This window comes from Cavia porcellus, unplaced genomic scaffold, assembly GCF_034190915.1.
Source record: "Cavia porcellus strain 051 isolate PalLab524CR breed Dunkin Hartley unplaced genomic scaffold, mCavPor4.1 scaffold_3, whole genome shotgun sequence".
NCBI classification, from domain to species: domain Eukaryota; kingdom Metazoa; phylum Chordata; class Mammalia; order Rodentia; family Caviidae; genus Cavia; species Cavia porcellus.
Genome location: NW_026947486.1, coordinates 70,987,330 through 71,480,387, shown reverse-complemented (window position 1 = coordinate 71,480,387; position 493,058 = coordinate 70,987,330). Strand labels below are relative to the sequence as shown.

Below are 493,058 nucleotides of genomic sequence, written 5' to 3'. Positions count from 1 at the left end.
TGATAGTTCTAAGATATAACATAAGGGAAACACTTGAAGCTGTAGAAACAAGGAAAACCTTTTTGAATAGGGCTCCAATAGCATAGGAAATAATCGCAAGAATCCACAAATGAGACCAAATTAAAAAGCTTCTGCACAGTGGAGGCAAAATCTAAAGTGATTTATCCAAGAAGGTTAAATTCATGTGTTTATCTTTATTTCTTTTCTTTTTCACTTCTGACGATCTGTGAAGTCTAGAAATTTATCAACCACTGGTTTAAATTAAGAGAATGGAGAAACAAAGACACCAATATGGAGTGAGCTGTAAGAAAATATCAGTTTTGTATTTGAATGAAGTTCATCTCAAGAGCACTCACACAAAATAGTTTTCACTATTTCCCCCTCTTCTGTTTCCTCAGCTTTTCTAAGTTCTCCTTCAGCCTCCCCTTAGCCTTCTTTTCTGTGCATAGTTTGAGCAGTGGTGCCAACAATGCTAAGCAGTTCCATCTACAAATTTGCCAGAAATGCACATCCTCTAGCCCCACCTCATTCATACATATATCTATATCTGTATCTATATCTATATCTATATCTATATCTATATCTATCTATATCTATATGACTCTGGAAATAGGGTACAATGGCTGTATGTGAAAAAGCCCTCTAAGAGAATTCTGAGACTGAAAATGGTGATGCATACGTACAGTTCTAAAACAGAGGCTGAGGCAGGAGGATGCAAGTTTGAGCCCAGCCTGGGCAACTTAGTGATTTACTGAGACCCTGCTTCAAAATAATTAGAGAAGGGCTGCAGATGTAGCTCTACCTCAAGACCCAGGGTGCAATCCCCAGTGTCAAAAAGGAAAAAAAAAGAAGGGTTCTGAAGCTCTTTCTTGTTTGTAAACTCTTCGCTCTAGTAGATTCTACTTTCTTTTCCCCAGGACTCAGTGAGAATTTATGTAGCATATGTGATTTTATGTGCTGAATTAGAGTTTGCATCTCTCCCCAAAGGAGAGACTCATGCAACTGTTACTTCTAGTAAGATCTTTATACATTTGGGTTTTTTTAGTGGGGAGTACAGGCAGCCTTTCAAGCTTGGGACAAAACTTGCATAGGTAAAGGCATTCTGGAATAGACCTTCACAGCTGTTTCAAGAGTCCAGATGGGGACATAAAGAGGCTGTGTTAACACCAGAGCTGGAGGTAGGGGTGGGCCATGGGACTGTCAGTATAAAGGTGGCAAATTGCATACAGGGAGGAAAGGGAGAGAGAAAACCTTGATTTAAGCAATTTGGTCCAAGCTTCTCCCACTCCCAGACCTGCCCCTGCTCTGGACAGCTCAGTAGCCTCTCACACACCTCCCCTTCTGACTTGAGCCCTGGCTCTGCAATGCTCATCCACACTTCACTTTTGCTGACAAAATCTACCCTTCTTTCCCTGCCTAGAAAAATACCCTCTGAATGCCCTTCCACATTCGCTCCACCTGTCTAAATCTCAGAGGTAGCCAAAACCTACCAGCAACGGAACTTAAGGCATATTTATAAGAAAAACAAACTCAAACATGGAGAAAAACTGACAACTTTCTATCCTGAACTTTCCAGGGCAGTCTTGATCTTATGTAATTTTTTCCTTTTCCAAATAAAGGTAATGTGTTAAACATATAACTAAAGGTGATTTAGTTTTTCTACCTTTCTAAAAAGGAATTTATCACAAATCAGAAAACATCCCTCATAGGCCACACATCTCAGTGAGAATTTGGAAAATAGGATTCTTTTCTCCATGTTTCCTTATCAACTTATCTGGCACCTTTCTTTTGGAATTCTTTGCTTGTGTGGGAGAGGTTATGCACCCTTCATTTCTAACATCTCTTTTTCAGTAATCTAAAGAGTCACATTGTTTGATTGTATAAAGCCTGATTGCTTTGAGAAGATGCAGTAAGCAGGTAATTTCTGTTTGAACACTGGAGGCTACTGATTTTCTCCAAACAAGAAGATATGGCTTAAATTATTGTAATAATTTTCCCACTGCCTGCAGAGCCCTGTGTGACTCTGACATACTTCTGCCAACTGAAAAAGGTGTAAGAACTGGAGTTTTGCTTAAGTACCCCTATTTACTTTCCTCAGAAATGATCTAGTGGATATAGAATTTCAGAATGTCAAGGGCAGAAGGGCCTTGATAAACCACTTGTCCACTGTTTCTCAAACTTCTCTGGGAATCTAAGAAAGGTGGAGTACTTATTACAAATACCACTTCCAGTGCCCCATGTCAGTCCTACTTTATTAGAGTTGCAGAGAAAAGCCTGGAAAGCTATATGGTGAACAAGAGCCTTATTGATCATTTCATTTGGGGAGTTTGCTGCAGCTTTCAAACTTTACTGAAGATAGCATTACCTAGGGATCTTTTGAAAATACCCAGTCTAATTTAAGAGAGTTAGTATAGAGCCTGGATTGTGTATTTCTCACAAGTTGCCCACTGATGTTCCATGTTTATGGTCTGTGGTCCACACATTTCAGGGGCAAAATGCTAAGTTCAAGACCCTCATTGTTTAGAAGAGGAGGAAGCTGAGGCCCAGGGAACCACTGAGACACTTGATTAGAGTCAGGGATGGTTAGCACTGGGGACTCATCTCATGGCCCAGTCCTCTTTCCAGATGACTAGGCCCATCACCACCAAGCACTTAAAGGTGCCCATCTGCAATAACACTGTTTCCAATCAAGAGCTAATTAGAAAAATGATGCTTTCTGAAAAAGGAAGCAGTCCTGACTTGTCTCAGTAACAAGTGGACATTGTGGGAGGGAAAAGAAAGGATGGAGAAAGGGACAAAATTTATGTTTCTTTTTTGTCTTTTTCCTTTTTTCTCCGTACCGGGGATCGAACTCACGACTGCCTGCTTGCAAGGCTGAGCTAAACCTCCAGCCCCATAATTTATGTTTCATTTTAACTGAAGAAATGAGCCAAAGTCTTCTTACAAGGAGTCAAGGTGGGGGAAAAAGTTAAGGTCATGCAATGTTCTCCTGCATTATCCAGGGAGAAATGCTAAATTAAACAAAAATCCATCCTCCAAAGCCTTATGAAAGTGTTATGATAGAGCTGGTTCTAGGAGGTGAAAGAATTCAGAGGAGGACCAGCCCAGCTTCAAGAATGGGATGATGAAGGCTGCTAGATATTAGAGTTAGTATAATAATATTAATAATAAATAATAAGCTAATAGTTACCCTACCTAGAATAAATCTTTTGTTTAATGTTCCCTTTTGGGGGGAGAAGAAACTTGAGCTGAGTTTTAAACAAGTTGGAGTTTGTTAGCAGAGTGAGGTGGGGCAGGACAAGAGTGTTTCAGCCAGCAAGACCAATTTCAACCAAGACAAAGAGATATGTTTTATGTCTATTGTGTCTGGACATCAAAAATGCCTCCAGTGAGGTAGAGGATCCTGAGGTGTAGAGTGTATGGAATTGAGTGGATGGAAATGATATTGGTGAGGTCAAGTAGGACTCATTCCCTTGGCAGATATGCAACATCCTCTGTGCCAGGCACTGTCCTGTGCTCCAGGAAGTCAATGGACCTGGCTCCTCAACTTGCAGAGCTCCCGATTTAGCTATGGCAGACAGTAATTATGGCATCTTGCCTTGTGCTATGACCTGAAGCAGCACAGAATGACAGGGAAATCACTTAATTCACCCTGAGGGGGAATAGGAGAGTCTTGTTAGAGGAAGTGAACATGTTAACAGAGACTTAAAAGGTAAGTAAAAATCAGCTGGATGGAGGAAGAACATTCCAGGGGAGAGGAAAAGTACAAATGAAAGCCTTGAGTAATTAAAAATAGAGTCCAACATGAAATGTGGCATGAGACAGAGCAAAGGTGGTGAGAGATGACACTGAAGAAGAAGACAGAAGCCTGATCATGTGTGGTCTGTAAGTGGCATCCGAAGTTTAAATTTCCCCTGAAGAGCACCTCGGTAATTACTAAAGAGTCTGAAGCAGGAGACTGAGATGAGCATGTAGAAGTTGTAGACAGATCACTTCTGCTACTGCCATGTAGAGACAAGAACTGAGGGACATAAGAGCAGGAAACAAGGAGTGCACTGTAGGCTGATGTCATGATCGAGGGGAAAAAGGATGATGGTTGGACAAGGGTGGTGGCTATGTAGACAGGAGGATGGTGAGGATTTGGAGAGACTTTAAGGAGGTGGAAGCAGCAGAACTTGGTTTAGGATTAAATCTGTGGGCAGATGAGGGAGAAAAGTCTTAAGTTCTGGCTGGAGAGAAGTGAGTCAAAGACTATGCACTCTGAGCCAGGAAGAACTGAGGGTCACTGAGAATTTTGGAAGGCCTCCTGTTGGACAGATGTGGGCTCTCAGAGCCTGGGATTTGGTCGCAGGGTGACCTCATGCAAGGGGCTGATGAGTGGACAATCAGGCTTCATTCTTGTTGCAAAGTGAAACCTTGTGGGAGGAGCTTCAAATTGTTTAGCTCTCTCTTGGTGTGCCATGCACAGTGCTCTGTACCTTGTGTGCTTTATCCAGAACAAGTCTAACCTATCACAGCAGGTATGTAAAGTTGTCACCACATTTACAGACTCAGAGAGATGAAGTCACCTGTCAAGGTGCAATCTCGTGATCTGGCCTCTGTCTCGCTGGTGTCATCTCTTACCACTTTTACTCTATCATGCTCCACATTTGAGCTGTGTTGAACTTTTTTTTTTCAGTTGTTCCAACACACAGTGAGGAAATGATAGTCTGATAGTCTTCCTATTACACTGAATTGCCTCTTTGCAAAATGTTGATACAAATGGCTTCTATACTAAATTATAGCAGTATGGATGCCAAAAAAGCAGAGTTTAGCTTCTGTGGTTGGACCAGCAAAGAATTTGTAAGTAGACTGGTGGTTGCTGTCTCAATATACTGCAATGTGCAAAGGTAGATCAAAAGCTTGGACAGGGCAGTAAGACAGTTGTAGTTGTTAATGGTAAATGGTACTTAGAATGGGGCCCCTTCTCTCTAGAATACACCCAGAGGCAATAGGGCAAAGAGAAAGCAGTGTCCCAAAAGCTTGTGGTGGGGCTTGAGGTCTGGAGGAGCGTCACCATAAGGTCTATAACTTAAGAACATACATCTCAAAGGACTTGGAAAAATAATTTAAGCTGGGCTGCAACTTGTCAGGATAGATTTTGCCTGTTTTTTGATTATAACATTTCCCTTGCCTTAAAAATTATGGCATGGTGTTCTCACTGCAAAAAAAGTGATATGCAAGAAAGGTAATGCATGTGTTAATTTAGCTTTAATCAACCTTCCTATAAGGTATACATATTTAGAAACATCAAATTGTACATCCTAAATGTATATAATAGTCATTCAATATTTTTATTAATGTATGCTAAAGCATTAAAAGACATGATCAACAGATTGAACAGGAAACCTATGGTATGGCAGAAAATAGTTACAAACTATCCAGGAAATACCATCCAGAATTATAAAACATTCCCAGAATCCAGCCAGGTGTGAGGGTACATGCCTGTAATCACAGCATCATGGAAGGCTGAGGCAAGAAGATTGTAAGTTCAAGTCCTACGTAGGCAACTGAACGAGACTTTGTCTCTGTCTTGGTTACATTTTTCTTGTTCTTGAGACAAAATACCTGATGCCCAAAGTGAAGCAAGGGAAGATTTATTTCTTACAGTTTGGGGGGTTTCAGTCCATACTCAAACTGGTTCAAGATGGCTTTGCAGGGCAGCCATTCATGGCCACTGCAAACAGCAAGAGCAAACAAAGCAAAAAAAAAAAAAAAAAAAAAAACCACATATTCTTCCCACCCTTACACTGTATAGGCTCCACTCCTGGGTGGGTACAGCACTTATACCACCAGTTCCAGCACCGAAAACACCAGACTTAGCTGTATCCATGATTGCATTAGGCTTGGGCTGGCCATCTGAACGCAAACCGTAACAGTCTCAATATAAAAAATAAAAAGGGTTAGGGATGTAACTCAATGGTAGAATGTCCCTGAGATTTTTTCCAGCATTGAAAAACAAAACGAAAACAGAGAGAGAAACAGACAGACAGACAGACAGACACACACACACACACACACAAAGACAGAGAGAGAGAGAGAGAGAGAGAGAGAGAGAGAGAGAGAGAATATCAGAAAAGTAATAGCATGCTTTGAAAGTGTGAAAATATCTAAGTAGGCATTTATTAAGAGATAAACAAATGGCAAATGCCACTCAACTGAAATAACCATTAAGGAAATTCAAAGTGCAGCTGCAATATAACCTTGCTCCCATTGAGATGGCTATTATTTTTTTTAAAAAGTAAGTATTGGCAATCATATAGAAAAATTAGAACACTTGTGCTCTTGTTGTAGGAATGTAGAACAGTGCAGCTGCTATAGAAAACAAGATGGCAATTCATCAAAAAAATGACAAAATTACCATTTGACTCAGCAATTTCACTTCTAGGGGTATCCAAAAGAACTGCAAGAAAGGTTTCAAACAGACATTTGTATACACATCCTCAGAGTGGCATTGTTCACAATAGCCAAAAGATGGAAGGAGACCAAGTATCCATACACAGATGAATGGATAAATGAACTGTGGGATATATATACACAAAAGAGTATTATTCAGTCTTAAAGAGGAAGAAAATTCTGACACATGCTACAACATGTATGAACCTTGAAGACATACTAAGTGGGACAAACTAGTCACAAAACATTAAATACTTGAATGTTTCCACATATACAAAGTAGCTAGAGCAATCAAATTTATAGAAACAAAGTAAAACATGACCTAATGAGAAGATGAGGGAAAGGGAAGATAGAGTTGTTTAATGTGTATGGAATTTTAATGTTAAAAAAGGAAAAAATTTTGAAACTATTTTACAGAAAAGTGAGTATACTTACAACTTACTGAACTGAATGTTAAAATGGGTAGGATATTAGGTTTAATGGCATGCATATTTTATCATAGTCAAAAAATTTATAAAGTCTTTATAAAAAGACTGAAATCTGTTCCTACAAGGATCCTTCTCTCTCCCCAAACTTCAGCTTCTCCCAATTGTAAGTCTATGTGAGCATTCCCAAATTCCCCCAGAAAGCATCCTTAGGCAATGTAAAGAAAGGGAAGGATTCTGAGACCAGAATCCTTGGACTCCTCCCTTTTCTCCTGCATGCACAGTCCCTCTTCTTTTGTTTATATCCAGTGGATATGCGGGGTAGACTTTGCATGTTTTCATGGAATATGAATTCTCAGAGTTACTGGATGAAGTCTGTCAACAAGAAGAAGAAAGGTGTGCAGTTTGTTCGAGCTCTGTTAATTTATAAGGAACTCTGTGCTTATCCCCAGCAATACAGCTGTGTAGATTTCAGGCAAGCCCTTGCTTCCTCTAAAACTTTCTTTCAACTGCAGGCACAAAACCAGAATAAACCACAATCTGCCCCCCAAAAATAAAACCCTGTCCACCCGTGAATGGCACTTTGTAAGCAGGTTAATGTATAACACTTTAGAAATCCAGGCAGGGACCATGTTTGCTTTTCCAGCAGTAACCACATCAGGGGTGTCAGATGCTAATAATCCTAGGATTCTGTGGTTATAGGCTTTGAATCTGCAGCCAAACTTTGGGATCCAGATGTGGAGTCCGGCGATGTCCAACCTTTTCATTAACCAAGAATCTTTTCTTTTATTATTATTTTCCCTCCATGGACTGAGTGCACAATTGGAAAGATTTGTATTTAGCAAAGCTACATTTATTTATGGAACAATCTATTTTCTGAATTTTTTACTCACTCAGAGCTTTTAATCCACAAGAGATAACCACACCAAGCTAATATAATTCCAGTCAAAAGCAAAGAGATATGATATTGTACTTAGCTCTCTGTGGTTTTGTCTTGGCTGAGTGTACAATTTCTATGAGGCTTTTTTTTTTACACTGAGAACTATATTCATGGAACCAGTTACTACTTTAACAGACCCCAGATTGAGAACTGCCAGAAGGTAGTGAAGCATCTACAGGATGACTATCAGTCTAAGAAGCTTTCAAGTCCACAGACCACAGGTACAATAGAATATTTTCACTAGGATATCACCCTTCTATGAGTTTAATTTTCTCATGTAAAGGAAATGATGAAATTTATCATTTTTAAAACAAAAGCAAGAGCAACAAAACCACATGTTTACTTCACATCTACCTAGGTGTCTTCTCAGACACATGAATCTACCTCTCCAAAGACCTGACCTTCTCCCTAACTAATGTATCCTCCCTCAGATCAGAGATTTTACATGACACAATGTCTTAGAGGCTCATGTAAGTAACACATTCCTTATCACAAAATACATGAACACATTTATGTGTTTGTGATGCAATACTCAAAGCGCTTGAGGTCAAGACGCTTGTCTGATTTTTCTGTCTCTCTGAATACCACCAATCAGTGCAGTGCCTAACCTGGATAGATGAATAGTTCAATAAATAAGAATAAACTAAACTATGATCTCCTTGAAAGAAGGGTATATTATTTATTTCTCTGTTCTCAACACCTGGCACAATGTGGCTACTCAGCAAATGCCCCAGTGAAAATAAATGGATAGATTCCATTATCAAAGGGCCAGTACCCAGAGGCAAGACACCCAGTTACTATTAGGTGCACAGATAAGGGGCCACAAGTAGAACCTCTTTCCTCACCACTCAGTCCTGCTCTGTCTGTGGCTAATTGTTGGTCATAACATTCCTTTCTTTGAGATTAAAAATAACTGCTTTTCTTCCCTACTTCATCTCTTTCCCACCTTGCCAGTGCTTGCATACATAGACCCATATGCACTAGTCCAATAAAATGACATGGATCAGAAGCCCAACCCTCCATTTTGGAAAGGTTGCTGGCCCTTGCTCTAAAAGAAGTTTAGAATAGACTGAAAATGAATGCAGCTTAGACATGTCTTTCCCTGTGGTGTCATTGGGTGTAATTTAAGTAGAAGCATTCCTACAGTTGTTATACTCAGGCAAGTGTGGGGAATGAAACAGTTGTCTGTGACTGATTTAAACTGTGGCTTTTGACAACTGTGCTCTGGCTTGAAGTGTCCCATCTGTTAATTTTAGTGTCCAAGTGAACTGTGAACATGAGCTCCAATAGCAGCAGTGTCAGTTCTGTGGGGTCCTTCACAATTTAGGAAGAGTTTCTAGCCTCAAACCAAATTGGGATTTTTTTTTTACATCTAAGTGCTATTAAATTAATGGAGTTATTTTTGGCAGGGTCCTGGAATGCAGGAAAACTGTTAGTAGAACATGGAAGGGACAATAAAGGAAATGAGGGGTATCTTTTTCAATTACTAAGAAACAAGCAAGACTATCCATATGCAAAAGTCACCAAAAGGCCCCCTGCTCACATTCCTGTCCCTAGTCCCAATTTCACCCCATCCCCATCACCCTATCTCTGAACTCAAGGTCCCATTACAGCTTCTGCTTCTAGCAAAGTCACTGAGAACTCTCATTCATATTTCAACTTTATTAAGATATTATTAACCATTAGTGGTCACTATGACTTTGTCTATAAACTTTGTGCTTAGTAACATGAGAGAAAATACAGTCTGGATTAAGTAAGGAAAGGAGACTAATAGTGAGAGAAAAAGATGCTTCCCTAGGAAAAGAAAGCATCTTTTTTTTTCTCACTATTAGGAAGTACTGGGTGAGATTATGCCAGTGAAAGAAGGTGAGAGCTTTGTGAGCAGAGGAGCAAAATGGAGCAAGTGAAGTCCAAAGAGAAAGGAGGGAAAAAGTGTAAGTAATGGGACCCAAGCTATACAGTTTCACCACAGGTGGACACTTGTTGGCCATCTCCATTCAGAGGCGCTTGACATGAAAGCGATTTCAACTATATTACACACTCCTAGTGGCAGCCTTCCCACTTGCACTGTTTACTAATCCATGACTGTCTTAATGCTAAATGTGGCTAGGCAGGCATCTATGTCTCCACAAACCAGCTTGCAGAGCTCATGTAAACTCCTAACTCAAGGTTGAGGCTCTATTGCATCTCAGCCTTCTGGCTAAGATCAAATGCAGATTTAGGATCTGCCCAGTCTGATCTCACATTAGTTTTCAACAGAAACCTCTGAAGCCCAGCTCCACCAATCCCTCCTCTCTATTCTTCCCTGAAACCCACCCAGCACATATCATATTTACACCTGACTCAAGCTCTTAAACTCTACCGAGCTCTTCCCCATGCCTCAAATGCCTGCTTTCTAAAAGCACCATCATCCTTACAGATCAAGTTTCACCTATTCCATAAAGGAGTACGATACCATTTAAGTTAATATAAAATTGTCACACTAATCTTAGAAGAGTTTGTGGATGTTTGTCGTTGTGCATGTGGTACTCTTCTGGATGGCTGTCTCAGGATCAGAAACTTCTAGAGAGGCAGAAATAGAATGAAGGAAGAAATTCACTAAGAATACCTCATAAATTTGGGTCCAGCAAATTATGGCAGTAGGGCACAATGGTTGTGACCAGAACTTGTCAGGAGAAAATTTGAGTTTGAATATTAACTCTTCCTCTGAGAGACCCATTTTATTATAGAAAGACTAAGCAAGACAATATCACATTACACATGACAGGTTCTCAGTGTGAGATTAGTGAGAAGTACTAAGGAGAGTTTGCTTTTTGTGGTTGGAATATCAGCTCACTTGGTACACTCTGCTCGTGTTCGCTGTCTGAACTTGTCTCTCCCAAGGCTTCCCCACAGTCCAAAACTCCCATAACTCTATGATCTTTCCACATTGTTACATGATTCGAAAAGCTAAGATTTAGCCAGACCTCAGGGTGGCAGCAGACCTCTTGCGTACCATGGAGACAGGTGTCAGGTCTGCACTCTTGAGCTTGGATTTTCCTCATTGGTGATGTACTCTACTCCACTATCCTTTATCACTCCTATCTCTTATCTATTTGTCCCTACACTTCATCTTATCAAATCTAGGCATAAACTTCAAGGCCTCATTCAATATTCTCATAATTATGAATTCTCCATCAGTATTCTATCATTTCTAATACACTTCACATGTATTTACACTTAATTCTACTAAAAAGTGAGTTGTACAAAATGGGAATATTTTACTTCATTTTGTCTTGCTTCCCCTGAGCAGGATAGAAGCAATCCAATCTGAGAACTAGGTATAATCATACTTTCTTTCTTTTCTATATCCTTGCATTTCTTCAAAAAGCAAGTACTATGCACAATAGAACTGGGGCTACAGAAACAAATTTGAAACAGTCCCTGCCCTGAATAGGAGGCAAATAACTAGCTAGGCATGGCAATCACAGCACTCTGAAATGCAGCTTAATGACTTAGTGAGAGCTTGTCTCGGTTAATGAAGCAATCAATCAGACTGAGATATAGTACAGTACAAAGGCTCTGAGTTCAATCCTCAGAAGCCACTAAAACAAAGACAAACAACTTAAAGATTTGAAAATTTGAAAGGAGCACTATACCATTTGAGGTAGCTTGCCAGAAGTCGGTATTCAAAGTGGAGAAAAAGGCATGTGGAAAAGCCCAAGGAAAATAACAGGTATGCCATATTCTGGGATGATTGACTCCAGTACAGGGTGGGATCTGGCACATAGCAGAAAACAAGGCCAAAGGTGAAGTAAGGCCTTCTCTGAAGGGCTTAGAAGCAATGGAGAGGCAAAAGAAGTTCTTTTATTACAATGGTAATCACATATTTTATTTCGATTATTTTGCCACTTGTCAGCTCACTCTAAAACAGTGGCTCCCATCTCGGGATATTTTTATACCTTACCCAGGTAACATTTGGCCATGTGTGCAAACATCTTTGATTGTCATGACTTGGATAATGTTACTATGTTTTAGTGGGTACAGACAAAGGATTTTGCTAGACATTGGACAAAGCAAGGAATATCCCTCCACAGTAAAGAATTATCCAGTCCCACACGACAATAATGCTTATGTTGAGAAACCCCATCCTAGAACACTATTTGATTCCTGAGGGCAAGAACTGTGTCTATTGCTTTGATCCGGCAGGTTCTTAGATGTCAATAGTGCTTGAGTGCTTAATGAATATTGAATGGATGAGTGGCTCACAAAAGATCCATTATTTGGGAAAAGTATGTATCTGAATAGTCACTGCTCTATTTAATGTCTTTCCCAGCACATTCCTTGTATGTCTTTTTCCAGTAACTCCATAAACACAGAAACTCTAGCTTATTTACTGTTGTTTCTCCAACAGCCAGGTGAACAATTGACAAATATTACAAGTTCATAAGTTACGGATATAGCTTTGTGGCACAGCACGTGCCTGGCAAGTGTAAAGTCCTAATTTCAATTCCTAGTATAAAAAAGGTAAAAGTTCTTTAAACACTTGTTGAATGAATAGAATTGATGGTTCATTATGGGACAGGAAGACAGGGAAATGCAGGATTTGAAGCAGGTGGGAGTCTTCTTTTTTCCCTGTTAAAATGCAGAAAGGGAGACTGAAAAGATATGTTGATATGAATTCGTTGTGTTTGTTTTGTTTGAGGTTCAGTCAGCTACTGGAATTTGTAGGCTTATGTCTTTAAAAACTTGAAAAATTAATAGCTTCTCTTTCTCCAAATAGTCTCCATCCCTGTATTCTCTATCTCCTTCCAGAATTCCATTGGTATGGATGTTAGCCTTTATATTAATGTCTCACAGATATTGAGTCCCTGTTCTCTTCTTATCAGTCCATTTTCACTGGTTTTTCTTACACTGGATAAATTCCATTGATCTGTCTTCAAGTTCACCGATTCTATCTTCTGTTATCTCTACTTTATTGATGGGCCCACCCAGCAATTATTTTTATTTCTTGTTTTTGCTTCCAAGTTACATAATTTCCATGTGGTTTCTTTTTACATTTTGTGTTTCTTTGCTGTGATTTTCCATTTTCCATTTGTTTCAAGGGAATTAGTAATTGCATGTAGAAATGAATTAGCCTTGCATCATATCACCTTGTCCAGTCTATTTGCTACTAAATGGGAGTGGAAGTTAAGCTTACTGCTGGACTGACACTACTCTAATGGGAGCAATAGAGCCCCATCTGTTTTTGCCAAGCAAGACATAGAAGATCAGCTCCCCACCCAGCGCTGCTGAAACCCCAGAAGAGTGGCATGCAGTTGTTTCTTTAATATTTCATTGGAATAGGATGAGTATCGTTAAAGGTTTCTTATTGTTAACTTGCACTTTTCTCAACTATGAATCTAAGAGGAACAGGTTATCCTTGGGACAGCTTTGACTATACCTGCAGGAAGTTCCAGGTTGGAAAAATTTGAAACATTATATCTGAGATATACAGAAAAGAAAAAAGAATTCTAGGCTGTGCTGAGGTCCTTTGGTTATCTTCTTACAAACATTTGATCTTCCCATGCTTGTTTGTCTGGAAATTTTTAGTTTTAAACAGAGGACATGGGCTGGGGGTGGAAAATGAGACTATTCTGTGTTGGTCACAGTTTCAGGTCAGGGTCACGCATTTTTTAACCTTACTTTTTCTTTCAGGCATCCATCAGGCCAGCTACCACCTGCTGGGAAAGGCTCAGGGATGCACGTAGTCAAACTGGTGGCTCTTTTGAGATGTCTTACTTTTCCCTGCACCATGATAGTCTCACAGTGTTTTCATATCTATGATTCTATTTCGTTTTACAGCAACATGTTGGGAAAAGGACTATCATTATTATATTTATTTTACAGAAGTTGAAGCTGACACACCAGAAATTAAGTAATACTAAATGGCAAAGTTAACATTTCAGCCCAGTTCCTTAAGACTGTGTTTAGTACTTTGTGCTGTACACATTCAGGTGACCATCATCATCCTGAGCTATGCCACACTGGCCTCCTTTTAGCCAGTGATTACCACAGTTTTCTCATCTACTTTCTGCTTTGCATTTGTTCTCTGCAGCCACAGTCTAGTCTATTAGCCAATGGATAGTTTTGAATACCCAGCTGTGCGACTACACATCTCAAAAAGCCACTTGGGTTTCAGTCACCTCAGTCAATAGAGACCAGGAAATGGGGTCTAGGTAGGAGGTGATTTGATGGTCTGTGTTCTCTAGATGTTGTGATTGTAGAAATTTAACTGAAAAATTAACTGGGGCCAGGACTTGTACAGTCACACAGTACTCTTTGTGTAGAGGAACCCCATTCCTGATTTGATATTTTGTATATGCTGTCTTGAAATTCTTTATACATTCTAAACGAGATCGAGCACTTTCATTTTGTATCCCCCCATTATTATTTGACTGGGGGCCCATTGCAGACTGGTTTCTGGGAGTACAGTTCATTCTCCCAGCAAAGAGCAAAGGATCTTGCAAAGTTATACCCTTGAATTAAAGGTTCCCAAGCGTGAAATCCATCCCTTCAAATTCCATGCCACAGTTCCGTTCCCTTGTACTCAGTCAGGCTCAGTGAGCTGTGTTGTTGCTTGCTGAGCAATGGCTGAGAGTCACTCCATTTTGACTCTTTGGTAGGTCTGAATCATTCAGATCTACCACCACTGTAACTTTTGACAAAGATGTTTAAGAGAAAATTTGGCTGACAGTAATAGCCTTCTATTAACGTTTGTTTCTTCTTCGCGAGAGAATCTCTTTGTGTGTGTGTGTGTGTGTGTGTGTGTGTGTGTGTGTGTGTGTGTGTTTTTAAATCAGTACCGGGGATCGAACTTATGACCGCCTGCTTGCAAGGTAGGTACTTATGCCGCTGAGCTAAATCCCCAGTTCCCTAGAGAATCTTTTTTGGTTGATGTCTTGTACTCAGTACTTTGAAGATAATGACACACAGTGTATTAACCATTGCTCTTCTCTTACTATTTTGGTGTGGAATTTTGTTTGTTTCATAAAATTACAAATGGAAAAGAAAGAAATAAATTTTTTACTATGTACCATCTCTCATAAAAACTTTTAAAGATAATTGTATATTCACATGTACTTGTAAGAAGTAGTATAGAGATCTTGTTTTATCTTTTTTCTCAGGTGTCTCCAATGGTGACATTTTGCAAAATTGTGGTATAATATCACAACTAGGGTATTGAGCTTGTTACTTAAATTCGCCCACATTATTCAAATTTCTCATTTTCCTTATACTCCTCTGTGTGTACATATCTGGTTCTACACATTTTTGTCATATTAAGTTCATGTATCCACCATCACAGCAAGATACTAAACCGTGCCACCACCTCAAGGACCTCATTTTTCCTTCTTATAACCACATCTGCCTCTCTTCTACAGCCCTTACCTTCAACTCTTGGCAAACACCAATCCATTCTCCATTTCTAAAACTAGGACATCTGGGATGTTTTAAGTTTGGAGAAATTACAGATATCACTTTCATTTCTGCACATGTACTCACATGAATTCACAGCCAAGTAAATGCTTAATAAAGCAAGATTTATGTTTTTAAAGTATTTGAATTTGGTTATTTTCATTTTGGAGGCAACATTGTTTAAGGGAAATCAGAAAGTTTCTAGAGCTGCAAGAAGTATTTTATTTGTGGAAGGAGCAGTTGAATCCAGGGCCTTTGTGCTGAGTTATATCCCTGATGTTTTAAAATTTTTTAAATTATTATTTTGAGGCAAGTTCTCACCAAGTTGCCAAGATGTTCAGACTGTAAGAATTATTATTTAGAGTTGGGCTCCACTATTTCCTTCTTGTGCAGCCTGAGGCTGATTACTTAACACTCCTCCATACATGTTCCCCTGAGGAAAAACAATACCTCAGCCAGAGTTGTTTTTGTGATAAATAAATGAGATAGCACTTGAAGGGTCCTAAGACTAAAACTGTGCTTTTCATACCACAGTTTCTTCTTTCTTGGATCCAGTTAAAGAGAAGGAGGGGTCTAAGACAATGAAAAGTTAGAACTGTAGATTTCTTAAATGGAATTTTAATACCCCTAAGTATTTACAGCAAGGGAAAAATAAGACAAAAATGGCTAGCTATACAAGCAGGACTTATAATTAGTTTAATGTGGCTTCTAAAGACCTCTAGGAGGGAACCGGGAAAACGTTTTGTAACTAAATCACATAAGACCTTTTTCTATCCCCCATTCCCTCTCCCACCATGGAGGAGACTGAATTAGTTTAGCAACTTTTTTTCCAAGATCCTCTTAGCCCAATTTTTCACAAATTCAAAGTGAGTGGAAGGTAGATGAATAATATTTTACTCAGACTGAAAAAAAGAATCCATTTCCATGTTGGAAATTTTTCCAATTCTGTTTGTTTTTAACCCATTCCCCATTTTATCCTCAGGTTTAATAACAACTCAAGACTATCATTTTTCCTAATTCTATATGCTTTTCCAGTTTTCAAAAAGCTATTTATGAATAAATACATAAAATAAAATACAAAAAGAAGCTATTTATGGATATACAACTCTGACAGAAATACTGTAATTTTCTACCAGACTGCCTCATTTCCCAAGTTTTGAAATACCAGAAAATAATTTTACTTGATTTTTCTAAGTGCGCATGCCTATGTGTGTGTGTGTGTGTGTATGTGTGTGAGTGTGTGTGTGTGAGTGAGAGAGAGAGAGAGAGAGAGAGAGAGAGAGAGAGAGAGCGCAGGAAGAGAGTTCTTCTCAAGTCTCTTGTTAAATTGCTACTGATTTTCATTCTGAATGTCTATGGAATTCACTGCCAAGCATTTACTGAACACCTACTTGATTTCTGACCCCATATTTCACACTGTGGAGAGTGCAAAAGTATAAAAGCCAGAGCTTCTGCTGTCAAGGAGTCTGCAATCTGAGGAAATAAATGCATATTCACAAAACATTGGAAAATAATTAACTAGAATCTTGAATTACATAACACTGACTCAATATGAGATGATTATTTAGGGAGGCTGGATCCACAAAGGAGGAAGAAAGGTTCATGGAGAAAGTAAAATTGCAGAATCAAAGAATAAGCAAGAGCTGGGTAGATGAAAATGTGAGACTGAAGAGTCATGGTAAGGTAAAACCTTGAGTAAAAATGTGGAGGTAGAGTTCAATCATGCCAAGAATCCAACATCCACTTAGCATGAGTACCTGATCTCTGGCTTTGTTCTTTACCTTTGTATTACAAGATTTGGCTCCATTCTACCTTACATTCCATGCTTCCTGCTCTTGTGAGCTCTAGATCACTTCAGTTCTCCACTACTTACTTTGTCCTCTATGATTCTGCCCACTGTCTCATGATGCCCAATAGTCAACTCTTTATTTATTTATTTATTTTGGTACTGGGAATCAAACTTCTGACCTTGCACTTGCCAGGTAAGCACTTGTGCCACTGAGCTAAATCCCTGGCCCCCAATACTCAATTCTTTGGAGGTTACACTTCCTCAGCTACAATTCCTGCCTAAGATTTAGATGGCATCTGTTTCTAAAGCATCTTCCCCACTCAACCTTTCCTAGCTCTGAGTTTCCTCTGGTCTGGCACCAGACCAGAGGTGACTGTGTTCCTGGAAATTGTGTCCAGGTCTGAGAAATGGGACACAAAGTCCAGTTAGACTAGTGAAAGGGTCTTGATGACCAATTAGAGTAGTATGGATTTCATATAGACGGAGATTGTCAGCCATGCTAATCATTTACTTCAGCAACTTAGGACGGAGGTTTCCTTTGGCTAGTACTGAAAAACTGAAGCCCTTTAGATGACATGCAATGAATTGCTTCTCCTGATTAGAGGAGGTTTTGTTGATGGCCTAGTGTAGCATACTTGTTAAGCAGGCCAGTAAAGAAGTTATCTGATTTACCCTCTCCCAAAATATTGGTTGAATACCAACCCATACTCGCCCAGGATTCTTTGGTTAGAAAATTGACAGTCCGTCCTCTTAGAGGCTTCTGTTCACACTTTTACTGGCCTTTGGAGGACTGTAAATTCAAAAGAGTTAGAGACTACAGCTAGCTGCCCAAAAGCAAAAGGCAGTGTTCCATGCTGCTGAGCTATATTACACTAGTGTACACCTCACCACCACTGGAACACCAGGTGCAACTGCCCCTCCCTTGCAAAGGAACTCAATTTTATAGTCTTGGAAAAAGCTTAAAACAGGGGAAATAATTTGGCTGGGCGTAAAGCTGGAAAAAGCAAAGGAGCGGAACCCAAGACTCCACTGAATGCTGAGATAGAGCTAATCAGAATATATAACACCTTGGAAAAACTGCTTTCACAAAGTTAATTGATTGTTGATCATTAATTCATTGAGGGTTTTGATCCTGTTTCTTGTTTCTTACCATCATATGACCATCACCTACCATAAGATCTGACACAAAATAGGAGCTCAGTAAATGCTCATTCGATGAACACATGAATCGCAGTAATAATGAGAGCAAGTAAAATTTATTTAGCCTCACAAGCCACTGTTCTGTGTACTTTATGTATATTAACTAGTTCATTTAACCCTTAAAACAACTCTCTAAAATAAGCCTAGTATTATTTATATTTTACAGAGCAGGAAAACAAGGACCAAGAGGATTGTGTCTTGTGGAGGATATACAATTAATAGGCAAGAGAACTTAAATGAATAGTTTTGAAGGGAAAGCAGGAACACTCTGGCTCTTTCTTGTCCATCTATTATCTCAGTGTTCATAATGACACACCAAGTAGACTATGAGGTGGACTCAAGATGCTTTATTATTAGTTATTACTTTCCCTTCCTGGGATGCCATTGATGTTCATAAGCCTCCATAGCTATCATCAACATATGCAAATATTACTTCTTTCTTCTTATTGAAATTATAATCATTCTTCAAGATTCCCTTCAAAGTTCACCTCTTTGATAAATGCTACCTTAAATACTGTTAAAGGAGAGAACCTCTCTCCCGCTTTGGCGTTAAGATAGCGCCACACTCATTTGGTAGCTGAAGGCTACATAGAATTATGGTTAAGATCCAGGCTTTAGAGTCAGAGTGGGATTTAAATTCCAACTCTGCCAATTTACTGAGTGTGACTTTAGGCAAGTTATTAACTTTCCCCATCAAAGAACATGATCTTTGAACTGGAAAGAGAATTAAAGACTAAGACAGATGAAGGGGTAATAAAGGAGTACTTAGGAGTCTTCAATGAGTTCAAGTTTCCAGGCCTAGACAAATTATATCTGAGGTTACTAAGAGAATATAAAGATATGAACACAACACCAGTCTTGGTAACATTTGAGGGAATTATAGAAAAGGGAAGAGAAGACAGATGCAAAGAAGTAAGTAAATATAATTTTTAGTAAACCAGTGTGGTGACATTGGAGAGTGCACAATATAGATCTTGGAAACTGATAACCAGTGAACATGCCATTGATCCTTGTCAGAAGTATAAAATGCACTATTAAGCAGGTCATTTTTGAGGCTTTAAAAAAGAAGCGGAAATCACTAGGGGTAAGCATGAACTCAGTAAAAGCAAGTCACGGCTAACTAAGCCCATTTCCTTTTTGGAATGGTAACTGGAGGTATGTATGTTTAGTGGGGATTGCAGGAAAATCATCGGATAAAATGTAAGACATTTGAAAAAGCTTTGTGTATTCTCATAGAGAAGATGGAAAAACAGGAGCTGGGTGGTAGCTGAAGTTACATGGTTTGATTTGAGTTAGAATGCACTTATTAAAAAGTGATCATTAATAAGGGAAAACCTCTAATACTATGCTTCAGTATTCTGTATTGTATCCTGTCTCAGTCAATACTTTTATTAGCCTGGCTGATCAAATATGCAGCTAAAAAATCTTTGTGGTATAGAGTTTGCATTTTCACAAGGGGTGATAGTGATTTTGAGGGCAAAAATTGGTTCTTTGAAGTGTGAACATATTCTTTATATATAGAATATAGATATATATATATGTAGCACATAAACATATTTATAGTACATCTGTGGTATCAAAATGTTTAGGAAATGTAGTCAGAATACATGTCCAAAAAAAGGTTCCTTGGGGCACAAAAATGTAAACAAAAGGGGGTTGAGGAAGGGAATAGTTTGAACTAAACAATGTAATGATTACACAGCCCAGAATTTAAGTTAAATTAAAAGTCAATTGTACAAGCATAGAATCAGCCACACAAGAGTAATTCATGCAAGAAGCCACAGAGGGTTTTAATTATGTTACAAGCTGCACACTGAGCAGGTTTATGCTCAGAAAACAACCAGGCTGGCAAAAATTCTGGAAATCATATCCTATGAGAAATGGTTTAAAAGAACTGAGGTTATTTATCTCAGAGGAAAAATGATTTGGGGTGATGTGATAGATATTCTAAAGGATAGCCATGTGAAAGAGGAAATCAAAATGCCTTGTGTGAAGTTAATTTTACTCAATCTAAAGAAGATGCTTTTAATTACTAGGGATTGTCCAAATATGGAATAAATTCCTTTATGAAGGGGTGAGTTTTCCAAATTATCAGGAAGATATTTCTGCACTGATAAGAAAGATAGATATAGCTGATAGGTGTCCTACTAATTAGCAGATTTTATGAATTCCTACTTATTTTAAATTATGGAGGTTGAAAAGATGTCTGAAGATGAACTCAGGCAAAACAGTTTTCCTTGGTTTCAAAGACAAAATTCTACAACATCAGGGATATTTGGTTAAAAAAATCACTGGGTTTTGAGCCAATTTGGGTGCCAATACTTAAAGCCATAATTCTCCTGGGCTCTGTAGTTGTAGCTTGATTTTCATGTTGGCATAGAGGGCACAAAACACTGTAGGGAAAAGTCAAAGGGGAGATTTCAGAGACTGATCTACATACATATTTAGGTCTATTTCATGAAAATATTGGTATGGGACCATGAAATGGAGAGCACATTTCCTTCTTTGTTAGGTTCTGACTTGCTCATTTATTGCGTGTCTTCTTTTCATCCTCTCCTCTCCTTCCTTCCCTCCCTCCTTTCCTTCTTACTATCTCTTAGATCTTCAATTAGCCAGAAGCAGGGTTGTTTCAGCGATCAGGGCAAAGGGTATTAATTTCAAGTTAAAGTTGAACACCACCCTGATGGGGAAAGCAGGTGGATGAGATAGGAGCCTTCATAGTTTGTAAGCATGAAACTAGCAAAACAACTTGATAATTGCATGCCCAGAATCATGTCCCAATGAATGTGTCAAGACAAAAGAGGCAGGACTTTGGCTGGAATGTAGCATAGTTTTCATACGGGTCTGAGCACCCCACTGAAGCCTCTTGGATGGCCTTTCAGAGCAAACATAGTTATTTGCTCTGCTTTTCATCTGGCACTGCTTGGCAGAATCCCAGTTGTGCTGTTACTAGAAATTAGGCTTTTTACAGCTACCATGGAATCATACTTCATTTCCTTCCTTCTCTCTACTCTTGGCCAAATGATGCCTGCTGCTTCACAAACTTGCTTTTTCCCTCTGCACCCCACTAGATGATCTTTAATTTCCACTCATATATTGAAGTCCTCACCACTATCAGATATTTTATAAGGGCCATGTCTGCAGCCTAGCACATAAGAACTTTGCCAACATGTTAATGTCTTTCTCTGCATGTCCTCTCTCAAGTAATATCCATGTCTACCGTGTTAATTCTGGGACAGAAGTCAGAAACTTAGCAGATCCTCTCCCTGAAAGTGCTATTTCTTTTTGGAACAGAAAGAGCTTTCAAACGTGGCTTTCTGGGTTTTCCAGTTTGCGGGTGGGTGGATCTGGAGTGGGCATCCCATCTGCACATCTGGCAGGGGTGCCTTCCAGATTTTACTCATGACTCAGGATCAGTTTCTGAATGCTGGGCGGGGCAAAGTCTCCTGAAGTTGCTGCAAGGCACCTCCCCCTGTGAGTGGAGCTTGGTACAGCTCAAATAGTTTTCAGGTTAAGAAAGCCAGAATCTTTGTTCAGCTGCACTGACTGAACACTTAGTGAAGTTACCTGGCTAAGAGCAGTGGCAGCAGCAGCGGCGGCAGCAGTGCTCCTGAGATAACTCAGGTGAGTAGAGAGGGAATTCATAAACTTAGGAGTTTTCTTTGCTAGATAACAGCATCTACGAGAGGTGAAGGAACTTGAACTTTACAGTCAATCAAACTTTGTGACTATAATTTTATAGCTTGTCTGTATCAGATGTGTGCATATTAACAGCAACTTGGAAACTCCAAAAATAAAGGAATTTTTGGTTGGTTGTTTTGAGTGTGTAGGGGACACTTGTGGTTATCTGGCAATAAGATTGGGGAGGATATGTTGTCAATTATGTGTGTGTGTGTGTGTGTGTGTGTGTGTGTGTGTGTGTGTATGCCTTTTAGTAAATACTTGGTAAATGGGGACAGACTTGGGACAAGGGTGTGAGGGGAGAAAACCAGATGATCATCAGGGCTTCATTTTAGCTTCAGCTGATCCACAGCTATTAGCAAATTACTAAAATGCAGGCAAAGTCTTGGAGCCACACTGTATGCAAAAGGCCTGGCAGTGGGCTGTGCAGACTGCACTGCTGCACAGGAGGGAGTGGCAGCCCAGGCTGTTTTAATTTCTTGTCTGCACAGCCCCAGGGGCCCTTCTGCCCTTGTGACAGGTTGATCTTGGCTATTGCACTGTCAGATTCTGGAGTTGTTTTGTTTTCTTCGTATTTTAGCTTTGGTTTAAAGTTTGATTTGAAATTGACCCCCCTATACACTGTTCTGGGGACTTCCTGGACTAGTTGACTGGAGCAACAGGAAAAAGAATGGCTGCAAATTGCAATTTAAACAATTGGTCCAGAAGATTTAGAACTCTAAGTCTGGTTAAAAGTACATAGGAAAAATTGACAAATTCTGCTCTCCTGACAGTCACTTCTGGCTTTAGGTTAAAGCATTCTGATTTGTATTAATGTTTTATTGAAATTCAGTTAATGCTTTATTTACTAATCTCTGTTGTGAAAATAGGCACACTTCACAGTCTGTATGAATAAATAAAAACATTCTTTGGGGGTTGCTAATTAACTCTTGCATTTCTCTGGCAGTTTGTGTGTGTGTGTGTGTGTGTGTGTGTGTGTGTGTGTATTCATGTGCACATATGTGTGTGTTTGAATACTTTGAATTTGAATAACATTCTTTATTAGTCATTTGAGTCCCTAGCAGTCCAGGGAAAACCCTAAACACTTATGTGGTCAGTAATAGGTTAAAAAGCAGGCTTTTCATATCCTTGGGAGTTTTCAGTTCCTAAATTAAGAGCAGAAATAGCCCCTTTGTGACCCAAAACAGTGTTTCTTTGATTAGCCTTGATTTGAAATCATCTCACCTTCTGACAGCTAGCAATTAAAAAACAAAACCCCTAAGTACATTCTTGCAAGAAAAGTACAGTGAAAATTTTCAAAATCAAGGTCTTTTTTGAAGTTTAGGGTTTGCTTGTTTTCTTCCACCACCACTTTTTTTTTTTTAAGAAATCATGGTGAAAAGAGTCGGTAAGTCCCAGTTTTGGTGCTGACCCTGTCGCTATATAATCTTGGGCAAGTTCCTTCACCTTACATGAAAAGATAACAGTTATATTAAACGGTTTCCTGAAAGTTGTTCCAACAACATTCTATAAAACTCAGAATTATATTTGCAAAGACCGTAAAACTTAGACTTATAGGATAGGCTTATTCAGTCAAGAGAGTAAATTGGTCAAAAAAGAGAGGTAGAATAGGGAGTAGAGAATGGCACAGGGGCCATTTTATATTGGTCTTTTAAATGTCACTGTGTGTCTTAGTTTAAGCATGTGATCAATTATCCTCAGTTTCTACTAAGGGCAGAAAAGGGATATACTTTTTTAAAAATGAGTTTTTGCACCAGGTTAGCTTTATTCTTAACAGTAACATAGCATACTCGCATGTCACTTCATGAAATCTCCCTAATAACACCCTGAAGTGGGCAAGGCAGCCATCACACTTCCCTTATGCTTATGGTGAAACTGAGAGGTAGAGATGTTATGTACACTAAACAGTGGCACTCTTGACTACCTGTGCTCATTTAATGGTTTTTAAATTGCTTTTTTAGTTTTTGCTTTTCGTTTTTCAACAATGGAGCTAAAAGAAATTGTGTGCTCCTTTTTTCACTTTATTTCTTTGAATGGAGTCTTCTTTGGGCAAAGTAGGTGGATCTATATAAGCCAGTGGGCTGGATCAGAGGACATTTGTTGTCCCTTTCAGATCCCTGATTATCTAGCCATCAGTTTGAATTTGAACAGCCTCATCTAATTCCCTAGTAGATGCATGTCCATAGATGTAAGCTATGATTTTGCCTGCGTAGCTATACAAAGCACTGTTCTCTGTGTAGCACATACTGTTTTTACTACTTCCTGCCCAAGTCCCATTTCTCTCACCACAGCTCCTACTTTGAGGATAAAAGATACTGAATATGTCTAAATAAGGCCTAATTCATGCCAGTGCAGTGTTGGGGCTCCTACACTTAATTTGTATGCAAAGTATTAGTTGGATTTACCTCTGATTCTTGTCTAATACACATAACAAGGATGAAAGCCACTGGGGAAAAGGAAAAACTCGCCAGGAAGGCATGTTCTCTCCACTTCTCTGTCTTAAGTGGCTTCAGTCTCTCTCCCACTTACTCAAATCTAAAGTGATTTGTAAACCACTGACCTCATCTCCAATATCAGATTTTTTTAGAGCAAATTTTCCTTTCCACTCTAAAGTTGACCTCCAGCTAAATAACCAAGTACTTTTGCTCCAAGAATTTGCCTGGCTCCCCAATCCCTTCAATGCTAGTGAGAAGCAAACATTCCTTCTCTCAGCTGCAGTTTTGTATTCCACGTGGCAGCCTTGCTCAAATTCTCCTGGTAATTCCTGAATCTCCACCCTCTGGGTCAGCCCCTATCCTTGCATTGGTATCCTTGCATGATATTCCTTATATATTTTTCTTTAGGCAGTGGATCCAAATTCAAGTAAGGCTGCCTAAGAATATGACTTCAGTGATAAACCCCACACTCTGCCTCAGCTAGCCACATACACCACTACCCTTCAAGCCACAGGGTCCCTCTTCACAAATGTCTCCGTTTTCCTTGTTATCCAGAGACTCTCTGGATTATACTCAAAGTCCTAACTTGTATTTTGTTTGGTAACTTTCCTAATATGTGGTCTTTAACTTAAGGACTCTCCCTTCCTTGTCACCAGTAGGGGCAATGAGTCAGTAAAGGAGTATTGCCTTCCAACAACATTCCTCTTCTTCAATAGAAAAGTTGTTTATCTCTTGTAAATTTCTCCATTTTCAGAAATTTTCTGATGGTTAGTGATGGAACCCTGGATATAATTGTTCAGATTCTCCAGGCTCATCGAATCCTGAAAATAAAGAACCTTTTCAATATCCACCATGATGATAAATTCTAGGCAAAATGCCTCAAAACAGGGCATCATGTTTGCTTTGGAGGACTTCTCATTCAAACTAATAAATCGTTTCTTTAAAAAAAAATTGGAGGGACCAAAAGAAGTAATGTGGTGTGATGCAAAGCTGCACACCCAATCTGGAAATACACAGACAGGGATTTGAGTCAGCCCAGCCATTTTCTAGCTGCTGTTTCTCTGGCTGCCGTTTCTGCAGGTACAAAATGAAAGGCGTGGATACATCTATAAAATATGGCTGCTATGAAGAGAATATGAACTAAAATGTAAAATGCACATTTCAGTAGTAAACTGCAATACAATCCCTGATTTTCTACTTAACTCATTTATCTATTCAACAAATATTCCCTGAACAATATAGCTGTATGCTCAACTCTCTGCCAGACTATGAGACGATGTCACTGTATATCTTGCATTCATGGAGCCCTGTCTGCCTATTCAAAGCTGCTTTTACCTGTCCATCTTACTCAGTAAAACCACAAATTTACCTGATGTGAAAATTAAGGTATAAGGAGACCAAAGTCATAGAGTAAATGGGACACAGTTCTCCTGTTACTTAGTAGGAAATAGGCATCATTTTACTATGCAAGTCCAGAAGAATGTGGGTCTGCAGTTGTACTCTGATGATAGTTCAGACGTATAGTCTGCTATTCCTTATTTACTGAGTGTTCCCCAAATATCAACACCCTTATGTAAAAAGGTAGTCTATCAAGGTTTGACCCATCCACACCAGTTGTGTATTTTGCTTTTGAATGAATCAACTGGGATCATATTGGTTTTTAAAATCAACCCTATTTTTCAGTTGATATGCTTCTGCATATATATGTATATATATATACACACACACACACCCTCTTTATAATAGAAAAAACCCTTTTCAGGCATTTGCCTGCCTCACTCTTTGACTGAGTAGCAAGGGAGAGTTACAAGAGCAAACAGCTTTCCCAAGACCAGGAAATTCCCATTTACACAGGGACTAGGAATTTCTGACAAACTAAATGTCCTAATTGCCTCAGACTATCCTGCATTTACAGTCCCCAGACTCTGGCAATTCAGCAAACCTTCTAGGGAAAGCAAGAGGCATGGTGGTATTTGCTCCTAAATTGAAGCACATGTGAAAATTGGTGGCCATTTATAAGTCTTCAAAGAAGAGACTGAAAATTCAGGTTGGCTCTGATGCTGCTTAACTGAAACTTATTACTGAGACTACCCATGTCTTCAAATACAATGAAATATACTAATATTTAAAACACATGAGCATACTTAAATCTGATTAACCTAAAGCACTTCGGTATTTTGCAGTGTCCCCACAGTCCTCAATTTGAAAAACCATTGCCAGTAAATAAGTCTATGGAAAAATTGTGGTTTTGTTCAGCTTCTTATTCCCTGGATCCAGAGAAAGGCTATAAGGCTTTGTTGTGTATACATATTGTACGCACAATTGCTGAAATGTTGCAAACATTTACAATAACACTTTTATGATTTTCAAATGATGAGATTTCTTTCCCCATGAGGAACTTCAATGTGATCCCAAGAGATATGAAAGGAACTAGTAGAGAGGTTTAACTAATATACTTTTTATAAAATATTAACTGTCTCGTAGATAGTGCACATATTTTTACAAGTGCTAATGGAGAGAGCTTGGATTTTTTTTTTACTTATTTGTTTTGGTAAATTTTGTCTATTTTTTTTAACACTAAATCTTAGTTGAGTTTTTTTCAACCCTCTTGTGCTCATATAATATAGGCAGTCTTAAAATATATTTTTGAAATCATTGACATCATGAAAATTTTATAATTCTCTTATTGTTGAATTCCAGGAGAGGATCATTAAAATCATTACATATATATCTTTGTGAATCAAATAAGTGCATTGAAAACTCTATTATAACCCCCAAACTATTTAAATTAAATTTACCTTTCAAATTCTCTTCTTATAAACCAGTTTTTAAGTGAATTTGAATGACAGCCTCTGTTTAGCCATGTGAACTTTTTTATTTATTTTTTTTTAAGAAAAAAAAATCAACAATATATCCCAATACGATATGAATCTATAAACTATAGTCCACTAAATTAGTGTAATTGAATTTTGAGGTCTGCCTGCAAATGATTGTGCATTAGACCTTTAAGAGTAAAAGCCATATAATCTTTCTTTCCTTGTCTTTGGAGGCCAAATGCTTAAGCTCTGATCCTTCCATTAGTGTTTTTGGCCAGTTGTAAAATATGCAAATGACTTTAAGTGATGAAAGTATGTAAGTGTGTAAAAGAACTTTTAGAAATGAAAGGGGCTGCTTGTTTCTTTCCTTGTGCACAAATTGTGTGACTCTTAATTATTGGTAATATAATAACTATTTTTTCTTTATCTTCAAGTTTAAAATTGTACTCTGTCTTGAAATATTCCTGGCTAATATAAATGGAAGATTGTCCTTTAAATTATGAGTCATGCTTCACTAGCAATCTTTATATCTTTGTCTGTTTTCCCAAATGAGACTGCTAAGATGCATATTACCCTGTTTGGCAGAAAAAGAAACTGAAGGCTGAAGTGTTGAGGTGCCTTTCGCAAGGCTCCATATTAATTTGTTGTACAGCTTTTCCTTGAAAGACGCCATTGAACTGGCTGCATTTTGGGTAATTTCACATGATCCTCCGAAGACATTAACAAATTTTCTCATTTTGGCATAGTTTGATAATATGGGTCCTCCTCTGAAGCTCTTCAAAAATCAGAAGTACCATGAACTGAAACAGGAGTGCATCAAAGATTGTAGACTTTTCTGTGACCCAACATTTCTGCCTGAGAATGACTCTCTTTTTTACAACAGACTGCTTCCTGGAAAAGTAGTATGGAAACGGCCCCAGGTAATTTCCTCACCACCCTCCCTTTCTGTCTCCTTGACCTTCTTCATCAAAAGTTTGCTTGACCTATTCTATTACATGGGATTATTGTATAGACCAATTTGGAAGTAAACTTTCTGTCTCTATCCATTTCTTTGTTCCCCTCTGTCTCTCTGTCTCTGTCTCTGTCATTCTCTCTTTCCCATTTTTATCCATTTCTTTTTCTAATTGTATTGAAATATAATTGACAAATAAAAGTTATACATATTTATCATCCAAAACATGATGTTTTGGTATATACATTGTGAAATGATCACTATCAAAGAAGTTTACATAACCATCAATTTGTATAGAAATAACTTCAAAATAGGCAGGTTCACGGTTTTGTGTTCTGGGCTTTAGCTTGAGGAGACCAATATTTCAGTAAAATTTTGTCAGACTGGTAATTTTTAAAAAGAGCAACAACAGAAAAGCCGATATACCATCCTTATTATATTTTGGAAGTTCATTTAAGTAACAATGGTAATTAAAAAGAGCCATACTCTTGTCTCTTTACTAAGTTACTAAGCAATTTAAAAGCAGTCTCAGATTAGTGAGAAGAAAATAAAAGTGAGCATAAACGAACTTACAGGAAGAAGATGCATTCTGCATAGGAGGAAGGAAGTCTTCTTTGTTGTTTGCTGTTTGCTCTTAGGATATCATTACCTGTATCACCCCACAGTTGGCCAGATGGCCTCTGCATAGATCTACAACTTTTTACCCCTTATGAATAGTAATCATTAATAGCTGTTACAGTCCTCTGTAGAACATGTATGTTGCGCCTCAAAGCAAGTCATGGAACACCTTTCACAAGCACTACGTAAGTGGGAACTCAGTGTATAATAAGATATAATGATGGAGTCTGGAAAATAAATAGCAATCTTGCTATATTCAAAGGGCACACCTGGATAGAAGAATATTCTGTACGGACTTTTATGCAATGTGGGTGACCAGGTGGGTGGGCCATAGGGGCTTGTAATGAAATGCAATTTCGTGAGCTTTCACACAATTCTAAAGACATTCTACAGTATTTAATGAGATATATCTCTATGCCTTATAACAGAACCATCTCAGTCAGTATCTCAATGCTTACCTTCTTTAACAAGCCATGTACTACTAAAGATTGAACCTTCGGGTACTTGACCATGAAGGTACATTCCCAGCCCTTTTTATTTTTATTTTGAGACAGAGTCCTAAGTTACACAGCCTGCCTGTGAATGTGTGATTCTCCTGTTCCAGTCTTTGAGTAGTTGGGATTACAGGTGTGCTCTACAGCAATTATCATGTTTTATTTATTTACCCTTCCACAAGGAGTTCCAAGAACTATTTCAGTTTTTGCTGGTTACCACCAGATGGTGCCAAGATACATTGATTACACTAAGTGTCTTGTTTTCTATGAAAATGGAAGGACATATGTTAGTGTTCCTTCACAAAGAATGATAGACACTGAAATTGTGAGACTGGGGACTGAGATTCAACTCAGAGGTAGAGTGCATGCTTAGCATGAGCAAAGCCCTGAGTTCAATCCCTACAAAATAAATAAGTGAACAAATAAGGAAAATGAAAAACAAAGCGTGAGACCAGAAGTTCTTTCCACCAGTTCTGTGTCCCCAGTTGTTGACATTTTTGCAGATTACTTTGCTGGCCTGCAATAAAAATCTGAGGAACATTGGCAGAATTCATTAGCCACTATTTGGGTATGCACAGAATAAGACTTTGTTCCTCTAAAAAATACACTGAGAAAATTGAGATATTTTGTCTAGGGAGCTATTCTTAGGAGTGGATGGTCATAGTGAGGGGTGTCACTGTGTTGTGATGCTTGGATATGAAAGAAAGGACACCAAGATGGCAGAAATAGCTCAAAAGGAAGCAGAAAATCGAGAGAGGTAGGTTTACTGGCAACTGTCTTTGTAGAATAGGGTGGACTTGAACATATTTGTAGGCTGAAGGCCAGGCAGTAAAGAGAAGTTTGAGGAAAATATTGAAGAGAGGACGACGGACGTAATGAGGTCCTGGAGGAGGTACGAGAAGATCTGATGAAGCAGCAAAACTGCGAGTCATTGTGAAGCCATTCCCCAGATGTGGGCCGAGCAGAAAGTGTTAGGCATACCCTAACCCCCTTTCTTAGCTCTGTTCCTTGTCCTTTACCTTTATTATCAAAATTCTGTAGATTTAAACCTAGATGAATTAGCAGGAATAGAAGAAACTTAATAAGAAAAACAGTAATCCATTTTTCCTCGGAGTTAAGCAATACCCATTCGTGGGTGAGGCAAGGAAGGGAGGAGGAGGAAAGGGCTAGGAAAAGGAAGTGACATTAATGGCAAGGCTACTGTGGGTCACATACTTCCTGTGCTTGGAGTTTTCTATATCTTTTTTGTCCTTTGTTTATTTTTATGCTACATTATTTCATTTCATCCTATTAACACAGCCTAGCAAGGTAGGTAGGTGAAAATTATTTTAATGTGACTCTACATTCTTGGTTTAAAAGTAGCAGGAGATATGTCCATTTTATTGTTGAGGAGTTGGAGTCTCTGAGAGAAGGTAAAAATGTGCTCAGGTTCAGACCACTTAGAAGCTAAAATTTGAATTTAGATTTGACTCCAAAACCCATGTGAGTTTTCCTTGTCTTATGTTGTCATGCAAGAGAAATCAAGTTACTTGTGTCTCAGTGTTTCTGTGTCTGTCTTTGTCTCGGTCTCGATCTCTGTCTCTCTCTCTCTCTCTCTGTCTCTGTCTCTCTCTCTCTCTCTCTCTCTCTCTCTCTCTCTCTCTCTCTCTCTCTCAACAAAAATAGGTGGCTACATTCTGCCTTACTCTGTTAATGTTGTACTTTTCTTCATTAATCCATACTCTCCTTTTGGCGAGCACTGTGTGAGCTCAGTCTTATTAAGCCCACAGAAGGAGTCATTTCTTCATTAATCCATACTCTCCTTTTGGCGAGCACTGTGTGAGCTCAGTCTTATTAAGCCCACAGAAGGAGTCATTTGAGAAATGTTTACTGCACACCTGCTGTATGGTAGCCCCTGTGCAAATTACAGATGTGCCCTGTAGTGAAGCCTACCTATTCTATTTGGAAAAATGGGTATTGAGCTATCAAAGAGTTAAATAATAATTGAATGTTGGATATATGGAATGCTATTTTATAACATTCAGACAGTAAATCATCTAGTGTTTTCACAGAAGGAGAGACTCTCATAGATTGGAATGCTTGGGGAAGGGGCCTCTCGTGGAAAAGGAGGAGAAAAAACAAATTCTGGACCACTGTCTGAGCCTTTTCCAAAACTGCAAAATCCTTTCCAGTCAGAATGGAGGCCAAGCCTGTGGTCAAAAACCACGTCAAAGTTCTCTGGCTTCTCATCAGCAAAGCTAAGAGACAGTAGTGGGCCTCACTGAGTTGGCTCAGGAAGACTAAAAGGGTTGTTGCCTTTCCCTACCTCAGTGGAAGGTTGAGATCCTGGTTTTCAGGGGAGTTTACAGACATCTTGTCTCTTGGCATGCCACATAGACTCACACTCATTCAAGGCAAGTTTCTGAAGTTTACAAAACAGAGGGGCACAAGCAACCCAATATTTTTTGTCTCTTTCCTCCCGTGTAGAAAGCTGCAGCCTTTACATGCTTGACTATCCAGGAGCAGCACTGGGAGATGAGCAAACTTGACTCCAGGAAGTCTTCCCCCCCACACACATGCATTTTCACTGGGAAAGAGCAAGTTCCTGTGCTGTTCATGTGTGTCACTTCCTTACTCTATTATAAGGAGTCACTTTAGATTGACAGGGATATTGTAAGTGTTTTGCAGCTGTTTTGTGGCTAATCATCTGCCAATACCTGGAGAGGAAAATCTTTCTGCTCAGCTCTTCTAGTGCTCCAGTGGCCTCAGCTAGGGTTGTGGTTCTCAGGGTACACATGTATATTGCCCAAGATCATGTGCTTCTGGACTCTTCTATCCTTCTGGGGCCTTAATATATAAAGTCTTCATAAATTATAAGTACTGTTGTACTGAGTTAGCAATGTGATTGGAAGACAGAATATAGGCTTCTTAGGCTGAAATTTGCCGGCCAAATTCTCACAGGCAGTTTTTTTTCCTGCTTCTTCCAGACACTTTGGCTTTTTTCCCTGACTGCCTCGTATTGACCTACAATAGTGTCTTAGAATCAGACACATCTATTCCCTGATTAGAATGGAACAAGGCCTCATGGGAATGTTTACAGCCAGCTGTTGGCAGGGGTGGGGAGAAGGGGCACCTGCATAAGATCTTCTGTCAAGTCTCTTGGTCAAGTTTTGAATTAGCCTCTTACCATTGCCCTTGTTCACTTTTCCTTTGAGGAACATCCTCCTGAGGGCAATTTCACTACATTATCTGGGGGAAAATGATGAGATTCTGGATTAAAAAGTAGTAGTAAGAATATGTTGATGACTGGAACCATTAGAAGCAGAATATATAGTAAATATATTGGAAATATATAGTAAACATATTGGAAATATTTAGTAAATGAGGCATTGATAAAGGAAGAAACACTTTTGTTTTTGTGTTAATAGGAATTTTCATCTCTCAGTTGAATGGAAAACTTTAGTATAGTAGTTAGGACTTTGACTATTCATGAATTTCTTTTTCTCCCCCAGATGCCATACCCTTCCACTGAGGTAGTCCTAAATGTTTTCTAATGTTTACAGAATCCAAGAAAGTTTAATAGGCCCATATTTTTTCTGTATCTTATTTATTTTAAAATTTACATTTAAAACTTTTTAACTTAAGGTACAATAAACCACAAAATTTACCAGTTTTAAGTATATTGTGAAATTATTTTTTGTAAGTTTACAAGCATTACTACAACTTGGTTTTAGACTATTTGCATTACCCCAAAGGAATCTTCATGCACATTTTTCAGTGATTAAAAATAATTATATAGTAACTGTTGGAAGTGGAAGTTGGACTTAAGATCTTATTTTCAGGATCCATATTGCATTTTCCTTACAGGGATTAGGAAGACAATATTTCACTGATGACAAAATATTCAAGCAGAAATTAAAATTTCAGTAGTTGAAAAGGACACCTTAAGACACTGATGCAACATTGGTCCCTGAGCTCATGTACAACTATAAACATTCCATTTGGAGATGTATACATTTTCTTGGGATAAGATAATGAATACTTGGACCAGTTTACACTACCCTCAGTTTTCAAATGGTAGTTCTGTGCAAATTAGCCCCTAAGCTCCTGGAACTACTTAGACTTTAGATTTAGTTATAATGTACCTGATACAGGGCTGACCTTACCCTTTATTCCCTATTACTGCTAGGTTGTGTATAGTGCTTCTAAAAGTGTCTTCAGACTTTAGGATGCTGATTTTCTGGATAGAGTTTCATTTTATTGTTGTTCCTGAGGTTTGCCCTGGACCTTGATAGTTAATTGTCAGCAACTTTCACCTGTATAAAACACTGGTGAAGATCTGAATGTGGTTGATGCAAAGCGAACTACATAGACGGACCTGTTTAGGACTGCCCTTTCCCACAGAGGTTTCTGGGACACGGTAAAGAAAATTGAGAGGTCTTTCAATGGCTAACTAGGAGAACATATTTCTTAGAGGAATTGCTTTGCTTACAGAAGGTTTTGACTCAAGTCTGTAGGTATGTGGAGACTGTTCCAGTTTTATTCATGCTGTTCAGCCTCTAGTTGTGTGTGTTTTTTCCTAAGAAATTATTTTGCCTTGAAAAACAGAGCAGTTCACGGATCACTTCGACTCTGCTAAAACAGCTGGGAGCCATTAGGGGCTCAGTATTCCCCCGCCCACACACACTTCCAAGCCACACAAATGTGGATATGTGAGCTGTGACCTCTCCATCAGCCTCACTCTACTACTCCAGCGCAGCTCAGGCTGAAATGTCCCATCTGTACTGTATGTCTCAGCTTTGAGTTGCAAAAAAAATTCTCCAACCTTCTTTCCTTAATAGGAGAATATCTGGGGTATCCAAAACTAGAGGAAAATTCAATTAAACCCTCTTCAGTATTTTCCAATTATCATCAAAATGTCCATGAACTGTTAGATTTGTGTTGATTCATTACCCTTACGATTTCTAAATCTTTGGTTGCTTTACAGTCTTTTAATACCTTACTTTCTTAAAGAGGTAGAAGATATGGCTTAATAAAGATTTGATCCTTATGTTTCATATCATGGTGCTTACATGTCCAAGGTCAATTCATATTCGGTGGATTAAATTAAGGAAATCAATGCCTATTAGTGATATTTAGCTTGTGAACCAGAAGTTAAGGACATCTTCCAAAAAAATAGAGTGCTAAGAAAAGGGGCCTATGACAGAGATGGACAACTGAAAGAAGCAGTAGCACCTTTGTCCCTGGGCAGTGACACAATATTACCATTTATGTGGGGCCATTGATAAGCCAAAATGCAAAGAGACGACCTGGCTAATTTCTTGCGATTCAGTTATGAATCTAACAGTTACGAAGAATCAACAAGTTTAGCCCTAAATATCCTATTAACTAGGTATATAACCAGATGGCAAGTTACTGCTCTTCTCTGAACCTATGATTTGCTCTGTAAAACAGGTTGACGAAATAGTCTCTAAATTTCTTTTGGTGTTGACATCTCATGACTCTTATTATGTTTTAAAATTCATTGTCAAGTAGATATGATGTATAAAGTGTGTTACGGAAAAAAAAACAGGAAATAAAAGAGAATCATCAATAAGGGCTTTTGGGCTCAAATTTACATTTTACCATGCCTGCATAGAGCTGTATATAAATATACAATGAACACATCATTCTTAATTTTGGTTCTCCTATAAAGAGAATAATCATTAAGTCTTTCAGTTTGCACTCTGTTTATATCTTTCTCTTTTTAAAATTCATGTGACCTTTTATATATTAAGTAGAAGTTGGCATGTCAAAAGTATTGGCCAGGCCTGGAACCCTGGTGTGAAATGAACCTAGTAGAAGTAACTTGTATAGAACTAACTTGTAGAAGAGCCTTGTACTTAACAAACAATGGTAACTACATAAAACCAGAAAATAATTTACCTTACTAAACTAAAACCACAATTTTCACATATTAATGTTTACTGTATTGTTATTTTCATGGTAGAAAACTATGGTATATATCATGTAGATTGAAGAAATCACTGTATAACTTTACATCTTGCTCCAAGAAAGCGCAACTTCTGACCTACAGTAAAAAACTATGCTTAATTTAATTTCAGAAAAAAACAAAGACACAAAGAGAAGACAAAGAACATCAGGGTCTAACTGATCCAACATACCTGTTCTATGCTCAGTAAGTGAAATTTTAAAAAAGCCAGGCAGTTTATAATCCATAAAAAAGTACCTTAAAAGATAGTCGTGATGAGACATCAGACATGCATCTTAAACAAAAATAGACCAGAAATTTCAAAGCTGACAGCACATCTAACCATCTCCTTTTGGCCAAGGTTTGTCTAATTAATCTTCAGTTTGAACTTGTCCCTGCCCAGAATGCTTTTTTTTCTTTCCAGAGTTATTTTGGCTTTAAGAATATATGGAACGTTTCATTCCGTAGACCAGACCATTCATCAAGGAGAATTATGTTCATTAAAACACAGTTGAGGACTAGAAAAATATAGCTGTCTCTATTTAATAATTTTAAAAGGGTATATGTCTAGATTTTCTTTCCATTTAAGACTAGGATTTATTTCTGCTGGGTAAGCAGAATGTCAACGTACTGGGCCAAGGGCCTCCTCCACAAAACTATCTCAATCTATCAAGACTTTATTTGTATTTCCTGCCTTTAAAAACTGCAAGTGCTCATGCTCTGAGTCACACAATTATATTTTCAATTATATGGTGTCATGCATGCTGCTATGCCTTTGCCCACACCTGTCTGTTATGCTTTTGCCTTGTGACCTTTATCACCACTGTGATATTTATTATATAACCAGGCATACTTTGGTGATCCTTCCTCTATTGGTGTTGATTATACATGAAAACAGTTCTACTGCACCGTCACATTTTGTTGTAATTATATTATTTGAGTTTCACCTCTCCTACTCACAGTAAGAATGGTACTGCTAGTCATATATTGAGATAAAGACATATAGACACACACTTCAAACAGATACTGCCCTCTTGCCTGCCCAGGTCCTTCTGGAAGATACAGTATGGGAAAAGTGTTGAAATGCTCCTAGGCACGGTCTGTTAACACTTGCTATTAATGTTGCAGTCATCTCTATCCATCCAAAGCTCTTAGAAAGTCTACTTGCCACTGAAACTGCTGTTGCCTTTGCTTTGTGTTAGAAAGGAGCTTGTACAATGTCTTCTCACTCATTTTCCTAAACATAAATGCTAATATTCACTTCCAACTGATTTGTTTTCACTTAAATTCAGTTACCTCTCCAAGCACAGGTGCTTCCGAAAACTAGTAAAGTCCTCTGACAAAATAAGATCAGAATGAAATGTGCTACTCTCTAGTTCTCATCTTTCAATGTTCACTACTGTGGTAAAAATTCTTCCAAACCCAAATGATAAGGGCTCTTTCACCAACGTATGTATCATTGCAACATCTCCTTCCACTTCTCTAGCTATTTCCACACATGATCCTTTTCTGTAGCTAGATGTCTACTGTTTTCTGTTTTTCCTTATAATCCCATCAACCTTCCCTTTATCATGTCCAAAAAATCCTAGCCAATTTTCAACCCAAATCCCATTTCCTCTATGAAGTCTGTCCTGCTTTGCTCAGTACACAGCAACTCATTGGAAGCTCTTCCCAGACTCTTACATAACCAATGCTTGTGTCCGTAGGACATCTGCGATGACCCCCATCTGATTGTAGGCAGCATCAGCAACCACCAGCTGATCCAGGGAAGACTGGGGCACAAGTCGATGCTTCCTGCCTTTTCCTGTTTGGCTGTTCAGGAGTCTCACTGGACAAAGGTATCATCCCTTCTGCAGGACCTCATTCATCTTCCAACTTCTTGTATTCTTTAATAACTTTGAGAAAAATGAGCTCATAAATTTCTTAGGCTGTTATATTTTTCTGAAGTTACAGGTATTAACTATTTCATTATAAAAAATTTCACAGCCAAGTAAGTTTTACAACCAACAGCCATATACCCACACAGATTGTATTAACATTTTACTATAATTTCTTTGCAGGTGTATCAATTGATCATTTACTGCCTTTTGTATTGTTTTAACTCAGAATTTCATTCTGTGTACCTAGTGAAGTGTAAAACCAGTAAGGAACCAGAAAGTGACTAACACATACATGCATAACAGAAAAAGTAAAACTGATGGAAATAGGTCCTCGAAAAAGTTCCGATAAATTGTTAATAGCACAAAAATTCCTTGAAAGTTAGGTAGAATTTAAGATAACAATGTGCTAACATGATTTGGGAGAGTTTTAGAATATTAATATCAATTAGTACACAAAAAAGAATTTCTTCAATGTAATTTATTCATAGTGTGAATAAAATCTGTATTCTATAAGGCCTACACAAAATTTCTAGAATAAATAACTTTAAAACACTACATTGGGCCTTGTATTTTCATTGGTTTTACCTTTTTAAATGCCTTGTTTAGGTATTTAGGGATGCAATCATGAATATATTTGTACAGTTCTTTTCTCATCATCTAGTTCATAGATTATCTGTGAGAAATATTCAACCCCTGACTGGCTGTTAGAGCCATCCTGTGTATAATCAGGACAGGTATGGTGATATCATCCTCATCAAAAATGAACTAGGCAAGCAGAAGTTGTAGGCAAAAACTTAGGACTTTTCAATCTAGAACCTGGTTTGGTGTATTTGGTGTCCTCCCTTTTGCTATTTAGTTTTACTAGGAGTTAATTGTAATCTCAATATCTGAATATGGTCTATTGAATAACATGTGATTGAATGTTTTTACCTGTTCAGACAATTCCCAACCATAAGGAACAGGAATGGGATCCTCGAAAACCAGATAAATATGCTGGAATATTTCGCTTTCGTTTCTGGCATTTTGGAGAATGGATCGAGGTGGTGATTGATGACTTGCTACCCACCATCAATGGAGATCTGGTCTTCTCCTTCTCCACTTCCATGAATGAGTTTTGGAATGCTCTACTGGAAAAAGCCTATGCAAAGTAAGGGGGGATTGACTAGTCTGTGGTCAGGGTACATAAGGAAGGGAAAGCCACGTTTGTCCTTGGGAACTCATTCTTCCCCAATGCAAGTGCAGATGTAAAATTACATTGAATTCCAGTCAGATGTGAGGCATCGCTTTGAGCTTGGGCCTGCCCCTCAGAAATCCTACACAAAAGAGAAGTCACTCATTTTCACTTCTAGGCTTCTAATCTGCAGATTGTGTGTAGTCATCACCTCATTTTTTTCCTTGTCTAATTATCTGCTTATGGAACTATGCTTCTGCATGGACTATCTTTGACCATCATAGCACAAGCTTAGAAATCACTGACTATAATCTCAAAATATTTCTCTTTTCATATCTAGAGAAAGGACAGCTGGTAAAGCCAGGGCAAGGACTGTTTTACTTTTTGGAACATAATGTCCTTGGCCTGGAAAAGTAATTTTACAAAGATAACATTACATATTTCCCCTCAGGCTACTAGGCTGTTATGAGGCCCTAGATGGTTTGACCATCACTGATATCATTGTGGACTTCACGGGCACATTGGCTGAAACTGTTGACATGCAGAAGGGGAGATACACTGAGCTTGTTGAGGAGAAGTACAAGCTGTTTGGAGAACTGTACAAAACATTCACCAAAGGAGGTCTGATCTGCTGCTCCATTGAGGTTTGTATTAACCAAAAAACTACTCTGTGCCTGCTTCTGGCAGAAAAAAAAACCTGCAAAATTTAGTAGGGAACACTGCCCTTAACCTGGAGATCCATGAAAAGCCATTAGTGGAACTCTGGAAGTTAATATAGGCATTGCATGCTGGCAAGGAAACTGAGAAGCTTTAACTTTTTATCCATTTGAACCAGTCATTGCACTGGACGCCAGTGCAGCATCCAAGATGGTAAAAAGAGCCTCTAGTAAGTTATTCTTCTTGTCATAGCTCCTGTATGTTGAAATTATACAGTAGTTGGTTGTCCAAGGAATGAATCTACCCCACCAAATTTTACTACAATTCATATCAATGTAATGCAGTGGGTAGTTTGAATCTGAGTTGCTTAAGTGAGTTGTTATATTGTATTTTTTTAAAAATTTCCTCTCCTGCACTTGTTTCTGTGATGGGTTAGTTTTCAGGGTCAAATTTTTGTCTCTGTGGGAGAACTAGCTTAAACCCTGCTGGGATAAACCAATCAAGGGCGAAGGGTAGTTAGTCAGCAGTTTGGTCTCCTGCTTCCTGTACTCTTACGTATCTTTCTTTGTTCTTAGTCTCCCAGTCAGGAGGAGCAAGAAGTTGAAACTGACTGGGGCCTACTAAAGGGTCATACCTACACCATGACTGATATTCGCAAGATTCGTCTCGGAGAAAGACTTGTGGAAGTCTTCAGTGCTGAGAAGCTGTACATGGTTCGCCTGAGGAATCCCTTGGGAAGACAGGAATGGAGTGGCCCCTGGAATGAAATGTGAGTGGCATTCCACATTCACTGCTACATCTCCAAAGTTCTGTAGTTCTCCCAAACCCATCCCTTGAGACTGCTACTGGGCACTCAATGCTCAGTGACATCTGTGATCTCTTGTCAGGCATGGGGTCTGCAACAAAGTCAGAGGTAAGATAAAGCAGGCCTAATCCTCATGCATTCTGTTATTTTGGCAGCCTGTTTACCATAGAAAGTCAACAGTAAACATAGCAGCTTATCTATTCTTTATTTGCTTTTAGTTCTGAGGAGTGGCAGCAACTGACTTCAGCAGATCGCAAGAACCTGGGACTTGTTATGTGTGACGATGGAGAGTTTTGGTGAGAAGAGGTTTACTGCATTAAGGGAGTTGGGGGTCTTAGCAGGATATGTAAGAGATAAGTATAAAATAATGTCTTCATTTTTTTTCCTGTGTATTTCCATTCAGGATGAGCCTGGAAGACTTTTGCCGCAACTTTCATAAACTGAATGTCTGTCGCAATGTGAATAACCCTGTCTTTGGCCACAAGGAGCTGGAATCGGTTCTTGGATGCTGGACTGTGGATGATGATCCCCTAATGAACCGCTCTGGAGGCTGCTATAACAACCGTGATACTTTCTTGCAGAATCCTCAGGTTTGAGTCAAATGATTTTTGCTTTACTCATATGTAATCCAGCCAATAGGAATATAAACTTCTCCTTAATGCTCTCTGGAGTATTTCTTTACCATTAAGTCTTCCATTTGCAGATGTTTTATAATATTTATCAACTAGAATCCCTAAAGTTTGGCTCAAAGCAGTCAGTGCAGACTGTCTCTTGAGAGACATTCCTTAGCAACATTGTCAAATCCTTGTTCCCTTCTCTGGCTGTCTCTCTCCATCCACTGCAGGATTTTCTTCCATGAAATTTAGGCTGGATCATCCGAAATTGGCATGATAACTCAGTTCTTTGTTGGTCATTTTTCCTTAGTACATCTTCACTGTGCCTGAGGATGGGCACAAGGTTATCATGTCACTGCAACAGAAGGACCTGCGCACTTACCGCAGAATGAGAAGACCTGACAATTACATCATTGGTTTTGAGCTCTTCAAGGTAAGAATGGATATTTTGAGTAAAGAGAATGAAGAAAAACAGAGTGAAAATTAGGATGGTTTAGAGTAAATGGAATCATGCAGGATTCAGAAATAAAGAAGGCCAAAGAAGGAGGACCTTTCAATACAAAAACTGCAATTTGAGCAAAATGAAATATTTCATCGTTTTTCATTTCTAGGTGGAGATAAACCGCAAATTCCGCCTCCACCACCTCTACATCCAGGAGCGTGCTGGGACTTCCACCTATATTGATACGCGCACTGTGTTTCTGAGCAAGTATCTGAAGAAAGGCAATTACGTGCTTGTCCCTACCATGTTCCAACATGGCCGCACCAGCGAGTTTCTCCTGAGAATCTTCTCTGAAGTGCCTATTCAGCTCAGGTTCGGTATCCCTGTGAAGCCCTTCAATCTCCTGTTCTCTGCCTTGCCTCCTAACCCTTTGACTTTGACTCATCTCTCTCTCTCTCTCTCTCTCTCTCTCTCTCTCTCTCTATATATATATATATATATATATATATATATATATATATACATACATACATACACACACACACACACACACACACCACAGTGAACTCACCCTGTTCAAGTTAGACCTAATTAATTGAAATGATGATGGTTGGAATGTACTTCTCAAAGTGAGTATATAAGAAATCCTTAGAGTAGATCTGAGTTTTAGAGTTCTGAGCTGTCATTTAAGAGGAATAACCTACGTTTTTCACTTATATTTTATCTTCTATTCTCTGGCTGACTGCATCTTTTCTTAAACAGCTGGTATTCCTCAGCGCTTCTTTATTATGTACTCAGTGCTAGATCACTAAAATTACCTTTTTACCTGAACACTGCTTTCTGTCATTACCTGCCGGTCCTTTAAAAAACGGTGAAATGAAACCACACTGAAAAATATAAGCCATAATTGAGGAGGAATAGGCTCAGTCACCCAGAGTCTCATGCTTTTCAGCAATGATGTCTGCTTTGACAAACTCACCTCATCAAAGGATGCTCATCATCAGATGACACGTGATTTTGCTGTTCTAGGGAACTTACTCTGGACATGCCTAAGATGTCCTGCTGGAACCTGGCTCGTGGCTACCCAAAGGTAGTTACCCAGATCACAGTCCACAGTGCTGAGGGCCTGGAGAAGAAAACTGATAATGAAAGTAAGAACAGCAGGGCTTTCTCTAAAAGAACTTTCAGTTTCATATATTGCATGCATGGCTAGAAAAGATAAGAAATTAACCCTTTCTGTGGTACTTTTAGTCTAGAAAAGTCAAAATAGATGGCAACCATGAAAGAAGATGGGATGTAAACTTCTTTGGGCAAGATCTATACAATACTTAGTTTTATATTCCTATACGAAATATGGAAAAGGAAAGGAAAGAAGAAACAAAAAATGTTAACTTCTAGGTCATTCTAGTGCTTGGGGTCATGCTGAAAATTCCAAGTTTGACTTCAGGAAATAGTTTCTTGCCTACCCAGAAAAGGAACGTTAACCATTGTCTTTAAAAGTTGCCCCTTTATTTCAGCTGTAAACCCATATTTGATCATCAAGTGTGGAAAGGAGGAAGTTCGTTCACCTGTCCAGAAGAATACTGTACATGCCATTTTTGACACCCAGGCCATTTTCTACAGAAGGACCACTGACATTCCTATTATAGTCCAGGTAAGAACATAAACAGTGGGCCTTAGAAGGTTCATATACTCTGCCAGATACTAGATTATCTCATGTACCTCACATATGTTTAAGATGAAGAACAAGGGTTGTCCTGGGTTTTTGCTTTGTTTTATACTCAAAAATACTTTCCACCAAGTACAGACACTTGACTTGCTTATTCATCTCTAACCTACATCTCTTGCATTTACTTTATAATAGGCAGAAGCCCACAAGCTTGCAGGTGCATTTGTTAATACGTGTAGTGTAAAATTTCATGAGAGGAAAGAACACACCATTTCAGAAGATGTTGACGTTGCTAGTCAGGATGGACCACTGAAGTCTTACCATCGGATTCTAGATGCCTCTGGGAAAGGGTCCATCTCACAAAAGGTTGCTCTTCACTTCCTTGATTTGTCTCTACAGGTCTGGAACAGACAAAAATTTTGTGACCAGTTCTTGGGGCAGGTTACTCTGGATGCTGACCCCAGTGACTGCCGTGAACTGAAGTCCCTCTACCTGCGTAAAAAGGGTGGCCCAACTGCCAAAGTCAAACAAGGCCACATCAGCTTCAAGATTATTTCCAGCGATGACCTCACTGAGCTCTAAATCTCCAACTGCAGAGAATCCTGACAGAGTTTTCCATCCTTTTATTTTATGTCAGGTGCCAGGTCTTAACTAAGATTTATAGTTATTGAAAGAAAGAAATTCACAATAATTAACTTTTCCTCTTTCTGATAATTTCCCATACCTCCTGATCCAAGTAGCAACAGTAGCTACATAACCTATATACCTCCAACAGATGGGCAGGGGGAGATGACAGTCCTATCTGGAGATCATACACTTGTTGGCCAAGAAAAGATCTTCAGGGATTCCAGAGGTGAGATTCAGGCAGGACAATATTGAGAGGCTGGACACCTTACAGATACCTTTGCTGTTTTCAGTTGTCCAATATAGCTTTTCTGTAGTGAGAAAGGAGGAGGGATGGTCAAGGCCAAGCTGGTCTAGCCTGACATCCCAGCTCCTGACTGACACTACAGACTTTCCAGCAGCATTTCACCAGCAGTCAAAGCTGATTTTAAGGTTCCCACACTTACCATCACCACCACCTCCACCATCACCACCACCACCACAGCTATCCTCACCACCTCCGGAAAGGGTAGTCCTGCCCTCACTCAAGTCACTCCCCACAGTAAGTTTTACCTTCATGTTGAACAAGCTTCCTAGGTGCTTAATCAAGAGCTGGGGTTCAATGAGGCCTAGACAGTGAAAAGGGCCTGAGCTTGAGCTCAACAGAAGCCAGCTGTATGTCATAAGAGGGAAAAGTGCAAGAAGCTGCAGTGGGAGACAAAGCCTCAGTCCCCCACCATCCACACACACCTACACTCACACACGCGCATGTGGGAGCGCATGAACTACCATTCAGGCGGTCAGTGGGCAAAAGTGAGGATGAATTAAGTATCACACAGTCTGAAAAGGTGAGAAGATCCACCCAAGAATAGCACAGCCAGTTTGGGGCCCCTGACTGCAATGTGAAACCTCTTGCTGCTGCTAGGTTTACAAATAAGCCCCCTGTCCTGTGCCTCCTAATATAGGTACTGAAGGCCCCATGTGGGAGCTTGAGACTTAGGGTCTCAGCCCAGCCTCCTCAGGCTTTTCCCTCAATTGGGAAGTTTTGCTTCCTGGGGGTGTTTGTTTGCCCTCTTGTTTTTCAGTATTTCTACAAAGTTTTCTCTAGAGTCAGTCATTATAGAATGTTCCTCTCTCCATCTTCATCAATCAATATTCTACCCTTCCTTCAAGGCTCAGCATAAATGCCACCTCCTCCATGAAACCCTTCCTACTCCTATCCCAAAACCCCACCCCCAGCAATATTTCAATGCTTCAGTAATGACGCAAAAGAAACGTAGCTGTAGTACTTAGGCTAGTCTGGTATGCATTCATTTAAAAATATGTTTTGTAATTTTTTTTGATTTTCACTTCACTCATTTTCTACTATATTTTCTGGTCTGTGTAACTTCCACAGTGCCTTCACTAAATGCCTTAACATAAATCAAATCATAATAAAGTTCATATTCAATAAACTGACGAGTCTAGACTTCAATTGATGGCACAGGAGAGATGACAAAAATGACTATCTGTTGAGACATATATTAGAGTTATGGTAAGTCAAGGATTGGGGGAAGAACTTCATAAAACTTGAGACCAGGTAAAAGTCTGATGGATTCAGAGAAATTGGCTGCACTCTTATATAGAGTTTAGTCTCGGTGGTTGGATGGTTGGGAGAGTTGAGGGGGGCTGTCTTTCACTAGATGTTCAGGAACAGCTGGGTGACATGTGCAGTTATTCTACTTTGAATACCCTCTGGAATGGACTCTAAGTCAAAGCTATGATGGTCAGATTTTTCAGAAAACCCTAACTGCTCTCTCTCAACATTTCCTTGAGTTACTTGCTTACACACAATCTGTCATCTGCCCATTCTAGGGTAGGCTATGGAGGAAGCAACACTCATTGCTCCTCAGACCTCACTTCTTGACATGAAAGAATGCCTAGCCAAGGGAGGGAGCTCAGCAAAACATTTCTCAAACCCAGCTCCTGCTCTCTGCCCCTGCACCACTAGCCCAGTGTGTAATAGGAATTTACATATTGCATCTATTTGTTAGAAATGAAGTACCCCATACAGATAATGTAATCATTTTATATTGTCACCAGATGGCACTACGATATTGCAATGAGGCTCAAAGACATTGCTACCTTTTTTAAAGGATCACAATCTTTCCACAAATTACTAAAGGGTAAGAAAGGAACATATACTCTTTTATTTGCCACATATCCGACTCAATGTACAGTGCTTTATATGTATGATCTCATTTTAATGCCCATAGCAAACTTATAAAGTGCTGTCATTTTCCATAATTTTCAAAGATAATAAATTTGAGGAGGAGCTGAAATTACTTTCTCACAGTTTCTCACCCAGTAAGTGACATATTCAACACAATGTCTTTTTGACTCTTGAATCTGGATCTTTTCCACAAAAAAATGCCGTACCCCGGAAAGCAATGGAGGTTTCATCTACATTTTATTATCAGCTGTGTATCCACAGTTCTGTACCAAGAACTGTGCAAACAGAAACATCTGGTCATCACAGCTTTGACCTAGAGTCCATTCCACAAGTGTTTTCAAACACCACATGTTTTATCACAGAATCTTTACCTCTAACTTTTGCTTCATGTATATATATATATATATATATATATATATATATATATATATAACAAGTAGATTTGGTTTTCCTAAAAGAAATCCAATGCACTAACACATATCACATATGTCTTTGATACAACATGAATGAGCTCAAAATAATCACACCTAGTGAAAGAAGCTACGCGAAAAGGAGTACATGTTATTTTATTTCATTCATATAAAATCTAAAAAATGAAAAATCTTCTACACTGAGTACTATATATTGGTTTAGTCGGAGGAAGGAGGAGGGACAAAAACAAAAGGGTCTGCGGAATATTGATTATATTTATTTTTAGAACTATTTAGTTCTTGATTTTTGTGTTGGTTCCATAAGTATATGCATTTTTCTAAATTAAACACTTTTATTATAAATAAATGTTTAAAAGTTGAAGCCTGATAACCACTTTATATTCTCCTACTGATCTTTTGATGTTTACATAGGTACATCTAAAAATATTAAGAACTTTACCAGACAATGGTAAGATACTTGTTTGCAATAGTCATATATATTTTAAAGAACATAAGACGAGGAAAATAATCATTTATTTTGGTCAAATATTACTATTTGTATTTTTTTCTTCATTTCTGAAATTCAAAGATTCTCTCTGGTATTATTTATGTTCAGTCTGAGAAGCTTCCTTTAGGGTTTCATTTAGGGCTGTTAATGAATTTCCTAGTTTTGCATCATCTAAGAATGTCTTTACTTTACCTTCATTCTTGAAGGATCTTTTAATTGGATATAGAATTCTCGCGAGGTAGTCATATTTTTTCAGCAACTTAAAGACATTGTTCCGTTGATTTTTGGCCTCCGTGGTTTCTGATGAGAAATCTACAGTATTTCAAATGTTTGTAACATATATATTATGTACCAATTTTGTCTAGATGCTTCCAAGATGGTTCTTTATGCTTTTCACTCACCGATTCATTGTTTAGTCTTGAGATGGCGTCTCACTATGTTACCAGAATGGCCTCAAACTTGTGAACTCTAACGTCAGCCTCCCAAACCGCCAGGATTATAGGCGTGCATAACCACACCAATCTCAAGATATTTTGTTTCTGTTTTTAATGTTAAGCAGTTTTTAAACCTGTCTGGGAGTGATTTTCTTTAAATTTATCAAGTTTGAGGTTCACCATGTTTTTTCATTTGTATATTAATACTTTTGTTAATATTTTAAAACTTTTTGAGCAATAATTTATTCAAAAATTAGTTTCTGCAACAATTCCTTTTTCTGATCGTTTTGGGGCTTTAATGACATGAAGGTTAGACATCTTGATACTGTATTAATAATCTTTGAGGTTCTATGCAATTTTAAAATACATTTTAGTTGGCATAACTTTTAAATTTTACATATGATGAAATACTTGATAGAAATAAGCATACAGCTCTATTAGACAATAAGAACATACACCTAGTTATAGGGATTAGAGAAAGTGATAACTAATCTGAATCCCGGTGGGTCAATACATTTAGCTAATTGAAGAGAAAGAGCAATGGCTACAAGTGTGTGAACTTGCAGTAAAATATAGAATGTTTGCAGAAAAACTATAGTGACTAGAAGAGGTGATACCAGTGCAAAAGATGCTTGAGAAGTAAACAGGACAAATCATGATATATCTGGATAAGGGATTCTTTATATAATCTATCTTGAGGACAGTTGCAAAGCAGAATTTTTAAAAGTATGAAGTGTTTCTTTTTCTTCTTTCTGTTTTTCTGAGTTTTTTTCATTTCTTTAATGGGCATATATCACTTTATTGTACTAGCTTTATTGAAATATACTTTATATATTATATGATTTATGAATTTACAGTGCAAAATGCAGTGGATTCTAGTACATTGTACAATTTCCCAACAAATACCACAATCAATTCTAGAACAATTTTATCACTTCCAAAAAGAGATCCCTGTACCTTTTAGTTGTCATTTTCCATTTCTTCCCAGTCTTCCTGCCTCGATCCCAGGAACAATCCTAATCTACTTTGCCTTTTATGGATTTGCCTATTGGGCACATTTCCTATAAATGAAACCATATACTGTATGGCCTTTTGTGTCTGGTTTCTTTCACTTAGCAGTGTTTTCAAGCTTCTCCATATAGTAGCATGAATGTGTACTTCATTTGGATCATACTCCATTGTTTGTATGTACCGCATTTTATTCATTCTCTCACCAGTTGATGGAAATTTGGGTTGTTTCCAATTTCCAATTTAAAATATAGCTGTGAATATTGTGTACTAGTTTTTGTGTAAGCATATGTTTTCAATTCCCAGGAGTGGAATTGCTGGGTCATGTAAAACTCTATGTTTAGTCATCTGACTAACTGAAGAGTATTTTCCAAAGTAGCCAAACCACTTTTGCATTCCCATCTGCAGTGTATGAGGGTTCAAACTTCTCTATGAACTTCTCAGCACTTTTTATTATGTCTTTTTGATTCTTCTATCCCAGTGAGTGTGAAGTGATATCACATTGGTTTATGTTTTCAAAATAGAATTTTCATACATTTTGTACAAGCTGTTGTACAACACAATGCTTTGCTGTACGTATAAATGGTGAAATGATTACTAAAGTCAAACAAATCATATCCATCTACTCTTACATTATTTTTTTGGTGTGACCACATGAAATCTCTATATACAGTATGCTTCATTATAGTCATTTTTTACATTTGATCATTACACTTAATCATTATGCTAAGTGAAATAAGATGAACACAGAAAATAATAATGCATAGTCTCACTTATATGTGAAAATTATCTAATACATATAAACAGAGAGTAGGCTGGTTGTTACAAAGGTGAGAAGGTTGGAAAATGGGGAGACATTGTTTAACAGGTACACAGTTACAGATATATAGGATTAATAAATCAGATTGTGTTTTTGTTTTACTTTTTCCCTGGTGGCCAAGGATGTTGACTGTCTTTTTTATATGTGTCTATGATCATTTATATATCATCTTTGGAAAAAGTTCAGATCCCTTGTCAGTTTTTATTTGTTATTTTTCCTTTGGGATTGTAGGTGTTATTTAATATGCTGGATGTAAGCCATGTAAGGGATATGTGATTTCTAAAGCATTTTATCCCATCCTATTGGTTACCTTTTATACTTCTTGATGGTGTTCTGTGAAGTGCAAATGTTTTTAATTTTTTGATGTCACATTTATCTATTTTTCCTCTGTTTCTTATGGTTTTGGTGTTTTAAGAAACCATTTCTTGATCAACAATCACAAAGATTTATGCTCATGCTTTCTAACACTTTAGAAATTTTAGCTTTTACATTGAGGTGTTTGATCCATTTTGAGTTATTTTATGCATCATATACAGCAAAAGTTCAAATTCATCCTTTTGCAAATGACTATCCAATTGTTCCAGCCCTATTTGTTGAAAAGATCCTTCTTTCCACTGATTACTCTTGGAAGGCTTGTTTAAAGCCAATGCATCTCAAATCTGGGATTATTTCTGGAATCTCAATTCTGTTCATTAGTCTGATCTTTAAGTCTACTCCTATGCTGATACCATGCTGTTTTCATTACTGTAGCTTTGTAATACATTTTGAAGTTGGGACGTTGTGAGACTCCAACTTTGATTTTTTTTCTTTCAAGATACATTTGGTTATTCTGGGTCTGTTACATTTCATTATGAATTTTAGGATTGGTTTTTCAATTTCTGCAACAAGCCGTCTAGGCTTTTGATAGGAATTGTACTGATTCTGTATACCAGTTTGGAGAGTACTGTCATCTTAGCAATATTAAATAACACTCAACTTAAAACAATATTAAAATGAACATAGGATTTGTACTATTTTATGATAAAAGCAAAACAAACACTATTTATAAAATGGTGATGTTGCATTATTGTCTTTTTAGGTCCACTTCTTAATTAGCGTTCCATTTCCCTTTTGTTGTTTTGAGGTGATCCTTAAGAAACAGAAACAAAGACTTTGTATGAGAATTGGTTTATTTCTAAAAAGAGGCAACCCTCATCCTGAAGATTATTCGTTTTGCAGGCTAACTGTAATACAGTCTGAAAGCAGGTAGGGAAGGGAAGTATCATTTATCAAGAGCATAGTATCTGCCAAACCTCAAGCCTTGTATTTCCCCACAACATGGTCTCTCATTCAGTCTTATGAAAACATTTTTCATAGGAATTATTATTCTAGCTTGACTAATGAAGAAGTGAAATATTGGGAAGATTAAGGAATTGTATTGAACTCACAGATCTATTAGATGAAAGAGGCAGAATTTGTATCAAAGTTGACTTAATCCCAGAGTGCTTGACATTTCCACCTGTCCAGTGTTTTGAGGGCACTGCGAATAGTAAAATATATCTTCAAACTCTTTCTTGTTCTGGTACTCAAGGCTGGAAGAAGGCTCTCATATTGTTTCTTGGGAACTCTTTGGCTGTTGAGTTGTTCCCAGATCATTCACATGTGGAAGTCAAGAAAACTCCATAACTTACAACATAATGCTTATCCAAGCTGATCTGCCCCTGGGGTCATCCTGGCATAGTCCATCTCTGTAAAGGAGCTCTACACAGAGACAGCATCTACACAGAGACAGCATTGCTTTTTTTAAAAAAACATGATTCAGGGTGGGGATTTAGCTCAGCGGCATGAGGGCCTGCCTTGCAAGTGCAGAGTCGTGTGTTTGATCCCCGGTACCAAAAAAATAAAAAATAAAAAATAAAAAAATAAAAAAAGCATGATTCAGATTTAGTGCAACTTTTTTTAAATCAGTACTGGGGATCGAACTCACGACTGCCTGCTTGCAAGGCAGGTGCTTATGCCGCTGAGCTAAATTCCCAGCCCCTAGGGCAACTTTCTTAAATTTTCTGTTTAACGCAGTTTATTTACTATTTATGCATCTGCATTAATACCTTGAATGATTTGACTGAAGACTTTACAATACTGAAATTGAGTTCAGGATTTTACAACATTAAAAACAAAGAGGTCTATAGTCATAATACTACTCAATCTTACTAAGAGTCAGCATAGAGTTAAAGCTCAACACTATTCAGAAAATGGTGGTAGAAGAATATATGCTAACATCTAAGAAGTTACATATATAATTTTTAGTTAAAAGATGTATAATCAAACAGTTTAGTGGCAAGAAAGTGGTGCTAATAAACAAAAGGTTTCTTTTCAAAAGAAATTATACCATCTTTGGCGAACTGTCCCGTTCTATTATTTTTTCTTTAGTTCTCACGGAGTTTATGCAGATACATTTCTTGAGACAATCTTAGAGTACACTGTAGATGGAAATGGAACGTGAATCCAGAGCTACAGGTGAAAAGTAAGATCCAGGTGCTGATAGAAAAATCTTCCTGATTTCGGTCATCACATATTTATATCCTGGAGTGAAGGTTCTTTGGCCTCCCCTGGCACTTGTGTTCTTGAGGATGGCTGTGAGTGCCATAGTTCTGTCTCCAATTGCTGGCCCTTAACCTTAACTTTGAATTGGGTTGTTACAGAATAAACAAGGCAACAAGCAGAGCCAGCAGTACTGAATGGGCTCCAAAAAAGAAGGAAGGCCCAGAGATGATGGAATTCTGTTCTAAGTGATGCTGAGGGCTTGTGTCTGTCCCCAAATCTGTTCCTGTTATTGGCAGTCTATGTGGAATACATAGGAAAGGAATCTATAAAGGGCTGGCCCCAAACCATCACACGATCCTTAAATTCTTGTTACCATTCCTTGAACAATACCTTGTTGATCAGCATAAGCAGTTCATGAAAACAGTGCACTAACAGCTGGAAAGGTAATGCCAGACATGGCTACTACTGCCCCAGCAGTTTACAACATCCAAGATTTTGAACCAAAGCTATACCATTCCAGCTGTAATATTTGAAATCACAGACCCAGTAAAATGATGTTATTTCCAATTGACCTCATAAGTAAACTCAAGATGATGGTCTGTGCAATAATGGACAGAATGCCACACGGCTCTGAATGCCACAACACTTCCTAGCAAAAATTTCATTATCTGTCTGAGGTTTTAGAAAAATGCTAGAATACTGGCCTGTCTCTGGCAAGTATGGGAGAAATTCCATAATGTAGATGAGCAGCACTATCGAATCCTGGCCTACTTTTTTTAAGGAGACAAAGGGTCAGCTTGTTCCCAGGAAATGGGTGTTCCCCATGATGCTGGCTGCCTCTTCTCAGACAATGACTCAGGCATAGCAATGAGAATAAAGCGAATATCTAGCAAAGCTATTGCTGTAGCTAGGACCATCATTAAGCTGTCTCCATATACTCACCTGATGTAAGCTCTAATCGCAAGTAACTAAACTTGCAGCAAATGTTGCTGAAGCCAAGCCATAAGTGATACTTCTTTCATGCTCTTGGGTTGTATCTGCTAATATGCAAATACCACAGAGAAAGTAATAGCAAAAACCCCAGAAACAAAGATAACAACAAAGTACAACCTTGGGCAGATCTTCATTAAAGGAATTGGGGCATATATAAAAATAACTATGAGTAGCAAGAAAGATTTTTAGCCCCAAATAATCAGAAAGAGCACCAATAAATAGGCACTGAGAAATGATAATGAATCCTTTACTCCTTGAATTAAGCTATTCATCAGAAATGTATGTTTAGGTAAGATTTCATGTAGTACCACCAAGGTGGGCTCCATCAATGGTCCCCAAACCAAAAAAAAAAAAAAAAAAGCTCCACAAAAAAGGACGATAACTGCATGATAAACACTAGGAGATCCGATTTCTTGAGGCATGACTTTATCCTTAATAATGATCTTGTTGGTCAACATGATACTGCGGTTCATGGCCATTTCTTCTTCTCTTAGGCCATTTTACCATCCTTGACTTCTGGTGTTTCTGCAGCCACTCGCAGGATGGCCCCAGTGGCCAGTGCAGTGGTCATTACTGCTTGGCCAAGCCACTTGGGCACCTGCCACCATTTTGAGGCTCTGGCCACCAGAAAGCATTGCCTTCTATCCCATGGCTGGACTTAATGCTAGGCCAACAAAACTCATTTTTTAAAAAATTTCAATGTAAAAACATTTATATCCTGCTCAACCATTAAGAATATAATACTCACTGACAATTTGTAAGAACTTATTTTTCTCTAAAATAAAATATCTCTGTGTCTAGTTCTCCACCACTGTCAGATTATGTTCAAGAATAATAAATACATCAAACCTATTTAGTTGATAGTCTAGAACTATGACTTTCTGAGCATCAAAATAAAAGTTAGCTTACCTTCCAAGGTGGAGGCTGATCTGCAATGACTGGCTAAACAAATTCAAATCTCATGTGATGAGAACTTCCTGATTCTTCTTTGATGGCCAGTGCAAAAAAAAGCTCTTTCTCCTCTTCATCCATTTGTGAGTTCTTAGTTTCAGAAATAATTTTAACATTGGGGTTTTATGCTTTTAATATAGGATTATTGTAGTGAAGATTTGCATTCACAAGCTGCAGTTGATACTCTTCATTAGTTTTCATTCTCTTCTAGCTAAAAGATCATCAGTTTTGATTTTTATAATACATTTATTTACTCTATCTATCTATCTATCTATCTATCTATCATCTATCAATCTATCATACTGGAGAATGAACCCAGGGTCTCATGCATACTAGCAAGCACTCTATCACTGAACTATACCCCCATCCCCGATTTTGATTTCTTAATATGACTTTCAGTTGTGGTTCTTATATCTCTACAGACCTATAAGCAGGAGTTACCTTCTTGTTCAGGAAGTATTGGGAAAACTCGAGCTTGAGGAAAGGCTCCACATGAGGGAATGTTCTGGAAAGCCAGAGGCCTCTTCTGATGGTGTCTGAGAGTCCACAGAAAGGATTAAAGAGGCATGACCCAGTGAGATTTTCTTTTCAGCAATACTATAGCAGCATTGTGAATTAAAAGGCTGCAAAAAGTGGAAGCCAAGGGACCACTTGCTTCAGGCTGTCATTATTTATTTCTGGGATTACTGCATTTTTTCAGAGAGGTAGTGTGGACAGAGACAGGGATAGTTTAAGAGATAATTATCATGTTCACTATTGTGCCCTCATTTTTTGCTGTCAGGTGGCTCTCATTGAATTCAGTCATGATTTTCCCATCAGGCATCTTGCACTATTTCTCAGGATGTCTTTGATTACAATAATGCAAGGAAAGGCATTATTTAGCAGACTGCATGTAATCGTATTATAGTTCCTTGTGGAAAACATTAAAGTGGTATAAAGATTTGTAATACTGCTAACTTGTGGTACAGCAGTTTTAAATATATATCGCATACACCAGCAGTAAGTTACTTATAAAATTTCCATGGTAAAATTTAGTGAATTGATTAATGATAAACTATTAATAAATATACATTTCTTTTAGTTTAATGAAATAAATTTGGTGTTATAATTTTAATTAGTATAAATGGCAAAAATCAATATTTATGCTTCAGCAGCAATTATTCAAATTCAAACAATTAGTCTATTTACAGATTTTGTGTTCATTTTATTAGTGAAAAGAATGATAAAAGTGATTAGATCTATTTGTACTACCAGTAGTACAAGCCACCTAATGGGACAGTCATGCATCAAGAAAATTTGGTAACTGAATAAATAATAGGGGTACCTAAAATGAGAAGAACTTCCAAGATAATGTCTCAATTTCTGACTTTGATAAGAGAATGCAAAGAGAAGAGCTGGCATACTTATTATGAGATAATGTATTTAGTTTTGAATAGCTTGAAAATCAAGTGTCTTTGAGATATATTACTGGAGATACTGTGTAGATAATTTACAATTCGATTCTGGGGCTTAGAGAAGGCATATGCTGGAGTTATTGATTTGGGAGTCATGATATAGGTGGGAACTAGAGGCAAGGGTGTGATTAAAATAGACCATGAAAGCATCACAGGGGACATTTACATGCAAGGCTTGAGTAAGAGAAGGAGAATGGGAGCTGGAGAAATGACATGAGTGGCAGGACAATGATCAGAAGTGAAATGGTCAAAAAAAAAAACAACTGAAAGATAACATAATTTCAAAAAGAAATAGTATTCACTGAGTCAGCCAGCTGTGGTGACTCAGGCTTGTAACCTCAGCAATCAATCAGGAGTCTGAGGCAGGAAGATCACTGTGAATTTGAGGCCAGCCTGTTGTACATAGTGATTTCAATGCCAGCCTGAACTACACAACAGGACCCTCTCAAAAAAAGAAAAAAAACAAAGAAGACAACTCTCTCAACACCAATAACAACAAAAATAAAGCAACAACAAAACAAAAATAAAACAAGAAAGGTTTACTGAGTTAATACTATGTACCCACAGGTGCCTGCACTAGTGGACCTTATATGCATTTGAGAAGAGTCAGACAATAGGCAAAATAAAAGCTGATGTTATAAGGCAAAGGACCAAGAAAAGCAGTTTAGGAGTTCTGCTGGGAGGAGTCCAGTTTAAATGAGGTGATCAGGATTGGCCTCTCTGAAATAGAAAAACAAGTAAGCAATGAGGATATGGATTTGTGAGAAAAGAGTGTTCCATCAGAAGGTAGAGGACACCACAGAGCCTCTGAGGCAAATGCATTCCTGAAATGTTTGTGGAATAACAAGGAATCGATGTGCCAGGAGCATAATGAGTAATGAGGAGATCAGAAGAGAATAGATGAGAAGCTAAGAGGGTAGTACACACAGTGGTGAACCTTGTGCATCTTCATTACAAGGACTTTACTTTGTAAGGAATTATAGTTTTGATCTTTGCTAAATGCAGCACTGAGACTGTAGCTCAGTATGCAAGCATAGAAGCAAGGAGAGCTGTTAAGAAGCTATTATAACAATTTGAGAAGGGATTGCACCTTGGATGAGTTTGGTTTCAGTGAAGGAAGTCAAATTATATATATACATGCTGTCATATTTTCTTTCTTTCTTTCTTTCTTTCTTTCTTTCTTTCTTTCTTTCTTTCTTCCTTCCTTCCTTCCTTTCTCTCTCTCTCTCTCTCTCTCTCTCTCTCTCTCTCTCTCTCTCTCTCTTTCTTTCTTTCTTTCTTTCTTTTCCTTTTTGAGACAAGATATGACTATGCAGTTCAGGCTGGTCTTGAATTTACTTTGTAGCCGAGGCTTACCTCAAACTTGCAACAATCCCCCTGCATCAGCCTCCTGACTGCTGAAATTACAGTTATGCACCACCATGCCCAGCTGCACTGTGATACAGTTTCTTTTTTAAATTTTCAGCTTCATTGAAGCATAATCTAAAAATCAATAAAACTGCATGGTTTTAACTGGGGTGCATACTTCCCTTGTCTGCATGGTTCATGGTTCACCTACAAGCACTCACATGGATTTGCCCTATTTAGGACCAGAAGTTCTCTAACAATGATTAAAGTATTATGGAATAAGTTCTTCTGATTCTCAATCTGTGGTCAAAATTTGCTTAGAGTAGTGACAACTATTGAAGGTATTCCAATCCATCAAGATTTCTTAAAAAATGCTAAGGTTAATAATAGTAATTATAATAATGCATAGTAGTGTATCATTGCTCTGTGGCAGAATAGTACATTGATGGTTTAATTTTTTATTATTTATAAACCTGGATGCATTTTTATTATCTTTTCAAACTGAGAAAGCCAATACTTAGAAGTGAAATGTTGTAGATCTAATAATATAAACTCTTAATTCTGTATTTTCCTAATGAGAAGCCATAACTCAGAGGCAAGACCAAGAGACAGTGAGAACAAATACCAAGCATTTTTGAGGCGACTGTGGTAGGAATGATGACTTTACCTTCATAATTTTACTTTTGGTGAGAAATCCCACTGTCCAGTGACTTTCTCTATGTGGGAGGCACTAGGAGTTGTAGAGACGTATGAACCTGATATAATATGCTAGACTAAAACTACTACAAATGTACAAGTTGGCTTCCAAAGCATTTTGAAATAACCTTGAATGGAATAAACACAACTGTTCTGTTACAGTGTGTTGATAGGAACTGTTGAAGAATTAAGTTTCTGTGGTAAGTCCAAAACAGCTGTCCTGTCTATTGTCAGGGGAAAATGGGATGAATCTGTATCTCTGTGGGCCACAGCCTACATTCTAGCCAATCAGAAACTAAAGGAAAGCTACCTGGCCACCATATAAATGTTGGCTAGCAAAGTAAGTGCCCCTCCAGGCAGAATTTATTTAATTCTCACTCAGATTGAGGAGCCAAACTTGGTTTGCTTCTGTAGCTGCAGGTGACACCTCAGCTGCTTCAGCCAGGCACAACAATGAGGGACAACATAACTGGAAATAACTCATTATGATCCGTATGTGGAGGCATGCTTCTTCAAGTGTAATGCCAAGAAAGCAGAGGAAAAATGGTGAAAAACCTGAAAGTCTGAGGATGTATGGTGAACTCAGTTGGGTACATGGCATCTTGTGTGTCACTAAGCCTGTACTATGTACGGAGCCTCACATTTCCCATCAGAGCTTTGAGTTGTGGAGGTTTTTGTAGATGCATACATAGGTCGAATGCGGCCAGCACTGCACACCTTACAGTACACTGTCTTTTCAAACAAAGCAATTCAGTTTTATATGTTGTGAAATTAAAAGTTATTTTTTATGAACTTTACTCATGTGATATCATAGGCTAAGGAGGCAGTTGATCCATGTCTACAGATAAGAACTCGCAGACAATATTTGAATTCTCTGCTTCCTGAATGAGACCCCAGAAGTATCCCCAAGAGAATGTTAGAGATCCTGCTATGTAAGGTAGTGGCACTGGCAACAGATGAAATAAAGTTTAGTGAGCATTTTGATACCAAGGTAACTTGGAGGTTGGCAGTAGAAGTAGGTTGGAATGTGGTATCATTTGTCTTATCTAGTTAGCATGACCTATGAAATGTCACAAGTAAGGTGACATCCACTCCGCTGCTTTTCTTATTGCAAATTTTATTGAGATAAGTGTAAGTCTACATGTAGTTGCAAGAGATACTTCATTTTCATTTTACCTCTTTCTTGCTTTTTTACTGTGTGGGACTTTGATCCTCCAAGTTATTGTGCTAATGGGAAATGTCCTTTAAATTTTTCTTTTCTGAGGAAACATATTGATAATTTGCTAAAACATAAAAAAGTCTTTCTCCTTCCTTTAATAAGGGTAAAAAGTAGTTGAAGAAAGGATGTGAGACTAATAGAGTGTGAGGTAATAAAGCACTTTATGTATATGCTCAGCAGAGATTTTGACTAAAAGCTAGTTGATGGAATTCTCATTCACTTGCCTGGTTTTATGCATAACATTTCTCTTACTTTTAACCTTGGAGAGATACAATTAAAAAAACTAAAACCTGCATGTAAGTATAGTGAGCTAGAAAATAAGAAATTCACATTTATTTGGTTAATATACATAACACATTTGGAGGGAGCACGGTACGAATGTGTACCCATGTACACAAAGGTATAAAGTCACGTGTATGTGCTCTGAAAGAAGCACTATGGTTACTGTACTAGTAATATTGATGGATTAAATCTCTAGCTTGTTTTTGAGTGACAAATTAGACTCTAACAGGTGCATCTGGTAAGTTTTAGTGAGCTTTATGGTCATTTAGTCACATTTACAGGTGATTTTTAATATAAAATCTTTCTTTAGTAGAAATATCCTCAGTGTATGTCACATAGCAGGAAATCAATACTTTTTAAAAGAATGGGTGAATTGAAGTTCTCAGGAATGTGGGTTCAAAATATCTTCTGAAGATTTCCATACCAGATATTACACACAACTAAAGCATTATCCAGATGACTTCCTGTGTTTGGAGTCTTCTAAATAAAAAGACAATCGAAGTCAAATTATTTATTGCATCTGTTCTCTTGGGGGATTTCTCTGCCATCTACCTTTGGGATCTAACAGGCTTGTACTCTTTATTGAACCCATATATTTGTCTCTGAGCCAATGCATGTAAAATCCAGATGGAGACACTGAGCTTGAGTTATTATTTAGTGGTAGAATCTGCAGGGCATTGCCTGTATTTCTCACAAGGCTGAGCATTTGGTTACCTTTATACCTGAAAAACAGTTTTCCCTCTGACTTGCAAAGTGGTAAAATGGCCATCCCAAAGTGGATGGGAAATGACAGAAGAGAGAAGCACCAGCTCATTGATATTTGTCATTTTTATTTGCAATACTTTAGGTCCAAGTTTCAAACTGCAATATTTTTACACTCAAGACACAGTCATGCACAATCCATATTTCAATTTTCTATTGCTTCAACCACAATTTAAAATAACAATATTGGAAACAAAAATCCTTTAAAAAGATTGCTGAAGGTAGAAGGATGGAACCATACCATCAGCAAGTCTACAAAAGAAATAACTTACTTAAAAATCAAACAAACAAAAGACCATAAATACCTTTAATCCAAAGTTACAGAAGAATTTCACTACACATGGATTTACAGATAACACATTTTGACAAAAGTAATGCACAGCCAAATGAGATACACTTCTGTGAAACAGTGAAAATGTAGATCCTCTTTAATTTATTTTACCTGATTGTTGTGAGTATAATCCTAGAACATCAATACCCTTGTAATCTGGCACCTACCGGCTGATGTATTGATATTTAAAACTCAACATATTAATAGTTAGCGGATTCCATTAGAGATCTTATTGTCACTCATGAATATAATATATGTGGGTCCATAAAGTGTACCACACTCACACATACAAAGTGAACTTGAATTTTGCACTCAGGGCTGGTTGGCACTCTACTGTACGCAGGCCATTGGGACCATTCACTAACTTCGAAATTTACCTTCTTTCCAGCAGCATACTCACACAACTGGCCACTGGGGGAGTTTTCATCAGAAAAACTATCTTTGGTTCCCAAAAAGTAAATCTATCAAGACTTCTTAATGTCAAAAGCACATATTTACTTTTTATTTTCTCTCTGCAGCTTACTAACGTTTAGATCTACTCTTTGTAGTCTCAGCCATTAAAATGCATTAGATCTGCCATTTTGTGCCATTTATGAATTTACATCTAGAAGGCCCAGCGCTGCTTTACAGGAAAGAAGAGGCCCAAGTACAATTCTATTTTAGCAAATGTGACAGCGTATTTCTGCTCTAGTAGCAAATACTGACCACAGCTTAATGAAAACCAGAGTCTACATAGAGAGTTTATGGAAAATAAATATGGGAACACTTAACAGAGAAAAAAATTAAAGCAAAAATAAAACAAAACAATTGTGAATAAACTGGAAGACTGCCACAAGTTGTATCAACATTCTTTAGTATTACTAACTTCATTTACTTGAGTTTTTCCATCTTACATAGTTCTAGTGTTTCACTACAGCATAAGAGACCCAGGCTTAAGCATGATATTTGCCATCAGTTTAGCAGATTGAATTTGCAAGGCAACTTATACCACAGAATGTAGAGGTTTGGGAAAGACCTTGGAGAGAAGCTAGTCTGATATCTATTTTACAGATGAGGAAACAGCAATAGAAAAGTGAGAGACTTGCCCAGGGTCATGCAGTAAGGTGCTCATAAAGCCCTTATTAGAATCCAGGTCTCCTTTCTAGGCTAGTATTCTTTCTACCACATCTGACTTATTCTCTAGAATGATCACTTATTTTCTCTTAAGTATTAAATCAGCTGAATGTGCTGACTGCTTTACTGTTGATATTATGGAATAGAATTCACCTGATGGCAGTTTTTGAAGGAGACTCTGATGGCACTGACCAGATATCTTTATCTTGCAAGTTCCACCAAATTAAGTGTAAGTAAATGCTACAAATAATAAGTATACTGTAGTATATGCAGAGGTACGTGAACGAAGGTGGTATTTCAGTTTCCGTATCTGCAGATTCAGATAGATACTTTTTAATATTAAATAGACATTCCAATGCATGAGAAGTTGGGTTAGATTCGTTGGTTATTATAGAAATGTGGCTCAGAAAAGAGTAAAAAACTGAAAACTAACTAACAGATTATAGTATGAGCCTTTTATGAAAACCTCTTTCATGGAAAAACAATCTCATTATTTCCAAGGTCCCACTTATTGCCTTCCTAATCCATATGCAAATATATGTTCAGAACTGCATGTTAAGTTCACTCAGATCAGAGGCCAATCATACTGTCAGTTTACATTTGCTAGATTTCAGTCTTTTGCTCAGAGACTGGGAGATGCTTGCTCCATTGGTGATACCTTTCATTGACAATTAACGGCAAGTAGCTCAATAAAGGACCAAGAAATTCAGGTGCAGATGGAAGGATTGAGACTTCCACTTCATACTTAAAAAGGCTAAGGAAAATCCAGTGAGTTTTTTTTAGGCATAGAGTCTGCTTTTGATGATAACTAGCATATTATTAAAGTCCTAGCCTAAAATTTCTTTGGTGAGTTAGAAGGACATTCCTCTCTTTTAATACATGATCTCTCTTTCTCTTAAAATCACAGTTACTGCATACAGCCTATAATTAAGCAGCACAAAAGCACATGGAGACCATCTAAAGCCAGAACTAATAGGACTGTAACTGAATGCCACCAGGCAGAGACAATCCTAAATATCTGTCTTAATGATTTCAGAGTTAGCTTTTAACTTCAAGTCATAATTTCTCTTGACGTCAATGGGACTTGCTCCCTGGTCATTAAAAGAATTCTACCTGAATGATATAATATCTTATTGGGCAAAGAAATAGTGAGAGCTAGGAACTTTATCCTTTTATTCTTCCAAAGTTTAACTTGGAAACTTGCTAAAATAACTCAGAAAGATGGTACTTGAAATAAATGTTAATCAAGGGGGCTAGACAAATAGTTACCCCTACGGTAACCAAAATAGACATGCAGATGTCATACTAAAGAAGAAGGCAGCCTCTTTTAAAGCAAAAGAATGAAGTTGGAGTTACATAGATAACAGTTTCCTAAGAAAGCACATGCCATACGTGAGCGTGTGCCAACCTCAGCACACGGGCAAGTATAAAGCCTATGGAGTAATTATAACTAGCAAACATCTGTGTCCTGCATTCTAGAGTCTATGCTTCTAGAATTCCCTTTCTGATGTTTATTCATTATAATGTAATATTACAAAAACATCAAAGAAAATTTCAAAGCGAAAAAAGAATCACATAATCCCACCTCCCTAACAAAACTGATTTCCATTATCTGCGTTCTTAGTCTTTGCCCATATGCAGCTTAATTTTATATAGTCGTAATCCCTGTTTATGCTATTTAAAACTGATTTCATAGAATCTCTGAGAACTAGCAGACTCATTAGAAATAACCCATTGAGCAAAGGAGTATAATTATTTACATGATCTTTGAGCTGCGAAATATCCTTTATAGACAAACATCTCAAACTATCAAAACATTTATACAGACAACAGGAAGCAATTTCATATTTCTTTTTCTTTTAGCAATGGAATGTGCTTCAAAGGGGAGGGATAGATGTGAGGATCTGGTGGTAAAAAACATTGGTGTGCAATTCACAAGCCTGAAAAAAATCCGAATAACAATTAAAGAATAAATACTCAAATTAAATCTCACATGAAATGGCCATCCAGTAGCCAAAATGGAACATAGACACACAAATATTTACAATGACACATAGACAGTATCAACAAGAATGAAGTCATTACCCAACGTGGTGACCAATTTGAAGGGACTGTGTCATCACAAAATCCTCATGGGATCATGACAATGCACCGGATCCTTGCTACAAGATCAATGTTCTTTTCTTTCTTAAATAAATACTATCTACTGTGCTTCATACCCTTCCCTGACTTTCACATTGCCCTATTCCTATCTCAGGACATTTTGGAGTTAACATTCGATGATGCGCCCTCATTATTTTAGGTAACACCAGCAACAATAAAGATATGGATTAGACTCACCTGTGTCAAGATGAGCTAAAACATTCAAGGAAAGGAAAGAAACTATTTAACCATCTGGAGTCCAAGTTGAGTCAAGTGTACCAAATGTGAACCCTTCAGAATCATTTTGGCATGAGAAACAGCTTCTCTCTAATACTTTTTAGAAATATAAATAACTCTTCAACAGAGGGAAAGGGGTTAGAAGCTGTTCTCATTTGAAAATTTATGTGGATATAAATAAATCTGTAAGAATAAAGCCTACTAGAATACATCATCATCAAAACTTAGTACAAAGTGTTGGTAAAATAGTACCTGGCTCTTCACTGTTAATATGCTGAACTAAAAGTATAAAGAGCAGCTATTTCTCTGCCTACAGTGATCTGAAGGATTAACACTTCAGGGTCTCCAAAATAACAAAATAAGACCAAACAAAACAAAACAAAATTGCCTTTACAGCATGTAAGGGAAGCTAAATGATGACTAGTTGCTTCCCAATCAGGTTTTGGGCTCTACATTGGTGAGACCATTATCACCAATGTACTGGACTTTATTTGCATCCCAGGTATTTCATTGAATTACCTGGCATTATGAGAGAAAAAAAAAACCTTGACTTTAAATGAAATAAAAATTATGGTCTGTCTATCTCATTACAGCAGGGTAGTGTTAAAAATCTTAGACCCAGATACCTCTTTGCAAAGTGTAACATAGTATACATCCAGTTAATATTACCATTTGATTTTCTTTTCACATTTGTTGTTTTATTGCAATGTGGACAATTTGGGGGGGGGGGGATGACGGTCGAGACTCTCCCAAATTTTATAGTCAAAATAATAGGAAAATAGGAAATTCACCAGTGGAATATTCTAAACATAAACACATACACAATACAGTTAGTAGAAACTCTAAAAGAAAGTGCTTTCATTTTAAAGAAAGGATGGATGGATGGGTGGGTGGATGGATGGTTAGATGGATAGATGTACCTCGCAGAGAAGGAGAAAGGCCTATGTCACCGATCTCTTTTCTCCTTCTTGCTGGATGTAGATAGGTTCTATTCAGATTTGTTATATTCTACAAATTAAAAAGTCTTCTACAGCATAGACTGTTAGTTTTTCAAAGGCTTAGTGAAACAATTTTCCAAAATTTATAAAATTGACAATAAAAGAGACAACCTTTTTTACACATACACCTTCCAGATATTTTTCTACTCTCAGAAGATTCAGGAAGTAGTAACTGTTAGATTTTTAAGAAATAGATACATGGTGAAATAACAGTCAAATTTTGGTATTTTCCCCAAGCTACAAAAGGAATTCAGTTGGAATGATATTTCATGGAATATATCGTTGCAAGCCAAAATTATTTTCACTGAGGAATTTTATTAAATAGACTTTTGAAATTCAAAAGTCCAGAAAGCTAAATATTAACACATAATATCCTGAAACTGAAATTGGTGGCAAACACCAACATAAAGAAGTACACAGAAGCAAATGTTGATTGGGATGTCTTTCACTGATACCCCATTTCTTAAGGAATTAAAAGCTTATTATTTTTTTTATTTTCAAAAAAATTCCAAAATGCTATAAATTGTCAAATTAAACCATTTTATCATAAAGAAATGTTGGTTGATGGATATATTTCCTTCTGATGTGCCTGTTTTGCATTGTATATGTTCTACAAGCACAAAAGAGTTTTAAATTAGGTGTCTTTTCCGTTGTTTACTGTAATATCCAACAAGAATTTCAGTATCACACAGATGTCTTATTTTCCTTTTGGCTTTCAGAGAAAGTCCCATCTTTGTTTACATAATGGTTTCTCCTATCAGGATTTCCCAGGTTCAGGACCAGGGATGCACTTGTTAGTGTGTCTTTTTTCCAGTACTATGAAAATTAACAAGCTTGTTTATGCGACAGATCAACTACCTTTCAAGCATCCTTCTGAAAATGTGACAGGATTTCACCATTTGATCTTTGTTTAGACACAGAATTTGCTAAAGCCCTTCCTGAACATACATATTTCCTTCTGCTTTCGGAAAATGTTTTAAAAGAAACCTTTTCCAATACAAATGCAGAAAAATAGGTACACAAACCAAGCCACACTATAGAAGAAGAATAAAAAATTGCAACTCTATTAGGGCATGGAGTTCCACATGTTCACACAGTACTTGCTCTATTTTTTTGTTTGTCGTTTTTTTGTTTTGTTTGTTTTTGTAATTTTTTTGCTTTGTGTTTTTGCTTTCTTTTTTTAAAAAAACATTTTGACATCTCTTTTTGGACATCTAATGACAATGCAAGTGAAAAACATCACATTGGGTAAGGGGTTTTGAAGGAGGTTTGAATGCAAGAGGGACTACTCTCTAACTTAAAAACAAACACAACACTATGAAGAGGGAGTGTGCATCTTTGAGAAATCCTTTTCTTCAAAGTGAATGCACAAAATGAGGGGATTCACTACTGGCTCTTTCGCTTCACGGTGGAAGTGACCACTTGATGGCCACTTCGTCATTGCTGCCCTGTTTGGGCTGCAATTCAGGCTTACAAATAAATTACATAATCTGAGGGAATAGGAAAAAAGGCTTATAAGAAGTTTCTATTTATTTCAAAGTTAATGAACCCCCACCCCATTTGACTGTCTTTTCTTCCATCTTTCCTGAAGCAAAGTTTTAGTTCAGTCTTACTTATGAGGGAGATGGTGAGGGGTAAGGCTTGCAGTCCTAGCGGCTGCTGTTCTTAATCGCTTCCTTTGCAGCGATAATCAGAGGAGTCAGGCTTGAGAGAGGCTTGGCTAATTTTAAAAATGGATGCTGCAAAAGGAAGAAAAAAGAGAGGCATTACTGAAATTCTTTCTCCAACAAGTGCATTACTTTATATTTTCAAGTTGCTTTTTTTTTTTCATTTAGAATGTATGGTGAATACCCAATTAAAGATCATTTAATTTTAAAAGTAGTGACAAATTTTTGGTCCTTTGAATGCTTTAGTCTTTCACTGTTATGAAATCCTCTGGATTCAGACTAGAATAACTGAAAACTCTGGGTAGGAACCTTGTAAAAGCCCACTACATTTGTTCTGTTCTGAGCTTCTGATTTTCTTTAAAAGATAAAATTTAATGTGTATGGCAGCCTTCATTTTTGAAAAAGCATCTTCAGGTGCCCATTAAAGAATTTTACTCTGAAACCAGTGCCATCCTAACTGCTAACTTCAGTCGCTAGGTTCTATACCATTTTTGTTGTTGTTCCTCTTTAGTACGTAATGCAAGTGAAAATCTTTTCCTTCTTTGAACAGTTTCCCTTCTGGGGCTTGTGGCATTGTACTGTCTTGGCCCTTCCCCATCAGACTTCTCATGTACACTGGTTAAGATACTTCCCAGCCATCCTTTTCCCTGGTTTGGCTCTCTCCTCCTGCCTTCTGCATACTAGAATGTAGCACATACCATCTTCTTTCTCTAACCTCTTTCTCTCTTTCCTTCTTTGTTTTCTTTCTTTCTTTCTTTGGCTGTATTGGGGTTGAAACCTAGGGTCTTATATGTACTAAACAAGCACTCTGCCACTGAGTCACATCCCCAGCCATTTTTATTTTTTATTTTGAGATGGAGTCTTGCTAAATTGCCCAATCTGGTCATGAACTTGCATCCTACTGCCTCAGCCTTCCAAGTAGCTGGGACTACAGGCATGCAACATCATGCTTGGCCCCAAATTGCTTCAGATTTTCTTTCTTTTCATGGATCCAACCAGTCATCAGCTTTATGGTGATAACACCCACACTTATATTGTATGACTTATTCTCTTGAGCTCTAGTTCTTGTTCTCTTATTGCCTGCTGGATATTTCTTCTGTAATATTTTTCTGTCACCTTTAATTCAACATTTAAAAACTTGTTAAAAATCTCTCAAACAGGTTCATCTTGGGCAACGTTAACTACAAGCACTCTGCAGTCAGAACCCTTAGGTTCAATCCTCCCATATGCTTTTCGTCATGGTTAAGTGAGGAAAGTGACAGACCTTTGTAAGCTACATAGGTACCAAGAAATGTTAACCAGTATATTTTCCTCTGTCATGTCCTTTTACTGAAGGCCACTATTGGTTTGATACCATGAAGTCATTTTTGTCTTTCTCTCCTTATGTCCTACATGTAAACAGATGCCCAGAAACTTCCCAATGTTTCTTAATTTTGTCTCTTGCTTTTTCTTAGGCCATGTCTACTTAAATTAAATTATAGTACCTACCCCTGCCTGCACTGCTTTTCTGTTTTAATTCTGACTGCATAATATTCAGATTAATTTTGCTAAACCAAGCTTTCTTTTTATGATGTTTGCCCCTCGGATATCTTCAGTGCCATCCAATTGTTTATAGACATAGCCCTGTAGCCTGGTGTTCAAGGTCCTCTTCTTCAGATCTTATCTCCCACAGCTTTTTTGGTTGAACCCTTGTTTTTGGCCATTCGTTGTTATTTTCCCTTCAACCCTGTGCACATACCTTTGGCTGTGCTATAACACTTCCATCCGAAACCCATTCCTGTCTTTACTTAAACTAGCTAAAACTGACCTGTCCTTCAAGGCCCAGCAGAACTTTACTATTTGCCGACGTGTTCTGATGAACTCAGCTTACAGACATATTTCTTTAAGTAACTTACACATTTAATATTTGAACAGCTCCTGGCTTTGTATGAGCCTCTTAGCAGCCTTGTATTATCTTTTCACATACCTAAGGGGACTGAACTTCTTGAAAGTTGGCATCATACCATTTACAGACTTGTTTAACTCACTGTACTTATCTTTGCAAACTAAAGTTGTTCAATAAATATCTACTGATGGACTGTGAACTACTTAGGGTATAAAGAAAGGAACACAAATACTCAAGAGTTGTGATTTTTCTCAAGCCTTTCAGGGGCATGAATGCTATGCATCTCTCTCCTTTGTGACTTCTAAAATGGGCAAGGATAGGCCAGAGTCAGAGAATGGAGACACATAGACTTAAGGAGATAAGCATGTATTACAAGCTTACATGTATAAAATTAAAAGATAAACTTTAATTTACACCCAAAATATAGTTTTGCCTCAGCTATCTAACTGGTTAAAATACAAGTACTTTGGGGGAGTGAATTAAGTAGTTGATTCAATGAAATATTTAGTTAGTTAGATGCATTCAAAGATCTTCACTCATCCATGGATAAAAGCATTACAGAAGTATGTATTGGGATGCATTTGGTGGGAAGGGTAAAAAGACCTAGAAGTGAATTACTCAAAAGTCCAGGTGTTTATCTGTAATTTAAAGCTGGATTCAATGGAGAATTAACAAAGTATCATTTATAGTCACCTACAACAACCCGTGAAATGCTGACAGGTAGCAGCATAGAGAAGGTGTAGCATCTTCAGCTTCTATCAGTAGAAGTATTGATTCTAGGTATGATTTAAGCTGAGATAAATTTTTCATGGTTGTGGCTCTGTCACTGTAGGGAGTTTAGAAGAAACAGGAAAGATTTTTTTGATGGTAGTGGTGGGGATGCAGCACACAGCAAATCTGTATTTAATATTCTTGTACCTTTGGTTAAATCAGCTTATGTGCTCAAATTCATAGAGACAACAGCAATCACTGCGCTCTTAGATGTTGAAGGTCTCCAGCAATGACGCTGTGTGGATAATCCTAGGCATGTACTAGTTCTTTTAAAAATAGCTTTTTATCTGTACTGGCTTATTTGTGATGCATAGTGAAAAGGTAGACAATCCAGGGCTCAAACTGAAGCTGTGCCACACAAGATTTGTGTGAGCCTCAATTCCCACATCTGTAAAGCAGGAAACAGCACCCACCCTATAGAGAGTTATAGTAAGAATTAAATGAGATAGTATATGTAAAAATTTGGCAGACACTAGGTATTCATTGTTACCATCTATACTAATCCCTGAGAGCCATGAAAAGGACAAATGGTTACAGAGGCACTCACCACTGGATGGTACTCACCCAGGCAAGCAGGTGCCTGCCAATTGGCATCACAAGCAAAGGGGCTTTGACCAGTAAAGCATTAGAGTAGCAAATGCCATGGAAAGAATTGCATAGTTATGTAGAGAATTACCTCCGGCCAAGAGCACCTGCACACAACATCCAGGGGCACAAGTAAAGTTTAGAACAAAGCAGCAACACCAGAGGGTTACATTGCTTCTTTTCCTTGCAAAATAAGACTCCAGGAAGAATAAAAGAGATTTACAGATTAAGCTGCCCACTTCTCAGAAAAAGGCAACATGTCAATCAATCATGTATTAGATCCATGCCTATAGTTATGTGCCTGTGGTCTAAAATCAAATGGTAATAGCCTAACTTGAGCTACAAATATCCTGATAGAACTGTTTACTGTCATACATTGAGAAGGAAAAGCTCAATATAGTAACTCTGCCTTTGTAATTTGTCCTATTTTATTTTCACCTGCAAAAGCTCCTTGGCAGATCCTCGCCTATCCACATCCATCTCAAGACAGCGATTTAAAAAGTCACGGAATACAGCTGAAAGTCTCTCAGGATTCTGGAGCTCTGGGGTTCCATTAGTGGCTATCAGATATAATGCCTACAGAGAAAAATTTAAAAAAATCCATTTAGTTCATACATATTAGGATCGTAAGTTGGCTCAGAAGGCACAAGTCAATTTTCTTCTGTTTTACACTCTGGGTTTTAAATTTTTCACTTCAAAGAATGACACTGATACCCACTCCATAGTTTTGGTAACACTGAGCCTACTAATCTTGGCAGAAGTTGAGGTTACATTGAAGTGTTCTACCTCCCAAACGCTTAGAGATAAGGTTACAGGGCTATCTTCTGAGATGTAAGCTAGTAAAAATTCATATATGAAGAAAGTGTGATCAAGCAACTAGGAAATGAAACCAAAAGATTGTCTGTAAATCTGTGATGCAAAAGAGGTGGGGACGATGCATGCATCCAGTTACACTGACTTGGGTATAATCTCAGGAAGAAAAAATGGGAAATTTCTACAACTTATTAACTGCCTATATTATTTGAAGAAAATTTGTGAGTAGATGTGGTATGAAAACGATAAATTACAAAATTACAGAAATGAAAAATATGGCATTGGTTAGATGAGAAGCAACCTGTGTGGCTCAGAGATTCATATACTTTTGTGGCAACTGCAGCACTATTAATTCATTTAATTCCCAAGGTTTTGTCAATAATAAGAGGAAGCATAAGAAAATTTGATATTAGTAGTCTAGGTACATTACAATGGCGTATCTTACAGTAAATACATAAGTTGATAATGATTATTATACAACTTTGAGATCTTTGTTGTGTTAGGTCACCACTGCGAAGGAAGCTTCAACTCATGCTATGCTGAAAAACTCAAGGTCCCTAGCTTTCAAGAGAGAGAGTTGGACCTAGGATCTGCTAATTCACAAAGATAAGCCCACTTTTTGAAGGTTTTTAGAAGGAAAAGAAGAGCTGGCTATTTCTGATGTCTCTCTTGAGCAAACAATTCTGGAGCAATTAGTGTTTGTGCCAGATTTGTATTAGACACTGGAGACTCAAAGATTAAGAGATAGTCACCTTGTTTTCAAAGATTACACAATTTAGTCAAGGCAAGAGACATAAACATTTTAACAATAGAGTGAGATTAGAACTAATACCAGGACACTAATACCAGAACAGAGTGCTGAATAAACACAAGAATTAAGTAATTTATGTCAGTGCTTATAAGCAGCTTCAAATAGCAGATTAGCAATTTAACAGGGTCTTAAAGAACAGATAGGAGTTTGCCTGCAGGTACTGTCACCTGCATTAGTGCCTGTTCATGTGGTTCCCTAACACCTTAAGTCTTATGAAGATATGCTCTCTCTTGCACTTCTTTGGGCTCTGCGACAAATTATCCCATTTTGCTCTTCTATATGGTTCCTAATTATTATCACAGGTATTTTATTAAAGTCTTTTACCAGCCAGATTACATAAACTAGTGAAGACATGTCTTCTCCTTTCCAATAATGCTCACAGATGTAATTCAAAAAAGGTCAGGAAGGACTGTTTCATCTAGTGGCTAGCCAACCTATAGCATCCGTCAGAATCGTCTAGAGTGGTTGTTAAAAACAGGTTCCTGAGTCACCTCCAGATTTATTGAATCAGAAAATCTGGAGAGGAGCCCAGGAATTTGCATAGTAACAAGTGCTCCATTGATGCTGACACTGGTTCAGGAAACACAGTTTGAGAACAACTGGTTTATTCCACACGGTATTTAATTAAAGGGCTAAACTAGAGGTCTCCAAATTTGTCTGCACATTAGAATCACCTGAGCAGAGTTTTAAACTTTTCTCTCCTCAGTTTTAATGCCCAGACTAATTATGAAAAAAAAAAAAAAACCTCTGGGAAGACAACCTGGGCATCAATATTTTGAAGCTTTTCAGGTGACTCAAATTTGCAGTCAGTATTGAGAAATACTGGCTGAGAATCTGCAATTCAGCTCAGACCTAATAGCTCAAAATTTCTGTCATCATAAATACAGCAAATGTAATAGCTACAACATTTTATAGATGGAGATTCTCTTGCATAATGATGTGTGAGGGTGGCAATGCCATATGCTTCTACAGAGTGCCAACGAACTTTTATGTTACTCTTCCTAGTGCATTAAAACCCACATCTAAATACAATCCTCTTCAAACATCTTTGATTCCACCTCTCACTCCTTTGTAATTTTCAATTCTTTAATGGAAGAATGGGAACTGGAGGTGGCAGTTCATGGGACTTTCATGCCATAAACTAAATCTTGAGTAATAGGAGAAAATGAGATAGAAAGGGGATGCACAATGACCTTCAGCAAATCACTGAATGGGCTAAAATCAAATGGTACACAATTGCAGCAGAAATATTAAATTATGTTCAGACAACGTGTTTCAGTTCTTGAAGTACCTGTCTTCACAAACCAGTTTTGTTCCTTAGTAAAAGAAAATCACTTGATATTACATTTGTTGCCTCCTGAAATTCTTATTTTAGCTGGCTATCCTTTCCCCAAAGTCAATGTTTTTTGTTTGCTTTTTCATGCTCTGTAACCAAGTGCAGTTCTTAACAAATGCATTTCTTTGCTTCATTTTCCCTAGGTCTTTTCCATACTCTAAAGGTCCATATGCATGCTACACTGTTTCCGTTTTTCATTTTTTAAACATTCAAAGTATAAATAGTTTAAGGAACAAAAATAAAAGTTAGAAGATAGGAAACAGATTTTTTGTGGAGATGGGCAAGAAATCTGGAGTTTTAATAAGGGTAGGACGAGAAAGGGAAGTAAAAAGGATCCAAATGTGTTATGTATATATACCAGTTCTCCAAGACAAATGCATTTGTTATATATTACAACATCCTAATAAAAATGTTTAAAAACTATTTTAATAGATTTTATTGCATGTAATCTTTCTTGCAAGTATGTACACATTTTTGATTTCAGTCTTTCTCATCTCTCTTCAATGTATGCCTAATTACCTCAGGAAATATCTGCTCCTCTTTGCATTCTACTTATGAATAAAAAAGACCTTAGTCACAGTTGTTAAGCCTAAGTACTGCTTGTGACACAGTGTATCAGGGAAGAGGGAACATCTATAATTTGAAGGAAAATCAGAAGTGATAAGGAGCTAGTGCTACAAATTTTTATAGCACTTCAAGGAACACATGTGTCCTTCAGAACTTTAGCAGAAAGTCTGTGATTTTTGTTGTGGCTGGACCTGAAGTTACAGATTGGTAGTTTAACAGCTGATTCTGACCCTAGTTGATTAGTACCTCTATGACTTTCCCTCACCCCCAACATGGGTATCAAATGCAAAATTGACTTTTCCTCAACAGTGGATCAAAAATATACTTTGATTTTTACTAAAAATAATTTGAAAAGAGATGGGAATCTAGTTCAGTGTGAAGGCCCTGGGCTCAATCACTAGTACTGCAAAAAAAAAGTACAAAGAAAAAAATGATGGAAGCATACCAACATGTTAACAGTTGTTCTGTCTGAGTGGTAGGATTATTGGCAACTTAAATTTTTATGTGTATTTTTCATATTTACAAATTTTTTGCAATGAGCATGAATGCTTTTATTTTTTAAAATTCTCTAAAACGTTATTATAAAAAAATGTAAAAAGTCATAGAGTCCAATTTACACAAAAATCCTCATCTATTTTGTTTTGTTATCCTAGGACTAAGCCTGCTTTTCATCAAGCACTATCCTTTGAGGGAAACAAAAACCTAGACATTTTCTTTTTCAACTATTGTTTTCAGTTTAATTGCAACAGTACTATTTCCAAATAATTTCCATTCCAAAAATCCACACTTTCAGTTACATTATGGGCTAAACTGGTCCTTGTGGACTGGCCTGGGAACATAATCGCCATGCATAATGCTGCTTCTATGGGAAAATATATTCTGAGTTCCAAATAAGTAATTTAAAAATGAACTTTTGGAACACATCCTGTGTTTAAGCTGGGACTCTCTTAGTAAAAAATAAAATTACTATACACTGTCTTATTAATGAGATACAAATACAATTGTAGACAACAATGACATCAAGAAGGATTTTACCAGCAAAGTCAAGTTGTAAATGAAGAAAATTGAGGGAACTAAATCTAGGCATAAATGATCACATCTTGGTTTTATCTGAGTTAGTGAAAATTTAAAGAAAATGAGCTGGATATTAGAAATTAGGTCAGAGATTTGCCATTTAGAGAAATAAGAAATGCTTTTAATGTAAGTAAGCAATCACAGAACCATTCTCGAGTTCTGCTTCTTCCTCATCTACCAAACTTCCCACAGCCTGACTACAGTCTAACAGGTTCTACTAAAACCACCTTTGGAGATGTCTTTCATACTCAGTCATTTCTTTTTCCCTTTATTATCTCTGCTTAAAATCAGACAGTTGTAATGGCCTCTTAATTGGTTTTCCTTACTGAATCATTTTTATTCTTCATTCAATATCCATTGGTAGTCTTATCAGGGATCTTACACCTTTCACTTTTTTGCTTCAAAAATTTACTGGTCTTATAGGGTCCACAGATGAAGTTTTCAAACTGTGCTGCTCAGAATTTGCCCTTATGATCGTTTAAAAGAGATAATAGATTTTAGGACCCTACCTCACACATATCTGATTCAATCAAAGATATTTTGCTTTTGTCTGTATTTATTTATGCTTCTATGCAATGTTTCATTAGAGCCAGGGGATCACTATAGTTGTTTGAAAACCACTGGTCCATAAGACATTATAAAATTCCTTAGCATGGCATCAAGTCCTCCCTGATTTTACCCCTGTTCACCTTCCCGGCTTTCATCAGTTCTCTTCTCACCCTAAGACCATTTTCCCTCTAACTCCACACACGTGCACATTTTTCAGGTTCACATACTATGCACATAGATTTGTTCAGCATTCCCTGAATAGGAAAAGGTATTTCAAACCTACCTGAAATGCTATCTTTAATTGCTTTGTTTCATGTCCTTTTTATTAGTGCATATGTGTTCTAGAAGAAGATATGTCAGATATATGCATACACGTAATATACTTTGATTACTACCACCACCCCAACCTCTCTTGTCTTGTCCTCCACTGCAGTTGCACATTTCTGGAAAGTTTTAGTGCACATATTTTTTTAAAATCATGTCCATCCTTCCTATTTCCTTTCTTATATTCATTTTCTCTTATTGTCTCCTCTTGTATAATAGTCTTCTTCTACTTTTATGTCATCTGTTTTGGATTCTACATATTAGGGAGAATATGCAATATCTGTCTTTCCGTCTGGCTAATTTTGCTCAATGTTATCATCTCCAGACTGAAATTCTATCTTTATCACCCTCAAGTGCCTGGAAAACTGTTACTTGCCTTTGAAGTTCTAGTTCCAGTAAATCATCTTTGAAGTTTTCAGTCTCTCCCAGGTAGAGTGGTCAAACACCTTGGTCTTCTAAGGACTGTCTTGGATTTTATCACTAAGGGTCTTGTGTCCCTTAGTCTCAGGCGAACCAGGATAGTTGGTCACACTGATGAAAGATTTAGCCACTCTCTCCTCTGAGCTCCCAATAGCCCTTTGTTCATAGGTCTACTTCACATTGTGTTGTGAATATTTGTTATTTACAGATCTGTCTTCTCTCCTAGACTGTGAGTCCATGGAATGTAGAGTTTGTGTCATGATCATCTTTGAATTCTTTAGCAATTTGTTCAAAATAGTTGCTCAGTAAATGTTTTTGTTAATGAATTATATGAAAGCCAAATGTATAAATTCAACTGGGTGGGGAAAATAACAGACTGATGGACAAAATATTAAACTCAGATTTGAAAGTAACCTCTTAAAAATATAAGAATATATGCATAAATAAAACAGGAACCTTTTCTGAGTTGACTAGGCCTGACATATGATAAGTTTCAACTATCTACTGCTCCATGGGAAAGAAGAGAGCTCCATGAGCAGTATACTTAAGATGCTTCCAACAAAGGGAGAATGAGCTAGAGAAAGATGACGACAATTTAGCTAATATAAACTTAGAGAAGGAGGGAGAAACTATAGGACTGTCCTGTGGAACTTGAAACACATTTCGGAATCTTATCTTTTCCAACTTTGAATAAAATTGTGCCTGATTCAACCATTAGATAATTAAGCAAGGTCTGTTTTCTCTCCAAGTTAGGCCCCATAACGTGCTGACCTTATTTATAAAGTGAAAACTTCAAAAACTGGCAAAAAGTGGCTTTCTTCATTGTAATACATGTAGGGAGCCGTGCGACAGCCCCATTGCTGCCTCCCTGCCTCTCTCCTAGGGGCACAATGTGTCTGCCTACATTAACCATAATCCTTTCCTGCTTACATCACATACCCGGACGTGACGATGACCCTGTTGTATTCATCCCCGTAGCCTCTTCCCGTCCCACCAGCCCACCCTTGGCCTATAAAAGATGTGATCACTTCCTGAATAAACGGAGCTTGATCGGATTCTCTCTACTTGCCTCAGGCTCTTTCTCTGTCTCCCCCATGTTTTTATTTAATCCCTGTTCCCCCTCCAGGTACACCCCACGGATTGATACGCGGGCCAGATCAAATACACACATTACCTAGAATTTTCTTATGTTCTACAATTGCACAGCATAACTCTAAACATATTGGCAGTAACACACCATCACTGAAGTGTTCACTGACACCAGTGTGCAACTGAATTTACTTAACTACTAGGTAGTTTATCCGGTTGAAAGAATAATTTAATTTACCTTATTGGCAATTTCCTCAGTTATGAAAGATTAAAGAAGTCATCATAGAAGTTACCACATTTCTGCAAATGAGTCCCAAAGCAATCCATTTGTGCCCAATAAATTTTCATTAAGGCAGTTTTACAATACGACTAACTATTCAATTAAAAGGCTTTACTTTGTGACTTCAGTTAATTATAACAGTTTATAAAGTTTAGGTTAAGACATTAGAAAACACAGGACATATGGGGAAATATAACAGCAAATGTAAAAGGCCTTAGTACCAATATAAAGACTCACTTTACAAAGAGGATAGTGCATGGCACAAAAATCTTTTCTAAGCTGAGTATTTGGAACTCAAAACACATTTTCCCATGGAAATCATGTTACCCATGATGAGTGGGGATCCAGCCTAGTCCAAAAATCTACTGAATGTACAATTTAAATGAACTATAGGAGCAAGAAGATTATTAATTTATGTCTCAGTATCGTTCACATAGGTCAATGGTAAGTATTAACTGATAAAATTTATTGAATGTTTACTATTAACTCATATAATCTGCACAATAATTCCCTGAGGTAGAGTACTATGATCGCTAAGTGATGAGGAAACAATCCTGTGGGGTTAAGAGTGATAACTTGCCTCATATTATACAATTAGCAGTGTAGGAATTCATATTTGACTTCATAGAGTAGAGGTCTGCAGTCCATACTATTTGACTGCTGCAGGCTACCTCCCCTCTCTGTTCCCAGTCTCTAGGGGAGGAGTTCTAGCAGAGGCAGAACTGGTTCATCAAGAAATAAAACACCTTGTGCATAAATAACTGGTTTACTTGATCCACCTTTACCTATACAGGGGAAATGAGCTCTTCTTCTTCAGTCCTTTTCCACTTGTTTAGAAGTGGGGAATAAATACGCAGTGTGCGGAGGTGTCCATTCCATAGTTCCCTGTATGTGTGTGTTGACAATTTGTATACAACTTGTATTGCAGCTGCTGCTTGCAAACTATGCTGTCCTGGTTCCTTTCTCATTTTAGAATTCTCAACTAACTTTGAGTGTTTTATGAGCAAGATTTGGTAACAAATCACTTGATACCTTATGATGTAGTTTACTTACGATCCGGGATTTCAGAGGTTAAACATCAGAGTATTCTGCTGTTTCTGATGTGTTTATGGATTTCATGAAAGGCACGGACATTTCTTTTTTTTAAGAAGAGAGTAATGGGGTCCGAATTACAAAAAAGAAATCACTATATTACAATAAACATTGTATTCCATACTTTGACTTATTCAACTTAATGATCCAGTGTGATATAAATGTGGCCTGGTTTAGCTTGCTGCTGACTTTACATAAAAGTTCTTACTCTGTTACCAAGTTATTTTCTTGCTTGAAATTTAGATCTATTGTCTTGTAGCCTGATAACAAATAGTGATAAGGCTGTGCTGGCTGATGAAGTGTGAGTTTAGCATTAGAGTACTCTCTTCAAGAACAAAAGACTAACCAATGCTGTAAGTACCAGGTCACTCTAACAATGCATGTGTTTATTTTAATCTCTTGTGAAGAAATGAAGGGCAGGCTACATGCACTCATGAAGCAGCCTTGGGCAATTGAAGAAGTACGCAAGCCTTGTAACTATAGTGCATATGGCACTTGGGGTGGAGTTAGACATGTACAAAAGGAAAGCAGGCAAGGTGGTGCAGGAGCCAGGGGAAGCGGTGAGATGCAGAGGCAGCAGAAAAATTAGGGCATGGACAAGAGCCAAAGGACAATGGGAGAGACAGTTGCTAGTGGGATGCAGAAGAAGAGAAATAAAAAATAATGCCTAGAAAATCTGAAAGCATAGGGGAGTTGGATCCTAGGTTCCATTCTGCAATTGATCCATTTCTATTGCTGTGCAATCATTAAGGAGGTGGAAATGCTAACTACTCTGACTTGATCAGTGGTGAGGGAGATATCTGAGCTGCTTCTGAAGATTATTTTTGTGAAAGCACATTTAAAAGCAACACTCACTCAAACTATGGGCCTTTTGTAGATTCAAAGTAAGCATGAGTTTCCTCCTTTACTAAAATAAATGTTATGCGGCAATCCAATGTAGACACTATATTGAAAGCTAATTATTCTAATGCAACCAAGAGCCTTATCAGGTCATCTCTCTTTTAATCACTTCAATAGCCCAAGGGACTGCATGCACCTATAGGGTTTGTAAAGCTCACTGGTAAAGAGTAACCTAGTCAAATTTTACTCATTTGAAGTAATAAGGAAATGGATCAGTAAGAAGTAACCTAAGGGAAGTCATTGAGTTCCTGACTGACAGAGTTGGGAAAAGAATTCTCTTTTTAATTTGCATAACAGATAAATTTGGCAGAGATGCTAGAGAGCTCTTTATCTAGTTTTCTCACATTCTTGGCTACACCTTGATGAAAAGCGCTAAAGAATTTTGCTATCTGAGCATGGGAGCAATTCTTACTCTCCCTATACCTCTAAAAAAGAAAAGCAAGCAAGGAATAAAAGCTATAGCAAAAAGCCAAGTTTTATTCTTGGAATAATGTTAAAACTCTGGCTTTCTCAGCTACATAGATAAAACTGACTTAATTTAATTTTCTCTGCTGAGAAGCTTATCTAAGACATTTCAGAGTATCCTTTTATCAGGATGGAAATGGGTTTTAAAAATGATGTTGCAACCAGGCATACAACTAAATGATAACAGAGGCTGGAAATAATTATCAAGGAAAGTATAATTTTCTTGGTGAAGTCATTTCTCCATAGCAAAAATAAAGATTTCAAAAGCCATAGGATAAAATATGTCACTGGACATTTCTGTGGGCAAATGCATATTACACTCTACGGTTTGTCTCTTTATAATTAACTTTGATTTGACGATAGGTATGGTACCTACAAAAGCATATGCATATACATCCCTGGGTTTTGATAGAGCCATCCTGTAAGACACAGAGGAATGATAGCATAATCATAGCATAAAGGAATATCAATTTTGGCCAACAGTGTGGCCCTTGTTACCACATTTTAAACCTTCCTTTTCTTCCTCTCTGCTTGGTCAGAGTTTCTTGGATTTTAGTTTGCTGTGGGATCAGTTTCTCCTTTGGCTGCCTTCTGGGCCATAACTCACCAGTTTTAACTGCCTGCTTCTGAATTAACCATCTAAATGAGATTTGCAGCTTTCCAAGGCTAAGTCCCATTTTCCTATACCGAATTCTTGACAACCAATAATTCTTAAGAGCAGTCTATCTTTTGACAGGCAATATTTGTTTCTGATTAAAAAGAAACCCTGTTACTGTTCTGTAATTATTTTAGTTGTAGTTATCCCAATTTGCTCCTCCTTTTAGGCATACGTTTGCCCTCAAAGTAGAAGAAGTGTCAACAACCCATCAATAAACCTTGCTGTTCCATAGTAGCTTACGGAAAAAGATGGGACTGCTCCCAGCTCCTCCTGAAATACATTCAAAACAATATTGACTGAGTCCTAGCAAAGTACGCTTGCTTCTCTGGTGCTCAGGAAGTTTATGTCTGACTTCAATTCCAAATGAGCACGCACCATCAAATCCAGACATTCCAATCCACAGCACAGGTTCCAGTGGTTAGAGGAAACTCAATGCAGTTTGGCCCTCAGTTGCTGTTTTTCAGTAGCTAGATATTCTCTTATATTGCTTAAATCTCTTTCTTAGACAATGTAACCTAATTAGAATTTTCCTGGTCCTATTAAAACAAAAACAAACAAACAAACAAAACCCCCACATTTATGCAGTGTTTTAAGTGTGGGGTTAGGGATGTAGACAACAGGCCTGCAATTAGATTTCTGTCCTCCCTTCTTCCTGGACATACAAGTAATGCATGCTTAATCATGACTGGCCAAACCAATGGCTAGATTATGCACTAATATTTGCTAGGAACTTAATCGTCAGCTAGCGTGTGTGTGTGTGCATGTGTGTGTGACTGTGACACGTGTGCATGTGTGTGGTTCTGGGTGCTGTGGCTTGAACATTGGAACTTCGTACTAAGCTCTATTTTTAGTCTTTTTTAAAAAACAAAGTTGAGATAGGTCCTTATTAAGTCACAAAATAGTTCAGATTGGGCTTGAATTTGTGATATTCCTGCCTCAGTTCCCCAGAGTGCTGGTATTATAGGTGAGCACCACCATGCCTAGTTAAGGTAGCACATTTTAATGATGAACACCGTTTTCAGAAGGTAAATCAAAAAGGAAAGGACATATAATGGGGATATTATGTGCGTAACTAATGTCATTTCCTTTTTGATAGTGTTACTATACTGGTAAATCTGAGAATGACACAGAGCAAACGTGGTTTCAACTTGGCTTTGACAAAGTCACTCATAATTTTTTATATGAAATGGAGAATTGCGAGCAAAATGATAGTGTTCTTTTCTGGTTAAACAACTGTGTTCAAGGAGGGCTGATAAAGAATTGTTCTCAGTGTGGACAGTGTCTTATAGAAGTCATGCTGCGTAGCTTTCTGTCTCTTCTAGTCCTGGTTGCTATTTTTCTGTGAGAAGGAGAATCTGGTGTTAGTAGTACTTAAAGTGTTAAAGGTGTTTGCAGTGTGTATCCAGGGAGGTGAACCACTGATAAAGAATCGGTGGTTCACATACCCACAGTTTTCAGCATTGATACCAATAAATGTCTTATAGTGATCCAATGTTTGATACAGCATCAGAGATGCTTAAAGCAAGGCTAGAAATAGAATACTTAAAAAGTTCACTTCGTCTTGGACAAGAGTTTGAAAAAGTACACAAAAAGATGTTCCAAAGGGTTTAGTACAGACTTCAAGTGGACATTATAGACATTTCACAAATACCAAATTCTCTTAAACCTTATTGATAAGAGCAACATCATGTGTGAATGCAAAGTTAATAAACAGGCATTTCTATATGAGAAACAAAACAAATAGAAATTATATGGAAATGATTGTGTCTCCTTTTAGATCATTATGACCATACGTCTTAAAAAGTATCTCCAATTAACAAAAAGTTGAGATCAGCAGAACACAATATTTAATTTGATATCCACAGAGAAAGTTCAAATTTTAACCCCAGTCACTTTGGTAAACAGAAGGAACAAGGCACTTTATCATTGGAGACCGCATGAAAAATGTCCATGGGTTGCACAACAACATGTGCAAGGCTAATTACGTTGAGTATAAAGACTTCGGGTGGTGGGGGATGGTAAGAAGCTTGTCTCCTCCCTGTTTCTGGAAGGGTACCAAGCTCATAACGTAGTACAGTTAGTAATTCTCTGACCTTTAAAAGGCGCTTTATGAGCAAATTAGGTCAATTAGTACAGAATAACTTACATTTTGAGTGTCTCAACCACTTTATAACTAGAGGGAAATATAGCTTCCTTGCATCAAATATATGTTAAGGGGCAATAGTCACAAAGGATTTACTCAAGTGAAGCTCATACCACAAAGTACAAAAAAAGCAAGAGTAAAGTACAAACCACTTTGAAATGGATAACATGAGACTTTACCGTGAACCTGTCCTGTTCAGTGTTACCTGTTTATGGTCGTTAAGCTGAACTTGTACAGAACCTTCCACTCTTTGAGGGGAATGGAGTACAGGCAGTGTGGACTGAAAGTTCTTGGAAGAGTACTGAATCAAGTACCCTTTTGTGAGTGGTTAAATGGCACATTATTTCCTTTTTTACTTTTTAGTCAGATATGAATTTCCTTAAGTTTTTTTTCTTTAATGAGTGAGGTACTGTGCTAGATGATTTATATGGCTTATTAATTCAGCTTTAACACCAAGTTACCAATATATATCTTGCCTGTATTTTACAGAAAGGAAACAAGCTTACAAACATTTTAGAAGAGACTTCGAAGTCACAAAACTTGTAAGTTATAGAACAAAGATACACACAGATTTTGTTATTCAATCACTTTTTTCATGAGTATATGCTGCCCTCTACTCTACCACTCTGTCTTCCTTTATTTCACTTCTGTCTTTCCACTTATTTCCACCGCATAGCCTAACAGTGGTGAACAGTGGTAGCAATGGGAAGATTTTAAAGACAAAAGGACTAATCTAGCACACATTAAATTTTACATTAAATTTTAACACTTGATGATTTTTTCCCCTAGCACACATGGTCTGGTTCTGGAATCCAAGAAAATGTTGGCTCCTGCAGGATCATGCTTTATCTTTTTCTTTCTAATCTCCCGATATTCTCAATGACCACATTTTCCAAATCCCAAATAAAGGCATCTATCTTAAGACATTGTGCTTATTTAAGAGAACATGAGGACAGCATATTTGTAGTAAAAACATAAAAAGTACTCCTGGTGTCTAGGAGAGTGAGATTTAGAATAGACCTAGCTCAACATGAACTTGGTGATTAATTAACTGGAGACTGATCACACAAGAAGAGTAATTAGCAAAGCTAGAGTAAGTCCTTATCAGAGGAACTAACTCAACAAGGTGGTTTTTCTGACAGATCTTTTTGCCAGTATTTTAGTGTTCGCTTCCCAAACCTCATGGTTTGATAATCTGCAATTACTTGTTTAGATATATGGTTGTGGATTCTAACAGACCAGCTGTTAATTATGAGTTTTAATCTCAGGGTGGAAGATTCCTATGAGATTAAAACTTGTTTAATTTTTTCTAACAATTAGCCACCTAACTAAAGAGCAATTGATTATAATTGGGGACTGAAGAAGGTAATAAATGCGTTACTGAGACAAGTCGCTTTACAGAGCCATTTATCTAATGCTTAAATTCTGCAGGTTGTAAATTATACATTAGAAGCTGAAAGCAAAATAGCTATAATCCATTTAAGTGCATCCAATCTCAGATGATTTACAGGAGGAAATCCATGGAAACAACAGGCCTGATGTGTTCTTTCATTGCTATTTCTTAATGAGCAAAGGTAGTTAAACAGTAAGGAAAAGCCCATGTAATTATCCTGATGTGCTGGTCCATGGGTCAGGGGTGGATTTGATTAAATTCATGGAGGGCTGAGCCATAAATGGTGGGAAAATGCCCTTTCTTTTCTAGTCAGTCCTGTAGACAGCTAATCAATGTGTGCAACTCACTTTCAGATAGTTTCATGAGACCATATTAATAGCCCATAATATTCATATCTGTTGTTTTCTAATCAGCGCAGGGCAAGAGGCCAAGTATAACAGGAATTAGAAGGGGAACAGAATGAGGCTGACCCTTCTTCCTCCTTAGGGAATGCAGCTCCAAATAAAAAACGTTCAACTGCAAAAACAACTAGACGATTAGTTTGTAGGTTTGTTTGCATGTATAAAAAGCTACACCTATATTTTGGCTTGAATATGGATTTGACAAGCTTTGTGAATGCACTTATCTGTTCACTAAGGGCAATATTTTTGTATAGCAAAGATAAAATTCAATTGCAGACTCCTGGTGGTAATGCTACAGATGATGTCCAGGAAGCCTTTGCCACTATACCTGAGTTTTGACAGCAAAATCTGAATCTGTGCGTATTTCATTTTTCAATGTGATACCCTTTATGTATACAAAACACACCTTCTGGCTCAGCATCAGGCTATATGGAACAAAACGGCTTTTGGCACACTTTTGCCCTGAGCAACCATTGCTTTAATATCCCTTTGCCTTTCTCGCTCATAAACAACAGAATATCTTTGACTAGAATGGTGGGGTTGGGTTATGAAATGGAGCTTGTTTTCTCTGCAGAGTTAACTGGATCACTTTGGGATCAAACCTGTGATATGGCAGCAGCAAACTGAATTATTCAAACCAAACTATTTCCATTCATTTTCTACTTGACAGTCTTCTACTTAAATTTATGATTTCACCAGGCTGATATTATGCCTATCTCTGTATTTCATTCAACCAAGCTGTTGTTGCTCAATAAATCATTACTGATATTGAAAGAAAACTTCAATTTAAGAAATTAGAGCTGTTTTGGAAACATGTTTATTTACATTTTTAAAATAATTACAAAGTGTTTCCTAGATAGATCATTTTCATGTCATGTGATAGAAATACCATATTTTTCTACATTTTTGCTTCCTTCCAGTTCTCTACTTTTAAACAGTACAACACTATACTAAATAATAATATTCTTCCTTAGAAATATTTTCATAAAAGCACTTTAGAAAATGGTTGAGATATTTTAAAAAATGTATAAAACTCATAAATGCTCAAATGGGAAGTTGAACAAGGGAGGTGGATGGTGAAGGGAAAAGAAAAACTGAGAAAAGAAAGAAAGAATGGAAATGAAGCTTTTGTAAATAAGGAGAAGAAGAGTTAAACGGAGAACAGGCGATTGAAAAAAAGAATCAAATTATATGATGTACAGGTACAAATTTCCTATGGTGAATGTGATCATTACATATACCTAAAATGTATAAAAATCAATAAAATAATTAAATTAATAAATAAAATAATAACTTGGTGCTGCTGTGTTACTAGTCCCAGTAAAGAGCCCATTCTGGTCACCTTGGTGGAGCAAGATAATTGGTCTTTCCCCTTTCTTGGAGATGAAATAATTGAATTTTCTTCTGACTTACCCTGAGTGGATTTTCATTAAGATAAGGGGGTTCACCTTCCACCATTTCGATTGCCATAATTCCCAGAGACCAGATATCAACTTTCGGACCATAAGCTTTTCGAGTCACCACCTCAGGTGCCATCCAGTAGGGGGTGCCCACCATAGTGCTTCGTTTACTTTGCTCTGGAGTGATCTGGGCACAGAACCCAAAATCAGCTATAGAGAAGAAAAACCAGTTAAAATAAGTCAAATTATTTTATTTGACAACCGGTTACTTGTCAATATAGCTGAACCTTCCTTTGTTAGAGACTAAACTTATAAAAATGCTTAACTCACATCCTTTTGTTATCTGATATCTCAGCTGGTCTTGACTTTAAAGGAGTCTGAACTAACTGATGGATGATGTTGCCATTTTTACTAGATTTCATTATAGTGCTCTCCCTATTATTATTTACTGAAACTTGGTACTTTCAGTTTTCAATTTAGGGATTTTTCAAACATTTATTCTAGAAGCTACTAAATATACTGAAATACTAAATCCAAAAAAATCTAGTCACAGTCTACAAGAACATAATATTAAACAAATTCTTTAATTCAATTGGGCTCTAACCACTTTCAAATAAGTCACTTTCTATAGCCACTGTCTTCTTGAGATACAATAGTTAAAGAGCAAAAATTCCCTGATATTTTATCAAATACCATCTGGATCAAAATACATACTCAGTTTAACAGAGCCATCCATCCCGAGAAGAATATTGTCACTCTTTATGTCTCTATGGATCACTTGGTTTGAGTGCAAGAAATCCAGAGCTTGGAGGCACTATTGAATCAGAAAAACAATTCTAATTATATCAGAATGTAAAAAAAAACTAAGTTTTATTTCTAGACAAATTTTGGGCACGGGTACAATTTGATGTCAACGAAATAGATCACTTAAAGTGCTTAACATCACTTTAAAATCAAATTTCCATTTACAGCAGTGATGCTACTTTGTATTATGCATTTGATGGTTATTGCGACAAACTGGGGCATGGAGAATGAGGATGTGATAAGAGTACTAATCATTACTCTAGCCAAACTAATCAATTAATTATATGTTAGCATAGTTATTTGGTGGATATGCATCATGTTTGGTCTTATAAAGATGCACTGATCCTCTCTGTATAGAGAATGATTTGACTTAGTAGGTTTGGAGTGAACTCAGGAATTCAAACTTAAAATAAGTACCTTAAACTATTTCTGACAGGAAGCCTTAAGATCAACTACTAGACTATGAAGTAACTATACGTACTTGTTTGGAAATGCTTTGGATTGTAATAGTACAAGATGGCAACCACAGGCTCAGGGTACAATTTCCCCCTGAATGATCATAAGTTTGATTTAGTAGAAGTCAAAAGATCCATAGAAAAGCAACTAAAATAAATAGGACCTAATAAAGATAGCACAAGTAAATGCTATTAGGTTAAGACTTAAATTTTTATTTCAGTACAGAATCATGCTATTGTTACTTTAATCTTATAAACATTCTGAATAAGCAGACATTAAAAAAACTGCCAATATTGGTGCCCTTGTCAGCTACAAATGCTACATCTTCTTACCTCTCTGCAGACAGCTGCTATCTGTCCTTCATCCATACAGGTCTCTGTGACCACATCCGTCAAAGAGCCACCAGCCAAGTATTCCATGACTACCCACAATTCATCACCCACTAAGTAGCTATAAGAAGAGAAGAAAAAGATTTCGACTTGTCACTAAGGAAGCAGAGAGTCTTAACTTTCCCAGGTTTCAGTTCTGATACAAGTCAATAGTGACTGAGCCCATGCTCATTATTTTGAGAAGTTATGCCTCAAGTGGCCAAAGATGGGGGACAAAAGTCACCAGAGCCCTACAATATAGGCAAAGAGCATGAAGTTATTCAAATCACCTGGGGCCAATCTGAAGACACTTTAGCAGAATGGTCAGGTCTGTTTGGCCTCTCACTCAGCAAGAGAGAGGCATTACAGGACACTAAATGACTCAATGACTCCATCTTATTCTAAGACTCACATCGCTATATAGCAAGACTTTCTACACAGTGGTATTCAGATATCAGTGCCCACAAAATTCATCTGGAAGGTCGTTAAATATGAAAATTCATGGGCTCCATTTCATGAGTTATGAGTAATAGCCTAGAAATTGGCATTTTTCACAAGTGCAAATGCAATTTTTTACAAAATTATATGTGTAGAGTAACTACCACAATACTATGGGGGGCCTCTATGGGCCACTTTATGAAACCCTGATGAAGACTCTAAAATCTGACCCTTCTTTTTCCTTTGTCTACCTATCCCAAAACATAGACAACGGCTTAAGATCATGGAGGTGGAAGGCCTAGTCTTGTTTTTGTATCCAAGAGAACACAGCATAGTGGTGTTAAACAAACATTAAAACTGAATGAGACAGATGTTAGCTACAAGTAAAATGTTAGCACTGCTTTTAAATGGCTTATAACACACTGTTAATACAAATGATGAAAGAGAGATTAATTATCTGGTTTTGGAAAAGGTTTAAGATTAAAGTCTTAGTTCTCCAGTCCTCACGTCAGTTAATCATAAAGCCCCATTAATGCGGGGCCAATGTAGTCAGCCTTCATCACTTAGCCTCCCAGAGATCGGATGGGCTTCAAACAAATACTTGCTGAAATGTTTATAAAACCACCACTTTCTCCTGTACACAAGAGTCTATCTCTTGCCAACATGGAACCATACTCTTCATAAAGAAATTTTACCAATTATTTATATTTAGAAGCAAATCCCTAGAACATTCCTTCAAGTGTTTTGATGGGTGGGCAAAGATAAGTGGGGGCAAGTTAGCAAAATGTCTCACATTCTACTACTTGATAGCATTTAAGATATGTTTGTAGAACTGTTGCTAAATGAATAATTCTGCAATAGAATAGTTTGCAAGAAAATGTTATCTTAAAAGAAAACAGGTACATAATGAGAGAAAACACTTACCTATCTAAATAATTAACAATATTGGGGTTCTTATTTTCCCTCATGACCAGAATTTCATTAATTATTAATTCCTTTTTGGGTTGCTGTTGAAGGTTCATCTGCTTTATGGCCACCTGAATCCAACAATTAAAATATAAGAGTGAATTACATTTGTTACAGCAAACACAAGTATCAATATTCTGGGGACACAGGGTAAAAAATATAAATTTTTACTCAGCTCTTTCTCGGTATCACAAATTCATGCCCTTTCTCTTGGTCAATCATGAACAGACTACCCACTTCACATGTTTTACATATCAATGAAGCAAATTCCCAGTTCTCCCAAGTGCTATCTACTTTTTTCAGGCACAGATTTTATTAGAGAGGGAGCCTGATAAACATGAATAAATGGATAACAATCAGGATTGAATGTTAGCATTTACCTCTTGTCCTGTTGCAATATCTAGTGCTGTGTAAACAGTACCTGATGCCCTGTGAAAATGAAAATTATCAAATGAATATGCAAAGTATTACCAACATATTTCATTTGACATAATATATAATCATTTTTTTTGTCTTTTTCCTTTTCATCGGTACCGGGGATCGAACTCAAGACTGCCTGCTTGCAAGGCAGGTGCTTATGCCGCTGAGCTAAACCTCCAGCCCCCTATAATCATTTTTTTTTTTTATTTAAGAGGAAAAAGAGAAAAACACAAAACAAACCAAAGCGGTGTAAGGGTACACGTAATACAGAACTACAAAAAAACAAAACAAACAAACAAAAAAAAAACAACAAAACAAACAAACAAAAAAAAACATAACAGTAAGAAATCACCTGTTAGTATATTACATATTATCATCTTGAAAATAGTTCCTCAAATCACAGTATCAAAGAATACAAGGTGGACATTCAAACAGGGAGTCCGCAAACAGCTGTGTTCAATGATACAAAAACATTGATACAGTCAGCTATTTAACACCCCTAAACACACTTGCTGTTATATCCGTTAGAGCTCTTTTTCTTTTTTTTTTTCCCCTCTCTTTTTTACAACAAAATTCACGCACTTTGGATTTCATTACTCCTTAGTGCTTATTACTTTTTTTTGGGGGGGGGGGAGAATACAGTCAAATATGGCAAAACAAAGCTGTCAGTCAATACCAAGGATAGGCATAGCACATGATGTAGAACAGAGTACAAGTTTATCAACAATGGTTATCAATGTTGACAGAAGAAAATCAGCATGTTAAGATTAAAGGATGAAATAAAACAAGGGAAACGTTTAACACTATTGTGGTAAGAACACTTAACATGACATATTAAACATATTTTAAATATGTTAATATATTTTAAACATTAACATTTTTAAAATACACAGTGCTTGAACAACCTCTTTACATAGTAATCACACCTGAAACAATCACACTGTGTCCTTTGAGGTGGACTAGAAACTCCAGTCAGACTTTCTGGTACCAGTTCCTGGACCATGCTCTATGCAATAATGAATTGAGTAAACTGGCTTTGTTCCTCTTAGGAAACTATTGCGGTATTCCAAATATTTCTTGGATTCTGCAACAATCAACATCCTAAGCTTCAGATTAAACTGAAATATAACTCAGGGGAAAAATACATCATTTTTTGCTTGGGCAACTGTAAAGTAACTTTTGTATTGGGATAGAGAGGGTCTTTCAATATATTTTAATTTTTGAAACTATCTTCTAACAAATCGGTCACTCTCAGCGCTGCTCAGTACTGTAACTATACAAAGAAACAACAATGTGGCTTTACTATTGAGTAATTGTTTTTCTTTTGGCTGACTTTTTTTTAACAACTTTTGTAAGACAGCACTCTAGCCAAATATCCTCCTAAAAGCTATTATTCCTTCAGTTTTGGAGTACTTATGCTTTCTCTCCAACCTCAGTTACAGCACTCCTTTGCTTTGCACATAGAAATTATATAGTAAAGCTGAATTCGTATACTTTTGTGTGAATTGTACCTGCATTCCAAATCACATCCTACCTCTTCCTTAAATAAAAAGGAAAAAAAAAAAAACAAGTTAGTCAGTTTCACTTGTGGTAAATAAAGGAATTCAGATAGAATTTGCAATGTTCCATCACCGTGATCTAAACTTTTTGGTAATTGTTTCTTTTTTCTCTTTAATCTCTATTTTGCTTTCTGAGTCCAAGAATTCTTTTCTTACATCAGGTATTTCTTTGTAATTCTTTTTCCTGGATGAACCAAAAACATTCCTCATAGCCTGGGAAGTTTATACTACCCTCTCCCAGAAAATAAAATGGGTAGTACAGTTTATGGACAATTTGACTGTTACCAAAGATCTGAGTTCTGGTATGTGGTCTATTGTCAACAAGCTACGTGACTTAGGTTAGTCATTCCTGCACACTGAGTTTCAGTCATCTCACATGGAGATAGTGATAACAGTAAATAAGCATTGAGCAAGTTGTGTCAGAGATTGTGATAAGAACTTCATATAATTTAATTTTGTAAACATTACTACATTTATATATAAAGCAGGTCTCTTATTCTCATGTTATAGATGAGGAACATGAGGTTCAAAGAGGATAATAATCTGCCCAAGGTAATGAACAACCATATTGCCTTTGGTATTCTGCCTAGGTTTAAAATACTTACTGGAACTAGCATAAAACATTTACTGGGACGCAATTAATAGGTGCCATTCAAACCAGCATTCAGTAAGTCTAGAAATTTCTTAGGCTGGTGATTTATATCAAATAAACCACTGTTTCAAATTTGTATTTTTTGGGATGGGGATTTAGCTTAGTGGCATAAGCGCCTGCCTTGCAAGTGTGTGGTCATGAGTTCAATCCCTGGTACCAATAAAAAAAATTGTATTTTCAGATTATGGGTTTAAAGCATAGAGTTGATGCCCAATAAATATTTTTTGAATGAACACATCGATAAAAATATTTCCAAGCAAATGCATAATTTTAATAAGATCTTCCTTTTCTGTGAAGGAAACATTTCTTTTACTTAGATAACCAGGAAACATTGAGAATAAACTACCAGACATTCCTGGCTTCAGGACACAGTACCTGATTTATCTTTCTGACCTTGGAATTGTTCTGAGTTTAAAGGGAATAGATCATCTTAATCTGTACATACATTAGCAGCAATAAGCCCTGAGCAACTACTTAAACCTAATTGCAAAATAAGATTTTAAAGCACCTTTCTTGATTTATTCCTATATATTGAGGCCATGTACACAACTTTAGATGCAAGAGTGAAGTGACAGTATCTGCAAAATGAGATGATAGTAGTATCAATCTCATAGGACTGCAACAAATCAAATGGCATAATCTATGTGACCATTCAGTCCAGGACCCAGATCAGGCTGAGATTTAGTATGTCAATTGCTGTTTCTTCAGCTTTCAATGCTTCCTCTGTTCTTATTGCTTTCCTTAATAGTCTCACAGTAGGGGATGAACCCTTGCTTGGCTCCTCCCAATCTCTCAGCCTAATGACACTTGCTAGCTAGCATCTGTCATTTCCCAAAGGACAGAGGTTAAGGGTGATCTATTGGAACACTTTGTAGAGGTTCCACATTCTGTTTTTCTTATAGGGAAGCGGCTTTGACTTTTAAGCTTGGAACACTATTATCAAATAAAACCATATGTTGGAACTCTCAATACATAAAATAAATAAAATGCGCCAGTCAGTCAAAGTTCCATAGTGAGGCCCAAAATGCTAGCTCAGATGGATTTCCTCTTATTCATTACCCATGTCCCTCCAATTCCAAAATCCATTTCCCCTGTCCCAAGGGCTACAATAGTTATTGACTTGAAATGCAAGGGGGATTGCTGTTTATCATCTCTGAAACTCAACCTTTCAAATCTTGGATTTTTTTTTGGCCTTTCTTTGGTACTTTATTGTCTTAAAATTGCCAGATTTGCAATCCTGAAATTCCGGTATCTTGAGGTTTTGACAGTCTGTAATGTAGAATTGCCACAAATTCTTAATTCACAGAGGTTTAAAGTGCCTGAAACTCTAGGTCATTGGTTATAAAATAAAAGTGAAGTTTTTTCATCATTTCCACTTTTTGCGTCTAGGCAATTATATGGTGGAACACACGTTTTCCCTTTTCCTTTACCCTTGTTTCCTATCTTAAAATGGTGATGTACTTCCCATTCTACCTACCACAGGAGAATCTGGGCATGCTGTAAATTGGCTAGAAATCACTGCTCTGATAAGTTATCGGTTTGCTCAAGCTTCCAGTCTTTGCAAAATACTCAACTAAAGTGCACAATGCTCTTATCTTTAGCATTCTCTGTACCATAATTCTATTGTATTCTTACATTTCACAAATTTGAGACTCAGCTGATAAAAATGAGTCTCTCCTTGACAAGATTTCAATCTCCTTCAAAACTCATTCATTAGAACAATGTTAATAAAATCTCTAGTTCAAATGCTACAACTTCCTAGTTGTGTGATCCTAGGTAAAGAATTTAATGTCTCTATGACTCAGAATAAAAGGGGATTGAATCTATACAGTGCTTAAAATGTATATTCTCTTTTCCTAAAATAAGTGCCAGTAAATATTGACAGTGATGCTAATTATTATTTGGTTGGTTGTTTCCTAATATAATTAATTTCCCAATTGTGGCCTGTAGTTTTCAAGATACAACAATAGAAATTAAACATTTACCTAAGACAACTCAAAGCTAACTCAAACATCACATATTATTTTCTTTTAGCTTAACTCATGATTTTCTAAGTATCATATGCTGATCAAAAACTTTACACAGCAAGTTTATGTATTTTTGCTTAATATATTATAAGAAATAAACTATTTATATATATGGTATAACTTTCAAAATTATTTATAACCTAAAGTGCACAGATAAAAGTAACTGAAACAGTCTTTAGTGGTGATATCGACAAATCCTTATCTTGTAATAAATGAAATATTACTATATTTCAATATAGTAAAAATAATATTCAAGCTAACTCTATGTCACACTGATTTCCCATAAATGACATTTACAACTTCCTAGGATACACTGAACTGTCTCAATGCATGTATTTATCAAATAGTACTTTGATTTACTTTAACAAAAATCCAGGATCTTTTATCATTTTAGGACATAGAGGAACCTCAAGTCAAACTGACAAAGATGAGCAGTGAAAGTCTTAATTTTCTTTAATATTGGGAGTAGTGTGCTAAAATGGTCAACTTTGTCATTTTGATTTTTATTCTGAATACTTAATTACAATGATGTTCATTCTCTTTCCTTTCTGGTTATACTAAGATTACTTTAGGAAGATTACTTGTTTATGATGAAGATTTTATTTTCTTCAAATGTTAGTCCCTGAATGATGCAAAGAAATTACACATTATTTGGAGTGAAAGGAAAATAGATGATATCACCCTGTTTAATTTTCTTATTACAGATGAGAAAAATGAAGTCCCCAAAGCTGAAAGTATATGCCCACTAAGACACAGCTCATAAGTAACAAACTCTCTTAACTGAATTAGAGAATTGTTAGTTAACTTATACAATGGTCAAAGAATATTAAACCAACATATTTTTCAACCATTGGGCCTCATCATCAATTACAGTGCAATGAGCAGTACTGCTGGGTTCTTGGCATTACATTAGATCCTTTATCAACTCTCCTTGACATAGCCAAGCACACAATACTCAAGGGAAACACTGGCAACTCGCCCAAAAAGAACTACAAAGCAACAAACAATTCACTACTTTTTCCCTGTTCCTCTCAAGACAAGCCAATTTAATTATCAGCACTTTTCATCAGATTTTGATGTTTTCCACTAAGAGCTAATGTCAAATGATGATCCTGAGAAATTGCCAAAGCACCAGTGTGGTAGGACTGATAAATCAGTTTGATTTCAGCAAGGAAATGGATTAGAAGAAGGCATCAAGGAATTGAATATGGGGGAAATTTCTCAGATGGGATGAGAGAGTGGGCAAGAGTAGTAGAGGGTTCAGTGAGGCCCATGGTAAATCTAATGGGAATAAAAGTGATGAAGGCTAAAGATAGGCAATGCTCCCATTTAAGGTTTTACAAGTATAAATATGGTGCTAGCAAGGTTACAGTCAAAATCTCATCTCCATTCAGCTTACTCCTTTGTTTTTTCCATGTATAGCTGTCCATTAACGTTGCTTCCAGAAAGAACTATATCATTTACTGAGATCCTTTTCTGCCAGCTCTTTGTAAAAGGATTATCTCATTTAATGCCACCCTGTACAACCCTATTATTCTCATTTTACAAATGAATAAACTGAAACAGGGAAATAGTAAGTGGCTTGCCTATGGTTATAGTTTGCAACTCAGCTTAAAAATGCATTTGTTTGATTCCATAGCTTATGTTCTTAATTCTCATTTTATGTTTTTAAAGATCAGCATTTTTCATTAATGCTAAGTGCAAGTATGGTACTTCGCCTGTACACATTTGTATCTGTTATGCTAAGCTGCCTCCTCAAAATATTTATCTTGCTTCTAACTTTCTGAATATTTAGACCACACGCTCATTTTAAGCCATTTAGTTTATTCCAGGACATAATATGTTTGAACTTTTTGACATAACCATACAAGGTAGTCCTCCTGTTTTCTGACTCAATTAAGATTTGTCATGTGGCTGACAGTGGAATGAACTTAGGGTTAGTTTACAGGGCTAAATTTGCCTTCTGCTAATACTTAAGAAAATTATTGTTTGTATGACATTATCTATAAATTATCTCACTATGTTAATGCATCTGATATAGAATATATATATATATATATATATATATATATATATATATGTTTGATAACACAACATACTACTTGTTCAGTTGAGGCTTAAATCCTGTAGGCCTCAGGAATGGCAAAGAATGCTACTAGCACTGCATGCAACAACTTTTTCAAAAATACAGTTTTAGGGTGTTTTATTTTGTGTAATTTAGATTGCAAAAGTTATCTCTAAGGTAACCTAAATAAATTATGTAAAAATCATATTACTTTGCTACTTTTTAAGTATACAGGATGCTGTGGGGCCAGGTGGCATAATCTTTAATTAGTAGGATTAGAATTTTAAATACGGAATTTTGTGTTCATTATCTAGGACATGACATTTCCCAGAGTATTAATGACCATCTACTTTTAAATAGAGCTGTAATACATTATGGCCATAAGGCCTGAGGGCTCAGTGGGTTACAATCCAGTGATAATGAGGCCACAGTTGTAGAACTTAATCCCTGGAAAAGCAGAGAGCTCTCGACTATGAACTCCAACATGAAGTCTAAGTAGCTGCTTAACAGTCTGAACCACAGGTTTCAAGAGAGCCTGGATAAGAAAGGAGGGCAGATGACTTAGTACAAGCTCATTACCATGGCTAGGGGGAAAAAAGCCAACTCTGCTAATGGTAGCTATGGTAGTTGACTGAGTGGCAAAATCTTTCTTTACAAAGAATACCACGTAACAGTGCCTTTAAGGGCATTAAGGAGAACAAAAGCCATCTTCTATTGCACCATAAATATTGTTTTTCACAAATGCTAATGTATTTTCATTCTCCTCCGTCACAAAGTTATTACAGAACTTAGACTACATGTATTTAGTGCTTTACACCAGTGTTCTACCCTGTGTGGCCCAAAACATATCCAATGAGGATGCAAGTACTTTTTGAGTGGTGAGCCTACCCAAATACTAACTTCTATAAGCACACAAGATACCACTTCTGCTCTTGCCCATGGTTTTATCCACAACAATAACCAAATAAAACCCAATTCAGATAGTTTATTCTTAGCACATATCCCTGATTTCCATGATGTATACATTGCTTTGGTAGGTTCTCTCAACTAAGCTGTTAATCATCAAATTCTTTAAGAAACAAGACTAAAAACCATTCACCAATACAGGAGCTTCATGTTAGCATAATATGAAGGGAGCTCCTCACTGAGTAGCAGAGATAAATCTGGAAAATATCTGATATGATATAATTGTTTTCAAGTCTTCAGAATTTTAGCTGAGAACTTGCTTACATAAGAGATAGTAATAATGTTTGTTGGCATTTACCAATAAATTCAGCTACTGTCACTCCATCATATTATGATTGACCAAGATCCAGATGTTGTACAAAATTTCTTTGGCCAGATGTATATCTTTGTATCAAAAAATGCTCCCATTATCACTTTCTTTCAAATGTAGTTGCACAGCTAAACTAATCTGTATAGAACAAAAGACATGATATTTTGGCATTATATAGATATTACATAGCTATATCAAGTTGGCCAATGAAGTTTTGCTATATACTTTCTTCTTAGACTTCCATTCTTACACATCTTTCCCTTTAAATTCATCATGGAATGGTTTATTATGGTACTATAATCTCAAACAATAACTCATACATTGTTGATGGTATGTTAAATGGAAAATTATGGATGGCCAATATGGAAATTAAAAATTAAATTTTCACCCAACAATTCTACATTTAGCAACTTATCACAGTGATAAACCTGCACAGATACAAATTGTTTATTCATCAGGATCTTCACTGAAGTATTATTATACAGGCAAAGCATCAGAAACAAACTAAATGTCCACCAATAGGGGCCTGGTTAAATATGTTTTAGTTCATCCAAACAATAACACACTGTGTAAATGCTAATGGTTACTGATATAGAACCATCGTCAAACCACAGAGAAGAAGCTACATATTACCACTTGGGTTAAAACTGTACCCACACTGTACACCTATAATCTCAGCTACTTGGTAGGCCATGGCCGGAAGATTACATATTTGAACTTAGATTGAACAATGTAATGAGACCCCACTAGAAAATAAAATTTTCAAAAAAGCACTGGGGAAATTCAGTGACACAGCATTTCCACTGGTGCAAAGCCCTGGATTCAATCCATAGTAACCCCAAAAGCAAGAAGAAATATATATGAAAGAGACAGAAAGAAAGGAGATGAGGATTTTTTCTCCCAGGAAAAGGACTGCCTTATATCTAATCCTTATAAAATCTGTCATGTATCTGTTATACTTTTCTATATTCATTTAATTTTATTGATAAAGTACAATTTAGGACAGACATATTAATTTGAAATAGTCTCAAAAACTACTTGTTTTGAGTACCAGTCAGAAGTGAAGAGAAAGGATCATAATAAATTATTTTTGAGGGTATGATCTAGTTTCATATGTCATAACTAAGACTTTAAAAGATTTCTTTCAAAAATAATAACATGGGCCACCACTAGCCAAAGATAGACAATCTTATCATTAAAAAATAATAAATGCAAATTAATTTTAAAAAGTTGAAAATATGAAAACCATGAGTTGATAAGAATATTTTAAATAAAAAAGAATGTCTTCTTTCCTCACTGAAATAAATCAATCAAAGCCCTCTTTACTGGATATTTTAGTAGTAACTCAGATGTTACTCACAGTGAAAGATGGTAATTAAAAAATAAAGAATTTGGTCTTCAGTTTGATACCCAACTCTACCAAAAATAAAAAACAAATGAAGACTGTATTTTGATTTTCTAGTATGATCTATATTGTAGTGTAACTGCAGGAAAAAAAATTGATGAAGTATGATTCTTTTCAACAAAAGTATTCTAGCTATTAAGTATGGAAGGAATGACAGATTTATAAAATCAGTATTTTCCAGTCCCTGATAGGATACTTATTTTAGTAATAGTCATCAACAGATGAAACTATTGGATGGAAAGCTGATGAAGAACTTTACATGGGATAATACAATGAATATTCTGATTGATTTACTCATCTATAAAATATGACATTATCAGAAAATATGCATTTTGATGTGATATAAAACAAAACACCACCTATGACGAAATCTTGACAAAATTTAAACTTGAACTGAAGCCTCTGGGGCTAACTTCCATTTACAAGAAATACAGCGAATGGACAAGCAAGTTTAATGACATCAAACAAAACCAGCAGTGAAATCAAGAAAGGGTATATTTTGCCAGATAATGACCAGTTATTCAACAAGTCAGTGGTCACACAGAGGAAGGGAGACTGCTTTACAGACACAAGAGACATAACCGAATGCAATGTTGGATGTTTTTGAATGTTGATTTGAATAGATCAATTATAAAAATAACATTCCGAAACAATTAGAAAATTCTGATTATAGACTAGAAGTTAGATGATATCATGTAAATGTTAATTTTTGCAGGTTGTTCCAATGACATTTGACTGTATTAAAAGTGGCACTTTGATTTTGTTAAAATCATTTATAGATAAATGTTGAATCTGGGTGATAGAAATATGAGGGTTTCTCTACTATTTTCCCTACTTTTGTGTAAATTTGAAAATTTGCAATAGAGGGGCTGGGGGTTTAGCTCAGCGGCATAAGCGCCTACCTTGAAAGCAGGCAGTCATGAGTTCGATCCCCGGTACCGATAAAAAGGAAAAAGACAAAAAAAAAAAAAAAAAAAAAAAAAACCCAAAAAAAAGAAAAGAAAGAAAGAAAATTTGCAATAGAAATTTTAAGAAGTGGTATTGTAATTATGCTATGAATATGTATATCTGTATATATCTACAGGACATGCTCAGAAAATAATTATTTTAGTGTTATGTGACTGAGCAAATGTGACAGTAATAAAGTATCTGGTATAGAGTCATATGTGAACTCAAATTCTCAGTGATCTTAGATGAAAGTCGGGTGATATATTTGGATAACCACCCGTACAATAACAAAGGGCTGCAGTGATCCACCCGTACAATAACAAAGGGCTGCAGTGATTACAAAAACAATGATGTTATGAAGTTCTAGGAAGATTCTAAAACTATTGATTGTGAAATGTGAGAATAGAAAAATCCAATATATTGTTTTATATAATGTGGTCTTACATATTTAAATGAGAGTAAATCAACAAGTTAAACATTATAGATAGATCTCCAACCATTTATTCATAAATCAGTTTATGTATTCAGGTGAGTCAAAAATTTAAAAACTGTCTCATGTGTCTCTTCATTTTTAAGCATATATGGGGGCTGTGCTTGCATTCATGCACAAAGAACATACATGACAATATTCCATAGGAAACTAACAGTTAATTTCTGAAAGCTTCTGTGCAAGATAACTTGAAGGCTGAAGGACAAGTGTTGGAATGACATGCATTTTACTGTCTATTGTTCTTTATCTTCTGAATGATATATCATATCTAAATGTTACCTTTTCAAAATAATTAAACAAAAACAGAGTAGTGTGTATCTTTCAGTGTTTCATAATATACTACTATGCTATCTTTCTAGCCTTATTTCCAGTTGACTGTTCTGCCAAACCAGACTTTTGACTGTCTATAGAAACGGTGCCATTGATGCCATTCTTCACATATTCTCAATGTGCAATCAGCAAATACTGAGTATTAAGTAGGGTTTGGTGGCTGATTCTAGTAATGCCAGCACTCTGAGAAGCTAAGGCAAGCTAGAGTCCTGCCTAGGCAACTCAGAGCCTGTCACACACTCACACACACACACACACACACACACACACACACATGAGGGTGGGTGGAGTGTGCATACAGCTCATTGTGAAGACTCTGAGTTCAATCTCCAGCACTGCATAAAACAAAGGAAGGAAGGGAGGGAAGGAGGAGGGAGGGAGGGAGGGAGGGAGGGAGAGAGAGAGAGAGAGAGAGAGAGAGAGAGAGAGAGAGAGAGAGAAATGTATCTTATTTTATCCCAAACACTGTTGCAGACCCTAGGGAAGTGGTGGTGAACCTATGGCACACATGCTGTTTCAATCATTGAAAGCTCTAAAAGGTTCACTGCTGTGCTAGGGATACCAAAGTGAGTGAAATCTATTGTCTAAAGTAAATATTCATTTGATTTCCTTCAAAAGAAACTTGCCATAATCTTGCTTTGTTAAATTTCTCTACATTCTCATGTTAGTACACAAAGGTACCCTCCTCTAAGAATGTTTTATCTTTCCCCCTACATGGCTGTAAATCATTTGTTCCCTTTGCAATCCCCTTAGCTCTTTCTAATTGCATTACAATATTGTGCTTTGCATAATAATAGTTTGTGGGTTTGTCTTGCTCAGCCAAAAATAAGTAGCACTGACTATTCAACTATATACCATGTATCAAGAACTTTAAATGCCTTCTCTTATTTACACTATCAAAACCTTAGAGGAAATGTGTCCTGCTTTACTATAAATAAGAAAACTGATGTTTAAAGAAATTAAGTAATTTGTCCACAGCTAACTGGTTTTAGAATCTTGGCTTTTTTTCTTCAAAGTTTGCAAAATATCTCATTTTATTTATCTTTGGTTTTCAGAGTTTAAAGCAATTTTACATGTGTAGACAATCTGAGATTTAAGGAGTAAATACTTGATGGCGCAGGTATAATCTGTATAGTTTAAGAAAGAAGGAAAAAAATTAATCAAATGAGGGCAGCAAAAGCGGGATTCATGGGGCAAATGACAGTGAAGATGAGTTGTGGATAAAAAATGGAGGAATGGCATGTGCATGGCTGTGAATCACGTTAATTCTTAATACAGTCTCTGTCTTCTCGCATGGACACAGAGGTCACTGTAGACTACAAGTTACCGTTGCTTACTATTCTGCATCACACAGTGAGTGCTATGGTTGAGATTTTTAAAAAGTGCCCCAAAAGTCTTATGCATTCAGAGGTGAAGGTTTTGGAAGGAGATTGGATCATGGGGGTGCTAAACACATCAGCGGATTAGTACACTGATGAGTTAATAGCTGAATGTGCTGTTAGGAGGTGGGGCCTGGTTGCAAGACGTGAGTCACTGAAAACATCACTTGCAAAGGTGTTTTCTTGTCTCTGGCAACTCCCTGCTCTCTCTGCTTCCTAGCTGCCAGGGGGTGAGCAGCTTCCCTCAACCAGGTATTCTGCCGTGCTGTTTCTGCCTTGAAGTCAGCAGACCATGCATACACTGAACCCTCTGAATTTGTGAGCCAAAATCAATTTCTTCTCCTTTAAGTTGTGGGTGTTGAGGATTTTGCTTGAGAAATAGGAAAGCAATTAATCCAGAAAAGCAAGCCCTCAACAAAAGTTCACTGAATTGAAAAAGATGGGTGTTAACCAGGATCTAAGCCATTTCTTCTAAATTCTTCCTCACAAATGTGTTCCAGTTATATTGTTGAAAAGAAAATATATTATAAACCTGAAAGATCAAAGCATTTTGTTTTTCAGTGCATTCTCATTTAATAAAAGCCATTAAAATGAATTCAAATGTATTAATGAGAAATCTTGGGGACTGCTGCCACCATGAGTAAATTCAGCTCACTGTTACATAATCACTGCATATTTAGGAATTATTACAGGCTTGATGTTGACTGAATATAAATATTTGATTTGGTTGTCTCACTCTACCCTGTTTATAAAACTTAACTTTTGTTTTATATAAAACTTTTGCTACTTTTGTTTAATCATAAAACTTTATTGTTTTACATAAGTATCCTACAGAGTGAAGATTATTTAGTTTCCCCCACATATATTTTTGGCAAATTTATGTTGTCAAGTTCCTTCTCTTTTCCTTCCTTTCTTCCATTTCAACTTTGTGTGCATCTGCTCTAATTATCTGATGTAGAGGCTAAGTACAGAATAATTCACAGCAAATCTAGTGAAACAATGTCCTTTTTAGACTTCAACTTACTACTGTAGCCTCAAATGACTAGACATGAAATTCTGAACTTGATTTATGAGTGACAGAGCCCAATTTGCTGGCCTCAGGCTGCATGCTAGGATGGCAGAAACCTATACTGGAAAAATGTAGTTTTCCAAGTAGATGACAGTGATTAATTAATGAAGAGATTTTTCTTAAATTCTGCTCCAGGAGTCAGCTGTTGTGCTCCCTGAAGCTGAAAACGGACTATTGGAGACGATGATTCCTAGTACCAAATCATTACTGACATGATTTTAAAGTTACTGCAAAAATAGGTAAAGCAAAAGAAAACACACACACAAAAAAATCCAAACTTAATAAAAAGAAAATACAAGCTCTATATATTGAGATTTGAAACTAGTTTGTCTAACATAGGTCTATAATTCATACAAAACTGTATAAGAGCCATTTAAGTAAAAAAAAAAAAGTTAAGGTACAAATGGCCATTATCTAAAGAGAAAAATCTTTGCTCATTCACTTCAAGGCTTAATAGGGAAGCATCTGTAAAGAACAAATATGAAATTAGTAAATTAAATGGCAAAATCACAGTAAATGGAGTTAAATTATTACATTATATTTCAAAAGCTTTTTTACATTTATTTATTTATTCATTTTTTTCCAAGACAGGGTCCTGCTATGTAGTCTAGGCTGATCTTAAACTCACTATGTATTCAAACTGGGCTTGGACTCATGGCCGTCTGCTTGCCTGAGCCTCTTGAGTGCTGGGAATGCAGGCATGTGCCACCACACTTGCCTCAAAAGTTATTTTTCAAATGTACATTGATTTTACATTATGACCTTTGGGGCTGGCTACATATAGTGAAAATGGGTAGTAGACGAAACCATCATGCATGAAAAAGACAGATATGCAGTATACACAACCAACCAATGGATAAAGAATGAGATATAATGACAAAGTCCAAGTCATTATAAGAGACACAAAGAGATTTTTGAGGAAACAAGAGAAACATAGAAACAGAACAAGCAAGTCAGATATACACATATACACAAAATTATACAGGACACAAGAAAAGGGAAAGCTAGAAAGACAAACATTTTCATTAGTTCAACAAATATTTATTGATGCAAAAACATTCCCAAGGGGGTGGCAAATGAGAAACTCTGTAGTAAGACTTTGAGTCTGACCAAAGTAAACCTGGCTGTTGACTGTAACTGTTTAAAATTCTTTTAAGAGCCTACTAAGTACAAAGTAACATGCTAGATAGTGAAAGAGACAAAAGGGATGAATAAAATAGGCTCTCCTTATTTTCTAAGAGCTTACAAAAATGTTTGTTGGGTCTATGAGTGAAATGAGAGTTTTACCATTATTTAAAATGATGAGCTTGCTAGAAATTTAAAGTAGATATTTCTGCAGAGACAAGAAGGATTTCTGCATTCATTTTTCATTTTAGATTATAAAGACTTTATAAAGGTACTCAAAAATAAGGAACTTGGCTTTTTAACTTTAAAATTCAGAGGTATAAATAACAGCCAGAAGGAGAAATCTCCTTGGTGTGTGAAGTTGCTTGGTGGTCTACTGTTTATTCTTGAAAGAATTAGTCTTGCTTCATTACCTGGGAGCTACTTGAAACCACCTCTTACTTTTTTTTTCTTTTTAAATTCAATGCTATTTGTGGCTTAGTTGGGTCTTAGTGGGAGTGAATGATCAAAACAAAATTACAATATCTCTTATTCCAAACTCCCCAAAATAACTTTAAAAACGGCTTTTAAAATAAATGAGTAAATAGTTTTCATTTAAACCTATGATTATAGCAGTGCTATCTATTAGAAATGTGAGACATGAATAAAAGCAAAAACTGGGCATATTTGATTTCATCAAACTAAAAAGCTTCTTCATAGCAAAAGAAATCAACAGAATGAACAGAAAACACATAGGATGACAGAAAATATCTTGAAATCATATATCTGATAAAGGATTAATATACAGAATTATAAGTACTCAATTCTATGAAAAAATGAACTATTAATTAGTGGAAAATAGAGCTAGCTATATAGTCATAAAAGTAAACATACAAATGACCAACAGGTATGAGAAAAAATGCTCAATATCTGTACTCAATAGAGAAATGAAAATCATAGCTAAAATGAGACAGCACCTCACTCTAGTAAAAATGGCTATTAGCAAAAGGCCAAAAGGTAACAACTGCTGGTGAATATATGGAGTAAAGGGAACTTATAATGCTTTGGTGATTATGTACATTAGTATAGCCCTTATAGAGCACAATATGGAAGGTATTAAAAAAGTTATAAATAGAACTAGTGTATGGTCCGTGACTCCCACTACTGGGTTAATATCCAAAGAAAATGAAACCAGTATGTCTCTCTTAAGGAAGAGACATCTCTATTCCAATGTTTATTGCAGCACTATTCACACTAGCCAAGAAATGCAATCAATGAAAGGATCAACTAATGACTAGATTAAAAAATATAGACATTGGAATATTATTCCAGACATAAAAACTATGAAATGTTGTTATTGTGATAACAGAGATGAAACTGTAAAATATTATGTTAAGTGAAAAAAGCCAGACACAGAAACACAAAACTATATGGATTTACTCATAAGTGTAACGTGAAAATTGATCTCATATTAGTTGAGAGCAAAATAGTAGTTACCAAGAGGCTAGGAAAAGTAGAAGGGAAGGAAAGTTGGTGAAAAATCGGTCAACTGGTATGTACTAAGTTATAGTTACATATGAGAGGTAAGTTCTGCTGCTCTATTGCATAGCATGATGATTATAGTTAATGATAATATAATGTATATTTTTAAAAACTCTAAGAAAGGATTTTGAATGTTTTCTACACAAAAAAGTAATACATAATTGTTTCGGAATATAGAAATATGCTAATTTTACATTATCAATGTTTACACATGCTGAAATATTACCTAGTCACCTATAAAATGTACAATTATTATGTGTCAATTGAAAAGGTAAAAATACTTTTAAAAAACAACATAGCTTGTATTATTTTTAAATTTCCTAGAGCTATATTTTAAAAGCTATTTAAAATGAAATTAAGTTTAACTCAACATATGCAAATACCAATCATCTCAACATGTAGCCAACATACAATTTATCAATGAAATATTTTATAATCTTTTTATATGAACTTTGCAAAATTAGTTTTGCATTCTATACTTATGATTCATCTCAATTTGAACTCACATTTCAAATGGTCAACAATTAGTATAGTCAACCTATTGAACAACAAACATCTGGAGGGCTGTTTCTAAGCAGGGTATATGTCTCTCCCTTATGGTTAGCTCTGAGAACCAACTCAATTACAATAAAATAAAATCTGGCCTTTGTTTTCTGAGCCCCCTTAATACATATTTTCTTTTTCTACCCGTCTTGTATTTATCCTTTGAGTATGAATAAAATGAGATGAACTTTGTGTATGGACTTGGAAAAATACAGCTCTTTGAACACAAATTTTCCCTGTTTCAGAGTTGTTGTCTTCCTGGTTAATCTCAACGGGAGGCCTGAGAGACGTGCCTAACTGGAGTTGACTTGTGAAACTGATGACTCCCTTATCTTTAGTGCTAGTGAATGACCAAACATTGTGACTCTTTGTCGAGCTGATGATCACGATGATCTGGGAAACTTTTGCCATGTTCCAATTGCTGGAGTCCACGTCAGATTTCTGAATCAAACATTTGGCAGAGAGGCCTGGAAATCTTTATCTTTAACAAGTACGCTATGTGAAAAAGATGTTCCACATCTCATTTAGGGATTATTGATCTGGTACTTCTTTACTCAGACATCTGCCTACCTTTGGATCATTCAATAAGGACCTCTATCACCCTCAGTCTGTCACTTTCCAATATAATAGAGAACTTAAATGTTAACTGCATTGTGTATATGGATGATTGTGCGAGTGGTGGGGGCGGGATAAAGGAAGTTTTTCATGAAAGACAGATGTTTCTGTAATTCCATTCCTTCCCTGGGTAAACCACTTTGAAACTGTTAACTACATGGGGAATAAAATGTCCTTGCAAAATTTACTTTCATTTCAGTGATACTTAAGATTCCAGCAGGATATGTTCCTAGGTTAATTATCAGTTACCGTGCCAACTAGAAAGGTCAAAATTGAGAATGTAACACACAAATATAATCCAGAAAATAAATTAGCAGGAATACACACTGTTAATGAACTTTAATATGCTGCTGGTGCTCATTTTTCTGACTCATTGGTTGACTATATATTAATAACAATTACTTACCCTTGACCAATTTTTTCAAATCGTGTGTACTTTTTCTTTGGGTCACCAACACTTACAATGCTTCCTGGGGGGAAAAGATTAAAATAGATTGATTGATTTCCCTTTAATAATAAAGATGAGAAAGTCAGTAACAAAAGCATTAGACAAATCCTCCTACGATTTCTACAAATTACATGGAAAATGTTACTTTTTATTTTAAAAGGTAAAGTGTAATATATTAAAGTATTAATAATAATGCATGCTGCTTTTCTTCCAAATTGATGATGCTTGGGAAACAAAAAAGGCCTGGCTTTAATCAACATTTATGAGATGTTCTTATAAAATAATTTTATAGTTTAGCATTTAAAATCATCTAAAACCCTACACACTATTTTAGTATAATCATTAATTTTCTGAATTTGAGTACAGTTGATCACTATACTACATTCAGTTAGGCCACATAAATTTCTATTGAGCTATTCGTGTGTTTCAGTGTCTAGGGCAATGGGTGAAAAGAACGGAGAACATGTTTGATAAAAAATTATGAGATTCATGCTTTTTAGAAACACAACCATGAATGTAGGGCCTACTAGGGCTGCAAACATTTAGAAAGCATCACTAGCTGTGAAGTTCGCCTATTTAAAGTGCACAAGTCAATGGATTTTAATATATTTGTAGATGTCTGCAAACATCATTATCATCTAATTTTAGGAAATTTCATCATTCCAAAAAGAAAGTTTGTACCTGTTAGTAGACCCTCCCTATCATTCCGCAGCTTCCAAACCAACCCAAGCTCAACAGTTTTCCCTTACCACAGGATCAAATTCCTTAGTTGGATGTGGGAAGTCATCATCAGGTCTAACCTCACATTTTTCTCTCCCTCTTCTCTTCCTCTTCTAATTTCAGTAATGTCATCACTAGCCAGTGCATAAATGTTTCCAACTGCTTTCCCATTTCCCACTTCTTTTTCTCTTCATCTAATTCAGGAAGAACTAATTATCCTTTACATTTAACCTCAAAGCATTCTTTTTTTTTTTTTTTTTTTTTGTCTTTTTCGTTTTTATCGGTACTGGGGATCGAACTCACGACTGCCTGCTTACAAGGCAGGCGCTTATGCCACTGAGCTAAATCCCCAGCCCCTCCTCAAAGCATTCTTTATGAAGTGTTTTCTGGTCCCTCTGATATTTACTTACTTTTCTGGGACCAGGGGATTGAACGCACGACTTGTGCTTACCAAACTGTGTCACTGAGCTATATCTTCAGCTGAGACTTTTTCTTGAGGTCAAAAAATTTTGTCTTCATCTTTTAAACCTCAGTGCCCAAAACAGTGGCTGCCACTAAACAAATATTTGTTGACCGAGTGGTTGAGAGCAACAAAAAATTATATATTCAAGCTGGATGTGGTGACGTATGTCTACAGTACCAGCACTCTGTGAACCTGAGGTAGGAGGATCACAATTTTGAACCTAGCCTAAGAAAATCTGCAACTTAATGAGACCCTATTTCACAATACAAAACAGGGGAAAAAAGGCTAAGGATGTACTCAGTGCAAATGCATAATCTCCAGTAACCAGTACCAAAGAAAGAAATATATGCACTCCAGCGCTACACTGTACATTACCAATAATACCTCACGCTAATTAACACAATGATCTACTCTCCAGGCTACTGAACAACTTAATTCAGATCTAATAACAGACTCAGTCTACCTCAAGAAAAAAAAATCATTTAAAAACGTTTCTCTCATGGATTATTCATCAAGTTGCTGCATTTTCTTGCTTTTGTTTTTAGTAGTGAACGTCCATGCTTCAGTTAGGTTAAATAAGAATTATAATAATACATTTCCTCTTGTATTTCCAATGTCAGTCAGCGGTACTGACAATGTCATTTCAGCTCAGGAATCTGCTGAGAAAGTCACGGTTGACTCATTCTTCACCTGCACTGCCTCCTTGCAGTTACCTGGCAAGTCCCATCCTATTATCCTTTATCTGTTTACTTCCCGGAGACTTTCTGACTTTATCTTTTCCTCATTACTGCAGCTTTTGTGAGGTTCGCATTTATCTTTTGCCTGGGCTATTCCAACAGCATCTTAACTGGACGCTTGTTTCCTGCTTCTGTTCATTCCAGTTCAGGCCCCAGCTTTCTATCACAATGCTCCAAGAAAAGATCTGATCAAATCATGTGATTCTTTGGTTTAGGGTACCTTTAGGACTTTCTTTCTAACACCCAAGGGCAAAGTTCGAATCCCTTGGCATGGACCTCGCTCCCACTTCATTCTCTAACTCATTTCTTACCACTAAAACAGGTTTAGACTGTAATAAACTACCTGTACCTCATGATAAGCTTCTCCTTACAGTATAGGTGCCTCTCCTACAACTTCAACAAATATTTCTTCCATCAATATTTTATTCAAGTAATATCAAATATATTATATTTCTTAAGCACACGCCTTCAAGTCATCTTCACCTGGAATGTTCTTCCCATATTTTCTCCAAGAGAACTCTTACTCATCAGCTTAGATACTGTCTTCTCTAAGAAGCCCTCTCTGATTCCTTGGAATAAAGCTAATAACTCCCTTTTCACATAAAGTCTATACAGACTCATTAATGTACTTTTCCTCTGTCTAGTTCTTGCTGTTTTCTCTATCTTTAATATATTTTTCTGTTGTTTTGACAACACTTTTCGGAATGTGCCTTAAGTACAAGAGGCATGTCTTATTAGTTTTTGTACCCTTAGTGCCTTATCACATAGTGCTGTGTATGGAATATATCACACATTCAGTAAATATTTATTGAATTAATCTTAAAGAAAAATTGGCATTTCCCTTTTTAAATACCTTCTAGTTTAAGGTAGGTCAAAGAATATATATTTCTAAAGCAATACTATAGAATTCCACCAAATTAGGACTTTCTGAGTTATTACTTTATTTTTCAAATTGTCTAGCACATTTCTATGTCACTGAAAGCAATCTTCCAAGTCAGTTCCTAATGGTCAAGTGCCTGTATCATTTTTTTAATGAAAAGCTGATTTTTAAAATGACTTGAAACCATAGTTTTATTAAGAAGTTTTTAGTTTCCTAAGACAGTTTTACCATGAGGCTTCTGAAAAAACGCTTTTTCATGGACTGATCAAAAACAAACTTTAGCCCAAGCTACTTTCTGAATTATGACTGCTTCCAATCGGTGGGGTTTTTGTCAATAAGGCTTATGGTAGTAAATTATTCAATCTTTAGTTCCATGGTATGTGGGGGGGGGTAACACCTGGAAATAAATCCTTTTGTGAGCATTACCAGAAGACAACCATTTTGATGAAATTCTGCTCCTGCATTTAACTGCTATTCAAATAAAATGGCATCCCCCTTCACAGGAGAGAGTGTGCTGCCATCTACTGATGCTAGTTTACCAAGTGTACAGGAAACATTTACAATTCTGTTATAAGACAAGCTTTCAAATTGGTCTCTTCCATCACAGTCATTAAAATTTGCATTTGTCAACAAAAAAGTAAATGGAAAACATTGTGGCACAACATGAAAAAGTGGGAATAAGTTAACATATCAAAATCAAAATGACAACAATATCAGAACAATTTCCCACTACAGCAATTTCCTAAGTAGAAAGCAAATCATTTATTTTAAAATACAAGGTTTTAAGAAATCACTAAATTCTGGTGTTGGAAAATAGGATTCATGTTGTGGTTTCAGTGGCAGAAAAACTACAATATATTCTCTGACATACTAAACTATGCTAAATTTTCACCTTTTAAAGATTATTCCCTTAGCATAATGAAGGTTTTGATTCCCAAGTGGGGGGGGGAAACCAAAATAATTCTTAAATTTTAAGTTTTATCTGAGGGTAAATTAGGGAACTGAGTTTTGAATGGGGAATTCTGGGGAAAGGGAAGAAATGGAGGAACAGATGATTGCGAGGCCATAGAGGAGGGGGGCTGAAGCAAACTTCCTGCGTTGCCCAATTTTGCTGACAATATTTTTTGAAAATGGAACATTTAGGGTTTCTTTATTTTCCAACAGGCCCAGACAGTGCACAATGAGCAAGCCAGAGCCAGCCTATCAAGTGTGAAACTGAAAGCTAATTTGTTCATTTCAGTCACTCTTGAGCGCTTTGCCTGGCCCTCACCATCAGTGTCTGTATGGAAGGTGAATAGCCTTGTGCTCTGTGGTTTGGGTTGCCCACCTCTAAGCAACTAGATCCTCAGCACCCAAGGCCAGGATGACTCAGAAGAGGTTGCTGTTTTCTCTCCCCCGTGTTTGTGTGGTTCGTGCTGCTGCAGAATGCTGGTCACTCCTCTGTTTACATGCCCTGCTCTTCAGCAGAGGCACTTCTACCCTTTCTCCAAGTTACCATCACACCCTGCATTCCAAAGTCCTCAATGACTTCTGTACAGGGACCACACACATAGGAGATTATTTTTAATTTCCAACATTGTGTTCTACTGTAAGACCCCATTCCCGCATTTTTGTACTAAAAAATATACTTTCATTTTGTAAAAGTAGTATAATAAATTCATGGTATTTATTGTGTTACACATCTTACATATTTTAACTTTTTTAGCTTTCACAAAACCCCTGATATATAGATACTATTATTATCACTATTTCTCAATGAAGTAACTAAAGTTCAGGGAGGTTAAGTGATTTGCATAAGGACACAAAGCTAGTCTGCATTTACAACTCAGATTCTGGTATGATTCATTTCAGAACTTATCACATTGTATTATGTTATTAAGACTTTATACTCATACAATAAAATGATTATCATTTATTGAAGACTTACTATTTTCCATGTACATTTGTGAGGTATTTACACACATTATTCTTATTTGAATATCAAATGGTATGAAGTTGATACTATTACGACCACATTTTTTCACTGGTACTGGGGATTGAATTCAAGCCCTTCACACTGAGTTATATCATCAGCCCTTTTATTGCATTTATTTATTTTTTGAGGCAAGGTCTCTATAAATTGCCCAGGCTGACTTCAACCTAATAATTCTTTTCAAGTCTCCTACAGTGCTGAGGTTATAATCTATAGGCTTACAGCACTATGCCTGGATTGATCTCAACTTTTTCACTGAGGTAAAAGAGGCTCAAAAGTTTAAAAAAGAAGTGGCTCAAATTGATACTGCTAGTATAAAAGGTCTGTGATTTGAATCTGGGTTTTCAGATGCTCATACTATTCTCTTAACTATATAAGCATCCCAAAATAAATCCCATAGACAAAGCTCTAAAATAGATATGATTCCACTTGATAGCTAAGATATAGAGGCTCAGGTTAAATGACTTGGCTAAGGTTTCCCAGTATTTAAATGGAAAAGATAAGGGACTCATAAAGAAATAGTGGGGCAAGAATTGGAAAGCTCAACTATGCAGACTTGGAAATGTAGCTCAGCCTGCATCTACTGCTTAAGAAGCTCTTTCCCATTTCTGGAGAGGCTTTCCGCCAAGACCAACAAGTACAGGTTGGCAGTCATAGGGCTAGAAGGAAAATGGCTCTCTCTACACCCAAACATGAAGTTCAAAAGAGAAAAAAAGCTACTTAATTTTTAATAAATACGTAATCTTATTGCTTTCTCCTCTTCATCATGTTGCTTAAGGTAGCACAGAATAAGCAATAAATTCATAAAGGCCACAGCTCCAGTATTATCACAGTTTATGAGCAAAGCAAGATTTTGGCTCAGGAAAATAATGCTTGTTTCTCAATTGATTTAAAAATGGTGTATAAATGCATTTTATTGTAACAAATCTATTGAGACTATAAATAGATACTAAATAGTGGTTACTTTTACTAAAATGAGGCTGCCATGATTTTAAAAATTGTTTTATTTCATTTCACCTTTCTATTTTATATGAAAAATTTATATGAATAGTTATATGTATAGTTAGGATATACAGAAGCAAAGTGGGTAATGGGAAACATGTAAGGTTTGAAGGTATACAGTCGTGAATACCTTCTGGCTCTGCCACTCATTAGTTGGTGGCTTGGTCACTAAAGTTTTTAAAGCTCGCTTTCAGTGATCTGTGAAATAAAGACATTCAAATCTACTAAAGGATTACTGAAAAAATTTAACCCTGATAATATATATAAAGTGGCCAGTAGACAAAGTACTTGGTAAATGAGAATTATTAGGGCTTTTAGTATAGAAGATGGTTGATGAAAGGATATTTAATCATGTAAAGTCACTTTGATAAAGTCCTAGGATTCAAGATGGGTGTTTTTCCTGACAGCTACAATTTCAGCATTTGCCTCTCCAAACCCCGCAGCTTCAAATTTCTCAAGTTCAGGATTGTTGACCTTTTGAGCTAAATAATACTTCGTTGTGAAAGGGAAGGAAGGGAGGTATTTTGTGTGTTGTAGGACACTTAGAAGTGCCCTTAACCTTTATTCACTAGTTGCAGTGACACTCTGAATTAGAACTCTAAAAACTGTCTTTAGATATAATCAGATTACAGCCTGGAGGGCAAAATGGTACTAACACCTTCTCTGGGGCGCCTCCCTGTGGCTCCAAGACGAAATTGCTCTTGTCTCCAGATCGTTTTAGACTAAAAAAATTATATTCAAGGAAAGAGCCCCTTATTCTCTAATTGTCTTATTCTATTAAATTGTATCTTTCAAAGACAATTGTACGTTTCTTGGTCAGTGAGTGATCTTTCTATTGTGTCCTCCAAAGTTTTTTCATAGAGAGCAGATACTGGGAACTTACTACATTCTCAGTGAGCATTTAATGTAATAGACACTTACTAGGTGTTAGATATATAGAGGAAAAAAGACATAATTCCTGCTGTGGAGAAGATGGTAGACTAGTGAAGGATACATAATAGTATGATGTGATATTTACTACGGTAAAAGTAATAAAGAAAAGAGTTTTTTAAGTCAGTTTCAAAGAGGCAAGGCAAGCTCCCTTGAGAAAGGACTTTTTGAACTGAGTTTTTAAATAGGAGTTAGTCAAAGTGGGGGTGCTGATTGTTAATATTTAGCAGTTTTGACTTAGTTTAATACACATTATTTGCAAGCTTTTAACTCTTCAGAAGAGAACTTTTTTAAAAAATCTTTTTACCTAGAACACTGACTACAGTATTAGTGTTTTATAAAACTGGGCAACCAGTATGGGTGTGCAAGCATGTACAGACCAATGAGACAGGAGACTACTAGTATTGTCTGACTCTGCCTCAGTCCCCACATAGACATGCTTCTAAATTAAAGGGTTACAATATTTGGGGTTGCAAGTTTTGATTGATAATGTTAGGTATGAAGTTGAATTTTTTATCATGATCCATCAGTTGGAGTCCTTGTGGTATGAGCATAAAATATTCTATCAGATCACTTCTCTTTTGTTGATACACTCTTAAAACAAAATTTACTATTGAATACAATGTGTCAAGTTTTCACCTTAACTGACTTTTTCAGGTGAAAATCTTTCATTTCTGTCAAATTAGGAGTATGAGAGTGGGAATGATCTGGTACATACAATAAGTCCTAACTTTTCATCTAATGATTTAAATGACCCTGGAGTTCATACAAACACGTTTCTGCTTCTAAATGGTGTTTGAGAAATCCTCTCATGCAGAAAGTAATGATAGCAAAAAAATAAAAAATCAAACAAAAACAAAAACTCACTTAGCTTCTCTAGGATCTCCTCATCTGTCATCTTCGATTTCTTCCTTTGCCGATCTGTATTTCTATACAAAGTACTGGAATTGGCATTCTCAGTGGAAGGTGGTGTGACTTCTTTATTTGGTGCTGCTGGTGAAGCAATGGATTCAACCACAGAACGAGTATAGATCTAAAAGGGAAAAAAAGTCTTAATAAGAAGGCCAAAGGGAAAGTATAAATGTATGGCATCAAGGCACTGTCATTTCAATGAGTTTTCAAAGATAAGTTATTGTCTACCTAAAAAGAGTTTCAAGTAGTTCAAGTAGTTTCAAGTAATCAAGTGCTACTGGCAGATCTTGAGAGCTAGTCTTTGGAGGTTCCTATACAAGGCCCTGTTAATTCTAGTATTGATGTCTCTGCCTGTGCAATTTTTTTCTGTCTGGTTCACATGGATTTCCTTCCCTGCTTTAATTTTGCAGCAGTTTTATAACTTAGTAGCTATTTAAGTTGTGTTTTGCTATTATTGTCCAATTAGTTAATATGATAATTTAGTGTCCTTGAAAAGAACTGTCAAAACCAGGGTTGCATCATATACTCTAGTTCTGGGAACACAGGAAATACTCAGTAGGCACTAGTTAATTAAATATATTATATGTTCCAAACGGCATCTTTTGAATCATTTAGAAATAATGACTTGTGACTTACTGATTTTGTATGCTCTGGTCTTGGTGCAATAACAGGTGGGGGCTCATTATCATCTTCTTCCTCCTCTTCTTCTTCATCTTCTTCTTCAGATACAGGAGGCGCCAAAGGAGGCTCAGACGCTGTTTTTGTACTCTTTGGACAAAAAAGTTTAAAGATCAGATATTTATCCCTCACTGTTTTTCTACAAAATGAAACTTTTATGCACGTAGGGATAGGAGGGAACAACATCTTTTACAAATGAGCAGAACCATCTCTAATTTGGTGGACAGGATCTGTTTGCATTCAGAAATAAATTCATGTCATAACTGAAAGGACAATAAAAATTAAACAATTATTTATATTTTACATTGAGTTAAAAAACCACTGAAATATTTATTCACATAATATTTCAAAGTTCAATGTTATTGAAATCAATGAATGCGTTAAAATAAATTGCCGTTAAATCTTTGAATCTGTACTGAGTGCATTGTCAATTTGCTCACTGACAATTTGTCAATTTGGAAAAGGTTACTTTCTGTCTAAAGGTTAGAGCATGCATATGGATATGGTATCAATACAGCTCTGTAAATACTCACTAAGAACAAGCGAGTCAATAAATTTTCTTCTCTGTTTAGTCTCTTGGAAAGAAGCACTCAAATAGTAACAGGCACGAAGATCTAAGGAATATCTATCTGCATAAATAATTACTCCATATTAACCCACAAGTTAATAATAATTTGCTATTATTTGTAAACTGCAATAGCACCACCAAACTGACAACCAGCATGGTACCTAGGATTTATTCTTGATCATTCACATTAATGCATGGGGTACAATTGTTCCAATGTTGGATTTTGAAAGAAATATGGTCATAGTTCTCAATGGGTCGTTCCCAGGTTAGCACCATCAAGAGACTTAGAACTGCAAATTCGCAGGTTCCAATTAAAACTGTGAATCAGAAATTCTGAAAGTAGAGTATAGTGATCTATGGTATAACAAACTTTACAGGTGATACTGATGCATGTTTAGGTTTCATAACCACCAACTGTGGTATTAGTCTGTAGTATCCAATGTGATGGTCACTAACCACATATAGCTACTGAACACTTAAAATGCAGCTAGTCGGAATTGAGATGTATTATAAATGTAAAAATCATCTTTGCCATTGTATATCTGATAGGAACAGATTGTAAAATATTTTATTAATTCTTTTTATATTGATATATTGAGGTGATAATAATTTCAACGTACTGAGTTAAAAGTTCATCATTAAAACTAATTTGTCACATTTATTTTTGTTTTTTAATGTGTCTTCTAGAAAATTTAGTTATATATATATATATATATATATATATATATATATATATATATTATGTTTCCATTGCACAGTGCTGTTATAAGGCAGTGGTATTATTATTGGTTTTGTGTATTTATTTTTTGCTCATGCCATTGGTTGTACTGTCCAAGACAATACTATCAATAATTTTCATTCTTTTTAAACAAAGCTCCTGAAGCAGTTGTAAGCATATAAACAAAATTACTATATTGACTGAATTCAGTCTGTGGTTAAAAATCTAATATGGATTTTGTATAATCATGTAAATACCTACAATAGAGTAGTAAGGTGTACTTACATATTTGAGAGGAACTGGCTAGATTTATCTATTGTGAAAAGTAACAATATGTAGAATTTATTAATCAATAAATAAAAGAGTATTTGATTTCTCTGATACAGCTGTTAAGTCATCTATATGTTGAACTTTAAGTATCTACTAGAGATCAGTTTTCTTATTTAGGCCACCTACATGCATTCTGATTGAAAAATATTGCGAAAGTTTAATTTTCTTTTCTTTTATCTTTTTGGGACAGGGTCTAACTTTGCAATTTGGGCTGGCCTTGAGCTCACTTTTTAGCCCAGGCCTTTCTTAAACTTGCAACAACCCTTCCTTCTCAGCCTAAGTGCTGAAATTGCAGGCATGCACCCCCATGCCAAGCTCTGAAAGTTTAATTTTAAAATATGTATTACAGTGAAAGACACACTACTGTGCAGTTGCCTCAAAATACTCCCTCTAGCTCCAACACACTTACTACAACATTCTTGCCACTTTCTGAAGTAGTTCTTGAAGACTTGTAGGTATCTTTTAGCTGCACTGGCATAGCTGCCTCAATGTCCTGAATTTATTCAAAGTGTTTACCTTTAATGATCATTTTAAAATTTGAAGAGTCAAAAATCGCACTGTGTCACAGCCAGTGATAAAGATGGATGAGGGCAATACTGTGATGCTTTTATAAGCTGTTCCTTCCATTGGATGATACATGACAGCAACATTCACCAGATTTTTGACAATATCTTGTAAAGACACTTGTGAAAGAGGACTTCAAGAACTGCTTCAGAAATCAGATTTAATTATAAACTAAATCTTCACTTAACTGAATGATTTCAAATTCAAAAATCACCTCAGAAACTTACAACAAAAATAGGAAGTGGAATACAGGAGTTTTTTAATGTTTGATGCATATATGGAGTGTTGATGCTTAATTAGATAAGATCCATCTGAAAAACTTCACTATTTCTTAACATATTCTTTACTATATTTCCTATTCTAATCTATCAGTCCATTTTAATCAGATCAGGTAACTGTCCCAGTAGACCTAGTTTTTAACATAAAAAGTCATGCACAGTGTCAACTACAATCTCCCTTTAAAACCATAATAAAAGCACAAGTCACAGTTTTCCTTCCCAAGTGAGTGAGTTAAGACATGATCTTAACTGAAGGGTCCAAATGAGTTAATTCAATTAATAAGAACATAGCTTTAGTCAAATTGTTTAATCAATTATCTGTATTCGGAAGTCCAACCTAGCTTCAAATTCAAACTGTCCAGTAGGAAACACAATTTCCAATGGAAACCTGCTTCTTCTGAAAGATAATATCCATATCTTTTTTTATCTGCTTTAAACCTACAATCACTTTTGAGCCCATGCTTTCTTCTAGCAGATAGTCAATGATATAAACATTTCTAGAATTTGAACCTAGTTTTTATTCCAATTGCCTCTATCTCACCTCTGGCCCTCATTATCTCTGGCCTGGATACATGTCATATTTCCCCAATTAAGTCTTCCTTCATCTAACCTATCTGTTCCTACCTCATTCTGAGGATTTGCTGTTTGATTCCTATAGCATAAGCTTTAATTAGCTAACTGTCTTGATTCAAAACAATTCAAAGACTTTACCCTGCATACTGGAAAGATCAGATTCCTTAGAATAGCATTTAAGGCTCTATGATTTGGTCCCAACTTAAAGCTTGGGACTTAATCCCTATGATTTTTTTTTTTTAATAGCAGTCTTCATTTAAAACCTCATGCCTTTTTCCATGGTCTCCTCATCAATCTCCCCTTTCTCAAACATTTTCTATTGCTTAAAATGCCTTTTGCCATCTTCACAGATACAAATCTCATTTAGTTTTTAAGATCTAGCTAAAATGGCAGCATTTATATGACACATATATTATTATGTGTTAGAATTTTCTTTTTAATATCAAATAATATTCTATTATTTGTATATACAACATCTAATTTATTCCTTCATCCATTGAGTTGCTTCTACTTTTTGGTTATTGTAAATAGTGCTGTTATGAACATGTATGTAATAGCTCTCCAACACCATGATAACAAATCTATATATATACCCACAAGTAGAACAGCTGAATGGATGCTAATTCTACTTTTTATCTTTTTAAAAAGTGCCATGTCATCTCAGAGCCTTTTCATTTTATCACCAATAATCTACTGTTATCATACTAGCCGGCCAAGATGATGTCAAGCAGGTTAGTATTCATCATATATGAGAAGAAAAAAGTTGGCTTGGCCATCCATGTCCCTGAAAAAATGCTTAGCAGACTTTCACTAATTCCAATTATTATACCACCAAAGAAGCAAATGAAACAGGAAATAATTTTTATCAGGATATCAAAATGAAAATCCATGGAAAAGGAAATCTGAGCAAGTTTTCTGTCTAATGTATGTAGGTATTCTTTCAGACACCAGAGTATTTCCAATGACTAGTTTACACATTTTCCAGTTTGTTTTCTGATAAAAAGCATGTGATTTTGGGCAAAGCTCATTTCCCTCATTGTATTTAGTTTGTTCAAACAAATGACACCAAATTAGAACAGTAAGTTCATCTCTCTAAATCTCAGTTTCCTCATGTATAAAATGAGGACAATGGTAAGTCTTACTTAATTGAATTGCAGTGGAGATTAAGTGAATATAAAAATAATACTGGCTTATTTTGGACATATACCTTCTGTGTTCAATAAAAAGAAGTGCCTATTAATATGATTATTTTTGAAATTGTGCATGTAATAAAAATAAAAACGTCTGTCCAGATAAAGACAAATGAACAAGAATTTTCATGGTAGCATTATTAATAATAGCCTAAAACTAGACATAGTCTCGAGAATCTTCAATGAATGAATAGTTAAAACAATCAATGGTACAATTATACCACGGTTCACTACTCAGGAATAAGAAAAGCAATCTATTGATGGACATAACAACTTGGTTGAATTCTCAAAGGACTATGCTAAGTAAAAAAGCCACACCAGAAGGTCATATAATATATTATTTACATGAAATGTACAGAAAGGCAAGTCTTTAAAGGCAAAAACCAGATTAGCCCTTGCCCAGGGGATAGAGAAGCACGGGGGAGGGATTAACTCTGAGCAGTCAAGAGCGATTTTGCTGGGGTGATGGACATGCTCTAAAACTTGATTATGATGAGGGTAGCGTAAGTATATAAATTTACTAAAAGACATCGTACCCTTAAAACAGGTAAATTTTTTTTAATCTAAATTACACCTTTGCAACTGGTTTGAAAAGATTTTTATCTAAAAACAGGAAAAAGACAATCATATTGTTGGATGGTAGGACACTTTAATCATGAGAAAGTTTTTGATTTCACTTACTGAAGGATGTGCTGCTATATATCCATGTGCACTTTTATCTGAAAAGTGAGAATAAAGAGGTCACCTTTGTTTCACGAGGACTGTCTCATTTAGAGGCAGTCTAACAAGTAACAATAACAAAAAAGAACGCCCCATAAAACTCAGAAAAATTAAAAAAAAAAAAAACAAAGCACTGCATGTCTTGATCCAATAATAAATTCTCCAATTTAGCATTAAATAAATATGACAAATTACAATTATTTTTTCCTTAAAACAGCTTACACCATTCCATTCTCATCATGTTCTGACCAAGTCACTGTGCAAACCTTAATGAAGCAAAACTCATCTGTGTAGAGGAATGTGAAGATGACCTACTCCTGACTCTTATCCGTCTATACATCTGTATTATAGCATTTTTTTCTCCGATAAAAAAAAAAATCTCTGAATACTCTAGAGCATTCAATATGATGAGCTTCATTCAGGTCAGTGTAGTGCAATAGCTCAGACACTGTTGAGTTTTAACATAGTTGGCATGGGTTGATCCTTATAAGTTAAACAAACAACATAAAAATAATAGTGTTAAACAGCAGGGAAACTGAAGGTTATCAATGGTTCTGCTGAAATGATTCCTTGAAAGCATTTTTGGTTCTGGTCACCTATGATTGTAATTTGAAGTACAGCTCCTCATTTCCTCACATTAAACATTGTTTTATATGTCAACAGGATCTCTTAAACATTTTATTCCACATGGAAGACTAGCATAAAGAGTTTGCCTTGATGGTTTTCTTTTTAGGTTTTCAACATGGGGCAACAGCTAATAACAAATCAAAAAGTCCCATTTTGCATGCAAATTGTCATATAGCTTCAGTGTTGAGCTCTATTATTTGGTATGTCCAAATCAGACACACCTCTCCTTCCAAGTGTGTATTTGCAACATTCTCAAACAGACTTCCAGCTGACCATTCATAAAATATGATGCCAATCAGTAGGAGCTCTTTATAAAGTTGGAGGTGCTGATGATAACATTGCTTTCTCTCTTTAGATATGAAGGACACTGTGCTAGAGAAACAACCTAGATCATAGTTTTCAAAGTGAAAAAGTATTATTTAGAATATGGTTTGGTTGCTCATAGCACAAATTTAAATTTCACAGTCCTAAACAAGGCTAGATCTAAACACTGGACAAATGAAGTCATGATTTGGCAGCAACATGGCTATTTCAATCACTGTAAATAACAAGCCATGGTTTCTTTTCTTCAGTCTTATTTTGGGAAATGATGAAAATAACCTGACAATCACAAAATCTGTTTCACATCATCATGCTACAAATCAATGGACCTATGGGACGGATTTCAAGAGACCTGGGTTGATTCATCTACTTCTTATTTCCTGATCCTAACTGACTGAGGTCTTTACGTCAGTGAAGAGATCAAACAGCTGCAATTTCTGATTCAAGATAACCCTTATGGATTTACTGAATAATTTCCATATTTGGGCTCTAAAATCATCCAATGAATATATATATACCTTGTGATCAACCTCAAGTTCTAATTCAACTTTTGGTTTAGTTATACTGAGCCCATTTGAAGAAGATACTAGACCTGACTTCAAATGTTTAACAGACATTTTATTTTAATCATGAGGCTCTGAGACTAGAGTTAATTCTTTAGTTTTCTTTTGAAAAATTAATCTTATTGGTACATTTTAGGAACACGTAATGATCACATTCATCATAGGGAATTTGTATGTATACATGATATATCTTGATTCTACTTTTTCCTCCAATCCCATCCCCTCCCTTCTGCCCTCCAAACCCTGTATATACAGAAGCTTTGTTTTTATTTTGAATTCTATTCTCTTTTGTTTTTCCTTTTCCTTCCTTCCAATTCTTTAATTTTCAACACTCTAAAATGTCTCTTACCTCCTGATGTAAAGCTCATGTATTTCTGGTTGTTGACGGTTTCTTTGGAATCATAGAATTTGAGAACATCTAAAACAGCTTGTGGATTCTTCTTCTGTTCCAGTTTTGTTATGTTGGAGGTTTGGAGTAATCGTGCCCATTGTTCGGGAATTCCCTGTGGACAACCAAAGGGAAAGAAAGGCAGCTCAGAACATTAGGCAGCAGCACATTCATGTTCCAGTAAAGTTCTTCACCAAGAAGCCCATGCTACCTGTAGGATTACACTTGGGAAACTGAAGTTACATTCTAGACTTAACGTTAGTAACTTAATAATGCAATCATTCTCTTCTCTAATTAAAACACATAGGTAAAACTAGGATCCAACTTAAAAAGGGTGGGTGGGAGTATGACTGTGATTGAAAAAAAAGCGCATGAAAATCACCTCCATATTGACTCTGCTCATCCATGAAATGATGTTAACAGCTTAGCTTTGTTTTTTCTGGTGACTCAGGGCAGACATAGCAAGACTTCTCTAAATTTGTGCACAGTATAGTATTGTGCAGATCAATGGGTTTTCTATGACTGGAATAACAAGCTGTTTCTGGGTATGATGTAATCAGAATATATTTTAGAATCAAAGGAAAGCCTCACCCTTGGCCAGTTTATACCTTGTGATTACAAAACGTAAATTTTGGATCTAGAGGCTTTAATATAAAACCAAATTGGGAGGATCCAAAAATAGAATTGTGGAGGAGCAATAACCACTGAGATACTAAATACTAACATTAATGCTGCTTTGGGGATTTCCACTGCAGCTTTCTCCAGGGCATGCCCTCCTCTGCTCCTTCCTCCCTTCCTCCCCACTTCATTTACTGGTCATGTAGAACCTGGGGACATGAGAACCATGCCAAAGCCTTGTGAAAATTTGCAATAATTTGAAGCATTTAGAGCAGAGAGGAAGGAATATTTGTCAATCTAACCAAGGAGAATTGCAAAAATTAAACAGAGAGGTTAGTTTTGTATTGCATATTCAACATTCTTTCCTTCAAGTTCAACCTACAGATGTCCCCATTTCAAAATTATCCAACCTCCAAGAACGACTTGGAGAGAGAGGCAGACACACTATTCCAGATACAATTTATGTGGCTTTCTCCTATGAAGTCTCGGCAAAACAATGTGTGACGTGGGCCTCCAGAGTTTGGGAATGACAACAAAAAAGTGAGATAAGCCAAGCAACAACTCTACTGCACACACATGAACCTGCTGCTGCAGTGCTATGACATCTCAAAGAAGCACTTTGATGCAAGCTTCTTTTGGGCCTGTGACGCACCTCTGGGAGCTTCCCTGGGCACATCTGTGAGCCATAGAGATCTGGCTGTAATGGACGTAAATAAAGAAAGAAAAGAAAGTTAAAACAGAATGTGGGACAACTTAGAAGGTGGGAGGAGATGAAACCAATGGGTCTGAATGGGGGGAATCCCTTTTAAAGTGGGGCGGTTATGAAAATAGGGAGGTATTAATTAAGTCAGGGATTGGACGATCCATAGGACAACAGATTTAAGAGAACAGAGAAAATGACAATGTTCCAAAGTTTAGATGTGTAATTCGACTTTTGGCCAGATGGTTCCTCCATAAATAGGAAATAGCAAGAATTACCATTAAATGATTGGAGAAATCACTAAAAGCAGAAACATGAATTTGGAGGGAAGAAGGATGGCATCATGAAAAGCTTTGACAATAATTTGTAAGTTGTTTTTATAACTGGCTGATTACAGGTAGCCAATGGCCATGTGATGAACTTACAAATTTCGGTTCCCAATTCTGTTTAACAAATTTCAGTTTCATATTAGAAGAGGATATGGAGCTAAAACTCGAAGGACAGCTACACACAATGTTGAATTTTTGTTCTCATTGATGTAATTCTTCTGCATTTTGGAGCTAAAGTCATGGCTGGCTTAGAGAAAGCTAGAAAACGGATGTCCTTACACAGCCAGACTCTAGGTTGAAGTTTCTTATACATTTAGACCAAGGAAAGGGAAATCATTTTATTTCAAAACATGTATGAATCATTTCCATTTTAAGGCTACAGTACCAGAATCTCACTTATCACAAAATAAAGTCAAATGTAAGGTAAAAATTTGGTCTAAATAAAGATATCTTAAATGCTACAGAAACACGTTTTGACCCAGCTAATTTGATTTGGGATATCGTTCCTTAGTTCCTGGTATTTGTGGTTGCTCCAAGCACAGTGAAAGGATACTTTTACATGCATTCATCACGCAGTTTGATGCTAAAGCCTTAAGCCAAAGATTGGAACTCAGGAGCCCATGCATGATCCTATTTCTGATTCTAGGTGCAATTAATAGCATTTGGTTAATACTCTACTGGCCAAAGGAGTTATTAAGTGTCACAAACCCAGGTATGCATTGCACATAATCACCAAAGCAGACTTCACTGGCATCATCATTACCATAATCACTAAAATATCTGAAGTTATTATATATCCAAATGGCACTTCGAAATTTTTATGATACATAAACTTTTAGTTGGGCCATATTACGAGACAGCAGCAAAAAAATGCTGTCAATTGCAGAAGATCCTCCAGACAAGTATACTTACCATATGTCTGCACTGCATAATGTTTTTCTAAGTTGAGACAAACCAGCTTACCAAAGAAAACTGACACTCCTATTTCAACATAGGCCACAAAGGCAAATAATCAGAAAGCCACCTCATGACTCCAGATTGACACACAAATCCCCAAACTTAAACAGCTAATAGAAACCTGGGAGTTTAAGAAGCAGGAGTACATATTATTGCCTGACCATGAATAGGATAACAAATATTTGTACATCAAGCTGGGGATTATCCAGGGTAGCCAGGAGAATGGCAGCATAATATAACAGGCCAAGCATTTATTATATCCTAAGAAATGATAATTAATATCACTCATACCATTTTTCCCTCTGAATGACTTGAAGCGACCGTCACAGGTCTAGAGGTCTGGAAAGGGGAGTTCTAAAGTATTTGGGACAAAAATGGCAATATAAAGGATAAAGACTTGTAATAATTTTTCACTGAAAATCTCAGCTCCCAATGTAATTTGAACTTTAAGATCCAGTGTATGACCAAGTATACAAGGTTATATGGGCCACTTAGCCATAGAGAAATCACCAAACAACATACCAAACAAGTTCCCAAAATTAAAACTGGCTAAGACAATTCAAAAAATTGATCAAAATTGAACTTCAACAATCACAATAATTAAATTTAGTATCATCCCAACACACAATTTAATGATACTATAGCAATTCGAACTCAATTCAATTTCCTACAAATAAAGTGATTTTTAAAAAGCTTATTTTCATTTGGTATTTTAAAAGTTAAACATAATAGCATAATAAATGTAAATCACAGGTTAAGAGAGTAAAAAACGTAGAATTTGGCATCTTTAAAAATAATGTATTGACAAATAGTTACAGAAGACCAAGAAGATATTTAAAGCACTTCAGATTTCTAAATTTAGCTTTACCTATCTATCCATCTATCTATATATCTTAAATTTGTATCAATGGACTTATTCTAAACAGTTATTTTACTTCATGTTGAGGATGAGGCTTGTTTGGCTTGGTTGGACTGTATCAAATCGTATTTTTCATAACTGGAAAGACTGCCAATCACATATCTTACTCCATTCGTCTCTGATCGATTCACTGAGTTCTAATAAACAACAAAGTGAAATGGCTGGTGTTGCAGTCAGCAAGATAATGATGACTCACTTTCCCTCATTTCCATTCAGTACCCAGGAAGAACAAAAAAAGAGCCAAAGATAGAATGAATCATAAGGTGCCAAGTAAGTTGGAAAATGTGGAAAGAATAAAAAATTGAAAAAGAAGCCGAATGTCACATGGTATAACCAGAGAAGATTTTTACATCAGAAACCAAAAGGAAGAAAAGAAAGAGAAATTAAAATGTGGAATGACAATAAATCATGAAACATTTCAATAAAAGAGGAGCACAGGGGAGAAAAATGTCAAAACTGGTAACAAAATTTTTAAAAATAAAAAGATAAAAAGTAATCGATAAAACTTCTATAAAATTTAAAGGGTTTTCCTGTTTCAAGTTGCAGAATAATATTCACAAATCTCTTTCTTTGCAATATTTAAACAAATACAGATTTTCACATTATAAAAATCACTTTTTATCTGGTGGGCATGATAGTGGCAATGTTGACAGCAAGATTACAGTTTCTAAATGGAGCTAAGAGAATATTCTGTATAACAAGGTGGTGCAGAAACTCAAGGGCATTTGTATAATGTCTCCAATTCTGATGATGGAATTCATTAAATACTATCTTAATTTTACAGTGCATTGATTCTTACATTCTCTTCTGCTTGCTACTGAGAATGCAGAAATAATCTGCTCACACAACTTTAAAAGGGCCGGATGTTTACTTTGTTTGTATTTTATTCTTATTGCTTACTTCCAGTATTAAACAAAAGATAATTTGGCTGTCAATTCAGCTATGTGGTTTATTTCTCCAAGTCAAACTGATTTATCCCTTCTTTTTTCCACTTAATCATATGACACAGTCAGTTCACTAACCATCTTGTTTGGAGGCAGTAAATGTATTTGATATCTATATTTTTTTTTCGGTTTAATAAGCCAGGAATTGATGTTGATGGTCTTATCAAAGATTTTTTTTCTGAATTTATTTAAAATTATTCACTAGCTCAGAATATACATTTTAACTGAGTTCCGTAATAGCATAGAATAAATAGTTGAGCTTCCTAGGGACATATTTCTAGCACCACGTTTTTCCTTTCCTATATAAAAGAGAAAGTGCCCATTTAAAAGAAAAGTATAAAACGACATCATACACCTGAGGTCTTGTGTTATTTAAGCACTACAAATATTCAAAGAATGCCTTGACACACACACACACACACACACACACACACACACACACACACACACATATATATATAGTGCTCACAAAGTAAGCACTAAAGAACACATGATTTATCCATCAGTATTTCTTCCAGAAACATGGGACTTGTTTTGGATGTCTACATACACCTATTAATAATCCTAAAAATAAAATCTGTGTTTTTGGAGTCACGTGGAAGGTCAGACCAATTCTGCACAGATTTTTTGATTAGTGTAGTTGATCTGAGTAATTCAGGTCCAATTGTAAAGCCTGAATTATTCAAATAGATTGTCTTCACTGGCCAATTTGAGTAGATGACTCTCCAATTTACTTCTCAGAATAAGGAACAGGTTCGAGTAGGGTCTCCTTACCAGAACTACATTTGCTGTGCCAGGGTGAATTAAAATTTTCAGAAGTTGAAGAGTATACAGTGATCAGAATTTTTTGTTAAAATGGATAAAATAATTTTGTCAATGTTTTTGCCACCTTCTGTTTCCATCTATGATGAGACGTCTAGGCATTTTGCTTGTGATCATCAAAATATTGCATCCAATCATCAAAAAAATGAGTCTATATTTTGGGACATGGTCATTCTTGCTTGAAATCTATTTTCACAAATGATATTTTTATGGCTTACAAAATGAAACAAGGAGCTTACTTACAGTGAATTCCCCGGTGACTGCATCAAACCCCACATGAATCGTATGCTCAAAGTCTGAAGGAAGAGAGATCTCTGGGCGTTCTTTCTCTTTCTTCTTATTTGCTAAAGGCAAAATGTTAACACGCATTTATTTGAGGTTTAATTTTTCCTTTCATAAGTTGTACAAGTAGGTTCATCAAAACCATTATAAAGTTGAAAGAAAATTGATTCCAATAAAATTTTAGCAATTTCTAACTCCAGAAAAATCCCATTTTATTTGAAGGAATGGTTGAGTTTGATGAAAATGATTATGTCCAAATTATGTAAAAATTTACAAAATACAATTCAAACAAAACCATTTATCAGACTGAATTATGTCCTTTACCAATATAATGATACCATCAACAAGTTTCAGAGTACATTGTGTTTAACTGCCTTTGCTGAGGCAAACACTTTTCTTTCCTGTTCTCTTTCTCACACTCACATCAAGCTAAGGCTTGGTATTAGAGAGTAGGCAAGGAAAGCACCTCAAAAAAGCATTAGAAATTTTTCCATGCCAACTCTGAATGAACATCAGGAAGTTAGAATTTTGTAGTTGGGCACTCCTGTAATCCCAGCACTCACAGGAGGCTGAGGCAGGAGGATCACCATGAGTTCGAGGCCAGCCTGGGCTACATAAGTGAGTTCAAGGCCAGTGTGTTTTACTTAGTGAAATCCTGTCTCAAAAAAAAAAAAAAAAATTAAAAGGCTGGGGATGCAGCTCAGTGCAAAGGCCCTGGGTTTAATATCCAATAATGAAAAATACAAAGAAGTTGCAAATTTCTTAATTTACATGTTTATGACATGAAGCATATTTTGGTCTTCTTGTTAAAAAAGATAGTATTATAAATCCGCGGTGTTACACAACTTTGTTTAGTTTAAAACCATTTGTATTAACTTCCTGCCTAGTACATTGCTGGTAAAAACCACAGATTGGTGCTTTTTACTGAATTAATTTTATTAGTCTTTAGATATCTCAAAGCAGTTTTTTGGTTTACTCTAAGTTTATAGCAATCTTTACATCCTTTTGTATTAGACATTTTGAAATTACTACCTTTTTAAAGTAGTTGGTTTTTAACAATGACATAATTATGACACATATTGCTAGTTAATAAGTCAAAAGCTATTAAAGATACAATGAGCAAGGAAATCAAGTTAGGAGCTATAATGAAATTAATACATTTGGAAATAGTTCCCAGGAGGAAGGTACAATAGAAATACTCCAAAACGTCATTTGGTAGCTTCCATAAAAGTCATATCAACAGATCTGAGCATGTATCTCTGCCAAGACTACATTCTGCACTAAATAAATAATACTCAGTTTCCTAATACCAGTCAAGCCAGCATGGACCTGGTTTATTCAGACAAAACTAGATGTTTCTTTGGCTTGAATTATAGATAACATGGAATTAATCTAATACAAATTACATATTTTATAAATTAACTGTGAGAAATTTTAAATTAAAAATCTCTCATATTTAAATGCCACTCTTACGGCTTCTTTTCTTTGCACTGTTTTTCGTTGGGTATGTCTGCTAGAGGACAGGGAAGAGGGGCAGAAATACAGGAATTCAATATTAAGAGGAACTTCATAGGAGCAGAAAAGAAACATTAGGGGCAAAGGGACAAAACTCACTGAAAGCCTTTGTCTGGCTATGAAACACATTTTTAAAAAGTCCACGTATGTCATCTAACTTAACTCAGCAATGATTCTGATTTTATAGTAAGCTTACCTTATTGATGATTATCCTAACAGTCAGTTTAGAGCTTTATATTGTTGCACCTAATTCCTTTGCATACTTGTTTACTGCAAGTAAACAAGCACACCATTTATACTTGTTTCATGTCAGCTTATTCAGAAAAGCAGAAACAACCAGCTTTCTGTGCTATCACTCCACTGAAAGTGTCTTACTAACTCCCATAATCTTTGTTTTATTTTCTCCACTCTGCCATTCATACAAGACACAGTTAACTACTGCTCTTTCCACTTTCTGGACCATATCTGAGTTTCCCTTTCTCTTTGTAACCAGTTTTACGTTGCTGGTTTGTCTTGTGCCATTTCTAGTGTCAGTCTATGCCCCTCTGAAATCTTTCTCTACACTCATTCTTCCTGAATTGAATCAACTCCCAGATACTAACTCACGGTAGGTAATTCTCTAATCTGTGCTTGGCAGGGATGGATCCAGATACTGTGGGACTATTTGTAATCTGTGAGGAACCTCCTTTTAAATAAAAACAATAAACAATTGCTAGGGGCCGGCTAGGGCTTTGGAAGAGTTCCTGGCAAGTGAGTTAACTCTAACAAAGCAACTTCATTAGCTTTTTCAAAAATAAATTTATTGATACAATTTGGATATACATAATGATCACATTTATCACAGGGAATTTGTACCTGTACATGATATATTTTGAATTCACTTTTTTTCCCAATCCCATCCCCTCCCTTCAAGTCCTCTTTCCCGCCTTATTTATGTTTTATTTCCATTTTATCTTACTTTTAGTGTTCCTTTTGTTTCCCTTCCTTTCTTTCCCCAGTCCCCCTTCCTGGTTCTTTTTTTCATTTTGAACAAGTTCTTCCTGTTTCACAATATGTATTGTACATTTTGCTCCAGTGCCAGCTCTTGGTAATCTTTTTGGGCTCAAAGTCCACTGTGAAAATTTGAAGAAATCTGTGAAACTTCTGCTCAAAAAATTCAGTATACGTATACACACAATTTTTCATATATTTTCACAGATGCATAATTACTCTGGACTCCAGGTTACATTCCCTACCTTAATCTATATTTCTAATCCTTATACCAGTATACATTCACGCCCTCATTGTCAGTAAATAAACTCTTCTAACAGGATAGTATTGGCTGCACATTTGTAACTAGTCACTTAAATGTCAACACTTCAAATGGGCTGAGTTATATACAGAATTAGCTTAATGATATATCACTAGAAGGCCACCAAATTGCCAGACCAATCATGTCATTCTCTGCATTCAAGACCAATTATAACAGGCAGTATTCTCTGTCTGAGTAAACGACCTGGAGCCACCCAGTGCAGAGGAGTAAAGCCTTAGACTAGTCCTCCTTTGGGAGATTCTAAGCCCTGAAGAGATTATGATTCTTCTCTCCAATGATATTAAACCATAAAAAGTAAAGTAAAAAATTTGATATTTCTATGACGACTGAGTCAGTTTCACAGATATATATCCCAAATCATAATTTATCACGTTTTGGGCACCCTTTAGTTCCTGCCTGCTCTAAGCAATGCATACTCTTGCTACAAGGTAATTAAGAATGACCCAGATGCCAACACCAAAGATCTCATAGTCATCTGCTTTATTTATACATTAGTCACTTTCTCTTTAGCTCTTAAGCTTGTCTTAAATCTATCTTTCTTCTTTCATTTCCACAAACTACTCAATCCAAGGCATCAGTATTTCTTAGTCTCAATGACAACAGTTTTGTCCCCACCAATTGATTTTTCTACCCTATGGTCCTTCATTACTCATATGTTAAAAGGTCAAGTTTTTTATGTCATAACCAAGGATCTGCAGGATTGATTCCTAGCTTACCTCTCCAGTCTCTACTCTTGTGGTGGACCCTGCTATCTATAAACATTGCTAAAAGTTCCCTAAGTAGCTGGGCTTTCTCTATGTTCATAGCTCTGTAAAATTATGCTTCTTACATCTGCCTCCCAACTAGGTGTGGATCTCTCCTTTCCTCTCTCTCTCCATTGTCTACTTTGCCCCCTCTTTCCTTCCTCATCTCTCCTTTTTCTTTATCATCCTTTCTATTCTCTTCCTTTTATTTTCTCCTTCTTCTCCTTGTTCTTTTCCTTCTCCCTATCTGCTCTTTTTCCTTGCAAAGATTAAATGGTGTAAACTTACAATGTTCCATCAAGGATGGTTAGTAAGTATACAGGTTCAAAGCAGGTGCTGGAGAACATGAGAATAAGTAAAAGGCATGTTCTTTGCTGTTGAGCATCTCAAATTTTAGCTAGACAGGCATGTAAGTAAGAAATAGTAATCTAGTACTGGTTAAGCACAAATTCTAGAATATGTACTGAATTTACATGGGATCATGAAAGGAGCAGCATTTAAAGGAGCTCCCAAAGCAAGAGTAGGAAGCTCAAGAGTGAGTCTTCAAGTATAAGGACTGAAATGGACTTGGGGTATAACTCAGTAGTAGAACATTTGCCTTGTATGCACAATGCCTTGGATTCATTTATATTAAAGTAACAATTTTAAGATTTGCTCTAACCTAAATCTTAGGCTAAGACTCAGCCTGATTAGCAATACATTTGTATTTAAATAAAACAGAAGTCCAAATGAGTATGCCTTTTTAAGTGGATCTTCCATATACTATTGGAACTGTGAACAATGTTGACAGTTCTACAGACATGCACAATAGTTGACCTTGAGATCCACTGAGTATGGCTGAGTTTTGACTGTAATTCTAGCAATCAGATAATCTCTTCAGAGTTTCTTGACAGTTTTATATTATTCTGATATACTGCATGCAAAGAAACACCTCTCTACTCATTTATCATCTCCTTTATACTTTACCTTGATAGCTGGGAATTTAGCTCATGGTATAAGCGCCTGCCTGACAAGCATGAGGTCATGAATTCAAACCCCAGTACCAAAAAACAAAAAAGGAGATGCATAGTAAACTTCACTTCTGTATTTTGTATTCCTTCCTTCTTAATGGCTAGAACTTGTCCCATTAAGAACAAATTCCCTTATACCTTCAATCTTTTATTAAATAGTCTCTTTGCTTCTTGTAGAAATTTCAATCACGAAGCTGTGTTTGAGCCCTGGAAACTCACCCTTTGTCCTCCTCTTATAATTGTTTTACAAAAACCTACCCTGAGCGAATCCAACATGAAACTTCACTTTTGTGCTGAGGCTGCTGAGAGTTACTGGGGAAAAGAAAACACACTGTCATACAGATTGGCACTTATTATAAAGGTTTCGACTGATCACTAATGCTTCAATATTAGTTGGATCACTAACGGTTCAATATTTTCCTTGCCCACTGCCGAGTTCCTTTCCCAGTCCTCTAAGCAGATATCCCAGAACCTCACCACTTCCCTCTAATTTCTGCTTGACCCCACCCTCCCTCGCTTTCAGCTTACCGACTCTCCTTCTAGTTCACTGAGGGAAATGGGGACTATCGGTTGGAAACTCATCTAGTTTCCTCTCCCATCCCAGGCATTTATGGGCATCAATAACTTCTCTTCTCTCCTCTTGTCCTACTGGGAATATCTCTTCTTCTAACTAAGATGCATTTTTCCCCTGGTGCTCTGCATCTCAGCCTCTTTCACTTCTTCAGTGATCTAACTCCTTCCATTAAGTGCTATTTCTTCTTGTTTCTTCAATCTTTCACTTTTACTGGCACTTTCCCTTAAGCTTAAACAATATGATTACCTATTTATTGTTCTTAAAATTTAAAACCCTTTGGCTTCCCCTTCTTTCATTAGTTTAAATTTCTCCGAAAAGCAATTTAGAGAGATAAAGATGGCAGGGAAGCAAGTGGCAGCAAAGTGCAGCCTTTAGACAATAATATGCAGGGAAAGAGAAGGAAAGAAGTGGATCTTTGGGAATTTGGAGAAGTAGACATGAAGACTGGAAACTGTGGAGAAGCAGGAGAGATGAGCACAGTGCAGAGAAAGGAATGAGGGAGCCTGAAGGGCTCACCCTGGCTCCTGGGGAGGATGCCTCCACTGATAAGTCTAGAGAAGGACAGCCACTCCAGGAAGCAACAGCACTGCCCCCAAGAGAAGCCTGTGGCTACTGTAAATAGCAAAAATAGTATGACAGTTTACTCTGAAAATGACTCCTTCCACAAGGCAGGCTACAGTCGGAGTGGAATCCCAGGAAAGCACCTACCATATTGCATTTGAGAGGATTTAATCAGTAGCCAATTTGAGAATAGGTTGTTTAGAATTGAGCCATAGAACAACTGCAGAGCAGCTACACTACATGGTTCCTGGTGATGACTGTCACAAGGACTGGGTGGGAGATAACAATGGGAGATAGTCACAGAGAGGGTGCTGACTGGACATAAATCTCCTCAGAAACTTAAGCTTCAGGTTTGGAGGGATGTAGGGAGCTCACTCTCCACGTAAGAAACCCTGCTGAGTGAGTATGTTTGGTTTTCAGAGGGAGTTGTGTCTGAAAGCGCTGGTACTGAGCCTACAAAACGGCTTGACTGCCAGCTCCGCCCTGCTGTCTACTTTAGCGTAGAAGTAGGTGGTGTACTTGCTTTCTCAATCTTCAAATGTGAGCAAGGATACAGCTCAGTTTGCACAGTTGTCATAGCTTAGAGTATGCAGGCAGAGGAACCTCTGGAAAAAGGGTAAGGGAACTTTGCAAATACAAAGGCATCAAAGTTGGGCAGAGAATGACTTGGGATACACAGGACATGAAAGGTGAGAGTTGTCAGAGTAACTACAGTCATTGGATAGACACCATTGACAGATCATGCGCAGTGGGAAAGGCAGAGCAAAATCCAGCACTTACACAGCAATGTGAGTGTGGAAACAAAATAGGTCTTAGTAATGACTCCCTTATATCAGCTATATTTCAAGACTGCAGAACCTGGTGATTATTCATTCAAAAACACAAAGGATATAAATATATATTTGGAGTCATTTTTTCATTGGTTGATTGGAGTTTGAGTTTTTTTCTCACTTTTTGCTTTTTCTCTCTTCCTTTTAATTTTTTTCAGTTTTTATTTATTCTTTTCTATTATTTTGATATACAGATTCAATGCAATCCTAATCAAAATACCAACATCGTGCCTGACAGAATTACAGAAAACAGTTCTAAAATTCATGTTGAACCAGAAGAGATCCAGGACAGCCGAGGCAATAGGATCATAGCAAGATTTGAACAACAGGATCATAGCAGCACAATTCCTGACTTCAACTTATATTACAAAGCTACAGTGGGATAAACAGTATTATACTGGCACAAAAACAGACATGCAGAAAAATGAAATACAGAAGAAGATGCAGAAACAACTTCATACATATTCAGCCATCTGATCTTTTGCATATGAGGATGAAAATATATTCTGGAGGAAAGAGCCTCTTAAACCAGTGGTGCTGGGAAAACTGACAATACACATGCGAAAGACTAAATGTAGACCCACATTCTTACCATGACTAAATGAAAATAATAATCTTTTGATGATTTGCTGCATTGTTTGCCAATATTTTATTGAGAATTTTTGCATCTATGTTAATTACGGAGATTGGCCCGTAGTTCTCTCTCTCTCTCTCTCTCTCTCTCTCTCTCTTTTTTTCTTTTTTGGTTGGGTCTTTCTCAGGTTTTGGTATTAGAGTAGTATTTGCTTCCAGGAATGAGTTAGGGTGAATTACTTCCTCTTCAGTTTCATTGAAGAGTTTGAAGAGTGTCAGCATTAAGTCTTCTTTGAATTTCTTGTAGAATTCTGCAGTGAATTTGTCTGGACCTGGGCTTTTATTTGTTGGTAAGTATTTAATTACATTTTTTATTTTGTTAATTGAAATAGGGTTATTCAGCCATTTTACATCTTATTAACCCAGTTTTCATAATTCATACGTTTCTAGGAATCTGTCCATTTGTTCTGTGTTATGGAGCCTATGAGAGTAGAGCTTTTCCAAATAGGTACTGATGATCTGTATTTCCACAGGCTCTGTAGTGATATCACCCTTTTCATTCCTTCTTGCGTTAATTTGAGTATTTTCTTTCCTTTTTTTTAACAAGGTTGACTATGGGGCTTATCAGTTTTATTTATTCTTTCAAAGAAAACACTCTTTGATTCATTTATTCTTTTTATTGTTTTCTTGGTCTTTATTGCATTGATTTCTGCTCTGATATTGTAATTTCCTCCCTTCTTTTGACAGCTTGACTTGCTCTTCTTTTCTAGATGTTTTAAGTGTAGCATCAGGTTATTTTTGTTCGTTGTTTTCCTGATGTGGGAATTCATTGCAATAATTTTTCTTCTGTGGGCTGCTTTCATTAGATCCCACAGCTTCCAGTAAGTTGTATTTGTATTTTCATTTGCTTGGAGATATTCTTTAATTTTTTTATTTAATTTTCTCTGTGACCCACTGATTGCTCAGGAGTGTATTATTCAACTTCCATGTGTTTGTGGGGCTTAGAAGTTTCTTTTGTCATTAATTTCTAGTTTCATGGCACTAGGATCTGATAACATGCATGGGATAATTTTTTTAAAAAAAGTGGGATTCATCACAGGAAAGCACGGATGGTTTAACATATGTAAATCAATAAAGGTAATCTACGATATCAATAGAGCCAAAAACAAGAATCACATCATCATTTCTATAGATGCAGAAAAAGCTTTTGATAAAGTCCAACACGTATTCATGACAAGAACCTTATAGAAAACTGGAATATATGGTCTTTACCTCAATATGATAGAAACTATCTATGGCAAACCAATAGCCATCATCATATTAAAGAGCCAAAAACTGAAAGCCTGTAGCCTAAATTCAGAAACAAGAAAATGATGTCCATTATTATCACTCCTATTCAATTCAGTGCTGGAAATACTAGCCAGAGCAATTAGAAAAGAGAGAGACATAAAAGGAGTAAGGATAGGAAAAGAGGAAGTTGAATTATCATTATTTACAGATGTCATGATACTCTACATGGAAGACCCCCAAAACTAAATTGAAAGACTCAAAGGTATAATAAATAAATAAATAAATTCAGTAATGTAGCTGGATACAAAGTCAATACACAAAAATTAGTAGTATTCCTATACACAAACAACAAAACCACTGGGAGAAATAAGAGAAGTCACACCCTTTACAATAGCATCCAAGAAAATGCAATACTTAGGAATCAATCTAACAAAAGAAGTAAAACAGCTATTCAGGGAAAATTATAATACTATGGAAAAAGAAATCGAAGAGAACCTCAGAAAATGGAAGGATATCCCTTGTTCATGGATGGAGAGAACAAGTATTGTGAAAATGGCCATTCTCCAAAAATTGTTATATAGAATTAAGGCAATCCGAATCAAAATACCACTAGCATACCTCACAGATCTAGAGAAAAAATTTCTAAAATTCATGTGGAACCAGAAGAGACCTAAAGCAGCAAAGGCAATTTTAAGTAACAAAGGCAAGGCAGGAAGCATCACAGACTCTGACTTGAAGTTATACTACAAAACTGATGTAAAAAATCAACAGGGTACTGAATAAAAACAGACTTGAAGATCAATGGAATAGATTAGAAGATACAACTATTACTATAAACAAACTCAACCACCTTATCTTTGACAATGGGGCCAAAAAAGTTCACTGGAAGAAAGACAGTCTCTTTCATAAATGGTGCTAGAAAAAATTGGCTCTCCATATGCCAAAAACTAAAAATAGACCGATGCCTATCACCATGTACTAAAGTTTAAATGGATCAAAGATCTAAATATTAAAACAGAAACACTAAATCTGTTGGAAGATAAAGTAGGTAGAAATCTTGAAGACATAGGGGTAGGTAGAGAATTCATGAACAGGAATCAAACAGCATGGGAAATATTTCCCAGAATCAATGACTGGGATCATGTCATTTTTTTATTTAAAGAGAGAAGAAAAAAAAAAAGAAAGGACATAAAAAACAATGCAGTAAAAGGGTACAAATAATACAGCATTTCTAGAAAAAAATATATACAGTACGAAGTCACCAGCCATCCATATCACTAAATCAAAGCATACAAAGTGAATATTCATACAGTGAAATTGGAGATAGTTCCGTTCAATAATCCAACAAAAGCTCAGCCATATGGTTTTCCATCCTACACTCTCGAACATACCTGTGGTTATATCCCTTAATCCACTTTACTTTCCTCTCTTTTTTACAGTAACAATTAGACTTTTAGGGTTTTATTACTCTCACGGTTCTTATTACTTTTTTGAAGTGAATAAAAACAAATGTGACTAAGCAAAACAGAGTCAGTTAGAACAGAAGGGTGGGCATAGCACGTGATGCAAAAATAGAACACCAGGTGATCAAAAGTGGTTACCATTGTGCCTCTTGCTATTTTTGAACTGAGTTGTCTATATCATCAGGTATAACAGAATTGAGCAAAATAGTATGGAACAAAACCAATAAAATCTACACTGAGAACCTTATAGGACTTCAAAAAAAAAAAAAAGATGATAGCCAATCCATATTGGGCATCATAGTATATCTTATTGCCTTCAAAGTGATTGCCTATACCCTCAAATTTGATACTATCAAACAAAATAGAATATATAATAATCAGACAGAACAAGATGGGGAGAGCAATACTGGGGTTCAAGTCAGGTTAATAGGACAACAAAAAAGTTACTATAATATGTGGGATCGTGTCTTATTAAAGAGTTTTTACATGTTGAAAGAAATCTCCAGCATAGTGAAAGGAAAACTCACAAATTGGAAAAAAAAATCTTAGTGAACTGTCCCTCAGACAAAGGACTTCTGTCTAGAACACATAGAGAATTAAAAAAAAAAAAAAAAATCAAACCCCGAAACTCAAAGACCCAGTCCAAAAATGGTCATCTGAGATGAATACACAGATCTTAGATGAAGAAATACAAAGGGCAAATAAATACGTGAAAAATGTTCAGCATCATTAGTCATTAGAGAAATGCAAATTAAAACCACACTGGTATTCCATCTCACGCCACAAAGAATGGCCAGGATAAAGAGAACTCCCAACAACAAATGCTGGAGAGGCTGTGGGGAAAAGGAACTCTCCTGCACTGTTGGTGGGAGTGAAGACTGGTGCAACCACTGGGGAGGTCAGTCTGGGGATTTCTCAAAAAGCTGGGATTAGAAGTCCCATTTGACCCAGCTATTCCACTTCTGCGCATATTCCTAGAAGAACTGAAAATACCACAGCACAGTGATATATGTGCACCCATGTTTATAGCAGCACAATTTGTTATAGCCAGATTTCAGAAACAACATAAATGCCCATCACCTGTGGAATGGATAAAACAGATGTGGTACTTTTATACAATGGAGTACTTACTACTCAGCTATAAAGAATGAATGCATTGATATATTTATAAATAAATGGATGCAACTTGAGACCATACTCTTAAGTGAAATAAATCAAACTCACATGCATAAATACTATACGGTCACCCTAATGTAAAAAATGGTAAAAATACATAAGATATAAAAACCTCAATAAATACAGTGAAAGGATAAGAATCTGCTCAAATGAGAAAAACAATATCTTAAGACAAAGGAGGAAAAAGAAAAAGGAAGGGAAAAGAAAAATATCCAAAATTATTTAAACGCACTTTAGAATAGCTAAGATGATTGTACTACAAATTCTATAAATTCTTGGAACAAAACAGCATTCATAGGATTGGAACAATTGTGCATGTTAGAATATGGTGATTTGAGGAACTCTTGAAGATCTTTATATAAAATGACAACTCTAGTTATGCTCCTACCACCTTGGTTTGAAGGCCTATATTGTCAGGGTTTTGGGGTCTTTGCTACTGTCATTTATTTGCCTTTTTTGTTTCGAGTTTTTCTAGGAATTTGTCTTCTTTTGTTTTTCCCTCTAATAAAGAAAGGATAGGTACACATGTAGAGACTTATACATGTGTAGAACTTCTCCCATATAGTTTATGAGAATTGATTATATAATGCATGATGAAATGAACAGCTACTTTGAATAAAAAGAGACATGTTATCCACTGCTGATTCTTTATCATTATGCTGCGAAGTCCAGTAATGCCATTATTCTTTGTTCAGAGTGATTTTAGTCTGTTTTGTATTGTTTAATTTCAACATACATGAAGGTATAGAGAGCTATTTTGAAGAGAACAAGAGACATTATGGCAGATGTTGTTGATTTCCCTATTGTCTAGTTTTGAAGGCCTATAATGCCTTCATCACTGTGCTCTGATCAGTTTAATACTATTTTTTGTGTGAATTCATGTGTGTGAAGATGTGGACAACTATTTAGAAGAAAACAAGAGACAGTATGGTAACCAGTGATGATCTCCTGTTATCTTGCTTTGAAATCTGTGTCATTTACATTGTTTTCTTCGGATGGGCTTTGTTCTGTTTTGTTATGCTTAGTTTTACCTTCTTTAAAATAAAATAAAAATGGATCAAAAATCTGAATGATAAAAAAGAAAAACTTAATCTGCTGGAAGAGTAAATCGGCAAAACTCCTGAAGACATTGGTATAGGCAAGGAGTTTCTAAACCAAACCCCAAATGCATAAGAAATAACATCAGGAATCAACAAAAGAGCTATCAGATTCCAAAGTTTGTGTAGAATGAAGAAAACAAATGACTGAAGAGACAATCTTAAAAATGAGAAAACATTTTCCAGCTATTCCCTCGAGGAATATCTAAAAATACAAAGAACTAAACCTATTTAGACACCCCCGATAAAAGATCCAATCATCAATTGAGATGAATAGACACTTACATACATGAAAAAGTTTAATATCCATAGCAATTAGAAAAATGCAAATGAAGACAACCCTGAGCCTTCAGGTTACTCCACAAAGAATGGTCATAATCATGAAATCAAATAATAAATGCTGCTATGGCTGTGGGGACAAAGGAATCCTTCTACACTGTTAGTGCAAATGTAAACCAGTACAACCATAACTGAATTTAGTATGATGATTTTTCAGAAAACTAAAACTAAAAATTCCACTTGACTCACCTGTTTTCACCTTCTAGGTATTTTTCCTAAAATGTAAAACATAACCATATTTACACATGCATTCCCATGTCTATAGCAGCATAATTCATAACAGCTAAATCTTGGAAAGAGCCTATATGTCTATCAGGTGATGAGTGTGTAAAAATGTATATATAATGCAGTACTATTCTTCTATAAATAGATATAAATACATCATTTTTAGACAACTGATGTACCTTGCAACCATAATGTTGAGAAATAAATCAGACACACAAGATTCAATACCATATTTCTTTTACATGAGAAACCCAATATAATAATAAAACCCAAAATTATAGATAGATAATAGGAAATGGAGAGAGAGATTTTGCAAAAGAAGAGAGACCTAAGAGATGAGTACGCAGGTGGGGCAGGAAGAGAAAAGAAAGGGGATGGAAAAAATTAAGATGTGTCATGTATATATAATAAATCTCCATGATGAATGTAATCATTATGTACTGTAAATATTTACTAATAAAAATAAAAATTTAAAGTAATAAAAGCAGATTTAGGGTTCTTCAGCTCTCACTTCCTAAACTGCTGTAATGCCACTACCCTCACAAATAGCTTCTTTGTCCAAGGGCCATTTTTTTGTTCTTATAATAGTGGTCCTCTCAGTGAAAATGACACACAGGGGCTGGGGATTTAGCTTAGGGGCGTAAGTGCCTGCTGGCAAGTGTGAGGTCATGAGTTCAATCTCTGGTACAAAAAAAAAGACACAGGTATACTTTTTGAAATTAATTCCTTTCTAGGTTCATTCACACCACTGTTTCCTAGAGTCTACTTCTCAACCTCATTTTAGGAGACTGCTTCTTTGGACTCTTTAATAATTTCCAGGAATGGTGTTATGTTCTTATTTTTTCTCATCAAAACATCTTTACTTGGGTCATGTCTTCTATGTCATGCACGGTTTCAGCTACCATCGACACTAGCGGCTTACCTTATGTACTTTGTGCCCTAACCTCTCTGTTGTATCCCAATTCCCATGTACTTGAACCAGTTACTAGGCTTCTCTACTTTGTTGCCAGATAGGCCACTCATACTGAGAATTTTCAAAGTAGGCCAATGTCTCACTGATTTTCCCCTCTTGAAGCAATATAAAGCTACAATTCCACCTTTCATCAGCTTTTGTTCTTACAATTTGATTAGTTGCCCACTTCTATTAATACCGTCTTGTAAATATTCCTTATGCATTCTTTCCTACTCCTAATTCATTCTGGTTTTTAGGCTGAACCACTGTCATTTCTCACCTACATGATTCTAATAGCCTGACTCATCTCCTTCTATCCTGCCCCCTATCTGTTCTCCTTCCTATAGGCAACAGGGATATTTTAAAATACAAATATGATGCCATTTCTCTACTTTTCTCAATGTTCTCTCACTGTCTCCAGAATCAATCTGAAGCTATCAGCATGGCATAGACAAATGCTCCACAGTCTTGTGCCATGCTAGGTCCGTTGCTTCAACACTCCTACCTTATTGTCCCCTTATACTAGATACTCTGAATTTCTTGTACTTGCATTCAAACAAACCCAATTAACAGTGTATTATGCAAACGGCTGTCATAGAATGCTGCTCTTTCTGTATGGAATGCCACTTATTTCTTACATGAATAGCTTTGTTCTTCACTTTTTAGACTCACTTCATTCAGTTCTTTTGTTACCTCCTCCAAGAAGCCTCCCTAACTGCTCCGCACTTGTCTTAGCCTCCACTCTTCAATGCTCACTTCTCTTTTGTACTTACCATGCTAAACTCAATTCATTGTGTCCTCTGTGAAGCTATTGCTTCTTTAAAGGCAGCTAGTAACCTCTGTACGCCAACACAATACCAAACTCATTTAATGAATGGGAAGAGGAACAAATGAATGGATGAGAAGATGATCCTCATTTTATGAAATGAGATCCAATATATGGAGACAGACATGCTTATTTGCTGTAATGTGCTCATGGATAAGGACACAATACAAGTCCACCAAGAAGTGAGGTGAGGTGATATTTTTTAGTTATTTTTGTACTTGAAGTTGTTGGAGGCACTGTTTATATCTTTCCTCAAAAGTGGGGATGACTGCACGTATTCAGGCACACCTCTTGCCAGGTGCCACTTTGAGGCTGGAGACATAAACTGGCAATACAGCTGGGCAGGGCTCAAAGTACAGAAAATCAATCAATAAGTTCACAGATGACTTGTCTGGATGGTGCTATATTTGCCTTCTGAAAATATTTTAGAAATCTGTCACCTGAGTCTTCCTTGTCATAGGTGTTCTACTTATCATTTTTCCCTAAAATGCCTAGAAGTTTTGTTGGACCTTCTTATTAGATGTCATAAGGTCACATCTGGACTTATGTTTGGGAATACTCTGTAGCTGTCTGATGACCCATCATGCAGGAAAGAAAAGAAATGACAGAAGAGTCACATAGAGAAGAATTTCCTACATAATTTTAGCTTAAAATCAAAAGCAAAAACGAATAAGTAATAATCAAATAAGTTAAAATAATTTTAAAAACTGAAAAGCATGCAGAGTATGATACAATTTAAAGGCAACATTTTAAACCAGCTTATTATACAAAGCTAAATGATTAATATAAAGCAAATATTTAAAATAAGGAAGTAATTTTCCAAAAAAATATCCAGACTGACTAATTATCAACCACATGTATTTTACAACTGTGGTTTTAAGGAACAACTCCTGCTTCCTACTGTCTCAGCTTCTCTTCCTCTAAACCAGTCAGTGGGTCAGTTAGCAAGTACACACTGAATTATCAGTCAGTGTGACAACAGGCTATGTGACACAATGCATTAGGAAGCCAAGCAATATTTCAACCTTACAAACTAATATGGGAAATAAGCTTAATAAGCTAGAAATAACAACCAATACTGCCATACTAAAGAAAATTAGGTGCTCAGTTGGAAAGAATCTAGGTAAGGCATGTCAAAAGAACATAAAAGATCACAGAAATCTGGGGCAGACAGGAATCATGGCTTTCTGAATGAGGAAAAACTTGAAAGATAAGCCATAAAGACCAGAAATGTAGAAAAGGCAAAGGCAACTGAAGTAGAAAAGACAGTACATGTAGAAGCTTAGAAGTGGGAATGCAAATAACAAATGACGGCAAAATGAGACATGGATAAATAGACAATTGTCTTAGTAGAACATAGTAATAAAGATTGTGTGAAGGGAGGTGGAAACAGAAATTTCCTGAAGACAAACAAGTTAGTTACGTGGTGCTGAGGTACACATGCCACAGTAGGGGCTTAACGATAGGTGCTCTTTCACTCTTCTAAGGAGAATGAATGACGGATGTGAAATGAAAGGCTCTAGCTACTCCTGCACTTGTTGCCTATAAAATAACTTGGTGGGCTTTCCTTATACTGTATGTGATATGCGTGTGCTTGTGTGTGTGTAGATCTAGGCATTTCCTACAATCTGTGTATAGGTGCATGCATTATTTCTTTAATCAAACAAAATTACCTGAGAGTAAGGGACCTTGCATTAAATAGAGCATTATCCCTCACAATATTCATCATGGCAAAAGGCACATAAGTAGTACACACAAATATATCTGGGTAAAGGATATAAGCTGTTAAAAACACGCTCTATTTTAAGGTTATTTGTGCATTTTGCAATTAATAAACAATCAAAGTGTTTCAGCCTAAGAAAGCCTTAAACATGGCAGAAACTTTGTAACCTTTTATATTCTCATAAATGAAGCACAGTAATTCTATTTGTTACTGTTCAGAAGGTGTCAGTGAGCTAGTATGTCTCCATGTAGTTTCATACTTATTAAGCTTATATTATAGGGGTATATTTCATAAGTTATACTTCCTAGCTTACAATAGAGCTGATGTGATTGAACCATTCCAATTTCTCCATCTCTGAAATTCCTCAGCAGCCTGATATTTTGTTGGGAAAATTGTTTAGAAAAGTTTCAGTCTGTAAGGTTGTGTTATGTGTGGATACTAATAATTGTGACACTGGGTAGACTTAGAGTGACATTAAGCTGTTTTTAATCATTTTAAATTACACATTACAAGATATTAAAGTGAGAATCTGTAGGAAGCCGCAAACTTCCTACACTCTAAGGCCAGATTCAGTCATGGTGTGGCTGGCTTTATGCTTCTGCCCCACATTCTGCCTCTTGTGAAGTAACACTGGCATTGGAGAGACCTTGCATTTTCATTCCTTATTCTTTCCTCTTTTCTACCTAACATTTCGCATCTCCACACTCACATGCCACCATCATTTCAAATAGTTTTTGCTCAGGCTCCAGAATTCAGATGATTTTATTTATTTTTCATATGCCCAAATTTGTAGGCAGCCCTGAATGCCCTTTGTCAGTTCAGAGAAAATCTGTAAACCCTGGTAGCAGGAAGTCCCTCAAACAAACTCTTGCTTCTCCCCAAGGTCATTAGTATAAGTTAGGCAATATTACTGTGAAAGAAAGTTAGAAAGCAGCCTGAATCTGAGGCTGATAGCCCCAGGAGGTGACTGGGACCATGTAGTATGTTTCATACAATATATGCATATACTTACAGTTAAAAGAAAGAAATTACTTTTGTTTTACAGAAATTAGAGTTTAACTATGCATCTTGACTTTTTTGCACGTTGTTCTGTTTCTCTCAATCTGGAAACTTTACTGATTTAGTCACAGAAAGTCACTTATAGCAGGTAAATTCTTCTAGTCATCATTATTTTTCACCTAGAATGGAAGATCTGTTTTCCCTCCGTTTATTTCCAAAAGAGGGCATCAATGAACTTTGACCTGTTTACATGGTAGGTTTCTATTAAAACTTCTGTGTGATTACTTTTAACCTATAATTTTTCTTTTGTTTATTGTCTAACTTATGGTATTTATAAATTATTAACATTCAATAAAAACATTTTTTACAATTAAAAACGCGATCTAGATTCTGTTGTATTTAAACTGATTTTTAAACTGAGATAGCTAAAAAAATTAGATCTGAACTCTAATCTAGTATAGGGCTCAGATTTGTTTTGGCTGGTGGTACTTGTACCTCTAATTTGTGGTCCTCTGTTAAGTCTTTTGAAATTAAGTTCTAATAAAGCATTTTTGAGATTTGTATCGGAGTCGCTGGAGCTGAGGCTTTCCTACGAGATCCCCTTGCTCTACAAACCCATTAGCTTCATATTAGATGCCTTCTTCCCATTCCCTGCCCTTTTTACCACTTGTCCTGCCTACGTGTAAACTGTATTCATTCAGTGTTACATTTTCCTGAAGCCTAACAAGGCAGACACGAGGCCATTTCGGGCAGAGGAGCAGAGATGGTAGGATATGAGATCAGTCACATGAAAAAGTTAGTCTTTCATCTCAATGTTCCTGTGTTTTGTTCTGAGAAAGCTGAGCTGGAAGGACATAAAGTATTTTTAAAGGGCCATCCCCATTCTGTAACTGACAACCTTCACTTTTCCTAGCACATTATCCTTAGTGACTAGGTCACTCTTTAGCTGGGTGACAGATATTTTCATGATTCATTGATTTCTGTCACTAACAGGCTGCTAGTCAGTGCCTTACAAGGATTGTTTACAAAATGTTGTCTCTGTGACCTGTAAGAATAAAAATACTTTAGTGTCTACTTAGCTGCCAAGAAAGAGAATTAAGTACTGAGGTTATTGCCTTATTTAAAAAAAAAATCACTGTGTTCCAACCTCTGATTTGTGGGTCAAACTATGCCATAATCCTACAGCATAAAGCCTTTTGAAGCCTTCCTTACATTTGGTAAAAATGAGTATCTCAGAATAGTTCTTCCTATGGAAACAGTAACCCTGCAAGTGTTGTCAAAGGATCAAGAACTTCTTGTGAAAACAATAGTCACAGAGGGACTGATTGTTACCAAGGTTCTAATCCCTGACATATCTTCTCTACAAACAAATAGCCTATTTCGTGGCATAGTAAGAGAAGGAACCCATAGGACTTTCGTCTCTCCTACGAGATGTGTATTTTCCCTTACACAAGGTAAATGTTTGCCCTTTCCACAGTTAGCAAAATGCCATTGTTTTGGCTTTCATACATACTTTTCCCAGTTAGAAATACTTGAAGGTACTAATGTGGTAGCTACATTGGAAATTTAGACACAAAATACAGTTTTTATGGTTATTTCTAAGTATTTAAAGATGTTAACCATGCAGAAGGCATAAATTTTTTAAAACAATCTACACAACGTATATTTCTGGCTTAAATATAACATCATGGGCAAATGATGTTCTGATTCTGAGCAGAAAATGAAGATGTTTAAGTGAGAAACGTGCCCCAAATATCTTAAATGCTAAATTATAGATGAATGTGGGGGGATTATAGTTGACCCTTGAATTCTATTCTAACATAGTCCTTTAATATTTTGATTTTATATAAGCATCAAATACTTTTTGTAATAGAAAGTAGAAGTCAAAAAACAGCCTTAAAGATAACACAAATCAGAGAAAAGAATTAGAGAGTGTTGGGGCGGCTGATTTGGCTTCTTTTTATAAATGGTATTTATTCCCTGCTTTCAGGAAGAATTTGTAAAGACAAATAAATGGCTACTATCATGAATTCTGATCCCTGTAGATTTCACCTGCTTCCATAAAAACATCATTTTGCATATCTCATTGGTGAAAACCTACTGTCAAATCATGGTAGTTTACTTTCATTCTATGGTAAGTAGGACAGCGTTAAGTAACCACTGGAGTAAGAATTGGGGGATATAAATTTTAGGTCTTCCTTGCTTTATTGTTAAGTACCAACGTAACTTTGTGGAAGTTATTCAACATTTTCAAACTGCTTTCTGTATAAAACTTGGATAATCTCTGCCTTGTTTTCATCAGAGCACATATGACATATATGATTGGTATGAAAGTATTTTAAATAGATTATTCTCATGTTTTGGGGTAGCACTTGTGAAAGCCTTGAGAGACCCAATGGAGAAATTAAAAATTCACTCTTAGTAATCACAGCATCTAGGTAGCCTATGTTGAATTTCTTTATGTCCAGTTCCATTCTCTCGGGTAGAATATAATATTCTAGCCTGTTTCTTCCTGCTAGGTCTTCAGTGGCTATGGAAAACAGTATGCATAGATTGTAAACTAGAAGTGATACCTGATACTCCAAGAGTAGTTATAAGCCCAAATCATGGGTTGGACATATCATAAGGATTTTAGGATGGGAGAAAGGAAGTGACATTCTCACATTAGCCCTCAAGTCACCCCACTCACATATGCAGACAGTTATCATTTTCAATGGTATAATCTTCAAAAACATTCTGCATGCAACAGTGATTATTCTGGAAAATAATTAAGAAATTGCCTCTCACACATTTTTTCCAGGTAGCACATACATGTTCAATCTCATTTATGTTCATGTGCAAAAATTTCAATAGAAAATATTTGAAAATAAAGATGAGGCAATATACTAGCAAGACACATCTGATCATGTGGATTATTATGTGGGGTACAAGTTTGAAAGGGACAAACAGGCTCATTTGTTATTTGCTTTAAGTGGGAAAGCAACTTCACATTCCTGAGCCATTGTCAGTTGTTTTTCTCTCCTTGAAATATAATGTGTGAGACAGTACTCTTTTGTCTACTCCTCTCTTTCATCCTCCGTATCTTTTCCATCTCTCAATCTTCCTTTCAAAAATTACTTTCATCGTTCATGTTTCTACTCTCCAATTGCACACTGCATACTTCTGTGTAGCTGTCTGGTGGTTTTAGTGGACTACCACATTTGTGTCACATGTCCCTGTTTCTTAGTCTTGAAGTAGAAGTAAGGGCCCCAATAAACAGGCAGAGTACATTTTTATCCACCTTCCTCAAATTTCAACAGGGAGCATCTAGGACTGGAGGAGTGGATAGGAAATGCTTTTCCTGGAGTGCAGCACTGATCTGGGAAGGCAGGCAAGCATCTGTGTCCTTCTCCTGTCTTCCTCAAGGGCCAGGTGGTGATCTGTGAAGAGCATGCTCTACTGAGTCATACGGTTTACATTTGGAGAACCAAGAGGAATTCAAGAACCATTCAACATGCAGCAGTCTCTGACACCTGGTTTTCTGATAAGATCCTCAAAAAGTTAATGTGCTCACACACTGTTGGAGAAATGATAGTCACCTTGAGCTACTACAAGATGCCAAATGGCCTTCAGCATCACCAAAGAAAGGCTGTATACTGTTATTCCACTAAGTGTATTTTTATGCCTTAATTATGTGAAAATTAGTAAGGTGCATTGACCAAAATATTTTATTAACAAGACCATTAAGGATAATCAAGAGTTTTCTTTAATGTAATTGTTGCACAGCAGTTTTTCCTACTGTGTAGGGTGGAGATAGAGAAAAGGCAGCATACTCTTAGAGTTCAGAACAGTATATATTCAATACATTAACAAACTATATACCACTTTAAAAACTATTTCACATATATGAACACATTCAGAGCCTGAATATTCTAAAGTAAGCAGCATATAAGCCTGTGAAAAACAGCACCAAATGATAATTTAACCTACAACACTCCAAGTCAAATGTCAGCATGTCTCCATTGTCTGTAATATTGTCTCACCATCATTTCTTTCAAAAACATGAAAATGTATTGCTCTGAGTGGCAAGAAAATCCTGTATTCTGAAATTCAGATGCATTTCAATACAGTGTAATCTTGTTAAGGAAAAATGAGAACCAAAACTGTTTTCTGTTGCTAGGAATATAATTTATCACATAGTCCCCTTGTCTTCTTGCAAAGCAATGTAATATAGTAACAATGTTAGGGTTTGGAAGCAGTGAGGAATGGGAGAGTTCCTGCTACTTAGACCTAGGCTATTTAAATGCTTTCAGCTTATGATGCTTCACATATTTTTAAAAAATGGATAATATTGCTTAACTATAGAGATTAAGATCAGTACGTGTACAATGCCTGATATGCAGCTTGACAATAGTTATTTGATCACTCAGTTTGTATTGGTTTGACTTATATAAAATACACCCTCCTATTCCTCCAATAGGAACTACCACATCATTCCTCAACTCCCAAGTCTCTGGGTATTCCCCACTACACAGTGCACACACTCTGTACATTCTATAGACATAGCCCTTCACACAGCACTTGCATGTCCTCCAAAACAAGCATAATCTCAATAGCAGCACAAGATACAAGACACATTAGCACACTTCAGGAGACCTTGACATCACACTGAAAATATCATCTCAAAATGCAGCCTCAGCTGCTTCTTTCTCATATGTACTTCCAAGCTTTTAGTCCTTAACATTTGCTATTTTGGGGAGCACTATCGCATGATTTAGAGTATTGCTTGCATTCATTTGCTACATTGTCTTTTGCTTATTGGTTTATTTATTAATGTATTTATTTATTCATGCATTTATTCCCCATCTTGTTCCAAAATGGATGTTAAGTGGCTTTCCAGAAAACACAAAATACAACAAGATAGAATAAATTCAAAGTAGATAAGAAAATAAAAGGAAAAAAGAAAAACATAAAATAAAGATAGGAACACAAAATGGACCCCGGAACACAGCTAAAACAAAGTGCATACATACCATAGAGTTCCATACCAAGTACTATGCATAGAACGCACAATTAGTTTCCAAGCTTTCTTCTAGTACTCAACACGAGAAACACGATCAGTTTCACACTTCAGAGGGCCCATAAAACCCAATCAAAGCACTTGTTCAGATTATTTTTTTCCAGATCAAAATCCTAAAAATTTTTCTATAGCAAAGTTTTATAAAATGGTGCCAGTAAATTGCTTTAACACCTTGATTTAGCTCCTGGAACTATCTTCAACAAAAATAGATCCTCAATCTTGAAAATACATCTACTATTTATTTTTCTTTTATTTCTCTCTTAAAGTTCCATTTGGTCAATGACACATACCCATTAAAGAAAATTCTTTTAAAAAGAACAACAAAAGATGGTAATTTCTCCATGTAAAGAAGAAATATGAAAATGTCTTTAAAAATTCTGTCAGCAAATCACGTATTTTAAGTAATGAAATAGACATTGTGATATTATTTATATTGACAAAAATTAGAAAAGTACCATGAACATCCAAAAACGAAATGGTTAAATAAACCATGATGCCACTATGTAACAAAATATTATATACCATCAAAAATGATATTTATGGACTTTTAATGTAGGAAAATATTCATGATAAAATGTTATTGACAAGTAGAATACAAAGCTGTGTATTATGATTCTATTTATGTAAATAAATATATTTGTATATATGTCTGTAGAAAGACTCAAGAAAAATCCAACATAATGCTAATATTGTTTCTGAGGTTTGTGATTATGGTGGTTTTTATTATTATTTTCTATATGCTTATTTTATTTTTGAAGCCTTTCAGAGTGATGAACAATTTCTATATTATGAAAAGAAGGATTATGTGGGAAAATATCAATGCAGTTTCTTTTGGGTTTTGAAATTATAAGCATCTTATTATGTTTTATAATTAATTTTACTTTTAGAAACATGCTGGAATTTATAACTTTATTTGATTATCTCAAATACCTTGTGAGGCACATTGTCAAGTACTATTCTTGTTTAACACCTAATAAAACTGAAGCTTAGAGAAGCTAACTGACTGGCCCAAAGGCACATTCATTAGTGGGAAAGCTGGACATGAACCCAGATCTCTAAAACTCAAGTCTCGTCCTGTTTTCATTAACTCAAGACTGACAGTAGTGCAACGCAAACAGTCACTGGCAGGTAGGAACACAAAAAATAGTAATACCTCTATGAAGCTCAGGTTCCTGGACAAACCTTAACATAGCTATGGAAATCATAGTTTTAGGAGAAAAAACTGGGCAGAAGAAATGTCACAGTGAACTTTTGCCAACACTTACAAATATTTTACATGAAATGATAACAGTAAATTGCATAAAAAGAACTAGAGTATACATTTTAAATTATTTTTAAAAATGATAGACTATACACAGTTTCCATTTAGATCATGAGATGATTCCCACAGGTGATGAGGATGTACCTATCACTCATTATGGCACTGGAAAATTAGGGTAACAAAGAAGCAATAAACAGAGATGAATTGTTAATTTGAATCGCAGAAGTCTATAGATGCTCTGAGTCTCTGAAATCCAATTCTGAAGTTGTAACATCTTGCTAATGGCTTTAGCTCTACTCAGTAAGTGAACTTCAGTGATACTACTTAATCACTTTGAAACTTCTGAAGATGCCTTTTGTCTTCTCAAGTATTTTTTGAGGGCACCTAGTACTTCTGTATATAGTTCAATGAAATCATTCAAGCTTTGTCTGAAGGCAGACCATCAGCTGTCTGGCAATGGTTTTAAATGAGACTTGATAATTTAAGTTCTGTTAAAGATGGTCTCTGTCCAATGTGATTGTTTTTGATGGCATCATTATTATAAGTCTTTACATAATTCTGCTAAATCATTCATACTTTATACAGGTAAGATTTGAAATGTATAGGTACCAATTTTTCTAACTTTCCTGGGCAGGCCTAATTTTGCCCTAAAAAACCCCCACTTACTCCTATTATTTATACTTGTCTCCAGTCCCTAAACTTCCTAATTAATTTCTTGCTGATGACAATAATCACATCTGTAAGACTAGACACTGCCCAAAAATCACCCTATGGCAATATCACATCAACTGAATTTGTGTGAGCAGGTTTGGATTCAACTTCAGCCCATAATTGTTTCTGTGTTGCTGTTCACCCTCATCCAGAGGTTCTTCTTGAGCAAAGGTGATTTATCTTTGGGAGGGATCATGGGAAGACATTTTACCATCTCTAGCCAAGCCCTCTCCCAGGTTGCAGTAATGGCAGGCTCTGTTAAATTATCACATGTACATTTTATTAAGAATACAGGATTAGTGATGATGTAACAATCCTATACACTAGGATCTCAAGACAGAGCAACTTGTGTGATATTTTAAGCAATAAAATTATGTTTACTCCTTGAAGGCTAGATTAAACACTAATCTAAGGATGCAAGGATCTGAGATGTGGCTAGTTATAAAAGCAATGTTTACACTGGTATGCACTTAGCAAATGCTTGTGAAGTACTAAATGGACTTTGAAGAATGAATAGGATTTTGAGTTGAAGTTTTAATTACTCAGAAATTTCTACAAGACAGCACTGTTTAAATTAACTCTTAAGGAGAAAAGTCATTTAGGTTATCCTGCTTGCATGCCAGTACACTGGAAACTTGGCTCGGTGATTTCCCCTGAGAAATACTGGACATAGTTCTCCACTGAGCAGCAATGATTTCACTATCAGTTCACCTGAAGTATTGCCACAAAAAAGAAACGTCAGCCTCTTTGTTTTTGCTGACCTCACGACAGCATCAGTTGGCTCATGCTCTTCAAAACAGCAAGTAGGATTACTCAAGTGCTCCCGAAGCACAGTGATCATAAACAGCATCAAAGATTTGTGCAGGTACGTAATATTGCTTTTTGATCACTTTTTGCAGCTGCAGTGGGTACAACACAGATTCCCTTTTTGGCACCACTGTTATATAACACTTGGTCTCTAAATCATGGGACACTTTAAATTCTTAAAACATTTTTTTCTTTTTCTTGCATGCATTTTCTTTGTTTTGGTACTAGGAATTGAACTCAGGACCACATGCTTGCCATGCAGGCGCTGTGTCACTGAGCTAAATCTCCAGCACCTTAAGACAATTCTTGAATTTGCTCCTAACATTTTCCAGATCCACCTCAGTGTCAGAAAACATGGTTTTAAAAAGTCCTGTTGTAGATTCATAGGTCCCTTGCATTCCAATTGTTTCAGTATTCTTTTGCTTATGTTTGACATAGTAGTTTAATATTATTTCCGTTTTTCATCCTGAGGTCACAAGGGATAAATCATGTTGCTAGTGTGTAAGAGGACATTTTGGCACTAATCAGGATTTCAGCCAAATGACAAATCATATCATATTAACAAAGCCACCTATTTTATCTTGAAAAAGTAAGTTAAGAATAACCCTTTTCTGAAGACTTCACCTTTCTTTCCCCTTAGGTGACATTCTATGATTCTAGTGCCTTTATACTTACTTCATTCACACTTTAGTGGTCACATTTGTAGAAGCCTGATTTATCTTTATGCTAATTAATACAACTGATAATTACTTGCTAGAGATTCACATTCCCACGTGTCACTGAGTGTTAACATACAGTATTTAAGTACCAAATGGTATAGGAAAAGGATATTGTTGTGATACTTGGTGCACATGGGGCTGATTGTATAGGGTTCAACAGGTAGAAGAATAAGAAAAACAAGATTTGGTTTATTCCCTCCTCATAGTAGAATCAGATTGACAACACTGTGGCAATTTGTACTGACTCCTATACACTCAGTTCAAAATCACACATATGCAAAGTAAATCCACCTATAGTTCAATTTCTAAAAATATGAGTTTATAATTAGTAAAGAATTACTATAAATTTTACTCTGTTATCAGAAACAAAGTCGCTGTTTATATATTCAAGACTACTGTTGCAATGATTTCCCGTGACTTAACTCAATTAATTCAATTTTATGTGAAAAGCAAACACATCATTAGTATATTTTCTGTCAGCCCCACAGAAAGACAATCTAAACATGGTCCTCTGACAAAATACATCCTCTAAGGATTGAGATGTAAAGGTCTGGCAGGCCCTGAATGGCCAGTGGTCAATAAACAACTGCACAAGAAAGAAAGTGACAGAGATAGAATAAACTAGACCCTTTTTCAATGCCCGACCACTGATACTTTACTTTTATCCCCTCCTCCTGGGAAGATAGAGCGGAGCCTGGCTTTCTTATTCTTCTCTTCAGGGGCCATGGGAAGTGGCTTGGAGCTATGGTTGAGTGCTGAAGAATCCCGGTTGTTACTATTCATCCTCAGTGGAGGAGCTGGGGGTTTCTCTTCATTATCCAGACCGTCAGACATTTTCAGTTCACAGCTCCTAAAGAAGAGGAGAAAACAGGACTTAAGGAAGGAGAGTCCTAAAACAGATTTAGGGGATTCTAACATCTTACAAATATGGGGATTCTAACATCTTACATAACAGCATTGATCCCCTGTTATCTCAGGTTCTACATTGATTATTTTGAAGGGTTTCTCTTCTGGAGAGGGGGAATTTGACTTGTCAAAGAAAAATGATGCAATTTCCAAAACAGGGAAATCAAAGCAATAATTAATGACCTTTCAACATGTATACACAAACAGATAAATTCTTTTGCTTTTTTTTTTACAATGAAACTCAGTTTTCTGATATCCAGTCACAGTCTCTTATAGAAGAATCATTTTTTATTTTGAAAGTTCTATCCTGTAAGCATGTTGGTCAAATGAAACAAACTCCTCAGGGTTTGGAATAAATAAGTTTGGCTGTTGATTTTTTTTTTTTATTTTTGTTGGTACTATGGATCAGATGCTGGGTCTTATACATGCTAGGCAAATGCTCTACCACTGAGCCATATCACTAGTACTAGCTTTTGATTTTTAATGATCCCAAATCATGATTTGTTAACTACTTTAACATTAGGATTCTTTCAGTATCCACTTCTTATCCTTTTGATTTCTGATTTATAAAATGCAGGTATAAGAAAACAGTAGGCTAAATGTCACTATTGATAAAGAGGAGAGCCAGAGGAGAGAACACATTGAGAGGAGGTATCATAACCTTACTCCTGGCTTTTATGTCTTAGAACAGGGAGCTGACTGAAGCAACTGGGCTGTAAGATCCAGTCCAGTCTCTTAAATTTATTGTGCCTAGGAGTCTACGTTTGCATTTGATTGCACTGGGAGGGTGAAGTGAACTAGAAAAGCATGGACTTCTTAAGGAAATGCTCATTTCTAAATATTTTCCTATTCTAAACCAAATCCTTCCATGATACACTGACACTTACCAGCAAAGTCGAGTGTTAAGTATACGTTCCAAGTGAATCCCTAATCTGAATACAAGGAATACCAAGTTCCTTTACAATGAAATCTTTGTAAATTTATCAAGTATAACTTGGTGCTAATTTAAGAACATAAAGCCTCGAAACATGAGTTAGCATGTAAGTTTATTCTAACAACATTTATTAAAAGCACACCTGAATACAACAGCAATGACAAAAGCAATGAATCCCCATTAACTGTTGAAATAAAAAATAATTCAAAATAATTCTTTTAGCCCTTTTGATGTTACAACCTGTTTATTATTTTAAGCAGTAAACTCTAAGTTACTTCATGCTACCTAAAAAATTTAAAACTTTTTGTATGGTCTAAATTTACTCAAATACATATAGTCCAGAATTATCAAAGAATATGTTAGTGTTAAGTAATATCTTATTCTGTACAGATGGTTACCAACTAACAATGGTTGGTTGGATTTGGACAGGAGATCGCTTTTCTTTTGCCTTGTCATGTCTTCCATTATCTTAATTAAGAGCAGTCACATTTTTTTCAGGAATCATTATAATAAAAGTACTAAGCTATAAATGTTTTGTCACCACCAACTATTTAATAAGGTTCATATTTTCTTATATAGGTGAAACTATAGCATACACAAAGGAAAAGCAACTCTGATGTCACAGCTAAAGTATATAAATAGATGCTAATTGTACTAAGTAAATATTTTAACAAGAATATGAAACTAGTGCTTGTGTGTCTATATTCTCTTTTGCACTTTGATTTTTTTTTTGTTCTTATAAATTCAGTTTCTTTTTAAAACTGACTTCACCAGTGCTGTCAGTTTATACTGGACAGGAGTGTGGTTTTAACTTTGCCACTGAGAAGAATTTGCTACCAGATTGACTTTGCTGATTTCAAAGATAATGGCCAAATATGGGGACATTATATCAGATATACAAAATCTGGCTTTCTAAAAATTGAAATTTGAAGGTTATTGGAAAGGAACTGAGCATTCAAATATAAATACTTATAATAATACTGATTTCTGAAAAATGTATCATTCAGGAACAGAGAACCACTATTTTCTAGATGATATATATTTTCTGATGACATGTTGCTTAATTTGAGGTGGCAGGAGGAATAGACAAGATCTCTTTAAAACAAAGCTGATCTTCCATAATAAGGCAAAAAAGAGTCTGGGCCAGCCAGGGCTCTGGGGCAACTACCCAATTTAAAATACTGTGCTTCTTTGTTCTTGATAAACAGGTGTGACTCATAACACAGTGGCCTTTTTCACTGCTAATTATATTCACTAACCAGAGAAGCAGGTAGATGCCCTGTTTTATTTAGGTTGCCTGATTACTCTGATGCTATTGACCAGGCATATTTTAATTAGATAAGAAAGATTACTTGGAATGCAAAACTCAAAATATATTCTTTGGCTCTGTTCTACAAATCTTTAACCAAAATTTCAACCATATATATATATATATATATATATATATGCATGCTCAGTGCTAATTTCTAAAAGTGAACACACATATATTTTTTTTCATTATGGTCATATCACAGATAATCTACTAAAACCTACCTTACACAGCAGATCATTTTACTTCCCACCATAGTGGAGCTGTTTCAATTCCCTTCAAATCTTTTACAGAGATGAAGGAAATGAGAACAAGGAACACATATTCAGTTCCACATTGGAAGATCATGAACCGCATTTTTTTTTTCATTACCTAGGTATTTCAGATTTGGTTTTGCTTGAATTATCCTCATATTAATTTAATTCTTTAGTATGCTTCACAAGGCACAACAACTAGTCATTTTTCTTTCGAATCATTACAGATAATTCTGATTTGGTAGCCAAAGAATAGTACAGGGGTTCCTGCTACCTTTAACATACCTACAAAGCAAGGGCTTCAAAGTATACTTCTGCACATGTAAAGAAAAGTATAGGGACCTGTAAGAAGTCTTATGTCAATGTATTTTGTTTCCCAAGTCCCCTTCTGGAGAAGAGTGTCTCCTACACTTCTACAAATGTAGAAAAGGGAGTTTTATTTGTAAACAATACCAATTTGCTATGCCAGGTCCTCTTTTGAAATAGCTTTGTACAAAGAATACTATTAATGGATGGCTGGTTCAATCTGCCTATGATGTCATTATTTCCAAAATTTGAAAGAGACTATTTTGTTTGGGATGACTGTAGGTTCTATTTCAAGAATTGTACAAAGTATCATTATTTTACAGAAAACCAATAAAAAATTGTTTATCTTTAAAATTTAACAGAAAGAAAATTTGAAACTGAGTAGCACATTAGAGTAGCACACAGGCCATTTGTTTCACTTTGAGAAATTAGCCCTTAGCACAGTAGAGATAGAGCTAACACTAATGGACAACCAGTAACAATTTATATTTGCTCATAATTGTTTTTTTATATTTAGCTACTAGGTTTTCAGAAATAATTCAAATGGTTTCTATGAATGGTGTGTATTTTTGATCCAACCTTTGAGACTTAATGTGGTTTACCAATATTCTGTAACGGCAATTCAAAATCATCTGAAATAAGTCTCTTATTTCAAAACAAGTAAGGGAATTCCCCCCTTGTCAGAGTACCAGGGCAGATTAACTTGCTTTTTCCCTCTTTTTTTCTTATTTTTCTTTCTCCTTCCAGCTCCAAACACAAGTGTACACATGTGAATACATAAACACACACACGCACACACACACACACCCACACACACACACACACACACACACAGAACTCTTCACTGACTTGCCTTTAGACACAAAGGTTTACTACACTGTATTTTAGATAAAAAAATCACTGTCAGGATGTCTGTATGGTGACTGCAGATGAGATTATTAAGAATAATAAACAATTGTCATTATTCTCTCATTTCTCCAAAATATATTATTTTGATCAGTGCAGTGACAAACTAAATACGGAATCTCAGTAGGATAAAAAGGAAAGCCACTAATGTGCATGGATCCTGAAGTCAAGTGTAAAGATAGGTAATCAACTATACTCTAATTAACATGACCAAAATTCATACTGTGGTGCATGGGTTGACTTGTTTGCAGCTGAAAATACCAATTGTTCCTCTATTGCCACAGGTAGTTTGGATAGGTATGTGAAAGATGAGAATCCAGAAATTCTGGTCCTACAGTTTACAAAGCCATTTATTAAGCCAACAGCAATTGAAACAAATATTTTTGTCAGGTAGGATACCATCAGAGATACTCATAAAAACAAACACATGTCTGTATTATTCTGTCTGCTTTCAGAATTTAAATTTTTTTGTGTGTGCAAGGGATTGAACTCCTGACCTCCTGCTTGCCAGGCAGGCATTGTGCGGCTGAGCTATATTCACAGGCTTTTAAATGAGTATTTATTTGCATATTTTGTCAATGAAAAACAAAGTAATACTTCCTTCTCTTCAAAAATAAAAGCTTAGGTTGGCAGATGCACAGTGATAATATAGTGAACCCAGAGGTAAAGACCTAAATCCACAAGCAATACAGGACTATTATCACAAATTGGTAAGCATTTCAACATTATTTAATATTCTTTTCATATCAAACAAGAGGATCTAACACAGGATTGAGACATAGCCTATGGCTAATTTCCAAAGTGAACTTCTTGATGTTTCTGTTATACACAAATGATCAATAGGGTTTAAGAAGCCTTAAACTAATGAGATGACGCCTTTTTAATAATACATTGATGTGAGTACACTTGAAAGATGATTGCAGAATTTCAAAAGCAGAGTAAACTGGTCATAATTTTATGGTAAAACAGAATTTATTTTACCAATTTCTAGAATCTGGGAATTCTTTTTTGTGGAGAATTCATTATAACAAGACTTAGCTCTATACATCAAGAATTATAGTTTTCAAGCCAGCCTTTAAACTTCAAGGTATTAGGTATGCATAGCCTTAAAGTCAGCTAATGTTTCCCTAAACAATGGCATCAAAATCGGGCTGTTATTTGCATATGAGGATGGGCTTGCTCTTTTTACTAGACGAATGATGTACATACTAAATTGTACTTTGATGGTGGGAAAATAGCATCCCAGCATTGTACTTACTTGCTTTTGTCTGGCCTCCCTTGCATCTTAAAATGCACATTTCTAAGATGGCTACCTGAGCAATTAGGTATTGACTGGACTGGGAAACAAATCATGCTTGGCTAGCTAGCCTATGTGGGCACTCAGACACACTTTAACCTGCATGCATTGTTAGCCTATATGAAGATGAGTTCTTAAAAAACACCACAAGAAGAGAAAAATAATCTACCCCCCCCACTAAAAGGACAATGCCTTATGAATTGAAAGAAATCTTATGGACTGCTTTGCATTTGTGCAGCAATTGGCATTAGATAATTCCTAGAGATTTTTCAGATATGAATTTCCATGTGATACCAAAGAGGCCATTTCACAGGAGGAGAATGAGCCATGTCCAACAAGCTCTGAAATCACACTGCCATTTTGAGACCAGGTAGACAAGGAACTGCAAGGCTGTTACGGACTAGATGGGCCCAATTTAGCATTTCCACCATCTTATCTCATATTGTACACAGTCATTATGCACATTTCCACCTTATTTAGATCATGAGCTTCTTGAGAGTAAGAGCCTCTTAGTCCTAACTATATGCCTTTATGTTACCAAGTACAGTATCTTGTTTACAGTTGGCGCTGTGTGAGGAGATTAAATAAAACTATGCCTTCTACCCAGCTGTCGCACCTACGTGCAAGCTTTTCTTAATGTTACATAAACTTTTAAGGCTACTTTTGGCAGGTTAGAGACAAGAAAGTATGTCTGAAATTTCAGCACCAGTCTAACTGCAAAGCACATCATTTAGAAGCCAGTAAACATCTGATTATCAACAGCTCATTTAAAAATATATAGCTTTCTAAAGTCTAAAGCACTTCTAAGCCTTCTCATATTTGAGCCTGATGTCAATATCATGAAGAAGGGAGTACGAACCCCATTTCCCACCTGAGGAATTTACAAAATATAGAAATTACGTGGCTTGCGTGGGGTTACAAAATAAACAATTTAGACTACAATGCCTTATACTTTCTAAACTCTCAATTATACATTGTACCAATTTAAATATATACAAATAAACATGAATATATATATATATATATATATATATATATATATATATATTCTTTTCATATATATTTACTTCCCACCTCTTAAAATACAATAGAACAGGACTAGCTTTTTCATTTCACCCAACTTCAGGCTGGTACTTACTGTTTTCAGTTGCTTTTCCCATCCAAAGACCCAAGGCTAGGTGGTTTACTCATAGAGTTCCAACAGGTTTTGCTGGACAGCTGTACCAATTCTTAGATGGCCTTGTTTTGGAGCTTGCCTCTTCTGGGGCACTTGCCAGAAGAACTCTGCTACCAGAGACAGGGGTGTGTTGTTTCAGAGTGCTTCGCCAGGGTGATATCATTACAGTGTGTAATGGAGGGTAGCCATTTCTAAGATCATTTGATCAGAAGGAGCTGAGCTACTTGTTAGGCAGGAGATTTGCAAAAGCAGCCAGACAAGCAAGGAGAGGCAGTAGCTCCTTTTACAACCATCTAGTTTCAATCTTAGATTATGCAAGTGATAGCTTACTGCTGACATACATACAAGCACACTCACTGAGAATGCATTTACATTCTCGCTCATTCACAGAAGCAAATGTGGTTGGTTCTATAGTATCTTGTTAGCTTTTTAATTTACTTTTATTAGTACATGTTTACAGTGTGTAATGATTACATCCATCTTAGAGAACTGGTACATCTTACATAATTAATCTTAATTCTTTTTACGTTCCCTTTCTCTCCTCCTCCCCCTATATCTTACTAGTCCTATTCTCTGCTACCATTTTTCTGAGTGGCTTCCATTGTTTTCAAAGGAAATTTGACATTGAGTCCAACAAGACAGCATATTATAGTTGGAAATTTCAATGTCAGGTCGAAAACAAGGAACTCTATAGATGCACTCCAGTATCTACAACTCATATACTGCATGTATTATCACAAATAGCTGTTTTTCAAATGTGTTCTTAAATCTCTAAATATATGCAATACTGTATTTCATTTTTCATTGTGTATGTTGCATGAGCCAATACTAAAAAATGCTAATGATTATCTGATATGCATTTATATTTGCACAAACTGATGCATTATAGCAGGTTTCAGTTTTTCATTTCCAATGCTGATTCTTCTAAGAAGAGAAAACATGATGCATGAAGAACAGAGGTAAGATATTTTTAAGCACTAAAACACAGAAACAAGTACTATAAAAGATATCTAGAAGAAACAAGTGAGTAAAAGAAAAGGGAAGCCAAACCTAGTAGTAACACATTTCCCAGTTCTCAGAGAATGTAATACCCTTGGAAATATTCAGATGGAACAAAGTGGAAACAGTTAACACCTAAGTGAGCAGAGTATTGGTAAAACAATGTCTCTGTTCTCTGGAGTCCTAGCTGCTCACTCTTACTATGTATGCATAACTATTCCCTATTGTATCCATCCCAATGAGATACTCACAAATTTCCTCAAATTTAAGCCCAGAAATTCAGTTCCTGAAGTTTAATAACTTTTTGCACACCGCACAGATGTTTGAATGCTGCTTTTCAACCTGCAAACCACAGTCCATCAACATAGGTCTCTGGTCTACTCTCAGTTTCTCTGTAGCCAAACTGACTTTTTAAAGGAAGATGTTCATGGCATGTCTGAAGAGAAGAGCTGCACAGGGGCAGTTTAAATCTGATATTTCTAAACCAGGAACAGATCAATTTAGCAAATGCTCACATTTCACCAAAAGAGTACATCTCACCAGAATTAGAGGTCAAGGAATTTGAGCTGGCATAAAATAAAACAACTTGTTCTCATGTGTTCTTTCCCCCCCTTAACTAAAGTTAATATGGACACATTTTTAAAAGAGCTAAGTATGTGCCTCAGCATTTTATTTGGGAGTGCTGGGTAAAGAAGGGGGAGTACCATCTATTAAAAAAAGGTTTTCATCAAACACTGAGGGGACAATGGAATGTGACAAAACACACATTCCATCTATCCTACTTCACAAATGGCCACAGCTTTAATATAATGTCCCAATCTTTTGCCCCCAAGGGCAGTATATCTGTTTGACTTCAGATTCTTTGAAAGTCAATCAAAAACCCGAAAGGATAAAACATTGTGATCCCAGCAACAACAAGTTTTTGCTGTGAAGAAATTTGGTCATGGGTAAAAGACCATCATCCACTCAAAGTGATTATCCAAAGTGAAAGTCTGATCTGAAGTTACCTCACTACTGAGTATATTGACCTTTTATGGCCTTCCCATAACTTTCTGAAAAAGCTTTTCATTGCTAAGTTGTATGTACACCAAGTAGCTTAGCCCTTGGTTTCCATCACTATACTAATTGGTTGCAGCTACTTCTGTCCACATAAAGAATACAAGGCTCATGACTGCTTCATGGTAGACCAGTTTTCTAACCCAGAACATTAGCTTTTCCTCTCCAGTGCTCATATACATACAAAGAGAGTAATTTTATGGACCTAAGTCTTTCTGCGGCCCCAGGAAGCTCTCAAGCTAAGAAAATAGGGCCCAGGGAGCTGGGGATTTAGCTCAGCGTTATAAGTGCCTGCCTTGCAAGCAGGCAGTCGTGAGTTCGATCCCCGGTACCGGTAAAAGCGAAAAAGACAAAAAAAAAAAAAGAAAAAGAAAGAGAATAGGGCCCAGCCTTCACTCCAAAGGAAGATACCGTACTCCGGGAAATAAACAGCACTTAAAGTACAAGCAAGGTTTCATGCAAGAAGCCGAGTCAGCAGGCCTAAGGGGGAAATCACAATTCCCACATTTGTCTTGTGTTGTCTGGACTGTGGCTTAGAATAAACACACTGTGATGAAAATATCGGGAAGGCAAAAGGGAGGGAACCTGGGTGTTCATAATAAATATATGACTTTATGTTCATTTCAGAGTGTTCTTGCTTTGAGATTGAGCCTGATAAGTTCCTTATGACACAGAACTCCCAATCACATCAACCAACCTCACTAGGTAGGATGCATCCTCTTCTTTACAGCTGCTTAATAAGGACCTTTAGATTACACAACTCCATAGATGTAAAGATCTTATCTCAGTCCAACATTGCCTTTTATAGAAAAATATACCAATGATTTATACTTTTTTATTTCTGGTTGACATTCAAATAACCTGAGACCAGAGACACACTATCTTCTCAGGAGCCAAAAAATGTGACCTATAGTTAAGGACCTATAAACACCGTACTTGTGTATGCACTATTTACTTAAGCAGTATATCTTGTCTAGTGCTTACAGGCCAGGCACCATTTTAGGTGACAGGCATAAGGAAATAATTGCCAAGCCATGAGTCAGGTTATAGGCTTGAGTGGTAGGTTTCATCTAAGGCTGCACATTGTATATAAAATATATACGAAATAGACACATAAAGTAGAACTACTGCCAAATGAGTAAAAGTATGCACACCGCAAAGTGAAGGACATTTCGTAAAAGGGGGGCCATAGCACTTTAGAAGACAGTTAAATTCTTTCTAACTGACTGCTATCAAATTGTGCAAGAAGTTAGAATAATTATAAGGACTCTGTGGAGTACTGTTTCAGAAAAAGATATAACAGCCTGGCCTTAGATACTCGTGCCACCACTGTACATACCAAGTATGGCATCAGGTACAGGAGGTACAAAAGGTGATGAACAAGGATTAATTCCTGTCGTTAAAGAGCACACAGCTTAGTGACAGAGATTAAGGCAGAGATGCACAGCTACAGTAGGAACACAATGTAATGCAACTGAGGTAAGCACCAGTTAGTTACCTTGGAGAACAGGCAGGTTATCTAATGTCTCCAGAGGGGTGAGGCGATACAACTCTTGAACAAGTTGTGAGGGATGTGTAAGATTTCAGTGGCATTTGAAAAACAGAAAGCACTCAGTTGTCATAAGGTATTATCACTGAATAGTGTATCCCAGCTGGTGACTACTTTGAGCATGCTAGATGAAGTTTCTTAGCCTTGGGCAACTGTTTCTGCTGAACCAAATGATGCTAGTGCTATTTAAGGAAGAAAACAGATCTCAGACCTTTGGAACAAAGTAACATGTGCAAGACAAAGAGCCAGCACACTGGATCCTGGTGAAATAAAAAATAAGGGAATAAAGTTCTATGCAAAGCGTTTTCTAAAATAATGGACATATATGGGCTGAACAGGCACTTTGTGAGAATTAGGAATACAATGCTTGAAAAAATTAACTTTTTCATGTTATATTTAAGTAAATTGCACCATGTTATTTGGTCTTAATCTGGGAGGTTCATTTTTACTTAGCAGATCTTTTATAAACACAAAATAAGTATTTCTAACAAAGGTAGAAGAACTAATTCTAATTGTAGCTTAACTTTGAGGTTATTCTGTGATATTCAGAGAATCACTAAATCTACATGCATCTATCCATCCATTCACCAGTTACATAGTGTCTATTAAGTGCCCAAGTAAGCAGAAGATACTTTGGAAGGAGGTGTCAGAGGATACAGCACTCAAGCAGAGCACTGAAGGATGTGTAGGAGTTCACTAGATTCTAGAGTGAGAGATGAACAAGGAACAGTCTTACTCCTTAAAGAAACTTAAAATGTAATGGGTATCATCTATGACAGCTCACTGTAAAGATGAAAACAGAGTTTTATTTAAAAAAGGAGGGAGTGGGGGCAGCTTTAAAGAGGAAATACATTTCAGTTGGATTAGGAAAAACTAGTAATTAAATCACATTTTCAGGAACAAGGAACAATGTGTGCTCAGGCTCAGAGATTAGAGATCAATGTGGGGATAAAACCAGGAGAAACAAACTAAGAAGACCCTTAGATGCCTTTTTATGAGATTTGGACTCTGTCCATTTGAAGAGGTTTGAGGTAGTGGGATGGCATATTTAGTTTTGAATTTTAGAACTACCATATCACTCAAGTGACAATGCAGATATTTACATATCTAAAGATGAAGATATATTTTTTTTTCCCAAGTAGCAACATGGAAAAGGGACGCTATGAAAATGACCCAGGAAAGAAACAGAGATACTACTGAACAAGCAAGACAGGAGAACAGAAACTCTGAGAGGGGCCTTTATTTTGGACATAGGCCAAGGATAAGAGGGGTAATAGGCCTGGTGGGATTAACTTGTTTGGGGATCCCAAATAGAAATCTCAGTAGAAATATTTTCCTCTCCTAAGGGATCCAGAGGAGTGTGGGAAATCTAATAGTTTTTGTAGCCTTCATTTTGGGCTTGGAATTCCAAACAGATCTGTGTTTCTGTTGCCATGTTTGTGAAATGAATAACCAACTAGTTTAGGATGGTGGTAGAAAACAAATAATGAATTTGGCGTATGGATAACAAGCAAGATTATGTTGGAGTTCCCATTTATTAGTAGTCATTGGACCACCAGCAATAGTCATATAACCAAGAGAATAAGAGCAAGTTGTTCTAATGTTTTTTAGTCAACAGAATATCATTAAAGAGTGAGTTCTGTGGAAAATTCATCTAAATTTTTAGATGGACTCTACCAACAAACATTCTAAAAAGATTACCTGCAAATATATATCAAACATAGTAACTATTATATAATTCAACATACAAACATAAGACAAAAACTGTGACACATTGAAAATATCAGTAAAATTAAATTAGAAGTATCTAGGGGAGGCAAGATAAATATTTAAGCTTCTTATCTTTAAGATGTATAAAGAACACAACAAATAATGAAAAGCTGAAAGAATTATCAATTCACTTGTGGTACAAAAATTTATCTCTAGTTATATCTATTCTCAGCAGAAACAGCAAGATTAAGACAATACATGAAATTACAAGGGTGGTTCTAACACATGCATTTGGCCCTATGTGATTACTCACAAGAGAGTTGAACATATGGATTGAAGATTTTAATTTGGAAAGCATGAGCATGGGATTGTATGCAATTGGCCAGAAAGAGTGTAGAATAAGAGAAAAGAGATGACACCTGGGGAACACCAATATTTAGAAGCTGGAAGAGGAAGAAGCACCAGTGATGATTGAGACAGATGTCAAATCAGTGGACTATGGGTGCCATGGAAACCAAGAAAGAGTTTTTGAGATGAATATATTGCCAAGACAAATACTAGAGAGGTTAAAAACATTTTTGTCCTCCCAATCTTTCTCCAAAGTTTACTTGACTTGCTGTCTTTATTTTTTAAATAAATGTTGGTTGATAAGCAACTGTACTTCTACTTCATAGTAACAAACACAAAACACATTGTCCACAAAAGTATTAAAATATAAAATAATGATGTCTCACCACAAAATTTACAAGACTTATATACAGAAAACTAGAAAATATTACACAGAAATTAAAAGTCTCAAGAAACATTTTAAGACAAAACAACTGAGGATAACAATTTTCTTCAAGACACCTGTCAACGTGTTTTAGTGTCTCCTAGGAATTTTCAAACTATGGATGTCTGTTGTCAGTAGAGCCACATGAAATGACACACACAGTGTACCTTTAAGAAAGATTATCCTCTTGGTGGTCAGTGGTACCACTGTGGCCATTACTTGATTCAGTTTAAAAGGGCACTGTTATGATATCACATTTGTTACATTTTCACAATGCACTAAGTATTGCTCAGCATACAGAAAAACAGTAGTTTTCACCTAGTAGATAATCAGTTACTAGCATTTAGATTTCTTTCATAGCAATAAATACGCTCAGCTTAACTTTTATTTGCTAACTATAGCCTGGAAGGCTTTGCCAAGAGAAGATGCAAATAATCAGTCTGGACTGGTACCTATTCAGTCTGGCACTGGTGCTAATGAGCTGCAAGACCATGAGTACACTTTCTGGCTCCTCTGAATCTACTGAATTATCTGGGAAAGGGGACCATCTTACCAGAAGGTTGCAAGGATCCAGTGATCCATCCACATTTAGGAAATGCTTTGAAATAATTTAAGACATTCTACCAATAGTGGGTGTTTATAATTAAGACATTCTACAACACAGCATGTTACAGTTACTGATACAGATTTCAAAAGCCATAGTAAAACCATCATCACTCACTGAAATTCTATCAGGTCCCAGGTAGTCTACTAAACATTACTCACGTATAAGCTCACATGACCTGCATAACCACAATGGAGTATTATTTCCACTTTACAGACAAAGAAACTGATGTGAAGTATTAAAAGCCACTAGCCTAAGGTCATAGACCTAGTAAATCAAAGAGTATAACTATACAATCCTGTGTCTGTGTGACTCCAAAGTCCATGCTCTTATTTATCCTCTCTCAGTCACACAAAACTTAATGTATAATTTACTCTTAGTAACACACAGCCTTTGCTTCAACATGGATGCTCTCAGGGCTTCAAAGTATATGAACATGCCTCCACAATACAGTTTGGTACCAAAGCTTAGAATGAAGCAGAGCCTCTACCCACAAAACAGACAATTCAGTATTATGAGTGGGGCATAGGATTTGGTCACAGCTCACCACTGCCTTGACCAGCATCAGAAGTCCCTTCCACCATTCCCTCTCCCAAATTTTTCTGCAGTAAATAAAGGTGGCTTCACTGCAAGATTCATCGATTTCAAGGCAGAAATGATATGACTAGAGAGGACATCTATGAATAAGAAATCCTGATATGATAGTGTGATAAACATATCTTAAAATGATGCAGGAACTGAGAGAACTCCAAGAATGAATCCTGTTTTTCGTTCATCTTCTTAGATGGAAGTGAGCACTGACATACAGCTAGTGACTAAGCAGAGATAAAGATTTAAAGAAAACACAGGAGAGTATTATGAAAATCAGGTCTTTGACTACAAAAATACTTATTATCTCTCTATTATCTTAGGGTCTTGTCTTTATCAGTATTATATTTCTTTTATTTTAGTGTCTTGTCTCTTTGAATGTGCCTTTGAAAGGCTCAGCTAAGTTGTATCATTTCATCTTCATACTAACTCCGTGACGCACATGGTATGTCACTCACATTTTCCAGATGAGTGTATTGACTCTTGAGAGAGATACATAATTACCGAAACATTTCACATCTAGTAAGTGGCCAAACTGTGATGTTGCTGGTCTGGCTGACTCCAAAGCTGGTGTTCCTAATGCCTTTGTCGCAATGGGAGACTAGGTTATTAATACTCTAAAAAGTATAAAATATCACATAAATGCAAAGAGGTGGGTCATATCATTTAGTGCCTCTTACTGAATTCGAGTAAACCTAGGTAGGTGCACTTTTTTTTCCTCTTAATGTCAGCCAGTCCTGTAAATTATGTATAATGCCTTCAATAAGTCTCAAGGTATTGTCAAGAAACTATCAAATGTAACTGCCAGGCTGTTTCTCTATAGCTATCTCTAGGAGGAGGAGGTAGTGGCTCAAGCTTAATTAAACACAATATTCTCATTAAGGTCTGTAGCTCACTTTTCTTTTCCACCTTAGTCTTAGTGGAAAAAAAAAACTGTTACAAAGTGTTCTGGAAAAACAGTGCAGATGCATTGTGAGCAAGATGTCCGTGAAGATGTTTACTTTGTTAGGCAAGTGGATTTCCTAAATCTTGACTGCTTTTTCTAACCACTTGTGGGCCTTTAAGATCTTTGGAGCCTGAAGACTACTGGATTACATGATACAGATCCCTCTGAACCTGAGCCTCAAGCCTTGTACTAAACTTCACAATGACTTCATTTTTCCTGTATAAATGAAATATCTCAAGGTCAATGTATTTGCCTTTCACTCATTTGAATCTCAGTCTGGTTCTAATGCTATGTGAGGCTCACAGATGATTCTTAATCTGAGCTGGTAATGCCACTAGAATTCTAGGATTGAGGAAGAGAGACATTTGATCTATATTGACATGTTGCTACCCACCTATTTCTTTTGATTTCTTAACTGAACTTCCCTTGGCCTATCCTCTACTAGGCAGGAATCCAAAGTAAGTAATTTGATACAGTTTCTGCTATCAAAGAAATTCCAATTTAATGGCAGTCAGAGGGTTGTGTGATGTTCCAAATTTTATGCTCTTCTCCATGTATGCAGGACCTGTGTCACATGGTATCATGGGCATATTTTGCCCTCATTTTTCATCCTATGTACTAGAGACTGCTAAAAGGTGCTCTCATGTTTTAAGTCTCTGGTGGTTCACTCCTAGATTTGTGTTTATTTTCATCATCTTGCAACTCTACAGTCTGTCTGAAGAGCAAATTACTCCCTTAAGTTTGTTTTTATGCACACCTACAGAAAAATTCTCTCTAGTAACTTGTTAGTAACAACTGCTGAAATTTTAGTAGGGTCTATGTATGTGTATGTACACTCATAGTTGATATTTATGCCGTCATCAAGCTAGCTCATTAACTTTTTCTTTTCTTTCTTGAATATCATGCTACAGGCACAACAGTAGGCCTGGCTATATTAGAAGTTCCTGGAGTAAAGCAGGCCTAGCTTTTTCATGTGTGTAATCCACAGGCAATTTCAAATCATAAACATAATACTGGAGACAAGCATTTGTGCACAGTGAACCATTAAGAGTGCCTCAGGAAACATACATATTCTTCATTTTGCCCTCTCCCTAGGAGAGAAGTGAGATGGCAAGTTAAGCCACAAAATTCCAGAAAATAAAACACACCATTTAAAACCCACCCTTGCCAGACAGGATTGATTACAGCTCTATTAGAGATGATCTCTCTAAAAGGAAACTATGGGGATAGAAATTATGACCTGTGCATTTGACCTTTGTCTTTTTAATCTTAGACATACATTCCACTCCTTGCTTTGTAAGGATCTATTTCTCACTGTCACCCTAGATGAGACAAACACTTTTCCTTTGGCCACTGGTTACCAGGAAACCTTTTAAGAGGTATAAAAAAGAGCATTAGTAGCAAATAGGGGGGGGAAAAGAGTACTAACCGTGATTATAACTGTTACCTGCAATTGGGTGTGTCATCAAGAAAACATGTAGCAATATCAGTGTGGGAACATTTATTAACAGTTTCAGAAAGCATGCATGAGTATATGCATGACAGTGTGGGTTGATATCATTATGTGGCAATTAATTTGAATGGATGTGGGTGAATGTTATTATCTTAGTAAAACAGTGTAGGTTAATGTCAATATGAATATGCATCAGTGTTAACATGGCCAGGTGAGGGTCCGAGTAAGGGTACATGGTAGTTTGCAAGAGTGTGTGACTGCATGGCATGTAGGTCAATGTAAGTAAATGTATCAGTGCAAGTGAGAATGTAGTGGGGTGAGTGTGTGAGTGTTGCATACCAGTACTTGCCTGTTATATGTAGATGAATAAGTGCTTATGTGTGAGCACATGTATATCTATGTCAACTGTCTGTTATAATGTGAACTGTGTATATCAGTTTGATGTGTGACAGTGTAAGAGCAGGCCAATCACTGTGCATGTTACCATATGTGCACTAGTGTGAATGTGTGTAGCAATGTGGATGAACGTGTGTCAATATGAGAGTAAGAGAGCACGAACAATGTGTAAAACTGCAGGTGATAGTGGCACACATCTGTAATCCTAGCACTTGATAGGCTTAGGCAGGTGTATCATCACAAGTTTGAGGCCAGCCTGAGTTGCACAGGGAGTTCAAGGCCAGCCCTAAATGACAGAGACACTATCTCAAAAGACAAATCAAACAAAAAAAGGAATGTGGGTGTGTAGTATGACTAGGCTACTGTAAAAATGTGTAATTATATGAATTGGAGTTGGCATGTAACAGTGCACATGTGAATGAACTTGAGGGTGAAGGGATGTGGTTGTGTGTATATGGGAATGAGCAAGAAGGTATAGTTTTGAGTTTATGGTAGCAAATGTGAGAGTGAATATCTGAAAATGTGGCAGTGTAAGCATATGAACACAGCTGTGCAGTCAATGTGGCTTTTGTTAATATAATTTCATACAAATAATTAATTTAAATCAGTATATGTATGTATTGGTGTACATCAGAGTATTGTGATTGTGTATGAATTTGAGAGGGAGTGATAGTTGTCGGTAAAATGGCTTTGTGTGTAGCTGTATTTCAGTGAGTGTGCCTGAGAGTTTGGTGCAAAGCACAATTATATATCAGTGTGAATGTATAAAATGTGTTTTCATGCGCAAGTGTGACTGTGTAAATGTATGACAAGAGAAGGGAGACGGTCTCAATGCAATTTATATGAGTGCAACAGTATGTAATTTTTAGTAAAAGAGTACAAGTGATATGGTATTTATGGTATGGGCACATAGAAACATGAATATATGAGTGCATGTGCACACACGTGTGTCCGTGGGATGAGTTGCCTGTGTGATAACAGGAAAGTGATAACATCAATGCAAGCACGTTGAAGTACCTGAAACTGAGTAAGCATACGGTTATATGGGAAACAATCTGAAGTGTGGGCAAGGGGGAACTCAGTGTATTTCAATGTGTAGTGTGGGTGATTGTATAGACATTTTAGTGGGTAAGGCCGACTTTGTCAACGGGGTGAATATAAGTGTGAAAGAGTGTGCCTATGAGTGAGAGAGAATATAAGAAATGTTTTAAAGGTAGGAGTGGACAAGAGTATAAGGGTAGGAATTTTGATAAGTGTGAGAGTGTGGCACTATGAAAATATATACAATTTTTACTGTATATACAGTAAATACAATTGTATGTGCAAGTGACTGTGGGTTAAATGTGACTTTATTAGAGAATATGAATGTCCTTGTGAAAGAAACAAAATGTATGCCTATGTGGACCTGTGTGTGTGTGTGTGTGTGTGTGTGTGTGTGTGTGTGTGTGTGTGGGCACACATGTACAAGCACTAAATGGTACCAAAATAACTCGGGAGGCTGAGAAAGTCCTGGATGTGTCTTTGCTCCCACACCCACAGGGTATCTCCAGTTACGTGCAAATTATGTAGCCCTTCTTAATCTTTATCTCACCAGTGGTAGCAATTCCTAACTTGAGGTGATATCATTTGTACAGTCAGAAGCAAAAGTGCCATCAGAGAGAATACTTACCTCGGAGGGTTACTATAGGCTCAAATAATATCATGCAACTAAAGTATGTGCAGAGCTGGCAACAGTAGACACTCAGTAAATAAAAGTTATTATCATATCTGTCACAGAATACCCAAGAGAGATCCCAGGGCTTGCTTCTTATTTTAGTCAGTTCTGGTTACCTTTTGTCAGTCAGGGTCTATAGAGGATCTCCTACCAGAACGTCTCTCTAGAAAGTTGAATGCATCAGTATCGACAAGGTTGTAATTTCATACCTTCAATTCCAAGGCTGAAACTCTGGAGCTTCCCTTTCATGAGAACGCATCACAGAAACACCTGCTGCTGAGCTCTAGCTTTCCCTTGTGCTACATAGGCCCAAGGCCAAGGTAAACTATACTTTCTGTGAAAGGGAATTATATATTCCTTGTTTGTTTTTCTTGGTAAGTGTTTTTTGTTGGTCATTTTTTGACTTGACCAACAGGAGAGATGTCTAAGTAGCTGACAAAGAGACAGAGGAGTAGACAGAGAGATGAAGGGCTAGCAAGTTACAGGTAGCTGGACTGCAGGAAAGACACGAAGCTACAGTAATTGCCTGGGAGGCAGACACAGAACCAGGTGAATGACCAAAGGGTCAGGGTGAGAAAAATGAAAGCGCAGAGGAAGAGAGAAGCTCAGTTTTCAAACTGTTCATGAATTTTCAGATACTTGGAAGGAAGATTAGATACCTATAATTATGTATTCCCTGCCATTGAAGAACTTAACAGTCTAGTTTATCTTTCCAGGTAAGTATTGCAGAAACCATGCAAGAATGATTTGAGGCAGGAGAGAAGCATGCGGCTGCACTGCATGCTACTGACTCAGATGCTGGAAGGCTGGGGGAGGAAGTGCACTCATGCCACCTGGCTGGGTGGAAGGCAGAGGGAAGCTTCAGGATGGTTTAAACTAAGCCTGCCAGGCCCAAAAGCAGAGGTGGGTGGATGGGGTGGGAGTAGAGCTTGAATAAGAAGATTAAAATTAAGGTTATGGGGCAATAGAAATCAGAGGATCTGATTGCTGGATTTGTGGCATGTGGCTGAAATGTCTTGCAGGTATCAGGAAAGGAGGAGAAAAGGAAATGACAGCTTAATGAGAAGCATTTTCTGTGCTACACTGAAGCTCTTAGATGATGCTTGACATTTGCGAAGGACTTGGTAATAACTGTTACGCTGTTTCTCCTTTTCACCCCAAAATGTAGGTCAAGGATGTCATTCTCATATTAAATATAAGGGGATCAAGAGACCTAGGGAAGCTGTATGAGACTAAATTTCCCAGAAAGAAGTCATGCTCTGAGGCCTAGTTGGTGAGGCCTATGTAAGATCTTTATTACTGGGAGCTCTGGTGGAGTTCAGCACTTTTCTGGATTTCAAGAACCCTGACTCCCTGCCCTAGGAGCCATTACTCACCTCACAAGGCCACCACTGCAGGACCTCAGCACTGGTGAGTACTGCCCATTGGGAAAGAGTTGAGCTGACTTCAGCCCTGATGACTTAGTGCTGGGCAGCTGCCACAAGATGCAAGGACTCAGCTGCTCCTTCTTGGGGTAAACCTGCTGAGAGAAGCATTGTAGGGGAGAAGGAACCTCTTTCTTTACATGCTACTACTACCCTATTCAACTTCCCAGACATGTCACATTCTCACATTCTCTCTCTCTCTCTCTCTCTCTCTCTCTCTCTCTCTCTCTCTCTCTCTTTCACACACACACACACACACACATACAGGCACACACATACACCACACACTCCCGTGATTTCAGAATTAGCATATCTAGTAAATCTGAGGCAAGAAGGATGAAAACACTGTCATATAGGATTCCAGAATGGACACTACTTGCTACAAAATTAAAAAAAAAAAGAATGTTTTGCCCTAGTTACTTGGGCATATATATTGGAAGGATTAAATTAGAGATATATAATTTGCACAAATAACTATGGATAAATTTGCATATTGCGAGAGGCAACAGTAGCATGCAATAGGAAACAGAGATTATGGCCAATTTTGGTTTGTTCTGAGAATATGTTAGAATTGCTTGACAAGCTAGAATTGCTGTTCAGTTCTACTCATCTTTCAACCCCAGATGTCCACCTCCGTCTCCATTTCTCTTCCCACCAATTTCTTTCATTTGACTGGGAGAAAGTCTGTTCTCTAGGCCATAGCTCTCTGAGGTCCCTGATCTTCTCACAGGTGCTTAAGGTCTCAACCTCTGATGTTATTTGAAACTTCCTTCTACATCCCTCCCGCCTCCACTCTACATCACAAGGACGCCTTCCATAGTCTTCCCTAGATTTCTTCACAGTCAGTATACACTGTTGGTTACTGTAACTTTGGTGATAATTTATACGAATCTCCCCAGAGAGGTTTCCACATCTAACCGTGCAGGAGAAAGGGTCTCTGTTTGTCTGTGTGGCTCTTCTGTGCATATTAAATATAAGGGGATCAAGAGACCCAGGGAAGGAGAAAGGGTCTCTGTTTGCCTGTGTGGCTCCTCTTCTGTGCATGTGCACATGTGTGCATGCATGTGTTATGTGTGCTGGGGATAGAATTAGAATTAGAATTCTTGCCTTGTGAATACCAGTCAAGTGTTCTGCCACTGAGCCACATCTCCAGCTGGAAACAAGATCTCCTCTTTAATGCTTCCATTTTTGGACTTCTTACCACAATCACCTGAGCTTCCCAGCAAAGTGTGATTTTTATTTTATAGTACCCCAAGTCCTGCAAACTCCATTCTGCTTTCCCCTCTATTGCCTTCAATACTATTTATCTTCAGAGAGAAGCTGCAACTATATGTTTATTCCCAACAGATTATGAGTCAGGCAACACAAACTTTATTAAAAGGCACCAGAATGGAAACAGTCCCAATTCAAAAAGATGGATAGATGGGTACGTCAAAGTGGAAGCAGTAAAACTGAAACCTTAGGGAGCAAAGCACAGCTCTATGATTTCCAATTCCCCTTCACAAATAAAAAAGATCAAACCGTACCCTTGGTTTGTCTATTGCTCTGGGCAGGACTTCAGAGCACGTCTGTCCCCCAACATCCCTGGCATTCCCTATGAGCTTCCCACATGCACACTCTGAGCAGCCTTTCCAAATCCCACCCACTGCACCACTGAATGATGTATCAACCCCTCCCTTGCTGCATGAGCTCATCTTGCAGGAGGATGAGGTGGAGAGTAGTATGGGCTGCAAAGCTCCAAAGAGGGGTAGGGCTCAAGGAGGGCACAGGAACAATCTCAAGAGATCCCTGACCATTCCTGGGGCTGACAGCTGGCTGGGGAGGCAATATCCACTCAGTGGGGAACAGTAATGGGGGGGGGTCACATGCACCAGCCTGCACTAACCCAAAACCTTCATGTTTTATGGCAAGACTGAAAGATTTCCTTGAGCCTATCTCCACTTGATCACAGTTGCTCCATTTGGAACATCATTTAGTAACTCTGTAAAGCTGGCCATGAATCCACCAGTTGTACAAACTAAGCCAGTGCAGAGCTAACTGGCAGGACATAACTCTCCACCAGGTAGTCATACTGCTCTTGCCTGCTTGAAAAAGTGTTTTGCTGTTCATGTGTGTGAGTTGCTGTCCTGTGTGTGAGCACATACACACCATAAGTCATATCATGTTGTATTTGTATGTGTGTATATGCTGTGTCATATCAATACCATGTTCTGTGTATACTGAGTCTGTATCATGTTGGATATGTGGAGTATTGTGTTTATATTATGCTACATATATATATATATATATATATCAAGTCACTATGCTCTTGTATGTGTACTATATCTGTATTGTTTTGCATGTATATTGCACCTCTACTGTGCTGTATGTGTCAAGTCTCTAGTATATTTAGTGCCACACATCTGTGCCTTGATGTGTATCTGTACTGTTTTGTGAGTATTGTGTGCCTCTATCATGTTTGGAGTCTATAGTGCTTTTCTGTGCACCTTTAGATCAGCCTCTTATTAGAGATTTGGGTACAGATCAACACATCTTGTACATGCCTTACTCTTCCCACCCTCCCCTCTTCCTGGGCTCTTTCGTTACAGTTAACCACATTCTGCTTCTTGCCAGAATTCTTGTGTGGGGACTAGAGTTGCCACTATGAAGGTGTGGCAGGGAGGCTGTGAACAACTACTGTGTCCCACAGCCCTCCCATGACAAAGGCCTTGTTCAGCACTAAGATTTCTGGGAAAGGAATTTTGGATCCTTTTCAGATCCAAAGAAAAGGGAATTGAGGTGGGACCGGGTGATGATGGCTCCCTCTCTAATCCTATGTATGTACAAGGAGAAAAACTTACCAGAAGTGGTGGCTGCTTGGGTTTCTCCTCTAGAATAGAGCCCTTCTCAGCAGGAAGTAACAGCTGCACAAGTGTACTGGCTGGGTCAGGGGATGGCAACTGGGAACTCTACCAAGGTGTCCCCATTACCGTCACTAGAGGGCGCTATTATGTTGTCAGGATGTGTTTAGGACACTATATCACAAAAACTCCACAAGGCATCACAAAAAAAAAAAAAAAAAAAATCACAAAAAGCTCCACAAGGAGCTGGGTTAGAAAAACACGAAGAAAAAGAATATAATGCTTCATTCCAAGCCCTTCGTGTTTTGAGACTGAGTTAGGGCATGAGGACCACTTGTGACTATCTGCTTGCTATTAAGGCAACCTTTATAAATCTTTTCAGCGTCTTGGTTATTAGAGTCCCTAACAGATTCTCAATTTGGACTTCTTTTTTCCCTCCTCTTCTCCATGCACATGACATAAAAGTAATGCCACATCGCCTAAAGATATAAATATGTGTAGCAATTGTGAGGTCATTTTGTTTGGCTTTTCCCCAAACTGGAGGACATACAAAAGGGAGCATGATATTAAAGGGGTACTTTTCTTCATAAGCGAGGGCTTTACTTTTAGTGTATCTGTCCTCAGTACCAAGAATAAGTGGACCCATTTCTCAAATGTCAACAGCATCTTAGAGAACATTTATTTCAACTCCACCAGTTGACAGATGAGAAAACTGAGGCCCAGAGAAGAGTAGAAACATTCAGAGCAAAACACCTGCTTTCTAATTTCCACGGTTCACTCAACCTCAGCATCTGGTCCTCCAGCCTTAAAAAAAAATAGATAACCTTATTTCTCAAAATTTAGCCCCTTTCTGCCAAAGGAAAGAAAGAAAGAGAGAGGGAGAGAGAGAGAGAGAGAGAGAGAGAGAGAGAGAGAGAGAGAGAGAGAGAGAGAGAAAGAAAGAAAGAAAGAAAGAAAGAAAGAAAGAAAGAAAGAAAAGGGTAAGAAAAAAAAAATGGAAAAATTCTAGCCTGTCCCCCCATGTGGGTTCCAGAACTGTCACACTCCATCTAGGGACCATGCTTCCCTGCTTTCACATCTTTGGAATGATTGCCTGTCCCCACCAAGCAATTGTTAATTTCTTTTCAACCTTCAAGGTCCACTTTCTGCCATTTTGCTTTTCAACCCAAGAAGACCCAGTTGTGGTTGCAGTTTTGCCCTGTGGCTGCATCCCTTGGGTGCAGCACACATTGCTCCAATTTACAGATAAATCATCGACTGTGCAAATCAGACACGGATCTATTGCATTGGTTAACAGTTCTAATTAAACTCCCAGTTAGGCTGTGGGTGTTAATGACTCAAGTTATCACCGTGTATGTAAATGCAAATGCCTTCCTTCTTCAGGAGAGCAGGAAGAAGAGATGCATTTCTGGTAGGAAATGGAAACAGATGCCAGACCCAGAGGCTCATTTGGTTTTCCAGTTTCCCTAAATCAGATTTTTAAACGCAGGGTTGTCAGTCCCAGGCTTAGGCTTCATACTTGAAATGGAGGACTTTGGTTTTGCGCCTCCAGCATGCCTTTTCTCGCCCCCTGCTGGAGAAGCTCCGTAGTGCCGAGTTTGCCTGTTAGTACACCTTGTCCCTGCAGAGGGAACTGCCTAGTACCTGGCAGGTGTGTGTGTGTGTGTGTGTGTGTGTGTAGGAGAGGGTGCAGCTGAAGCTTAAAATGTACTACAGATGTCTACACAGCTGCACTTAACAACTGAGGTAGAGGTTTTCTGCAGTTCTCTGTGTACACAGGGTTCCAATGGGAAGATTTTTTTTTAAACAGGCACCTCAAATCTAGCTCTAACTCAACCATATAAAAACAGACTCTTGTCTTGGCCAGATTCATATCATCCTCAATTCCTTTTGGGGACCTGGTACCCAAGTCCACTATCCTTACCCAGGAGGAAAGAGCTGGTTGTTGAGGTGGCTGCTCATCAAGTTTCTTCTGGTTTTCTTGGCCAAAGCTACTGGCCCTTGAAGATGGGTTATGTAAGTGGAAAAGGGATTGAACTCTTACTAAATTCCCCCACTTCTTGGCTGAGCCATCTATTTGTCAACTACAAAAACTTTTCAGTCTCACCAGAGAAACTAGCCTTTGGGTTCCTGGTAAGACAATGGCTTTTCTTCTTGTATATCTCTATGAGTTTGCTCCTGTCTTCCCCATTTGATCCTGTTCTCTCTATCTGACCTTTGCTTACTCCATCGAATCTAGAGGTGGGATTGTTTTTGGCCATAATCACCTTAAACCCCATACCATGGTAGCAAAGACTCTGCTGGCGTTCTCACAGTTAGTCCTCATTTCCCTTACTTGTCATATCCACTACCCAGTATTCTCTGAGACTTCAGCAGACTTGTTGGTTCTACAAACTAGTTTCACATCTGATCAGAACCTGAGAAGGTTGGCTACTCAGTCAGAATGTCTATAGGGTAGTGTGGCCACTTGCCTGTATCCCTTGCACATCACATGTGAGCCTCCTTTTCCTGTTTTGTTTCTTCGACAAGGCCCGTTTTTCTGTATGGAGGCTTGAAGGATTGACTCGATGTCCCAAGGCCTCTCAGGACTCAGGTTTCTCTGCTGTCAGCTTGAACCCCCCAACATGTCACCCATTATGTCCTCATTTTCTATCTTGCATAAAGATGGATGGGTATCCAGAAACACAGACTCATGTGGCTCCCTCACCAAACCCAGGCCTATTAATCATCCATTACACTATTAAGTTTCTTTGCCCAAAGGTGCCCTGGATTGGGAGCCTCAAGTGCCAAATCACAGGTCCTGCCCAATTCTAATTTTGCAAATGGCTCTGTGAAACCACACTGACCTTTATACCTCGCTCATCCCAGAACAGGGCCACAGTGTTGTCACCAACAGGAGTGGACTTCCTTCTGTTCCAACACCTCAGCCACACAGTAGGCATGGATTTGAGTCTGCAAAACCACGGAGGAAGCAAGACTAACATGGCCAAAGGCTTCCTTGCTGAAAGCCATTTTTAAAAAACAGCACTGCAACCACCCCTGTCATGCTTCCCAAAGCCAAGCCACTCACCGGTCTCTCCTTTGCTTCTACAGACCACAGCCCAGAACCCACAAGTCCAAAATATGTAACTAGATTCTGGAAAGTGGGACCAAAACAAACAAACAAAAACCAAAAATACCAAATAGGGCCTCTGCTCCCTCCTTGCTGGAACCATCATTCCACCAATCTCCCCACCCCTCAAGCACCACCTAAGAAAAGAAAACCTGCAACAGCCAGAATCTAAAATGTTCAGTTAGCCCCTGAAGTGCAGCAGTAATCTTGCCAGTGCCAGTTCAGAAACTGAAAGCAATGCCTCCTGCAAGCTGAGGGGGACAGAGATGGAGGGATACAGTAGACCCAATGACCCCACTCCCCAGACAAAGACAGGGCCAACAGTGAGACTCTGGGCTTTCTAGTGACCTTATTGCATCATTCTAATCCACACAGGAAAAAAAAGAGTCCAGTTGTGATTACCATTCCCCTACTGAAATAGGGGCGGGGGATAATAAAAAAATTTGCGGGTGGGGGAGAGAGGCGCTGGTCTAACAAAATCGTCACTTTTTCTGTTTGCTCCGGAGATCTGCCCTGGACTTGGCCAAATCGCGGCCACACCTCCTCTCCTTTTCTGAGGGGCTGCTGTCACTAGTACTGTGGCTGGAGGGGAGGGGGTGCCGGAAGGTAATGAAAGATTTACAGGCTGACACAGCTTTCAGGGTGGATTTTGCCTCAAGCGGCCCGGGCTCCAGTAAGCAAGTACCAGGCTTGGCCAAGGGAAAGAGTCTGGGCCCTCTAGGGATGGCCGAGACACACCCACTTGTCCGCGTTTGTGAACCGGGATCCAGCAAACTGCATGCTGGGCTTCAGGGGTCGGGGAGAGCCACGTAGGAGGCTCATTGCTGGGGCGCCGCAGAAATGGGAGGGGGACCCGGAGAGACAGAACATCTGCTCAGCAGCCTCAAAGCACCGCCACCCTCTCCCCCGAGCTAGCCCGGGTGCCCCTCGTCGCGGGATTTACCTGCGTGGGGTCCAGCCACCCCGTCAAGACCTTTCCTCTACCTCCAAGCGCTCTGGCTGGCGGGGCTGGGGAGCCGCAGCCCCGCGGCCGCAGCCGCAGCCCCGGGCCCAGCCTGCTCCTCTTGGCTCTTCACCCGCCCCAGTGCACAGGCTCCCGGAGGGGTTAAGCTGCAGCCCCCAGCGCAAGATCCCAGCTGGTTCACCTCCACAGCTGCCCGCCTGCGATAGAGCCCCTGCTCAGCAACCGCTCCCCAGCCCTTCTCTTCTATGACGTCACCCGGGCTCTGCACCGCACCTAGGCCAATCAATGGTGAGCATAAAACTAAAATCGCCCTGAGTGGGCTACTGGGGACCAATCTTTTGTTTCCAGGCAGGAAGCGCCCGGGAAAGTGGGGGGGCTGGGGGGAGGGAACAAGGAGAGGGAAAGGAAAAGGAGATGGGAAACTTCTACAGTCAGGGTTATCTAGAGGGAGGTGGGGCCATCGAGAAAGAGGCACCTGACTGGAGCGAGAGGAGGGGATATTTCGCGTGTTTTCTTTACTTGGCCATGTCAGAAGAATAGGCTTTCAGATGAATTTTTAAGAGAGGACATCTGATCAGCTACTCTTCATTAGGGGAAAATTATTTGGATTTGGGACACCACCTGTCATGCGAACAGGTTACGCAAAAAACTCAGAGGCACGCGTGGCAGATTCAAAGGGCTACCAATCAAGGCAAGGACATCCCTTTTTTACACATGAAACATACTTCAAAACACGGCATTATACATAAAAAATAATTCTTTTACTTTAAATTGTGTGTATTGTGCAAATGTAATTTCATTAAAATGCCCATCCTTTCTCTGAAATATTCAGTGGTTTCTCTTGTCTTAAAGGTAAGTATCAATTTTTTGCAGATATCTGAAGCATTGTAAAATCTAACCCCAAAAATCATCCCTTTGAACTCCAAAACCCGTTCTCCTCGGGATTTGGCTAGGTTATGTAAATTATGAGAAATCTCAGCAAGGAAACCGTAAGCTAGCATTTGAAAAGTGTAAGACAAAGTAATAAGTACACTCAAAAAATGTGTGGTATAAAATATGCCAATAAAGCAATCAGAAGAGACCTTAAAATTATGATTGGGTAAAAAATGATAGAATTAAGAGTGATTTTTCTTGTCTACTTTCTAAAGATAAATACATACTCTGATACTTGAATGGTCCTGTTGGGTCATGACACTTTCATTCCATTTTTTTTTTCAATACTGCACAATACTCAGCAATCATTTCTCCGTAATATCAACAAAAATAAGTTTCCACACCAAGAATAAACTTAAGACATCTCTCCATGTACTTTTAGGAAAAGTCACACTACAGATCTTCAAATTCCAAAACTGGTAAGTTTTCAGGCAGTTGGAGAATGGACTATCTCTTTTGGAGTAATTGGTTTTCAATTGTGATAATACAGGGAACTGAGAACAATGACCAAATCTATGAAAAAAAATATAGGAAAGAGGGAGGCTTATATAATCCAGACAGGTTTTAATAATCACTGTGCATTTTATTTTTCTTAATTCAAGTCTGTATTTATGCAAACGTATTACACGTACATTGTAGAAAGAATTTAGAGCTGGAATTTGTATCTAAACTGAGTCCAGTGTCCAGACTCTTTCTAATCATTACAGTGTGTTCCTAATAAAAGTTAAACATGCTATTATGGACTTCATTAACTACATACTTGATTTTTATAAACACACTACACAAAATCTAAGTTTTTAAAATTCAAGCATTTAAAAACAGCTTTTTGTTTGTAGTAGTTGCCTTCTCATGCAAATATTCCCAAGATTTTTTCCTCTTGTATCCTTGAATAATAGGTTGAAAGTGGCATGGTTCTGCTTCAAATGATTTTACAGATACCATTTGAATTGACTATGGGTAAAAAAGTAACCACATCACACTGATTTTTCTTACATTGTAAAAATAACCTAAGGAATATTACTTATATAAATGGATGCCATACGCTTAACGTTAGTATCTTTGATTCATATATTGTTTTAAGGACCAGGAATTGAACTCAATTGAACTCTCTCACACTTGCCAGACAGGTGCAGAGCCACTGAGGTATATCCCCAATCCAATATCTCTTCTTTGTAAAAATTAATTTGAGCTATTTTAAACAGGAACTTTTTTTAAGAAAGAGGAAAATATAACTGGATTTTCCTGGCTAATGATTAAGTTTTGGTCTTCCAGGCTATTGATTTAAATTGCAATTAAAAAAGATATTTGATTTCATCTAATCCTCCTATATACCTCAGCTATAACACAGTCACTGCACATGGTTATTTAAATTTTTCATGAGCATATTTTTTCTCTCCCTGGTGAGTATAGAAACTAGCATGGGACCAAAAGCTTATAAAGTGCTTCACAAATTGAAGCATAGTGATGTCATCCAAAGAGGACTGGATTTAGTACTCAAACTCAACACGAAAGACTCAAATCTTCCTATAAACTGGTGGCAATCTACATTATCCTTGATATCAGAAAGTAGTCTTTACCGCCAATGAGATTTTGCCTCCAAGAATACAGGACAATTGGGAACTTCCAGGGAAGGGATTTAAAGCTCAAATAGCTTAAAGATTTAATCTGTGTAATTTTCTCACTCAATTGCCCCCATCCCCTGCTCCCTTGCTTGGGAACTTCTTGATTTAAGGAGACAATACTACCTTAATAACCAGTGGACATGTATACTCTTTTTCTCAGATTACAAACCACTTTTGTGTCTCCTCATTTAATCCATATGACAACCATACTTTAGCAATTATTTTGATCTACATATCATAGATGAAATAACAGATACCTGGAGATTTGAAGTCACCTGGGCAATGGCTCACAGACAAAGTCCTAGAAACCAAGTTTCATAAGCTCATTCTTGTGTTCATTCTACCATTACACAACATCTTGAGGGTATGTATGTGGAATCGGAGGCATTAAGTGTTTTCTTTACATGCAGATGGCTTCTGATTTACAATAGAGCAACTTGCAATATTTCAAATTCACAATGGTGTAAAAGGGCGTGCATTCAATAGAGACTGAACTTTGGTGTTTTAATTTGTGTTTATCCTTTGAGTCCCATCAATGCAATTAGTCCCTTGATTCATAGAAGATATGAGGATCTCTAGCATGAGGAATGTAGCAACATAAGGAAACCAGTGAATCTCTTCAAACTGTTTCCATTAAATCTTGAATAAAGGGAACATTGCTCATTGTCATATACCATAAATGGGGGTGTAAAATAGCATAACTTTTTTGGAGGACAATAAGTAATGGTCATGAAATCTTAATATGTGTATGATACTTGACCTAGCAATTCAAACTCAAGGAGTTTGCCTATAGCTGTCCTACTAGCAACATACAGAGATATGTTCACATAAGCCCTATCTTGATTACTTTTCTCTCCTTGCTGAGACAAAACACCTGACCCCCAAAATTTGGGAAGGAGAGGCTTATTTACCTCACACTTTGTAGAGATTTCAGTCCATAATCAATTGGCTAGAAGGCAGGTTGGCATGGCACCAGGGCAATACTTCAAGGTGGTAGAAGATAACAAAGCAATAAGGGCAAAAACAGGGGGAAGAGCAAGCCTCTTTTCCTTCTTTATACCATACACAAGCCACCACTACCCCTTCTAGGATCATTGTAGCAATCAGAAAAATCCTTTGTTCTCCTCTTACACAGGAAGATGTTACAAATTAAGGAACCTGGCTCCCTGCTGAATCACTTAGTTAAACTTCTGACATTCTGAAATTGATACAATGAACAATATCCTAGAGCAGTAAGGGCTTATCCTCTATGCCCCAGGATACAGAGCTGCTGAGTCACTTAGTTTGCTGGACTTCTCAAATTGATACAATGTATCAAACATAACAAGCCCATTGCTGAGTCTTATGGAAGTATGAAACAATGTCCTTCCATAGCAACTGTTAGATTTTTACACTATTTTATTAAAGTCTGACTGCTTTCTAAAAAGCTACATATATTTAATATATACAACTCTGACTTTCTGAATAGTATATACAATCCCATGATTTTAAGGACTTGGGAAATTATCAATATCATCAAGGTCATAAATATGTCTGTCACCTCCAAAATTCCCTCCTGCCCAATAAGAAAATTGCCAAATAAATTATGATCTAGGCATATTTTGGAATATGGTATATCATCTAAAAAGAATCAAGAAGATCCCTATATATTTAAATAGAAACATGCCATAATATATTCCTGAATGAAAAAAAATTGCAGGGTGTTATGTGTGCTATGATTTTATTTTGTTTTTTTAAACTTGTGTGTGTGTTTATATACCACACAATTGTACTGTGCTATGAATTATGTGATTAGTGTGAATTATATACACCAAATTGCTAATAGGGTAACTGCAGGAATAAAAGAGAGGAAGCAAGACATAAAGTACGTGTGTGGGGTAAGGATATTAACTATTTCCTTTATATGGAGGTGGTTTCCAATTTACATTGGTGCAACTTAGATTTTCCACTTATGATGATGCAAAAAATACATATTCAGTAGAACTCATACTTTGAATTTTGAATTTGGATCTTTTCCCAGGCTAGTGATATATAGTACAACACACTCCTGAAATTCTGGGCAGTGGCAGCAGGCTGCAGCTTCCGGTCACCACTTGATCACAAGGAGAAACAGTCCAAGTGCTACAGCCTACTGTGTTCTTAAGCTAGGATAATGAGTAGGTTAAGTGTATTCAGTACATTTTCAACGTAGGATGTTTTCAATTTATGTTGGATTTACTAAGGTATAGCCCCATTAAAAGTGGAGGAGCATCTGTATTTCTGTTTATATTGTTCATATGTTTTTTTTTCAAATGAGCGTGTACTATGTTTTGCTTGTAAACACAACATTGAAAAGAAAAAAAAATATAGCTTTCTTTGGGTTGAAATAAAAACAAACAGATAAACAAAGCACTCTGGCTCTCCTGAAAGAGACCTCAATGCCAGGCCAGTGGTTCAGATCGAGGAATCAATATTACGACACACTGAGCTGAGCCAGACATGATTAAGCAGTGGACACAAAGCAATAATGGTCAATCCAATGGGCATCAGCACCCAGAAATTCTTACTTTCCTTTCCCCACCTTAATTCCCACAGTCAGAAATTAATTTTAGTAGCAGACTTGTAGTTTGTGCAGCTCTCAGTCTGTACATCTTTCACTAGTGATGCACTTTTAAAAAGCACTGCCACACACATCCTGCTCCATTTGCTCTGAATGGAAAGGAACCTGGCTCCCCAGGTGGTGTGCAGGCATTGGCTAGGGGAACTGTATTTACCACTCTGTCATTAGGGGTCTGGTCACTACAACCTGTTGCCATCACTATAGCCTGGCTCTATTAAGTTCCTTCCTGCCTCCCCATCACAACATTTGGGGCTCCAGCTTTCCTTGAGCACGTAGCATTTGGAACTGCTTGCTGGGTAATGAGCAACGGCCCTTACAAATGACAAAGGTATCATCCTAGGTACCTGAAAAACCAGGTACTGAGCAAAGAGGAAAGTTCATATCACGAAAGATAATAGAAATGAGAAATCCCATTTAAATGTGCATGCTAAATGTTGGCCACTTGAGAATGGAGTGTCTGTCTTGACCTTCCTTCTCTGTAATTAGACCCTGTTAGAGTCCTACCCTACAGAACTATAAGTTTTCTAAAACCTTTTGCTTCTGCATTTCTATTTTCCATGAGAGTTAGCAGAGGAAAATCAGAAGACAATTAAATTCAGGTGGCTCTGGGTGAATTAATGAGAATTAGGAAGCTCCTGACTTGGTTTAATTAGCCTTGCTTCTACCATAGTCTTACATATCAAACCATATTATTTAATTGAGCTGATGCTGTTTGACTTTTCTCCCAAGAGAATCAAACTATACATTCCTTTCCTGCACGCTCCTGATCACTACACTGCCAAAACTTAAGTCAAACTGCAGACAGAGTGAGTTAAATTTGTAAAGTTGGTTTTGTTGACCTCACCATCTGGGGAGGAGGAGCAGGAGAGGAGAGAGAAGAGTGAAAGAGAAAGGGGAGGAAGGGGGAGGGAGGGAGAGAGGAAAGTGGGGAAAGAGAGTGAGGAAACACAGAGGAAAATAGAAAACCAATTTTTATTTATTTTGGGGGATGCTGGACTATGATGTCATGTTTTCCCGGCTCACCTGCGATTGGCTGCTTAGTTCAGCATCTGCTGAAAGCTAAAGGCTGATTATTTGCCAGAGATACAGACCTTTCAGGGAAGCTTTGAATCATTACTGGTTGTCCTGACAACCTGGGCAGTGTCTGCTCCTGATAACCACATAATGAGGTTGTCAGGAACAGAAGTGCCCCTGTCCCCACATCCAAGCATTTGACATGGTGAGCAGTGAAATACTTCTCTCAGGAGGCACGGTGTGTGTGTGTGGGGGGGGGGATCAAAAGCCAAATGATGACAATCCCCTTTTATAATGTATCTCAGTCAAAGCCTGGAAACAAGGTCTTTGTCTGTGTTTGCTTATTTGTTTTTAGTTAGGGTCTGCTCAGTAGTCTGGTTGGCCTGGAATTAATTCTCTATAGAGTTCACTCTGACCCTGAACTCATGATCTTCCTTCATACACCTTCCAAATTCTGGAATTACTGGTAAGCACCACTGTGCCTGGCAACAATGCCTTTCTTTAAGAATGCCTAATCTACCATCATGAAATAGGTTTACCTTATACCTGTTTGATACAAAGCAGAGACCTGAAGAACAGGAGAAAAATGGTGAGACATCTCTGCAACCAACCTTCCAGTAAATAAAAGGAGGTATTAGTAAAAAGCCAAATTGATTAGGCCAGCACCTATCTTCAAAGATCTGGACCATGGGCACGGGGCAAGAGCAATAAGGAGCATGTATCAAAGATGGCAAGGTGAGCATACTTCCCAGATTATGCTGTGGCTGCACAGGTGTCCTGTTGAGTTTGTGCAGTGAGACTGGATATTTGCAGTTCCACTAAAAAAAACCCTTATTTAAGTAAGACAAATCTTTTAAATCTAAGCTACTTAAATAGTTGAAGTGGTAAATACTATCTCTAGGCAAAGAAAGTTGAAAACTCACCACTGAAAGGCAATACCTTCCTAATAATATGTTTATATCAATTACAAGCTCTTCTTGCCTCATTTGCCCTCTAACCTCAGCACTAAAAAGAAAACAAACAAACAAAAAGAAAACACACACACACACACACACACACACACACACACACACACACACACAAAGATGTTGGGAAAGCAAGGCAAAAAAGATTCAAAACTAGTCCAGTTCTCCCAGAGAAGATGTAAGGAGCACAGATGGAGAGAAATGCAGACACCAGGTAACAGAATTTAGGAATTTATGAATTGATTAAAGGTTAAAGAAACTTAGTGAGTTTAAAGAGGACATGACTCAAAAGTTGATGGATGTATTATATAAAATGACCAACTTGAATTAGGGAAAAACAAGTAAAAAATTGGAAGGGCTAAGGAAAACAATTCAAAGACAGACATAAAATCCACAAAAAGGACCAGAGAGAAATACTAGATATGAAAAACTGCAAAGAATTTATAAGCTGCAAAAATGACCAATGTCAATGCTGCATTTGTGAAATTAAGAATCTTTGAAAATGATAAGAGAATAAGAAAAATTCATTCAAAAATTACTGGACAACACTGAGAAGAATAACCTAAGGCTAATTGGAGATAGAGAGAAACTAAGATGACATACATGCAATAATAAGTTTGTTTACAGGAATCATAACAGAAATCTTCCCAAGTATGAGGAAAGAGTTCAACATACAAGCAAAGAAGGGTTGTACAACATCAACCATAATGACAAAAGAAACTTCCCAGTACACATTATAATCAAAATTCCTAATGTCCAATAGAAGAACAAAAATTTAACAGTGGTTAGACAAATGTAAAAAGTCACATATAAATGTAATCCCATTAGAATTACAGCTGGTTTTTCAATGCAAACTTTAAACTTCAAAAGAGTTCAGAGTGAAGTAATTCAAGCCTAAAAGCAAACATTTCCAACACAGATTAGCATATCTGGTGAAACTTTCTTTCAAAATGGATGGAGAAATAATGACATTCTATGAAAAAGAATAATTCAACAGATTTGTGAACACCAAACCCACACTCCTGAAAATGCACACAAATATCTTAGATGGAGACAATAAAGCTATCAGAGCTGAAATTCCAGATGGCATGAACACATCAAACAAAGAAATAGATAAAAAAGTGAAAAAGGGATAATCAATAGAAACAGAGCACAATGATAGGCGTAAATTAACACTTCTCAATAATAACTCCCAATTTAATAGTCTCAACTGCCCAGTTGAAAGACACAGATTGGCAACCTGGATAAACAAAACAGAATCCAACAGTCAGTTGCATTTAAGACACACATCTAATAGAAAAATATATTCATAGACTAAAATCAAAAGATGGAAAATATTATTTAATGTACTAGGACACCAAAAAAAGCAGAGCTAGTAATTTCACTCTCCAACATACTAAACTTCAAGCTAAAATTGATCATAAGAGACAAAATATTGCTTCACAATAATTAAGGGAAAAATCCAACAAGAAAAGATACTGTTATAAATATACATGCACCAAATTCTGGAGCACCCATCTTCATGAAACAAATAATGCTGTACATAAAAAATCAAATTAGCACTAACATAATGACAGTGAGTGAATCCAATTCCCCACTTTATCAAAGCTATCAAAGAAAATATCAACAAAGAAATATCAGAGCTGAGTCACACACCTGAACAAAAGGATTTAGTAAAAAGCTAGAGTATTTTACCTGACTAAAAAAGAATACATATTTCTCTCAGTAGAACACAGAACTTTCTCCAAAATAAACCACATATAGTCAACAGAATTACTTGAAAATACAAAAAACTTAAAATCACCTCACGTTTGAACTTAAAATCACCTCACGTTTGAACTCAGACCATTGGGCAATGAAATTAGTAATAAATCACAGAAGTCACAAAAAATTTAGGAACACCCATAAATTTACACACTCAACACACTATGGGTCACAGAACAAATCATGAAAGTATTCAACAATTTCTGGAAGCAAATGACAGTCCACAAAAAAAAAAAAAAAAAAGAAAAAGAAAAGCCACACCAGAACATATGAGACACAATAAAATAAATTATAAGAGACAAACTTACTGTGATTAATGCTTACATTAGAAAAACTGAGTAGGCCCAGTATCCTAAATCACCCCGTGGGCTTAGTTGGGCCACACTCAGCAAGTTTCATTCTGCCCCAGGAGCCAAAGGTGTTCGAGGTGCTTCCCAGTGCATGGGGAAGCTTTAGACCATCTCTTCCAGCTGCTAAGTTCCACCGAGTCCCAAATCACTGGAGGATGCATGGGAGGTCCCCTTGGGCCTAACTGGGCTAGGCCCAACAACCTCCAAGGGGCTAGCAGTGGCCTGCATTCTTCCTGGGAGTCAAAAGACATTAGGTGATTCCCAGTTCATAGAGAAGCTTTGGAACATCACTCAAAACCCAGAATGATAGGAAAATGATAAAATGAAAGTACAAAATGCAATCCCAAACCTCCAGCCCATCCCAAGCAAGCCTAGGAGACATGGACATATTAAAAAACATAAGCCATACATGTGAAATTCCTGAAATGATAATAACTGAATTAAAGAAACAATTCTGGGAAGCTATAAAAGAACTCAGATCAAAAAAATCTCCCAGGTAAAAGAAGAAATGATAAAGGTAATGAAAGACATGCTGAACACATCTAACGAAGACATAGTTAAAAAATTAGAGAAACAGTTCAAAAAGATGGAAAACTTGGATGAACAATATAAGAAACAAACAGAATGCATGAAGCAGATGCAAAGAGATATACAGAAAATCAAAAATTCCATCAAAAGTTGATAAAACTGTCTCAACGAAAGTGAAGATAGAATTTCAGATCTCAAAGACGAGATTCCAGCTAGTGAACAAGAAAGGAAAGATGTTTTAAAATAACAAAGAATCAGGAAATAACAATTCAACAGCTGCAAGATGATGCAAAGAAAAACAGCATAATATTGATAGATATAAGTGAAAAAGAAGGGGAGAACACAAATGATATTAAGAGGCTATTTACAGAAGTAATAGCAGAAAATTTCCCAAACATGAGAATGAAAACTGTCATGCAGATTAATGAATCATATAGGACTCCAAATAGCCATATCCAAAATAAAACTACACCCAGACATATAATAATCAACATCCCAGAAATCTAACATTAAGAACAGAATATTAAAAGCCATTAGAGAGAAGACACAGATCACCTATAAAGGAAAACATCAGAATCACAGGAGACTCCTCAACATAAACAATGAAGTCAAGAAGGGCATGGAGAAAAGTATTTTAGATCCTAAAGGAAAATGACTTACAACCCAGGCTGATGCACCCTGCAAAACTGTCCTTCAAAATGGATGGAGAAATATGATACTTCCATGACAAAGAACAGCTGAAGAATTTAACGATCACCAAACTAACCCTGCAAAGAATACTGGAAGACATTCTAGATACACATAGGAAAAAAACACTGAGCAAGGCAGACAATTAAACAGAATGGAAAGTAAAGAAGGAACAGCAGAAAGATACCATGTCAAAAGTAAACCAATATATATTAGCTATAACCATTAATGTAAATGGCCTTAATTCACCAATTAAAAAAAACAGACTGGCAGAATGGATCAAGAAACAACATTCAACCATATGCTGTCTATAAGAAACTCATCTAACCCAAAAGGAAACTCATAGACTGAAATTCAAAGGATGAAAAATAATACTTCATGCAACAGGAACCCCCCCCAAAAGTAGGGCTAGCTATTCTGTTTGCAGACAATGTGTACTTCACCAGGATGATCCAAAGAGATAAAGAAGGTCACTACATACCATATAGGGGAAAACTTCAAGAGAAAGAGATAATAATCTTAATATGCACCAAATTCGGGAGCACCCAAATATACAAAACGAATATTAACACAAATGTAAAAAATCAAATAAGCATTAACACAGTTATAACAGGAGATCTTAACATGCCATTAGCACAAAGGGACAGATCAATTAGAAAGAAAATCAGAAAACAAATAACAGAACTGAATCACACCTGTGAAAAATGGACTTGGTGGTTATATACAGAGTGTTCCACACAACATCAGAATATACACTCTTCTCAGCAGCACATTGGATATTCTCTAAAATAGAGCATATACTAGCCCACAGAACATGCTTAAGTAAATACAAACTAATTGAAATTATCCCATGCATGTTATTGGATGATTGCAACATGTAACTAGAAATTAATGACAAAAAACTGCATAAACCCACAAACACATGGAAATTTAGTAATACACTCTTGAGCAACCAGTGGGCCACTGAGGAAATTAAAAAAGAAATTAAACAATATCTACAAGCAAACAAAAATACAAATGCAACTCACCAGAACCTGTAGGATGCAATGAAAGCAGTCCTCAGAGGAAAATTTATTACACTGAGTTCCCAGATCAGGAAAACAGAATGAACACAAATAAACAACTAAACAATAAATAAATAATGCTACAACAAATAAACAATGCTACAGTTCAAACATCTAGAGAAAGAAGAGCAAATCAAGCCAAAAGAAGGGAGGAAATCATCATGATCAGAGCAGAAATCAATGCAATAGAAATTAAGCAAACAATACAAAGAATAAATGAATCAAGAGTGTTTTTTGAAAGAATAAATAAAATTTATAAGCCCTTAGGCAATCTTATTTAAAAAAGGAAAGAAAAAACTCAAATTCATGCAATAATAAGGGTGAAATCACTACAGACCCTGTGTAAATAAAGAAGATCATCAATATCTATTTAGAAAACCTCTACTCTCATATGCATGATAACACAGAAGAAATGAACAGATTCTTAGAAACATATGAATTACCAAAATTGAGTTAAGAATATGTAAAACTGCTGAATAACCCAATTTCAATTAAAGAAACTAAAAATGTAATTAAATCTTTAACAACAAAGAAAAGCCCATGTCCAGAGAGATTCACTTTTGAATTCTGCAATAAATACAAAGAAGACTTAATGCCAACATCCCTCAAAATCATCAATGAAATTGAAAGGGAAATAATTTCCCCTTACTCATTCCTGAAAACAAATATTACTCTAGCACCAAACCCAACCAAAAAAGAGAACTACAGGACAATCTCTCCAATGAACATAGATGCAAATTTTTTCAGCAAAATATTTGCAAACAGAATGCAGCAAATCACCAAGAAAATTATAAATCACAACCAAGTGGCATTTATCCCAGGAATGCAGGGATGGTTCAACATTCGTAAATCAATAAATGTAATCCACCATATCAATAGAGCCAAAAATAGGAATCACATGATCATTTCTATAGATGGAACAAAACCTTTTAATAATGTCTGACACTTATTCATGTTAAGAACCTTATAGAAAATTGGAATCAATAGTCTTTACCTCAGTATGATAAAAGCCATTATGACAAACCAACAGCCAGCATCATATTTAGTGGCCGAAAACAGAAAGTCTTTACCCTAAAATCAGGAACAAACAAGGATATTTATTATCACCACTCCTATTCAATACAGTGCTGGGAATACTACCCAGAGCAATTAGACAACAAAGAGAAATAAAAGAAGTACAGATAGCAAAAGAAGAAGTTAAATTATCATTATTTGCAGATGAAATGATTATTTACAGGTGACCCTTCATAGAAGATTCCTAAACTCCATTGAAAGACTCCTAGGTACAATAAATAAATTCAGTAACATAGCTGGATACAAAGTCAACATTCAAAAATCAATAATATTCCTACACACTAACAACAAAATTACTGAGAGAGAAGAGAAGCCACTCCCTTCACAATAGCATCCCCCAAAAATGAAATACTTAGGAATCAATCTAACAAAAGAAGTAAAAGATCTATTCGGGGAAAATTATAATGCCCTAAAAAAGCAATCGAAGAGGATCTCAGAAAATGGAAAGACAGCCCTTGTTCATAGATAGAAAGAACAAATACTGTGAAAATGGCCATTCTCCCAAAATTGTTATACAAATTTAATGCAATCCCAATCAAAACACCACTAGCATACCTCACAGATCTAGAGAAATCTCTCCTAAAATTCATCTGAATCCAGAAGAAACAGAGTAGCAAAGGCAATTCTAAGCAACAAAGGCAAGGCAGGAGGCATCAAAGTACCTGACTTGAATTTATACTACAAAGCTGCTGTAAGAAAATCAACAGTTTACTGGAATAAAAATAGACATGAAGATCAATGGAAGAGACTAGAAGATACAACTACAACTACAAGCAAACTCTGCCACCTTATCTTTGATAAAGGTGCCAACATGTTCACTGGAAGAAAGATAGTCTCTTTCATAAATGGTACTAGAAAAACTGATTCTCAATATGCCAAAAACTAAAACTAGACCTATGCCTATCACCATGTACTAAACTGAAGTTTAAATGGATCAAAGATCTAAATATTAAAACAGAAACACTAAATCTGTTGGAAGACAAAGTAGGTAGAAATCTTGAAGACATAGGGGTAGGTAGAGAATTCATGAACAAGAGTCAAACTGCATGGAAATACTTCCCAGAGTCAATAACTGGGATCACATTTTATTAAAGAGTTTTTACATGGCAAAAGAAATCTCCAGCATAGTGAAAAGAAACCCACAAACTGAAAAAAAAATCTTAGTGAAGTTTCCCTCATACAAAGACTTCTGTCTAGAACATATAAAGAATTTTTAAAAATCTGAGTCCTGAAATCAAAGACCCAATCCAAAAATGGGCATCAGAGATGAATACACAGTTCTCAGATGAAGAAATAAATATAGCAAATAAATACATGAAAAAATATTTAGCATCGTAACCATTAGAGCAATGCAGATTAAAACCACACCAAGATTCTATATCTCTCCACAAAGAATGGCTATGATAAAGGGAACTCCCAACAACAAATGCTGGAGAGGCTGTGGGGAAAAAGGAACTCTCTTCCACTGTTGGTGGGAGTGAACACTGTTGCAACCATTGTGGAGGTCAGTCTGGAGATTTCTCAAAAAGCTGGATTGGAAGTCCCATTTGACCCAGCTATTCCACTTCTGGGCATATTCCCAGAAGAACTTAAAACATGGTACCACAGTGATATATGTGCACACATGTTTATAGCAGCACAATTTGTAATAGCCAGATATCGGAAACAACTTAATATCCATTAACTGAGAAATGCATAAAACAGAAATGGTATTTTTATACAGTGGAGTTCTACTCAGCTATAAAGGATGATCACATTGATATATTTATAAATAAATTAATGCAACTTGAGACCATACTCATAAATGAAATAAATCAAACTCACATGTGCAAATAATGTACGGTCCTAGTGTAAGAAATGGTAAGAGTACATAAGACACAAAAACTTCAAAAAATACAATGAAAGAACAAGAATCTGCTCAAAAGACAAAAATAATACCTCAAGACAAAGGAGGAAAAAGAAAAAGGAAGGGAAAAGAAAAACTATCTAAATTTGTATAAACACAGTTAGGATAGCTAAGATGATTGTGCTACAAATTCTATGAGTTCTTGAAACAAAACAGTTAACACTCATAGGATTGGATCAATTGTGCATGTAAGAGTATGGATATCTGAGGAACTCTTGTATATCATTATGTAAAATAACAACCCTAGTTATGCTCCCACCACCTTGTTTTGAAGGCCTATATTGTCAGGGTTTTGGGCTCTTCGTTACTGTTATTTATTTGCTTTTTTGTTTCATGTTATTCTAGGAATTTGTTTAGTTTAGTTTAGTTTTCACTTCTAATAGAGAAAGGATAGGTACACATGTATGTAGAGACTTATACATGTGTAGAATTTCCCCTGAACAGTACTTTGAAGACAAAGAGACATTATGTTATCCACTGATGATTCCATATAATCATGCTGTGAAATCCAGTAATGCCATTATTCTTTGTTCAGAGTGATTTTAGTCTGTTTTGTGTTGTTTAATTTCAACCTACATGAAGGTATAGACAACTTTTTTATGAGAATGAGAGACAGTATGACAGACGTTGATTTCCCTATCATTTGGTTTTCAAGGCCTTTAATGCCTTCATCACTCTGTTCTGATCAGTTTAATACTATTTTGCTTTGTGTGAATTCATTATGTATGAAAATATGAACAACTATTTAGAAGAAAATAAGAGACATTTTGGTAGCCAGTGATGATTTCCTGTTGTCTTGCTTTGAAATCTGTGTCATTTACATTGTTTTCTTCTCATTGGCTTTTTTCTCTTTTGTTATATTTAGTTTTACCCTCTTTAAAATAAAATTAATAAAAAAAATAAACCACGCGTAACCTGAAATAAATAAACTACTGAAAATGTTAAAATACTTCAAAAATTATAGCACCCTAAGCGCAAACCAAAATTCAGAAAATAAATCGTAAATATCAAAGCAAATACAAATGAAATTGAGACTAACATAATGTAACAAAGAATCACCAAATAAAACTACTGGTTCTTTGAAATAGTAACAAAAATAAATATACACTTAGCAAAAATTACCAAAAGAGAGAGAGAAGACACTGATGCCAATGCAATAAGAAATGAAAAAGATAAAATCACAATGTGTGATGTTGATAGTTAGCAATTAGTATGAAAGACTGTATTCCAAATAATTGGAAAATCTTGGAGAAATGGACAGAACCCTAGACTCATATGAATTATCAAAACTACACCTAGAAGACATAAAAATTTTGAAACATCCAATAACAAGCAATAGAATAGAAAGAATTCTATCAATTAATAAAAGCCCCCAACCTAATGGAGTCAGAGCTGAATGCTACAGAATCCTAAATCTAGTGTAAACCAGTACACTTCAAACTCTTCCGTAAAATTGAAAGTGAAAGAATGTTTCCAAAACATTTCTGAAAGCTACAATCATTGATGCTAAAGCAAAGTCCCACATAAAAAGAAAACTACAGGCCCATGTATTTAATGAACAGATATACAAAAACATTTGAATAAGATATTGACAAATAGAATTAAATACACTGTCAAAAGCATCATACATCATGACAACATACACGTCATTCTAGGATTGCAAGGATGATTCAGTATTCACAAACCAATAAGTGAAATTCGCCACATATATATATAAGCAAGGGGAAAACCACCTAATCTTATAAATAGATGAAAAAAAACCTTTCAATGAAACCTAGCACTCCTTCACAATAAAAAACCTGGAGAAAATAGTTATAGAAGGATGTTACCTGAGTTGGACAAAAACCATTAATGACAAATCAATGGCCAACATCATATAAATAGAAAAAAATCAAAACTTTCTCTCTAAAATCAGGAATAAGACAAGGATGGCTGCTGTCACCACTGCTATTCAGCACAGTACTGAAAACATTAGCCAGAGCAATCAGGCAAAAGAAAGAAAGAAAAGGGATACACATAGGAAAGGAAGAAATCAAATTATCATTATTTGCAGATAACACGATACTCTACATAGAAGACCCAATGCAATCTATTGACAAATTCTTAGAATTAATAAACAATTTCCACAATGTAGCATGATGCAAAATCAACATGAAATCTCAGTAGCATTTGTGTATATTGAAACGAACTCACTGAGAAACAATTTAGGAAAACAATGGTATTCAGAACAGCATTAAGAAAAATTACTTAGGAATTAACCAAGAAGTAAAAGACATCTACGATCAAAACCACAGTACTCTGAAAAATAATATTGAACAGGACACCAAAGAATGGAAAGCTCTTTTCTGTTTCTGGGAAAGCAGAATTGATACTGTTAAAATGGCCATATGCCCAAAAAGACAGGTAGAGTCAATGGAATCTCAATCAAAATACCAACAACATTTCTCACAGAACTAGAAAAAAAATCCCGAAATTCATAGGAGCCAAGAGACACCCAGAGTAGCAAAAGCAATCTTGGGCAACAAGAGCAAGACAAGAGGCATCATAATACCTGACTTCTAGTTACAGTACAAAGCAGCAGAGATAAAAATAACATGAAACTGGCACTAAAACAGACATTTGGAGCAATGGAATAGAATAGAGGGTGCAGAAACAACCCCAGATGCATTTAGCAGTTGGGTAAATATATGTTGGGGACATAAAATGTATGTTGGAAAAAAGCCTATTTAACAAATGGTACTGGAGAAAATTGGCTATCTATGTGCAGAAAATTGAAATTGGACACATCCCTTACTATGTACTAAACTAAAATCAAAATGGATCAAAGATCAAAGTACTACGACATAAACAGTGAACCTACTGGAAGATAAAGTAGTTGAAATGCTTGAAGTCATAGGTATAGGCAAAAGTTTTCTAAACAGAACTCCAGTTGCACAAGAAATAACACTAAGAATGAAAAATGGGATTATATCAAATTGAAAAGCTTCTGCAAAGCAAAGAAAACAATCAAGAGAGAACAGAAAAGGTACAGAATGGGAAATTTTTCTTGCCAGCTATTCTTTATGCAGAGCACTACTATCTACTCTAGATAAAGAACTAAAAAAAATAACATTCAAAATAAATGTCTCAATCAAAAAATGGGCAGGTAAAATGAATAGAGACTTCACACAAGAATTTCAAATGGCCAATAAACACATGAAACCTGTTCAACATCTCTGGCTTTTAGAGAAATGCAAATTGAAATGACTTTAAGTTTTCATCTTACGTGAGAAAGAACAGCAATTATCACAAAATCAAATAATAACAAATACTGGCATGGCCTTGATGAAAAAGGCACACTTCTGTGTTGTTGGTACAGATGTAAATTAGTACAACAACTATGGAAATCAATATGAGATCTGTGAAATAAGTAAAAATAGAAATCTCATTTGATCCAGCTATTTCCCTTCTAGTTATGTTCTCAAAAGAATTAAAGACTTCATATTATATCAATCCATAAATACCAATGTTTATAGCCACCCAATTAATAATAGCTAAATCCTGGAAAGAGCCTTTATGTCCATCAACCAACACATGGATAATGCAAATTTATCTTTTTGTAATGGAATAGTTATCAGCTACAAAGAAGGATAAATTTGAGACATTTGTAGGAACATGAATGCATTTGGAAAATACAATATTAAGACATAAAACAGACACACGGGCTTAAAATATATGGTATTTCTCATTTGAGAAAGGCAAAGTGTAAATAAAGAGCAAAATAAAGCACTGATAGAAGGAAACAGGAAGATAGAGCTTTTGCAAATGGAAAAGGGGTTCAAGAGACCAAGAATGATGGAGGAGGGAGGGTAAATAAAGACTTAAGTCGTCTCATGTATATGAGCCAATACACACAATGCATACACACATAATGTGCTGTAAACATGGACTACTACTACTAACAACAACAATAATAATGAAAATGGGGAAAGGGAGTCCAGAGATGGAGGGAAGGAAAGTGATAGGGTAGGGAAGGGGAATAAAAAAGAATCAAGATGTACTACGCACATGTAGCTACTCGCTAAGATGAATGTAAAATTCATGTATTGCAAACATGTACTAATAAAATAAAATTTTAAAAATAGGCACATATTTAAAAAAAGATGACAAGATATAGTCAAACCCAGTAATTAAAGCGAGACACAAAATCAGCTTGCAGGGAATAGGTTGTGTGCTTTTCATTGCCATTACTTCTTTTTTCCTGGAGGCCATCACCTCACTGTCTATTATGCTGTTGCTTTAGATGTTCTTGAAAGTGATTATCAGGTGAATTTTGTGATATATTAGTCATTACTAGGACAAATTTATTAAATATCTCCCAAGTTCAAGTGAATCAAACTTGGACTATTTCTTCAAGGAATGTGGAGAGAAGATAAATACCCAACTATGATCAAAGACATTGATAATAAGTGCTACAAGGGGAATTCAAAGTCTTGATTTCAGTGAAAGGAGAATCACATGGTATTGTGCTCCAGCTCCAGACCTTGTTCCAGGCTCTCTGCCACTTTGCCCGGAAGCCCCATATATCAGCTCAACTGCACCATTCTGCTTCCCTCATATACACTGACTATACTTCTGGGTCTTTCTTTCTTCTGCTTCCTACACCTTCCTCCCTCTTCTCCTTCCCTGATATTTAACGCATATTTCTAGCCTCTACAAAAATGGCATGTTGGTGGACAAACTGGTCGCATGTTTATAACCCTACTCAATAAACATGAAGTTTGACTAGTCCACCGACATAACTACTGTACCCATAATTCAAATCCAGGGACATATAAATGAATACCAGCACAACTAAATTTGGGTTATATATGGAAGAATATAAAGTCAGACTGCTTTAAAAAAGTTCTTACTTAGATAATTAACACAAACCTTTGTTTCCTTTAAACATCTTTTATTGGAGTAGTTTAGGGCTTATGAGAAGTTACAAAAATAATACAGAGTTCCCAGGTACCCTTTGTCAAGTGTGCCCCAATATTTTGATCTAATTTGCATTGTTAAAATCCTGGATAATGACACTGGTGTGGTACTACTAAATCAATACAGATCTTTTCTGGATTTTGCTAGATTTTAAAGTGCGCTTGTCCTTAAATATTTTACCAATTTGGTTGTAGCAAAACTGTCAATAGTTAATGTGAATGCTAACTGTTCTCTCAGGCTCACTCTCTTCTGAAAAGGGCCAAAACCTGAAAGAGTCAAAATTTGTCTCGAATTGAAAGGATAAAAATTAGTTTGGATTAATAATATGCAACCCGGACGATAGTTAGGCTAGAAGAACAAGCAGATGAATGCAGCTGCAAAGTTTGTAGAAAGAAGTTTCTCCCAACAGCAGTTGGGAGATGACGTAAGGATCCCCTCCTCCACTGGGTGACAGCTCTTTTCCTATCAATGATGCCCAGAAATGCTTTGCTATTGACATCTATTACTGAAATATGCATTGGCTAAACCACCCAATCAATCTGATTTTTGTAACACTGTAGTCTTGTCTCTGTCTTTGGCTAATTAAGTTTCAACATAACAAATGATAGGACAACCAAACTGGAGTTACCAAAAGTTCCTTTGAGTTATCAGGAGTTAGCCATATTTCCTTAATACACACTACAGACACACTGTGATTAAAACTGTGATTAACATAGCAGACTAATACATTTTCATTGCACTGACATGACTGTCTTATGCCAAGTTGCTGGAATGGTGGTGGACACAGAAACAAAAGTCCAGAGGGATATTATTACATGGAAGTTCACCAGGCAAACTCTGATGAAACTACTGTACTCAGATCACAGATTTGCTATTTTATAGTTTTAAGACCTTGGAAAATTTATTTAGCACTCTGAATCCCAGTTTGCTCATCTCTGAAATGGGGACCTTATGTAAGAGTATTTTCATAGATTAAATAAAAGTGTTAGGGCAGGTTTCTCAACTTTGATGAACACAGGAATTACCTGATAGCTTTAGAAAATACTAGTGCTTTGTTCTTTCACCTAGAGTCTGATTTGATTTTATGCCATGAATCTGGGCATTAAGATTTTAAATATCTTCCCGACTTCTTTTTCCCTTTCCCTAACATAACACAGTCAATTATGCCTCAAATTAAGTGGTTGGAAGTGTGAATTTTAAAACAAAGTTAATATGTGCATACAGTATTGGTTGACCATCACAAATGGATGCAGACCTCAATGTGCTGTTTTCTATGTCAATAAGCATGCATTACATCTGTTGTGTCTAGAGTCAATCCTTATTTTGTTATAATATAGGAACTCTTTTACAGCCAATGTTCTCTGGTGTTCACTTGTGGAAGAATTATATTCAAAACAGGTTGTGCCTGCCCCTTTGTTATGGTTTATATCTAAATGTCCCCCTAATGCCTCACGAGCTCATAAGTGGAGCTTCAGCGAGATGGCTGGATGAGTGTGTGATACCAGATTAGTTCATTGATGGGTTTATAGCTGAATGTGCTATTAGGAGGGTAAGCCTGGTGAGAAGAGGTGGGTCACTGTGGGTATTGCCTAAGGGTGTATATACCTCCTCTTCCCTAGATGGCTGATGGTTCCTGCTTGCCATGTCCCTCTGCCATGCTGCCCTGCCTTGGAGGCAGCTATGGACTATGCATTGAAATCTCTGCAAACCATCAGCCAAAATAGACCTTTCTTCCTTTAAATTGTAGGCGTCGGGTATTACACATCAACAATGAAAAAGTAACTAAGATACCCTTTTTAATCACTCAAGAAAATACATTGTTCAGTAAGTAATAAATACGAATTAACTGGTGAATTTTATTTTATTTATTTTTTATATCGGGAATTGAATTCAGAACCTTATGCTTGCCAGGCAGGTGAGTATGCCACTGAGCTGTATCCCCTGACACAAACTGATACATTCTAAAGGTCAATTAAGATATAAGTATGTTCATGATAATTCTTAAAAGTGGCTGCCTATCTTCTGCTTCCCCCTACACTCCTAGTTCACTGCAGCTGCTAATATGGTAAATTTAACGAATTCTGACATGCTAGGCTAAAGTTTACTGCCAAAAAGGGAAGAGGGCAGGTTGCTAGGCAAATTAATACTATAAACATAGAAAAGTGACAGGCTGCTGGGGGAGTATGCTAACACAAGGTTTTTAAGCACCACTCAAAGTACATTTTGCATTCAAATGACCAATATGCTAATTATGGTCCTTATCTGTTTGTTGGAGGCCTTAAGGGTCTGAGAAGCACAGCATCCAGATCCCAGCCTGCAGTTTGACTGTAGGTTTTTAGAAATAATAACATGGTATTTCTTTGAATACATTTTCAAATCCAAGCTCTTACAAATCAAGATTGGCCTTTTCCACATTCAGGGAATGAGTGAGGCTTAACTGTGTTCACTATGGTGCTTTCCCCTACAAACCCCTGCTAACAAAGACTGACTGCTACTAGAGCTCAGCCAGTTGGGGCAGATTTCCATGGTAATTTGTGGATCTCTTTTGAAAGACACGGGGCCTCTTTGTAAATGTGATTGGTAGCTGGGGGTGGGCAGTAGAAAGGGTGTATTTTTTCTCACTAATCTCTGGATTGTCTTTGACCCTTTTTAATTTTCACCACCTTTGTAAGGCCAGAAAGCACTCAACCCAGCGTTGCACAATTTAAAGCAAAAATAGTCCCTGATTCTTAAGACTGAAGCAGACAGATAGAGTACTATTCACAGTATACCCTGGTTGAAATGATCAGACATTTATCAGAACCAAATTAGGGGTGGAGGCTGAGAATTTACCACTCCTCCCCAGGCTCTGTTTTGATTTGCTTTGAGGAAGAGGGTGATAGTGAAAGTATCTTGTTCTATTAATAAAACATAACCTTCACATTTCATATTTTCTTTTCTTCGATTTTTAGTAAAATCAGAAAATTTTAAGATTACACAAACAGCAGCTTCACAAAGTAAATATGTTACTTCAATGTATTCTTTTTAAAGAAAGCTGTTCTCTCCTCTCTCTCTCTCCGCACACACACACACACACACACACACACACACACACACACACACAAGAGTATCTTTACAGTTTAAGACAATGATTTCTGGGTATGATAGGCTTTTTCTTTTAAAAATTATGAAAGTATTATTAATGGGTTCTTTCTCTTCCTATGTGCCATTCTTCTAGGGACTTGCCTCAACCATCAAGAGGCCCAATGAGGTACAACATTTGTCACTTTCCTTCCTGGGTCTGGGAAGAACGCACTCTGATTGTCTTCTCTTGCTATGTATAGATTTAGTGATTTTATTTATAGCTTATTTTAGGTATTTGTCCATTTTAGGAGAATCCTTCTAAAAGTGAGCAAAAATACTTGAATCAGAGGAAAGAATTGCAGAGGTGAAAATATAGAAGCCAAGACAGGCATTTCCAGAAAAGAGAAAAGAAATATTTTTGTGGAGAAAAATTACAAACTATATTGCTCAAGAGCCCTCTCATGCCATACATAAGACATTCTGATGCCCATCACAGCCACATTTATCAATGATTCACATTTTGATTTCAAAAGTAATTTTCTCCACCCATAGTGTAAGGAAGACTTTCTGCCAACTCCAAGGAGTTTAAAACAAAAGCATGGGTTTTAATTAAACAGAAATTTAAAATGCTTCACAGAGCTGATGACCTTCAATTTCTGATTAATTTCAATCAGACTAAATTAGTAGTCAAAGTGTGTCCCTGTGTCTTTCCTCATGCCATGAATTTTCATGGTTTCCCATTTAGGAGGCTGAGGGTGACAGAGGAATCAGGAAACAATCTAATAACTTCTCTAGCCAAACACCAGGATATTATGGATTAAAACAGAATAGATACATTGAAAACCATTATTTAGCCTGAGAATTTTAATTTGCTATGATATTTTATTGATTTAGTTTTACATAACATTATCATTTTTAAACCATCAACTTTCTATGTTTTTAAAATAGCATCTAGACTAATTTGACAGTTAAAGATTGGTTGTATCCTTTCTTCAATTTTTGAAAAACTTGCTTTCGCTAAAATTAAGTCAAAAGCTTTTCTTCTACAGAGATTTGTCTCCCATCCCATTTTGGGTGAATGATCTACATTGGCTCAGAGAAATGAGCTAGGAGAATTTACTTAAAAGGTCCTCTGTAAAACTCCTAAGTAAAATAGTAGTGGTTGTCCAAATAATTTACTTTGCCAGTGGACCCAAAAGAGGGCACAAAAACAAACATGAAACTCTACTTGTTCTCCTGATTTGGCTAGGGAATACTTTCAAAGTTTCTGACTCTGAAAGACAAATGAATTACAGAAAGAATTAGAGAGTAGAGGACTCAGTGGTTAGACAAGATGGTTCAGAACTTCCTCAGGTGTGAACCATCCACAAGCTAGGTACCAGAGTTTATCAGTTATTCTGCTCAATTAGAAAACAACTGGGTGCCATGCATCTACATCACAGCAGGGTAGGCAGGCCTCAGGAAATGACCTGGAGTAGACAGACAATAGCTGATGCACAGTGTGATCCTAGAGTGGAATAAGAAGATGTAGAGGATGTATAATGAATATTGGAATCTGTCTTACACTTGGGGCTCAACATTTACAGCCTGTGCTTCATTTCATTTCATTTTGTATTTCATTTTACTTCATCTTTATCTAAAAGTCATGATTTCCCTTCAAAAGTGAAGAAAAAAGAAAATTCATTAAATACAGCAAGTCAGTAAGTCTTGAACACCGTAGGTCATAAGCAATAATCTGACGTGTAATTCTTATGTGTCTAGGAATCTATTTCTTCAGCATTTTCCAACGTATTGGTGCACAAGTATGTGAATTAGTCATTAATAATGTGTTTCATTTGTGCAGTTTATGCTATGGTTTTACCTTTTTCAATTTTAGTTACACTGTGTTTTTTCACCTTTATTTGGATAGACTGGTTAGGAGTTTATTTATTTTCTTATTCTTTTAAAGAAACAACTCTTAGATTTATTAATTGTATTTTTAGATCTCCATTTAATTCGTTTTTGCTCTGATCTTTATAATTTCCTTCTCTATAGTAGAATGGATTTCTGAAGAAAGCAGGTATAACTATCTTATACTCAGACAACTGTATTCAACTTGTATTCAGACAATTATCTTATATTCAGACATCTTTGGGAATGGATTGTTCCTTTTTTTCTAGGAATTTGAGGTTCATTATTAGGTTATTTATTTAGATTTGTTCTGTTTTTATGATGTGGACATTCGTAGCTATAAAATTTCCTCTTAGAACTGCTTCATTCTGTTCCATAATTTCTAATATATTGTATTAATGTTATCATTTAGTTTTGGAAACTACTGTATGTCTTTCTTCTGTCACCTATTACTTATTTAAGAAAGCATGGTTTAGTTTCCATGTATTTGCACAATTTCTGTGTTTTCTCTAGTGGATTGTAATTCCATTGTGCTTTGAAATGATAATATGCATGGTATAATTTCAATTCTTTTATATTTGCTTAATGGTGATTTATTGGCTAGTAGGTGATCTATTTTGGAGAAGGGTCCATGTGCTACGGAAAAGAATATATATTGTGCTGTTCAGTGGAATGCTGTAGATATCTGTTATGTCCATTCGTTTGGAAGGTTTTGTTCAGTTCTGATATTTCTTTGTTGATTTTTTTCATTTAGCTTATCTATCTATTTGTGACAGAGGGATATTGAAGTCTCCCACTATAACTGTGTGAAGATCTATTTGATCTTTTAGGTCCAGTAGTACTTGTGTTATGAAGTTAGGTGCACCATTGTTCGGAATGTATATTGTAATGATGGTTATCTCTTCCTGTTTGATGTTTCCTTTAACTAGTATGTAGTGACCTTCTTTGCTTCTGCGGATAAGTGTTGGCTTTAAATATAGTTGTCTGAATATAAGATACTTATACCTGCTTTCTTTCAGGTTCCTGTTGCATAGAATATTGTTTTCTATCCTTTGATTTTAGCCTATAAGACTTTTTTTTGGGGGGGGGGGCTGGGAAGTTAGCTCAGCGGCATAAACGCCTGCCTTGCAAGCAGGCAGTCATGAGTTTGATCCCTGGTACCAGTAAAAATACAAAAAAAAAATGCAAAAAATAAAAGACTTTTTTTTTTTTTTTTTTTTTTTTTGCAGGGAGTTGAGTATGTTTCTTATATGCAGCACAGTGTTAAATTTTTTCTCTTGTTCGTTTCGGTTAGTCTATCACTTTTGATTGGGGAATTGAGAGCAGCTAGACTTATTAATGATGACAAGTCTTGACTTATTCTTGCCATTGTCTTATTTTCCCTACCTTCCCTTTCACTTAGTGGATCACCATGCCTGGTATATTCATTCCGTTATTCTCTTTACCATGAGCATATCATATTTTGCATCCATTTTGAAATGTAGATTTGCAGGATATATCAGGCAGAATTGGAAATTGTTTTGATTTTGGGCTTAAAACACTTCACTCCAAGGTTTCCTGGTCTTTAAGGTTGGTGTTGTGAAATCTTCTGTAAATCTAAAGGGTTTTCCCTTAGATTTTTTTTTTTCTTTTCTCTAACCACTTCTGTTATTATGTTAAACTTTTAAACATTCAGGATTTTAACTATGATGTATCATGAAGAGAATCTTTTCTTATCCTGGCTGTACAAGGCCTTACCTATAAGTATGTTAAATTCTTTTACTTTATTTCAGAAGTCATCAGCTATTCATTCAGTAAGCAGGATTTTTATGTCATTTGTGCTATCTTCTAAATTATCATTAATTCCAATTAATCTTAGTCCTTTTTACATGGTTTTTTGTCAGATCCATTTTTCATGTTCTCTTGTTGTTTTTAAGGTGTCTCTTATTAATTGCTCACTGACAACAGCCTTGTCTTCTAGCTCTGAATCTTTTCTCATGTGACTCACTTCTGCTGCCTATGCTTTCAATAGAATGTTTAATGTCCTGAATTTCTATTCAGAGTCCTTTCATGGACTTGAATCCTTTTCTATGGTAGTCAAGCGTGTTTTGTATCATTTTGTTTAGCTCTTGTATCTTATTAGTGTGTTCTTCTGACTTGATGATTTTAATTGGCCCAATATTTGTTTATCAATATCTTCTGTGATCTTGTTAATTGCTTAATTGAATTGTTTTGTTATATCCCTGATAACATTTCACATAATCAGTTTGGAGGCTTTTGTTTTCCTCCCTTTTACTATCCCATGGATCAGCTTTGAGGCAGTTGAGAAGGTGTTTTTTGTTTGTTTGTTTGTTTGTTTTGTACCTGGGATTAAACTCACAACCTCCTTCTTGCCAGGCAGGTGCTTATACCACTGAGATAAATCCCCAGGTCCAAGGGAGTTGAGAGTTTTAGAGGCATTGATTTGCTTGTGTTCTCATGTTTTTATTTTTGTTTTGTGTTGAGACTTGTAAGTTTATTGTAATGCAATTTTTTTCTTGTAGTATAGGAGGCCTCTTTAATTAATGTCCACTTTTCAGTGGTGTTCTCTGGGCATGGCTAACTAGTGGCCTTTGCCTCTGTCCCGTGATTAAACCACCTCCATGTACTTGAGATGGGAAGATGCAGAATGTTCAGCTCAATGCCCAGTTCTCCCAGAATGGGCCATGGTATTGTTAATGATGCCTAGACAGTCTGAATATTGGCATATCAAGAAAACCAATTAATAGTAACAACTGTGACATCTTTGTGATTATAACAAAATCAGTGTCAATTATAGCATTAAACACAAACTGAATAGTGACAACCCCTAAAGACCAATAGACTGCCAACCTTGTCCACAGAAATGAGATATATAATTATAATATGGACACTAAGACAAAACAATCATTGATGTACTACTGACCAGGAGCAAATATTTATTAAATGAAATAACTTTGCATTTAGTATCAATAGCATAGTGTTCAATAACAATACTATATTAACTATTTATCTGGAGATTCATAAAGCTCAATAGTTATAAAGGTACTAGGATTGGTGAACTGGAGAATGGAAAAGGAAAAATGCAAAATATGAAAAATTATTGTAAAAAAAGAGAGGAAAACAAAGTGCTCTAAAGGATATAACTGCACATATATTTAAGTGTATAAAGTAGATAACCATATTACTAAGTTTTTTTGGATCATTGAACAGAATTGTTTGCAGTCTCACTGTTTGAATGTCCACTTTGTATGCTATAATTTTGTAACTTGAACAACTATTTCTAAGATGATAATATGTGTCTATGTTTGGTTTTTTTTTTTTTTTTGAAATTTTGAAATTTTGTATTGCTTGTAACCTTTTTCTATTTTAGTTTTTTTTCCTTTAAATAACATTTTAAAAAAGAAAAAATATGAAAAATTAGTTGAAGAATATGAGGAAAGAAAAGTAAGATGCGGGTCCTATTATTGAGTGAAATGAAATTAATAATGATAAAGAATAGTCACTGAAAAGAATTAATGAGAAAAAAAGATATAAAAGAAAGAAGAAAGAAAAAGTTGGAAGGCAAAAAGAGAAAAAATAGAGAGGAAAATTATGAAAAAATAAAACTGTAAAGGAAACATGAAAATAATACAAAACAGGAAAATCAAAAAGAGTATGAGCTGAAAAAAATTTTTGTGTTATCTAATGTGTAGTTTCTATCTATAATCTACAGTCTTGGGATCCAGTCAGACACAAATTTCTATGCTTAGCTTTGGGGCCTATGAGTCTTTGACTTGCCCTCTTTATGCCAGAGGCCATTCTGTTCATTCCCAGCAGACTATGGTTAAGGGTCAAGCCATTGCATGTTCTTGCTCCCACTGGTAGATGGGGAAGGTGATTAGCTCTCTACTGTCTGCTGGACATTGACTACAAGGAAGGAGTTCAGGTGTTGGACTTAAAACTCAACAATTGTGGGGGCTGGATGTCCCCTTCTCTCTCTTGGTGCTGTCTTTGTCCAGGATTGTGTAGGTTTTAGAGTCTTTGCCTCAGCTATCCTGTCCTAGGCATCCCTTGGGGCAGGGTGCAACTCTTTCATCCTAGGCCAGCTCTCTCATATGATTGGGGGTACTCTGCTTTAGGTCTGCGCTCTCACATGGGGGTGGACTGGGTCTACACTCACATTATTTTTCCAGAGTGTATCTTTCTTCATATGCACTTTAATGTACAAATTGTTGATTTTTGTCCCCACTTGTACAATACAGAGTCTCGGTAACCCTTAAGGTGTCTCTCAATTACGTCAGGGAATCCTCAAGAATAGTGCTTTCATGTTGTTCTTCAATTCCAACTCTCATTATCAACAATAAATTCATTCAACAAATGTTTTACTGTCACAAGTATTTTGCTCACTTTCTGGGGATTCAGTAAAGACTATCACAGGCAAAAAAGTGTCTTTGCTTGGGGACATGGTAGTTTTAAATTTGTTTTTCCTTTGTGATTGCTCATTAGCTTTTTTATTTTTAAAATTTCCTTATTTTCAATTGGTAATATTTTATATATTTATCATGTACAACATCATGTTTATGTATATATAATTATTCATGGAAGGCTAAATATAGCTAATTAACATATGCATTACCTCACATACTTATTTTTTGTTGTGACAGCGTTTAAAATCTCTGCTCCTGGTTACTTGCAAGAAGATGTTACATAGTTATTAATTATAGTCAAAATATTTAAATAAATATCTTAAACTTATCTCTTAAAATTTTTATTTTTAATGCAATTAAAATAGATATTAATAAACAAATAAAAACTTTTGTGAAAAACAAAAATTTCACAACAAAACAATTAAATAACAATAGTTAATCTATTGTGTCTTATGATCTTAAAAGAATGGCCAAGTGTTAGAGTAAACTGTACACTTTGACCAACATCACCATAATTCCATCCTCCCCAAGACATACTAACTACCATTATATTCTCTATGTCTATGAGTTTGACTGGTTTAGATTCCATATATGAGTGTGAATATATAGTATTTGTCTTTCTGCACCTAGTTCATTTCACTTAGCATAACGTCCTTCAATTTCATCTATGTGTTGCAGATAACATGATACATTTGCTTATCCAATCATCTTTAGATAAACACTTAGGTTGATTTCATAACTTATCTACTATGAATAATGTTGCAAATAATGGGGGTGCAGATATCCCTTGAACATACTGATTTAATTCCTTTAAGTATATGCCCAGTGAATCTTTTGAGAACCTCTGTATTGTTTTCCATAATGTCTTTAGTAATTTATAATCCCACCAGTGCTGTGCATGGGTTCTCTTTTCTCTATATCCTCACCAACACATCTTTCATCTTTTTGACAACAGCCAATGTAACTTGTAAAGTAACATCTTATTGTGATTTTAATATGCATTTTTCTGCTGATTAGTGATCCACATTTTTATTTACTTGTTGATCATAAGTATAACTTCCTTTGAGAAATGTCAATTTGTGTAATTAGCTCATTTTAATAGGGCTATGTATTTTATTACTATTAAGTAATATTATATATTAACCCTTTATCACATGCATAGTTTGAGAATATTTACTCCCTGTCAACAGGTTTCTCTGTTCACTGTTTCTTAAAATTTCCTGTCCAACAGCTTTTTTTAGGTTGATATGATCTCATTTCTCTAATTCTATTTATATCCCCTGCACTTTTGGTGTCATATGAAAAAAATCATTTCCCATACCAATGTCAAGGAACATTTCTCTTATAAGTTTTGAGAAATTTTTACCATTTCAAGTTTTCCATTCATGTTTTTAATCCATTTTGAGTTGATTTTTCATACATAGTATGAGACAATGACCTAATTTTGTGCTGTGAGTAGATAGATATTCAGTTTTCCTACACACTATTTAAGGAGAGATTGTTCTTTCTCTATTGTGTGTTCTTGACATCTTTGTTGAAAATCAAATGACATTAAATATTGTATTTTTTTCTCAGCTTTTTACTCTGTGCCATTGTGTTCTCTCTCTCTGTCTCTCTGTCTCTCTCTCTCTCTCTCTCTCTCTCTCTCTCTCTCTCTCTCTCTCTGACAGTACCATGCTGTCTTGATTACTAGAGGTTTACAAGGTCAGGTAGTATGAACTTCTATCTTTGTTCTTATTGCTCAAGATTTCTTTGGCTATTTGGCATCTTTTGTGGTTCCATGCAAATTTTAAAACTGTATTTTTTTTCTGGTCTTATGAAAAAATGACCTTGGAACTTTAATAAAAAATATACTGAATATTGCTTAGGGTTATAAGGACATTTTAACCATATTAAGTTTTTCAACTCATGAAAATGGAACAAATTTCAATTTATTTATATTTTCCTTAATTTTATTCATCAATATTGGATAATTTATCAAACAAATTTACATTTAACAAATTTCATCTCTTTTGTTAAACTTATTTCTAAATATTCCATTTTTCATGCTATGAATTTTCTTACTATTAGAGTTCTTGTCTGTTTTTTAAAAATCTTTTTGAGACACGGTTTCACTATGCAGTTTAGGTTGGACTTGAACTCACTTTACAGTCCAGGCTGGTCAGAAACTCCAGGATCCTTCTGCCTCAGGCTCCTAAGTGATGGGATTACAGGCATGTGACTCCATGCCCAGGTTTGTCTGGCTTTTGGTAATGATGATTTTATAAAATAAGCAGAGGCGTATCCTACCTTTCAATATTTTGGAAGAGTTTAACAAGGATTAGTATTATTTCTTTAAATGTTCATAAGATTCAACAGGAAATTAAAAAACTATCCATTTTTTTCTAGGTTATGCAGTTGGTTGACAAATAGCTATTTATAGTTTACAGTCCTTTGAATTTTCATGATATTGATTGAAATGTCATTCATTTCTGATTTTATTTGAAATTCTTTTTTTCTTAGTCTAGGAAAAAAGCTTGTCAATATGATTTTTCAAAGAAACAACCTACTTTTATTAATCTTTTCTTTTTTTTTAGTCTAGTCTGCACATTGTTTATTTCTGCTCAAAGATTGATTATTTCTTTCCTTCTACTAACTCTGAGCTCAGTATATTCCTCTTTTTCTGGGTCCCTGATGTTTATTTGAAATATATATGTATGTATTTCCAATTTTAACTGGAAATATATAGTTTTCCAATTTTAACTGGAAAAACAAAAATCTTGAAATGTGTGTACATTTAGGAGGAAATGAAGGAAAGAAGAGATAACTGCAAATATCCAACAGCAAGTACTTCTGCTTCCATAATTCAGATTTTCCTAGTCATATTCCAAGCTTCCGAGTTTATTTTAAATTTCTTTTCTGTACATTTACCTGTTTGAACAAGATCAATATGAAATAACATATATATATATATATATATATATATATATATATATATACTACAAAAGTCTTTATATTTATTCCTGGCAGAAGCATCTCATCTCAAACTGACATGCCAACATAATGAACAGCTTTCTATGAACTGCATTCAATCATGTATCATATTTATATATTTAGGACATAAAACCTTAAAATAATGCTATTGTTCAGTGTACCATAGTCCTTATTAACAAGCTAATTTAAGAACTGTCTTCCAGAAATGAGAAAAATAGGAATGTTGAAAAGTCATGTATTTTATTGTATTTGCATATTTTTGACAAAAACATTGACTGGATAATTATTCTATTTCACACATCACGTTCACCAAGTTTTCTACCACAGTTTTAGTGCAACAAAATATCATTGAAAAGCCACTCCACAGTAATTAGGGCAAGACTCACTAAAATGCAGAGATAGAGATTCCACTTATTTAGAAACTTAGAAAATAATGCTTGAAAAAAAAAGATATTCTTTCTATCTCACTGAATATTTTTACTATACTAAAATATATAAACATTTGTTGAATTAGTTTTATAGTCAATTTTAATGTAATACCACTTAGTGATGATAAATTTTGAGAGATACATGCTTAACATCATATGTAAGAGTACAGTATCATACAAACATTCAATAAACAATGCCAAGGTAGTTTCCTTTTTAAATTTTTATGCCAAAAAAACCATACATTTAATGCTGACATTTCTACTTTTTTCTGTGTGTAACACCAATAAAGTATTCTACATTAAAATTTAAATCTTGATACCATAATATAGCTTTGAAAAACTGGTAAAGCAGCTCAGATACATTGAATCCAGATTTTACATTTTCATTTGTCAGATTGTAATATAAAATGTAAGCTCAAAAATAATATTGAAAAAGCTTATTCTTCCTCAAGAAAAAGTATGAACAATCTGCTTCTTGTTTGGTGTAGGCATTAATTGCTATAAACTTTTACATTAAAACCATTTTCATTGTATTTCATTGTTTTACTAGTTTGTGTGTTCATTTGCATTTGATACAGCTTACATTTCCAGTGAAAGAGTTAATGGCAACCCTTCTGTCACCCTCTAGCTGGTAATAAGTGCTTCTTCCTACCGGAATGTGGAGTCTTTTGCTGGGGTTGGGGACTAAATGTTGCTGCTTTCACTACTAGGAGCTTTGGCTAAAGACATTGAGGGGTCTGCTTCATTTCTTTGCTACACTTCATTTCTTAGACACCAATACAGCATTGTGTCTAACCTGTGTCTCAGTGAGACCTGTATGAGGAGAGCACTTCCAATTTCTTCATATGACAACATTTTTCCAACCTCAACCTGCCTCCATGGCCCTAGCTCAGACTTGCAGACTTGGCTTCTATACTCAGAGAAAAAAAACCAAAACACTATGACAGTGTACCAGATTATACTTCCACTTCTACAGCCTTATGTGACACAGTCCCCCTTCTTTTGGAGCCTTGTAATCTTTATGGATCATCTCAAGCAAAAATACTTCTGAGGATACTTGCGCATCCAAGTCTTTGTGAATCTCAATTTACATTCAATAGAAATCTTGCTACAAGTAATTTATCTAATGTAATCCCTGGAATATCTCATGGAGACAAGTAAAATTAAAAAACTGAATTGTAAAATTTGTTTGACTCTAAGGCTTTTGGATAAAGCATTGAGATATGATTTCTATTCCAATTTTATAGATAAGGAAAATGTCATTTGGAGATATTGAAAGACTTTGCCAAGGTCAGACAACTATCAAGTGGTAAAGGAAAGAGTAGAGTCAAATTCTGTCTGACTCCAAATACCTTGCAATTTCTAATACATAAGTTTGGCTGTGTGATTATGTAGGATGTAGGATGTGTAGATGAATGCTGATATCAAGAAAGAGTTAAGACTAAGCAGAAAACATCTAAAAATCCTGCTTTGCAAAATACATGAATGTGTTAGTTAACTATCTTGGTAATATCACCTGTCACAATTCTACTTTTAAAAGAAATTACTTTAAAGGAGTATGTTTTAGTGTTGCTTTTAGAAAATTTAAAAAGTGGTAATGGGAAAGTTCGGAGATAAGCTCCATTTCACAAAGATTTCACAGTCTTTAACACTCTTTGACTAGGACATGTGGATTTGAATTAGAAATTTTGAAATAGTACAACTTGATGAAAGATAAACTACCCATGCTATAGGAAAGGATTTTCTAAACAGAACCTCAACTGTGCAAGAAATAACAGCAAGAAACAACAAATCAGATTATATCATACTAAAAAGCTTCTGTACAACAAAGTAGTCCGTCAGTAGAGTGAGGTGACAATGTACAGAATGAGATAAAATTTTTGCCAGATTTTCCTCAGACAGAGGACTAATACCTAGAATAAACAAAGAATTCAAAAAAGTTAAACTACTTAAAATTAAAGATGACTTCAAGAAGTGGGAAAGAGAAATAAACAGATACTTCACAGAGGAAGAAATACAAATAGTCAACAAATATGTGAAAAACTGTTCAACATCTCTGGCCATTAGAAAAAATACAAATTAAAACAACACTAAGATTCTATCTTACTCTGGAAAGAATAACAATTATTAGGAAATCAACTAATAACAAATGCTGACATGGCAGTGGTAGAAAGTGACAGGTTCTGCTAGATACATCCTCCCTGCTTGGCACCTGACCCAGAGAAAGAACTTATCTCTCTAAGAGTAACTTCTACGTTCTCCTCATTCCAGAGATAAATCTTCCTCTCCCCTTTTTGTATGTGTGCTGAGCTCTTTCCAATCCTAGGATTCCACAACCACCCAAGCCTCCACCTCCAGCCTTCAGCAAATCTTTCTGGCTCCTGTCTTACACAGGCAGATGTTCCTTCAAATCAACAGTTAATATGTCATTTTTCTCACCTCCGAAACTCCTTCCCCAGCAAAAACGGATAAAAATAGTCCCATTTCTGTGCTCTCATTTGAGAGTCTCTGTACCCCCCTGCCCTGTGAAGCTCTCCCATGCCCACATTAAAGGCTTCCTACTTTATCTCCTTCTTATCACTCTCATGTTCTCTGCACCACTTCAGATTGAGTGTCAGAAATAGTCAGAAAGGGCATGCTCGTTGTTGGTAAGAATGTAAACTAGTACAACCATTATGGAAATTGGTAGAGTGATTTCCCACAGAACTGAAATTATAAATTCCAAGTGACACAGCTATTCCTCTTTTAGGTATCTTTCTCAAAGATATTAAATCATCAAACTACTTGTTTATAGTGGCACAACTGGTGCTGTAAAATACTAAATCCTTGAAGCAGCCTGTATACCCCTCAACAAATGACTGCATTAGAAAATGTAAATGTAATACTACTCTGCTATAAATAATGACAGATTTCCGATATTGTTAGGGAAATGGATGTACTTGGAAAATATAATGTTGAGTAAAGTAAGCCAGACCCAGAAACTTAAAAACCACGTGGAATCTCTCATTTGAGTGAAGCAAAGTAAAAACAAAAAGACTAATAAAGGATGGACAGACAAAAACAAAAGGATGAATCTCTTGCAGTAAAGTAGTCCAAGGGAACAAAGGTGAAGGGTAGGGAAGGAGGAGGAAAAGAGAAAACAAGTAGAATAAAGATACAATGCATACAGGAATTTAATAGCCTCAATTAATGCAAACGCCATATGCTAAACTAAGATTAATAATACCAACAAGACTGATGAATGGACAATGGAATTGAAGAAGGAAGGAGGAGAATGGAAATAAGCTGTAATATGCACATGTAACAGCCCTCAAAATGCTTTTAAAGTGCATGAGCTATAAACAGGTACTCATAAAATGAAAATTTAAAATTTATAAGAAGATAAACCAGCTATGTGACCAAATGTTTTATGATTACAAAAAACACGCCAGCCTCTGGAAATGCAGCAAAGTAGTCATAAAAGTTGCAATTTTTGAAAGGCAAATAAGGATGAGAAACTCTTCTATACATTTTACATTAGTTTTCTTTTTCTTTTTTCTGATACTGGGGATTGAATGTAAGGACTTCCCAATGAGGTACATCTGCACCTTTTTTTTTTTTTTTTTTTTTTTTTTTTTTGAGACAGGGTCTTATAAGTCACTAATTTGTTGAGACTGGACTTGAGCTTGCAATCCTCCTGCTTCAGCCTCCCAGAGTGCTGGGATAAAAGACATATAAAACCATTCTTGTCTATATCATTTCATTAAATAATCTCACAAAACCATGAAATGTAACTGAAAAGGTTAGGATGATGGCTATAACAATAGCAATACATTAAATCATTATAATACAATAGGGATATTATACCCTAAATTCTTTATATGGGTTATTTTAATAGGCAACACAAAATTATGAGGTAGCTTTACTAACATCTCCTTAAAAAAAGAAAACAGACACACAGAAAACTTGAAGTAATATGCCAAGATCACATGACTGGTTAAGTGTTCACTATTTCATAAGAGAAATAAAACTTAGAATCTAGTTCTCTCCATTTCCAAAGATCAATATGACCTGACTGAACATATCTTTCCAATGGCATATGTATAATTTCCTAAAACGTTTATAATTTTCAGCTAAATGGCATAAGCATGCAGCTGGGTGTCCCTCTAGATTTGGCATACATATACAGATTCTAATGTTCAATATGCAATCATTAACTGTGACAGCCACATGATGACTACATGTGCCTTACAGAGTTTCACTGGAAAGAATATTTTAATACAGACATCAAAGAGTTGGAAAAAATGGCAGGTTGCATGTGAAAAAACCACATGCAGCTCCAGACTGGAGAGAGCATCACTTCATTAAAGGATACAATAATTCTCTACAGGCAAACAAGAGTGAGTCAGATCTGTACTGAATCATGGGAGCTGGGGGTCAAAATTCTACCTACCAGAATCACAGCTGTAACAACACAACTGAGCTCTTTGGAGAGTATCATCATATCAAAGCAGTGACCATGAAATAATATATAAGTCAACAGCATCAGTCAAGTGTCACATTTTCAGATGAACTTGGTACTACAAAATGGCATTGTTTTCCTATGGGTCTCAGTTGCCTCATGGGTAAAATGAAGATAAAAATAGCATACCTAGCTGATAGGAAGGGGCTCTATTAAGTAGCCTCGTGGTCTTTTTGGTAAGATCTACAATTGATCTGAAAGAGCCATTCATGAGGTATAGAAATGACTTTAATGCATAACAACCCAACATTAGATTCAAATATTCTTTGATCCAAAAGCCCATCCTCCTTATTCCTTCCCCTATTTCACTCTGAACTGGGAAAAATTCCCTGCTTCAAGGCATTGCAAAGATTTTTATCTGATAACTATAGTTCAGTCTCAGAAATGCAAGAGGGCTCTTACACCTTCCCAAGCCTAGACAGATAACGTCAACCTTTGGGAGGCACAGAGTACTAGTGATCAAAATGAAAGCAAAAGGGCTGGGGATTTAGCTCAGCGGCATAAGCGCCTGCCTTGCAAGCAGACAGTCGTGAGTTCGATCCCTGGTACTGATAAAAAAAAAAAGACAAAAAAAAAAAAAAAAAAAGAAAGCAAAGACAGTTCAACCTGCTTTACTCATATGCAACATCAAAATCAGATGTATAAATGTAAGGACTCTACAATAGCTCTGACATTGAAATTTCAGTAGAAGGTCTATGCTTTTGTCTCAAGGTCATCTTGTACCCATATAATAATGTACAATCATTTTGTAATGCCTTGAGTGGTTAGAAAACCAACCAAAAGAAACTGCTAACAGATAATCTCATGCATTGCATAGGGGCAGCTCACAGTAAAGTTAGCATAACACAATGTTAGATCCCACTTTATTCTTCTTTGTCTTTGATAGAGCAGAGAAGAAGAAAAAGCCAGTCCCACTCCATACACAAGAGAACCCAAATAAGTGTGTCCAGGGAAGTAAAGACATTAAAAACAATGAATGTAAACATGAAAGTGAAACACTGGTGAGCTCCAATAGGGAAGAATAGTTCTAGGCTGTGTATTTGGCTCAACAGTATAAGCGCCTGCCTGATAAGCATGATTGGTAGTGAGTTCAATTTCTGTTACAAAAAAATACTTCTAATTTCATTTATCTGTACAACAAACCCACCATTATCAAGATGTATTTGTGGGGCAATGGTGAGGGTACTGACAGTAACACTGAGAGAAAAGTGAAACCATGAAAGACATCAGAAGGAAGTCCCTGTTCTGAGATTTGATATACAGACCCACTGCAGAGGGCAATGAGACTTTAGTTTTACAGATGAACCTCAAACAGAAATGAAACAGTCATTCAGTCTGTTAACTATGGAAAACATTAATTTTATGTTTTGTCTTATTTTGCTTTGAAAGTATGAATATATGGTGTATACAAGAAAGTATGAATATATTACTATATATAAGATTGTAAACTATTTATCTCAAATATGGACACCATAGTTTTACAGAAAAAGCACTGGCTAGAAAAATTTAATCAGAATTCCTATTTTTTTATTTAAAGAGAAAAAAATACAAGACAGTAAAAGGGTACAAGTAATACAGAATTTCAAGAAAAAAATACAGTAAGAAATCACTAGTTAATAGATTATGTATTGTCATCTTAGAAATAGTTGTTCAAGTTATAAAATTAAAGCATACCAAGTGGACATTCAAACAGTGATATTGCAGACAGTTCTGTTCAGTGATTCAACAAAAACTCAGTAATATGGTTATCTATCTTACACACTTAAATATACATGCAGTTATACCCTTTAGAGCACTTTCTTTTCCTTTCTTTTTTACAATATAACAATTACACATTTTGAGTTTTATTACTCCTACAGTTCTTATTACTTTTTTTGAAGAGAATACAATCAAATGTGACAAAGCAAAACAGAGTCAGAACAGAAGGATGGACATAGTACATGATGTAAAAACAGAATACAAGATGATCAACAATGGTTACCATTATGCCTCTTGCTATCTTAAAAAGAGTTGCCTGTATAATTAGGTATAATAAAATTGTACAAAACAGTACAGAACAAAACCAATAAAGCCTAAACATTGGAGACATTACAGGACTTAAAAAGAACATAATAGTCAAACCATTATGGGCATCACAGTGAACCTTATTGCCTTCAAAGTGATTGCCTATACCCTCAAACTTGATGCTATCAAACAAAACAGAATAGAGTAAAATCAGTCAAAACAAGATGGGGAGAGCAATACAGGGGTTCGAATCAGTTTAATAGAAAAACAAAAAAGTTACTATCATATATCTCGCTATTTTTAAATTTATTTTTCCCCTTAATTAAAAATAATTTTAAAAAATTAATTTAAAAAAAAGGAAAGAAAAGGGGAGATTGAGATAAAAGAGGACATAAAAACAAAACAACACAGGTCAGAACAGAAGAATTTAAGCATCATAGTGTTTCACCACCAGATAACCTGACATAATAGCAGTTACCATAGTGTCTCTTTCCTTGAAATATTTGAGTATAACTTCATATACTATAGCATCATATACTATAGCATCAAACTATAGTGTGAAACCATTCAAGAGAATGAAAGTATTACAGGGTATTTAGAACCAGCTAACAGAAAACAAACAATGGTTTCTATATTAGCTCTTTGCCTATAAAAATTTTTGTTTGTATTATCACATATATTAAAATACAATAAGATACAACATGTTAAAACCAATGGAAACAGATGAACAACGCCTTGATGGGACTTCAAAACAAGCACTAGCTATCATAATAGCACTAGCTATTATGATGTCTTGTTTTCTTCAAAGTAGCTATTTGCACTATCACAGACAATAAAATCAAACAACCCAGATTAAAACCATTCCAATTAATGAGTGAAAACATTATATGGCTTCAAACCAATATAACTGGGAATCATGATTACCACATAATTTTATGTATTGTTATCATTTCTTACACTAGGGAAACCGGTATTTATACAAGTGAGTTTGATTTATTTCACTTAAGAGTATGGCCTCAAGCTTTGCCCATTTATTTATAAATATGTCAATGTGATCCTTTTTTATACCTGAGTAGTACTCCATTGCATAAAAATGCCACAACATTTTATCCATTCCTCAGTTGATGGATACTTAGGTTGTTTCCAAGTTCTGGCTATTACAAATTGTGCTGATATAAACATAGGTGCAAATATATCACTGTGGTATGATGCTTTCAGTTCCTCTGGGAATATGCCTAGAAGTCAAATAGCTGGGTCAAATGGGACTTACAATCCCAGCTTTCTGAGAAATCTCCAGACTGACCTCCACAATGGTTGCACCAGTCTACACTCCCACCAACAGTGCAGGAGAGTTACTTTTACCCTACAGCCTCTCCAGCATTTGTTGGTGGTTTTCTTGATCTTGGCCATTCTTTCAGGAGTGAGATGAAATCTCAATGTGGTTTTAATTTGCATTTCTCAAATGACTAATGATGATGAACATTTTTTCATGTATTTATTTGCTATTTGTAGTTCTTCATCTGAGAACTGTGTATTCATCTCAGATGCCCATTTTTGGATTGGATCTTTGAATTTTGGGGGTCTGATATTTTAAAAATTATTTATATGTTTTAGACAGAAGTCCTTTGTTTGAGGGGCAGTTCACTAAGATTTTTTTCCCAGTTTGTGGGTTTCCTTTTCACTATGCTGGAGATTTCATTTGACGTGCAGAAACTTTTTAATAAGAGGTGATTCCAATTATTGATTCTGGGAAGTATTTCCTGTGCGGTTTGAGTCCTGTTCATGAATTCTCTACCTACTCCTATGTCTTCAAGGTTTTTACCCAAGTTGTCTTCCAATAAATTTAGTGTTTCTGTTTTAATATTCAGACCTTTGATCCATTTAGATGTTAATTTATTACATGGTGATAGACATGGGTCTAGTTTTAGTTTTTGGCATATGGATAGCCAGTTTTTCCAACACCACTTATTAAAGAGACTGTCATTCTTCCAGTGAACCTGTTTGGCCCCTTTATCAAAGATAAGGTGGTTGAATGTGTTTGTAGTGGTGGTTGTATTGTCTAAACTGTTGCACGGATCTTCGGCCCTGTTTTGGTTCCAGGACCATGTTGATTTTATTATAGTTGCTTTGTAGTATTACGTCAACTCAGGGTCTGTGATTCCTCCGGCCTTGCCTTTGCTGCTTAGAACTGTCTTTGCTATTCTAAGTCTCTTCTCACTCCAGATGAATTTTAGGAGTGATTTCTTGAGATCTATGAGGTATGTTGATGGTATTTTTATCGGGATAGCATTGAATCTGTATAAGTTTTGGGAGAATGGCCATTTTCACAATATTTATTCTTTTTATCCATGAGCAAGGAATGTCTTTCCATTTTCTGAGATCATCTTCAATTTTATTTTTCAGTGTATTATAATTTTCCCTGTATAGGCCTTTCACTTCTTTCATGAGAGTAATTCCTAAATATTTCATTTTTTGGTTGCTAGTGTGAAGGATGTAGCTTCTCTTATTTCTCTCTGTGTGATTTTCTTGTTAGTGTAGAGGAATGCTATTGATTTTTGAGTACTGATTTTGTATCCAGCTAAATTGCTGAATTTATTTCTTATATCTAGGAGTCTTTCAATGGAGTTTTGGGGGTCTTCTATATAGAGTATCATGTCATCTGCAAATAATGATAATTTAACATCTTCTTTTCCTATCTTTACCCCTTTTATTTCTCTCTCTTGTCTAATTGCTCTGGCTAGTATTTCCAGTACTATATTAAATAGGAGCAGTGATAAGGGAGATCCTTGTCTTGTGCCTGATTTTAAAGTGAAGGCCTTCAATTTTTGGCCATTTAGTATGATTCTGGCTGTTGGTTTGTCATAGATGGCCTGTATTATATTGAGGTAAAGACCATCTATTCCAATTCTCTGCAAGGTTCTTATCATAAATGAATGTTGGACCTCATCAAAACTTTTTCTGCACCTATAGAAATGATCATGCGATTCTTACTTTTGGCTTTATTGATATGGTGGATTACATTTATTGATTTACGTATGTTGAACCATCCCTGCATGCTTGGGATGAATCCCACTTGGTCATGGTGTATGATCTTCTTGATGATTTGCTGCAACCTATTTGCCAATATTTTATTGAGGATTTTTTCATCTGTATTCATTAGGGAGATTGGTCTGTAGTTCTCTTTTTCAGTTGGGTCCTTCCTCACATTTTGGTACTAGAGTAATGTTTGCTTCCAGGAACGTAGGAAGGATTGCTTCCCTTTCAATTTCACTGAAGAGTTTGAGGAGTGTCAGCATTAGGTCTTCTTTTTATTTCTTGTAGAATTCTGCAGTGAATCCGTCTGGGCCAGGGCTCTTCTTTGTAGGTAAGAACTTAATTACATTTCAATTTCATTGATAGAAATTGGATTTTTTCAGCAGTTTTACATCTTTTTGACCTAGCTTTGGTACTTCATATGCTTAGGAATCTATTTATCTCTTCTGTGTTATCAAACCTTTGAGAGTAGAGTTTCTCGAAATAGGTGTTAATGATCTTCTGCATTTCTATAGGGTCTGTAGTGATTTTGCCTTTTTCATTCCTTATTGCATGAATTTGTGCTTTATCTTCCCTTTTTTAATAAGTTTGGCTAGAGGCTTATCGATTTTATTTATTCTTTCAAAGAACCAACTCTTTGATTCATTGATTTTTTTTGGTGTGTTTTTTTAGTCTCTATTACATTGATTTTTATAATTTCAATGAATGATTTGCATTGGTTCTGCTCTGATTTTTATAATTTCCTCTCTTCTTTTGGCTTTGGGATTGACTTGCTCTTCTTTTTCTAGATGTTTGAGGTGTAACATCAGGTTATTTATTTGTGTTCATTCTGTTTTCCTGATGTGGGAACTCAGTGCAGTAAATTTTCCTCTGAGCATGGCTTTCATTGCATCCCACAGATTACGGTAAGTTGTATTTGTATTTTCATTTGTTTGTAGGTATTGTTTAGTTTCTTCTTTAATTTCCTCTGTGACCCACTGATTACACAAGAGTGTGTTATTTAGTTTCCATATATTTGTGGAATTTTTGCAGTATCTTTTGTCATTAATTTCTAACTTCATAGTGCTAGGATCTGATAACGTGCAAGGGATAATTTCAACATTTTTTTATTTATTTAAATATGTTCTGTGAGTTAATATACCTCTCACGTATACCTAAAGCCTCCTCAAGCTACACAGCTCCCTGCTCTGGCAGCAAAGCTCCCCTGAGGGAAAGAAGGTCACCTGATGTGGTCCAGGGGATTCCAAATCACATTAAATCCAATCTAGTGTGGCCGCAAGCCAAGCGGTCCCCCAACCCCCTAGAGCCAGGATCTCATACTCTCCTGGGGATTGGATGTAGTGTAACCATCCAGCGCCTTGGATAGCAAAGCTCCCCAGGCTGATAGAAGTCCCCCCTATGGCCTAGTTAGGCCTCAAACCTCCTCAACAGGGATGCTCCCTCCTCCAGGCAGTGGCAGTAGTGCTGGTGCTCTCCAGGCTGAAAGAAGTCGCAGGCAAGGCAGGAGCAGGTTCCCGCAGCTTGGCCCAGTTCCCTCCTTCAGGCGGGTCAGTTGCTGTGGGCTTTCCGGGTGAGTGTTCTCCGGATCAGAGAAGGTGGTCAGCAAGGCAGGAGCAGGGTCCTGCTGCTCGGCCCAGCTCATGCCTCCATGCGGGCAGCTGCAGTGAAAACTCCTATTCTTTATGGACAAAAAGATAGTTCTTTCTTCAAGAGAGAACTTGGAAATTTGCCCTCCTCAATTTCACATGACCTGTGGCATATATCTATAAATAACTAGCCAGAACTCTGAAGGTAGCCATAAACCTTTAAGATTAGATGAGACAACATGATGGGTAGGATTAGAATTATTACAAACAGTGTAGGGGCAAATACTTTCATGCTAACACTGAACAAGTTATCTATAGGAAAGGGGATGTGTCTAAGTAGATGGGCTGAGCTTTTGGCACTGACATTCAGTCTCATTTTTAACATTTACAAATGCTGAATACCAAAAGCTAACTTCACAAAACCTCCAGACTAGAATATACTTCTCTATATCGTTACTGTTTGTATTGATTGAGAACACAGGCTAAGAAAACAGCCATGCAGGATTCATACACAATTAGAAATTAGGGAAAGGGGAAAACAAAGAATAGAAGACAAAATATGCAAACAAAGCTTTTGTAAATAAGGAGATGAAGAAGGGTTGATAGGAGGGGAGGGGAATGGAGAAAAAAAGAATAATCAAGACCTACTATGTATAGGTGCAAATTCCTTATGATGAATGTGTTTATTTAGGCTCATTTTCAGTTCATGGTCAGCTGACTGTAAGGCATAAACAGGATGACAGAGGGACGTGGTGGAAGTAAAGGTACTCAATACATGGCAGACAGGATGCAGAGAGCAAAGGGAGGAACCAGAGAGGAAGATGCTCCCTTCCAGGTCATAGTTTTCACTTCCTCACCTGTTTCTTTTCATGTGACCCCACCTCCTAACAGCACATTCAGCTACAAAGTCATTAGTGGACTAATCCATTGATGATTATAGTGCTACTGTCTTGGTTACTTTTCTTTTATTGCTGAAACAAAATATTGATCACCCAAAATTAAGGAAGGAAAGGATTATTTAGCTCACAGTTTGTGGAAGTTTCAGTTCATAATCAGCTGGCTCCAAGGCAGGGTAACACATGGTAGAGGGCAACAATTCATAGTGGGGAAAACAGCACAAGCAACAAGAATAAAAGCAGAGCAGCACGAAGAAAAGACTTTTTCTGTCCCTTATATTTAATGTAGGCCACACCCACTTGGGTATAGCACTCACATCCATAATCCCAGCATTGGACAAATTCTAGAAGCCTGCCTCCATTACTGCATGAGGTTCTAGGGAGACTTCCAGACTCAAACAATAGCAGCTACCATCATTCAGTCAACTTCTTAAATCTCCTGTCTGAATACATGAACCTTTTGGGAGACACTCTAGACAAAACCATAATATACTGGATAAAGGAATAGTTTAGTCAAAGCAGGAGCATGTCTGAGCCCAAATTGTACCTAACAATCAATTTTCTTTTTAAATAATCAACACACTGTGACATTCAGAGAAGTAAGCATATTAGCATAGCTCAGGCTACACAAAAGGAATCTGTAGCCTAAGACAGTCCTGAATGAGTCCTTCCCATTGTCAATAAAATCACAAGAAGAGTAGAAGAGTTCTAGAGTTATTATAGCTGCTGAATCAAGTCAGTCTCCAATGCCAGCTAATCTTGAAAATTACCTGTCCTCCTCCGTCTCCTGTTAGGAATCTAGAGTCTCTTTACATAATTAAGAAATCACTGTTTTTTCAATATTAGTTTTATTAATCATTATAAACTTTATTCATCACAATGATTTTTAGTAGAAATTTTTATCTTTGCTTGCCAGATAGGAAACTGAAGCATAAAGAGATGAAGTGATTTAGCCCAGTTTACACAGTAAATGAGGAAATGGCTTGATATATTATAATTCAGCTCAGTGTGTAACTACTGCTCTTAATTAGCTACAACTGAAATACAGTAGATAAATGTTATCGCTTTGTGATTTCCAGCTATCTCCTAAAAGTGTGGGGAATGGAAGTTTATTTTAAGGCAAGTACCATTATGTATTAACTTCAGTTACCAGTTTTTACAAGTTAGGATAAGAAGCAAGTGCTCTTTTTTTCCCCATGTAGCAGGAGCTAAAGCTGTTGTAAGGCATAACCGACAGTATGGAATAAAAAAGGGAAAGCCAGATAGCCCTAAGCAGTGGCTGCCACAATGACAAGCTGAGTCTTGAGGAAATGAGATTTCTCAATATGGTTGAAAAGAATTCCTGATCCCTAGGCTTTACAGTCTGTAGAGGTTTGTGTGTGTGTGCGTGCATATGTGTGTGTGTGTGTGTGTGTGTGTGTGTGTGTGTATGTGTATGTGTTGAGACAAATCAGTTTTTTACCCTCTTTTCCAACTGACTTGATAATCTAAGGCAAGCACTGGATCTGCAGCAGAAATCTGATCTTTTGAGCCTCCACCCTCCAAACTAGTTTCTTCCAATCTTGCCCCAATCAAGATCCCGTTTCCTTCTAAGGTTCGGCTTTTATAGTGTGTGAAGATTCCTCTCTCTTGCAGTTTTTTTCATTTCTAGTTAATCCCATGATCTTCAATATTTAGCTTCTCCACTTTTAGAATTCATTCAGCTGAAGCCAATGCTTTCTTCAGTCCAGGGCCAATACTACCTATGTATTCTTTTACAATGAAGATGATATTTGATCTGAGGTTCAGAACTATACTTGATATACTATATTTTGGTGATGCAACAACTCTTTTAGTAAATTAAAAACATCTTATCTTGATAAGCTTATGCACTAGAAACTAATAGCAAGCATACTTCAATGATGAAAATTGCAAAGCATCTTCATTAAAATGAAATAGAAAAATGAGGTGCTCATTAACAGTCTCTGTTTCACATAGTATTAGCCACACAAATGCAGTAAGCAAGAAAAGAAATTAGATTTAAAATGAAGTGGAAAAGCTCTTTATAGCTCATAGCAGTTTTTGAGTACAAGATTCATGAATTAATTTTCTATGTAGTAGCAATTAGAAAATGTACTAGAAAATGTGATTTATAATATCAAAAAGCTTCAGAAATACATAGGAATATACCTCAGTAAAATGACCAAGAATTTTGAGGAGCAAACTAAAAATATATGAAGCAACATAAAAATAAACTATATGTGAATGGGAGACTCATTATATCAAGGATTTAAATTTCCATGAAAGTAACTTTGTAAGATGGATGAAATGGTATTCAAAAATCACAAAAGCATATTTCATAATATTTGAAAAGTTCATTATAAAATTCAAAAGAAAAATGGATGAACAAGAATAGCCATGATACTTTTGAAAATTATTAGGTAAGATACATTCACTGACAGATATAAAACCACATTACACATCTGAGTAAATAAAATTGTATTTGCACAAGACTGGATAAAAATAACTCAGTACAGCATAATGAAGGGTCTAGAAACTGATCATGTATATGTGAGAATTTAATACATAAGAGATATCTCAAGTAAATGGAAAGCTTGAGTATTGAACACATTGTATCTAGACAATTGGTTATTCATTGAAACGAATAAGATTCATACCTAAAACACACCATTTTCAATAACAAATTTCAGGCCACTCACCACTGTGTCATGCAAGGATCAGCCCAAACTACACAGTTTTAAATTCCCGACTTCTAGTTGGCTCTTCATGTTGGTTCCCTTCAACAGAAGGACTACAGTGTTGACTACAAAATAACTAACCTCATCAAGACTGAGGCCAACTCCCTGAACAAGAGGTAAGCTTGAAAGTTTTGGCAGCTTCAGGGAAAATAATGGTTAGGCCAGCAGCACCAATGCCAAGAAAAACCCACGGTTGATCTAACCTAAATATAACACTTAGGATTTTATCCTATGAGTGACTTATTCATAGTAGGATAGAGCTGAGGAAGAAACCCATTCCAGAGCCTAACATATTTCCTGAGACACTTTAATGAAGCAGCATTTAGGGAAAAAGTTGATTTGTGGTACTAGGATACAGAACACCTACATTACACTTTCTCTCCAGGACTGAAGTGTTTCCATACCACGCAGACTGGGTGAGAGACAGCTATGGGGGACAGAAAGGGAGAGGGTGATAAACAGACATTGATCCCTTGAGATCACCTGCAAAAAATAAAGATTAGGCCAGGAAAGACACAGGGCCTAAATTCTCTGATAAAAGATAAGGGTCCAGAGGTGCTTGGATGTGAAAATGATGGCACTGAGTCCAGGAGTTTCTTTGAGCTTCCTCCCTACTGTCTACGTCCAGTGGTGACAAGTGGTCTGATTGCTTCCCCATGTAGCAGTATGAGTGGGGAAACATCTGGGCTCAGACAGTTGCCACAGTCTGGAATTTACAGACAGGAACACCTCAAGCAAAGAGCCACCACACAAACTGATCAGCTATAAAAAAGAGCAGAAATAAATGGAACTTTCTGGATTCCAAACATTGCAAGTCCTAGGAGGAAACCATACATTTGGAAATCATTCACACTTCAGACAGGGACAAACTCATAGGTTGGGTTCCTACAAGTGCCATCCAAAAGGGAACTGACTGGAAAAGGCTGGGTCCTTAGAAATGGTGCCTGAGCAGAGACCTGCCCAGGCCAGACTGGTTTCCTGACAACTACTATAGCCAATGTGGCGTAGTAGGTATCAGTTGGTTTGCCAATACTTTCATCTCAGGAGTTGTGTCATACGCAATACTGCGGCCCATTCTCAGCGGAAGATTTTTTCTTTTGACTCACTGTTCTCTCTTCTCTATTTTTAATTTTTAAATTATTTTATTTTGATCTCTTTTTTCTTTCTTTTCTTTACTTTAAATCTTTTAAATTGTTCCCTTATTATTTTCTCATTTAGTTTACTACCTTATTTTTTCCCTTCTTTTTCTCTGTTACTTCTAATACTAATTTCTTTTTCCTCTTTAATACAACCATTAATTTCACTTTTATCTTATATTTCTTATACTCCATCCCTGAATTTTTCATGTTCTTTTTCTTCTTCCTATTCGTCCAAATCTCTATCCTTAATAGTTGTAATCATTAAGTTTTATAACTTTAAAAATAGATAACTATATCTTACTACAATTGAACATTATTCTGTTGTTAGTGGAAGTAAAGTTATTTGATTATTACTGCAAATAAATGTTTTATCTTAGTTTTTATACTGTAATCATAGATCTCATTTCTTTGGTTAAGTGTGGTATACAAGGTCTAATATGTACTTTGTATTTTACACTGTTGTTGTTGCTGATTTTACTAATCTGGGAGACCAAATGAGAATTGAGGCCTAATTGACCTCATCAGTGAGTACAAAGTAGAAAGGTGGTATATAGGCTTGACAGTATGTTGTAGATTTTAGGGAAGAGTCAACACAGCTGAGATCCAGTTGTTTACCTGGATATAGACTATATGGATAATGGGAGGCAGATGAATAATATGCTACTCTAATTACTTGTACTAATGTCTAAGTGAATAAAAGCAAGTTGAGTCAGATTCTCTGGGATTTCTGTCCACTAGAGGCAAGTGACCCTTGGTGTCCTCATTCTAAAGTAACTCTGTGTCTTTTTGTCTCTCAACCTCATTCACACTCCAGTCAGGGACAAACTCATAGCATGGATTCCTACAACTGGCATCCAAACGGGAACTGACTGGAGTAGAATGATTTCCTAGAGATAGTACCTGGTCAGGAACCTGGCCAGGGCAGACTAGTTTCCGGCAACTACTAAGCCCAGGACATATAGCTGTTATTAATTGTCCAGGGAAAATGTCATAATACTGTGGCCCATTCTCAAAGGACTGAATACTGGACCAAATAAGCTGCATCTTCACCTACCAAATAAATGGAGATGTCTGGAATCCAGGATACAGGTAAAGAGTAGTACTTTGCCATGTCCAGAAGATACCTGCTAAAAATAGATTAACTAAAGAGATATCCATATTATCAACAAAACCAGCCACTATAATTAACCCAGAAACCTAAGCACATAAAATAAACAAAAAATAGAAATATGAGAAGGAAAGGAAAGAAAACGTCTCCAAACATTCCCAACACCCACAAAGGTATTGATGGGAGAAAATCAAAAGACATAAACCCAAAATCTGAAAGGGTAACACTGGTGGTAACAAGACAGGTCAAAACGTGCTTGAGGAATTCAATTAAGATGTAACTAAACAGATAATGATCAGTGAAATGAACAATCAGAAAATTTACAGAAGACATAAATAAAAAAATAGCGGAGCTAAATAGAGTGCTACAAAGCATGAAACCCATCACAGAAAATAATTGAAACCAATAAACAATGTTCCAAATGGAATTCTAGGAGACTAAAAATTCTGTTTAAAGTTAGGTCAACAAAAGTGAGCATGTGGGTACAGAATATAAATTCTACAAGAAGTTGTGGTTAGTTATCAATTAATGAGTGATACCTTAAAAAAAGAACAAGAGTATGAAAAATAGATGCAACAGCTACTGATAATACAAAGAAGACTAACCTATGATGAATTCGAATTAGTAAAAATAACACTACAATACAATTATAAAAAAAAAAACTGTTTAGGGAAGTGTTATGGTTTGGATCTGGAGGTCCCCTAAAAGCCTCATGCAGTCATAGGGCTTTTACTTATATGGATGAATCTAGAGTGTTTGATGCTGTTATTAAGGATGTGTGATAAGTAAATCAGTCTACTGACTGGTTTGCATTATTCTGGCTAGGATTAAGTGCGTGCATGCTACACTTACCCCAAGGTGGATAGTCTGCTTCCAATATAAGGGACATAAAGAATCTTGTCCCTTTCCTTTTTCTTTTATTATTTTCCACCACCATGAACTCTTATCCCTCTGCAATTTGCCACATTGCCTTGGAGCCAACTGATTATGGACTATTATAGACAAATACTTAGCCAATCTTATCCCTAAAATGAAAGAAAAGGCAGAAATTAATGCACTCAGAGATATAAATGGTGAAATCACAACAGACTCCAGCCAGATCCAGAAGATTCTGTCTTACTTTCCTGGATGCTGGGGAGAAATACCTGACACACAAGTTAAAAGAGGAATAGTTTATTTTGGCTTATAGTCTATAAAGGTTTCAATTAATAGTTGGCTGGTTGTATGGCATGGTGGCATGGCAGAAGGGAAACACAGAGGAAAAACAGTTCATGTTGGACAGATGGAATAAGGGCAGCAAACCAGTAAACTAGCAAGGAAGCAGCAGCAGCAGACTCTCCCTTTTAGCCAGTCTACTGATTCTTTGCCATTATCCACACCCAAAACTATTCCAAACCAATCAGTGGACTAATTTAAAACTCACAAACCTTTAATCCCAGCATCACCCACCCTAAATCCATCTGCCACTGAAAGTCCCCATGACCTCATAAAGCTTTGGGGGGACTTCTACACACAATCCATAATAGATTGCTAGCAGCTACTTGAAAAACTTACATGACAATAAGTTGAAGAACTCAGAAGAAATGGAGATATTTATAGGTTTCTATAAATTACCAAAACTGAACCAAAAAGACTGAAAAATCCTGAATAACTTAATAACAAGCAAAGAAATTGAAGAAATACTTTTTTAAAAAATTAACAAATAAGGAAAGTCTAGGAACTGATATATAAGAAATTCTACAAGAATGCCAGGGACAAACTAATGCCAGTATTCCTCCAACTCTATGATGATATTTAAAGAGGAGTTTTTGCAAAGTCATTCTTGGAAGCTAGCATTATCCTCATTCTAAAACATGACAAAGATCCAATCAATGAGGACAACTACAAGAAATCTCTTTAATGAACATAGATGCTAAAATTCTCAATGAGACATTAGCAAACAGAATGCAGCAAATCATCAAAGCTAATACAATATGAACAAGTAGGCTTCTTCAGAGAGATCTAAGGATGATTCAACCTTTTCAAATCAATAAATATACTAATCTCATAAAGAGAAGCAAGAACAAAAATCACATGATCATCTCAGTAGATGCAGAAAAAGCCCTTGATAAAATCATCCATCTTTCAATGATAAAACTCTGAATCATTATACAACCTTATCTCAGTCAGATAAAAACCCTTTTAATAATCCTAGTTTAATAATCTTTTAAACAATCATATTAACTGGGGAAAAACTGAAAGCTTTTCCTCTGAAGTAATGAAAAAGGCAAAGATGTCCACTATTGCCATTCTTGTTCAACATAGTACTATATCTGAAACATTGACCCAAGCAATTGGGCAAGAGAAAGGAAAGTTATGTATAGAAACTAAAAAATTAAAGTTATTAATTCCTAATAATTTATATTTAAGGTCTTTCTTAATTATTTTTTACTCATTGCTGAGACAAAATACCTGAAGCCCAAGTTGGGAAAGGAAAGGTTTATTTCTTCTAGTTTTGAGGTTTCAGTATATACTCAGTTGGTTCCAAGGCAGGGTTGCATGGCTGGGCCACAGTTCATGGTGGCTGCAAACAGCAAGGAGGAAACAGGCAAAAGAGCGAGACATACCTTCTTCCTGCCATTACATTACATCTTGGCTTCAACCCTAGGCCAGTGTAGCACTCACATCCCCGATCCAAGCACTAGACAATGAACCAAGCACAAGTACATAATGCAAATAGATGAGACCTGGGGGTCACCAACATAAACCATGATAAGATCCCTCCCAAAATGTCCACTAGATGACTCCTAGAATTAATTAAAAAGTTCAGGATACAAAATCAACATCCAAAAACCCATAGTGTTCCTATATATTAATGAAGAACTTATTGAACAAAAATTAGGGAAACAATATCATATAAAATACAATCAAGAAAAATTTAATACTTGGGAATTAACATAACAGAGGAAGTAAAAGGTCACTCAGTTGGAATTAAATCACTCTGAAAAAGGTGATTGAAGACTACAGCAGAAAATGAAAAGGTATCCATATTCCTGGATGCAAAGAACCAATATACTTAAAATGAATATACATTTCAAAATGGTATACAGCTTTACTGAAATTTCAAAAAAATATCAACAATGTTTTTCACAGATTTGGAGAGTACTATCCTAAAATTTATATGCAATCAAAAGAGACCCAGAAAAACAAAAGCAATTTTGGGTAACGAAAGCCAAATGAGAGGCATCATAATCTCAGATTTGATGCTATATTACAAAAACAGCATGTGAGTGGCACCAAAACAGACATAAAGATCAAGGAAACAGAATAATTGAAGCATAAACAATCTCAGACTCATTCAGCTATTGGGTTTTTGACAAAAGGACCAGAAACATACAGTGGAAGAAAGATATCCTCTCTATGATGCTGAGAAAACTGGATATCTATATGCAGAAGATCAGATCTAAATTCATATATCTCACCATGTACTAAACTAAAATAAAAATGCATCAAAATCTAAGTGTTGAAAAAGAAGCCCTTAATCTCCTGGAAGACAAATAACACTCTAAAGTCATAAGCTTAGGCATGGACTTCATAATCAGAACTTCAGTGACATGGGAAATAATACCAAGAATGAACAAATAGAATCATGTCACATTAAAAAGGTCCTGCACTGGATTGGAAAAAAAGCAACAGTGTAAATAGAAAACCTACAGAATCAGAAACAATCACTGGTAGCTCTTCTCAGACAGAAGACTAACATCTAGATTATATAAACAACTCCAACAATTAGACCCCTAAAAATAAAACACCCAATCGAAAAATGGGCAACAAAATGAACACAGATTTCTCAGAAGTACAAATGGGCAACAAATACATGAAAACATGTTCAAATAGCTGACCATTAGAAAAATTCAAATAAAAACAACACTGAGATTTACTTTACTCCAGAAAGGATGCTGTCATCGACAGAACAAATAATAACAAATGCTGGCAGTGCTGTGGGGAAAAAAAGAAACCCTTCTCCATTGTTGGCATGCATGCAAACTAGTACAATTACTATGGAAATAAATAAGAGATTCTTCAAATAATTAAAAATAGAAATTTTATTTGACTCAGCTATTTCCCTTCTGGGTTTCTTCCCCAATGAGTTAAACACATCATATTACAGTGATATATGTTTACAGTAGCACAGTTGATAATAGCTAAATCTTGGACATGGCCTATCAGTTCATCAACAGGTGAATGGATAAAGAAAATGTAGCTTTGGCATGCAGCGGAATACTTTTCTGCTATAATGAATAATAAATTTCAGGTATTCATAGGTAAATGGACACAGTTTGAGACCATAATATTAAATGAAATAAAAGTTAAATATTATTAGATGGTTTATTTTATATGAGAAACTCAAATTGTTAATGAAAAGCAAATTAAAATATACATAATAGGAAGTAGGGAGATCTTTTTCAAATGGGAAGGAGAATGAGAGATATGTGGAGGAGGAGGGAGACAGAAAGGGAGGAGAGGAGAGAGAAAGTAGGCAGGGAAAAAATAATTTAAAAAATATGGAAATAGAGCTTTTGTAAATGGAAAAAGACCAAGAAATGGAAAGATCAGGAAGGGGTGGGAAAGGTATGGGAAAAAATAGAACGATAATGTCTTATGTACATATGCCAACTCCCTGTGATAAAAGTAATCACTATGTGCTAAAAACATGTATTAATAAAAAAATAAATAAAAATTTCAGAAGATTAAAGACCTAAGTAAAAAATATGGATACCCTCTGAATCCAGAATATAGAATGAAAACTTATCAATCACTAAGACAAACATGATCAACAGAATTGTAAAAACCTGAGAGTTCACACAGTAGGAAATCCAAATGACAAACATACCTGAAAAGCTAATCAATTTGAGTAGAGAAAGCAATTACCAGAGGTGGGAGGGAGTATATCCTTCCAGGTCCCTCACCCAATGACTCACCTCCTCTGACCAAGGTTCACTGTCTGGCTTCATATTTAGCTATAAACTCATAATAGGACTAATCCACTAATGAGTACCATGTCCCCATTTTCCAATTAGCTCCCCAAACCCTAAATGTGAGCACATGAGACTTTGGGGGACCAGTAGATATAAACCATAACAGTTTATATAGAGAGATTCAGTTCATTATAAAAAAATTATGATGAAAATTGGACGAGACTTCACTGATGAATTCTATAGAATGTTTAAAGAAGTACTAACACTAATCATCTGCTAACTCGTTCAAAAATGGAAGAAAGAATCCTTTTGAACTCAATTCTGAGGTCAGTATCACTCTGTTACTAAAACCAAAATAAGACATCACATGAAAATTATAGTCCAATATCATATATATATATATATATTCCCTCAACAAAATAGTAGTGAGTCAAATCCCATAGTATATGAAAAGGATTATACACCATGATATTATTATACAAATACAAGCTTGGTAAAATAGATGAAAATCAATAATGTAATACACTGCAATAATTGGAAAAAAGGAAAAAATCTACATAATCATTTAATCATTTCAGTAGATACAGACAAAGAATTGTTTTTTACATCTCCTGTTTATTTGTGAGTTTCAAAAAATTAGAAATGGAGGAAATTTTATCAATCTGTTAAAGGATATTTATTCCACAGTTAACTTCATAAGGAAGAAAACTTGAAATTTCTCTTTTAAATCTGAAACAAAACATGAATGTCTGCCCTCACAACTCATCTTCAATGTGGATCTAGAGGTTAGTTAAGACAATTGAACAAGAAGAATAAAGCATATTCATATTTAAAAGGCAATAGTAGCACTATCTATTCACAAATCATATTATCTATCAAGTAGATAATTCCAAAGATTCCACTAAAAATCTCCTATAACAAATAAATGAGTTCAGCATGACTTCACATTGGGAGATCATCATAAAAAATAATTGCACTAATATACACTAGCAATGAACATTGTAAAACTAAAGTTCAGAAATCATTTCTACTTGAAATAATACAAAAATTGTGCAAAAAAGAATAAAAATCTGTAGTAATAAATTTAACGAAAGACCAACAGTTGTATCCTGAAAAAACCATTACTTTGAAAGACATTAAAGACCTGAGCAAGTGGAAACCTATCCCATGTTTTTGAATAGGAAGATGTAATTTTTTTGGTCTTTTTTTCCTTTTTTTTATCGGTACTGAGGATCTAACTCACAACTGCCTGCTTGCAAGGCAGGCGCTTATGCCGCTGAGCTAAATGTCCAGCCCCGGAAGATGTAATATTAAGATGGTAATACTTATATAGTTTCAACGGAACTCCTACATATCTTATTACAAAGCAAATGTAATCAGGATAGTGTATAACTAGAATGTATATATACATATATATATATGTATATATATATTCTTATATATGTATATATACACATATCCTTATGCATGAGGATGAATATATATGTATATGCTTATTGAGAATAGAAATTTCAAGATCTTTTAAAAGGAAAAAAACAGTCTCTTCAATAAGTGGTAATGAAACAACTTAATATTAATATGCAAATGATTAATTTTGACTCAAATTGCAGATCTTAAATATAAAATGATTCGAAGACCTAAATGTAAGAGCTAAAATTACACAAAACAGAATAAGCTATATGGGTTATTATTTTTGTGTTTCGATAAGGAATACTTTTAGATATAATATCAAAATTACAAGCAACCAAAAGAAAAAAAGCTAAATTAGACTTCATAAAAGCTATTTTGTATCAGAGAGTATTATCAAAAAAAAAAAAAAATACAAGCCGAAAAAACAGGAGGGAATATCTGTAAACTGTATATGTAGTTGGTGTTTGGCTCTAGCATATATAACAAACTCTTGCAACCTATAATAAAAAGTCAAACTAATTTTAAAAGAACAAAATGTTGAAATGGACATTTCTTCAAAGAAGATATACATATGATCAAAAAGAAAATGAAGATATTCAATAACATGAATCATTAAGGGGATTCAAATCAAAATCTCAATATTATAGCACATGCTCACCAGCATAGCTAAATTTTTTTAATGGAAAATCATTGCTGGTCATTATTTGGAAAAATTGTAAAACTGATCAATTGCTGGTGTTAATGTATATTGTGCAGCTGCTGCAAAAATTTTGACTTTTCTTCAAATCATTAAACACAAAGTCATCATATTGTGCAACAATTTCTCTCATAAATTATAACCAATAGAAATGAAATAATGTGTCCACTCATGTGCATATGCACACATGCACACACAAAAAATTTTGTACAGAAATATTCATAGTAGCGTTACTCATAAAAATTCAAAAGTGGAAAAAATTCAAATGGCTATCAATTGATGTATGACTATCCAAATCGTGGTATATTTGCATAGTGAATCATTGTTCAGCCATAAAAAGCAATAAAGCACTGGTATCTGTTACAAAATAACTGGTATACACCTGCAATATGGATGCATCTTGAGAACTTGATGGCAAACCAAAAGAAGATAGAAACAAGAGGTCTCATATTACATGATTTCATTTCTATGAAATGGCCACAATAGACAAACATACAGATGCAGAAAGTTTATTATTGGTTGTCAGGGACTAAGGGCAAGAAAGAGTACGGTGACTGATAACAGGTACAGGATTTCTTGGGGGGGTGATAAAAATGTTCTGGAATTAGTAGTGACTGAATTCTTTGATTTCAAATGGTGACATTTTTGGTGAAATAATTGTATCTTGATAAAATATGCAATTAGTTAAACTTGACTGGATCCCGGTTGTCAAAATAAAACATTAAAAAAGACATTCTGTGACATCTGGAGAAATATGAATGTGAAGTGGATGTAAAATGATACAAAGATTAGGAAACTATCATTAATTTATGTAGGTGTGATAAGATACTGCATGAAAATTGTACTTATGTAGAAAAATGGTCTCATTTTTAGATAGTTGCTGAAGTATTTGAGGTTTAAGTCATGATAGTTAAAACTTACATTGAAATGATTCAGCAAAAAGAGTCATATAGGCAGAACAAATGTGGAAAATGTTAAGAGTTTTTGAATCTAAGTGGTAACTAGATTTTATGTACCAAAATCTTCTAAATAATTGCTTTAAAATGTTTGCAAAGGATGAGGAAATATGTACATTCAAATAATTTAGTGGAACTTAAATTTGAAAAAACATATAGGAGTACAATTTTGCATATTTATTAGCACAAAAAGGGAAGTGTTCATTATGATCCAGCAATTCTTATTCTTATCTGTACCCTAGAAAAACAACAGTTTTATTATATAAGGAGGCTTATGCTATGGCTTTTGCTGAAACACTGTTTGCAGTAACAGAACACTGGAAGCTATCTCAATCTCTATCAATAGAGGAAAAATTGCATAAATTAAAATTATCCTTAACATACTATACTATGCATCAATTAAGATAAATAATCTAGGTCTAAATTGAGATCATAAAGATTCCTCTAGATAATGACTAGAGAAAAAAGAGCAAGTCATAGCGACTTTCTGGTCACTGAGACATAATTCTCAATACTCAGAAATTAAAGGAGAGAGTGATTATTTTGGTTCATGTTTTTAGTTTGTACCAGGCAGCTCCAAGCAGGGAACTACATGATGGTAAGGTCTGGGTAGAGACAAGCTGCTCACTTCATGGCCAAAAAGCAGAGAGTGAATAGAGGAGCCAGGGAGATAAAACTTTTCAGGTCACACCTCCAGGAACCTATCTCTTTCATCCAGACTCCATTCCCTAATGAGCACTGTTATGGACTGAGAACTGGTGGTCAATTTAACGCCAGCTGGATTACATCAGCATGCATTGAGCGAAGATGCTCCACCTGGGGACAGTTGGCAGGATAAATAGGTGGAGAGGAAGGGAAGTGTTTAGGGTTGAGGCATTAAGGAGGCATTGTGGGTTCTCCTGCTAGTTGCTGTCTGAGCTGTTGTGTCTCCTGGAGAAGCTTTGGTCCTCACATCGAGCATTGCTTCCTGGCTCTGAAGGGGAAGACATGCTGCCTGGTCTCCAGGGTGAACTCCTCACGCTGCTTCCTGGCACATACCTGACTGTGCTTGTTGTCGGAGGAGCTCGGGGCCTTCGTGTCGCTGAGGACAGCTATGGTGCCTTTCAGGATAGCCGCCGTCTTTGTTGTGAATGTGACTTCTCGGCTCCAGTGTAGAACCTTCATCCCACTAGCACAGCTCCTTCATCCTGCTGGCATAGACTTTCTGGCTTCCACCGCTGACCTTTGGGTCTTCCCGGCACGGATCCGTAAAAGAGACTGGCGTGAGTCCTTCTTGTGGGCTCTGGACCTCCAGTTGGACTTGTGGGAGGCATTGTCCTGAGCTCTGGATTTTTATCTGGACTCATGTGGGACATTGCTGTGTGGTTTAGGCTCTTGACTAAATAATCCATGTCTTTGGTGTTGTGGATAGATTTCCTGCATTTTCCTGTGTTAACTCCTGGAGACCATTATATAAATATTATAAACTCCATGTCCTGAACCTAATTGTTCTCTGTGTACAACCCCTGATTACAACAACCACATAATCCAGTCATCTACCTAACACAAACACATGAGGTTTCGGAATCATTTAAATCTAAACTGTAATATAGAATAAATGCTATAATGCACACACATAAACACATACACACTCAAAATAACACTCCAGGTGTCTATATATGTATGGAAACATAGCAAAAATGGTCTTTAAATAGATGCATAAAAATGAATGACATTGAAAACTTCAGAGGGGAAAAAACTGAAATTGAATGTGATGAACATCATATGTGAGACTAATAGCCAATAGATGCAAAGTATTAAAAGGAGGAATTAGGCAGAAAAGGGCTCAAGGGACATGGTGGAAAATGGATTATGGTTTATTTTAAGTGTCTTAATCTTTTAAAGCTTTACAACAAATCTACATGTGAAAATCTGTTGTTTTCGTTTTGGGTGCTTATCTCTACATTAAGCTACATTATAGCCTTTTTATTTTATTTTATTTTATTTTCTATTTTTGAGACAGGGTCTTGCCCAGGCTGGTTTCAAAATTGCAATACTCCTGCTTCAGCCTGCTGAGTAGCTAGGATTATCAGCATGCACCACCTTGCCTGGCTGAAGCAGTGTTTTTAAACAATAATTTTTTTTTCTAATGTGATACAGGAAGGGCTAGAGTACCTGGAACCCCGGAAGTCTTTACTTACCTTTTTGCCCAAGGTCTCCTTTGGTTCTTGCAAATGTGGCTGACATTGAGTACTTCATATAGGCTCTCAGAACACAGCAACTGTCTTAGAGGCTTGATTACTTAGAGCAAAGGGGTTTTGTTTCTCATCTATTCTGGTTCTTGGAGCAAATATTCCATGCATTAATTCCTGTACAATAGGGCTGGTCTACAATAACAACCCTACAGGGGAGCAGAGGTATTATCTTAAAAGTTAATAATATTCCTGTGTCCTAAAAGAGACTAGGAACTTATCAAAATTATTGTAAAACTTATACAATGTAGCAGTGAATGGGATGGGAAAGGTGGCTAAAGAATGTAATTAAAGAGGAAGAAGGAATTAAGAAATAGGTGGAAGATGAAGGGAAGAGGAGGAAAAGGGGAATATGAATGAGAATAATGCAGCAATATATGTCTGATCCTTGATTGCCTCCTGCATTAGAAGAGATTCCTGTGGGTTCTAGTCACTTTGTAATCTCCTTCAAGATTCTTCATTCTGCTCAAAATTTGCCCAGATTTGGCAGGGCGATGCTTGTTCACTGGCCCAGTGAGGTTTGCTTTAAGTTGAGAAGTGGCTGTTTGTGGCTGTCTAATCAGCACTGATGGTTGATTTAGAAACTTGGTATGCTCAGGGATTAGCTCATTGTGATAGTTAATAGAGGTGTCTATTTAAATGAATTAAAAATGCATGTTGGATTAATGGAGCACAGTTTGGGGGTATGTCTAGATGATTGATTGGCAAGCCAGAAAATGTAGAAGGAAAATCCACTCTGGATGTGAATAACACCAACAAAAATGTTTTCAGCCTATATGGAACAAAAAGGGCATTGAAGAAGGTAGTTTGCTCTCTTTCTTCTTTAGGGGAGCTCTTGACTCTTCCAGTTCACCCCCAGCTCCTTCAGGCTTCTACTGAACACCCTTAAGTTCTCTGATACAGACTTGAAAATAGACTCTAAAATGAGCTCCAAGCATTCAACTTTTGACTGGATCCTCTTGCTTTCCAGCAGCATGCCCTTTTGCATTCTTCCACCCCTGACTCAACAAGAAGACACCAAAAACCTGCTTTGTAAAGTTTTGTTCATCTAGTGAACCCTAGGTGATATACTCATGCTGTGTAAAAAGCAAGTATGGCCTTGCTTTTATTGCAGTTATTGTACTGAGTGGTTTCACTTGTTTGTAAGGGCTACAGATTTTTGTCAGGGACAGAGGAATTTTAGACCTGACTGTTGAGAAGGTCATTCAAATTGCTAGAAATGGTATCACAGATATTGTTTACCAGTTTTCTCTAATGCTGAAAAGTTGGCATATAAGGGACTGACAGGCTATATCCTAGGTCAGTAATGCCAAACCTATGGCATGTGTGCCACAGTGGGCTGTTCATATCAATTGAAAACTAAAGATTTGCCATTATTTTTCTAGGTGGACTTGAATTTGGTCATAGTTTGTCTCAGTTTGCAAGGACCAGTACTGGCTTATGTGGATCTAACTTTGTAAGTCATTTCCTTATGTTAGGGCAGTATGCATGGGTTGTCCAGGTTATGGGGCAGTAAGAAGTGACAGATAATATCAATAAATAAAAAGGAGGTATTGTCAAAATTTGCCACAAGGTATGCAGAGATCAATAGTACCTGCAGGGCTGTCTTACGAAGGGTTCTCTTGAGACACCTCCACTCAAGAGTTTGCCTCAAGACAGAGTATACATGAGTACAGGAAGTGGTAGTATTGACCAATGTTTTGCACATAACATGTATTAAGTGTTGCAGTCTGTCCTGATTTGGAATACATTTGGCAAGTGGCAAGTGAACGTAGGTTATAGGTCCTGGAGAGCTGTACAATTTTTGGTGCAGTGATTATAGGAGAAGATAATATCCAAAATATTTAACAACATAGTGTGAATGGGCACTGACTCATCATTATAAGTCATGGAATACAAGGTTGTAGTAGGTATTATGCCTTCCATTGTTATATTATGAGAAGGTCCAGGGATACTTAGGGAGGATATAAGGCAGGTGCGATAATGATGGATGCATTGAAGGAAGAACAGTAAGGAGAAGATTCAGAACGATGATTCTTTATAAATAGAGAAGTACTTCAATATTTTAACACTTGATATGGTCATATCAGTGTATTCTGGATAGTATTGTTCCTAGCTGCAAAATTGCTATACTAGGCAAGAAATGGCTAGTCCTGGGAAGAACTTTGGATGGTAGAAGATGGCTTGCTCACTGCATGCAGAGAAACAAAGAGGGCAAGTGAAAAAGGGTCTTTGGAAACTAATTCCTACAAAGACTTTGATGCTCATTCTTTCTGCAATTCAAGTGGAAATAACTCTAAACCATACAATATATGTATAAAAACTGTGATTTTTGTCATTATGACTACACTTTTTAAAATAACATATTTCAAATTCCTTACAAAATTACTTTGTTAGAATCCTTGCAGTGCTATGGTTAATCACAGGTTTATCTGTCCTTCAGGGTCATGCAATACTGATTACAGGCTCTTGAAAGTGACTACACTGGGCTCATGGTAAGATGTGGACACTGGTGTGGAAGAGAGTTGCCTTTCTTTGGAAAAGTAGTGGCATAGGCCCGAGTGAAAATGAGTGCTGCTGAGGTTATTATCACAGAAGCCTATCAATGACATAATCTGTACTCTGTCTCAAGGGAAGTGGTAGTTGGTGGCAAAGAATGATCTTATGATTTGCCCAGTGGTAACACAGTAATGGATTGGGTAAGGCCAGCATCATATTGGAAAGTTCAATTAGATGTCACCTTTGAATAAGGGTGTCCTCACAGAGTAAAAAGAGGCCATGAAGGCAAGGCCAGAGTGAAGGCTTCATGTTAGGATATAGCTTCTCATAAAAGCAAGGACTGTCTGTTGGTACATGGAGCACCGACAGGTGCAAGGAGAGGTGTCCTGATGTATACACTGTGACGATGTGGACCTTGGCTTAAAAAACTGCCATTTAGGATTATCCAATTCAGTGGTCAAGGGCTGTGAAAGGCTATATAAGGACAGAGGAAAAGGGTCTGGGGTGGGTTAGGGCTTCCTGTGTGGTATGGTACATTTTGAAGGGTCCCACATGGAATGAAAGCTTCCCTACTGGAGGAAGCATGATATGAGTGTCTCAGTCTTGGCAAGATCCTGTTTGGTGATACGCAGTGATGTCTAAAGGTCCTGGGCCTGGAATGAATCTTTGAGCAATTATAGCATGTAAGGAACTCTACAAAGACTGCATATTGTTGACCGTTAATGCCTACACATTTCAGTCATCCGGTGTCTGTGCAAAGAAAGAAACACGGTGACAGTTCTGAATCTGTTGCTAAAATCATAGATTTACTTAGTCTTCAATCCTCCCACTCCCAGTGGCAAATACTAGTAGTTTGCTAACAAAAAGCATCGAGATCCTCCAGCATTGGGAACTATTGTGGCCCCAACTTTGTCATTCACACCTGCACCACTGATAAAACTCATTCCTCAACAGTTGTTGAACTTTGTTAGTTAGGTTTTCTGCCACTGGGACAAAATGCCTGATACCCATATCTTGAAGGATAGACTTGATTTGGCTTTTTTTTGCCGTAGTGGGGGGGATTCAGTGCATGTGTGGGTGTCTCCAATGCCAAAGCAGCATTGTGGGAGGTACAGTTAAGGAAAGCTACTGGCTTCACAACCACCAGGAAGCACACGATGAATAGAGGAGCCAGGGAGGGAAGGCACATGCCCGAGTAACACACTTCTTCCAACCAGTCACTAGATATTAACAACACATTTAGCTATGAATTCATCAATAGATCAATTCACTGGTGAATATAATGTCTCCATTATCCAAGCATATGGGATTTTGGGGGAACATTGTAGATCTAAACCATAACATAAACACAACTCACCTCATTAGTACCTAGAGATTACAGTGCTTTGAATTTTAACTTTAGAGTTCCATTCTGGATGAAAACATATTAAAATGCCAAGCCTCTGATATCCTTCATCTTAGTTATACAAGGGGTTTGTCATATATTTCAGGAAAATATATATTAATATAATGTAATTGTGTATATTAGATACCTGCGAGGAAATATGCAAAATAAAAAAATTTCCAGTCAAAGCTACCATAGCTTAATAACAAATACAGTATGATACCTGTAATCACAGCATTCTGAGAGGCTGAGAAAGGAGGATCACAAGTTCAAGTCCAGCCAGGGCAACTTGGCAACTCAGTAAGACCTTGTCTCAAAATTTAAAACTAGACTAGGCTAGACTACACTAGACTAGACTAGAAAGGACTGGAGATGTATTTCAGTGCATTAGCCATTGGTCAAATTACCAGTGCTGCAAAAATAAACTAACAAACAAAAAACACAATACATAATATACCATTATATATTTACCTTTTGTACTTTTCTGACATGAATAAAAGGGTGTGAGGATGTCAGATCCCTTTTTTCATGAAAGAAGCTTTAAAACTTTATAAAATCATGACTTATACTCCTGTAATCCCAGCACTTGGGAAGCTGAGGCGGGCAGATTCTTGCAAATTCGAGACTAGCCTGGGCTACAAAGTGAGCTCAAGGCCAGCATGAACTGTATAATGAGACCCTGTCTCAAAAAGACAAAAAAAAAAAAAAAAAAAAAAAGAAGAAGAAAAAGAAAAAAATCATGGCATATAAAACAGTCAAAAGAAGCAGTGCTATTCTTATGACACACTGGTAACAGAATTGGCTTTGAGGTTACAGAATCTTGATTCAACTCTTGTCTTGATGATTTGGTCACTATATGACCCAGGAAACTGTCACTATTCTGAGCCTCAGCTTCATCATTTATAAATCAGTGACAGTAGTAAGTGCACCTGGTCAATGGGAATCATTAGGAGGACTGAATTCAGTTGTGAGGCAATATGCATAAGATACTTAAGACAGAAGGCATAGAATATGTACTTAGTAAATGTTAGCTATTATTATTAGCACAATGAAGTAGAGAAATTAAGAGAAGAAATCTCACTATCACTCCATTATCCATGAGAAAAAAATACAGCTACAAAAAATACTTTTTGAGGACCCTCTGGTTGGCATTTCAGCATTTGTTGTACATAACTCATTTGCCTGTGTTACTGACTTAATAGGTTGTTTATGTCCTGTGACACTTGCCTGCTTCTTCAGCTCTTGCTCATGTTAACCTTACATTAAATTAGTTTCCTAAGGAATTTCTAGAGATGGTAAGAAAAGCTAAGGCAGTTGTTAGTACATGACTAGAGTTTTTTTAAATTAAACTGATTAAAGAGCCAGACTCAAGCAGGGCCAAAGGTAGAAGGTGGCGGCTATTTCACTGTTTTATGGGCCTATTTGTCTTCTGGGCTCCTCAGTTTCTTATTTTGCAATGACCTAGGGAGTGCTGAGAGTGGACTCACCTTCTGTGTGAACTATAGAGCTCCAGTTAGGACCAATTTCAGCTCTTGTCCCCCAATAAGAGTATGTTTTGGCCTAATATTTATGATGGCTCTAAGTGACAGACTGAGACATACCTAATCATTTTAATTACAAGCGAATCATCACCTTTTGTTGCCCAATATGGCTCTTTGGCTTGACTCAGATTGTGTCAGTAACCAAGCAAAGCAAGAGAAGGAATAGAGAAATAGAGCTTATCATGATTACTAACTCAGGGGAAAAACATCTTCAATGTGGAAGCATAAGTCCAGAGCAAAACAAAAAGGGAGCAAATGGGCACAAGACCATTTAAAAAGTGATGTCTGTGGGGTTACTGTCTGAACTGTTACACAAAATTAAATTCTTATGGTGAAAGGAAAGTTTTGTACTAGACGGGCTGTTTATCAATATTATTGCAAAGATTTGGAATTTATATTCAAATCTTTTCACTCACTCTCATAGCTAATACATTTTGTTATTCTAGACTCTGAAGATAAAGAGGTAAACAGATCAAACAAAGTAACTGCTACAGTGATGCATCCTCTTTTTTTCCTCCAATGGAGGTAAAATCCTTTTCCAGAATCAGAATTCAGACACTTTTCTTGTTCAGAAGGTGACAGTCCACTCTGACCACTGTCTTTTCTCTTCTGCTAAAACCCAAAACCCACAACTGAATTCACCTTAGGAAACTTGCCACTGTATTCTGTGAGTTCTATTTTATAGCCTCCCTTCACATACCTACAAAATTTGCCTAGTGGGATCTAGACATAGACATAAGACAAATAAACCCTTCAGTTGACACCAAACACTCTATATCTTGTCCTCATTAGGAACCCAATTATATACTCTGCATAATCCCTGACACTGACTGGTACCTATCAGAAACAGAAGCAGAACAATCAGTCTGTGATAGTCTCTTGGCTCCCAGCAGTCCATGATGAAGCCCAGCTGGGGGAATGAAGCTTTACTTAATAGCAAAAGGAAAGGGAAGAATAACAGTCTGAAAATGTTGCTAATAACTCCTTGTGAACTGAATATCCAAACCTAGAGGTCTGTGAGCCTCAAATCAGTTCTGCTTACATGAGCTGCTTCATCTGGTCAAGCCACAGGTCAGTAGAGAGTAAAAAAGATAATAACAAAAGTACTTCACCTGACAGCATTAGGGAATAAGCTGGCTTTGCAAAGATTTCCATGCTGGGGACAAATTGATGATGTGGTTGCATGAACCCTAATGTGTTTGAAGGTTCAAAATGTGGATTATATTGGAAGGGAAAACCTGGAGTGATGACTTTAAAAGTGTACTTCTTCTCCAAAAGACTGCAAAGTCATTCAGAGGCTTTGTTTATCTAAACATTTCTGTGGCAAGAGGGGGCTCATAGCAAACAGGATCATAGTGCTTCCTCATAGCCCATACTTAGGGTCTACTGCCTGGAAAAGAATCCATACAGTGATTCAAAAGAGTGTGCAAAATAGTTGCATAAAAGAGTGTGGAGGAAAGGCTAGAAAAATCACAGGTCATTCTAATCTACACTTTCAAATTTTGTTTCCTGGGAGCTAGGATATTCAATAAATAGATCCTGTGAAATGAAACTTTCTTATATCCTTCAGTTTAATTGTATTCCTCAAAGAATCCTTTTCCTATTGCTTTCAATTCTAATATCAATCCTTTTTTCTTCTTCCATTCTTTTGATCCTTCCTGGTGACTTCTAGACCTATATTGAAATTGTTAGCTAGATACTTTACAAGATGAATAAAACAGCATGCTCTATGTCTATTCTGTCTTTTTCCTCTCCCATACTCCAAAAATTATCCTTTCAAACTTTGTTTTAATTTAATGGCAAAGATATTATTGAATCCTTAATTGTCTTTTCCTTCTACTCCTATAACATTCAATCCTCAGGTCCTATGAACTACAATTTGTTTCTTTCTCTTTTGCTGATTAATCAATGGGTAGGATAATTACTTATTCCTTTATTGATTTGTGGTCCCAGTTTTGATACTTTATAACAGAAATACGGACTCACAAACAGTCTTTCATTGTTTTCAGTATTAAATACCTTCAAGTGAAATCTGGGTAAGAATAATCTAATATTGATTTTTTCCCTTCATTTTGCTTCTGCCCGTCACCAATTTAATTAAAAGTCTTTGTGTATGTTTTCCTCCAGTAAACACTATGCTACCAAGTAGGTTATTCAGCATTCATCCAATTGTATATTTAGTGTGCATCTACTACAGGCAAGACACTGTTCCAGCCATGGGAGATACAATAGCAAATCTGGTTCTAATGAAGCTTACTTTCTAATTGTGTGTGTGGGAGGATGGAGAGCAAGATAATGTGATGAGATGAGTACTATGAAGAAAACTAAACAGGCTTATATGTTAAAAGTGATGATAAAGAAAGGATACTACTTTAGGTGGTCAAGAAAAGCTTTTATAAGGAGTTAACCTCTATGTCAAGACATAAATGACAAGAAGAAGCCTATTACATGTAAAGATTTAGGGGGAAACATCCCAAGAAGAAACAAAAGCTAGTACACTGGTCTTAATTTAGCTTGTTAACAGAACAGAAAATCCAGTGAGTCTAAGATATAGTGAATGAGATGGTGGGTAGTGCTAGATGAGGCTGATGTGCACAAAGGGCCAGATCCTATAGTGTTCCTGAAAACCATCAGGATTTTGGATTGTATTCTAAGTGCAGCTGGACGCTATGGGATAGTTCCAAACAAGAGAACCACATTTTATGGTTTACGTTTTTAAAAGCTCATTCTGAAATCCCTGTGATAAATCTGTTGCAGGCCCTATAGTTCATAATATTTTAGAAGAGCAAAAATCAAGGTGGAAAGAAGATACCTCCTAACTAAGACAGTACTGCAGTGATGTAGGCAAGAGACACTTGTAACTTGGGCCAAGGTGAGAGCATGCATGGAGTTTTGATATGTTTTGGAGGGCGTTCAATAGAAATAGATAAAGAAGATGCATTGTGTGAAAGAAATTAAGACCACAAACAAGGTTTAGATTTTTGACTTGCACAAATGGTACCATTACTTATAAGGGGAAGCCTGATAATAAAAAAAAGTTTGATACAGGTGTGGCTATTATATAGATCCAAAGAATGTTTTTGACCATGATATATTTGAGATGGTATTTACCTCTAAGTGGAGCTGTTATGTACCCAGTAAGACATATGAGCCTGAGGTTTAGTGGAAAGATGAGAGTTGAAAACATAGACATATTATTAGCAATTACAAAATTCTTTAAACAGTAGAGCTATAAGAGAATTGATTTAAGACTCAGAATTGATAAAGGAGAGTACATAATGTCAAAGGAACTGTGATGTGTGCCAACATTTAGAATTTAAGCATACAAAAATTGGAATGGTACCCATCTTTAATCCTAGCCCACTGGGAGACTGAGGTAGGAGGATCATAAGATCAAACTCAGCCTGGGAAATTTAACTACTTAGCAAGACCTTGTCTCAAATTTAAAACAAAATATAACACTACTGGGCATATAGCTCAATGTGAAGGCCATGGGTTCAATCTCCTGTAGTGGAAGGAAACAAGGAAGGGAGGGATGGAGGAAGGAAAAGGAGAATGAAAAGGGAAGGCTAGATGCATATGAGGAAACTGGGAGGATATGGAGTTGTGAAAATCAAAGGGATAGAATGTTGAAGAAAAGGGGTCCACTGAATGTGACTCTGGATGTCACTAATGATATTGACAAGACCAGTGACTATAATATGCTTGTGTGGGAACCTGTGTAGAGCAAGGTGAGAGAAAAATGGTAAGTAAGGAAGTGAAGTAAATGAGTATAGACTGTTTTTTTTTTTTTTTTTCTAGAAGTCATGCGACTGGGGTGATAGAGAAATGGGGAAGGAACTAGATTACCATATGGAATCAAAGAAGGCTTTTATTTGTATGGTTGTTTTCTGAAGGCAGCAAGTTGCTACTGCATTTTTTAGGAAAAAGAGTGATCATGTGGAAGAGAAAGATATCAGCCTAAGAGGAAAATCCTTCAAGCGACCAGAGGAGATGAAATTTCTTGTACCTGGCTCAGAGTGCCTTTCAAAATGAAATTTGCATGATGCTATTCTTCTGCTCCAAAGTTCCCCGTGGCACTCCACTGCCTACTAAATAAGCTAAACCTTGTTTCATGACATTTAAGCACAGCTCTGATCAAACATTCCTGCTTTGTTAGCCTTCAAAAAGACTTTGTGTGTATCCTAGATGGAAGCCAATCTAAGACACCCAATGGTCCCTTTAGATCCTATATTTTTCCTCATCTCCAGGGCTTTGCTAGTGCCCTTTGCATTCATTACAGCTTGCTGAAAGGCTCTCATGCTTTGTTGTCTTTCACAGTGTTCCTGCAACAAATGAATCCTCCCTTTTCTATTGTCCATAGCCCATTGCAATTCTCAAGGCTTGTGCAAACTTCAACTGTTACGATATTGTCAGCTTATAAAGAACAAATGTATATTCTTTTAAGCCTCAATTAACACTATCTGATCTTGTAACATTTTGAGTTTGAATATGTGCCTTATTTCTCAAACTAAATGGTCAAGTCTCTAAGGTCAGGGGCTAAATTTTAATTTCTATGTCTCATACATGACATGAAGTATTTGATACATATTGTAGATTGATGGAATAACTATTTCATCTTTTATGTGCAGGCATAAAGGGAACGCAGGCACAGGGAACGTATTTATGAAAAGTTAAAAAGTGTCTTGATTTATGTAAATGAATCCCATTATGGCAGTACTTCAGAGGCAGATAGTTTTAAAGAGGCTTGTCTCTCATCTACTGGGGAAGCCTGAGCACATCTCATAAGGCCAGGTGTCATGATATATATGTTTTCTAGGACAAGGTTAAGTGTTTTTCCCTAGGTTTGAGACAGTTATATAAAATATATATGGACTTGTAGTGTTAGGCAAGTTCTGTTGCATTAAGGATTATGATGTGGGGACTAAGGTACAAAGAAGTTAAGTGACTTAACCAAGGTGAAAAGTGGGCTGAAATCCAGGATCTCTCACCCTAGCTGTCGTGTGGGTCTTAATTATCACTCTATATTATCTTGCCCAATGTTCGTTAGAATTAAGATCCTCGAAAAGGCTCATTATGTTGAAGAGTTGGTGGCTAGCTGATGAGTTTTTGGAAGGCAAACAAAACATGAATGTTTTAACTTCACCAATAGACAAATATACTTACAGATTTGTAGTTTGATGGCATTGGGAGGTGATAGAACTTAGGAAGTGGGGCCTAAAAGGATAAAGTAAGTCATTAGAATTATGCTTTTGATGGCTATCTCTGGTCCTAAGCTTCTTTCCCTCTGGCTCACTTTCTCTGTCTCTATATCTGTTTCTATCTCTCTCCCTGTTTCCCTGTGTCTCTCTGTTCCTGTCTCTGTCTCTCCCTTTCTCTGCTTCCTGGTTGCCATGATAAAGGCAGTTTTTTCTGCCATATCCTTCTCACGTGATAGTTCTGCCACACCACAGGCTTAGAAGAAACAGAGCTAAGTGACCATGGATTGAAACCTCTCAAACCGTGAGCTAAAATACACCTTTCAACCCTTTAAGTTGATTTCCTCGGATATTTTATCACAGCTCCCAGAAGCTGACTAAGATAATATTAAATAATCTTTTATAATTTTCTAAGCACTGTAATCTGTATCACTTTTAATTTTGCAAGTATATGTGCTAAACTGATCAAATACTATGTAGCCATTTACAGAGGAGTAAACTGAAGACCAGCTAAGGAAAGCGAATTGTTTAAAGTCATGCACTTTTCTGACCACAGGTGAACTCCTCATGGAATCAAACTCCTCTTAGCCCATAACATTCCATATATTGTAGAGAAAAGAATTCAGCTTCCCATTCTTTATGTTAGACTATCTCAATCATTCTTTTAGCTGACAGAAAATCATCCATCACAGTGGGCAGCAAATAGTCTTTGCTCAGCAAGTGACCCTTTTTGCCTTTCCCAGTTTCTGCTCCCATACAGCTTCTTTCCCCATCATCAGTCAAGGTTCTGCTCTGTTCCCCAGTTGAGCAGGTCGATCAAGTTGGCCCTTGTTAACAATAAGAGATAAGGTTACAGGGTGAAACTTAGATCAGTAAATGAGAAGGATAGGTTACCTGGACAAAAAGGAATGGCAATGGCAGAAACAAAGCTCAGAAATGGGGTCAAATAGAGGTGACCATTGTTGTAAAGTTTTTGTCCTTTAGAGTCTCACAGTAACATGACAAATGCAACTGAGTGTTGCCTACTGTCTCACATTCTAGCCCAGCCTTGGTCAGTGAATATAGGAGCTGAGATGGAGTAAAATTCAGCTCTGGATGCAGTTGCATAGAATCCTAAAACCATAACTTTCTAGAGGGAGACAAATAGTGCTTATTACAAGAGAGCCTCTTGCAAGAGAGAAGCCATTACTTCCAGTTAAGACAAGTGATTTTTAACAGACTAGACCCAACTTTTCTTTAGTGAATACATCTTTCTAATTATTTTACATTCTCAACTACCTATTAGCTTCCTTCTTACTACCCTGGATAAACAACAGGCACTGAGTGCAAACATACCACACAGCAAGATAACAAGCTTAGTGAAATCTGTTGTTTAAATGAAAAAAATCCATAATTGTATGTTAAACTAACTATAATTCTTCTGAAATATTAACAGAAATGCTATATTCAAATACCATAAAACATAACTGTTTAAAATGAGAATATAATCCTGGAAACCTAAAAGTATCTGCTCGTAACATAGTGGAAAATGTTAGCAGTGTGGCTTTGACATTTGCCAGTGTCAACCAACTTAATGCTTTCAAATTGACATCTAAGATAACTTTATATATATATATATATATATATATATATATATATATATATTTTGGGCACTTTTCCTATTGCTTTCCCTTTTTGACTTGTTTCCAAGCACCTGTGTCTGATTATGCATATGATATTTGTCAAGGATCCTTGGGAAGAAGTGTTAATAGGATCTAACCTGTAAAATGGAAGTCATTCACTGGAGAGGGTAAGAGAGGAGGAAAGATCTGGGGAGCACCGTGGCTGGAATATCTGTTCACTGGGCTTCCTTGCAGAGTCTGTGTCATACCACTCCAAGATTTCCTGTCATAAGTCACATCCTGAATCTTTCATCTTTCAGTTATTTATGAGTCTCCTAAGTGGGCTCCTCCAAAAAAGGGGATTCACAATCTTAATGATCTACTTAGGTGTGCCTTACCAAAATGGTAGGTTTTCTTGGAGTTTTTGTTCCACAAACCTATGAAACACATTCTAAGATCAACTTCTCATAATAATAGATGACAGTGTAGATGAAGAAATTAGCACTCATGTGCAAAAGCACTCCAAATTTCTGGTGCAAAACTGCACCTGTATACTGCTACTGTAGGGTAGGAGGCAAGGGTAGATGGTAGAGACTTTGCTCATCATCAATGGTTGCCAACCCATTTCAGTACCTAAGAAGGTTTCTATATATCTGCCATTGGTCAGGCCCCAGCACAAAACTTATTTTTCCACTACCAGGATAACTTTGGGAGTATTTGGAAAGAAAGGAAAAAAAGTCTGTACCTTGACATGACTTTAAAAAAAATTATGTCCAACTCTTTTTCTATGGGTTTCTTATACAAAGCATTGTGACTGAATATCAAAATGAATAAAACAAGTCTTGCTCTTTAGGAAGAAAAATTATAAAATCATGAGAGAAGGTAGGGAGAAAAGAAGGATCAAGTGATGGACACCCTTCTACACTTGGCATATGTGGAATGTATCTGCAGGACACTGGGAAATAATACTACTCTATTACTTGGGAATGTAGTGATAACATGCTGTGGAATCCTGAGTTCTCCTTTCAGCTCTGAAACTAATTCACTCTGTGGCTCTAGGGAACTAACTTCAAGGAGCTTTCTCAGCTGCAAAGATAGATAGATAGATAGATAGATAGATAGATAGATAGATACATAGCTTAATTTATATTTCCAGTCTACCTGCATCCTTTTCAAAGCATGATGAGAGAATTGTACGTAGTATATTTTTGGTTTGTTATAATGGTTGAAAGCAGCTAAAATGACAAGCATGTGTTTAAGTCTTCTTAAAAGCAATAAAGAACTTACAAGATAGTGTCATAAGACAAAAATGAAGTAACAATGAGAACCTACACAGCTGAGTAAGGGTAGAAGTAGTTACTTTTGCAAAAACGGTAATTTCTGATGCCAAATTTGAACTTCCATGTTGAAAATCTTGTAAGTCAAAGAAGACAGAAATCACAACCCAGAGCCAAAAGAAGGTAAGAAGCCTGGTAGGAAATACGCCTAAGGGTTCCTAGGGTTCCTAAGAATTATAACTATAGGACAAGAGTAAACCACACATGTACCCTGTTGACCTTAAACTTGAGTTTATACTGTCCAGAAAAAATCAAATTGTAAATTTGAGATGGCTCCAGATTAGTGGTATTCTGAGATCCCGGCTTAAGCAAACACAAATTCTGAAGAAAGACAACTTAATTCTAAGTCTCGCTATTCCTACAAATAGTTTTCTAATACAATGACTAGCACATGAGAATTTATAAAAAAAACTTATACAAAAGTAAACAACAGAGACAAACCCTTGGAGACTTCAAATATGAGACTCTTCAGAGACAGATATTACAATGATGATTATTATGTATAAAGAAGTGCAGTGAAGAGTGTTCTAAGGTCTGATATCAATGTGAAGAGTAAAACTATGATTTAAAATCTATGACTGTATTAGCAATCTTTCTCATCACTGAGACAAAATATAAACCTAACAGTTACATTTTAAAGAATAAGAGGTTAAATTTTGTTCATGGTTTTAGGAGATCTAGTCCATTATCAGCTGGCTTCATGATAGAAGGAAGGATGATGGAAGGGTATGGCACTGCAAAGCTACTTAGATTATGGTGGCCAAGAAACATAGCAGCAGAATAGTGCCAGAGAAGAAGACAAGACAAAAAACATACCTCTCTGTCCTACCCAGAGAGTCCCAGAAGTGTGTTGAGGCGCATCCTAGAGCCAATCAAGTTGACAATCCACCTTAATTGCCACAATGACATACTCTCCAGTGAGATTTTGTAGTTTTGAATTGACACATAACAATTATACATATGAATAAAGCACACTATGATAATTCGATACATGTAAAAAAGTTCAATGATCAAATCATGATTATTGTCATTTCTTTGTGTTAGGAAACTTTGAACTCCTCTTCTACTTATTTTGAGATGTTAGTAAGAACTTTTTAATTCTTGAACATTCATCTTCTCTATTGCTTTGTTGTCCTGCAAATGGAATGTTGGATGGGGAATATCTATGATGTCAGTCCCAAAAGTAGCCATGATTGACTTAAATGAAATCAGAACTTGGGAACAAAAAGGACATAAAAAGATACATTTCCATTACAGCCCAATTTCCTAGGAACTGGGGAGTGAGAAGCCGAGAGCACAGGCATCGGAACAGTAAAGGAATGAGCAGGGTCTGGGAAAAGGCAAATCAGGGCAAAAGAAAAATGTTCACAGTTACAGAATCTTGGTAAATTAATCCAGAATCATTTGGTATGTTTTTGCTACATGTGAAAATCCTCTGTTTCTTGTTACAGGAGCTTTGGGAGCAGCACAGGGGAGTGAGTATGATAGTAATTTTAGTTTCCTGAAAGTGCAACACAACCTGTGCCATGCCCTAAGTTCCTACACTCACAAGAGCTCTGTTCTTATTTTAAATCTCTTCTTTCGCTGTCAAGAAATTCTTAATTTCTTTACAAGAGGCCTCACATTTCCATTCTTCATTAGGTTCTGAAAATTACAACACCCTACCCTGATGGCTGGAGTAGTAAGCAGACAGTTAGGAAGCAGGAGAGGTTAGGTCAGTGGCTAATCACTGATTTTTGCCAGCCAAATGGCTCATGAGTGTTCTAAGTAATACTAAACGAATGCCCAGGGGTGTCATAGGCATCCCATGAATAGAAATGGTGGGGGATTATGAAGACATCAATCAAGAACTATTTGTGGCTGAGAGTGGGATTGTATCTCAGTGCTTGAGCACTGAACTAGCACGCGTAATGCCCTGTGTTTGAACCCAGCATATGAGAGAGAGAGAGAGAGAGAGAGAGAGAGAGAGAGAGAGAGAGAGAGAAAGTGTTCAAGGGTTAGACACTGGACTAAATCCTCTGAATATGTTGGCTAATTAATTCCTTATGAGCAAGCCACTATATCAGGTGCTTTAGAGACAAAAAAAAAATGAAAATGTTCCATTTTGGGGAAGAAGCTCTATTCTAGTTGAATAGAAACATAAGCAGTAGTAAAGATAACGGAAGAGGTAGTATATTCTTAAGTGCCAACTTCATGTGATTTCTGAACAGTAATGCAATTGTAGCTCAAAAAGGAGTTTCCACCATGCTGGGATGGTCAGAGAAACTTTTGAAAAAAATGAAGTTCAACACGTGTCTTGAATGGTTCATGCTGGATACATGACACAAGGTTGAAGGAACTCTAAGCAAAGAGGATGATAAGGGAAAGAGAGAAAGAAAGAAGAAACCCCTGCAGGGCGACAGGGAGTGGAAGCAGTATTGCTGAGGTAGAAGGCAAACAGAGTAGAGTTAGAGAGCTGGCCCAAGCTTCTAGAAAAGAGAGTGTGTAAGGCTTCAAACATCACAATTTAAGCTTTATCTGTAGATAGTGGGGAAAAAGTAGCAAAGGTTCAGGGCAGAGGTGTTGGCTGCATGATAAAGGGATATTTGGGGAAGCTGAACTGGTGGCAGAGACAGGGACTACTGAGTGACTTAAGTGGCACTGGAGCTCCCTAAAGAGTAGTAAAAGCATGCCTCTAAAGCCATATGGTCAAATTGTGTCCCAAACACTCCCATAACTGTCCCTACAGCTACCACCCAGCAGGGCAATGTGAGAGCAATTCTGTATCCTCAGTCCTCTTTTCTTCTACTCTTCCCAGCAAGGGCCAGTCTGGACCCGAACTCTTGCCTCAGTACCTACACAAACACTAATAAGTGCCAAAGCATTGTCATAGAAACCATTGCTTCATTTCTCTCAGATGCTCGGCAGCCTCGAGGCTTCTTGCTTTGGGAAGCTTTTAGCAAACATTTGAAGAAAAGCGGTAAATGAGTCAGCCAGGAATGGACATAGATGGTAGGATGGGGGCTGCAGAAGGAGGCTATATCATGGTACTGGGTCTGCTGCGGGGGCCATTAGAATATGATTACCTTTTAAAGCTATGACTGTAGTTAATAGGTTGGGGTCCTAACAATGCTTTATTCTCTTTCCACTACCATTGAAATATTCTCTAGGGCCTCATAGTCTCAATCGCAATTGACCATCAATCTCTGCCCATCCAGAAAACCACCAGTGTCACTCTGGACTTCCCTGTAGAATGTATAGCTTAGAAGTGCAGGTTAAAGACTGGTAGAATCACAAAAGGAGTAAGAGTTGCAGAGATTTTAAAAAACCTATAACAATAATAATGAGAAATAAATCTAAATCATAGTTTACTTTGTGCAGGGTATTACATGAGTAATTGCAGGTGGGGAGTTGCTCATCTAATTTGTACAATATGTTTCACGGTTAGTCCTATGATGCTGGAGGCTAAGTGATTTAACCAGACACAGGGAATTGGTAACACAACTGAGAGTGTGAACCATGATTTATTATGTGTTTAACTACCCTATCACCACTTTTCTTTTTTCTCTTTTTAATAACAGTTTTAATATGATATTTAGTATGCACCAAATAATTAGATCTATCTTAACATACTTAATGTTTATATTTAAATAAAATCATTTAATAATATTAAACAGCATTAAATTTTCTTACATAATTATATTTATTTCCAATAACTTACATAAAATGATGATGATAATAATAATTTTAACAGTTCGTATTTACCAGGCGTTTAGCTTTTGCCTAAAAGTGCTAAGTACTCATCTACATTCTACCTTATGAACCTCTCACAACAAGCCAATGGGTCAGAAACATTATTATCTCTGTTTTAAAGGAAATTAAGACTGGAGGAGATTAAGCCTCTTATCCATTGGAACTTGTCCAAGCAGGGACATGAACTCAAGGTCTCCAGTTCCAAGGACAAATCTGCAGCTGTTCAGTGGCATTCTCTCTCTACCTTGTTTGAGTCTTCAGTACAGGCAAACCTTTGCTTTCCACTAATCTGATGGTATCTTAGGAGCAATTTTCTGCTACATCCACTTTTCTTGGAGGATTTTAAAGAGCTCCAGGGCCTTAGCCCTTCTCTAACTTACAAGATGCCCCCTTAAAGCCTCAAGGTCATCAGGCTTGCCTCATCCAAGATCCTAGGAATTATGTGCCTGAGGGGATCACTTCTGAGCCACAGAGAACCCATGAGCCTATCTTCTCTAGAGAGATGTATTCAGCAATGTGTTCACATCTTGTTTTGCCTCTGGTGTATATTCCAGTCCTGTTCAGGGCTGGTAATGCTGATATCCAATTTCCAATCATTCAGCAAACTGCTTCTGTGCGGGCTGCAGTCAAGCCTGGTTCTCCAAGTAAGAAATCATTTCTGCCCTATTTCTCCCACTGCCCTTTTTCTACATGGTCTATTAAAGCATCAGTTTGGTCCACTGAGCTTAGAGTAACTTCAGCACTTTCTCTCATGGCCTGTCACTGAGCAACCTCACATAGAGGCAGATTCTTCTTGGTCTTTAGTAAGCATGACAGGTGGTGAAGGGTAGGCGAATGAATGCTGTTCTCTGCCCAAGTAAGAGACTAAAGTCAAATGGCAGATGCAGTTATAGCTAGGTCAAATATAAAGCTGACAAACTAATGACATCAGTTTTATGATATGATAATTATCATTTAATAGCAACAGGAACCTTACAAATGGAAGACTGTAAATCATCAATTGGCACCCAGCACATTAATGAAACAGTTTCCTCAAAACCTCCTGTCAATCAGATTTGCCCAGGATCTGACAAGGAGGCAACAAGTAAAAGTGGCTTTCAAAATAATAGCTGATTCATGGGAAAGAAAGGGGTAGTAAGAGATGACTGCTCTTTGTACCACTGAATTTCACAGATCAGTTTTAAAATGCCATACAACAAAAGACAAGCTCAAATGAGGGTGAGAGCAGCAGAGGAGGAAAAAGCTAGCTGGGTGACCTTCGAAGGCAAGCCACAGCATTTCTGATCAGGAAGTGACAGTGAAGTCCACCTTGTGGAATCCTCTTTTAATTCTTAAAAAGATTTAAAACTATCAGACTCTGCTGATGTCTTCAGAGTGAAGGCGAACTCACTACTCATCAAAGAATATCCCCCAATTCTTAGCAAGCTCTCAATTTTCTGCTTTGGTAGCTAGGAAACTTATGTCACACTACACATATGTCAGTAATTGATCTAAGCAAATCAAACCCATTAAACTATATAATTTTCCTGGCAATCTTAAAATAGAGACACCTTTAATATTCATATGTCACAGGTGACACAGCTAAGTTGTCAGAGAGACTAAAACACTTGCCTAATATTACACAACTGGAAAATGCCAGAGTTAGGATTCTGACCTGGGCAATGTAGCTGTGACTCTATGCACTTAAGCACTGCACTCTGAAACACTCTTTTATTAGGCTGAAACTGTCTTCCCCTTTGTAACTTGTACACAACTGATAATGTTATTTTTTCTTCCTGAAGTTCAGCAGACCACATTATGCTTCTCCTCAGGAAGGCCTTTACTATGCTTCCCTGTAAAGCAGCTTAAGTTGCTGGAATCATTGCTTCAGTAATGGTAGAGCTAACACTCCAGACTAGGTGAGCAAGGGATGGCAGGACACTGATTGTCAAACTACCAGGTGTACAGAAGGAAAGGAATGACTCCAAAGTCACATAGTGACTTGATATAAAATCTTAACTTGAATCTATGTCTTGGAACTTCTCACTCAGTGCCTTTTATGGTACAGTCCCTGATGCTGGCCTGAACCTTGCCATCTGTCCCGAATACATAATACATTATTACTATTAATAATACTTGTAGATGTTATTCATGATAGCTTTACCTATTCCATGCTTGATGCTTCGCATATATTATGTCACTTTAACCCTCAGAATCACCTCTATCCTATGAAGTTGAGAGTGCTATCATCTGAATTTTACAGAGATGAAAGTTGAAGCACCAGGGTGTCAAATAATTTGCCAAATACTAAAAAGCTAGTAAATTTCAGAAATTGGATTTAAACTTAGATCTTTCTGTCGCTAAAATCTGGGCTTCTAATCACTAGGTTGCTTCTCCACAAAATTCACAAGAAACCTGAGGTACCATCTGAGCTCCTTGTTGAAGATAAACTATTAGTGTTAAAAGACCTATGAAAAGCTGGGCATGGTGGTGCATACCTATAGTCCCAGCAGCTACTTGGGAGACTAGGGCAGGAGGTTTACCAGAGCCCAGGAGTTTGAGGCCTACTTGGGGCAACATAGCAAGATTCTGTTGCATAAACCAAACCAAAACAATACAAGCCCTAAGAATACCTATAGATATCTGTTACCAATGTACATATTGAAAAGAGTTTGAGGGAAAGAATAAAATAAGATAGTCCCTTCATAACCAGATGATAAATCATGGGGCTACACATGACAATACATGATTCTTGGGAGACACTCATACTTGTTTTAACTTTTCAACAAAGTTGCTTTTTTTTCAGCACTTACTATATTGTATTAGAATACAACAGGTACTCAGGTACTAAGTACTGTACCAGGAACTGTATTAGAATAAAATAGAAATCCATTGTCTACTATTTAATAAGCTCACTTTTTGTTTCTTGCCAGGGTTATCCTATAATTGGTTCTATCATTAAGGGGAAGACAATATGCACTCTACTTCTACCCAGAACTTCCACGTTTGCTTTCCTCAAGTGACAAAAAACACAATACCAAGGAAAGACTAAGTTTTGAAACAAAATGTTGTGGGAAGATTTAAAAAGCTGTCTCCCCCAGCCCAAATAAACCACAGAAGAAAGTCTTGTCAAAAACACTTGTAGGGAATCAGCAATCTAAAGAAAATTATCACCATAATATGACAGAGTGTTGGTAGCCTTTGTATATAAAGAACATACACATTTGTTAAGAAAAATACTGAAGCTGTCTTGTTAAATAGGCGAAATATACAAATAAATTTTAAAGGAGAAACTGTAAATGGCTAATTAATATGTAAAATTTATTCAACCTCACGTAGTATTTTATTTTGGGAGAGGAAGATTTTTATGGTACTGAGGATTGAAGGCAAGATCTTGGCACACAGCCCATCTACAGACTTTCTGTGTGTTTTTTTTTTTGAGACAGGAACTCAAATACCTAAATAATAATAAACAACTAAGTTGGTCAAGCTGGATTACAATTTACATTCTCTCTGCCTCAGTCTCCCAGAGTTTTGGATAACAACATGATCAGTGTTCTGGCTCATCTAGTATTTTATTAGTATAAATAAAAAGCAAACAACAGTTAAAATGCAAATTTTGCTCATTAAATGAACAAGATTGTTCTTCAAAAATTAGATGGCTGAGTGTTGGCAATAATTGTCAGATGAACATTCTCATACATTTCTAGTATAAGTTGGACATGTTTCTATAAAATAATTTGAAAATAGATAGCTGGGAAGATGGCAGCTTGCTAGCTAGCTGGGTAGTGAGCCTCTCTGTGAAAAAACAACTCAGATGCTAGAAGTTAACACTATGCAGAAGATCAGATTAAAGGAGAGTGGTTCTCATGACCCAGGAAGAAACTGAGGAAAAAGAGAAAAAAAAGAAAGGAAGGAAGGAAAAACATGGATGAAAGGCTAGAACCAGACATGCTCTCTGTGTGGCCAGTCCGGCAAAGTGCAGGGTGCACCTTAGAGTCTGATGACTCATGGTTGCACTGAAGCCACAGTCACCAAAATTGGGGGTTGGTGAGCCCAGGACCCTTGGAGGAAGGATGTAGTGCAATGGAGAGTGTAACCAAAGTGGAGAGCTACATTAACCCGTGGTGAGTGCTAGGAATTGGGTCCCACGGAGGGGGGTGACCGGCTAGACAACATAAAGGAGTCAGGCAGGACAAGCCTGAACCCAGAACTGCAGTGGCATCAGTTAGCCACTCCTGGCCCAAAGAGGACTGATGGGATCTGGTTGGGATGGTCACACACCTGGTTGGGAGCCAAAAGCCAGGGACAGAACAGTCCCAAACCTGTGATGTCCGCACAGCACAAACTAATGTGCTGAAGGCACTCGCTTGTTGAGTGGCTCAGAGGAGAGGGGCCAACCAAATTGACCCCGCATTCATCTCACAGATCAACAGTACACTGGAAAGGGTGGCAATCCCCTAGCCAGCACACTTCAGAAAAAACATAAGCAATACGGAAAGGGCCTGAGACCTCCACCATACATACACCTGTCTGAAAGAAACCAGAAATATAACAAGAGAAAGAAACAAGAAAATGCCTCCAGCCATTCATCCAGGGAAAATATGTCCAGGAGAGGTAAATACAGAAGAGATTTAGGGCAGCAATCATGCAATATTAGCCACATCATCAGCAGACATAAAGAAATACTTTCATGACTTCATAGATGAACTTTAAACTGAAATTCTAATTCAAGTGAGGCAAGCTAGAGAAAGGTTAATAAAAGAAATGCTGAGCACTTTTCAAGAAGACACAGTTCGAAGAATGGAGGAACCCAGAAAAAGAAGAGAAACCTTTGGTGAAAAATATAAACAAAATCTAGAATACATGAAACAGATCCAAAGAGATTACCAGGAAATTAAAAACTCCATTGAAAGCTGGCAAAATTCCTTGACAGAAACTAAAGTTAGATTTTCAAAACTTGAAGACAGATTTGCAATGTGTAATCATGAAAGAAAAGATCTCTTAAAAATAATAAGGAGCCAGGAAGTAACAATACAAAGGCTACAAGACAACAAGAGAATCCATAACTTAAGAATAAAAAATGTGAGTGAAGAAGCAGGAATAAATACAAATGAATTACAGAAGCTATTCACAGAAATAATTAGGAAAACTTCACAAGCACAGGAAAAGGATATGATATCCAGATAAATGAGGCATACAAAACACTAGCCAGCTACAACCAAAACAGATCTACACCCAGACATTTAATAATTAAGATCCCAGAAATTCATCACAAGAACAGAATATTAAAAGCAGTCAGAGAAAGAAACAGATAACTTATAAAGGAAAGCCCATCAAAATCATGACAGACTTCTGGAGACACACTATCAAATCAAGAAGAGCTTGGAGTGAAGTATTCCAAGCCCTGAAAGAAAATAACCTCCAACCCAGATTGATATACCCTGAAAAACTCTCTCTCAAAATTAATGGAGAAACAAGATGATTCCAGAACAAAGAGGAACTGTGGGGACCACCAATCCAGCCCTACAAAAAATACTGAAGAACATTCTAGAGAGAGAGAAAAAATACCAGGATTCCAGCAACAGTGGCAGAGAGGCCTTATTGAGTGGGCCAGACAGGGGAATAAAGGGGAAAAGTAGACAATCAACAGCAGAAAAATAGCATGGCAGAGATGAGGCAGAGAAGACTGGCTATAATCTCTAACACAGATGGCCTTGATATACTAGCAAAAAGAAACACAGGCAGAATAGATCAGGAGATAGGGTCCATCTAGATGCTCTGAATAGGAAATATAATCAACCTGAAAGAGAATTAATCAACCGAAAATCAAAGATGAGAAACCAATGCCCTATGTGATAGGGAACCAGAGAGAAATAGGGGCAGCTCATCCAGCAGCTACAGATAGGTTGGAAAGTCATAACACTTTTGTACCAGGGAGAACAACTCAGCAATGCGGAGGGAAAACCTTGAGGCTTTGGCAGGTAAAGGAATACAACTCAAGATCAATCTCAGGGGTAAAAAGGTTTGGCACCACTTGGGTAGATAACAGATTGCCCTCTAATCTAAAAATTAGGGGAGTTGGTGGGACCCAAAATGTACAAAGCACCCTGAGAAAGGCAAAGGGGAGAAACTGTCTAAAAAAGGAAGCAGAGTACATTTTTAATAGTGTATCAGGATTTAAAGGCCACATTAGTCTTATTGCTCGATTTAGTTTGACTTTATTCTGTTCCAGTCTGCCTTCTCATACTAGATTTGACGGCACAGACAGCTATCCCAACAATAGCAGGATATACTATGGTAACTATCCTTAATTTCCTATTAACTTAAACTGAAGCCCTGTATTACTTACACTTGTCTTACTATGACTGTCTTATTTGAATCTGGTTTATTAGACCGCCTTTTTGTCTTGACTGATTTTATTCAAAATTTGTTATACTTGATAGTATCAAGTCTAAGAGTAGAGGCAACTACTCTGAAGACAACAAGATACAATAGGATACCCATTCCAGTTTGATTATTAACTGCTTTTGAAGTCCTATAATGTGTCCAATGTTTTGTGTTTTAATTAATATTGCTATGTAGTGCTATGTTCAATTATATTATGCCTGATGATATAGACAATTCTATTGAAAATAACAAGAGACATCATAGTAACTACTGTAGATCACCTAGTGTTATGGTTTATATGTTTTTTTCAGTTGTTTTTCTAGGAATTTGTTTTGTTGTCTTGTTTTGATCTGTTTTTCCCTATAATACAGAAAGGATAGGTATACATGTAGAGATTCACGCATGTGTGGAACTTCTAAATAGTTTATGAGAATAGATTATATAACTCACAATGCAACGAACAGATACTCTGAAGGAAAAAAAAAAAAAAAGACACTAAGATACCCAGTGCTAATTCTGTAGAGTTATGACATAAAATCTAGCAATACTATTACTCTCTGTCCAGAGTGTTATTAGTCTATTTGCTTTTGTTTAATTTCAACATGGGTAAAGATACGGACAGCTATTCCGAACAGAATAAGAGACATTATGGCAGCCATTCTTGACTTCCTTATTGTCTGGTCTTGAAGACCTAAAATGACTTCATCTTGTTCTGATCAGTTTAGTACTAATTTGTTTGGTATGTATTCTCTGTGTGTGAAGATATGGACAACTACTTGGAAGAAAAAAAGAGACAATATGATAGACAGTAAAGATCTCCAGTGGTCTTGTTTTGAATTCTCTGTTTCTTAAATTGTTTTCTTATGATATGTCTTGTTCTGTTTTGTCATGTTTAATTTCACCCTCTTTAAAATAAAATTAAAAAATAATTTGAAAATAAGTATAACAATCCTCTAATTCATTTAGTAACTTGATATGTAACAACTTGCTTTGGTCTTGTGTGAGGCTGGAGTTATCATCTAAGCCATGGGCCAATGTAATCTACTTAACAGACACTCGAAAAAGCTATGTGGACAGGTAAATTTAGCATTCATGTAATTCTCAGGATCTCAAATAGTCTGGACTCTAAGTCCAGTGTCAAGTCCTTCAAGCAAGTTCTATGTGCTATGTATGCAATCAAGGAAATTTTGCCTAGAGATTGATGAACTGTGAATCTGGCAATGCATGCAAAGCACCAGCTCTGGGTTTTATATTATACAGATGACTTGGCATCAGGCTACTCCACTGAGTGGTCTTTTGGCTTTGCGAATGTCATTTTCTCTGTTTCTCTCATGACTTGTAAACCGGGGCTGTTACTTCTTAAAATGAACTTAGGCTTTGCATAGGCTCTATAATCATTCTGATCTTGGGAAAGTTATGTAAAATTTGTGTCTGAATTTCAATTTTTGCATCCATTTAATGCCCTATTCAAGGCTGAAAGCAAAGATAAAATGATATATTGCATATGGAAAAGACATCACGTGATGTCTAACACAGAGTAAGAACAATACATCAGTGGCTAACTGTAAGATCTTGCAGTTGCACAGCATTTAAAATTCTATTTTTAAAGCAATTTTTCTATTCTGTTTCACTCTCTAGGAAAACCTGAAAACATCCAGCTAATAATATTTCACAGTCATTAACACAGCCTCTGCCTGCTGGCAAACAGTACACTTTTACTTTGCTTTCATGCCAGGCACCATTTAGTCCCCAGTACGGTGTCAGCTACCCCCAGGAAAGAACAACAGGTGGTTTGGAAGAATCCAGTCAATGGCTTACAACTCTCTCTAGGCTTTGCAGTGGATAATGGCACACAAACTGAGGCTTGGGGATTTGGATGAGTTCCTGTAGAAAGCAACACTTGAAACAAAAGGCAGAATCCTTGTCACTTTGTAGACCATAACAATAACAATTTATGTTCGCATAGCACTGTGTGTATAATTCAGGATGCTTTCCTAATTTCTTAGCTCAACCTTCCAGCAGTTATGCTGTCACCAGAGCAAATATTGGCATCTCTATTGTAAAGATGAGGAAGTGAGGCTTACGGAAAGGCAGGTTTGCTTTCTAAGGTCTTACATTTAATTGGCAGGAGAGATGAAATTAAAATCTAAGCCTTTCTCTATTAATTCTGTCATAGCTGTAAAGGCCAATTTTAAGGGACCTCAGACAGGATGCAAAAGGTGTCATGGGGAGAAGATTAGATGACTGGATATAGTAAGTTAACTCTTTGACACCACTGTAATCTACTCACCATGTCTTGACCTGGGAAATTACCCAACAACTGAAACAGGAATATCAACAGTATAATAGTGATTGTCTAAAAAAATCAACTGAAAAAGTTTCTACAAATACTGGTCATTGAGGCATCAGAGTGCAATCTCTTGTTTAAGGAAGGTGACCTTAATTTGGTCTAAGTACAAATTTTTGTGTCATTTTGAGACAAACTGTCATTATGAAGTTCATGCTGGCCTTGGGCTCATGAAGATCTTCCTGCCTCAGCCTCCCAAGTGCTGGGATTACAGGTATGCACCACCATACCCAGATCTAAGTATGGTTTTTAAAAATGTATCCTGAGTTTCTCTCTTTTTCAGTGAAAGAGGGAGAGAAACTGCATATTTATACGTATATAGTCATATGTGTATATGAGTATAACTTGTGTATATACATATATACTTGTGTTTATATATAAATAGTATATGTATTTATATAAATGTATGTATATTTTTATAAATATATAGTACATATATATGTTGTATCTACAAATATACATTTTTATAAATATTTAATAGTATATATTTAGTTTAACCCTTTAAGTAGGTTACTATGGCCATCTCCAGGGAAACAAACTGTTATTCAGTGACACATTCTAGTTGTCAAGCCTGTGGAAAATGAAACACATAAATAAACAAAATATGCATGTGAAAATTTAGAGTTTGTTGTGTGCACATATGTGTGTGTAGTAGGGGAAGTAAAACAAGAGTGTACAATTGAAATCAAGAGTACTCAGCTCTGCTAAAGTGATGACCCTACTAGTGTGGCCTAAGCAATGAGTCTGTGGAATCACTTTTTAAGAGCATTTGAGATTACATGACCTCATTTGATTATAAAATAATAAGAACAGAGTTAATAAATCAAATTATTTGAGTCCTTATGTGCCAATTATTCTGTTAAACATTTTATAGACATCATTTTATTTATTCCTCATAACTCTGGGATGTGTTATAATCATTCTGACTTTATAGATGAACAAAGGGATATTTAGTGAACAAGTAACTAGACTGAAGATTATATAGTGGAGACTGAACTATCACATGTTATTATGAAGAGATGCAGGGAGATGCACCAAAAATCACATAGTATTTACTAATAGTTTCTAAGAATACCTTTATATTCTTTATTTTTATGCTTATATCAGGCATCTTAGTCCTCATTGTAAAGTTAAAAAACAGAAAAGAAAATTGCTCAAGGCTCTAAGCTAGCTAATGGCAGAGCCAAATTTAGACCATAAGATTCCCGATTCCCTGAAAAATAATCTTTCATTATACTATTTATGCTTGACAACTTCTAACATCATTTCCAATGATCCTCCTCTGGTTTTCATAGCCAGGTGATGTGAACTGGACTGAATGGTTTGGTGCTAGGAAGTAGATTACGGCACATTAACATGATGTCAGTCCAGTGATTATGTTACCAAAGTCTGTTACAGTTTTCTTGCTGGTTCTTCCTCTCCTCTGCCTTTCTCGTTTGAAAACACCAATGAAGTAAATAGCCGCATTAGGGAGTCCATGTGGCAAGAAATTGAGTGTGGCCTCTGATCAACAGCCAGCAGAGAACTAGGAGCCACAGTCTGACAACCAACAAGGAATAGGTCTCCTCCCAGTAACCAAATGAGTGAGTTTAAAAGTGAGTCCTTCCTGTTAAGCCAAGGGGTGAACATAGCTCTGAGCAGCATATTGGCTGTAGTCTTGTAGGATAGCCTGAGCAGAGGGATCAGTTAAATTGTGCCTAGATTACTGATCCACGGAAACTGCTGTTTGAAACCACTGAATTTTGGAATAATTTGTTAAATAGCAATAGAAATGAACACTATAATATGATTTTAGTCTGTAACTTCGCTGATCTTCTGCTTATTCCTAGAAAAATGAATCCATGGCACAGCCCTTGAAACTGTTGAGAGAAAAACCCAGGTGAGCTTATAATTACAGAAGAAATTGGAAATATGAGAATCACTTATTTACCTGCTTCAGTGCTTCCACAGCTATGCAAGTCTAACAAAGATCGGCAAAGGTGGCTAAAGAGGATCTAGGGCCTCTTATACACTATTGGTCACTGAGCCCAGAATTTCTCAGTGTTCAACTTGTATTCAAAACAACTGTCTGGCAATAACAGGTCAGCTTCTCCTCAGTACGAGTTTAGGAGGTTTCTTCCTGCGCTCTTTCAAAGTTCCAGTGGGGTCCCAGCCAACACACAAGGCTGTCTCTATCCTAAAACTGTAATTGCAGTTATTTCCCAGCCACTGTCCCAACCACTGTGCTGTTCTGGAATTTGTTACTGAGTGTGGGCTGCAGTTAGTGAGGGGTTTTGACAGACTCCTTAACAGCAATTAGCCAAATGAGAATCACTTGTGCTCAGTTTTCAAATGGCTAATTTGGTGTCAGGAAATCTTTAAAAAGCGTGGGTGGCAGACACCCAGAATCTCCTGTAACTAGCTGGGTAACTTAGCAAAGGGAATTGCATTTCCATGTGCTGAGAAAGTCTTATCAAGGAGGGGATACCACTTGGATTTTTCCTCTTCTAACTTGGGTGTCCCTATAAAAATTAAAAGCAAGCCAGAACAAGTTACTGTGTGTGTGTGTGTGTGTGTGTGTGTGTGTGTGTGTGTGTGTGTGTGTATTGCTAGCAAATGAAACCAGGAACTTTACACTGAGCTACATCCCCAGTCTTTTTATTTTTTATTTTTGGACAAGATCTACCTAAGTTGTAACATTACCCAGGTTAAACTTGAACTTGGAATCCTCCGGTCTCAACCTCCCATGCTGCTGGGATTATAGGTGTTCATTACCACTGCCTCCTACCAGTTGCTTTCTACCACCTCAACACAATATGAGCATACTCAGTGGTGCGACTTTGCAGATCTGCATAGAGGAAGAAGTTAACTGACCCTCACCCATATTCCGTAGGCCTGTGTTTCGGTTTTGAGTGAATTGTTGCATGAGTTTTGGGTCTGTAAGTATAGGAAGAGGAAGAAGAGAGGCATTACACATTTGGGAATGTATGCCCCTCACAGATACATAGATATGTTGTGATAAGTATCACCTCTCACAAGTTACAGGTATGAAAATCTCACTCACTGTGTATACGAAGAACACTAATATGTAAAGGGGCTGTAGTCATGAAGAATGCCTTTATATGGCTCCTGTATGTGAATGTATGAACTCTACAGAGCTATCACTGAATAGAGTTTGGATGTTTCAGGGCTACCATATCTAAATCTGGTGATAATAAATGAAGTCACAATGGGGGTTTATATGTATGTATAGCACATCTCAAGTTTTCAGTGTGAGTCATTCACTGACATGTGTGTGCGCATGGACAAGTGTACATTCCTGTGGGCAAGTAATGAGGGGGAAAAAGACAAGTGCCTGAGCATGGGAGACAGAATTTAACAACACACCCATAAAGCACCCTTTAAGAAGAGGACAAAGAAGAAGATCTGGCTCATTAAGAACCCTCCTCATTAGGGCCTGAATTAGGGAGCTAAACCAAACTACTTCATTTCCTTGACAACTGAGCCAACTGGCCCCTTTTCCTTTCACTTCATTAATCAGCAGAAAGGGAAATGGAGGGAAATTGCCCCTGGCAGGTGAAATTTACATGACCTCCATGACTCCTTTCCAACAAGTGTTTATAAATCCCTGTCTAGTCTGTGCTCAGCACTGAGCAGTCTTCCCTTTTTTTTTAGTATCTTTACTTGATCTATACAAGTGCATTGTTCATGGGGGCATCCAAGAATGAAGATTGATTAAACAACACAGTGAGCTACTGGCTTCTCAATTTCTGATCATGTTTACAAATAACAGGATCAGCAGCTTTAAGTAGGGCAATAGAGTATTTTGCATCCAGAAGTCTGGTGCCCTAAAGAATCGGGCTTGGCTGAAAACCAGAGTTGCTAACATAAAAGTCCTCTACTTGTCCTGTAGTTACACAAATACAATCTAGGTTTGAAAATCTTCAAGAGTATTGGGAAAGCTTGGGAAAGTTTCTGAGTGCAAAGTAGCAACATGGTGGCCAAAGAGAAAAGTTTTGCTTACTTTCTGAAAGTTTTGCCTTAGAATAAGTTACACGACATTATGGCGGTAGAGGGCCAAATCAGAGATATTTACCCTGAGGTCACTTCCTCCTTCACCTATTACTTCCTTTTTCCTTTCCCAGTGCACTCCAAGAAAATTCTAATCAGCTCCTCTCATCAACAATGCCCGCCCTAAGCACTACCTCCAGTCAAAGGTTACATATACCCCAAACTCCCATATCCAGGCAGAGGAAAAGCCAGATTGCTGTCCCATTGTGGGCTCCTCTTCACATCCTTGGAATAAGGGCCACTTTTACTTTTTGTTATATTCTGCTCCTTTATTGCACAAAAAAAAATCTAACACTTTCTAGAATAAGTAATTTGTTGCCTGAGGAAGCCTATCAATCCCTTTCAGAATAATGTTAGCTAGTGTATAGAGCTAAACATACAGGATTACTAAATAAATTAACACTGAAATGACTGCATTATCAACAGATATGTGATGTGGAGGAAAGACCGTCTCTTCAATAAATGTTACTGGAAAAACTGGCTATCAATATGCAGAGGACTGAATCTAGACCCATATTTTTCACCATATACTAAACTAAAATCAAAATGGATCAAAGAACTAGATGTTCAAACAGAAGCAATTAACTTTCTGGGAGAAAACATTAGTAAAATTCGAAGTCATAGGCATAGGCAAGGAGTTTCTGAAAAGAAACATGTTTTTACAGGATATATTTTGAGAGTGAACAAATGTGGCCGTATCAAACTAGAAATCTTTTGCACAGCAAAAGGAACAACCAAGAAAGTAAAAAGACAATGTTCAGAAAGGAAAAAGTTTCTAGTCATTTCTCAGAGGACTCATCTAGAATATATAAAGAACTCAAAACATTAGACGTCCCAAAATAAAAGGCACAAACAAGAAGTGCACAAACGAAATGAAGAGATACTTCACAGAAAAGGAGGACATACAAGTGGCCAATGAATACATAGTGAAATGCTAATCACTGAACATTAACAACATGCAGATCAAGAGAACACTTGAGATTCTATCTTACCACAGCAAGAATGGCCATCATTAAGAAATCAAATAGTACCAAATGCCAGATAGACAACAGGAAAAAAGGAATCCTTCTAAACTGTTGATGGGAATGTAAACTAGTGCAGCCAATATGGAAATAAATAGAAATTCCTAAAAAAAAAACCCTAAAAATTTCATTTGACCCAGCTATTTCCTTTCTACATATCCTCCTAAATTAAAAACATTATATGATGGTGATCTGTACATAGCCATTTATTTATTTATTTATTTTTTTGGTACTGGGGATCGAACTCACAACTGCACGCTTGCAAAACTGGTGCTTATGCCGCTGAACTAAATCCCCAGCCCAATTCATAGCCATGTTTATAGCAGCAAAATTCATAATAGCCAAAAATTGGAAGTCACCTACATGGCCATCAACAGATGAATGAATAAAGAAAATGTGGTTTTTACATACAATGCAGCACTACATTGTCATAAAGATAAACCTGAGCCATTTAGAGGAAAATGGATAAACTGGGAGATCCTAATGTTAAATGAAATAAATCAGGCACACAGTTTTAAATATCAGGTGGTTTCTCTTATATGAAAAATTCAAAGTATAAATACATAAATAATAAAAGCTAGATACTATGGAGTAAGGAAATAAATATTTCTCAAAGGGAATGAAGATCAAGAGATAAAGTGAAGAGAGAGATAGGGAATTAAAAAAAGAAATTAAGGTGTGTTACATACATGTGCCAAGTCCCAATAAGGAGTGTAAACATTATGTACTACATACTTGTACTAATAAAATCTATGATGCAGCCATGTATGTGTTTTTTATTAACATGTTATACAATAAATTTCAACTGCAGGTTTTAATAACTACTGCAAATTTGAAGTAGTGAATCATACAAATGGAATTTCCAGATATTGGCAATAACCATAATGTTATAGAAAATATTCATGATTTCTATTAATGATAAAGTCACAATTATTGCTAATACTACTGACATTTGTTGCATACATTCATAATTGAAGGAAAAGCTAGGTTCCAGTTAAAGATAGTAAAAATATAGGTGTACTTATTTTTTTATCGTAGTTTGTAGATCATCCTGATTTCAACTTACAATTTTAAACAGGTAAATACTCTGGTACTTGAAACAGAGAGACAGAGCCAAAGTTGAAATGAGGTTATGATAGTAACCCCTACATAAGAGAATGTTCTAACCACAATGGAAAAGTTGAAGTATGCTGAGAAAGATGAAGTTATAGATTGTCCTGGTGGCAAAAGGAAACAACAGTAAGTTACAAGAAAGGAAAAGCTGGTTCCATCAAATGTTTAGAAATCAGAACTGTTTCTGCCATAAATATGTAGTTACCACAATAACTAAGGTTGATGATGGAACAGCATCAATCAGAAAAAATTAAAACTTACTTGCTCTTCTTTTTTGTGCTTGAATAAGACCTTCATTGCTTGTTCTTTTTAATGGAGGTAACCTTGTCCTCTTGGGTTGTACTCTAGGGATTCTTAGTACCTGCTTTGTATAAGAAAACCTTCTCAGACCCTCTCAAGTACTTCATGGTCTCTTGCTCTCATGTCTCCAGCCCTTTACCTACCTCCAGTTGAGTACTTACTGTTCGAATTCCTTGTTCCATGTTTCTACTTTTCACAGTAGACTGAATTCCCCAAACATAGGAGTTGTGTGGGAGACAAATGTCACACCACGGACAATCTATTTGTGTATGTTGCATGGATATGCTAATGAGTGAAATGTTTTATATTTTTCTCCACTGATGAGTCATTTCAAGCAACTGGCTTTGACCACATGGCTAGTTCACTATGCAATTGGGTTGGAACAGGGTGAAGTGTGGCTTCTATGGAGTTAGTTGTTTACTAGCTGCCAAAATTCTAAGACAATGGGGAGTACAGGTAACTACAAATTGACATAAAATGTAGCTTAAGCTTTCAATGTTAATTGATGTCACACAAATGTATTAAAACTAAGCTAAAATCAAGTATCTGTGCAATTGTTGCACATATTTAAAGCCTCCTGAAAGGAATGGAAAACGCACAGGAAGTGCTTCATGATGTTTGTGGAAAATCTACCTGAACTTCAAAAGTGATCAGGAAGCAAACAGACTGCTTAGTTTTTTTTTTTTTTTTCTTCCCTCAGTTGAGATACTCACCTAGCCAGTCATCCACCTATTCATTCAACTATCCAGGCTCCCTTCAATTTTGCACCACCCAGCATCTATTCAAGCATTCACCCACAATTCAAATACCCAACATGCTCTTATCCATCTACCCATTCATCTATTTAACCTGAATAAGGAAGTTTAATCTTGGAATCTTAAATGAACTCCACAGTTACTTTTTCTGTTGAAATGTAATGGTTGATACATTGTGTCAACTTCATAAATTTAGAAGTTTAACTAAGCAAGTCAGCAGGGTCCTCACTTTGTAAACATCCTCATCCTGTGCAACAGAAGGGCTTAGAAATGGTGTGAGTACTACACACACACTCTAGGGGGTGGTGGTTAGCCTCCTTACAATATAAGGCAGGAAAAGAAACTTGCTATCTTATTTTCCTTGTTGCTTTTATTGTCTTCCACCACCATGAACCGTTTCCCCTCACCATGCTACATTGCCTTGGAGCTAGCTAATCAGTGTGAAACCTCCATAAACTACGAGCTAAATAAACGTTTCCTTCCTTAATTTTCGTGCTTTGTATACTTTGTCTCAGCAATGAGTGAAAAGTAACTAAGACAGAATTTGGTATCAGAGACTTGGGGTCATTGCTGTGACTATATGTGACTATGTGCTTCAAAGATCCTGTGGGAAGAGTTTGGAAAGGTTTGGAAACGTTATGTAAAAGAGCAGAGCTGGAGCACCTTAGGATATTCTGCAGATAGATTTTGGTCAGAGATCAGAAGACCAGAAAACTGGTGAAGACCAGGCTTGGGAGGTTTCTGCTAGGAAGAAAAACTGCATTGGCTGTTGGACCCCAGATGATATGTGCCATGGCTTGGCATAAAGTTTTTCTCCATTTTTCTTGTATCCAGAGATTTTACCTGAGACTGAGATTAAAGGCAGATGACTAATTAATTTGACAGAAACAATTTCAAGGCAGTCAAATGTTGAGACTGTGGCATAGCTGTTACAGGGGGCTTTTAGCCTGCTTATATTTTGAATCAAGAGCAAAGAGCCAGGTAGGATGTTTAAAACATTGTGAGTTTGGACAGAAGCTCCAGTAAAGCTGTGGAACACAAAGAGCAGAGGACATCTTGATTTCTGAGAAGGAACAGAACACAAAAGCAGGCCAGAAGGCTTCACAAAAAGCAGCAAGTCCTCACTCTTTTCTGCCTCAAAACTGCAAAAGTGAAAGACTTTGCTTTGAGGAAAAAGCCATAGGAGCATCATATTCCAGAATGGCAGTGGCCACACCATGTTCCAGAATGGTGGCAGTATAGAAATTTTGTTTTTCAGAATTATATTCAGAGTGCTCATCAATCAAAGCACTTGACCCCTACAGCCAAGAGAGAGGAAAGTCTGGTTACTGCTCCAAGTGGCAGAAGACCTTGGCATTATCCATATGACACTGGTTTTATGTGCATGCAGAATGCAAGATTTGTGATGTTAAAAAGGATTCACACCAATTTCAGAAGACTCAAGAGGCCAGACAGTGCACACCTGTGAGGGAAATGTGTGAAGCCATGAGAATGAAGTCCAAGGTTCATAGGAGACTCCAGAAGTTTGGAAAAGCCAGAAACATGGATTTATGAGGAAACCTGCAAGGAGGGAGCAAAGTCAGCCCAAGAGAGAAGCTGTGGGAGTTATAGCCACTAGAAGTGTTGTGGGGTGGATCTACACAAGCCCTCTGGAGTTCCCATCTTGTCACAGCTTGCTTCGGATGCTGCATATGGAACTACAGGACTTAAAGTTTGTCTGGTTGTATTTTGGACTTGCTTTGGTCCAAATGCTTGATATCTCCATTTGTAACTTTTGAATGGAAGTGTCTATCTCATGCCATTGAATTTTGAAAGTGTTTAACTTTTCATTTGTACAAGGGCTTGCAGCTAAGAGTTTGCCTTATATCTCAGAGGAGATTTGCAACTTGAAATTTTCAGCAATGCTGAAACTGTTAGTACTTTGGCAAGTCTTAGAGATGGACTAAATGCCTTTCAGTGGTCAGGGAAGAATATTACTGTTCTAATGCAATATAATACTAACAGACTTAATGCTGGTTATTAAAGACTGTTAAAATTGTGCTGTACTGTTCAAGTTGTGAAATGAAAGAATAAGCATATCTTTGTATCTGGAGACTGGTTTAAAGAAATATGTCTGGTTGCCAAGCTGACAAGGGGTGGATTGTAATGGTTAATATATTGCATCAACTTGCAAAATTAAAAAGTGTAATGAAGCAACTTAGGATGGTCCTCACTTTGTAAACATCCTCATCTTGTGCAAAAGGCGGGTACAGGAATGGTAGTGCAACACCCACTAGTGCGATATGCATAATGCCAAGGAAGTGTAGCCTGCTTATAAGACAAGGCAGGGAAAGAGGCAAGTATTCTCTTTTTGCTTTTGTTGTCTTTCATTGCCTTGAACTGTTGTCCCTCACCATGCTACCTTCCTTGGAGTCAGCTGATTACAGATGAACTTGCACAAATTTTGAGCTAAATAAATATTTCTTTCCTTAATTTTGTGCATTGTGTATTTTGTTTCAGCAATGAGAGAAAAATATCTAAGACAAACTGAGTCTTATAAAAATTCTGATGGGGTGCATGGAAATCTGATCTTTAACAATTATTGGTTGTAACTAAGTTGCCTTTCTCTTAAGATTCTTACACTTTTCCATGCTTGTCCTTCACACTCACACAGTAATTCTCATACATCAGTCCTACAGCCTTTCTATATAAGTATTTTCTTCATTAAACACTGATAAGGATCTTAGAGAAGAAGCTTTCTTCTCAACATCTTTGAAGGTGACAAATGTGCTACAGTCTTGATAGATATGAAGAAGTGACAAAAGGCTTTTAAAATGGAAAGTGTGACAAAAGAATATTCCTATTATAATTTACCTCTTCTGCAACTCCATGGGGCTTCTTCCTGGCTTCCAAATTCTGAGGGAGTGTAACAAGAAATCAGAGGGAGAGGAAGAACAGCTGGAATATCTGAAAGCTGTATGGGAAGTTATTGCTCCAGTAAGTCATGACTCCTACACAAGTTTCCTGACAAGCCAGGCAAGGAGACCTGGGCAGTGTATAATTTGGTGACCTTAGATACATTCATGCTATTGAAAAACCACCACCACTATCCATCTTCAGAAGTTTTTAATCTTCCCAAGTGAAACTCTACATCGATTACACAACAACTCCTCATTTTCTGCTTGTATCAGTTCCTTGAAACCATTATTATTCCATCTCTATAAATCTGATTAGTCTAAATAAGTAGAATGATGCAATACTTTTCATTTAAAGTCTTCAGATTTACTTAGCATAGTGTCTTCAAAGTTTATCCATTATTATAACATCTGTCAGATGTTCCTTCCTTTTTAAGAATGAATAATACTCCATTATTATTTTTATTAATCCATATACTGATAGACATTTGGGTTGCTTTCATCTTTTGGCTATTGAGAATTGTAGAGCAATGAACATGATTATAGAAATATTTTTTCAAGATTCTGTTTTTTATTTTTTGAATTGGTACCCAGAACTAGAATTGTTAGATGTTATCATACTTACTTTTTTAATTTTAAAAGTAAACATTTTCCAGCATATCTGTAACATTTTATATTCCCACCAGTAATAGACAAGGGTTCCAATTTCTCCACATCTTCAATAACACTTGTTTTTTTCTGGCTTTATTTTGTTTTGTTTTTCATTATGCCTATCCTAATAGGTGTAAGGTATTATTTCATTTGTGGTTTTGAGTTGTATTCTCCTGATTATTAATTATTTGTGTATCTTTTCATGTGTTTTTGGCTATTTGTATATCCTCCTTGCTTATTTTTGTTCTTGTTGAGTTTTAAGAGTTTTTCACATATTCTAGGTATAATCCCTTACTAGACATGTTATCTGCAGATGTCTGCAGACATTTTTACTTGATAATGTCTTTCAATGGACACAGTTTTTAAATTTTAAAAAAGTCCAATTTATTGTTTTTTTTTTTATTTTTTGCCTGTGTTTTTGTTGTCATATAAAAGAAATCAATGCTAAATCTAATGTCAGGAAGATTTTCATTTTTTTCTGTGAGAGTTTTATACTTTTAGCTATTATACTTTTGCCTTGGATCTATTTTTTTTTTTTTTTTTTTGGTACCAAGGATCGAATACATGACCATGTGCTTGTGAGGCAGGTGCTTATGCCACTGAGCTAAATCTTGGATCTATTTTGAATTAAATTTTGTGTACAATGTGAGGTAAGCTATTGATTTATTTCTTTTGCATGAGGATATCCAAGTTTCCAATATTTCTTAAACGATTGTCCTCTTTCCACTGAATGATCTTGACATTTTTGTCAATGATCACTTGACTAATTAGTGAGGGTGTATTTCTGGGTTCTATATACTATTTCATTGGTCTATGTAGCTGCCTTTATGCCATTGCCAAAATGTTTCGATCATTGTTGCTTTGCAGTAAATTATGAAATAAGGAAGTATGAATCCTCTAACTTTTGTTAATTTTTAAATACTGTTTAGGCCATTTTGGATCCCTTGAGATTTCATACAAATTTTATGATGGATCTTTTTATTTAGTATTAATTTTAACTGAGTTTTAAAATCTTTCAAAAAATTTTATTTAAAAAAAGAGAAAATTTAAAAAACAAAATAGAAAAAATGAGAAAATTAGAATACAGAATTCAAAAAAATTAACATCTTAAAATCGCTAGTGGATATATTACATATTGTCATTTTAACAATAGTTGTTAAAGTTACAAAATTAAAGCATAAAATGTGGCAAGGCACTCAAACAATGACAGTGTGATCTCTTCTGTTCAATAATCTAGAAATTTAGTAATATGGTCATCTATCTTGCACACTGTTCATATCATTACATCCTTTAGAACACTTTCCTTCCCTTTCACTTTTACAATATCTATTATACATTTTGGATCCTATTGTTCTGTCAGTTCTTATTTTCATACTAGAGATACAATGTGATATTTATTAAATAAGTGTTTTTTATTTCACTAATGGGTATCTTCTCAAGTTGCCTCCATTTACCTATAAAGGCCTCAAGATCATCCTTTTTATAGCTGAATAGTACTCCACTATATAAAAATACCATATTTTTTTCATCCACTCTGCAGTTGATGGGCATTTTGGTTGTTTCCAAGATTTAGCTATCACAAATTATGCTGCTATGAACATGAGTGCACATGTATCAGTGTGACATGACCTTTTCAATTTTTCTGGGAAGATACCCAGGAGAGGAATAGCTAGATTGAATGGAACTTCCAATGTTAGTTTTTTGAGGAATCTCCATACTGATTTCCACAGCGGTTGCAACAATCTGCACTCACACTAACAGTGGAGAAGTGTTCCTTTTTCCTGGAATCCTTGCCAGCCTTTGTTATCAGTTGTTCTTTTGATGGCAGCCATTCTTTCTGGAGTGAGATGAAATCTCAAGACTTTCAATGTGCATTTCTCGAATGACCAGTGATGGTGAAAATTTTTTCATATATTTATTTGCCATTTGTATACATTCATCTCCAATGCCCGTTTTTGGAGGGAGTCTTAGAATGTGGGGGGCTTGATGTTTTTCAATTCCTTATATGTTCTGGATATAAGTCCTTTGAGGGATTATTGGCTATAATTCTTTTCTATTCTATGAGTTTTCTTTTTACTTTGTTGGTGGTTTCATTGAAGTGCAAAAACTTTTTAGTAATATGAGATGTCAGTTGTTTATTGTTTGAAGTATTTCTCATGTAGTTTGCATTTTATTCATGAATTCTCTCCCTACCCCATGTCTCCAAGATTTTTAAATATCTTGTCCGTCAGTAGATTTAGTGTTTCTGTTTTAATATGTAGATCCTTGATCCATTTTGACTTTAGTTTAGTGTATGGTGAAAGGCATGGGTCTATTTTTATTGTTTGGCATATGGAAAGCCAATTTTTCCAACACCATTTATTAAAGAGGCTATCTTTTTTCCAGTGAATGTGTTCAGCTCCTTTGCCAAATATAAGGTGGCTGAGTCACTTTGTAATTGTGCTTGTATCTTATAATCTGTTCCATTGATCCTCAGCTCTATTTCTTTGCCAGTACCATGCAGACTTTATCATTGTGGCTTTGTAGTATAGTTTCAAGTCAGGAATTGAGATGCCTCCTGTCTTGCCTTTGTTGCCCAGAATTGCCTTTGCTATTCTAGGTTTCTGTTTCCAGATGATTTTTGGGAATATTTTCTCTAGCTCTGTAAGGTATGTTAATGGTATTTTGATGGGGATTGCATTGAATCTGTAAAACAGTTTTGGAAGTATGACCATTTTCACGATGTTGATTCTTCCTAACCAAGAGCAAGGAATATCGTTACATTTCTAATATTCTCTTCAATCACCTTTTTTAGAGTAGTATAATTTTCAACATGTAGGTCTTTTACATTCTTGGTTAGGTTGATTCATAGGTATTTCATTTTTTGTGATGCTACTGTAAAAGGTGATATTTCCATATTTTCTCTCTCATGGAGTTTTTTGTTTGTGTACAGGAATGCTAAGGATTTTTGAGCATTGACTTTGTACCCAGGTATGCCATTGAATTTGTTTATTACCTCTAGTAGTCTTTTAATGGAGTTTTTAGGGTCTTCTAAGTAGAGTATCATGTCATCTGCAAATAATGATATTTTTACTTCTTTTTTATTTTTATTCCTTTTATCTCATCTTTTTGTCTGCTCAGGCTAATATTTCTAGAACTATATTGAATAGGAGTGGCGATAGTGAACGTCCTTGTCTTGTTCCAGATTTTAGAGTGAAGGCTTTCAGTTTTTGTCAATTTAGTGTAATATTGACTGTTGTTTTGTCATAGATGGCCTTTATGAGATTGATGTAAATACCATCTCTTCCAAGTTTCTGCAGGGTTTTTATCATGAAATGGTATTGGACTTTATCAGAAGTTTTTGTACATCTATTGAGATGATCATGTGGTTTTAATTTTTGGCTCTGTTGGTACCGTGTTTATTGATTTGTATATGTTGAACCTCCCTGCATTCCTGGGATAAATCCCACTTGGCTATTGTCTATAATCTTCTTGATAATTTGCTGCATTCTATTTGTCAATATTTTATTGAGAATCTTTACAACAATGTTCATTAGTGAGGTTGACCTATAGTTCTCCTTTCTGGTTGGATCTTTCTGGTTTTGGTATCAGATGCCTCCAAGAATGAGTTAGGGAAGACAGCTTCTCTTTCAATTCCATTGAAGAGTTTAAGGAGTACTGGAATTAAATGTTCTCTAAATTTCTTATACAATTCAGCTGTGGATCCATCAGGACCTGGCCTTTTCTTTGTTGGTAAGTTTTTAATCACGTTTTCAAATTCAGTAGCTAATATTGGGTTATTCAGAATTGCTATATCTTCTTGATTGAGTTTTGGTAGTTCATATGTTCCTATAAATCTGTCCATTCCTGTTTTCTACCCTATGTGAGTAGATATTTTCAAATTAGGTGTTCACGATCTTTTGTATTTTCATGGGATCTGTAGTAATTTCCTTCTTTTCAGCCCTTATTTCATGGATTTGAATTCTTTCTTTCTTTTTCTTGATAAGGTAGACCAGGAGTTTATCAATTTTGTTTATTCTGTCAAAAAACCATCTCTTTGATCCATTAGTTCCTTGTATTTTTTTTATTTCAATTGCGTTAATTTCTGCTCTAATCTTTACAATTTCCTCACCTCTCCGAGGATTGGGTTTGATTTGCTCTGCCTTTTCTAGAAGCTTGAAATGTAGCTGTAGGTCATTTATTTGTGTTAATTCCATTTTCTTGATTTGACTATTTATTGCTATATATTTTCCTATTAGGACTGCTCTCATTGTGTCCTATAGGTTATGGTATGTTTCTGCATTTTCACTGTATTGTAGGTATTATTTTATTTCTTCTTTAATTTCATCTGTAACCCTCTGGCTATTCAGAAGGTTGTTATTTAATTTAAATGTATTTATGCAGGGTGTTTTGCCCTTGATTTGCAATTTTAGTGCACTATGATCAGATATTATGCATGGGATAATTTTGGTCCCTTTGCATTTAGTTAAGAATGCTTTATGGGTTAATACATGGTCTATTTTGTAGAATGTCTCATATCCAGCTGAGAAGAATATATATTCTGATGTGGTTGGGTGGAACACTCTGTAAATATCCACTAAGTCCATTTGCTCACAGGTATGATTCAGTTCTGTTATTTCTTTACAGACTTTTTGTCCAATTGATCTATTTGTGACAGTGGGGTTTTAAGGTCTCTGTCATGGTTTATGTCTGTGGCTCCCAGGCCTCATGAGTTTACATTATGCATCTGTGACTAGTTCATTGTCTAGTGCTTGGATGGATGGTGTCAGTGCTACACCCACATAGGGGTGGAGCCAGGGTGTAATGTAATGGCAGGGAGAAGTTGTGTCTTGCTCTTTTGCTGGTTTTGGCCTTGCTGTTTGCAGCTGTCATGAACTGTGGCCCCACCATGCCAGCCTGCCTTGGAGCCAACTGAGTATGGACTGAAACCTCCAAAAACTCTAAGAAATAAACCTTTCCTTTCCCAATTTTGGGCTTCAGGTATTTTGTCTCAGTGATAAGTAAAATGTAACTAAGACAGTCTCCTATTACAATTGTGTTCTTGTGTGTTTGGTTTTTCATGTCCATTAGTATTTATCTTATACAGTTGTGTGCTCCTGTATTTGGTGCATATATATTTATAATTGTTCTTTTTCTTGTAGTTTTCCACTTACAAGTATGTAGTTAAAATCTCTTTTAATCCTTTTAGGTTTGAAGTTCACTTTGTCTCTGAATAGAAAAGCTATCCATGCTTTTTTCTGGATTCCTGTTGCATTGAATACTGTTTTGCACATTTTGACTTATAATCTATGAGTTTCTTTTTGAATCTATGTGTTTCTTGTATACAGCACATTGTGGGATCCTGTTTCTTGATCTGTCAACCTGTTTCTTTTGATAGGTGAATTAAGGCCATTTACATTTATGGATATTACTGATATATACTGGCTTGACTTTGCCATGTTGTGTTTCTATTGTTGGTTTCCACTTTTTTTCCTTGTTTAATTTCTTATCCAGCCTGCTGATTTCTCTCTGTTGTTTTTTTCTGAAGATTGTGGTCATTTTTATCTCTATCTAGAATGTCTTTCAGTATTCTTTTTAGGGTTGGTTTGGTGGACACAAATTCCTTCAGTTATCTTTGTCATGGAAGTAACTTTTTTCTCCATTAAATTTGAAAGATAGTTTTACTGGGTATTTCAGTCTGGGTTGAAAGTTGCTTTCTTTTCAGGCTTGAAATACTTCACTCCATGCTCTTCTAAACTTGAAGGTTTGTGCTTAAAAGTCTGCCGTCATTCTAATAGGCTTCCCTTAATAAGTGAGTTTTGTCTTTTCTCTAACAGCTTTTAGTATTCTGTTTCTATGCTGTATGTCTGTAATCTTAATTATTATATGCCTTGGTAGATTTCTGTTGGCTATGGCTCTTTCGTGGTCTATATGCCTCAATTATTTGTGTATCAAATTTTTTCCCTATGTGTGGGAAATTTTCTGCTATTATTTCTGTGAATAGTGTAGTTGTGTCATTTGCATTGACTCCTGCATCTTCACTGATACTATTAGTTTTATGTTGTTTCTCTTAGCATCATCTTGAAGCTGCTGGATTGCCATTTCATGCTGCTTTGTTGTCTTTACAAGTTCTACTCTTTCACGGTTGCTATCTGTGATCCTGTCTTCAAGGTCTGAAATTCTATCCTCAGTTCATTTAACAGTTTTTGCCAGCTTTGAATAGAATTTTTTATTTCTTGGAAACTCTTTGAATCTGTTTCATGGGTTCTGCTTGCTTTCTGCATTGTTCATTCAAAGTTTCAATCAATTTCCCATGCTCCTGTATTTTTAAAATCTATTTCTTCTCTTACTATGTTGAGAAACTTCTTTACTAAGTTTGTTATTTTTGTCTTTACATAAGACATTATGTCTGAAAGGATTTTGGCCCAGACAGGACTCTGTAGCCAGAAAAGCCACAGCCAGAACCTCCCCCACCCCTAGAGATTTACCTGTGACTCTATCTCCCCCCACCCTTAAGTATCTGCCCTTGGCGCCAAATGTGTGCCAATGAAATACCGGTGCATCTCTCATGGACCTAGGGCACTACCCTAAGCTTAAGTTACTTATATATGCCCCATGCCGTGTGTCTGCCAGAGAGATCGCCGGACTCCAGCAGTCAGGATGTGTCAGTTATCTCCGTATTCTGAGAATAAAGGCCTCTTTTGTTTTATACTTCACATCTTTTGGAAATAATCCTATCATTTGGTGCTGTGATTCAGTCAGCAGGCAATTGACTCCTGGGAGTCCAGAGCCGATTTGCGAACCAGATTAAATCCTGCCACTTTTCTCTCCCGGGATCTTAACTGTCGCCGCCCACCTGCACTGAACACCAGCCAATTAATTTCAGGTGAGCACTCTCCAGAGAACTCTTGGTGCTGGGCTCCACCCCAGATGAGTTTTCTCCCCGTTTGCCTGGGTCTGTGATGCTTTTATGTCCTTAGGACAGCCCAGGGCAGGGTCTTTCTGGGCAAGCCTGTGTCCACAAATCTCTCATCCTTTGGGTTTGGATAGCCCGAAGCAGAGCTTTTGGACCTCTCACACTGGGGGGCCCTCACTTCCCTTTAGAGCTTCATGCTCTCATGGGCAGAACTGTTACTGACCCCACAAGGACTCCACTCGTACATCTCTCAGTGACGACTGGAATATATGAGTTTTTGGAAACTTAGCCGCCGTGGGGCGCCACAGAACGAGTGACAGCTTGTCCTTTGGTCCACAGCTCATTTCTTGCCTGATTCAGTTATGGGAAACGTGTTCTCTAACTCCCAAAAGATGCCTCTACAATGCCTAATTTATAATCCACGTACTCCTAAGATTAAAAGTACCATAAAAACTAAACGATTAACTTTTTACTGCCAGGAGATCTGGCCAACCTATCCACTTAGTGGCAATCAGTGGCCCAGGGAAGGAATATTTGACCCCTGCATTCTCAAAAACCTCTATGATTATTGCCGAGCTGGCAACAGGTTGATAGATATCCCATATATTGAGGCCTTCCTGATTCTGAGAACATGCCCGTCTCTCATTAGGTCTTGTAATCCCACCCAAATACTTTTAGCTAGCTCTTCTGTGACCCAAACTGTTTCCTCCTGTCAGGATATGCTCAATGATGTTCTTCTGATCTTTTCCTTGTCACCACCTGCCTACCCCCAAACTCGTTCCTTGCCATTACCTCCCACCGGACTGCCCTCCTCTCCCCTTATCCCTGATTCTCTTGGCAGTTCTGGTCCCTCTGTGCCACAGTTACCTCCCGCTGTGCAATCATTTCCCTCTCCTCCTACCGAGACCCATAGCTCTCCCAGCAGCTCTACTCTACTCTCTGCAGCATTTTCGCCACCCACCATACTCAGTCTCATTCGTTGTGCCTTTCCTGCAAGCCTCGTGATTGTTGCAGCTTGCACCAGGAACAGTCACCATGCTGTGGCCCTCCACCACGCGACAGAGTACCGCGATCTTGGGACAGATCTCATGGTCAATGGGCATCCCTTGTGGCTCCTCTTGTGAACAGCAACAGCTTCCCTGTTGCAGTCCACATGATGCTTCGCTTTGCTGCCGACAGCAATTTTTCTCACTGCAAGGCACACAGTGAGACGGCATCTGCCTGTGTTTCCTCGTCCCAAGATAACTGGCAGCTGCTCTGTAGCCACTCTACAGATAACTGATCACATGCATCTACCAGGCGGATAGCTGCCCAATGGCCCTCTACTCAGCAATCTTCTCCTCAGGCTCTGCTACCACTTCAGGAGCAAGCTGGCCCTGAGGGACTGGTTAATATACATGTGCCTTTCTCCCTTTCTGATCTATCCCAGATTACCATAAATAAGGTAGCTTCTCTGTTGACCCACAGAATTATATCAGGCAATTTGAATTTATTACTAATTGCTGTGATTTACATTTTAAGGATGTTTATGTGATTTTAAATACCACCCTCAGCTCACAAGAGTGAAATCAGCTGTGGCAAGCAGCTCGAGAAGAAGCTGACCACAGACATAAGGCGAACACCACTGATAATGACCCTGGGCCTGTAGCTGTGCCAGAAAAAGATCCTACATGGAACTATCAGAACGGACAAGGTTCAACAAAATTACATAAGATGATTGAGTGTCTGACTGTGGGTCTTAATTATATTGCTCACAAACATACTAACTATAACAAGCTTTTAGAACAGGTCCAGGAGGCTAATGAAAACCCAGCTGTGTTCCTAAATCAGCTTTGGGAAAACTTACTTAAGTATACTAATATAAACCCAGACTCTCATGAAGGGATGATTGTTGTTAATTCTTATTTTATTTCCCAGTCTGCTCCTGATATTCATACAAAATTACAAAAGGTTGCACATGGCCCTCAAACTCCACAAGGGGATCTACTTAAATTAGCTTTCTGTATCTTCAACAATAGAGATAAGATTCAAAAAGAGGAAAAGCAAGCTCAAAAATTAAAGTTTCCTAAATATCAGTCTGACCTTTTAGCAGTGGCCTCAGAGCTCCCAAGACAAGAAATCCACAACAAGGTGTGGCTGCCTGAGTCCTGCCTGGACTGTGCTTCAAGTGCAGCAAACAAGGACACTGGGCAAAAGATTGCCCTAACCCTGGCATCCCTCTTGGACCCTGTCCATACTGCAACCTTAAAGGGCATTGGAAGAGCGACTGTCCTAGCCGCCAGAGAGCAGGTAAGCCATCCTCTAATCCCTTGCCTTCACAGGAGACTTCATCAATGCCAGATTCATCGCTGACTGACTTGCTTGGACTTGCTGCAGAAGATTGACAGGGCTTGGGGCCCACAACCCCCACTCCGGTAAACTTGTCGGAGCCCCGAGTCTCACTGGAGGTCTCAGGTAAGATATATCTCTGCTGTGGATACAGGGGCGACTTATAGTGTACTTCCTGAATTTTCAGGACCTTATAGTAAGTCCTTGATTTCTGTTGTGGGCGTTGACGGCCAGCCTAATCAACCTTCGCAGGCTGGGCCTGTCCCATGTAGATTCCATAGCTTCCTAGTAATCCCAACATGTCCCACACACCTTTTAGGTAGAGACCTTCTTCAAAAACTTAATTTATCCTTCACTTTCTCTCTCCCCACAGCCCTAATCCTCCAAACAGCCTCACAATGCATCGCAAAGCCATTCCCTCCCCTTCTTCCTTCTCTGGTTGACACCATGGTTTGGGACACATCCAATCCCACTCTGGCTACACATGCCATGCCTGTTTTAATCCATCTCAAGGATCCCTCAATTTTTCCCTGCATTCCCCAATGCCCCATAGCTCCCTAACATTTAAGGGGACTTAAACTTATAATTAAGTGGCTTTTAGATAATGGGTTTCTTAAACCTACATATTCACCCCATAATACTCCCATTCTCCTGGTACTCAAGCCTGATGGGTCCTATTGCATGGTACAGAACCTTAGGGTAATTAATAGTGCTGTTACCCCAACTCACACAGTCGTGCCAAATCCCTATACCATGCTCTCTCATATCCCTCCCTCCACCACTCACTTTACAATTATAGATCTTAAAGATGCCTTCTTCACTATCCCCCTACACCCTGAATGCCAAAACCTCTTTGCGTTTACATGGACTGACCCAGACACTCTCAGGTCTCAACAACTTACTTGGACAGTACTCCCCCAAGGGTTCAGAGATAGTCCCCACTTCTTTAGTCAAGTTCTCACTACTGACCTCACAGAACTTGATCTCAAACCTAGTGCTCTTCTTCAATACATAGACAACCTTCTATTATGTTCTCCATCCCATATGTTAGCCATACACCATTCAGCCAGTCTTCTTAATTTCCTTGCTAGTCATGGATACAGGGTCTCGCCTGCTAAAGCCCAGATAGCCTTCCCAAATTTCAAATACCTAGGTCTCGCTCTCACACCCCTACTGGCTCTATCACCTCAGATCATAAAGCAATTCTTCGTGATCTCCAGGTGCCCATGACTAAACAGCAGACTACATCTTTCCTAGGTTTAGCTAATTTATTTCGTCTCTGGATTCCTAACTTTGCAGCCCTAGCTCAGCCCCTCTACAAGGCTGCTAAGGGTCCCTTATCAGAACCCCTGGACCCTACTAGGCCCATACATGCCTTCTTTCAAAAATTAAAAGAGGCTCTCCTAAAAGCTCTAGCTCTTACCCTTGCTGATCACACCCAACCTTTCATCCTATACACTACTTTTCAGGGCCACAATGCTATAGGTGTACTAGGACACAAAAAGAGACCTTCTTTTCAAGCAGTAGCTTACTTGTCAAAACAGTTAGATCACACAGTAAAAGGATGCGCTCCTTGTCTCCGAGCTCTTGCAGCTGCAGCCCTCCTGACACAGGAAGTTAAAAAGTTTACATTAAGGCAATCTATTACAGTACACTCACCTCATCACCTATGTGACCTTATCTCACATAAGGTGCTCCCTGCCCTAATGACCCCTTCTCATCTTCAACATGTACACTTAGCTCTCTCTCAAGATCCTTGCATCTCTATTGCAAGTAGTGGTCCTCTTAGTGTGGCAACCTTACTTCCCACCTCAGAGGGCCATCCTCACCATGACTGTATTGAGTTTTTAAAGATGACTCCCACCCCTTTCCCTGACATCAGTAGCACACCTCTCTCTTTGGCCTTTGACACATGGTTCATAGATGGCAGTTCAACAAACACAGACAACCAAAAAAAAAAAAAAAAAAAAAAAGGCAGGATATGCAATAGTTAACCAGTCAAAAGTTATAGAAGCAAATCCACTGCCACCTGGCACCTCGTCACAGAGGGCAGAACTTATTGCCCTTACAAGGGCTCTTACACTAGCAAAAGACAAGATTATAAATATATACACTGATTCAAAGTATACATTTAGCATTTTACACTCTCATGCCTCTATCTGGCAAGAACGGGGTTTTATTACCACTCAGGGAACCCCCATCATTAATGCTCCCCTTATCCTTAAACTTCTACAGGCAGCCCAACTTCCAAAACAGGAAGCAATTATTCATTGTAGAGGTCACCAAAACTCTACAGATCCTATTGCTCAAGGCAATGCTTTTGCAGCTTCACAAACCAAGTTAGCTGCCCTGCCCTTCTTATCTTCTCCTGTTAATCCCAAACAGTCTATCTCAGCCTAATTATTCACCAGAGCAGTTACAGCTACTTCATAAACCAGGTTGCACGCAAAACACTCAGGGATGGATTTTCCAGGGATCTAAACTTGTTCTCCCACATCAACAGGCCTTAGACATCATCACTGACTTACACAACTGTTTTCATATAGGATCACAGGCCCTATACAAACTCTTAGCCCCAATAGTCACACACCCTTCTCTAAAAGCTATCATTCTTAAGATTACTTACACCTGTGATCTCTGCACCAGGACCTCTTCTCAGGGATGTATGGCACCCCCTTCCTTTCCTACCCATCAGTTTTGAGGACACACTCCTGGTCAGGACTGGCAGATAGATTTTACACACATGCCCCACCACAAGACTCTCAAATATCTGCTAACCTTTGTTTGTACCTTTTCAGGATGGATATAAGCCTTTCTCACAACCAGTGAAATTGCTGATGTAGTTACCAAAGTCATATTACAAGAAATCATTCCAAGGTTTGGTCTATCTCAGAGTATTCAGTCAGATAATGGTCCCGCCTTTATTTCTCAGATCACTCAACAGGTATCCTCAAGCTTACACATCACCTGGCACCGACACATCCCATACCATCCACAATCCTCAGGAAAAGTAGAAAAGGCAAATGGCCTCATAAAGACACACCTTACAAAACTCACTTTAGAACTATATCAACCTTGGTCTCAACTTTTGCCCTTAGCCTTAGCCAAGCTCAGGGCACTTCCCTGGGCTCCTACTTTCTTAAGTCCTTTTGAACTTATGTACGGCAGGCCATTCTTACTCCACAATCTTCCTACTCCCCAAAATCTCCCTCCCCTGGCTGACTATGTCCCAGTCCTCTCCTTCCTCTGACACCTGTTGTGACAACATGCTGATCTCTGCCTTCCACAGCCCTCTGGAGAGGCCAAACCAGATCCTCCCATATTTCCAGGAGATCTAATTTATCTCAAATGTTCTAAATCTACAGGACTACAACCAAGGTGGAGTGGGCCCTATCTGGTCTACTTGGCTACCCCTACAGCGGTCAAAGTTGTTGGACTCCCATCCTGGTTTCACATCACTCAGGCTAAGAGGTGCCCCCCCCCAGCCCTAAATCTGATCATTCTGAGTGGTCATCTCATCTTCTGTCACCCACCTGTCTCTGTTTCATGAAGACCTCACAGCCACAGTTAACAGGCTAAGTCATGTTTTGTTATCCACTTTGGTTGCTAATTTCTTACATTTTATTAATGATTATTTTAACAGCAGGACTTCTGACAGTCTTTTCTAAAGACTCCGACATCATGTGTAAGATCATATTCATAACATTCTATGTGATGACTGTCGTAGTTCTTTCTACCCTCAGCTGTCTGGTTAAACATGACATCTCTGAAAGCCTAATCCCTTACCTTCCCTATAATGGTACAGCCACTGCTTTCCCTACTCTCCCTATTTTTTCCAGTTCAACTCCTGGACCAGAGACAAGCTTCACACACCTACCCTCTTAACTTTTATGCTTTCAGATGTGGGAGTAATCACCTCTCATAACATCACTCCTCCTAACCTCACACTTATTTTTCAAAATTCTACCTCACCATGACAATGATCCTACCTCAACATCATCCTGATATAATGACATGTCCAAATCAAAGGCACCTTCCCCTCTACCTCACCTGAGTCCTTAAATATGACAGTGCCATGTCTCCTCGTAACATCATGTCTCTTTGTTTTTCCAGTCTAACATACGTGCATTCACCAGTGAAGTTGTCCTGGCTAAAACACCTGGCACCAGCATCTACTTGGGCATCAACCGTCATCCAGTCGATTCCCCTAGACTCCAGTACAGCACCCTCTGCCTGCAGGAAGTAGTTAAAGAGAGAAATCTTTGCCCCTTTTCATAATAATCATAAGACAGGTTATGAAAGGGTTTTGGCCCAGATGGGACACTGTAGCTAGAAAAGCTTCTCCCCCGCCCCTAGAGATTTACTTGTGACTCTATCTCCCCCCACCCTTAAGAATCTTCCCTTGGCACCAAACGTGTGCCAATGAAATACCTGTGCATTTCTAATGGCCCTAGGGCACTACCCTAAGCTTAGGTTACTTATATACCCCCCACGCCATGTGTCCACTAGAGAGATCGCTGGACTCCAGAGATTGGGGGGGTGTCGGTTATCTCTCTCCATGTTCTCAGAATAAAGGCCTCTTTTGTTTTATACTTCACATCTTTTGGAAATAATCCTATCAATGTCTAATTTGATTTCCTCTATAGCCTAATGGAATTGTTTCTTTACTTTATTTGCTATCTTTTCAGAGATTCCTGGTATATGACTTTCAAAGTCCTGTATTTCAGCATCATTTGTACTTGCTCCTGATGGAATAGATGTTTGAGATAGCATTTTGCCTTTTTGATTTGCCGTTTTCACCTTTTGGGTAAATATTTGGTCTTTCAATCCCAACAGTTTCAAGTGTCTGTAGTGTCAAATTTAACATCCTACTGTGTGGCTGATGTTTGTTGAATTGCTGGGTACCACAAGGAAGGGAGAGAGCCAGTCACCTGAATTCCTCCTATCCAGCCTGTTGGGTGAGTCCTATATTGTTTCTGGGTTAACTAGCCTAGAAGTATTGATGTAGGTCAGCTCTTAGTCCTTGCTGTTGCTACATCTTCAGGTTGTTGCAGGTCACGAGATCTCCCTGTCTATAGTGTTTGTGTCAGCTGAGACAGTACTGTGTCACTGGAGGGGGGGTTCACATAAGTGCTTTTAATTTTCTCCAAGTTGGTAGAGGCCTTATTGGCATAGTCCTCAATCTGTCTGATATTCTCTGTGTGGAGTAGGAGATTATCACTCTCTTGTCAGGTTTTTCAAGGCCTTACAGTTGGAGAAAGTTTCAGGTCTGCTCCTATTTATGCACTGCAGACCTCTACTTTAGGGGCAAACTCACCACATTGACTGGAGCCTGCTGACATCTTCTGTTTGGGTGAGGGGTTCCTGAGTCTCCCATCTACCCAGCATGATAATTCACTGTAGTCCAAGGTTCTGGGAGAAAGGGTTGGATCCCAAGTTCAACTGCAAGACTAGGTCCCGGAGGTGGGTAGGTTTCTCAAGGTATGAGCCCATGACAGCAGTCTGAGCTGGCCCAATTGTGCTGAGGGCATCCCAGGTGTTCCAGGCTGAGGGGCAGGCTCATATTGGCAGTCTGAGGCAGCTAAGTCATGCCATGGGGGTCCCAGTTGTTCCCTGCCAGGGGGCAGGCCCAGTGGCAGCAGTCCAAGGTGACCCAGGCCTGGTGGGGCATCCCAAGTGAACCTGGTTGAGGGGCAGGCCCAGTGGTGGCAGTCTGAGGTGATCCAGGCCTGCTAGGGCAGCCCAGGTATTCCTGGCGAGGGGTGGGCTCAGCGGTCTGAGGTTACCCAGTCCTGCCCTATGATGGATGTTTTATTTCTGCAAAATATTATCTTTGGTATTTTGATAAAGATTTCAGTGAATCATTAGGTCACTGTGGGTAGTACATGACATTTTAAATATAGCAGGTCTTTCAATCCAAGATTACAGAAATTTTTTCCATTTATTTAGGTCTTCTTTAGTTTCTTTCAGCAATATTTTGTAATTTTCAGCGTACAAGTTTTTCTTCTCCTTGGTTAAGTTCACTCCTGAGTATCATATTCCTTTTATAATATTTTAATTTGACTTGTTATCTTCACTTCATTTTCAGACTGTTCAGTGTAAGTTTACGTATTGAAATTTATTTTAAGTGATGCAATAAAGTAAAAAATATTCATAGGGCATTGTGATATTTTGATACTTGTATACAATGCGTAATGTTAAGCCATATTTCCACAAACATTTATCATTCTTTATGGTGAAAACTTTCAAAATCCTTTCTTCTAGGTTTTGGAATCCATAATACATAATTATTATCTATAGTTACCTTACTGTGTGACAGCATAACAGGACTATTTCCTTCTAACTTTAACTTAATAAACATTATTAAGTGTATATAAACACAACTTATATTGTATGTTAACTTTATATTATGCAACTTTGCTTTGTTAGTTGTAATAGGTTTTTGTGAGATTCTTAGTGTTATCTGTGTAAGATGTCAAGTCATGTTTAAACAGAAAAAAATTTCTGTTTTTGTTTTTTATTTGGATAATTTATTTCCTTCACTTACCTAATTGTTCTGCCTCAGCTTTTCACTATTAAGTTGAACAGAAATGCCAAAAGAAGACATCTTTGTCTTCTTCTCAATCTTTGAGTAAAAGCTTTCATGATTTTTTATTTTTGAGTGTGATATCAGTGGTCAGCTTTCACATATGGGTTTCATTATGCTGTGATAGTTTTTTCCTATTCCTAGTTTGTTTAGGTTTTTATCATTAAATACTATTGACTTATGTAAAGTGGTCCTCCTGTATCACTTGAGATGATACCATGGGGTTCCTCCTTTATTCTGATTATACGGTGCATTTTTTAAAAAAAATTAATACTTAAATATCCTTGTATTTCAAGAAGAAAACCCACTAGCTCTTAGTGTATAATCCTTTTAATATGCCATTGAATTCTGGTTCATAATATTTTGCTGCAGATATCTGTGTTAATATTTATACAATTTATAGGTCTAGTTTTCTTTCCTTTTAGAGTCTTTGGTTTGATATCAGTCTAATACTGGCCTCATACAATGAATTCACATTATGGTTTAACTCTAAATGTCCCCCCAAAGCCTCATGGGCTTATATGTGGAGCTTTTGGTAAGTGATTGGATCATGGGGGGAATAATACTTCTCAGTGGATTAGTCCACTGATGAGTATATAGCTAAATATGATATTGGGTAGTAAAGCCTGATTGGAGATGTGGATTACTAGGGACGTGGCCTGGCAGGGTGTATCTCTCTCCCTCCTTCCTTAATCTCTGCTCTGGTTCCTTCCCACTATAATATGAGCTATTTCTCTTCTAAAATGCACCATCTGGCATGCTACCTTGCCTTGGAGCCAATCGACTTTGGACTGAAACCTCTATAAACCATGAACTAAAATAAAGCTTTCCTCCTATAGCTTGTCAATGTAGGGTATTGTGTCTCAGCAATGCGAAAGCAACTAAGAAAGCTGGAAAGTGTCCTCTCTTCAGTTTTCTGAAGACTTTGAGAAGGATTGGTATTTTATATAAACCAGTAGTGAAGTCATCAGGTTCCTAGCTTTTCTTCACTGGAAACATTTTGATTCCTGATTTAATCTCCTACCAGTTCAGATGCATTAGGACTGCCTATTTCTTTTCTTTTCTTGTTTTGTTTTATTTTGTTAATGCCATGGACTGAACTCAGGACCTCAAATATGCTAAGCAAGCAGTCTACCACAGTGTTATGATAGTTTCTTAATGATTTAATTTTGATAGATTATGTATCTCTAGAATTTGTCCATTTCACCCAGGTTATTCAATTTTTAGCATCCCATTTGTTTATTATACTCTTATAATACTTTTCATTTCTGTAAAATTGGTATAATATATTCTCTTACATTTCTGATTTAAGTCCTGTGAGTCTTTCCTTTTTTGTTCTTAATCAATCTAAATAAAGGTTTGTCAATTTTGTTGAATTTTTAAAGCACCAACTTTTTCTCTATTTTCTATTTATCTCTGGTACACTTTTTATTATCTCTGTTCTTCTGCTACCTTTGGGTTCCTTTTAGTTCCTTAAGGTAAAAATTTAGGTTGTTGATTTAAGAACTTTCTTCTTTTTAGCACAAGGATTTATACTATAAGTAGTACCTCTAGCACAGCATCCCATTAATTTTGGATGCTCTATTTTCCTTTTTATTTCTCTCAACATGTTTTCTAATTTCCCTTAAGATTTCTTACAGGCAAAAGTAGGGAACACTATTTCATTGTGTTTTCACTATTCAGCATCAGGCTCCCCCAAAACAATATGAATTTTAAAATAATGTAACAGGTCTAAAAATCTTATTTATTTCCAATGGAGCAGATGCTTTAACTATCTTATGATTATTCTTTTTTTCTTATGTTCCTTATCTCCTTCTGTCATTTTTTCTTCCTTCTTTCCTTTCTCACTCCTTTCCTTCCTTCCTTTCTCTATTACTTAATTGCATATTGAACAACTACAATAGATGGAGCAGTGATAGTATACACATGAAATTAGTAAGTCATGGTCCCCACTCCAAAAGAGTTCATTGGATGTCATTCACACTTTTGATCATCTACTCTACATAGAATAACTGTTGCTCTTGAAAAGAATTCAAACAATTAATTACTTTCCTGATCACAAACCATATTTGAACTTTGTAGTCTTTCTTTACTCTCAAGCATACATGTACACACACACATATAACTACATATTTAAGTAGGGAAACTATTAATGTTCACTCAGGTTTTCCATTTCTCCATTCAGTTATTGTGACACTGCTTCTCTTTATTCAAGAAAACTGGTACACTCAATGACATCAGGTAATACTTATAGAGAACCTGACCTACTTGACACAATATTTCCACCTACTGCCACAAACTCAACTCTCCCTAATATGGTTTCATGTTCTTTATTTGCCCCTTTGTACCCATTTCTGTCTTTTGGTCCAATTAGAGACAGATGTCCTTTTAGCAGCCAGTTAAGTAGTAAATGAATTTTTCTAAGCATTCATAGGTGACAGCAAGTTAACGTGTGTTGGAGATTCAATATCTTGGCTAGTACACATTTCTCAGTACTTACGATGTGTTTGGAACAGAGTATAATACAGTAAGAAATATAAGTGGAATCACACACTGTGTCGATCATCAGAAAGCTTCAAGTCTCATTGGCAATACAGCATATATGCAAATAGATGATGCTAAGAAACAAAAATAAACAAATGGAACTCTATCAAACTTGAAACTTTCTTGATAGCAAACAAAACAATCAAGAGTTAAAGGCAAAGCATAGAGTAAAAGAAAAGATGATTTGCAAGTCAGATAAATAATTAACATCCCGAATATACAAAGAACTCCTATAACTCAACAACAAAGTAAACAATGGGAAAAGTATTTAAACAGACGTTTCTCCACAGAAGACACACACAGAGTCAATAAGCACATGAAACATAGACCCATCAATCCTATATCTGAGTATACATCCAAAAGAACTGAAAAAGAGTTTTAAAGATATAGTTGTATATGTGTGTTCCCATCAGTATATTCACAGTTGCTGAAAGGAAATCAAGACTCCACCAAAGATAGAATGGATAAAGCAAGTATGTTATATAGATACAACTAAGTGATAGTCGCAAAAACAAAAATCCTGCCATATTTAGTAACATGTATGAACCTAGAAGACATCATATTAAACCAGTCACAAGAAGGGAAATACAGTAAGCTTCTTTTAAATTTACTATTGTTACTCTTATTAAAAAAAATATTTAAGGAGAAAAAGAACAAAAAAACAGAAAAAAGGTACAAGTAATACAAAATTTAAAAAATAAACAGTAAGAAATCAGTAGTTAATAGATTACATATTCTCATCTTAGAAATAGTTGTTCAAGTTACAAAATTAAAGCACATAAAGTAGCCTTTCAAACAGTGAGACTGCAAACAGTTTTGTTCAATGATCCAACAAAACTCAGTAATATGGTTATCTATCTTACACACTTAAACATATATGCAGTTATAACCTTTAGAGCACTTTCTTTTATTTTCTTTTGTACAACGACAATTACACATTTTGGGTTTTATTACTCCCACAGTTCTTATTACTTTTTTGAAGAGAGTAAAACCAAATGCAACATATCAAATGCAGTCAAATCAAAAGGATGGAAATAATAGATAATGTAAAAACAAAATACAAGGTGATCAACAATGGTTACCATACTACCTCTTGCTACCTTAAGAAGAATTGCCTATATCATTGGTTATAATAAAATTGAACAAAACAGTAAAGAATAAAACCAAAACATTGGATACATTATAGGACTTTAAAAGAAGATAATAGTCAACCAGAATAAACATCATAATGAATCTTATTGTCTTCACAGTTGTTGCCTATACTCTCAAACTTGGTACTATCAAGCTAAGCAGAATAGGGGGAAATCAGTCAAAACAAGATGGTGAGGGCAATACAGGATTTCAAATCAAGTTAATAGGAAATCAAAGTAGGTTACTATAGTGTATCCCACTATTTTTTATTTATTTTTCCCTTAACTAAAAAGATAAAAAATAAAAAAGTAAATAATTAAAAAAAGGAGATTGAGATAAAACCAGGCACAACAACATAACAGCGCAGGTCAAAACATAACCATTTAAGCAAAATAGTGTTTCACCACAGGATATCCTGACATAAAAGTAGTTACCATATTGTCTCTTTCCTTGAAATCTTTGAGTATGACTTCGTATACTGTAGCACCAAACATATCCAGACAATGTAAGAGATTCAAGAGAATGACATTATTACAGGTTATTTAGAACCAACTAACAGAAAATGAACAATGGTTTCTGTATAATCTCCTTGTGTATAAAAGTTTTTGCCTATATTATCACATATAGTAAAATCCAATAAGAAACAACCAGTTAAGACTGATGGAGACAGAAGAATAAAAGCTTGATGGGACTTCAAAACAAGATGATACTAAATCAGCACTAGCTATTATGATGTCTTGTTTTCTCCAAAATAGCTGTTCCTACCATCCAATCTTCTCTGCCTCATTCTGTCGTTTGTTGTCAGTTTGTCTTCTTCATTTCTCTTTCTGCTCCATTCATTGTGGCCTCTCTGCCACTATTTCTGGAATCTTGGTATTTTCCTTTTTTAGAATGTCCTGCAATATTCTCTGTAGAGTTGAATTGGTGGTTGCAAATTCCCCTAATTCCTCTTTATCCTGGAAGCACTTTGTTTTTCCATCAGTTTCCAGGGACAGTTGTGCAGGATATATCAATCTTGGCTGAAGGTTATTATCTTTCAAATATTGAATTATTCCCTTCCCCCCATGATCTTTGTGATTTGATGGTTTGCACTGAGACGTCTGCTGTAATTCTGATGGGTGTTCCCTTGTAAGTGATCTGTTTCTTGTCTCTGACAGCTTTTAATATTCTATTATTATATTGGATTTCTAGAATTTTGGTTATTATATGCCTGGGTGTAGCTCTATTTGGGTTGTAGGTGGCTGGGGTCCTGTATGCCTCATACATCTGAGAATCTTTACCTTTTGCTAAATTATGGAAGTTCTCTTGGATCATTTCTGTGAATAGCTTTTGTAGTCCATTTGTTTATGTCCCTACTTCTTCTTTTATGTTCTTAATTCTTAAGTTATAGATCCTCTTATCATCTTCTAGCCTTTGTATTATTGCTGTTTGTTTTCTTGTTATTTTTAAGAAGTTTTCCATTTCATGCTCCCACATTACAAATCTGCCCTCCAGTTCAGATAATCTATCCTTAGTTTCTTTCAAGCTGTTATGCCAGCTTTTTATATAGTTTTCAGTTTCCTGGTAATCTCTTTGAACTTGCTTCTATATTTTCTCTATTTTCTCCATCAAACAATTCTCTCCCTTTTTTCTGTTCTTCCATTCCACCATCTGTTTTTTCTTGGACGGTGCTTAGCGTTTCTCTAACTATTCTACTTTTATCTTGCTTTAGGTCATTAATAACTTCATTTTTGATCTGGTGTATGAGGCTCTCGAGATATCGCTTTATGTCTATTGGTGCCGGGTCTGATATTGCATGTTTGTCAGGATTGGGGGCCGAGGACCCTTTCTTGTTACTCCCTCTTCCCATATTTTTTGTTCCTTCCATACAAGCATATATAGGAGGCCCAGTTTCTTCCTTCTTTGGTTACAGTTTGTTTGAATTGCACCAGCTAGGTGTTCCCGCCCACTGCAGTGTACTTGGGAGACACAAAGTTGGGCAGCCTATGCTAGGCCGGCCCCTCCAGGTCAAGCTACCAACCTACTGAAGGCTTCATTGCTAGGGTGCACCTCCAGGCCCTGGGACCTGGTTTGGGTTAGCCTACTGGGTCTTAAGTCAGCGGCATCATCCAGGCCAGGCACCCCCCACCAATCCCGCTTGAGAGGGGAATATGTGACTAAGGACACTGCAGTGTCCTGTTCCAGCTGGTCTGCCCGGTCCCAGTATTTCCTTTGCTGAAGCCTCCTACTCTATAGAAGGGTCCCCGATCCACTCACTCACCGCAGGTAGATGCAGAGCTCCCGGCCAGTCCCGCTCTCAACTCCACTCGCGGCTTCCCACTCTCAGAGCTTTCGCACCTCTCTCCTTGCTGTGCCTATTGGGATGCAGCAGCGGCTGCAGGAAATTCAAATTGCGGCTTCCAGTGGAGTGGGTTTCAGCTTCTGTGCTGAGACCTTATCTATTCCTGTTATAGTACCAGGATTGCATTTCCAGTTGGTTTCACTTAAATAGTTCATTCCTGGGTCAGCAGGGTATATCTCCCCTTGCTTAGGACTTCTCAGCCTGCACCATTCTTGGATTTTAAGTGGGGTATCTCAGAGAGCCTCTGTAGCTGCTGCTATCTATCTGCCATGTTCTCCCGGAAGTCATACTATTGTTTTTCTTATGGTCAGAAACTAGAAAGATTTTTGTTTGCCAACGACAGGGGGAGATGGTGTGAAAATTATTGTTCAATAGATATAAAGTCTCAATTTTTCAAGATGAAAAGTTTTAGGGATTTATTACACAGCAACATGCACAACATTAATAAACTATAACTTTTAAAATGATTAAGATGGTAAATTCTGAGTCAGACAAGAACATTAATCCTAATTTTTGAGGAATCTGACACTGATTTCCACAGTGGTTGCACCAGTCTACACTTCCAGGGTTCCTTTTTCCCTACAGCCCCATCAGCATTTGTTATTAGTTTTCTTGATAATAGCCATTCTTTCTGGAGTGAGATGGAATCTCAGTGTTATATTAATTTGCATTTCTTGAATGACCAGTGATGTTGAACATTTTTTTTCATGTATTTATTTGTCTTTCATTATTCTTCTGAGAAACATCTATTCATTTCAGATGCCCTTTTTTGGTTTAAGTCTCTATATTTGGAATGTCTGATTTTTTCAGGTCTTTATGTGTTCTAGATAGTCTGAAGAATGGCTGGCATAAATTTCTCCCCACTCTGTGGGTGTTTTTTCACTTGGTTGGTGATTTATTTTTCTGTGCAAAAGATTTTTAGTAAGATAAAATTCTAGTTGATTCTTTCTGATAGTTACTGTGCTGTCACTATTATTCACTGTCTCTGCCTAAACATGTCTTCCACAGTTCTATCTATTCTATCTTCTAGCAGATTTAGTGTTACTGTTTTAATGTTTAGATCTTTGATCCATTTTGATTTTAGTTTAGTGCATGGTGACAGACGTGGCTCTAGTTTTAGTCTTTGGCATGTGGAAAGCAGTTTTTCCACTGCCGTTTGTTAATGAGACTATCTTTCTTCCAATGAATGTGTTTGGCCCATTTGTCAAAGATCAGGTAGCTGAGTAGTTTTGGAGTTATTCCTGCATCTTGTAGTCTGTTTCACTTGCACTTCAGTCTGTTTTTTTTTATACCAGTACCATGCAGTTTTATCATAATAGCTCTGTAGTATAATTTCAAGTCAGGGATTGTGATTTCTGCTGCCTTGCATTTGTTGCTCAAGATTGCTTTTGCTATTTTAGATCTCTTTTGGTTCCAAGTGAAATTTAGGAATATTTTCTCTAGTTCTGTGACTTATACTAATGGCATTTTGATCAGAATTGCATTAAATCTCTATAGCAGTTATGGGAGCATGGAAATTTTTACTTCTGGGTATCTTCTCAGACATATTAAAAGCATCATGCCACAGCGATATATGCACACTCATTTCTAGTGACACAGTTTGTAACAGCTGAAATTTGGACAACCCAAATGTCTATCAACCAATAAATGGTTAAAAAGATGTGTTTTTAAAATTTTTTGTACAATGGAGCATTGCTCAGTCAGAAAGATTAAATTGAGACATTTATAGCTAAATGAATGGTCCTTGAGAGCATAATAATAAGTGAAATAAATTGCACATACATATGTAAATATTGTATTATCTCTGTAGTATAAGAAACTCAAAATACAAATAAGAACATAAATTTATAATAGAAATTGTGAAATAGAAAGAAACCATTAAAAAGGGAAATAGGGAAAGGAAGAGAAAAAAAATGAGAAAAGAAAGATACAATGAAACCAGTTTATGAATGGGGAAAGGAAGGGGCTTTAAAAAGAGGGTATGGGAATGGGGAAAGAAAAGAGGAATCAAGATATATCATGTACAGATACTAATTATAATAAATGTGGTCATTCTCTATACCTAAATTGCACTAAAAATTTAAATTTAAAAAAAATATGAGATGGTAAATTCTATGTCATGTAGTTTTTAACCCAATTAAAGGAACTGCTGAGGATATAATAAAGGTATTAACATGTTCACCTCAGCATCACATACAAAAATGCTACTGATATGTCCAGAGACCATATATTTTAGAATGGGGCTTATTTCAAATTCACTAACATCTCATGGTTATCAAGCACAGGCTGTGCAGAAACTGAGTCTTGTTGATATAGACTTTAGAGGAATCACCTCTCAAAATATCTCCTTCCCGCTTGTTTGACTGAGAAATCTGGTTGGCTGACCACTAATGGTGTAGCAGTAGTCTCTACTTCTAGATCCTCTAACTCTTACACTCTCAAAATATACTCCACTCTTTGCTTTAGCTTGGGCCTTCACATCATTTCATATTACCTCTCCTGTAATAATAGCTAATATTTATCAGTAGCTCTTAAATGCCAAACACTGGGCTAAGATCTTAACATAATTTAATTCTCACAAAACACTTTTTTACTACCATAGTTCAGACTTTATAGATGAGAGACTTGAGCTATGGTAACATATCCAAATTTGCATAACCAACAAATAGTATAGTCCATGTTTAGTGATCACACTATAATCCTTTAGAAAAGGGAACATAGAAGAACAGAATAGGAATTTCTTTGCTGAAAAACTTCATCTCATTTTTTTTTTTTGAAGATAAAGTCATCACATTTCCAGGAAGTGAGTCTCTGTGAAATGAGGAAGCAAGGAGGATATTTTGAAATGAAGAAGCCAAGAACTGGTCCTGAAGTTCAGACAGGAAGCAGTGGGCATTTCAAGCAGGGAGTATGGCATGTGAAAAGGCAACAAGAGAGAAATGTCTGTTTCGTGGGGCAGACAAGAGAGTAGACCAGACGCATGAAGCGAGGAGTTCCTTTGCGGGACAGTTTAAGAGAAGGTCAGTTTAGTGCAGTTCTGAATGCCAAAGTGAGGGAACTGAACCTTATCAGTGGACCAGGGATCTTCACACTAAGTGCCTTGAACCTAAGGCTTCTGCCAGCTATAAGAAACTGAGAAAGCAGGGAGTCTTTGGGCTTTCTGACTCCTTGCTTCACTTAGAGCCTGCCTCCATCTGTTTTCATACATTTTACATTTTGTGAATTACTTAATAGTTTGCTTAAAGAAAGTTCTCCCTCCTGATTTCAAAGCAAAAAATGAAAAAATAGAAAACAAATGAGCAAACTGACTTTAAAAAGCAATGCACCAGACAATGGAAAGCAACATATGGTTTTTCACTAAGATCGTGACACAAACAGAATTTTCTCTCTGAAAGAGAATTCTGCTAAGAGAATAAAAGAGAGGAGAGTAAGTAGGGAGATTTTCAGGAAATTTGCTGCAGCTATTTAAGGTGTCAAGGCTTATAACAGTAGGAATGAAATAGTTAGAAAAAAGACAGATGTTATGGACATTCCAGAAGATATGCACAGAGCATATACTCAATAGAGCATTATGACTGACAGGATTCAAGGGGGTGGGAATGAGCCAAAGGTTACACCTCTAAAGTGGACATTTCAGCCCATAGGCAATAGGGATTCTCATGGGCATCAGATAATTCCACATAGGATGAGCTGTACTTCTGACTCATCAGAAAAGAAAACTAGTCTCTATTTATTGTTTTGGAAGGAAAAGAACATTGATATTCAAAACCTTGTCATGCAAAATAAGAGATAATATTTCAGGGCCACTCAGAGACCAGTTTTAACATATTTCTGATGGATAGCAAGAAATTTCCAAGGAGGATCTTCAGGAAAAATGGAAAGAAACAAGCCTAGTGAGAAGTAGATTTATAAGACTGTTCTATCTCTGCAGAGAAGTATTTTAGATTGGCTTTCAACAAATCAAGATTGAAAACTAAAGGGCAGCGACTAGATTTAATTTGATGGTCTCTGGAGCACCTAGCAGATTGCTGGTGCTCAATCTAGTGCTAAATTAGCCATGAGAAGAAGCATGGATTCCCAAACCTAGAGTAAAATAGAAATTGAGTTAGGCCAGGTGAGGCTTAAGCAGAGGTTTATTAAGGAACGTAATTAGGATATTCATATTACTGCTTTCTTGGAATAGAAAAAAATATTGGAAGGGAAATCCCAAATTCAACACTAATTATATATGTGACTTTGGGGAAGTCATTTGCTTTTCCAGACCTCATTCTGTTGTCAAATTAATAGAATAATTTCTGTCATGTAACCATTACAACTCCCTGCCTGTTGTAAGGGTGGAACTGGATTATGAAAGTGCTTTAAAAAGCATAAGGTATCATGCATATGGTAATTCACATCTTGGTATAAATCTTATGCTACTGGAAAGTGGTATGTGACCAGAAATTTTGTAAATTAAACCACATTTAATGTTCTGTTATACACATTTCAAAGAATCTTATAGTGAACACCCATGTGCTGACCATACCCTTGATATTTAAAGGCACTACTTTTGCAAAAGGAATTCGTTTAGAAAGGCAGATCGATCAGCCTCATTTTCTTTCAACTTGTGTTCATCTTTCAATTCCAGCTTTTTAAATCCCTTTGCATTGTCATGCAAATGAAACTACCTAGGATAGAACCAAAACATGTTTATTGCCAACAAAATTTATTTTCTTGTTGTTTCCCAAGATTTAGCCTTGGGAGTTCATCCCTAGAAACACAGTAGTACGATTGGACTGGATCAGTGAGAAGGACATCAAAATAATTTGGTCCTGTTTGATCAACTACAACCCACCTATTGTGGGATTCCACTGGAGAAGACCGTACCATTGGATGGCCACTCTCTTTTATGATTTGTTCGCTTGTTTTTTTTTTTTTTTTTTTTTTTGGTCTGTTTTTGAGAAAAGATCTCTAACCATGAAGTTCAGGCTGGTTTTGAGCTCACTTTGTAGTCCATGCTTGTCTCAAACTTGCAATGTTCCTCCTGCCTAGCCTCCAGAGTGCTGGGATTACAGGTGTGTGCCACCACATCTGACTAGGATCTATTTTTTTTTTTTTTACTTTCATTAGTACATGTTTGCAGTACATAATTATATTCACTGGAATATGTGTAGATAACACATTTTTAATCATTTTTTTTACCTTCCTTCCATCTACCTTTCACTTTTCAAGCAACAGGTTCATTTATTTATAAGCTCTTATTAAGCTAATTGAAACATATATTGATTTAAACAATACTAATAAGCCAAAGAACACATAAAACCTGTTAGAAAATTTCATTGTCAAGGCACACATTTAGATATATTGTGCATACTGAATTACAATACCTTTTTCTACCTCTTGTGTTTCTTCCTATATTTTATTTCATGTGTTATGTATTTATACATAAATAGGTGAAACATACATATCAACATCGATATATAGTGAGTTTTTCATATAAGAGAAATGATACAGTATTTAAGCTTGTACGTCTGAGTTACTTCACTTAGCATTGTGTTCTCAAGGTACATCCACGTTCCTACAAATGACTCAAGCTTATCTTTCTATACGACAGAGTAGTATTTCACTGCATATAAATACCACATTTTGTTTATCTGTTCATCTGTTGACAGACTTATAGTCTGTTTTCAAGATTTAGCTATTATGAATTGCACAGCTATGAACATAGAAATTTCATTTGACTCAGCTATTAACCTTCTGAGTATGTTCCCAAAAGAATTTAAGGCAATAAATGCCCACTCTTTACAAAAGGTCTTTATTATGTGTTCATAAGTTGATTATTAAGGAGGCAAATGAAATTTTCTTAACCACTACACAATGAACATTTTGTTAATAAGAGGAAGGAGTCATAATGCTCTTATGGCTATCAGCCAAGCAATCTTACCATCAGGTAAATTAATATGCCTGTACTCAGCAATCTTTCCATAAACATTGACAAATACCCCTGGATGAATGAAGATACTGTCCTTTTTCATAGGAATAACTACAAACTTCTAAACAACGTGAAGGCTCATCAGTTGATGAATGGTTGAAAAAATCCTGGTACTGTATATTTATATTATGGTCTATGATTTTGCTGTTGGAAAAAAAAAAGTAAGCCAGATACATATCTACAGACATGTTATGAGGTTTGTGATGCACTAAGAGAACAGTGATATTAGCACAGACAACAACATCCTCTATGGATAAGCTACATGCCTACATGCATTTTTACATGCATGTGCATAAAGCAGGCTATGGAAAGCTTCAGACCCAAGCTGCTAAGATTGCTTACTCTGCAGACAGGGAAGAATAGAGAACACTGCTTATTTTTATTTTTATGCCTATATATTATTTCACTGATGGCAGTGAGTATGTGGAACATTTACAATTTCCGAAGGTAACAATACCTTTAAGAACTTAATATGGAACTTAAAGGCTACTTTCCTCCACTGCTTTCCTGATCTTTCTGATGCTCTGTCCTATAAATCTGCATTAAGGAATAAAACTAGTTATCCCTCCCTCAGAGATTCCTGCCTGCTGTGTTTCTAAATCATTTGCATGCAAAGGAGATGACAGGTGAAAGAACAGAAAGGTCTTTTAACTGGGTTTCATAGCCCCCTGCCCTTTCTTGAAATTTCTGGGAAACAGAAATAATCTACATGAGAGTTAAGTTACTGCCCTGTCTATAAATCTTTCTTGTGTGAAAAAGAAGGCAGCTGTGTCTTAAAGTCATGCCTATATTTCAAGTAATCAGGAAACTAACAACCCTGTAGTCAAGGAGTCCCATCTGTCTAAACTGCCTGGTCAGTGCTTCAGCCTTTGTCCCACTTGGCATGTTGCTCACCTACAAAAATAACAATCCAAGCTACACACACACATACACACCACCACCACCACCACCACCATCTTTTGAGCACTCCTGTAAGACATTGCTAGTTAAGCTGCACTGAAACCTCTATGATAAGTAGGTTGTAGTAGTTTAAAAATGGAATAAGCAAATCAATAAATATAATATACCATATCAGCAAAGCCAAAGACAAAAATCAGATGATCATCTTAATAGATGCAGGAAAAGATTTTGATAAAGTCCCACCTCCATTCATGATAAAAAAAAACCCACAGAAAATCAGAATAGATGGTCTTTATCTTATGCTGATAAAAGTCATCTAGGACAAACCAATAACCAACATCATATGAAATGTACAATACCTAAAAGCTTTCATTGTAAAGTCAGGAAAAAGATAAAGATGTCCACTATCACCACTCCTACTCAATATAGTTCTGAAAACACTAGCTAGGACATTTAAGAAGAGAGAGAAATAAAGAAATAAAGATAGGAAAGGAAGAAGTTAAATTATCATTATTTGCAGATGACATGTTACTCGACATAGAAGACCCCAAAAATTCCATCAGAAGATATACAGATTTAAAAAGGAAATTCTTAATGTAGCCAGATAAAAAGTGAACACTCAAAAACCTATGGCATTCCTGTACACAAACAACAATATCAGTGAGAGAGAAATTAAGGAAACCACACCCTTTACAGTAGAATCCAAAATAAGAGAAATACTTAGGAATCATTGTAACAAAGGGAGTAAAGGATCTATATATTGAAAATTACAATTCTCCAAAAAAGATCAAAGAGGATATAAAAAAATGGAAAGATATCCCTTGCTCATGGGCAGGAAAAACCAACATAGTGAAAATGTCCATACAGATTTAATGCAATTCCAATCAAAATGCCATTAGCATACCTCACAGATCTAGAGAAAATGTTATTAAAATTTACTGAGATCTACAATAGCAAAGACAATCTTGGACAACAAAGGCTAGGCAGGAAACATTACAACCCCTGACTTGAAACTATACTACAGAGCTACTGTGATAAAATCAGCATGATACTGCCAAAAAACCAAACCTGAGGATCAGAGGAAGAGATTAGAAGATTCAGACACAAATACAAATATACTCAGCCACTTTATCTTTGACAAAGGGACCAAACCTGTTCACTTTAAGAAAGATAGCCTCTTTAATAAACTTGGTGCTGGAAAAACTGGCTTTCCACATGCCAAAGACTAAAACTAAATCCATATCTATCAACATACACTGAAGTAAAAATGGATCAAAAAATCTAAATATTAAAACAGAAACACTAAATCTACTGGAAAAGAAAGGAAGTAGAAATCTTAAAGGCATAGGGATAGGCAGAGTTCATGAACAAAACCCAAATTATAAAGGAAATACTTCAAAGATTCAACAACTGGGATCTAATGTTATTAAAGTGTTGCACATCAAAAAAAAAAATCACCAACACAATGAAAAGAAAACCCACAGAGTGGGAAAAAATTTTAGCCAACTGTTCCTCAAAGGACTTCTATCTAGAATGTATAAATAATTGAAAAAAACCAAGCCCCCAAACTCAAAGCCCCAATTCAAAAATGGGCATCTGAGGTGAATATGCCTTTCTCAGATGAAGAAATACAAATGGAAAATAAATATATGAAAAAATGCTCATTATCCTTGGCTGTTTGAGAAATGTTAGTTAAAACAACACTGGAATTTCATTTCACCCCAGAAAGAATGGCGATCGCCAAGTAATTAACCAATAGCAAATGATGGAGAGGCTGTGCGGACAATGAACACTTCTCCAGTGTTGGTAGGAGTGTAGACTGGAACAAGCATTGTGGAAATCACTGTGGAGATTCCTCAAAAAGCTAGGATTAGAAGTCCCATTTGATCCATCCATTCCCCTTCTGTATGTTTTCTCAGAAGAACTGAAAACATCCTACCACAGTGCTACATGTGCTTCCATGTTTACAGCAGCACAATTTTTTATTAGTTAAATATTGGAAATAACTCAAATGCCCATGAACTGATGAATGGATATAAAATATGTGGTATTTTTATACAATAGAGTACTACTCAACTATAAAGAAGGATAAACTTGAGTCTTTTGTAGGTAAATGGATGCAACTTGAGACCTTACTCATAAGTGAAACAAATCAAACTCACATGTGTAAACATTGAATTTTGTCTCTCATGTAAGAAACTGAAAGAGTTAATAAGATAAAAATGTGCAATAGATATTGTGAAATGGGAAGAAATTGTTCAAAAGGAAAGAGTAATACAATGGGAGAAAGGAGAAAAGAATATATATATATATATATATATATATATATATATATATATAATGTAGTTAAGATAATTATATTACTAATTCCTATTAATTCATTATTATACATATTATATATATATATATGCAATGTAGTTAAGATAATTATATTACTAATTCCTATTAATTCATTTAATAGAAAGACTTGTGCTTATATTGTTTGATCAGTTTTTCATGCCTATCTCTTGTAATCTTAGCAACTACATTGAAGTTAACAATACATAATATATCAAGCACTGTGACTTCTATAATCTGGTTTTGAAATTCTTTTATCATTGTTTTCATTGTTTTTTCTCTTTAAAAAATAGAATTGTCTGGAAACATCTTCTAAAGATTTCACTGAATTTATTCAACTCCCTGATATCTTAAATGGTATATATTTTTCTTGTGTTGTTCTAATTACACTTTGGTGATGCAGACACAAAATTCAGAGAAGATGACTAGTTCTTAAGAGTTTACAGAATCATGTAAACCTGAAATGGGAATGGTTCATCTAGGATTCAATTTAGCTAGAAAGATGTGCAGTTTTCCAAGTGAAGTAATTAAGCAGGTCTAATTTCCCACCATGCAACTTGGTGACTCTTAGAATCCTAGAGAGCCATTATTTATGGTATCAACTTTGGACATTGGGATAGCACTTGATAGTTTATAAGAGCTTTCCCTGTGTGTTTTTTTTTTTATCTTCTATTTCTAAATTCAACAGAAATAATGCAAGAAAATCTCTCCTGTTATACAAATGAAGAAAGTGCTTCTGAGAGGTGAGGTTTCCCCAAACTCCAAAAGCTAGGAAGTCTATGAACCAGAGCTAAAGTACAGATAGAAATAAAATAAACTACTCTATGCTTGCTGCACATATTTTTCTATTCTGCTAATTATGTGTGGTGGGGTACTGGGGACACAGTATTAAAATGTGTAAAGATACACAGTTCTGTTGCTCCCTTGCTGTGTGGCCCTGGACAAATCAATTATCAGCTCTGTGCTTCAGTTTCTGAATCTACAAAATTTGTAGAGATATTAACTATGCCTGTTTTGCTGCATCACTGTAAGAAGTCCTAGACAGGTCATATACAGCATTTAACACAGTATCTGGCACACAAAATCTTTCAGTATAGGCAAATTGCTCTTCTTTCATTTTAAAACAGTAAGATGCCCATGGTTTCTTTTACTTATTTATTTATTTATTTAATTTAAAAAGAAAAAAAGAAAGGAAATAAAAAAACATAGCACTAAAAGGGTACAAATAATACAGAATTTCAAGAAAAAAATACAGTAAGATATTACTAGTTAATAGGTTACATATTGTCATCTTAGAAACAGTTGTCCAAATTGTAAAATTAAAGCATATAAAGTGTACATTCATACAATGAGATTGCAGACAGTGCCGTTCAATGATCCACCAAAAGCTCAGTAATATGGATTTCCATCCTACGCACTCAAACATACATGCAGTTATATCCCTTAGACCACCTTTCTTTCCTCTCTTTTTAATAACAATTACACTTTTTGGGGTTTTTTACTCCCACAGTTCTTATTACTTTTTTTAAAAGAATAAAACCTAACATGACTAAACAAAACAGAGTTGGTTAGAACAGAAGGATGGGCATAGTACATGATGCACAAATAGAATATCAGGTGATCAAAAATGGGTACCATTGTGCCTCTTGCAATTTTTAAAAAGAGTTGCCTATATCATCAGGTATAATAGAATTGATCAAAACAGTACAGAACAAGACCAATAAAACCTACACTGGAGACCTTGCAGGATTTCAAAAGAAGATAACAGTCAAACCATAATGGGCATCATAGTGAATCTTATTGCCTTCAAAGTGTTTGCCTATACCCTCAAACTTGATACTATCAAACAAAATAGAATATAGTAAAATCTGACAGAACAAGATGGGGAGAGCAATACTGGGGTTCATATCAGATTAATAGGAAAACAAAAAAGTTACTATAATATACCCTACTATTTTTTAATTTGGTTTTCCCTTAATTGAAAAAAATATAAGAAAAAATAGATTAATTTAAAAAAGGATGGAGATTGAGATAAAAGAGGACATTGTATTAGAACAACACAGGTCAGAACCGAATAATTTAAGCATCATTGTGTTTCACCCCCAGATTATCTAACATAATAGTAGTCACCATAGTGCCTACTTCCTTGTATTATTTGAGTATAACTTCATACACTATAGCATCAAGCATATCAAGAGAGTCTGAAGCTATTCAAGAGGATGCCCATGGTTTCACATGTAATGTAGATCTCTATAACTATAGACCTTATCAAAGTTATTTTGCAATCCCGCAGATGTTTTAATACAGAGCAAGTTTATTTATAACAAGGAGCCCAAAGATGGAGAACATGATAACAAAGAGGTTTATGACTCTCAGAAATCATAACTGGTCATAATCGCTTTCAGGCTTTCTGTTGCCCCTAGAGTTACAAGGAGACTAAATTGACAATGGGTGACCATACTGTGTTGTATCTACTATGTAGCCCGTGGCAAAGAATATCTTTTTCAGCTCCAACTTGCATTTTTCATTGCTATCCTTTGAGGCTGAAATCTACCCAGTGCCACAACACCCACTACTTTAAGTCAATCAGAGACGTTGACCGATGTTTCCTGCTTTAAGCAACAGGGAGGTATACAAGGAGAAGGACACATGGAGGAAGAGAGGAAGAGGAAGAGAGAGAGGGAGAGTGGGAAGGGAGAAGGGAGAAAGGAGAAGGGAGAAGAATGGAGAGGAAGGAAAAGGAGGGAACATGGTGGAACAAAAAAAAAGGGTCCAAAAAAACAAGGTGGGCGAAGAGTGGTGCAGAACAGTGACAGAAAAGGGTCACAGAAGTAAATAAGCCCTGATATTTCCTAGATACAGCCAGGAACTCAGAAGAACTCAGAGACACTGGTTCCCCAACACTGGTAATGCACTAAATGCCACTGAATTGTTCATTCTAACGGGGTCAATTTTGTTATACTAATTTTATTTTTTGAAAAGTCAGGATTTCATTGCACCATGATCCTAGAGAGAACTGTATGAAGACACTAGCTCTAGCCTGGGCTTTAATGGATCTTCACAGGCAATTAATATCCATTTATGTCCCTCTTACAACTTGTCCTCTCTACGCTGTCTACTCTGCAAGTGTGTGCATATTTATGTGGGCATTAATGATTTCTCCAAATACCTCCTATATCCTTGTCTGCAAGACCTTCCTCAAATACCACCCATAATAACACCCAGTTATTCTAAAGTTCCCACTCTATGCTCACCTTTATTCCTCACAAAGCCCCAAAGGTAACAATTATTATTACACCTACACCTCAAATGAGGGAATGAAGCCTGAACAAAGTTCCAGGAGTCGCTACAAACTCTCCAAGCAAGTCAAGTAGCCACGGTGAAACTGCTGATGACTGTGTTTTCAGTATAGTACTCTTTACTTCAGCCATCAAACATTTGACTTCTATCAGGAGCTGTGGATACATCAGAAATGGTACAAAGAGGGCTGGGGATTTAGCTCAGTGGCATAAGCACCTGCCTTGCAAGCAGGCAGTCGGGGGTTTGATCCCCGGTACCAATAAAAAGGAAAAAGACGAAAAAAAAGAAAAAAAAAAAAAAGAAATGGTACAAAGAATATGACTTCTACCCTCAAAGAAATAGAAATGCAGATTGGGGAAGTTTTGTTGCAGATCACAAAGAATCATTTTCAGTGATGTTTGGATGCTAGATAAGTTACATAAAAATAAAGAATTCAAAGAAGCACTGACAATAACAATAACAAGAATAAAGTTGTTAATTTATATTGACTGAGCACATTTCTGAGTGCATGTATTTTAACACTTGCCTGACTTCATTCATTTTTACAGCAAATCTGTAAGTTTTATCAGCCTCATTTAAGAATAAAGAAACTGAGAGATAAAACAATGTAACTCATCTGGGTTTCATAACTGGCAAGTAGAAGTAGACTGTCTAATACAGGATTATACATAGAAGAAACTAAGTGCTACTCATTAAAAGAGAACTATCTTTCATGTATTGAGCTCTTGCTGTGTGTTCTATCTCAGATATCGCATAATTAAGAATTTGGCACTATTATTTGCTCCATTTTCCAGATGAAGAACCTAAAGCTCAGAGATGTTAAGTCACTAGTCTAAGTTTACACAGCTACTAATAGTAAAACCAGTGTACAAATGCAGAGCTGATCAACTTCATCCAAGGCCTTTATCAGTTGTCATCTAGAATCTCCCTCGGGGCTACATGCTCAGTAAAGTCCAGCTGGTTCTTTCTATGCATCCATGTTGGTTAGCCTTCATTTGGGTGTAAACATGAGAATTACAAATATTCGTCTAGGCTCTAATTCAATGTATGGAAAACACAATCATTGCATGTAGGCAGAAGGGAAATGAAGTATTATGAGGGAGAAAGCAGAGAAGAGGCCCAGAAAATTCTAATGGAAGGAGAGATTACTCTCCATATAGTCCCACCAGGGGAGAGACATTTTGGCTCCACTGACGGAAGCAACAACAAACTCAAAGCTTACCACAACCTGCACAAAATGACACTCTTCCTTACAATTCTGTTTTTAATAAATGAATGAGTCCCTACCTAAAGGAATAGGCTGGACTCAAGTAGTCTGTACCCTTATATCTGATCAGAATTCTTTTTTTTTTTAAATTTTATTTAAGGAGAAAAGAAAAAAAAAGCAGGGAAAGGGTACAAGTTATACAGATTTACAGAAAAAAAAATGAACAGTAGGAAATCACTAGTTAATGGATTACATATTGTCATCTTAGAAATAATTGTTCAAGTCACAAAATTAAAGCTTGTAAAGTGGACCTTCCATCAATGATACTGCAAACAGTTCTGTTCATTGATCCAATAAAACTCTGTGATATCATTTTCTATCTTATACACTTAAATATACATGCAGTTATATAGTTTGGAGCACTTTCTTTTCCTCTCTTTTGTACCATGACTATTACACATTTTGGGTTTCATTGCTCCCACGGTTCTTATTACTTTTTTGGAAGAGAGTAAAACCAAATGTGACATAACAGAACAGAATCGGTCAAATCAAAAGGGTGGACATAATAGATAATGTGAAAACATAATACAAGGTGATCAACAATGGTTACCATAATGCCTCCCGCTATCTCTAATAGAATTGCCTATATCGTTAGTTATAATACAATTGAACAAAACAGTAAAGAATAAAACTGACAAAACCAAAACATTGGAGACATTGTAGGTCTTCAAAAGTAGATAAAAGTCAACAAGAATGGGCGTCATAATGAATCTCATTATCTTCACAGCTGATGCCTAAACTTTCGAACCTGATACTATCAAGCAAAACAGAATAGGGGAACATCAGTTAAAAACCAGATGGTGAGAGTAATACAGGGCTTTAAATCAAGGTAATGAAAAGTCAAAGTGGGTTACTATAATATATCCTGCTATTTTTTTTTCCTTTAATTAAAAGGATAAAGATAAAAAAGTAAATAATGGAGTGGAGATTGAGATAAAAGAGGGCATAACAACAAAACAGTGCAGATCAAAACATAACCATTTAAGCAGAATAGTGTTTCACCACCAGATAATCCTAATCTAAAAGTAGTTACCATATTGTCTCTTTCTTTGAAATCCTTGAGTACAACTTCGTATACTGTAGCATTAAGCATATCAAAACAATGTAAAACCATTCAAGAGAATGACAGCATTACAGAGTATTTAGAATCGACTAACAGAAAATGAACAATGGTTTCTGTATAATCTCCTTGTCTTTAAAAGGTTTTTGCTTATACTATCGTACATAATAAAATCCAATAAGATACATCCTATTTAGACCATTGGAGATAAAAGGACAAAAGCTAGATGAGACTTCAAAACAAGATGATACTAAATCAGTATTACCTATTAAGATGTCATTTTCTCCAAAATAGCTGTTCCTATCATCCAATCTTCTCTGCCTCTTTTGTTCTCCTAAATCTCAGGTGGGCTCCAAAAGCTATCTACTGCAAGGGACTGAACTTTTTCTGTGACCCATATTTTAGGCTTGGTTTTGAAAGCACAATTTATATCCTCTTTCAGTTTACTTCAAGTCTTTGTTTATGCTTGTTCTCTTGGGTACCCTATTCTATTCACTGGATCAAAGTGACTCTCAAAGGGCCAGACTGTGCCACTTACAGGGAGTTGTCATGGTCAAGAGCTCAGAACTATGGGCTGCCATTCTATAGAGCTCTGTGTGAGCACCATACTTCACTTATAAATTTCCCTTGCAATGCTGAGTTCTCCACAGGCAGTTCCAAAACACTTGCTCATTGACTGAGACAGATATTTATGGAAGCATAATTCAGTCCAACGGCCTTGCCATGCCAAGCATGGATCATGAACTAGTGGTATTAGCATCACCAGGTAGTGTATTAGAAGTGCAAAATCTGAGTCTTACATGCCAGTACACACCTGCAATAGCACACTGGATAGCTGGGGCAGGAGGATCCCAAGTTTGAACACTGTTTTGGCAATTTAGAGACATAATAAGACCCTGTTTCAAATTTTTTTTAAAAAATTTAAAAGGTAGGTATGTAGCTCAGTGTAGGTTGGAGTATAGCTTAATTATAGAGCACTTGCCTAGCACAAGAAAAACAATGGATGCAATTTCCAACGCCATGAGAGAGAGAGAGAGAGAGAGAGAGAGAGAGAGAGCGAGTGAGAGAAAGAGAAGTATGTGAGAGAGAAAGAGAGAGAGAAGAAGAAAAAAGAAAAGAAAAGGAAGAGGGGAGGGGGGAAGAGGAAGGAGGAGGAAAAAAGGAGGAAGGGAAGGATGGAGGGAGGGGAAATCTCAGGTCTTGATGCAGGCCTGAACTAGAAACTGAGCTTTAATCAAATCTCCAGGAACTTGCAATGAACACTAAAGTAGAAGAATCAGCAGTACAGGACTGGGTTCTGAAAAGCTTTCACTCTTACCATTGCCTCTGAGGATTCCAAATGGTTCCAAAGGTTTCCAAATATGGTTGTGGATTATTTCTTCTGGGAAGCTGCTTCTTAAAGAAATTTTCTTATTTGGAGAAATTTTAAGCTAAGAAAATTTTATGAATAGTACAAAGAGCTTCTGTATACTCCTCGCACAGTTTCATTAAATGCTAGCATTTTTCCATATTTACTTTATCTCACCCTATCTATATTACTATATTTTTCATTCCTAATACATCTGAGTTTGCTATAAAGTCATACCCTTCACCCTAAATGCTTTAGCATGTATTTCCTAAGAAGAATGTTCTCTTTTATAACCACAAGTTTCTAGATTAAGGGATTTTTTACTTTTATAAAATTACAGTGGTACCTTAGTTCAGGAATATAATTCTTTCCACGGTTCTGGTCACAAACCAAATTGGATGAGAACCAAATCAAACTCAATTGTTCCACTCAATGATTACATTATAGAGAAATGCCTTTTATTTCTTGACCAATTCAACTTGCTAGAAGACTTGTGGAAAGAATTAAGTCCATGAATCAAGGTACCACAGTATCTAATTCACAGTCCATATCCAAAAATTTCAGTTGATGTCTTCTGTGGTAATTTTGTTTACCACCTAAGGAGTTTTTTTTTATTTTAAAGAGGGGGAAATTAAAAAGAACAAAACATCATAAGGAAACAATTTTAAGAAACACAGATTTCAAAGCAAGACCACTGGAGATCTTCACTGTGTATCATATTGTGTCTTGTTTTCTTCTAAATAGTTGTCTGCATCTTTACACACTGTGAATACATACTGAACATTATAGTATGAAACTAATCAGAACAGGATGGTGAAGGCTTTTAGGTCTACAAGACCAGACAATAAAGAAGTCAACAATGGCTGTCATAATATCTCTCATTCTCTTCGAAATAGCTTTACATATCTTTATATATGTTGAAATTAAACATAAAACACTAGACTAGTATCACTCTGAACAGTGAATAATAGCACTGATAGATATTATATCATAATGCTACAGAATTAGCACTGGGTATCTTAGTGCCTCTTCTTCAGAACATCTGTTCATTACACTGTGCCTGATATAATCCGTTCCCGTAAACTGTTTAGAAATTCTACACAAATGTGAATCTCTACAAGTATACCTATCCTTTCTGTATTATAGGGGAAAACAGATCAAAACAAGACAACAAAACCAGCTCCTAGAAAAATATGAAATGAAAAAGACATATAAAATCACAATCCTAGGTGATCTACAGTAGTTACTAGTCAGTCTCTTGTTATTTTCAATAGAATTGTCTATGTCTTCAGGCATAATATAATCGAACATAGCACTACATAGCAATATTAATAAAAACACAACATTGGACACACTGTAGGACTTTAAAAGCAATTAATAATAAAACCGGAATGGGTATCTTATTGCATCTTGTCATCTTCAGAGTAGTTGCCTCTACTCTTAGACTTGATACTATCAAGCATAACAAATTCGAATAAAATCAGTCAAGACAAAACAGTGGCCTAACAAACCAGATTCAAATAATATCAGTCATAGTAAAACAGTGTAAATATTACAGGGCTTCAGTTTAAGTTAATAGGAAATTAAGGATAGTTACCGTAGTATATCCTGCTATTTTTGGGATAGCTGTCTGTGCCCTCAAATCTAATATGAGTAGGCAGACTGGAACAGAATCAAATCAAATTAAACAAAGTGAGAAGACTAATATGGCTTTTAAATCCTGATACACTATTAACAATATCCTCTGCCTTCCTTTTTTAGACAGTTCCTCACCTTTCCCTTTCTCAGGGTGCTTTGTATATTTTGGGTCCCACTAATTCCTTTAGTTTTTAGATTACGGGGGCAACCCATTATCTATCTGAGTGTTGCTGAACCCTTTTACCCCTGAGCTTGATTATGAGCTGTATTCCTTTACTTACTAAAGCCTCAAGGTTTTCCTTCCTTATAGCTGAGTATTTCTCCACTGCACAAAAGTGTCATCACTTTCCAACCTATCTGCAGCTGCTTGACAAGTTGTCCCTATTTCTCTCTGGTGCCGTCACATAGAGCATCATTTTCTCATCTTTGAATTTCAGTTTATTAACTCTCTTTCAGGTTGAGTATATTTCCTATTCAGAGCATCTTGATGGATCCTGTCTCCTAATGTACTCTGCCTGTGTTTCTTTTTGTTAATGTATCATGGCTATCTATATTAGAGATTATAGCCAACATTCTCCGGCTCATCTCTGCTATTCTAACTTTCCTGCTATTGCTTGTCCACTTTTCTCCTTCATTCCACTATCTGCCCTGTTCATTGAGGCCTCTCTGGCACTGTTGCTGGAAGCCTGGTAATTTTTCCTCTCTCTCTCTCTAATGTTCTTCAGTATTTTTTTACAGCTGTATTGGTGGTTACGAACTCCCACAGCTCTTCCTTGTCATAGAAACATCTTGTTTCTCCATTACATTTGAGAGAGAGTTTTTCAGGGTACATAAATCTGGGTTGGAGGTTATTTTCTTTCATGGCTTAGATTACTTCACTCTAAGCCCTTCTTGATTTGATAGTTTGGGTTGAGAAACCTGTAATTATTTTGATGGATTTTCCTTTATAGGTGATCTGTTTCTTTTCTCAGATCACTTTTAATAGTCTGTTCTTGTGGTGAATTTATGAGATCTTGATTATAATATGTCTAGGTATAGATCTGTTTTGGTTGTAGTTGGTTGGAGTTCTGTGTACCTCATTTATATGTGTATCATTTCTTTTTCCTATGCTTGGAAAATTTTCCTTAATTATTTATGTGAATAGCCTTTGTAATTCATTTCTGTTTATTCCTGCTTCTTCATTCACATTTTTAAATCTTAAGTTGTAGATCCTCTTGTTGTATTCTAGCCTTTGTATTGTTACTTCCTGGTTCCTTGTTATTTTTAAGAGGTCTTTTCTTTCATGACCACACATTGCAAATCTATGTTCAAATTTTGAAAAGCTAACTTTAGTTTCTGTCAAGGCATTTTGCCAGCTTTCAATGGTGTTTTTAATTTCCTGGTAATCTCTTTAGATTTGTTTCATGTATTCTAGATTTTGTTTATATTCTTCACTAAAGGTTTCTCTTCTTTTTCTGGGTTCCTCCATTCTTCTATCTGTGTCTTCTTGAGAGGGGCTTAGCATTTCTTTTTAAAATCTTTTTATATCTTGCCTCATTTGGATTAGAATTTCAGTTTTAAGTTTGTCTATGAGGTCATGAAGGTATTTCTTTATGTCTGCTGATGTTGTGGCTAATATTGCATGATTGCTGCCCTGGATCTCTTCTGTATTTACCTCTCCTGGACTTATTTTCCCAGAGTCAGCATCTGGAGGCTTTTTCTTATTTCTTTCTCTTGTTATGCTTTTGGTTTCTTTCACATGGGTGTATGGTGGAGGTCTCAGGCCCTCTCCATTTGCTTATGGTTTTTCTGATGCATGCTGGCTAGTGGTTTGCTGCCTTCTCTAGGTTACTGTTATCTGAGTTGCATGCAGGGACTGTGGGCTGGCTCCTCTTCTCTGAGCCAGTCAACTGGTGACTACATTCAGCATGTTAGTCTGTGCTGTGCAGATATCACAGGTTTGGGACAGTTTTGTCCCTGGCTATTGGGTCCTGACCCAGCCCAAGCAGATCCCACCATTCCTCTCTGAGCCAGTGGCGGCTGACTGAAGCCAGTGCAGTTCCGGGTTCAGACCTGTCCTGCCTAACTGCAATATGTCCTCCAGCCGGCCACACCTGCTGCTGGACCCAGTTTCCAGCACTCACCCCAAGTTCATTCAGCTCTCCACCTCAGCTGCACTCTATGGTGTGCTGCGTCCTCCCGCTAAGGGCCGCGGACTCATCAACTATGGATTTTGGTGGCTGCGGCTTCAGTGCGACCATTAAATGCTGTGACTCCAAATTGCGTCCAGCACGGTATGTGACCAGTCCCAGTGAGCACATCTGGTTCCAGCCTTTCACCCACGCTTTTCCTTCCTTTGTTTCTTTTTCTTTTTCCTCTTTTTCTTCCTGAATTGTGAGAATCCCTCTCCTTTCATCTGGTCTTCTCCATGGTGCTAAATTCTCATGGGTGAGTTGTTTTTCTCAGAGAGGCTCTCTACCCTGCTACCTGTCAAGCTGCCATCTTCTAAATGGCCATCTAAGGAGTTTTTTACTGTTGTTTTTGTTTTTGTTTTTCACTGAGGAATATATTCATTGTCTCTCCCCTAAGGAGCTTTTAAAAAGTACTAACTCTGTGATCATAACTCATGGTAATTGAAACAATCTCTTATGCCATATAGTATAAGAAACAATCTCTTATGCCATATAGTATAATGTTGCCCCATACATTTTGTTGTAAATGATAGAATTTAATTCTTGTGACCAAATAATATTCCACATTTCTTTATCCACTAATGCGAACCTCAGTTCACAGTTGCTTTCACATCTCAGCTATTGCAAATAACACTGCAATTGATACTGGGAGTGCAGGTATCTGTTCAGTATTCTAATTTCAAGTGGTATAGCTAGATCATACAATAGGTCTACTTTAAGTTTTTAAGGAACCTCCACACTATTTTCCATAATGACTGTAGTAATTTACATTTCCATGAAGCACGTATAAGAGTTCTCCTTTCAAAAGCCAGATGTGGTGGTGCACTTCTGTAATCCCAGCAGTTGAGAGGCTGAGGCAGGAGAATTGTTTGCAAGTTTGAGGCTTGCCTGCACTACAAATTGAGCCAAAGGCCAGCCTGAACTGCATATTGAAATTTTGTATCAAAAAGCCGAAAATAATTCCACTTTCTTTGTATCCTCAATAACAATTTTTTGTCTTAAAAAAGAGATAGAACCTCTGAGAGGGGCTGTACTAAAGCTGCCTGAAAGCTCCTGATGCACAGCCAAGGCTGAGAAGTGCTGCACTAGAATTTTTTCAGTGAACCCTGCGTATTATAGTTGTAGGAACTCTTGTCAGCAGGATAAAGCCCCAAAGGCAGTTGTCTAGACCCCATGTCTCCTTTAGTATGAGTTCTGGCAATCCTGATGCCCTCAGAGGTTCCCTGGGTCTTTCCTTACTGCCTTCTGATATTGCCTCTCTAATAGAAATAAAAGGTTCCATTTTTCATCCCATTATTTACCCTACAACTTATCGGCACTATCCCTCTTGCTTTATGAAAACTGAAGCTTTGAAAATGGTATATGTTCTATGATAAATTCTGCACAAAACTAATTGTAACAGGTCAGCTTTTATAGAAATGTAGCAGAGCAAGTACAGATGGTGGAGAAAACATTAGACATTTAGTGAATCAGTGAAGGCAAAGACCAAATTTTTCTTTGGTTTTCTTTAGAGTTACACATTTGCTTTCTTATAACTAGACTGTTTTCTCATTCTCTTAGCTCAAGAGCAGGCTGCTGAGGTGAGCAGATGCAAAATGCTGGGGCTGCACTGGACAAGATGGTAATGTACAGATGGGAAGAGATGGAAACACCAGCCAGCTAATCCCATCATCCAGCAGGATTTTGCATTTCCTGAAAGAATTTGGGTCATTCTAACTGGACAGTATGCTACATCAAGGTATCTGTTCTGTTGCTATCCATTAGCAGATGAAGGGGAAGCAGATCTATCAGAGAGCTCACAGTAATTCATGATATTCAGTCTTCCGGGTACAGAACTGTTTCCCAAGTATCAAACCAACATTGCCACAGCTACTGTTCCCCTACCTAAACACCTATTTTACTGTGGCCAAAAGAAGTCCACTTTCTTTGAAAAGCATCTGTTAGTTGGAGCTGAGCCTAGATTTGTATATATTTGTGAAGATTTTCTTGAAGAAATGTGAGGGCAGGGAATGGATGATTTGACTTCAAAGTTGCTTTGTAAGTGTCTGGCAAATTTATTTGTTTTTAGTATACACTGACATTTATATATCTAAAATAACTATACTATTTATATGGATTACTTTAACAAATGCATCTTTGTAGTTAGTCAATGACAAATACTTATGAGTGGTCAGTGTCTTCACAGAAACAAAATTATGTATCAACAAGATCACTTTCTCTGGCCCAGGACTCAAGAACTTTTTAAATTATATGCATCCTGATTAGGAACTAATGAATACTCCAGCTATCACCAAAGTTCTTACAGAAGGCACTTGTATTCCTAGGCAACCATTAGAAAACATCCTAATTAGAACCCAGTGTGCACTGCCATTATTATCCCTAATCATCTCTTTCATCAAAGGATTCTTTGTCTTATTACAGATTTGGTCCCTACCAGTAACACAGAATGTGTTTAAACTCATCAAGTACAGTATGTATGAACTGCACATACCCCAAATTTTCTTGCAGAAGTGTCATCTTCGGGAAATATTTTCACAGAATGTATTTAACATAGCTTAATTCAAGGTAACAAAGGATTGTCTCTCAAACTATTTGTAAAATGATAATACATAAACATCAACTAGTGATTTCTTACTGTTTATTTTTTTTCTCTGAACGTATATATTACTTCTACTTATTTTCTGTTTCGTTTAGTCTTTCTTTAAATAAAATTTAAAAAATAAATTTAGAATTATAAAAACTGGTTAATATTTCCCCAGTTAATTTCCATTATCTAGTTATTTGGTACATATATAAGTATACATTCCAGATGCTACTGATCTGAATTCAAATTTATATGCAATAGGTGGAGTTCATACATATACACACTCAAATATCTGTCCTTTTGCTATTGCCATAATTAAGATCTGATGGCTTATCCTTCAATCCCTCCTCCAAAAACACATAACCCCTGCCTTAATAATAAAAGCCTCAAACCTTTATTTTGTTATTCAAATCCTTCTCTGTCAGCTGGTGTCACAGATTTCTTCCACTACTCCCAGTCCTATTCTTATGGTTTGATATAAAATGTCCCCCTAAAGTCTCATGTGCTTGGAAGATAACTGGGTTACAGGGGTGCTATATTCTTCTGCTGAAGTGGGGCCTGGTTGGAGGCCGCTCACAGTGCATGCAATATGCAAGAGTGTGTTCTCATTTCTAGCTTCTCTCTTCTGTCTCTCTGTTTCCCCATTGCCATGACGCCAGATTTCATCCACCGAGCATTCAGTCATGCAGTCTTTGCCTTGGAGTTGGCTATGCATAGAATGAATCCAAGGAAACGGTGTGCCAAATCTCTTTTCCTTTTGATGGATATCAGGTGTTTCATCTCAAAGACTAGAAAAGTGACTCATATACTAATTTTCAGTCCTCTAAACAAATGATCTTATTTACTTTCATGTATGAAAGAAATATTCTGCAGTGCTTGCTGAGTCCAAACCTATGTGGTTTATCTTATATCATTACCCAATTATTCTTTTCACAAGCCATTGCTCTCACTTTACACGTAGTAAATAGAGGCTGATAAGAGTTAAATAACTTGATCGAAACCAGACATACAAGTTGAAGAGTCAAACTTCTGAAGCTAAGCAGTCTCACTTCAGTCCCTGCCCTCTTAATTCCACTCGCCTAAACGTTTTTACTCTGTCTTGCAATTTCATGCCATCATATTTTTATCATGATATTACCTCCTTTGGAAGCTTTGTACTAGGGTTTTATAGAGGAACAGATTCAACATAAAATATGTATATGATTAGACAAGGTGTTTATTAGGTAAGCTTATAGGATGAGAAGCAAAGATTCCCAATGGTTATCTGTAGGATCAAAGATGAAAGAATCCAAAATGGTAATCTGAGTGCTGGAGGGCCAAAGAATCTGTAACAGTTGAATATCAAAAGTCTGGAAGTTCATCGAAATGGCACCGGTATGAGTCTGTGTCAGAAAGCCAAAGAGTCTATGCTAGAGGACTAAGAGAACTAGAGACCAAGGTCAAAAGGCAGTGGTGAAGACTGGAATGTCTCCATGAAAAGAGAAATGTTTCCTTCATCTTTTTTATTCTCTCCAAACTCCAAGCCTATTTGGTTGGCAACAGCCATATACAAGGTAGGTTTTTCACATTCAGTTTGCTGGCCTGTCAGTCATCCACAGATAACAGGCAGGATTTACTAATAAATTATGAGGCTCTTAAGTAAAGTTGACACACCAAAATTAGCAGTCACCAACCATCTTTGCTACTCCACCATTTCTGCTTGCTGAAACCCTACCTACCTGGTGTTGCACCAGAAAGACTCTCCTGATCTCCCATGCAGCCATCCTTTCTGGGTTTTATAGCACAGACTCTAGTATTCCTACTACTTGTTTATTATGATGATTACTGATGCATATGTTTCCTTCTCTTACCTACCTCCACCCTGTCTTATAGGAATCTCAGCTCACTATCTCGGCAGCCCTATAATGTTGAAGCCAAGAAACAGTCAGGAATAGATACATTATCAAGACTGTGGTAAAGGTGAGCAATGGAGTAGGCCATCTCTAGGTTGCCTCTCAGAGGAGGTGACATATCTCTGGGGATTACTGAGCTGGAAAAACTACATTCTCCCATTCAAGTGTGGACTAACAAAAACTAGCTATACCTTCCCTCTGTATCTCTTATATCTATATGTCTCTGACATGTACATCTCAAGGTGACACTGTTCAGCAGTTCCAGGACTGCAGTCCTTTTCCAGTTCCTTCTCTGTGAGAGTACCCTTCCTTGTGCTGTGTGAGATGATGATCCATGTACATACTGAGGTATGCAGCATTTAGAGCTTTGCTTGTTATTCTAGAACAGTGGTGCACATTCACACATGCATCTGAATCATATAGAAGGTCTGGTACAGCACACATTACTTGGCCCCTGTCTCAGGAGGTTCAGGATAAAGATTGAGAATTGGTACTTTTAAGAGGTTCCAAAAACACTCCTCCAGGCAATGATTTTACTCACAAGGAGATGCCTTCTCTTACTGCTTCCCCCTGAATCTTAAGGACCTATGTGGGTGAGACAAAAAGATGAGCTCTGAATTGGGAGGCTGAAGACTAGGATTACACTTTAGGTGCTGGATCTAGAGATCTGTGTGACCTGGACAAGTCTCTACTTATGTGACATATACAAAGTCAGGGTGAATGTGGCTACTGTTACTCTAGGTATTTCTAGAATTTAGAGTTGGTCAGTTGCTCATAATTCTTAATAGCTTTGTCTTTCAAGTTGCGATCCCAGATATTTCCTCGACACTCCCTCAAGCATACATTCCTGAAATATACAAGTGCCTACTCCTGTGCACCACGACTCCAAGGTGGAGCCACCTCACTTGCATAGGAGTTTCCTTCTATAGCCACTCTTGTGTGAGTAGCCCAAAGAGTAAAGTTGGTGCTTTCCCTCTTAAAGACACGAACCTGCCTATAGATGGTATGTGTGCCCTGTGTGTCCTATGTGAAAGACATTTTTTTTATTTTAAAGAGACTAAAATAAAACAAAACAGAACAGAACACAGCAAATCAGAACAAAGCAGTGTAAATAACACAGAATTTCAAAACAATATAACAGGAAGTCAACAGTGGCTACCATAATGTCTCTTGTTTTCTTCTAAATAGTTGTCCATATCTTCATACACAATGAATTCAAACAATCCAAAATAGTATAAAACCAATCAAAACAAAACAATGAAAACATTATTGGCCTTCAAAACCAGACAATAGGAAAATCAACAATGGCTGCCATAATGTCTCTTGTTCTCTTCAAAACACCTGTCCATACCTTCACTCATATTGAAATAAAATAATAGAAAACAGACACAAACCAAACAAAACAAAGAATAAAAGTATTATTGGACTTCAAAACAAGATGACAAGAAATCAGCAATGGCTACCATAATGTCTCACTTTCTTCTAAGTAGATGTTGATACTATCACATGTAATGAAATCAATTCCTGTAAACACTTTAGAAGGTCTAGTCATGTGTAAACCTATGCGTGTACATCTATCCTTTCTGTACTACAGGGAAAAACAAAACAGAATAAAGAAAAACAAGAAACAAAGTAAAAAAAAAATAACAAGAACAATGAGCCCCAAACAATAACAATATAGGCTTTCAAAACAAGGTGGTAAGAACATAACTAAGGTTGTTGTATTGCATATTCTTATATTCAAAAGAGTCACTCAGATTACCAGATATAAACATGCAAAATTGATCTAATCCTATGAGTTTTAGCTGTTTTGTTCCAAAAACTAATAGTAGCACAATTATCTTAGCTACCTTAAGTGTATATAAACAAATTTATATCTTTTTTATTTTCCCTTTCTTCTTTTCTCCTTTTCCCTAAGCTATTTTTTCCCTTTTGAACAGTTTCTTACCCTGTGAAAGACATTTTAGAACAGAGATAAAGATACAGAATCCTTCAATTCCTGGTAACTCCCTGCCCATGCAAAAAGATATAGAACCCTACAGCTAAAGTCCCATATATAACGCTGGGGTGAAACAGAATCTCAGAATTGTTTGGAATAGCCACTTACTATGTAACTTTGGATGAATTATTTAACATCATGGAGCCCTACTCAGCTTTTAAATGCGGACAATAATAGTACCTGCCTCACAGGCTGTTCTAAAGATTAAATAAGATAATATATGCAAGGCATTTAGGGAAGTACCTGACACATAATAAGTGCACAAAAATTGTAGCTGTGATTTTCAAAAATAAAATGATGGCTTCTGCTATAGCACTAGACAAATAAGGAAACAGAACACACTATGGCTGTAGAATTGCTTTCTTGCATGTCCCAATAGAGCACAGTAATATATATATATATATATATATATATATATATATATATACTTTTCATAAGACTACTCACTAAATCCTTTTAGCCCCCTCTCTCCTTCATCTCTTGCCCCATCTCTAAAAGTCTAACTTCTTGTTTCCTATTACCTTTCTTCTATTTTATAATTTTCATAGATGAAGAATGATGCAATTTCTAACTTTCTGTGTCTGACTCATTCCCCTTAGCATTATGCTCTCGAGTTCCATCAATTTTTCTGCAAATGACATGATTTCATTCTTCTTTGTGGATGAATAATGACCTTTTGTGTATCAATAAGTATATGAATAGGGGCTGGAGCTTTAGCTCAGTGGCATAAGTACCTGCTTGGCAAGTGAAAAGTCATGAGTTTAATCCCTGGTACCAAAAAACAAAAGTATATGAATAAAATGTTCACCATCTTTATTCATTACAAAGATGCAAATCCAGATGACTCTGAGATTCCATGTCACCCCAGTCAGAATAGCCATCATCAGGAATTTGATTCTGGATACCAAAGGAAAAAAAAAAAAAAAGAAAAGAAAAAAGAAAAAAAAAAGCAACAAATTCTAGTAAGTCTGTGAAGGGATGAAGGAACTCTTTTACATTTGTGTTGGAAATATAAACTAGAATAATCACTATGGAAATCAGTATAGAGAGTCCTCTGAAACCTTAAAATAGAAATTTCACTTGACCAAGTTATACCTCTCCTGGGTATATTTCTGAGTTAAGTACGCCTTACTATACAGTACATGCATATACATATTTATAGGGATGCAATTCACAATTATCAAACTCTGGGAACAGCACAGATGCCCATGAACAAGTAAATAGATAACTCAAGTAACCTTTGAAAACTTAAAATACAAATTCTATTTGATCAAGCTACACTTCTCCTGGGTACATTCCTGAACTAAGGATATCTTACTATAGTAGTATATGCATATACGTGTTTATAGGGATGCAATTCACAATAGTCTAACTCTGAACAGCATAGATTCCCATGAACAGATGAACAGATAACTTGAGTAACCTTTGGTAACATGCATTAGCCAAACCAGCACAACAGTGTTGTGAACATTCCATTACTTCAAGAAAATCCAGTTCACCTCTATTTGCTACCAATTATACTTCTCATCATAGTACACTGTGCAAAATTAGAATAGCATCTCAGGCTGTGGTACCAGCTGTACCAGTGGGATAAAGTGCAAAAGACTCAGAGATTTGTTACGGTGTTTAATACTGATCTGTTTACTCAACAGAAATTAGATAAGGATTCCAGACTTCAGCAATTTCACTTCCCTGCTTTTTTGCTCTTTTCTTTCTTTCCTGTTTCTGTCATCTGTGACAGCTAGAAATAGAAGAAAACAGCAGACTCTCTGTTTGGGTTCCTTGTTTGACTTCCCTGATCTTTTCTCTAAAGCTGGTTCCTTAAACTACCTTCAAGGCCTCAGAAAGAGGCCCACTGACCTTGCTCTCTCTGTTGTAGCCACAATGGTCCTCCAGCTGTTCCTTAATTTTGTGAGGCCTGCTAAACTTTTAAGGACATTTGCATTTCTCTACCACTGGAAGTTCCTCCTCCTCATTCTTGTTGTTTCTCTCTCTCTCTCTCTCTCTCTCTCTCTCTCTCTCTCTCTCTCTTTTTTTGTTCTTGGTTCAAATGTCAATGCTAACTAGGTAATATTGAAAAAAAATCACTTAATCTCTCTTGGCAGCACTTATTTCATCTGTAAAATGGAGATATTATTAATATTAGTTTCATAGAATTTTTCTGAGGATTGATGGCCATAATATACATGAGGAAATTAGACCAGCAGCTAAAATAAAGTCAGTTCAAAGTAAGCATTACTATTATTCAGATTTATATCCAGAGAGAACTATACCCACAACGAACAGAGAACTATTTTCATTGACTGGAAAGGGAATCAAGGCTTGGAAGAGTGAAAAGATTTATCTAAAGTTACCTAGCTAATAAGTAAGGCAGCTAAAATAAAATATAGTCACTGGTTTCCTTGCCTAGTGCTTTGTATTGTCCTGGGCAAAGAGTATGTTCTCACCAATGCTAGCTGCCACAGAATGAGAATTTGGGCTCACACTGACTTCTAGGAATCATATACTTCTTGCACTGAATAGAACCTGGAACTCTGCAAATCTTGCAGGATCTTGCAATGTAAGTGAAAGTGTATAAAGATAGAGCAGCAAGTGTCCCTGGAACAATGGATGTGCTGACAATCACAGACAGTCCCCAGCTTAGATAAATAGGACTCACAGATGGTTGTTTAGAAAACAAGACTTTCCCCAAGAGGAATGTCACTTTTAATAGTTGTAAATACTTAAATCAATCTACCAAACATATCTAAAGTACTGCTACTGCTGTGGAACCTAGCCCACAGACTTTATGGGAGAGTAAGAGAGAACAATGAGATAAGGCTGAAAAGGCAGAAAGTGACCAGATTCTGTCAGGCCATGATGACCCAGGAAAAAAAGCTGAGTTTTATTGCAAGTATGATGGGAAGTCACTGAAAGTTTTTAAATAGAGGGATGATATTACCTGATTTAGATTTTTAACATAACGGACTGATGTTGTAATAAGAAACCATACAGAGTGTGGTAATTTAGTGAGACAGATCAGATTTGAATCTCAACTCTATCCCTTTGTAGCTTGCATCTCTTCTGTTCAGTGGACATATAGTGGAACTTACCACACAGGTGGTCTTGTGTGGGTCACTGGGGTGAAAAGTATAAAAATTTATGTGACGAGCTCAGTTTAGTGTCTGCCCACAGTGAGCACTCAATATGTGTTAGCTGCAATTAGTATTAGAATGATCAGAAGTACTACTTTAATATTATAATCACAAATTTGAATAAAATACATAAGATGTGGTCTAGATCAAGTATTATGCCACTGGTGATTGAAATGAATATTTTAGACTCCTAAGACCTAACACCACGATGGAGTCTTGAGTGGCAAAAGAAGCCTGGGGTCGCTGCTAAATAATGATGGGTGTTCCACTATCTCTTCTTCCAAGCTCAGGATCCGATCTTACAGCTGGTTGTGCCATTGCACAGAGCTACTTTTGAACATACAGCGAGATGAGAGAGAAGGCAAAGAAAAAAAAAATTCCTCACCCTAGTCACTTTCTCAAAATCCCAGTGTGTATTCATTCAAAACTGAAGTACCTCCTGTGTACTGGCTGGCTCAGGGCCATACCATCTTTCCAGCAACAGCTGAGTCATGAGCACCATGGAGAAGCTTCACCAGGCCGAGCTGTGCCCCTACACTGTGAGAATTGTGCAGTGTAGCAACTGAGATGAGACAGACGCCAAGGATTCCAGCCACAGTGAACATGGGCTTTTTGTTTCTGGCTTTTGTTTTGAGTTACACAAAGTGATTAACAACCTTCTAGAAAACAGGGGAAGGCTCGAATGCCAGTGTGGCATGTGCCTCACACACACACTCTGTGCTGCAAACAGAACAAACTCAGAAAATGAGAATGATGAAGAGGAATTTCTCTTTTGGCACAGCCCTGAGCTCCAAGGTCTTCTGTGGCCTCACCGAGTATATAAAGCCCAACAAGGAATGAGTGACTGTCAGGAATGAGTGACTACAATAATACCTCACTTTTACCTTAACCCTTGTGGAGTTGTGCCATGCCAACCGATTCTTAAACTGCCTCAGCCTGGAGCCAGTTTGGTGTGCCAGAAGCGCAGCAGGAGTGACTTAAATTAAAGATAAGGTGCTATTCAGTTCCTTTGCTGCCAGCATTATTCCTTGCTCAATTCCTTAACATCTACTTTCATATATTCATTCACTGACCATTTGCTTATTCCACAGCATTTACTAAGGGCCTCCATGTGCCAGGTACAGTGTTAAGTACTGGAGATGTACAAGACTAAGATCCCCCAAAAGTGGGATGATAGATCATTTTCATTAGAATATTATTTTTCCCAGCTAAAAAAGTAACTAAACCGCTCTCTAGACCCTAATTTCTCTAATTCGTTTCCTACATGTTACTTTTGCCCCTGATCTTCTTCACATTTTACTAAAACTTTGAGACATTTATTTATATCCATTGTTTCCAAATCTTCTCCTTTCTTTTTCTCTTGAATTCACTTTAATTATTGTCCTGATTGAGATCACCGGTAACCTCCATATTGCAAAATCCAATGGTGAATTCTCAGTGCTCATCTAAGCTGAGGTGTCTTCAGTGTATCTTCACAACTTCACTCTCTTTTCCTTGAGCCATCTATTAGCCTTCTTTCTTCTTCTCTGGCTTCTTCTCAACATCCTTTGCTTGCTGCTTTTCAACCCAACTTATAGATTTTGGAATGCTTTAGGGTTTACCTTTGTACCTCACATCTTTACTCCTTAAATTTACTACGTATGTGATTATCCAGGCTTGGCTCCCAAAGTTCTATCTCCAGACCAAAACTTGTCTATGGACTCCAGGTACTATATCTAACTCTACTTGACATCTCCATTTTGATGTTAAATGGGCACTTATCTCAGTTTGTTTGGGCAGCTATGAAAAGCATACTCTGAATAACTTACAGAAAGCCAAAAATTTTTCACAGTTCTGGAGATTGAGTTGCCCAAGTTCAAGATGCCACTGGTGTCTGGTGAAGGGATACTTTCTCTCTGTTGGCACCTTATTGCTGTGTCTTCACATGATGGAAGGAGTGAGAAGCTGCATGCAGGTCTCTATTATAAAAGCGCTAATAACCATTCATGAGGTCTTTATTCTCATGACCTAAGGCCACAAATCCCAGTTCTATTAATAAGGATTTCAATATATGAATTTGAGAAAACACAAACATTCGGACCTTGAATATATATAGCTCAAAACTAAGCCCTTGATATTTATCCCTAAATCCTACTCTTCCCCCCAATCCTCATCTCAGCTAAGTAGCAACTCCATGATTATAGATGATCAGTTCAAAATCTATGTGGTGTTTCATGACTATACTTTGTCTTGTATTCAACACACAGTCCATTAGCAAGTCCTGCATACTCTCTCTTTCAAAACACATACATACAGATTTTGACCACTTCTCATCAGTTCCCATATTACTGCCATTTCAACCACCATTTTCAAAGTCACCATCATTTTTCACTTGGATTATTGTAGTAGCCTCCTGGCTGATTCTGCTGCTTCTACTCTATACTCTTCAATTTATTGTAAACAGAGTACATTTATTGAGCCTATTAAAATCTAGGTCAGATTATACTTCTTTCTGCTCACTGAAGTACTTTTTCAGCAAAAGCTAGAGCTCTCATGGAAAGTTTCACAGCTTCAATTACCTGACCTCTATTAATTCTTTGAATTTATCCCCTGCAACTCTTCCCCTTGTTCTCACACTTCCAGTTACACTAAACTCGCTGTTCTTCAACCTCACAGGTAGGACCTAGCCTTAGGGCATTTGCATACTCTATTCTGCCTTAAATGCTCTACATATGAATAAATCCAGATTAAGAATTTTTTTTTTTGGTACCAGGGATCAAACTCATGACTTCCTTTTTGCCAGGCAGGCATTTATGCTGGTGAGCTACATCCCCAGCCTCCCCCTTTTTAATTTCCTTAAGGTGTTTACTCAATATTTACTTGTCTAGGCCACTCCAACTACATAATGTCATCTAATTTTCTGCTTCATTTTTCCTTAACATTTATTGCCTATCATGCTATATGTCTTTGCATGCCTATGCATACTATATGGATACTATACTATATGCATACTATATGACAGGCTTCCATAACAAAATACCATAGACTTTGTAGCTCAAATAAAAGTTTATCTTATCATTCCTTAGAGTGAAAAATCCAAGATTAAGGCACAAAGTAGGTTGCCATTCTCTTCTCTTGGCTCATAAGTAACTACTATCGTTACGTGTGTTTATATGACCTCTTTTTTGCGAACACACATATACACAGAGTCAGAGACTAATGGCTGAGGACCAATAAGTTTGAGAATAATGCAGGGGATGGGGAACTACCTGAGATAGAGAATACAGGCAAGGGTTTTCTTTTCTTTTTTTTTTTTTCTGTGATGGTTACATGAGAAAAACTAAAAAATAAAAAAGTGGGAAATTGGGACAAAAATGGGGTTCAATTACTGGCAGAGGATCAGAACAAGCGTGAAGACATTGAAGTAGAAATGAGTTTGGCATGTTCCCAGAACAGAAGGCTGTTGTGGAGGAGTGGAGTGGGCAAAATGAGAAAGGAAGGGCCAAGCTCATAGATCAAAGTGAAGGCTGTCAACCTTAGCTAAATATTAAAACTACCTGGGGAGTATTTGTAAATACAAATGCTTGGGATTCACCAAGGAAACAACTTAGGAGGCTGATGTGGCAGTCTAAGAGGAATTTGATGTTGGACTGGCCTGGGCTGGGATGATGGTCTAATGGATATTGCTTTTCTTCTACATAGCAAAATCTTGAGAATGATATGCTAATCCATTCTATTCACATAAACTTACACACAATGCCACTGGCTAAAGAACAGCTTTCCATAGATTATTCCATAGATTCCATTTCCATATTATTCCATAGATTGCTAGTTCTGCGATTAATGGTTCAGTAGTTGGAACCATGATCTACTCTGGCCTTCCCAGTTGATCAGCTAATGGGTGAGGTGCTTTCTAACTGGCAAATAATTTAATCACAAAGGTACTTAGAAAAAGTAATACAAAGCTTCAGTCACCTAAATTTTAAAGAATCCCACAAATTTCCAGCACTGGCTCTTTTACGCTTTCTTTGGAGTGGTGAGAGAATAATACACTTTCAAGGGAGTTTATAAATTAGAGGAAGAACTTAAATCAAGAACACAAAAGAAATAACAGAAGAAAGAATGAGACAAGCATCTAGAGAGAGGCATAAATGTAATCACTAACTGCTATCATTTATTTAGCACTCAGTTTATGGGAGTATTATGTTGCGTGCTTTACATATGCTCTCATTTAATCTTCACAATGACTCTGTGGAGTAGGCAAAATGATCACCCATGACAAAGATAATGGTAGCAGCTAGTAAGTTGCTTACAAAATAACACTAAGTGCTTAATATCACCTAGTAATTAGGCCAAGTGTTTTACTGTATCTTGCATAGTTATACAGACATTTCCTTATTTAACACCTGAGTTCCATTCCTGCTACTAGGTCCTTAAATGAATTTGTTGCTAAATAAGGAATTGTATGCGGTATGGACCTTACAATATTCAGAACAAATACACAGTCTAAAGAAACTCCAACTTGATGGCTTTGCTTTCATTTGCATAACTCTTGCATGCAGTACTGTATTGTATAATAGAACGTAAAACTACAGTACTGTACAATACAATCAGCAAAACTTACAGTATAGTAAGCCCTTGACTTACAAACATTTGAGTTGTGAACTTTTTTTTCTGTCTTGTATATGACTCACTTTGTTGGTTTATGAATGACTCTGACTTGTGAACAATTCTTCCAGAACAGAACTCATTTGTAAGTCAGGGATTTACTGTACTGTACAAACAAGGTATGCTGTACCAAGAAAAAAATACATTGAGGCTCTAAAAACAAGATATATAGAACTGTACAAAAAAAGGTCAAAAGTTTCAATAATGGGCCTTGGTCATAAATCTAAACAGTTGTTAAAAAGGTAGGTTGTTAAACAAAGAGTACCTGTATACTCATTCTGTAAATGAGGATAATGAGGATGAGAAAAAAATTACTGACTTATCCAAGATCACAGAGGTAAGCAGATGCAGCTCTGATACTCAAACACAGGTTTGACATTCAAAGTCATTTTCTTAAAGTGTTCTGAAAGCTCCACATTGATCTGCAAGGTGCACATACTCAGAGAGAAAGACCCCCAAGAAGGAGTAAATGCATGAAGATGAGAGATGAAGTTCATACTCATGATCTCGTAAGTGGCTCCTTTTGATCAGAACTGAGGGTGTAAAATGGGACAATAGTGCCTGGATGGCAATCGTTTGCCAGACTCTTGCCTGACTCAGCTTGCCTGTGCCAGCCAGGGGCTTTAGTGTCCCATCAACCTGAATCTTCATTTTTAAGTGCTTTAGTCTTCTACAAATGCTTTGGAATTCAAACAGCCTTAATTCAACTCCAAAGCAAGACAAAGTATAGATTTTCAAAGTCAAGTCATCACAAGGAAGTTGCTAACTCTCCCATTGGTTCTTTCTTAGGTGGAGCAACCCTGTGGGTTTCAGGAAATTGAAAATCATCCAAAAAAGACAAGAGAAAGCTGGATATGGTGGCACATGCTTGTAATACCAGCACTCAGGAGGCTGAGGCAAGAGGATCATCACGAGTTCGAGGCCTGCCTGGGCTACACAGTGAGTTCAAGTCCAGCCTGAACCACAAAGTGCAACCATGTCTCAAAAAAACAAAACACACACCGCATGCTCACACACACACACACACACACACACACCCTAGGAGAAGCAACAGGCAGCACCAAACACAACTCATCAAGATAGCAAAGAAAGTTTATTGCATAACACTACTTTTAACAGCAAACATTTGGCACTGATTTAATTCATCAATATAGGTTGTTGAAGTAAAATTATAACATAAATGTAGAAAAGAACATTATATCGTTGTTAAAAAGACTGAGATAAAAACTGTACTAAGGAAAGATATTTCCAAAAGATTGTGGTCATACAATAATCCTTATAATCAGATTCTGTATAGCTTATATCCTAATGTTTCTCTGAAGCCTCATTTGCTCATAGGTGGAGGTAGTGGGAAGTGACTAGATCATGGGCATGTGATACCAGGTCATTCCTCTGATCGTTTTAACATAGTTCTGAGTATGAATGATGGATTTATTGAAGAGGTAAGACCCACATTGGGTATGGATGCCATGAACCAATAGGCACACAGCTTAGATGGAATAAAAAGGAAAGAAGAAGGAAGGCTGCTGCTTTCTGCCTGCCATGCTGCCCTGCGTTAGGGCTATCTGACTGTGGACTGAAACTTCCACAAACTGTGAGCTAAAATAAACCTTTCTTCCTTTAACTTGTGTGCATCAGGTATTTTTGTCCCAGCAACAAGGAAAGTAACTAAGATATACCTCATTAAAACCCTGAAGCTGTATTTACATTTGCTTCAGACCATTAATTGAAGTTATCTAGTATGGTATCAGGACACAAGATTACAGATGGACTTTAATGTTCTAATTTGTATAACTGTGCACGTTGTTGACCTTTACAAAAGCCCTTGTTACTTTCATAATTGGAAAAAAAACTATACTAGCATTTTTTTCCATTTTGCAAAACAAAAAAATCCCATCTTAATTCATCTTTGTCCATCTTGTCTTTTGAAATGACAACATATTTTGGATTTAGTAGTGTATTTGAAATTGCCTCCTATTAATTTTCTAATAAGTAAACTAAAATAAGACGGTGAGTATTAACCAGGTTATAATATAGGAAACAGACTGGCAATTCATTAAACTTTTTTACCAAAGCATATGTGGCAACCAGCAGAAATGTCTTAGAGAAGAGTCATAGGGCTTTTCCAAATTTATTAATAATTTAGATGACATAGAAATTGTACTTACCACGTCTGAAGATAACTCAAAGCTGGCAGGGTATCAAACACGTTGCAGGATAAAACAAATTCAAAGCAAGCTCAAGTGGCTGGAATACTGCGCTAAAATTTAAAAAGCGAAATTAAAGTAAGGTAAAGAAATAATTCTCAATTAAAAATGTAAATCCATTCTGAGAGACCAACAAAGAGACAATGTGTCAACTGAAGCTCATATAACTAAGAAGCAAGCCCTCCCTACCAAAAACATTTGTTGAGGTTTGACTTAACTCAGAAAAATAATTTAAGCCAATAGTTTAAGGTAATGTAACTAAATTATTTAATTGGTAAAATACTACTGCACAATTTTAGGTTGTATTAATTAAGGTTTCTAGATCCTAAACTGTAATCATCACCCTATAATCTTCACTGTGCCCTCCTGGATTCTCCTGTTTAATTCGAGTCATCACATTTTAAGAGTCACTGAGAAAAGGCAATACCTCCAGAGGACATGAGATTGGAAAAGGAAATAATTCCATAATCAAAGTGGCTTCTGAAGAGACCAGAGACATGGTTATAGTAAAGGAGAAAGATTGGTGGGTATATAAAATAGTCACCTGTCTTCAAGTAGTCACTGGTGTTTTCCTAAGGAAGGTGCGTACTTATTCTGCGTTATTTAGGTGACAGAACTAGGACTACTGCCACCCAGTGGTAGCAAGGAGGCAGATTGTCAGGAAAAACGGTCAAAGGGCTTTCTGACCTTGAGAAAAGTGCTGCCAGAAATTGAGCAGGATGGTAAGGCAGGGAAGGTTTAAGTCAAGGCTGGATAAGCAGATCCATAGTGGCACAATGTTATTAGCTGGGTTCCTTTCAACTCTGAGAGATGCATCTCTTCACGCTATTCTTTGTCGTCATCTCTTTTCTATGTTCTCTTCTGTACCAGTGAACCACTCTACAGTTCACAGAGTGGTAAGGCTAGCTCTTCAGGACTACTGGGGCTTATGTCTCTTGTTTATTGTTGTCCAAGGCCTGTGTAGGTAAAACTCAATTCTTATAAGAGGGCTGAATACCTGGCAAAAGTCAAATTATGTCCCCCCATGAAACAGCCCTTTTGCAGCTTTCCATCACCTTGCAAATAACAGTTATCACAATGATCTAAAGCCCTAAAAATATGATCGAGTTGATCTACCTGACCTTCTGCCCTGTTACTCTTCCTCTCATTCAATCCCCTCCTGCAATATGGGCTTTCTGATAGGTTCATTTTTTGTCTGTTTGGTGGTCCTGGGGATTGAACCCGAGGCCTTTGTTATGAGCTACATCTTCAATTCCCACGTTTTAAATTTGAGAAAAGATTTTGCTAAGCCTTTCAGTTGCCCATAGTGGCCTGGAATTTATGATCCTCCTGTCTCCGCGTCCCAGAATGCTAGGATAAAAGGCTTTGGTGGTTTCTTAAAGGCCAGATGCTCCTGACTGTGAGTTTGCTGTTTGTAACACTACTCTGAGATAACAGCTTTTTCACCTCTTTTGGGACTAATCTCACATAACACCCTCTCAGTGAGGCCCTGCTGGCCAACCCTTTCTAAAATCACAAGATGTGAGGCTTTTCCCCACCATACCAGTACACTTGTGTGCATGCACACATACGCACATCTGGCATTTTGAAATTCCTTATAACTTCATCTGAAGTACTTAATATGAGGCAAAATTATATTTTATATTTTTATTTTGCTTCCGTATGTTCTTATATTGGCCTTTAAATTCTTCACATGCAAGAACTATGCCAGATACTCAGTAAATGTTTAATGAATTGCATCCCAGATCCATGTCATTTTCTTCAGTGTTATTTATTTCAATTAAGGAAATCTATGTCAGTGAAATATTTTTAAAAAGAACTGTCAGATGTAAAACTGGATCAAAAGTATTGAGACAGTTTGGGCTGGTTTTGTCTGTTTCTTTCAGTTTCCCGAATGTTCTGTTATGTGATCACATTACATTAAAAATCAATTGATCATAGTAAGGACAGTACCTAATATTTACTGAGTGATTATCCATGTACCAAGCACAGAGATAACCACTTTAATTAGATTAACTCACTTAATCCCCAAAATAATCTTTAACAGTTGGCACATTGTAAAGGCTAGCAAACTGAAAAAAACAAGAGGTAATATGACTTGCTCAAGTTCACACAGCTGATAAAAGGCAAATTCCAAAGTGATGATAATGATGACAACTAACATTTATTTAATACTAACCATTCACCAGGCACTGTGCAAAATGTTCAACACACATCATCTCACTTAAAGCTAGAACAGCCCTATGAGGTAGAAAGTAGTGTAAGATCAATTTTCAGTATTAGGGCCTCATGATACACAATCAGTCATACCCACTGTTTCACTTAGCGTCTGCCTTGGTTTCATGAAAACCATACTTTGATTCTCTCTTCTGCACTCCAGGTCAATGGCGAAGCTGGCAATAATCCTCCAGGTGCTAGGTGAACTCTCCAGTGTATGTATAAGTACTGTGTGCTAACTGATTGCGCCACAGGAGATCCCTCTTCTCAGTATTTAGAGTAGGCCTTTAGCACGTATGATTCCAACCCTTACTTACCCTGTTCATAATATCCTTCCTTCCCCTCATTAGCTCCATTCTGTCAATTTCTCCCCAAACACAGTTGAAACATAACTTCCTAAAGGGATCTTTCCATGGTCTTTCTACCACAATCTCTTTCATCATACAATCTACAAGTCTCATACCAAGTTATCATCTCTGGCTTTGCAGTGGTGGCTCTCTTCCCATTCAGATACACCCTTCTCAGTTAGACTATAAACTCATAGAGATAGCTGGGCCTTGTGCTCCTTGAATTGACATGAATCAATGGTACATTAACTTGCACATAATAAGTGCTTAATAATTATTCTGTTGATTTAACCATTATACTCTACTTTCACAGTTGCATAAATGTTCTCTATTCAAAGTACTCTCCTACATTTTATCTTGCTTTACCCTCACAGCAGCCCTGAGAGATAAAGAGAGGCAGATCTTATTTTTCTTATGTTTACAGTTAAGGAAATTGAGAGCCAAAGAGGTTAAGTAAGTTGCCTTAGGTCACATATCTAAGAATTGAGCCTTGCTTTCTGGACTTTGAGCCCCAGAATCTACATTATACTATGATTGCACTAGAAAGGCTTCCCTCGTAGGAGTGATGCTAATAACATTCCTATAAAGATCTTGTCTTGATTCTATCACAGGGGTAAAAGCAATAAAGAGCACCAAGAGGCAATATCCTCAGTTGAGACTGGGAAGGCAGGTAAATTCATCCACTCTGGTGAGAAGTGCCTGGGGCTTGTCAGATGGATGGTGATAAGTATGTTACAGTCTTTGTGAGGAGGAAACTAGGCACTGAACGCTGTTCTCTAAACAGGTAGATTAGCTCAAACCTGAACAGAAGGGCATCAGCGTAGCAGGCACCATGGTGAATGTGAAGTACTAAACATAGGTTCAGGATGTAGGTTCTGCCATAAGCTAGCTGTGTGGCACAAAAAAAGCTACTGTTTCCTCACCAGAGGCCCCCAATTTATAAGACTGCTTGCAGACTCAACATTCCATAAATCCATGACACATGTCACAAACTAGTTATCCATGAAGCTGTACCCAGGCCATGGGTATATTTTCTTTGTAGTGTTAAAATGTATTGAATTCTTAACCAACTTTATACACTTCCTAAAAGTGTTTTTACCAAGGAACATGGACATTGTAAAATCAAATTATTTTACAGAAATATTCAGATGTCCACACTCTCTACAAATGTAGGACCTGGCTTAGCAATGAGAGGATTCACACTAACTTTGATTTCTGATCTTTAAGGAAAAAAAGAGCACATGTGGGTTATTTTCTCATCTGTTTATTATTTGTAATATAGTAGCAGGTAGTGTGATAAGTACTATGGGGGAAAATATAAAGCTAGATGAGAGATCAGAAATTCTGAAGTGGTAAGGTTGAGAGATTCTGTAAGGCCTACAGTTTTACAGAAAGGGAAGAGAGAAAGTCTCACTGAAAAGGGGACCATGTTGTTACAGGACTATAATGAACTGGAACCATGCAGTGGCTTCTCCTTTAGACAGAGCATGTGGATGAAAGGTTAAGGGTGGTAATATCCTCAATAAAGCAAGTGCAGAGTAAATAGACACTGCTGTTGGTTGACATGAAGCAAAACAGAATTTAAAACGAAATATTTGTTCTTTAAAAGGCAATAAAAAGTTTCAGATAATAAAATAAATATCAAAGTCTAGGAGGAGAGGTAATTAGTGTGCATAGCAGTTGTTTGGATAGGAGCTTGGCACATTGTACAAAAGCACTTACTACCCAAGAGCAATTAAACATCCCACTAAAATTAAATGCTTTGTCTATGTAATGAGGTCAGTGCAATTAACCTGATACCTGTAGCCATATCCCTGAATTGCCCTTACATCTCAGGCCAGGGCTGTTACATGGTATTAGAGTACTCTAATCACAGAAGGACCAACTCTGTAGACCCAAGTACACAAGAGAGAGATGAGGACCGAAGAGGAATGGAGTCATCTCTTTTCTTTTTTAGTCATGTTTAGAGGGACTTGAAAGATCATTGCTCTGATGCTTGTTTCTCCAACAGAAATGAGTACTTCAAACATTTTTATTATGATCTACAGCATAATAACTTTATATATAACCCTATATTACTATATATAAAGAAACACTTCATGGAGCAATAGTCACCATTAATGTGTACTGTGCACATTGTTATTTCCTATTCCATTCTTTGTTGTTATTGTTTTGGGAGTTTTATTTTGCTTTGCTATTTGTTTTTGAGACAGGGTCTCACTATGTAGCACAGGCTGGCCTTGAATTCATGGTGGTCCTCTTGTCTCAGCCTTACACTGTACTGGGATTAAAGGCCTGTACCACGAAGCCCTGCCAGTTTTTGCTGTTGTTATTGTTTGTGATGCTGGAAACTACCCACTGTGTATATTTCTTGATCAGTGGGTTAACAATCAGCAGTTTGAAAAACACTGCCTTAGAACAAGTGTTTCAAAATCTGGTCCCACATCACAATCTGTTGGAGTTTTTGTTAAACAAATGTGTGTGTGTGTGTGTGTGTGTGTGTGTGTGTGTGTGTGTGTGTGTGTATGATGCTAGGGATGTAATCCAGGGACTCACACTTGTGAGTACAAGTGATCTACCACTGAACCATACTCTTACCTGCAACACATGCATATTCTTGTGTTCTTTTGCAAATCTTATGCCGAATTTTTTCAGTGTACATCCCAGAAACCTGTTCTTTGACCAAGAAGCAGATGTGTACTGACATTAGGAAATTATAGGTCTCCTCAACAACAGAAACAAATGACATCAAATAAATATTGTCAAATGTGTACTTCATGCCAGCACTGTTGGCATAAGAGTTTTCCATACATTATCTCTCTCTAGTCCTCCCAATAACTCCATATTACAAACAACAAGACTGTGTCTCAATCAGCTTCAGTGAGTTGATAAAAGATACATGCAAAGAGGTTAAGGGAGTGGAAGGGCTATGATCCATAAGGGATGAGTCTGTTTGATCCCAGTGTTCTACCATAGCAACTCTCTTAAACCTCTCCACTCCCGTGTGCACCTCTAGAGGCCTTGAATCTGTTCTGGAATGTTTTATACTAATCCAAATTCTGAGTCATACACAAAAATGGTCCAAACAGCAGAGGCAAGGAGCAGACATAAAGTGACAATAACACCTTGCACATATACTGAGTTTTCCTGCTTCCAAATCATATATGTGTATCTACCTTCTCCACACATATGCCATTCAGTTATGCTTTGAATCAGAAAATATAGATGAGAAAACAGATTTTTTAAAAGGCAAAGCAACTTGTCTAAAATCTCCTAGCAAATTCACAGCCAAGCTGCAGCACTTTGACTCCCTCTGGCAGAGTCTAATGCTGTACTTGGGTTAGCTTTCTCCAGAGCTCCCAGCTTCACTTTAATTTCCAGCGTATAAGAATTATAGCTTCCTTTAAAGGAGAATAAGAAGAGCTGGTTGGCTGTCTACATCTCTTTCCATAGAATTTACCATCAAGTGCAGAAATGAACCCGCTCTCCATATACTCTGTGTGAAGGACAGGTTGCCCTGACCTCTACAGGAGTGTGCTAAGGACTTGCTGCATGTCTATTTTTGCCGTGCAACTTGCAAAAAGCTCTGTTCTGTGCTTCAAAGAAAAATAATGGATTTCATGATGAAAGGGAAATGTGCCATCCCTCCCATTGAGGCTAAATGCCACCAGCCACTAGCAAAACAGCTTTGGAAGTCTCTGCCCAGCAAAATGTTGCAAGTCCCTGGAAAACCTAGGTGTTAGAGACATTCCTTTGTGATTGGCAGAAAGGGGCTGGAGGGATGAATGGCCTCCATTTAGCTTCTTCAGATGAGTCCCTCCCTCTGTTAAGGACATCTTTCCTGTTTCTGCCACAGGCTAGGGTGTTGTTTCTGTATGCACATGGTTATGGCACAAATGACTAGTTATTTTTCAAACACTGTATTGATTCCCGTATTTTTCTTCACCCATTTCCCTTTATAATACAAGTCTTTTGTTTCCCCACTTAACAGCTCTTGACACAATCCTCTCACTCACCCAACACACACACACACACACACACACACACAATTTGGTGAAAATAAATAAAGGCAAGACTCTTTTGTTTTGGTATCAATCAACTGCTCTTTAAAATTAATAGCAAAACAGGCCTGTTAGGTCCTTTCTACATGCTCTGTTAAGTTCTTTCTCTGGTTCTAGGGTTCTAAGAAAAATACATGGGGAAAGCTCCCAAATAATGCCCATGAGTTTGTGATTCAATTGCTGAGCAAGGAAGAGTAAATTGACTTGAAATTGTGTTTTAAATAGTGTTTTTTTGTTAATGGGAATGAAAATGTTGGATAAAGAAAAAAAATATTTCTATTATGCCTATGAGGATGCTAGACATAATACTATAGAGTTTTGATGCTTCCAAAGCATATGTCCAAAAAAGCAACAACAAAGAAGCATACTGAGATGCCAACATCCTAATGATCATAAATACACTGCTTTTCCCCCTGCTTGTTTTATTTTTCGTTCTCTTTTTTGGTGAGTCATGGCTTTAAAGCCTGCCTTGTCAGTTGCCTTTATATCATGTGCCAATTTCTTTTCCGACTTGAAGGCAGTGGGCACTATTCAGACCTGTAATAGCTTAAGTTTCAGCTGCTAATGCCATTTTCACCTCAATTGAAGCATTTCATTTGATGTCAGAAAAATTCAAAGAAAGGTTGAATTTGCTTTGAACCTGCAACTCCCTTTTACTTTAGAGTGTCTGGCTTTGAATGGTTTTTATAAATTTCAGTATCATAAACACAAAATATCTCAGCTCTTTAATTTCTGTTGTTAATCACGAACATAGCTCCTTCCCTGTGGGGATGCTAACTAGATCTGCGCTACCTGCTGCTTGCCAACATAGAACACATCCTTTTCCTACCTGCTTCCCGGGGCTATCTTTAAGACATGAAACTGCTCAGGGAAAGAGGGGGATGTTTCCAAGGTATTCTGCAATGGCAACTAGAGAAAATGAAGCTCACTCTCACTCTTCTGCCATACAGAGGAAGGAATCACATCAAACTGCTTGTGTATGAATCCACGTCACTGATTCTCCTTGGTCTCTGTTTGTTCACTGTCAAATGAAATAGTAGTAGTGGGTAGCTTGTAAAGTTTACTGTTGTGAACAAATGAGTAAAGAGACTACAGCCATGACAAAACACACTCCTCTCACAACTGCTAGTGATGCTGATAATTATTCTGCCTGGCTAAACCAGTCTTTCAGGTTTCTGATGTTTAACTGCCTGTGTTTTCTGGCCATTTTATTCCACCAGAGGATCTGAAGTACACTGTAAATAGGTCTGAGCTAATATACATCTTAGAGTCAAGGGAGCATAGAGTGTAAAAAGGGCCTATTTTCCTGTTAATTTATTTATTCATTCTGTAAATGTTTACTGGCTCCTTATTACACAGAAGGCACTGTGTTAGGTGAGGAAAATATAGGATGAACAAGACAAAGTTGTTGCTTAGTGGAGTTAACACTCTAGAAGTGAGGAGGTAGGAGAGGGAGGAAACAAACAAATAAGAAATATGATAAATGAGACACAAATGAGCTTATTAAGTGTGAGAGACAGAAAATGTGGTTAAGCTTGCTGGCGGAGCACAAGAGAGACGGTAAAATTAGATGAGGCTGCAGAGGAAAGCAGATCGCTGAAGTCCTGAAAGCCAGGTAAGGAGTTTTGTTCTTTACTCTAAGAATATTGAGAGATAAATGACAGGTTTGAAGCAAAGAATCAATATGCTGAAATGTTTGTCATAGTTTTTGCTAACTGTTGTATGGAGCTGAGATTTTGGAGAGCAAAACTCTTGCAGTTTTATACAAAACAGACACCCATTCTTCAAATTAAAAACTACAAAAATAGAAGTATCAATTAGCTTTCCTGTTGCTAGAAGGTAATATCTGACACCGACAAGTTAAAAGAGAGGTTAATTTGGCTCACAGTTTCAAAGAAATTCCATCCATAGATGGCAGGCTCCAAGGCAGAAACATTGTGAAGGAAGGGCATAGTGGAGCAAAAATGCTCCATTCGTTGCATCTTAGAAGCAGAGCAGGGGAATAAGGCCTAGGTAGAAGAGGTAAGGGACCAGACATAGACCCATAGACCCTGAAGCCATGCTTCGATGACTCACTTAGACACACATGAATGTGCTCCTCCAATCCCAAAACAACCCAAAGCAAATCAAGTTGCAACTTCCCCCCTTAATTGTCACATTAAATTAGTCTTTTATGGTACAACCTAATCAGATTTAAGTGCTGCCCAAAGGAGTTCATCAGAAGTATATTGGATAGCAGCCTGGACTATATGCACCCACATACTTTTCACTGTTACTGAACCTATATACTATCACCACTGTTTCCTTCCCAGATGAACCCACTCTGGGAGGGAGAGATGGGACTTCAGTGTGTAACAGCAATGGTCAGTATTAGAAATAAGGAAATTTAGAAGACACTCAGGGCCTGTAGGGGAGCAAAGTCCACTTGTGTGTGCCACTGTGTGTGCATTTTTGCACGTATATGTAAGTTCATATGTTTTCCTAAGTCTGTGCAAGACCATGTGCACAGTTACAGTTTTACATAGGAACAAGCTCTCTTAAATTACTCTCAAGCTTGGGGCCAAGAAGCCCAAAATGTCGGCATCTATCTGCACATGCTTATGTAAGTTAGTGTATATCACACACACATAGCTACAGTGTCTTTGTGTAGTATACATCCTGAACATACATAATCAGCAACCATCACAGCAAGTGTGGAAGCAACTGTGGCTGTTGTAATGGCCTTTGAAAGAGATGGTGGTGGTGTTGGCTAATACTAAGTGGTGAGAAGTGTTCAAAATTAGAATGTATTTTGAAGGTAGGTCAATAGACTTTTCTGATGGCTATGATATAACGGGGAAGGGAACAAGAGAAACTCAGGACAGTGACTAAGAGTTTGACCTTAGCAACCAGGCAAAATATAGTACTATTTACTGGAACATATTTGTAGGGAAACTATCGCAAGTCTTGCTCTGGACAGTTTCCTTCAACTCCAACCACAGAGTGCCTTGCATGCTGCACATGGAACCTGATGCTTGCCTTCATGGATTTTGGTCTTGCTTTGGTCCCATACCTTTGTTTCACCATTTGTAACATTTGGAATGAAGTATCTATCTTCTGCCACTGAATATTGAAAGTGTTTAAATTTCATTTTATTGGTACAGAAGCTCACAGCTAAGAGTCTGCCTTAAAACTCAAAGGAGACTTGGGACTTGGACATTTCAGAAGTGCTGAGACTGTTAGGACTTTGGCAATTCTTTGAGATTAAAATGTCTTTTATGTAAAAGAATGTACATGATACTTTGGGAGGATAGAGGTGGATGCTATGGTTTGTATCTAAAAACAAGGTTAATTTTTTTCATAGCCACAAGGCAATTATCACTAACAGAAAGCCAATATTCACATGAAATCTTTATTCAGTATAAATAAGTCTTTCAAACTGCACTAAATATCTCAAAACATCCTTTAGAACAAAAGAACAAAAATTACTGAGTATAGAATTCGAGCATGGTTCAATCTTTGAATTTAGTTTCCATGTTGCTTTAGTCTCCTTTAATAGAAGCATAACACAAATTTTGTCATAAAAGCACAGAAAAATGAGTATGTCAGACACACATTTATTCTTTAACACATTTCTATTGATGAATTATTAATTTTAATTTTATTAATTTTATTATACTAAAATGAGTACTTACTAGGAAAAATCACAAAAGTAAAGTATTGAGTTTTTAATATTTATTGTGTGCTTATAAAAAAGCATCAAAATTTTCAACATCAACTGTATTCTGGTGCAAAAGTCTAAAGAAGAGCAAAGCAAATAAATTCTTACATGAACTACAATGAAAATACCACTAGGACTTTACAAAAAAATCTTTATTTCAATTATCACACTTAAAATAGTTTGCATACATGACAACAGCGCACTCCATACACATATATCATTTAAACTGACAGCACATGTGTTTTGCTTTTCTGGTCTTTTTGTAGGGCATACTTGACATCTAAGTAGTCTTTCTGTTTTGTCAGGAGTTTCTTATTATATTGTACAGTGAGTAACTATCAGGAACATAAAATACTAATAAAATAAAGTATTAAATTCTTTATATGTATTGTGTGCTTAGAATAAACATCATTTTTGCATCAGTTGTGAACTTGCTTACAAAAACAGAAAGATAACATCAGAAATAAATTTCTATATGAACTACAGTGAAAATATCAATATTTGAAAAAAAGATTGAAAATAACAATAAACTCTACCACAAAAATAAGCATTGCTTCAACTGTCACACCCAAGGCAATCTTCACACACGTCAGCTGTATGTTCCATGGACACATCTTGCCTACAAAGAGACCACATGTTCTTAGTTTCCCATTCCTGTGTGGCAGTCTTGTCACCTCTCTTCTCATTCTGTTCTGTCAGAAGCTTCCTACTATATTGTGTAACAATGCACTTAGTAGAAAAATAAGATATCAATGAAATAAAATGCCAAACATATAATAAGTGCTTAAAATAGACATCAACATTTTAAAATCAGCTGTTTACCTGCTTACAAAACAGGTTAAAAGACAACATCGAAACTGAAAACCTATGTGAACTACAATGTAAATACAGAAGTCTACCACTAAAATAAGCTTTGCTTCAACTGTCACACTCAAAGCAGACTTCACACATGACAACTGCATGTTCCATACACAAATATCACTTACATTGATGGCACATATGTTTTGTTTTCCTGTCCTTTATTGTGGGGCACAGTTGACATCTTTTTGGTATTTTTGTTGTCATGGTACGTCTTTGTGCTGCTGTGCCTGCCTGTTCACCTGTCAGCTGACCAGTGGTCTCCACAATATTTTTGCAGTTTCTTTGGCAGATACATTTTGTTTTTCCTCTGCTGTAAATGATTTCTTATGAGCTCTAGTTCCCTAAGAAAATCCCTCTGTGATATTTTGAAATTATTATTTTATTTGTAAACTACTAAAATTATATCATACATGTTTAAGATCAAATAAAGCACAAATTTGGCCAAAGCTTTGGTTTCAAGTTACATCACAGTTGCTGCATAACTCACCAACATCTATTTCACCTTTGATTTTCATGTAGAAAGTTTCCATCCCAGGCTTCCTTTTTGTCAAAGTTTCCCTATCAATATCTTCATCATGGAGAAATGCAGACATCAGCAGTACCAGTTTGTTTTTCTTTCATTATATGAGGCCAATGTTACACTTTTCCGAAATCCAAAGATTGGATTCTGTGTTTTGAAATTGCAACATTTCATTTGGAATTTCTTCTTTGTTTATTTGCACAGTTCCTGTGCTCATGGATTTGTGCTCTTTTAAGATAAACTGGAAACTGGTAAAACAATTGTCTAATGTCATATTACAATTAGTTTGAGAGAGGAGAGGACTAAGTCTATTCACAGCATCATTCAGTTTATTACTATACAAATAAGGATTTGATGGCTGAGTTCCAGGATAAATGTCTAAATTGAAAGCATATTAAATCATTGCATCTCCATGGGCATAAATTTTTATGCTATATTTTAATCCATCACTTTTCAATAAATCCTTTACATTCCTACAATCACCATGAGAGATTCTTGCTAAGTACAGCAGAACTATGAATGCTTCCAATTCAGCTAGTGAGGTATTACAATTAATACATTTTTAATATGATTATTGGTGCATAGGGAATATTTTAGTTGCATTTTAGGCTTTGTATATTTCACAACATCCTGTAGTATTTTGCTGCTACAATTTCCAACACTGAATCGCAGTGCTGGGACCTTTCACCTCTGTCAAAACCCTTACTATATTTCCGACCTGGTTCTAAAAACAAACCATTCCATTTTGTTGTGTGGCCACTATGAAAAATTTCAACTAGTTAAATATTTACCCATATTGCTGTTTTCTTCATCATCTGAAGCAAGGAGGTTTGCACTCCCTGCATTCTCTATCAGTCAGTTCTTTCTCCCATTTTCACTGTCACTTAAACTTTGGCTCACATCAAAGTCATCATCATCATGAAACACCCACACCACTCTTCTGTTATGAAAGTATGTATTTTAGCATAATGGATTATCTTCATCACCCAGGCATGAGTAATCTGATGATTCATTTTTGACCTCCTCCAAACTTGTAAATCTGATTTTTCATGTGCCATTGTACTGAATTGGTCTATTTTGACTAAAAAAAAAAAAATCAAAAGAAAAAAAAAAAAAAAACAAATCCTGGAGTGATGTGTGGTGCGAATCTATTGGACTTTCTGTGGTGTCTGGGTAAAAATATTCAAAACAAGTTAGATGGAGCATAAGGTGGGGAAAATTTCTATTTTGCCACTTTTGCATACTACTTGCTGTACGTCATACTATCATACCATCATACCAAGTGGGTAACACATATATTGCTTCCTGTGTCCCTCAGTGTGAAGCACTCAGATGCACAGGTGGCTACTATTATGTTAAAGTACATATTCACAATAGAAAAGTAAAGGATGGGTCTGCTCGACCCAGTATTATGTTACTAAAATTGAGAACAAATTCTTACTTTTCTTTGTGTTTTATGACCTTGATGCTTTTGAAAAATATGCTGACCTCTCATTTTTCTTATACTTCACATCACTGTGGACATGAAAGCAGAAAATTCCCCGATTTCCCAGCTTCAGAGTCACAGAGTTCAGAAGAGTTCAAATTTAGAGGTACTCCATGGAGTCCCAAACTGTTGTCATGTACCCCTGAAAACTTTGGTAGTACCATTTACCCAAATTTAAGTTTTAATACTTTATCATTTAAATGCAACTTCATCCATTGCTGATTCTGTATCATCATGTGAAATCCAGTAATGCCATTATTCTTTGTTCAGAGTGATTTTAATCCATTATGTATTGTTTAACTTCAACATACATGAAAGTACAGACAGCTATTTTGAAGAGAATGAGAGACATGGCAGCCATTGTTGATTTCCCTATTGTTTGGTTTTGAAGGCCTATAATGTCTTCATCACTGTGCTCTGATCAGTTTAATATTATTTTGTTTTGTATGAATTCATTGTATGTGAAGATACTGCGAACTATTTAGAAGAAAACAAGAGACATTATTGTAGCCATTGATGAGTTCCTGTTGTCTTGCTTTGAAATCTGTGTCATTTACGTTGTTTTCTTCTGATCGGCTTTGTTCTGTTTTGTTATGTTTAGTTTTACTCTCTTTAAAATAATACTTTAAAAACTGCAATTGCAGTATCTGGCAGAATTCTAAATATGCTCCCAGTAACCCGTGTTCTTGTATAATATCCTCTTCTTTGAGTGTGGATGGAACCAATCAATATGATGACCAGAAATTACTCCAGAGATTATGTTGCAGTATTTAGTAAAATGGAGATCATCGAAGTGGGGCTAATCTCATCAAATCTCATCTCATGAACAGTTTAATGACAGTTTTCTCTTGTTACTAAGCAGAAGAGTAAGCCAGAGAGATTTAAGACATGAAAGAATAGGACATGTCATATTGCCAGGGCAATGGTTCTAAGGGTGAAAATGGTTACATAAGAAAGAATGTAGGAAACCTGGGTGGTATCTTATACCTGTAATCACAGCACACTGGGAGCCTGACTCAGAAAGATTGAATGTTTGAACCCAGTCTGGATAATTTACCCATCTGGTAAGGCCCTGTTGGATAATACTTTTTGTATTTTAAAGAGAATAAAACCAAGCAAATTAAAACAGAGTGAAGCCAATCAAAACAAGTCATACAACAGTACAAAACAATATCAAATCAACAATGTTCACCATAATAACTCTTGTTGTCTTCAAAATAGCTGCCGGTATCTTCAGACATAATAAAAATCAAACAGAATAGAAACAAAACAATGAGCATTAAAGGACTTCAAAACAAGACAATGTAAATCCAAAATGGCTACTACAATATATCTTGCTATCTTTGAAACAGGTGCCCATACCATCGGATATAATAAAAACAAACAAAACTATACAGAATAAAACCCAACCCAACAAAACAATGAAAATGATTCAGGACTTCAAAACAAGATAATAGGGAATTAACAATGGCTAACGCTTTTAGAAGGAGATTCCCCATAACTGCCATACTGCGTACCATTGTCCTCTGAATAGATGATTAGATCACCGGCACTAGACCTGCAAAGTCAGTGAAACACCAAACATCATAAGCATCAAATTGCACTTCATGTCCTTGCAGCTTTGCAGCTATCCTTGCAGCCTGTGTTTTTCTAGATCAACTGGTTTCTTCTGGGTGGGAGAGGGGGGAGATAAGGAGGTGGGTTTGGCTTTTCTTATTTCCCAGCCTGCACACTGGAAGGGGTTGTGGTCTGGCTGTCTCCCTGGTGGCAGCGACTCACACATGGTGCTAGTTTGCAGGGAGGGCTTGCTTCTTGGTGACTACTTGTTCTCTTCCTCCACAGTCAATAAATAGTTTCAAAATATTTAAAAAAAAAAACAGTTGAGAATGTTACTCAGTGGGAACTGGTTGCAATTTCTAGTACCAGTACAACCAAAGAAGGAGGAGGAAGACTAGGAGGAAGAGGAAGAAGAAGAAGAAGAAGGGGAATTGCAGATGATCTCCAGGAGCAGAGAAAAATTGATGCCAGACAACCAGGAAAGAAAGAAATACTTTAGATTTATAACTTCAAGGAACTAAATTCTGTATGCATCTCAGTCTGAAATAGATTAATCCACAGAAATTAAACATCAGAGCCCAGACCAACTGCCACCTTGAATAGAAAACACATTCCAGGTCTTTTGACCTAGAGATCGCACTGAAAGTGAAAATATAACATAGTAAGATTTGTGGAACACAATGAAATCAGTGCTGAGAGAGAAATTTACAGCATTAGAGGCATAGATTTGCAAAGAAGAAAAGTTTCACATCAATAATCAAGTTCCTACCTCAAGAATCTAGATAAGGTAGAGAAAAAAAAACTGAAAAGGAAGAAGGATGAACTTAATAAATACACGAGGAAAAAATCTGTGAAGTGGAAAATTGAAAGAAAGCAAGAAAGAAAAGTAATAAAACAAAGAGCCAATTCTTCAAAAAGATCAAGAAAATTGATGTAACTCATCTGGCACGGCTGACAATGAAAAAAGAGAAAAGTCAGAAATTAACTACATCTGAACAAGATATATCACTTGTGGGCCTTCCCTCCTCAGATATTATAAGCGTAATAAGAGAGTAGTACAAACAATGCTACACACATTAATTTGACAATGCAGATGAGATTGACCATTCCTTGAAAATATAAAATCACTCAATATAAAACATAACGAAGTTCTCTCAGTCAAGGAAATTAAATTTGTAATTTAAAAGAAACTTCTCCAGGACCAGAAGTTTTTACTGGAGAATTCTATGAAGTGCTTAAATAAGAATCTATTCAATTTTCTACAATATCTTCTAAAAAATGGAACATGACATTTTCTAATTCATTTTAGAAGACTAGAATTACTTCAATACTAAAACCAGACAATGACATTACAAACAAAAAAGGAGAAAGGGAGAGAGAGAGGGAGGGAAGGAGGGACAGAGGAAGGAGACTACAGAGTAACATTTTTCATGAATATAAATTGAAAGTTTCTTAGAAATACATTAGCAAATACAACTAAGCATTTTACAACATCTAACATTCACTCATGATAAAATAAAAACAATTTACCTACAAAAGTGTCAAGCTCATCCTTCTTTATATCTGAGTAGTACTCCATTATATAAAAAATACTGCATCTTGGGGCTGCAGATTATCTGAGTGGTGTAAATGCCTGCCGGGCAAGCAGGAAGTCATGAGTCTGATCCCCAATACAAAAACAAACAAACAAACAAACCAACAAATAAAACAAAAAAAGAAACAAAAGAACTACAAAAATGCATTTCCAGTTGATGAGCATTTGTATTGTTTCCAGAATCTGGCTATCACAAATGTATAGCTTTTGCATGCCTATATCTGGTAACCTGAGCAAGCATTTTGAAGCTAGCCATATGTAATATAACAAACATTGTTAAATTCTTATTATCTTATTTTGAAATTCTGTATCACTATTTTGTTGTTGTTGTTGACATCATTTGTCTTTTTTTGTTTGTTTGTTTGATTACTTTCTAAATTTTCTGTGCTTTTTTATCTTTAAAATAAAGATAAAATGAAAATGAAAATAATCCTATCTTCTCAGGAAACTAGGAAGAAAGAATTTCCTTAACTTGATAAAGAAATAAAATATCAAAAATAAATAAACCTGAAAGAAAAAAAAAACTGATTCCAAGAGTATAAAAAAACAGACTATATACTATATCAAAATGATATTTATTCTAGCAATGCACATTTGGTTTAACATCTGAAAATCAATAGAGAAAAATATTTGACAAAATTTATCACAACTTTGTGATAAAACAGTCAACAAGCTATAAGTGAAATGGAACTTTCTCAACATAATAAAAATGATCTGCAAAAAACCCACAGCTAGTAACATACAGTTGATCCTCAGTTTAATGTGTGGTTATGTCCTGATAATGTATCATAATTTGGAAATGTCATAACTCAAAAATGCATTTTTTGTACCTAACTTATCAAATATCACAGCTTAGAGTATCAATTGTTTTTTCTCATCATGACATGCCTGACTACGAACTGCAGTGTAGCCAGTATCCCGAGAGAGTATCACACCACATACTGCTAGACCAAGAAAAGGTCACAATTTAAAAGTCAAAGGTACAGATCTCATATATTACTGTAAAATCAAAATATCATAAGGCAAACCACTGTTTGGAGCCATATCTATTTAAAAGTCAAATACTGAAAGCTTTTGCCAAGATCAGGAACAAGCCAGGATGCCTACCTATGCCATTTCTATGCAATACTGTATTGAAGGTTGTACCCAGAGCAATTTTGCACAGAAGTGAAATAATTGCCATCAGATTAGAAGGACAAAATAAAGCCTTCTATAATAGTAAATAGCATACTTGGCATCCATAAAATCTTGAAAAATCTGCTGAAAAATGAGTAGGACAAGTAAGTTCAGCGACGTTTCAAAATACATTATAATATGCAAAATAATAATTTTATTTCTACTCAATAACAATGGCCAAAACAACAAAAAATCAAGAAATCCATTGCATTTACAACATGCCAAATAGAATAAAATATTTAGAATTAAAATTTAAAAGTAAATGTAAAATGTATAGTCTAAAAAATACAAAACACTGTTGAAAGTTTTTTAATTCTAAATGTATGGAAAAATATCCCATAATCATGGATTGGGAAACTTAATATTGTTAAGATAGTAATACTTTTCAATTTATCTCTAAGTCCAAATAACCCCTATCAAAATCTCAATTACCTCTTTGATAGCGTTAATTCCAAAATCATATGCAAAGGTAGGGATTCCAAGTAGTTAAAACAAACTTTAAATGAAAATAACAAAGTTGGAGGACAAGTACTGTACTTCACAATTTTGAAACTTAACTAAAACTATAGTAATTAATATAACATAGTACAGAATAAAAGTTCACACACAAAATAATGAAATAAAATTGACAGTTCGGGGAAATGAAGCTTTATGCTTAAAGTTATCTGATTTTCAACAAGCATGCTGAAAATTTCAGGAGGAAAAGAAATCTTTCCAAAACACCAGTTCTAAGATAACTGCATCTTCACATTCAAAATAATTAACGTGAACTCCTACTTTACATTGTACAAAACTAAGATGAAATAAATAAGATATAATTGTAAAAGCTAAAGTTATAAAATTTTTGAAAAAAGTGTCTTTAGTGAAATTATAAGCATTAAATTAAAAAATAGGTAAATCATGGCACATCATTAAAATGAAAAACTTTTGAATTTCAAAGGATAATTTTGTGAAGATGAAAATATAACCCACATTTTGGGGAAAATATACACATACCATGTTTCTGACAAAGGATTGTATGTAGAATATATAAAGAATTTTTTTCATCCAATAATTTAAAAAGACAATAAGTGAAAATGACTCAAATAAGTGGATAAACAAAATATGGTATGTACAATAAAAAGAATTTGAAAGTAAAAAGAAATGTACCGAAACATGTTACAACATAGATGAACTTTAAAAACCATATACTAAGCTAAACAAGATGTCACAAAAGACGACACATTATACCATGTTGTTCATATGAAATAAACAGGATTACTAATTCTATATAGGCAGAAAGTGGAATTGTGGTTGGTTAGGACTGGGCTGGAGAAGAAGGGTTAAGTGGTAACAGCTAAAGAGTATGTCATTTCTTTCAGAGACAATGAAAATGCTCTAAAATAGATTGTGTTAGCACATGCAAATACACTAAAAGCCATTGGGTTTTGTACTTGAAATGGGAGAATTGTAAGGCATGTAAATTATTGCCAACAAAAAATAAGTTTCAGCTAGCATCAAAATGGTGAAAGACTGAATATTTTCCCCTAATGACTGAGAATGAGGCGAAGATTTCTATTCTCATCACTCCCACTTAGCAGAGTAGTACCTAATGCAATAGAAGATAAAAGGAAATAAAATACATATGGAAAATGGTAAAATTGCCTCCATTTAAATATGTCATGATCATCTACATATAAAATAGCATAGAATATACAACAATCTAATTTGATCTAACAATGGAATTGATTAGATCAATTTGCAGCACACAATGTCATCATATAGAAGTCAACTGTATTAATATGGCAATGCACATGAAAAAACAAAAGTTTAAAATTACAGTACTGCTTATAAACATTTAAAAATAAGTACTTAGGAATAAATCTAATGAAATTGGTTATAAGACTTATAGGCTCAAAACTTAAAAGAAAGAAAAAAATCCAAGATCTAAATAAAAATCAGTATAGCAAAAATGTTCATTATCCCCAAATTGATGTGCACATTTAATACAATAATTATCAAAATTCTAATAAGAATTTTGTGGGTATTGGCAATATTATGCTATCATATATTTACAAAATTGTTTCAGCCAGCTAAAACAATAATGAAAAAGAAAAATATGAAAGCAATTGTGGGACAGCTAAAGATGGCAGATCAGTAAGCAGCAAAATACAGAGCCTCCCTGAGAGAAACAACTCACATGCTGGAATAAAATATCTTGGAGAGGACTAGACAGAGGGAGATGGATTCTCTAGACCCAGGAAGAAACTAAAGGGAAAAGAGCTTGTCAAACACACGATCCTGGAGCTACCACTGGAGCAGCTAAAATTAGTGGCCACAGGACTCCAGCTGGAGCCACCCAAACTTGCACCACTGCAACTCACCGGAGCTGCAGTTGCACTGAAGTTGGGGGTCAATGAGCCCAACAGATAATGGAGCCAGCATGGAGACCTGCACTAACTCATGATGAGTGCTTGGAATAAGACCATCCCATGGGAAAGGGGCAACCCCATTGGATGACATGTTGGAATTGGGCAGGATGGGCATGAACAAGGAATGGCAGTGACTTCAGTTGGGCACTCCCTACCCAGAGCAGATTGTTGGGATCTGCTTGGCCTGGGTTATTCCCCTAGCCAGGACCCAGTAAGTTGTCCTGAACTGATTTTGTACATGCAGCACACACACTAATATAGTGAGGGCCCCCAAAAGGTTGACTGGCTCGGAGGGAAGGGGCCAGCATATGATGCCCCTGCTTGCACCTCAATGACCAACAGGAAACTGAAGAGGGCAGAAATCCCTAGCCAGCATACTTCAGAAGAACCATAACCAACAAGGAAAGGGGCTGGGACCTCCACTATATACTTATATGGAAGAAAGAAAGCAAAACAAACAAACCAAAAAAACAAACAAACAAAAAAAAAAAACAAGAGAAAGAAATAAGAAAAAGTCCCCAACCCCCATCCTGTGAATATTGATCCAAGAGAGGTAAATATAGAAGAGATTGAGGGCAGCAAACATGCAATATCAGTCAAGGCATCAGCAGATATAAAGAGATATCTTTGTGACATCATAGATGAGATCAAACCTGAAATATTAACTGAAGTAAAGCAAGATATAAAAAGATTAATAAAAGAAATGCTAAACACCTCTCAAGAAGATATAGACAGAAGAATGGAGGAACACACACAAAAAAGGAAAGAAACATTCAATGAAGAATATAAAGAAAACCTAGAATACATGAAATAGATTCAAAGAGATTACCAGGAAATTAAAAACTCCATCAAAAGCTGGAAAAATTGCCTAAGAGAAACTAGAGATAAATTAACAAAACTTGAAGATAGGTTTGCAAAGTCTGATTATGAAAGGAAAGTTATCTTAAAAATAACAAGGAAATAGGCAGTAATAATACAAAGGCTAGAAGATGGCAAGAGGATCTATAACTTAAGAATAAAAAATGTGGGTGAAGAAGCAGGGGTAAACACAAAGGAAATACAAAGTCTATTCACAAAAATAATTATGGAAAACTTCCCAAGCATAGGAAAAGGAAATGATATTCAAATGTATGAGGCATACAGAACTCCAGCCACCTACAACCAAAACAGAACTACACCCAGACATATAATAATCAAGTTCCCAGAAATTCATCACAAGAACAGAACATTAAAAACCATCAGAGAAAAGAAACAGATCACCCATAAAAGAAAACCCATCAAAATCACGACAGACTTCTCTACACAAACCATCAAATCATGAAGAGCTTGGAGTGAAGTATTCCAAGCCCTGAAAGAAAATAATCTCCAACTCAGATTGATGTACTCTGAAAAATTGGTTCTCACAATAAATGGAGGAAACAAGATGCTTCCACGACAAAGAGGAACTGGGGAATTCATGACCATACTGAAGGACAATCTAGAAAGAGAAAAAAATACCAGGATTTCAGGAACAGTGCAGAGATGCCTTAATGAATGGGACAGACAGTGGAATGAAGGAGAAAAGTAGACAACCAAGGCATAAAAGCAGCACAGCAGAAATGATACAGAGAAGGTGTGGGAGACAACTCCAGTGACTCCCTTTGAATCCAAAACAATTACTGTGACTTTGATTACTTGGAGACTCATTTCCTTATACTGATATGTAAAAGGCTGGGTGGGGTATTTCCTTCTCTCTTCAATTGGCTCTGAGCATTGCAAATAAGGCTACCCCAGGTGCTAATATGCAAAATCTATAGCCATCAGACAAACCTGTTTCCTCCCATAGTATTCTCCACAACACAGGATTGACCACTGGAGATGTTAGAGCAAATAGCTCCAGGAATGTCAACTGGGTAAGAGCCACAAGATAGGAGACTATGACTCCCCAGGGCACAAGAGTTTGCATATGAGAAACCTAAGCCATAGCCCTCTAAAACAATTCCACTGCTATCTTAATTGGATTATGTAGATTGATTCTTCTGCATATCTATCTCTGCAATTTACAGAGATGCCAATCTTGCACCTGGTCAGCCTGCTCAAGTTACTCACATAATTCCCAACATCCTCACTATCACTCATCCCTGAGCTACCCTCTTCTTGACAAGATAATAAATGCTATGAGAGGCCTAGGATGCAGACCTTTGTACATGTCCTCACGAGGACTGGACTTAAGACCCCTTGGCTGCCCTTAACTTGGTGTTTTTACTCTTGGTGTGAGTTGCATTGGTGGTGGTAAATTGGAATTATCTTGCTAGGATTCTAATGACATCTCAATGGGATTACAAATATAACTTTTTAGATTGTGAGGGAAACTACAAAAGGATTACAATACTTGGATTACTGAACTCAAAATTTGGGTTTACAATAAGAAGGTTGGCTATAATCTCTAACATAGATGACCTTGATACACTAAAAAAAAGAAACACAAGCAGAGCAGATCAGGAGGTAGGGTCCATTGAGATGCTCTATATAGGAAATATAATTAACTTGAAAGAGGGTTTATGGACCAGAAATCAAATATGAGAAAACAATGCTCTATGTGACAGGGAACAAGAGAGAAATAGGGGCAACTCAATCAGCACCTGCAGATTGGCTGGAAAGACATGATATTTTTGTGTAGTAGAGAACTACTCAGCTATAATGAAGGAAAATATTGAGGCTTTTCTAAGTAAAGGAATATAACTTGAGATCAAATTCAGGAGTGAGAAGGTTCAGAACCATTTAGGTAAATAGCAGGTTGCTTCCATATCCAAAAACTGAGGGAGTTGATGTGGCCCAAAATGCACAGTGTACCCTGTGGGAATGAAAGGGGGAGAAATAGTCTAAAAAAGGAAGGCAGAGGGTATTGTTAATAGTGTATCAGAATTTAAAACCCACATTACTGACACCGCTCAGTTTAGGTAGATTATGTTCTGCTCCAGTTTGTCTACTTGTACTAGATTTGAGAGCATAGACAGAGCTATCTTGAAAATAGCAGGATACAGTATAGTAATCATCCTTAATTTCCTATTAACTTTATCTGAAGCTCGGTATAACTTATACTGTCTTATCATGACTGATCTTATTTGAATCTGGTTTGATAGATTGCTGTTTTGTATTGACTGATTTTATTTGAACCTGTTATGATTGACAGTATCAAGTCTGAGAGTATAGGCAAATACACTGAAGATGACAAGACTCAGTAGGACAGCCACTCTGGTTTGATTATTATCTGCTTTTGAAGTCTTACAATGTCTATAACGTTTTGTTAATATTGTTATTTACTGCTATATTCAATTATACTATGCCTGATGATATAGACAATTCTATTGCAGATAACAAGAGACATCACAGTAATCATTGTAGGTCACCTTGTATTGTGGTTTTATATGACTTTTTCATGTCATGTTTTTCTAGAAATTTGTTTTGTTTTGGTTTGCTTTGTTTTATTTTCTCCTTTAATACAGAAAGGATAGATATACATGTAGAGACTCATGCATGCATAGAACTTCTAAACAGTTTATGAGAACTGATTATATAATGCATGATGAAATGAACAACTACTTTGAAGAAAAAGAGACATTATATTACCCAGTGCTGATCTTGTAGTGTCATGATGTGAAATCCAGCAATACTATTATTCTTTGTTCAGAGTGATTTTAGTCTGTTTTGTTTTGTTTAATTTCAACATACATGAAGGTATGGACAGCTATTTTGAAAAGAATGAGAGACATTACAACAGCTACTGTTGAATTCCCTATTGTCTGTCTTGAAGACCTAAAATGCCTTCATCATCTTGTTCGGATCAGTTTTATACTATGCTGTTTTGTATGAATTCATTATATGTGAAGATATGGACAACTATTTGGAAGAAAACAAGAGAATATGATAGACAGTGAAGATCTCTGGTTGTCTTGCTTTGAAATTTATGTCTCTTACATTGCTTTCTTATATATTGCTTTGTTGTGTTTAATTTTACCCTCTTTAAAATAAAAAAAAGATAGCAATTACATACTCAGTACTAAGGCTTTCTACAAAAGTACAGTGCTTGAGGAAGCATCATATTGGTGGAGAGATAAACATTATAGATAATAGAATAGTACTGCAAAATAATTATAAACAAAAATGCCCAAATGCTTTCTACCAAATCTGTGAAAAAATTTCAATGACAGGTTTGCCTTTTTAACAAACAATACGGGAACAATTGGACATGCATAGGCAAGTTGGCTCTAAATATCACACATTACACAGAAACTAACTCAAAATAGATCACAAATTTAAATATAAAATATACAACAACAAACTTTAAAAAAAAGAGATGAATATCTTAGGGACTCAGGGCATGGTAAAGAGTTATTAGCTGTGACACTAGAAACACAATCTATAAAAAGAAAACTCAACAAACTTAACTGCATAAAAATACAAAACTGCTCCTTCAAAGACAAGTTACTAGAATATATTTAAAAGTCTGAAACCTCAAGAGTAAAAGACTCAAAATTCAGTAAGAAAAAGGCACAGACTTGTTTAATGGATCAAGGAACAAAATTCAAAAATATGCCTTACACAAGAAACACATTTGATGCCCCTCTAAAAAAACATTCACTGACTAAATATCAACGAATGAATACCAATATCTCATGGAATGGGAACCTGAAGAACAGCAGATGTGGCTATTCTACTTTCATATAAAGTCAATTGTAAGACAAAAATGATCAAAAGAGACAAAGAAGGTCACTATATATTGGTTAAGGGAAGAAATCAACAGGAAGAGCTAACAATAATTAACCTATATGCCCTCCCAAATCAATACTTCTAACTTTATAAAATAAGTACTACTGGAAATAAAAGACTAGATAAAAACAAACACAATTATTTTGAAGTATCTCACTATCACAAATAGATAACCTAGGAAAAAATGAATGAGCATCAGAGTTGAGCAAAACCTTTAAACCAATGGACTTGATAGATACCTATCATGATACACTCAACAACAACAGAATGCACATTCTTTTCAGCAGCACATGGGACTTTCTCCAGAATCCACCACACACTAGCCAGTAAAGAAAGCTAAAGTAAATGTAAAAAACTGACATTATGTAATGCACATTAGCAGATAATGGCACAATGAAACTAGAAGTAAATGATAAAAGAAAGCATAGAAGAGATGCAAATGCATGGAAAATTAACAATACACTCTTAAATGTGCAGTTGGTTACAAAATGTCCTAGTTACATTTTTCTCTTTACTGAGACAAAATACCCAACACCCAAAGTTAAAAGAGCAATGGTTTATTTAGTTTACAACTTGTAGAGGTTTCAGTCCAGAGTCAGCTGGCTCTAAGGCAGAGTGGCAGAGGAAAAAGTTAGTGGTGGACAGAGGGTAGCAAAACAAAGGACCTTCACAGTACCTTTTTGCACCCTTTATCTTATCCAGACTATTTAGGGTGGGTAGCACTTGCACCTTAATCCTAGTGCCCTTGAGTTTAGCACTGCACCATAAATCAATTTCAGCTTCATATACTCTATATCATTACCTCTAAAAAAGCTCTACCTATGATCACATGAGATTTTGGAGGGACACCTAAATACAAGCCATAACATGTCATCCTTGGTCCCCCAAAGTTGCGTGCATATCCCTTTGTGCAAAAAAGTATTTATTCCATCTCCAAGAGTTCTGAAAGCTTTAACAGCTTCAACATTGCTGAAAAGTCAAAGTCTCCTCTGAGATTTAAGGTAAACTCTTAGCAGCAAGTTTCTGAACAAAAGAAAGAGAGAAAGAAAGTGAAAGAAAGAAAGAAAGAAAGAAAGAAAGAAAGAAAGAAAGAAAGAAGTTAAACACTCAATAGTCAATGGCACAAGGTAGATATTTTTCATTCCAAAAGTTACAGTATGTAATGATTGATTGATTGTGTCAATTTGAGAAATTTTGAAGCTTAATTAACTAAATCAGCTCGACAATTCTACATCCTAGGGTATAGAAGCCCCATCCTAGTATAGCTTTTTGCCTTGATACAAAGAGAAAATGAGGAACAACGGATCTGCTTTTGTTCTTTAGAGGAGTGCTAATCTTTGTCTTCATCTCCTGGCTTCCAGTGTAGACTCTTCAGCTTTCTAATGCAGAATTTTTGCCTTCCGATCTGAATCTTTCAGCCTTCTGTCATATACTCTCTAGCCTTCCTGCGTAGACTCTTGAGCCTTCTATCTCAGACCCATTGGCCTCCTGATCAGACTAACACAGGGAACTGCAGTTAACTCCAGACTATGGACTGAAACATTCAGTTCCCAATGTGCAGACACTCTCTGAACACTTCCTTATTCAACTCTGTGGGTGACCTTCATAAGCTGATCTTGTAATTCCTTATACATATGTATATCTTATTTTATATCATATGTTATATCTCAGTAAAACAATGACTAATACACAGTGGGTAAAAAGGAATGGACCAAAGCAAGTTCAAAATCCAGCAGGACAAACATTAAGTTCGTAATTTTACATAAGTTATTCAAGGCAATCTGTGGCAAGATGTGAACTTGAAAGGAGTTGGGTAGTTCCACCCCTTGAGCACATTAAAATGAAGTTTCTGTATGGCAAAAGAAACAATCGACAAAATAAAGAGCCAAACTACAGAATGGAAAAAAAAATGTTTATCAGCCATTTCCAGTGGACCCTAGAATATATAAAGATCTCAAAAGACTTAGAAGTCCCCCAAACAAAAGATGCAATCAAATAATGGGCAACCACAATGAATAGATATTTCAAAGAAGTACAAACAGCCAATAAATGTATTAAAATATTCAATATCACTGGCCATTAGAAAAATGTAAATTAAAGCAATCTTGAAGATACTATCTTATTCCAGAAAGAATGGCCATGATTAAGAAATCAAATAACAAATGCTGGCAATGTTGTGGGTATGTAAACTAGTACAACCACTTTGGAAATCAGTATGAAGAGTCCTCAAGAATTGAAAGCAGAAGTTCCATTTGTTCTTGCTATGCTCTTCTGTGTATCTTTCCCAAAGAGTTAAATTCATTATATTACAGTAACACATCCTACCTGTATTTGTAACAACACAATTCATAATAGCTAAATCTTGGTAGTGACCTATATATCTAATAACAGATGATTAGGCAATCAAAAATGATATTTACATACAATGGAGTGTTAAACTGGCATAAAAAAGATATATTTATCATTTGTAAGAAAATGGAAGCACCTTAAGACTATTCTATCAAGGGAAATATATTAGACACGCAAGCTTAAATAGTGCACTGTTTCTCTTAGATGAGAAACCCAAGTGAAAGGAAAAAAGCAAAATGAAAACATATAATAGCAAGTATGGACATAGGTCTTTCTCAGAGGAGAAGGGGTTGAAGAAAGGGAGGAAAAGGGAAGAAGGGGAGGGCAAGAGGATGACTAAAGGCATTTAGATGTATTCTGGATGTATATCAACTCTATACAAGGAATATAAGTATTATTTGTTACAAATGTACAAGAACAAAAGATCAATGGATATAGGAGAGATAAAGAAGGAAAAGGAGATGAAAAAATGGAATTAAGATGTATTATGTACATGTCCAATTCTTCCCATAGTATTATGTAATATAAACTTGTACTAATAAAAATAAAATACTGTGTTTTCAGACCAATAAAAAACAGAGAAACTATGTTACCCATATCTTGCTTATAAGAGTGTAAAATAGTATATCCACTTTTGAAAATAGTTTAGCAATTACTTATAAAGCTAAACATGGATTTACATTACCCCAAAACCACACTCATGTATATTTATCATAAAAATACAATTTTTTCCAGACAAAAACTTGCAAATGATTGTTTATGGCAGCATATTTTTAATAGCCAAACAATGAGACAAACAAATATGTACAATAGCTGAATGGTGAACTATATTCTTGTGTATACAAACCATGGAACAATATGCAGCAATATATAGGAATGGATTATTCATGCATGCAACAAGTTGGACAGATCTCCAACACATCATTCTGTGTAGAAAAATCATAAAAAGTCACATAGAATATCATTTCTATCATACTCTTGAATGACAAAACCATAGAGATGGATGGAGTATAGAATAGTGGTTTCCAGGGTTTAAAGATAGCAGGAAAACAATATGCAGGTGACTATTTAGAGACAGAGGGAGGCAGATGTTTGCAGTGATGCAGTACTTCTGTATCTTGAGTATGGTACAGAATGTATAGGCCCACCCATGAGGTCCATTAACAGAGAACATGGGCATGCTGTGTTAATGTAATTTTCATAGTGTGATACTATATGATTGCTATGTAATTTGTGATTATTGCATGAAACTTGGTGAGAGGTACACAGGGACTTCTCTGTAACATTACATCAATTTGCCACAACTCTATAATTATTCAAAAGTAAATAGTCTTTAAAATTGTGGCTCATAGATACAGTTTTCTTGACCTATTGTTTCTTGACAATTGAAACAAATAGTTGAGAGATTTTTACATGAATATCTGGATACCAATTTTTTTCTGAACAATCATAAGGCATTAAAAACTCTGGTCTGACATTTCAGGCTTCTCTTTGCTATTTTACATAGGAATTGCTCTCTCTAAATCATCACAGTCTTAATAGGCTTCTATGATTATTTATTCTACCAGGAGAGTTCCCCCAAAGCATTTAATGGCCCCTAGTTATGCCTTTGTCACCAACCTTATGCCTACATGAATTCTTTCACCCTTTTGCACCACAACCATGCTACCCAAAATGACTGCAGAAGCCTTCGCACGTATTCATCTTCAGCTCTGAGATGATAACTTCTAGGCTTTGCCTACCTCTCTCTTCCCTTCCTTTCTCGCATTCTCTCTTTCTTTATTTTTGCTTATTATTTATTTGTTTAGTTAGCATATACAAAATAGTTGCTTAAGTTTTGTCATATTTGTGCATGCATATCACATACTCTGATAGTCTCTATTTCCCCATGACTTCCCTTGCCCTTTCCTCTCCCCAGACCTTATTCCCTTCTCTATTTAGTTTTCCTTCTAGTTTCATGTCATCTCTCTTCTTTATTTTGGATTCATTTTATATATATGAGAGAGAACATGATCCTCGCACCCTTTGCTAAATCACAGTCAGGGACATAAAGGGTCCCAAGTGGGCAACCACAGGTCAAGACTCATTGGGCAGAATAAGCAGAGGCACTTGACGTGGACTGAGAGCTCAGCTTATGCCTCGAAGCTCTGTACGGCCCTGTTGAGTAGCCTAGCTTTCCTTGCACACACAGAATGCTCTCTGCCAATACATGACGGTCACAATCATCACCTCTAGTACAGGGTTTTCTTGGGACTAGGATCCATCACTTACACAGTACAGATATATTCTGTCTCAACTTTCTTTTCTTTAGAACTATTTTTAATTATGAATTCATTTACATTGATTTCAAATTCAGGAAAAATTATCAAAAATTTTTAGAGAGAAAAATAATCCACAATTTCACTACCTACAGATAATTACTGCTAACAATTTGGACTACTTCTACATTCTCTCCCTCTCTCTCTCTTTCTCACTTCCCTTCAAAATAGTATTGTACTATGTATTTTGTATCCTGCTTTACTCATTTCATTGTATATTATGGGTATATTTCTTGATCAATAAATATTCTTTTAAAACAGCTATCTAAATCTATTTAAGATTAGGTATGAATAGGACTGTGTTAACTACTTTTTCTCATTTTTCTCAATTATGCACTATATTAGTACATATTAAGTATACAGACTAGATCTATTGTGGCATTTTCATAAACACTTTGACATATCTACACCATTTCCTTTGTTTTTTCCTCCTAGATCCCACGTATTAGGAAAAATATGTGCTACATATCTTTGTGTCTGACTTACTTTGCTTATCATTATTGTTTCCATTTTCTTTTAAAGCTTTCTCTCTCTCTCTCCCTCTTTCCCTTTCTTTTTCTCTTTGTGTTTCCACCCTTCTTCCCTCCTTTCCACCTTTCCTTCCTTCTTTCCCTCTTCTTTGATATATGAAGTAAATCAAATGCACAGGGAAAGAAGTTTTTGGGGAAAGCAGTGGACTCGAAGAGTCTATAGAATGAAAAGGATGAAAAGGAGGAGGTGTAGAGATGAAAAGCTGCCCTGGATGTCAAAATTAGTCTGCTAAGCCAAGTGGCAAAATGAATTGTGCTAACCTCCTTTGTGTGAGTGAATGGAGCTGGAGCTTAGGGGCCAACAAAGACCATGATTCTTGCTCTTAAGGGAACTCCAGTTCTGGAAATTCAGATTTTTATTTAAATTATATTACCTATTTGACCATTATTGAACGAATGGCATTAAATCAGCTTCGTGAATCAAAATCACCCTCGTTTACCAAAGTCTTCCATATGTATGCCTGACATTATGCTCCTCACTCTGTTTTGAGTTTATAAAGAGCAATGAATAAGAGGTAGCCTCTGTAGCAGACTGCCTAGGTTCAATTCGCAGATCTGCCCTTTGCTAGCTATTTGCTTTGGGCAGGTTTCTTAACCCCTTTGATCCTCAACTCTTCATCTATAAAATGGGAATAATATGAGTCACTTTCATATGGATCATTTGGAGAGTTTCATGAATTATAGCATATAAAGTACTTAGAAGAGTATCCAGTTCTCAGGAGGTGTCGTCTCAGTGTGGGCTTTCAATACTAAAAGTAAATCCTCAAACAGTCTCATGAGGTGGATACTATAATGTCAGGTGACAGCTAAGGCTTGGAGAAATCAGTGATGGCTGGCAATGATCAGATTAAAATCTGAATCTAGGCTGTCTCTCCCTGGAACTGGTCAAATAAGTACCATGCTACAGAGTTTCTGCCTTACAGTGACAAAAAGCCAAAGCCTGGTGCTGAGGGTGAGCAGAGGAAAAAGGGGACAAAGAAAAAGAGCCAGCTGGCCTTTCCTTGTCCTTGGCCGCTGCAGCAGACCTAAGATAGGATAAGGATCAAGGCAGCAACATTTCCACAAAGAAGGGATATTTGGGGCTAGTTCAGTAGATTTTGATCTACTTGGGGTTGGGGAGTTTAAATTCACAAATGTTCTGACTGAAACTCTCTAGCTTGTCCCGTGAAGAACTGCTTACCTGAGTCTGATTGTTCTCAGGCTTATTTCCAATGAAGACCTTACTCTCTGAGGCCCAAATAACTTTAAGGGCAGTCAGTCTCACTAAGGCCAGAAGACACAGCTGTCTGGAGGCCAGGGCCCTTTGTTCCAGAGAAGCTGGTAAATCAACAGTAATCCCTGATTCACAGTGATAATCAGCTCCCTGTCTGGATAGGCAGGGCTGTGCAAAATAACAAGTGGAGCCAGCACCTGTTCTGGGGGTCTGGCACTCATAAAGCAAGCTGCTGTGAATGGCCCAAGCTGCCATACAAGCAGCAGCTGCAGCCTGGAATCAGGACTTTGTTGTTAGCATAAGAATGGGGTCAGCCAACCCAGCCAGCCAGCCAGCCAGCCAGCCAGCCAGCCAGCCAGCCAGCTTCATTCCCTTCCTTCTCTCATCTTGCCTTAAATGCCAAATGGGCCACCCTCATCGTGGGCAGGCTGGCTTTGATTTTTTTTTTCAGTTGTACCAATCAATTTTTCATTTATGGAGGAAGAATACTTTTTTTTCTTTAGAGCAGCCTAAGTGAAGGAAGATTGTGTAAATCTACTCTTTAGTTAAGATGTTCTCACTCTAAAGAAAGGAAAACACAGTGTACAACTCCAGGACTCACACTACCAAAGACTATGATATAAATATTGCCATGCCGTGCACCAGAGTTGTGTAATGCATAGCTTGTGCAACTTTGCCCCGGGGGCAAATGTTGGCCAGAGTATTCCTGTATGAAGACTGATAGCCTCTTTTGCTCAAAGTGTGATCCATAGATCTCTTCCACCAGCAGCATCTGGGAGCTTAAAATTCAGAAGCTCAGGCCCGCCCCAAATCTACTGAATCAGCAATCTGAATTTAGCAAGATCTCCTGGTGATTCATATGCACATTCAACTCTGAAAAGTACTGGGCTAGACAAAAAAGCCTTAGATTTCACATTTTCTCATACTTCAAAATGCTTGGACTTTCAAATCATGAAAATCATAGCTCACATCTTAGTTTCATCAACTTGAAAGTGTCAATTCAACCAAGTCACTTAAACTCCTTGAACCTCAGTTCTTACTTGTAAAAGGGCAAAAATAATTATAGGCTCACTATGAGCATGAATAACAAAAATGTACAAGAAACTATTTAGCATACTGCTTGGCCTGGTCATGTTTCAATCAACAACAGCTCTTATTATGTTTCTTCTTGGTAAGTAGCACTACTCTGTCAACTTCAGGTGATGCAAATGTCTTGCTCCACTGTACATTAATCAGGAAGACTCTTTTACTTCTTTTTCTGCTATGGAAACTTTAAAGCAGGTTTAACTAATGATAACTCTTCACATTATACAGCTGAAAGAGTTGTAAGAGATGATGAAGTCCAACACTCTCCTTTTCTTGCTCACACAACATTCAGTGACTTACTTGGAATCACAGAGTAGATGGAGAGTTCAATCAGCATTAGAACCTAATGAAAACGTGATTCCCAGCTTGGAGATTTTATTCCAGAGAAGTCTGGATAGAGTGTTTGACTGGGGAGAGATGGCACTAGAAGCTCCTTGTCAAGCCTGAACAAGCTTCAGACTTAATTCACAATGAACAGCCCCTAAACGGGACAAATTAGAATGGTTGTATACTATCCGACCTTTGTTATAGGTAAAGAATACGCATATTCCTCTTTCCAGAATGCAGATTAAAAGCCTATAGCCTGAGCTCAGTGACTGCTAAAAATCAAATAAGGGACCACTGAGTCCCTTTGAGAATTAAGAGCTTATTGAGACTTGGTTCCCATGGTAGAGGTGCAGTGTGGAGCAGGGCTATACAGGATGTCCTAAGGGTCTCACAAAAAAAAAAAAATTTTTTTTTTCTTCACAAAGTAATCATGTAATAGTCTTTAATGGAATATTCTGCAGGTTTAAAAAGAGTCTTTAGTCACTTGAGAGGATACTGGAGATGTTAAACAGAAAGTTCAAGTTATGGAATCATGTGCAGTTTGCTATCTGAGGCTGCTCAGTGATGAAAATGGGTCAAGTTAATGGGTGTTCTTCAGGCAGAGTTCTGTATTGCATAGCTATGACAAGTACTATGAACTCTGAAAGGTATGGGAAAGGCCTTAGAACACTCAGAAAGTTATATCAAGCAATAAAAGGTCTCAATATGGGCCTCACAACTAAATTAACATTTCTGGAGGAGCCACATTTCCTAAATACAAGGTCTATCACGATTTCACACTGAAGTTGTAAGAGATACTCTTCAATTTCTGATAGTGTACTTTTATAAAAATCAGTGTCGATGGTATTCAAATTCTTCTTCTGGCAGTAGAATTTTCCCCTAATAGAAAATTTTGTCAGGGGTTTAGGATGATAAACATCTGCAAAACACACTTGCCCTAGTTAACTGAGGGAATTTGATATTTTTCTATGGTCAGCCAATTCAGTGAGCTAATCCACATAACTTCACTCCAGAACACAGACTAGGACCCACATAGCATAACTTGAAAACCATTATTATAAGTCCCCAAAGAGCATTAATGGCATATAAGAATATTGGTGACATGAAAAGTTTTAGAAAGATTATTTAGATTCAGAAGACAGTATGCAAGGGGCTACCAGAAAGCTAGGCAGTCCAAATAGGAAGGTACTATTGTGGTCAAGATAAGAACTTTTGAGAACATGAAGTAACAGCCAAGGAACAAATAAGTAACAATGATATAGAAGATGAACAAGAGAACTGGACATTGCAGAACATTAGGAAGATGAATGAGGAATCTTAGATGGATGTAATTACTAGTTTAGTGAAGTCAATAGTACATAAAAAGTCAAGTACAGTTTCAGGCACATCAACTTTGGGTTGTTTGTAGCATTCCCAGGTAGAAACAGTACATGGGCAGTTAATAAATGGACTTAGGGCTCAGTAAAGAGATCTGTGGATGGAATATGTATCTAGGATCATAAATATATAGATGATAGGTGAAGTCAAGAAAAACATACAGTAAGAAAACAGAGATTCTTAGAAATGTACATATGTTAGGTCTTGGAAAAAAGAGGAATTCAGGTAACAGCCAAAGACATAGAATGTGAATTAAGAAAACAGTATCACAGAATTGAAGAAAGAACAAATTTTCATAATCTATTGAGTACGGCAAACAACAGAGTAATAAGGTTCATTAAGTTTTTCAGTTGGGGAATCACTGATTCCCATGGCAAAAGATGTTTTGCATAACGAGAAACCAGATTTCACTGGACTGAAGAAATGGAGAGTGTTAGAATAAAGATAGGCCAAGTAGACTTCCTTTTCATGAAGCTTGCCTGTAGAGAAGAGACATAAGGCAGTAGCTAATGACGGAATTCATAGGGCTAAAGAGAAGGTTTTTAAAGACAAAAGAGTGTGTAAATATTTTTGAAGGAAGCCATTAGTGAATAACATGATGAGGATCAATAAAAGCAATAAATGTTTTGGAAGAGCTAGGGGAAAATAGGTCAAATAGAGACACATATATCTCTAAGTTTGAGGAAGTAAGGCGATTGAGACTCTAGATGCCTCTACATTCTCTATGAAGTGGGGGCAAAGGCATCTTCTAGGACTGACAGGTACAAAAATGAATTTGAAGGCTGCAGGGGGGGTGGTGGTATATGTTGGTTTAACACTGAGAGAAATGTGATGTGTAGATCAGTCAGGTCACTTTGTAAAATATCTATGCAATTTGCAGGGAGTAGTCGAGTCTGATTTCCTACTCAGATGTGCAGATAAAGAAAGGGAAGAGACAGATGCTAAATTATTCCAGAGGTTTTCAGGCTGTCTTCTCATTAGAACTACTGGAGGAGCTTTAAAAATCCCCGTATCTGGGCCTCTTCTAGATCAATAAAATCAAGCATCAGCATTTTTAAAAGAACTTCGTGCCATCCTATGACGACAGTAACATAATTCACTACAGTGGTGTATGGTTTTTGTTTTTCTGAAGCATTGCAGTATAGACATGACCTGGCAAAAAGTTGACACATAGGAACTGCTAGAAAATATGCAGCAAGAGGTCTAGGAGGGAAAGGAAAAGAAGACAAGTCAAAAGGGACTGATATCCAGGAAAACTTCAACAAACCAATAAGAGATTTAGATGAGGTGAGTGAAAAAGTATAATTACAATCAACCTGCTGTGTGCAAAAGTTTTTGAAATCACAATAGTTGAGTACAAAATTTCAGAGATGGAACCATTCAGACAGCAACAAAATCTAGGAATTTGGGTGATTGATTAAAACTGAGTAGAAATGAAGATGAGTGGAATAAATGTCAAGGAAACTTAAAATATAAGTCAGACACCTGTGCCATTCTTGACCTATAGTCCTTCCCCCCAATGGTTCACTAACCCATCCAGAGTAAGACTCTCTATATTCCTACAATGCCCAATAAGACCTCTGCCCTCATTACTTTGCTTACTTTGTCTTTTGACTCTGCTTCAACTAGAATTCCTTCTCATGGCTAGGTACACTCGTGTTTTAGCATATTTGCACATGGGATCTTTTCCTCTCTGTAACTCATTCCCATAAGTGTTCTCTGTGAGAAGCTTATATTTAAAAATTGACCCTTCTCTTCCACTTCTTTGTCCCCTTCTTAAATTCTCTGAAAGTCAGTCACTGGGATAAAGTTGTCCTAGAGTTGAAACCAACTGGAAAGGTATTGATTGCCATCAAGAACCAGATAGATCTATATTTGGGAATGGAAGAAGGCACAGCCAGGACCAAGAAGGGTGATGTTAGGAAGCATTGTCTGCAGGTTTCTGTTTGTGGCCTTGGAATGCAAAAAGTAAAGTGCATGTCTGGATGTACATTGCTGCAGGCTGTGAGGTTTGCAAGTGTTGACTAAGTTAGTCTTAGCTCTCCACCAGGACACATAGAAAACAAAGAAAAAGAAGTCATGATGATGGAGCTACTTTGAGTCAACCTCTTAGACACTTGGAAGAAGATGGGTTCCATGGCATTCAGATTTTTGGGGGTATAGGCTGAGCAAAGTTTTGTTACTTAGGGAGCTGAGCTGGCTAGACCAATACCAGGTGCCCAACAGTTACCTGAAGGCAGTTAACCTAAATGCCACTGAGAGGCTAAAGCTGCACTCATCTTCCTGTAAAACATCTGATTGAGTGCTGCAATATAAAGCAATACCCAATTTAGTTATCAGCAAAAGAAACTTCAGAAGTTTATAGGTGCTAGGTAGGGTGTTGCTTCTGCAAACTATCATACAACACACCCTTGAAGCTTTCCCTAAAGTGACCTGCACAGCCCAGTTAGTTATCAAGTACAGCTGAAACATTATGGAATCTGGTCTCTTGGCCCTTCCAACTCTGCTTGTACTGAATGTTACAGCTCCTTTTCAGTGACTCATCTCTCTTTATCTCTCTCATTTCTATATCTATCTGTACTCTCCCCTACAAAAGGAGCAGAGATGAGCTGAGCTGCTCCCAAGGAGCTGGCTTGACCTGCTTTTGTCTCCAAGGCTGAGTTCAAAATGGATCGCTTCCATCACTATTCTCTAGTAAGTTCATAAACATTCAGATATCTGGGTTTTCACTTCAGAACTGCAGAATCAGAAATTCTCTGCAGAATCTTTGTAGGAATTGAATAAAAGTAGCCATAGAGTACCTTTCTTGTTGTGATGTGTTTTAGTTTGTCTTGTTTGAGTTTACTAAGTCAGAAATAGTTTACCTATTTTGTGGTCAAATCTGAGACTCAACTGCCTACCATCCATGGCATGTGTTTCCAGATATCATATATTGAAACCCAAGATCACGAAACTCCACAGTTGCCTAAAAACTCAAGCCCATAAAGTACATCTGGCCTTCTCTGCCCAGCCTAAACTAACTACGCAGTCCCATGAGGGATTCTTCTGTGAACATATAACTTTTACTGCACTTCTGAAGAACACTGCAGATCAAAGTTTATGTGTACCCTGTACATCATGTAAACATAGCAGATATTGTTCAAAAGGTGATTAGTAGTTAAATGAATCTGAAAATCTGTATCAAAGCACATGTATTGGAGTATGCCAAATTTGTTTTTTCTCAGAAATCTTAATTCAAGTCATTTCTCATTTCTTAGTGAAAAACGTAAAGTTGAAAGAGAAAGGACTTGCCCTACTCAGTCAGCATTCAATACATCATATCTTAGATGCTTCAGGGGATAGAGAAATGAATAAGATATAGAGTCCTCCAAGAACTGAAACCTTACCTGGAGACACAGGAAATATATTCCTATTAACTGTCATCAAAACAAGGTCATATCATATAGATGCCAATTGAGCATTATAGACCAAAAGTGACACAAAAGAGCTAAACTCTGTATTTTAGTATATACATCCCCAAGTCCATAAATGATATCACCATCCATCAAATTATTCAAGCCACAATCATGGATTCCTTCCTTCATTCCTCCCTCCCCTCAGGTCTGTTTTCTAGTTCATGAACATGTACTTTTAGTTTAGCTCAAAAGTGTATGCTGAATCTGCTCACTTCTTTTTATGGCTCCTGCCACCCCTAGTCTAAGCCACTGGAGTCTTACTCTCTTGGACTACGTTCACCCTCCTAACTTGCAGCTCCTTTTTTCTCGCCATTCTAGCTCAACTGTATTATCAGTCCGAGTACTATTTTAAAGATGTGAATTACATTATTTTTAATGCTGGATTTAAATACTTCAGTGGGTTCTCACTGAACTCAGCTTAAAGAAAGAATTCATGGGGGCTGGAGGTTTAGTTCAGCGGCATAAGCGCCTGCCTTGTAAGCAGGCAGTCATGAGTTCGATCCCCGGTACCGATAAAAAAGGAAAAAGACCAAAAAAAAAAAAAAAATTCATTACTGTGGAGTAGGATTTATATTGTCAAACTTTAGTGAGCATCACTTTTTCCTTGATTCACCATCTTTTTTTAGTCTCTTCAACATGTAAGGCACCCATTTCAAAGTCTGGGAACAAGTTGTTCCCTTCACATGAAACGCTCTCTATTAATATTTATTCAACTTTCAGACCTCGGCTGAAAACATTACTTTTCCCCAAAACACATTTCTTTGTGCTTCCTATCCCCATCTCAGTTAGGTCTCCCTTTTTACTGTCTCTTATGATTCTGTCCTTTTCATTCACAGAACTTAACTGTAACTATTACTATAACTGTATATATTTTTATGAATGTATTTGAAGTGTCTATCTCTTTCACTAAATGATGAATCTCATGAAAGTATAATCATACTCTAAGTGTCTAATACAGTAGTTGGTAAATAACAGATGATCAACACATGTCCTTGGTATGAAAGGGTGCAAGAAAAAGGAATAAAGAAGTGACACATTATGAAAAGGATTTTTGGAGAAACCTCAATAGGAGAACACCATGAAGAAGGGCATGACAATTTGTGTGAAAGATAAAGTTTTGGGGAAAGAAGTTTCCTACTGTGGCTATGGAATCGGGGCTGTGTTAAATATAAACTGTTAAAAATTTATGTTATAGCTATTCCCAGAGAGATAGTAGAAGTCCTAAAACTGCAAGCTAAGTGTAACTTTTATTTGACCTTTCACCTTGGTTCTACTCTAGGCTGATCCCAGCTTCAAGCTAAGTATTTCTTATTCAAAATGCTCGGGACCAGAAAGGTTTTATATTTCAGAGGTTTTCAGATTTTGGAATACTGTATTTGCATGTGCTTTACTAATTAAGTATCCCCACTCTGAAAATATGAAACCCTAAATGATCTCAAGTCTGAAACTTTTTGAGCATGACAGCATCATGTCAGTATTCAAAATGCCTTGGATTTTGGAGCCCTTCAGGTTTCAGATGTTTTGAATAAAAATTCTCAACATGTATCCCCAAAACAAACTAGGATGTGCAGGATGTTCAGTTGCAAGCAGAGATGATATGGTCCTCCTATCTCAAACTATGCCAAGGCAGCCAGAGGGATTCAGAATGAGTAATACCTACTGTACTCAAACACTATGTGGAAATAAAAGAGGTATCGAGTGGCAACTTTCTGTGAAAGTATATGCAAAGCCTTCTTGGCTCACGTAAACTCTTCTGAATACTCCGTAAGAAAACTTCTCATGTGGTCCTTTAGTACTCAGGGTCTATAGATACCTCTAGTAGTAATAATATTGTCTACTTCCTAAGGTTATTATAAAGATTAAATAAGAAGATATGTATAGACAATTAGTATAGTATCTACCAAATTGTATCAATAAATGTTAATATTATTCCTCCTCTTAAATAGAATAATAGTGTCTACCTCACAGAGTTTTTTGTGACTATCATATGAGATAATACATAGAAATACTAAGCACAATGTAGCACAGTGAGCACTCACTAAGGGTTATTACTGTTATTCATAAATATTACTGTTAAAAGCAGCAGCAGTAGAGCCACCCTTGGTGTACACACTTATAATCCCAAAATTCTGGGGCTGAAGCAGAAAGACTGCAAGTCTGAACCCAGCCTGGGCAACTTAGTAATTTAGCGAGATCTTGACTCAAAACTAAAAAAAAAAAAAAAAGGTCTGTATATATGGCTTGTTGCAAAGCCCCTAGGTTAAATTCCCAGTACAACAAAAGCAGCTGTAGTAATTATATCGTATAGTTCAGGTAAGAAATAAGAGCTTGAAATCAGGTAGATATATTGGGGAACTCACTGAAGGCAAAATTTGCGTGACATTTTCACTCTGGGGCCTCAATAAATGTATAAAGACCCAGAGACTGGTATATAGCCAAGGGTGGGCAGGGCAGATTGTTATATCACTGGGCTGAGGCAGGTAATACACTGGGAGGTGACCATCCTCAAGGCAGATCTTGTCACCTGGCTTGAATTCCCTTCCCTATGGGTAAGGTAGGAACAGTCTCTATGACAGCATCTAGTTGCTATATTTTCCCTATTATTTAAGGAGAAGACAAAGGGCTCTCAGGCTGGTTGTCTTGGAGGAATGCCAGAAGGGAATTACTCAGCTGGTAGGGCTGGCAGAACAGGTATGAAGGTGCGAGGGTGAGCTACAGGACTTCATGTTGCCTGTGGCCAGTGTCCTCAATTTATCTCAAACCATTTATACTTCCAGGCATTATAAATCTCTGTTGTAGTGGAAGGTAGACCTAAAGGTGATCCAGACTATGAAAACACAAGGGTTAAGAGACCAATATGTCATGAAAGATGGCAACTGACTTATCAACAATACCTAATCAGGCACTTCTATATTCCAGGTGGTATCCTACAAACTTTGCAGGAATCATCTTGTCTATTCCTCAAAAATCTCAAAGATGTAGCTACTATTAATGTTCTTATTATGCAGGTAAAGAAATTAAGTTCTAAAAAGCCTAAATAACTATCCAAAGTGCAGCTCAGTCAGGACACAAACATCCTGTTGGAATTTCATCCATTTAGAATATAAATAAAAGTTATTTGCCATAAATAGCCATACATAAATGAGCATTACATTTGTACCACACAGATATTACCTCTTTGACTTCTTACCACAGCTTTATCAAGGTAGACATTGATATTACTATTTCCATTTCACAGAGCTAAGAGAGTTAGTTGATTAAGAAGTTTTCTAAGACTATATAGGTAGTAAGAGATAGTAGGGATTAAAACCTAAGCAGATGATCCTTTTAACCTTTATACTGCCTTAACTTTTCCTATCAAACAGTCTTAATATTATGAATTCAATAAATTACAAGATATCAACACTTGATTATAAAAAAAATACTTTGTGTTAGGTGATCCTGCCTGTATGGTAGTATAAATGGCTAAGGGCTGGAGATGTAGCCCAGTGGTAGAGTACTTGCATACCATACACAAAGCCTTGAGTTCAATCTCCAGTCCTGCAAAAAAGTAAGAAAAAGAAAAAAAGTAAGCTAGATTGAGTTATTATATTCAGTAGGTTATGTGTATGAAATGTATTTTGACTTATATGTTCAATTTGTCATGGGTTTATTAAGACATTACTTCACTGAAAGTCAAACATCATAGGTATCTTAGAACATTTACCTTTCAGAGTAGTCTGTTTTCAATGATTTGGTTATTATAGTATCTCCATAGACAAGAGAGAATGAGGATCATTATGGAAGCAAGAGCAAATCTAGAAGGGCAGGGTGACTCGTTAGTATTAGTCATGGAGCAAACAACTGAGGCTTTACAAGACCTTGGTCCTGAACATCTATTGACTCGCATCATGGAAAATGGCAACAGAGATGATAGGCACTGAAGAAAACTGGAACCCTTCTCTGAGGGCTCCGACTTGAAGGATATTTTTAGAGAAGTTATAGCCAACACAAGATCTTTCCTGGACAGAGTCTAGGAAAAAAAAACATGGTCTGTTTTTGGCAGTAATGTCAAATTGCTCTGTCTCCTGAAACACAGTGGATGTGAAGTTAGTCTCCTTCAAATGGGGTTTAGGTTAAGGTTCAAGCAAGAACTCAGCCCCATGGCTGTATTCTGAAAACTGCAGGCCATGGTTTTGCTATGCTCATAAATTTAAATCATATCAATTCCAGTTCAGAATCTTTACTGGTAAATGTCAAATGCCCTTTGCTTGCTGCTGTTTGCTGCTGGAAGTCAGATAGAAAGGACTCAGGCAAACAGGAAACCAAAGAAAGCAAACAACAGAATTGATTTTCTCCCTATTCTAGGGCCTCTTCCTGACTGTTTCCCTTTAACTTAATCCTCCGTTTGCTCAGAGTGTACAGAAAGTCACTGTACCTTCCAGAGGTCCTCTGTACTTCTGGCACCAGAGTAGGAGAGCAAAACAACAACAAAAATATGCTTACATTCCCTTAGTAATCTATGAAACATGCGATAGTCACAGGAGTCACGGAAATTTATTTCTCAGTGCCAATATTTACAAGTTTACTGGGTTATCAGTTGTAAATGCTGAAACCAGTCTCCTAGCCTCACTCCACCCCCAACAATAATACATAAAAATTCTGGCAACATTAAGCTGCTATTAAAATGAGCCTTTTCCCTTTCTTTTGTATTGAGTTATTTCAGGACTCAAATTCTTCATATCCAGGAATATATATATTGCTGCATACATTCCTCTTTGATGTAACACAGTCTTATTACCGTGGAAAATCTCTAATACCAGAACACTCTGCTTAACCATTCTGGCCTCAGGACCAGACAGACTGACTCTGCTATTTACCTTTTTTTAAATTTTATTTTAAAGAAGGGAAAAGTAAACATAACAAAATAGAGTAAAGCAGATCAGAAGAAAACAATGTAAGTGACACAGATTTCAAAGCAAGACAGCAGGAGATCATCACTGGCTACCATATTGTTGTTTTCTTCTAAATAGCTGTCCATATCTTCTCATACAATGAATTCATACCAAACAAAATAGTATTAAACTGATCAGAACAGAATGATAAAGGCATTGTAGGCCTTCAGGGAAAACCAGGCAACAGGGAAATCAATAATGGCTGCCATAATGTCACTCGTTCTCTTCAAAATATCTGTCCATACCTTCATGAATGTTGAAGTTAAACAATACAAAACAGACTAAAATAATTGCAAACAAAAGAATAATACTGTTGCTGGATTTCACAGCATGATGCTATGGGAATCAGCACTGGATACTATAGTGTCTCTTTTCTTCAAAGTAGCTGTTCATTTCATCATGCATTATATAATCGATTCTCATAAACTCTTTAGGAGAAGTTCTACACATGTATGAGTCTCTACATGTATACCTGTCCTTTCTTTATTAGAAGGAAAAACAAAACAAAACTAAACAAATCCTAGAAAAACATGAAACAAAAAGACAACAGTAGCAAAGTGCCCAAAACACTGACAATATAAGCCTTCAAAACAAGGTAGTAGAAACATAACTAGGGTTGTTATTTTGCACAATGATCTTCAAGAGTTCTTCAAGAGTTCTTCAAATCACCATGCAATAATATGCACAATTGTTCCAATCCTATGAATTTTAACTATTTTGTTCCAAGAACTTATAGAATTTGTAGCACAATCATCTTAGCTATCCTAAGTGTGTTTATATAATTTTAGATATTTTTTCTTTTTCCTCATTTTCCTTGATATATTATTTTCCCCTTTAAGCAAATTCTTATCCTCTCACTGTATTTATTGAGTATTTTGTATTTTATGTACTCTTACTATTTCTTACGCTAGGGAGACTGTACAGCATTTACACATGTGAGTTTGATTTATTTCACTTATGAGTATGGCCTCCATTCAGTTCTGTGAGCCGAATGTGTGCAAGTTTATTCCCAGTGCACGGAGAAGCTTTGGAATGTCACTCCCAGCTGGTATGACCATACCCAGTGTCCCAAATCACAGGAGGACCCATCGGAAGTCCCTGCGGGACTAACTGGGATACATAGTGACCTCCAAGCTTCTAGCAGGGGCCTCCATTCAGTTCTGAGAGCCTAAAGTGCATGAGTTCATTTCCAACTCACAGGGGAAGCTGTGGATCATGTCTCCCAGCCATAAGATCACGCCCACAGTCTCAAATCACCAAAGAACACACAGGAAATCCCCATGGGCGTAACTGAGCCACGTCCAGTGATTTTTTTTTTAATTTTAAAGGGAATAAAACTAAACAAAATAAAACAGAATAGAGCCAATCAAAGCAAAACAGTGAAAACGATACAGAACTTCAAAACAAGATAATAAGGAATCAACAATGGCTAACATAATGCTTCTTTTCATCTTCAAAGTAGCTACGTTTATCATTAGACAAAATCAAACAAAACAAAACAGAGTAAAACCAAATAAAACAGAACAATGAAAACGATACAGGGCTTCAAAACGAGATAGTAGGAAATTAGCAATGGCTACCATCCTCCCTTTTTAGGTGGTTCCTCTCCTTCTGCTTTCACAATATCTATTGTACAATTTGATTCCATCAACTCCTTCATTTTTTTATACTAGACAAACAAAAAAATGTTCACTCATGTGAGTCCAAACCATTTCATCCATGAGCATGATCTCAAGCTGCATCCATTTACATATAGGAGCCTTGTGATTATCCTTCTTTATAGCTGAGTAGCTTTCTATTGCATAGAAATGCTGTATCTTTCTTATCCATTCTATGGTTGATAGACAAGCTACCCCTGATTTTTTCTGGTTTCCGGTCACATAGAGCATTGTTTTCTCTCCTTTGACTTTCAAACTAAATTTCCTTTCGAGTTGAATGTTTCTTATATACTGTATATTGATAGCTCTTGTCTCTTGATTCACACTGCCCATGTTTATTTTTACTGGTGAATTGAGGCCATATACATTAATGGTTGTGACCAATATACACTGGCTTGTCTCTGCTTTGCTGTTTTCCTGCTGTTGATGCCCTGTATTTCTGCTCTGTTCAATTGCCTGCCCTGCTCAGCGATCCCCCTCTGCTGCTCTTCCTAGAACCATAGTCATTTTTTTCCCCCTCTAGAATATCCTTTAGTATCCTTTGTAAAGTTGGTTTGGTGGTCATGATGCCTTCAGTTGTCATTTGTCATGGAAGTATCTTGGTTCTCCATTAATTTTGAGAGGTAGTTTTTCAGGGTATACCAATTTGGGTTGGAAGTTGTTTTCTTTCAGGACTTGGAAATATTTCACTCCAAGCTCTTTTTGACTTGATAGTTTGTATTGAGAAGTCTATTGTGATTCTGATAGATTTTCCTTTAGAGATGATCTGTTTCTTTTCTCTAACAGCTTTTAACTCCTGGTATCTGATCCATTCCCCTAAACTATGGCAGGTAGACAATGCAGGAAGTGTCTGGGACCCTACAACTGGCTCGTTTGAAGGAAACCAGGAAAATGTCAAGATGAAAGAGCAAAAGGCAATCTCCACTAAGGACAATAACCCACCTATCTTCTGACATGCAGAACTATCCAAGGAGTAGGTCATGACAGCACCACACTAGGTAAAGTGAACATTGGATGAGTATAAAGGGCATTCTTAAATCTATTATTTTAGAAAGTGTCACTTGAAAGGCATAATATATATCCCTAGAGGAGAGAAGTTGTCAAATTGTTAGCAGTGTTAGTGGGTATGTTGTGAGCCTTTTCTAGAAATGTCCAACTCAGTAATTCTCCTTTTCAAATGTGTTCTCCATCTGTGAAACAGGTAAGAAAAAACTCATCAGTCCTTCATATGCTCTATTGGTGCCACCCCTAAAAGATTTTAAAGGTAAAACTGTCTTCTTCAGATAAAAGATATTCTTATGGTACTTAAACAATCACTCTGATCTTCATCTTCTTCCTCATAGATCATCCCCTGAGCCTAAAGAAAAATCTCTTTGATCATATCTGTTGTTGGCAGAAAAAAGATACAATAAGCCGAAGTAAGCTTGGCCAGAATAAGAGAATAAGATGAAACCTGTACCTGTTTGCTGTTATTCCCCCTGCAGAGAGTGACATCATTGTTTATTTCTATTAAAATAACTTCCCACGGGATGGCCTCAAACTTGTCCTTTATATAGGAAGCCAAGTTAAGTAGAATCTGATTCTTACTCAGCACTCCTTTTAGAATTGTGAAGCCAACTTTATTAACCTCAGAGGTCAGTAAAGATGCAGCAAGAGCTTTTCCTAAGTGTCTTAAAATAAGGTAGCGCTTCATAGTTCTTATGTTTTTGCCTGCTGCTCCAACTGCTTGCAGTAGAAAATATAAAAGGACTTGATGTTGGAAAATGCTTTTGATATCATTTCAATTTAAAATTAATTAAAAATCATTTTGCTCAAATAATTAAGGTGACACATGCCTTACATATGTTTCATGTGCAGTTAGAAATTTCTGCTAGCCGTTCATGATATCTAATAGGAACTCTAGTCTAACAATGAATACTGAGAAGACATCAAGGAGGGGCAAAATCTGCTTACGTACACTGTAACAGAAGTGAAAAATGAAAAAGAATTGGAAAACAATTTGTTAATGTTTACAGAAATAATGAAGCAAATATATCATAGCAAAAGCATATTGAATTGTGGCATCATTTGTACGCTCGTGAAGAAATAGCCTGATTAGTATGATTTTTAAAAATCATAAACATTTCTTTGTAACAAAAGACACCTGAATCAAAGTTAAAGAACAAACACTAAACTGTTTAATATATTTACAACATAGGTAGCAACTAGAAAGAGATTGTGCTATGACAGTGTGAAAGGATAGTTCGACAGAAAAACAGGCCAAATATATGAAATGGCAATACAGGAGAAGAAATACATGTGGCCAGAAATCAGATGGAGTGATATTCAACCTTGCTAGTACTCAACCAAATGCAAAAAAAAAAAAAAAAAAAAAAAAAAAAAAAAAAAAAAAAGATTATTTTCAACATTTTCATTCATATTAAAAGGATTAATACCTGAAATTGGTAAGGAAGAGCATGGATAAATGTCTATTCTTAGTGGAAATGTAAGCTTCTATAGCCTCCTGGAAGCTAAATTGGCAGGCTCTATTAAAATTAGAAATGTACAAACCAAACATTTTGAACTTGGAATTTTACTACTGTGAATTTCTACAAAAATTGCTTCAAATAACAGGTCAATGTGCAAGGAAATACACTGCACCAATTTTAAAGATTTAAAAATTAGAAAGAATGTAAATGTTTATCAAAAAGTTTAAAGAGGTGATATGACAATTATATAATAAAGTATTATGCAGTTATTAAAAGGAATGAAATTACTAGATATACACTGGTAGGAAAAGACCTAGGCACAAAGTTCAGTAAAAATAATGTTCTACAATAGCACTACCGTGGTCTCATCTTTGATTATTTTATGCATATATATATATATATATATATATAAATATTCATAAAACATGTACAAGATGATACATGCAAACTGTAGATGCAGTGGGGCATCACTGTTGGACAAGCCAGGAACATTCTACTTCTTTTTTCTATGGTTATAAGGTCAAATCAGTGTGTGCTCTTTGGATAATAAAAATGTTTGTAAAACAAGAAGTGAGGGTTTCATTCTGCACACTCCCGCATATTGGCTAGTCCCGATGCCAGCCCTTTTCAAGGACACAATATTTCAGAATCTAAGACAATTTCTAATACCCAGGGCCATGTGCTTTCACTATTTAGAGGCTTAAGTAGGGTAACACTGGAAAAGTGGAAGAACTGCATCATTCTTTTGGAAGAGTTTTTTAAAAATTGAAATATAGCATGATGAACACCCTTTCTGGTCCTACCCCTTCACACATCCATCCTTATCTCCAGCCATCCTTCCTCCCATGCTTTCTGTACCCTGTACCCTCCTTCATTATCTTCCAAAAGTTAGACATGGTTAATTTATTTCAATTCCTTTTCTGTTTTGATTTCAATTTGAACACTCAATCTCATTTTTTTATCTTAAAGAAATTCCACTATAACTCATCTTCCTCCAATCCATTTGACACATCCCAATATTACCAATTCCTTTCAAGCTAAGGTTGACAATTCCATCTCTGGGTACGTTTAGCATTTAGGGAGGATATACATGTAACTCTAGACTGTGCTGGAGATCTGGTCTGAGATAGCACTGAAACCACATTCACATGTTCATCAATGTAGGCCTTTCTCTAGGGAATGCACCAGTAGCTTCCGTCAGACTTTCCGTGGCCCTGGTCCAAAAATAAAGATTAAGAGCCACCAAGGCAGAGGGACTTGAATGATCAAATCATTCCCTGAAAAATACCTAGCCATTGGGCTTGTTGAAACCTGTACACTCATGGGGAATGGAGTTGGACAGAAAGAAGCATGGCCTTTTAGTGTCTACTAGAAACCTGTTCAGATAAATCTGTCATATGACAGCCTACATAGCTAAGACCTAGATGTAATCTTCAAGCTGCACTGAACAAGGCAACCCACAAAAGGACAGCTAGATCTAATATAGGAGCACTAGGATACAGCAGATAAAATTTTAGCTGTTAGGATGACTCTGTCATGTGGTAGCTATGTGACCTTGAGCAACCCTCTTCACTTGTCTGAGACTTATTTCCTCATCCTCAAGAGCAGGTTTGCATCAGATAAACTTCTAAAGGCATTTAAAGCTCTGCCATTTATAAATCTCCCCTCCTTGACAGGTATCTCTACTAAGCTCTCCAGAACAAGGCATGAGTTCTCTTTCACTTTCCAGAATCACACAGTCTTACACAGTTTTCTTTAATGACAGACAGAAATCATTCCTACTACCACTGCATCTTGCTTCTTTCATATGGACAGGAGCTAATCCATACACAGAGCACTCTAGAGCTACTAACTCCAATGCCTCCATATCAGGTTCTTTTCCAAACCCAGTTTGCAATGGTTACTGGCCATTAACTTTTAGAAGTTCCACCCTCCGTTTCAGAAAGTTTGTTAAGAAAAGAGGCTGAGAAAATTTGCATGAGTGTGAGTCAAACCAACCAAAAAGGGTCAATAATCATTTGAGTATCAATTCTTTTACCTTTAAATTTCCTCAAATTTGGCCTAAACCTTGATAAAATGGACCCCTAGAAGCTGGTTGTGCAAGCAGGACTCCAACCCAGAAGACTCTGGCGCCGCTGGAGAGGAACACTGCCTCAGCAAGTCCTTTAGAACTACTTCTGAAAGATAATGAGTGTGAAGGATAAAAGCAATATGCAACTAAAATTAATTCCCACTTCCAGGATTCTCTGGTCAACAGGGTGTGTTAAGGTTGATGGACTTTTTCTGAAATCTGTGCTGATGATACTTCTGGAGCAAAAAATTAAAGGCCACACTTAAATAGTCAGGATGTACAAGGAAATAGGCCCAGAGAACTGTCATCCAAGGTTGAATGAGGATATGCCTTTGTAGTTAAAGTTAAGGAGAGAATTGAAGTAGCCTGCCTGGTAACTCAGCAGAAAAACAGGATTTGGGCATGAGTTATCAGGATAATTGCCTTAATTCTTTACTTCCCTTTTATAATAACCTTGAGTTTATATAGAGCCTTTCTTCTAAGGAACTCAAAATACTTGCAGAGATATTATCTTAGTTGTCATCACACCATCACATTCTGTGAGAGCATGACAACAGTGACTATTATCAGCCTGATGCAATGCAGGAAGAAAACCTACAGAGGCAAAGTAAATCGCCAAGTTTACCTTCCATTCAAATGTATTCAGCAAGATACTGACAACCCAGCAGAGAATTCTGTTGCCCAGCATTTCCTTGAGAGCTTTCTTCTGAACACTAGTCCAGCCAAGTGCTTGTTAGAACACTAAATTCTGTGGACAAAGATCTGAGAATACTGAATATTTCCCTCTCCTGGAGAGACATAATATACATTAGCTTAGGAAAGGCTTTTAGAAGTTCAGTAACAAGAGAAACAGAAACAAACAATTTGGTTTCTCTAGACTGTGCTGGAGATCTGGTCTGAGATAGCACTGAAACCACATTCTAGAAAATTGTGTGTGTAATCTACTAGCAGTGTATCTTCTTTGGAATCCACATTGAAAACCACTGGTCTAGCCATTAGACCGATATGAGTATCAGCAGAGCAAACAGATCAGTTCTACTCCAACCTAAATTGTAGACAATTTTAAAAGAAATATTGTGTGATATTTATAATCAGTGAACTGCCAGGCTTGGTAGTGCATGCGTACAATCCCAGCACTTGGGAGGATGAGGCAGGAGTTTGAGGCCAGGCTAGGCTACATAGTGAATTCAAGGCCATCCTGAACTACATAACAACACTCTGTTTCCAAAAGCCAAATACATGCATGCCTATGTACATTGATTAAAATTAAATAAATAATCAGTGAACCAAAGATCTTGATGAGACCAAATGAACCTAAGACTATCATCTCTTCTTCCAAAAGACATTAGTTAAACTAGGGAGGAAATTATTCAAGAAGTCAGCCACTTCTACTGATATTCCTTTCAAATAGAACCCAAAACTATTTTTGACGTTCATTTGAGAGAGGAGAGGCTTGATAATGATCCATGCCCTGTTAGTCTACACTCTTAATTACCATAATTTTGTGCCTACCAGGCACTTCAAGTAGAAATCATCAGCCTAGAGGCTCAGTCTGCTTCCATTCATCTATAAAGTCAGCACCAATACAACAAAATAGGAGACTCCAAATATGCCCCTGTTCTGACTTAACTGTATGAGCCTTAGTCATTATGTACCCATGTCAAAACTAAAAGACAGCACAGAAATGTGTTACTGTATTGTTAATTACTAGAGACACTACCAAAAGTACCTAAAATGGAAAAGTTCCTGAGTATCTTGTTCTGGTTAATTTATATTTTATATGCAACTCAACCAACAGATTTAATTTTTATCACTATTATTTTCATATTGTCTCTTGTAATTTATTAAATATTCACAGCATAAGGGAAATTCTCACACAGAAACTGGAAACTTGAATAAAAAGTAAACGTAACACAGGTTTACTTGTGATTATCCACTGGTTATGAGAAAAATTGTTTTTCAGTGATTTTGGGTGAAACATCCACAATAAAGGTCATAGATGCACTGTTATTTAGACTATTATGAGTTCTTTTATAAAGCAACAAATTCAGCCATGTGGATTCTGTCCATTACATTTATTTGTTTTGCAAATCCACATTCACATATATAATATCTGCCTAAAACAAAACAGACTATTATTAATAAAGGAGCCAGAACTTTCTTAAGATAGGGATGTGTTCTTGCCCTAATCAGTCTGCAATACTGGGTCTTTTTGGATTCACCATTAATCATCATCCAAATTCAGAAAGATTTGTTTTCAGTTTGTCAAGAATTTGACAGTAATACTTCCAGACTCATTGCAGTCTTATTTAACTATAATCTCATACGTGATGTATCTTCAACTTTAAGATGCCATTCTCCACTAAGTTACCAGGTGAGTTATTTTTTAAATTCAACTTAAATGGCACTTTTCTTATGAAGCCTGCCTTGATCATAACTCCCATCCCCAAGCATGAACCCCTCCTCATGGTTTCCACAGTACCCTGTTCATCCCTAGTCCTATTCTGTTCAGACTCTTCTATCTCACACATCCTGAGAGCTGAGATATTTTGTCTACTTAAACATTTGTAATACATACCACTATTATGAATACACAGCAGGTGTGTAATAAATGTAGAGTGTGTGATCAGTATCCTTAAAAGTATATTTTTGGACCAAGAAAACCAGTGCTTTATTAAAACCAAAAAATTAAAATGTCAAAGAAGGTTTAAAAGTTTTGTTAATTTGTATTGATCTCTTCTTTCTTTGATTAAACACAAAATGGCCTTCTGGTTTAAAAAAAAGCCTCTACAGCAAGTTCAGGACTAATATAATAGGTACAATTAGTCTGCTCCTTTTCCGCCAAACATACAGCTATATCTTTGCACATCACAAACTTGGCCATAGTAGGAAGACATGAATATCCACTAATTAAAGGGTTGGAGGCATGACAGGGTTCTCAGTAAGAGCTTTGGATAACTATTGGCTGAGAGAAGAAACCCTGCTTAAGAAAGTTGGGCATCTTTGCGGAAATAATAAAGACGTTCAGCAGGGCTTCGTCAATCTGGTTGGAAATTCCACATACATAAAATACTATGCAATTGCCCCATCTGGGTGGTTTCTATCACCTTGAAACCATCATTACCCTTCCAATGTGGGCATAACAGGTTGGACTTGATCTGCCTGCATGTTTGCTGCAGTCTGACTTGGCATAGGATGAGACCCAAGGACATGTAACGCCAAGAGTAGACCAGCCCTGTGGCGCAGACACACACACACACACACACACACACACACACACACACACCTCAGTTCAACTCACGCTCTGTGAATCCCATACAAAATCTGCAAAAGCCATCTCCCACTGCATTCCAGTTTGTCCAGTCACACACTGAAAGTGCCCCTCACATTCTCTCACTTCCCCACCCTGCCAGCTGACAGCAGCCCAACCTGAAGCTGGAAGCTAGTGAGGACTAGTTTTTGCTGTATATAACAAAGCCTCATGTACTCAGGTGCCCCGCTGGATCAACCCCCATCCAGCTCTCCCCGCCCCCATCCCTGAGCTCTCAGAACAAGGGAAAGCTCAGCTCTTGGAAGTCCTTGCATGATGTGGGGGTGCAAAGAAAGATAGCGTTGGGAATGGGCGGAGACAGGAGTCCAGGCAGCTTCAGTGCTTTCTCCCCAGGAGTCAAGAGAGAAGCAAAACTGGAAAAGGGACCAAACTGCTTTCCCACCCTGTCGCCTCTACTCCATTTATTCATGAAGCAAGACTGAAAACAGTTTTAATCTATCCTTTTCTATGCCTCAGCTCCTCCCAGCGGCTCTAGGAGCCACGGGTGCTCCAGTAACCCGCAACAAAGCGCCCCTGCACAGACCTGTTCCAGCCTCTTCGTGGCCCGAGAGAAGGGAAGCTGCTCGCCGAGGATTCTGCTCTCCGCCACTGCCACTGGCGTGAAAGAACTGGGAACCGGAGGAGGAGCAGAGACTGAGGGAGGAAGAAGGAGGAGAGGAAATAGAAGCAGCAAGCAGTGAGCAGCGGCTGAGGCGGCAGCAGCTACGGTGGCAGCAGCGAGGGGAGGAGGAGGAGGAAGGAGAGGAGGAGGCTGCTTCTGTGGCAGCTGCTGAGGATGCTCTGGCAAGAGGCAGGGCTGCGTGCCTGAGTGTGGGCTCACGTGCGCCCCAAGGCCCAAGGATACTCTCACGTCTGGGTGTATTTAGAGAGTGATTTTTCTAATTCCGACCTAGTCTGGAACTTGTGGTTCCTGCAGCCAGGCGGAAGTGAAACCCTGCCAATCTCTCAAGCATCAGTTGGGGGGATGGAATAGGGAGATTGAGTTGGGACTTGGAGGGAGAAATCGGATTTATTAGTATTTTTTTCTGGGCACTGATATATTCGGTACTCACCCATCTCTGGAAATCCTATAGTCGAGGAGAGAAGAAAAGTGAAAGACTAGTAATAATTACCGTCATCACATTGTACTGAGTCAGCCCTCACATGGTGCTGGGTGGGGGCTCTTCGAACTTCTCAGATTATTTCTCTTCTAACTGGAATTGACTTCATGAACTGTGTTGCCCATAACTTCATATACAATCTGCGTTGAATCTTTTTTTTCTGTCTCTCTTTCAAGTACTTATGTACTTGTAACCAAGGTGCCATATAGTCAGTTCTCTCTCTAGCCTGCTCACCCAGTATGCATTTTTCAGGTCCCTAGTTTCTTTGGGGTCAGAGGGTCATTAAATCCCCATGCCATTTTCTTTCTAGAAAGGGGATATTCAGTTTAGATGAGAACCAAAATTGGTTTTCTACAAATAAGTGATCATCATAGATACAGTTGGAGACCCAGTTCGGACATATACTTCCAAAGCTAAAAAACCACTTGGGAAAGACACATTATTCTTTTACAGCGCAACCCTCCAGGAATTCCTTGTTTGGGCCCATGCTGGAAGTACTTTGACACTGTTGATCTTTTGTGAATTCTAGTCATCTTGCCTAATGGCTTATACTTACAGTGCCCTTTGAGATTTACAAAGTCCTTCTTAATAAACAAATTCCTTAAAATAACATCTCTGTGAGTCAGTAATGACAGATGTCATTATTACTATATTTTTATTAAGTTTTTTGGTACATTTTAGGTATACATAATGATTATACTCATTATAGGATATTTGTACCTGCACATGATATAACTAGATTCTCTTTTTCCATTTCCCTATCTTCTCTTCATCCATTCTTCCCCTATTTATAAAAAAAACTTTATTTTCATTTTTTTCCTTTATTACATTTATTGATTTGTGAATGCGGAACCATCTGCATGCCTGGGATGAACTCTCCGTGGTGATGGTGTATAATCTTCATGATTTGCTTCATTGTGTTTGCCAGTACCTTACTGGGGATTTTTGTATCTATGTTCACTAGGGAGATTGACCTGTAGTTCTCCTTCTTGATTCAGTCATTCTCTGCTTTTGGTATCAGGGTAATGAATTTGGGAGTATTGTTTTCCCTTTCAAATGCCAGGAATGAATTTGGGAGTATTTCTTCCTTTTCAGTTTAATTAAAGAGTTTCAGAAGTAGTCTTATTAGGTCTTCTCTAAATTTCTTGTAGAATTCAACAGTGAATCCATGAGGTCCTGGGCTTTTCTTTGTTGGTCTATTTTTTATGATTTCTTCAAATTCATTGGCTAATATTGAATTATTTAGAATTTTTACATCTTTTTCAACTTTGTTAATTCATATGGATCAAAGAACTTATGGATCTAGGAATCTGTATTTTATTTGCATTTTCCCATTGCTCATATTTTATAGATAAGGAACTAGGGTTCAACAATATGAAGTAGACTTGCCTATATGCTGTGTGATCCAGACTTAAAACCCAATCTTCAAATTTACATGCTGAAGTTCTCTTTTAAAATCATATCTCAGAAAGAGAAATTTCATGTTCATTTGTTGATCTTCCTGTTGAAGGTAAATGGTTTACCTTGAAATCATTAACAAAATGAAATTTTGAAAAAGTTGTCTTGAGTTGTTTATACAGTCAAGCACAATCCTTAAGTTAATGGACAAAACAGAGTTAAACACTTCAGTTACCAGTACTCTCAGGTTAGTTTGAAATGAAAGTGCAGAAAGTACAATGGGAAGAGGCGTCTATCTGAGTTTGTTAGGGCAATATGATTGTAAATGGTTTCTCAACAAGCTATACAGCCTACTTCAAGACATGTGAATGAATTATTGGTTTCCACTGAGAGAGGAAATCTGCCTCCTGTGTACTAGCCTGGGGACTTCCAAGGGTATGTATATCAAAAGAGACAAGCAGACTAGGGCACTGGGCAAAAAAGCTCAACTCTGGAGCCCTATCTAGAAAACTTTGGAGAGTGACCCAATATCAGCAATTCATCTGTAAAATGAATGTAGAGATGTAAGAATGAATTACAGTTATTTGAGTGCTTGTGTCATAGGAAAGTTTAATAAGTGTCAAATGTTATTATTAAAGAATAGAAATGCACCATCTTAGTTAATGCATCTCCACTGAAGGCAAAAATCCTATACTAGCAGGATTGTCTCAGTACTGACAGAACACAGAGAAGCACACTGGTTTTGTCCAGAATAGGAGAGATTAAGTACTAGTGATTTGAAATAAATGTGATAAGCTTATAGACATGAAAGATTCTCTGCAGTTCTGAGGACCAACATGGAACTCAGAAAAGAAGAGAACCAGAAGATGGTGGTAAAAAGAAGACACAGGAATAGAGTGTGAATGATGACCCAGATTCTTGACACTCACGGTTACTGTGATTGATTGGGAGAATATATTTGTTAATAGCCTTGAAAAAATGTACATGTTTTATTCAAAAGGGTGTTTTGACTCTTCTAGACAATTTTCTGTATATCAAAAGACCTAATAAAGAATTCTATTCATAATCTATCAGAAATATTTGAATCTGATAGCTCAGCCAGAGACTCTCTGTTCCAATCTTCTACCAAATACACTCTTCTTGTTTGAGCCTTACCAAGCACAAATCATAACAATGCTCAGACCTAAGCTGCAGAACAGTGGTGAAGGAAATGAAATCTGGATCTGACACTCTTCTGTTTTCTCTTTGTGCACCCTTTCTTTCATGCTTCCAACCTCTGATTGTCAAAACCCTCACATTTCCTAAAAGGAAAAAAAGTAACCTGAATATTTCACTCACAGTGAATTGTCTTTTTATGCTTTATTTTTTCTCATAAGAAGACTAACAGTGGGAGACAATGCTAAAGCCTACACAATGCAACACTAATGGAAGAAGTTCAGTTATTGTTGGTGGTAGAAATCTATTGGATGCTTGCAAATCACATTAAATGTGAGACTATGAGTAAAACTAGACCTTAGGAATTCTAGCTCATGCCATAAGAGACACTCATAACGGTAAGAGGCATTAGTTATTGTCTTTACTCCAACTTCCTTGTTTCACAGGTGATTGAACCAGGACTCAGAAAAGCTAAGACTTTGATGAGAGCACATAGTGCCAAAGTAGAAGAGCTATGGCTTAAGTTCCACACACTAGACTCTATTTTCTACACTGTGAACCAAGAAGAAAATCAAGAACCATTACTTAAAAACATATTTGAGATTTTTTCCCAGGTACAGAAAAATGGCACAAAAATAGTAATACAATCAAGAAAGGAAGGAGCACAAATCATTTTTTCCCTAACATCCTCCTTTAGGGGCTGTTGCAAAAAGGTTGATGTGAAAAATGGTTTATGTGATTGAACACAATAGCATATCAAAAAAGTATCTACTTAGGAAAGGTTATTGTTTCGAGAGACCTACTAACTAAAGTTTTGTTGTAAACTTAAAATACAGAAATGGTTTTAACTCATCTGACCTATAAAAATAGAATAAAAACTCAAGAAAGTTTAAATTTGCTTTTCTTTATTTCAACTCTACTTTTTTTTTGTCTAAACAGTTGATATTAATTTAGGATTAAAAGATACATGAGGAAGCCAAAAGGTGAAAGGAGACAAGGAATTAAGATGTGTTATGTACATGCTCCAACTCCACATGAGGAATATGGTCATTGTGTATGGCAAGCACACACTGATAAAAAAGACGAAAAAATACTTACAAGTTTATTAACTAATCTCTGCTTCTGTGCATGTTCAATGTTTTTATAATACGTGTGTGAAAAAGATGTACTTTTCTCTAGGAACTGGAAGGAATTCAGCATTAAAATAATCATTGCATTCGAGAACTGTTGTATTTAATTTCACTTTCCTTGAGGGCTAGCTGTCCGTGCGTATGTAAAACGTTAAAAATAGGTGTATTTCACAGTCAGAATGGCTATTATCAAAAAGACAAAAAATAACTATGTGGGTAAAAATACAGAGAAGGAAGACACATGTGCTATTTTGAGGAATGTAAATTAGTGCAGGCAGTATGGAAGAATGTTTAGAGATTCCTGTAAATCTAAAAATTGGACTAACATAAGATCCAGGTTTCTCACTCCTGGTTATATACCCAAAAGAAAGGAAATTACTTTGCCAAAGACATAGCTAGTATTTCTATGTTTATTGCAGCATTATTCATAGTAGCCAAGACAAGGAATCAACCTAACATTCATTGAGAGATGAATGGGTAAAGAAAAGGAGGATTATACAGTGGAAGGTTATGCAGCTGTAGAAAGAAAAATACTGTTATTTACCACAACATGGATGGAACCATAGCACATAATGTTAAGTGAAATAAGATGGGGCATGGGAATCAAATACCACACATTCTCATTCAAATATGAAAGCTAAGTAAGTTGATCTCATATATTTGTAGAGTAGAATAGTAGTTACCAGAGACTGATAAGAGGGTAGGAGAAAAGAGCTGGGGATTATATATAAAAAAATTGGTGGAAGGTAAAAGTTCTACTATCCTATACTACAATAGGGTGACTAGTGATAACAATAATTTATTACGATTTCAAAATAACTGGAAGAAAAACTTGTGTTTGCTTTGCATATCTTCAGCACAAAGATGTTAAAATCTCTGCAATGTTAAAAATGACAAATATTCTAACTTCATTATTACACATGTACTGAAATTGTACACTAAATGTATCAATATATATGATTACTATCAAATAATAAAAATACCTCCAATTCTAAAGAAAAGAAAAAAAAATGTTAAAAAACTGTTTCCGTATGCAATCTATTGAATTTCACAATTAGAGAAACAATCAGACTTCAAGTTATGTTACAAAGCTACTATGATTAAAACAGCATGGTCTTGGCACAAAAACAGACATGTTAACCACTGGAACAGAATAGAGGATGCAGAAAGAAATCTAGACACATTCAGTCATGTGATCATCAGCAAATTGGCAAAAAACATGCTGGAGAAAATATAGCCTCTTTAGCAAATAGTATTGGAAAAACTGAATATTCACATGGAGAAGATTGAAGTTAGATAATTAGCTTTCACCATATACTAAAATAAATCTAAATATTTCAAAGATCTAAACCTTCAAAAAAATAAAATAGGTACACTGCTTGAAGTCACAGACATGACTAATAACTTTCTAAACAAAACCCAAGTAACAGAAAGAAATAAAATCAAGAATCAACAAATGAGATTATGTCAGATTAAAAGTCTGCATAGCAAAGGAAACAACAAACATAAACAGAAAACCTACAGAATGAGAAAGACTCAACTACACCTCAGACAAAGGATTAATCTTTAGAATATATAAAGAACTTAAAAAAATTAGAACCCCCAAAATAAATAACCCAATAAAAAACAGACAACTGAAATGAATATATATTCCTCAGAAGAAGTACAAATAGCCAATAAAAACATAAAAATGTTCAATAACTCTGGCCATTAGAGAAATGTAAATTAAAATAACACTGATCTTCCATATCATTCCAGATAAATAGTTCACTTGAAGAAATCAAGTAATAACAAAGACTAGAGAGGAAAATTTTGAATGAAAGAAATTTAAAATCTTATCTGAAAACAATAAAGGAAAAGAAAAAGATATAAATGAAACCAAAATGGGGCAGACCCCTTTGAACTAGCTATTTCCCTAATGAGTATCTTCCCAGAAGAATTAAAAAACATCATAACACAGCGATGTATGTGCACCCATATTTATAACAGCATAATTTGTAATAGCTAAGGCTTGGAAACAGCCCAAATACCCATTAACTGAGGAATGGATAAAAAAGATGTGGTCTTTTTATACAATGGAGTATTACCCAGTCAGAAAGAAGAATAAACTGCAGACTTTTGTAGGTAAATGGATGCAACTTGGGACCCTACTCTTAAGGAAATATATCAGAGTCACATGTGTAAAAATTTTATTGTCTCCCTAGTGTGAAAAACTGAAAGTGTAAGATCCAAAATGTACAACAGATATTGTGAAATGAGAAGAAACTTTTCTAAAGGAAAGTTATTGTGATGGGTGGGAGGAGAAGTGAAGGAAAAGAAAATAAAAATAATTACAAATATATAAGATAGATGTAGTACTAATTTCTCTTACTTTACTGAAAAGAAAGATTTGTTTTAATATTATTTGGACAATTAAATGCCTATATCTTGTACTCTGAGTAACTATTTAAAAGATAAGCATACACAGTGTATTAACCATTGTTACTCTCCCATTATCTTGTTTTGAAATTTTGTTTTTTTATCTTTAAAATAAAAATTTTTAAAATGGAGACAGATAATATGCATTTAAGAAGAGAGAATACATCCAAACATGAGATTGCTACAAAGAAATATGTCCCAAATAATCAAGTTAAATGCCAAAAATTTTCAGAATGTATTAAAAACTCCAGATTTATACTAATTGTAGAAGAAATAACATTATATCTCAATTTAAAGGAACAGAAAAGCTGAATATTAAAAAATGGAGCAAGATTATTACTGAGTAAAAAGAAAATTGATGTGGCAATGTAAATATTAGATTAAAAAGTTTAAGGCAAAAGAATTGCAAGGGGTAAAATGAGTCATTTCATGATGGAAAGCTTAAATTCATTGAGATAAGAATTTTAAGACTATAATCACCTATTAACATGGTCAAAAATTTTTTCAAGCAAAAATTGACAGAACTAGAGAAACTGATAAAGCTTCTATCACAGAAAGTTTTCACACATGTGTTTTAAATAACTGATAAAGTAGGGGCTGATGATTTAGCTCAGGGGCTCAAGCACTTGGCTTGCTTAGTAAATATGAGGTCATGAGTTTGATCCCTGGTACAAAAAAAACCCCAAACTGATAAAGCAAAAATTCAGTAAGGATGTTAAAGCATATATGAAGAGTAATATAATTAACAAGCTGGATAAAATACACATATCAGAAAACAATTAGAGAATATACACTGTTTTGAAGTACATATGAAACATTGACAGAAATTGATGACACTCTAAGTCCAGCAAACTTGAAAGAATTGATATTGCATCACCCCACCCTACCTTCTCTAATTAAACTATAATTAAATTATAAATGAATCTAAAAATACGACTGGAGAAATCAATGTCTACGAATATTTGAAACACAATATAAAAGAAATCTTATAGATTAAAAATCATATTGAAAACTAAATTTGATGCTGAATATTTAGAACTGAAAGAAAATGAAAATACTTGTGGTATGAGCCAAACTGATAGGTAGAGTCAAATTACTAGATTTAAAGCATTTCACTAGAAGGAAGAGTCAGAAATAATCAGCTAGAGAAGTAAATCAGACACACAACATTAAGTCTTGGATGATTTCCAGTATATGAGGAACCCAAAATGTAAATACAGAACGAAATAAAGGGTAGTAGGAAGTAGAGAGTTAGGTGTTTATCAAATGAGGAATGTGCACCAACTGCCCTTAAGGAATGTAGTCATTATGTACTGCAGCACGCGGTAATAAAAAAGCAATGATAATGAACTTGGTAAGGTTTTATAAGATAAGTAAATGAATCTGATGCTGGAAAAATAAAGGAGATGGAGAGAGAGGGGGAAAAACGGAATTGATATGTGTTAGACATACTTAGCAATCCACTACAGTGAATATAATCATCATGCACTGCAAATATGGACTAATAAAAGTTGAAAAATAAGTTAGAGAAAGAATATCACAATAATCTTCAAGAAAGTAAAATGAAACTAATAAAATATGAATAAATTAATGAAATCTAAACAAATATATGATAGCATTAATTAAGACAAGAATTGCTTGAACTGACTAAAAATCTGGACAGACTCAGAGTAGGACTAGTCACGGGGGGATATATAGAACAAATAAACAATTTTCAATCTAAAAAATGGGAAATAACTAGTGTCACTGCAGAGATCAAAAAGATAAAAATAAGATAATGCAAAGAATTTTTCTTCAATGCTTTCAAAATTTGGATGTTATAATAGACACATTCTTAGAAAAATGTAATTTACTAAAAGTGATTTAGGAACTAGAGAATTCCAAAAGTCTTGAAAAAATTAAAAAGTATATCAACACTTAAAATTTTCCCACAAAGAAAACACAAAGTCTACCATGCCTGACAGACTGTTTCTACTAACCATTCAAGGAAAATATCATCCCTGTATTATGTGAACTCTTCCAGAGTAAAGGAAATAAGCAGCACTCCTCAATTTATTTTAATAACAATACTTGAAAATAAATACACAAGAAATGTGTATTCATGGTTATAGATTCAAAAATTATTTTTAAATTGGGAGTGGTGGTTCATGCCTGTAATTCCAGCACTTGGGAGGCCTGAGGCAGGAGGATCATTGCAAATTTGAGACCAGTCTGATCTACAAAGTGAAATCAAATCCAGCCTGGCCTGTATAGTGAGACCCTGTCTCAAAAAGACAAAATTATTTTTAAATTGGAAAATTAATTTCAGTAAGGTATATTAAGATAATGTCTATTTACCAAATTTGGTTTATCCCAAGAATATAAGATTAGATAATGCAACTCATCATACTAATGGAACCGTATGATCATATTACTACTATGAAAAACACATTTAGTAACATCTAATATTCCTGAGCAAATTTTAGAAATAGTTTCTTAGCTATCAAAGAATACAAGTTGTTCCATACTTGATATAGGGCATCATTCTGGTAACTAAAACATATCTTGCTGGAGAAAAATCTGAAACAATTTCCTTTACAATTTGAAAACAGACAAAGATGCCTCCTAGCACAACTTCTTTTCAGCATTATACACTGAGAATGCTAGGCAGTGCCACTGGATAAGAAAAGAGGAAAATGTTTTAAAGAAAAAAAGAAATAGTAATTATTTGAGGTGTTTACAGTATGTTTTATGTCAGTTGAAGCTCACTGCAGGTTTTAAAACACTTCTGATATAACCTGCGCAAAGCTGGCCATACATAATTTAAACTCTAAGATTTATAGAAGTGATCCTATTATAAGAAAACCGTAGCTCAGCTACTTCCATCCATGTGCCTTCCTTTCTAGGAAATTGAACTGCATTGAGAACAATAATTTGGCAATGTTTGCTGGTAATCAAGGCTACCTTTGAAGCATGAGAGTTTCTATACCTACAGTGATATAGTATGATCTGTGCATCATGATGCTATTGAAGCAGAGTTACTATACAAGCTCCATTTACCAGATGAAGTGGAACCACTCTAGAGGTGGTAAAATTTATACATCCACTGTGTCCTTGTAAATAGATCTCCAATCATATAAGGCTGGGTACATCCAAGAGCCCCTTGGCCTGTGTACTTTACTGTCATTGCAGTCAATTGTAATGACTGAAGGAAGTGAAAAGGGTAACATAGTGCCCCTATATAGGAGAACTGGCTAAGAGGCCAGAACATTTTAAGGCAAGGAGGATAGAAGAGTTAATGGTATTTACTGTAAATATATATTGGTAGGATCCATGATTCTGCCACGGTGACCAAAATCTTGAGGATAGAATGCAACAGTTTATGGTACACCATTACACTTATCTGTCATAAGCCAAGAACTTGAAACATGTGCAGCTCATACCAAGGATAGATCTGGTAGGCTCCATATACGGATACCTGCATTACCAACTCACACACACTCATATCACCATTACTGTGAGATTGATCACAAACCTACTCCCTGTTTCATGAGCATAATACTGTATTTGTTGAAGATATCCTTGCTAAAAGGCCGTTGCAACTGGCAATGTAACATAATGATTAAGGAAATGGGCTTTGGAGCCAGTGAAAAGGCATTTGAATTTCAAATCTCTCCTTTGTTAGCTGTGATCTGGAGTAAGCCACTCAATGTTCTGAAGCCTAGTTTCCTGTGAATATTTAAAAAAATTAAATGTATATGTTAAATTCTATGTGAATTATTTATTGATAAAACTGTAAATAAAAGTCTATAGAAAAGGTTGAGAATGTAGAGTGCTTGCCTAGCTTGTATAAGGCCCTGGGTAGAATGCACAAGAAAATGAGGCATTTATACACAATGGAGTACTATTCTGTCATAAAGGAAGATAAACCTGAGACATTTGTAGGCAAATGGATGCAACTTGAGGATATAGTGTTAAATAAAATAAGTGAGACACCAAGCTTAAATATCATCTTTCTCTTATATGAAAAACCACACATTCACACACAGAGAGAGGTTAAAATAGGAAGTAGGGAGATCCGTTTGCAGATGAATAGGGGAACAAGAAATGGAGGGAAAGGTGAGGAAACAGGTACAGGGGATGGAAAAAAAGGATTGAAAAAAATGATGATGAAAATAAAACCCATTCAAGTGTGAAGGGGACAAAGTTAGAGGGAGCAGGATGGGATAAAAATCAATTAAAATATATTGTTTACATGCACAAACTCCCCTGACAAATGTAATCATTATGTACTGTGACCATGTGCTAATATAAAAAATAGAAAAGTGTACCCAACTTTTTCAGCACTATCTTTTGAAAAGGAGTTGCTTCTTCAGAGTTGTCTTTATATCTTTGTAAAAAATACATCTGCCAATATATTCACAGGTATATATTTTAACACTTTATTTGATTTACCACACTATTATTGTTTTAATCACTATAGCATAATAGAAAAGCTTTAAATCTTTTAGGTTTAGGTCTGTAAAGTTTTCTTTCCATAAGGTGTCTGAATATTCTAGGTCCTTTAGACTTACCTATGAATGCTAGCTTTCTCTTTCCAGTTTCTACAAAAAAAACTTACTGGGATTTTTATTGCAATTCATCAAACAATTTGGAAATCTGACATCTTAACAGTACTGACACATCAATGAAGACAGTATATTTCTCCATTTATTTAAGTCATCTTTAATTTCCCTCAACAAATGTTTTTATAATTTTCAGTGTACAGTTCTTTCATATCTTTATCAAATTCATCTTTAAGCATTTCACATTTTTGTGTAATTATAAATTATATATCTAAAGAAATCATTGAAAGATTGTTTATCTGATTTTTCTATATCGATTTTATATTGTATAATATTTCTCAAATCAGTGTTTAGTTCTTGTAACTTTGTTACGACTATTAGACTTTCTACATAAACCTTATCTGTGTACAAAGACTGTTTCATTTTTTTCTGACCTATTGTGATGCCTTTTGTATGTTTTTCTTGCCAAATTGCTCTTCCCATAAGCACTGGTACAATGTGAACAGAATATTCAAATATCTTTGCCTTTTACATGATCTAATGAGAAAATATTCTCTCTTCCATCATTATACATGGGGTAATTTTTAGGTGCTCTTTACCTAGTTGAGAATGTTTATCTCTACTCTTACTTGGTTTAGAGTTGCTTCTTTTTTAAAAATAGAGAATGATCTGGGCAATGTGATGGATTCCATTAACGCCAACAATCAGGAGGCTGAAGCATGATGATCATTAGACTATGCAGTGATTTCAACGACAGCCAGAACTACATAAGAAGACCTTGTCTCAAAAAAAAAAAAAAAAAAAAAAAAAAAAAAAAAGAAAAAGAAAAAGAAAAAAAAAAAAGAAATCTAAAGTGGATGATAGGACTTGTCAAACATTTGTCTTCATTTACTGAACAGAGCACACAGTTTTTTTCTCCTCTAGTTTTAATAAATTTGTTAATAAGGTGACATATTTATATTTAAATGCTCAACCAAACATTCCTTCCTGAAGTAAATTCTATTTGGTGATGATATTTAAACTTTTAATATATTGATAGATTACATAATTTTTGTTCTTACTGTCATTTTTAGATTCCATTCTCAAGCATTTTGTTTAAACATTTTTCCATCTGTATTCATGAAGAATAGTAGTTGCCAACGTCTTTTTTTTTGTACTATCTTTTTTTGATTTTGCTATCAGGCTTATTCTGGCCTTATAAAATGAGTTGGGAAGTCTTAATTTTTATCAAATTTCACTAAAAGACTTGCAGCATACTTGTGATGATTTCTTTATTCAATATTTGGTAGGCTTTGCTGGTAAAAGTATCCAAATCTAAATTTATATTTATGGAAAATTTTTAGCTAGAAGTACAATTACTTTAAAATGTATATAAAAGTTCATCTTGAGGAAGCTTTATTAGCTTGCCATTCAAGAAAGTCACACATTTTATCTGAGCTGTCAAATGGATCAAGGTATGCTAATGTACATCTATACTTACTGAGGGACTGTTATTCTTTATAGTCAATTAACAGTCTTTGAGTAAGTGTAGAATCTGCAGTTCTTTGAATTGTTCTTTTTAATTTGTTAAACAGATTATTGTATTTGATTTTGACACACTTCTACATGTACATAATATACCTTGATAATTTTTACCCCCATAACCCCTTGCCTTTCCCTTTGTTTCATGTATTTTGGGTTTCAATACATATATTTTATTTTGCTCTTATTCATCCTTGATATTCCCAACTTGCTATATCCATCCCCCTTTATTCTCTTTTTCCTGTCTCCCTTCTAATTCCTTGCCATCTTTTTCACACTCCACATATTAGAAAGAACATGCAATATTTGTCTGAGTTTGAATTATTTTGCTCAATGTGATATTCTCTAGATCCATCAATTTTCCTGCAAATAGCATTTCATTTTTCCATGTGATTAAATAATGCTCCACTGTGTATGTGTACTGTGTTTTTATTATCCCTAATCTGTTGATAGACATCTAAGCCCTTTCTTGTTCTTGATACTACCAATATGTTCTCTTTCTTTTCATCCTGATCGGTTTAGCTAGAAATTTACCAATTTCTCACAGACTCAACTCTGGTCCTGTTGCTGTCTTGTTTCCTGTATAATTGATATACAACTTCAAATTTCATCTTTTATTTTCTTCTGATTTTACTTTGCTCTTCTTTTTCTAGATTTTTAGGCTAAAAGCTGAAATAATTGATTTATGAGCTTTCCAATCTACTTCTAGGTACAATATATCAATTCTAACATGCTGTATTTTCATTTTCACTCAGTTAAAAATACTTTCTAATTGCCCTTGGGAAGTTTTGTTTGATTGATGGCTTGTTTAGAAATGTATTGTTTAGTTTTCAAGTGCTTGAGAAATTATCTCTGCTGTTTATTTTACGTTTAATTGTATTTTAGTAAATGAATAGCAATATTACCTGAATCATTTCAGATTAGTGCATAGTCATTTTGTGCCCACGAATATGGTCTACCGTGTTAAATATTCCAAAGTGACTTGAGAATAATATGACATTTGTGGTGTTGGGTGAAGTGTTCTATGTATGTCAAACAGTTGCATTTGTTAATTTTATTCAAGCCTATTATATCTTCTGAGAAACTTATATTTGTTCTATTCAATATTAAGACAATGGTATTAAAGTCTCCAATTACTGTTTTGTATTTGTCTATTTTTTCTTGCAGCTCTCTCAGTTTTTCCTTTATGTATTTTTAAACATTTTATTAGGATATTTTTATTGAGCATTGTCATGTTTTGTTGAACAATTAATCCCATTATTATTATGAGTTGAGCTTCTTTAACACTGTAATATTCTTTGATTTGAAATTCACTGTGGCATTAATTCATCCGTATAAATATTATCATATTCTGCCATATTTCATCCTTTTTAACATATTGTGTCCTTAAAGTGTGTATGGTGAATGTATTATACAGTTGTGACTTTAAATCCAATCCAAAAATGTCTATTACTTAGGAAGATTGGAATATTTAGTTCCTAATGTGATTAATGTTATGATTATTTTTTCATGTCATGTTGCTATTTACACTTTATTTGTATCTTTTGTTATTTGACCAACTTTTCTTTTTTCACCTTTATTTGGATTAATTGTGCCTTTTAAGGTTATATCTTTGTTAATCTTATTTTGTTTTATTATTACATTTTTGCTGTACATGAATTTTACATTCATCTTGCAAAGTAGTTACATGTACCACATAACGTAGATTCTTTTTCTTTTAATCTACCTCCTTTTCCCACTCACCTCCTTCCCTCTGCCTCTGAATTCCTTTTCCTATTTTCATTTTTGTTATTATTACACTTAGCTCATGATTATGATGTTTGCTGTTTACATTCATTGTGGTTCCTAGTTTTCCAGACATGGTATATCTTAATTCTTTTTACTTCACCTTCCTCTTCCCTTCTTCCTTCAGTCTCCTGAACCCCTTCTCATCTGTGAGAGATCTAATTTTTTGTTTCCTTCTAGCCATCGTTTTTTTTTGCTCTTTGTTTGTACTATGCCTTATAATCTTTATAGCATTCATAACAGCTAAATCTTGGAAGCTAACAGCTAAATACATAATCTCGTGCCCAGCAAGAGACAAATGGAGAAAGAAAATACAGGGTCTATACATAATGGAATACTATTTGGCTATAAAAAGGATAAATTTAAGACATTTGGAGGAAAATTAATGCACCTGGATAATATAATATTGAGTGAAGGAAATCAGGCACACAAGTTTAAATTTCACTTAATATCTCTTATTTGAATAATTGTTCATTTTTATATAATATTGGATGAAAAATTTCTGTTCACATTCTAGCTACAGATTTTTTTCTATTTTAAAAATTGTTCAGGTTTACAAAAACATTTCTTAAGTTATTACAGTCTACATCAAATGAATTTTATATCATAATCACATATACTATCTGAAACTAACAAAGTTGTCCCTCCCAGTCTTTATGCTATTTCTCTAATAAATTTTAATTTTTCATGTTTATAGACACTATAATTCAATGTTATATTTACTGAAGGAATAACTGCCTTACTCAAGAGATTTAAATAGCATGGAATACATATTAAAGTGAATAGTTATTAGTCCTAATTTTCTTTATTCCTTCATGTAGGTACTGATTACCATTTGTTGTCATTTTTATTCTGTTTGAAAGGCAATCTCTAAAATTTTTGTAGTGCTGTATTTCTGGTGATGACTTCTTTCAAGTTTTTGTGTGTCTGAAAAAGTCTTTCCATTCATAAAAAAATTATTTTCTCTGCATATAGAACACTAGGTTGATAGTGTTTTCCTCACCTTAAAGATACTCTTTTAGTTGCTTCTTAATTGTACAGTTTTTAATGACAAATCTAATCTCATCCTTATTATTGTTTTTCTGTACACACTTTATCTTTTCTTGGCTACTTTTAATATTTTTGTTTATCACTATTTTTATTAATTTGATTGGGGTGTGATTTCCTATCATTTTCTTCATGTTTCTTGTGTTTGGATCTTTTGAGTTTCTTGAATCTGTGGGTTGATAGTATTCATCAAACTTGAAAATTTCTTAGGAATCATATCCTCAAATATTTTTGTTTTCTCTTTCAAGGAATCCAGTTACTAATATGTTTGCCTAAGTTTGTCTCACAGTGCACAGATATAACTTTTTTTATATTGACTTTCCCTTTTCTTTTAGTTTTATTGTGACATATTTTAGTTTACTAATCCTTTTGTCTGCAAAATTTAATCTTTACTTTTTACTTTATTATTTTTAATCTCACACATTTTACTTTATATCGCTAAAGCTTTAAGTCATTAAGTAAACTTCCACATCTCCACTAGATTTTTCTTAATATGTGGACCACAGATAAAGTGACTGATTCAGTGTCTTATTTTCATATCTGTGTCAGTTCTCATTTATTGCCAACTGTTTTTTCATCATCATTAATGGCTGAGTAATATAACATTAAGTAAAGTTACAATAATTTATTTATCCAGTCTTGTGTTGAAAAACATTCTGCTTTTTTGAGTTTTATAATTTTATTTAAAAGTTTTTGAGTTTTATAAGTTTTATTTTAAAGAGAATAAAATCAAACAAATAAAACAGAACAAATCCAATCAAAACAAACCAGTGTGACACAGAAATTCAAAACAATACAAAATCAACAATGTTTATCAAAATGACTTTTGTTGTCTTCAAAATAGCTATAGATACTTTCATACATAGTAAAAAAATAGAACAAAAGAGAAATAATAAAAATAAATCAATGAATGCAATAAAGGACTTCAAAACAAGACAATAGTAAATCCAAAATGGCTACCATAATATATCTTGCTGTCTTTGAAATAGCTGGCCATGCCATCAGATATAACAAAATACAACAAGATGAAACTGAATGAAACTCAACTCAATAAAACAATGAAAATGATACAAGGCTTTGAAACAGGATAATAGGAAATGAACAATGGCTACCACCTTCAGAAGAAGTTACTCCTTAGATGCCCACCATTGTCCTCTGAATACATGATCAGACCACCGGCCCTAGACCTGCAAAGTCAGTGAAACACCAAGCATCAAATTGCATTTCACCTCAATAGCTGTCCTGGCAGCCTGTGTTTCTCCAGATCAGCTGGTTGCTTATGGGGAGTGGAGGGTGTTGGCTCTTCTTATTTCCCAGCCCTTGTGACAGAAGAAGCTGGGGTCTGGCTGCCCCCCACCCCCATGACAGTGACCCATGCATGGCACTGGTTTGCAGGGAGGGATTGCTTCTTTTTGACTTCTTGGTCTCTCCCCCCGCAATCCCCAAATGACTCATTGGAAAAGGCTAGGGTATGGCTGTTCCCCAGGAGGCAGCAGCCTGCCCATGGCACTGGTTCTGGGGGCGGGGACTTGCCACATTGTTTTTTTCAGTATATCTAATATTTAAAACTATAATTGACATTGTAATGGTCATTGCTATGGTTTGATTGATTTGCTGTTTGTTAATGCATTCTGAAATTTGATACCTTTGTAAGCTATTAAGAAGGTGGAAGATTAATAACCCTATAATCTTTAGAGGTAGAGACTTTGAGAGAAAATTTTCGATGGTCATTAACGTAAAGCATACATGATTGAATCCTGATAACTTTATGAAAAGACAAAAAGGTACCATGAGGACATACATTTATATGTTTTCAGTCTCTTGGCATGTGATCCTCTCTACTGTCTCTGGACCCTGCCAGCAAGAATGCCATCATTACACATGGTCCCTTAGTCTTTGATCTGAACTCTTTTTGTGAGAGAAAATGAACCTCATTTTGGTTTACTCAGCCTATGGTATTTTTCTATCAGAAACGGAAAAAGGAGCTAATATACACATACTCACATTTTTCCCTGTCTGCCATTAAGTTAAATTTCTGATATTGAGATACTGGATTACAGAGTTTATGCAACACATAAAACCTTTTTTATTAGAATTTTAATGTGATATCTATTATGTCTCATTAAAATTACGTGGATTCTTCATACAAGTAATATTTGGAACAAGTATAATTCTAACCTTTTTCACTGGGCCTCTATTTCGGTGTTTATGATAATTTGGTTTGCCAACCCTCACACACTTGATGACATTCCTTTTGCCTTTCTTAGTTTTGTTCACTGGGCCTCTCAATCTCTATTGTTTTTGTAGGACTTTCATATTTGATCCCTGATTTAAGCTGGTTTTTCCTGTAGATAAAATTTTGCTTTTGCTCCTTCAAGATCTAAGACCAAGGAGTACAAAAAAAGCATTTCCTACGTCTCATTCCTGGCTTACGGGCACTAACTAGCTAGAATATTCTACTTCCCAGATCCACATTAGAAGAAAAGCATCTATTTGGAGGATGACTTTTTCTTTGAATATGGATATAGGACTGCATGCCTAACGACTATGATAAAGTTATTGTCACAGTACTGGTGCGTGATCTAGCTTGATAAAGACTTATGAAACCAAGTTTAGACAACAAATTCTATTCAAATTTATTTCAGGGTTGAACAAAAAATAGCTGCATTCCTTATCTTCTTTCTCTTTTCCATGTCTGGAAACATGGATTAGTGAAGCTTATACTTCTTGTAAATTAAGAAATATTTGGTGGTCTAGATCTCTAAGCACAGTAAACACACTTTGTCTAATTTAAGAGCATAATAGATTCAAGGGTTTTAAGTAGCTTTATAGATCAGATCCTGGTCGAGGGAAACTCACTGCCTACTCAATTCATGCCACTACTATTTGAACAACCACCCACCACCAAAGTGGATTTCTGATTTGGAGAACTAGTAGCCTTAAGATCACTCCATAGATAAGCATACAACAGTAGATGGATAGTTTTGTTTATAACTCACTTTTAAAGCATCTATGGTTCTTGTAGTCTGTTTTATTACTACAATAAACAAGGCAGCGTAATTTGTAAAGAAAAGTAGTTTTGTCTCAGAGTATTGGAGGTAATCTTTAATTAATCAAGCACTAAGTACTTTAATGATAGAACTTATTCATTATGTGTTATTAGTATATGTTTGTGATATTTATATAATGATTACATTCATTGTGCATAATTGGTCCATGTACACAAAACATTTTAATTCACTTATGTTCCCTAACATTGAATCTTGTGATAATCTTTGCATCTCCAAAATATCTTTCACTCTGTTTACTATTGTCTATATTTTATTTGGGCCCTTTATTCAAATTTTAAATGTTTCATATAAGAGAAACCATACAATATTTAAGTTTGTGTGCCTGATTTATTTTACTTAATGTTACATTTTCATGGTTCATCCACTCTCTTATGAAAGACTCAAATTTATCCTTCTTTATAGCACAGTAGTACTCTATTGTGTATATTTTTCAACTATTCATCTGTTTTTGAACATGTAGACCACTTCAAAGACTTAGCTATTATAAAGTGTGCTGTCATACACATGTGTATGTATCACTGTAATATGATGTGATTAAATTTGGAAGGATTACTATGGGGAAAATTGAATCAATTTCTACTTTTAGGTTTTTAAGGAGTCTTCATATTGATTTCCATAGTAGTTTCACTAGTTTCCATTCTTACCAACAGTGGAGAAGGGTACCATTTTCCCCAGAGCCTGGCCAACATTTGTGATTATTTGATTTCTTTGCGGTGGCCATTCTTTCTGGAGTAAGATGAAATCTTCATGTTGTGTTAATTGGCATTTCTCTATTGGCTAGTAATTTGACCACATTTTCCATGTATTTACTGGCTTATTGTAAGACTTATAATACTTAATGTAAGACTTGCAACTCACTTCAGTTGCAAATGTTTGACTGACTCTTTCACTCTGGGGGTATAATTTTTGAGTTCTTTATGTATTCTAGATATTAACCCTTTATCCAAGTGTAGTTGAGATTTTCCCCCATTCTGTATTTTGTTTCATCACTTGGTTGTTTCCTTTAATGCAAAGAAGATTTTCAATTTGACACGATGTTATTTGATGATTCTTTGATGCTATTTTTCAAGTGGCATTCTGTTCAGAAGCTTGTTGCCTATGTCTATGACTTTAAGAGTGTTACCTGCTTTATCTTTCATCAGGATAAGGATTTCTGCTTTAATATTTATGTCTTTGAAAAATTTCTTTGTCTTTTTCCTTTTTATTGGTATTGGGGATCGAACTCACGACTGCCTGCTTGCAAGGCAGGCGCTTATGCCGCTGAGCAAAATATTTTTATTTTAGTTTTGTACATGGTGAGAGATATAGTTCCAACATCAGTTTTCTGCACTTTTATAGTCAGTTTCCTAGTGCCAATTATTAAAAAGACTGTGTTCCTCCAGCGTGTGTTTTGGGGCCCCTTTTCAAAGATCAAGTGGATTAATGTGCCTGAGGTTGTTTCTATATTATCTATTCTGTTTTATTGTTCCACATGTCTTTTATTTTTACTGGCACCAAGATGTTTTTATTTTTTAGTAATTATGCTGTTCGATTCAAACTACAGGGTTCTACCTAACCAAGGGATGACAAAGATGAAACACAAAGAGACACAGAATAGGTTAAAATGGTGGGGGTCTTGTTTCCTTTTGAAAAGGTCCCTGGTTGATGGTCATACTCTGGCTTTATTCACTCAGACATGGGCACAAGCCATAAGTGTAAAAGAGGATTCATCTATTTCCCACCATCCATGGTACGTATCTGAATAAACAGCAGAATGTCACATGTATTAATTTTTTCTGCAGTGTGTCAGCACACTCTCTTGTGGACTGCTTTTGTCTCTATTGTTCACAGAAGAGGTTAATTTGGCCTTAATTTTCTTATATGGTGTCCCATAATTCCTCCTTTATGTTTTATAATAGCAGAAGTTGAATATCGATCACTGTTTATCCCTAAGGGAAGCATGTAGGAATGATCTGTTTTTTGGTCTTGAGGTATAGCCTTTAATGACTATAGCTTCACTAACAGTTATAATATGTCTGTACTGGCTCTTTTTGATAGCCTAGCCCTATCTAACTGCCTATATGACAACTAACTTAACTGTCCCGCCCCCTCTCCGGAGAGGTACTCCTTAACTGCCATGAGGCAACTAATGGGCAAAGATTGTTCTAATATTTTTCATGCTGAAGAGGAGCATATTTATGACTGGCATTGGGGTTACCCTATAGATAATCTATTTAAAGGGCTCTTAGATACAAGGCATTCTTGTCTTAAGTAGACATTGACAGTGAAAAATCTTTCTGTTTTTGGAGGATTTTATGTTTTCTCTCTTTTTTGGTAGTTGTTATCTGAGGCTTTCACTTCTGAGGAGAGCAGCGTCAAGTTCATTTATGGATGTGTCATGGAAAAGACTCCAAGGTTGTATGCTCTTAGAGGGTACTCATATTTTCTATATGTTTATCTATAACAACACAGGCAAACCCCTCATCACACGCTAGCAGAGTAACTGATCTCTCCAATTTTCCTGTCTCCAGGGACTGTCCCAAAATTTGTGCGTTCTCCTTTTTATCATACCCTTGTAACCAGGCTAGAAAGATAAAGCTATTTAATAGGCTTATATCTACTATTCACCTCCTGACCACCAGCTAACCAAAAGTCCATTAAGAGAATGAAAACTAGGCAATATGGATTAGCATAAAAGGCACAGTCAAACTAATTCAAAATACTTGTATGTTTGCCAAAGTATTTTTGATTAATTGGAGCTCTTGAAGGGTTTCAGGTGTGAGAATATGAGAATTCAAATGTAGATCTGTGCTGTTTTATATAGACTTCCTAGTTGATATGTAGCTATTCCTAATTTGAAACACAATTATTTAATGAATTTGAGTTTTTTCTTTCCTTTTTAAAAATAAGGTTGCCTAGTGGCTTATCAATTTTATTTATCTGTTCAAAGAACCAACTCTTTGATTCATTGATTCTTTGTTTTGTTTTCTTAGTCTCTATTGCATTGATTTCTGCTCTGACTTTTATAATTTCCTTTCTTCTTTTGGCTTTGGGCTTAACTTGCTCTTCTTTTTCTAGATGTTTGAGGTGTAGCATCAGGTTATTTCTGTTAGTTCTGTTTTCCTGATGTGGGAATTCACTGCAATAAATTTTTCCCTGAGGACTGTTTTCATTGCATCTCACAGGTTTTGGTAAGATGTATTCGCATTTTTGTTTTCTTGTAGATATTGTTTAATTTGTCCTTTACTTTCCTTTGTGACCCACTGATTGCTCAAGAGTTTTTTATTCAATTTACATGGTTTTGCCATTTCTTTTGTCATTAATTTCTGGTTTCAAGGTGCTGTGATCCAATAGCATGCATGGGATAGTTTCAATTCTTTTGCATTTACTTAAGCATGTTTTGAGGTCTAGTATATGGTCTATTTTATAGAAAATTCCATGTGCTGCTTAAAATAATGTATATTCTGATGTTTCTGGGTAGAAAACTCTGTATATGCCCACCAAGTCCATTTGTTCACAGGTGTGACTCTGTTCTGTTATTTCTTTGCTGATTTTCTGTCTAGTTGATCTGTCCCTTAGTGTCAATGGCATGTAAAGCTCTCCCCTTACAATTGTGTTAGTGTTGATTTGATTTTTCATTTCTGCTAATATTCGTTTTCTATAGCTGCGTGCTCCCAAATTTGGTGCATATATATTTAAGATTGTTATCTCTTCTTCTTGAAGTTTTCCCCTAAATAGTATGTAGTGACCTTCTTTATCTGTTTAGATCATTCTTAGTTTGAAGTTCACATTGTCTGCAAACAAAGTAGCTACCACTGCCTTTTTTGGGTTTCTGTTGCATGAAGTACTGTTTTCCATCCTTTGACTTTCATTCTATGAGTTTCCTTTTGGATTAGATGTGTTTCTTATAGACAACATATGGTTGTTTCTTGATCCATTCTGCTAGTCTGTTTTTTTTAATGATTTAATAAAGTAAATTTACTATTATTATCCCCATTTTATAGAAACAGAAAGTTGAAGCACAAAGAGGCTACATAATTTCCCCAAAGGTAGGTACAGAAAAGCAGCCCAGCCAGTATTCACACCCACAGCTTGATCCCGGGGCCTATATATGCTCTTTTTTTTTTTTTAATTTTATTTAAGGAGAAAAAGAAAAAAAAGGCAGAGAAAGGGTACAAGTTATACAGATTTACAGAAAGAAATAAACAGTAGGAAATCACAAGTTAATGGATTACGTTTTGTCATCTTAGAAATAATTGTTCAAGTTACAAAATTAAAGCTTATAAAGTGGACATTCCAACAGTGAGACTGCAAACAGTTCTGTTCAATGATTCAACAAAACTCAGTAATATCATTATCTATCTTATACACTTAAATATACATGCAGTTATATCATTTAGAGCACTTTCTTTTCCTCTCTTTTGTACAATGACCTCACCTAGTATTATGCTTTTACATTATCTATTACGCCCACCCTTTTGATTTGACTGACTGTTCTGTTATGTCACATTTGGTTCTACTCTCTTTCAAAAAAGTAATAAGAACTGTGGGAGCAACAAAACCCAAAATGTATAATTGTCATAGTCTGTTCTTTTTATTAGTGAATTTAGACCATTTACATTAAAGATTATAACTGATATACATTGGTTTACTTTTGATATGATATCTTTATATTGTTGATGTTTTACCTTTCCACTCTGTTTTCTTTGCTTAGTGGTCTTTGCTATGTCTATCTAGAGTGTCTTCCAGTATTCTTTGCAGGTTTGGTTTGGTGATCCTGAAGTTCTTTGTCATGGAAGTATCTTATTTCTCCATCCATTTTGAAGGACAGTTTTCCAGGGTACATCAGTCTGGGTTGGAAGTCATTTTCCTTTAGGATTTGAACTACTTCATTCCATGCTCTTCCTGATTTCACTGGTTGTGTTGATAACTCTGCTGTGATTCTGATAGGCTTTCTTTTATAGGTGATCTGTCTCTTCTCTCTAGCAGCTTTTAATATTCTGTTCTAACATTGGATTTCTGGGATGTTGATTATTATATGTCTGGGTGTAGCTGTTTTTTGGTTATGGGTATTTGGAGTTCTATAGGCTTCACTGATCTCTATGTCAGTTTCCATTCTCATGTTTGGGAAATTTTCAGCGATCACTTCTGTAAATAGCCTCTTGTTATCATTTGTGCTGTCCCCTTCTTTTCACTTGTATCTATCCATATTATGCTATTTTTCTTTGCATCTTCTTGCAGCTGTTGAATTGTCATTTCCTGATTCCTAGTTATTCTTTAAAAATCTTTCCTGTCTTGCTCACTAGTTGCAATCTTGTCTTCCAGGCCTGAAATTCTATCTTCACTTTCACTGAGTTGGTTTCACCAACTTTTGATGAAATTTTTGATTTCCTATATATCCCTTTGTATCTGTTAATGCATTCTGTTTTTTTCTTATATTGCTCATTCAGGGTTTCCATCTTTTTGCATTGTTCCTCTAGTATTTTAACTATGGCTTTTTTAATTGTGTTAACCATGCCTTTCATTACCTTTATCATTTCTTCTTTTACTTGCAAGATTATTCCTGATCTGACATCTTTAATAACTTCTGAAAGTGGTTCATTTACTTCAGTTTTTATCATCTCAGGAATTTCAGGTGTATGGCTTACATTTTCTTCTGTGTCCATGTCTCCTAGGCTTGCTTGTGTTGGGCTAGAAGTTTGCATTTTGCTCTTTCATTTTGTCATTTTCCTAAATTTTCAGGTTTTGAGCTATGTTTCAAAGCTTCCTCCATGTGCTGGGAATCACCTGCCCCACTTTTGGATCCAGCACAGACTGCAGGCAACTGTTAGCTGCTTGAAGGTCACTGGGCATGGCCTCATTAGGCCCACGGTGACCTCCCATGTGTCCTCCAGTGATTTGGGATGCAGACATGGTTTTTCTGGCTGAGAGTGAAGTTCCAAATCTTTTCCCATGTGCTGGGATTCAATTCATGCATGTTTGGCTCCCAGGACTGAATTCAGGCCCCCAGCACAGATCATGAGGGAATTTTTGGTGAAATAGGCTCAGGATGGAATTTGATTTTCTGTGATAGTGCAGCAGAAATTTATACCCAGGCAAGGTGGGGAGGAGGGAAAACTTGCAATGGGACCTGCTGGCATGAGGAACTACAATAAACAGATCCTGATGGTCCCAAGGCAGGAGGTGACACTCTTTGCCTGAGAGAGGAGTTGTTTTGAGTGGATTGATAGTGTTGTTCCACTGTGTCAATTTAAGTAGGTCAGAAGTTTTAGCAAGTGATTCAGCAGGGAGCCAGGGTCCTTACTTTGCAAATATCCTCACTCTGTGCAAGAGGAGTGCACAAAGATGATATGAGTGATACACTTGCCCAAGGGATATAGCTTGCTTATAATATAAAGGAGGAAAAAAGATGTCATATTCCTCCGTTATGCTTTTGCATTTTTTGTTGTCTCCCACTACCTAGAAATGTGTCCCTGTGCCATGCTACCCTGTGTTGGAGCCAGCTGACTATGGACTGAAACTTCCAAAAACTGTGGGCTTGATAAAACTTTTCTTCCTTAATTTTGAGTGTCTTATATTTTGACCCAGAAATGATAGAAAAGTAGCCAAGACAGCAGGCAAGCCGAGTTCTGAGGACAGTCTCCAACAAGCCCAGTGACATCAAGTTTTCATTCTTTGAGCATAGGATTGTATTCATAGACAAATTTCATTGTGGATTAGTAGGGTCAGGATGAATGTTAATTGGAAATGCTTATGTTCCAAAGGACTCTCCATTAAGTGCATCTTGTCTAACCAATTCTTTTTTTTTTTTTTTTTTTTTTTTTTGGTATCAGGATCAAACTCATAACCAATTCTTGATAAGGAGACACTACATCTCTCTCAACCAAAGTAGAGAAGGAGGAAGAGAAGGGAACCAGTGCTCTTCACCCTCAACCCCATCCTCTTTCAAGGGTGCACTTGGTATGTGATGTTCCCCCACAGTTAAAGGACAAAGAGTTTCATGGACAAAATTCCATGTGGAGAATATTGTTTGGGGTATAACAGAGTCCTGGCTGTAGGCATGATCTAAACTCGACAAAAACTCTCTACATCAAACTTGCCCATTTTAGGAAATCAAAGACTAAGTTTGACAACATTTTGCAGGATGTGATAAATCAACTGATTACTAATTTGAGCAGAAGACTGGTCAAATAGAATTTCCAATAAAGGGGTATAATGCTGTACTTCAGTGGATAAACTCTACCCCATTACCTGGTTGAAATTTTTACACATGCACTTATGTTCCTTATTTTTTTCTTTTTCCTTGTCACTTTCTTTTGCTTGCCAACATCTCTCCACTGTGGAAGTTCCAGTTGTTGACTTACAATAATTTTGCCACAGGTAAGCTTCCTTAGCCAGGTCTCTGTTCAGGCATCAACTGTAGAGAGCCAACCTATGATCTTGTACTTGACCAAGAAGCAATGAAGGTGAAACACAAAGAGACACAATATAGATTAAAATGTGAAGCGCCCAGGGGTCCCTTCTTTCCCTTTGTCAAACAGCCCTGATTGACTGGAATACACCGTCTTTATTTACTCAGAGAAGTGGGCTGTTTTTCCTCTCTAATACTCACAAAAGAGGCTGGTTAGGCCTTATTCTTCTTATCTGGTCTTTCACGCTGTAGGTTTGTAATATAATGTGAAATCCAAGATTGTGATGCCTCTTATTTTCCTCTTGTTTCCCAGGATTGCTTTTACTATTCTAAAGCTCTTCAGATTCCATATAAATTTTAGAATTGTTTTCTTAGAGGAATACTACTGGTATTTAGACTGGTATTGCATTAAATATATCAATTTTGGAAATATGGCCATTTTGACAATGTTCACTCTGCCTATCTAAAAACAAAGGATGTCTTTTCATTATTTGATTTCTGTTTCAATGCCTTTTTTTCAAAGTACTATATATTTCTTTGTGGCAGAATTTCTCTTTCTTGGTTCCACTAGTTCATACACATTTAATGATTCTTAGTATTCTTGTGAATATTACTTTCCTAGTTTTTTCTCATTGGGATCATTGTTGTACAGAAGGACTATTGATTGATTTTTTTGTTCATTTTGCATCCTTCTACATTGATGAAATTTAATATTGTAGGAGTGATTTAGTGGAATTTTTGGTCTTCTATTGTAGAGGATTACCTGGAAGACTCCCCTTGAATAAAGAACTGCTATTTACATTTTGGCTAAACCTGTCCCTACCTCCATGTACTTACATGTACAGCATTGATTAGGCCATTTCTTTATCACTTCAGTTGGCCTTAAGAAATGTAAATAGGTCTAGGTGAAGTGCTGATGCATAATCTTTGACACTAGGTAACAGCTTCACATCCTGTGACTTCCAAAAACCATGTTTGATCCAGGTGGAAAGAAGAGCCACTTCTCCATGGCTGTCAACTAGGACTGACCCTGGAGGTAAGAGGCTATGGCTTCCCAGGGTGGACCAGTTTACACATCTGAGCAGAAGCACTGATGCCAAAACTTTAGATATTATCCTAATTGTGTTATGCAAATTAGTCTTTTTACATATCAATCTGTCTGTATATTGCAGAGGTGATTTCAGGCTTCTTACATATCCAACTCACAGTGCTCATGTATTTCCCCCATTCTCACAGTCACTCATCCTCAAACCATTCCCTCCTTCACAAATTAATAAAATGTGGGTTGGGCCCTGGGTCAAGGCCTTTGTTCCAGTGAAATACCACCTTGGCGGGACTTAGGACCCCCTTCGCTCCCCATAGCTATAAATATGTCTTAGTGTCTTTATTCTCACTGTGAGTTGCATCATAAGTGGTACATAAAAATTAACTCATTGGAATTACAATAACTTTTCTATAGGATTATAAATATAAACTCTTGGACCAAGATGTGGACTTGTAAACTAACAGTAATGTCATCTGCAAATAATAATAACTTTTCTATGTATCCCATTAGTTTTTTTCTCTTTCCTGATTGCTCTTGGTAATGTTTTGGGTAGTTTATTGAATATATGTGGTGATAGAGGACATCTTTGTCTTGTTCTTGTTTTTAGAAGGAAAGTTTTCAGCTTTCCTCTTTTAACAGGCTTTTGGTTTGTCATGAATGGCTTCTACCATATTGAGATAAGTCTTTCTGTATCTACTTTCTTCAGAGTATTACCATGAATGTTTTTTTTTACTTTGTTGAAACCATTTTCTGCATCTGTTGATATGATCAAGTGATTTTTCATTGTTTCTTTTATGCAATATATTACATTTATTGATTTGCCTATGTTGCATTGTTGTTGTATCTCTGTAGAAAAACCAACTTAGTCATAATGTATGATCTTTATATATTTTAATTAAAAATCTAGATACTAAAGAAAATATAGAAATCAGTCTTCTTACTGCTCTGAAGCAAGTACCTCCAATACACCAGAACCTATGGGTCACAATGAAAACAATCCTAAGAGAGAATGTTATTGCAATCAATGATCATAGGAGAAAAAGTGATCTCAAATGATCTAATGTTGAACTATTATATTCTCAAAAACAACAACAATAAAAACTCAAAGCAAAATTAAGGAAAAAGTTATAAGCTAAGAGTAGAAATTAATAAAATTGAAATTTAAAAAAGTCAGAGATTCAGAAAATCTAATAGCTGGTTCTTTTTATTCTTTGAAAGAATAAAAAATATAAATAAATCACTATGCCATCTTATTCAAAGAAAGAGAAAAATAACTCATATTAATTCAATCAGAAATAAAAATGGATACTGTTAAAATCAGTAGTAGCCAATTACTATGAACTTGTATTTCAAAAAGTTAGAAAATCATGAAGAAATTGACATATTCCTAGACTTATACAAGTTGACAAAACTAAATAAAGAAGATAGGAGAATCTTGAATAAACCAATAGCGTGCAATGACATTGGGGCTGTAATAAAAAAGAAACATACCTACTAAGAAAACATCAGGATCAGATGAATTCACCACTGGATTCTACAACTGTTTAAAGATGTTGCAGCAATAGTTCCAAAATCCTTCAATAAAATTGGAAGGGAAAGAATTTTTTCTCATTTCTGGAGGTCAGCATCATTCTGCTTTTGAAAGATCTGCCCATAAAAGAAAACTACATGGCAATCTCCTTAACGAATATAGATTTAAATATAACTTGATTGAACTTACTCTTCAATTTTCATTTTAAGAGTACTTTAGTTTTCATTGTAGAAACTTTCACTTCCTCGATTAGGTGAGTTCCTATATATGTAATAACATATTTGTAAATGGAATACATCAAATCAACTAAAGAAATGTATTTCATGTTTCATACTAGGTATGCAAGGATGGCTCAACATACTCAAATCAGTAACTGAGTAAAAAGAAGTGAAGATTAAAACATGCATACAAATGATCATATCACTAGATGCAAAAAAGACATTTGACAAAATCTAATACCTATTCATGACAAAAAATGAAGAAAATAGGTACACAAGGACTTTATTTCAATCTGATAAAAGATATTTGTGATAAACCAAAAGCCAACAGAATATTAGATAGGGTAATACTGAAAGTTTTCTCTCTAAAATGAGGAAACAGGTAAGGCTGACCATTATCACTATTTCTGTTTTACATAGTATTTGACACATTAACCGAAACAATTAGGTGGAAAACAATAAAAAAGCGTACATGTAGCAAATGAAAATATCAAATTCTTGATCCTCTACATGTGTAGGATCCAGGAAACTCCATGAGTAATCTCCTAGAATTAATAACCAAAGTCAGCAGTGTCCTGGATATAAAATCAATACACAAAACCTAGTAGACCAAAATAAATTCATTCAGTACGAAATTAAGAATACAATATCATTCATCATAATATCAAGGAATAATTAAATACAAAGAAGCAAACTTAATCCAGGAAGTGAAAAATCTCTGCAATGAAAACTATAGTACTCTGAAAAATGAGACTGAAGAGAAAGTTAAAAAAAAATGGAAAAATATCCTCTTTCCCTGGATGGGCAGCAATAACATTGATAAAATGACCATGTTTCCAAAACTGACCCATAGATCTACTGGTATTTCAATCAATATACCTATAGCATTCCTTTGAGAACTATGGAAAACAAGCCTAAAATTCCTTTTATTTTTTTAATTTTAAAGAGGGTAGGATTAAACATAACATAACAGATAATAGGGAAACAATTTTAAGAAACATGGGTTTCAAAGCAAGTCCACTGGAGATCTTCACTGTCTATCTTATTGTCTCTAGTTTTCTTCCAAGCAGTTGTCCCCATCTTCACACACACTGAATACATACTGAATATTATGTAACTAATCAAATCATAACAGGATGATGAAGGCTTTTTAGGTCTTCAAAACCTGACATTGAGGAAGTCAACAATGACTGCCATAATGTCGCTCATTCTCTTCAAAGTAGCTGTCCATATCTTTACGTATGCTGAAATTAAACATAAGATAGAGACTGATATCACTTGGGACAGTGAGTAATAGTATTGATAGATTTTATATCATAATGCTGCAGAATTAGCCCTGGTGTCTTAGTGTCTCTTCTTCTTCAGAGTATCTGTTCATTACATCGTGTCTTATATAATCTGTTACTATAAACTGTTTAGAAATTCCCCCCATGTGTGAATCTCTACATGTATATCTATCCTTTCTGTATTATAGGGAAGATCAAAACAAATTCATAGAAAAACTAGAAGCGAAAAAGACATATAAAACCACAATATTAGGGGATCTACAGAAGTTACTATGCTTTCTCTTGTTATTTTCAATAGAATTGTTTATATCATCAGACATAATATAATTGACCATAGCATTTCATAGCTATTTTAATAAAAACACTATTTTAATAAAAACATTGGAGACATTGTAGGACTTCGAAAGCAGTTAACAATCAAACCAGAATGGGTATCTTATTACATCTTGTCATCTTCAGAGTAGTTGCCTCTACTCTTAGACTTGATACTATCAAGCATACCAAATTCAAATAAAATCAGTCAAGATAAAACATCGGTGTAACAAAATTAGCTTCAAATAAGATCAGTCATAGTAAGACAATGTAAGTAATACAGGGCTTCAGTTTAAGTTAATAGCAAATTAACAATAGTTACCATAGTATAGCCTGCTATTTTTGGGATAGCTGTCTGTGCCCTCAAATCTAGTATGAGTAGACAGAATGGAACAAAATAAAGTCAAACTAAACAGAGGAATAAGACTAATGTGGCTTTTAAGTTCAGATACACTATTAACAATGTCCTCTGCCTTCCTTTTTTAGACAATTCCTCCCCTGTCCCTTTCTCAGGATGCTTTGTATATTTTGTGTTCCACTAGCTCCTTTAGTTTTTAGATTGGAGAGCAACCCGTTATCTATCTGAGTGGTGCTGAACCTTTTTATCCCTGAGCTTGATCTTGAGCTGTATTCCTTTACTTCATAAAGCCACAAGGTTTTCCTTCCTTATAGCTGTGTAGTTCTCCACTGTACAAAAATGCCATGTCTTTCCAACCTATCTGCTGCTGCTGGACAAGTTGTCCCTATTTCTCTCTGGTTCCCTGTCACATAGAGAGGATCATTTTGTCAGCTTTAACTTTCAGTTAATTAACCCTCTTTCAGACTGAGTATATTTCCTATTCAGAGCATCTCAATGGATCCTGCCTCCTAATCTGCTCTGCCTGTGTTTCTCTTTGTTAGTGTATCATGGCTAATGATATTAGAGATTATAAATCATCTTCTCTGCCTCATCTCTGCTATTCCATTTTTCTGCTATTATTTGTACACCTTTCTCCTTCATTCCACTGTCTGCTCTATTTATTGAGGCCTCTCTCCCACTGTTGCTGGAATCCTGGTATTTTTTTTTCTGTCTCTAGAATGTCCTTCAGTATTTTTTGTAAGGCTGGATTTGTGACCATGAACTCCCACAGTTCTTTGTCTTGGAAACATCTTGTTTCTGCATTAATTTTGAGAGACAGTTTTTCAGGGTACATCTATCTGGATTGGAGGTTATTTTCTTTCAGGGCTTGGACTACTTCCCCCATGCTCTTCTTGATTTGTTAGTTTGTGTTGAGAAGCCTGTAGCTATATTGATGAATTTTCCTTTATAGGTGATTTGTTTCTTTTCTCTGACCATTTTTAATATTTTGTTCTTATGGTGAATTTATGGGATCTTGATTATTTTATGTCTGGGTGTAGATCTGTTTTGGTTATAGTTGGTTGGATTTCAGTATGACTCAATTACCTGGATATTATTTCTTTTTCCTTTGCTTGGGAAGTTTTCCTTAATTATTTTTGTGAATAGCCTTTGTAATTCATTTGTGGTTACTCCTGCTTCTTTGCTCACATTTTTTATTCTTAAGTTATAGATCCTCTTGTCATCTTCTAGCCTTTGAATTGTTACTTCCTGATTCCTTGTCTTTTTTTTTTTTGTCTTTTTCTTTTTTATTGGTACCAGAGATCGAACTCACGACTGCCTGCTTGCAAGGCAGGCATTTATGCCGCTGAGCTAAATCCCCAGCCCCTGATTCCTTGTTATTTTTAAAAGGTCTTTTCTTTCATGATCATACATTGCAAATCTATCTTCAAGTTCTGAAAGTCTAACTTTAGTTTCTGTCGAGGCATTTTTCCAGCTTTCAATGGAGTTTTTAATTTCCTGGTAATCTCTTTGGATCTGTTTCTTGTATTCTATATTTTGTTTATATTCTTCATCAAAGGTTTCTCTTCCTTTTCTGGGCTCCTACATTCTTTTATCTGTGTCTTCTTGAGAGGGGCTTAGCATTTCCTTTTTAAAATCTTTTTATATTTGCCTCACTTGGATTAGAATTTCAGTTTTAAGTTTGTCTATGAGGTTACAAAAGTGTTTCTTCATGTCCGCTAATATTGTGGCCAATATTGCATGATTGCCACACTGTCTCTTTTGTATTTACCTCTCCTGGTTTTATTTTCCCAGGGTCAGTGGCTTCAGGTTTTTCTTATTTTTTCTCTTGTCATGTTTCTGGTTTCTTTCAGACAGGTATGTGGTGGAGGTCTCAGGCCCTCTCTGTATTGCTTATATTTTTTTCTGAAGCATGCTGGCTGGGGGCTTGCTGTCCTCTCCAGTTTGCTGTTATCTGAGGTGCACTCAGGGACTGTGCGCTGACCCATCTTCTCTGAGCCGATAATCCACTGCCAAGTGCCTTCAGCAATTTGGCTGGTGTTTTGCAGATGTCACAGGTTCAGGACAGTTTTGTCCCTGGTTATTGGGTCCCAACCAAGGGCGTGACTCAGCCCAATCTGATCCCACCAGCCCTCTCTGGACCAGGGAAGGCTGACAGATGCCACGGTGGTTCCAGGTCAGGCCTTGTTCTGCCCAACTCCAATATGTCTTCCAGCTGGCCACAGCTGCTGCTGGACCCAATTTTCAGCACTCACTGAGAATTAATGCAGCTTTCCACCTTGGCTCCACTCAACACTGCACAGCTGCCCCATGTCCTCCCACCAAGGGCCTAGGACTCACCAACTCCCATTATCAGTGGCCACAGCATCAAAATGACCTTGAATTTTCAGACTCCACAGCATGCCTAGCAGAGCGCGGGACTGATCTCAGTGAGCACATCAGGCTCCAGCCCTCCTCTTTCCTCTTCCTATTTTTTTCCTTTAGTTTCCTCCTGGGGCCACAAGAATCTCTCTCCCCTTGTCCAGCCCTCTCCATGTTGTCAAATTTCAGCATCTGAGCTGTTTTTCCCAGAGAGGCTCTCCACCCAGCTACCTATCAAGCCGCCATCTTCTTGTGGTCTCCAAGCCTCAAATTTCTATGGAAGCAAAAGTGACCCATAAAACAAAGGTAATATTTGACAACAAGAAGAAATCAGAAGGTATCATAATGCCTAATTTAATGTTATACTGCAAAGCTTCATGTCTTTGGCAAAAAAATAGACATGCAGATCAATGAAAAGGAGTAGAGGATGCAGAAACAACTATGTGACCTTTGACAAAGGAGCTAGAAACACTTTGTAGGAAAGATGCCCTCTTTATCAAACAGTGGTAGGAAAACTGCCTATCCATATGCAGAAAATTTAAGCTGCACTTGTATCTCTCACCATATTCCACACCAAAATCAGAGCAAACAAAATATTTAAATATTAAAACAGAAGCACTTAACGTACTGAAGGATTGAATAGGTAAATTCTTGAAGTTATTGGTGTAACTAATGACTTTCTGACCAGAAATGCAGTTGCCCAAGAAATAACAGCAAGATTTGACAAATAGGATTATGTCAAATTAAATAGTTTTTACATAAGGAAGAAAACAATTGACAGAGTGAAACCAACTTAAACAATGGCAAAATTTTCACAAACTATTTTTCAAACAGAAGAATAAAATATAGAATACATAAAAAACAAAACAAAAAAAATGAACTCCCCCACAAATAAAAGACCCAACCAAAATGTAGGCAATTGAAACAGACACTTCTCAGAAAAAATATAACTGGCCAGTGAACTTACAAAACTATGTTCATTTTTAGCCATACAGAAATGTAAAACAAAACAGCACTGAGATTCTGTCTTACATAAGAAAGATTATCAATATTCACAAAATCAAATAATAAATTCTGGAGCGCTGTGGTGAAAGCTAAACCCTTCTATATTGTTTATGGGAATGTAAACTAGATCAATAATATGGTGATCGGTATGGAGACTTCAAAAATTACAAACAGAATTTCCATTTGATCCAGCTATTCCACTTCTAGATACCATCCTAAAAGATCTAAACACATCATATTATAGAGCTACATACCTACTCATGTTTATAACCACATGATTCATAATAGCTAAATTTTGGAATCAGCCTACATATTCATCCACAGACAAACATATGAAAATATAGTATCTATGTATAATGGAATGGTACTTGTCTATAAAGAAGAATAATACTGTAAAATTTTTAGAAAAATTGATACACATTGAAAACAATGTTAAGTGAAATGAATCAGGCACACGAGTTAAAATACCATATGGTTTCTTTCACTTAAGTAATCAGAAGCACAAATAAAGAGCAGTATAAAAGATTTATAAACAGGAAAAAAAGATGATAGATCTTTTGCAAATTTATTTGGGGGAGTAGGTGTATTTAGATGACACAGTGTCTTTCCTTTTTAAATCTCCTTCCCCTTCCCACCCACCTCCCTTCTTCTGTCTCTAAAACCTTTTCCCTATTTTCATTCTCATTTTGTTATTCTTACCTCATATTTATGACATACAGTGTTTATATTCATTGTGGGTATTTGGTACAGTATATTTTAAATCTTCCTACTTCATCTTCTCCTCCCCTTCTCTTCTTACCTTGTTTCCTTTATCCCTTTCCAATCACGAGAGATCTACCTTCTTGTTTCATTTTAATCATCCTTTATTTTGCTCATTCTTTGTACTTTGTCTTACTGAAATGAGATATACCATACAGTATTTATGTGAATGTGTCCGACTTATGACATGTAACATTATATTTTTAGTTGCATCAATTTCCCTACAAATGTCTTAAATTTATCCTTATTTATAGCTGAGTAATGTTCAGTTATGGATAGACATCACATTTCCTTTATCCATTTGTCTGTTGATGGGCATAAAGTGTTTTTCCAGGCTTCAGCTTCTATGAATTGTGTTGCTATAAACATTGGTATGCATGTACCACTCTAATATGATGTCTTTTGCTGTTTTGAGAAGAAACCTAGCAGAAAAATAATCGGATCAAAAAGAATTTCTATTTTTAGTTCTTTGATTCTTAGCTCTGAATATTCACACTCATTTCTGTAATTGTTGTATTTACTTACACTCTCACCAACAGTGTAGGAAGGTTCTTTGTTCGCATAGCTTCAATCATATTTGTTAGTCTTTGACTTTCTGATGATTGCCATTCTTTCCCATGTAAGATTAAATTTATTGTACAAATTTATCTAGTGATTGAAGTTGTTGAGCATTTTTTTCATGTTTGTTGGCCATCTATACTTCTTCATCTGAGAAGTGTGTCTATTTATTTCAATTGTTCTTTTTTTTGATTGGGTCATTTATTTTGAGATATCTAATTTTTTTAGTTCTTTATATATTCTAGATACTATTCCTCCATCTGAGAAATATATAGCACAGTTTTAAATGCTCTGTTGTAGGTTGGCTAATCATTCTAGTAATTGATTTTTTGCTGTGTAGAAACTTTTCAATTTAATATAATCTCATGTGTTGATTTTTGTTATTGCTTGTGCAATTGGATCTCTGATCAGAAAGTCCTCGCCTATATCTATGACTTCAAGTGTTTTACCTACTGTATCCTCCACTTAGTCCATTGGTTCTGATTTAATATTTAGATCTTTGATCTATTTAGTTTTGTGTGAAGATATATATGAGTCCACGTTTGATTTTCTCCAAATATATAATCAATTTTCTCAGCACTATTTGTTAAATGGGCTGTATTTCTTGCCACGTATGTATTTGGAACTTTTATTGAAGATCATGCAGCAGAATATGTCTGGAGATATTTCTATAACTTCTCCTCTGTTCCATTGATCTACAAATCTATTTTTGTGCCAGTATCATACCACTTTTATCATTGTTGTTTTGTAGCATAACTTCAAATCACGTATTGTAGTTTGTTCTTATTTCCCAAGATTGCTTTTGGTATTCTTGGTTTCTTCTGGTTATGTATGGATTTTAAGGTTGTTTTCACTAGTTACGTAAAGAACGCTGTTGGTATTTTGTCTGACATTGTACTGACTGTAACAGTTTTGGATTACGGAAATTTCAAGGGCATCTTTCCATTCTCTGATGACCTTCTAAATTCCCTTTTTCAGAGAACTTTGGTTTTTTTGTAGAAGATTAGGACAGAAGTTTATTTCAATCAATGCTTATATGAAGAAAACACAGTGAACTCAATAAATAACCTAATAAAAAATCTCAAGATAATTGGAAAAACGTAATCCTTTTCCAAATCAAAATTAAGTAGAGAAATCATAAATATTTAAGCAGAAATCAATGAAATTGAGACTAAAATATTTTTTACAAGCCCAACAAATATAAGAGCTGGTTCTAAAAGTCTAGTATGGTGGCACACACTGTAATTTCAGCACTTGGGAGGCTAACCCAAGGGAATTGCTATGAGTTCAAGCAATTGTTGCCAGCCTGTGTCACGTAGTGTGTCTAAGGTCAGCTTGAACTATATAGTGAGATCTTATTTCAAAAAAAAAAAAAGAGTTGGTTCTTTGGAATCATAAAAGAAATAGATAAACACTTTGCCAAACTTAGCAAAAAAGGAGAAATTACCTACATCAATGAAATAAGAATGATAAAAGTAAAATTTTAGCAAACATCTTCAAATTTCAGAAGTTAGTAATAACTAAGAAAAATTAGATTGCAACAAATTGTAAAATCTTGACAATATGAACAGATTCCTAGACTTATACAAACTAGCATTGCTAACCTGAGAGAGCATAAAAATACTGAACAATGCAAAGACAACAAATGAAATGGAGACAGTAATTTAAAAGAAATAAACCTACCAAATTAACAGTTCAGGACCTGATAAATTCACTGCTGCATTCTATAAAAGCATTATAAGCTTTAAGAGCATTACATCACTAATGAACAGATACTCTGAAGAAGAGACATTAAGAAACCCAATGCTAATTCTTTAACATTATGATATAAAATTTAGCAATACTATTATTAACTGTTCAGAGTGATATTAGTCTAGTCTCTTAAGTTCAATTTCAGCATACGTAAAGATAAGGACAGCTACTACAAAGACAATGAGAGACATTATGGTAGTTATTATTGATTTCCCCAATGTCCGGTCTTGAAGACCTAAAAAAGCCTTCATCATCCTGTAATGATTTGATTAGTTCTATAATATGCAATATGTATTCAACGTGTGTGAAGATGGGGACAAACTAGAAAACTAGAGACAATAAGATAGACAGTGAAGATCTCCAGTGGACTTGCTTCGAAATCTGTATTTTTAAAAATTGTTTCTTTATGAACTGTTTTGTTCTGTTTTGATATCTTTAATCTTACCCTCTTTAAGATAAAACACAAGTGTGTAGGACTGATAACCATATTACTAAGTTTTTGTTGGATCATTGAGCAGAACTTTTGGCAGTGTCACTATTTGAATGTCACTTTGTATGCTTTAATTTTGTAACCTGAACAACTATTTCTAAAATGAGATTATGTAACTTATCAACTAGTGATTTCTTACTATTTATTTTTCTGTAATTCTGTATTATTTCTACCCTTTTTCCTCTGTTTTCTTTGTTTTTTTCTTTTTAAATAAAAAAATTCTAAAAAAAAGAGCATTACATCACCAATCCTTCTCAAAATCAATGAAACAGAAAATGATAGAATGGCTTCAATCTAATTTCTGGAAGCCAGTATGATCCCAAAAGCTGAAAAAGACCCAAATTAATAAGAATACAAGCCAATCACCTTAGAACATAGAAGCAAAAATTTCTCAACAAGATACTAGCAAATAGAATGCAAAACATCATTATAAGTTTCAAAGCTCAGGACAATATTGGTTTCATTTCATAGTAACATGGATGATTTAAAATACATAAATCAATACATGTAATACACTACATAAACTAAAAGAAATACAAAATCCATATGATCATATCAACAGACATAAAAAAAATCTTTAATGAAATCAAACACCCTTTCAAAAAAACCTGAAGAATATAGGTATAGAAGGACTTGAATTTAGTAAAAGCTATTTATGACAAACCAATTGGCGTCTTCACTTTAAATGGGAAAAACCAAAAACATTCTCAAAAAAATCAGAAATAAGGCAAGGATGCCTAATGTGATCTTTTTTGTTCAAGATAGTCCTTGAAACATTAGCAGAGAAAGAAATAAGAGGAATAAATATAGGAAAGTATGTGAAATTGTCATTATTTGCAGGTGATGTGATATTTTACATAAAATATTCAAAGAATTCCACTAAAGTCTCTTATAATTAACAATTAAATTCAGCAATATAGTAGGACATAAAATATCTAAATTTGTGTACATCAATAATGAACTTAATGTGGAAAAAAATCATGAAAATAATACCATTCCCACAAGCACAGAGAATAAACACCAAGGACCTAACCTAACTAAGGGAGGATAATACATTTTTCTTTTTTAAATTTAAACATTCACATTTTTCTACAAGTCATGAACAAGATTTGATGGGGTCATAAACAGCTAAAGAGGATTACAGTGCACTGGGACATCGTATCCCAGAGGATGTCTGGAGACCTGACATGGATGTAGAAAGCCCTTAATTCTAATAGTCTACACTTCAATTTGGAAGTAGCTGTTGAAATTGACTCATTGACTAATTTATGTCATAGATGGAATTATTGCTAGAAATTGTTCAAATTTGACTTGTATCAACCATAGTGCCCAGGATTGTGGGGTCATAGCAGGAGAGAAGTACTTGTGCATGAGCTTCTTCAGCTGGCAGACAAAAAATATCTGGCAGACAAAAAATATCCTTTCACGTTCAGTAGGAAACTCTAAAATTTGTCTTTTTGTATTGTCACTGCAAGGGCCTGTATCTCCTACAGATGATGAAAGACTTGGTTCAGATGAAAGTAGGTATCCATTTCCAGCCTAATCTGCCCACTATTTGTCAGTCATAGTAGCAAGGCTTGAAGTCATAGAGATCTGAATCCAAAACTCAGCTTCTCTGCATTAAACAAATCATTTAATCTCTTTCAACAAGAATTCCTCAATTTCTAAAGTAAGACTTATCATAGTCCTAGCCTCAAAAGACTGCTATGAATACTTAATAGGGAGCATTTTCATTTATCTTAGTACTTGATTAACATTAATTACAGGATTAACATTAATTGTTATTTTATTTCAGACTGAGTAAAGCAGAGTTTGCTAGCAAAGACCTGCCTTTTTCAGTTTTTCCTAATATGTGGATCCCCTCTTACAGACACTTGGAGCTGTAAGACATTAGGTTAAGACTGGAGTCTATTGCCACTGAATCTTACACTGGTTACAGGATATGTCAGGGCTATACTATACACAGCAGAGAGCAAAACAGAAATATGTCATCCATGAAACAGCATTCTGGGGAGGAATTGAAGTCAAAGCCAGGTAAATAGTCATATCTTCATCTCAGTTCCAATGGGCTGTGTAAAACAGGAAAATCTCATTGAGGCATCAGTGAATAGTAGGAAAATTTCTTACCAGCCAAAAAGGCTTTGACTACAATTCAAGTTTACCATATGCAAATTATATGGCCTTGAGCAAGTTGACTAACCTGTTGTCCAGGTTACTTTTCTCTCATTGCCAGGACAAAATATCTGACACCCAAAATGAAGGAAGAAAAGTTTTATTTAGCTTATTGTTTGTAGAGGCTTCAATTCATAATCAGCTGGATCCCCAGCATGGTGGCATGGCACTTGGGCAACACTTCAAGTTAGTAACCAGAGTTAAGTGGGGAAAAAGCCTTTTCTACTCCTTTGTATTGTACATAGGCCACTCACCTCTCTCCAGGGAAGATATAGCACTCACAAAATCTCTGTGTCCTCCTGTTGCACAGGAAGAGGATATTTACAAAGTAAGGATTCTACCACCCTGCTGACTCTCTCAGTTAAACTTCTCAAGTTGACACAGTGTATCAACCATAACACCTGCTTTGAATACTGGCTTAGGTACTTATTTGGCTTATACAGTTGGATGAATTGCTAACTTTTCTGTTGCACAGTTTCCTCACATGTGAAAGTATAGATAAAAAGAACACATAAATCACCGAGTACATATGAAAACTGGATATGGTAATCTCATTTTTTGTATTTTTATTTTTTTATTTTAAAGATATTGAGACAAAAGAGGACAGAACAAAGTGGATTCAGAACAGAACAATATAAGCAACATAGTACTTCACCACAAGACAACCCGATATTAATAGTAGCTACCATAATGTCTCTTTCTTTGAAATAGTTGAGTGTACCTTCACATACAGTAGTATTAAATAGTATAAAACCATTCAAGAGAATGAAAGTATTACAGGGCATTTGGAACCAAATAACAGAAAATGAACAATGGCTACTATATTATCTCGTTTTCCATAAAGAGTTTGTTTATACTATCATATATATTAAAATCCAATAAGACACAAGATGATAGAAACAATGGAAACAGAAGGACAAAATCATTGCAGGACTTCAAAGCAAGATGATATTAAATCAGCAATGGCTGTCATGTCTTGTTTTCTTCAAAATAGCTGTTCATACCATCATGCATAATAAAAGCAAACAAAACAATAAAACCATTCCAACTAATGAATGAAAACATTATAAGGCTTCAAAGCAATGTAATGAAAATTATGATTACCATAAAATCTTATGCACTCTTACCATTTCTTACACTAGAGAGACTATATGATATTTATACATGTGAGTTTGATTTATTTGGCTACTTCATTGATCTTCTGATCTGTTTTTAATCCAGTACCATACTGATTTTATTACAGTAGCTTTGTAGTATAACTTCAAGTCAGGGATTGTGATGCCTCCTTCCTTGCTTTTGCTGCTTATAATTGCCTTTGCTATTCTAGGTCTCTTCTGGTTCCAGATGAGTTTTAGGAGTGATTTCTCTAGATCTATGATGTATGTTGATGGTATTCTCATTGGGATTGCATTGAGCCTGTACAATAGTTTTGGGAGAATGGACATTTTCACAATATTTATTCTTCCTATCCCTGAAAGAGGGATGTCTTTCCATTTTCTGAGAACCTCTTTAATTTCTTTTTTCAGGGTATTATAATTTTCCCTCTATAGATATTTTACTTCTTTCCTGAGATTAATTCCTAAGTATTTCATTTTTTGGATGCTAGTATGAAGGTTGTGGCTTCTCTTATTTCTCTCTTTGTTATTAGTGTATGGGAATGCTATTTATTTTTGAGTATTGAATTTGTATGCAGCTACAATGCTGAAATTATTTACTATGTCTAGAATTCTTTCAATGGAGTTTTGGGGATCTTCTCTGTAGAGTATCATGTCATCTGCAAATTATGATTATTTAACTACCTCTTCCTATCTTTACTCTTTTTATTTCTTTCTTGTCTAATTGCTCTGGCTAGTATTTCCAGTACTATGTTGAATAGGAGCGGTGATAAGGGACATCCTTGTCTTGTGCCTGATTTTAAGATAAAGGTCTTCAGTTTTTGGCCATTTAATATGATGCTGGCTGTTGGTTTGTCATAGATGGCCTTTATTATATTGAGGTAAAGACCATCTATTCTAATTTTCTGTAAGGTTCTTATCATGAATGAGTGTTGAACCTTATCAATATCTTTTTCTGCATCTATAGCAATGAACATGAGATTCTTACTTTTCGCTCTATAGATATGGTGGATTACATTTACTGATTTATGTACATTGAAGCATCCCTGCATTCATGGGATGGATACCACTTGGTCTTGATGTATAAGCTTCTTGATTATTTGCTGCATCCTGTTTGCCAATGTTTTACTGAGGATTTTTGCATCTACGTTCATTAAGGAGATTGGCCTATAGTTCTTTTTTAGTCGGATTTTTCTCAGGTTTTGATACTAGAGTAATATTTGCTTCCAAGAATGACTTAGGAAGAATTGCTTCCCTTTTGATGTCATTGAAGACTTTGAGAAGTATGGACAGTAAGTCTTTTTTGTTTCTCTTGTAGAATCCTGCAGTCAATCCATCTGGGCCTGGGTTCTTCTTTGTAGGTAAGGACTTAATTATATTTCAATTTCCTTAATAGAAATTGGGTTATTCAGCAGTTTTACATCTCCTTGACTCAGCTTTAGTAGTTCATATATTTCTAGGAATAGGTCTATTTCTTCTGTGTTATCGAACCTATGCAAGCTGCGCTTTTTGAAACATGTCTTGATGCTCTTTTGTATTTCCTTAGGGTATGTAGTTATTTCACCTTTTTATTCCTTATTGTATGAATTTGAGTTTCTTCTTTCCTTTTTAAAATAAGGTTGGCTAGGGGCTTATCAATTTTATTTATTCTTTCAAAGGACCAACTCTTTGATTCTTTGGATTGTTTTCTTAGTCTCTATTGTATAAATTTCTGCTCTGATTTTTATAATTTTCTCCCTTCTTTTGGCTTTGGGCTTGACTTGCTCTTCTTTTTCTAGATGTTTGAGGTGTAGCATCAGATTGTTTATTTGTTTTTATTCTGTTTTTTTTCTGATGTGGGAACTCAGTGCAATAAATTTTCCTCTGAGGACAGCTTTCATTACATCACACAGACTCCAGTAACTTGTATTTGTATTTTTACTTGCTTGTAGGTATTGTTTAATTTCTTCTTTAGTTTTCCCTGTGACCCACTGATTGCTCAAGAGTATATTATTCAATTTCCATGTGTTTGTGGGGTTTTTGCAGTTTCTTTTATTATTAATTTCTAATTTCATGGTGCCATGATCTGATATGATGCATGGGATAATTTCAACTCTTTTGCATTTGGTTAAATATGTTCTGTAGGCGAGTATGTGGTGTATTTTAGAGAATGTCCCATGTACTACTGAGAAGAATGTATATTCCCATGTTGTTGGATGAAACACTGTATACATCTATCAAGTCAATTTGTTCACAAGTGTGATTCACTTCTGTTATTTATTTGCTGATTTTATGTCTGCTTGATCTGCCCCTTGGTGTCAATGGTGTGTTAAGTTGGGCTGTTATAATTGTGTTATTGCTTATTTGATTTTTCATTTCTGTTAATACTTGCTTGTATAGCTGGGTTCTCTGGAATCTTTTTTCTTAATTTTTTTTTGTCTTTTTTCATTTTTAACGGTACCAGGGATCGAACTCATGACCGCCTGCTTGCAAGGCAGGTGCTTATGCCACTGAGCTAAATCCCCAGCCCCCTTTTTTCTTAATTTTTTAAAAAAAATTTATCGGTACTGGGGATTGAACTCACAACCATGCACTTGCAAGGCAGGCGCTTATGCCGCTGAGCAAAGTCCCCAGCCCTGGTTCTCTGGAATTTGGTGCATATATAATTAAGATTGTTATTTCTTCCTCTTGAAGTTTTCCCCTAAATAGTATGTAGTGACCTTCTTCATCTCTTAGGATCATTCTTGGTTTGAAGTTCACATTATCTGCAAACAGAATAGCTACCCCCATTTGGGGGGGGTTCCTGTTGCATGAATTATTGTTTTCCATCCTTTGAATTTCAGTTTATGAGTTTCCCTTTGGGTTATATGGATTTCTTGTAGACATCATATAGTTGGATGTTGTTTCTTGATCCATTCTGTCAGTCTGTTTCTTTTAATTGGTGAATTGAGACCATCTACATTAATGGTTATAACTGTTACATATTGGTTTATTGTTGACATGTTATCTTTCTGCTGTTGCATCTTTATCTTTCTGTTCTATTTAATTGTCTGCTTTGCTATGTGGTTTTTCCTAAGTGTGTCTAAACTGTCTTTCCATATTCTTTGCAGGGTTGGCTTGGTGATCATGAAGTTCTTCAGCTGTTCTTAATTATCATGGAAGTATCTTATTTCTCCATCCATTTTGAAGGACAGTTTTGCAGGGTACATCAGTCTAGGTTGGGAATCATTTTCCTTTAGGATCTGAAATACTTCACTCCATGTTCTTCTTGGCTTCCTTGTTTGTGTTGAGAAATCTGCTGTGATTCTGATAGACTTTCCTTTATAGGGGATCTGTCTTTTCTAACAGCTTTTAAGATTCTGTTCTTATGTTTGATTTCTGGGATTGAGATCATTATATGTCTGAGTGTAGTTTTATTTTTGTTATGGCTATTTGGAGTTCTCTATGCTTCACTAATTCATATGTCTGTTTCTATTCTCATGTCGTGGGACATTTTCAGCTATTACTTCTGTAAATAACCTATTGATATAATTTGTGTCGCCCCCTTCTTGTTCACTTATCCCTATCAATCTTATGTTGTTTTTCTTTGAATCATATTGTAGCCATTGTATTGTTATTTTTGAATTGTTATTTCCTGAATCCTTTTTATTTTCAAAAGATCTTTCTTTTCCTGTTCACTAGCTGCAATCTTGTCTTAAAGGTCTGAAATTACATCTTCACTTTCATTGAGGTGGTTTTGAGAACTTTTAATGAAATTTTTGATTTCTTGTATATCTCTTTGAATCTACTTCTTATATTCTGTTTGTGTCTTATATTGTTCATCCAGGGATTCTATCTTTTTGCTTTGTTCCTCTAATTTTTTAACTGTGTCTTCTTTAGATGTGTTCAGTATTTCTTTCATTATTTTTATCATTTTTTCTTTTACCTGGGAGATTATTTCTAATTTGAATTCCTTTAAAGCTTCCCAAAGTTGCTTCTTTATTTCAGTTACTATTATTTCAAGTATTTCAGGTGTGTGACATATATTTTCTTTTATGTACATGGCTCCTAGGCTATCTTGGGATGGGCTGGATATTTGAGATTGCATTTTGGTCTTTTGTCTTGTCATTTTCCTATGTTTCCTTGTTTCAAGTGATGTTCCAAATCTTCCTCTGGGCGTGTTGGAAATTGCCTCCTTTGCCTTCATCTCCTGGAAATGAATGGCGGTTGCTGAGTGTGGTCGTCAGCCTCACAGGACTTCCCATGCCGCCTCTGGTGTTCCCTGAAGCTGGGTGGGTTCCTAACCACTGTGGATGATGGTCCAAAGCTCTCCCTGAGCTAACACCGTTGCGCTGGAACTCACCTCACGTGCCCTCGGCTCCCATGATTGAAGAAGATGGCTGAGTATGGTTTGGTCTGGCCAGTGAAAACTCCCAAGCCTAATCTATTGTTACTGGAAGCTGGGCAGGCACTTAATCACTGGGAGATATGATCTTAAACTCTCCCCAGGCCCATGCAGGTGTGCTGGAACTCACCTCATGCAGCCCCAGTTCCCCAGATTGAAAGCGGATATGGTAATCTTCATGAAGTGCTTAATATAGTATCTGGCAGAAAGTAAGTTCTCAGTGAATGTTAGTTACTGTTAAACAGAGGACTTAAGAGAAGACTGAACTTCTTGATCTGTGGAAAATACATATTAATAAGTTTTATGATATTAATAAGTTTTATAGGGTGCTTTTCTTCACAGGAGGAGCTAGAATGGGCATTAACTCACCTTGTACTGATCATCTCTTCCCACATATCTTGAAGCCTAATATATGACAGATGAGAAATAGTTCAAAATATGTCCCAGTATACCCACAGTAAAGATGCTGAATTGCTCAAACAGGGGCCCTTTGCATCTTGGGAAACTAAGCTGCTGACTCTTTGTTGTTTCAGCCTATGACTACTAGTCATGACAGTTGAATATCCTTCAAGAAATAGCTCTGAATTTCTCAGTTAACCTTACAAATGAAATGACCTCTACAACTGTGCAAAGTTGATGGAACATAGTTATAGATATTTCCTTCCTCAGTAAGCTGGAACAAAAAAAGTACAGTGATTCAGCAAGCGTCCTCTTAAGTTAGATTGGATTACTGAGTTGTCAAGGTTTTTATTTCTTTGTTTACTTGCTTGTTTTGGTGATACTGGAGGTCAAACTCAAAACCTTAAGTATGCTAGACATGTGTTATACCACTGAACAATGCTCCAGCTCATCCTGGTCTTGATGATGCTATTGGTTGCACAATATAGGGCCGTGTAGGCCTAGTAGGCCTGGATTAAGGTAAGGTTGAAAAATGACTCTACCTGTTGGATTAGGGTTATATTATGAACCAGATAACATTTTTCTCACTTGGATGTCAGCTTGGAAATTAATTAACGCAACGAAATGGGATAGAAATAGGGAGTGCTACTCCACAGTCCTCTGATGTTCATACCTAACTCTGATTGATCTGGGAGTCCCAATTCAAAATAGTCAGTTTTTGTAAGTACTGATTCAAGAAAGCCACCTCTGGGCACTTCAGAATCTTTCAAGAGATGATCTTGCTTCAGATGTCTCAGAAATCTACAGATATAAGTTTCTTGTGAGGTCAGATAATGGAAATTAATTAAGCTTTCCTCTGGGTAGCTAGCAAATCTTCTGTTAATGAGGTTGTCTAAGATTATGGATCAGAAAACTATAACTAATAGATTCAAATCAAAGAATTGTCTATTTTTGTTTGGCCTAAGAGTTAAAAATGGTTTATATGAATAAATCTTTGCAGTTAATGCAATTATAGGGAATTCTAACGTTGAAACTCAATTAAGTGAAGTGTTATTAAATACATTCCCTTTTTGTTATTAGTATATTGCTAAAAATTATAAACAATTATTATTATTTTGGAATCTTATTAATAAGTATTTGTGGAAATTTTTCTTTCTTAGTATATAAGCATTTACATAGCATCTTTGCATTTTTTCTTGTTCCACAAAGCCTAAAATATTCACAATTTGGCCATTCAAAGAAGAATTTGTTGACTCCTGTATAAAACAATAAAAGTAATAATACTAACTAATGTTTATTAATGTTTACTATATGCTTATACGTCATTCTAGGTAATTCACATGGATTACCCTGTTTATTTCTCAGAAAAATTCTATTTTACTTACTGCTATCTCTACCTTGCATTTCTTAAAGTGAAAGGAAAAAAATGAAATAATCTACCCAAATACAAAGAGCTGGGACATGGTAGATCCAGGATTTGAACATGTAGTCTCTCTTTGGAATTTGCCCCATCAAACACTGTGATGTATATATAATAGATTAAGCATTACACAGTCCCAAAGCTGACCAACATATTCCTATTTGCCAAGATAAATATAGAAAGTCAACTTCTCATTCCTTGCTCTTTCTGCTAGAGTCATAGGCCTTCTAGAAGTCAACCTGTGCTCTGAGAGGTCAAACCTCAAACCAGTAAGTACATTACAGCTGTAAGAATCCCAATGTGATGGAATGTCCTGTTCTTTCTCACAATGAAAACCATAAGGTCCATTTGAAGGGCTTGGTGAATCCCTCCCACAATTAGTTTCCAAAAATACTTAGAATGCCTAGGCATTGGCCTCTAGCTGATACTGTTTGGCAGATAAACAAGCTCTGAGTGTTGAGGTGACTATCCAATATTTTGAGAAACCACAGCTATTCTTCAGGACACCTCCTGGTCCAGATGTTCAGGTGACAGATGAATTAAGGCCCCAGGAGTTACAAAGATCCTGCCAGATTAGAAATATGGTTCAGCACCTGCCTTGCAAAGATAAGGTTCTGAGTTCAGTTGCCATCACACACATACACACAAAAGTAAATAAATAAAAGAAAGAAAAAAAAAAAAAAACAAAACCAAAACAAAAAATCCTTGAGAGCACAATTCAGAATTACAGCAGAGAACGAAGATTTTTCAAGTGACAAGGGTGGGCTGGGTTGGGGAGGGACAAGGTAAAGATTTTAATCCAAGAGAGGGCAAAGACCAGTGAAACTGTGCACTGATAAGCTGAATTAGCAGAGTCAAAAATTTTCCCTAAGAAATTAGTGGTTGTCTTGATCCAGTCTGGTTGCTGGGGATTATAAGATGCAGCAAGCAGGTTCAACGTTTTGAAGAAGTAATCTTGGAGCTCTCAGAATGAAAAAGGACTTGCCTGTGGATCATTTATTTAATGAATTTTTAATATTAATAACCCAGAGAGACACTTTCAGGCCACAAAGTAGAACTTAGTAGCATATACAAATCCTTACATCCAACTATCACAACCTTCTTTTGTCTTCATCTCCAAGATAAGCTGTCTTGAGCACAACCATATACCCACATCTGTGTGCCAGAAGGGAGATGCTTACATGCCCTGTGTCATGGCTACCATGGACTCCAATTCTAACCTATTTTTCTCAGGGCCTCAGCACAACAACAATTACAACAAGCACAATACAGCACTTAGTGTGCCCTATGCATTCTGTTAATGTGTGTATACGTGTCTCAAAATCCCCTCATGAAGTGAATGCATTGTTTCAGTCTCCAGGGCTCACCTGGAGCAGCCACTATAGATGTTTATACTGACATCTTCTGTTTTTACAAGATAACTTGCGTACAGCTTTGGAACTAGGCATACTTGCGTTTGAGTCTTAACTTTTCTTCTTCATTAGTTATATCACTTTGAACACTTATTAAAGCTCTCTGACCCTCAGGTTTCTCACTTGTAAAATGAGGACAACCATAACTTTTACTTCATGGAAACATAAAGATTAAAGTTAATATACCAAATGTGTGCCGAACACACTGTAGTACCTCATACACTCTAAACACATATTTGCTAATGTTATCACAGTACATAAGACACTGTTTTAAGTATTTTTTATGCTTATGTATTTCCCCCTAGGTTGCAAGCAGTGGTATGCTGATGAATGTTGAATAACTCGGTTTCCTGAGAAAGGCAAAAGGGGAGGCTAATTTTTAGTACTTAGCAATTTGAGTGGAATCAATTTTCTAATGACAGCTGATTTTAGGTACTTAATATGATATTACTGAAACAATGTTGGAGAGGAATGTTACCATAAATATTTGGAGGCAAGACCCTGTTTTAGCACTAACTTCCCATGTCTCAATCAAACTGAGATGGTTGATCACTCCAGGGTGATGATTGCTATTCAAATAATAGATCCCATTGTTTCCCTTATGTTATCTTTCAGATGTGTCAGCATTTCAGTTTTTATTTCTAAGTCTTTGATCCATTTTGATTTAATTTTAGCACAGGGTGGGAGATATAAATCTGGTTTTATCCTTCTATAACCTGTTTTCTCAGGACTATTTGTTCAGGAAAGTATCTTTTCTTCAGCATATATATTTGGCATCTTTGTCAAACATCATAAGGCTCCAGGTACATGTGCCTGTTTCTGTGTCTTTTGTTCTATTTCATTGGTCTACAGTCTATTTTTGTTAGTACAATGCTGTTTTGATTACTATAGCTACATAGTGTAATTTAAATCCTGGATTGTGATTTCTGCCACTTTACTTTTTTTGCTCAGGATTGCTGTTGCTAATCTGGGTCTCTTTTAGTTCCATATAAATTATAAAATTGTTTTTTCTAGTCCCAGAAAAGCAAAATTTTGATAGAAATTGCATTGAAATATATATATATATATATATAAAAATATATATATATATATATATACACACACACACACACACACACACACACACACATGAACACTCAAATTTTTGATAATATGTTTATTTTGAAAATATTCGTCTTACTTATCTAGGAATGTGGAATGTCTTTCAATGTTCTAAAATTGTCTTCAGTCTCTTTTATCTCTTCTGAGTACTATAGTTTTCATTATAGAGGTCTTTCACTTCTTTGATAGGTTGATTTAATTTTTAGCTCTCCTAACTATGATTATTTTTATTTCTTATTCAGTGTGTTCATTATGCTACTGATTTTTTGTATCCTACCACTTGCATCCTACCACTTGGCTGAATTTGTTTGTTAGCGCCAAAAGCGTTTTGGTGGAGTTTTATCCATATTCTATGTAAAGGACCATTTCATCTGCAGGTAAAGATAGTTTGACATTCTTTTCTTATTGACTTCTCTTTTATTTCTTTTTCTTGCTTGCTTGCCTGGTTAAAGTTTTGGGTGTTATGTTAAACAGGAAGGTGATCGCACATACTCTTTCTTATCTCACTCAATTTAGAGGAAATGGTTTGAGTTTGTTCCCCATTCAGTATGATGTTTGCTATGGGTTTGTCATATATGATTCTTATCAGTTTGAAGTTGGGTTATTCTAAAACTATTTTTATCAGGGCATTTATCATGAAGGAATGTTGAACAAAACATAGAAATGATCAACCTGCTGAAAAATAACATAGAGGAAACACTTGAAGCCAGAGGCACAGGCAAGAACTTCCTGAAAAGAATTCTAATACCAAAAAATAATATCAAGAATCAATAAATGAGACTACATATAATTTAAAAGTATCTGTAGAGAAAGTGAAACAACAGGGCAAAGAGAAAACTTGCAGATGAGAAATTTTCTAAATTTAATATCTCTGTGTCCTGCTTTTTGTTTGCAAGTCATATTTGTTATTACGGTTATTGGTACAATTTAGATATGCATAATGCTTATATTCACAATAATGAATATGTAACTGTATATGATATAATTTGATTTCTCTTTTTTCAAATCCCTTCCCCTCCTTTCAACTACTCTTCCTTTCCTTACTTACAAAGCCTTTTTTGTACTATATCCTTTTTATTATTTTATTTCTTTACCCTTCTCTAATTTATTTCCCTTTAAACAATTTCTTCTTATTTCACAATATCTTTGGACATTTTGGTCTTTATTTGCACTTTCAATTTCTCTCATATCAGGGAGACAATGCAATATTTACAGATGTGTGCTTGATTTACTTCACTAAAGAACATGACCTCAAGGTGCAGCCTTTAGTTAGAAATGTCTCAAGTTTACCCTCCTTTATGGAAGAGTAATAACTCATTGTATAAAAAATATCTTTTTTATCCATGTGCTAGTTGATGGACATTTAAGTTGTTTCCAAGATTTAGCTATTACACATTGTTTTATAATAAACATGGGTGCACATATATTGCTGTGGTATGATATTTTAAGTTTTTCTGGTAAGATACACAGAAGGGGTATAGCTGAGTCAAATGGGACCTTTAATCCTAGTTTTCTGAGTAATTTCAACACTGCTTCCCACAGTGCTTGCATTAGTCTACACTCCCACCAACAGTGGAGAAGGTTCCTTTTACTCCACATCACCATCAGCATTTGTTATTGGTTAACGTGTGTGTGTGTGTGTGTGTGTGTGTGTGTGTGTGTGTGTGACATTTATTTTAAATATAGAACAAGAGAAAATGTTACAGTAGTAAGCTACTGGTCAGGACCATCTTTTGCTTTACCACTTTGCCTATGCAGTAAATTGATTGGTTTTCCTGGAATCAGAGCAAGGGAGTTACCTGAATCAAATGTTTTATATTATGTCAGACTATATGGTCGATGCATTTCTCACCAGAGATAAGTTTACTTGTTTAAAGTTTGACAGCTAAAATCACTGTTTAATAAATACAACAAACAATTTCATCCATATTTCTTTTTTATAATTTCTTAAGTTTATTTATACAATTTAGATACACCTAATGATCACATTCATTATAGGAAATTTGCACCTGCACATAATGTATCTTGATTCCTCTTATTTTCCCCATTCCCATACCCCCTTTCAAACCCATTTGTCCTCACTATTCACAAAGCTCAGTTTTCATTTTTTAAAATTTTATTTTAAAGAGGATAAAATAGAATAAAACCAATTAAAATGAACCAGTGTACATGACACAAGACTTCAAAATATTATAAAATCAACAATATTTATCATAATGCCTTTTGTTGTCTTCAAAATGGCTGGAGACACCTTCTGAGATAGTAAAATTCTAACAGTACAGAATAGAAAATAAAAACAAAACAATGAATGCAATGAAAGACTTCAAAACAAGCCAATAGTAAATAAAAAATTGCTACCGTAATATATCTTGCTATCTTTGAAATAGCTGCCCATGCCATCATATTTAACATAATCAAACAAAAAAGAGAATAAAATCCAGTCCAGCAAAACAATGAAAATGATATAAACTTCAAAACAAGACAATAGGGAATCAATAGTGGGTACTATCCTCAGAAGAAGATTCCCCTAGATGCCTCACTGCATACCATTATCCTCTGAACCTATGATCACAGTACTGGCTCTAGACTGCAAGGTCAGTGAAACACCAAAGCACCACAGATATCCAATTGCATTTTACCTCAAGAGCTATCACCACGTCCTGTGTTTCTCTGCATCAGCTGGTTGCATATGGGGTGGGGGCTGTTGGCTCCTCTTAGGTCTCAGTCCACATGCTGGAGGGGGCTGGAATCTGGCTGTTCTCACTCCAGTGGTGGTGCACACATGGTGCTGGATCCCAGACAGGGCTTGCTTCCTGGTGTGGCTTTGTTTTCAATCCCCACAGCCCATAAATAGCACTGATTCATGGGGAAAGGTTTGGGTCTTGCTGTTCCCTGTCCAGTGGTGACCAACACATGGCTCTGGTTCCCAGACAGGGCTTGTTTTCTCTCTGCTTTCATTTTGTCTTTCTTTTCTCATTTTTAGCTTTCTCTTCCTTTACTCTCTCCATATTTTCTTTCTCCTTTTGAACAGTTTGCTGCTATTTCACAATAACTATTGTAATGTTTGTCCTTTATTACATTTTCAGTTTCTCATACTAGAGAGATAATGTGATAACTATATGTGTATCTGATATATTTCACTTTCAATTGTGGTAACAGAGTCCACCCATTTAGCTACAAATGTCTCAGTTATCTTTCTATATGATAGAGCAGTACTCCATTATATAAAAAAATTACCAATTCATCAGTTGATGGAAATTTGGGTTGCTTTTAAAATACACCTATGACAACTGTTGCCACTATATACATGGGTGCATGCATATATATTGCTGTGGTAAAATGCTTTCAATTTTCTTAGGAAAATACCCTGAAGGGGAATAGGTGGGTGAATGGACCTCTATTCCTAGTTTTTTGAGGAGTCTTCACACTGATTTCCATAGTGATTACACCAGCATACACTCCCACCAGCAGTGCAGAAATCTTCCTTTTTCCTCACAACTCCTCCAGCATTTGTTATTAGTTGTTTTCTTGATAATAGCTATTCTTTTTTGAAGTTAGATGAAATCTCAGCATTATTTTAAACTTCGTTCTTGAATGACCAGTGATGTTGCATTTTTTATATATTTATTTGCCCTTTGTATTTCTTCTGAGAAGTGTATTCATGCCCATTTTTGGATTGGGTCTTTGAATTTAAATGAACTGAATTTTTTTCCAGTTCTTTATATGTTCTAGATACTAGTCCTTTTTCTGAAGAACAGCTGGAATAAAATTTAACCTACTCTGTTGGTTGGTTTTTCATCCCTTCATGAATTTTAGCTGTGCAAAAACTTCTTAGTAACATGAGATCCCAGTTGTTGATTCTCTTTGATAGTTCCTATACAATTAGGGTTTCATACATAAAGTCTTTGCCTATACCTATGTCTTCCAGAGTTCTACCTATTCTCTCTTCCAGCAGATTTAGTGTTTCTGTTTTAATATTCAGATCTTTGATTCATTTTTTAAAGTTTAGTTTAATGCATGGTGACAGACTTGGGTCTAATTTTAGTCTTCAGCATACGGAAAGCTGGTTTTTCCAACACCATTTATTAAAGAGTCTACCTTTCTTCCAAAAAATGTGCTTGGCCCCTTTATCAAAGACCAGTTAGCTGAGTGCATTTGAATTTGTTTAGGCATCTTCTAATCTGTTTCACTGATTCTCAGGTCTGCTTTTTCACTAGTACGATGCTGTTTTTTTCAGTGTCTCTGTTACATGATTGTAAGTCAGAGATTGTAATGCCTTCTGCCTTGACTTTGTTGCACAGAATTAGTTTTACTGTTCTAGGTCTCTGCTTTTTCCAAATGAATTTTAGAAATATTTTCTCTAGATCTGTGAGGTAACAAATGGAATTTTTAAAAAAACTGGTACCATGGATTGAACTCATGACCATGCGCTTGCAAGGCAGGTGCTTATGCTGTTGAGCTAAATCCCCAGTCCAACGAACAGAATTTTGATTGGCATTGCATTAAATCTTTATAGCAATTTTGGGAGCATGGCAATTTTCACTATGTTGATTTTTGCTATGGTCAACAAGGTATATCTTTCCATTTTTAAAAAAAAGTTATTTAAAAGGAAAAAGAGAAAAAACAAAACAAAACAAAGTGGTGTAAGGGTACAAGTAATACAGAACTACAAAAAAAGCAGTAAGAAATCACCAGTTAATAGATTATACATTATCATCTTAGAGATAGTTGCTCAAGTCACAGTATCAAAGCATACAAAGCGAACATTCAAACAGAGAGACTGCACACAGTTGTGTTCAATGATCCAACCAAAAACATTAATATGGTCAGCTATTTAACACCCCTAAACACACTTGCAGTTGTATCCTTTAGAGCACTTTTTTCCCTCTCTTTTTTTACAACAAAATTTACACATTTTGGGTTTTATTACTCCTTAGTTCTTATTACTTTTTTTTTGGAAGAGAATAAAGTCAAATATGGCAAAACAAAGCTGTCAGTCAAAACCAAGGATAGACATAGAACATGATGTAAAAACAGAGTACAAGGTTATCAACAATGGTTACCATAATGCCTCTTGCTTCCTTAAAAAGAATTGTCTATCTCATTAGGTATTATAAAGTTGAACAAAACAGCAGAGAACAAGACCAATAAAATTTAAACATTGTAAACATTACAGGATTTCCAAGGGAAATAATAGTCAAACCAGAATGGGCATCTTAGTGAATCTTATTGCCTTCAAAGTAGTTGCCTATACCTTCAAACTTGATACTATCATCCAGAATGGAACAGAATCTAATCAGTCAAAATATCTTTCCATTTTTTGTATCCTCTTTGATCTTTGTTTTCAGAGGACTGTACTTTTAATGTAGAGATCTTTTCCATTAATTACTTTTTACTCATTGTTGAGACAAAATACCTGATGCTCAAAGTTAGGGAAGGAAAGGTTTATTTCTTACAGTTTTAGGAGGTTTCAGTCCATACTCAGCTGGCTCTGAGGCAGTGTGGCATGGTAGGACAGCCATTCATGACTAGCTGTAAACAACAAGTATGAACCAGCAAGAGAGAGAGAGAGAATTTCTTCCCTCCATTACATCATATGCTGGTTCCACCCCTAGGTGGGTATAGCATTCACACAATCAATCCAAGCACTAGACAACAAACCAATCACAAATGCTAGATTTCGTCAAGCCCATAATTCATGAGGCATGGGGGAAATGACCTAAAGTATGACATTCCACCCCTGGCCTCCAAAGGCTCATGCACGTCTGTTACAAAAAAGACATTTAGTCCATCTCCAAGAGTTGGGAAGATCCTAATAGGTTCAGCATTGTTTAAAACTTCATGTCCCAAGTCTCTTCCAAGATCTATGGCAAACTCTTAGCTGTAACACTCTATACAAATGAAACAAGATTAAACATTTCCAAAATGCAAAGACACATGATAAACATTACCATTCCAAAAGTTACAAACAGGGCAATACAAAGCATTGAAAGTAATGTTAGTCCAACACCCAGCAGGGTGAATATTAAGTCCTAGAGTTCCATGCTCAGCATTTGAAGCAATCTGGTTGCAAACTCCAAAAGGCTGGTGTGATTCCATGGCTATGACACTTCCAGGGATTTCAGCTACTGCAGCTTCTATCTTAAGCACCCCCTGCTTGGTTTTGTCAGCTTTTCTTGGATGACCCGTGTTCTTGGCTTTGCCAAACTTCTGGGGTCTCCACTGCATGTTTGGCTTCACCCTTACATCTTTACATATTACCCTCTCAGGGACACATTAGTTAACCTGCCATGCCTCAGAATGTGTGCATTTTCCTTGCTCCTAAAATCAGTGTCATATAGGTGCCGCCAAGTCTTGCTGCCAGCTGGAGCAGTAGCCAGGCTTTTCTCTCTCTTGATTGTAAGGATCCAGTGCCTGGATCACTGGATTCTGTGAACCTGATTGTGAGGAATAGCTTCTTCATGTCTCCACCATTGTGGAACATGGTGTGGTTGCCACCATTTTGGAGCCTCATGTGGCTTCTGCTGCCATTCTGGAGCATGGCACTCTGCAGCTTTCTCCTCTGAGCAAATGCTTTCACTTTTGCATTTTTAAGGCTGCAAAAGATAGAGACCCACTGATTCCTCAGGTTCCCCCAGGCAATCTGTTTTGTTTATCTGTTCCTTCTCAGCAATTGAAGTCTCAGCTCTACCTACACAGTCCAAAGCTTTCTGGCCAAAACTCCCAATGTTTTATATCATCCTGTTGGGCTCTTTGCTCTTGATTCACAACATAAACCTGGCCCCAAACAATAGCCATGTCACTGATTCAATATTCAACTGCTTTGAAATTTCCTTTGCCAGATTAATCCGTCATTGCCCTTAATCTCAATCTCAGGCAAAGTCTCTGGACAGAAGCAAAATCCAGAAAACTTTCTGCCAAGCGTTAACATGTATCATGTGGAGTCCAAACCGCAATGTGGTCTTTCTTCCCAGCAGAAACCTCCCAAGCTTTTTATTTACTGGCAGGCTTTTCATCCATCTTCTGATCTCCCGAGCTCTGACCAGAATCTCCTCTACAGAACATCCTAAACTGTTCCATCTCTATACATTCAGACAAAATCTCTGAACCTTTCCAAACTCTGCACACAAGCAGTTTCCAAAGGCTCTCATACCACATGGTCAGATATAGTCACAGCAATGACCCCACTCCTCTGGTAACAAATTCTGTCTTACTTTTGTTGAAACAAAATACCTGACACCCAAAGTTAGGGAAGGAAAGGTTTATTTCTTACAGTTCTTGGAGGTTTCAGTCCATACTCAGGTGGCTCTGAGGAAGTGTGGTACAGCAGGGCAATCATTCATGGCCAGCTGCAAATAGCAGGCATGAACTGGCAAGAGTGAGAGAGACCCATCTTCTTCCCATCATTACATCACATGCTGACTCCACCCCTAGGCAGCTGTAGCACTCACACTACCAAACCCATCACTAGACAATGAATCAATCTCAGGTGCTACATTTGGTCAAGTCCATAATTCATGAGACTTGGGGGCCACTGACCTAAACCGTGACATGTTTTACTTCCTTTGTTAGATTGATGCTCTTTCTTTCTTACATCCCTTCTTTCTTTTGTGAAGCTATTGTGTAATATGTTGTTTTCCTAAATATCTCTATCAGTGAGTTTGCTATTTGTGTACAAGAATGTCATATCAATTTTTGGGTGTTTGTTTGGATCCAGCTACTCTAGTAAATCTGATTATTAAATCTATAAATATTTTGTTGAAGTTTTTGGGATCTTCTATGTAGAGTATCATGTCATCTGCAAATATTGATAATTTAAATTTTTCATTTCTTATCTTTTTTCCTTTAATTTCTTTCTCATTCTAATTGCTCTGAGCAATGTTCCAGAACTATACTGACTAGGAGTGATAATAGTGGACATTCTTGTCTTATTCTTGAGTTTTGAGAGAAAACTTTCAGTTTTTGTCTATTTAGCATGATATTGGCTATTGGTTTACTATAGATGTCTTTTATTAGATTAAGATAAAGACCATGAATCTTTATTTTCATTAGTTTTTAAAATCATGAATGGTTGTTGGACTTTGTCAAATGTTTCTTCTGCATCTATTGATATGATCATGTGAATTTTGTCCTTGGTCCTGTTGATATGTTGTATTGCATTTATTGATTTGTGTGTGTTGACCCATCTCTGCATCCCTAAAATGAATCCTTGTTGTCCCTGGTTTATAATCTATTTGCTTATTTGCTCCATTATTTTCACAATTTATCTTATTGAGGATTTTATTATCTATGTTTATTTGGGATATTGGCCTGTTGTTCTTTTCTTTGGTTGGCTCCTTCCTTGGTTTTGGTGCCAGGGAAATAATTGCTTCCAGGAATGAGTTTGTGAGTGTTGCCGCAAATTCTATTTTATTAAGGAGTTTGAGGAATAGTGGCATTACATCTTTTCTAAATTTCTTGTAAGACATCTGTGTATCCATCAGTACATGGACTTTTCTTCTTTGGTAGATTTTTATTTACATTTCCCATTTCATTGGGTTTAGAATTTTCATATCTTCTGGATTCAACTTAGGTAGTTAATGTATATTTAGTAATCTGTCCATTTCATCAGTGTTATCCATTTTACTAGAATAAATTTGTTCAAGTAGGTATTGATGAACTTCTGTATGTCCAACTTCTGTTGTAATTTCAACATGTTCATTCCTAATTTCATGGACTTAAGCATTTTCTTTCTTTTTTTGATAAGATTAGATAAGGATTTATAAATTTTATTCAATCTTTTAAAGAATCAACTTTGATTCATTGACTATTTGTTTTGTTTTCCTAGTCTCAATTGAATTAATTTCTTCTCTGATCTTTATGATTTCTTCTCTCATATGAGCTTTGTGCTTGACTCCATTTTCTAGAAATTTGAGATTTGATATTAGTTTTTTTATTTTATTTCCTTCTGTCTTTGTGATATGGGTATTTATTGCTATAAATGTCCTTCTTGTTTTCATTGTGTACCATAAATTCTTGTATGTTTTATCAGCATTATCATTTATTTGTAGATACTGTTTAATTTCTTCTTTAATTTTATCTGTGGACCATTTATTGTTCAGTAGGATGTTACTTAATTTACATTTATTTATGGAGTTCTTGTGATTTCTTTTGCCACTGATCTCCAATTTCATGCTTTATGGACAGATAATATGTGTGGGATAATTTCAGTTCCTTTGCATTTACTTAAGCATATTCTATGGACTACTCTGTGATCTATTTTTGAGAACAAGCCATGCATAGCTGAAAAGAAGGTATATTCTGATGTTTTGGGGTGGAAAACACTGTAGGTATTTACCAAATCCCTTTGTTCATAGGTTTGGTTCAGTTCTGATAATTCTCGATGATTTCGTCTATTTTCTATTTGTGACAATAGATTGCTAATGTCTTCCATTACATTCTTGCTTATTTGATTTTTTCATGTCCATTAAAATTTGTTTTATATAGTTGGTGCTCCTGTTATACATATATATATATATATATATATATATATATATATGATTGTTCTCTCTTCTTGTTGTAGTTTTCTCTTAACAAGAATGTAGTGACCTTTAATTCCTTTGATTTGTCTTGGGTTCAAGTTCACATTGTCTGCAATTAGAATAGCTACTCATGCTTTTGTCTGGCTTCCTGTCACATGGAATATTTTTCCATCCTTTGATTTTCAGTCTGTAATTTTTTTAAGTTAAATGTGATTCTTGTATGCAGTATAGTGTTGGATTTTGTATCATGAACCATTCTGCCAGTCTATTTCTTGGTACTGATGTATTGAGTCCATTTATGTTATTATAACTGGCATGTATTGACTCTTCCTTGCCATATTATTTTCTGCTGTTGGTTTCTTATCTTTCCCCTTTGTTTATTGCTTGTGCTGACTGGTGGCTTCTTCTTAGTGCTGTTTTTGGATTTGTACACGTCATCATCTCTTTCTAGAAGAACTTTCAGAACACATGTTAGAGCTGGTGTGATGGTCATATATTTCTTCAGTTGTTCTTTGTCACATAAGTGTCTTATTTTTTCATTAATTCTTAAAGTTTTGCAGGGTATATCAATAAGGCATTTCCATTAAGGACATGGAATAGTTCATTCCAAGCTCTCCTTGACTTCAGAGTTTGTGTTGACAAGTCTGATGTAATTCTGATGAGCTTTCTTTATAAGTGATTTGTTTCTCTTTAAGAGGTTTTACTATTCTGATACTGTGCTGAATTTCTGGAATCTTGGCTGGTATATGCCTTTGTGAAATTTTGATTATGGTTAATGGAGTTGTGAATATCTCCCTTATCTGGATGTCAAATTGTTTTTGCCTACTTAGGAAATGTTTTACATATACTTCTGTGAATATTTTTTATGTCATTTGTGCTGGCTTCTAATTTTTTCATTGACTCCAATCAATATTATGTTATCTTTTGTATCATCTTGCAGCTTGTTGACAACTTTTTCAGTCTCTTATCTTTAATGACCTTTCTTTTCATGATCACTAGCTGCGATTCTGTCTGCTAGGTCTGAAATTCTGTCTTCATTATTTTTCATGTAGTTTTTCAAAGTATCAAGAGAATGTTTAATTTCCTAGATATATGTTTTAACCTGTTTCATGACTTCCAGTTTTTTCCTATGTTGGACATACACACTTTCCATCATTTTCCTGTGCTTCTATATTTATTTAATCTATGTCTATTCCAGACTCTCTGGTAAATCTTTCATTGTGGTCATCATCTCTTTTATTACCTGGGAGATTATTTCTGATTTGATTTCCTCTATAGTCTTATATACATGTTTTTGAACTTCTGCTGCTATCATTTCATAATTTTCAGATGGGTAACCTCCATTTTCCTCTACCTCATTGGCTCTTCAGGTTATCCTGGGTGGGATGGAGGTCTAAGATGAAGTTTTGTTTCTGAAGCTAGTCATTTCCTATTTTATTTTATTTTATTTTATTTTATTTTATTTTATTTTTCTGTGTCGATGCCTGTAAATTTCTTACAGTAGCCAGCTTTATCACTAGTATTGAGGTCTCCCTAGGAAACATCTCTTCTTTAGAGATGGTTTCTACGTATTGGAGATTCTTGGTTTCTTCCTCTGTCCTAAGATCCTACCTTCGCAGTTTATTAAGGATAAGATGTTGCTATCTATTTGGCTCAGCACCCAGTTTGTTGGTACTGTACTATGGGGACGGTTAGGACACTAGATATTCACATTGTTGATATAGAGAAGGCAACAACTAATTATAACAAGTATGATACCCTGGTGAGAGTATTACAATTAATAATAACAATAGCATCAAGTGCAATATAGAAATTGCAAAACTTTGGATAGTTCTTGATTAAGTATCTTTTAAAACTGGGGCGATATCTCCAGTGATATAGTAAAACTCAACATAAATCAGGAACTTACATTCAATGAGTTTCCCCTGGTAGTGTGATTTTATCCTGTGATGGGGAAATTTAAGAGGTATGGGGACAAAATGAGACACAGATAAATAGAAATATAGTAGAAGTAAGACTGCAGGACACAGGATAATCACACAAGCTTTGGGAAACTGGAGAAGAGGGCAGGAGAGAAAAAATTATGGAGAAAACAAAATATTATTGAATCAAATCAGAAAGGTAAGGAGCAATATTCACTCACATGAAGTTATCATAAGATCAAGAGTGATAGTTGAGGAAAGAGAAAAAGTAGATGGATAGAGTAGAACAAAAAATATATGCAAATCAGAAAAAAATACAAAAAAATCAAACAAAAAACCCCAACCAGTCAGTGAAAGGAAAACTATGCACAAACAAAGCAAAAAATTAATTTAAATTCCTCTAGAGTCCACTTTTTTGTGGTAGTGTAAAAATTGGAACCCTACCAAGCCTGCAATAGGATTAGTGCTGGATGTGGGGATAATCTTGACCTCTGGATGTGGGAACCACAACTAATTTTTAGCTAGCAGCTTTCTGGTTGCCTTTCCCATGTCTCTTTATTCTGTTTGTCTCTGCAGTTGCTCTCATAATTGCTGTGGCACTCTCAGACAGAGACAACCAAGGAGATTTCCAGTCCCATGTACATTTGGCCTTTTCCAGACCTTGTACATACAGCCTGCTCTGTTCCATACTTCTCACTCTTCTCATGTGCGCCTTGTCCCAGGCTATTGGTTGCAAGTCAGAAGGAGTGTTGACTTCTTGATCCAAGTGTGCTTGTGCCACTGGTGTCTGGTTGCAAGGTGGGGAAGTTCTAATTTCACACTTCCTGTCCCCAGTGCCAGAGGTCACTATTGTGGGATGGTCTAACTCTCTCTCTTGTACCAGTTGTAAGACAGGAGGTATTGTGTTGTTTCACTAGCAATCCTCAATGCTGTGGCTATTCCCTATGTTTGTTATCACTAAGATTGTCACTAGAGATTCCTGTTAGCAATTATGATATTTGTTGTGGTTTGTTAAAATGTCTCCTCAAAGCCTCATGCAGTCATGGAGGCAGCTGAATGTAGCATTTGTGATTGGCTTACTGTCTTGCACTGGGATTGATAGCGTGAGTGCTGCATCTGCTTAGGGGTAGTTATCTGTCATAAAATGTAAGGAAGGAAAGGAAAAATATACTCCCCTTTTTGTGCCTTTTTTCTCTTGTACTTGCAGGCTCCATGAATGTCTGCCTATCAGCCATGCCATCCTGCCTTGGAGTCAGCTGAGTGTGAACTGAAACCTCCAAAAACTGTAAGCTAATTAAGCATTTTCTTCCTTAATTCTGGGGGTCAAATATTTAGTCTTATCAATGAGAGTAAGGTAACCAAGATATTGCTGGACAGAGAAAGAAAAGGAAAAAGAAGAAGAAAGAAAAAAAAAATACTGGTGGCCCAATTTTCAGAAAATCAAAATTGTGAGGTGTATTATATTCCAGGTCTATCCTGTGAGGGTTGAGTTTGTCATGCCTAAGAGTCTCTGTCTTTTGGGGGAAATTCCTGGAATGGAAGTTCCTGCTCTGATCCCACCAGTGGTAAACTCATGGGCAGCCCTGTGGGCTGAATTATTTTATAATGTCCTATGTTTATGTGTTGTTTGCTGTCTTCAAGTTATCTGTGTTTTAATTTATTTTCTCTGAGAATCTTCAGTGTGAGTCTTCTTTATTCAACCATATTGAATCCGTGAGGAACTTTTTGTCAGCTACTTTTCTGATAGAAGAATTATATCTAGAATACATAAGGGAAAAAGTTACCCTCTAAAACTAATGACCCAATCTAAAAATGGCCAACGGAAATGAACAGATACCTTTTTAAACAAGTATAAATGGCCAGGAAGTATAGGAAAAAAGTTACACATTTTTAACCATTAGGGAAATATAAATCAAAACAACTGTGAGATTTTATCTTATCCCAGTCATAATGGCTCTCATCAAAATGTACACAGAAAAAACCAACAAATACTGTTGAGAATGTGAGGGGAAATGAAATTTCTACATTGTTGGTGAGAATGTAAATTAGAACAACCACTATAAAAATTAATATGGAGATTTCTTTAAAAATGAAAACTAGAAATTCTATTAGGGCTAATTGTACCTCTTCCAGCTATATTCACAAAATAATTGACGGTATAATACTATAATGATATATGCACACTCGTGTTTGCAGCAGTGTAAGTCACAATAACTTTGCTCTGGAAACAGCCTATATACCTATTAATAAGAAAAAATGTCTAATGTATAAACAAAGAAATTTTATGCAGTCACGACTTTACTACCGATCTCTGTTAGTTCATCAAAACAAAGTTTATGCTTGCATTGCTTGAATGTTTATTTTTTCATGCCTCTATTTTGCAATCTGAACAACTACTTTGAAGATAACAATATGCAGTATTTTAACCAATGTTAATATCCTATTATATATATATATATATATATATATATATATATATATATACAATATTATGCTTTGTAAAAATGTCAGTTTTAAGTACCATCTTTCAAACACTTGGTACAGTACCCAGTATAGAATACCTCTTGAGGAAATACAGATTAACTGAATTATTATTAAGTATTTTTGTAAAATTATGAGTTTAAATTTTATAAGCTGATAGGTTAGCAGTTTCTCTCTTCTTTGGTTCATGTCTAACAGCCAAGAACGTAGACTGGGGCTTCAAACAGCAACTCTGTTACTCTATACCCATGTAAAAGACTAGGCTTCTAAGACTGAATTTCTCTATCTCAAAAGTTCAGGTGGAAAGTAGTGACGTCATAGTGGTACCTGAAAGATTAAATGAGACAAGGAGTGGGAAAGTCACAAAACCATTTTCTAATTCATACCAATTATGCAGCAAATGCTAATTAAAAAGCAGCTCTCCCTTAGGCTTTGTAGATGGTGATTTATTTTACTTTTCTTATTTCTTTTGACTCACTGCACTTTGATATAAGCAAACAAAAGAGCTTGTTCTAGGGTCAGGTATTAGAGAATGGATAGCAAACTGGAAAACTCATGATGGGATTTGCTCTGGAAGTTTAAATCCCATGTAAATTTGGCAGAGTGGGCAACATCTGGGGTCATGTGAGCCTCTCAGATCCAGGGGCACTTACTGACACAAACATACTTCTATCACAGATGTCTCCCACCAGTTGCTAAGTTTTTTTTTTCTTTTAAATATTTTTAAAGGGGCCAAACTTTATTTCTTTTTGGTACTGGGGATCAAACTCACAACGTCATGCTTGCCAGGCAGTATAGGAATAAACCAGAAAATCTGAAATGCAGAAAGGAAGAGAAAATTTGAAAAGGAAAATGAAAAGCAGCCAAACACACTTCTTACTTCACAGTTTTGCCGAAAACTGACCCCTTTCTGTAGAGCAAAACAAAATAATTCTGCAACTTTCCAGAGTTAGCAGCCTGTACTTCTGAACTAAGATCCGATATGTGACTCATACCCATGGGACAACATTAAAAGCGCAGCTTGCCACCCTTTCTTTAGTAGAGTAAATGCCTATCAAGTGACAATTTCTCATTCTGGAAGAAAAGTAATGCTTCTGCCAAGTCAAGTGAGAATTACATCTCTCCTATTGCTGAGGGAAGGCAGAGATCAAGTCTTCCTCACTCCACTATCTACCATATGACATAGAGGGAGAGAAAGTCTTGTTTGAGGATATGACACAGAGTACTCTCTCTGCCTTCTGCCTTTCAGATCTTGGGGTCCCCTGGGATAAAGTACATCATTTATTTTAAGAGTGGCAATGTCCTATTGTGTAATGTTTGAGGACGTTGTGGGAAAATAACAACAGGTAACATATAGTAAGTGTGTACTACATGCCGGGCATCTAATATACTGTCTTACATCCTTGTAACAAACCTGGGATATATTTTCACATTTTACAGAAAAAAAATTGAGACTTTGTGGAAGATACATTAATCTATCTATGGTAACACAGCTAAAGAATGGAAACTGTGGTATTTGATTGCTGGCTGATCAAACTAGAATTTAACCTTATTACTGTTACACTGTTTCTCCTTTCATGTAAGCACATGGAGTTCTTTTCTAAATGCTTTCTAGAAGCCTGGTCTTACCCATCATATCTTGTGTTCTTTTGGACACAAAAGAAAGCCCTAACACTCTTCATCTTTTTTCTAGATTATTTTGAATGATCAAAAATAAGGCTGAGAAAGTCTTAGCCTCTACAGTTTTGACAACAACAGGCTACCCAAGATTACCACAAATAGATGTGCATTTATTGCATTCCAAAAATGCACCCAGCCAAGTTGGAACAGGAACAATTTCAATAAAAACAAAGGCCTTGATTCACTTGCCAAGCTAGTGAAAGACAGTTCTTTTGTAACTTATCTACCTTGGAAAGAGTCTTTGTCATTTGCACAAAAGTGTGCTATGGGCTAACTGGAAAAAAACCCAACCTGTTCACATGTTGATAGTCACTGTAAAATAACGCATTAGTGGTGGAAAGGCTGCCTTGGGAACCAATATTTCTGTAATCTAACTCTCTTCCAGATGGTACCCTAGTTTTGTCTCTCTTCTTCTCTTCCCTGACTGATATCATCATCTGTCTTCAGCTATGGTCTCCACCAACACATATGCAATCATTAAGTGAATTATACAAAAAGTCAACCTGTCTCAGCAGTCCAAGTTTGGGGTATATATTTAAAAATAGTGATGTGGATACTTTGAAGAGACAATTTTTCTTGCATGTTTAATGTAGGACTATTCACAGTAGCTAAGATAGAGGATCAACTTAAATATCCATCAATGGATGAATGATGAAATGTGGAATAATTACATAAGAGAATATTATTCAGTTGTAAAGAAGAAAGCCATTCATTCATTTGCAAAAATCTGCATGAAACTGGAGGATATTATGCTAAGTGAAGCAAGCCAGACAAAGATATTCACCCTATGATCTCACTTACACAGAGAATTTTAAAACCTGAATCCATAGAAGTAGAGTACAATGATGATTATCAGAGGTTGGAGAGAGTATGAAGGAAATTACTGGTCAAAGGGTACAATGTTTCTGTTAAAATGAATAAAATTTTACAGCATCATATTCATTTATTTATTTTATAAGATCCTATACAGTTGATTATCATATATACAGATTAATAAATAAATAGGTCAAAATATATAAAACACAAAAGACAGTTTTACTAAATCAAGTACACATACATTGTCTGCACTAGGTTATGCTAACTTTTCTGTCTCTTGTTATCTGTCTTTTTTGTATGTTTTATTGATATATTTTTCATATAAGAGAAACCATGAAATGCAATATTTAAATTTGTTTGGCTAGTTTACTTTACTTAATTTTTTTTCATTTTTTAAAGTTAATATTATGGTCTCAAGGTGCTTTCATTTTCAAGTTTATCATTCTTTATGGCAGAATAATACTCTATTGTGTATAAATATCATATTTTTTATCCATTCATCTTTTGATGAACAGATAAGCTGTTTCCAAGATTTGGCTATTATGAATTGTGTGATCTATAGCACATCAGCTGACAATAGTCAATAACAATGCATTCCACATTGAGACCATAATGGTGAATAAATCAGACACACAAGCTTAAATATTTCATGATGTCTCTTATATAATAAAGTCAAAATATAACTAATAAAATAAAAGATAGTTAATAGAAAATATGAAAATAGATCTTTTGCAAAAGAGAAAGGGAACAAGAGATGGAGGGGCAGGGGAGAGGAGGAGAAGGGGATGAAAAAAGCATTAAGATTTATGTTCATGTAATAACTCCCCATGAGTAATACAATCTTTATGTACTTTAAACATACTAATAAAAATGAAAATTTAAAAAAACTGAGAAAATAAAATTCAAATGTCTTCTCAGAAAAAAATTATAAATAAGCAAGGTGATGAATATGTTAACTAGCTTGATTCAATCCTCTCAGATAGTGATCTTGGGTGTTTAATGAACTAATGAAGAAAGGAGAAGTTCTAAACTTTTCCACTCCTGATTTAGGCTGAAATTATTTCTTTTTTTAGATTTTAAAAATTTTTAAAAGCTTTTTAAAAATCCACATTAAATATATTACCTTATCCTACACACACACACACACACACACACACACACACACACTACATTGTATCTTGAAAATGTATAAATTTATTATTTTTTAAAATTCAGACTAATATTGATTAGAAAAATGAAGAAAATATTGTGGGAATAATTTAGCACTCCCTTTCCTCAAGGTTGATGAAGAGCTGAGTCAGAACACACAGCTGGAAAATTAAGGTATCAAATGGATTTCAGTTCTACTTTATCTGCTTCCAAGTTGCCTTGGTGAATAGACCAGAGCCAGACCTATATTCTTCAACCCACACTAGTTTTTCCAATTTTGACCTCCAAGAATACATAATACAATTAAGGTTCAGATAACTGATAATTTTGCCATCTACCCTAGATTTTTCCCCACCTAGATGCTAAAGCTGCTGAGAGAAGAATTGGTGAAGTATATATTTCTATACTACACATAGTACCAGTAGTGATGTGGATGTCTAAGAGTCAGTGAACAAATAGTCACTGAGTAAGAAACTGAATTGTGGAGTTGAGGAGCAGAGTCACATACAGCACAAAGGAAGGGAAGGACAAACATGGGGATTCTTTGTGCCCAGAAATGGTGCTATATTCACATTCAGAAACGTTCTATTCATACTTTATTCTCATCACTACCCTGCCACACCCACTAGATAACACCCTGTTGGCTAGCCATCTTATATAACCTAAATCTACTTACCTTGGCAGAGGCAAATAATCCTCATTTAAGGTAAATTCTCTGTAGGAATCACAAAAACTGCAATTTGGCCCGAGTTTTACAAAGTGAATTCCATTGTCTTTGTTTTTTTCTTTGGAACCCAAGGATGAAAGATTGGCAGTTTGCTGATATTCAAAGCATCCTCAGCCTCTCAGAGCATAGCAACTCAGCTACTTCTGCTTGTGCTCACTGTAGCAGGAAAAACAAGCTGCAGTCTTTAACAGAAGGATGCCACATGGGAACAAATACTCCTGAGAATAGAAAGATACATATCTTGAAACATTTTCAGGCATTGAGGAAATCTGTGCTCATCAGTTGAAATGGAAGGCTAATTTATCTCGAGTCAGGAAGCAGTCAATACCTGGAAAGATTTACTGACAATGAACACTGATGAACATTGAATCGGATTCTCAAGCGCTGGAAGGTGATGAGCTATGTAGTCCTGTATGGTGAGGAAGGACCATATAGTATTTCTGGTTGTCTAAAGAGCTACTTAATAAGTGATAAGAGAATTCTAAGCTTTTCCACTTATAATCTGTGTTGGGTTTCTTCCTTGAGATTTTTTTTTAATTTGTAGTAAAAGATGCATAATAAAATATAGTATCTTATCCACTTTAAGTGGATTCAATAGTATTCAGTACATTCAAATTGTTTCACAAGCAATCTCTCATAAAGCAAATTCTGTACCCATTAAACAGCATTCCTTTCTTCCATACTCCTGGGTCCCTGGAGACACCATTTTACAGTCTCTGTATGCATTTGATACCCCAGACATCTTATATAAAAGGAATTATACACTTTCTGGAACTTCTATGCACATTATAGAGATCATATCTTTCTGACTGTAATGTCCAAATTTGTGTCATTATAAAGTTTCCCTTTGAGGCTACCGAGGACCTGGGCTCAATCCCCAGCAATACATATCTGCAACACTGTTAGGGGTAAGCCTTCTTACCCCTAAAAGATTCTTCCTGTAAGAAATCTGTCTTTTTAGCAACATTAGTGATTCCTGAAGCTCTATCTTGGATCATCTCTTCTCATTCCAAACTTTATGAGCAATTTCATCTATTCCATTGTATTCGTATGCTAAAGACTCTCAAGTCCATATACTCTAACCTAGGTCTTTCATCTAAGCTATACATCAATACTTTCACTTGCCTTCTTCGCAACTATACTCTCCAGATACTTTCACAATCAACATGTCCAAAGCTGAATTTATCACCTTTCCAGTAAACTCCTGCATCAGTGTTCCCTAGATTAGTGATAGATGCTATTATATACATTATTGCTCAAGCAAGACATGTAGTCTCATTTTTATTTTCTGTCTTTATTACCTGAAGTGTCTACTCAATCATCAAGGACTATAGAGTCTATCATGTATATATCCTGCTTACCTGTAGGCTTAAAGGATGGTGATCTAAACAATGTACATTCCATTCTACATAGGAAGTAGGCAGAGAAAGCTTCACAACGAAGAGGCTTTTGTCAAGTACTGATGAATGATTAAAAGAAAAAGCCAGGCTAACATGTGGCTGGATCATTTTAGCCAGGCAAATAAGTCATCCCTTGTAAAGATACATAGAAAAAAGAAAGAATGGGATGTTGGGACATGAAAAAGTCAGTAAATTGAGGATGGGTAGATCACAGAGGGCTTTCTGCACTATGTGCTGAAGACTTGCTTTTCAAACAAGTAACAAGTTTTACAGAATATAGTCAGAAATGTTACTCCAGACTTATGGAAGCAATATGCAATCTGAGTGGGAGGCATGGACCTTTATAGTAACTCTCAATAAATGACATCTGACATTTTTTCATTTTTATATACTCACATTTTAAAAGATTTTTTTTTTTTTGTCTTTTTCATTTTTATCGGTACCAGGGATCGAACTCATGACTGCCTGCTTGCAAGGCAGGCGCTTATGCCGCTGAGCTAAATCCCCAGCCCCTTAAAAGATTTTTTGTATCACCAGTCATGCTTTACTTTTAGGCTTATTTCTTACTTCCTTGGTTCCAATTCACCTTATTTCTTGTGTAGAACTTAACACTTTATATTTAAACTTGATGATTGGTATTGTTTTCCAGGCATTCTACAAATTCAAATTCAAAGGTCATGGTTGGGATTGAAGAAGGTATGCACAGCAAATATTTGAAAATTAGGCTGAGGTGCGATCAAAGCAATACTATGGTGATATTGGGGTGAAAGAGTATTAGATGATTACTGTGAATGTTTATTGGTGCTTGCACCTTGATTTTATACTCTGGATGGTGATTAAAATGTGAGTTTAAAAAGCAGAAAGCAAAGTAGTCAAACTTCTTATCCTTTTCCATTACCAATGTCCCTTTCCAATAAAAGTGAGTGTTTCTTTGGGTATACTAGGCAGAAGGTGGATAGCAACAATACTTTTCCTGATCCCTGCTTGTCTCCTATCTTTCTTCTGCAAAAACCTTTTAGCCAAAGTACTACATCCATGCATTGTCTCCTCCAATTTGCTCTTAAAGGCAAGTCACAGACCCTGATAATGCACACAAAAATAGCTTTTGAATATTGTTTACTCCTATTGAATCTTATTCTTCTAATCAAACTTCCATCCAGCTCTAAATTTTTGCTGCTACAATTGTCTTTCTGCTAAGCATCAGGGTTGATTTCTAGACCTCACAACTCTTAGGAACCTAGATTAGCTATGATAAAAATGAATCCACCTTCAATTTGAACCTGCAGTAGCAAACCAGTCCTCGCTATATAAATGATTAACACATTAGCTTTACTAACAGCATGTTATCTACCTACTCCATCCCCTAACATGAAGTTTTGCATAAAAACCCTTCCTTATGACCTAGTTTTATGTAATTCCAGCACTTAGGAGGCTGAGTTAGAAAGATTACTGTGAATTCAAACTCATCCTGGGCTACATAGTGAGTTCAAAGTCAACCTAAACTACCTAATGCAATCATGTCTCAAAGAGAGAGAGAGAGAGAGAGAGAGAGAGAGAGAGAGAGAGAGAGAGAGAGAGAGAGACAAAGAAATAAAGATAGAAAAGAAGAAAAAAGATCTTACTAACTATCTTAGGATTTCAGGGGAACTGTGGGTGTGAGGGGTGGTTGGAGTAAAGATATAGCAGCAAAGACAGGACAGAAATTTAATTAACGAGCAATATAAGGGGAAAAGTGGATGCATATCAAGTGATATAGACTAAATGACATAGTGCTGAATAGATTAGTAATAACATTGGAAAGCTTTAGGAAAATAAATTATAATTTTTTGTTGGTTGTGCAACCAAGTAAGAAGAGAAGCAAACAGTGTATCAAGTTCTAGCACCACATTGTATGCCCAAAGTGGTTTATGTTTTGAGGTTGAAACTTCAGAGGTTGTTCTGTGGCACTGCCTAAATACAATATTTGGAGGCTAGAGATTGTAGCAGAAGTAAAAATTATGCTTGATATGGTGGAGTTCCTTATAAAAATCCATTTTTCAACAATGTAAAAGAGTTTCTTTTTCCTTACCAATGAAATTCTTGCCAATACTTTTCATTAGATTTTTTAAAAAGATAGCCATTCTTTCTAGGATAAAATAGTATTTCAGTATAATTTTAATTTCTATTCTTCTGATAGTCAGTGATGCTGCAAAATTTTTCATATACTTATTGGTCATTTGAAATTCTTCTTTCGAAAAGTGTCTATTCACTCTAGTTGTCATTTTTGATCGGGTGTTTTATTTTGTGGAGCACATTGTTTTAGTTCTTTATATATTCTTGATGCTAGTCCTCTGCCCATGCAATAGCTGGTGAAAAAAATTTTTTCCTATTCTATAGTTTATGTCTTCATTCTCTTGCTTGTTTTTTTCTGCTGTGCAGAAGCTTGTTAGTTTGATACAATCCCATTTGTTGATTCTCAGTATTAATTCTTGTGCCATTGGATTTCTTTTTAGAAAGCCCTTGCATACACCTATGTCTTCAAGATTTATACCTACTTTATCTTCCACCAGATTAACATGTAGATACATGTAAATACATGTGATTTAACATGTAGATATTTGTTACATCTTCATTTTATTTTAGTCCATTGCAAGATATATAGAACTAGATTCAATGTTCGGTAGATGAATATCCAATTTTTAGCCCCAGCTGTTTTGTAGTAGTAACGAAAAGTGGATTAAATGTTCTAGAAGAGATGAATCTCTACGAATCTACAAATCTCTACAACATAAAAAAAAATATTATTGGTTGCCTGGATCCAGGCATGTGATGCAAGACTGGTTGGAATTTGCATAAAATAAACTTTTGGGTGATGGTAATATTGATTCTATCATGGTAGTACTCTATTGTATGGGCATATCAGTTTGGTCTTCCATTTACTTGCGAGTGGACATTGAATGTATTTCCATTTTCTGGCTATTAGAAATAAAGCTACAATGAGCAGTCATACACAAATCTTTGTAGGGACATATTTTTTAAAATTTTGAGTTAATATTAAGAGGTGATATATTGTATATATAAAATGCTCCTCACCCAAAAGCTTCATGTATTCAGTGGAGGGGTTTTGGAAGGTGATTAGGTGATGAGGGCACTATCATCAGTGGATTGATTCATTGATGAGTTTCTAGCTGAAAGTGTTGTTAGGGAGTGGGGCCTGGTTGGCGGGTTTGGGTCACTGAAAGTACTTACTGGAAGGATGCATTGTGGTCACTGAGAGTGTTTTCTGAAGGATATATTGCAGTCAGCTCTCTATTTCCTGTCTATCATGAGTTAAGAAGCTTTCATCCATGACGCATTTATACAATGTCATTTCTGAAGTGAAACCAGCCAACCATGGACTGAATTCTCTGAAACAATGAGCCAAAATAAACCTCTCCTCCTTGAAATTATAGGTATTCAATGTTTTGTCCCAGAAATGGGAAAGTGACAAATATGAGAGTAGTATTTCTGATCATTTAGTAACCGTATATTTAACTTTGTAACAAATTGTACTTAAAAAAAAACAAATTTAAAAAAAGGGGCTGGGGATTTAGCTCAGCAGCATAAGCATCTGCCTTGCAAGCATGCAGTCTTGAGTTCGATCCCTGATGCTGATAAAAGCAAACAAACAAACAAACAAATTTTAAAAAGAAATTATTGTATTGCTGTCTAAAATGGCTCTATCATTCACATCCCTACTAATAATATGTGGTAGTTCCAGTAGTTCCGTCCACACTTATACATCATGTTATTAGTCTTTTTAATTTTTACCATTCCAGTGTAAGTGAAATAATATCTTAGGTATATATTAGATTTCTTGATGTACTGTATTCCTCTTGTCTAATAAATTTTATGTATTTCTTTTATCAATGTCTTCCCTATCTCCCCATGCACAATTCATAGTGATTACCACTTTATTTTCTGCTTGTATGAATTTGACTCTTTTTGATAATCTATAATGAGTAAAATCATGTGGTACTTGCCTTTGTGGTATAATTTTCATTAAGTAAAATTATTTTTCAAATTCACTTTTAATTTTTTTATTTGACTTTTGTTATTTAGTTTCCAAGTATTTGGAGATTTTCCAAAGATCTTTCTAATACTGATTTCTAATTTAATTCCATTATGATCACAAAAGAAACTTTGTAAGAACATGAGTACTTCTAAATTTACTAAGAATTGTTTTATTCCAAGGAGGCCCAAGGAGACTTTTTGATTACTCTAAGTTCATATATCTCTTTAATGAAAACTTTTAATTTTAATATATTTTCCTTTATGTGTAAGGTTGTTTTTGCAATACAATAATCATTGCTTTATAATAGAAGGATTTAGACAATTTATACTTGTCTGACTTAGTAATATAATTTTTGAACTCTATCATCTTATTTGTTTTTAGTTTCTTCTGTTCTTTGTTGTTTTTTCTTCCTTTTAATTTTTCTATATTAATTTTACTTTTATGATTCTATTTTATATCCCTTGTTCACTCATTAGTTGTAATTTTTTCCTTGTTAACTTAGTTTTTTTTTTCAACTTATAAACACACTAGGTGATCATAGTCAAATTTTAAGTGATACTATTTCACACATAGTATAATACTATTTCACACATAGTATAATAATTTCATACTAATATATTATCATATCACTTCCATTTTCTTCTTTATGCCGTTATTACATTTCATTGTACATATAAGACTTCACAATATATTGTTACTGTAACAAATAGTTATACTTTTATAAACCCTCAATTATCTTTTAAAACAATTTAAATAATTGCAAAAAAACTCATATATTTACCCATTGTATAACCAGTTTTTGGAGTTTGCCATTCTTTTGTGTGAATCAGTATGTTCATTTGGTTACACCCACTTTTAAAAGATATTTTGATGGGATAAAAAATTCTTGACCCACATGTTTTATTCATCTTTGTAGTATTTAAAAGATACTGCTTACTTTTTATTACCTTGCATTGTTTCCAAACAGAAACCATCCATCCATTCCAGCCAGCCAGGCATAAGGTCCCAGCACTACACTCCAAGGGTGTGTCTTTGCCAGCTGCACAGAGTATCCAAACTCTGCCCAGCCCAGTGACCCATTGTGTCCATCAGGGGAATGCCTGGCCAGCCTCATTGATCACAGAGATACTGAGCCCAGCCCAGTGCAGAGCCCTAGATCCACCCATCAGGGAGCAACGTTGGGCCTTGGAGAATTTGAGCTCTGCCCATCAAAGCACAAAGACCCATCCATAGTTAAGTGGTGCAGTTCAGCTAGCGATGCAGCTGGCCCCAGAGGTTCCAAATACTGTCATGCCAGGAGCTAGGCCCTGGCACCACAGCCAGGGATATACTCTGGCTAGCTGCATGCATCAGAGGCTCTAAACTCTTCACAGCCAGAGGCAAGGTCTGGGAAGTGCCACACTTGGGGGGTCATGCTCCACCTAACCAACTGGTCCCAGAGCTTTTGAAATCCATCCAGCCAGGCTCTAGGCCCTGACAACATATTGGGGGTGCATCCCTAATAGCCATATGAGTGCCAGAGGTTCTCAACACCACTCAACCAGGTTCTAGGCCCCTGGTGTGTACCCGTTAGCAGCAAGAGGATCCAACTTCTGCCCAGCACAGCATGCCAGAGCAGTCCAGTGCAGTACATCAGGTGAACACCCATCCAGCCTCACAGGCCACAGAACACAAGGATATGGTGCCATAGGTCAGGGGTGTAACTCTGCTATCCAAGGGGATATTGGAGGATTAAAACTCTGGACAGTGAAACATTCAAATGAATTCCATCAGGAGGGTGCCTGACCAGTCACATGGGTGCCAGTGGAAAATGGCAAAATGAAAAAGCAAGATGCAGTCTCAGTCCTCCAACCCACCAAGAACAAATCCAAATGACATGCAATTGAAAGACACTGGAAATTGCACAACTGACCTTTCTGAAATGTTAGCAACTGAAGCAAAGAAACAACTCCCTCAAGTTATAGAGGAAATCAGGTGAGAAATAATCTCTCAGGAAAAAATGAAATAGCAAACATTATGGAAAAAATGCTGTGTGTTTCTAAAGAAGATCTACATAAAATAGAGGAACAAAAGAAAATTATGGAAACCTTGAATGAATAATATAAGACAGAATTAGACTGCATGAAACAGATTCAAATGGGTATTCAAGAAATTAAAAATAATTTTGCCACTGAAATTGGGCAAAACAGATTGAATAAAGCTGAAGATAGGCTTTCAGACTTTGAAGACATGATGGAAGATCATAACCACAAAAGAAAAGATCTAAAAATAACAAGGAACCAGGAAACAACAATTCAACAGTTGAAAGATGATGCAAAGAGAAATAATATAATATTGGTAAGTGTCAATGAAAAAGCAGGGGTCCTCACAAGTTATCTGTGAAGACTATTTGCACATATAATAATAGAAAAATATTCCAGAAATCTGAAGAAAATCTGACATGCAGATAGGTGAGACATACAGGACCCCAATTAACCATAACAAAAATAAATCTTTACCTAGACACATAACAATTAGAATATAACAAATTCAGCACAAGGACTAGAAGTTATCAGAGGAAAGAAACATAGCACCTATGAAGGAAAACCTATCAGAATCATGGTACATTTCTCAACACAAACCTTCAAGTCAGGAAGAGCTTGGAGTGAAGTATTTAAGGTCCTGAAAGAAAATAACTTTCAACCCAGATTGATGTATCCTGAAAAACTATCTTTGAAAATTGATGTAGAATTAAGATATTTCCATAACAAACAACAACAGAAGAAAGTCATGGCCACCAAACCAACATTACAAAGAGTACTGAAAGATGCTCTAGAAAGACAAAAACATAACTACAATCCCAAATCAACAGAAGAAAGAAGCCAGTAAGTAGGACAAACAATTAAACAGAAAAAGTAGAAAACTAACAATAGAAGATAACATGACAGTACATGACAGTGATAATTCATTATTTAGCAGTTATATCCACCAATGTAAATGGTCTTAAATCACCAATAAAATGAAACATAATAGTCGAGTGGATTAAGAAACCAAATGCAATAATACACTGTGTACAACAAACGCATTTACCTCAAAAGGAAATTCATAGACTAAAAGTCAAAGATTGGAAAACAATATTACATGCAACAGGAACCCAGAAAGAAGCAGTGGTAGGTATTCTGTTTGCAGACAATGTGAATTCAAGGCAAGAATAATCAAAAGAGATAAAGAAGGTCACTACATACTTGTTAGTGGAAAAATTAAAGGAGAGGAGATTACAATCATAAGTATATATGCACCAAATATGGGAGCACACAAATACGGACAAATTTTAATAGATGTGAAAAACCAAATAAACAATAATACAGTTATAACAGGGAACTTTAACACCCCACAGTCACAAAGAGACAGATGAACCAAACAAAAATCAGCAAAGAAATAATAAAAATGAATCAAACTTGTGAAAAAAATAGACCAAGTAAATGAATGTAGAGTTTTCTACCCTATATCAGAATACACATTTTTCTCAACCATACATGGCTCCTTCTCTAAAATAGATCATATATTAACTCACGGAACATGCTTAAGTAAATGCAAAAGAATTGAAATAGTTTCATACATATTATCTGATCATAGCACAATAAAATTGGAAATTAATAACAAAAAACCCACATCAATCCCATAAACACATGGAAATTAAATAACATTCTCCTTAAAAACCAGTGGTTCACAGAAGAAATGAAACAAGAACTGCAATCAAATTAAAATGTGTGGGAGAAAACTAAAATGACTCCCCTTGAATGCAGAACAATTACTGCAACTTTGATTATATCAAGACTGATTTCCTTATACTTATATGTACAGAGCTGACTATGGTATTTCCTTCTCTCTTCAATTGGCTCTAGAAATTGCAAATAAGGTCAGTGAGGTACTGGTATGTAATCTCTAAAGCCATCAGACAGTCTTCTGTTTCCTCCCATTGTGCTCTTTCTAAAATATATAAGCACAGTGGGATATTAGAGCCAGTCAACAGCAGAAACATCAACTGGGTATTAGCCTTAAGTAAAGAGGTTATGTTTCTCCAGGGCACAAAAGTTTACATATCAGAAACTGAAGCAGCAGTCTCCAAAAACAATTTAGTTGCTACTTTAATTAAATTATGCAAATCAATTCTTCTGCATATGCTTATCTATGCATTTTGCATAGATGCATTTCACACTATCTGACTAGCCAGCTTGTTACTCACATAATTCCTGCCATCCTCACTGTCACTCATCCTTGAACCCTTCTTCACAGCATAATAAATTCTGGGAGAGGCCTAAGATCAAAGGCTGTTGTCTATGCAACCTCATAACAATTGGACTTATGCCCTCTTGTCTGCCCTTAACTTGAAATATGTCTTGGTGTCTTTATTTTCACCATGGATTGCATTGGAAGTGATAGACTGTTAATTATCTTGCTGAGATTCCAATAACGTATCAATAGGCTTATAAACATCATTTTTTTGGATTGTGAGGAAGCCTGGGAAAAGGATTATAGTTCTTGGATAACTGTACTTTATAATTGAGATTACAATAAAATTGCAAGTACGACTTACTGGAACCTGTGGAACACAATGAAAGCAGTCCTAAGAGGCAAATTTATAGCACTAAATGTCCAGAATTAGGAAAATGGAAAGAACACACATCAACAACTTAATGCAGCACTTCAAAACTCTAGAACAAAAAGAGAAAGTCAAGCCCAAAGCCCAGAGAAGGCAGGAAACTTACAAGATCAGAGCAGAAAATAATGCAATTGAAACTAAGAAAAAAGTACAAAGAATTAATGAATCAAATAGTTGGTTCTAAAAGAAAAACCAATGCCTTCTAAGAATCTGCCATGCCAGGACTAGGTGGGCCCACCAAGAAAGCAATGATATAGCCTTCCTGGTAATCAGTGCAACCTGCACATGCACCAGGAAGGGAAAAGCCAGTGTCTCCCAAGAATCCACCATGCCTGGACTTGGACCCACCAAGAAAGCAATGATCCAGCTGTCCTGGTAAGCAGCACAAGCCTCCCAGCCTGCAGGCTGAGAATCAAACTCTCCCCCACCACCTCCTGTTAGCAATTGGATACTTCCAAGGACAGTTAATAGCAATTAAGATACATAAAGCAACTAAATGGTGGTATTGTTTGGTTGAGTATGCAGGCCTGGGGCCAGCAGTCTGAGCATCTCTCTGGAGAATGACAATATTCGATACAGCAAATATGGAGGATTTTCTTCCAACTTGTCTTTGAAGTCCAATACTGTTTTTACTGTTTTGCTTTGTTCTGATATAATTGTTTTGCTTTAGTCAGTATTTCTGTTTTGACTAGTTTTATTGCATTTTATTTTTGCTTTGGTTTTGCTCCACTTGATGGAATGCACAACTATTGTTTTCCTGATATCCTGCTCTGAAGTTCTCTACCAGTTTTGCTGCGTTGTCTTGATTGGCTTTGTTCTGTTTTGCTTTGCTGTATTTTACTATATTTAACATGAAAAAAAATTAAACAAAAATAGTTGGTTCTTTGAAAGAATAAATAAAATTGATAAACTCCTAGCCAACCTTATCACAAAAAGGAAGGAAAAGCTTAAATTCATGCAATAAGAAGTGAAAATGGTGAAATCACTACAGATCCTGAAGAAACACAGAATGTCATCAATACCTACTTCAAAAATCTTTACTCTCAAAGGTTCAATAGCACAGAAGAAATGGGCAGATTCTTAGAAATGAATCACAAAAGCTGAATCAAGAAGATGTAAAACTGCAGAATAACACAGTTTTGGTTAATGAAACTGAAAATGTAGTTGGAATCTTAGCAACAAAGAAAAGCCCAGGTCCTGATGGATTTACTGCAAAATTCTATAAGTCATTTAGGAATATTTAATTCCAACATTCCTCAAACTCTTCAATAAAATTAAAATGGAAGCAATGTCCCTAACTCATTCTTGGAAGCAAGTATTACCCTAATAGCAAAATCACAGAAAGACCCAACCAAAAAATAAAACAGGCCAATCTCCCTAATGAACATAGATTCAAAAATCCTCAATAAAATACTGGCAAACAGAATGCAATAAGTCATCAGGAAGATTATACACCATGACAAGTGACATTCATCCTAGGAATGCAGGGATGGTTTAACATACACAAATGAATAAACAAAATAAACCACATCAATGGAGCCAAAGACAATAACCACATGGCCATCTCAATAGATGGAGAAAAAGCTTCTGACAAAATCCAACACTCAGCTACCTCACCTTTGACAAAGAGGGTCCAGACATGGACACTGGAAGATAGATAGCTTCTTTAATATGTGCTGCTGGAAAAACTGGCTCTTCATATCCTGAAAACTAAAACTAGATCCATGTCAATCACTATGCACTAAACTAAAGTCAAAATGGATCAAAGATCTAAATATTAAAACAGAAACACTAAATCTGCTCAGAGGTAAATTAGATAGGAATCTTGTCAACATAGGTATAGGCAGAGAGTTCATGAATAAAAATCAAACTGTACAGTAAACACTTCCCAGAATCAACAATTGGGATCTCATATTATTAAAAATTTTTTGCATAACAAAGTAAATCTCCAACAGGGTGTAATTAAAACCCACAAATTAGAAAAAACTCTTAGCCAACTGTCCCTCAAACAAAGGATTTCTATCTAGAACTTATAAATAATTTAAAAAATTAGGCCCCTAAAATTCAAGGACTCGATACAAAAATGGGCATCTGAGATGAATACACACTTTGCAAATGAAGAAATACAAATGGCAAATAAATATACGAAAAAAATGTTCAACATCAGTGGTTATCTGGGAAATGTGAATTAAAACAACACTGAGATTCCATCTTATCCCAGAAAGAAATGCCAAGATGAAAATATCAAACAACAACAAATGCTGGAGAGGCTTTGGTGAGAAAGAAACTCTTCTCCACTGTTAGTCAAAGCATAGACTGGTGAAACCACTGTGGAAATCAGTGTGGAGATTCCTCTAGAAGCTAGAATTAGAGTTTCCATTTGGTCAAGCTCTCCCACTTCTGTACATTTTTCCAGAAGATTTGAAAATATCATACCACAGTCATATAAGTGCACCCATGTTCATAGCAGCACAATTTGTAATAGCAAAATCTTGGAAATAGCCCAAGTGCCCACCAATCAAGGAATGGATAAAAATAATGTGATATTTTTATACAATAGAGTACTACCCTGCTATAAAGAAAGACTGCATTGAAACTTTTATAAGTAAATGAATGTGACTTGAGACCATACTCATAAGGGAAATAAATGAAAATCATTAGTGTAAATATTATCTCCCTTGTGTAAGAAACTGAATTTTTTTTTAATTTTAAGGAGAAAAAAGAAAAAAAAAAACAGAAAAAGGGTACATGAATAAGGGTACATGAAATACAGAATTTCAGAAAAATAAACAGTAGGAAATCACTAATTAATTACATATTGTCATCTTATAAATAGTTGTTGAAGTTACAAAATTAAAGCATATAGAGGGGACTTTCAAACAGTGAGACTACAAACAGTTTTGTTCAATGATCCAACAAAACTTAGTAATATGGTTATCTATCTTATTCACTTAAATATATATGCAGTTATATCTTTTAGAGAACTTTCTTTTCCTTTCTTTTGTACAATGACAATTACACATTTTGGGTTTTATTACTCCCACAGTTCTTACTACTTTTTTTTAAGAAAGTAAAACCAAATGTGACATACCAGGACAGAGTCAGTCAAATCAAAAGGATGGACATAATACATAATGTAAAAACAAAATACAAGGTGATCAACAATGGTTACCATAATGCCTCTTGTTATCTTAAAAAGAATTGCCTATATCATCAGTTATAATAAAATTGAACAAAACAGTAAAGAATAAGACCAATAAGACCAAAACATTGGAGATATTAGAGGACTTTTAAAGAAGATAATAGTCAACCAGAATGGGCGTCATAATGAATCTTACTGTCTTCACAGTTGTTGCCTATACTTTTGAACTTGGTACTATCAAGCTAAGCAGAATAAGAGAAAATCAGTCAAAACAAGATGGTGAGGGCAATACAGGGTTTCAAATCAAGTTAATAGGAAATCAAAGCAGGTTACTATAGTGTATCCTACTATTTTTTATTTGTTTTTCCCTTAATTAAAAAGATAAAAATAAAAAAGTAAATAATTAAAAAAGGAGATTGAGATAAAAGAGGGCATAACAACAAAACAGCGCAGGTCAAAACATAACCATTTAAGCAAAATAGTGTTTCACCACAAGATAATCTCGACATAATAGTATTTACCATAGTGTCTCTTCCCTTAAAATCTTTGGGTATAACTTCGTATACTGTAGCATCGAACATATCAAGACAATGTAAAACCATTCAAGAGAATGACAGTATTGCAGGGTATTTAGAATCAACTAACAGAAAATGAACAATGGTTTCTGTATAATCTCCTTGTCTATAAAAGTTTTTGTTTATATTATCACATATAATAAAATCCAATAAGATACAACACGTTAAAACTGATGGAGACAGAAGAACAAAAGCTTGATGGGACTTCAAAACAAGAGGATATTAAATCAGCACTACCTATTATGATGTCTTCTTTTCTCCAAAATGACTGTTCCTACCATCCAACCTTCTCTGCCTCATTTCTGTTGAGCTCTTTTTCTATCATTAGTTGTCAGTTTGTCTTCTTCATTTTGTTTTCTGCTCCATTGATTGTGGCCTCTCCGCCACTGTTTCTGGAATCTTGGTATTTTTCATTTTTAGAATATCCTGCAGTAATCTCTGTAGAGTTGAATTGGTGGTTGCAAATTCCTCTAGTTCCTCTTTATCCTGGAAGCACCTTGTTTGAACTTGTTTGAAACTGAAAATTTTTATATGTCCCTAAATGTACAATGAATATTGTGTAAGGGTAAGAAACTGTTCAAAATGGAAAAGTAATTGGAATAAGGTGAAAGAAGAAAGAAGGATGAGAAAGAAAAAGATATGTAATATATATATATATATATATATATATATATATATATATATACATATATAAAAATATATGTATACCTATACTAAGCTACCTATAGGTAGCTTCTAATCGTATGTTATTAGAAAAAGAACAGGAAATAGTCATATGTTTAGATCAGTGTTATATATTTATATCTGTTAGTCGAAGCAACCTTCTTGATGGTAACAATATGCAATATTGCAATCATTGTCAAATTCCTATCATCTTGTTTTGTAAACCTATACTGTTATTGTATTTGCTTTCTTGTTGTTTGTTTACCTGTATTCTTTTTTGTTTTTCTTTTCTGTCATTTTAATCTTAGATTTAAATAAATTTATGGAAGAATTCTGCCATCATCTTTGTCTTTGTTATTTCTAACAAAGAAAGAAACATCACACTGGGCACTTGGGCACTTGGTGGGCACTTGGGCTATTTCCAAGATTTTGCTATTACAAATTGTGCTGCTATGAACATGGGTGCACTTATATGACTGTGGTATGATATTTTCAAATCTTCTGGAAAAATGCACAGAAGTGGGAGAGCTTGACCAAATGGAAACTCTAATTCTAGCTTCTAGAGGAATCTCCACACTGATTTCCACAGTGGTTTCACCAGTCTATGCTTTGACTAACAGTGGAGAAGAGTTTCTTTCTGCTTTTATGATTTTTCTTTACATCATAGTATTGGACAATTTAATTGTAACATATTATAATAGTTCTGCTTTTTTGTACATGTAAGTTTATTTGTTTTTAATATTTTATATTCATTCCACTTTTAAAAGCTTTGGTAAGTTTTCTTCAAATGCTTTTTTTGCCCAACCTCCTTTCTTCGTCTTCATCATGCACTCCATTCATAAATTAGAATGCATGAAGTTTTCTAAAGCCTCACCAATGTTCTTTCAAAAAATTCTTTCTGGGGCTGGGGATTTAGCTCAGTAGCATAAGTGCCTGCCTTGCAACCAGGCGGTCGTGAGTTCGATCCCCAGTACCAGTAAAAACGAAAAAGACAAAAAAAAAATTCTTTCTGGGATAAATGTTGAATAGTTTCCACTGCTCTCTTCAAGTTCACTGTTAATTTATCGTCACCTGCCTTTTATCCAATCCAATGCATTTTTCATTTTAAACACATGGTCTAATTTAAACAATTGGTTACCTTGCTGTTAACAAATCATGTCTTCTTGTCTCCTTTCAGATCTGGTAATGTTCAATTTGATATCAGACATTGCAAGTTTTGCCTCATTCAGTTCTGAATATTTTTGTATTCTTGTAATTTTTTGTGGTTTTTTAAAAGATATAGTTATGAAGTGGAGATATTTTAATCATCTGGGTCATTCTTTTATGATTTATTATTTGGCCCTGAAAACTAATCAGTCTAGGACTAGCTACTCTGCATTACTGAAGTAATACTCATCTGAGTATTCTACCCAGCACTCCATGCATTACTAGTATTTTACATTCTGGCTTTTAGGAAAAGGCATGATTTCTGGCTCTCTATGCCTTTTACTCTTTTTTAGGCATTCTTTCCTCTAATTATGTACCTGCTTTAGTACTTGAGTAGTTTATATCAGTGAAGTTTTGCTATTAATTCTACTAAATGCTTATTAGTTGCCTTGGATTCTTGATCCATACTGCTCTCTCCTCTTTGGTACTGTTTCCTGAGTACTTTCATCACTCTAGTCTCATGAGCTTTCAGTTCCATATTCTCAATTGGGACATTCCACCAGGTCTCCTTGATTTCTCCTTTTCAGGTTAAGTCTCAGAAAGCCTATCAAGTCATCTAACTTTGTCAATTGTATGGCTTACCTATCTTATTTATTATTTATTAGGATCACAGTACTTCAGTTCATTGTTCGGTGTTTTAAAAATTTTGTATCTTAGGTGCTTATTGTTTTTGGTTTAAAGTTGTTTTAAAGGAAGGTTAAATTAGTCTGTGTTACTGTAACCTGAGTTAAAATTAAAAAGTATCAGAAATAGTATTTAAATTTAAATAGCCATGTGTGGTTAATAGCTACAGCATGAACACTGCAGATCAGGATGGTAGTTCTTGGGTGTTCCAAGAATCTTCCTCTTATGGAAGCAAAATTGTTGTAGAATTGCTCCCCTCTTATCCTTTAAACCATAAATTGAGAAGTAGGGAGCAGTGATTATCTTTTAGTACCCCGATAAAAATTCAGACACAGTGGTTCTGATATGGTCATGTGGCTGATCTTGAACCAGAATTGATGATTATGGAAATGAATTACATTGAATTAGTTCCGGGTTCTGTGGCTACACCGAGAGTCCATTATTAGGAAATTATCTAATTTATATGAATCTGATATGTGGTAACAGGTGGACACTCAGAGAATACTCAGATATCATTAGAAGGAGTAGAAATACACATTAAGAAGGAATAGTGCAACTGAACATCACAGTAATTTTCAAGATGCATTTGATACATGCTCTTTAGTTATATAGTTCATGGGCCATGAATAACTACATATGAAGATGTAAATTAATCTGCAATGTTTCTGATTTCTAAACCTGAGATCTCTTGACAATAATGAAATAAATTTGCCAAAATCGAGTTCCTCAGGACTTTAAATTTTCCAGAAAAAATGGAACTTCAATTCCCTGACTTGACTCATTGGACGAATCATGCTTATACCAGCATTATAAGATGCTGTTATTCATTTTCGCTGATACTTAGTCCCCTGAAGCAGCTTCATTTTAGGCATCTAATAAAATTTTTAAATAAAAAGATGAATGGCTTTCTAATTTTTCCCCTGTAGGCTTAAGAATAGTGTGATGTTTTTTATCTTTAAGTGTTCTATACATTTTCAAATTATTATCAGTTATACATTCGTTTGTTTTTTATGAAGAAAAAATAGTCTAAAAACATCCTTTGCTTCTATTCTAAACTGAACTGATCTATTCCTCATATTTCAACCACTTCTATAGTATCCTTAAAACCATTCCTAACCCAAGTTTGAGAAATAAAAGTTTCATGGTCAAGTTTCTGGATATCGTGTTTTGTTAGTAAGAATTTTGGAAGTATTTGCAAGATCTTCTCTTACACTGGGTTAAAATAGTGGTTGCCAAAGGTAAGAGAATTGGGCATATGTTAAACAAAGTGTACAAACTTTCAGTTAAGAAAGAATAAGTTTTTTTGACAATGTACAACAGTGTAACTATAACTAATAGTAAGTTACTTTATATTTGAAATTTAAGAGTGTATGTCTTAAGTGCTCTCATTGCAAAAAATAAAAGATGATAAATACATAAGGTGATGGTTCCAATTCAGTCTTTATGGCAGAATAGTAATCCATTGTACTTAAATATCAAATTTTCTTTATGAATTCACCTACTGATGGACACATAGGCTATTTCCAACATCTAACTATTGTGAATTGTGATATAAACATGGATGTGTATGTTTTATTGCAATACAATGTCTTTAACACTTTTAGGAAGATATCTAGAAGTAAAATAGCTGGGTTGAATGAAATCTCTAGCTTGTTTTTCAGGGTTCTCCATATTGATGTACACAATGATTGTGTTAGATACAGCTCACCATAAATATGGAAGTGGTCTTTTCCCTGAAGCCTTTCTAGCATTTGTTATTATTTTATTTCTTTTTTCCTGGTTGGAAAGTCTTTTTAGATCATTATACTTCAATATTTTACACAAAACTAAACTCAGAACAATATCAACCAGTCTTTACTATTATGACTATGATAATAGAAACTCATCACACTTTTTATTAGGCATTAGCTTCCTCATGCTGTTGTAACAGATCACTACAAATTTGCCAACTGAACATAAAATTGTAATCTTACCATTCTGGAGGTTAGAATTTTGATATGGTTTTCACTGTATCAAAATCAAATTCCAGGCAGCGTTCTGTTTTCTTCAACATTATAGTAGAGCTGATTTTGCATCTTCTTGTTTCTAGAAGCTGCTTTCCTTCTTTGGTTTATGTCTCCTTTATCCATGTTCAAAGCCATCAACATAGCATTTGTTCTGGTTTTACTGTTAGTCCTCTCCAAAACTTATATAGAAATTTAGTTTTCACTGTAACTGTATCAAGAAGAGGGGTTTACCAAGTATAATAACACATCCCTGTAATCCTTGTAATCTGGGAGACTGAGTCAGGAAGATGGCAAGTTCATCCTTAGCCTGAGCAACCTAATGATTTAGTTTCACCCACTCTCAAAATAAAAATAAAAATAAAAATGGACTGGAGATATAGCTCAGTGTTTAGCTCCTGTGTTCAATACTTAGTACTGAAAAAAGATTCCTTTAAGAGATGATGAGGCTCTGCTCTCTTGTGCTCTCAAATGTCTTTATGATTTTATCACTGTAGTGAGTTTCTTATCTTGGGAGTAGGTTTTATAGAAAACAACGAGCTCCAGCCTTCTTGTGCCTTTTCTTTGCAGTTCTGCCATAGGGTAATGGAGGAATTTTGCACTTCACTTTGGGACTTCTTAGCCTCCAGAACTATGAGGAAATAAATTTCTATTTTTACAAGTTGACTACTCTGTTGTATTTTGTTCTGCCAGCACAAAAGTAACTTAGCAAGAGCTGTCCCTCCCGTCACCATGTCCCTCCCATCTATGCTGCCATAACTGACATGAACCATGTGGAAAGGCCCAGAGATTGACGGGAATGCCCCTGACACAGCAGGATCCCGATTAAGGTGCACAGGATGGATTTATGGGACTAGCCGCATGGAAAATTCCAGAGCAACAATAACAATACAATACAATAGGTGATAAATTAGGTGAGTCAGCACTTTTCTTGCGGGCAAGGACACTCAGAATAAATGCAGGCAGAGGTGAACTCCCCTTTTTTCTCTTTTTCTGTTTTCTACTCTGGGGCTGGGGATTTAGCTCAGCGGCATAAGCTCCTGCCTTGTAAGTGCGTTCGATCCCTGGTACCAATTAAAAAAAAAAAAAAAGGTTTTAAAGCTACTCTAGTTTTCCCTTTTCTAAATGGTTGGAGAGAACTGTAGTCACATAAAACTAATCCCATGTTCCAAACTAAGAGGTGAAGTTCAGATAACACCATACTTACTGCTTCATTCTTTCTTTTCTATCCTCTTCTCTAGTTTCCAAAACTTTGTGTGACCATCTTTTGTCCCCCAGCCTTGCTTCTAATTTCTATTCAGCTATCTGTTTTATCCACTATCTTTCTATAACATTTCACCACAGATTAAAACCACTCTACCAAGGGGAAACATTTTGCACAAAAGCCCCCAATTTGGTTCTGCTATATGACTGTAAAATTTGCTCATGTGGCTTAAGGTACAAAATTAATAGTTACAACAGATTGTCGGCTTCTAAATTGTGCTTGATACTATTGTCATTTGTCGGTGTCGCTCCCGGCCGGCAGGAAAAACACGCGACAGATTCTGACGGTGTGCAATCTTGCCTTTATTTGTCTCCGCATGGGCCCCTCGAGGCCTCTGCTCTGCCACCAGTCCTTTCTTACCAGTGGACTTTATCTCTCCCTGTGCTTCTCTCTCGTGGCGGGAGAGGCATTCACTTTTATAGGGTAACAGTGGCCAATCAGTTCAAAGCGCGCGATGCGGGCTGATTGGCTAACATCAGTTGTTGCTAGGCAGACTATTCTATTGCGCGGGCTGCTTACGTCGCCAGGGCAATCAGGGGGCAGGAAGCAGGCGCCAACTTGGCTCACTCGATGGGAGGGGTAATCTAGCTCGGGCTTTGCTCTTTTCTACAGGCCTCACGTCCGCCAAGTAAGGTGACCGGGCTCGGCCGTGGCTCCTAACATCTCCCCCTATTTTATTTATTTTGAATGAATGTATGCATCGCAGCCCGCCCTGGATTGAGTGCAGAGGCTTATGCCCTGTGTTGAGGCCCACCGTAGGCCCTTGGCTTGGACCCTGGTCGGCCGTCCCTGGGTCCGCCAAGGCCTTGAGACCCTCGTCCTTTTTCCAGGGCCAGGAGTGAACTGGACGGAACCTGGATGCACATAGGCATGCACTCATGCCCCTCCGTGCGATCCCCTCGGAGAGGCATCTAGATCTGGGCAGATTCTAGTAATCCAGTGGCTTTCGTGCAGCATGGGGTAGGGCCTGGCTTAGGTCCAGTCGTGCTGGGGAGGCACGCTCTTACCCGTCATTGACTCACCTACCCTGCTGTGTGGTGTCAATAGGGAAGGAATGCAGAAGACCCACCATATCTAGACTCGGTCGTAGGCCAATCGCGCAAGCCATGCGTAAGCCTGGGGGTCATTGTGCCCATCACGGGCTGCTGCCAGGGCCGCATGGGCAACCAGGCATACTTGACGCCGGGCCACCGCAAGGCGCCCATTAATAAATGATGTGACCCATCGGAGCAAGCATGGTCCTATAAGCAGGAGCAAGAACAAGGAGCATAGAGGGCCTAACAAGGGTAGCACATAGGGGAGCAAGCCGTTCCAGGCCCCCAAAAAGGGATTGTCCTGCAGTTCTTTTAGGGCTCATCTTGTTGTTGGGTCTGCGGTTGGCCTCTGGTGGAACAGGCCTGATCTTCAGTCGAGGGACTTGTCGCGTCAACCTCTCTGGGACCCACAGTGGTTCTCGTCCCGGTTCCCGCGGAAAAACACAAACCGCGCCTCGGTTCCAGCTAACCACCGGATCCGGGCCCATCCATTGTCATGCCATAGATAACCGCACCTTTGGAGGCAGGCCTTGGCTTACTCCCCCTTTTTGTTTTTTATTTTTTTATTTTTTATTTTTTATTTATTTATTTATTTATTTTTTGGTCTTTTTCGTTTTTTTTTTTTTTTTTTTTTTTTTTTATCGGTACCAGGGATCGAACTCGCGATTGCCTGCTTACAAGGCAGGCGCTTATGCCGCTGAGCTAAATCCCCAGCCCTTGTTTCCTCGACCGGCGTTTCTCTCAGCCTGCTCGGCAGAGAACTCTGCGTACCATGCTCGCCAGTCAAGATAACTACCCGAAGGAAGGCATGCCTTGGCCAGCTGCATCCAATCACCCGGTGTAAGAGGCTGAGAGGCAAGATTCTCTAGCATAGCTATGGTATAAGGAGCTGTGGGCCCGAAGGTCGTGACAGCGCTTTTTAATTTTCTAATCTGTTTTATTTCAAACGGTTCCCAAACATTGCGCCCTTGGCCTGGGGCCATTTGCACAGGAAATACTCCATAAGGACCGTAATCTATTCCTTGCATCAATGGATCCCCTCTGGGCCATTGTTCACCCCTCCATAACTGCCCATGAAAATATCGTCCGCCCCGCGGCGTGACGTCATAGGACGGCGGCCGCGACAGAGTGGAACGGGGCGTCACTTCCTGTGCCGGCTGAGAGAAGGGAGGGTCCCCCGTAGCGGCCTCTCGGCGGGGAACCGCTTCTGGAAAAGAACTCCAGGGCGGAGCTGATGGCTCTCTATCTCCTCCCCGCCAGAGAGCGCTCGGGGGTCCTTTCTCCTCTCTCTGCTTTTTTCGGGCGGCGCACGCACACAATTTGCGGCGCAACTCGGCATAGGGGTTTTGGGCCTCTCGGCTTCCTGCCCCACCTTCTAGTTTCTCCTCGATATCTGAGTCGGAGGACTCTAGAGCTTGGGTGTCCTCTATCTTTCCCTGGATCTTTTCCCCCTGGACGGATCCCTCCCGAGAGCATTTTGATTTTGCCTGTTCAAAAGCCTTGCGTGCATCCATGATTTCCGCGTCTCTAACTGCCGATGGGAACCCCTTCCCCTCCCCTTCAAGGCACGCATGTATCATTTCCCACAGGGGGCGAATAGCCGGCGAAATATCGCCTTCCAATTCCGCCGAGGCGAGGTCCCCGCCTAACTTCTCCCATGACGGCAGGTTTAAATGCCCTGTGGGTAAAAACCAGGGAGCCACCCTATCTACCTCCGCTATGAATAGTTCCAGTGTTTTTTGACCTACCCTGAGGTCTCTAGCTTTTAAAAGCTTTCTAAGGGCCTTTACCAAGGGCCACGCCTCCGCGCTCGGTAAATTACCCATCTTTAACCTCTAAGGGCTGTAACTCACTGCGTGTGACTTAGAGAACCCTTCACCTACGCGTGAGCCTGAGGGGAGTCTAAAAGCCCTGTAGGTGCGCGCCACCCAGAGCCCAGGCTTATCCCCCACTCACCTGTCCGGCAGCACCACGCTGGAGCGTTGCACACCACCGAGTGGAGTGATCAGATCCCCGTACGGGCCACCAGATGTCGGTGTCGCTCCTGGCCGGCAGGAAAAACACGCGACAGATTCTGATGGTGTGCAATCTTGCCTTTATTTGTCTCCGCGTGGGCCCCGCGAGGCCTCTGCTCTGCCACCAGTCCTTTCGTACTGGTGGACTTTCTCTATCTCTCCCTGTGCTTCTCTCTCGTGGCGGGAGAGGCATTCACTTTTATAGGGTAACAGTGGCCAATCAGTTCAAAGCGCGCGATGCGGGCTGATTGGCTAACATCAGTTGTTGCTAGGCAGACTATTCTATTGCGCGGGCTGCTTACGTCGCCAGGGCAATCAGGGGGCAGGAAGCAGGCGCCAACTTGGCTCACTCAATGGGAGGGGTAATCTAGCTCGGGCTTTGCTCTTTTCTACAGGCCTCAGGTCCGCCAAGTAAGGCGACCGGGCTCAGCCGCGGCTCCTAACAGTCATTGCTAATTATAATACTTTAGGATGTCATATCTGTTTCAATCAGCTTGTCTCTCTTATGTAACAATACTTGGAAACTCGGGAAATAAGCCTCCCACAGTTCAGTATCAAACAACTGGAGAGTGAACTAAAAAGAAAACAGTATCTCACACTTAATTAACTGAAGTTTGGATCTTGGGATGGAGACAGACCAAGAACCTGCTACCCACAGAAGACATCCCTGAAGAATAGACTTTCCCTAAAGAATACTTTATACTAGTAATATAGCTACCTACCACAAAAAATTTACAAGGACCATCACAGAAAAAATTAATTTTTTTGAAATAGAAAATAACAAAATACAAAAGTAAAAGGTGATCACAGAAATCCAGTCCACTCAGAACATGTCCAGGAGTCAGTGAGATAAAAGAAAATAAAAGACACACACCTGAAATTTCTGAAAAGATAGCAACCTAAGCAAAGAAACTAATACATGAGGTTTTAGAGGAAATCAGATCAGAAATAATCTCACAGGTAAAAATATAGAAATGACAAGAATCATAAAGTGAATGATCAGCAAATATAAAGTACAGATAAATAGTAGAGAGAATCATAGGAAAATGAAGGGAAAAGTGAATGATCAATACAGGAAGGAAATAGAAAGCATGGAACAGATTCAAATGGATATCCAGGAAATTATAAATTCCATTGAATTCTGTCAAACTGAGTGAATGAAACTAAAGATAGACTTTCAGACCTTGAAGACAGGATCAAGGATAGTGATCATGAAAGCAAATATCTTAAAAATGAGAAGGAATAAGGAAAGAACAATTCAGTAGCTGCAAGACAAAGCAATATAAGAGTGACCACTGTTATTGAAAAAGGGGAGTCAACACAAGTGACAAAAAGATTATTTGCAGAAGTAATAGCATAAAATTTCCTAAATATGGAAACAGAATCTGACATAAAAACATGTGAGGCATATAGAACTCTAATTAGTCATGACATAAATAAATCTACACTCACACATATAATAATCAAGATCCCCAATATTCAGTACAAACACAGAATGTTAAAAAGCTGTCAGAGAAAAGGAATCACCTATGAAAGAAAGCCCATCAGAAATACATCAGACTTCTCAATACAAACCTTCAAGTCAAGAAGAGAATGGAGTGAAGTACCTCAAGTCTTCAAAGAAGACGATTTCCAGCCTAGATATTTATTCCTTTTATGATGCTTTCTGATTTTTAGAAAATGCAAATTAATTTTTGATTTGTTATCTTTGGATCAACTAAGTACTGTTGCATTCATTTTGCATGCTTTTCTATTTGTTTTAAGATATCTCTCATTAATTTGTCACTCACAGCAGCCCTGTGTTCTAGTTATGATACGCTTCCCTTACATTTGTCATTTTTGATGTCCATATTTTCAATAAATTTTTAATCACTTGAATTTCAGTTTGGAGTCATTTTATTGAATCCAATTACTTTTTATTATTTGTTTAAGAGAAAAAAATACAGAAAAGAAAAAAAGCAAAAGAGACAACAACAAAATTAAAACAATAGCAGTGTAAGTTGTTGAATCAAGGTGATAGGAATTTAACAACGGTTGTAATATTGTACATTGTTACCTTCAAAATGTTGCTTAGATTAAAAGATACAGACCTACCAATTTGATATAATCATGTTACATCTTGTTTCTTTTCCCTTCATTGAGTCTAATTCATTTCATTGCTAGTAATCCTTGTTTTGCATCATTTTGTTTAGATCTGCTATTTTTTACTAGCCTTTTTAATCTATACTGGCTAATCATTTTTGGTTGAATATTTGTTTATCTATAACTTCTGTGAGTTTTTAAATTCCTTATTGATTTGTTTTGTTTATTATTTATTTTTTATTTAAGAGAAAAAAGATACAGAAAGAAAAACAAAATGAAAAAGAGACAAACAACAAACCCAATACAACAAAAGTACAGGTTTACAAAACAAGATGATATAAATTTCACAATGGTTGTAATACTGCATATTGTACCATCAAAAGGGTTGCTTAAATTAACAGATATACATGTGTAAAATTGATCTAATCATATGAGTATGAACTGTTCTTTTCCAATAACTAATACAATTAGTAGTATAGTCTTTCTCTCGCTCTCTCTCTCTCTCTCACACACACACACACACACACAGACACACACACACACACACACACACAAACACAATAATGTATGTCTTTTTTTTTCTTCTTTCTTTCCTCCTTTCCCCTATCCCAAATATTTTTCCTCTTTGAGCAATTCCTTAGTCTTATACAGTGTTAAGCACAGATTTTGGATCGTTTATAATTTTTCAGTTTCTTACACTAGGGAGACAACAATTGATGTCGAACTTTTTTTCATATATTTATTTGCCATTTGTGTTTCTTTAGCTGAGAAATGTGTATTCATGTTTTCGTATTTAGATCTTTGATCTATTTTGACTTTAATTTAGTGCATGGTGGTAGACATGGATCTAGCTTTATTTTTTGACATATGGAAAGCCAATTTTTCTAGCGCCACTTACTAAGAAGGCTGTGTTTATCCAGTGTGCATGTTTGGTCCCTTTGTGAAAGATGAGATGGCTGACTGTGTTTGTGGTTGTGGAGAAGAATCTTCCGTTCTACTCCATTGACCTTCAGGTTTGTTTTTATTTCAGTACCATGCTGATTTTATCATAGTAGCTTTGTAATACAATTTCAAGTTAGGGATTGTAATGCCTCCTGCCTAGTGTTTGTTGCCCAGGATTGTCTTTGCTATTCTAAGTCTCTTCTGTTTCCAGATGAATTTTAGGGTTATTATTTTTTTCTTTCTTTCTTTTTTTTTTTTTTTTTTTTTTGTCTTTTTTGGTACCAGGGATCGAACTCACGACTGCCTGCTTGCAAGGCAGGCGCTTATGCCACTGAGCTAAATCCCCAGCCCCTTTAGGGTTATTATTTTACCTAGATCTGTGAGGTATGCTAATGGTATTTTGATTGAAATTACATTAAATCTGTACAACAATTTTGGGAGAATGGCTATTTTCACAATGTTTGTTCTTCATATTCATGAATGTCTTTACAATTTCTGAAATCCATTTGATTTCATTTTTCAGAGTAATGTAATTTTCACTGTATAGATCTTTTACTTCCTTTGTTAGATTGATTTCTAGGTATTTTATTTTAATTTTTTTTTTTTTTGGATGCTATAGTGAAAGTGTTGCTTCCCTTACTTCTCCTTCAGTGAGTTTGTGGTTTGTGTACTGGAATGCTATTAATTTTTGAGTACTGACTTGGTATCCAGCTACATTACTGAATTTGGTTATTATATCTAGAAGTCTTCTAATGGACTTTTGGGGCTCTTCTATGTAGCATAATATGTCATCTACAAATACTGATAATTTAAATTCTTTCCTTCTTATCCTTATTCCTTCTATTTCTCCATCTTGTCTAATTGCTCTGGTTAAAGTTTTCAGAACTATATTGAATAAGAGTGGTGATAATTGACATCCTTGTCTTGATCCTGATTTTAGGTTGAAAAATTTCAGCTTTTGACTATTTAGTAGGGTGTTGGGTATTGATTTATCATATACAACTTTCATCATATTTAAGTAGAGATCATCTATACTGATTTTCTGTAGGTTTTTTTTTTTTTTTAGTTATGAATGAGTGTTGGATTTTGCAAAAGATTTTTGAAATAATCATGTGATTCTCATTTCTGGATCTGTCAATATGGTGTATTATGTTACTGATTTGCACACGTTGAGCCACCCCTGCGTTACCGGGATGAATCCCACTTGATCATGTTGTATAATCTTCTTGATGATTTGTTGCATTCTATTTGCCAATATTTTATTGTGGATTTTTGCATCTATGTTCATTAGAGAGATTGCCCTGTAATTTTTTCTTTTTGGTTGGATCTTTCTCTGGTTTTGGTATTAGTGTAATACTTGCTTTCAGAAACGAATTATGGAGTCTTGTTTCTTTTTCAGTTTTATTGAAGAATTTGAGAATTGTTGGCATCAAGTCTCTAAATTTCTTGTACAATTCAGCAGTGAACCCATGAGATCTTGAGCTTTTCTTTGTTGTTGGGATTCTAATTACATTTTCAATTTCATTAACTGAAATTGGGTTATTCATCAGGTTTATATTTGCTTGAGTCAGCTTTTGTTATTCATACATTTCTAAGAATCTGCCCATTTCTTCTATGTTATCAAACCTTGGAGAGTAAAAGTTTTTGAAGTAGGTATTGATGATCTTCTGTATTTCTACAGGGTCTCTAATGATTTCACTCTTAATTTCTTATTGCATGGATTTGAGGTTTTATTTTTCCTTTTTGTGTTAAGGTTGAGTTTAGAAATTTTATTTGTTCTTTCAAAGATCCATCACTTTTACTTGCTAATTTTTTGTATTTTCTTAGTTTCTGTTGCATTAACTTCTGGTCTGATCTTTATAATTTCCTGCCTTCTTTGGGCTTTGGACTTGACATGCTTTTCTTGCTCTAGCAATTTGAAATGCAGAGCTATGTTGTTGATTTGTGTTCATTACATTTTCCTGATGTGGAAGTTTAGTGCTATAAATTTCCCTCTGAGAACTGTTTTCATTGTGTCCCAGTAAGTAGTACTTGCATTTTACTTAGAATGTATGTATTGTTTAATTTCTTTATGAAAAACATATGTTGTATAGTAGAGTGTTATTTAATTTCTATTTTGTCTGGTTTTTGTCATTAATTTCCAATTTTATCATATTATTATCAGGTAATATGCATGGAATTACTTGAATTCCTTTGCATTTACTTAAGCATGTTCTGTGGGCTAGTATATGGTTTATTTCAAAGAATGAGCCATGTGAGCTAAGAAGAATGTGTATTCTGAGGTTGTTGGTTGGAACACTCAGTATACATGTGCTAGGTCCATTTGTTCAGAAGTTTGGTCCAGTTCTATTATTTCTTTGGTGATTTTTTGTTTAGTTGACCTGTTCCTTTGTGACAATGTGATGTTAATTTCCCCTGTTATAACTGTATTATTTTTATTTGATTTTTGATATCTATTAAGGTTTTTTAACACAGTTGTGTGCTCCCATGTTTGATGCATATATACTTATGACTGTAACACCTTCCTCTTCAAGTTTTTCCCCTAACAAATATGTAGTGATCTTCTTTATTTCTTTTGGTCATTCTAGTTTGAAGTTCACATTTTCTGTAATCAGAATATCTACCTCTGCTTTTTTCTGGATTTTTGTTGCAGAGAGTATTGTTTTCCATCTTTTTTTAAAGATAAAAAAACAGAAAAAGGGTAGAAATAATATAAAATTTCAAAAAAATAAACAATAAGAAATCACTAGTTGATAAATTACGTATTGTCCTCTTAGAAATAGCTGTTTAAGTTATAAAAGTGAATCATACAAAGTGGACATTCAAACAGTGAGACTGTGAACAGTTCTGTTCAATGATCCAACCAAAACTTAGTAATATGTTTATCAATCCTACATACTTAAACATACATGCAGTTATAGCCTTTAGAACACTTCCTTTTCCTCTCTTTTTTAAAATAGCAATTACACATTTTGGGTTATATAAGTGCTACATTTCTTATTACTTTTTACACTTGAGACACAATGTGATATTTATAAATATGATTCTTATTTATTTTCACTAAAGAGGTATGTTAATGATATTTTGACTGTGATTGCATTAAATCTATATAACAGTTTTGGGAGTATGGCCATTTTCACAATGTTGGTTCTTCCTAGACAAGAGCAAAGAATGTCTGTTCATTTTTTAATATCTTTTTCAATCTCCTTAGTTTTTCAGCATATATATCTTTTAAATTCTTAGTTTAGTTGATTCCTAAGTATTTCATTTTGTTGGATGCTATTGTGAAGGGCGATATTTATGTAATTTCTCTCTCTCAGTGAGTTTTTTGTTTCTGTACAAGAATGCTATTGATTTTTGAGTGCTGACTTTTGTCTTAGTTACTTTTCACTCTTCATTGAGACAAAATACCTGAAGCCCAATGTTGGGAAAGGAAAGGTTTATTTCTTACAGTTTTTGGAGTTTTCTGTCCATACTCAGTTGGTTCCAAGGCAAGGTGGCAAGGCAGAGTCGCAATTCATGGCAGCTGCAAACTGCAAGGCAGAAACTGGCAAAAGAGCAAGAACACCTTCTTCCTGTCATTACATCACATCCTGGCTCCACCCATATGTGGGTGCAGAACTGACACCATCAATACAAGCACTAGACACGAAATAGTCACAAATGCACAATGCAAACTCATGAGGCCTGGGGGACACAGACATAAACCATGACAACTTTGTATCTAGCTACACTGCTAAAATTTTTTTATTACCTCTAGCAGTCTTTTAATGGAGTTTTTTGGGTCTTCTATATAGAGTATCATGTCATCTGCAAATAGTGATAATTTAGCTTCTTCCTTTCCTGTTTTTATTCTTATTATTTCTCACTTGTCTAATTGTCCTGGTTAATATTTCCAAAACTATATCAATCAGGAATGGTGATAATGGACATCCTTGTTTTGTTTCTGCTTTTAGAATGAAAACTTTTAGTCTTTATCCATTTAGTATAATGTTGGCTGTTGGTTTGTCATAGATGGACTTTATAAAATTGAGGTAGACACCATGTATTTTGAGTTTCTGAAGGGTTTTTATCATGAGCTTTTGTTGGACTTTGTCAAAAGCTTTTTCTGCATCTATTAAGATAATCGTGTCTGTTTTGAGCTCTGTTAGTGGTGTATTATATTTTTTTATTTGCTTATGTTAAACCATCCCTGCATTCCTGGAATGAATCCTACTCGGTCATGATGTACAATCTTCTTGATTTGCTGCATTCTATTTGCCAGTATTTTATTGAGAATCTTTGTATCAATATTCATTAGTGAGACTGGCCTATAGTTCTTTTTGGTTGTGTCTTTCTCTGGTTTTGGTATGAGAGTGATGCTTGCCTCTAGGTATGATTTAGATAGGATTGCTTCCTTTTCAATTTCATTGAAGATTTTATGGAGCACTGGCATAAAATCTTTTCAAAGTTTCTTAGGAATTCATCCATGAATCCATCAGGACCTGGGCTTTTCTTTGTTGGTAAGTTTTAAATTACGTTTTCAATTTCAATAGCTGTTTCTGGGTTAGTGAAAATTGCTATAGCTTCTTGGTTGAGCTTTTGGCAGTTCACATGTTTCTTGAAATCTGTTCATTTCCTCTGTGTTTTCCACTCTATGTGAGTAGAGATTTTCAAAGTAGGTACCCATGATCTTTTGAATTTCCATGGGATCTGTAATAATCCCCCCCCCCTTTTAAGTCCTTATTGCATGAATTTGGGTGTTTTTTTCTTTCTCTTTATGAGGTTAACTACAGATTTGTCCATTTTGCTTTTTATCTCAAAAAACCAGGTTTTTGATTCATTAATTTTTGTATTGTTTTTTAGTTTCAATTCCATTGATTTCTGTTCTAATCTTTTCAATTCCCTCTCTTCTGTGAGCTTTGGTTTTAACTTGCTCTTCTTTTTCTAGTAGCTTGTGTTGAAACATTAAGTTGTTTATTTGTGCTCATTCTGTTTTGTTGATATGACAATTTATTGCTATATATTTCCATCTTAAGACCGCTTTCATTGCATCCCACAGGATACAGTATATTGTTTTCATTGATTTGCAAGTGCCATTTTATTTCTTCTTTAATTTCATCTGTATCCCACTGGTTGTTAAAAAGGTTTTATTTAACTTCCATGTATTTATGAGGTTTTGCAATTTCTTTTGCCATTAATTTCCAATTTCTTTTTTTTGGTCTTTTTTTTTTTTTTTTTTTTTTTTTTGTTGTTTTTATCGGTACCAGGGATCGAACTCACGACTGCCTGCTTGCAAGGCAGGCGCTTATGCCGCTGAGCTAAATCCCCAGCCCCCTAATTTCCAATTTCAATGTGCTATGGTCAGATATTTCACATGGAATAATTTCAATACCTTTGAAGTTACTTAAGAATGTTTTATGGGATAAGATATGGCCTATTTTGGAAAATGTCCCATGCACACCTGAGAAGAATGTTTATTCTTATGTTGTTGGGTGGAACACTCTGTAAACATATACGAAGTCCAATTGCTCACAGGTATTATTTAGTTCTATTATTTCTTTATTGACTTTTTGTCTAGTTGATCTATCTTTTTGTGATAATGGGCTGTTAAGGTCCCCTTTTATAACTGTGTTCTTGTGTATTTGATTTTTTATGTGCATTAGTATCTGTCTTATATAGTGGGGTGCTCTTGTATTTGGTTCATAGATATTTATAATTATTAGTTCTTCCTCTTGAATTTTTCCACTAATCAGTAAGTAGTGACCTTCTTAATCTCTTTTAATCATTTTAGGTTTGAAATTCACATTATCTGCAAATAAAACAGTTACTTCTGCTTTTTTCTGGTTCCTGCTGCAAGGAATACTGTTTTCCATCCTTTGACTTTTAATCTATGAGTTTCGTTTTGGGTCAGATGTGTTTCTTTGTTTTTATTTTTATTTTTTGGTCTTTTTCGTTTTTATCGGTACCAGGGATCGAACTCACGACTGCCTGCCTGCAAGGCAGGCACTTATGCCGCTGAGCTAAATCCCCAGCCCCCAGATGTGTTTCTTGTACTCAGCATATTGTGGGATCTTCTTTCTTGATCCATTCTGTCAACCTACTTCTTTTGATAGCTGAATCGAGGCCATTTACATTTATGGATATCACTGATATGTACTGGCTTGACTTTGCCATGTTATGTTCCAGTTGTTTGCTTTCTGCTTTCCCCCCTTGTTTAATCGCTTGTCCTACATGACAGTTTCTTTCTGTTGCTGTTCTGAGGACTGTGATCGTTTTTATCTCTTTCTAGTATGTCTTTCAACATTCTTTCTAGGTTTTGCTTGGTGGGCATAAATTCCTTCAGTTGTTTGTTGTCATGGAAGTATATTTTGTCTCATTTAAATTTGAATGAAAAATTTTCTGGGTGCATCAGTCTGGGTTAAAAGTTGTTTCCTTCCAGGGCTTCAAATAACTCACTGCAAGATCATCTTAATTTGAGGTTTTGTGCTTCTTTTGTGATTCTAATGGGTAAATGAGTTGTGTCTTTTCTCTAACAGCTTTTAGTATTCTGTTTTTATGCTGTAGGTCTGAGATCTTAATTATTGCATGTCTGGGTGTAGTTTTATGTTGGTTTGGACTATTTGGCATTGTATATACCTCACGTATGTGCATATCAGATTTTTCATCATATTTGGGAAATTTTCTGCTATTATTCTGTGAACAGCTTAGTTATGTGTTTTGCATTGTCTCCTGCATCTTCACTGATGCCTATGACTCTTATATTGTTTCTCTTGGCATCATCTTGAAGCTGCTGGATTGTCACTTCATGCTGTTTTGTTATATTTAGAAGTTCATCCTTTCATGATCAGTAATTGTGACCCTGTACTCAAGGTCTAAAATTCTATCCTCAGCTTCATTTAAACAGTTTTGCCAATTTTGAATAGAATCTTTTGTTTCTTGGATGTCTCTTTGAGTTTGTTTCATGAATTCTGCATGTTTTCTATATTCTTTTTTTTTAAATTTTTATTTAAGGAGAAAAGAAAAGAAAGAAAAAAAAACAGTGAAGGGGTACAAGTTATACAGATTTACAGAAGAAAAAAAATGCGCAGTAGGAAATCACTAGTTAATGGATTACATATTGCCATCTTAGAAATAATTGTTCCAGTCACAAAATTAAAGCTTGTAGAGTGGACATTCCAACAATGATACTGCAAACAGTTCTGTTCAATGATCCAACAAAACTCTGTGATATCATTTTCCATCTTATACATTTAAATATACATGCAGTTATATAGTTTAGAGCACTTTCTTTTCCTCTCTTTTGTACAGTGACTATTACACATTTTGGGTTTCATTGCTCCCACGGTTCGTATTGCTTTTTTGGAAGAGAGTAAAACCAAATGTGACATAACAGAACAGAATCGGTCAAGTCAAAAGGGTGGACATAATAGATAATATAAAAACATAATACAAGGTGATCAACAATGGTTACCATAATGCCTCCCGCTATTTCTAATAGAATTGCCTATATCATTAGTTGTAATACAATTGAACAAAACCGTAAAGAATAAAACCGACAAAACCAAAACATTGGAGATATTGTAGGTCTTCAAAAGTAGATAAAAGTCAACGAGAATGGGCGTTATAATGAATCTCATTATCTTCTCAGCTGATGCCTAAACTTTCGAACCTGATACTATCAAGCAAAACAGAATAGAGGAACCTCAGTCAAAAACAAGATGGTGAGAGTAATACAGGGCTTCAAATCGAGATAATAGAGTGTCAAAGTGGGTTACTATATTATATCCTGCTATATTTTTCCCTTTAATTAAATGGATAAAAATAAAAAAGTAAATAATGGAGTGGAGATTGAGAAAAAAGAGGGCATAACAGCGAAACAGGGCAGATCAAAACATAACCATTTAAGCAGAATAGTGTTTCACCACCAGATAATCCTGACCCAAAAATAGTTACCATATTGACTCCCTCCCTGAAGTCCTTGAGTACAACTTCATATACTGTAGCATTAAGTATATCAAAACAATGTAAAACCATTTAAGAGAATGACAGCATTATAGAGTATTTAGAATCGACTAACAGAAAATGAACAATGGTCTCTGTACAATCTCCTTGTCTTTAAAAGGTTTTTGCTTATACTATCGTACATAACAAAATCCAATAAGATACAACCTGTTTAGACCATTGGAGACAGAAGAACAAAAGCTAGATGAGACTTCAAAACAAGATGGTACTAAGTCAGCATTACCTATTAAGATGTCATTTTCTCCAAAAAAAGCTGTTCCTATCATCCAATCTTCTCTGTCTCATTTCTGTTGAGCTCTTTTTCTGTCAGTAGCTGTCAGTTTGTCTTCTTCATTTTGTTCTCTGCTCCATTCGTTGTGGCCTCCCCGCCACTATTTCTGGGTTCTTTGTATTTTTCTTTTTTTAGAATATCCTGCAATACTTTCTGTAGGGTTGAATTGGTGGTTGCAAATTCCCCCAGTTCCTCTTTATCCTGGAAACACCTCGTTTTTCCATCAATTTCCAGGGACAGTTGTGCAGGATATCTCAATCTTGGCTGGAGATTATTATCTTTCAAAGCTTGAATTATTTCCCCCCACGCTCTTCGTGATTTGATGGTTTGTGCAGAGAAATCTGCTGCAATTCTGATGGGTGTTCCCTTGTAAGTGATCTGTTTCTTGTCTCTTACAGCTTTTAATATTCTGTTCTTGTATTGAATTTCTGGAATTTTTATTATTATATGCCTGGGTGTTTCTCTGTTAGGGTTGTAGGTAGCTGGGGTCCTGTATGCCTCATACATCTGAGTATCTTTACCTTTTGCTAAATTAGGAAAATTCTTCATTCAAATTTTCAGTTTCCCATCCTGTACATTTTTCTATATTTCTTCTTTAGCTATGTCAGCAACTCCTTTACTAAGGTTGTTATTCTATTTTTACATGATAGAGTACTTCTATTTGATTTCCTCTATAGCTTCATGGAGTTGGTTTTTTTTTTTTTAATTTCACTCATTATCTTTTCTGAGATTTCTGATGTGTTACTTTTGAATTCCTCTATTTCAGTGTCCCTGTACTTGCTCCTGGTGGACTAGATGTTTGAGATTGCATTTTGCTTTTTCATTTTGTCATTTCCTCTTTTGAGTTAATATTTGATCCCTCAATTCCACTAGTGTCAAATTTGGTAGTTGTATCTTGGTGTCATAATGTAAGGTCAATGTTTGTCCAATTGCTGGGTTCCACAATGAATAGTTGGACCAGTCACTTGACTTCCCACTGCAGGGCCTGTTGGGTGAGTTCTATATTCTTCCTGGGCCTAGTAGTATTGATGTATGCCAACTTTTAGTTCCTGCTATTACCTTATAATCAGGTTATTCCAGGTCACCAAATCTCCCTGTCTGTAGTATTTGAGTTAGCTGAGGCCTGACTGTGTCCTATTGTTTGCCTGTGTGTCTTCTAAGCCCTTTTGATTTTCTCCAAGTTGGAGGAGTATTTATTCACACACTTCTCACTCTGTGTGAAGATTTTGTGTGCAGGAAGGAGTCACCCACATTCTTGTCAGACTTGCCAAAGTTTTACATTTAGTTGGAGGGAGCTTTACTACTGGCCTATGTACACTTGTATTTTAGGGGCATATTCACCACACTGAATGGAGCCTGCAGAGATCTTCCTTTTTGGTGAAGCAGTCACTGATTCTCCTCTCAAGCTAGCACAGTTAATCAGCTATAGTCCAAGGTTCTGGGAGAAAGGGTGGGAGCTCTGGCTGGAGTTCCCTAGTTCCTCAAGATTATCTGTGGAGATGGTAGAAGTCATAGGAGGAGCCCAGGTCCAGGCCAGACCCACATGCACTTCTGGCTGGAATTTGGTCCTGTGAGGTGGTCTGCAGAGACAATGGGACCCACAGGAGGGGCCCTGTTCTATGTCAGCTCTGTGCACCCCTTTGGCTCGAGTTCCCTGGTCCTGTGAGGTGGTCTTCAGAGAAGGCAGGAGTTGCAGGAGGGTTCCAGGTCTAGGCTGGCTCCATGCATGCCTCTGGCTGGAGTTCGCTGGTCTCATGAGTTGGTCTGTGGAGACCTTGTTTTCTGTCTTTTGACTTTTAATCTGTTATTTTTCTTTTGAGTTAAATGTGTTTGTTGTACACAGCATAGTGTTGGATTTGGTTTCGTAAACCACTATGTCAGTATATTTCTTTTTTATTGGTGAGTTGTGACTATTTACACTGATGGATATATCTGATACATACTGTCTGATCACTGTCATGTTTTCTTTGTACTTTTGGTTTTCTACCTTTTCTTTTTAATTGTTTGCAAATTCCCCCTGTTCCTCTTTATCCTGGAAGCACCTTGTTTTTCCATCAATTTCCAGGGACAGTTGTGCAGGATATCTCAATTTTGGCTGGAGATTATTATCTTTCAAAGCTTGAATTATTTCCCCCCACGCTCTTCGTGATTTGATGGTTTGTGCAGAGAAATCTGCTGTAATTCTGATGGGTGTTCCCTTGTAAGTGGTCTGTTTCTTGTCTCTTACAGCTTTTAATATTCTGTTCTTGTATTGAATTTCTGGAATTTTTATTATTATATGCCTGGGTGTTGCTCTGTTTGGGTTGTAGGTAGCTGGGGTCCTGTATGCCTCATACATCTGAGTATCTTTACCTTTTGCTAAATTAGGAAAATTCTCCTGGATTATTTCTGTGAGTAGCTTTTGTAGTTCACTTGTTTGTGTCCCTACTTCTTCTTTTATGTTCTTAATCCTTAAGTTATGGATCCTCTTATCATCTTCTTGTCTTTGTATTATTGCTGTTTGTTTCTTTGTTATTTTTAAGAAGTTTTTCATTTCATTCTCCCATATTACAAGTCTGCCCTCCAGCTCAGATAGTCTGTTCTTAGTTTCTTTCAAGCTTGTTATGCCAGTCTTGGATAGACTTCTTAATTTCTTGATAGTCCCTTTGAACCTGCTTCACGTACTCTATGCTTTCTCTGTTTTCTCCATCAAACAATTCTCCCCTTTTTTCTGTTCTTCCATTCCACCACCTGTTTTTTCTTGGGTGGTTCTTAGCATTTCTCTAACTATTCTGCATACTTCTAGCTTCAGGTCATTGATAACTTCATTCCTGAATTGGTCTATGAGGCTCTCTATATGGCACCTTATGTGTATTGGTGCGGTGTCTGCTATTGCCTGTTTCTCAGAATTGGGGGCCGAGGAGCCTTTCTTGTTGCTGCCTCTTCCCATGCTGCCTCTTCTTCTCTGTTCCTTATATATGCAAGCTTATATAAGAGGCCCAGCTTCTCTCACAGTCAGCCACAGCCTGATTGAATTGCGCCAGTTAGGTGTTCCGGCTCACCGCTGCACACCAGGGAGTTACGGACCAGGCAGCCTACGCGTCTCCCCTCCCGGCCACCGTCAGGCTCTGGGATCTGGGTTGGGACAGCGTACCAGGTCTGCCGGCAGCGTCACGCAGGCCAGGCACTTTTCACCAATCCCGCCCGAGAGGGGGATGTGTGGCTGGAGTTGCCACCGCGCCCTGCTCCCACATTACTGCTTGGGCCCAGAAAGTCCTCTGCTGGAGTCAAACTGTGGTAGAGTGTCAGTTTCTCTCACTCACCTCACCACAAGTCAGTGCACGCCTCCCTGCCATTCGCAGATTGCCATTCTCAGAGCTTCTGGGCGTCTCTCTCCTTGCCAAGCCACTGTAGAGGCAGCCAGCCGCTGCGCGGCGGGAAACCCAAATCGCGGCTTACAATGGCGCGGGGTCCAGCTTCCACACCGATGCTTTTCTGTTCCTGTTTTAGCACCAGGACTGCATTCCAAGTTGGTTTCTCTCAGCCCAGTTCGTTCCTGAGTCAGCAGAGCATATCTCCACCTGCTTATGTCTCCTTAGTCCGCACCATTCCTGGCTTCTGAGCCGAGTCTTTCAGAGAGCCTCCGGTAGTTGCTGTTATCTGTCCGCCATGTTCTCCCGGAAGTCCCATCGATTGATTACTTTCTAATATCCGCAGTCTTTGGAGCTAGTCAGTTATGATTTTTTTCTGCCTAGATTAAGGGCTTGTGGATCTTTGAGTTACTCACCGTGCACCAGATGCCCCTCTCTTCCACTATCCCCAAGTATGGTTACTGTCAAGGCAAAACATATCCTTGCTCTTTTGTAGGTGGAAGCCACTTTCAGCCTTCTAGTCACTTCTTGGATATAGGTTGTGGGGGATGGCAGTTTAAGTGGGAATTTGGGTTTAATGTCAACATTCATACAGTCTGGTTGTTCAACTCTCTCTCCAAGTATTACTTTTATATAGAATCAGGAAAGTTGCTTAGTCCTCACCTCTGCAACATAGAAGGAAGCAAAATGTAGAGAAAGGCTGGAGTTGGAGGGTCATGCCCTTACATTAAGAGGAGGGTAATTGCCACATGCCCCAGTAAGTTTTTGCTTACTCTTATAAGGGGGCACTGCCTGATTCGTTACTTCATTTCTTGATATAAGTCATTTTGTTCTGTAGTAAAACAATCTCAGTGTTATTTTTTATTTCAATAATGACCAGAGTTGTTGGTTATTTTTTCATGTATTCACAGTATTGACCATTTGCAGTTCTTCTTGGACATTTTTTGATTCAATCTTTTAAATTGAAGGATCTAATTTTTTGAGTTATTTATGTATTCTAGATACTCATTCTAATGAAAAGTTGACATTTTCCCTCATTCTGCAGATTGTTTCTTCACTCTGTTTGTCCTTGACATTAGCTTTATATTTTGACTGTAACATTGTTCTCAAATTGGTTGCTTTTGCTACCCATTCTTTCAGTAGAATTATTAATCTCCTGAATTTGTGTTTGGAACCTATTCATTAACTGTAATTCTTTGCTAAGTCATTCTGTTTTGTATAATTTTGTTTACTTTAGCTAGCTTTTTATTATTGCTTTCTGTTATCTCCTTTTTTGTTGTATCCATTATTTGTTCAGTAATTTCATCTGTGAGCTACCAATAACTTATTGATCTTTTTTTAAATCTCTCCTGTTATCCTTTGAAATAATTTGACTTTGTGGCTTTCCAAGATGTCACCTAATTAAGCACTCTTGTGCAATATGGTGGCAGATGCTGTACTGGATTCTCTATACAGCTAACCATGTCTGCCATTTCTCCCCAAGAGACAAGCAATGTCCATTTCCTAGGTTCCCGAGTAAGCTTTCAGACAGTTTTGTTCTTTTCTTTGCATTGCAGTCCATTCCCCCAATTATTTTTACATTCCAATTTCTTGTCAGTTTGTTTTCTGAATTCCTGGAGTTCTACTTTTTTCTCTTCACCAAATAATTTTTTATCCAGATATCTGGTTTTTAGATCTCTGAGAAACTAGATTTTCTGCTAATCACTTCTTACTTTTAGAATTATCTGTCTCTAATATTTGTGCTGATTATGTCTTGTGGAAGACTTGATGGAATTGAGTCTGACTGGTGTTTTTTGGCCTTTCTTGTATCTACGTATTGGTACTTGTTTTGGGGTTTGGAAAAATTAAATTACTATCTCTTTCAATAAACTTTCCACTTCTTTGTTAGTCTCAAGTCCTTAAGCTTTAAAGTCTGAATATTTATTCCTTTTATACTGTCATCTTTCCCCACAATCTGCGGTAATTCTTTCTCTTTCTTTTCTCTTCTCTATCTGTGTATACAAGAGCAGCCCCAGATACCAGTGACCTGTGGTAAATTGCCAAGAAATACTTTCCAGCTATGTGCCTTACAGTGGTGTAACTAACCTTAGGGTTTATTGCAAAATTCTGATACTAGCTTTCTTAATTTTTTCCAAAATATTTAAAATAGAAAATGAGTGCCTTGTGTTTTCTATGGTTGGGATGGAATTAGCTGGATAGTACTGTGGTCACCAGCATTGCAACAGTGAGTTTCACCCAAAGTTAACTCTTTACTGAGAACAATGCCATACAGGGGCAGGACC

At 36.4% G+C, this 493,058-nt stretch overlaps 2 protein-coding genes and 1 pseudogene across 12 annotated transcripts; 1 reads left to right on the top strand and 2 right to left on the bottom strand.

Annotated features, from left to right (window-relative positions):
• The first annotated feature begins 21,711 nt into the window (after window positions 1–21,711).
• On the top strand, window positions 21,712–44,464 carry Capn6 (calpain 6). The gene is made up of 13 exons (XM_003467570.4): window positions 21,712–21,847; window positions 27,902–28,075; window positions 36,876–37,007; window positions 37,988–38,196; window positions 38,672–38,864; window positions 39,453–39,646; window positions 39,901–39,978; window positions 40,086–40,272; window positions 40,607–40,729; window positions 40,908–41,110; window positions 41,768–41,889; window positions 42,256–42,392; window positions 42,807–44,464. Exons 2-13 carry the CDS (start codon window positions 27,911–27,913, stop codon window positions 42,987–42,989), a joined length of 1,926 nt encoding a protein of 641 aa, XP_003467618.1. The 5' UTR covers window positions 21,712–21,847; window positions 27,902–27,910; the 3' UTR covers window positions 42,990–44,464.
• A 6,179-nt stretch (window positions 44,465–50,643) lies between these two features.
• LOC100720779 (hippocampus abundant transcript 1 protein-like) lies at window positions 50,644–60,055 on the bottom strand (annotated as a pseudogene).
• Window positions 58,678–385,870, bottom strand: Pak3 (p21 (RAC1) activated kinase 3). 11 transcript variants are annotated; one of them, XM_063246284.1, is made up of 19 exons: window positions 385,538–385,870; window positions 333,180–333,271; window positions 248,736–248,786; window positions 152,107–152,297; window positions 125,644–125,744; window positions 121,382–121,426; window positions 120,073–120,226; window positions 118,174–118,211; window positions 113,230–113,361; window positions 112,549–112,714; window positions 104,936–104,999; window positions 87,486–87,534; window positions 87,064–87,176; window positions 85,666–85,783; window positions 84,788–84,887; window positions 84,087–84,283; window positions 68,797–68,934; window positions 68,338–68,465; window positions 58,678–65,189 (listed from the first exon to the last, which is right to left on the bottom strand). In XM_063246284.1, exons 4-18 carry the CDS (start codon window positions 152,279–152,281, stop codon window positions 68,367–68,369), a joined length of 1,689 nt encoding a protein of 562 aa, XP_063102354.1. In that variant the 5' UTR covers window positions 152,282–152,297; window positions 248,736–248,786; window positions 333,180–333,271; window positions 385,538–385,870; the 3' UTR covers window positions 58,678–65,189; window positions 68,338–68,366. The 11 variants fall into 11 exon arrangements, with proteins under 11 accessions (XP_063102354.1, XP_063102349.1, XP_063102356.1 ...); XM_063246279.1 differs by lacking the exons at window positions 248,736–248,786; window positions 333,180–333,271; window positions 385,538–385,870 and adding exons at window positions 171,700–171,842; window positions 177,434–177,539; window positions 178,643–178,919; XM_063246286.1 differs by lacking the exons at window positions 248,736–248,786; window positions 333,180–333,271; window positions 385,538–385,870 and adding exons at window positions 158,498–158,643; window positions 171,700–171,842; window positions 178,643–178,919.
• Between the last annotated feature and the right edge of the window lie 107,188 nt (window positions 385,871–493,058).

Coding starts and splice junctions, on each gene's coding strand:
- Capn6 (XM_003467570.4), top strand. CDS start 27,911: ATGGGTCCTCCTCTGAAGCTCTTCAAAAATCAGAAGTACCATGAACTG. Junction 39,979..40,085: donor TGTGACGATGGAGAGTTTTG/GTGAGAAGAGGT, acceptor ATTTCCATTCAG/GATGAGCCTGGAAGACTTTT. Junction 40,273..40,606: donor CTTTCTTGCAGAATCCTCAG/GTTTGAGTCAAA, acceptor ATTTTTCCTTAG/TACATCTTCACTGTGCCTGA.
- Pak3 (XM_063246279.1), bottom strand. CDS start 177,529: ATGCCTACTGTGTGGCTGAGGTGTTGGAACAGAAGGAAGTCCACTCCT. Junction 85,784..87,063: donor ATTGTTAATTATTTAGATAG/GTAAGTGTTTTC, acceptor CTCTTCTTATAG/CTACTTAGTGGGTGATGAAT. Junction 84,284..84,787: donor GGATGGCTCTGTTAAACTGA/GTATGTATTTTG, acceptor TCTTCTCTATAG/CTGATTTTGGGTTCTGTGCC.